The following is a 412,864-nucleotide window of genomic DNA, read 5'->3' on the forward strand; positions in this document are numbered from 1 at the left end:
CTCCTGATTCCCACCGCGCCCGCGTTGGCGCCTGATATTGGCTTGTTTAAGAGCAGTTCTTAATTAGGCTGCAGTTCATTCCACCACAGCCACCTTTCAGGGCTTACAGTGAAATCTCTATTTACAGGCTTATTACTTTATTAAAATGTGTAGTTTACAGAGACGCTTTTGACGTAAAACATGCATATTGATAATGAGGGTTTTCATTTTTAGACTGGAAGCTGTGGAAAACAGCTGAATCAAAAAGTTCACAGGTAACAGAGATACTGTTGCGGTGCCACAGGTTTCCTTGTCTGTAGTTAATCAGATTACTGGAACCTAAGTAATCTTATTACTGATTACACTACTCCTTATATTTTGCAGTATGTCGCTGTCAGAGCAGCGATAAAGATGCAGGCAGACACAGAGAAGCTTCTTTTATGAGGTCTGTCTATTCTCACACCTTAATAACAGCAACCGGGCCTTGATTGATACGAAATCAGCTTAATCAAGAAATAACTGGGTTCATCAGCGCATGTTAAAGCTGAGTATTATTGTTGTTGTAAGTATTTTAATCTTTCAATGTGTAAAAAAAATCACATTAGGTGGCAAACTATTTAAAAAAACTTGCATGTGTGTTCGAGAAATTCCTTATATTTCCATTTTTTACAATCTCACTCTGTCGGGTGATCCTTCGAACTGAATAACATCCCCCTGGATTGAACGATGCAGAATAACCTGTTTCATCAGAGGCCAGATAATACTGTGGCTCTAATATAAATCTGAGCCAAAATGTAATTTATGGAGCCCAGACGTTATTAGCATCCTTATTACTATTTCAAGATGGCATCGTCACCTTTCTATCACAGACACATCCCTACAAATCAGGTTGTATCCTCAGGCAAGAGTGTGAGTGCAGCTCCTGTCATTTGTGAATGAACTTGACTGAGAGACTCCTTTTTTGTCTCGCTGCTGTCGCTGTATTCTGACATTTTATTTCATGTGCAGGTGTTTACGTTCGGAAAGGATTCGGGTAATTTTACACATTTTCTATGAAACCTCATTAGCCATCGAGACGTTGCACAAACGCAGGACAGAGATTCAGCACAATATGAAAAAAACACGTCTCACGCCACTGAATAGAAAGAATCCAAAGTTGACATATTTGGAAACATGTAAACAGAGGACGAGCCGATCTGGGTGGTTTGTAAAGCAGCAGCGCTCTGCTTCACTGCCCTCCTGGTTGCCTGAGGCCGAGGCCATTTGTGCGGGAATTATTTTCCAGTCTGATGGCTGCTGGCACCAGCGGCACCCAGGCCCTCTCACATTGCACCTTAATGGGATGATGTATTGGCTGTGGCCACTTCTTAGGCCACTGCAGGAAGGACGAGGGGGGAGCGAGCTTGATTCTGCGTCCTCCGGGCAGCTCAGTGTTTCTGTGGGATGGACTTCTTTTAAATTGAAGCACTGAAGGATGCAGAGCGCTACCGGCGACCTGCTGCAACGCGCGCGCACGCCCGCCTGGAAAACATGGCTGAGCTCCGTTAACAGCAGCGATCGGGCCCCGCTCTCCTCGCGCCGGCTGTTTGTGCTGCCTGGCTCCAGCCACGCTTTCACTGCATCCGTGCCGGAGTCCAAAAAGGGAAAACAGGAACTTTTGCAAACAGAGGACGTCATGGTGTGTGAGCGGGTTTCAGACCTTTACGTCAGTCCCAGTGGAAAACAGTCCCTGCTGTCAGTCGCAGAATAGAGATTCACACTACGTGTGTATGTTCTTCATTTGGTTGTTAAAAACGCCTTGTGTAGATGCAAATTCAGATCATTTCCAGTGATGATCTCGCTGTGACGGACTCGTACCTGCAGGAACAACTGTAATATTCTCTGTCAAACCTGCTCATTTACATAATTCAAGCACAAAACATCTGCGTTGGACTTTGTGTCACTTTTACCTCCTGAATTTGGATTTGTTGTCTCCAGAAAGAGTCATTACACGCTCCTCTCAGCCATTAATATGTTTCCTGGGCTGTGTTGGCAAAAGTGTTTCTCATAGATCAGACTGTGTCTCGTTTCCCAGCGTTTGCCAGCATTTTTGTTCTATCGGGAGACAGCGATTGTGTGTTGAACAGTGCTTTGGCATCCGTCCATTGTCCATCATCGAGGCAGGAGATTTGCTCTAGCTTGATATGCAGCCAGACGCCGAAGCTAATGACTGTTTAGTGACTATGCATCGTGTCAGTCACACAGAGCTCGTGATGTACACGTACATGGGGTTTTACAGAGTCTAATGTCCGAGAATCAAATGCATTAGCAGACAACAGAAAATGAAGCTAGTATTGTATCTTTGAACAGAAGCAGTTAATTAATTTGATCGTTGATCTCTCCACTGCATTATTCACATACAGTGAGCATAGATTGAGAGGATATAGTGTGTGATTGAGTTCGTGTTTAAGATAAGCCGTTGTTGCCGTTCTCTGAAGTCCAATGATAGATCGGTTATCAGAATCAAATTGAGTTAAAGTCAGGGCATACATAATTTATTTTCATTTCTTTTGTTTATGGCTTTCTGCTTTTTTCCAAAGGCCTCAAGGTTTATGCTAATGGGAGCTGAGAGCAGCCTTGGAGTTCATCAACAGTCAACAGGCATCAATATTTTAGAAATCTGTGGCCGTCCTTTGTTTTTCACCTTCAGCTGACTCCATGGATTCCAGTGAATTACTTAAACTTTTAGGGCTGAGTTTTAAAAGCCATATTAATAATGCATCAGTGTGTTATCTATAAAAAGACACATTATATATGACTCAGTATATAAGCTCAGCATTTAAAGATTTACTGTACTGTAAAGCAAAGCAGGCTCAGCAGTATACTGTGATATTGTCTTTATGTATTATACTGTGATTCTTTGTTTGAACACAAACCATTTAAATTATTAATTAGGAAATAAAACTACTGTATATCAATGCTGTTATTCAACCCTCCTAATCAGAAAGCAAACATTTGTGAAGAATCACTTTAAGCAAATTAATCCTATGCAGGTTCTCACAATTAGTTAATACTGACAACAATATGGAAAACAGACCTGAAGGGAGTAAATATAAAATACCCTGCATTGCCTCCACAAACAACCTTTAGCTTTTCAAACTCTAGTAGCTGTAGTTATAGAGAAATACGAGAAATAGAAAAAGTTCTTAAAGCTGATGTTGTGGATTTGGCCTTTTTCTGGGTAAGTGACAGGACAAGTGATGTAAGACCTTGAAATGGGAACATGTGTATTGGAAAAATGTGCCCCAAACCTGATGGTCAGGTTTGTTATTGCAGCCCTGGGTCCTGGTCTTATCAGAAGGGAACAGTGGTGATTATGCCCCGCGTAGGAACGTACAGCATGAAGCCGCGCATGCTTTTCACCAACCACCTCCAACTAAGAAATCCCAGGTTTGTTTGGAGACCTGCATCTGAAAGTGCGTTTTTAGATTTTATTCCCATCAGCAGTTCAAGGTGTCCTTTCTTATTCTATATTCAGATACCAGGAAAAAACACCTTGGGTGCCTTATAAATAAATCAGCAGGGCTTCAGTCTTTGTGATGCTTGCCACCAGGGACCGTGTCTCAGCTCTAAGCCATGATGGTGCAGCGGTGTTTGGATGCTGATGGGCGCGGGGTTTGTTGTGCTGCTGTTTGCAGGGCTTGGCACACGCTTTGCTCCATCACTTGGTCATGTCACACATGCCAGACTGGGACTTTGATCTTCCCGCCCATCATGCCAAGCGCACCTTGTTATTTCTTGTTCAAACGGAGGCGGCGGCTTTGTTTCTGCTCACAAAGCCTGAGAGGACGCGTCTTCACGGTCGAGGAGCCGAAAGGGACTTTTTGGGTCTGAACAACTTAAGGCTGTGTGATGCTGTTGTGACGCTCAGCCACTCGGCTGCTTTTCAAATTTCATTTTCCGAATTTTACCGTTTGCAGACTAAATGTGCTTTTTTTCTGTCAGCGCTCGCACGCCGTGTGCGTGTCCATGTCCGTGTGTGTGTGTGTGTGTGTGTGTGTGTGTGTGTGTGTGTGTGTGTGTGTTCAGGCATGTGTGTGCATGGAAATACCTGCTTATGCCAAGTGCGTTTTCCTTCCAGTAACAGGGTCATTTATCTTTGTGAAGCAGAATACAGCGCACGGTCAATATGTGATTAACTTGTACTGGCCTTATTTATAGCGCGTCTATATTTGCAGGTCACTGTGGGAAAACATTTGCAATCCTGCAAAGGTTTCTAAGCAGCGCCGTCCCAAGCACCAAGTGGCTGCTCATCGTGGATGATGACACCCTTATCAGGTGTGTATTCATTTCAGGAATTGGCTGCTTCCTCCCTTTTTCCAAGCGGGATCCATGTGTGTCACTCTATGAATGCCACGGTTTCATTTCTCTCTGAGTCGAGCTGACATTTTTTCATAAATTTTCAAACGGATTCTTTCTCGCGACCGTGCAGTGTGACAAGCGAGAAACGTTTGGAATGAAGTGATTTTGCGTTCCAGAGATATTAGCGTCCTGTCAAACATCCAGGAGCTCAGTGCATGAATTCAGGTCCAGCTGCCTTGACGTTCCATCGCTCAGGTCGCCGCTGCATGTGAAAGCTGTAAAGAGCTGTGTGCGTGCGTGCGTGCGTGCGTGCGTGCGTGCGTGCGTGCGTGCGTGCGTGCGTGCGTGCGTGCGTGCTCATGAACGTGGCCTGTGCTTCCTCCCAGCATCCCCAGACTGGAAGTCCTGCTGAGCTGCTACGACCCCTCTGAGCCCGTGTGTCTCGGGGAGCGCTACGGCTACGGCTTGAACCAGGGCGGCTACAGCTACATCACCGGGGGTGGAGGGTGAGTTTCACCGCTCACACACTGGGGCAACAGTGATGTAAGACACAGCAGCGGGGCGATAACATTTTTAATAAACCTGTAATCTGTGATTTAGCAGCAAAGCGGCTCAGTGCAGAAACTTGTTGCTCCCTTAGGGGGAATGTAGGTGTTGCAGCTGCATCGCATTAAAGACACAAAAACAGAATGTCTCATACCCACTACATCATGCAAACAAACAGCACATGTATCATCACTACCTTGAAATCCCATTTTTAACCCCATCTCATCACACGACAGTGGAAGTGGACGAGGAGCTGAAGGTACGTGAACTGTCATTGCTGCAAGAAGTCTGTATTAGAGGTGATTCTGCAGCTCAGTGAACTGTATTTAGGGCCATTCAGCGGCTGCGAGACGCTGTGTGGCGCGACAATGAGTGGTAGCGATGAGTATTTATTTTGTGACGGACTAAGAGCTGGGCTTTTTTCATGTGTAATTGCTTCTGTCTTCAAAGAAGTGTCTCCTCATTGTGCTGCGCCTTTGTTTGCGGCGCCGCTCCCGTCACTCACCCACTGAACCGGTCGGCGCCGGTCACGGCGGAGCTGTCGGCCTCCGTCCGACCCGACCGCAGCGTGCTGTCGCGTGCTGAGCCCGCTCTCGTGCTTCCGCAGGATGGTGTTCAGCCGGGAGGCCGTCGTGCGGCTGCTCAACAGCGGCTGCAAGTGCTACAGCAACGACGCGCCCGACGACATGGTGCTGGGGATGTGTCTGAACGCTCTGGGGCTGCCGGTCACGCACAGTCCGCTGTTCCACCAGGTACCGCAGCGCTGGCGCCGTTCCATCATTGTGCACAGGTGTTAGTTGTCGTGGGAATACCGTGTGACTTTTCCTGTTATTGTAATTAATCTGCACTAATGTGCATTTTCTGCACACGGCCTCGACCCGGTCGGGTCCACGCGCTCCGGCGCCGGCGTGAGAAGAGGGATCGTTACGCGCCACGAGTGCACGACCTCGCCGGCGACGCCGGCGCTCTAATGAGCTGGCAAATCGATAGGTTGATTTAGCGGCATTATACAGTAGGTCGCAGGAGCTGCCAATAAAACCAACAGCAGTAGATCCCGTGCGGCGTTTTCCGTATCCTCTGCGAGTGTCAGACTGAAGCCCTTCGTCTTGCTGTGTGTTTCAGGCACGCCCAGAGGACTACGCCAAAGCCCTGCTCGCTCACCAGGTGCCCATTTCTTTCCATAAACACTGGAACATTGACCCCGTTGCTGTTTTCAATAAATGGCTTCGAGACGACCTGAGCGCGAGGCCTTCAGCTGGACTCAATGCGAGCACTAAGACAGAGCTATAATGGTTTCAAGCACAAGGCCTGTATGAATATGCGCATGTGTGGAGTGTGTGCGTCTGTGTGAGTGTGTCACGCGTCCTTTGAGTCCTTCATGGAGATGTAAATGTTTCTTTTTGTATTGATGTTGTTGTACTGTCGTGAAGAAGGGCCGCGCGAGCGTGTCTGTGTCTTAATACTGTATGAACGCTGTACAATGTGCTCTATTTTGGCATAAAATTAATATTTGAGAATGTTTCTTTGGATTCTTTAGAATCACCAGTAATATATAAAGTTGTTAATTGAGCCTCAGACTGTTCGGTGCAGCTAACGGCAGCATTAAAGCTCTCTGAAGCGTGCTGAAGGTTTGTAATTACTCCTAAAATGTGCCAAGAAGTACTTTTTGAAAAGGTCCAGCTGCTCGAGTGCACACTGTAGCTTAGCCTTATTTTAAAGCCAGCTCAGCAGCCTCATTATGCATTTTGCCAAAGCCATTTGTTTCCGACGGCTCAACGTGACCTCAAACTGAGTCTCCTGAACGAGAAAAGCTTGAGCATAGTTTTATGGACATAATTACTTGTAAAACATTAGCTGATATCCTGAGGTGTGATGTGGAAATGGGTTTTATCAATACCGCTTTTTCATTAAACTTTTTTCCCCCTCCAACTAATTTAACTGTTTCACATAATTAATTGGCCAATGCGGTGATTTGCTGACCATTAGGAAAGGTCTTGCAGAGACCTTGAGCCTCGGATGATGAATGAAACCTTTCCTCTGGCAGTCTGCCAACTTAAAAAGTGAATTTGCAATGGTAATTGTCGGAAAATCCTGCGAGCGACCGGCGTTTCATAACGAATACGAAAGGTAAAACTACGAGAATATAGATTATAAAAGCTCCATTTGAATCAAGCCAAACTTTGAAATGTTAATAGGAGGAACCTCATGACTATTGTTTTATGAAACGCACACCGTTCTATTAAAGTTTTCCCTCTATTCACAGGTTTTGTCAGTGTGATGGTGCTAAATTTACTCTGTCCTAGCAGCATAGTAGGTCGTCTCCAGTTCATGGGAAGTCTCTTATCCTGAGGCATTTGAAGCAGAGCCATAAATCAAACAGACACCTCCTAACACACCTATGACTGGAATCCTATTTGCATGAAAGTTGGGCTCCTGGTGGGACTCACCCACACATGCGGTAATGACTGGTGGTGGGTTGGCGCTTTGCACTGACGGGGATCCTCTGTGTAATTCACACAACTGGTTTGCTCTTCAATATTTTTAGTGCGTTCCCGCGGTCAAGCTGGATTTATTCGCGTGTTGACTTTTGTCCAGAACAGTGAAGGAAGACGATGAGTGCTCTACTGCATTTCCCCTTTAGCTCAGAGTTTCACAATGCTCCATTATGCACCCGGCCAATCAGAACAAGTCATTTTCATCGTCAGATTTGTCCATTTGTTCATCAGGTTCTGCCTTCTGTGCCGTAGCACCTGCACAGTGCCAAGATAAAAACTCTGTAGGGCAACTACCGAATTGTCTTTACTTTGTGTTTGCTGGCGTGACGAAGAGAAATGTTACTTTCAGAGACGAACACGTGTAGCTTTGAACCTGCAGCTGTGAACTACCCTGGAGAGATTTCCACAGAAGAAAGGACGTGACTTTTGTGTCCTTGGATATAACACTTCCACAAAACTGCCTAAAACATCGCCAGAAAAATAGACGATCACTAAAGCTGTTTTATTTACTCTGACTGGAGGTAGTAGGACACTACTGTACTACCACTACCTTCTAGTAAATACATTTAAACTCGTATTAATAGAATTAATAGTTATTTTGAATACAGCAGGGCACGGTTGTATTTTGAGTGGACTAGCCCTTTAAAATTACAAACAGGCAGCTGTGGGGTGCTTCACAGAGTACAAGTGCACCTCTACTTACTTTTTATTCTCACTCATCACCAGCTTACAACTGAAATGTTGCCTCATATTTCTGTGTCTTTGTTGGAATCAGGTTCAGGCCAGATTATTATTCATAAAGCTTGATTTGAATAAAATCACGTGTGAGCCGCGGAGGGTCCGGGCTCAAGAGCCATCGCAGGGATTTGAATTTTCATTTTGGTCTGTTGGAACATGAGTGCGTTATCCTCAGAGGGTTCAGTGTAAGCAGCAGGGCCTCTAAGAGGAGTGGATGAGAAGTGCTGAATGCAGTCAGTGCCATTTCAAATCTCTGTCACAGGCTGCTCTGCTCTGCTTTTATCTTCGCTCGGTCGTCTCACTTGTTGCCAGTCTGTTTTCCATCCCTTCAGGGGAAAATCTCAGACGGAAGAGTCTTAGGAGAACAATTACAGCATTTACGTTATGTGATAAAACCTGCAGAGCCACCTGTTGTATCATATCGTGTTCAGGATGTGTTATTATTCATAGTGCGGACATTATCGAACTTGCATCGAGGAACACAACGTTTCCTGGGTTTGTCATTTTCCTACTAGTTTGTTGTTTTAGTATAAAGTCATAGAAGCGAGACGAACAGAGAGCGGAGCACAAACAGATTCATTCATAAGTCATTGCATTTTAATGTTTTCTAATGAATGTGAGACTGCTGCCAATTACACTCCAACCCCTCAGTCGAACACACGCACGCCGGTTTTAGTCACAACAACAAGCTGTAGATGCAGAAAAGTGTCCAAAGTCTTGTTTATTCCCTGTGGAAATCTCCCCGCTGCCATTAAATATAATTAGTTTGCACTGATTTTGAGCATTATGCATTCAAAAGGTGTTCTTCAGCAGGAGGCATCTCGTGGCATGTCTATTTCAAATACGAAGCTCATCATAATGAATGTTGGCAAGCCTTGAAAATTAATTATTTTCATGTATATGTATAATTCAGCTCTGCCCTGTAAGGGTAATTTGATTGTGCCCGCACAATTTATCCCCATAGAAAACGCTCTGTGTGTCAATTACAATAGCAGGCATGAGAGAGGGCTCATTAGCGAGGCGGCGGGCGTCGTGCAGGGGGCTGAAGCTGCGGCCGTAAGCAGACAGGCTGCAGCTGAAGCCAGGCCAAGGACAAGGCCTGAAAGTCAAAGCGCCGCTGCCTCTTACACATAAGATATGCAAGAAAGATTTTATAGCTTGGAAAATAAATAATGTGCCGTCACAGCGTCAAGCTGCTGATAGCGATTAAAATAATTCTGAATACTTAAGGCCATAGCTGCTTATATCAGGGGAAGATGAGATTAGATGAAACTTTATTGTCCTCGCAGTGGAGTTTGTCTTGGACGTAGAAGTCACGGCAGCAATGACACCAAGTTGCATCAAACCTCAGCAAACAGCACAGCAGCACAAACAGCCCCACAACAAAATGTCAATGCAAAATGCAATTAATAACAAACAGGACGTCCGCGGCTGCAGACGCGGAGGAAGGAGCAGAAGCGAGAGGCGGCGGCGTTCAGCGGAGGCCGAGGCGCATTCGGAGCTAATCGCTTTTATTGACGGGGAAACAACACGCGACTTGTGTCTGAACAGGCTGCACCGCGACGCACTGACTCATCTGCCTGTGAGTGTCTGGAGACAGAGCACCAGCGAGTAGAAAGTGAAGGTAAGTACCACAATGACCGGAGATGGACATAATATAACACGAAGCTGTGTAAAATGAATGTGCTTTGGCCAAGCAGAAAGTCTAAATGAGTATTTTCTGGTTCCAAAGGAAAGCTGTGTGTTTGTGACAGTACATACTGACCTTTAGCATCTTCCTCTTTAATGACAGCAGTTTGTTGGTGACCTTTACTTTGAAGCACTTCTATAACTACCCCTATAATTTAGCAGTGCACAGGCAGAGACACAAGAGGGAGATTTTAAAAAGTCCGAAGTGAAGCAGCCTCAACTCACTCCAAGTGAATCTCCCGTTACACGTTTTCCTCATTTTAGCCTCACACACAAGGTGGTAAAAATAATGAAATGGGGTATTTATGTTGATAATGCTAAAAGTCACTGGAATTCCCCTTCAATGTTTAATTGAGAGTTTTTTTTTTAATGGGAATGATTTCGCTCCCGTAGCCCATGCTACAGTACCTGCTGCTTTAATGATGTTTACAGCAGCTCCACTGCAGGAAAACACCAACCTTAACAAGCTTACGGTGCGATTTGCTAAGTGAGAAAGGAGCAAACTGTGGGGTTTCAGCTCCACTTCCTGCAGCTGTGTGAGCTGCATGCACCGTACGGCACTGAGTCACCGTTCCAGGATTAGCGGGGAGTTTTGGGGTTTCGGTCACAGTGGAAGACGTGTGGTAATCCTAAGTAACACCTACGCTGGAGCTGTGTGTCGTCGCTCCCTGCGTTCTGAAGCCGTTGCACTCGGGTTGACGCGGTGCCGGACCGGTCCGACTCAGAGACTTCACCGCTGCCTTATTGATGCCTGCAGGTCATTCTGTCCTCTGAATGTGGAGCACGCTGCTGCCTGGGGACCGGCCCACATTCAGGCGCTGTCCTTGACCAGGTCCCACCGTGTGCAGCCTGTGTGGATCGGAACCGGTCCGCCCTCAAATGGAGCGAATCGGGACACCAGCATGGTGGCGTGAAATGCGGCAGTGGAAGTGCCTCCGTAGCTGGAAACGGAACACCCAGAATTCCTCCCACACACGTTAACACTCATTTATCTTTCAGACACAGAATGCAGGGAAAACGACCACCTGCTCACCTTCATCTCCACGTGAAATGGGATTATTTTGGGGAGAGTAGCACAGTCCGACGGGCACGAGCTCCGTAGGCTGCGGCGCTGCTCTTTGCGTGAAGGAATGTGTAAGAGTAGTGAGGCTGCAATTTGAACATCAGGTGCGTTAGTGTGAGACGGAGTAACGCAAACCTTCCTAATCTCAACTAAGCTGCAGAAACCGGCACAGGAATGTGGGAATTGAGCTTTTAGGCTGTTTTATATTAATGTGCTTTTTCTTTTATCGCTTTTAGTTTGTTGTTATTTGGCCAAATATGCAAAAGGTGCACAACTTAATCCTTCTGTACTTTATCATTGACGTATTAATGGATGAAGTAACAACCGGTAGCAAAACCAGCATCTGCTGATATTTCTAATCTGTAAGTGATGAGCAGCGAAGGTCAGTACCTTTTCACGCCTCCGTCCTTGATCACCTCTCAGGAAACGCTCCGTAATAAGGCTGCGTGTGCCGCGGTGCTGGTCCTTAGTCTGTCCGTCCACAGCTTCACCCGTTGTCGTCTGGGACGGATGCTCGGGTGCATGTGAATGTGTGGGGAGGATTTTAAAGATGAATGTGACGGTCCGGGTGAATAACAATACCTTGAACTTGTGACCCGCAGCCCTTTAGTCGGAATAATATGATGTGATGGAGGAGGGATGAGCAGTTTTGATACGCATTTTAATGAAGCTGAGCGCATGGAGAACCAGGACCAATTCATACAGTGTATATATACCTTTAATTAGACACACCCGTACAGTTTAATGCACCCACTCTCTGATATAATTCAACTTATGTGGCCCTTGAGTGTGAATTTACGCATCTGACTGTGGCGGTGGCAGCTCCGCGTGTCGACGGTTCATTTCATGCAAACCTGCCCTGCTTATCATAGAGAGGTGTGTCTGAGTCATTGCTATGAACGGGACACACTCACTCCGGAGCTCAAAGTCTCAGACCGCCTCCGCCAATGAGTGCGCCTGCATCCCGACAGCGATCACCAACGGGCAGCTCCAGGCAGCTGCTCCGACCTTCAGCAGGCAGTGGAGGCAGATGTAAAATGCCTGGCAGATATTATTTAAAAAGCCCTTTAGCTGTATCTTTTTAAAGCTCAGAGCTTTAACCGAGCCTCTGAAACCAGCGTGCTGGGATCGTCCTACTCTAAATTACTTATGTGTTTCAGGTTGAAAGAATGGAGTAAGACAGTGAAGGGAGGCGCAGGTACCTGTACGTGTGGACATGAGGTATGAGCTCCAGCACCGGGACGGTTGTTTTTCAAAGGAGTTCTCCCTCCAGCAGGTGCGATCTGAAAGGCGCTGGTCCGGTCTCGATCTGGTTCTTGACCTGGTTCTTTGAGGTCGGCCCGTGCGCGTCTGCACTAATCAGCCTCCTCACGCTAACGACCCGTCGGAGTCCGTGACAGATACAGGTGCGAGTCTTTAAAGTCAGTGCACATGAACGCATCGTGGCGGTATGTTTGAACTGAGGCATCAGCGGATGTGACTCCGGTGTGCTTCTTCTACAGGCACTGCCAGCGTAGCAGCAGAGAACCACAAATAAGCTGCAGCACGTCTCTGTAAATGCAGAAATAACTCACTCACCTAAAATCTACTTACAGTACATCAGCCCAATAATGTGCTCCAGTTCTTAAAAAAAGGTCCATTTGGACCCAAGGATGAATTTATCCAGTTTATGGGTTTAGACTGTAATTGTAATTGCAGTAGCACTTCAGTGGCATAGGAACGTACAGTAGTTGCTCTGCGTCGTACGCGTGACAGTAAACCTGACCCCCAACCTGAACCGCTTCATTATCATTACTCCGGTGTCGTGCGCGTCGGCCTCCATGCAAATTGATAAAGCAGCGATCGGGCCAGGCTGCAGAATCTCTGAACAGACCCGGACAAAAAGGGGGAGAGGGTAATCAAGGCTGACATATAAAGCATAATGACGCTCTTTAGCTTCATCCGTCCCCTCAGCGCAGACGCTTTAAAGGGAGTGCGATGCAGATCGTGTCTGCTTTTATGTGCGATCTATGGGCTTTAATCACTGTCACGTCGCCTGCTGTTAGCGGTGGAGGTTAAACGTCCTATAATGCGCTCAAAGCGACGGCGTGAACATGCGGAGGTTCAGCCGGGAACCATCAGAGCTCAGCACATCTGGCGGCTGCAAAGCGGCCACTGCAGAATTCTAACAAAGCTACGGACGTCCCCATTGGCCACGGCTGGAGGTTCTACCTGGTTCTACCAGCCTGTGGGCCGGCGTTCACCTCACACAGACCTGATGCACTGTTACTGCAGCGCACTCCCCCTCGGCCCCCAGACTGTCTGGCCTCAGGCCTGTTTGAAGTATTTATCCAGCAATAATGAGTAACGTGGCCAATGCTTTTAACAGGGGAGGGTATTGAATGCTCGAAGTATGAATTCTCTAATAGCGCATTAAGATGAGTAAAGATCCCAGTTATGGCAGAGTTGGCTGAATTACACATCATGTTCATGAGCAATAGCAGCATTATGCTCTGTAATGAATACATCGCCCGTTATATTGTTTCATTTGTCTGCATTTGCCTCCGTCTCTGTGTTTCTTCATAATACGACTGTACATTTATCTCGACATCTGTGGGAGATTTGCAGTCGCAGGCTGCGATTGAAGCCGCCCAATCCGCTGATGTGAGGCCAATGAGCGAAGCACACTCCTGCGGTTAATGGTTGCACGTCGCTGCCCCTCATCCTCCAAATCTGTGGCCGCTAATCAAATTAGGGAACGACTGAATCCCACGTCTTACACCAAAAATAATGTTTCTGTGGCACAAGGTTCAGATGGTGGATCTTTCAGCGGCGCCTCAATGAGCAACGTGACATTTAGGATCAGAGATCCGTTCCTCTGTTGTCACAGGTCTCTGCGGTGATGTGTGTGATGCCTATCCAGCTGTCAGTCATAAATCATTGGAAGATGTGCAGTTGTGGTGTTTGCAGCGGTGTGAATGAACCCGTCTCCTTCCACTGAGCCCGTCTGGCCGGTCTCCTTCCCTATCTGTCGTTTGGAGCAGCGTTTCTTCAAGCCTCCTATCTTGAAGCCGTGTCGTCGTGAGGCGTTCGCGTTCCAGAGGAGCGGAGCGTTGATAGAATCGAAGATAAGCGCGTTCCCGTCGTGCGTGATTTGATGCCAGACCCGGGCTCACTTTCCCTCCTGGGGGAGATTAGCAGGTGGAGGACAGACTGAACGCAGACAGAGAGCGGATGATGAACGGGAGCGTCGCTTTCAGGAATCTGATGATGGAGATTCCCACGGAGCCGGAACACGGACGCGCGGCTGCACAGACGCTCCCGTGGACTTCCGCTCATTACGATCCAGCGCGTGTTGCTGCCGCACACGTGGACCGGCCGCTATTCGCACACGGCGCGCGACACGACAGGTGTAGCCGCTAACGCTAAAGCGGAGAGACAACGCCATCAGCTGCTCCTGCGCCGCCGGCCGCAGCGGGCCGTGCACAGTGTGCCAAGTGACGGTGCGTGAAAGCAGAGCGCTGCTGCCAGGTCCCGCTCGGTTCGGTCGAAACTGGACTTTCCGAACGACGCCATACATTGCCTTAACAAATGTGCACTTCAGGGGAAATAAACATGGTCGAAGGGCTTTGACGTCACAGCGGGGGGCATTCGCAGCCGAACTAAGAACGGTGGCCCCACTGTTGTGAGGGGAGGTTCCTGTGATGGCTAATGAGAACCGGGCCACTTCACATCAAACACTCACATTCAAAACACTCAGCAAAATGCTAAACGCCGGATTTGAGCCTGCTCTGTTCAGACATCCCATAAGCTGCTGGGTTTTGGGTGTAAACAGTGGCTTCTCGCTGCCATTCAGAGGCGTCGCCTTGAAAAGTGAGATCCTGGACGTGATCCATAATGTTTAACCCTGGAGACGTTGGCGCTGGGCGGCTTTTACACATCCTCGGGTCCTGTATGCAAATTCCCAGTCTCACCAGTGACAGCAGAAATGCTGCCACTGGACTTTGAAGGCGGCTTTGAAGTTCTAGCTCAGTCTTTAAACACAATCCACTCACACCTACTTCCTCATTTCCTCCTCCGCAGCAACAACATCACCTGCTGCGTTCAAGCTTCAGTCCAAAAAGCACTAATTACACCCGTTTGTTTTTGGGTAGAACTCAGACAAATACCCCGTTTAGCTGTTTGGAAGATGTTTTTGTTATTCTGTTGGTATTGAAATGTTCAAGTTACACTAAGTTCAGTTGAGCTGAAAAATAAAGACAAACCTGACGCATCATCCATCTTTTTAAGCATCATACATCAAATCCAGGACTGCGGCACCGAAACGTCACAGTGAGTTGTTGCCCAAACGCTTAAATCTCACTCAGTATTGTTTGCGCCGCGCGGAGCGACCGAGGCGTCGCCGCGAGGCGCGCGCAGCTTTGATCCGCGCTCCTGACCCGCCGCCGTCCCGCGCGCCCCACGTGCGAGTCGAGCGCGGCTCGCTTTGAAGACGACGCGGCTAATGTGATTTTCCGCGTGCGTGTGGGCGACGGCGTTCGCAGCCGCTTTGGCGAGGCCTCCTTTTAATTGGTCCGCAGACTTTCAAGTGAGCTAAAAACTACCTGCGCGTGCGGCGAGGTGCCGCATCCACGTCCTCCTCCACGCTGCCTTTCCTCTCGTTTCTGGGAAAAGCACAGCCGTGGGGACGACATGTACAATTGTTTTGAATGCTGTTTCTCTTTTCTGCCTCTGCTGACGTATTTCCCTAATTGGGAGCACAGCACAATTATCCCCACCGCCACCAACACCTGGCCGCCTTCAGAAGAACACAGCATTAATTGAACGGATTTCCGTCGGTGCTTGTTTTAGTCCACGTTGAAGCCCCGGTGCTTTTATCCAAACACGCCTATTTTAAATTATTCACAAATCCCCTGTACGTTGCTGTGGGCGCACCTGGTGCTCTGTAACTCAGCTGCTCCGCGGAGCTCGGCTGTCACTGTGATGTGTGTGTACAGTTGACAAAGCAATTGTGTTGTTGTGCTGCGGACAGGCCTCTCGGGCGCGCTATCATCTTGAATCGGCTAAAGCGGCGCTCGTCGGAGGCCCAGCGACCACATAATACGCTCCATCCGTCCTCGTCCCCAAGCCTGCTCCCATCATCATCATCATCATCATCATCATCATCATCAGCTGCGGTGAGTCTCTGGCGTTTCGGCTTCACGCGTCGTCCCTTTTGAAAAGTGAAGCAGGCTCAAGACGTTATCTTCTGACACATCCATCAGAGCCGGAGGAGAAGAAGCACGGATGCTTCACGCTCCGGCGAAGAAAGGAAACATCCGGTCTTGTCAGACTTTAACATCTTCACTTTTATTTTTTTCTTCGTCTCCGGAAATCATTCTCTCGTCCATTTACACCTCACAAGCCTCTTATTCTACAAATGCATCAATGTCACCAGTGCTTTTCGCCGCCTCTTCTTCAAAAATCGTTTCAGCTCTGCAGTATGTTCTTTGACGCCATCTGCTGGATCCTCATTAGATTCACTTCTGAGGCGTCTGTTCGCAGGTCAACGATGCCTGAATGAGTGCCTACAGGTAACAAGCAACACAATCTGCAGGATGCAGCTTTTTATCACGTGGAGTGCGTGTGAAGTGAAACGTTGTTTCTATGAATTTGATGAAAAGTGGTCAAAGTGTATTACATTTCTTTTTCAAGTAAAGGGAACCAAAATAAACAAACACGACAATAAAATTGTCTGAAAGTGACGCGGAGAGGAAACGCAACAAAGTGCAGAGAAAAACCAAGCAAACGGACGAGGTCCAGCCTGGATGAACGTCGACGCTCCTGTTTCTATGAGCCACTCTGTGACTTCTACAGGCCTCGCATCTGCAGGTACATGTTATAACTTTGGTTCTAATTTCCCCTTTAAATTATTAATACACCCTCCACAATATGAGACATCTGAGCATTTGCATACGTGTATTTTCCTTGTGTTTCTGTGAAGCTGCCTCGTCCTGCTCATTCTTCATATTTGCAGGTGACCGCATTGTTGCTGTCGTGTCCTGTAGTACACGCCGTCCGGTACGTTGGCTGCCTCGTAGAAGGCAGCTCAGGACAGCTGCTGCCTTGGCCCTGAGCCAGCTTATCGTGCGGCCACGTCGCTCCATTATTCAGGAGGACGCGGCTCAGGGCGGAGTCCGTCGGTGAGAGAGAGAGAGAGAGAGAGAGAGAGAGAGAGAGAGAGAGAGAAGAGAGACGATCGAGACGATAGAGAGAGAGAGCGAGCAGAGGTAGAGCAGAGATAAGATTCTAGATATCGAGACCTGATAAGTCGACCGCGAGCAGAGAAATAGACGATCCCCTCTCGTCGATCTATCTCCTCTACCTCTCTCTCTCCCTCTCTTCTCTCACTCTCTCGCTCTCTCTCTCTCCTTCCCTTTCTTCTCTCTCCTCCCTTTCTCTCTCCCCTGGCCTCTTCGCTCTATCTCTCCTGCATCCTATCTAGCGAGCGCGAGCGACGCCGAGGCTCAAACTTGGGAGCGACCTCACAAACGGGGATGGAGTGAGCTAAACAAACGCACCTGCTGTAGTCGAAGGTATTTACGCTGTTTCCAACAGGTCTCTTGAATGCGGTGCCGCTGTGGGTTCCGTCCCGGTGCACTTGCTGTTGCGTTGCTTCCAAACTCGCGTGTGTGTGTTTTCTGTCTTTGTCGGTAACTCGAGGCCTTTTCTTAACCCTGAAATGAGGCACGCGCGCTTTCCAGCCGCTTTTAGATTTGTTAATTGGTGATGAATAGAACGAAAGTGGATGGGTTCATTTTGCAAAGGGAACTCCCACTAACGGGCTGGTTTCCAAACTCGATTGGGTCAAATAAAGCTATGGTGTAGTTAAGGATAAAGTGTGTTGATCTATAAAGTAAAACACTATGTCGTAATAAATGAAACTCCTCATCTTTTAGTTATGGTGGCTCATAAATGTAGTGACCTGTAGGGGGCGCTGTGTTGTGTTGAGAAATTTATTTTAAACGTGTCAGTAGCAACTAGTTGTCACCTTAAGGATGAATTAAAACGTCTTTCTTATCTTTTAAACTGTTCTTAGGATGGAGTTTTCTCACTGATGGGAGATCCCATCTGATCTCGTTTCTTTTATGTTTAAATGCTGACGTGAGTTATTTATGACTTTGTGTTAGTGCTTAAAGTCAACTTATCCAAAATAATTATTTCTGTTATTAATTCTCTCCAGTCTTTTTGTTTAAATGACTAAATTACTGCTGTAGAGGAAACACAGAATGAAAACAAGCTGTAGTTGTAACACAGCAGCTGCAATTTGACACGTTCTTAATCAGGAAAATCTGGATTTTTTTTGTTTTTAATGTTCTTGGTATTAAAAGTACAAAGCGGCTCACTATAATAATAACTCAAAACATGTGTGCTCTTCCTTGTATTGAATTAGTCCCACAGGTGAAAGAGTGTGTTTGTTGTGGTATCTGATCCACTCTGTTATAATCTTAGTTCTAATTCATTTATCATTGAGGATCTTTTTCCTTTGAGATTTAATTGACGTTTTTACAATTTTTGCAGATTAGAAAACATGCTTGTACAGACAAGACACTGACTTGACCTTTTTTTTACCTAATTAAAGCTCATAATCTCAGTTAATACTGAGATCTGAGACTGAGATTACATAATAATAGTAACACCATTGTGATGTTACTGTCCTGTCAACAATCCTCAGACAGATAGAACGTCTTTCTCTGTTTTACGCAAGACGTTTCCCTTTGAGCTGCCAACTAAGCACGATCAACAAAACAACAGCACTAGTTTATAAAAAATACATTTGAAAACTAATTGCAACAGGAATAAAGTTTGTTTCCTCCAAAACACGGGCATCTCCCAGAGAGGCTGCTACTACGGTCATAACAGCTTTTAGAGCATCTCCTCTGAGACAGGCTGCGTGACTGTAGGCAGTTGGCATATTGAAGACTCAGCATGTCCTTTTAATGCTTCCCCTAAACCTATATCTGTATCTATTACCTTAGTTTTAATGTAATGTGTTGGATGAAAGCTCAACGCAGTCTGTGAATGATTCTTCATCCCAAAAGTGAGCCAGAGCTACTGATGCACAGTGTAACAGAACACAGTCACCTGGCTGTAACGCGATAGCATGGTGTTCTCCTCACCTGATCGTTTTCTCAGGGGCCACAGTGGCTGCATGTGTTCACCACGAGGCCCCTCCCTGCTCAGGTTGGGTCCAGGTGCACCTTTGGGGCTTTGTTTGCAGCAGCTGAATGCTGCCTTTGTGAACCCGGTGAACCAGGAGCCCACTGGGTTCTGGTTGTGGAGAACAGGTGACCCTCTGGATAATGACTTGCTGTGGATGCCTGTATTTAAGATGCAATGAGTCAATCAGGAGACGGTATCGCGTACTGTATGACTTGTAGAGGTTGTCAAAGGTTGGAGGACGTGGCCCCATTGTGTAAATTGCTTCCTCTCAGTATTGGTGGGACCTGTAGAGCAGCAGGAAGCTGCTTCTTCTTCTTACCTGCACCAGGTTTACACGTGTTGTCATGTGTGTACTTGTTGAATGAGTGAAGCGTTTATTGAGCACAGCTAGAATTAACCTTCAGCTGCTTTGTGCCTGATATCAATCAATTATTAATCATTTGCCTGTGCAAATCTAAATGTGTCTCACCATGGAAACAGCCTCTCGCCCGTGCGCCGCAGGGCGCCCGTTTCGGTTTTCAAGGGCCATTTTCCCACCATTTTCTTTCCTTTTGTAGCACAGTCCTTCTTTTCTCTTACTACGCATCTATTTATAGGTTGTAATAAATTAACCAGATAATAACCATTAAACCAGTACATTTAGTGTAATGATGACAGTTTAGCACAAACTTTTTTGGAGAGCACGGAAGGTGCAGTTACAGTGGATGAGATGAAAACCTAATACTGATGAATTGAAGCGCACAACTTTTCCTTCTGTTTGTAAAAGCCAACGGCTGAGCAGCTACAGTAAATATACGCATTTTGCTGTACTTGTGTGTAAATGGTCAGCTCACATCGCTCGAGGTGACTCTTTGTAATCGTTTACTGTAACAGTCAAGGGATCTCCTGGCGTTAATCCTCACTGTGTCCTTGCTGCACACTAGAGGGAGCACTGTCACTAAAACGTGCTGTGAGTTCAGGATGTCTGCAGTAATACTCCATCGCAGCAGAGTTTAGCGAGTACAGCCTCCGACCCAGTCAGCAGAGATTATGTAAGTGGTTATTGTTGTGAAGGGATGAAAATCAGCTCCCACCGTCACCTCAGTCATAAACATTTAGTTGTGTTATCACCTTCGCGTCACCTTAAGAACTAGGAAACTATTATATTTAATGTCAGTTGCTGTGTTGCTTAAACTGTAGAGGTGTACTGTACCTAATAAAGTGTGTCATTAATGATTTAAAAGGTTGCAAAGCAGGTGATTCAGACGTCAGTGAAAACAAGGAGCTTTTTGTCCTTTTTTTCCAGGCGTCTGTTGTGTTTAGTGTTTTCTTAGTGTTTTTTTCCTGTTGGAGCCTGGTCTCATTAGAGAGAACAGTCTCAGTCGCTCATGAGTTTGGTCCTGTTTGTGCGTGAACCTTGACATTTTTATCAAACCCCTAAAATAGTGACTCAGAGCGTAGATTAGCCGCCGCGTTCTCTCGCTGGGGCTCCGGCCTGAAACAGAAAACGCCTTCACTACGTACGTACGCTGGGTGTTTTTCTATTGCTGATGTAGGTCACGCTAGGAAAAACTGGTTCATGTGGTGCAGTAGGTGTGTCTGAAAAAGGCTGAGTAGACCTCAAGCTCCAGGCTGCGTGAACGACTCTTCCTTCTTACTGGACGCTTTCACACCTCTCCCTCCTTTCCTACTGTCAACAGCAGGAAACATTGCACAGCCCTCAGGACGAGCGACTGAACAGAATAAATACATATAATCCACGTTATTCTCTCCAGTACCTGATTTATGGGGAAGTTAGTCTGCAGCCAGTTGTGTCTGTTTAGCCTTCGGTGTGCGAACTCCAAGGCAAATACAGGATATTTATTCAGGAATGGCGCGTGGGCACGAGGAGGCGGGATGTCGCCGCTGTCAGCGCAGCCCACTCCCTCCCTCCTCAGTTATGACTTTGCCCCTCTGCTCTCTGCCTCTTGGCTTTTTGCTGAAAATAGGAGGAGCCGTGTCCGTAATCCAATACCTGCCCAATTCATGAATGTTACTGTAACTCGCCGGACTGCCCCGACAAGTGCAGAGGTTGAAAAGAGCCCGTCCGCGGCTCCGGCTCCATCTCTGCACGGGAGGTTCTGCGCTGCCTGACCACGTCGAGGTGGAGAAGTTGAAGGCGAGGCCGGAAGCAGAGGGGGAAAAGCTGGCGCGGCTTCAATGACTTGCTGTGAGGAGTGATGGAAGGTGTGGGCTCCCTGCCGTCCGACATGTCTGCAGAGGAAGGCGCCGGGAGGGAGCGCGAGGCCGCGGAGGCCCGGGGGGAGGCCGCGCTGGGGCGCCTCGCCAACGCGCCCCTGGATCCGTTCCCGCCGCGCAACTTCCGAGGGAATTTCAAAAAGATGCGCCAAAGGAAGAGACCCACCATACTTGAAAGTAGGTAGCGCCGTGACTCCGTGGGGCAGGACTTTTCTTCTGTGAGCTGTGGGTGCCATCACTGGGTGAAATTCCTCACCTGCCCGCTGTATTGGCCGTGGGAATATGATGGGATGGAAAGTTGGAGGCTACAGGACACCTGACTTTATGATCACAAATAAAGGGCTGATTCACAGAACAGGAAAGCGGAGAAGGTGAATGAAGAGAGTGAAAGCAGGAGGAAGTCAGGAGGAGCCTGATAACATAGGACACACATGCCTCACATTCCTCGCCTTCATCAGAGCTTGATAATGCGTTTAATAAGCGCTTGATGCGCTGAGTCTCTGCCCACTTAGAGGAAAATGCTTTCCAACCTGCGTAAAGACGTCTCCTTCTCTGGCATTTAATTACATGTGTGTGTTTTCTCTGACCTGAAAAACCGGCGTCACGGCTTTCTACTGAATTCAAGTCAGTGCATATTAGACAAGAAACGCTGGTGATGTCCCAGGGACAATAAAAGCAGGTTGAGCTGCCACAGCAGGAGCCCTTGGAACCTCAGCACAGCACAGCTGTGGATGAGGAGCATGTTATACCAGTGTCACGGCGTATTTCTGTTTCTCTGCTGCGTCGTAAATAGAGATACCACTTTTACTTAATCATCAAAATTGAGTAAAGTCTGAAAAGCCTGTTTTTACACATACAGCGCAGTAGTTGAAGCTTTGCACCGGGCTGATGTGATTTCAGGCTCATAACGCTTATTCCTATAGTGAGACGCTGACCATGGAGCTCTCTGATGGTCAGTGGTCAACGCTTCCTCCACTTCTGCTTTCATTTCTTCTTGCTTTCTAGCTTTGATGAAAACTATTCTAAAACTGCTCAACTGGCGAATTATATAAGGCTTTGCCCTCCAGAGGGCCTCTCGCTGGACAAGTCAGCCTGTCCAGATTCAGAGTGATGAATAAGTCAGGGAAGCGAGCTGTGTTTGCTCAGCGCTGAAAGAATCCATTTGGGCCGATCTCTGGTTTCAGTAATGAAGCGTTGAGCTGTGCCCATATTAGGGCGGGAGGAAGCCTACAATTAGTCCGGTTTTCTCTGATTAGACCATCACATCCTTATCACTGCAAACAGGATGCAAACATACAGTGAACACAACAGCTTCAACATTTCTTCTGATTACATCATATACAAAAACACTTTTAAAAGCATGTGACGTCATCTATGGAGCCGTCGTCCTCCTTCATGACTAAAACTAACTGGGCTTCAGAACCAGGAGAACTGATGCTCCGTCGTGTTTCGACGCCGCCGATGCTTCTCTTCCAGTGGTTCTGTCACAGAGTTGTGTTATGTAACGGAGGTAAAGTGGCTGCCGCTTGATGGACAGACTGTGTTCTGATAGGATTACACTAAAAGCGCTGAGAGGCGGAACAGGAAGGGGGATTGAGGATGGGTTTTCTAGGCCAAATGGACGATGGCAGCGAAATGTTCTGAATGTTCGATTTTATCTTTTAGTTTGGAAGCAGCGAAGCTCATTTCGCTTTCACTTTAGCGCCGTGAACGTGTCTCCACCCAAACTGCAGTCATTCAGACCCTTGTGTTTCTGCTTTTTACTTTGTATAAAGTATATTTTAAATTCACATCACACAGTTTATGACCGAGTGCTCTTCTTAAGACCGAGAAACTTCTTTGGGAAATTTGGGAAAATACAGATGTTATAGTTACACAGCGCCGCTCACTTTTTACTAAAATGTATATAATAGATGAATAGATGGTGTTTTTTCTGGCACAGGCAGAGGGGTTAAAAGCCAGCAGTCGCCCCTTCGCGTGCAGCTAATCCGTCCGCTTTCTCTTTGGAGTCGTCTTCTTTAAAGCGCTCTCCCAGTCCCTTGCAGTGTGTCACACCTCCCACAGTGTGTGCTCAGTGTCCTGTGTTTGTTGTGGGGGGGTCTGTGAGAGATGCCCGCGCCACTGCCATCCTGCTGTGCATGCAGACAAACCGTTATTATTAACTGTGCTCCGCTAAGAGGATTGCTTCCTGCACTCTCATCCTCCACGTAGTTATTTAAAGGGAGCTTGCATTGCCGCCCACAGCCTGCCTCGGCTTTAAAGCGAGAGAGAGGGAGGGAGAGAGAGGGCTGATAGCCAAGGACGGGCCGCGGGAGGAGGGGGAGCGCTGTGCTTGTGTTGTCCTGGGATCCCGTCCGCGCAGCATTGTGTGCGTCACAGCGAGGTGACAGCAGGCTTCACCCGCTGGTCCCAGCTCAGCCGCCGCCGCCGCCACCGCCACCGCTACTGGAGGGAGAGCACGTTCAGCGGGGGGTGGGGGGCGGCATTCAACAGGAAGCTGCAGCCATGACCAGCCAGCAGGACTCGGGCTTCTTTGAAATCAGCATCAAATCCCTGCTGAAATCGTGGAGCGGCAGTGAGTAGCGCTCGTGTGTTGTTGTGTTCAGCTGGAGCTCGACTTTACAGCCTCTGTTACTGTCAAGTGATGGAAATGCGCTGCTGCATGCGAGAGACTGAGTTATGTATTGTTTAGTGTGACAGCTGTGCAAACCCGGTGGCACCGTACAGTTAGCACAGGAGACCAAGTTCCTCATTGTGTATAGAAATAGTCCTGCTGATAACGGCTCAGTTTCCAGTTCATTTCTTCCGCTCTTGAATCTGTACTTCAGTGTTCAATGGCCTTTATTAATTGCGAGGGCTGGTAATAGGATTAGTGGAGGTTCAGCCTGGTTGCATGTTCACAGGTGAGCGTCGCTCCGGGCCCATGAGGAAGCGATGCGATGCCTCCCTGCTGCTGCTGATGGCACGTTCAATGCCACCCGGCGTCCAGTATGAGTGGATGCTGCAGGACGGATGGACAAACATGCTGACCTCACGGCTGACGCTGTTTAAAGAGGCTCAGAATGAAAGCGATGCCACACAACACGCTGCTGTTGTCTCCACACTCACTACTGGGCCACCTCCTGATGATGTTGCATAATCCTCTCAGTGGGTCACTTTGGTAATAAAGGCACAGCCAGTCGATGCACAGCCGCGACCTCCGGCTGTGCACGTATGCAGCATTTGCTCTAAACCTCCTTTCTTTGGGCTGTTATGTAATGAATTGTAGAACAAATCGTGACACGGCTGCTAAAAGGCAAACTGAGATAACATTTGTTCATCCTTTTATTGTTAAACGTATATTGGATTGCTGTGTGGAAGCAGCCCGTCGGCGCTGCCTGCACTGTGACCACAGAGTAAACAGTGTCCAGGCAGTAAATCAGCCCCGGCCTGATGAAACTGTGACAACCAGCAGCGCTGAACTGGCACTGAGCAGCGTTCAAAGCGCCTGAAGGCTGGTCCGCCAGCAGCCAATCAGAGCGGAGGATGCAGAGCGCCACAGTGAGATCTGATCCCGGATCAGCTGTGTTCCACCGAGGAGAGGTCAAAGCTGGCCCTGGTTGCTCTGCACCCTGTATGTAGGGACTTCATGCAAAACGCGTGTTATTGTATGAATCCTCGTTTCCTCCACCTCTCCTCACGCTGTCTCACACTGTGTGTTTCAGAAAGAAACGAAATAGCGGAAGTTATTCATCTTCCTCATCTTAAAGAGACAGATGCAGTTTTACAAGTGTCCTGAACGGCTCTGCCTCCAGCTTCCCGCGTGATGTCAGCTCGCTAAAACAGGCTCGGCGGTCAGAGACCCAGGTTTTAATCTGCTTCTCAGAGGCCTGTAATCAGTCCCTCACTCCCTCCATGCTCACAGCGTTCAGACGCTCCCAGCTGTGGTAATGTTTTAGTGTTCGGATGCTGCTGCTCCATTGGCTCCAGCTGTTGCCTCGTCCTTTGATGAGAATCTTAACAAAAAACAATGCATTTCCTGGATCTGATTCCGGTTGAATAATAGTTGAAACTTATTTCATTTCATAGCTTTTTTTACTGCTCTGTTGATGATCTGTTTGCTCAGATTCATGACTCGACTGGTTTCGTGTTAACAACCGCTACTCTGGTTGTTTCCATCATCTGACACCGTTTCCCACTTATTATATTACGTGGCACATAGTTGTACAGTAGACTAATGCATAGCATATACTGGAGTGCAAAGCATGTTTAGACAATTACTCCCTCACAGAAATGCACAGTAAGTGTTTTTCTCAGCAGTTGAGTAAAATGCCCGCAGAGGTCTGTGCTGACGTCTGGTCCAGTTACGGAGGTCAGTGGCGTCTAATTATCCACCCACTCGCTTCACAAACGGCTGTTTGCTCATCGCGATCGTCTCCGGAGACTTTGTATAAGGAGCTGCATTTGTGTGTGTGTGTGTGTGTGTGTGTGTGTGTGTGTGTGTGTGTGTGTGTGTGTGTGTGTGTGTGTGTGTGTGAGTGCGTGTGAGTGTGCGTGCGAGTCAAACAGAGGCACTTGTTAGTCTGTGTGTATTGTCTTCCAGGGAGCACCACCATGCTCAGAGTGTTTCCAGCATGGCGATGATGTAATGGACACTTTGCCCAGGCGCCTTGTTTGCAGAGTCACATGTCAAGTCTGAGTCAACAGAAGGGGCCTGGTAGCAATAGTGAATTTATTTAAACGTGTTCATGCAGACTTACATAAAACTCTGAGGCGTAGCTAACGAGTACAGTGCAGTCATGGTGTTTATGTGGTTTGTGCTGTGGTGTCATATAAAGTGGGGGGGGGGGTCTGCTCTGTCAGAACAGAGTATAGCCTGGGATAAATATAGCCTCACAGCTATGCCACCATAGCGTATTGGACCACATCACAGTGCGGCTCCTCAGCTAAAAATTCCGGCCTGACCTTCAGTCCTGGAAGGCAGCGCTTGGTCACAAGGCGAGAGGAAGCCGAAGCCGAGGCAGCTCACACACGGACGCGCAGAGAGAGGGGGGGGGGGCGTCAGAGAGTCCGCTCTCTCGCACCAAACACTACTCCCACTCCCTCCAAACACACCCGCTGTTGGCTCTGCGCGCCATGGAAACTGCCCGGCCGGACGGAGCCAGCTGACGAGCGGGACGCGGAGAATGGTGGATTCCACTAGCGAGCGCTCGTCTTGACTGGAGGCGACCCTGGATGCCACACCCGCCCCCCCGCCCCGCCATGGACAGGACGGCTGTGTGCTGGAGTAAGGCCAGCGTCATCAGCTTCATTAAGGGCCTGGGTAGGTGCGCAGTCGTCGCGCTGGACGGAAGCCTGTTCTGAAAGGCGCCACACGTGCTGCACGTTCCTCCAAAGATGTCCAGATGCTTCATGTCCTGAAAAGACCCGGCGACGGAGCCTTGTTTACGGAGGCCAAGCTTCCTCACCTTCACGGCCTCATTTGTCAGAAGCTCCTTCCTTTCTTTCATCTGTAGAACGTGCTGATATGTAGCATCCTAATCGGTTTGCGGTTCACTTTGCCTGTAAATAAGTAATGGCTTCGATTTGGTCTGCTTTGGCATTTTGTTAGAGCTGTTTGTCCTTGTTTCACTATTTGATTGGCCTCATTTTATTGTTGGACTAATCCTACTAATCCACTCTGTGGGTTTGTGTCTTGTCAAAACATGACTACATGACTATAAGTGAGTCGAAAGTAAATGCTTCAAGGGAACACGTTTGTGTTGTGCTTAAACAGGACACACAGGCCTCGAGTGCGTTTGCTGGTTCAACACTGACAAAGATAAATGAAATTGAACCTTTAGTTCATATCAGTACATTTGTGTTTGTACAGTAGTCTCATTAATTAAGAATGTGCTGTTTATAACTCAGCTCCTGCTGGTTTTCACCTTCAGTATTTCACACATTCGGTTCAGAAGTATCTCAGTATTACAGCTGCACCTTGCTCCAGTATGCAACAAGCCCACGTGTTTCATTTGCCCCTTTATGATCCAGACTTACGTTGAGACAGAATCTGGAGTTTGATGAAAGGCTTTGACAGATGTTCAGTGTTTCTGACACAGTGCAGGCTGAACCCTGCTGACATTCCTGCGCACTCATAGGAATTATTTATTATATGCATCAGCGCAGCAGCTACTGGGTATGAGCCTCGCTGGGCAGAGGGAAATTATTTTCTGTCTGAATGTCTTATTGCAGCGACGAGAGGTGGACCTGCTGTTAGAATGCAGCATCTCAGGCTAAATAAGTCCTTCGCAGGTCTAATGAGACGTCTTTGCCCACTTCCTCACTATATTTAGCTGCTGCAGGCAGCAAAGTGAAGCCCAGAGGTACATTTTGACTTTTGTGTTAGTGTTTATGGTTTACGGCCTTAACCAGATCGTCTGTAATTAAACTTGGACGGCACCGTGACACCGGCGGACGGCTGGTCACATGCACTGGATTTTTGCTTCCTTCAAAGGGCAATGACATTTTGGGTACGAAATGAAAACACCAGCTGCCGGCCGGAGTGTTTTCATTTCCACATGCGCCCTGTTCACCGTAGCAGTAGGAAGGAAAGAACAGGCTCGGGGCAAGCCCTTGCACTGCAGATAGTCTCCCTCAGGAATGTTCAACATGTCGGGAACTTTATGTCCATGTTTGGAAACGTCTTAGTAATATCCCATTCAGTGATGTCTCTCTGTGAACACATCTTTTCCCACTCATTTCCTGATTCAATGCAATCCTTCCTTATCTCCCTTCAGCCTCCCCCGTGGGGAACGGATACAGTAAACCCCCCATCCCTCCGGTCTGCTGTCCTCAGGGAGAGAAGGGTCTCCCGGCCATGATGCCCATCAGCATTGACCCAGAGAGCAGGCCGGGCGAGTATGTGCTCAAGAGCCTGTTCGCCAACTTCACCACCACGTCCGAGCGCAAGATCCGAGTCATCATGGCCGAGCCGCTGGTGAGTGGCTGCAGAGACGGACCGGGAGGCGGCTGGCGTCATCGGGGGGAGGGAGGTCCCGGCACGGCTGTTTCTGCAGCAGCATCCAGCAAGCATGAGCCAGTCATTTGATCCCGTTCTGTAGACTTGCTCCTCCAGCGCTGTGTTGTTTAGCCAACACACAGCAGCTGCCCTTTCATTCTCAGGATGCCTGACCTGCACAACGGCCCGAACAACCGGTCCCCAGTTCCAGGCATCTGGATCAACAGAGAGCTGTTAGTCAGCGTCTACTGTCGGCAGGGACGTGTTAATCACCGCAGGGAATGCGCGCGGCCCCTCATGGCAACGAGGACGGGTCTCGCTCTGCTTTTCCTCCCAGCGGAGGACTGGCTGCCGTCTTGTGGGCATGAACGTGCTCCACGCATCATCAATGCTAATCATTTGCAATGAGAATTCAACAATGAAAGTCTTCGATTGAATGTAAACGGACGGGCTCCTCAGACAGAACCCAAAAGGTCCAATCGGAGCTCGAGGCTTTAACATCTGACCAGTCGACGTCAATGTCAGACAGGCGGCGGTTGCTGTAGGTTTTGATGAGACACCAGAGGGACAAAAAGCTTTAGCATTTACGGCATTTGTGAATAAATACACATTCATACGTTGTGTGTGTAAAGGTTCAGTTCTACCTGAATCTTTCCTATTGCATTCCTGGTGAGCAGCTTAAGCCCTCTTCCCCTCATCCACTGGTCTGTTCCTACAGAGGCCGATGATGTTGAGTTTGAATCCTCCACAAAGGCCTTAATCCGACATGATAGAAGAGTGTAATAAAGAGAGCTGTCACGAATCACCCGTCTCTAATATCAGACCCTGCCTGCTTTTCTCTGGCACCAGACTGATTGATGAGCCTCTTATGAGCTGGGCTCTAATGAGTCACGGTGTAAAAATACCCCCTCGCTGACACACAGCCACCGAGATTAGAGTTCGACAGAGTAACGAGCTTCAGATCAAACATCAAACGTCCGAGAACTCTGCCAATTAGTGTGAGATAGAAAACCTGCACAGGTTTTTAACCCATGCCTTTGTCTTTTTAGGAAAAGCCATTAGCGAAGTCACTGCAGAGAGGAGAGGATCCTCAGTTTGACCAAGTAAGTGGCCTAAGAGATAAATGCTGAAGGTGATTTATGGTTATGTCTGCATCAAACCCTATGTATGTGTCAAACCTTAGCCGTCTTGGCCCCAGTCAGGTCACTCTCCAGCCTTAAATGCTGCTCTAGTGCGATGCTGTGTGAACCTACACTGACGGGTCAGAGCCCTGCTCGCATCCATGGAGGCCTTTGAGACGCAGTCGGTGCTGGCGTGTTTACCTGGCAGGTCGGCGCCGGCCGGCCCCCGCTGGGTGTGTCCAGCGGGCCTGTGGCTCGGCGGAGGAGAGGGGTGTGTTTGTGCTGCTGTGTGAGGCCATTCAGCAGCGGCACAGAGCTGGGATTCTTCTCCAGCGCCGCTGAATGAAGGGCTCGCTGTGTTCCCCAGCCAGGCCAGACTCTCCTCCCTTCCTGTGTGCCCGGCCCGTTCCTTCCTTTGCCCCCCCCCTCCAAGGGCTGCCACACGGGCACCTTGTCCTGTTGAGGACCGGCACCTCTCAGCTTCATCCCCCTGCGCTCAGCGTTTCGACTGAACTAAAAGCTGTCTCACCTCCAAGTTGTCAGTTATGTGCCACTTGGAACGTGATCGATCGGGTGTTGTTGCGGTTTTTGTTGAAATTCGCCACGCGCGTAACGCAACGGAAGCGCTGATTGGCATCTCTGGCTCTTCTCGAGTGCTGCGCTCCATCATTTCCTCCCTGCGTGTCCCGTTCCTCCAGCTGATAAGCGCCATGAGCTCGTTGGCCGAGTACTGCCTCCCCTCCATCCTGCGCACGCTCTTCGACTGGTACAAAAGGCAGAACGGACTCGAGGAGGAGCTGCACGAATACCGGCCGCGCGCCAACGCCAAGTCCAAAAAGTGAGAGCAACGCACAAGTTGTGTTTGACGGAGAATGTCTGGAGACAAACGTGACGCCTGTGTTCTCCAACAGCGACGAGCAGCAGAGAGATTATCTGCTGGAGAGGAGGGATCTGGCCATTGACTTCATCTTCTCTCTTGTACTTATAGAGGTTTTGAAACAGGTAACATCACTTATGCAGTAAAACTGTCCTTCCAGGGGTGAAAATAAACACATCAGTGACTATTTGTACTTGTTATTTCTGACTTTTAACCAGATGCTGCTTCATCCAGTCCTAGACACGTTGGTCAATGAAGTAATAAACGTAGCCTTTAAGCACTTTAGATACAAAGAGGGGTAAGAGCTCATTCTAGCGCAGTCCCTCATTTATTATATCTCCTCTATCTTTTTCATTCATATCATTTCTCCTTTTTCATATTTCCCACAGGTATCATGGTCCAAACACTGGCAACATGCACACCGTGGCAGACCTCTATGCAGAAGTCATAGGAGTATTAGCTCAGTCGAAGTAAGTCCTGCTGGTGTTTCTGTCCCGATGTCTTTCTGCAAGGCATTGCCCAGTTCCACACACTGGAACACACTGCAGGGACGGCACACTTTTGGACAGGTCCCTCGCTCCAAACTAGGACTGGAAATTGATGTGTGTTTATTTGAAGTTTTCAGATCATCGCCGCAAGGAGCAAGCCCTTAAAATAGAGATATGGCTGATGAGCGCGCTGCATAGCTCTCGGCCCAAGTGTGCTCTGCTTCATTTGAGAGGCTTTTATAGAAATCTGTACTTTTCTGTGGAGCAGCGAAGGGTAAACCGGCTTAATCGCACGTCCGACGTGTTGCTGGACTGAATTAGGTTCCAAATTAAACCCAACCGAAGAATCCCTCCTCTGGTTGAGTTTGGGCAAGACGTCAGGTGCTAGACTTGGAGTTCATCACGGGGCACAGACTTGCAGTCTGCGCATCCAGGGTGAAACGAGGCGATGGTATTTTAGGAAGGTGAGCTCCGTGAAGGCTCTGTCGCTCTGTTCCTCCCCAGCGGAGGAACCTTTTTGAGGAAGTGCTGATTTGGGATTTGTCTGACTGAGTTATGCAGGCAGGTCCTCATATAGAATCTCATTTAGTGTTTTTCTTTCTCCTCTCAGGTTTCCTGCTGTGAAGAAGAAGTTTATGACGGAGTTGAAGGAGCTGCGGCACAAAGAGCAGAGTCCGTACGTGGTCCAGAGTACGATTAGCCTCATCATGGGGGTCAAGTTCTTCAGAATAAAGATGTACCCTGTAGAGGACTTTGAAGCCTCCTTTCAGTTCATGCAGGTACTGTACAGCATAAGTGACTGTAATAGCCCAGTACTTTCTCAATACACTCAGTAACACTCTACACAGATAGTATATTTTGAGTGAGGACTGGCTGTCTTCCTTGCAGGAATGTGCCCAGTATTTCCTAGAAGCCAAGGACAAGGACATTAAACATGCTCTGGCTGGTCTCTTTGTTGAGATCCTGGTTCCGGTGGCAGCAGTAAGTGTTCTACTCCAGCACATGTGGCCTTGGTTAAATAGTGTTAAAAAAACAGGCGACTACAAAGGAGAGGGCCGTGTTGTCATGTGAGCGTGTGTGACGTTTGTGTGGTTCTAGGCCGTGAAGAACGAGGTGAACGTGCCCTGCCTCAGGAACTTTGTGGACAGCCTGTACGACACGACCCTGGACTGGTCCACCAGGAAGAAGCACTCGCTGGTTAGCCGCTGCCTCCAGTACAGGCCCAGCACTGCTCCAGCCGGGAGCACGCAAACCTCCAGCAGTTCTAATGCTCTGTCCTGTTGTGCACGCAGGCGTTTTACCCTCTGGTGACGTGTCTGCTGTGCGTCAGCCAGAAGCTGGTCTTCCTCAACCGATGGCACGTCTTCCTCAACAACTGCCTCTCAAACCTGAAGGTAAAGCCTGGAATTCCTACTTCAGCTCACATACAAACAGCATTAACAATAACACGCACACCCACATGTTACAAAGTGCTTTTGTCACTAGCCTTTTTTATATTAATGTGATTCTATTACAGAGCAGAGACCCTAAAATGGCTCGTGTTGCACTGGAGTCCCTGTATCGACTGTTGTGGGTCTACATGATCAGAATCAAGTGTGAGAGCAACACTGCAACTCAGGGGTAAATACTGACTTTCTAGTGTGTATTTGTGCATCAATAACCACCTGAGAGAAGCCCCTGGAGGCAACACATCAGTGTGTGTGTGTCAGAGGAATGCAGTCATAAGGTCAGACCACGCTGGTGGCCCACGGGTCCGTCAGCTGTTTACATACGTTATGAGTCCACACCAGGAATCGAGCCAGACTTGGCCTGATGCGTCCATGTACCTTCAAACAAACAAGCGTTGTAAACATTTTAAACGTTTGTTCAAGGATTCCTATGTTTATTTCCACAGTCGCCTCAACACCGTTGTAACAACACTTTTCCCAAAGGGATCTCGCAGCGTCGTACCAAGAGACATGCCTTTAAATATCTTTGTCAAAATTATTCAGTTTATAGCACAGGTAAACACATTACTCACTCAAATTACTTATTATCACATGATTTAAAATCACCTCCTACCTGATATTAAATGTTTTTCTTTTACATTTTACAGGAAAGACTTGATTTTGCCATGAGGGAAATTATCTTTGACCTCCTTTGTGTTGGAAAACCCTTAAAGGCCTTCAGTCTCAATCCAGAGGTGCAAAGTCTAATAATTCACTTCATGCCGTGCTCATAATTGTGCATAAAGTGTTTGAAATCAGTTCCTCTTTCTTGCAGAGAATGAATATCGGTTTGCGAGCGTTCCTGGTCATCGCGGACAAGCTGCAGCAGAAGGATGGCGAGCCTCCCATGCCCAACACTGGCTGCACTTTGCCCTCTGGGAACACACTGCGAGTGAAGAAGACGTACCTGAGCAAAACGCTGACAGATGAGGAGGCCAAAGTCATTGGTGAGCAGCTCTTGCTGAAGACTCCTTTTTTTCCTCATAAGATCAGATTCAGAGCAGGTGGACATTTACAGTCACCTCTTTCCTCTTCTGCAGGGATGTCACAGTACTATTTCCATGTGCGTAAGGCTATTGACAACATCCTCAGACACTTGGATAAGGAAGTTGGACGCTGCATGATGATGACTAATGCTCAGATGTTGAACAAGGAGCCTGAGGACATGATCACGTACGTCTGCTCTGTCAAAACATTTACATTTGGAAAAACCGCCGGCTTCTTGTGACTCAGCAAAGAATGAAATCAATCTGCATGTTGACACTAACCCTTTAGGTTCACATCTGCTCTTATTACAGTGGTGTATTAGTTTACAGTTCGACACACTAATGTTAAACGCTGACCTTTTCAGAGGTGAAAGGAAGCACAAGATCGACTTGTTCAGGACGTGCGTCGCCGCCATTCCTCGCATCCTGCCGGATGGGATGTCCAGGACGGAGCTCGTCGACCTGCTGTCTCGGTAAATCAGCTTCTGCTCCTATGTAATCAGTTGATTCAGTTGATCAGTTCCCGAATCAGTTTTGCTTTGTTTACAGAGCTCTTACTACTCTAAAGTAACTAATTGGAATCTTTCTTCTCAGACTCACTCTCCACATGGACGACGAGCTTCGCCTCATAGCCCAGAATTCCCTGCAGAGTCTGCTGGTGGACTTCTCCGACTGGCGTGACGACGTCCTGTTCGGACTCACCAACTTCCTGCTGCGTGAGGTCCCGGACACTCACCAGGGATTGTTAGACACGTCCCTCAAACTGCTGCTGCAGCTGCTCACGCAGTGGAAGCTGACGCAGACGTCCCCGGCGAAGAGCTGCGACGCCGCTAAAGTCCACACCGGCGAGGTACACGTGCACACGACTATGACTGTGTCTGAGCCGCCGACGAGCAGGACTGACCGGTTACAGACTGACTCATTTGTTTTATGCACGTGAAAGTAGAAAGCTGTATGCTGAACTAAGCTCTATGCTTGTTGGTGACACAGCTGCTGCAGAACAGCTCCAGCCCCAGACCCCCTGCGGAGCGAGGGCCTCACTCCGCGGTGCTGCACGCCGTGGAGGGGCTGACGCTCGTGCTGCTCTGCTCCTGTCAGATGAGCACACGCAGGCTCGCTGTCGCTATACTCAAAGAGATACGAAGTCTCTTCTCCATCATCGGACAGTCGGAGGTAAAAGCGGGATTTATACACACACACACACACACACACAGCTCAGTGTTCGCAGAGCGAGTTACTGCATGTGAGGACTTCTATTTTAGGGTTCAGATTGTGATTTGTTCCTTATTGCTGCAGGATGATGACAAACCCATGATAGATGTCATGGACCAGCTCAGTCCCGTCATCCTGGAAAGCATCGCCAACGTCGCCGTCTCTGATACAGTGAGTTGTGTGTGGCTTAAACCCACAGTCTCAGTCCATTCTGCTTTATAGTCTGTCCAAAGTCCATTAAAAGCTTATTTCCTGTGTCCACTGTTAAACCTGTCTCGTCTCGTTTATTAAGTGTTTTACTGTTTGACTACAGAGTAAACAAGGATAATTACTGTTACATTGACTTAATGAGCTGCCGGCTGAAGCGCTGTGTAAACGGGTGCGCGCCGCCTGTGACTGGCTGCGTGATTCACTGCCTGTCTGCAGGCCGCGCTGCCGGCTGCCCACCACGTGGACCTCCAGTGGCTGGTGGAGTGGAACGGGCTGCTGGTCAACAGTCACTACGACATCCGGAGCCCCTCCCACGTGTGGCTCCTGGCCCAGTCCGTGAAGGACCCGTGGGTGCTGTGCGTGTACAGCCTGCTGCGCCAGGACCACCTGCCCAAGCACTGCCCCGCGGCGCTCGGCTACGCCTGGCCCTACGCCTTCACGCGGATGCAGACGCTCCTGCCCCTGGTAGACCCCGCGTGAGTGTCCTCGGCCCATGAGATGCTTCTCATACGTCTATTTTCCTCCCATCCCTTTTTAGTTCCTGGTTTTAGAACAGCCTCCTCGTCACCAGTGCCCCGCTGCATTTAGAACCTCCTCCTCCAGAAGCCGTGCTTAAAAAGAGGTCTCAGCTAAAAATAGGGATCTAATTCTGTTTCCTCCCTGTGTGAATCCCCAGTAATCCAGTATATGCAAAGAAGACCAGCGCCGCGGGCGCCGGGGACACCTACGTCACCCTGTGGAGGAACTACCTGATCCTTTGCTTCGGCGTGGCCAAGCCCAGCATCATGAGCGCCGGCCACCTGAGAGCGTCGACACCCGAGATCACGGGCGCCACGCCTGACGGCGGCGGCGGCGGCTGCGATAACAAGGTAGCTGCCGCCGCGCGCCGTGGCCTCCATCGCTCCCTGCTGCTGTGTCTCTGCAGGATCGGGTGTTGGTGTGCAGCCTGTTGACAGGGAAACGCCGAGCATCGAATGGCACGGCAGCAGCTACCTGTGACAGCAGAAAGCTGATCTATTCCTACCCGTTCAGCCTTGTGTAGTTAGGGCTGATCATCCAGCGTGAACATTGTGATTGTCTGGCTCAACCGCTGGTGTTTGGTGTTGCAGGTTATCGGGAGCCCATCTGTGGCTTGGCTTCTGAAGCAGCTGGTGCCGCTGATGAGGACAGAGAGCATCGAGTTGACAGAGTCATTAGTTCTGGGCTTTGGTCGCACCAATACGCTCGTGTTCAGGTACATTAAAGATTGATTTTAAGGTGTTAAACTGTGAAACGCACCCACACACACGCACTCTGACAAACTAAACCTTCATTGTCTTTTGGACAATCCATAATGAAAGTCTGCGCTGACCTGTATTTGTGAGGATCTGAGTGGAGCTGAACGGAGGATTACAGATAAATGGTGTCCTGGCCTGTTTACAGCTGCTAAAAACTGTTTCCTAGAAAGCAGCTCAAATCTCTTCCATGGAAGCGCTGCAATTTCATTCTGTCATATTATTTGGATTTTGACTCTGGACGTGCAATAGGGCATTTAACACTTAACCTAATGTCACTGTACACAGGGAACTTGTGGAGGAGCTCCACCCCCTAATGAAGGAGGCGCTGGAGCGGAGACCTGAGGTTTGTGGATCACGTCACACGAACTCGCCACGCTGTTTACTACGACATCTGCCTTTAACGATTCGTTTTCTCGATTTGTAGAACAAAAAGCGACGCGAGCGGCGAGACCTCCTGCGGCTGCAGCTGCTGCGGATTTTTGAGCTGCTGGCGGATGCCGGCGTCATCAGCGACAGGTTTGTGCAGTGTCTGCGGAGGAGCCCCCACAGCAGCCGCCGGTGGCCGTTCACCCGTCCATCAGCCCCTCTGTCTGTCCACAGCACGAGCGGAGCGCTGGAGCGCGACACCCTCGCCATGGGTGCCCTGTTCCTGGAGTACGTGGACCTCACCCGGATGCTGCTGGAAGCAGAGAATGACAAGGATGCTGAAGTCCTGAAGGACATCAGAGCTCACTTCAGCGCCATGGTGGCCAACCTCATCCAATGTGTACCAGGTAGCGTTCGGCTCAGACAGAGAGGAACGACTAAAGATTCTGTGCTTCCTCGTTATATAAGGCATTGCATTTGTCTGGGGTTATCTCAGCACATTGATCAAGATTTGGATGTAGCCCAAGAGTAATGGAGCCAAAGATAGACGGCTTAGAGACAGAGCAGGCCAGAACAGGTGATGAGTCATGGTTGCCAAGCATTCAAACGTCCCCATTGAACCCACTGTGGGTTGGAAGAATGAAGGATTAACAAATCTTGTGTTTTACCAGAAGTCCATTTTTACATATACGTGAACTTGTATTTACACCTATGGCATTGCTGTCTTAAAGGGTGAAGCTGTTCTGAGTCTGTGTTTCACCTCTATCCTCAGTGCACCACAGACGCTTCCTGTTTCCACAGCAAAGCCTGCGGCATCACCTCTTCATCCTCTTCAGTCAGTGGGCCGGGCCGTTCAGCATCATGTTCACCCCTCTGGACCGCTACAGTAACCGGAACCACCAGATTACCAGATATCAATACTGTGCACTGAAGGTAAACGCTGTTGTTTTTATTGACCTCAAAACAATCTCAACCGTATTATTACTGTGGAAGACAGATGTGTTTCCATGAATGGAAAGTGCAGAATAATTGTTCCTTTCACTGTAGAATGACACAGTAAAATATAATATTCATGTCTATTTAAATCCTCCATCCAGAAAGTTCACCAAAGTTAGACCTTTCTTTCTCTTCTTACGTCTATATTTAGGTCTCAGGAAATGACAGACACTGTGGTTTGAAAAGCATGAGCACTACAGTTAAACTATACTACATTCTGGGAACTGAGTTATGCAAAGTGTTACCTTATTTAGCAACAGTGCTGCAAAGTCAGATGTTTAGAAGGTGCTCAGTCTGATCCGTGACGGCTGTGGTTTGCTCTTTCAGGCCATGTCTGCTGTTCTGTGCTGTGGGCCCGTCTTTGATAACGTCGGCCTCTCTCCAGACGGCTACCTCTACAAGTGGCTGGATAACATACTGGCCTGTCAGGATCAGCGGGTACGTGGCCCATGCTTTGCCACCAGGTTGCATGGGCCCAGAAAGCCCACATTGATGCACACTATTATAATAGTAAAAGACATTTTTGTGCCCAATATCATCTTCTATCCCAGTTCAAAACCAAATTGCCTGCATGTGTATTTCTTCCATGACATATGTATAGACGTTGAGCCGTTTTGTCTCAGGTCCATCAGCTTGGCTGTGAAGTCGTCATCCTTCTCCTGGAGCTCAATGCCGACCAGGCCAATCTCTTCAACTGGGCTGTGGATCGCTGCTACACTGGAACCTGCCAACTCGCCTCAGGCTGCTTTAAAGCCATCGCTACAGTGTGTGGGAGCAGGTACGAGATCCAACATCAGCTGTGCACAAAGAAAGGGGCAATTCAGTCTCATTTGAACTCATTTAAAGGTTCTCTATCATCCTGGTTAAAGTTATCTGACCAGCCAGTTTGTGTGCAACATGCACAGTTTATTCCTGTGCACTTTTGAATACATCGTTCTGAGTATTTTTTCAGAGTTTTTCTTTCCTGATTAGCAGAAACTACCCAAGTGATTTAGTGACTCTGCTGAACCTGGTGCTGTTCAAGGCATCAGACACCAACAGAGAAATCTACGAGATTTCAATGCAGCTAATGCAGGTGGGAAACCAAACCCGAGCTCGATGAGACGCTGTGTGTGCTTGAGACCCGGTCTGATGTCTCCTTTCCCTTTGAGCAGATTCTTGAAGCCCGGTTGCTCGTTTACTCCAAGAAGATCGCAGAGCAGAAGCCGAACTGGATCCTGTACGGCACCCACGGTCCGCTGCCGCCTCTGTACAGCGTCTCCCTGCCCCAGCTCTCGGCCCAGCTGTCCAGGATGTACCCTGAGCTCACGCTTCCCCTGTTCTCAGGTGCTTGTGCTGGAGCTTGTAGCTGTAGCTTGTAGCTGTTAGCGCTGAGTGTGGCTACGGGGTTAGCCGCGGTAATTCAGCCTCCAGGCTTGTCATCTTCTCTTGGTTGCCCACTAAATGCTGCTCAGTCGTCCTCCAAAGGAGCCTTTCTCTCCCACTAGCCACACATTTACTGTATCTATAGACGCTCCCATGACCACAGAAACACCAAGAGCTTAACTTACAAGGGACTCCCCCAGATTGAGTTGAATTCATATGTGGATGGAGACTAAAGTGGCAATTATGGTAAAACTGCGTTTACGGTATACGTTTGATTTCCTTATGGAATAAAAACACCACAGTGGCCGCTGATCTTATTTTGATGCTAGTGTTGCTCTGGTTCTTCTTGTTGCAGAGGTTAGCCAGAGGTTCCCCACCACTCATCCCAATGGGAGGCAGATCATGCTAACCTACCTCCTGCCCTGGCTCGCTAACATCGAGCTGGTGGACAGTGGCCTGCTGCTCCCGGCCTTCGCGCCGTGCGCCTCAGACTTCCGCGCTTGTGGTCGTACGACCGGCACCGAGTCGTCGCACCAGCTGAAGGGTTCAGGCTGGGGCTCTTTACAAGCCACGTCTATGGTTCTCAACAACCTCATGTACATGACGGCAAAGGTAATAAAACAACATACAGTACTGCTCTAAGCTAAGGGCGGCTAACGCAGCTTTTGATCCTCTTGGACAGTATGGAGACAACCTACCTGGTCCAGAGATGGAAAATGCGTGGAACGCTTTAGTCGACAGCGACAAGTGGAGCAACAATCTGAGGACCGCGCTGCAGTTTCTCATCAGCTTGTGTGGTGTGAGCAGCGACACCGCCCTCCTGCCATATGTAAGCTATATCATTTAGAGCGGCTGGAGAGCGCCACGCGGCTGTTTCTCCCGCTCGGCTTCGCTTTCTCACGGCTTTTCTGCGACGCGTGTTCGCTCAGATCAAGAAGGTGGTGAACTTCCTGTGCCGCAACAACACCACGCAAACCATGGAGGAGCTGGTGTTCGAGTTGCAACAAACCGATCCGGTCAACCCTGTGGTGCAACACTGTGACAGCCCTCCCTTCTATCGCTTCACTGCCACCAGCAAGGCGTCCACAGCCGCTTCAGGTGACTCCCAGCTGTGCCTCAGTGAACAGAACAGACGCCGCTTAAGCAAATCAGCCGATTCCTTCATGATTTGTGGTTGATTCCTAGGCACCACGTCCAGCAGCAACACTGTGGTTGCAGGCCGGGAGGGTTTTCCAGACACAGACGACACCAAGGCTGTGAAGGAGAATGAGGAGAAGTATGACAGACGCAAAGGTCTTTAAGCTTTGACCAGTTACGGTAGTTGTCCAATGTAAGACCCACTGTGATGTCTTCATCGCTACAGGATTAGCCACATAATGCGTGCACACAACCGGCTGGAGTCGCGCTACAGTAACAGCTCAGGAGGATCCTACGATGACGATAAGAGTGAGTGTGTTTCTGTCGCACGCTTTGTGTAGAAATGCGAATGTCACGGTCTGGTGAGTGTGGAATACAAAGTGTGGCCTGGACGGTGAGACTGAAACGGCCGGGCTGCCATTGATAATGCATGGGCAGTGCTGCGGGGCTCTGACAAAGGCTTCTGGGAGAACTGGCACTGAAATAAAAGTGCAGCCCAGGGCTTCCACCGCGCTGCCAGTGACCCCAAAACAGGGGTTCCACCCCCGTGCACTGAATTAGACAATGAAAATAAGGCCCTATATATGTAAAGTAGTGTTGGAACAGGTTTTGTGTTGTCCGCGGGTAAACACAGGGGTGTTCTGTACCTACACAGGTGAACCTTTGCCTCCCTACGCTGACTGGCTGATCGTTGTCACGGAGACCAACCAGCCCCATCCTCTGCCAATGCCTCGAAATGGAGGGTGCTGGGCTCCGCTGGTGGACTTTTTGCCAGAGACCACCACTCCCAGAGGACCGCTGCACAGGTACAGTACGGGGGTAAATGAGCTTGTGGTTGATGTAGAAGTGTGACGTATTTGAGGTGTTTTTTTTTGTTTTTACAGGTGTAATATCGCTGTGGTCTTCGTGACTGAGATGGTGGTGGACCACAGTGTGAGGGACGACTGGGCCATGCACCTCCCTTTGCTGCTTCATGCCCTGTTTTTGGGTGAGAGGATAGTCATCACTATCACCATTCATCTGTGGCTTCTTAAATAGCTGGTTTCTGATGTTTCTTGTTTTAGTGTAAATTTGCAAAAGCCCCTAAAATGAGACAGACTGCTCCTCTCTCCAGGCATGGATCACTACCGTTCTGAGGTCTTCGAGCACAGCAAGCGCCTCCTTCTCCACCTCCTCATCAAGTTGTCCTGTAACAGCAACTTCCAGGCCATCGCCTCAGTTTTGCTGCAGACACATGAGATCAACGGCACCAAGACCCTCACCTGCAAACCAGCCCTTCAGTCAGAGTATTTACCCTCTGGTAAAAATGAAGTCCTACTTTTATCAGCTATTCTTATGTTAATGAAGGATCTCCGTCAGAGCTTCACGTTTTACTATCCCTCTTTTTTGTGGCTAAGATAAACATAAAGCATCAGGGGGGAATTGCTAGCGTTCCTTTCAGGGGAGAGATAAGTTTCTTATCTGGGTAGAAAATATGTGGACACTGTGCCAAAAGCAATATCGAGCACAGAGGACTTCAAAGGTCTTGATTAAAGCATTCCATTCTGCTATTTTTATTCTCCCAAATCGGGGCCATCTGCTTTGGTAGGCTGGTTTAGCTCCCATGTCGGGTTTATTTATCAAATGTCTAGACATTTTGAAATGTCCAAAGTGTTATTTGTCCATTTGTCTTGAAACATTTATTTACTCCTTTTTGTGTTGTTTAGGAGGTTTTGACTTCCTGCGGGAATGCCAGGCTTCTCCCGTTCCAGACTCTGGTCTCAGCTCTTCCTCCACATCGTCCAGTTTGAGCCTGGGGGGAAGCAGCAGCAACCTGCCTGACATCCCACAGGATGTGGAGGAGCTGGCTGCCTCCTCTAAACTGGATGAGAAGACATACAAACTCATTGAGTTTCTAGCCACGAGGTACGGATGATCATATGAAATCACCCTGTTAGTGCAGCAAATCAGAGGAGGCGTCTTTCATCAAGCTCTTGAACAGTGAACAGATGTCAGAAATAGACCTGGTTTAAATACTGTGCTCCTCGTTTCCCCCTGGTGGTGATCTGAGGATAGTACAGTTTTTACAGTGATATTATCTTCTGTAGGACATCTGGACCATTATGGTGCCACGAAGACATTTCACCTAAGAACCAAATTTCCAAAAGCACCGGGCAGCTCACAAACTTCTTGCGCCATGTGGTGTCTGTGTTCAAAGAGTCCAAGTCCGGTAGGTCCTCCCTGTTCCTTCTCAACCAGCACTGCTGCGTTTGCCGCGCATTGACCCCTCTGCTCTGGGCCTTTTGCTAGTTTTCCACCTGGAGCAGCAGCTCAGCGACGTGGCGCTGCAGACGGCGCTGTGCAGCTCGTCGCGTCACTACGCCGGCCGCTCCTTGCAGGTGTTTCGAGCCCTCCATCAGCCCATCTCCGCCCACGGCGTCTCCGACCTGCTGTCACGCCTGGTGGAAGTGGTTGGTGAACACGGAGAAGAGGTGCAGGTCAGTGTCTACATTTACACCTTCATCAAATAATAAAGGTCGAAGGGTCAAAGCGACTCTAATGGCGTCAGTGTCTGCTTCTCTATTGGAAGGGTTACGTGCTGGAGGTGTTACTCACACTGGAGTCTGTGGTGGATAACTTGGCCGAATGTCTCAAGAACAATGACCTCATGGCTATTTTGACCAGGTTTGTGTCTTCTTATCACGTAATAGCATTTTTTTTCTCAAAAGCCAGCTTGTGACTCACTGTCTATCGCCTCGTGCTTTCCAGAGCCTCGTCTCCGGATTTCGTGAGCAGCTTAAAGCTACTGTCCAACAGGAAGAGCACAGGTCAGCTCAACATGCGGCGCGAAGAGGGGAACAGGCACCAGAGAAGCTCCTCTGTCCCCAAGAAGTTCGGGCAGGCGGACCGGTGGTCCGACCCGCCTCGCAGCGCCACGCTGGACCGCATCCAGGCCTGTGAGCAGCACGCGTTATCAGCCAACGCCCGCAGCTCGCCCTCGTCCAAGGACAACGCCACGGACCCGGCGAACATCCACCACCCCAGCAACCTGCTGGCCACCATCTTCTGGGTGGCGGTGTCCCTGATGGAGTCGGACTTTGAGTTCGAGTATCAGATGGCGCTGAGGCTGCTGAACAAGCTGCTCGGCCACATGTCGCTGGACAAACAGGAGAACAGGGAGAAGCTGGAGAACCTGCAGAACCAGCTGCAGTGGCGCACGTTCAGCGGGCTGCAGCAGCTGCTGCTGAAGGGCTTCACCTCGGGGCCCACCACCGACCTCACGCTCCAGCTCTTCTGCCAGCTCACGCCCGTGTCCCGGGTGCCTGTGGTGGACACGTCACAAGCCATAGGTGAGGTAGAGGTCAATAGATAAACGTCAGTGTAGAATGCTGCAGCAAAGCAGTGGGTGGATAATTGAACTTGCGGGTTTCTGTCCGACAGGCTTTCCTCTGAATGTTCTCTGCCTGCTGCCGCACCTCGTGCAGAACTTCGATGGACCCACACAGTTCTGCCAAGAGGTCGCTGAGAGGATAGCGCAGGTCCGGCTCCATCCACGTTTCTGTATGATTGTGTTTCTCAGAGCTGGTCTTCATTCCTGATCTACGCCTTATTTCTATGTGCAGGTTTGCCTCGAGGAGCGGAACGCCAAGCTCTCCAACCTTGCTCACGTCATGACCCTGTATAAGACGCACACCTACACACGGGACTGCTTTTCTTGGGTCGATGTTGTGTGTCGATATCTCCACGAAGCGTTCTCAGACATCACCCTCAACCTCGTCACCTACATGGCAGAGGTCTGTGCAGCCACATCTGGGCTGTGGTTGTGGTACGCGTACGTTTTACTGCAGTATGCTGTTGTTTTCTCTTGTGGCAGCTGTTGGAGAAAGGTCTTCCCAGTATGCAGCAGACCATTTTACAAATCATCTACAGTCTCCTGAGTCACATGGACCTGAGTGCAATTCAAGCCAAACCCTTCAACATGGAGGTGCTCAAGACTATAGAGAAATTTGTCCAGGTGATTTCAAAAATATATATTTGTGCGTAAATATGTGTACAAACGTTTCCTAAAAATGAATGTGCTGCTTCATGATGAATAAGTTACATTTAAGGTGAATCTCAGTGAAAGTGTTCCTGTTTCGTTTCGTAAAAAAAGGAAAAGCTGTCTGTGAATTTGTCGACACACCCGGGCTATAAACAGTCTGCCTATTTCACACAGAGGCTCGTTCTCCTCCTGAATTCATTTCCCATTCTGTATGTTTCTGCTGTGAGACCTCTGCAGACGCCACCGCGTTAACACACATAAAGACAGAGTGTGTTTTGTGTGTTTGTGCGGCGCATAGACCGTCCACTGGAGGGAAGCGCTAAATATCCTAAAGCTGGTGGTTTCTCGATCGGCCAGTTTGGTGCAGCCTTCGTCCCTGCAGAGCGACCTCTCGTATGAAGACACGAGCCGCATCTGGGAGCGCTCCTCCAAGGCCCTGCCTGGGAAAACTCTGGACTTCCACTTTGACATATCTGAGGTTAGAGTTTCTTTTAATCGTGTGAGGGTCCTGGTTCGCAGGTCCCTGTAGCACGACGTGCCTGTATTTTCCAGGGTGTGGTGCTTGCGCTTGTTGAGGTTGTGTGGAATATTTGAGGCTTTTTTGGGAAGGAAACATCTCCCCCTGTTTTTCAATGTTGATACTTCTTTTTGACCAAACCCATTGAGATTAGCCTGAAAGCTCTGAAGGTAAACACAATTAGCCAAGCTGAGAGCCCAGAGCTAGAAAGTGATGTCAAAGATCCAGACTGAGGGGTGAATGTGTGGGAACTGAACAGGGAGCTATTTGTGTAGCTCATGAATGGCAGGAAATTATGTCAGCTCTGCGCTGCCGTCTTTTGTATTTGTCCAGTCGACAGCCAGCGGCGTGTGTATTTAAACGCATTGGACAAGCTGTTATTTCTAAAAGCACTTGGATATTTTTAGATATTTTAGGGCAGAGGTTTATATTTCCCATTTGCTCCATGTGTTTGGAATATGAAGTGGGAAAAAGCCCGTGGGCAGTTTTTTTGAAACATGGATCATCGAGGAATTGTCTGCGCGTGAGTCATGAATTAACGGAGCAGAGCAGGACTTTCGGGTCTTCACGCTCGTCCTGACTTCTGGTTTCACGTGTCCGGCTGTCAGACGCCGGTGATCGGCCGGCGGTTCGAGGACCTACGGCGCTCTCCGGGCCAAGATGTGAAGAGCAGGACCACGGGCGTCAGCCACAGCACTTCCTCTACCTCCTCTGGATCCACGTCCACCAACGTCCTGGTGCCCGTCAGCTGGAAGAGGCCCCAGTCTTCGCAGGTGAGCAGTCTTTTTTTATTCATCCGGGAAAGACGGACGTTGTTGTCCAGGTAATGAATGCAGATGCAGAACATGCGTTAAAAGCAGGTGTGACACTAAGTTGCTCTTGGTTCCTGCAGAAAAGGACACGGGAGAAGCTGGTGAATGTCCTGTCTTTGTGCGGACAAGAAGTGGGGCTCACAAAGAATCCTTCGGTAAGATCCACTTAGCCGCGCTAATATTACCACGTCTCCCTGCCCGCTGTTCGTTGACTCCTTTTGTTTCTTCGTGCAGGTGATTTTCTCAAGCTGCGGCGACTTGGACCTCATGGAGCATCAGCCCAGCCTGGTTTCCTCAGATGATGGGACTCGGGAAGCAGAAAACACGGACGACACCACCTCGGAGCAGCAGTTCAGAGTCTTTAGAGACTTTGACTTCCTGGATGTAGAACTGGAGGATGGAGAGGTAGGAAACCGGACGTCACTCCTTTTAAATCCGTGGCTAAAAAGGTTGATCGCGCCCCATCGTACGCGCAGATCAGCTGCTTATTCAAGCTTGCAACGCAAAGCGGAGCTCTTGCACTGTGTCAGGTCCGCTCTGCCTTCTCTATGTAATGGGGTTTCTTCTCTCTGTTTTCTCTGCCTGCGCTATCTAGGAGCTCCAGGTATGTCACTTAGTCATGTCACATTTCTGCTTTGTCCTTTGAGTGTTTGCTTGTGCAGATAATTCAGTGAGCAGCCACACAGGTGGCAAAGAGGAGCTAATGTGTGTGCATGCTGTGCAGTCTATGAAAAGGAATCTGCAGTGTTGAATGAGAGCAAGACATTCACTGAGCGTATATTTACATTCTATTAAAACACACGACTCAACATTAGTGGTTTTGTTAGGTGATGTATTTATTCTAATTTATTTAAAACTTTATACACAGTGTGTTGGTTTACTGTACTTAACCTGAGGAATGGCTTGATTTTTTGTGTTAATTCACTTACTTGAGTAAACAATAGATTTTTTTCTCATTACACAGAAATCATTATTTACAGTACGACATCCTAACACCATCCTTTTAAGTTACACAGACACTAATTCTGCTGTGTTTACTGTACTATGCAATATTTATGTTGCCATTGAGTAGAACATGAACTCTTTTTTTACTTTCATCAAGATTAAAATTACATTTTAACTCTCTTATAAATGTCACATTATTGTCTTACCTTTAATTGGTAAACAAGATAAACAGCATGAATCGAATCTATTCTACCTCAGAATCCACAGAATTTCCCACCTGGTCAAACTAAAGATCGTACTCCCATCATCTGACACAAACGAATGCTGTTGAAATAATCTAAATATAAACTAAAGTTGCACATGCTGTCAGTTCTCTCCCAGTGCCTGCTTAAAATTTAACACAGCCTGAAATAACTGTATAACTGGTCAACAATTAAGCAAACAGGAAGTGCTGAAGCAATTCTTACAGTATGTACAGTAGGTTGGGGTTTCTTTGATGGGGTGGTTTCCAGGTAGGTTTCCAAATCTGGGAGAATGAGACTCAGTGGATCCCTTCAGTTCTTAGCTCTCCTCCTGAAGGAAGCGGCCTCCCTCCACCTGCACGGCATGGTTTTGTGTATCCTATGTGTGTGCATGTGTTTGCGCTAGAGAAGTTACTGTGCGTTGCTAACCTGAGGCCATTCCGCTGCTGTCGCAGGGGGAGACGATGGACAGCTTCAACTGGGGCGTGCGCAGACGCTCCATGGACAGCCTGGACCGGAGCGACCTGCAGCCCCTGGAGGAGAGTCAGCTGTCCAGCAGCATGCCCAGCCTCAGCAAGATCGCTCACGAAGACTCCGATGAATCATCAGAGGAGGACTCCCTCACTGTCAGCCAGATCCTCTCCCACTCACAGCTTGTAAGTTCATCACTTTGCAACCTAATAACTTCATATTAAATTCATAATAAAGGAGAACCAACGCTTGGTATTATCGCGGTAGACATACAGTTATAATATATAAAACTTATAATTGCACATCTATTAAATCTAAATCATCCTCCTACAGTATTATTGTTATTTAAGTCTGGTGAAATGGAGGCAGCAGATGGAAAGTCCACGCAGCTGTCGTCCTGCTCCTCTCATGTTTCTGATTTTTCAGCTTTACTGCTGTCTTAAAGGCTGTTCAGGAATGTGATGGAGAAATATTCTGACCGCATCTTAAGCTGCATTTAGTGTTCGGTCACTCAAAAATGTCTCATGCACTTCTTAGTGAGAATTCCAACTGTGCTTTTCTTTTCAGCTCCTCAACCTGTCTCCAACTGCTGAGATCAGTCACACGGACTCCTCCTCCGCCTTTTTCGATTCAACTTCAGCCGATTCCACTCCTCTGAACACCAAAAATCCTAGTTTCGATGTCCAACTGCCAGAGGACTCGAAGCAGCGGGTGAATAAGGGTTTCAGAGTGTCTGAGATTCTGGGTTCCACTAACGTCTATCGCAACTCCATGCTAGAGTTCTTTACTAATTTTGCCAAATAGAAGCTGTTCTGTTGCGACTTGTCTTGTGAAACGTCTTAGATGTTGTGTTTGCTTTGGTTTTAGTCTGTTTTAGGTCTTATTCTCTGATGCTGTGACTTCTCTATATTGTTTTGCTTCAGTAGCGCATGAGCCTTTCTCATAGTTAATGACCTAAAACCTACTGTACAAGCTGCAGCGCTTTGGGCTTTGGGCTCGGGTTTGTCTCTAATTTCCAGTATGTTGCTAAAGGTTCTCTGAGGATGTTGGGGGTTGGAGCCAGCATCGGGTAAAAGCCTTTCTCGCTCTGCGTCTGTCTTTTTAAGGCAATGTGTATACCTAGTGCTTGTGTGTGGGTGGCTGTAAGCAACAACTAAAACCTTGGCATGTGGGATTTGAAAGGTTTACACATTGCCTGTCCCAAAAACACGAGTGTGCAAGTGTTTCATTTATAATTAATTGGCACCATTTATGCACACTTCACTTAACGTATCAAAGTAAAAGAAAACACCACAAGGAGTGTCCATAGATCCCAAGGCAAGGTTAGTTATGAGTGATATTTGAACTGTAATAACAGGAATAAATGCATCCTATAAGGCTAACGGCATGCTGACATTTTGCCCAACATTAATAAGGCATTTCTGTCTTTTAGCCTGAGGCGTCACAAGAGGAGGAAGACGCCGCTGTGCATGAGGACGACGTCTCTCTCTCCATCGTTGAACTTCCCTCTGAATTTCACTGCGATGATAGTTTGGCAGTAGGTGACAGTAAAGGAGACCTGGACCTCGACGGCTGCTCACCCAGGTTTGTGCAGCTTTATCCTTTATTAGACAACTTTTGATCGGACGCTGCACCGCCAGCATCGTGGCTTCACTGAATGTCCCCTCAGTCTGGTGGAGGAGGAGAGAGACGACATGTTGGAGCTACGCTCGTCCCCGCCACCGTCGCCCTTCTTCTCCGCCATCCTCGCAGCGTTCCAGCCGGCCGTGTGCGACGATGCCGAGGAGGCCTGGCGAAGCCACATCAACCAGCTGGTGTCCGACTCAGACGGGTCCTGTGCGGTCTACACCTTCCACGTGTTTTCATCACTGTTTCAGGTACTGTTCACCCAAAACTATGTAAAAAGGGATTTAAAAGGATAAATTACCTGGTTGGAAGCAAAATAAATCAGTGTCCTGGTGCATTATCTTAATAGAAGCTATGAGCCTGACCAAAGCTGACTGGTACAGTGAACCTCTGTGTGTTGTCTTTTGGCTTTGCAGAACATCCAGACCAAGTTTTGTTCCTTGACCTGCGATGCTGTGAGCTACCTCAGCGATGGGCTGAGCGGATTAGGGTCGAAGTTCCTCAGGTCTTCTCAGATGCTGGCCTCCTGCTCTGAGTGCCCAACGCTGTTCATTGATGCAGACACAGTGAGTAGCATGAAATGCTTGTTGGCATACAAGATACATACAACATGAATTGAACAAGTCCAATAAAAGAACTATCTTTTTCCAGATAATGTCTTACGGACTGCTGGAGAAAATGAAATTCAGTGTGTTGGAACTTCAAGAGTATCTTGATACCTACAACAACCGGAAGGAGGCAGCTCTGAATGTAAGGACAATTTAAAATGTAAAAAAGCTGACACCGACTTGTGTGTTTGCTAACTACACCTCTGTTTCCTTTAGTGGCTGAGCAACTGTAAGGCCACCTTCCCTAAACACGCTGGGGGTTCTGTGATATCGTGTCAACCAGCAGAGCATGATGAAAAGGTAAAAGAAAACACTCTTCTCTCAGGAATTTGATCAGAGCTGATGACATTAATATGCTGTAGGTAAAAATAGTTATTGATTCTTGTAGGAATGGTTGGAATATTGAATGTGCTTAGGATTTCATTACATCTGACCTTTCCTGCTGTACTTTCTGTGCTACGATTACTGTGATTCTCTAGCTCTGTGAGTCTTATCTCTCATTTTCTCAAACTACTTAAATATCAAGTTTCTGACAACCTTAAGCTGCCACACTTCACACTGATTACCTCATATGCAACATGCATCTCGATCCTTTTCAGCTCTGCTGGGCATGAGCGACATCCTAACAGTAAATGATACACTCACCTCATGTTTAGTCTGGTTTCTCAGTCACTAAAGCGAGTTGAACCAGTGAGTGTATTAAAAGGCAGCGGTTAATTTGCTTGGCTTGTTGCTTTTTAACCAATTAAAGTGGATTACCAGCCATTCCTTTATTTCTAATTAGGCATTTTTCCTCCTCTGTGCATGTGAACACGATCATCTGTGCTGTTGCTTTTCATGCACCAAAATCGCATGTCTTTCTTTTGACTCTCTCCATTTTCCTCACTTCTGTTCTGTCCTATAACATGCTTGCTTTGTAGCAAATGGAATCTCTGGCTGTAAGTTGGATACATGCTTCCTCTTTGTTGTTGTTTTCTATTCATTTTTTGTTCATGATATAAAATGTCAGCTCTGTCTTTTGTACTGTATGCATCATTTGTTATGTAGGTATTTGCTTATGACCAATTTTTTGTTACTTTCAGCAACTGGAGCTCTGTCAACGACTCTACAAACTCCACTTTCAGCTGTTACTGCTTTTTCAGTCATACTGTAAGCTGATCGAACAGGTCCATGCCATCAGTTCCATACCCGCGGTAGGAACACTACGTCACGTGTTTGCTTGTCATCTAATGTAGCTGGGCTCTAACCCATATGTCTGTGCAATAACGTGTGTCCTTCTACATGTTCAGCTGACAAATATGTCCAGAGAGCTGAACGATTTGAAAAGCAACCTGAGGGGAGCAGCAGCTTCGCTGATGCACGATGAGTTCTCTGTCGCTGAGCCCACCTTCAGCTCCTCTGAGGCTGCGGTGCAGGCCGTCCTGGAGGGGCTGAGGAACAATGACTTCCCAGGGGCCATCCGCTATATTCGTGAGTGCAGGTGAGAAGAAAGAACTGTTGTTTCTTTATAAATGAGGAGATTGGAGCCAGTGAATAATGTGCTCTTTCTTAATTGCAGAACACTGTGGCCTAACGACATCTTTGGCAGCCACCCCGAGGATGAGGTCCAGACTTTGCTGAATATCTACTTCAGACATCAAACTCTGGGTCAAACCGGAACCTTTGCTCTAGTGGGCTCAAAGCAGGACCTGACAGAAATCTCTGTCAAACTCATGGAACTTAACGGAGAGATTCGGGACATGATTCGACGAGCGCGGGGTTACAAAGCCATGACAGCTTTCCTTCCAGACTCCAGAGTTTCAGGCTCGACTCTCTGATGCTATGTCTAGTCCCGTCTGCAGTTGCTGCTAAAATCACAGTTGTTCACAAGAACTTGTCTCTGTAATAGGAATAACCAGAACCACCGTTTTGTGCTTCTCCTTCTTGAACTTATCAAAATGTCAGAGTCCAATATTCAAATGCGAAGCAATACTGTTTAGAGACACATGGGTCACATGTCCGTTCCATATAGCTTTTATTGCACTAATTATAAAAAAGGTCACAAGGCAACTACATGCTACTGAGGTCACCAACTTTCACTTTAAAGGATGATATACCAAAGCTAAGCGATTCTCTTTCAGTTGTCTTTTAAAATTTCAAGGGAAAGTGTGCAATCCTTCACAGAAGTGGAAGATCTTACTGTATCTTAAAAGAATGTATTTTAATATCACAGCATTGGAAAACCTGAACATTATTACTAAGGAAAGGGAGACTTCATTTTTATATATAGTGGGTCTTTTGTGTGTGGGCGTGTTTGTGTGGGTGTGTGTGTGGGGTGTGTTATGTGTGGGTGTGTGTGAGATTAAAGCTGACCATCATCGCCGATGGAAACATGGAAATGGATTAATGAAAGTTGTTCGCATTAAAACTATACATGACATGCTGCAAATCTACTGTCTCCTGAACCTACATGCTGCTGTGTGGGTTATCTGTTACTCAAAACATCTTACTGTACCTTTAACTGTGCAGCTTTTAGAAAATATTAGGAGATTTATTTATATTATTTGCAAAAGAAATATGTTTGTATCAGGCTAGATTTAAAGAAAATAACTATTTTGTTTTATCTTTTAAACATGCCAAGCTTGCAAATTCTGTGCACTATAAAGTGTAATAGTAGTGTTTATGAACAGATACAGAAACTATTTTAACTGAATAATTGTACATAGTGCAATGGAGACATTCAGATAAGATTGTATTTTTATTAACTAAACAGTCTGTAGAGTGAAAGCAATAGCAACATGTAAAACTGTTGGCGTAGCCTTTGGCTTTGTAAATACTACTGCCTTTGCAATGTACTGTACTTTGGGTTCTGTATCTGTACCAGTGCGAAATAAAACTTACATTTATTATGTTCGTTTTCATTTGGGGATTATTATTATTATGTTCAATACATTTGGTGTAGCTATTGTTCGTTTTGCAAGGCTGTAGATAAAGCAATCTTCATTTTACATTTTTTTTACATCTTTACCTTTAAACGAAACTTAACAGACCCGCTAGTTTACAGTATTATAATGTTTACACTTTCAGTCGTTTTATTTTGTAACCTAAATATAAAAATATGGCTCTTATTCTGAAGGCGGGGTGTGTTCCGGTGCGGAGCGCGCGAGGTTTGTTTTCGTGACAGTGGTGAGCTAGCTAACCTAGAGTAGCAGACTGACTCGTAAATAAGAATGTCCGCTTTTAGTTCCCAGTAGTTTGTCAAGAGATTCGTCGTGGCGTTGAAGTTGATTCCCTGCACGCCGTCATGGTGAGTCAGACTCATGTAGTGACTGTCCGCATTAACTGGCAGTGACTTTTCGTGACTTTCGGTCCTTGTACTTAGCTAGGCTTTGATTTTATTACTCTTTAAACTGTGACAACAAATTGCAACGTTCACAGCTACTGCTGTTATTAAAACCTAATGTAACATTGACAACTTTGCCCCGTGACGTTATTTTCGTGTTGCTAACCCATAGTAAGCTAATGCATGCTGTAGCAGCGGACCAACTCTGGCCTAAACGTTCTCCGGTTTACAAACTGAGCTCTGTCTCCTCAGGTGAGCTACGTCACAAACTGTAAGGGTTTTACGCGTCACCTGGAATGCATTTGACCTCAAAAAACATGTACAACACCTTTAAAGACGAAATCTGGGAAGGTAAGTCAACTTAACACCAGTGCAATTGAATGTTGTGTACTGCATCTATACAGTATGCAACAAATAACTTAAATAAATAACCGCTAAAGTGACATTTCATTACTTCTCTGGTATACAGTAACTGGAGTACATTATATACATTGTACAACATACTGTAACAGACAACATAACACAAAACTGTTCTTTTAAGAATCTAGAAAGTAAAGTCACCCAACACATTATGATCTGCTGTCTACTTTTATTCCTATTTCTTTAAACAGAGCTGGGACCACTAGACCCCGATTGGTTTGATGTGCTGACATCTCAAACGTTTCCTAATGAGAGCAATGACTCTGATGTAGATGAGCTGAGTGCTAACCAAGAGAGACATTTTGACACAGCAGCAGTGGCGAGTCAGCTGTTTTCAACCCCCAGAGATTTCAGACACAATAGAGTAGTGTCACCTAAAGCTGAGGATGACCATTCATTCACACACGAACAAGGTGATAACTCATAAATAAGATAAAGGTTAACTGCTTATGCATGCCATATAATATTAAAAAATGTTTTACACATAATACTAATACTGTTTTAAGGTTGTATTTATAATAATCTCATGGTCCTTCAGAAAACGAAGCATTGGCATGGACAACAATGCAAAGCCCATATTTGTTTGGGATGTCAAAAGTGTGGTGAGTTCTGTGCTGAAAAAGAAACATTATTTTTTTGCATATTCCTTATTTAAATCCCATCAGTAACTATGTATCCAGATAATTTTGACTGAATTATTTTTCCATTTGAATCATTGGCCCTATTTAGTGTTCCAGGTGCAAAATATGAAGTTATACAGCCTCAAAGTGATGAAAGCTTTGGTAAGGTTTTACTTTCTTTCCTGAATAATAGTAATAGTAATAAATTTGTAATACCTACTAATTACACATTATTTGCTTTTCAATTGTACAGATTTACTGCAAACCCCCATAAAATCCCCAGTAAGTATATTAAAAATGCCAAAGATTTCTATCTTCATCTTGCACTATTTGTTTTATTAATTTTATATACAATAATAATACAGGTCAGCTATGCCAAGCAAATATCTGAAAGTCTAGGTGCACAGATTCATCCCGACATATCATGGACCAGTTCTCTGAATACCCCAACAGCTGTGCCACCGACCTTGATTTTATGTAAGACATTGATTGATTAATTAATTATTTGCAAAAATCTCTAAATGTAATTAAATTGAAATAAGCAGTGCATCTTCCTAATCTTACAGCTAAAACTGATGGGAGTCCCTGCCCAGTGAGTGTTTCTGCAGAGAAAAATATTGTTGTGAGTAGTCTAGCCCTGACATACAAAATGTTTTTCTCTGATTTGAGACAATGTTCATTTTCTGTTACTAATATAATAATCTGAAACAAAGCTCAGTTCATAGCTTCACTTTTCTAAAGGGCTGAGATATTTTTTTTTCTTCTTTATCAGACTGTGCGGAAGCTTTTCCCCTCTCTTTCAAATGCATGCAAAATTGTGGCATCTCCATCGAAAAACGACGACGTACCTGCCCTTCAACAAGGTATTCAGAGATTCCTCCTTTTCACTTTGCTATGTTGTTTTCTGGCTTAATGTCTTTTTCTATGCATCAGTGAAGTAACTACAGCAAAGGGAAGTAATTAACAAATTATCTAAATTTTTCCTCTGTAATTAACAGGTCCTGTTTCCCTTGTGGCTGATCAGAATCCAGAGCCCCATGACTCCCTACAGAGCTCACTGAATCAAAGTGAAGGTGTTTGGAGACAAAAGTTGCCAGATGCTATTGAGGATGGAGAAATTCGCAAGACAGTAGCAAGTGTTCTTGATGGAGCTGAGAATGTCCTCTCCATGTTTTTTAGTAACAGTCATTCTGCACTAAGAAAAGTGAAAACTGAGAGAACTAAGAGGAAACACATTTTTCAAAAAAAAGAACAGGACTGCAGCATCACAGACACCTCAGCAACAAACAATGGTGCATCTACTGAACAGAAAGTGGATGATCAGGACCCTGGCAAATGTTCCTTATCCCCAGTGGAGAAAACTGTACTAAGTGGAAACAACCAGTGGTCTCCACTGAGTTTATCTGAAATTCCTCTTTGTACTATAGACACGTTGTGCCACAATTACATTCCTTCTACACATGCAGAAAACAAATCTTTAACAAAAAATGTGCTTTGTGATTCTGGTAATCTGGCTAGGCCACTTTTGACACTCACACATTCTGGATTACCTAAGAAAAATAGTAAGTTTATTTACTCAGTTCAGACTTTAAAAACAGAAGAAAAAGAAAAGGAATCTCAGAAAATAGATTTATCATCAAGGACTCTACATTCTGGTCTTTTGACTTCCCCACAACCGAAAGTCCATGATCTTGACATGTCACAGCTTTGCAAAGCCTTTGCAGAAGACTTCACTCAAAACCACTTCTCCCCATCATCCTGTTTGTCAGCTATGAAGCAAGCAAAGCAAAATACAAAGCAAGCCGGTCTTCACCAGGACTGTGATGGTTTCATTAACAGAGGAAATCCTCCTGCCATCAATCTGAATGCCTCCAGTAATGGGGCCACAGTAAGTGACAGTGGATTCCAATCTGCTATTGTAAACAATAGTCAGAGTCAGTCGGGCTTTAAAGTCAATACCCACAGGAATGCACCTTTTTCAAGTACAAATAAAGAACCTGGAAACACACATTTGGAGGACACTTTACAGGAAACTGATACCAATATGTGTGGTACAATCAAGGAAGAGCTAGACTCGGGCACAGAGAATGGGTGGCGCAAAGAGAGCATGTCAACTCAATGTCCCTGGAGTGGAGAACAAACAAGGCTACTGAATTGTCACATTAATGCCAGTCTTCAAGAAAAAATTGTTTCCCTTCCTTTCATCTGCCCTGCAGGATTAAAAACTGCTTCAAATAAGTGCATAGACACAGTCAACCTGGAGAGAGGTTTCTTTCAAGAGAATGAAGCTGAAAAAACAAACATTGGCCATGACACCAAAGATGTAGTTGGTCATGAATCAGTGACCAGTAGCACAAAGTCCATCCCACAGCTGTCTCCAAGTGAAAGATGTGGGAATGTCAGTTGCCAGTTAACTGCTTCACAAAAAGCAGATGTTACAGAACTTTGTACTCTCTTGGAAGAAGCAGATAGCCAGTTTGAATTTACACAGTTTGAAGCTGCAAAACTAAAACCACATTGTGAACATGATGCCATCTCTCTGAAAACAGTTGGAAAAGAACTTGACCCAGATTTCCTTACGGGTATAGATTTTGATGACAGCTTTACTTTAGATGGTGAAAGACAAACTGTAGCAACTGTGATGCCTGACAAATTGACAGATAGTAAATCAAATTACAAGGCATCAAAGACCACATGTAGCTCCCTCATGGTGTCAAATGCAGTGAGAGAGAACACCTCTACTGCAGATGTAGTTTCTTCTGAAAGCAGCAGAAATATGTTGACTGAACCCAAATATCAGGCCAAAGCAGAGAACAGCGACATAAACAAAGTGGACTTAAAAAATACTTTGACACTTGGTATGGGATTTAAAACCGCAGGAGGAAATGTTTTGAGAGTTTCGAAACAGTGTCTCAGGAAAGCAAAGGATTTGTTTGCCGACATTGAAGAGAATCTAAATGATCAGAAATCCCTAGATATGCAAAGGAGTGAAATTGATGCTCAATCCATGCAAGGACAGACCACAGGCATTACAGATAAAGATGCCAAAGGTTTCAACAACAGCAAAATGGACACAGGTCGGAGTGGATTCCAGATGGCCAGTGGAAAGGGGATCTCTGTTTCAGCAAAGGCTTTGCAAGAGGCAGACGTTTTCTTTAAAGACTGTGTTTTAGATTCCAACAAAGATATGTCAGTAAAACATAAAAAGAGCACGGAACCTTTGGCCGACCGTGTCAGTCAAAAGGACAACCATGTACAATTCAAACGTGTCCAGAAAATTAAACACAACTTTTCCGGAGAACCAGTCAGAAATTTGAAGGATATACATTATGGATGTAAAAATAATGTGGATATTGACAGTCCTGGAATTAATAATACCTCAGCTTTGACAAATGTAGATTCATCGCAAGAAAATAAGTCTTTGAATGCAAAGACATCGTATGCTTCCCCACGCACAACTTCCAAGGATGGATCTTCTGTCTGTGGATTCAGTACAGCCTCTGGAAAGAAAGTATCCATATCAGTAGAAGCCATGAAGAAGGCAGAGTCTCTCTTAAATGAAAGCCATGCACTTGGAGAAACAAGGGAACTTGAAGTGGAAGTAGATGCTTTCAAGACAGATCAGTTTGTGCCATCGAAAAATGGAGGATTTCAGACTGCCAGTGGCAAAGGAGTTGTCATTTCATCTGAAGCGCTCAAGAAAGCAAAATCACTGTTAAGCGAAAGTGAAGTTGAGGTTGATCGCATCAGTGTAAAACCATACTCCAAGATGCCAGTAACTGGTCCACCACACAGCAATTGTGGATTCATTACAGCCAGTGGTAAACCTGCAGCACCTTCAGCTGAAACCCTCCACAAGGCAAAAGCTCTTTTCAGTGACATCGATATAAAGATGCCAGTTGTTTCAGACATAAGAAACAATGGTAACACTGCCTTCGGTGAATTGAGCTGCAGTGGCAGCTTCTGTACAGCCAGTGGAAAAAAGGTTTCTGTGTCAGATGATGCAGTAAGAAAAGCAAAATCTCTTTTGGGTGAATGCATTGAATTTGAGGAGACAAACAAAAAACAATGTAAAGATGCCTCGCCAACACAGAATGGTGGATTTCAGACAGCTAGTGGCAAAAGAGTTGCTGTGTCATCCTCAGCCCTGAAGAAAGCAAATGCTCTGCTAAGTGAAGTTAAAGGAGTTGGTGATAAAACTGGTGTAAAACCAACACATTGCCAGAAGTCATTTTCTGGTCCAGCACCCACGACTAGTGGATTGAATGCTCCTAGCTATCAGACTGGGGAACTTTCATCCGAGGCCGTCCAGAAGGCAGAAGGTCTCTTCATGGACACCTCAGCTGTTTCAGAGTCAAAGAAGACTGACCGATATGATGGTGCTCCAAACATTACTCATTGTGGCTTTACAACTGCAGGGGGAGCAAAAGTCATTGTGTCACAAAAAGGTCTTATGAAAGCAAAGAGCTTCATGAAGGAATTTGATGATGGGGACTGCCACCATCTTAATTCATACTCAAGTCCACATGACACACACAAGCCAGATCCACCAAAACCCAGGGATGTGAGAAATTCCTCTTTTAAGCCCATCACTGACTTTGACAGTGACAGTGAGCGTGAAGTGGACCAGACAATTCTCAATCAGGGACCAAAGTCATCATTTCTTACCTTTCAGTCATGTAACCTCGGTGGTTGTACAGAAACGCAGGAAAAGCTTCTTGCCCAGGAAGCACTTGACTGCACAAAAGCTTTGTTAGAAGATGAAGGAATAGCTGACCAAAATCATTCAGAGGCTTTAGGAAATGTGCCACATCAGGAAAATGCCAAATCTGACAGAATTTCTGTAGAGGAACGAAAAGGAAAGTGGAAAAGATCAGTAGAGGATACAGATATGACTGGTAGGGAGCGGTCTTCAGAACTAATGTCAGAATTTTTAATTTAAATCAAACTACAAAATCAACCACAAACATACTGTTATTTTTGATTCTAAAATTCTAGGTCAGCCACCCCTAAAAAGACGATTACTGGAAGAATTTGACAGGACTGTTGAGGGTCCAAGACGCTTGGCCCTCCTTCCAGAAAGAAGTTGCCCAAGTGGTAAAATTTCTGTTTCTAATAAACTAAGTAATATTGTGCCTGAGGGATAAATAAGTGTACACCTGTGTTTCTTAATATTTAAGGTGTGATAAACGACAGGAGAGTTTTTAAATACAGCGACTCTCTTCATCCAAATGTCACAAAGCCACACAGGTGAGTTGCCTGTACATTGGTGTTTGTTAGCAGCTGATGCAGTTTATGAGCTCTGTTTTTCTTGATATACAGCAATGGAAAAAACTACGTCGAAACCAGGTTGCAAAAGGCCACTCCAACACAACACTCAACTTCAGGAGATTCCAGACCTGCAGGTTCCAAGATGCCAGCGTTTGTTCCTCCGTTCTGTAAGAATGCAAAGATGCCAACTCTTAAGAATACTGCTCTGTCTGACAACAAGAGAAGACCTGCTTTTGTTCCTCCCTTCAAAAAGCAAGAAAGTTCCTCCAAAGCACAGGAGCAGGTTCTCCACCGTCTACCCTTAGCAGCACCATCTAAGAGCGACATTTATGTACCACCTGTTAAAAAAGCCCAAAGCACCAACTCTGTCATTTATACTGAAAGCAAAGATGACATCCAGACCGTGGTCTTGGCTGGCAGCACAAATGAGAATCAAGTGCCTAACCCACACAATCCTGTTGGTTGTAAAGCAGAGGACTTACTGGGTGTTCAGGACACGATGTCCAGAGACCAAGGTGCAGCAGCTTGTCCGGTAGCTAGTTTATATAATCATATGTAAAAACTAACACAAAAAAGGATAATGATGATTTTTTTTCCTGTTTGTAGAATTTCAGAATCTGGAAAATCTGGAATTGGCACGAGACATGCAAGATATGAGAATCAGAAAGAAGAAGCGTCAAACCATTCGACCTGTGCCAGGCAGTTTGTTTCTAACCAAAACATCCGGTGTCTCAAGAATTCAGTTAAAAGCTGCAGCGAATGGAAAACGTCCTGCAAGACACACCCAAGTGCAGGCAAGGCCCGAAGTAACACAAGCCTTCAGAGCATGTGTTATTTTTGCTCTTTTTTAAATAGGACATGAAACTGATTTTCGAAATAATACCAGTGTTATATAATACTGATAATTTGTCACTTAGATGTTCTTTATTTTCAGCTGTATGAATATGGAGTGCAAGCAAATGTGTCTGAGATCACTAGTGAGACTGCAGAGAATTTTCGCTTCCACTTGCAACAGTTCTTCAAGCAAGAAGCATTTGTAGACGGTGGTGGTGTTCATCTTGCTGATGGAGGATGGCTGGTCAGCAGCAATGACGGGACTGCTGGAAAGGAAGAGTTTTATAGGTATTGTTTGTATTTTCTCTTTATGTCTGGAAAAACCACAGTGCAGGCAAATTGTCCTTCATTATCTCATTACACACTTTCCACAGAGCACTATGTGATACCCCAGGTGTGGATCCTAAACTGATTAGTGAGCAGTGGGTGTACAATCACTACCGGTGGATTGTGTGGAAACAGGCCTCCATGGAAAGATCTTTTCCAGAAACAATGGGCAGCCTCTGCCTCACCCCAGAGCAGGTTCTACTTCAACTTAAGTACAGGTACGCAGGATGGAAAATGTTAGAGCCCAAAGTTGGTTTTCGTGCCTCGATTTGTCCAGATAATATGTTCAATTTACACTCACTGTACAAAAACATACTTTGTTTTACGTGATTCAGGTATGATGTAGAGGTGGACCACAGCCGTAGGCCAGCTTTGAGAAAGATTATGGAAAGGGACGACACAGCCGCAAAGACCCTGGTTCTGTGTGTGTGTGGGGTCGTCTCCAGAGGCCAGTCTCCAAACAGAAGGAGTCAAAGCGACACCAGGACTCCACAGGGCACGGATGCCAAGAGAAGCCTCGTTGAAAACCCATCTGCAGTGATCTGGCTTACGGATGGATGGTACGCCATTAAAGCCCAGGTAGATGAACCTTTGACTGCCATGCTTCACAAAGGCCGGCTGGCCATCGGCGGGAAGTTGATCGTCCATGGGGCTCAGCTGGTTGGCTCACAGGATGCCTGCTCCCCACTGGAGGCACCTGAGTCTCTTATGCTAAAGGTACTTGAAAAGGAAGACCGCACAGTGTTTTAGAATGTTCAGGACAGAATACAGATAATGGGCTACTTTTTGTGTTCTTAGATTTGTGCTAATAGCAGCAGACCTGCACGATGGGATACGAGATTGGGGTTTTACAAAGATCCCCGCCCGTTTCTGCTTCCAGTTTCCTGTTTGTACAGCAACGGGGGCCCGGTAGGATGTGTGGACATTGTCATACTAAGAAGCTACCCAATACAGGTGCGTTTGGTTTCTGTTTGAATTTGTGTGTTACTGGTTTTCTTGATGTTGATCCGTTTTACTACATTGTACCTGTTTTCCAGTGGATGGAGAGGAAGTCAGATGGCGGCGTTGTGTTTCGCTCTGTTCGTGCAGAAGAGAAGGAGGCGAGACGGTATGACAACCACAAACAAAAAGCCATGGAAATAATTTTTTCCAAGATTCAAGCTGAATTTGAAAGGGAGGTGAAAGGTAGGAATTGAATTCGCATTTTTCAATAGAAGCTGAAAAGGAACAAGCTGTAACATTCTTTCATCTACAGATAATAACCCTCAACACAGAAGACGTTCAATAAGTAATCAAGATATTGCGAGTCTGCAAGATGGAGAGGAGCTGCATGAAGCAGTGGGCGATGACCCAGCCTGTCTCGAGGTGATAAACAGACTTTCCAGTTTGTTGACTCAATCTCAGAAAGGTTTGGGGGTCTTTACCTGCCTTATTTGTATGTTGTAGGCTCATTTAAGTGAACAGCAGTTGGAGACGCTCCGTGTCTACAGGCGCTCTCTGATTGAGAAAAAGCAGGCTGAAATGCAGGACCGATACCGCCGAGCTGTAGAAGCAGAGGACACTGAAGGGATCTGTCCAAAACGAGACGTTACACCTGTTTGGAGACTTTACGTTGCTGACTCCATGGACCATCCAGGCAGTGGTGCATGTTATTTTTTCTTTTTTTTGGACTCAACTGTTTTTCAGACCCTGAGCCTTTTAACAATTAAAACGTTTTTTTCTTCCTATTTTTAGTTTACCAGTTGAATCTATGGCGACCTTCCTCAGATCTTCAGTCTTTACTGAAGGAAGGCTGTAGGTACAAAGTCTTTAACCTCAGCACTTCAGATGGAAAGAAACGCAGCAGCATTGAAATGATTCAGCTCACTGGAACAAACAAAACACAGTTTCAGAACCTACAGGTGAAGTAGGAAACAAATGCCTTTAGCGCATACAGAGCATGTGTAGGAATTTATTTTACTTTATATATAAAAATTACCTAAGATTACTTCATGAATGTGTTATTATTCAGACTTCCCAGGAATGGTTATCTGCACGTTTTCAACCAAGGGTGTCAACAAGTTTTGTGGACCTTCAAAACACTGAATATCATCCACTGTGTGGAGAGGTTGATGTCACAGGCTGCATCATCAGTGTCATAGATGAACAGGGTGGGTACTTTTTTTTCTTTTAATTTTACTGTATATAAAATACTCACTGTACTAATTGTATGTTTTGAACACAGGTCCCTCGCCTGCATTTTACTTGGCTGATGGGACTTTTAACTTTGTTAAGGTACGCTGTTTCAACAGCTTCTCCCAGTCTGGCTTGGAAGATCTAGTTAAGCCTTGTGTGTTGTTGGCTCTAAGCAACCTGCAGCTCAGAGGTCAGTCTACTACCCCCACTTCTGTTGTATATGCTGGAGATCTGACCATCTTCTCTACAAATCCAAAAGAACTTCATCTTCAGGAATCTCTTTGTCAGCTCAGGAATCTGGTCCAGGTACTAGTAGTGCTGAAATGTGTGTACATCTGCTGACATGCCTCTAAAATAATTCTCATGTTACTAAGTGTTTACTCATATTAAGCGCGATAAGCTCTATTTTTATTTACTTTTCCTCCACGTCCTTGAATCTAGGTTTGATTTCTGTTCCACATTTCAGGGTCAATGGGACTTTTATCGGACAGCTGAGGAGAAACTTTCATGTTTAATCCAGTCTTGTGGCCTGAGCTCTGTCACCTCTGCAGGTCTGCCAACACACAGCCCAGCTTCTATAACTGAGAGAGGACCAGACACAAAGGCAAATGTCAGTTCATGTGTATGCAGGTCATGTACATACATTTGCCTTCATAATTGCTTCCTTTTGATTTAAAAAGTCAAAATAAAATTCTTTTCTTCTGCAGCCTGTCAAAAGCCTCGGATTCTTCACACCCGTGAACAGGAAGCCTCTTACGTCAACTTCTTCAAATGAGAAAGACCCCAAAAGCCTGAAGAGGAGGCGAGCTCTGGACTACTTGTCACGTCTACCATCTCCACCTGTTCTGTCTCATCTAAGCTCAGTGGCTTCACCGTGCCTAAAAAAGACTTTTAACCCCCCTCGACGGTCTGGGACACCTAGCTCTTTAAAAGCTGTACAGACTCCAGCTTGCAAACCTGTCTGTTCACAGGTGGAGAATGAATGGGTGAATGATGAGGAACTTGCAATGATAGATACTCAAGCACTGCGTGTTGGTAATATAGATACATAGATCTGTGTAGATGACAATACAGTAGCTTTTTTTAAAATGTATATTTAAATAACCAGTGGCTGCAAATTGCACACACTGTAGTTGTTTTATAGTCTCACAATCTCATTAAAGCTGTGAAATCAGTTCAAGTTTTTTTGTTTGTTTTTTTGCATTATTTTTATTTATTGCACTGATCCCGTGTTTCTGCTGAGGGCTGACCTACAGTAAATGAGCCCGGTGATTCATGTGTAGACTTTAATTTACTGAACAGAGTATTGCATTTTAGTGATAAATTAAGATTTTTAAACATTTTTTTAGATACGTTGCTTTTGTCAGGTTTGCTAAAGGTCCTGCTCCAGTCCCGTTGGTGGCGCTGACAACCGGAAGTCTGAGTCCTACCGTCAATTTTTTAAGACGAAGAAGAAAGGCGTCAGTTCCGTAAACACAATAGACCCGCGTTAGCTAAATTATCAGCAGTGTTACAGGTTAATGTCCGTTTTATTTATGCGACCTCGAAGTTCACGGTAAGCATTATTTTCTAATCTCTTATTATGTATCGTTATCAAATTGTTTTTTTCTAGTCTATAACTCCCGAAAATCTTATTAGCCAGGTAACTTAACTGCTAAGCTTCTTTTGGTTTTAAATTCATTTTACAAAGTAACACATGAATTAGTAGTAAAAACATTTAAAGCTAACTTTAACGGATTTAACGGTCACATGTCACACATATTTGAACATTTCTGCCACTGTAGCGCTATTTAAACTGTGTTTGATTATTTTCACGCAGATGTCTTATGGTGAATCTACTTCTACGACCTGTCCAGACGTTTGTGTGAGCGAAAGAGCAGAAGACCAAAGAAATGACTGCACTGTTAACAGTACTAAATGTGTGAACAGTGAGGGCAACAGTCCAGACAGCAGTGAGAGAGAGCGGGTGCTGAAGGAGGTCGGACTCACCTGCTCCACCTTCATCGGCCCTGCATTACCTCCAAAACCAGTCAAGGCTGACATTGATGACGCACTCAGTGAATTTTACAAAGAACTTGGGGAGGTGGATACACCTGATGGTGCTGATGGTAACCCAGGGCAACGAGATGAAGGCTCTGTTTATCCACCCACACTTCCTAAATTATCTAACACCAAAGACAATGAGGATGTAAGACAGGAAAAAATTGGTAACAGCTATATAACTGAAGAACCTGATGGTTATGAGAATATCGGTGGACAGAAACATTCGTCCTGGTCACACTGGTACCAGAATGAGCCATACAACCACAGGAGACCCAGACAAGGCTTTGACCGAAGCTTTGGTGGGGTGTCTTATGCAGAGATTCAGAAGCACCATCCACAACAATGGGACAGAGCACCAAACCCAAGATTTCACAGACCTCTAGTCCATTGCCCGTCGCCTCCACCCGAATCCCGAAATCCACCATATCCCCTACGAAACATGAATCCCAAGTGGAATGAATCAGATTTGTCAAACCATTATCTGGAGGATGCACATTTTCCAACGTTGGGTGGTTTCCCACCTCCAAATGTTGGCTTTGTTCCCCCGCAGGGCTTTTATGGAAATTCTGAACAATTCTTCTTTGACAGGGATGAACGGAGACATGGTTACTATCAGCAATCAGAAAATGAAAGTGTAAGATGGTCTAGAGACACAGAAGCAGAATGGCCTCAGACACAACAATACCGTTCTTCTTTTGTGCTGATCTTGATGAGGGGGTTACCAGGCTCTGGGAAGTCGACCCTAGCTAGGTACATGTTTGTGTAGTTTTGAGTCTTGTACATTAGCGTGCTGCATGCTGAAAAGATTTTTGATGGGATGCCAATTTGTCACAGAGAGTTGCTCTCCACGGGGCCCAGTGGAGTAATTCTAAGCACAGATGACTACTTTGCTCACAGAGATGGCTACTGCTATGAACCAGGCCTTCTTGGAGTTGCACATGAATGGAACCAGCGCAGAGGTAGTGTTTCCAAGACCCATACAGATCAAATAAAAAAGTAAAGAAAAATAATGAGAACAATTGAAGAATAAACTTTATTATGAATTTATGTATTGTATGTTTTAATATTATTATCAGTTGTTGTGTTAAACCTTTCAGCTGAAGATGCTATGCGAGATGGACGGTCTCCCGTTATTATTGACAATACAAACATCCAAGCCTGGGAAATGAAGCCATATGTCGAAATGGTAGGTAATGGTATCATGTTGTAATGTAATATCTATTTATTTATGTAGCTGCATGTAATCTAATGCAGATTTTTTTTAAATGATTCTAACAGGCTTTGGAGAGAGGCTACAAAGTGGACTTCTGTGAACCGGACACAAGCTGGAAACTTGACCCTTATGAACTGGAGAAGTATGAGTTCTTATCTAGTGCTGCATTTACATTCTGGGGCAGACTTGGAGGAGGTGTAGAGATACTATACTTCCTAACGTTACTATCCTGCCTTTCTTTCTCTAAAGGAGGAACAAGCATGGTGTTTCCAAGGAGAAAATTGCACGGATGCTGGATAGCTTTTCATTTCCCATATCCATAGACATTGTTATGAACTCACAGGAGCCACCTCACGTGAACCAGAGACGTCAGCCACACCAGTCACAGATGATGAGAACACAGGTTTTCTATTAGTTTATGCAGGAATTCAACCAGCCAACTTAAATGCCTTGGAAAATACTTTTATAATAGGAAATGTTGGTTGTCATAGGATGATTTTTCTCAAAATATTTTGTATACTGTGTATCTAAAATCACTTCTAAAGGTATTACAAAGATTTCATTGATACATTTTTTACTAGGGAAGGACAATGTTTTAATCATTTTTGAATGCTATTCTGATTTATGTTAGAATGGGACTGAACTCATTGCTCAATAGGCAGCTTAACAATCTACTCAAGGACAAGTTCCTGTCATTGAAATTACAAGACTGTTCAATTACAAGCTTGGGTTTAAAATGATGTTCAATATTTCCTGCCACATTTAGTCTGTTTACGTTTTGAAATAGTTATTTTTTGTGATTGCTATTTTAGTGCTGAATCTTATTCCATTAAGCACCATCTGAAGCAGGGAAATTTGATTACTAAATATTTTTACCAATTTTGTTGTTGCATTTATTTTCTGGATTTGTAATCTGAACAACTATAGAACATAGCATAAGTATATATGGCATACTTTTTAGGGTTCTCTTTCTGTATAGTGAATTTCTCACAAGACCAATTGGACAAAGCAGACCACCGTACTCCACCTGCAGCAAATGAGTGCAGAAGTACAATCTTTATTGGAAAAGCAGTGAGTATGGGGAAGGCCTGTGTCCAACTGCATTCATTATTGGATCTCGGAGGAAATCACATTTTGCCTTTGTATTCCCTCTGGTGTTCGTTAGAGCTGCTTTTCTGTTCACTTTACAGCATGTAGAGAGGCAGGAATGATCTTTTCCTAAGCCTCACTGTGTTGTTACTCAAACACATACATCTCAGATACATGTCATCATCATACACATCACAGCCCATGTAGCTGGCTAAAATATGTTACTTGGAGCTTTTGTGACAGATCTGCATTAACTTTCATATTTTCTGCATCACAATAATCAGGCTCAGTGTATCCTAGCACATACAGTACAAGCTGCTTGTATCTTGCGATACTAGTACAAGCAAATACCGTTTTGAATGTCTGTGATCAGATATTGATTCATAAATCTGTGACTTTTCATATAGATAGATATAGACTAGAGTGAAGCTGTTATTCCGACTCCCTGAGATAACAATGACCTTGTGAAGATAATGACATTCAATGCGGAGGCAGTTTCAAAGTAGCTGTTAAAAATAGCCAATCGTGAACTACAATGTGATATTAGAATCTGAACCACTAATGGCCAGTGAATTGTTCGGGAAAGGTGCCATATGGACGTCCTTCAAAAAAAACGGGTTAAGATTCTCAGTTTGTAACATTAATGTGGTGTAAAAATCTATGTCTATATATTAATGAAATCTCTTCTGACCATCATCATATAATCAGCAGTGAGCAGAATATCAGCTGCCTTCCGTGTTTCTAGTGCCGTAAAAGCTTTGACCTTTGTAATTCTCTAGCTGTTCAACACCCTGGATCTCCCAGAGCCGACATCTGTACATGAGCAGGAAACGATGAGCTCATTTCCAGGAAAAATAGGGTTAATCTATTTTATTACAGTCCAGCCTGTAGTAAATCCTTCACATAGACACAGATGTGATTTTAGATACAAGAAACTACTGGGCTTTGTGATTCATAATGCAGTGATATTTCTATTTTTAATTGGAGTTTTTCGAAAAACACTTCCCTAGTGTTTCTGAACCAACGCAATGATAATATGACTTTGCTCCGGTCAATGTTTTGTATTTTTCTCTGTGAGAGAAATCACCTTGATTTTTAGAATGTTTGAGACTGAACATAGCAGTGCTTGTGCTGGGGGCTGGTAAAGGTCCTTGAAACACAAACACTGACGGTGCCCGTCTAAAAAATATGCAGTAAATAACAAAATGCTGGATGGAGGAAAAACTGACAGTAATGACAGCAATGTGGAGGTGGAGGTGTGCGCCGTCACCTGAGGGGACAGCAGCGCGGAGCTGTTTGTGCCGAGGACCTCCCAGGTGAGAGAATGTGCGATAGTAATGCGAGGCAGCCTGCAGCGGCAGAGGCGCTTGTGTGCTTGGAATGATGATGATGTGAGGGAGCTGTGATGAGCAATTTGTGCTCGCTGAATGGCAGTGATGAGCTACAATTAAGTCGGTGCCATTAAGCGTCTTGGAGACAAAAAGGGCAGAGAAAATGTGAGCTGACACCCACATTGCAGGAATAGACAGAAATGGGATGAGACAGCTAATGTCTGCTAATTACTTTTTCATTCATTTCATTATTATAATCTAGATTTCTTTTATGACAATGCGAGTGAATAATAGGGGTGAAGAAACTGAGATGGATGCTGCAGCTCAAATCATAGAGTAGCTAAAGTGATTATTTTCCATTATAAAACTAGAAACACAACAACAGCCCCGAAGTGCAGATATGGAAAGATGAATAAATCCTGAACCTGTAATTAGTGAGATGTAATACTCTTGTCAGAGTCATTATAACTGGCCCCAGAACAAAAGTAAACTGGGTTTTAAAAGGGTGCACGAGCTGCCGGGTTTGCCCCAGTTCACGTTGTTTACTGTGCCTGTCACGTGCGACTGACAGCCAATCATGATCGCGTTCCACAACCGCACAGAGTGACGTCGTTTCACACGCCGTTGACCGTGGACCGCAGCCACGACAACGCCGGACACGACATTGCATTCTCTTCAAAATAAAAGCCCAAACTTTAGCCAGGACGCCAAAAGGAGAGAGAAGCGGCTATATAGACGTGAATATAAGTTACCTGACTTGAGCATTTTCTGTGAATTAATATATTATATATTAATGTAACAACATAATTGACTAATTCTTTAAAGGGCAGAACAAAATAAATATTTTTACTGCTATTCCTAAGCCATTTATGTATTTTACACTTCCGCCGTAGAGGCTTTAATTTTAGAAATACCTCACCGGAAGCGTCTCTCCCAACTCTCGCCGCCTTGACCAGATGTGCGGCTCTCCGTGCTATGGATGTGACACCGTCCGGCGATCCGTGCGTTCGCTGCTGGAGGTCACTCGCGGCAGGTGTTTCCTTCGGCACGCGTCGTCCGTCCGCACCGTGATGTTCGCCACGCGGCCCGCGGCGCCGCGTGGGGCGCGCGCCCGCGGTCCTCGCGGCGGATCCGTCCTGTAGATGAACGTGCAGAGGGGAAGTTTACCTGCAGCGACCTGATGACTGGGGCGGATGGTTGTCGGCTACGGCGCCGTCCACGTTGAATGGTAAGTGTTTAAAAAGGAAACATTAAACATTATACTGGCATAATTGTTGCTTATAATAATGTACAAAATACATTTTAGTTAAGTTCATTTTGCTTAATTGGTTTGCATAATTAGTCCCAATGATTTTTAAAACTTGGTGGGACATAGATGGAGCCGCGTCATTGACGGGATATTTGATTTCGTTTCAGATTGTGATCTGAATCGCAGGTGACGTGAGTGTGAGTGCGGACTGTTGTCTGAGTCTCTAACTGTCGCGTAAACCTGTTCGTGCGGTGGTTAGTGGCTCCGGCTGAGCAACACCCTGCGCGTCCCGTCTCATCAAAACACCGCTCATCTGCTGAGGTCTGACCTCAACGCCGCCTTATCAATCATTCCTAGCGTTTCGTCTATAATGAAGCACGGGCGGAAAACGAGCACTTGCAGACACACACTCAGAGCTTTGGCGCAGGAAATTACTTTTGATCCTTTGTATATTTAGAAAAAACCGTGTGTTGTACACCTTGATCCAATCAGCGCACCAGACATGTGTGTTGCTCTGATTTCATTCCCCTGAGCCTCCCCAGCTGCCTGTTACATAACACTATCCGAGGACGACCACAGTTTTATGAGCAGGGAGGAAAACTGAGCCCAGTTTGTGCTCAGACAGAACTGGAGGAGGCCAGATTACATAAGGGGTGTTTTTCTTCCACTTGGCTGGGATGATGCAGATGATGCTGCTCCAGAAATAGGTCTGGCTGAAGGAAGACGCTTCACAACCTATATTTACAGGAGCAGCCCGTTAATGCGAACAGCTGTGACAGCCAGTTCTGGAACAGCAGTATTTGCATATAATGTTGGACCGGCTGACCTTTGTTGCCAACATCCTGTCGTAAATGTAATGGGAACAATGGAGAGCAATGAAGGAACGTATCAGACTAATGTGTTTTTAAGAGAGGTGGAGGCGAAGCGTCTGCAGCTTTGCTCCTGGTCGACCTCATCAGCAGAGTGCATTACACGCTTCATTAGGCGGCATCGCCGGTCCAGATTTGTTGTTGTGAATGTTATTACAGACAGACGGGCTGCAATAAAACAACAGTGGATATGGATGTCGATTGGCTCCAACCACGTTCGGCACATCAGCATCTCAGTCAGAAAATAGCTGCGTGTGCAGTTGAGTTGGAGATCGACCGAAATGATGATGACTTTCAAAGGTATTTTCCGGTATTTTGCAAATGATGAGCAGAAGATTGATTCTTTGCTCAGAACATGTTGAAAATCTGAAGCGAGTTTCGGTCCCAGCTGGTTTCGTTTCTGGTAGTTGTTCAGATTTAAAGCTGTTTTAGTTCTACTTCGAGGTTTTAAAGGGTCCTCAGGACCAGTCTGAGGATAAGATCGGTCAAAAACTAATATAATATTATTTTTAGGAATCAAAATTTAGATCATAAGAAATATTTACCTGTCTAAAAGACTCACCACAGTTTGTCCTCAGACTGGTGATCGTTTGCAGCTTGCTCTGGTTTAATAATAATCTTGCGGACAACACATGACGAGAACCATGTGAGTTACGGGTTTGCGTTGCATGAAATCAATTCAACCATGTGACGGCGTCCCGTGAAAGACGACCGCAGCCGTCGAACGAGGTTCCTGCAGATCTTTTGGTTGAAAACAGCTGACGTTCTTTGTAGTTGCACAGAACAAACTCCCTGTACTTCTTTTGTTTGAGGGATCTGCAGCTGCACTGCAGGAGCTGTGGGCCGCATCCTAATCAACTGAGATGACTGCAGTGGGAGCTGTGAGACCCAGACACAACAAATACCGTGATTACATAAGCCCCAGATTTGCATTTCAGTATGAAAGTCTACGTGCACCTGTAACGTTTTTATTCTGCATGAGGGAAATGCATGTAAACACAAAGATCTGCTCTCATGGCCTTTCATGCCCAGTAAAAACAGGGGCCACATTATGTAGAAGTGATTTTGTAAACCAGTGCTGAAGCAGCTTCTATCGCTGCTGAAGCCGAATTAACTTTTTCAGCAAATAAAAGGGGGCAGCAGATGTCTGCCTACACATGGTGTGAAACACTTGATGAAAAAGACAAGAGAAACGCATTAATTCAGACGTGATTGATGATGTTTGTTATTGCATCTCGCTCCTTGCTGTGATTTATGGGTCGACCTTTCGCCCCTGCGTTGCGTGAAAGCACGCGGCTGCGGTGGAGAGCGGAGCTGCGGCCTCTCTCCGCCGTCGGTCCTGCTCAGTCGCGTTACGGCCCTGGTAACAGTCGGTGAGCACACAGTGAGCAGGACGCGGCGTTTGTCCCCGCAGGCATGAGGCTGTGAGGGCGCTGCGTGATGGAGGAGGCCGCCAGCCAGCTGGAGCGCGACCACGTGCACCGCGTCTACGACAAGATCGCGCCGTACTTCAACGACAGCCGCTACAAGGCCTGGCCCAAGGTGCGAGAGTTCCTGCTGGACCTGCAGCCGGGGAGCATCGTCGCGGACGTCGGTGGGTGTCTCCTCCTCCTCCTCCTCCTCCTCCTCCAGTGTCGCTCTGTTTGCTGCTAGCTGAGCGAGTGAAGGGATCCATTTTCAATCTTCTCTGCAGGTTGTGGCAATGGCAAGTATCTGCACATCAACGAGGAGGTGTTCAAGCTGGGATGCGACGTGTGTCGCCCCCTGGTGGACTCCGCCTGGAGCCAGGGACACGAGGTCCAGATGTGCGACGGCCTGCGCTTGCCTTACAGGGACGGCTGCTTTGACGCGGTGCTCTCCATCGCAGGTGAGACGCGGGCGGCGCCTCCTCTCAATCACCAGGCAAAATGCTTCTTTCGCGTGCATGAAGCTCGGCAGGTGCGGCTGCTGTTCGCCTCCGATTAAATGGAGCCGCAATAATGATAATCATAATTTTACCCCGAGCTTGCGTTGAAAAGCCGAGGCTGTGAAATAATGAATGTGTCCTTCATCAGAAAAACAGGACACGCACACCATTAATTTGTCCTGTGAGGCGGACGCAGCAAACACACTGTGCTTTGTTGACTGCGAGTGATTAAATAAATGCCCATTCATCCCACTTGAGTCTGACGAACGTATCATTTTGCCACAGTCATCCATCACTTGTCCACCAAAGAGCGTCGTATTCGAGCAATAAAGGAGATGGCGCGCACGCTGCGAGTGGGCGGGCGCATCATGATCTACGTGTGGGCCATGGAGCAGAAGCGCCGCAAGTTCGAGAAGCAGGACATCTTCGTCCCCTGGAACCCCGCCCCCCTCTCGGCCCCCGGCCTCAAGCCCCGCAGGAGGGCGGCGGCGCAGAGCGCCAGCGACGCCGGCGGCGGCGGCGACAAGCACAGGAAGGTTCGAAGCACATCCTCGGTGGCGGACGGGGAGGACCTGGGCCGCTCGGCGCCGCAGCAGAGGACCCGCAGGCTGTGGTTCTTCTCCCGGTCCCTGGACTCGGTCTTGGACTTCGGGAGCTTGGCCGTGTCCCGCTCGTCCTCCAGGGAGCTCTGCACTTTATCCTCGCCCGCGGGTGAGGGCGCGGGCGGCCCGGCGGGTCGGCGCGGCCGGCGCCGGGGCCTCATCAGGCAGGTGTCCAGCTTCTTCTCGCCCCCGTCCGCGACCGGGTCCGAGGAGGACGTCTTCGGCTCGGTCGCAGACCTGCACCGGGGCGTCGACGGCAGCGGCGCCGGCCCAGACGCCCGGGGGGTGTCGGCGTCTTTGGCCCAGGAGTGCGGCTCCCTGGCTCTGCCGGACCTGGTGCCTTGCCAGAAGGAGCCCCGGAAGCCGCGGGAGGGGGAGCAGGAGAGCACACGGAGCCCTCAGGGCGGCGCCGGCCCGGTGGACGGCCCGTGTCTGAGGTACTACCACGTCTTCAGGGAGGGGGAGCTGGCCGAGCTGATCCAGAACCACGTGGACGAGCTCCACGTCACGCACGCCTACTTTGACCACGCCAACTGGTGTGTGGTGGCGGAGAGAGTTCAGCTGTGGAGAATCTGAGTTCTGCTACTGAGTCAACACAGTGTGTCAAGGTCCAGATGTGAACAGATGTGAACGGTGGACGTCACGACTCCCCTGCTGCACTTCTTAACTGTCTGTGGAAATCCTCATTTGTTTTAGTCATATTTAAATGAGCTCCTTAACGTTTTAACAGTGACAAGACTGCATTTTAAAACATTTTAATGCATGAAATCAAGGAGCAGCGTCCACACTACTGTCATGAATCAGTTTTGTGTGTGGAGACTTTTTTCGACTCATTTTAACGATTTTGCTAAATGCACTGTTTTTGTCTTTAGGTATATTGCAGCATTACTTTGTGCTGAGACGTGCTAGCGTGTCGGCCTGTCGAGCGTCTGCCTCAGAGCAGGAGCTGCACCGTGACGCTGCCTCTGCTCGTGTGTAACTCATCAGCTGGAGTCGGGCCGATTCCCGCGGCCGCTTGTTTTCGTCTGCGGTTCCTTCGGGGCCACGCGTGCGTGGATGTCGGTATTCGTCATAGCTGTGTACTGTCTCGTTGGTAACAAGCTGAATGTACCAAAATGTGTTTCAGCAAATAACCTGCCTCGTATACTGTGAATAAACACTGCACTGCGCCGCCGCTCGATGCCGATGAGCATCGTGAATACAGGTGATCTGAACCCGTTGTGCCAAGAACGGTGCGAATACTTATTAGTACAGTATGTGTGTTTTAAGTGCTACAGGTTCCTAATGTCTTAAATGATGTAAATGCTTTTAATTCACATTAAATGTTGTTTGTGTGTATTTGTTGTGTGGCGGAGTGTCTTCTGTCAATGGAACTGAATTGACATTGATCACGAGTTAACAAAATAAAATAGGACTCAGATTCAATCCGCATACTGTGTTTGATAGATATCTATATAGATATTATATTAGACATACATTACAAACCGCATGTTGCTTATCACCATATCTTGTCCAACACGCCTGAGTAGACGTCACGTATTGACTAGAATAATTCCAATCCTAATCGTAATATATGGATATGAAATATGGAATAAAAGACCAGAGTTCAGATGTGTTTGGGCAGAAACCTGGACCTCTGCTCTGCAGGATGGAGCGTCTGAGGCTCCGTCCGTCCGTTTCAGTCAGTCAGACGGAGCCTCCTATGTTCATCTTCACAATGAGGGCTGACACCTGCGTCACACAGAACCAAGTCCGGGTGAAAAGTGTCCAGGAGCTAGGTCCGCTGGGCCTGCACTGAATGCAACAGTGCAAGAATGAAAACCCGCGCTCACACCTGTGCACCGGTGCTCCTCGTCCTCCAGCCCGTCGTCCACGCGCACGTCCAGGTCACTCTGCTGTTTGAGGAGGGGGATCGTTTTTCCCACAGTGCACGGAAAACATGAACACACGACTCCTGCAAAGGGAAGGCGCTCTTACAGCGGCCAAAAGGCTGAGATCCCTGAGGAGAGCAATGGCTTCACTGATGTTAACACCTGTAGAGAGTTAACAGTGAGTGTCGCTCGCCTGCTTTTCTGCGATTAATTGGTCTCGACATTGGGTCGAACGTGCGGTTCGGTGGGAGCCCACACACAAACCTGCTACTCTGGGACTCGTGCCTCGCTTTTGATAAGGAAACACGGACGGTGAGGTTAGTTAGTTAGTTAGTTAGTTAGTTAGTTAGTTAGTTAGTTAGTTAGTTAGTTAGACACACATAGTTTGTTTCAGTGACCAGTAAAACACACGAGTTGCGTTTAAGCATCCACCTCTTACTAGGTCTGCGTGGAAGAAGAATCTGCAGCATCTAAACGCTGCATCGACACACTCATTTTACACGAGACTTCCCGTGAAACGTTCCTGCGTGACCGTGACTGTGCGCCTCGTTCTCCCCGACGCCGCCATCGCCCGTCGCGGAGTGGAAGTAAACGCGTCTGAAGCAGAAAGTGAAGGAGTGAGAAACGACCAGAGGGAAAATGGCCCGACGCAAACTTCCTCATCTGCGGCGACAGGACGGGTGGCGTCACGTTATGATCAGTTACACGTGTTTCAGTTTGCGCAAGTGACGCAAACAAATCTCTCCTTTGCGCCTTTATTCAGTTTCACCCTTCTGGAAGTTGAACGTTGTGTTGCTGCAGCTCAGCAGTTGTGAGTCGCGTCTGGTTGTGCGTCTGCGCCTCCGTCTGTGTTCCGTCGCTGACAGGCGGCTCACGGCGCAGTGTGACACGCGTGTCCTCCCCGGGGACAGCGTGAAGGATCTGCTGGGTGGGGATGAGCTCGCGCCCAGTGGGAGGTGCCGGCGCGTGAACGCAGATGAGGAGGAAGACGAGAGAAGAGCGGTGGCCGCAGGTGCAGAGACGGAAACTCCAATAAAACAAGCAGAACTGCTCCGTGCAGCAGGGTCTAATGATTCATTGGTGTCAGTACTCAGGTGCATGTTTTATTTGCCTACAACAAAATAATTAATTTTCAAGAAATAAAATTTACAAAATAATAATTTTGTAAGGTGCAATAACTCAAACCCAAGTCTGGCTGGATGTTTACAGCGCCCTCACAAATCAGCGATAAACTCTTCCTGCTGCAACAGCTGTAAGAGCGCATCCAGAAATCCAAACAATGCGAAGAATGCCTTCGTTTATAAACTGTATATTATTTGTGGGTTATGTTGAAACGCGCTTCCTCCGGCCTCTTCTCATCTGGCAGCGGCCGTCTGCTGCTCGGCAGCTGTTTTCAGCGCAGCTCTCGGCCTCGTTTCCAGCTTTGATGTGCTTTTCTCTCCTCTCACCAGGCAAAGTAGAAGCAGACGGTTTAGGCCACGAGACAACAGTTTATCTTCCCATTAACTGTGACAGTATTTGCCACGAACTGAGTTGCGGGCGCCGCTGAGGTATTTGGGTTATTTCATCATTTCAGCGGTATTGTTTAAGTTAATGAAGCCAAAAAACACAACGTGTGTGTGTGTGTGTGTGTGTGTGTGTGTGTGTGTGTGTGTGTGTGTGTGTGTGTGTGTGTGTGTGTGTGTGTGTGCGTGCGTGCGTGTGCGTGTGTGTGTGTGCGCGCGCGCGCGCGCGTGCGTCCTCTGACCTCGGGAGCGGAGTTTGCGGCGTGGCTGCTTTTTTCCGTGTGTTCATTCACACATAGCTGCCAGTTGCACAACGCGTCAACCCCACAACTGCCCCGTCCTCGCCCTCCACCCGGCAAATCGCAGCAGAAGGAATTCGCTGGTTGATTGCGAGCGCTGGCAGAGCGTGTTGCAGCAGGTGAGGACAGGGGTTGTTGTTCAGGGGAATTAATTTGTAGCTTCGCTCTCTCTCTCTCTCTCTCTCTGTGAAGGTGACGGCCGCTGCCTCGTCCGTCTCAGACGCTCCTCCGGTCGCGTCCCCGTCTTCCAGTAATCACAGGCATGACTGTGAAACGGTGTAATTTAACGTCATTTTAATCCGTGTTTAAATCTCCCCTATGACTGTTATCACTGCAAACAGCGTCCTCCACTCATTGTTTGGGAATCCCGGACAGCTGTTGACAGCTGTTTTGGCATCTCGACGCGTACTGTAGCTGTTGTGAGGTAAACAGTGCGGTGATGTGGGAGGAAGCGGGTTCGATGTCGGGTTTAAGGGGTTCGTGTAAAAAGGCTTTCTCATTATTGAGGATAAAACATGCTCATTACAGGTTGTTGGTCCTGCTGTCATGAGGCCTCCTCTGTGTTTAATGGTCTGGAAAGGGGAAACCGGCTGTGACCTCTGCTCCTCACGTCAGCTCCTCAGGGTTCTGATCCGTTCCTCACAGAGAAGGCGCTGCAGCCGGGCTTCACTGAGGTGTGCTGGGAATCCGGAGCGTTGAGTCAGACTTCGGTATTGCTGGAATGTTTTGTAATGATGTTTTGTATTGCGCCGGTGTGTTACACACAGCTGGGTACACTTCATGTTACATAAGGCTGCAGCCGACTGGGTGCTCTGACACGTACCAGCGTTGGGTGCACACCCAGTGCAGCCTGATCCCGGTGTTCCTGCTGCTGCACGAGCAGATCCGCTCGGATCGTTCCTCGCGCCGCGGGTGTCGCGGAGTTTCACCCGGCGGACGTCTGATGTCTGAACGCCCTCGGTGTCGCTGCAGCAGCACATCTGGATCCTCCTCGTCCCCTCGGTTCAATCTGACTGCTTCGGGACGTCGGCTCCATCCTGACAGCTGTGCTGATCCTGCAGATAAGGAGCGGAGCGACCGGCGCCACGGACCGGGTGGAACCACAGCAGCTGGTAGGGAGAGAACTGCTTCCTCGCAGACCACCACTCACAATGGCCCATCCTTATTCACCCAACTTTCCTATTTACCCCAAAACATTTGTTTCTACTAACCATCACTGAGTATTTTGTACCCTCAGGTACTGCGATCCTTTAGAGGAACAGGTCTGAACTCCGTCATTCTTCTTCCCACAGTGCGATGATCGGGCCTGAACAAACAGTAATGTCCTCTCACAGCCTCGTTTGCCCTTTTCTCCAGGGACCCTTCCTGCTGCAGGTCTGTCAGGTCTGGGTCTGTCTGTCATCTCCGCTCCCTGGTCGTCGCGTAGCTGCCAGAGCCGACCTGCTGTGCCTTCATTTGAGTCAACCCAGCTGTTCTACGTATGTGATGTCAGGTATATTAGCATTGATGAGGAGCATCTACATGGAGCTGAAATGGTCATTAAAGAATAATGCAGTCACACGTACTGTAAATATCTGTACATGTTTTGGGCCATTTTTGGTCTTTGTGGTCATTTTGTCTCTTCTCATAAACTCAATACATTTTATCACTGATAAAGTAACAAGAAAAAGTAAATGCAGCTGATTTAGAATGCATTGAGAGATGATTGGACTCAACGACGTTTCCAAGGGCAACACTGATGCTAGAACGCCTTTTCTACTCTTCTAACTCCGCTTCACCCTCCCACGCTTTACAGGAAAGCCGTTCACACGGAGGAAACGCAAACACAAGCCAACGAGGACACAGGAAAGTCACTGGCTCACGCCCAGCAGCAGGCGACGTTACGCGTTTGCACGTAGACCTTATCTCACTGGTGATAGTGGTAGTGGTGTGTGTGCGTGTGTGTGTAGCGAAGGTGAGCCATCGCTGATGGGGGTCTGTGTGGTGACGGCAGCGTGCTTCCACAGACTGATAACAGGAGGAAGCTCTGAAAGCTCGCTCTGGGGCCTGACAGCGAGTCCTCAAAGCATTTATGAATGAGAAACGCCCGTCAGCGCCGCTTTTCTGCCCGTGGCCACAGGTCAAACCCAGTCCCGGTGCAGATCTGTGGCTTTAGTCGCTTCACAACGAGCAAAGGAATAAAGCGGATGAATCCCCCCCTTTTCCCCCCATCGGTATAAAGTCAAGGGCAGTTGGCGGAGTGTAAATTCCTTCGGCAGCGCTTTGCTCCTATCAGGGAGGATAAACAGGTCCTCAGCCAATGAAGAAGCGCTCACTCACACATGCCTCTCTCTCTCTGTTTACGCTCCGTGCTCGTCTCCCATTCGCGCTCACTTTCGCCCTCACTCCTTCCATGTGCTGAACTTCGCGCTTCCTACGAGCACTTTGACAGAGGACCATTGTTCAGCGAGCGGCGCCTTGGTTCCAAGCTTCAAAGTGGCGATGTGTCATCCATTCATGTGTTCACTAGAGGAGTAGGACTCCTCCACCACTAGTCATCGTCATCATTCACTGTAACCCTCCCCCACAGTGTGTGATACCTGCTGATCTTCATAGCAGCACTTAAAACCTGGGCAAACCCTCCGTTTTGCAGCTGTGACCCTCTGAAGCCCGTGTTCCACACGGAGTGGGAACTCAGATCACCTTGTTCCCTCGCTGTGCCAACTACTGCCCCCCCCCTCCCTCCTCCCCTCTTTCTCCTCCCCTTTCCAGCGCCCAACAAGTACACATTCTCCCGGCTCTAGGGCATTTTAGAGTGCTTCAGCTACGGCTGGATGAGCTCCTGCAGGAGCTGTGATGACGTCGGGTCTTTGGGGACGTAAGTGCCCTCTGTGCTCCGACAGGAACCGCTGGGACTCTTTTCCCCTCAGCAGCAGGTGAGTCCTCTGTTTGACTGACATCCGCCAGCTGCTGATCTTTGCCTCTATTATCTGATGGTCTGTAGCTCGTTTACACTGGACTGGACTGGACCCGTTCGGGACCTTTCTTTTGACAAACTCTCCATCACTGGGTGCTTTTCTTCCTGTTAAATAGGCTGTGGCCTTTTCACTCAATACCAACATGTTCACTCTGTGATTCCATCTCTCCATTTCAATCTGGTCCTCATTCAGCAGAAAATAATGAGATGGTGTGTTTTTAAAAAAGAGATGGAGCCTCAATATTCCAGTTCACTGAGGCCAGGCTTTAGTGGCAGCTCTATGGATCCGTGAATCCACGCATGGCATTTCCCTGCTTTGTCCCAGTTTCTAAAAGGTACCTTCAGAGTCAGGCTTTGTCCTTGTATGAGGTCGCTTTATCTCGTTGTGTCCTAAAGGAAAAAAAACAGAGTGTTTCTATATATACACGCTTGTGTGTGTGTTTCGAGTGTCTCAAGGCCACGGTGAAGTCGCTGCCAAGTGCAGCTTTCACACGGAAACAGCACAGACTCTTGTGCAACTTTGTGCCTTTAAATGACAAATTCTGAGGTGACCGATAGAAGCTTCCAGGCGATGGAGGCGAGAGACCTGTTTGTTTTGTGTGAAACATCTGGATGGAGACTCGTTGTGCCTTTGCTTGTTGTACCGTGTGCATTTTGACCTGTCAGCATGACCAGGTTGCGGTCTAAAACCTAATGAGAGGATGAGTAGGATGCAAATCAGAGTCGACCAAGGACATCGCGCGTCCTGATGAATGTTGTGTAGCGTAGTAAATCACCTACTGAGGAAGAGAAGTTGAATTCCTCTGTGCAGTGATGTCACCTCAATCGTGTGTGAAACAGATCCAGACTTGAACGGCCCAGCCTGAGCCAGATGTTGAATTTCACAGAAAACTCTCGGCTGCTTCGCTGGCTGGCACGTCCTCACAGCCGTTCGGAGCTGGATTTAGAAGATTTACGCCGATCGCTGTTAGCATACAGGACTCGGGGGCAAACAGCACCTCACCACCACGTTGTGTCTGTCCTCAGGTTTGTCTCATGTCCTCACGTCTCTGTGCTCGTCACTCACATCGTTTCCTTTCTCCTAATTCAGGTTATTTGACGAAGCGTCGTGGATGAAAAATGGAAATCCCACACGTCAAGAACAAGTACCTGTGGATTTATGTTTTGAATTATGAGAAACTGTAGACTGACACAAAATGGAGCTTCCACCTGTTGTGACTTTGGAGGGACGTCCGTTTCGGAGCCTTTTCGGATCTCCAGTGGAGCCGCCTCCACTGAGCTCTTCCCTCTCAGCTAACGGCCTCCCCGGCTACAAAGCGGATTGCATTGGAACCCAAAGCGTCTTATTGTTGGAGCCACATCTGGACAAAACCCAGCTGCAGAGCTGTGTCACTATTAGTGACCAGGCAAAATGTGCTGAAGCGGTGCTTTCACAGGAACCAGTGGGAGTCACTCCAGTGGATGCTCTGGACCTTAGCTCGCTGGTCTCCTCATCGCCCAACACAGCTGAGCACTGCTGCTGTAGAGGTCCACTTCCTGTTCCTGATGCACGACCTCAGTCAGACCACGTGAACTGTCTCGACCAGACAGACAATTTAAACTGTGAACGTGGGAAAACTGACTTTAACCTGTTAAAGTCCACCTCCAACGGGGACGTTATCAGGCCTCCCATGGGCCCACGCCATGAACTCAGTCCACGCTTCACTCCTCGTCTCACTGTACGTTCACCCGCGCCCGACGGCCCTCGCATCGTGAAGCACGACCTGAGCTCCATCACCTTCTCAGACTGCAGCTCCTCCTCCATCGCCTGTGCCAACGACAGCTCTGATGACGGAGACTCATCCCCGGGGGAGGACGACAATCCTGACGGTGACGACGACGATGAGGAGGATGATGATGATGATGATGATGATGATGATGATGACGTGTTCCTCGAGCTGCCTTTGACTAGAAACAGGTGTGATGGCAAAAACGATCAGAAGAGGAGAGGCGCCCGGACAAAACCCTGCCTCACAGCCAGCAGTGGTTGTGAAGCAGGGGGGGGGGGCAGCAGTCAGGAGGTGAGCAGCCGCGCCCCGCACTGCCGTAACAGTTACATAGGTTTCATTACTGTGTTTTCAGAGCTTGCTCCCACTAGCTGACGCCAATGCAGAGTGAGATGATGATGTGAACCTGCAGCTTCCTCTCCAGCATCACGCTCATATTAGCCTTCCATTAGTGGCTGAAGCTCTCTTTGTCTGCGCGTCTGCTTCTTCCTCTTCTTCTTCGCATCCCTGCTTCTTGCTGCCCTTTCACCCTCTCTCACGGACGTTCGTGAATGCGCTCCAACCCGTCTCACGCGCCCTCTGTTCCGGTGGATGTGCAAACAGGGCAGCGTAAACGTCTGGTGGAGATTAGCTCCGCGCTCCGTCGGCCCGGTCGCATGTTGAGATAATGTCAGCGCCATGCGCAGGATGACATTCTGCTGTGAAAGGGTTGTTTTGGAGAGGAGCGGAAGAATGCGGGGAATCCTGAGAGCCTGTTGTAAATATAATCAGCGGACAGCGGATCAGCGCTTCTCATGGCGTCTCACTGGAGCTCCGTTAGTGCACCAGAACGTGGGAAAGATCCCCTCAGTTACTGAAAGCACATGTGCACCATTGTCTTTTTAGTTCAAACTGCATGTTAACGCAAAAACCCACAACTACAGTCAGACAAAGCTAAACTGTTTCTGTTTCTCTGCTTTAATTAGTCCTTCACACTCCCAACTACACAGAATATATACAGAAAAACCTCACAGGGACTCAATGTGCAGGTCTGATGCAGGAATGATAAACCTACAGCATGCACTTGTTCCCCTCAGCCATGTGAGGGCACTATAAGCACGGTGTCTGAATCCCGTGTTTCTCCCGGCTCTGAAAACAACAGTCAGTGCGGATCTCCGTGCACGGCGCCGCTCCGTATGTGTTCCAGCACGTAGCCAGGTAGCCGCTGCCCTTTCGCATGACCGGCCGCTGCATCGGGACACCTCCATGGTGACGGCTGGCACTCTGTGGGTGGCACCGGCCAGGCACCGGGCCCAGCGCTCACACACTTGGCTCCTCATTTCCATGTCAAAGCCGCCGCGTCGGGGTTCACAATGCGGCCAATTTGCGCTGATAAAGTTATAGTGGGCTCACGCTCTGTTGTCCCCAGAAGATAACATTAATGCGTCCAAAGGACTGACTCACAGCGTCCGAGTTGCCATGGAGCCAGGACCTGACAGCAGACCCAGAGCAGCGCATAAAGGGATGGATCCGGGGACGTGTCCCTCTAAGCAGCAGCGCCTGCATTCCTGAACGGCACCTCAGAGGGATGTCCCTGAAAGGAGACAGTGTGAATGTGTCTCAGACTTGGCTTGAGCCGTCCGTTCCTGGCGTCCGTGTTGCTCTGACTCACTGCTAAGATTAATTAGGAGTCGAGCTCTCAAGGTCTTCTGCTAAGAAACAACCCTGCAGTGCCATCGCATGGTGGAAGCCATGCCAGATACTCCATAAAGGTTCATCCTCATTCATCAAAGCACACGTTAAAATACCAGAAAGCATATTCACATAATCGTGATGCTGTTTGAACAATGCTTTTTACAGGCCCCGATCAGAGCTGTTCTTGGAAAGGAGATGTAGCAGAGAGGGGCGAGCTTTATTTTTTCCTTTTAGTGACCCTGCGCGACCTTTCAGGCCTCAGAGGTCAGCAGGGGATTGGCCAGATTCAGGTCATTCCTCAGGGATTGAGGGGAACGAGGCACTTTTCGCTCATGGGTCAGTCAGCTGACCCTGGGTGGTCACAGGGCGTGTGGAGCGTGTGTGCTCCCTTAACTACGTACAGTTTAGTTATGAAAAGTGTGGAGACTCAAACCCCAGTGAATCAATTAAAAACACTGCAAAGTCGTGTTTGTTTCCTGAATAATTCTAAATATGTCACGGAACGGCAGATGAACGGACCCACATGCACAGCGAGGACTCGGTAGACAGTGGATATGATTAAAGAAGTATTTAATGACAGAATCCAGGTCACAAAACGGTCCAGGTCATTCACAGGAAGGCACAGATTAATAACACCACAGGGGTTAGGCGAATTCGGGTCCGAGGACAGGCGGGAGTCAAAACCAGAAAGGGCTCAGATCACAGGAACAGAATCGACGGGCGTAGACAGGTCCAGAAACGAGCAGAGTCCAGTAACAGAGTGACTTACGAGGGTGGTCAGGATCAGACGAGAAGCAAAGATCAAAAACGTAACAGGGTCGATAACGGGGTAAGCTGAACAAGACGAATGCTGGAGCGTGAGAACAAGGAATCAGTAAACAACGATCTGGCGGGGAACCGAGGACAAAGGTGGTGGTTAAATACAAAGTGAACTAATAGCCGATGAAGTGCAGGTGTGGATAATGCGGACCGGTACTAACAGGGAACAGCTGTGAGAAGAACAAAAACCGGAAGTAAAGCTCAAACCAAAAACAGAGATCGGGAGATTACCAAAATAAAACCGGAAACAACTAGACACCAAACCCAGATCGTGACAAAATATGTGTTAAAGCCCTCGTGACAGAGACCACATCCTGCCGGCACTGGATTTCCTGTTTGAATATTTTATTTTATTTACAAAACCCATCAGTAGAATTTAATAACGACGAGGGGAATTTAATTAGGTTTTTAATGACTGCATTTTAATTGGGATAGTTATGATAAATGAATGTGTATCACACAGTGAGAATGTAATCGGATCTTTAGATTCCTCACCTGACGCTTATTTGATTTAATTCCGGGATGCGAACGCTGAGAATAGAGAGATCACTGATGGCGCTGAAAAGCACCAAACGCAGACCTTCTCCTTTTGCTCACATTTCAGAACAGTGTTAATTTATGCTTTGGTGCCTGAGGTGTACGGAGCTGCTTTACGAGTGTGGACCCTCAGATGTCTGTGAGGACAGTCTATTTATATACGCTGTGTGTCTCGGGAGCAGTGAAAGCCAGTCTGAGGAATTCCATGCTTGTCCCACATGTCTGGAGCCCTCTTCCTTTGCTCCTTCACCCCGTGAAGTGGCCGAGGAGATCACATTTCCACGTGTGGCGGCAGCTCACTCATGCAGCGTCTGCAATTTAGCAAAAACTATTTCTGGTTTTGCTCGTAAGTCTTTTGGGTTTCAGCGCTGCATTGTAAATCATCAGGAATGACAGGTAATTACTGGAATAAAACATGAACCTGATTATTGGCTTCAGTAAAAATCCAGTTTAGCTGCAAATACAGTAATAAAGATTCTGAACAACAACGGCCCCTGCAGCTCAGCCTAATAAAGTCAAAATAGAGTAAATGCGACTGTGGGCTCTGCTTCTAATAAGCTGTTGTCTTGTTCTTGTTCCACAGGAGTCTCCAGGGGTCGGGCCCTGGTGCGACTCGATGAACCAGCTGATGAGGAAACTGGACCGACTCAATCTGGACATAGAGGAGGCTCTGAGCGCCAGCTCGTCCCCCTGCGACACCCCCCGCCAGCTCCAGGTGAGACCGCACGCGGCCGCTGCCGCGACACTGTTGGGCCCCGGCAGCAAATCACACAGACGCAGGACGTGTTCTCCTCCGCTTCGGTGCTGGAACCCACGGTTTGTACTGTACACATTCCTGCCGAGCGCAGGCCGCATACTCGGTCATGCTTTTTAAGCTTCCCCCAAATCAATTTACTTTGCTGTGAGGGGAGCAGGATTCCAGCAGATTTCTCACACCTGCAGGCAACAGGTGCTCCCCAGAACCCCATGTTGTCACCAGAACTCTATGTTGGCCTCGCATTATCAGGTTCTGAGCGCGCTCTGAGCGCGACACTGTCGGCTTCTCGGATGCGCTCCCCGGCCTCGAACAGGCGGCCATTGTGCCTCTGAGGCCGTGACTGTGACCGTGAGGGCTCTTCGCATCTTTCACGTCATTCCCGTACGGTGGAGGCAGCGCCGCAGAACAAAAGTGCCCTTTGGGGCTCCGCATGTGCGCGCAGCACAGAGGGGCTGTTTGTACGGTGTGGTCCCTACGTGCCTCCCAGGCATCTGCATGGCCGTCCCAGGCATTCACTGCTTCTTGCTTTGGCTAATGTCAGCGATTGGGCCAGAACAGGCGTCTTTACTGGGCTGTTTGACAAGGTCACAGTCTCTGTCCTCTCAAAGGAACGTCCACACATACAGTCTTTGTGCTCCTCTGTTAAGCTGAACTGACACTGGAGATCTCGCCTCCCGGCCGGTGACCTCGGCCTCCTGTTTTCTTTTCCCCCGGCCACCGTTGAGTCCGTCCCGTCCCGTCCCAGCGGGACCCGGGCCGCGCCGACCCGGACACGGACCCGGTCCTGATCGTTGTTGTGATGTTGTTGCAGTGGGGTGCCGCGTCCACGTCCGCGCCGGACCGAACCCTGAGCGGCCGCCGGGAGGAACGCCCGGGCCCGGACAGGGGTTCTGCTGCCATGGGAACCCGAGCCAGAACCAGGAGGACGGTGAGTGGGTCCACAGCTTCCTGCAGCTGCGCCGCGCTCCGTGCCCCCGTGGGACGCGCCTTCCTGTTCAGCGATGCTGGACCCCGTCAGCTGCTTTAAGTCTGGCTTTAGGATGTTTTTGGGTTCCTGCCATAATGTGTTTACTTCCTTCGCTGCTAATTTGAGGTTTTCGTCTGCGTGTGATTCATTTTCACTTCGTGTCAATCGTTAATTAGCACCTCATGTATGAAAAATGTTCACAGGGTTTGTTTTATCTTGAGCAAATTAAACGGGATCGCATTAGGCAGCGAACGTTTCACCACCACCATCCAACTGATCTAAAGGATCCAGCCTTTATCCTTATGTTTTTAAGGATTTTCTATAATAAGTTCAAGGCGGAAAGTGAACGTCTGCAACGATGAAAGAAGAACTGTTCTTTTCCTCCTACAGAATACTTTTCTAAGCTTTCTTATCAGCTCCCTTCGTGAAGAGAATCATTCTCTGTGAAACTACATTTCACAATCACATATTTGCCCTCGTGTTCCAATCGCGGTGTTGACAGTATCACAAATAACATCGCTGAAATGGATTGTTTTCTGAGATAAAGCCGCGGCTGCTCTGCCAGACGTCTGACATCCCTTTGCATACAGCTGCTCTTCCCTCTACATCTGTAAATATTTGAAGTCTGCTTTGGGAAGAGGGTCAGCTGAGACATTCTTAAACAAGCAGCACTCACTTTGCCGAACAAAGTATATAAATGTGACTATTCAAGCGGCCTAAGGGAAACAGACAACTGAGAAATTAGCAGAATGCAGCTTTCAGCCGGTGCTTTGTGCTCTCGCTGCGGTTCTGCAGCAGCGTGGTGACACGTGGTCCAAAAGTACAGGCACCAAACATCAGACTTACCAGAAGAGAACTTGTTCAGTGATATTTCTCACTGTGGCACCAGGTTCGGTTCTGAGAGCCGATGCCATGTGTCTCCTCTGTTGAACCTATTCTGAACCTGCTACTTTGTGAAAATGACAGCAGCGCAGCTTAAAACGTGAGGACAGCTGGGAATGTTCACATGTGGTGAAGACCAGAGTATTTTGGCTGCAGTGGAGCCTCCACTAAAATGAGACCGCGCGCTATTGTGTACAGTAAGTACTGATGTGTTTCTGAAGCTGAAGCTGAATAAGAAAAAGAAATGCATTTATTCATTCATTTTTCATTTCAGTTTAGTTTTGATCTAGAGCTGTTTAATAATAAATAAAACATGTAGAATTTATAATAAAAGCTACAAAAAATAATATTTTAAACATTTTCTGAGAAATTACGTGAAACTCTAAACAAGACGTGTTGTCGGTCAGCTGTTTCATACCAGTCTGTCCCTGTGATACTGGGCTGGATGGTTCAGTCTTTTAGGAGCAAAGGTTCATGGTCTGAAAACTGGAAACAGGGATGTCTCTGTCCACAGTCCTTCACTCAGCACGTCTGTCCCTGAGCAGCCAGCAAACACGCATATGTCCCAAACTGACCCTGCTTCAGAAAACAGATCAGACAACGCGTGTGCACAGCAGCGTTGCTCATGCAGAACCTTTCCACTCTGTCCCCTCCGAGTCTTACATAAGCGCCGTGGAGGAAACTGGTCACTGCAGGGATCAGGAATGCGAAGCGGATTGAACCGCAGTCTCCGAGTCTAAGAATAAACAGCCGCGATGCTTCATGAAAACACGGAGTCCACGTTTGTGGCACCTGAAGCTTCCTGCTTCATCACTGGTTCCTGGTGTTTCGATTGGTGTTGACGGAGGCGACGCGCGGCTGCTCTGACGTTCGGACTGAGCTCCCACTGCCCGTGGACCCACAGCCGGCGTGTCGTTTGCACTGGGACAGCCGCGATCATTCATCCGCCCTCGTACTGTAAACATCCTGGTCGGTGCCGGTTTCCCCTCCGACACCAGCCATAAGAGGGATTTAGTGCTGCCCCTGCACTAAATACTAGATGCCAGTGTTTTTCTGATCTGTGGGGTTTGACATGTGTCCACCACCTGACTGCTGGTGCACCGAACCAGGCCAGTGTGTGTTTAATGTGGGTCAGGACGCGAGATGTGCCAGAGTGAAATACTGTCTCTTGGCTGTGGAGAAAGAAAGAGAGAGTGTGATGTGCTCCCGTCTTTGAAGCCTTCAGCCCAGCACGTCTCCACGGAGGCCAACATCTGGTCTTTTTGGAGTGATCATTTTCCCAAATATATTTATGAAACTGGGTCTAAAGCTGGTCTTTAGAGATCAGGTGGACAGCGCAAGAGGCGAGATGCAGTGTCTTCAAATGAGCAGCCGTGCTTCTATACGTTAAAGCCAGTACAGTATGTACAGAATGTAGTGATGTACGGTGCCAGAAACCATAGCCAGTAGTAAAGATGCATCAACCAACATCAAAACTGTGATAACTTGTCTACACTGATGTCTTGGCAGTCCTTCCAATCAGTTCTTTACCCCCTAATGCAGCTACATTACTATTTGTCTTTCTGTCTTCTTTGATTGAGTCCAGTTTAGTGAGTCGTGAAGAACTTACACCGGTTTTTGTATTTGTATTACAGATGTTCCATAAGATGACGGATGCAGCACGTGCAGGTAGGACGTCATTTATAGAAACTTGTGTTTTAATGTTTCATTTCTGGGCCACAATTGAAAGGTTTTGCCTAAAACAACACCAATCCAGTTTTGCATTAGTCGTTTTATATGGTGTGTGTGTGTGTGGGTTGTTTTTTAAATCTGCAGCCTGCTCTGAGCCCAGACTGAAGCAGCGCCGCTCTGCTGCGAGCGGATCCTGTTTGCGCGGGGCCTTCGGTCCAGCATCAAACGATGTGCGTGAGACTGACGGCCACAGGTGTGGACGCGCTCCCCCCCACGTCCACAGAGCGTCAGAGCCAGAGTCCGGTTGTAAAGCTTCTATATGACGGTGCCCAGCAGTTAAAATTAGGAAGCGTGCCAGATCGTTGTTTCTGTTTTGCTGAGGGGAAATATTTGGCCTGGTGGGACGTGTCCCCTGGGAGGCAGCTGGGACACTGGGTAGATGCCGTTTTGGGCTCAGGTTGCACTCTCACATGACCTCTGCTGTGCACGATGGTACTTTTCGTGCAGCAGCAAACTGATGTGTGGTCTGCCGTGCGTGAGTTACGAGCTGTTACCGACCGCCGATCGGCCCTTGTTGTGATTCTCTGAGACCTGAGTGTGGGACCACCGTGAAAAACATGTTTGTCGCCGTGGCTGCGAGGTTCTCTTCAGATACGTGTCACTAATGCTTCCGCCACAGCCTGCGAATTCAGCCTCGGCTGAATGAACCGAACCAGGGCCAGTGTCGCTGTCAGCTTTAATTGTCATGTCTATTTTATCAAGCAGATTCATGCTCAGTAATTAGCTTTGCAGGATCTCATCCTTTAGAAATCAGTGAGCAGACATTTTCAAAAGAAGCTCTAGTTTGAAAACTTTTTAAACTTATTTATTTAAATTCGTGCAAGAGCTTTATGGAAACATAAGAACTCCTTTTAAGACCTTTAAGCCCTCTTCACTCATTGTTGTCTTCTCTTAAGGCAGAAAACAAAACCCTGGGGTTCATCCTAAAATTGCATATGGATGTGCTCAAAGAAGATTTGTCTGTAGAGGGGGGGGCACTTAATCCACCCTCTCAGATGTTTATTTTCTGAAGGCATTACTCAACATTTATGGAGCTTTTTTTAGGTCTTGAGTACACGATGGGCTAAAAGTGCCTTTTTCCCTGTTCAACGCTGTAATTCGTATGGAAATCTATTCCCTGCAGTGTCTTTAATTGCATTGTGAGAATGAATAGCGTCCTTTGGTGGAAGGAGGCAGCCTCATCCTCAAGACCCCCGCTGCCTTAACTGTCATTAATCACAAAATTAATAAATACAGGGTGACGCTGCGTTGCTAACGGCTGCGTATCCAGCCAGGTTCCTGTCAGAGATGCAGTGCAGATAAGGAGGATGAAGCCGTCTGCATTAAATTGCATTTGGCAATAGGGAGACGTCACATTTTTTCTGCTGGGTATTTTTATGAATTTTCTCACAGGTGATGTATTTGTGGTGAAAAGAAAAGAATAGGCGGTTTGATTGACAGGGTCCAGGAGAATCAGTAATGCAGCACTCGGTGACTTTTAACTTGGATAAATAGATGGTCGTGCGCTTTGTTATGATAAATATCACCACTTTTGAGAAAGTGAGATGGAAGTCAGGCTTAAACAGCTCTCTCCGGCCCAGAACTGTCACAGACTTCCCCCTCCGCCTCTGAAGTCTCAAACAGCCTGCGTGCGTTTCCACAGATCCTCTCTCTGAATAAATATGCAAATCTACGTTCAATGTGAAAATCTCCTGCCGCTGATTAGAAGAAAAACAAAGAGGAAACTCTGTGAATCCCTGGGAGACTTTTTCCTGTTTGTACAGAAAGTAATGCAAAGCCCTGTGTCCCTCACGCCTTGGTGTGAGCGAGTCCCAGGGAGGTCCTGCAGGGAAGAGGGCGTTTCAGTGCTTGATCAGGCCTTTTTATCCCTCCACAGTCAGTGGTAATGGCACCTAGAGACGCATTTCTGCATTTTATTCATTTTGATTTCAAGGTTATTAAATGGAGCCTGTTGAGAGCAGGGTCCTCGGGTGATGTAGTGGGAATGTAAATACCTTTCGGCAGCGGCAGTTATATATATGATATGTGATATATATACATATGACTTTTGGTGCTGAGAACAGCAGCGTTTTTCAGCAATGCTCTTTTGCACCAGTGGATTATTTGTAGGCAGATAATCCGTAGAGGTACAAACCTGAACCGGTCCAGCTGTAAATCAAGCCTTTCATATAATGTGTGTGCTAATGCTTTGCAGCAGCGTTGCCTTGGATGCTTGGGACTCCTGCGTGTCCCCCAGCTGTTTCTCAGACCCCGGGCCTCCCTGCAGCCTGCTGCTGGTGGAGGCGGACTGTGACCTCAGACAGCTGCAGCCTGTCTCTGTCTCCGTCTCTGTGGAGGATCCTAATATACACACAACAGAGCATCACAACAAGAGATGAGGAAATGTGAAATCACTGTTGCCTTCTTATCTTAACAGTGTGGCTGACAGCTTTCAGTAGGTTGTGATATCAGCTGTAGGTTGAGCTGAGGGTTATTCATTCTGTTCTTCTACTGGATTCACTTCTCACTGAGTGTCACACACTTGGTAAACGTTGCATTCGGCCACAGCGGTTGGTGATAACGCATGGTTCACATCAGCGCTCCAGTTCCTCCCAAAGCGGTTGGACGGGATGGAAGGTCTGGGCTCTGTTAACCCTTCACCAGCCAAGCAGTTCCAGGGCAGATCTGGACTCTTTGTGTTTTGACAAGCGAGGACTCAGCTCCCAGCCATGAAAAAAGTAATTTCAGATCAACAACCCCCCAAGTAGCTGGTACGCCGGGGCCGAATGTGGGATGATTGGGACCAGAAGGACCCGTTAAAATACTGTAACCGCGGTTTTATAGTTGTTGTGTTTGGATGGAGGCTTGTAACGCCAGGAGCAACACTTGTAACGGACGCGGCCGTCTGCCACCGCTGCTGTTGCCTGGACTCACGTCTACGTGGGGGTGGAGGGGGGGGGGTCCTGCGGCCCGTGGAAAACGAAGCACACGCCAGTCCAGTCCTTCCACAACAAACTGGGAAGCGTTTTCTTTCCAGATCTGCAGTGCTGTGACTAAAGTGGCGCTGTGACTGTGTACTGCAGAGTGAGGGGTTCAGGTTCCACTCGATCTAAACATCACAGGGAGCTGTCAGGGATGAGGGAGCGCTGGATTCGGGTCTGTTCTTTGACGATGTCAAGGCAGCGCTGAGGTCAGCAGCCCGATTCCACGTCCGCCTATGGCTGCTTTATTCCTCCCCGTCCAACAGGTGCCAGATCAGTGACATCATACGCTAAATTTAAAAGCAAGTCGTCATTTGTGAACCCGCTTCAAACTATAAAGGGCGCTGCTGGCATGACGGGCGCATGAAAAATTCCACACATGGAAAGATGGGGAAGGACTTGTGGTTTCCTGAGAGCAGGGGCCAAGTCGGCTGTTTGACGGAGAGAGCGAGGGGGAAAAGACGCCTGCTTGTGTTTCTAGACTTTGTAAATACAGTCATTTGTCAAGGTCATGAAAACATTAGAGAAACTACTGGGTTAAACCTGTGCTGAAAACATTTAATGTTTTCATTGCAATTTTCATTGCAATCATTGTAGCCATCATGTATAAAATAGCACATAATGTAATATAATGATGCCTTCGAGGGCCTTGTACTGTGAGATCATCGTGTTTGGGCATAATTTATTACTGTGTGTAAATCATCAGGTTTGATCCCGTCATTGTTCGTAGCGTGTGTTCTGCCAGGTCCTCAGTCAGAAGACGCTGTTTTATTGTTCTGATTCTCACATCAATTAGAAAAGCAGCCGTCAGTAAATCCTTTGGGGAACAACTTCCTCAAAACGATGAAGGTGTGTGTGTGTGTGCGTGCGTTTGCGCGTGTGTGTGTGTGTGTGTGTGTGTGTGTGTGTGTGTGTGTGTGTGTGTGTGTGTGTGTGTGCGTGTGCGTGTGCGTGTGTGTGTGTGTGTGTGTGCATGGGTACGTGTGTGTGTGCGTGCATGTGCGTGTGTGTCCAGGAATTCGGGCCTGGGCTTTGTAAGCGGAGTGGAAGGAGACGTGGGCAGCTGTGTCAGGATGCAGGCCAGTCACAGGAGGACGAGCCGTGTGTGGGTGTCAGAATGTGTGTGCGCGGAGGAACACAAAAGCGACCAGGTTGGTCCAGCGCTCAGCTGCCAGTGGAGAAGAAAAGAGAAAAGAGATTTAGCATGTAATGAGGCAGGAAGGGCCACGGGACTTCAGGGTGTGTGCTTTTCCTATGGACGCACACAACTCTGCTGGAAACGAATGCAACCAAATAACTAATTCCTCAAAACTTTATTAAATCTGGTGCATGACATTGTAGTTTCTTTCTGCTCATCTCATGCGTACACGCACACGCACACACACACACACACACACACACACACACACACACACACACACACACACACTGCTTCCAAGCCAAGAACGTTTCCGCAGGGTCGGTTTAGATACACTCACCACAGCCTCACAGATTTCCCACATAAACCACAGAGATTCCAGATGTTGCATGGAGGCAGAGAGTCTGCGCCTCCACTGGGCCGGCAGCCCTCACCTCCACATCCTCGGGCTGGACCAGCGCGTGGCCCGGCTCACACCAGGCGCTGTGTCTTTCTGCGCTCAAGCACGTCGCTGGGCAGCGATGCTGCTGCAGATTTACATAGCTGTGCACATCCACCTGTACCCAGATCACAAAACCACAGCACGCTGGAGAAGGAGGCTCTGTCCCGGGGCAGCGTAGCACTGCAGCTTTCTTGTGGCTTCAGACCTGATTAAACAATTTGGCTCAGTAATCAAAGCGAGAGGCAGCGCAGACTTCCTGCATCCTCCGCTCGCTGCCTCGTCTGCAGGAGTTAAGGGCCCAGCAGGACTTGTTGGTATTGTGTTTCAGCTTGGAAACAATACCTGCTCTGTACTGTACTTCCAGCTTATTGTGGCTGATGCGTTGAGCAGAATTGCTGGAACCGGACGTGATTGCGGTCCACATATGTATCATTATTACAGCTAATCATTAAATTGCTAATGTTTTATGCAGAGACGATGATTGTTTTTCATTCATAGAGAATTGTTCTTCTGCGTTTCATAAACACATGCTCTGAGAATGATGTGGATTAAACTGTAATGTTTAAGTATTTTCAGAACGGTGTTCAGCAGCTTGAGACCTTTAGAAGGATGTGTTATGATTTACAATCTATATGTAAGGAGTTTGTCATGCGAAGGGAGAACTACCAGCTTTTAATTTCGAGCAGCTGTCGGTTTGTGCTTCAGTCAGAGTCTTCGCTGCAGCTTCTCTCTCAGGCTGAGACTCATCTTGAAATATAAACACCAACTTCCTGTTTGAGCGTGTTTCATTGGAGGCTAATGTCATGCTACGTCTTAGAAAGCGATGCCGTTAATGGAGAGTTATCCAGTGTGTGAAGGTGCCTCGCTGCGAAAGCCCCAAATGTGCATTTTAAATCAATACAACGGTAATAAAAACGACTCCCTCGCGCAGGAAAAGGCTCGAAAAACAGCTTGAAAAATATTTTAAAACAATAAAACCGGAGCTTAATTTACATGTGAATGAAAATGAGAGCGACCGAGGGAGTGAGAGTAACGTACCTCTGTGATTAAATCCTCATTGCTCTGATAGAAACCAGGTGCTGGACAGTGTAAATGTTTTCCCATGCATTTCTGTGGGCAACGCAGCCTTAACAGATTGAAACCTGACAGAATTACATGCTTTGTCATTCAATGAAACAACAGCCACGTACGCTTGTCATGCCAATTCTATATTCCTCGAGCCTCTTTATTCAGCCGTCGACCCCTGCGAGCCCTCGTTTGTGTGGAACTTTCATCATATAGAACCTATCTTCTATAGATGCAGCTTTTTTATCATTTAAATTGCATAGTGGTGCAGAGCTGGTTATATAACAGCAATAACAGTATTTGCAGCCACAGGAAGATGAAGAACATGTGCTTTTGTTTGATCTGTATTTTAATCAGCGGTTAATTAGAGCTATTATCCTATAAAAAAGCACGTCTGTTAAAGGAAGAAATCATGACGTTACAAAGGACGTCCCCGTGAAAAAGCAGAATTAGTGGCCACTTTAAGGGATTGGACCCGACACAATCTCCTCCTTCCCCAACCACCTAATCTAAACCTAGATATGCACCACATGTGTGGCTCCTCTGGAAAAATGAACGCGACTTGGGAATATATGGTCAGGAAATTTATAGCACATGCCTGGGACGAGCCCTGAGGGGCCGGGGTGGAGTTGGAGGGGAGATCTCCCCGCTCCCCGAGCCTTGTTTCCATTAGGCTGGGAAGAGCAGTCTCCCAGACTATTCAAGGGGGCCTAGTGTAAGACCTCCCGGCCAACAACATGACCCAATCACAGTGGAGAAATCAGTTTCCTCACATCTGGGATTTTCCCACTGCAGCCATGGGGCAGCATTCCTCATCAGTCACCAGACGGGGACACAGACACAAGCTCTGGAATTTGGAGCACAAATAAATATGTGTTTGTCGGAATGTGTTTGTGAAAGACAGGAGAGCGACTGCGAAGGGGAATAATTTGAACCTAGCCTAGAAAGTGTGTCAGTTTGTAGCGGTACTGAGACAACGAGGGGTTTCTGAAAGCCGCACGGCCAAAACAAACAAGCGGGTGAGACGACGAGGGAAACGAGGTTCTCAGGCTGATTGATATTTCCTCTCCCTGCATCTGCTGCCACGGCCAAGTGCCGCTCCAGAGACCAAGGCATTGTCTAGACAGAACGATTCCCGCTCCAATAATGCTCATCTTTGCTTTGCGAGTGGTTTAGAGAGAGAGAGAGAGAGAGAGAGGGGCGGGCGAGGCAGCCGCGCTGTGTGTTTACCTCTCTGGTGGTTCATGTCGAGAGAGGTCAGATCCTTTTTGCTACGCTTCCTCCATCACTATTACTCTGAGGAGCTGACAGGAACAGTATTGTCTGTCTGCGCATTCCTGGGTTGTCAATCACTGAGGCTGGAGCTTGATGGATGCCTTGTTTGCCACATTTCAGCACCTTCACTCGTTCATTAGGCCCTTTCCACCTTGTATGAACTCGCACATTAGCAGAAGTCGTGTTAGAAGAAGATGGAGCGCTGATAAAAAGTAGTTGTGTGGGATCAGTGTGGACGTGAAGGATGCTTTTAAGGATCCAGTCTCCGACTCTGTCTCGTGACTGCTGGGTTTTTTTCATCCTTTGCGTTTATGAGTTTAAAATCAGCATTTGGGCTTTGGACTAGTCTTTTTATAAGGTTGGCTAGGTGTTGGAGGAGGCTCATTTTCCACTGCAGACAAAGAAAAAGCACAGCTCCATTAGAATAAAAACAAGAGGTCTGTGGATTCTCCAGATTTATGAAATATACCAGAACAGCTGAGTCTAAATGATGTCTTGACCCTTTTTTCCATAGTCTATTTGAAAATGTGTACAATGTTCATTACTGCAGCTTTAATTTTTTACTACTTTAATTAAAATATCGCATTTATGCGTTCACTTTCAGCCCTTTTTTCCTTAAGCCTCCTGGTTCACGTGGCCGGGACCAAACTAGGTGTTAGATTAACCCCCCCCCCCAAAAAAAAAAGTCACAGGACCAAATGAAACACGTTCGCCAGGCAAGTGTGTGTGTGTGTGTGTGTGTGTTTTGTGTGTTTTCTGTCCACCAAGCTGCATTTTTAGCCTCAGCTTTGAACAAGTGGGGCCAAGAATAGCAACGCGCTGACCACACTAAAACCCCCACACCTAAAAAAAAGCACCTATATTTTCCACACATTTTTTTCATTCCTGTAGTTGAAGTAGAGGTTTGGTGTTTGGTTTCACGCAAAGTCTCAGGTGTCGATTGTGTGACTAGATGCACTTCTTTGTTTCATACAGAGAGAATGGAGCTTCATTAATATTCCCCACTCAGCTGAACGCGTGTGACCTTGGAATAATGTGTAAATCAGCCGTCCTGCTCGGTGACAAATGGGGTCTATCTCCTTATTGGAACGAAGCACTGTTAGCTTAGCTTCACGCGGTGAGGCCAAAGTGGGCTCAGCAGATGTTTGTTCTTTTGACAAACTGTCAATCTCCTTTGTTCGGACTGTGTATTTATAATGGCATTATGGCTGTTTTAACAGTAACCCCAGCTGGTGCCCAAGAAATTAAAACAGCTGCCGTGATATCACTGCTCAAAGCTCACCGTGTGCCTGAATGGGCACCGAACAATGGGAGGAAATTCCTCCAACCGTTATGGTATGATGATGACCGAAGCTGCTGTCATGTGGGCACAAGGACCTCTCCGGCTCCTTCTGTTATTTCCTCATTTGTTTATGTTAGATGGCGTGAACTAAGATAGATGATGCAAACGCTGAGGCCACGTTTCTGGGTGGGGACTAACCTGAGAAGAGCAATATAAACTGAACAACAACAATGAAGTCAAATATTCCATTACAATAACATTATTACTTATTCAAAAAGGCTAATGCTGTTGTGGAGCATTGTGTTGGTGATAATAATGCAGCGGGAGGATGAACTGGATAATGTGATTGCTCAGTTTGACATTTGAGAGCCACAGTGTGTTTGTGGTGGTGTTAATGGTCTGTGAAGGGGATGGTAGCTTGTGGTGCTTTCAGGGTCCTCTGTGTATATGACGTTGAGAAATATGATATTGTAACAATGTTAAAAATGACTTCACCCTTTTGATAATCTTTCATGGTTAAAATGGTCTTTAAAGTCCCATTTTCGATACAAAATACACGCATTTGTCACGTGTTCTTTGAGTGTTAATTTCTTTATTAGGAAGTAAACATTACAAAATCTTGTCATATAATACAGCATAGTCTACGTCTTCTATAGCAGGTGGGACAGGTTTAATTTAAAGGTAACATCAATCCTTCAAATTCTTCTTTTCTTTTCTCTAATTTACCTTTTTTTCTGACCACTGTGTGCTCAGCTGGTAATTGGCATATTTCCCGCAGTTCCTGAAGGCATCGCGTCTCTGTAGCGGTCTCTGTGCGCGGATCTCCTCAAACACACACGACTCACGTACACACACATATGTGGTGTGAAGTGTGAAAGTCAGCGTTGGTGCTTTAGAGACTATTCCACTGGTTTTATTCCCAACCACGGGGGAAAAAACGTTTCCCCTAAAAATGTTCAGAACTTTTTTCTGAGCGCTCATGAAATTCAGGTTTGTGGACTCGAACCGGGAAAACGGAGAAGCGGCGTCTGACGTAAACATAACGGGGTTCGCGTGGGACGAGGAGCGTCGCCTTATTAGCTATGTCCACTTTGCGATGACGTCTAAGAGAAACTCGGCGAAACTGAAGCTCCGGCGGTCGCTCAGCGAGCAGCTGCGGAGCTCCACGTCCAAAGCCTGGGATTTACTGTGGAGGAATGTCAGGGAGCGACGGCTGGCAGGTCAGTAGCCCGCAGCAGGCGGCCGCTGCCCGCTGCGAGCGGAGCCCGGTCGCCGCGTCCGTTGGTGCGGCGGGTGCGCGTCTCTGACGCGTCTTCATCATTCATGGTGCGCGTCATCGACAGAGGAAGAATCAATCGATTTGTGTTTGTGTGACTTGTTTTTTTTTATTTTATAATAACATTAATAGATAATAAAATGGTATTTGGAAGCAGTGCCGCACGTTGGACTCATTCATAGTAAACATGTGGCCCAGTGCGTCTGCCGAGCAGTTATGTGTGATCAGAACTGAACTGGGACCTGTAAACTGACAATATGATCTGCTTCGTATCTGTTGCCCACGCGTTGAAACTTCTTGGCTGCATCTAAGTGTTGTTGTTATTTTTTTAATGCCACCTCTGTCCGGCAGGAGCTCTCTACAGCCGCAAGGTGGCGCTAATGTGTCACGTTCCCATGCGCGTGTTCGATAAGTGACGGTGGGCAGTTTGCGGTGGTTTCCTGCTCCAGTTGTGGCGTCAGTGTGTGATTTTACAGAGAGGGTGACACTCGCAGCAGCTTGTCAGTCATTAGATGTGCTGTCGATTGTTTTTTTTAATATTGAAAATATACATATTTTTAATTTCCTATAAATAAACACAAACCCAGACAGTGTTTAATCATATGCACATCTCTTAAAAGGTTGGAGTCAAGACAAGAACAAGAACAAAGAATATATGTGATTTGCTTTCGTATTCACTTTGAGGGAAGCTGTGTGAGCCTTGAACTTTCCCCAGTTCACGTCTGGTGCAGAGACTCTGTCAACGAGCTCGAGTGGCTGAAGAGGTGCCGTCAGTCATTGGTGCAGTAGCCGGAGTCTCCCACCAGGTGCAGGGACTTGACACTGTTTAAACGCAGAGTGAATTAAGCCTCCGAGACGTTCCAGCGCTGAAGTCATACAAACAGAGGCCAGATGTTGTAGGTGAGACCCGGTCTCATCTTCTGTTTGTTTAAGGCTTTCACACAAGGCTGCACAACTTGCAGTGGAGCTCTGATGCTAACTCGTAGCCCACTAGCGCTGGATCGGGTCTGTTAATGAGAATATGGTGTGACCCGTTTCCATCAAACAGCCTGATGGATGGCAGCTGTTCCAGAAAGCAGGTTTCCTGCATGAGATCTGCGTCGGAGCCGGAGCGCCGGCTCCCGGCGGAACGCGAGCGTGCAGCCTGTGATGCATAGTTCAAATTCTCCGGATTCATGTCGTATCTGTTTCCTGCCGAAGGCCGCGCCGCCGCTGGTAAATGCAGTTTTTGTAACGTATGAGTTACAAAAGAACATGTTAACTGAGAAAACGAGCCAATTACTGTACGTAAAGTTTTTGTTGTTACTACAGTCAGATACTTTTTACACTTAGCTTAATAATATTTATGTAAGAAGCTGACACTGATTTCTGTGGGGAGACTTAATATCTTCATGTCGCTGTTGTGCAGAGGCGTAATTGTGAAGAGCTCAGGATGAATGTGTTTGCAAGGGGAACTTCACCGGAACTTCCAAACTGAACCTTACTTCGGCTTCTGGTTACCTAGACACCAGCTCAGCGGGTCTGGCTATGAACACGATCCAGTCCCAGACCTGAGCTCAGAATTCAGACATTTGGAGGCTCATGAGGTGGAAATCTTCAGTCACACGGAGTCTATTCTTGAGCCGTAACCACAGGAAAGAGCCACAGCAGAGCCAGGACTGCCCAGGGCAGATTACATGTGTCTGCCACTGAATCAGCCCACATCAGAGCCGCGTCTAAACCCCACTCAGCTGGGCCCGAGCTTCCACTGCGCGGTTCAGAATAGAGGTTGTGTAATCGCACCTGGCTGAAGCCCAGTGCTGAAGTGTGTGACGGAGGAACAAATGGCACCGAATGAGAGCGGAGTTCAGGATGAATCGGTCACCGCACAATAACATTAACCACTCGTCACCGCGCTGAACAATGAAACGGTGTGTGTGTGTGTGTGTGTGTGTGTGTGTGTGTGCGCGCGTGCGTGTGTGTGTGTGTGTGTGTGTGCGTGCGTGCGCACGTGTGTGTGTATGTATGTGTGTGCGTGTGTGTGTGTGTGTGTGTGTGTGTCAGATTCTTCTTCTCTGCAGCTCAGGCGGAGGCGTGTTGCAGCAGGTTCGATAAGGGCTGCAGTCACTGCTCACCGCGGTCCCACAGCGGACGCAGGCTCATGAGCCGTGGCCGTTCTCCATCCCTGCAGAGGCCTGCGAGCGCTGACAGCCACTGTTCGCTCCGTAGCGGAGCTTCCGTAACGTGACACGCGCGGCGCGCGGCTGAATTCCTTCGTCTAGACGCTCACGCGCCGAAGGCGATCCGACCGCTGCCAACAGGCTGTCGGTCACTTCTGCGTCGGACGCCTCCAACACTGTCGCTCTGTGAATGAACACAGGTGCGCGCGTGTGCGTCGCCGCCCGGTGACATCATCCGAACGGTGACGCGGCATCGCCTCAGAAAGGCAACAGTCAGGCGCTAAAATAGCGGCGCTGGAGTGTGCGGGGCGCGTCGTTAAACCCAGGAATAGTTTATGAAAACGCGGCGGGCCGCTGAATTGCGGTCTTTGTGAGCCTGAGCTGAGGTGGAACAGACAGGGGCTGTGTTTGGCTTGGGCTCCTGCCCACTCGTGCTCTATTCACATGGTTTTACTGCACAGGCCAGACTGTACGTCCACGAGCGCAGCAGAGGCGCTGATGGAGGCTCTAATGGTCTAATGGCCGTCGTCACACATGGTCCAGTTGCTGTGTTGTATCACATCTGGTAAAATCCACTATTAATCGATCTATGAATCGCTTAATTCCTTTATTCGTAGTGAGTTTGATTGATGCGTGTCTTCTATTAAACCCCGTGGCTTCTTTTAATAATGACGCCGGTCCCCCACATGCACTCTCTCCCCAGCAGCTCCCGCTCCACACGCGCCTGCTGGGAGGCCCTCCTGCGGCTGGAAGCGGGGGTTACGTGGTGGGGGTGGGGAGGCAGAAATTAGCATTCTCCGACCAGCAAAACAGCTGGTCGCCGTGGCTCCCTCTTCTCAGAGTCGCTAGCGTGGCACAGTGTCACTGGTGCCCAGTAGCGTTGGCACCTGCGTCAGCGGCAACAGCGGGCGGGTTGTTCTGGTGCTGGGTGGGACCAGAAGCCACTATTTTTGCAATCCCGCCCACACCCCTCGTTCTCCCACTGCCGCTCCTCTTACTCACTTCATAGGCATTCCAGTGGTATTTATATTTCCCTCCAGAGCAGGGGGAAGCTGTGGAGCCCTCACACAGACGCTGGATTCAGCTCCGCTAGGTGGGCAGTGCTCCTCCCGCCCTCCTCCCATTGGCCGCCCGGTGGTCACATGACCTGGAGGAGCAGGCTGAAGTGTTGGCGCTCCTCCCCCCCCCCCGGGCTCTTCTCTTCAGGCTCTTTGCGCCTGTGTGTGAAGTTCTGCTGCCGGTGGGAGAGTGCGCGTCCGATCGCGTGGCTTGTGGGATGTTTCGGGGGCTCCCGGAGGCCACGGGCAGCGAGTGTCTGGGGAGCATGACTCCGGAGACGCGGGACATCTACCTGAGAATGGACCGCCTCCGCAGGCGCTCCGGCTACAGGCTGGGCAGGATCATCGCCAGGCAGCAGCTCCTCAAGAAGATCTCGGGAGGTAGGACGGCGACACTTCACCGCATTCTGTCTGGGAATCAGCTGTGGCCAGATGTGGAGCTCCCACGCGCTGCTCGTTGTAGTCGTCCTTTAGTGAATAAGTAACGGCCGCAGAGAACGCACGCAGGTTATGGGTTTGGTGTGTTTGTGTTGGATCCTTTGTCAGTTCATGACTTCTGTTCCTCATTTGTTCCCAGATAAATGTGGAATTCAATGGCAATACCCTTTGACAGACGAGGGTGTTGCAAACTTGACCTTCAGCCAATAACTAGTCCAGGGCGTTGCTGTGATTAGTATTGACGGACCACGGCGGACTCGGGCCATAAGAGCTGTCACGCAGGTCGGCCGCTGTGCAAACACAACATATCAGCACGTGTCTCGCCTCACAGCTTTAGGAGTGGCCTGTTGCTCCACACGACCTTTCACGTGGCCTCTTGGTGTCACATTTACCTGGAGTCTTAAGGTCAGTGTGTGTGTGTGTGGGGGGGGGCTCCATGCTGATCAAAGCGCGGCCGCATTGCACGAGCGTAGCTGCAATGATGGCGCGACGCACATAAAGCGGCCCCTTGTGTGGGAGCGGAGGCGGCGGAGGGGCCACGCTCTGCGCATGACGCGCGGCGCACACAGGGTGAGATTTCATCCCGGACGCTTGTTCCCTGCAGCGAATCTCCATAATCTGGTGTTTTCAGGCATGTGCGGTCTTGTAGAACACGGGTTTGTGTGATTGCAGATGTCTGGCTCAGCGGCGGCACCAACAATGCAGCTCATCTGCGACAAGGACAGGAAACACGTGGGGCCTTTGGATTCGCTGCTGTTAGTATAGCGTTACAATTCTTGAAGAATAATCCATAAAAGTCTGATTGTGTGTTAAACTGTTCCCGTCCCAGTGGTTTATGCCAGTACGAACTCCTCCGGTTGCTCATGGGACGTACGGCAGGTATCTGAGGAGGTACCAGTTAAAAACCCAAACTCTGAGGCTTTTTGTCCTGTTTGTTGGCTTCATGGCACCGACTGCCACAGGACAGTTGCATTCCAGCTGGACGGGCCTGGTGTTGACTTAGCAGGTTGGAAGTGATGGCCGGAGCTGCTCGCGTATTGTTTCACCCCAAATTCCACGGAGGCCTGTGGGGTCTTAGTTACGTTTCCGATTTGGTGGCGTTGAGGCGCCAGAGTGTGTGTGTGTGTGTGTGTGTGTGTGTGTGTGTGTGTGTGTGTGTGTGTGTGTGTGTGTGTGTGTGTGTGTCCAGAAATTTAGATCAGCGTGTGTCATCAGCAAAACTGACTATTAAAGTTCCGCTTCGTGACGTAAGCTGGAAACTGGCATGTGACTCAGAGCGCGGAGGAACTGCTGTGCAAGGGAAAGCTCATGGAATCTCCTTCCCCAGAAGATTATTTTCTGGATTGTAGAAATTTCCAAATATCACTTCGGAGGAACTATTGTGATCTGTAACTCTGCCTGTCTCAGTTTCTTCCTGCTGGACCGTCTGGACTTGATATTTGCTGCATCTGCTTTAGCTACGTATGCGTCAGAAGATGAAATATGATATTTAAAATGCAAACACCTGTCCCGTCATTCATGAGTCATGTTAAACAGTGACTCAGTGACCACTGACAATGTGGGCGACTGTTTAAGCTGTGATGACTAGTAGCTTTAACTGTCCAGGTCTGGTCTGTTTTCTGATTGGCTGTTGCACTTCGACTGTCCCGCCCCCTGAAGGCGCTTTTGGTTTGTTCTGTTTTGTTCACTCACTTCTCTCATTACCTCATTTTGTGTTTCCTGTTCTGATCTAATGACCTGCTCTCTGTATTTCGGGTTTACAGACTATTCTCTCCCTCCTTGGTTCATTCTTGTGTATTGTGTCACCTTGTTGTTAGTTGCTGTTGTTGTTAATCTGATGTCCCATCGAGTCTTTGGTAGGTTTGGTTTCCTGTCTCCTGGTCAGTTCATCGTTACGTCACCTTATGTTCATCTTTGTTAGTTTTCTGAACTATTTTTCCTTCTATGCAGTGATTTTTTGCTACTTTATGTTTTGTTTTAATTATTAGTTTTAATGCTGTACTTAGTTTGTCTGCTCATTTTTCAGGTTCTCAAATGTCACAGCTCTGGTACTGTGTGTCTCATTCACAAAATATGCCAGAATCTCTGTGAATCATAAGAAAATATGACTATAGATAAAACTCGTACTCAGGGACTGTTTTCAGCTGTTTCTTATGTGCACCGAGCTGAATTGAGGAACAGATCGCGTTAATGTTGGCGACGTTATTTCTGTTCAGCCATGGAAAAGTCCTGGAAAGTTCACTTTGGAAACCGTGAGTAGCTGAAAGCCACAGCGTGACTAAAAGCTCGCTCGCTGACTGTCTGTTTGCTTCCTTTCCTTAAGTTGCTCCTGACTCCTCAGTGGCCTTTCCTCGTGCCTTCTTGACCCTTGGTGCAGCCGGCGGCTCCGATCTTTGCCCTGAAAAGGCCATTAGTGCATTGTGCCGTGGTTGAGAGCGTAGCGTGACTCCTGCCCAATGACACAAGTCAGTGCTTGGCAGCTGAATCAGTGTCTTGGACTTGAAAAGTTGTTTTCTTTGTTTGGCTTTGTGATTGTACACTACCAGATGATGATGATGATGATTATGTGTAAGTTACTCAAATGAACCTAAACTTCTTTACTTTAAGTTTAAAAAGTCAAACAAACCAAAACCAAACTGGTTTTAACGTTACTCTGGAGAGGACTGATTTCCAGTTTACACTTTCCTGCTGGAAACAGTGGGAAGTCACCTTAAAATAATAGTTACCCATTTATACAATTTAAAACTTTATTAGCTTCCACTTAATTTTGCAGATATTTATTGTGATTTGTTCTCAGGTCTACTGATCTTGATTTCCTAAATAAATAAGGCTGAGCTAAATACCTCAGCAGTTAAAACCTTATTCTAGAGGCATAATTCCCAGTCAGGAGGCAGAAAAAACGTTTTGAGGAGGATAATGTGTGTAACACGCACAGAGAACAGGAACACTTGAGCTTGTGAAGAGGACAAGCTCTGCCCTCGGTTCTTCGTCCGACCTCCAGATGCTTAATTGTTCGAAACCTGCTGTGGAAAGTGGTTTAAAGCATGGTGAGCTTTAACGCTAAAAAGGCTTCTCGAGGTAAAGAATCTAGTTGGACTCTGAAGCATTCGCCAGCGCTGAGCTACAACATGTGGCGCGTTGAACCGTTCCTCCATTTAAACACAGGTTTCATGAGCGAAGCAGAAGCTTTAAGCTTTAAGCGGTCATTGTTTTATTCCGTATCCACTCTCTGCACTCGTTGGAGATTTATTACCTTCAACGAGCAGTAAGTTACGCTAATGGAGCCCAGAGCCGCTGTGACGCTGATTAGCTGCTCACCTTAAATCTTAAATTAAAGAATAATCATCAAAATACATTTCTGCCGCGTCCCGGCCCTGCTCTCACCTTCTCCTCTGCTGCCGTCACCCGTCCCCAGCTGATACGCAGCCAGCAGGCGATTGGAGGCCACAAACAGGGACCCGCTGCAGGATCGCCTCGCTTTCCTGTGGGCGCCGGCTGAACCCGTGTCCTTCCCGTAGCGCCGTTCCCAGTGACAGCTGCCACATGTGCACGGCTAATCATTTACCAAGTGTACATGTCCAGAATGCCTCAGCTGCACTGTAACAGGAAGAAAGTCACACATTAACAGAGGCCTGATTAAAAACGCCTCCTGTTCTCACGTCTTTTAGGAACAAAAGCTCAGTTGCACATACTCGGACCACGCGTTGACCCTAATGCGGAGTATTTATGTATCTGGCAGCTGCAGAGCTGCATATGATCCTCACGTTTCCCCTCATCTGTGTTCAGTGTGTGGCTGCCCCCCGGTGGTAGCCCTGTGCGTTGCATGTCATTAACGGGACACTGACAGACCTGCGAAGGCCCCGCGCGTCCACACCACAGGCTTCCAGCCGCTGCCTCCGAGCCGGGGGCGAGTGTCTGCCCACACGTGACAAATGGCCCACAGGTAGAGCCGCGCAGTGTGTGCGAGGGAACCGTCACTTAGCTCAGCTGATAAACCGCGCGGCGCCTCATGGCAGGCGACCGTGAGGGCGACTCGCAGGTCTGTGGTGAGCGCTGAGGCTCCTGGGGGCGGCTTTGATGTGCTTAATTAGGACCCGCGTCCCGAGGGATGGCTCCATGCTTTTATTGCTGAGGTCCTAAGAGGGTTTTCTCACGGTGAGGGCCCTTGTTGCGACGTGGGCCCCTCTGTAGCCGCAGAAGGAGGGAACCCCACGGTCGTCCCAGCGAAATGTGGGGGAGGCAGAATTCAGCTTCAGGAGCTTATGGTGGATGCACATTAGGTGAGAGGTTTGATTTGTGTTCATTAATACACAAGCTGATAAGTTTCCACTCATGTTTTTACTGTTTTTCCTCAGCCGACCCAGTGTTTGTCAGTAATTCACAGCCATTCTTCTTTAGTTGTGTCAGGCAGAGAACCAAATTACAGTGTTTATATAGGCTATCAAAGAGAAGGAAGAATTACAGTCACACAACCGTATATTATGAGTGATAAAACAGCGTGACATGGCAGGACACGCAGCCTACTGGGCTTTACAGAAGACAGGAGGAGCAGGCGCTTCCAGACACCTGCAATGGATGAGAGGAGTCGTGAGTCAGAACGAGGGGAGTGGACGGCTCCAAGGACGAAGTAACAGAGTCTGAGGCAGCACAGACGCCAGCAGGACAGCAGCTCCTTCACTGCTGCTTCCTGCAATGATGTCCTGCTGTGCTGAAGTATCTGATGACCAATAACTAAGATACCCAACACGTTACAAGTACAGTAGCTCAGAGCTGCTTCCAGTGAAGCTGAGGTCCAGCTCACGTGGGGGTTCGAGGTCGGGGCTCCGTCTTGCAGGGTCTGCTGGGGTGGGGTGGTGCTGGGGGGGGGGGGGCACCCGGTTCTGGTTTTGTTTACTGAGCGACCCGATGCGCAGGCGTGAGTCGCGGTAACGAGGCGGCAGCAAACGCCCCGCGGCCGACGGCTGCAGCTTTGAAGCCGGGGCTTGTTCAGCCGCCACGCAGTCACACGTGGTGCAGGACTGTTTGCCCTCTGCCCGGGGTCACGGCCGGACCCAGTTTGCTGAGTGCCTCTGGGGTCTTTTGCAAACGTCAACTATTTCAGGCAGAGTGTGATCTCAACCCTGAGATAATCGTTTATCCTCCAGTCTGTCGTTGTTTGGTTTCGATCACGAATCCTTTCTAATTTTAGAAGGACTGGTTTTTCCCTCGTTTAAACGCCGTCGTATGTTCAGGTGAACGCTAACCGGTATTTCCAGACTTTAGCGAGAGACAAAACCAGCGGAGGAGCGTTGACGGGCCGCTGTAGCTGCAGATGAAAGGCGCTCCTCTCTGGGTGTCCTGCAGAGGTGAAGGAGAGTGTTACCACAGCTGTGCTGCTCCCGCTTCCATCCAATGCAGGACCTCAGGAGGAAAACACAGCCCCCGTGACCTTTGACCCAGCAGGCCTTGCTCTGGTCAACAACAGCAGCTCCCCAGCTCGCGTAGTTATGTTATTTACTCCCGGAATCAATGAGCTCTTGCTGTGACTGTGTGTCTGCTGTGAAATGAAAGGTGGACCTCAGCCTTTCAACTGAGAATGTGAAGATTCTACGTCTAAAACAAAGGGAACCTGCCTCATGGAGCCCGGCTTTCAGTTGATTGTGGGACTCCATGAATGTTAATGCGTCCTTGGCACTGACTTTTCGTCCCTGGCACCGCGTTTGGCCTTAAGTCTCTGTTCTCCAGGAGGTCCCGGGGTTCGCTTTGTTTATCCACTTGTTACTGGAGACCTGTGGTCCCGTCAGAAAAGCCTCTCTCCACAGGTCACTGCGGTACCACAGGGCAAAAGCAGGGCTCGGGATTTGCCCGGTCATTTGTATCGCGGGACATTTTCCTCTGGTGTCTTAGCAACGCAGCCGATGGTTTTAGCGCTCCGTCCCGTGTCGACTGCAGGGAAACCACAGGTCTCCCGTGTGCCCCCGCCGGATCAAGTGATGGGGGTGGAGGCCTGTGGGTGATTCAGCACCGGCTCTGTAATTAAGTTGGCCTGCGGCTCATGTGCCAATCATTGCATCAAAAATAAAATCTCCTGCACAAACGCGCTGGGTTGTTATTCGCCGTTTTAGGCCGACGGCCTCCTGTGTCGACACCTGGCTGCTTTTAGCGAAGACGCGCTGTAATGAGCGCGAGCGCCTCCCGCGCTGCCGATCAATGCGCCGAGCGAGAGCCACGCAGGGCTTTAATTAAAACCTACTCGTGAAAACAGGAAGGCTTTCTTCCCACATTAGGTGAGTGACGCGGGGGCAGCGCCGCATTAATCCACACATTCCCAGCATTTCACCCGCCGAGGCCCCGCGTTCGACCTGCCGGCGGCGGCGGCGGCGGCGGCCGCGCGGCCGAGACCGGAGGAAGCGCCGCGTCGCTCGTTGCGGCGGCGGTGCTTCCCCTGGAGGTCTGTCTAGTCTTGCTTTTACAGTAAGGCCGCCTGCTCACTGTGAGTGGGTGTCTGCATGCAATTAGCATCACAAAGGGGAAGAGGCCTCCCAGCATGACGACATCTCCCAGCCGCCCGGCTTTTTCCATTCCACTGTCTCTCTCTCTGCCTCCTCCCAGGTGTTTTTGATGCCTGCCTGCTCTTTGACTGATGTATCTGTGCGCCGCGTCTGGCTGATTCATTCGGTCGTCTGCAGTAACGCAGCGCGGGGGAGGGACGCACAAACACAGTCGGTACGAGTCTGCAGACCTTCCAGTTAGTGCTTATAAATCTGAGCAGTTTGCTTTGGAGTCCATTTAAAAGCTCTTGTGCGCCCACTGCATTTACTGCTAAATGGTTTGTTAAGGCGGCCAAAGCGGCCCGGCTCCGTCATCCTGCGTCCCCGGCCCCACAGGTCAGAGCAGCAGCGTTTTACAAGAGGAAATGGCCGAAACATCACAACATGTGGCAACAGCTGGAGTTCCACTTGTGCTATGCAACGTTTTCAGAACTTTAAGAACTCACCCCTTTGTCCAGACGATTAAACTAATAATAACACCGTAACTAACTGTTCTTGTAAGTGATATGTTTTGGAGAAAGGCGAGAAACGCGTGACATCCAGTTCCTCCTGCTCGTTCCCTGCATTAGTGCCTGGCCAAATAAGGAAGCCAGACGTTTGTGCAGATGACTGTCTTGTCGGCTCATGTCTGCGTTGGATTTGATTTACGAGCGTCTATGCTTTTTATTTTATTTACAATATCAGAAATAGATAATAAACCAAATCATCAGTCTATAGGTCAGAGTAACTATTCTTGGACTGACTCTGGTCCTTTGTTTTGTGTCACATGACACAGCAACGCTGTCTCAGATGACGCTGATCACACAGACGCCCTCATTCAGGGATTTGACCTCAGGCAAAGAGGCTGAGATGGAGGCGAAGTAGACGGATATATCACTCTGACGATGTCAGTGTAGCGTCTTGTGATTCACTCTTGCTGGCTGCCGGTGCCTTATGTCATGGTTTTCCCCAAATTCTGCTTACTGCTTATTTCCATTCGGTCGAAACAACATCTGGACTCGGAGCCACACTCGTCCATTGTTTGTTTAAACAAGATATTTCCCATGTCAACACTAACATTTCTTGGAATAACATTTGGAAGTCTGTAATAGCCGCAGTAAACTGGCCAAAATGAAAACAAAGAAACGTGACTGTAAATGTGGAATCAGGACTGTGAGACAGGATGCATCCCAGAAACAAGAGGCAACGCTTGTTGGTTGGCGGCGGCGTCGATCTTTGCCAAAAATGTGCTGAGTGGGGTAAAGAGTTGTCGTGGGCAGAGCTGGGTGGGAGGGCCGGGCACAAGAAGCTGGAGGGGGGGGGGGGCTGGGGAGGCTGCAGCAGAAAGGGGTGGGGTGAAGGGGAGATTTAGTGCTGGGACAGGCACATGGCGGTGGGGGGGGTGGATGGAAAGAGAAAGGGGAAGAGGCAGATTCGTGGATCTGGAGTTCAAACTGCGAGCTGCGTTCGGAGAGAGCAGGAATGTGGCCCAGCGTGGGAATGAGTGAAGATGCTCTGACATGTTGAGGGAAACTCTTAAGTCTTGATGGATCTATGAAACCCTCCAGCTGATGATGAAAGTATCCCGTAAGTACACAGTCATTTGTGAATGGATATTTAAAAAAGCTGTAGTGGTAGTTCACTAAAGAACATTGAAGAGTAGTCACATATTGTTGATTATAGCTTTTCTGCATAATTATTGGAGTTGGAGTGGATCAGTTTTGGCTTTAGATTATGAAAGGAAGCAGATTAGACTCGCTCTCAGCCAGATGTTCCACAGGACAAAGCAAATCTTCACATCTGGGATTTACAGCCATATTTACAGAATATTTACAGCTGCGCAGTCGGCTGTGAAGTCGATGGTGAAGGAGCAGAACAAGCCTTTAGGAGCGTGACACTTTTAGTGGAGCCTCGGAACTATTAGTTACAGTAAGTGTCACATCTTTGTGCAATGAGTTGCATAACCGGCGCTGAACGGTGCACAAACGTGAGCCGCGGAGTCGCCCTCGCCGCCGTCACGCAGCCTTCGACGCCGTGCGCCATTGTGTCACCGCCACATCAGGTTTCACGTCTTTGAGAAGCCGTCATTTTATACTGTACACAGTTTTATGTGTGTGTGCTGAGAGCCAACACAGGCCCTCATTCTTTGGCACGGTGCCCGCCCAGCCTTTTATCCGCTGGAGGTTTCCTTAGAGAGAGGATGAGAGGACAGAATGTCTTGGGATCGTGTTACAGAATGCCAAACACAGAGGAATTCCCAGCTCGTGTTACTGGCTCCCACTGGTCCGGCCTGCGTTTGTGGGACACAAGAGGACCTATCAGTGTGTGCCGCAGCTGAATAACAGGCCTGATATGATCCACCTGGGAGGGACGGGCTGCAGACAGCCTTCAGCTTCTGGTGATACAGGTGGGAACGGAGCACACGCGTGTTGACTCAACTGCTGCTCCGGGGGCGTGAACACTGGACCTGCTTTGTGATCCAAGGACACATGGAAATGTTAATATTTATTCAGTTGTTGGTCAGCCTGAAGACCAAAGTCGCTTTCCATTGATTTGCCTGTGACACAGGAGCGAAGCAGCTCAGGTGAGACCTCAGCGGCGACGCTCGCCGTCGTGTAGTGAATGAGCGCGGTTCACGTTTCAGTGCTGGTGTGAACAGTGGAACAGAGAGCTGTCGGCCGTGGGTTCGGCTTATATGTAACTCTGAGTTCATACTCGTTCAATGATTTAGAGGTTTGACGTAGTGGAAAGCTGCTGACAGGACGGAGACAATAAGAGACTGTCAGCTGCGTGGAAACTGGTAAGAAGATAAAATCACATGTTTAATTTTGTATTTTACTTGGTTTAGCTGCAACTTAAACAAAAATAATAATTTATTCTTTTTTTTATTTATCTTCTTATCTATTTGGCTTTTGTTACATTTAATTAAACACACATCAGAGGTTTCCAAAATGTAAATAACAAGATACATGATGATTTACATTTGGAGCCAGTGAACATTCATGTTTTTCTCTTTTTCTCATACTAAACTTGTTTCATTGTTAACGTTCTGTATTTATCTCACTAACAAACCCATTGTTTCAGTTAAAGTAAAAATTAAAAATTATGACGATGTTACTTAGTAATATTGTTCTTATGTGGCTCTTTTATATTTTCTGATCCAGTTTTTAAACATAACACTACATATTTTCCAATATTGTTCACACTTTGTGCTGCACTGGTGCGTCAGGCACAATGTCCCACTGAGCCAGTAAATGGCAGCTGCCTCCATTAGCATTAATAGAAAGCAGCAGCAGCTCTGACACCTGCAGACAGCTCACTCTGCAGGTCTTGGTGTGGCCCTGACCCCTGGGGTCAGAAAGCGTTTTGTGTCGTCCTGGAGTCTCATTAAAGAGGCACAGGGCTCATCGTGTGATGAGCTGCGATACCTCCGGTCAGACCGGACAGCAGTGAGCATCACATGTGCTCTGTCTGGGAAAAATCAGACACGCTGCTTTCAGTGTCAGAATCACTCGGTGTGTGTGTGTGTGTGTGTGTGTGTGTGTGTGTGTGTGTGTGTGTGTGTGTGTGTGTGTGTGTGTGTGTGTGTGTGTGTGTGTGTGTGTGTGTGTGTGTGTAGGATGCCAGATGCAGGGTTGCCTCTCAGGAAAATGCAGTGGTGCAGTGGTTTTGTAATTTTACCGAAGCGTCTAAACGTCACTGATTTTGTACTTTGAAAGGCTGTAACATGCATTTTTCTTTCTTTCAGAAATTGAGGCAAAGGAGGCGTGTGACTGGCTGCGGGCAGCAGGATTTCCTCAGTATGCTCAGCTCTTTGAAGGTAATTCAAGCAGTCAAACACACGCATTACTCACAAAAGGATGTTGTTCAGTTAGAAACCTGGGATTAATGAAGCAGCGTGCTGCTAAAAGGCAGCGTAAATGTTTTGAATGCAGTATTTTAAAGGCGATGACGACGTTGTGATTCATCCTCTCATCTCCAGCACGGTGTGTAAAACCACAGATTCAGAGGATGCGCATCGAGCCCTTGAGCTACGGCTCCAGTTACTGTAGATGCCAGACACCTCCAATCATTTTCAAGCCCTGGTTATGACATAAACATATGATTTGTGCCTAAACACTGGAGCAAGAACAATAAATGGGTTTTATCAGGGCCTGAAGCAGCTCCGCTCTGTGGAACCTTTGGGTCCAGGCCCGTGTGTTGCTCTGTGGTGCAGTATATGCTTTGATGACAGTTTGTAAATACTTGTGTTGTCCCAGTGCTACAACTTTAATGCTAGAACATTCAAGAGGATGTAATTATGTTTCAAAGCTGACAGTGCCTGAATAGAGCGCCGTCACAATCTGAGCCTCGCTGATGTCCAAGCGCTCACTTGAAAAGCCAAGAGCTTTACATGAATACGGTGGAATGTTAAATTCTGCGGGTTTGGATCCAGTCCCTTCAGTTACGCAAGAGAAGGTTCATACTCGGAGCACGAGCCTGCGCATTCTTATTTGGGCATATGTAGTGTCATTATGAACACTGTCTACTAAAATATGAACATATTGCAAATGTTTGTTTTTCAGATTCCCAGTTTCCTATTGACATAACACCTGTAAAAAGAGACCATGACTTCCTGGATAAAGACCTTGTGGAACCTCTGTGCAGGTAACGGACGTCTGTAAAGGCTCATCTGAGATAATTACACAAACAATTACTTATGTTAAAGACGTGATAATAAGGGGGATTTCCTATATGAATTTAAAGATAAAACACATCATTCATGTTGTTGAAGGCATAATTATGTCATCCCTATTTTCTTTTCCTGTTAATGTCTTTGGCAAACAGTCAGTCAGTGACGCGTCAGACCTAAAATGTCAGCCTGACTTATGACATTTACGTTTATTAATGTTTTCACAGGAATCCCCTTCTCTTTACTTATTTCCCAGAGCGTACTAGCAACATAAAAGCACTCTAAGCCAGTGACTGGTGGCTCCCATCATTCCCTTGTAGGGCAAGACTCCTGTACTTTTTAATGCCGGGATGAAAACAGCTCTTCAGTTACCACAGTAACCATAGCAACCGTTCTGAGAGGAAGGCAGGAGGAGCACGAGGGGTGCCTCGCACGGCTCAATATACTGTGACTCTAAACAACCCTAAAGCAGCTCATCTAAATTCCAAACTAGCCACGGGATAAATAGGAGACAATTGGAAACAGTTCCACCTCCAAAGTGATTTTGTCCATGACTTCCCAGCATCGCTATGGCGACATAAAGATGGCTTTGTTGTTAGTTACATCACTGGAGTCCTGTGTTTAAAAATAAATGCCACCCAACGGACTGTGGGTGTCTCGAATAAAAGCGAAACTGAAAGACATGACGTGTGTGTGAGGGTTTCCTCTGACTCCCTTCTCCCTATTTTAGAAAGCACATTCAAAGCCCTTTAGGCCGATAGAATAAAAGGCCTCCGGCTTAGAAATCCTCTCATCAGTTGGGTCTCACTTTCTACAGTAACAAGCATGGGAACGTCTTGTTTGGCTAACCCCTCTCATCCACAGCACTGGAGGACAGATATAACCTCAGACTGAGGTGAATTACTGTCAGAGAACAATACAGTCACTCTGTAAGAAAGACCACGAACAATATGTGGAGCTGTCAAAGTGGTGATTATCTCTCCACAAATGAGTTTCTGTTATGTCTGGAGCCACAGCGCAGTGAGCTAAAGTCTATATTGTAATGGTGTGATTCTTCCTTTGTGCTTTTGTTGGCTCATGTACAGTTTTTAGTGTTGTTACCTTTTATATCCCACTTTACACACCCACTAAACCTCTAATCACAAAGCACAAGCTTCAAACTTCCGATGTCACATACGTTTGTCGCTGTTTTGTAAAGTTCAGGAAAAGTGTATGATTACTTTCACATTAAACCTGATGTTAGTTGATTAACACCAAGTCCAGAAATGTTTGAAGTAGCTGCCATGGTTCCTAATCGTGTGTTTACAGTCCTAGCATCAGAAGTGTGAAATGGATCTATAGCTTAAGATCAGCAGAAACGAAGCTGAATGGAGCAGGCTGTGATTAGAATCAGTATGTGGTAAATCCTTTGGCTGACCTTCAATTCACCTCCCCTCAAACTATTGCACACCATCCTCCAAACCGCCGCCACTCAGGGAAGGAGAGCAGGCCGAGCGGCCGTTACGACGCTCATTAGGTTTACGCAGGCAAATTGGATTTTCACTTGTGCCTGGTTGTCCGTCCAGGACACAATCCGATCAGGTTACACAGCAAACGCTCGTCTCTAAACTTTCACTTGGAGACTTCTTCTTCTTCGACCCGTGATTTAATCCTCTGGGGTTTTTTTTTTTCAGGCGGCTTCACACCCTGAACAAGTGCGCCTCTATGAAGCTTGATGTGAACCTTCCTAAGAAGAAGGTAAGTGTTCAGTCAAGGTTGCAAACTTCAGAATCACAATCAGTTTCACTTCTGGTGGATTATTATTGGTAAAAACAACATAACACTCAACCTGATACAAAAGATTAAAAAGTGTTGATTCACTAGGTGACAAACATCAGAGCTTAGGTTTCAGTGGGTGGTGTCATGTTTTCTCTCTGTGACATAACACATGTGATATAACACTTTGCTTTTAAGTTTTGTTGTTTTTCTACAACTCGAAACATTTCTAAAATATATTCACGCTTTCGGGTAATACTACTTTTAACTGTTCCTACACTGGAGCCGAGCCTTCTGGCTTATGCTAATACGTTTTCTTGCCTTGGTCTATTTATGGAAAAGTCAAAGGAATCATTTGTCTGCTGTTACATCACTGTTGGCTGACATTATAATGTTATTAATTCCAAGCAGACACATTTCCTGCATTGGCTATGTTACTGTTAGGGCTGAGATGATGCATGACACTTAATACATTTCTAGCGTTGCAAACATTTCTAGTAATGCACAAAATTCCGAGATGTATCAATAATGTGTTAGAGGCAAATGAATTCTCTCTTAAATGTAAATCTAAATACAGAACTACATTATTGAGTGAGGAGACAATTGCTTAACAAGCTGTCGTTCTCTAGAGTGAAGACTCTGATGAAGAAGACCTGTTTGCCATCAGTGACAAATGGACCTTTGAGTGGAGCAGCAGGCGCTGGTCGAGGTTACAGGACATTGACTCTCTGCTGGGGAACCACAGAGAGGCTCAGCCCTCCAGAAACGGGCCGCCTTTGAGAACCACCACCAGCAGCGAGAGTGTTCTGACGGACCTGAGCGAGCCGGAGGTCTCCTCTCTGCACAGCGAGAGCAGCGGCGGCAGCGCTCACAGGGGCCTCAGCACAGAGGACTCCGACTGCTCCAACCGCACCTGTTCGGACTCTGCGGCGATGCCCGATCCCACGTCTGTCGCTCTGCACCACCTCCCCAAAGAAATGGGCCCCTACGCCTCGCTACCCGATGAGCACGGCAAGAACAGTCGCACGCGCGCCAAAGACTTCCTGAGGCGCATGGAGACGCTGCGCTCCCGGGGAACTCTGGGAAGGGGCCGCAAGCATCTGGTCATCAGTGCGCCGGTGCTCCAACAGGAGGCGCAGGCCCTGAAGACCCTGCGGTGTGTTGAGATCATCAACGGCGACGGTGGGGCCCCGGAGCCCCCGTCCAGCAGAGACCTGCTGTCCCAGTCCAGCAGCGAGGCCAGCAGCCATTCCAGCGGCAGCGCCGTCAGCACGCCCAGCCTGAAGGAGCGCAAGCCTCACCGGGCCGACTACAAGCGCAGCGGCATGTACTTGGAGGACATGGATGTCTTCTCAGGCGCGCAAGTCAATGAAGTCACGCAGCAAAACTGCAGGAATGAGTTCTGCTCATATGAAGACCTGGTAGTGCACATTCCCAAAGACCACAAACCAGGAACCTTCCCCAAAGCCCTGTCCATCGAGAGCCTGTCCCCGACCAACGGGGCCTCTATCTACACCGGCAGCATGGACCTGGACTCTCCGCTCATCTCACGCAGAAGGGATTCCAGGCCCGTCACCCAGTGCTGCTCCAGAGGGAGCCGCGTCAGCGTGTACGACAACGTCCCTGGCTCCCACCTGTACGCCAGCACTGGGGACCTCATGGACCTGGAGAAGGAGGACCTGTTCCCCCACCTGGACGACATCCTGCTGCACGTGAGTGGTCTGCAGCAGATAGTGGACCACTGGTCCAAGAATGTAGAGGCACTGGCACGTGTGGACGGCCTCCAGTCCTCCAGTCAGATCACCTTGAACTTTGAGGGAAATTCTGTGACCGAAAGTCAGACCGCGCCCTGTGACGGCGACAGAGACGGAGCTTCACTGGCTGAAAAAGAATCCACTCGGCTCAGAGAAAGGCGGGACTCGGGAGTGGGCGCTTCGCTCACTAGACCTAATCGGTAAGACTCTGACTTCATGTGCGTGTGCATCAAAGCATTAGACGACTGCTTTTCACCGGCGTGTGTTCCTTTAGGTTACGATGGCCCAGCTTTCAAATAGCTAATCGCCTGAGCCACTCAGTTGCGTCCCTGCAAATTACCAACCAGTCAGCCGGCCAGCTGAGTTTGTTACAGAAGTTCTCCCTGCTGCGTCTCACTGCGATCATGGAGAAATACTCTTTGTCCAACAAGCACGGCTGGACTTGGTGAGGCTAACGTTCCATGACCCTCTTACTGTAATTGAATTCAATTTATTTCCTTTTAGCACATTTCCTTGGTTGACGTCTGTTGTGTAAGTACAGTTTTGTAGGCGGTGTATCTGGTTGTCAAAGACGTGTCGATGTCCCTCGTAGGTCTGTGCCAAAGTTCATGAAGCGGATGAAGGTGCCGGACTACAAGGATAAGAACGTGTTCGGGGTGCCCCTCCTGGTGCACGTGCAGCGCTACGGGCAGCCCCTGCCTCTGGGCCTGCAGCAGGCCCTGCGCTACCTCCGCAGCCAGTGTCTTGACCAGGTCAGCCTCGCTGCACGCGCTCTCACCCTGCAGATATCGCTGCGTGCTTGCGTGTGATGCAACAAAGGGTTGGCTTGGGTTTCAGCGCGTACGAGTGGAACACCCTCCGTAGCGCGGCGGGAGCAGCCGCTGCCGTGTCTCATGCTTTTTGCCGTGTGTCCAGGTGGGCCTGTTTCGCAAATCAGGAGTGAAGTCTCGAATCCAAACTCTAAGGCAGATGAATGAGAATTCCCCAGACAATGTGAACTACGAAGATCAATCTGCCTATGACGTGGCCGACATGGTCAAGCAGTTCTTCAGGGATCTACCTGAACCCCTGCTTACCAGCAAGCTGGGGGAGACCTTCCTCCATATCTACCAGTGTAAGGACGTCAATCTTGTGGCCTTGAGTGGACGTCTAGTAAAGGACAGAATGCATTTAAAATCCCCTCCCTTTGATGTGCAGATGTGCCAAAGGAGCAACGCTTGCAGGCCGTCCAGGCGGCCATCATGTTGATGTCGGATGAAAACCGAGAGGTGCTGCAGACGCTGCTGTGTTTCCTCAGCGATGTCACGTCCTCCGTAGAGGAGAATCAGATGACGCCCATGAACATTGCGGTGTGCCTGGCGCCCTCCCTCTTCCACCTCAACATACTCAAGAAAGACAATCTATCGCCGAGGTACGTTTCTCTCCAGTGCTCCGAGTTTGAGTGGTGTCTGTGGTTTTAGGCCGTGCGTGTTCTGTATTAACTGCATCATTATCGTTACCTATGACTCCATTAAAACAGACATAAAGTGGGTAACACAGTTTGCTCAGCCCTCAGGGGTGCCGTGGATTACTCTCTTTCTGGGACCACTTTTAAACGGACGTAGGATTTTTTAAAAGGCCAGTGCTTTATGAGATCACGCTGTGTACAAACAACGCTGAGCTCTGTAATTTACTATGTTGAAATTGTCGCTAAAAGGATCAAAGGGGATTCCTGCGGAGCGGAAGGAGGCTTTATATGGTGCATTTTGTGGGGATGTTGACCTGGTGGAAGCCTAATCAGGTCTCTGTCTCCATAATCCTCAGGGCCATGCAGAAGAAGTACGCCACTGGCAGACCAGACCAGAAGGACCTCAATGAAAACCTAGCTGCAACACAGGGCCTTGCTCGGATGATCACAGAGTGCAACCGGCTCTTCGAGGTAAAAGAACCCGCAGTCGAGATGATGGAAGAAGTTCCAGCCTCTATCATCATATTTGCTGTGAGCCTTACTTCCTGCTTTAATGCACCCATTAGATCCCTCATGAGATGGTTACTCAGTCACGTAATTCCTACGTGGAGGCTGACTTGCACGCGCCAACAATCGGTGAGCTGTGCAAGCAGCTGGAAGATGACGATGGAACTTACCAGACGCATGTGGAGGGGAGGCTTCAGAACCTGCTTAGAGAGGCTCGAGAGAAGTCCAAGTGTTGGGTGTCGTGCAGCAGCTCTGACAACACTGAGCTGTACTACAAGAAGGTTGGTGTGTCTTAATCCAGTCAGAGTGATACCAGTGTAAACGAAGGTAGAACACTGTTTTGGACCTCGCGGGTCTGTGCTCCATCCAGGTGGGGGATGGGAACCCTTTGAGGCGCTGGCGAGTGTCTGTGGAGGTGGAGGCGCCACCTTCTGTGGTGTTGAACCGGGTCCTGCGGGAACGTCACCTCTGGGACGTGGACCTGCTGCAGTGGAAAGTGTGTGAGACCCTGGACAAGCAGACGGAGGTGTTTCAGTATGTCCTCAATCGCATGCCCCCTCATCCCAGCAGAGACTTTGTTGTACTCAGGTGAGCGTCAAATAAAGTGAATGATCCTTTATTTAGAATAAACACATAATCTTCAAGGTTACACACTTCATCTCCATCTGTTTATTCAAGGTCATGGAGGACAGATTTGCCCAAAGGTGCATGCTCCCTGGTTTCTGTGTCCGTAGAGCATGAGGATTGTCCTCCTATCGGAGGGGTACGAGCTATAGTGCTGGAATCTAACTACCTGCTGGAGCCCTGTGGCTCTGGAAAGTCCAGACTGACTCACATCTGCAGGGTGGACCTAAAGTAAGTCATAAATAAATCTTCTTAGGAAATCTTTTGTTTTTCTGACACACATACGTCGTTATGCATATGTTTGGTTGCATGTTAGGATCTTCTTTTGAAGCGTGTTGTCGTACATGTAAGCTATAGCGTACTGAATATGTCCTTTTGATTTCAGAGGACGGACTCCAGAGTGGTACAACAAAACCTTTGGTCATCTTTGTGCAGCAGAAGCTGCTCGGATCCGCAACTCCTTTCAACCACTGCTCACCGATGGTCCAGAGACTAAAATCTGAAACTCTTTGCCAGTTGTGTCTGTTCAGCCTTGATCAAGATTGAGCCTTTGAGTCATTGCGAAAACACGGATACACAGAAAGACCCCAGAACTAAAGCACAACGTATTCATTGTATTTTCTTTACCCAGAGAACAAATGCTCTGAAAATAAAGATATTCCTCTGTACTTGCACAGTGACAAATAAGGACATCTTATAGGTGCTGGGCATAAATACTCACTGGGAAATTCATCATCCTGCCATTATACTTAGCATTAGGACTTTACATGTATACTGAAATAATTCTTATCTTATTATAATAAAATTAATATTATTATATTACTGTTGCTACAATCTAAATGTCTAAGACATTCAAGCTCTTCTGCTTCTGGGAAGCAAGTAAAAGCTATAATTATTATGTTTATATGTTTGTATATATGTGTGTGAACATGTAAATATTGTATATACATGAAAGGACAAATAGTACATATGTTAATTTGCTATATATTGATTCTTTCACTGTTCAATTGTCCTGTAATACGCATGGTACGAAATTGTAAACTGGTTTTACTTTGCTTCAGTATTGCCATTTAATTTTATTAAACCTTTGACCTACTACGGTTGGAAAAGAACGACTTAAGGTTTGACTTGATCATACCTGCCTTAGGGTACTAGATTGTGCAGTCAAGTACAACAGATAGCATTTTTTAAATAAAACTATTGAAAATATGCAGCAGTTGTGCACACTGATTGTTATTCTTGCAGACTCATCCAAACGTATGAGTCACCTGATATCAAAGTTCCTATCATACAATTTTAAAGTGTCAACAATGCATCTGAAACAACTTTAGATTCTGCAGCAATATGTATGTACGCACAGTTCACTGAGGTGAGAGCGACCTCCACTGGCTGTTCAGAGGAAACACATGACAACAGGCAGCCCACGTGGGTGGATGCCAGATCTCCCCTATCTCTCGTTTGACGTGAAAACATAATTTATTTTTTATTAGGATTTAAATTCGTTTTTGGCACAGCCATACGAATTGAATGAAAGGAACACAAAGCAGATTGTAACGGTAACTGTTTTTCACTAAATGTCTTTTTCTGATCGAAACTATGTTTATTTTACTGTAATGCAAGTAGTATTTATCAAATACTACTTAATACTTTCAACATTTTCAACAGGTAGTGAGAGTAAGAAAATGAATGTTCACTGCTGAGATGCCAAATGTAATACATCAGGTACAGTATTCATTTAAATTTAAGTAGATGCTCTACATCCTTTGTGTATGGTATTAAATTACATTGTGGATGCTAGCCAGAAAAGCTTCATCTGGGATTTACTCCAAATCTGAGTGTGGAAGAAATGAGGACCATTCACCAAATCTGTGACAACACAAAGTAAGATGCAGTGTGTCAGACCCAAACACAATGATCATTCAAGAAAAATCTATTAAGGGTTTCAACAATCCTTTCACTGCAGGTCAGTCTGGAGTCTGCATCTGCTTTTCTGATTCAATCTCATGTTTGTGCTCTCACTGGGTGCATTATAAAAGCAAACCCTTTCAAATAATTCTCTAAATGAAGATTCTGTTTTTATTCCTCACACCACAGACATTGTGTGACAGAGAATATATAGTGGTTTACAATAGCACAAAGGACTTCAGTGAGATAAAGCATCAAAACGAAACAAATGACAAAATAATACATCCTTAACATCCAGGTGAATAATATGTTATTTGCACGTGTTAAATGAGGCCCACTTTAAATGGAGTACACAGTAACAGACAGGATAGGTAAGGCTCACAAAGGCAGAAAGTATTTCTACATCTTTTGAAGCCATGCTGACACAGATCAGCTTAATGGGGTCATGAAATGCAGGCTCAGCTTCCAACTGTCAGTCAGGACGATGGACAGGATTGTTGCCAAGCTGTCAGTGTCAGTCTTTTATATAACCACTGGAACCTGGTGGCTGTAAAAAAGGATCAGCCTAAATAAACTCAACTTATGGTACATTTCTGCTTTTGCTATTGTTTTTTTTCATGAAATACTATACAGGCTAAGGAAAGACACAACATACAGGAAAAAGAAAGAAAAATACCTTCATTAAACATACATAGACATGATTGAGCACAATTACATTCATTTGCTACACAAGTTAAACCAAACTGACTGTTGCTCTTGTACTGCTGTAGGTTCATGCAGACTAGTATCACAATGACAAGAAAAGACATTGTGTGGGTGCATTTCTGTTTGTATCCAGATCAGGTAAGAAGGTGGTGTAATAAATAATCCATCGACTTCTTTTGGTAAAGCTTCCATTCAAACAAACACAAAGGTATTTGCAACGAGTAAGATCTATTTATTTCTCAGTGCAGTGTCGTCTGCATTACAGAAGAACCTTTATACAAGGAAAGAAGAAAATTAGGCTAGCAACACAACACTAGCACTGTAAATGATATAACCATAGTATTGTAATGATTTAACCATAATATTTAATATGTTTATCTCACCCATACATGTTTCATATGTATTCCTCATCATTGATCCTTCGGGCCAAGCTGCTCTGGTACTGTTTCTAGGGGTTTATTTTGCTGATTGCTTATACCTTGGAAATGATCTTGGGAAAAAGTTTGTTAAGCGTTATTGATAGGGCAGGTGATTTTCAGGTGTTTTTAAGAGACTAAGCTTGAATTAATTACGTCTACTCAACACTGACTCATAACTCATAACCTGATCTAGAGAATTTTTTTTGTGTTTGCCTCCTTTATGTGGAAAATAATTTTCGAAATAAAAATATGGGCGTGGCGAGCCCATTTCTGCCAATTAAGAAATGGTGGTACGCTTGAACAGGTAACTTCCGGTTTTTGTCTTTGTTTCCAAGTTTAGGCAATCTGCGTAGATACTGTTTATTGCCAACATTTAAATAAACTATTGCCGATTAAACTTAACTAGCTAAATGGTTTTGATTGAAGTGGTAGACTTTATAAAATCGGATGTGGCTGTGTCTTTTAAACCGTTTTTAGGTATAGAAGCTAAATGCTGCTCGCGCTTACCGCGCTAACGGTCACAGCGCACGCGCGGTGAGCGGGACCCGGCCTGTGGCGGACTCGCAGGCAGGGGGCGGCAACATGGCGGTGACAGGAGGACGGACGCGGACGCGCATCCAGCAGAGTGGCACACACTCGCCGCTCACAGGCAGCTTTGTGTGCGCCGCGCCGGTCAGTCCGCTCAGTTAACCGGCTGCCACCGACAACACGCCGAAGCACCAGAGAGTGGGTCCCACTGACAGAGAGTGCGTTTTGTTTTTGTTTGTCTGGACTCCGCGACTGTTGTTGTTTTTTTTGATTTCTTCTTTTTCTTCTTCATTTTCCGGGGCAGCGATTAAAACAATACAGGGAGAAACCGCACAACTACCGTCAGCCCCGGTCCGGCTGCAAAAGGCGAGCGAGACACTGTGGCGATGCTCTCGAACCGACAACCGCATGCGGGTCACGGGCAACACGCGGCTGCAATCTCCGCCGTCTCCGGTGAGACAGCGATGATGCCCGGCGCAGGTTCAGTGGTTCTCCCGGCGGGGATTATGGACCCGTCGGTTCCAATCCGGAATATCAAGATGAAATTTGCTGTTCTGGTCGGACTGATCCGGATCGGAGAGGTTAGCAACAGGGATATTGTTGAAACTGTCCTGAATTTGGTAAGTGAATGTTTTAATGGTTATTTCCTCATCCCAAATCTAATGCTGCTGAGTGGAAAACATAATGCTGACATGTAACACAACTATGCAAATGATGTATTGAGTTAATGAGGATTAAAGGTTGATGGTTATAGAAGGCTCCACGCATTAAAAGTCTCAAATGCACGTACACGAGTTGGGCTAAGGGGTGGGATGAGGGCTTCGGGAAATGGACCTAATAATAAATTGTCATTTTTGAAGTTCAACAAAGTCCTAACTTTGCGGATGTTTGTAAAATAAGTGGAGTGGTGAAGGGTCATAGCTGTGTGTCTGTCTGTGTGTGTCTGTGTGTGTGGGACCAGAGCTGAGGGGACACTGTGTGGTTTGGTGAACACCTGATCCGTGTTTAATGATAATTCGGCCGGTGCAGCTTTGCACTGATGGATGAGCCGAGTTTATTGCGTACTCCCTCAATCTATATTGACCCAGGGAGTATTTTCGTGTAGTTTTAAAAACAAAATTATGAACGAGCTGCAGCCAGAAGAGGAGGAGGGACAAGTGTCAACGCAAGGTTGCTGGGGATTTGAACTCGAGGTTTGACCAGGGTTAATACATGAGCTCGGTTTCCTCCTCTGTTAGTATTTAACACTGTAAAAATGCTGTAAAGCAGAGCCTGTTTGCTGTAGTTGGCCTCCTCTTGCTCGCACACTGGAGATTAATTACGACCTGTTCTGGCACAACAGAAATCCACTTTGTGGAGCAGGACAAATTGTAGCCTTTGGCATGTTCAGACACGAGAGTCGTACTGCAATAGCTGGAGTCTCCGACACTGTGCCCCCTCACACTTTGCTCCACCATTTTCACAGGAAATGTGCACAATAGCACACTGCAGTCAACACGGTTTATCTTTAACACGTTTATTTTTACAAAAGTAGAAAACAAAGATTTTCTCGTCATACGGGCCCGGAAGTTTTGAATGACTGATTTAATTAACTGGGAGTATTAGTGCTTTGCTGTAAATGGCTGTTTAGAATATTAGGCGAGTTGAATTGTACTTGACATGTTTGCCAACAGAAATGCAACTTCCGTCCAAATTATCTGCATACAAATGAACCACTTACAATGCAACAATCCCGGGACCAGACGACACAGTAATTGTTGCTATATCTGTCTCTTCATCAAAGTTACATCACAAAATGGGCATAAATAACACAAGCGAGAGAAGACAGTGGAGAAATCTGTCATTCAAACAAATCTTTAGCCGATTAGAGCACGATGCCACGACTACAAGGTTTCATATGCTTAGACATTCAGGTTGTTTTGAAGTATAGAGAGGGCGTGAAGATGCTAAAGGATCCTTAGTTGTACCTCATGGGGTCTAATTTGTGGTTTAATGAATGTCATCATTAATGTTCTGGTTAAGAATAATGGGGATCTGGAGCTTTTCTTCCTTGCAGAACCTACAGTGGACACTTTTTATCTCTGGGTAGAGATGGAGTATTACATTTTTTCAGGAAGTTTAAAAATCTGAATAATGGAAAATGTCGAGTGACAACAGCCCCTCTGTATATTTCAAGCCAAAAAAAGAGAAGCTATTGTAGCATAGGAATAGGATAGCAGCAAGTTGTATAGTACTAAATGCCTGTTGGAACACAACATTTTCCTAAAATCAAAAGATTGAACTTTGTTTTTAGAATCAAAACTGCTGCAGATCACCTAGCAAATACCATTTATGTAACATAATATATGGCTCTGCATTTTCCAACTCTGACACCTCATGCTTATACATGTAATTTACAGTAGTCTCCTGCTTTCAGACTTATCAGCTGAATCACCACTTTCTGCAAGATGAGAAAATAGAAGTTATTCCTACTTGGCTCATTTTCACTTTGTGTGAGTCATGCAGTGAACAGCTCTGAAAGCAGAGACAAAGGAAATTCATATTACTCAAGAGCCTGTGTTTTTATGTAGACAGGTAAGTTTGATTATACGGTTTAGAATATGTGCAGAAAAACCACATACATTAGCATCACATACACTGTACACAAACCAGGATAATGTGGCTAAATACAATTTTTACAGCAGCCTGTTTAAGATTTATGTATTTGCTTTTATCTCAGGAATACATTTGTGTCTGTCTCTAGGGCTGATCACGACAGCTGAAGGATGTCGTGTTATGTTGTAAAAGAATATTAGAGCAGATAATGCTGCTAGAGAAGATTCATGCTTTTATATTATATGTGTGCATTTATGTGCTGCCATATGAAAAATGCAAATTCAAGCTGATGGTTAACTCTTTATGACAAACCTGTCAACTGAGTAGATTTTTACATATACACATATACATAACACAGATACACTATTTCCCTGATGTCTGTGTCAATTATTTTACAGTTTAATTTCTGACTTAGGATTTATACTAGCTACAATATGATTTTGTGCACTATATGGATATTAGAATAGTTGCCCAGTCAATATTTCATATTATCCTGTTTAGCTTTACACATGCTAGTACTGTTCTGACAGGCACAGCTCTTTCTGTTAAACTATCAATAGCTGTTTCTGATTACAAGGTGCCTTCGAGAGCAATTTCACTCTGAAGCAAATACAAAGGAATAGATTTAAGGTGCAACAAAGTCTTTGAGACCTGTTGTTAAAGTGAAAGTCAGTTTAGCGATTAGTTGGGCTGGTGGTCCTTTGTGTTCTGGTGATGGGACTGGAGACTTGACGTACCTGATTCATGTGACCGCTCACCAGGGCAGGCGTCAGCACAACGCACTAGAGCATTCTGGGCAGGATTTCCAGCCTGTGATAATTAAGTGCAAACGGGTTGAATCAACAATGGGTCTTAGCAATTATGTCTATATATTAACTTAGTCATGTTAAGGTGGATGGTGGTAGGTTCAAAGTTTAAGGTTTAGGTCCTGAGTCTTGTCTCTGGTTAAATTTACCCCAGGCACTGAACATTTTATGTAAGACTTGGCTCCAATGTCAAAGAGTGGTTGTGCTTAGCAGCCACAGGAGCAAGGTGGAGCAAGGAGAAGGAAGGCCGGGTGCATATCAGAGATTTAACTTAGGATGTTTATACAATGAAACCAAACTGGCAGAGGTCACCAGTATTGTTTGGGAATTAATCAAATGGCCACAGAACCTGTTCCTTTGAGAACAAAAGGCTGGGAAGGAATTTTAATGCTGGTTGGTGATGAAGCATAGTCCGGGATGCAAAATATGTGTCGTCTTCCACACAGTATTTACTTGCTCGGTTTCGAGAATCCTCTCTTTGTACTCTTTGTGTTACCATATAAACTAATTAGTGGGATAATTGCACAGTGGCCGGCTGTCAGCTGGTGTCAATCCTCCAGTCTTCTAAAGGTTTTCAATCGTTTAATTTTGGACTGGCTTTGCTAAGTCTGCTTGAGGACATACATTTAGCTGGATCGAATGCCCAAAATTGCGAAGACTTGTGAGAGTGAGTGACTCTTTGTCTGTTTGAGTTATTCCCAGTGATAAACCCTCCACAGAGAGTTTTTCCTCTGCCAATGGAATTCTGGGATGAGCTCCAGCGCTGTAAGTAAAAATAAGTCCAGCGATAATTAAGCAATGTGCTGTATATACCATCTAAATGATTGATACCTCAGCTTTAGTCAGCATCAGTTTGGAACCAGAACAAACACCACTTCACCGTAAACATTAACTAGTTAATTAATTAGGAACTTAACGTCATTGCCTCACATGACCCTAAAAAGTCTGTTTTCACATGAACACATGAACAAGTAGAATGACACTCTTTATCTAGAGTAATTAGAGGATTTTCATAATTTTTTGTTCACAAAATGAACACTGTAATTAAGATAACAAGTAAATGAGACAGGTTGTAGAGCGCTGCCTTCAAGGTTGATATAATTGTATGGGAATTAAGAGAGACATGGAATACATTATCCAACACGTGTCTTTGTTTATGAATGTCTGCCTTTGAAGTTCCAAGTTCTAAAATGATGTTGATATTTCTATTGGCGTGAAATGTAAGTGTACATGTTACGCCTTATGCGCACAAAGTGTTAGTGACGTACAGAATATGAAGTTCTTAGTGTTCAATTTAAAATCTAAACGACATTTGAGCAGGTACTGTAAGATAGACAGAATGAGAGGATGCATGAAGTCGTGTTCGCAGAAGTCGTGTAAGGTTTGAGAGCTTCTGGAGATAATGTTGTCAGCGTGTTTCCCACCTAGTTCAAGGTGACGCCATGTATTCAGACAGTTGACTTTGGGATAATAATAGTCTGAGAAGTATCCAGATTATAGGCATTTTATCTTGACTGAACATTCCTCTTCAATGGGTTATTTCCGAAACTGCTTTTTTTTGCGCTCAGCCTATAGATAATAATATAGTAATATGTTCCGCTTCCCAGCAACTAAAGATCTTAAACGTTAAACAATAGCTTGAGCTTGCACGCAGATTTGCACCTGTTCTGTCTGAGACATTTAATTCACGGTACTCTGTGGTGCGATTACAATAGCCGTGATTAAAATTATGAATCTGCTATCACACCTGTCAGAAAAAGGAAACAAATGGAAAAACAGATGAACAAGTCAGCAATCACAAACAATGCGAGGGGAAATGACATCTGCAGTTATCACATATTGTATAATATAAGTTTCTAAACAGTGCTGAGCGGTCCCCTTGGATAATAGAAATGTTTATCTCACTGAAGTAGCGTAGCAGTAAATTATCCAACAGTCTAAGATTTGACACACAGTCTATTAGGCACATATTGGTTCTGTATCTCAAGCATATTTGTGTTTCCAAAGGCTCAGTCGTCCGAAACGTGATTAACCTGCCGGACACTTCTAAATTTACGTTCAGGACCATGATTTAATGGAAGAGCTTGTCCTTGTCTGCTCTTTGGTGCCTGCTGTTTCTAGTAGATCTAATGATTCTCTGTATTTCATGTCCCTTTATCTCTGTTAGAAGTTTTTGCTTTTAAAAACCAACTGCCGTAATGTGGTAGAAGTAGTTGAAGGAATGCATTTGAATCAATGACGATGATGATGTTTTTGTTTAGCTGGTGGCCTAAGGAAACACATTTCATGTGCTGCTTTGGGAATGTTGTCTTTGTTCTTCAGCAGCCATCTAAAATTCATGCTGTCCCACATTGGAAGTGTTGCCAAACTTGCAATTTCACAGATATGCTTTGCTATCGTAGCGTTTGAAAGCTGTGTTTATTGGATCTTGCAAACCTCTTCACTGCATGGGGAATTAATTGAAAATGGAATAAAGATGCTTTGAATTAATTAACTTTTTTCCCATATTGCTGAGAAAACTGTGTTAAACTACACCAGGGCAAAACCTTGATGTTCACCAAGTGGTTCGCCTCAAAGAAAAAAGGAAAAGAACCACTTCAGTCTGCAGTTCGCTTTGCTGTCAAAGGACAATCAATATAGCTGAAAATGCATAATAGATAAAAGACATGGATTAAGATTTGTGTGTGTGGCCTGAGCTGCTTTCAGTTATGGCTGCCCTTCACTGTAAGCATCCCTCTGCTGCTGTTGAGTCAGTTACACTCTTTGATCAATCTTGGATTGATATCACCTCTTAGAACTACTACTACAGTTGTACAAATGTCACGTTTCCATTTATTTTTACCTGTTTTTTTCTTTATATGGTGTTAATGATGAAACATAATTAGTCTCGTCATAATTAACCCCTTACTGAAGAAGCATTGCTTTCATTAGACTATTAGACCTTGTAGGTCATTTCTGAACACATAACGTTACTTTTTAAGATGTTTTGCTTATGGTCTGCTGACTGACTGACAACTGACTGACTACTTACCTGAAAGCAGAGCTGGTTGCTTTTTAAAGGTGTTTTCGGATCTGAAACATTGGGGTGTTTTACTCCAGTTCTTTTCTTTTCGTTACCTACTAAAATATAGTCTTTGTGCATTTGTGTCTTGAGGTCCAGAGATGTTGTTCCTATGGGCAGAGTAGCTGTAGAGGTAATAATATTTAGCTTCCATGGATCAATTAACAGTTCCATTAATGCTGTTAATGTATCTGTGATAGCATACCCAATATGCTTTATACGGTAAGAAAATTAACTTGTCAGCGTTTCCTAGGAACAGCAGCGTTCACCTTCATGAATTCTTTACTAAGCCTTTCATATCTTCCCTTATGAACCGCATGCATCACAGAAGGCTACAGTATGCGAAAATTGTGCTTCCTCAGTAAAGTTTATTTTCTACTAAGCCATCCAATTTCTGCCAACAGCCGTTCCTTCTGATCCACTCCATGATAATCTTCTTAGGATTTGATGGAAAATTGAAATTCTGGATTTTATGCAAATGTTTTTTATAATTTTGATGTCTAAGTAAGAAATTTACTTGAACTGCTGATTGATTCTAAGACCTTGCTGATAAATATATGTACATCCCGAGCCAAAGACAATGACAAGTGAAGAACAGAATTCTACCATTCTCTGTTTACAGCATATTAAAGCGTCTTTTTAGGTTGTGGAAAGATTAGATATATATTCATTTAATCACTTATACTTCAAACTTTCACAGCTTGATGAGTTATTAATGTACTTCTTGCAAATGAAAACTGTTTAACTGTCATTGTTTACTGTTTTTAATGTTGCCAGAAAGGAGATTTAGACTTTTCTGTAATAGAGTTTTTCCTGGATTTCTATAGGCCCTTTGTTGTTTCATTGTTAAGCAACCTTGATTGTGTTAATGGAAACGCTAAAGAGACGGTTCAAACAACTGCGAAGGTCACACATCTATTTCACTTTCTGTTCTTCCTTGGCTTTACTCCTCTTTTACGGTGCTTCTCCCCACGCTGGGCGCCAGGAGAGATGCTGCTGGTATAGTATTTGGCTGCTGCCTACATTTCTGTTGGGGTGTATTCTGGGAACCATCTTTCCGCTCTGTGGGGTAATTTCTAACCGGGGGCACAGCTCTCTCCTGGTCTATAATAGTGTGTGACCTTGTTTTTCAAGACCTTTTTTCATTGACAAAGTTGTGTTTTGCTGTTGTGATGTTGAAAGTTCTGCAAATGTTCTGAGGTGGAAGTGAAATGCACTCACATGCTTATTAGCTTCATATGTTCCAAACAACATAAACACATCTTTATAATCAAAGTGGATTTAAGTTACTGTCTCTTGAAATATCATTGTGTTTGTTAATTGATGTTCTCTTCATTAACCTTTTTTTCACTGACTGAGCTCCTTGAGGGGTTCACATCACTCTGGAAGGATGTCTGATACTATAATGTCTGTGCTACTGTATATGTTCCAGTCTTTCCTCGCGGATTAGTTACCAGCCTTTGTTGCTATTTTAAATGGAAACATGAATATATTTTTTTTCGACACATAACAAATTAACACATTTTGTATGGTATTGATGAACACTACACTTTACATGCCAAATGCTCTGACAATAGGATTTTAAACCTCTGGGCTATAGCAGACTATGTGCAACGCATTTAGCATTACTTAGCAGTGTTCAGGTTTAGATCCATTGTTAGCTAGACCTGTTTACTGCCAAGGACAAGTGTGTTGGATCATCAAAAGCAGGAGTGTGAATACTCAGGCTTACTGTAGTCCCGGGTGGAGCTGGTGCTGGCAGTAAACCCAATCCCAGCCTGGGCGTTAGCGTTGTCTCCCCCACAGGGACGGGGCCCTGAGCGCACATGCTCATTTCTATGGAGATGAGCTACATCTCTGATCAGGCAAACATGCAAAGTTGTATCATTGCTGCAGCAGCAGCCAGTTCCAGCAAAATATTAACACCACAGTGCAGATGCAGCACAAGCAAAGTCTGCTTGAAATGTGAAGGTGGCCCTAAATATATGCACACAGTGACTACAGGTGAAAGTCGTTTTATTTACTTAGTCATTGTTGTGGTGCTGCTTGTGTTTGACATTAATCCGAAGCTGATGACGAATACAAACTGATGGTAATGGTTGATTGATTAAATGAAAGGATACCAGCAGATCTTCAATGCACCAACACTAACTCACTATCACACGGCAGTAGCTTCCCATTGAGAAGGGATTTCTTTTCCTTTCTTTGCTCACAGCAGAGCAACCAGCCGTGAGTAACCTACTTTTATTGGTGTAGCATAAGGGCCACATTACAGCAAGTGACAGAATCGTAATTCTCGCCTGCACAGGAGCCACTAGGCAGTTAACAATGTGTGCTGTCAATACAAATGTCTAAATTATGCTTGACAACGTGGGTGTTGATGTGTCGGCTCTGTTTCAAATATGTCATGTTTTCATTTACACTTCATTCCGGTCCGTGTTGAAGTGCTGCAGCTCTGTGGACTGTAGCGCGCTGCCGTTAGATGACTGCGTCTGGGATGTCGTGTTCATCCTGCGTGATGCAATCCTGTGAGGCCTAGTTTTGGATAAAGGTTAGTGTAATCAATCTCCCAGATGTTTATATTTATTGCTTCAGTACAGTCGGGATGTTTCAGCTTCCTGCTGATATTGAAGCATGAAGGATTTTGTAATAGCTAGATCACATACTGATTTAATGTAGCTGAAGGAAGGGGGAAATAATGGCAGGCTTACGGAGAGTTAGAGGTTTGGATTACAATTAATACTAAGGGATCAGCGTAATGAACGGAGACACCATCCATTTTTATGGCTCATTATCCTCCCTACCACATTCTAGCTGGATCGTTTTATAATTAGACACTTGGACATACTTTGTTCGCTGTCTGCTTGATTTTAGTGTCTGGTTCAATGCACTTACTTTTAAAAAACATTTTGATGGACTCAGTTGGACCAGTTGAATATTTATGTCTTTAATGAAAATTCAGTGGTAAATAGCCTCTGGTTCGGATATTCAAATGCTGGTTGCTGTCAGATTTCCTCAGCTCAAAAGTGTTTCTCGTACAACAGTTCATTAGACAACTACATATGTCCTACTTTACTTTTGTTGTTTAATTAAATGAAGGGCAGATGGTAGCTTGGCTTTTCCATTAGATGGTTTGTTTAATTGCAGTTAACAGTGTTTTTTCTGCATTAACCATTTTCCTACAAACATCTTTATGTTCTCTTAGATAAATCAATTCCAATTTTTTTGGACAATTCTTGTGTGTGATTTCCTTTTAAATAATCTGATCTAATGTGTCAGATTTTAGCTAATTCTGATTTCCATTTCATCGCAGCATAATCAAATTTTTGTTGTTTTCATTTCATTACAATAGGGAGCCAGTGATCACAGTTTTACCATTCTTTTACTACCTGTCTACAGCAGAAAAAATAATTAAAAAAAGCCTTGATTTTAGACTAATTTACTAATGCGTGGAAAAATAAATTGCTCCCTACTGCACATAGAGCATCTGTTTTGCAGCTTTTTTTCTATTTTAGAGTCTGCATGCAGAGAAATACTGAAGTCCAATTTAAGGAAGGACTAGATGCTGAGTCTGTCTTGGACTGATGCTAATAGCTGTTAGAGCTGGGCTGCTGTGAAAGAAACATCTGGCTGCAGAGCCTCACTGTTGCTCCAGAGTCTCAAGCAGTCAAGGATTACTGCTGTGGCTTTTGGTCGAAGATGATTCAGCGTGGAATTAGATGGCCTATATGGGACACGGCTTGGGACAGTCTTACCCTTCGTGTTAGTATGAATACAGGGTGTTAGGAGTGGTGAAAGACTCTGGAGATTGCTAAATCCCAGCATCATGTTTGTGACTTATAATACGCACATTGATTAATATTCGAGAACTTTATCTCTCATTCCCTGGCTTTGGGCAGAAAATCCCCATGCTGGACTTGTCTTATGTCTGCTTGTTTCTATAAATTGTGTTGATCATATTTAGTTTCATAGCAGGACGGGGGTACAGCTCCTTCAAGCTTCAGGGTGATATTTTTTTATTGCATCTATGTGCAGTTTTCACATCTCCCCTTGAGATGTAAACGAATTATATGCATATGCTGTTTGCACTAAAGACATATGCAAAACTCAAAGTAATCTAATTAAACAACAAAACCTCTGTTGAATCATGTTCCAAAGGATTCATTACTTAATCAAGGCAGTTAGTCGCAGCTGTTACTTTCCCTAATTTGTATCGATTGCTTTACTAGTCTTGAGGTATTTGAACAGTGACACGGGATTTTGTAGTTTGGCATCTGTACACTAACTCAGTGGATTTAAAATGAGACAAACGCGTCTAATGACAGCTGAGATTGGCTCCAGCACCCACTGCAACCTTTAAAGGGAAAAGCAGTTAGGATAATGGATGGATGTATCAAGAAACGTGTGAGTCATGATATGTCAGCTCTGGTGAGCCCTTCAGCAAATCAGATGGTGGAATAATTTAAAAATTACTGATCTGTTGGCATCAACACCATGTCTGGTGTCTTTCAGTGTCTGGAAAGTGACACTGGAAATACAGAAAGCTAATCAGTGGAGGAAGCTAAGCTCCTGGTATAATTAAGATGAGTTACTCCATGTATAAATCCTTTCAAAATGTAAAAGCTGCTCTAAATGTAAAAATTCATTGATAAAGTAGCTTCCTGAATAAAGTGGCCCAGGTGTTAGGTTGTGTCCTCCCCTCTGCATTGACCCACTGCCAAGGTTGATGGAGGAGTCCGTTGACCTCGGAGAAATCACAGGTCATCATATGGGCGATAGGAATCAGAGCAAGGAGAAGTTACATAGCCTAGTAGCTACTCTAGCCCACAGGAGAACTTATAGTTCAATCTATATGGAAGTAGCTGCTGCGTTAAAACACTGTTCATGAACAAATCTTTAAATTCTTTAAATTAAATTTATTTTGGCAAACAAATGGATTTGCCACAGTTGACCCTCAATTGACATTGTCTGGACTATTTTTACAAATGACCTAACGACTTTAAAGACCATCAGAATGATTGTATACTGACCAGTGACCCAAAGTCAAAGTCAAATTATTAGCGTTCCAACTACACTAGATTTGAATTAGATTTAGATTTTTTTCTGCCTAACTTTATTAAGAAGGTTTTAACAAATTAGTGAGGCACTACTGGCCCAGAAATATCCTTGAGGCTTTAAAGTTAATTTGCACTGGCAAATCTAACAAAGTTGTAAATCAACTGTCTGACAGTCCAGAACTTCTCAAACCCCCGGTGACGCCATGCCATTACTGGCTAATCTTTCCTATTGGTTTAGAACAATCTGTCAGACCACTGCTTCTGACCATGGGACCACTTTTCAAGTCATGGAGACTTGAAATATGAGGAAGAATATTACAATTGTAAATGAGAAACTTACTTGGTTACAAGAGTTGCAATATGTCTTTGTCTTTCAGCAAAGACTTATGGGAGTTGAATCGAGGTTGATTTCGCAAAGTTTCTCTATTAAATGCATTTTGGCAGGAAAACGCTAATAATTTGCTTTCCCTTAGTTCGAATATTCGCAAATATGCTGAAACCTAGTCTCTTTCAACTTGTGCTCTGAGCAGCAACTTAGAGGTAGAGCTAAACGATCCCCAGAGCCCCCTTAGACCGTTTGGCCTGATGTCCGTGCTGAGCTCAGAGGAGCCGCCCGATGCCAGCGTTACGCTGCTGCTGTTACAGAAAAGGGCTTTTATTTAAAAAAGGGCTTTTTTATGTAAACTTTGTTGTGCTTGTCACAATTTATGCCAAATAAATATTGTCATTAAATTGTCTTGTCATGGAAACACGCATCATTAACTTTAAATGTAATTGTTTTAGTATGAGGACATTTTTACTGCAAGCTCACGTTGCACAGCGTCTCAAACTGCATATTTTCTAAAATACTGTACCTGCCATTAGGTTTTTAGCTCAGTTGCTGACGTCTGTTCATTCATTGCCTCTGACAGCTGTCATTTTAGTCAGTGAGTGGGAGTGATTTCACTGTGCTTCCAGCAGTCAAGCATGTTTCAAGCATGGACCAGTGTTCTGTCACTCGCTTCAAAGACTGATTGTGTGACCTGTTATGTGGTGCGGTCATTTGGAGCTTGACGGGAGAAAAAGGAGGAGGTCGCTGAGGAATGATGGGAAAATTGAGTAAGAAGAACCCAGGGAAAGCATGATCCATGCAGTTAATTAGTCACTAGTCATCACCCACAAGCCCTTAGTATGTCCGCTACACTCTACAAGCATTACGGTAATGCATATTAATGATATATATTCACAAGTGGTGATTTTTTTTCAAGAATACTATTCCATTAGAGTGAATGGACAAACACTATGATTCGCATAGCAAGGGAATTGAATCACACAATTGCCACCGTTCTGCAGAATGTTCAGCATTTAAATGAACCACACTGCTGAGCTACTGTTTTTTGGACTCTGCTGGCATTTTTAGGTTTCTTTAGTCGTCTTTAATATTATCACTGCAACTAATTATACAATTGATAGATAAATGAGCCCTGGAGCATATGCATCAGGGAGCCCTCTGTCAAGTTCTGAATTGACAATTCTATAAAACCACAAATGGCCGGTCCTGGTACTGGTAGTGATAGCAACCCACAATCAGAACAAACACACTGTAACAAAAACATATCTTGTTGTCTAAATAATAGGAGGTCAGAGAGCCCCAGTAGCATTTTTTAAATTTACTTGAGATCGCCCAGTTTCATAGAGGTTCACAAAGCGTGCTGAATGTTATGACGCAGGACTCTGTTTAAAGAATCCCACAGTTTCTGCTCAGCATGCCTGGGAGGGGGAGCTGCCATAATTACTGTAGGAATCAACATAAACACTGTGAGTCATTAGTGTATTTCACACAAATCTGCTTCTACTTAATTGGAATTGATGTCGATGTGTTCTTCCACTGCTGTTTAATATCAGTCTGTATAATGATGTTTGATCCAGTGTCTCTCAACCCAAATAACAGTTGTGTGTTTGTAGTCTGTCCTGGCTGCCTGTTTCAGGGAAACTCCTGTCAGGTCTTGTATGTACAGGTAGTGCAGTCTAATCATGTCATTAAACCACATAGAGACTGGGCCTCTTCGGTACTAGGTTAGGGATACATTTCATGTCTGTGAGTGTCAGCATGGATAGAATTAAGCGTTTGCACCTTACGATCTCACTGTCCAACCACTAATGACCCTCTTGTCTTTCTGACTGCAAACTCCCCAGAATGGCACCTTGGGGTAAGGCGGCCGGTGGCCGCCAGTACCTTCAGTCTCAGTCAAACGGCAGCTGGTGCTTCCAGGTCTGTCATTGAGTCAGTGGTGCTGTGGACGATGTGCCTGTGTTTCTGCACTGAGCCGTGTGATTGCCATGTGTCAGGGAGCATGGCCAAGTCTCACTCGGGGCATCTGCAGATTAGTGTGTCTGACCATGTTTCTAGTCTCTTTGCTATTCTGACAAGCACACACTCCTTTTTAATGTACAGTGTTTTAATAAAACTCATTATATTTTGAACCACATAAATCCCAGTGATGCCTGTTATTTGAGGGCAAACACTAAAGACATTTAATCACTACTTTGTAGAGATGAGATTATTTTTACCAAAATGACAAACATTGTTATCTTGCTCGTTCCTGACATGAATTACCAACAGAGCATTTCTTAACAAGCATTTAATGTTTTAATCTTTGTTTTATTCATACCAACTTGTATCATGTTTATAGACATAATCTGAAATATTTCCTATACAAAATAAGAAATGTCCTGGTAATTCATCAAAGATTAAAGAATTGTTAAATCCTTTAACTGTAATAAGAACTGGAACTTCGGTTTCTGTTTTGATCTGTGTGTTTCCGTCTGCTGCACATTTGCCCTGTAACATTTGTTCATTTTTCTCAGAACATTTAAGCAGAGCTTAAACCGCTTAACTGAGATCTGCTTGAACAACTGCATGAACGAAACCAACAGAACAGGTTGTACTCAGAAACAAACATGAGTGAATTCTATAATGACTCTGGTCAGGTAATATAACATTGACATTGAAGCTAGTTCATAAAATGTTATAAATGAAGATTAAAACTACTTTTACTCATTATGTTATTCTAAAAGTGTTAAAGGTTTGCTTTTCCTCGTCTCTGAGCTAATTGCTTTGCTTTTTGAGGACAGATGATGTGAAGGGTTTCACACTGTGGCCAAGTGCCACCATTGACACCATAGGGTGACTCTGCTGTTTCTCAGCCATCTGTCCACTCTTTCTTTGTGTCTAGACTTAAGTTGCTCCATTGCATCACCATCCGTCTACAGTGTAATTAATACATGTCCTCAAAGAAACCTACAGTGTTTCATGACAGCAATCATGAGACTTGCTGTTTTATTGAATGAATTTAGTGTCAAAGGTCTATACTGTAGATACTGTTTTAAACAATTGTGATATGGATGTAGAAAGAATTACGTTAATTGTGACAACCTGCAGCAGCCGTTCATTTTAGACATTCTTCCTACATTCACTGAGCAACATCCTGCTCAACAGCCTCATGATGTTAGGCAGATCGAGGCAGACAGGTTGTGTTCATGCAAGTAATTACACAGTACATCAAACAAGGCCGTAATAGAGCCATCAATCACTGTGGTGAGACCATACCACATTTATGCACACACATGCAGCACACATGGGGAAGACACACGAGGTAGATTTAGACGAAATCACTCCACTCTCTGTCCTAAACTTACGTTTAAGATAAAGCTCGATTATCTGTGGGATTTATTCTGTTTTACGCTGTGGCCGTTTCTTTTCGATTCCCAAGCATCTGTTTACTCCCAGTCTGAAACGCTGTTGCTTTGTGATTGATTTTCACAAGTGGTTCCTTCAACAATTCAGTGCCAAGAGACAGTCAATAACGGCTTTCCATGCAAATGATTGCAACTTGTTCTTGCTGCCTCTTATTTGTTCTCTGTGTTTGATAACCTGTTTGACATTCAACTGAAGGAAAAGTGAAAAGCACTTTAGCGTTTGCTGATATAAACTGAGCATGGCTGTGTTGTTTTATGTTCCTGTGGCTTGTTTCATCTGGGCTTTCAGAGCTTGTAAAATCTCTGCTGCAGGGGGCAAGGAACTAGCCTCCGTCTGTGACTTTGTCACAACAGTTCACCGACTGTAGATGTGGGTGAATAGATGACGACACACACCCTGATACAACCTTCTGGTTGCTGCAAGACCATTTTTGGTTTGTATTTTTGGGTTATAGATGTTTGCAGGTACATGCTTTAATGTATAGTATGCATAGCCTTACACTGCTTTACTTCATTGAGCACATGGGGAGACCTTGAATTATTCATTCTCCTTTTTTCTCCCAGCATGAACATGACAGTCAGGTTAAAGTTTGTGGGGGTTGACAATCAAGCAAGCAAAGGGAATGCTCACTATATTCTTTCCAGTTGTCTGTTTTTTTTTAATTATCTATATTGATTTTTTTTCCCCTCTAATTTAAGTGTAGAACTGTTAATATCTGTGTGACAAACCAGACCAGTAAAATCAGGCTGAAGCAGAAATAAATATGCAACAATGTGTGAGACATCCACCCAGTTAAATTTGAATAATAAAAAAAAATACACCAAATATAAAAAATTAGGTTTAAAGTTGAGAGTGAAAATAGTTGTTTCTTCTTTGAAATCCTTGGAACGTGCCTGATGCAAGCAGCTGAAACACACATAATATGCTGTCTGCGTCCAGTCGGATCTAGTCGCTGTTGGCCTTAGCATTTTAATGCAAACCTTTTATCAAGCCTTTTTTTTTTTACCAGAATTGTTCATGAGGAAACAAACCCCTCACCTACATGTTCAAATATCTCGTGGGCTGTACCTTGTGTGTGGCCCTTGCACATAGTCCACAAAAGCTAACAAAACTAAAAGAAACCTAAAGAAACCGCCGTTAGGAAATTTTATATAAACAACATAATGAGATTGTTTTTATTTTTCAGGCTTTTGTGTTTTTTATTACAAGTTAAAAAAGCTGATCTTTATGATTTTACACAAAAGTAAAATCCATTATGTGTCTTTGACTCTGGGTTGTGGGTTCACCTCAGTAAACTAAAGGCTGCGATGGATCCCATTATTCATCTGTTTCACACGTTGACAGCAGTCATTGTTAACATGCTGGATGCGTTTAGAAACGAGTTGTTGATTGTACTTTTCCTGGTCTTTCATCATTTTAATGAAGCAATGAAACAAAGCAGTCTCATGATATTCATGATACGTTTTCTATTCTTCCTTGTTACTTCTGCTTTCTGACTATATATTTATTTATTGTGAAGTTGCAAAATACCTTAAGAGGAGAATCACAAATGATTCCAGCATTCATAAGCAAATCCTCACAAAGGAGCAGGGATTTCTCCATTTTCCTTTTTAAATACTTGAATATGCTTGAATACAAAACAGTTCTGTATTGGAGTTTTACTGCAGGATAAGATTCTAGTCCTTGAATATTAAACGCTACATTGTAACGGTGGTGGTAATTGTAAAGCAAGCTTGTTGTTTCACCATAAACATTACGTGCTGCATATGGGGTCCAGCGTGAGATCGGCTTTGTCCTTTTTGTCTTCGGGTAATGGCCATGAATTCTCCAGAAATGACGGTTCAGGCAGGTGGGAAAGGCAGTAAGCAGTCAAGTAATTACACTGCAGGACCAGTGGGGAAAAGAGCAGAACTGCACAGGCTCAGGGGTGTGGGCCCGGCTGAAGTGGCCGGACCCGCCCTTCTGGATGTAATGGAGTGGCGAGAGAGGTCAGGTGGTGCTTGAGCGGCTGAGGAGAAAGACATGGCGTGAGTTGTGAGCAGTGAAGATTGTAACCAACACCTGCTTAGCGGAGCCCTGCAGAGCAGATCGGAGAGGCGATAGTTGACAGTATTCAGACTGATGAACAAGAGCAGGCTTAAATTACAAGATGCTGCACGGTGTCTTCGAGTGCTCCCTGTTTTGTAGACAGCCCTGCAATATCTGATAGCCCGTTTTGACACCTCTCATCCACAGCACTGTCACTCCTTCCTTGATTAAATCAGAGGACGCAGCATCCCAGTGGGATTGGCCAGATTATCATGGCTATTAGACAGTAATTAACATTAGATTAGGGAGATCTGTTGCATTAAGGGACAGCAGGGGTGTCGCTCTCACTACTCCAGCAGCGTGACTTGCCTGGGGAAATCTTTGAAGTTGGACCTGTAAAGCTGTTAATGTGTCTGCGCCAGACGGCAATGAGGTATCCTACTTGACCCATGATGTTGAATATGCAAAGCTTGCTCACTGCAGCTACAAAGGCGCTTATAATGAGCTTGAACATATGCTTAATTGCACTTATCCACTGGCTATTAGAACATCCTCTAACTAGTAGCTAGTACATAATGATGTGTGGACAACCAGTGGTCTGTGCGACTGTGCTGATTTATCCTCACCTAACACCCCAGCTGCTTTTTATGCCGCCCTCGCCTGATGCTACAAGACCTCATGTACACTTATGAGAAAGCACACACACTATTAAGCAAATTGCGTTTTTCCCTGTAATTACAACTTTAACACTCAATGGTTGCTAAGTGCTTAAGTTTTTTTTTTTTTAACCAGTAATAGCCGTTTTTAAAAAGTATGAAAGCCTATTTGGGGGAAAAAAAATCAGCTTTCACAGGTGCTTGAATAAAACCACAAACAGAGTTTAAAGTATTTAACTGGTTAACATATTAACACATGACATAGCTGAAATAGTATATAATAGCTGCCACTTTGAAGTTCAGTGGTGGCCGACATTCAGAAGACAGAAGTTTATTAGAGTAAGAGCAATAACACTGTGTATCTTGGTGGTTCTGGTTGGGTTTACTACTTTGTGACTTTGTGAAACAAAGTGTGAGTATGCTGATTTAAAGTTCACATGGCACACAGCAAATGACATAAATTATATATATATATATTACTATTATTACATCTCTTCAGCCATCTGACACCAAGCACATTTCTGTGCCTCACAGCTGCAGTGTTTTATTGGTTCTCTAATTATGTGTCATAGCAACCAGAAGGTCAGGATGTAATGGTAAATAGCTCTATATAAGACATGTATCTTAGCTACAAGTCTCCAACAGCGCTTGCCTATGTAATCCTGCACAGGGCTGTTTCAGATATTGTGTACTATCTAGGTGATTGTGCCTTCAATTGGCTCCAGAGCCTGATAGAGCTGAAGCCAACCTAGAAACATGTGCCAGAGTCAAACATCCATAACAAGACTGAACATGTTTCTAATTTATGACGGGCATCAGAAATCTTTTGATATTAAAAACAAAAGGCAGTTAAAAGAAAACACAAATTAAGAGGAATTCATAGCAATTGTTGTTGTTATACTGAGGACATTACTGATGCGTGGACGATCTGGGTCTGTTTTGTTTTGCAGGACATTTCATAAATCATAAGCATTTTAGGATACAGCCAGTGGATGTTTGGTTCGTGGTTCATGTAAATATGAATTATGTTAGATGGGACAAAATAGGGGGCTTTAAATGTGCAAGCCTCAGGCAAAGATCTGTGAGCGTGGGATTCACAGAAATAGAATCTGTGAAAAGATGTGTAATATGTGTCTGCTCATATAAGGGAGAAAAGAGTGTTGCAGGGTATGTTCTTTTGTTCTGGTGTTAAATATCAGCAATTTACATATTTCACTTTTTAATTTTATTTGTTTATAGTAGTTAACTTTACTGTTACAGTGCCATGTCTTTTTCCCCACTGGCTAAACAACAGTGTACAAGTTAATTTCAGCCTGGTTTGAATTGAAGTCTTGGAGCTAATGTTGTTAACGGCTGATGTTTAGATGTTTTAACTGACTACACTGAGGATCCACTTAGCACAGGAGGCTCCTGCAGAATCCTTTAATGTCAGTTTTCATAACTCACTTGCTCCTGTGTGTTACAGTGTAGTCGTTCTCCACATTCACGCTCTATGAACTGGGCGTGCAGGTTGCAGTTGAAGCTGGTGCAAATTGAAAGAGATTGCATTCATTTCTACATTGTAATAGAGAAGATGTAAATACGGGCCGTCAGAATATTTTGATGTGAAGGCTAATGTATAAGTTCATCAATGCTCGAACACAGAACGCTTTGCTGGCATGGGTGTTGACAGTGAGTATTTGTGTACCTCCTTCCACACTGACCCTAATTTGGTCCATATATCTGCAGTGCTTCTGCACTTCCACAGACAAAACAATAAAATAAACAATATATTAAAAAAATGATTAATGCCATAGTTTTGTCAAGCTGTTTTGATTTCATTTCATTTTAAATTCTTTGTCGTTGTGTTTCATTATTTATGGCCCATCTGTATCTGCCAATAATATTTGATATAGATTAGATAAAATGGATTGTGTGTGTCATCTGAGATTTACCAATATCATAATCGCCCTGTGAAGGGAACCAGCATGGTGGCTGTCAGTGCGTTGATGAATTGGCTGTAAGGAAACAGTGTCATTAGCGCTGTGGTCGCATGGAGGAAGTGGGGATTGCTGCAGTAAACACTGTGGACTGTCTCCACCACTTTCTTCCTTTCCCCTCCTCAATTCTGTGACCTGCATACTAACCCTGCTTTCAACCTGGAGGACATCTTGTCCCAGTCTAGCCTGGTAGGAGAAGTGACACTTTGATGTTCTGGAGAGGACTGGGTCAAGAACTCTCTTCTGTCAACCCCTTTTCATCTTTTTTTTGCCTTATAAAAGTTCATCCTAACCCTCTTTGTTTTCTGCATTCCCTTTCTATCTCTCCCTCTGGTGCCTGCATTGCAGTGTTCTTTGCTTTCCTCTACCAGGCAAGCAATGTTTATATCAGCAGTGGACCTTTTAAACTCCTCTCCTCCTTCTCTACTCGCCTCCTTTTCTCCTTTCCAGATGGAAAGTAGCAGCACATATTTCTAGATGCATGAGCCTCGTTTTTTCTCTTTACAGCATCAGGAGACCATATGTTTTCTGACAGCAGTATTCAGCAGGAGAAAACTCTGCACACTAATCACAAAATCCCTTGACTGTTGAGTCTATCTGCAGCTGCTTGCTTCTACCAGTGCAGATGCAACATGATGTCTCTGAAACCTGAGCTTGACTTCTGTCAGACTTTATCTGAAGGTCAGTATTGCTCCATATCTAATGTGCTTAATTAGCTGGGAATTGGAGTGACTTGGTTGATGCAGGATGAGGAGGGAGACTTGCTTAATCTGATTGACTGCAACAAGATGGAGAGAAGGTGGACAGACAGTGGTGCAGTGCAGAGCACAGGCAAGGTGTTTATGATGGGTTAAATGTATAACTGAGTTACGAAAACTGCCAGTTTATGCCATTATAGTCACTCATGTCTGTGCAACCTTTCTTTGGATTAACAGCGTCTTCCTAATCATGTCACATTGTTTTGTGTGGGGTAACTGTGTGTGGTCAGGATTGGGAATTGTCAATATTACTGAATATGAAATTTGGGGCAGAAAATAATTGTGTATGTAGATTTATACTGAATTCTTTGGGGCTTAATTTATTTAAATTGTTAGTTGCAAATAGACTTGGTACAGCGTAATAAAAATTATTCATTAAGCTATTTACTTAGGAGATGTCCTTGTTCTGTGTGAATGAATGGTTGCCCAGCGCTTAGGTGAATTTCTCACAGTACAGTGGTTCCTGCCTTCCACTCTGACCCTACCCAAGTGATTTCCACTCCCACCGGCTGCCTTTTTAAATTTTGATCTGAAAAACAGCGGGAGTTAAACTCGCATAACTGTAATCAAAGTCAAGTGCATAAACCACTGGGCTGTCTGAAAAAGTTGCTGCTCAGTGGGCTTAAGTGCTGGACAACCATTGATTCACAAAAATATCCACTCAGCCGAAGAATAGAATTTACAAGTATGTCTGTATGTAGCCAAATATCTGAATGAATGAAGCCCAAAAGAAATGATGTTGTCCTACATACGGTGTAAAGTCCTGTTTTAATAATCCTTTTTATTTGTATAAAAGCTCCACAAAGATGGATAAAGATGTCACCATATCACTCTTCACATCATTTTTTTTGCTTTGCCAACTTTCATGTAGTGAGAACACCAACTTGGAAGAAGCTGCTATTCCAAGCATTTCAAGGGATTAGAGGAACGACCGTATGATACAAGCCACTAGAACAGCAAACATGTCTACATCACAGTAAGCTGTGAGTAGGAGACCGGCGAAGCAGCGTGGCTTTCCCTTCGGACCCAGGGTACGTCTTCACTGAGCGAGTGAGGGCAGCTAAAAGGTGTTAATTAACAGAGTGGAACAAAGGCAAAGTGCTCTCGTACTCTTTTCTTAAGTGCCGTTCAAATGCAAACAGACCAGCAATATTGGTCTCTGATCCCCTTTTTAGAGAATTTGCATTAGTCAGGCTGTTTTAATGTTAAAGACTGGCCACAGATGAAAGGACTCGCGTATAAATGCGTTTGTTGCTCCACAAGACGATGTCTGGCGAGGAACTGAAGAGCACTGTATAAAAGCATCTGACACTTTCACGAGTACATAGAAAGTGAGAACTGCATGTTCTGAAGCTAAATCTGCCAGGTCCACTTCAGCTCATACCCCCCTGCTTGACACAACAGATGTGTAACGCTGATTCTCCACCGGGTCCTACAAGGCAGGAGCTGTCCACAGTGCTGAAATCTAGACCGACAGCTGCTGTCTTGGATAGGAGCAGAGGAAATCTGATCTCTGGTCAGTTGCAACACCATGTCCCCTCCGTCCTATTAAAGGTCTAATTTAGCTGTTTTTGTTTTGCGTTTATGAACTAGATAATACGTTTATCTGTCATTCACGAATAGGATGCAACAATCAAAGAAACAAAAAATAAATTGAAATTCTTGGGAACAAAAACAGAAAGGTTGTCTGACCTTTTATGATTAAACTGCTGCAGTTCTCTCAGACTTTAGTTTCTCTGCGAGTTTTTCAATAGATGTTCCTTTAAGGACACATCCTTTCAAGAGGGGGTGTTCTTCGTATACTTCCACTTTGATTCAGAAAGTGATGCAAGTTCAGAGATGTTTAAGGTACAGAAAAATCCTACAAGCCGAGAGCCTAGAGGGATTCTCCAGTATAAGAAGCTCCTCATTTTTATTTTACACAAATTCAACATTTTGCTTAAAGTACAAAAGTAAAAGTACTACATTGATAGACTTTGTGGTCACTATGTTTTACTGTTATCCAGCTTCACATCTAAATGTTTCATGTTATATATACGTAACATTTAGCGTCTTTTCTTTTAAAATATTTTGCACCTTATTTATGTATTTACTTAAAGGTTAAAGTTGTCTCTCTTTTTTGTATGTATCAAATAATGAGTAGCAGCATCACAAATCGAAACATCTGGTCCTTTGTGCTAAACACGCACAAATTAAATAACCTTCACCTCACGTCTGACGTATTTCCATTTCTTTCCATTTGTTCCACTTTACCACAGATGAAAATGTATGACTTCTGAAATAGGTATTGCTGTAAGCAAGCATTCTGACCATTTCAGTACTTGAACGTATATATTTATATATTTTGTGCTGCTTAAAATTTTCTACTTCACCTTCATTTATTTACTGAGGAAGAATGTACACATTTCCCATCTAAGGGATAAGACACTTGACACTGAGGCTTTTGTTATTCAGATCATATTTCATCTGCTCTTTGTGCGATCATCCTTTTCTCTTAAATAAATCACAAATAGCTTTTCAGTGTTTGCTGAGGGCTCTGATATAATTTTTTCTGTGATTGAAATAATTGTAGCAGCTGTGCGAGTTCACAAAAGCATTTCAAGAATGTGGGTGACGTTAAAACAGGAGTGAAATTATTTAATTTACACTAATGAGACATTCTTTTTTTGTTTTTTGTGCATCTGTGTTAGTGCGACGTCAAGATGTACAATATGTTTATTTGCTGGCCACTTTTAGTTTTGAGTTTCTTTCCTTGTTAAATTTTATCCTATAGGAGAATCACCCTATTTCATCACAGAAGTGAAGTGACACATATATTGCTGCTGTTGTGACAGGGAGCAGTGACCAGGACATTTAATACAGCTGTTCGCTGCCAGGATCGAGATGAGATTAGATATATGGGGCGGCCATGATGCAGGGTGGGACGCGGTCATTCTGCTGTGCACAGGAGGTGACTGGAGGATCAGATGAGGATATGGGCTGCCTGGCTGGACTTCCTAAACACAATATTCCTGTATTTTTTTTTACACGATAATGTTAGTTTGCTGTTACATTTGTTTAACATTTTTCCCTGGTGCTTTGTAATCTCATCTGCCCTGGATGGAGTGAGAATAAATTAGACTGTAGAGTGTATATATACCATGAAATTAGCTGAAGTACTTAGGGCAGTGTACCCACTTTTCCCCACTGCTGACTGCTTATCGGCTCCACACTTTGATGCACTCGCCAGTGTCTCTCCTTCTCCCTGCTGTAGCATTTTTACTGCTTTGATTTGCTACAATGTGTGTCCTCACCTTGCCTTTAAGTCTGAATGCTGCTTGAGGCTTAGCCTGGTGGGCTGAGGGGGTTTGGAGTCTTAGCGTCAGTGAGCTCTTTGCAGCTCTGGTTGATCTGCCGTATCTGCCCTCAGCTGTGCTTTTAATGATAACCTCCATCCACCCAGTAAACGCATTCTCACATTACTCTCTGCCACTTCACTCACAAACACACAAAATGTACTCGCAGTCCTCTAGCCTCCTGATCTAACTTCATACGTCGGGCCAGTCTTTAATAAATCCCTGTCTTGCGGCTGGATATTGGTACAGTAGTTGTTCTTGTCAAACAATGGAGCAGTGATTGGGTGTTGCAGCTAGAAAAAGCCTCCCCCCAATGTTCTATTTATTTATTCTTAGCTTCCAATAGTGGTGGTCCTGGACCAGAACACAGAACTCACCCCCAATCTGTGCTTAGTGGAATTAGAAGCCTTTACATCCAACGTGTTCATGTTAGTAGGGAAATCTGCACCAACTGCTCTCTTTAAGTGCTTTATTCAGTTGAAAATATTGCAGCCTTGACTTTGTCTGCTAAAGTGAGATGTTCATGAGCTAGTTGTTAGAAGTAGAGATTAGCACACATACCTTTTAATTTAACCTTCGCTTTCAGTTCCCAGTGATCTTCGGCTGTTGCTATGCTTTGGCACATCTCATATTCAGAAGGGCTGGGAAAACAAAGTTGTCACTAACCTTTATATAAATAGATACAGATTTACTGATGATAAATTGGTGCTCCCCTTATTGGAACTAGAAGCAGGTAGGAACAGCATGGCTCCATTAACTGGTATTCTCAGTGGTGGACTTCCCAGTAGGTTCAATCATTATGAAACACCCTTCATTCTACATTTCCTGGGGGCTTGTTAGCCACATCTGTATGCTGCAGGCGCCCTGTTCAGTGAAGCATAAACACTGTAATCTCTAAATCTTCCGCAGTGTTTCCACCAACAGTTCAGTAACTACCTTGACAGCTCAATCACAGTTTGTCACATGCTGAGAGTTAGTGTAGGTCACGCTCCCCTCTGGCCTGCCAGTGCGTTCTGGTAGCTTTACACTAGTCTCCAACACCTCCTTTTCATATCAATTACTGTTTGGGGAGACTTCTGGTATGAACTGTATTTAAATCTTTTTTATACATCTTTATAGCATGTTCCTGTCATATTTGAGCTCTAAAATAAGCATGCTATTGAAGTTATGAAATTGGTCAGACCGTCCCAGCCACAGTCACACACTGATGGCAAATACAGACTCACTGTGGACTCGCTCTCTGCCTGTACATGGCAGAAGATGTAATAACATATTCAGACATACCAGGTGGCTGCTGTCTGGTAGTTGTTAAGGAGAGGAGACTCTCCAGGTGTCACACAGGCAGCAGTGAGCATTATGCGGTAGCCTGTGTCGGCCCCCCTGTCTACGTCTATCTCAATCATGGACTATACCCAAAACTGTGATGCACAGATTCGCTCTACACTCTGTAGCAAGATGGGGAAGGTTTGTCTCTAATTTCTGCTAGGGGCAGTCGGCTGATCTACAACAGATTTTGCCCGTGTATGTGTTTTGTAGCGTGGAATCAAAGTCGATCGTCTCTGGAAGATGCCAGACTTGAAGTCAGTCAGCAAACCAGAAAGTAAAACAAATGCAGATTTTACATGGCAGCAATACAAATGTGAATTAGATGAAGCGTTTTCAAGCAGCAAGATGCAGGCCTGTGTTAATGTCACAGCTCTTCAGACACTGTCATGACATTCCAAGTCCCGCCTGCCCTCTCTTTCCGCGCCAGCTCTCTGTTTGTTTTGTTAATACAATTTTATATAAGAAAATGAGCTTTTGCGGCAACATCTAACATCAAATAGAAAAAAAAAACGAAATATTGTTTATCTTAGCTTATGACGATAGCTTATTATGAAGCATGAAGAATATCTCAAACTTTCATCACCATAGCGAAAAAGCTGCAGCAGCTGTGGCATCTCAATGCGTCTTAATGATGTTCAGGTCCACACTTGAATTATTTTGCATATCCCAGATGTTTCCCTGACCCTAACTGTGGAACATCAACCTATACAGTAACAAATTATGCATGAAGTGCATTAAAATGACTATAGAGATTAAATATTTTAAATGTGATTGCTCACGCTGACAGCAACTGTCTCCTTAGTGACGGGTCTGAGATTAGAGGTGTCTTCTTACTAAAACAATATAAACTGAAAAAGGAGGGAGGAAGCTGATTTATTATTCACACACAGACAACTTATGTGTTTTTAATCACAGACCTCTCGAGCTGCAGTCATTTTGTAATCAGGACACCTTGTCTGAAATCAGTTGTGCAAACGCTGCATCCCACATCAGCCTGCCAGTGGATACGGGATGTATCATGTCGAGTGACGCCGGAGTCCTGAAAGTTTAATTTGCTCTTGTAAAGTCTAACTGGAAGATTCTATTTTAGCGACTGAACTAGAAGCAGTCAAGCAAATAAACATGAAGCCAGTTCGTTCTGCTAATTTGACTCATTATTCCCCTTTGCTTCTTGTGTTTTTCTCTGTTCTCTAGAAAATTATTGTCATTTACCAAACACAAAGAACAATTAATTTGTCACCTAAAATCTGCCCACAGCCCTGTAGGGTGCTTAACTTATCACTGAAACAGAGTGGACAGATAGGGCAGTTGAAGTGTGGTCATTAGCATGGTGCGGCAATGATTCAAAGGCCATTCGTCAAACTGAATGGAAGCACAGAAGCAATATCCTGATTTGTTATATATTTGACACTCCTCCCTCCATGTCCCACACCCCTCTCCCTTAAATGGCTTGACCTTTTATTTTGGTGACATTTTGAAAGTGAAGAAAGAATGGCCTTGGGTAGACTTCCATCTCCACTCTTCACAATACTGTAGTTCCCTGGAGCGATGCTGCCATTTTGTCCCATTCCGTGGCCATTATTTCAATACATTTGTTTAGCATGTGTACATTACTGAAGACCTGAGCTAAATGCTAAAGAGGTTAGCAGTGGGCCAGCTTTCACATTAGATGAAGGTTGCATTCTTAGACAATGAGTGTATAATGCTTTTGGTTTAGATGTACAGTATAATACATGTGGTTCTTCCTGTTGTTGTTATTGTTGTTGCAGCAACATTAAGTAGATACTTATTTAAATGTGGGAAACAAAACAATCAACCAGACTTGGATGAGTCGAGACACAGGTGATTGTTCTCTCTGCTTGTTTCAATAAGAATATGAATGAACAAACGCTGTCAGTGTGTTTGAAGTTATCTATGCTTGTTCGTACGTATGTGTGTTATTGTCACATAGCTTGCGTTTTCTGTCTTTTAGTTATGAGTTCAAAAAGTTCCACACACATTCATCCGCCTCCCTCGTTGTTTAAGCGAGCGCTTTCAGACTGGCTGTGAAGTGAGAAGGGCTGTTGGAAAGTTCTGTCCCAGTATTGTTTTGCGTGAACTCCCTCTGGTGTCGCTAAGCACTTGGCTGCAGAATGGTCAGTCATTGTTTCCGTTCTGTCCTCCAGCACGCCGCCTTTTCTGTTTCTCCCTTTGATTGGGTTTGAAGGTCAGCTGGAGGCCACTGTAGCTTATCCAGGTTATTGTGCTTAGTTCATGGAAGGTTACAACTGTAAGTGAGCACTGACAGAACCTTTACTTGAGCGAAAGCAGCCTATAATCTGGTTTTGTGGGGTGTGGTAATTTGTTGTTGGTTTCCCTGGTTCGTTTGTTTGCACCACTAATCATTTAATGGTTGTGTGTCATGCCACATTGTACCAAAAAGGAAGTTCTGTCTGTGTCGCACTCTCTTCCAGGCTTTTGGTTGGAGCACTGTACACAGCAATCGTATTGGACACGCCTTAAGCCTCTCTGGGCATTAGTCTGTCAGTGCATCTCTGATTGGGAGGATTGTGGCTGAGCAGAAGAGCTCTCATTTTGTGTTGTTCTTTCATTTGAGCTCAAAAAGTTACACACAAGTGATTTTGCATAGAATTCAAAAATAGTGGGAATGAAATCCTGCCCACCAACATCTGATTCAGAATCATTTGACAGACTAGATGAATGTGTCTTTGAACCTTCAAGCCTTGTCATTTTATTCATTTTAACATAAGAGGCCATGGCTCGTCTCCACATCTGCTCCCTAGGGACCTCTTTACCACAGAGTTCAAACTCCACCAGCGGTCTCCCTAAATAGGACATCACTTCTATTTGCTTTCATCCAATTTTGGGGCCACTGTAGCTTCCCCTCAGAAACTCAAGTCCAATCTTTTCTGCCTGTCACCATGGTGATGTCGAGCCATCAGCCCCGACCTAATCAGAAGCCACTGAAAGTGGAGTGATTCTTAAGGGCTCGAATGCAACGTTGGTTCTCCACCTCATACAATAAGACGTGATGCGTAAATGATATCTAAATGAAGAAATGCTCTACTGGGGCTAATTCCTAGATCTGCTTAATGGGTTGAAATAGTGACGTTTCAGTGTAGGTGCAACAATGAGCCAGTTGCATACAAACAAGGACTATGATGTCAGAATTCACACGTGTACATTTTATTATTAAAATATTAAATCACAACATGTTTACGAAGGCTAACGTTGTGGTGGCGAATACATAATCACTATTCATAGCCTCAACGCTCTTGAAGTAAGGAACTGCAGGGGTGAAAAATCCAACTAATTGCTCACCTTAATTGCTTTTACATAAGCAGTTTTTCAGCTTTGCCACATAGTAAAATAAATGTCTGCCTTGTGGAAAGTTATTCCCAGCACATTAAAGAATCACTCTAATGTCTAAGGTTCTTTCATTTCCTCAGATACACGCTCTGCTGCTTTATCTCTAACATCACAAGATCTCATTCTTTCCAGACAAGCCAGGTGAAAATGACTCACTGTCTCAACACGCCTGTGAAAAGGTTCAAACCAAGGTGCAAACCCTCCGTTTACAAGATGAGTGAATTGCTAATCTCGGTCTACCTGTGCTTTGTGAATGCATCCCTCTCTAGCTGTCACTGACTAGTCTAATGCAACCGCCCCTTCACGCCTGTCGACTTGAGTTGTGCAGATATCAGTTAGAGCCTCATTAAAGCGGTATTACTCTCCAGCCTCTCATCGTCGTATTGTTCCTATAACCTCACTCTCCGGTTTGCACATCATCAACCTGCAGCGCCTCTGAGCCTCTGTGCATCTTAGTAGTACAGATATTCTTAATTGAACTTGTATGATTAGCCATGACTGCAGGAGGCAGGCTTTCCTCCTTCTCTCCACTCTCCTGGGAAGGAAAAACTGGGTTACGTTTACCTCCAACCGCGCAGAAATGTAAATTACCCCGCACATTGGTTCTTAACTCACCAAGCATCAGTAGCATCAGGCTGCTACAAAGCTGTCCTCTCTATTATGTTATTTCCACACGACTAAAGTTCTCATGAATTCTGTTTGTGTGCCTCCCCAACTCGGCGCAGCCAATATATAGGCCTTTCACAGCTCTTTGATGTTGAATTATGGCTCAGTCAAAGAAATGTCAAAAGATTTAATTCCCTTCAAGTGGAAAGAATATGAATTCAGATTGGTTAGGTGGGTGTGGAGGCGCTTTGATAAATTCTTAAGCTGACACTCGACATACTGACTGACAAGTTGTCTTTTACTGCAGCGCAGAGCTCAAACACTTGTAACACCTGAACGACTTGGGACCATTATTTTTCAGTATATGAAACAAAGAACAAAAAGCATGTTGTATGTGGAAGGACTCTTGATTATGAACTCCCATTTGCTAAGCTTGTAGCGGCATGCAAAGATAGAGCCACACGTTAGGCCCGCTTCCTCTGGCTGCAGAAGCTCATCACTCAGGATGTCATAATCATAACAGAAATTAACACTCCTGTCATGCAGAAAAAAAGATGTGGTAATGTGCATCGTGTAATGATACTATTTAACAAGCTTCTCAATATATATTCATGAATCGAGCTACAATAGCAACAGTCTGATTCACCGTGAACTGTGAACAACACAGATGGAGGGGCAAATTAATAGCAACGTGGTGACCACATGGAACAAGAGAGAGGCTGCCATGATGAACTCACAGAATCCATATGACGCAAACGGAGCTGACTTTCACTGTAGTTGGACTTTTGTGTCTCTGTTAGTTTGGACACGTTATTTTCATCACTTGTGATGTTGCGTCCTTCCCGGAGCTGGTCTTTTGTTGTGCAGATTGCCGATAGCGCTATCGTCTGAGTCTCAGTGAGAGGGTGTTTTAAAAGAGGATTCCGCTCTCACAAGCGCACTGAGCCGCTGCTGGGTTTAACTGTGGGAAACAGACCAAAGCCACAAGTCTTCTATCATCAGAAACCATCAGGGGTCGAAGCCGAGATAGGCGCCAAATAAATGAGTGTAAAGTCACATTGTGGGAGTGTTTTCAGTGGTTGTAGTGTTTCAGATAAGCCCTGTACAGCCAGCAGGGGCTCTAAAAAAAGCCAGGAGCTCATTCTGACGGTGTCGTTGTGGAGGCAGTGAAAATTAACCTTGCATGTTTGTCTGTGCCTCTTTGGGTCATTTAACTGCGGCCGCTGCTGCAGCTAGAGTAATTTATTGTGTTAAACAATTATTACACCCACGGACTTTGCTGCGCTTCTCATTAGATTGTGGTATAGGAGTTGTAGTGGAAGACCTTTTTAATTGGCTTTGGCTTCAAACTTTTAATAGTTTCATGCCGAAGAAATTTTAAATACATGTCTGTCTTAGCTGGTGCTTGTTGTTTTCTGACGCCACCATTTACCTCATTTGGATTGAACGGGTGCAGTCACGTCCCGGACCTCATCGTGTTCCTGGGTCACTGGGCATTGAAGGTCCTGTCATCAGGCGACCGAAGCGCTGCCTTTGGTGCAAGCCCTGCTGCTGCAGAGGTTATCGATCGGGTCTGTTTATGGTTTCCTCCGTCCTAATGTTTATGCCGCTGCTGCCGGCTCCTTCGTTGGAACGGTCTTATCCAGGTGATGAGCCATAGCTGTTTGCTGCCACTCGGTTTCACCACACTGCTTTCGGGCCAACGTTCCATTTTCCTCTGCTGCCAGATTTACTGTCATTAAGTGAACTCCAGGCAGGCTGCCACGTGCCTTTAATTTATGACCATCTATCTAGCCATCCAACCAAAATGGCCTAATGAGTGTAGTGTTACGGAGACTGTTTTCTATACCTGGCAGGTTGTCCATCTCTGGAGGAAAACCTGTGAAGCTTATTTGAATCCTCCATTTAGTCATGACGCAGATAGAGCTTGTTTATTTGTGTATAATATTGTTCACATTTTTGCCTTAATAAAGTTTTCATCTCTCTTTTATTAAGGGGTCCATGGAATATCTTGCTTTTGTTAGACCTACAGTATCCCACCTTGTTATAAGCTTGTACAGCTGAAAGGTTCCTTTTACTACTCTACTGTATGAGTTTTAGTCTGCTGAATACAATACAGTTGGTCCTTTAGTTTATTGCATTGATTACAGACTGAAATGAAGTGCTATTCAAACTCTGCATTGATTTATTTTTGCAAGGCCTAGAGAAGCTCTACTCTCAATGTGCTAATGATGTAATCAGTGATTTCATACTTTTATTTACCTCTTGTGTCATAATGGGTGAAAATGAATCAAGGGATCAGAATGTGCAATTACTCCACTTCTCAGGATTGTGCTGTATGTGTGTGATTAATGGCAATTGTGCTTAACAAGTATGAGGTTCGTTCTTGACCTCGGGCCTCCTCGCTGCGTTGTGTCATGATATCTGCAACTGGAGAGTCTTTTGTCAGGACTCATTGCCTTAGACTTGGCCTGATGCAACACGTTTCACCCAGCAGACGGTCGGAGCTGTAAATTGTTGCTTTGTTGCGTTTGGTGTCGTTGTTTGGCTTCATACATGGTGGCATTAGGCAGGTGGTGGGAGTCGTGGGCACTTGGTCTGCATACCAATAACAAGCTTTCCGCCAGTCAGCTGATTCTCCATCCGCGCTCACATCGTGACTAAGTTCAGACGGCAGACCTGTTGTAGTTTGCTGAGCTTTATAGGGGTTGTCTGCACATTTTTGGCCACTAAGCCGACTCAGACTGCATATTACACTCACCCCATGAGTTTTCATGCTGCGAATTCCTTTTATTGTTAGTGCCTCACTGAATAATGTCTCTGCTTTCTGTTCCCACTGAAGAAGACGTCTGCTGCTCAGCACTGGGGGTGGTTTTCAAAGTATGTCGCAATAGGGTTTTCATTTTTTCCCACAATAAGCTTCTACTTCAAGTAGCAGTTTTTTTCTTGATTTCCCTCATTATATACTGTTGGTATATACAGCAGAATAAAAACATCTTCATATACCATAATTACGTCAATGCAGCATTTCACTGCTTTACTCCATAATGACTTTCCGTCAAATTTTCAAATTTCAGGCAGACCAGTGACACGCATCATTGTAATGTAATTGCAGCACAATCTGATGATGATTAGGGTGAGGCGAGGCTTATGCCCCGGTGGACTAGGCTCCCTCCACTACTTCAGGCTGCTTTTGATCTCACCTGGCCATTACCTGTCAATCACAGTAATGTGCAGAGGCTATCTAGAACCATTTTCCATCTGCTTGCTTTGATGCCCACCAGCAAGTTGTTGTCAGTGCTCCCCACATAAACCGTGGACATCGTAAGAGGGCTAATTTCATGCTTGTTGGACTTGAAGAACTGGATTATTGATTGTTGTTTTGTACATTCTTAATAGTGGTTACCTTTTGTCTCATAAGGGGGCAGTACAGGTACAGCCACTGCTGTCCTCTTCTCTTTTTTCATTAAATGCCTGGCGTTTTTATTTTCATGGCTGCTTAAATTCTGATCAAAACCTTTTAGAGGGAAAGTGATTTCTACTTTCTTCTTCCAGCGTTGGACAGACCCATTGCACTAGAGTAGTGACCTGGAAAATATGTGATGGGGCCTTTTTGGTTAATTTCCCCTCAGAAAAAATACCTGAACTAGAACAGGGTTGAAAGTTGGGTCAAACAGAACAAAATGACTGAATTTGTGTTGCTTGGGCTCTACATCAACACAGCGCGGGAAATAATTTAAACAGCGTGAAGGGATAAAAATGCTGTTCCTCACCTGTCTGTCTTTCTCCCCGTCTCTTCCAACTTATTCTGCAGGTGGTTGGGGGCGAGTTCGACCTGGAGACAAACTTCATCATCCAGGAGGCCGAAAGTATCGGCTGCATGTCGGAGCTGTTGGAGCACTGCGACGTCACCTGCCAGGCGGAAATCTGGAGCATGTTCACTGCCGTCCTTCGAAAAAGCGTTCGAAACCTGCAAACCTGTACTGAGGTGGGCCTCATCGAGCAGGTGCTGCTCAAAATGGGCTCAGTGGAGGACATGATTGCAGGTACGCTACTGGCTTGGTTTTGAACCAGGAACCTTCTAACTCTGAATTGGCACCAGGCTTTAGTAGAAGTGTTTTCCGTAGGTTCATGTGTGTCTAAGTGTTAGTGTGGACCTTTGTCTTCAGCCACTTGGACATGCGTCTTATGTCAGTGTTTCTGCTTTCCAGCCATTATTGCAGCTGAAAGTGGTTGAAACAGAAGACCGGTTATGAACTTTGTGGGGAATAGTAGTTTTCTGTTTGTCTTTTTGATACAATCCTTATTCAGGTCACTGTGCTGCTGTTTTTGGTGGTTAGCATGTGCGCTGTGCAAATGATCCATACCTTGTTTAACATATAAATTGTATTTTAGACAATGAAATCTAAATGCAGTTTGCAACTTTCGCCGTGCGTTGATGCCTTTGATTTACTCGTCTTTTCCAGTGTATTGTAGCGAGGGGTGTCTTTGTGATAAATAAAATGGAATGAAGCAAAGCGGGTTTTATAATCTTCATAGCTGCTACACAAACATTTTCCATCATGAAGACCCTCCTGTGCATCGCAGATAAATTTAAAACTGCAGCTGGAATTCGCCGCTGCGTTTTAATGGTTGTCCTCCGTCTCCTTCTGTTTGTGTGCGTCTGCGTGTTTGCTGATATGCCTATGTTATCTCGCCTTCAAAGACTTGCTAGTGGACATGTTGGGAGTGCTGGCCAGCTACAGCATCACGGTCAGAGAACTGAAGATGCTTTTCAGCATGCTACGAGGGGAAGGAGGCCTCTGGGTAAGTGAGAGCAGGCCCCAGATTTGCTGTGTCTGTTTGACACTGTTACTTGACTTTCCCCTAGAGAGCTATCACACTGATGTGTTTGGGGCTTGTTCTGTAACTGACTAACTGCAGAGTGAGTGAACAAGGTAAATAACTGTGTATTGACAGCAGAGAAGGCGCGACAGTCTTGTTATTGCTCTCTTTTTTTTCTCCTCTGCCACCTGTGCAGCCGAAGCATGCAGTCAAAATGTTGTCGGTGCTGAATCAGATGCCCCAGCGGCACGGCCCAGATGCCTTCTTCAATTTTCCTGGTCGCAGTGCAGCAGTAAGCGTTCATTCTGATTTTTAAATTGCATACGGCGTCTCTTGAATAGTGAAGCGAAGCTTATCCAGTGTAAGAAGCACTCACATTAGTGTTTGTAAATGACCTGCTGGACACGTAGATGAAAGCTGCTTGTAGCATAGAAAGAAACTAGAAAAGTGGTAAAGGAAGTGGGTGGAGACACACGGGGAGCGACAGGACGTTGCTGATGGGACTGAGTGGAGGTTACCGTTCATTAGCTTTGTCAGTTTTTTTTTTTTACATTCTGTCAAAACAGGGTGATTAAGAAAATAAATGACCATACTATTAATTCAATTTAAAATCTCACTGATGGTTAGAAAGTCGTTTTCAGCTTTGCAAAATTTGATGTTTTCTATCAGAAAGAACATCATGAACGGGGAATATATTATGATGCATTAGCCAGTGACACAGTGGAGGAGAAGAAATTAATCACAAAACTTTATAAACTAAATAAATAGAAAATATTGCATTTAAGTATGGTAAATGCCAATTCCGGCAGCAGGTAGATGTTTTCAGCTTTTTTGTCCCTGTCTATTCGTCCCAGGCTTATGAACAGCATATGTCAGGAACACTTCAGAGGAAATTCATTACTTATGGCTCAAATAACTACTTGGACTCATGGATGAACTAATTAAAACATGAGCATGCACAGACATGCATATAACCTGACTTGACTGATTAGTGCAGCGGTGGTACTATGAGTCTGCACTAATTGTATTTTTATCCCATTGTTTGTTTTCCATCACAGGCCATTGCTTTACCTCCAATTGCTAAGTGGCCTTATCAGAACGGCTTTACACTCAACACCTGGTTTAGAATGGATCCTTTGAATAGCATCAATGTTGACAAGGACAAACCGTATCTCTACTGGTGAGTATATACCTGCATACATTTGAGCTCCGGTGTCCTGTGTGCACTGAGCTCTCACAGGTGCTATAAGTCTGACAGAGATGAAAAGTAAATTACACTTTCTTGTTTTTCATCAATCTAATTGCTTCATCTTTGTATTAGAAATCATTCTCACTCTGCAGAGACCTATAAAGCCACCAGCAGCTTTATTGACGAAGCAATATGCTGTCTGATACTCTGTGACCTACAGTGATTTTCCCATCTAAGAAGATTATGACTGGATCTTGTTTTTCAAGGTTAAACTAGTTTTACAGACACTATTTTTCACACACTGGCAACATTTATGTAATGTGGTTTGCGAAAGGGCTTCATTTTCTTCCAGATAATGTTCATGAATTATAATGGAGAGAGAGGGAATTAGGTGAGATTATTGAGATTAAAACCCATCGAAGCATGAACTACAGTGGCTGGTGCTGGCTGGTACAGAGGTAGGCTGCTGCAGTGGGAGGAAGGGTTGGAAGTATTAATTTGGATTTGATTATCTGCCGCACAAGGTCCAAATAGCGGCTCTTGCAGGGGCTTGTGGGTAATTACCGCCGAAATCAGTAACTCTCGAGTGAAGTGATGTTCAGACGCTCTTTTGTTTGTGACTTTTTCTTATAAACAAATAGGAGAGTGCATAATAAATATGAGATGGGAAGGACTGTTCACTAATTCAAAGGTAACGGTTGGTTCAGGTTATAACTTGCTTCCTGCCGTTGCTTCACTGGAATCACACGGTTTGAATGAAGGAGTCGTCTCACCTCCAAAGGACTTGTTCTGTGCCTCTGTGATGTGTAACATCAAAAAAGAGAAGTGTTGGCTAAGCTACGTTGTTTGTATTCATGTGGCAGCAATTCCTTTCTGACACAGTCACAAAAAGGGTGAGATATGCCAGGCTAATCCTGTTTGTGCACTGCTCCGAGGGCCTCTTAGCTCAGTGGCAGGGTATGTAGACAACAACAACAAAAAGAACTGTACCAGAATCAAAGCGCGGCGGCCGCTCTCCACCCGATGTGCGATGGAAAGCTGGCCTGTCCACTGGAGCATCTGTGCCGGCGCCGTGGCAGCTACGTGTGGGGCTTGATATGGGTCCGGCCCTGCCAGCGCCCCGCAGTGTAAACGCCAGTGCTCACCTTATTTGCCCTGGCACGCCGCTCCGCTTGTTTTAGACCATCTCTGTGGGTGGTGCTGGAGCAGGACACGCAGGAGTGGGGCGCTGCTATAATGATGGGACTCCTATAGACCTAAAGATGGAGACGGTACATGTTGCAGTGATGAGTTGAATGCGAGCAGGAAAGCAATGAGCTGTACAGGGTGTGAGCTGTACAGGGTAACACTGCAGTGGTGGGATTTAGACTCTGTGACATCACCAAAGCCTGCTTCTATGCAGCTGCTCTACTCACATCTGTAATATTGTTTTGTTCTTACCCGTTCAAAGTAGTGTCATAATTCTCATAAGAATCTTTTGAGTTATCTATTAATTGCTCCTAAAATTGCTTTGAGTCTGCATAGCACAAGACATTCACAAATTATGTGCAGCTCCATTGTTATTATGTGAAGTATTTGAAGGAGGAAATATTACCTAAAAATCTAAAATTCATGGTGCATAGCTAGTTAATCAAAAACCTTCACACCTCAGCTGGGATGAAATATATTTTACCATGCTTTTAAAATTTGCAGCTCATGATATATGACGCATACGAGAGCCTGTCTCTGTTCGCAGCTTTCGCACCAGCAAGGGCATTGGCTACTCTGCACATTTTGTTGGTAACTGCTTGATTGTGACATCGCTCAAGTCTAAAGGAAAAGGCTTTCAGCATTGTGTCAAGTATGATTTTCAGCCCAGAAAGGTAAGCACAGCTAACACGACACGTCTGTAAACATCATAAAAGAGCCTACAGATGTCACATTGTAGAGTTGGCATCATGTTAAACAATAGCAGCATTTTTCAAATTTTACCCAACTGTTGCATGTACAGCTGTTAGGTTGAATTCTATTGAAGTAGTTGTATGTTTGTCAGTGCTGAGCCTGTAAAAGACAATTCGTTATGGAGCATGTAAATGCAGATGTATCAATTAAAATGAATTTAACATGAACTGTGAATGGGGTGGACCTGTTCCTGCAGACAAGGGAATCTGACTCAGCCCTCACATATATATAACTGCAGTATTTATTCCATTCTGAACGCATCACACTTTTTTTTTTTTCCAGTGTGTAATTACACACATGACATGAGCTCAAACGTCGCCACTCTGGCTCTGTTTGACATATTCTAACATGGCTTTGTGTGGAGTCTTGTCTCCACTCAGCCTGTCTTCTGATCTATTATTTACGATTTTCCACTGCAGATTTCAGAATACTACAGTATGTAGTAAACCTTCGCACATACTAGAAACCCAGGCTCAGATGTAGTAACTGGCAGCCGTCTGAGTTTCCTGCTTGTAAAAGAAACACCTGGCTTTTAAAGCTTGCCCCATAAACTGAAGAGTTTTTTTATATTCGGGTATAAAAACGTGTTTACAGAAGGACATTTCCTATGACATGCTTCATGTGACTTGCTTGTCATTCTCAGTGGTACATGATCAGCATAGTTCACATCTACAGCCGCTGGAGGAACAGTGAAATCCGATGCTACGTCAACGGGCAGCTTGTGTCTTATGGAGACATGGCCTGGCACGTCAACACAAATGATGTGAGCATTTTTCTTTACCGTTGTCATTTTCTGTTAGTTTCAAAGCTCAATAGCCAGAACTAAAGCTGCCGTAATGACACTGCCATAGCTGTGGATTCCGAGAGGAGAAAAATACATTACAGTAGTGCTTATTGAGCAAAATTTGTTTTACCACATCAACAGAAATTGTCTCAGAAATATGACTGGCACTTCCTAATTTGAATATCTATTTGTCACAGAGTGGTGCTGCAGTCGAGGGCGGAAGAGGGAATATAAAATATTTAGAGAACAGATTTATGTATAGAGTGAAAATTGCTAAATCTCAATAGCTATGTTTACACAGCTTGTAGACTGAAGCAGCCTTCTTTAAAATGTATGACAACACTGTCACCGATGGTCCAACAGTATCTTATTTGCATGTTGAATGATTTTAAGCCAAAGTTAAAGCCGATGTCACACTTGGCTCTTTGAGACCGCATTAAAAAGCTATTTGAAGAGATACGTTATCAAAGATGCACTTCGTTCCATCGCTGGCTATTCAGGGGAAGATTCCACGAATGTCAGCTAGATATAAATGAGCTTCATGAAATATTCCACGGCGTTAACTGCCTTTTTTGGTGATGGTTGGCTTATATGGAGGTGTTTTCTCACATAGAGAGAAGGTTCAGTATGAAGTAGCTTCAGTTTGATGTTTTGTCTGATGGCTTCGTAAACAGCTGCGTCTACAGAGGAAATCACATTAAATTCAGCCTTTCTCTTGCATATCTCACAGTATACCCTCCCTACAGTATCCCTAATGCTGTACTAATGTTTCATCACTTCATGAATTTAATCCAATGTTACCCTCACTCCAACAGGAAACTGTCAAAGTAGTCACTAAAACAGTGTTTTACCCCAGCAATACAATTTCAAGGTCAAAAAAATATGTAAATAAATATTTTAACCTTTTCGCTGGGTGAATTCTTTTTATTCCCTAATATGCAATAATGTAGCCCCCCTCCTTTTCCCCCCTTTCCCCCCTTGCAGAGTTATGATAAGTGCTTCCTCGGGTCCTCAGAGACAGCAGACTCCAACCGAGTATTCTGTGGGCAGCTAGGAGCCGTGTACGTGTTCAGTGAAGCCCTTAATCCTGCACAGATATTTGCAATTCATCAGCTTGGACCAGGCTATAAGGTATGTACTCGAGGTTGACTAAATTAGATTACGTGTAAGCAGTCTGCGTCACCTAACAGCGTGTGAAATCAATGCCTAGCGCTGCCCTGCTGCAGTTCCTTTACCGCGTGTCTCTATCCAGAGAGCGATGGGTTTCCTCACAGATAAATGGCTGCATAAATTACCTACTTCTGGGGAAAAATGGCACAATAGATGGAGCGAAGCAGCAGGCACGCCGAGGGGATAGAGTCCTGAGCAGACTTATATCAGCTGCAGCAGGTGTAGCACTCCCAAGCTCCCTGACAAAGGCCAAAGGATTGTGAATACAGAAAGATGCTGACCTACCCAGAAGGGGATTCGGCGGCGAATACTCATCATGTGGTGTCAAAATATTTGGCTAGCACATTTTTTATTTAAATTAGTTTTATTTATATTTTATTGGGTCTGAACACCATAAATTAAACAGTCTGCACGCTCAGTTTTACCTGATCCTACAGTGCTGCTACTTGTTTCACTGTTCTGCTACAGAGATCAAATTTGGCTTTTTTTATTTTACGACCGGTATCTTTTATGACAGACAGTATTCTGGGAGGCCAAAGCTTGTCCGTGCTGGGATGTTCCCAGGTGAACTCACTGTTTGGTCTTTTCACCAACAGCTGGTGACTTAACGTTTCCCGCCTTAATCGCGGTTCCAGAACCTTCTGTTAGAGAGGTAGCGCACACATCGGAGCAATTCCTCAGATTTCCTGAAATAATGGAGAGTGTGTCCTAGAGAGACAATTACCGGCTATATGAGGCTGTGAATGGTGCTGGTAATAGTGAGTATGATGGAGCCAGCCGGGTGAGTTGAACAGGAAGGTCAGGGAGTCGTCAGACCCACTGATTGGTTGCGGTAATAGGACGAGAGGCCCGTGTGCTTTAATGGAGAACTGTGACGGCGCTGCAGATCGGTGCTGTTCACACCAGCTACAGTGAATGTAGAAGCAGCTTCATACTGTATGTGTTACTCCTTTGCAGCCTCCTAGCTGGAAAACGAACAGCTGATTTATTTTCTGATCCATGATCTTCTCATCCATCTTTGATGTCTCACACGCCTGTTTCTCTTGCTGGCACTGTGTTGAATGCAACTGTAATTCCTGTGCTTAGTTGAAACGCAGAGATTATTGCTGCCTTAGGTTAGTGTTGCTCCTACATGTTATGATTTATTCCTGTAAATCTGACAGACCAGTTAGCTGGCTTTTTTCCCCTGGCTTTTTTCATATTGCTATATGTGAAATTGCGCCTTGAACTGAGATGGACTTCTGCTTATTTCCTTTACTATTAGACAACACAGGCTGTGCTGTATATTGCCATTCCTGTGACTAACTTGAAACACCACCAGCCAGAGATAGCATCAAGGCGGATCAGTGGAGACAGACGGCCGGTGACTGTCATTCATCACTGCTGACTGAGAAGGGCTGAACTTGTGCTCTGCATCCTCCCACATCATATAATTATGTGTGGTTTTAATCTATAATGCTCATCTTGGGTGCCCATGATTATAAATCTGCTATATATTATATACACAACACTGAGTCTGGCTCCTGGAAGCAGGATTTTCACTCTGGTGCTGTTCCTTTATAAGGAATCTTCATAGGATTATACAGGGGAATTGTAGTATATAATTGACAACAGAGCTTCGCTGAATGTAAAATGTCGGTTGATTAGTCAGAATAATTAAGCTACGAGCTACATGATGTATTTAGATTTATCCCGTCTTTGTCCTCTATCATTACCACCATACAGTGTGTTTTCTTCATTAGCCTATTGAATTAGTGCCAATGCTGCTCTGCAGTATTGAACACACAGCGCTGTAGATGAGACTCGGCTGCACGGTCCTGTTTATCTCGTGGCTTCTGTGAAGCGACTATGCAATAATGTAGAGCGTTACGTACACGACCAGCTCACAGATGTCAGGAACCTCAGGAATGCTGTCAGTTTGCATAAATGGAAAGTGTGGGTTTAACGGCAGTAAACCTGTCGAGCTACATGTATATGTGTCGAAACTGGCACCGGGACAGAACATTAACCCTGTTCCCAGCTTGCATGCTGTAATTCTAAGGATAGATAGGATATTCTAAAGATACTAATTAGATACAGATACGTCCATAACGTATTGTCTTATTGTGAATAGTAGAAACATATTTTACCTGTTTATTAGAAACAAGGGCGTTAATGATCAGGCTTTAACAAGAACTTGCCCCTGGCTGCCTGCATGTCTGCCGGTTTCCAGTGGGGAGATGTGGGGAAGCCCCTGGTCACTGGCAGCCTTTGGCACAGGAGAGGAAGGAGCAGCTGTGCTCTAATTCTTCTATATGAGTCTCTGGCCCATGGAGCACTGCTGTCACACTACAGTGTTTGTTAGGCAAAAGCCGGGTGATCATTACTTTCACATCGTGGCAGGACTCACACTGAAGTGCAGGGCACTGGATCTTGTTACAGTAGTTCTTGTCACTCTGGTTCCATGAGTAGGATCCTTTTGAAGGATGTTAGAGACTGCATGATGAGAGGCGCGCTGGCTGCTGTGTTGATCATAGCCGATGAACAGAACACCTCTTATCTTGAGACTCGAAAGAGATGTGCCATTAAATGTGGCTCAGCCCTTTTTCGGTCTCCTCAGTTTTTGTAGCATTCCTGAAAAACTGCTGTATTAACGCTGCCAGGCTGGTATACTCATAAATAATACCAGTCCACTCGCTGTTCTAACTGTGAGGAAGGAATTGGAAAAACGTCTCTCGTCCATTAATATTTCAACCCTCCTGATTAGATGCACATATTAATTTAGCTTATCTGTCCAGAGTTCGCTGATTGATCAGCTCTGTATTATTTTAAAATAAATGCAGAGCCATTAACTAGTGGAGAACTTGCCTTGATTTAAACTAAGTTCTTTAATATACTAACAGTGGTTTGCACCAATGAAACACAAATACGCGTTTCACAGGATTTCGTCGCAGCGTTACAGGATGATGGAGATAAATTGTACCTATACTTCACTCAGTGCATCTTTAAGGCATATTGTCGTCAGCCCCAAGTAATAAACCCCAACCTCTAAAAATATGTTGTTTGGAAACACAAAAAAATCATTAATCATGTATGTTTTCATTCTTAAATGGATTTTTTTATTTAAAGTTGCAATTAAAAGATAACACATGAAAGCTGCTGATAAGACACATCGCAGGAAGGAACTATCACTGTCCCACGGCCCATCTCTGTCTTTATCTTCCTCTTTATTAAACCTTATTTGCACTTTGCGTTCCCTTTTCCCCAGAGCACGTTTAAGTTCAAGTCAGAGAGTGATATCCACCTAGCGGAGCACCATAAGCAGGTGTTGTACGATGGGAAGTTGGCCAGCTCCATCGCCTTCACTTACAACGCCAAGGCCACGGACGCCCAGCTCTGCCTGGAGTCCTCGCCTAAAGAAAACGCCTCCATCTTCGTGCATTCACCACATGCCCTTATGCTACAGGTCAGTCACTTATAGCCGGCTCGTGTAAATTGCCTCAGGCTCCGGCTTCATTCATTTGTGTGGCGCTGGGTTTAACACGTCCTTGTAAAGTTGTTTCATGGGTTTTGTGTTTTTCGCTCACAGGATGTGAAAGCCACAGTGACTCACTCCATTCACAGTGCCATTCATTCCATTGGTGGGATACAGGTCCTTTTTCCCCTCTTCGCTCAGCTGGACTATCATCAGCTGACTGAGAGCCAGGTCGAAACCAGCGTATGGTAAGAAAACAACGTCTTCTGAATTTATACTCACCAAATTCTCTCAAGTCCTAATTAAGGTGACACTGTTGCCTTGTTATTTCTCAACACTATTTCTGACACAATGAAGTGTTAACATCTAATTATTTTTGCACATTAGTTCTGGGCAAATTGGTTAACATGTGCTCTTCCTTACCTATTCATTCAACTTGAAATTTAGATACATTGTAAGGTTTAAGACCACACAGAACTAAATCCAACTGAGAACTACCAACAGAGGAATAACGGTTTAATGGAAGAAACCTCCAGCAGAACCAGACTCAGCATGTGCAAATGACAGGAGACCCAAACTGGTTGGTTGGACCAGCAACTCCAGTTTTCAATGTCCTTTCATGCCGTCAACCTGAACTTGCCAGTCCAAAGCTTCTGTGCTGTATGCTGGATAGACTCTGAGCTCTCCTCTAATCCCATGTTAGTTCAGCAGCCGCCGTACAAGCAGATAGAAGCTGGAGTGGCCACACAGCAACACAGACCCTTAATACCCAATGCTCTTTTTTCTGCATTTCTGCTTTCCGGCTTGTTAGCGTCCTGAGAGTGTCTCTCGCTATTCCGAGGTTTGCTTTGTCCTTCTTTTGGCGTTGACAGTCCTTCTAAAGCCTGCTGGGCTGAGGGGTTCAAAGCTTCTACAGGATTTAGCTCTCTACAATGACTGCGGCTCTACAGTGCTGCGGCTGTGGTGATTAAAAAAAACAGCATAATATTCTTTTCCTCGTGCTACTGCGTGTCACCTAGAACTCCTGACTGTGGTGATACAGTGCATCCCTCTCTAGAAGCTGCCCAACTGAAAGGCAACTGTACTTGCAGGAAAGGATCAGAGGCTAAACCAAAAGCACACAGAGTTGACTGTCACCCAGTTCTGTGTGCTCCCTCTGGCTCACAGGTCGACGCTCCAGAGGAAAATGAGCAACTACAGGCTGACAGTGCAGACAAAACAGCAGAGTGAAGTTAACATGTGATGGATTTGTTTTGTATGCATGAAGTGTATGTGAAGTATCTTTGGGCGAGCCTGCACAGAAGTGATTGGGTCCTTGTGATTGTTGCTCTGCAGCAGACGCCACTAGAGGATGTGAGGGAAAGCCGATTAAGAAGTGTCACCCAGCACCACAGTCAACTGAAAAACCCTGCAACAAAGGAAAAAAAGGCCTTCAGCACTCTGGCTTTGGCCCCTTAAACCCGTCCACCTCACAGACAAATACATTCACCCCGTTACAGTTTGTCCACTGACCACTGTCTGTCCCTGTAGAGCCCGAAAGTCGACCTGTTCCTCTGAATGAGAGATGAAAGTGTTGAGTTCCCAGCTGATGGCTGACTTCCTATGAAAATCGCCTTGTTTCTCTTCCCTCTGCCACACTGTCTCCTCACCACCACCCGATGAATGTGGGAATAGATTTTATTTCTTGTTTTGCAGTGCCACTCTACTGGCCTTTCTGGTTGAGCTGCTCAAGAGCTCTGTAGCCATGCAGGAGCAGATGCTGGGAGGGAAAGGCTTCCTGGTGATCGGGTACCTGCTAGAGAAGGTACGGGGATGCCTCATGTGACCTTAGTGACACATCAGTTGTCAGGAACTTTTAACTTTTCATACTAAATCCTTTCAGTTCACTCGTGGAAATGCAGTCATTTTTACACATTTGCTCTAAAAATGTTCCATTCAAAATTCAATACAAGGAGACATCAGAGCAGAGGAATTGAGGAATCAACAAAGGGAAGACTCTTCAAAGTGTCCTTTTCCTCTCTTTGAACAGTAATTTGAAAAATAACCGTGTCGTACTCTTCATTTCCTTCTTCAGTGAAATCAAATGGGAGCTGCTCCTGTCCAGGTTTCACTACGTAAACAGAAACTGCTGCACACACGCACGGTGTATAATCTACACACTGCAAGTCCCTGCAACAGTCTGATCCTCCACTTGTTGCAGCAGCCTGAATGTCTTTTACTGTAACCATACAAAGGTAGAAACCACCACAGGCTTCTTCTCCCACCCCCCTTGGTTTATGTTTTTCATTTCTCTTTTCTAGTCTTTTTTTACCCGGTTTGTGATGCAGATCTAACAGATTGTCAGGCTCCCCAGAGTGCCGGCTCTATCGGAGCACTGAGAAAAGACTCCACTTTGTCACTCAGTGACTTGCCTGCCTGCTGGCTTCAGCTGCTGTTAACTAACAGCCAGGCAGAGTCGTCACCTGAGAGCTGCCTTTTTTTTTTTCTTGCCTCCTTCCCACTGCCAGGTTTCACGCTTCCACATATCGCACCATCTGTTCGCGATCTGTTTATGCCACCCCTTCCCTTCGCCCGCTGCCTTCGTGTCTTTCCCTTTTTCCTGCCCTCACCAACTTCAGGTTAAGCAACTTTACCGGATTCTGTCAACATACCCACTGGCTGCAACAATTTATAGAAAGCCTTAGTAAACACAGTTCATGCCTGTAGAGGTTTGATTACGTTTTATATGCACACCTACTGTAGATTTACTTTAATTTCAGATGTTACACTTTAAGTTATGGTTGTATTTTCAAATTTTAGGCTAATGGTGAGTAAATGTACATGCTCAGGTTGTGTTGTTCTTTTGTTATTACCATGACTTTGTGTTTCCTCCTGCAGTCGTCTCGTGCACACATCACCAGGGCCGTGTTAGAGCAGTTCCTCTCCTTCGCAAAGTACCTGGACGGTCTGACACTCGGGGCTCCGCTGCTGAAGCAGCTCTGTGACCACATCCTGTTCAATTCTGCCATCTGGATCCACACCCCTGCCAAGGTGTGCTCCTGCAAACACAGCCCATGAAGAGGCCATTGGTGGATGCATGTCAGAAGCTTGAGACCATAGGGTGCTGTAGTTATGCTTCGAGCTACAGTATTGTTGTTTTCTTAAGAGGCAAATCCTCCCTCTGTCTATCAAAAGAAGTAGGAGTCAGTCAGTCAGTCACAAAATGTATAATTTCATCGTCACTGGTGTGTAATGTTTAAAAATTCTGGAGTTTTTTTCTGCTTCTTTTAAATAATGATCCATGACAAACTGGGATGAGACATATCTACATGTTCAGTAGGAACATGCGGTTGTGTAGCAAGTACTTATTTGCCTCATGAATGCTGGTAGTGGGGCCAAACCGTGAATAAATACCAAGAGGAAATAAATACAGACGTGTCTGGAGGTTCGCTTGTGACACTCCTCTAAACTAGAACGTGGAAAAAGACGGGGGCGAAAATGAGAGAAACACTGAGGAAAAGTGGGTTAGAGCGCGTTTAGCAGCACTAGGCCGGCCGGCTGCACGGAGTCTCCCCCTAGGACGTGCCACAAAGCCCACATTTCTTCTGACCCTACCACAAACTGCACCAGGTACGGTGAGCCAGCAGTGTGAGGGATAGGGCTTTATAATATGCATCAATTACATGGGTCCACTGACCTTGTCCCAGTAGACAAATAATGATTCGTGGGTGCATTTTACTTCTCTGTTCTCCTGGAAAATTACATTACTGATTACACGGTGCCCGGTTATCGCTGTGGTGTCATGTCAGTAGCCTTTAACCATACCGCATCATGTTCACATCATAACTGCGCCGCCTCCTTTCATTGTGACTCGTTAATATCGTAATTTACGACATATGGGGCACTCTGCGTTTAGTGCGGCAGTGACTGTGGAGGGATTAGGGATTCTTGTCAGGTCTGTTGCTAATTACAAAGGACATGCTTATCATCACCGAGCAGCGTGAGGCAGTGAAAACGATTCAATTGAGAAATAAGTGGAAAAGTGGTCAGCTCTCCCTTATGCCTAGACACTATGTGCAACAGCCTTGTACTGTAAATACTCACTGTACGTGTGATCCCGTTTCAGGTGCAACTGTCTCTTTACACTTATCTTTCTGCTGAGTTCATTGGCACGGCAACCATCTACAACACGATCCGTCGCGTGGGCACAGTGCTTCAGCTCATGCACTCGCTGAAGTACTACTACTGGGCTGTCAACCCTGCGGACGGCAGCGGCATCGTCCCAAAGGGCCTTGGTGAGCGTGTTTACTGTACATTTGGCCTTGTTTTATTTTTGAACTCGGCCTTATTTGTAGTATAATTTGGGTTAATTTGGATTTTTTTTCCTTTAAATCATTTCCCGTCTCTCTGAAGGCTAAACCAGTGAAGCCCTGCGTTTCAAAAAGGAAATGATTTGGACTTAACCAATCACAATCATTATGTGCCGTCACAAGCTTTCTATCAAAGGGTTCTGAAATGACAGCAGTTCCCCCACATTTAAAAAATGACTCATACTCACTTGGAAGCTTTTGCCTGTCAGCTGTTAGGACCGCGGCCATCAGTGGAGTTGGCAGCGAGGCAGACATGCCACATCAATACTGTCATCCCGCTGCGGGGCTTGGTGTGGGTGTTAGCCCTCTGAAACCTGGGCCAGTACCATGACTGGCATCCTCAGTCTATGAAACAACACTATGTCACCAAGCAGGCTGTGCTGGAAGTGAATGTGTCCTTGAACTGTCATTTCCTTTTCTCTCTCCATTATTCTCTGCCGAGGCGCTCCGTCGTGGTGCAGGGGTTGTTTTTATAACCGTTCCGAGAGCGCTGTTAATGCTGCACCAAGGGCTAATGAAATCTACTTCCTGAAGGTTAAAGCTTGTGTTTTGACAACATTGATGTAATACTTGTCAGACAGTCAGTGTTTATTTCTTCTGAAAATGACATGTTATGAAAAAAATCAGTCAGAAATGAATGAATATTGCAGCATTTCCACCTTCGTTCCGTGCTATGTAAAGGAAGTGAGCAAGACTTAATGAAAGGAAATTCAGCAATAGCAAATGGCCCATTTTTGGATTAAACAGACGATGAGAGGATGCACACTGGATAGTAGTTGCCTTTCATTCATCTTTTTCATTGTCAAGAACAGGGCAGATCAATCCTTCTCCAATTAGTGAGGCTTTCCCTGAATCTACCTTCTCCTATATAATTGCAACAAACCACTGAGCGTCTCAGACAGCCTTGCTGCTGTAGGTAATTTCCAGGGTGGGTCTGGTTCCGTTCGAGCTCAGTGCTCGATTTAGCGCGTCACTTTTTCTCTCTGTCCTTCTAAGCTGAGGAATGACCAAACAAAGGCGCATGAGAAGAGGGACAGAGCCAAGCAGATAATGAAGTGTTCAATTATAGGACACAGGGAGGACATTTCAAACGGAGCTCCTCCAGCATCTCCCTCTTTTTCTCCCCCTCCCTCAAGTCCTAATAGAGAGTGCCATCACATTAAAGCCATGTATCATTTGGTTACACACAGAATCACCGCAGGCTCTCAGACGAGATGCCCATTGCTCAACCTCTCGCAGCCTCTGTCTGACATGTGCCCACAAGACAACGCCTAATCTGTCTCAATCTCAGCCGTGCTCCGTTTGTCTCTGTCCCTGTGCTGCCCCTGTTTGACTAAGTAATGACTAATGAGACGGGCAATAAAGCAGTTTGGCCAGTCGCCGTGCTCACGTCGAGCTGATTGTTTTGTCGTTACGGGACGAATCGCAAACGGTGAACGCGTGGCGATGCTTCAGAGGAACAATCTGATCAGTGCTCGTGACTGAATTGATTTTCCGTTTGTGTGTTATTGTGATGAATTGATTTCATTTAACTAATATTACAAACGTCAGGATATGGTTTGTATGCGGGATCCTCTGTCATCACTGCGAGTCCTCCACTTATGTTTGAATTCTGTTAAGGAAATATTGCTATTTACTTAGAATTACTGTTGCATTAGAGGCTAAAATCTATCTTTTGCGTGTTAAATGCATTTAGGGAGTGAAAATGTAATTATTGTTTTTATTTTGAAGTTTGCATACAGGATACATCTTATTATGTGCGCTGTGACTTTATTATCATCACTTATAAGCCAGAGAAAGATTCCTGCATTAATCACATGGACACAAATCGTTTTTCAATAAACCCTTGCTCCTTGTGCCCTTGGGATGCAGGAAGTAAAGCAATCTGTGGATGAGAAACAAGAGCTGTGCAGAGCTGCGGTGCATAATTGCTTGTGAATAACTTGGTTGCAGTAGCTGTGGTAATAATGTTCTTATCATCCTTTCGGTGTCAGGGTCTCTTTCCTGCGTTGGGTTTTCCTCCCTCACTCTATTAATCAGTGTCAGGATGCCGCAGCACGTGCCGTCCTGCTGCAACCTCAGGGTGCCTCACCGTTGACTGGCTGCCGGAGCAGCAGGATGGTCGGGTGTCTGTTACCCGTGTAGCTGTCGACAATGGCACTGGCCCCATTTCAAATAAACATGTGTGCAGCCAAGGTGGACGCTGGGGTTTATCAGTGCTGAGGGGAGAAGAAATGCATTGGATGGAGTGAACAACTTTCTCTGATGCATTTGGCTTCTCGCTGTCATTTAATACCTCCGCAAATGCACAAGATGGGCAGTGTGTTTTACACAGCTGCTTGTACAGGAGTATTCCAAAACTAATGAATAGATGCCTGGATTTTCTGTCGAAGTGGAGCTTTTGTACTACAGCGAAAGTGCTGCAAATCTCACAAGGGATTCGTGGTAATATAGGATATGCCATATTCTGATTTGAGATGCGTCTCACTGAATATGATAGTGTTGTATTGTCTCTTGCTGCAAGCCATTACTGTGTTACTCAGTGTTTGTGCGACGCTTTGTATAAAGGATAAAAACAATGAGCTCAACACAGTGAAAAGGATCTGACTGTGTCAAAATTAATTCTTCTGCCAACCAAAGCAGCGCAGCGGCGGCGGCAGCACCTCCGTGATGTGACAGTTAATCAATGCTTTCTGTCATATTCTCTCATTCATCTTTATTTGCACAGCATACATACACCTGCTGACAGCATTCGTCCTGTCAGACGTTGAATCGGGTTCGTGACAGTGATGAATTGTAATGTGAGGCTAAGCTCCGAGCATGAAAGTGGTCTTTAGTTGTCAGGGGCATTGTGGGTAGTTTTGATGGGATGTGTTATGAGCACGGGTGGTGGTGGTGACCTTGGTGTGACCAGTTACAGCATCACAGTCTCCTGTCATGTATATAAGCTTTATCGTTAGCAAATATATGACATATAGAATATATAATATATATCATATGTAATAATATATAATATTCTCATAAACCCCTTTGAGGTGAAACCATTGTAATAACAAATATGACTATGAACGTGCCCCTGTCTGTCAAAGAACGTGGAGCACTGAACATCAGTAAAATAATATGTCATTATTAATGAGAAAACATCAAAAAGATTTTCAGACTGCAAACAAACGTGAATAAACTTGCCAATGCAAACACTGAAAAGATTCATGAGAGTGGGAAACAAAAACAGATTATTATTTGGTTCCTCTACTTGCTTTATCATGTTTATTACTTCTGTCACTCTCTCCAAGTACAGATGGGCCAAGACCGACCCAGAAAGAAATAATTTCTCTTCGGGCGTTCATGCTTCTCTTCCTCAAGCAGCTCATCCTGAAGGTGCGTCCCACCCGCCTCCTCGCCTCACAGCCGCTCACACAGCCTGATTTTAAGATTTGGGGAAAAAATGGAGACTGTCAGCTCTGCTTTGGATAACTGTCTGCCAGACTGCTCTTTAATGTGTTTATTTTTTTTATTTTAGGACGTGTGCATGGAATAAAGCCAGTGTTACTAAAACATTGTTAAGGAATTCATTATTTATCCAAGACAACGATATTAATCATAGTGTGAGAGTTTGTGGACATCTGTTGAGATACAGTACCACATCTTTGGATTCCATGTTATAAGTGAGACAATTTGCTGTTTTGTGAAGTTAGCCGGTTCAAAGTCTGACAGAGGAATGGTGATCTGTAAGATTAAATGTTCCATGCTGAAACAACGATCCCATCTTAGCAGGCAAACATGTTTTCTGTCTGTCCTCATATTTGCAGGAAGTTTAGGAATTCAAACAACCTGTACATCGGTCGCTGACTATTATTCACATAAATAACTGCTTGTTATTCTTGCAGTGATGTCTGGCGCCTTCTTTTGACTCTACCAAAAAGCGTTTTCTCACAGTATATTTATAATGCTGTGACTTTTCCCATTATTTTTGGAGTACGTGTATATCTTTTGCATGTTTCTGTTTTATCTTTGCATTCTTTCAGGACCGAGGTGTGAAGGAGGACGAGCTGCAGAGCATCTTGAACTACCTGTTAACAATGCATGAGGTACGTGCACCAAATGGCTCCGTGCGCTAATGTGCCACTTTGACGCTGATTGAGCCGAGTTAATGGCTTTTGTTGCCAATGTACTCGTCCATTGTTCGCTGTGCGACAAGTTGTTGTGTTGCTGGAGCCAGGGGCTCAGGTGCGTTCTACACATGCAGGTGCAACATTGCCCTATATATTCTGCCCTTACAGCAGTCACAGTCATTAGTCTGAGCAAAGAAACACTACAGTGATTTCACCTGCTCCATTTTCCATTTCTCTTTGTTTTTCTTCTAAGCTTGTGTGTGTACTTTTACAAAGCTGACATTGATTGGAGTAGCACATGTCAAAGCATGACATGGCCTGTGAATACTTCTAATAAAACATACTTGCTTAGGATAGACACACACACTGGGCTGCGTTTGTGTCTAGTGTCAGAGTAACCTCTTGACAGAGAAATACATACATTGAAGAAGAAGAACAACCAGTTTGTGAGACTGACATTTAAAGAAGGCGACCTCCACAGGAAAGTATTAGCCCATCAGGCCATGAGCACAACCAGGCCACAGCAAATACTCACAATTCTACGGTCCAAGACACAGAGCAGGCGGTGTCCCAAAGCAAAGGAAGTCACTGAAGTGATTTCAAATGTTGTCTGTTCCATCTGCAGGATGAGAATCTGCATGATGTGCTGCAGTTAGTGGTCGCCCTCATGTCAGAGCATCCCGCCTCCATGATCCCAGCTTTTGACCAGAGGAATGGGATACGGTAAGCCCCTCATGGGGAGCGGCCTCTGAAGATAACACAAAATGAATGTAATGCATGCAGTAAGTAACTAGTAGGGAGATTTATGTAGATTTTACATTGACCATGTGACGCAGGTCATCCAACCTACCCCAAGCTGTAAGGATAAGGATGCTACTATCGGGAGAACATTAGTTCTGTGGACTCTGAAGGACATTAGTTGTTGGCGAACCTGAAAAGGCCTTTTCGTCCACACAGCAGTTTTTGTCTCTTATGGTCTTTTGAGCTTTCGGTGCTTTTGTGTTTTCCAGGGTAATTTACAAGCTCATGGCCTCCAAGAGTGAGAGCATCAGAGTACAGTCGCTAAAAGTCCTTGGGTACTTCCTCAAACATTTAGGCCACAAGTAAGTTACTTGTTTCAATGGCTAATACAGTATGTTTTTATTTTACTTTACTGAAAAAGTGTGCAATTGGAAAAGACAAGTTCAGGTTTTGTGTACTTCTTTCTGAAACTCCTGAATTCCTGGCACTGTGGCCTTACGACCATCACTTTGCTTAATAGAGGTGGAGGTTCCACAGCTCCACAGGGGGCAATAGATAGACGGCCACTAGGATGTTGGCGTATCCTCTATATGCTGCACTTGGAGGGGAGAGGGAGGAAGCCTACGGGTAGAGACTGTGTTTCAACATACAGGGTACAGGAATGCGTGGGGGGGGGGCTGTGTTCACTGTAGGGAGGAAGGGATCAGGTGTTATTACCGGTGCCGGTGGAATGACAGAGAGTGCAGTCATGAGATGCTGGGCTGCTTCAGGCTCAAGCGAACATCCTGTATGCTCAAGGGACACGAGCGCTTCATGAAAGCCTGCTTTCACCCCTCACCTTAATAGCTTTCATACATTTTAAAACACAGAACTAGTTCACCGTGAGTTGTGGTGTAGCTCATGAATAATTAAACGTGTTTCAGTGCTTTGTTGAGGTTATGAGTTTTTGATAATTGAATTTGTCATTTTATATTTATTAGTTCAGCGATGCAGTAAAGGAAAACTGGGGAAAAAAGAAAAGAGCACAGACAGGACCTACGAGTTTGGCTCAGATGTCATATTGTAATTACATTTATTCAACCCATAATCATAAACTTAAAGATTATAAAAACTGAGTGTATGACATGTTGGCTTTACGGTTTTAGCTGGAGTTCTTTCTGCTGTAGATTACTTTATCTGCCAACCAAATATCATGTAATTAACCAATCTAACTTTTCTTTATCATGTCAGTGAAAACAGAGAGTGACTTATGACCTGCGCTGGTCCTTTCACTCTGTTGATGGTGGAGCAAACCTTTTTCCGCCTTTTTCTCAGATTCCTACAGAAAACACCACTCTTCTAAGTGTCCAATTTTCCAGCCTCTGCAAAATGCAAAAGGCTGTTAACTGATTAGGAAAAGTCCCAGCTCGTCTTGAGGCAGTTGGGCAGAAAGCCGCTGGAACTTGTGACCGGATTCCTTACTGTACGTTGTTTGCGGGAGTAGTTTGTCACCGTTGAACCCATTCACCTGTGGTGAGCCTCCGTTGGATCTGGGAGTCACACTTAGTGACAGGCTAACTTCATTATCCTACACACCCCCATGAAATTCCCCCAGTTTCTGACAGCCGAACTCTGACGTGGTCTCTGGGGCCCGGCTCCCAGTAGCTGCAAATAGGGAACGGAGCTGATGGCGCTCCCTGATCCTTTCAGTGGCTTTGGGAGCTCTAAACAAGCCTCTTTGCCATCATGTCTGCCCGCGTGTGTGCTTGTGTTCATCCACAGGAGGAAGGTGGAGATCATGCACACGCACAGCCTTTTCACGCTCCTGGGAGAGAGGCTCATGCTGCACACCAACACGGTGACTGTGACGATCTACAACACCCTGTACGAGGTAACAAACCATTTTCTTCTCAAGTGTGTCGATGCTGCAGCACATCTGGCCTCTGTGTGCACAGCGCGTGACTGATGTCTCCTCACTCCTTCGCACGCCAGATACTCACGGAGCAGGTGTGCACACAGGTAGTTCACAAGCCTCATTCTGAGCCCGACTCCACTGTCAAGATTCAGAACCCAAGTAAGTCTTGTTGGTTGAATTGAGTTTGGTTCTCTGCATAAATCAGCAGAATGACCTGTATGTGTTTGTGTCCATGTGATATCAGTGATTCTCAAGGTGGTGGCGACCTTGTTGAAGAACTCCTCCCCCAGCACCGAGCTGATGGAGGTGCGGCGACTCTTCCTCTCCGACATGATCAAGCTGTTCAGCAACAGCCGAGAGAACAGGCGGTGAGCAGAAATGACGCTGCCTTTTATTAAGATCTTCCTTCAATCACCTCGCTAATGATTTATCAAAGAAAGTGTGTGGTGCGTTCAGGGGAGGTGAGCTGAAAGTTGAGTCATGGCAACTAGACTTAATGACTAGATTTAAGGTAGCAAACAAGAGAAAATACCACATTGCTGCCTCCCGTCTGCAGCAGCTGACGCACACGTTGTCCAGGAGATGTTTCAGTCCGTCCACTCCCGTCTTCTCTTTTATTACACTGTCAGAGCGAACGTCTCCTTTGAACTCACACACACATGTTGCAATTAAATTATAGGACTTAGAAAGCCATTGACCTAAATCATCATCATAATTAGCCTAAAATGAATAGACAGAAAGTGCTTTGTCAAATCAAACTATTGAATTATGAAAGAACAGTTGATTGGTTTTTACTTGCTGCCCCCTCAGTATCTGTCACTCTGCTCCTCTAATAGTTCTGCCAAATGTATAACACAGTGAATGTAGGAATAAGAAATTAGCTAAATAATCTGTATAAATAATAAACTAAACAACGCCACAGAAATGCTGTTTTGACACAACAAATGATGTTAAATAGAAAAGAGTCATTGCTTTAAATTGTTTGCATGTTTTACTACTTAATTAATCTTGTTTATGACCAGTAGATCAGAGCGATGCAGATCTGTTGAGCTTGTGGCCTGTGTGTTCCAGCTGTCTGCTTCAGTGCTCCGTGTGGCAGGACTGGATGTTTTCCCTCGGCTACATCAACCCTAAAACCTCGGAGGAGCAGAAGATTACGGAGATGGTGTACAACATCTTCCGTATTTTGCTCTACCACGCCATCAAGTACGAGTGGGGAGGCTGGCGTGTGTGGGTGGACACGCTCTCTATAGCCCACTCTAAGGTGAGAGCTGTGCTGTGAAACAAAGGGGGAACACTGACCTCTACTGTTAAGGGAGACATGTTTTATTTTTTCTGCTTTCACTCTTAACAGGTGACATATGAGGCACATAAAGAGTACCTGGCTAAAATGTATGAGGAGTATCAGCGTCAGGAGGAGGAGAACATTAAGAAAGGGAAGAAGGGCTTAGTCAGCACTATCTCCGGCTTGTCTGCTCAGGCCTCTGGCATCAAGGGCACTATTGAGATCAGAGAAATGGAGGACAGCTCCCACACGCCGGAGAGCGAGACGGACTATGAGAGCGCCGATCCTCGTAACCTGCTGGCTGAAGCCAAGGAGCCTGGAGAAAGTCTGAGGGCTCTGGAGAGCACAGTGGATGACGTTAGGGTGGAAGTTCACGATCTGCTGGTTGACATCAAAGCGGAAAAGGTGGAGGCTACGGAGGTGAAGCTGGACGACATGGACTTGTCCACTGAAAGTCTGGGAGTGTCTGAGAATGGAGCGTTGGTGGAGGTGGACTCACTGTTGGACAGTGTTTACTGTGCAGCTGTGGAGAAGCTGAACAGTAACGTCAGCGCTGTGTTGCCGCCAAAGGGCAGCATTGACGAACTCAACTCAGCCCCTCTCATTACACTAGATGATGATAAGGACAGCATCCCTAACAGCAACGCCTTCCTGTTTGGAAAGATGACAGGCAGCTTGGAGGACACGCTACTGACAGGTCTCAGTCCAGCTCAGCCTGTGGTCCTGCCCAGCCCAGAGCCTCCAGTTCACACCGGTGCCAGTGATGAACTGGGCCTTTTAGCGCACATGACGGGCAGCTCTGAGCTCGGGTCTTTACCCAGTATCCTGGAGAAGGATGAGTTTGAACTGCAGGCAGCTCTGGAGAGCATCAGCTCTGTGGCTGCAACAGAGGCGGAGGCCTCCCCCAGAGACCGAGGGGTCAGTGGGAGCGAAGCCTCAGCAGCATCTGAATGTGACCCCTCAGCTGCTACCTGTAAGACGGGCAGTGCAGCCGATGCAGCGAGCACCACGTCTGACGCTGAGAAATCAGACGATGGCAAAGACAAGGAGACGACGAAGATCCAGACAACAGTTACCACACAGGTTTGTCATTATACTGAGATATAATGAAGACAAATACACAAGGAAATCTTTGAAAAAAAACAGTAGAGGTTCACTGTCATGACTGCGTCATCACACATGCAGCATAACATGCGTCATAGTAGTGAGATACTGCCTCTGTCAGGATGTGTGGCTTTAGTGAGCAGCTCTATATTAACAGACCCACAGGGATCATTCTCTTCCCCAACTTGGCTTGTAATGGGGACACAAAGGCCTGGTGCACATCAGGCAACATACCTCAGAGACCCAGGAAACTGGGCTGCTGGAATGGTTGGCTGAGCCAATCGGAGGGCAGGAATAGACAACGCATTAGTCTGCAGCGCTCGCCTGGGATTTGTGCACCGCTCCCCTTCGTCGTGTGAGCTGTGCTCTTTCTCAGAGGTCATGTTCTTTCGCCTAGACTGGGTCACTGATGGATTTATTTTTAAAACTTCCTCTGCTGTTATGTAATTGCTCATGTTCAATTCATTGCTACTGTTTTTTAAACCGCACCTAGCTGACTCATTCATCTTATGTTTAGCGCTAGCAATGAGCTTGGTGTGTTTTTCTTCCTAGCCGTAGGCAGGAAGAGGTTATCCAAGGACTCACTTCATCATTCATACTGAATAGAATGACAGCAGCATTATATCTCATTAACAGAGGACTCTCAATCTTGACAAAGAAATGGGATTTGCAGTGCGTCTGTGTGCAATAAGTCATGATGGTCAGTGATTTGTATGTGTGATGACAGCATCGTTCATTTTCTCATTGCCTGGTGACCCATCAGAGTCTGCATGGCCGTCCAGCCGCTCAGACGGACAGGGACATACGCGTGGACCTGGGCTTCAGGGGGATGCCCATGACCGAAGACCAGCGGCATCAGTTCAGTCCCGGCCCACGCACCACCATGTTCCGCATCCCAGAGTTCAAGTGGTCGGCCATGCACCAGAGGCTGCTCACCGACCTGCTGTTTGCGCTGGAGAGTGACGTCCATGTGTGGAGAAGGTGTGTGAGGCACAGCTGAGCGCGTAGTCACCACTCTGTATTCAATATATTGAAGCTGGCTTTTCATACTTTAACACGATCATGTAATTTAATTATTGTGCTTAACCGTAACCTTTCTTTTAATCTCGCCTCTCCCTGTAGCCACTCCACCAAATCAGTGATGGACTTTGTTAATAGTAATGAGAACATCATTTTTGTCCACAACACCATCCACCTCATCTCACAGATGGTGGATAACATCATTATCGCTTGTGGAGGGATTTTGCCTCTTCTCTCCGCAGCCACGTCTCCCACCGTAAGTACGGCCTTCACTGAAGGGAAATACTGCCATCTAGTGGTGTTTAGTTGTTAATGGGCAGGAAATGGGTTTTTCTTCTGTTGGATTATTGGAGAACCTTTAATGATCTATGCATGTTTATAATAATGTTTTGCTGCAATCATGTATTGAAATAGATTTTAATACTTCTGTTTTGTTTATTTTATCTATGCATATCAAGAGTGTTAAGGTTGGTACAACACTAGTTTATTTCTCTTAATTGCATGCGGTTTTACTGGTTAAACTGAAAATGTAACTAATTTGTTTTCTGGTTTGCCATCTTTCATATGTTACTGCATGTTTCTGTCTGTTTTAAGTCAACTAAAGGTGAGAATGAAGTTTGCTTTTGTTTAATGTTTCCTCTGTGTCGCTACTGTAAGACGGAGTTGGAAACCATCGAGGCAACGCAGGGCATGTCTTCAGAGGCCGCTATCACCTTCCTGACCCGTCTCATGGTTTTGGTGGACGTGCTGGTTTTCTCCAGCTCCCTCAACTTCAGTGAAATTGAGGCAGAGAAGAACATGTCCTCCGGGGGCCTCATGCGTCAGTGCCTGCGACTGGGTAAGACTGTGATTATACTGTAGGTTGACTGCTCTACACTAGTGCAGATGTGGAAGTCAGTCCGTGCAGTGGGGGAGTAAAACAATTACTGTGTCTTTAAGGAGCATTTTTAGAGGTAAATGCATTTTGCCAGTTGCACTGGGAAATTGATGAGCTAGAAAATGCCCTAATGGTAATTTCTAATCCCTGAAAATCCTCAGTTTGATCAGCAAAGCTAATTAACTTGAGGGTCCTTTTCTAAAGTAGCAACCTGCTGCAGTTTCCAGCAGTAAAAAATGACAGGACCCATTTTAGAATTCATTACGAGCGGGGAAAATAATTTGCAGTGCAGTCAGGTGCTCTTTACAAATAATTGCCTCTTGTGTCTGTCATTGATAAGTTTCACAAGGTTCTCGCTGCTATTGAATGCACAAATGTGTCTGTGTACAAAACACATGTTTCACTATTAAAGCAAAGTAGTGAGTTGGAACTGATAAAATGTATTCAGTTTTTTTGGTGAATTATTTTGTCTGACATGAAGCTGTCATAGGAACTCTTTTATTTTTGTCGTTGTCTGTTGTTGTTGGAGCATGTGAGCCTACTTATTTGGCCTGTGGCTTGCTGTGTAAGCCTGCGTTTCCTGCTTTGTTGACTCCAAGTTGTGCTCTGGGATGTGGCAAACAGCCTTCAGACTTCAGCGTGTCCTTGTTGCAAACATACAATTTGTCATGACTGGCTTCAGTGTGAAATCTGTCTGGCTGCTGAGTCTCGGTCCCGACAGCCTGGAACGAATAGTCATCGGAGATAAGTGATTGGTTTTAAAGAGGTCATGCATGTTATAAACGGTTAATTCTCATTCCCACTCCGTGCTGTGTGTGTTTGTGTGTTCCTGTCCTGTGTGTGGGCAGTGTGTTGTGTGGCTGTTAGGAACTGCCTGGAGTTCAGGGAGAGACACAGGGACGGGGGAAATAAGTCTTCCATTCTTAACAACCTCAAAACTCAGGAAATACTGCAGAATACGTTGACCAGCAAGGTAGGACCATGACATAGCTTCAGTTTCTGTGCTTTCACTTAAAATATACACCGCAATGTACTGTGAACATTTTAGCCTGTGCTTCCTATGTACAGAAATCTGACTGACAACACCTAATTTGTGATTGTGTTATTTGTGAGCAGGTTCATACCATCGTTGAGGTGCCGAGCGTCACACTGTGTTGTTTTTCTGCTGCAGACAGCTGTAGAGGCTGGGCCCAGTAACCTGTCTCCCATCAAGGACCCTGATCGCCTTCTGCAGGATGTGGACATCAATCGACTGCGTGCTGTGGTGTTCCGTGATGTGGTGAGTGTGGATCCGTGTGTGCGTGCGTGTCTGTGTGTCTGTTGCGACGTGGCCACAGGCAGAGGAGATGAAAATAGGGACGAACAGCTGTGCAGTGTAACACCTTGCAGTCAACAGGTGAAACGGCAAAGGTGCTCTTCTACTGTAGATGAAACAAGGTTTGATTTAAAGGAAGCTCTGCTTTGAAAATCGTTTCCTCATCTGTACATGATCCAGGATGTTTTGCTGTTTTAAATTAAAGCATGAGCTGGTTGTTTGAGCCTTTTTGATTTAGGTTTGATGCAACCATGTGACGGCTCTTCTCCACAGGACGACAGTAAACAAGCCCAGTTCCTGGCTCTGGCTGTGGTCTACTTCATATCTGTCCTGATGGTCTCCAAGTACCGGGACATCCTGGAGCCCCAGCGTGAGAGCGCCAGGATAAGCAGCCAGCCAGGTCGCAGCATGCGTCACGAGATCAACTCTCCCACCAGCACAGGTGCTGCCAGCTGTGCTCTGACCTTACAGCTATTCCTCCTGCTCACTGATTACAGCGGCTGCGTGAACAAAACAAAACCATTACTGAAGAGCACATCCAGACGTTTAGTGATTAGTAGGATTCAAGTCTTAAAATGTGTTTGAGTTTCACGGTGAAGACGACCTGAAGTGGTGGCTGAGCGTGACAGCGGTGCTGGGAGGAGTGGAGTGGATGCTGCATGTAGCACCAGCCTGAGTTGCAGATTGTAGCTTTAGTGTCCTTGTTATCAGCTTGAGCTGAGAGCTCATTCAGTAAAACAGCAGGGAAACCCTACTCGTCTGCCACTTGTTCACCTATGAGTTATTCATGAGCTCTGCTAATTGCACTGTGGAAACAAACACAGGCTGGGCCTGGAGATGGTAGTCATGACCTAGAATGTGCGTCGTTCCTTCGTAAATAAAAAAGGAGCGTGTGCCTTAAGTCATTCATCACACGTTAAGTCACATGAAAGCAAATCAGCGGCTGCCTACAAAGGTTTAACGCAACATCTGCTGTGGTGTGAACTTTCTATTACTGCATGCGCTGCTCGAGTGAGCAGACTTCCATTCAGACAAAAGGTGAAGTGAATAAGAGAAACACACACAAAAAACGCGAGGCCAAAGGAAATATGAGGGTTTCATTTGAAGAGGAAGCGAAGGAGTGAGGAGAGGAGCCGTGCAAAGTTAGGAGACGGGAAAGCGGCAGCGTGTTGGCCAACTACTGTGGGCTTTTTGGGGCAGTGGAGCCAGGCTTGCTATTTTCAGCCCCATCTGTCAGTGCCCATTAGGCAAGCAATCCACCAGAGGAGAATGGGATCATAGAGGTTGCTGGGAGGAGAGAGGCACACTGCCGCTTTCATAAATTTCACCAGAAAATGGGGGAATTTTCCAGACAGCATGTGGCAGACGATTGTCTGATAGACCACGGACGCCAGACAACTTGCTGGCTAAATCAGGCCCTGCTGACCTTGTTAGGGGGCATGTAATGAATATTAATATGTCCGGATGGTCATCTACGTACAGTAACTGCTGGCTCAAAGCAAAACTCCAAAAATCCAGCAGTAATAACATCTGTACAAACACTACAAACTATGCTGCACATACACTGTAAGTTTTTTTTTTTCACTGGCACCACTACATAAAATAGTACAGTATAGTACAGTATGTACTGAGTAACAGAGCAGCCGTCTGGCTGTTCACTGCTCACGTCACAGTTTCAGAGCAGTTAAACAGACACTCAAACAGAAGCATGGCTTCAGGCAGGAAAGAGCTGAAGAAAAGGATTAATGTTGTATTAGCATAGAAGGAGAATAACAGAGGTAATCTCACCAGAGGATCAGAGATGCTGGAAGCAGATCTAAGACGCTGCACTGGCTCATGGCTCTATCTACACATGCTAAATTTACTCTTTGGCTGGGAATGTGCAGTGAAGCAGCGCTGGAATGCAGCGCGATCCATGTTTTGCTATCAAATGATTTCCTTTTACGCCCTTCTCTGATTTTGTCGATTTAATGGCAATTTCAGATTTGATGGGGCTAATTGTTTTCTCTACCTGCTTTCTCTGTGTACGTGTACGTGCTGCAGAAACACCCCTGGAATTTGATAGTCGAGACCATCTCGCACCAGCTGAAGAGCCCCACATACGCAACGCTCTTCCCCACACAGACTCCGGGATCGGAGAGGAGCACATAGCCAGCATCCTCAACGGGTCTGACCTGGACCACGGCACCGGACCGGACGCCACGAGCGGCCTGATATCGACGCTGTCCTCCCGGGACAACCTGTCCGAATCGCCCGGCGCCGAGGGGCTGAAGGCGCCGTCGACCTGCGCCATCGGCGTTAGCCAGGCCAACAAGGGCATCAACGTGAAGGAGATTCTGAAGAGCCTGGTGGCAGCTCCGGTGGAGGGCATGGAGGCGGGGCTGGAGGCCGTGGCGCACGCAGACTCTGCTGCCAAGGCCCAAGCTATGCTGCCCATGCAGTTTCACTCCTTTGACAGGTGAGTAAGGCGTTTCACACAATAGAATATACTGTATGCTGATGGTAATCCCCCTGGTTTATTCTGTTTATTCAGGTACCACTAATGCTTTATTAGGAACATGGTACACATTATTCACTTCAAGCTGCTTGTCCTTTACTTGTGCTCTGTTTCAAGGAATTCCAGTGTTTGAAAAGGTTCCTGAAGCGCCGCGGCACGGCTCTGGTTTATTTACATTCCTGGATTAAGTGAAACCACACAGTAATCTGTCTGGATTTAGCAGTTTACAGATCTGGCCCTGCAGGGATTTCGAGCCTCAGCTCCCCCTGTTCACCCTCATCCCTGTCTTCTATGGGTCACAAAGTTTGGAAAATCCTAATGATAATTTCACTTTGTTGAGCGGAGACTAAACTCTCTCTCACTCTTGTAGTAATTTGGTTGGGTTTTACTGAGCGTCTGCGTGGTCACTGCCAGGCTCCAGAGAGACCGCGGTGAATCAGAGGAACAATGGTGCCCCTCTGCTTCTTAATGCATGCTGCTCCTGAGGTGAGCTTGATGAATAGGGAAGAAGATGGAGGAGTACGTGCATGGAGGACAGCTGAGAGGTTGGGGATCTCCAGGGTGTTGATGACAGATTAAACAGACGCGGCCTCACGCCACATCGCGGCCGGCCCTGTCGCCCTCAACACTCACAGCCGTAATAGGAGCTGGCAGCCTGAAATGAGTCACCGCGGCAAAGTGTATTATTTTTGAAATGCTTTCACAGAAACCCTCCTGACCACATATACAACTTTGTCTCACGCTTTTCATGTCGCTCCCCCCTCCAGCCTCTATTTGCTGTGTCTAATTGTTTGCCACCTGCCAGCGAAATGAGCTGCCAGCCACGGACAGGCCTTTCATTTGTCTGTCAGGGATTAGATAGATCAGGCCTGACAACATCAAAAAGGAAAAAGAAGGGTAAAAATGGCTAAAGGTGGAGGAGGGGTCTGAACGGCCACGTTTCCATTAGACCAGATGGGAATACAGTACAGAAATACTTTAATAATCCCTAACTTCCTCTTTCCCCCTCTGCCTTTCTAAAGGTATCCAGACATGCTGTGTGACAATTTCAGTCTTTACATATTGGATTCTTTACATGATGGACAGAAATGCTAATTGTTTTTAATTGAATTTACTAGTGTAAGTAAGCATGTTTCCTCTGCAGCGATCATTGTTTATCTGAAAAACGCAGCATTCGATTAAATTCTGTCTGCTGGGTTTCTAAAAGCAGCATTTCTCTGGTTGTGCTTCACACGGCAGTCGTCCTCATCAACTGCAGATCTCATTAATATTCATCCCAAGATTAAACCTTGCTTTATTCTCTGCAACTCAATTAAGACAATCCTATTAATAAAATATGCACTAGATAATCTATACATGATTTATGAGCGCTCAGATAATGAATAATTCATTAAAAGGGCTTCGTGCTTTATCAACATGGTGTAGCTGTAATGCCGGGCCTCTGGAAGATGTGAGCAAGGCGTGCATCTAGAAAGAGACTAAACTCGCACCCACTTCCTACAGTTAAAAGGCGCGAGTGATGTTCTGATATGTGTCAATGAGATTTCACAGAGGAGAGCAGTATAGAGAGCTGCTAAATAAATGATACTTGTCATCGCTGTTGTTCAGAGCACAGCTGTATCTCAGGAGGTATTAATATTTCATTTCAAGCTTTTCTTTGACTTACTCTTTATGCCTTGTGTGAATGAGTTGGTTTTGAACTGCTTAATTTGACTATTTTTATTTTATTATGTGCCCGTTAGTTGGTTACTGTATTATGGTACAGTACTGTAAAATGATCTCTGATAAATAACCTGGACTGATTATTTAGGCAACGCCAGGTCTGTTTGCATTTGAGTGGAACCATAAGACACTCAATGCCTGTGTTGTTTTGTTATTGAGGGAGGGTTTCTGGGGATTTGCTTCAGATGACAGCAGCCTCAGCTCGTGACAGAGCTAAAGCATGGCCTTTGTCACCCGGAGTAACTGCAGGAGATTGGACAAGACATTATCTGGCACCCTCAAAAACCCAAAGGCCAACTGTAGACCTGATAAGAACACGCTTTCCCTCTCCTTCCTGTCAGGGAGCGGTTGCAGGGCCAAGTTCACTGCATCATTTTTAATCCTGGGCCAATCAGATTCCGTGCGGGCGGGGGCTGTCGGGCTGCTTTGTCTTTGCTTTCTGGCACTGCTACGCAAGGTCACAAGTGTAAATTTCATTTGCAGCTTGCACAAGCTTTTCTCTACTTTTTGTGCATGAGCTCTGACCCTTTCTCTTTTGCCTCATTTGATTCTGTGTGCATTAGTTTATATAACAGGAACCACTGTATCGATTCCACTCCGGTGCCTTTTCTCTCTAAATAAACTATACAAGAAAGAAGGTAACATTTCTGTGAGAATAACCTTAAACCTGCAGTACTGTGGGTCATAAGCTGTAAATACCTGTATGGCTGCATCCCACTCCATCTGAACGGAGCGAGGGCAGCAGCAGACCTAAGGCAAAGTGTGGTAGCTTTTCAATCAATCTCGTCCTCAGCTTTATTTACTTAACCCTCTTGTATGCGTGTCTGTAAGTGTGTGTGTTTGCATTGCATGTGTTCTGCTGAATGATGGAGTTACAGGTCAGGATGTTTACCTTTCTGAATATCCTGACTAACATCTGGGCATACTCATGCTGACAGGGTCTGACAACAGTAAGACATAAGGGTCTTTGCTGCTGCCTCTGGTTTATTTTTCTAAAATATGTACAAAATATACTCTGTACATATTTATATATTCCCTTTCTAAATATCCGCGTGGACTTTTTTTCAAGTGTGTCACGGTGTGTCTTTCCTGTAGGAGCGTGGTGGTGCCTGTGAAGAAAGCGTCCCCTGGCTCTCTGGCAGTGAACACGGGGGGAGGCGGCGGCAGCACCTCTGGTGGGTTAACAGCTGGCAGCACCCCCAATATCTTTGCTGCCGCATCTCCATCCTCCAAAAGCATGATCAACACTATGGGTATGTCATGCTTAGCATCACTGTGCTGAAATGTACCGACACAACACACAATAGCACATTCAGCTCTGGGGCTGAGGTTAATTTTTACGAGCGCTTTGAGAGCACGTAAATAGAGTGATTACTGTCCATCTTGATGACCTCATTCCAGTCCTGCTCCCACTGATGCTCCTCCAAGAATACAAGAATAGGAGGCCTGTGCAGAAGCCTGATGTCACCACTAGATGGCGATGTTGACTTTCCTTTCAGTGTCAGCTGCAGGCAGAGCTTGAAGCATGAAAAACATGTGCCAGTATAGCATGCCTAACAACTCTGTTTTGAGGTCAAATCAATCAAAAATCTATTTTTAAGTAAAATCATAATTGTGCGTGCGTGCTCCGGCTTTATTGACAACACCCCCCACCCCCACCCCCCTTAAGGACTTAACGTACTTAACACCAGGAACAATTTGGAGATGCACCGGCTTTTTTTTTTTCCTCCGAAGCTGCAGGAATCCCAGAAATGTATCCAAGTCAAAGTACAGTCTGCTTGGAGCTAAAGCCACAGGCTCTTACCCAGGCCCCATGATCTCAATCTGGTTTTAACCTCTCACAAGGGCGGTCATAATGATTTTGTGCTTTGGTGTGTGAGAACATGTGACGCAGTGCTCACTTCTGTTATACGGTTTCCACAATTCTCTAATATTATCTTTGACACCAAACTGAAATTGTATATATAACTATTTGATGAAGTTGATTCTTCACCTTAGTCAGACAAATAATTATAAACCAAATTAAACAGACTTGAGGCATGATTTGTCCTTGATGCCACGTTTTGACCTGGTGGGAGTCAAATCACAGCTTTTTTCTTGCTATTTCTGCATGAGCTTTGTTGCATAACTCACATTTTTAGATAAAACTCAAATGTCAATCAACACGTTCAAAATTTATTATGAAATATAATCCTTGAACAAGGTGTATTTAGCATCACAAAGCCAGTAGGTTTCTGTTTCGTATGCATGTGGTTATTATTTAGCCAAACATTGATCCCTCTGGTGTCTCGTCTGCAGGGCCCACTGATGCTGCCCCCTGTGCGTCATCCTCCTCCAGCTTCGTCAACGGTGCCACCAGTAAGAACCTTCCTGCGGTTCAGACGGTGGCCCCCATGCCTGAGGACACAGTAGAGAACATGAGGTACAGTAAGCCAACGCTTGCTCACAATTCACGTGTCAGTACCGTCACTTTAGTCTGTTTGTGCGAAACGTGCAAGTTGTTTTGTTCCTTTAAAGTCACTGATTGATTTTACCTGATATGATCCAATTGAGGATGAGCAGAGCCCAATAATTATCAGTGAACAGTTGGTTTGATTAACACATTTTTGCTAGATAGTCAACACCACAAACACAGCAGAGATGTTTCATGTGAACGCTGTGTGAACTCATTCTGTATACATTTGTACATTGGTGTGTGCATCTTGTTGTGACCTTGACTCGTCGTCCTCACCTGCTCTAATAGTTTGTGACAGACATGTTTAGTCCTGCTCTCACACTGACTGCTGAGAGCCCAGGTCTTTCTCTGGGGTGTCTCTCTCCCTCTGTCTCTCTGCCTTGGTGTGTGCTGCAGGAGGAATGGAGATTCTGTTGCCATGGCAGCAGTAACCGACATCACTTAGCGTAACTGTGAAGTCAATGATGGTGCTATCTCGCTTCAGAGCCTGCCCATGTCTAACTTGTATTTAGATTATGAAGAAACGCCTCTGCTCCAGTCGACGCAAAGACTATAAACAGTTCCAGCTTGAAATCCATATATTTTGAATTATAGTTGCATGAATAGCTCATGAGAACAACTAAATAACATGAAGGAAACATTTGTTCTTTCGGTTTCATTGCGTTTTGTGAGCTGAAGTATTTTGTAGAGTGACACCCCCTGAGCTCAAATCTTTTCGCTCCTTGACACGATTCAAGGAACCTTCAGAGCTGCAGGCCAGTGTCTTAGGCACCTTTTTGTTGGACACATACATCCTCCACACACTGCCTGTACGCTAGCCTGTCATCCCTCTTCTGTGTTTTCCCAGGGCCTTGAAGGCAGATTACACCCGTACAAAACCAAACCTTTCCTATCATGTCTCCCTTTTGTCGCTCCCTGTTTTTTTTTACTATCCTGCTGCTTTCTGCTCATCGTAGCCAGGAAAAGAATCTCCAGTTCTCCTCAGTTGCCCAGTGTCTGTGTGTGTGAAGCACAGGAGCACAGAGATGTGTTCCAGCTTGCGTCGCATCTCTACTCGCGTACAGTCTCCGGCTCACGGCTTCTCAGATATACTTAGATAATGTCAGCCAACAGCATGTAGTGACTGTGGAAGATAAGGAACTTCCCTCTGCAGTGTGAACAACTCTGATCCCATGTGTAAGTCTGGTAACATGTCACAACAAAGAATGATCCTGCTGAAGAATCCTCTGAATTGAAAAACTGTGTTCACGTGGTGTTTGGCGATAAAAAAAAAAAATTCCTATTGACATCTTCAGCGATAGCAACCATACTGTCACGGGCGCCTGGCTCGCTTCGCATCCTGAAATGTGTTAGCTCCTCTTTGCAACCACCAGGACAGCCTGGCTCCAAGGTCGCTCGTGTTAGCTGTGAGGCTCTCACTGCGGTTCGCTGTTGCTCTCATTGAGATGCCTGCTATATTTCCGTGACTTTGTTTTGTCTGACAGCATCACTACAAAGCTGGAGAGGGCCTTGGAGAAGGTGGCACCCCTGCTGAGAGAGATCTTTGTAGACTTTGCACCTTTCCTGTCACGCACCCTGCTGGGCAGCCACGGTCAAGAGTTGCTGATAGAAGGTACAGAAGCTGTATAAGACAGTCAGATTCATGGTCTTGTTATTGTATTTATCCAATGATTGCGTCAGAGCGATCTTTCTCTACTGTTCATCTGTCTGTTTTGCATACAAGCTGAGTCCCGTGTGTGTGTGTGTGTGTTTATCTCACCCTAAGTTTTGAGAATTAATTGTAGATGTGTCATTTTTAAACATCAAAACAAATGTCATTCTCAAATGATTCTTGAACATCATTATCATTTTGTTAATGTTTCTCCCAACTAATACTGAATTTCCAACTGAACCCATTTTAATGTGGTTTTCGTTCCAATGGGATTCTTTTCACTTCATAATGCACGTGTGAGAACTGGGTTTTGAACTGCAATAAAGACGACAGCAACTGAAAGTAGCCCTTTTCTGCTGTCCACGCACTGTAAAACACATGCAAGCTTACGTTGCTTGTTACGTTGTCATGAGTTTCTTTCCGACCGGTTGAGGTGTACACAGTGTTTGCAGTGTGATCCCTGTGCTGCTCCTCTCTGGCTGTCCAGTCCCATTTCCTGATGGTTGTGTGAAGCCTCCCAGTGCCTTCCTCGGGCTTCAGGTTGGCAGCCTCTCACTTGGGCCTAACCTCAGGGACGCTGCCTGCGTGTGTGTGCACCACCGTTCTATTTCTGGATGGCGCTGGCCTGTGTTCATAAGCACACATGCATGTGTGACTGTGACCATGTGTCTGCAGGCATTCGTCTGTGCTGCACAATGCGGGGCCAGTCTCCTGACTTGCCGTTTGCAGAAACCTAAATGATATCTATGCCCCTCTTCACTGCCAGCGTCTGCTTCTGTCTGTAAGCTAAACCAATATAGTTTCATAGGATTATGCAGAGGATGACAGCACGTTGAAAGAATGGACTCCTGTGGCTTTATTAAAGCTCTTCCTGAAGGAAGCTTCCTGACATCTGTCCACTTTCCTGTACAAAGCGTACTTGCTAGAAGATGTTTGCCTATTTAAGTAACTGTTACCAGTCACCTTTAAAAAATCTTTTTTTCATTGTCTATATTATGTTTTTTCTTTAAATCTAATATTATAGTTAACATTGAAGTATTAGTCTGCTTTTGTTTAAAAGCTGCTTGGTGTAAACGAGCAAGATCACATTTGTAAGATTAAACAATTAGGTCAAAATACTGTCACTAAAATGCATCTCTGCAAATTAGAAAACAAAGTATAGAAGAACAACAAGACCCAAAGCTTTGTTGGAACGAGCGGTCGGCCTGGCTACTGTATCTGCAGGCTGCTGAGTCCTCACATGAGACTGAACTCATCGATTATAACTACGCTCGTAAAAACAGCTGTAAAGTGGTGGAGTTTACGTTAAAAGCTCATTTGACTTAATTTGTCTTCCTATTTTAGACAACCTTTCCTTTCTTTCCTCTCTACTTGACACAAACATTACATGTGTGTACTGTATGCAAATCGGGAAATGGTTGCACCATGTGGCCACTCACTGCAGCTCAGGGGGAAACACAGTGCAGAATCAGGTAGCATGTCCTTGACAAGTGTGAATATGTCTGTTAGCCTTTCACTCAAAGTCTGTCAGCAGACTGACCAAGCTGACAAACCGGTGCTGAGCTGAGAGTGTAACCCCACAAACAAGGCTGCAGAGAGACAGCTCGGGCCTCGGCATTCTACTCCAGACACGTCTGAAAGGTCCTCCCACATTTATTAGACACACACAAACACTCAGATTCAGCACTTAGACTTCCAATCCTTAACATCGCCGTCGCAGCTGCAGCTGTGTTTGGCTAAGCTGATTTTCCTGTTTCTCCCTCTAGCTCTCCTTTCCGTCCTCGTCCTTCCCAGGCTCCCACTTGAAATACTGTGTTGTAGTGCAAAGGCGCTCCATTTACCAGTAATTACCAGCCATCCATCACGCCTTCGATTGCTGGAGGTCAAGCCCCCTTGTGCCCCGTGTGCCCCTTTGCCTCACCCTATTCCTTCATCCCCCTGCAGACATTTGGTCACTACGGCCATTATGTGGAGTGCACCCTGAGCTTTACACTTGGAGTTGGCGGGTTAGGCCTGTGTGTGAACACTGCTGCTGTTGTGATGTCTGCCGCCTGCTTCTTGCTGTCCCTTGAGTGGCCCAGCCTGCCGGCACATCGCCCCACAATGCCACATTCACCCTTGCCTTAACCCTGGCCTGTTTACAGGAAAGGGACTGGCAGGCTGTGTTTAAATAGAATGCATTTAGTTTGTCTACCAGCACAAGGCCAGGGTCAGCCGGCCACCTGACTCCTGTGTCACACTGGACTGACTTATGGCTCGGCATGTCACTGCTATAACAAGAGGTCGGCCACGGCACTTTGTGAACAAGAGACGGGTCACATTCTCTCTCAGAATTTACAGTACGCTTCCTCGGACTGTCTCCGTTCATGAATAGAGCTGGTGGGTGAAGCGTCAGCCACAAGATCCGTCCAGTATTGGAAATGTTTCAGGTTCTGCTTTAATTTGCAGCCTTTTGTTTCCTTTAGAAATGTTTTAGGTATTGATTGATACTAAAAAATGAAATAAATACAATATTTACTGGAAGATGCAAGTACTTTAAGTTGTGCATGCTGCACTATACAGTTTTCTACCTGTAAGTATGTTACCAGAAATCTTAGATGAAGGACCTTTTGTTTTCGCCCTGGTTTGACAGCCCGTCACCCACCAGACAACAGTAACTGCGGCAGCAGAGTTCTGCTCTTAATGAGTGCTAGAGTTGCCGTCGTTCCCTCCTTCCTTAATGACTGCACCTTTTAATGGTTCTCGCCAAGTGCAGCAGAAGGAGCTGGAGGTGCAGCACACGGCACCGGTTGCAGCCATTGTTTCTGCAAATGAGCCTTTCACACCTGCCCTTGTTTCATTAGAGAGTTGTCTGCGTGTGCGACTCACAGCCCGCAGAACGGAGATGAGGGAAGAGGCTGTGAATGTCTGTGTTCGTTCCGCGACGCTGTGTTTTTGCCTTTGTGTACAGCTCTTCGGGTTTGGTGCAGGTGCTGTACGCTGTAGTATATAATTGCTGTATTTTACCCAGAATTTGTTATCTCCAAATGCTGCAGTATAACCATATAAATAATAAGATAACTGCTGTACCACAGATGTTTTGTGTTTAATGCACTTACACAATAATCCGTTTCGTCTCCACAGGTCTAGTGTGTATGAAGTCCAGCACCTCGGTGGTGGAGCTTGTCATGCTGCTCTGTTCTCAGGTGAGCTTTTTTCCCTCCCAGCCTCGTTGTCTCATTCTCTAGGTGTTGCCTCCTTCTGTTCCTCTTTATGCTTGCATGCGTTCTCAGCTATGCTTCCATCAGCACGCGGTGATCTGACCGATCTCTCCTCAATATAAATGAAGAAAAACCCATGAAATGACAACACGCGCCGTCATACAGGCCTCTGGGTGTCCGCTGACTTTCTCACTACACCCTGGAGCCTCCTCAGTCCCCCTTCAGAAAACGAGCCCCACCTCATTCAACGCTGCTAGTGACTGATCACCTCTGAGCTGACCCTCGGAATCTCTTGTTAAGCCCTTGTTTTAAAGAAGGTCAAAGCCCCGATGTAGCAGTAAGAACAGGAGATATTTAACATACCTTCTGTCAGCCCATCAGTCTTGCGGCGAGAAGCCATAAGGAAGCCATTACTTGGTGCCTCTCTGTGGATCCAGACTGCAGGGACAGCGCCTTGAGAAGGTGGATTGTCACTGTGCGCTCTGTGGTGTCTGCAGTCCAAAGCCCCGTTCAGCAGGGAGCTCAGCCTCTGCTATATGGAGGCTATCATTCAGGGGCTTTTCCGTACATAAATGACGCAGCCAGCATTGAGTTATTGTTGCTCTTTTGAAGGCTTTTGACAGCCTTCTTTTTGCCCTGCCTTTACTGCCGGTGGAGTATCTGTGGGAAGTTCCTCTTTCCAGCTCCAGGATTTATTGCAGATGAGCGTCAGCCTGCTGTTAGGGGTCTGGGTCCATCCCCCCTTTGCACAGATAGCATTACTGTGGCTCCAGAGGTTCCTGGCATTAGGGGCTCCAGGGATGAAACCCAGGCTGAGATATTGATCACATCCTACAAGCCTTGAAACTGGACTACACAATTCAGTGTCCTACAAATGAGATGAGTAGTAGTAAATGCAGTTATGTTCATAGGTAATGTGATTTAAAAGCCATACCATAAACATATGCTGTTTGATTTGGAAACAGCAAAATACTGTTTAGAATAGTTTGAACACATTCTTTGTGTGTGTGTGTGTTGTTAAGGAGCACAGTCTCCTCGTGCAACGTGAGCTCCGACTGACATCATTAAAAAATGCCAACTTCAAGGTATCGCTCACATATTTCAGCATTAATGTTTTAAGACAGCAGGGAGGGCACTTAGCTGACCTCTAGTCCGTCTCTGTTTTGTGACCTGTCAGTTTTATGAATAAATTAGTGCTAATGATCCACCTTCTCTTATTTATGCATACTAATCACGGCAATCATGGTGTGGATGGCCGCGGCTGCAGAGACTGTATGTCGCTCCTCAGGCTCGGGCAGCTGAATGAAAAGGTCAAGCAGCTCTGTTTCTTGTAACAGCTTAAACATACGGGGGGGTGTGGGGGGGTCTAGAGTGGAGCCACAGAGATTTAGTGATTGAAGGCCTCCAGATGTGGAGACTGTAACAGAGCAAAGAAGAGCAGATAAAAGCAAAGGCTCCCGCACACTGACAGGTTGGATTGAAACACCACAAATACTTAGTGCCCTGCTGAATTTCACAAAGATGAAAGTAGGAGGAGAGAAAGTCTTCTCAAGGCCAGAAAGCTGCTCCACAAAAAGGTGGTGAGTTTTTCTGCTTCGAGTGGATATTCTTCACATTTGTTGTTTCGCAGTAAGAAAGAGCGCACGCTAAATGACAGTTTTATAGCAGCTGAACACCAAATGCATCACAGCTGGCAACCGTAAATGTTGCTGTATGTTATCAGGTCGATCAAACACGAGTGACTGTTAGATTTGTCAGGCCACTGGAAACAGACACAGCAACAGCGTCTGTTTGCTGCCGGACAAGTTTGTCTCCGGTGGATGAGCTTCTAATGCTCCGGCTACTGAAGAGCGGCACCGCCGGAGGTGCTGCACTCTGGTTCTGGTCCGCAGTCACATCAAGGATCGCATCCCTTTTTGAGAAGGTGCATGTCAGGCATAATTCCCTTCAAAAAGGCAGCAGGGAACTTTTTAAATCTTTGCAATCAAAGGCAGCCTCCTTCGGGAGCTCTGTTCACCAGAAAGAAAAAAAAAATAGAAAAAACAGAAGGCCTCTGAAGTGCTATCTCAGCTGTCAACAAACGTACGTCAGGCGCGATGGCAAATTTGACTAGTACCTACACCCCCCCCCGACCCGCTGCCTTCGCTGGCATCGCCCAAGTGTCGCGTCTTCCGTATTTATTTTTGTCACGTGAGCGCGGAGCAAGTGGAACCTCAGAAGTCTGCAGTACACGATCCCTGTCCAAATCAAAAACAGCTTATTCCAGACAGATACTGCAGCAGCAGAAGGGGGTCACTGCGAACATTTGGAGGCCAGATGCTCAGCAGTTTGTCAGCACCGTCTCCCTGGCTCAACGCATCGTGGGGTCAGGCTGTGTGCTGTTGCGTGAACCGGTATGTGTCAGGCAAGACAACTTGTGTACAACAACACATGCACATACATAATAATGTCAGTGTCAGTTATTCTGGTGTTACACACAACAAATGCTGTGGGCATGGAAGGTGTGCGGAGCCCGGGTTCTGCTTGGACAGCTACAGATTCTATACTGTGAAGCCTTTGTATGGAAAATAAAAATAATATCAAGTGACTGCGAATTCTAAATGCAGCGGCACATTCGGAGGCTGCTAATGTATGTGAAAAGCCCTGAGCTGTACTGTATGTACGTCAGCGGCCTCAGTCTCTCGCTGTTTTTCCCTCTGCTCCTCAACTGAGGGCTCCTCTGTTTTCGCTTCCATTTGCACCTCGCCGAGGGTACAGGAGAGCTGGGTTTCCCACAGTGAAAGGCACGCTCTCAAACGGCTTTTTAATCATTTCCAGAGCATGTTGTGAGACAGCAAGTGCTGGCACTCTGACCCAGGGCTCGGATCCCTTCCAGGCGCACACTGCAGGCCTCACTGAGCCTACTCACTAATCTGTCACTGTACGGGACGGAGGAAATGGCTGTATTTAAGTGAGAGGATACAGTTTCATCCCACAATTACATCTCTCCTGTGTTTACAGATCTTTTCACAGAGGAGGAAAAGGATGGTCACACATGTGGTGCAGAATTTCAGCTTTTTATAGCCTTCGTCACTTTTTTTTCCTCAAAGGATATATGAACTTAATGCTTTCTCTACCTACTTAAATTACAAGCCATCAAACGTAATCTAAATTACAGTTGAAATATGCAATATGGATGGTGAAATGTGATTCCTGTCGTGCATCTTTGCATCAAAAGGGTCTTTTGATGCTGTGCCATTAGAACTTGTGGTTTGCTTTGCAAAGCTGTGAGAAAGTCTTTTTCTGATTAGAGTTAGCTTTACTCTGATGTTTTGGGGAAGACTAGTCATTCTAACAAACTATAGTTTTGATCTTTTTTAATACCAATAAAGGGATTAAGTTTTTTTTCTACTTTTTACAAACAAAAACCTGAGTACAGCTTCTTGACTAACAGACTGTGACCTTTTCTTTAGGAGTGGCAGAACTCCATTCAGAAGAACGCTGGCCTGGCCTTCATTGAGCTGATCAACGAAGGAAGGTAATGTATCTGGACACTGTAATAGAAAGTTAAAACGGGTTACAGACTAAACGTCAGGTTGTGGATAAGTTCTCAACCTCTTGACCCTGTGGGCTTTTCTGTTGAGGTTAAAGGTAAATAAGGTTGTGGTGACCAGATAAAGTAAGAACATCAACACTGTGCAGCCTTCTTTATGTGTGTGTCTCTTTTACTGTGTACACTCTCTCATCTCATTCGGCCTCCCTCCCTCTTCTCGGCTTTGGGTGTGGTCAGACTCAGGGTTTTCCATTGAGCAGATCAGGGACGGCTCAGCCTCCTTGCCCATCTGCTGACCCATCTGGCCGGGCATTCTTTGTGCCCAGGCTCCTGCCTCAGCCTAGCCAGGCCTCCGAGTCCCCCACTGGCCCCGGAACAAAGAGCTTCAGTCAGTAGGGCCACACGGCGCTGTCCAGGGTGCTGCTGACAGATAGATCATTTCCCAGTCTCTCTCGAGCCTCCGCACACCTGCTCTGCTTAGCGAGACCGAGCTGGAGGTAGCAGGAGTTTACAAGGCGTGGCTGACACGAACTGTCGCCTGTATCTGCTACAGAGCAAGCAGAGATCAGTGTTTGCCTTTAGCTAGTTTTAGAATAGCTGTGATAACCTCCAAGTCTTGTAGGGACCCAAACTATGTCTTTAAATTACCAGCACATGTTATTTTGATACTGTTAATGGCTTCTGTGTGCTAGCTCATGAAAGCACATTTATATCAAATCCATTCTAAGTGTAAATACTTGTATTGATTAGTGTTTCCTCTGTATGAACATCTACAACAAAGCGCAACAAGGAACCTGCATATTTTTATTTTCTATCTCCAAATACCATTTGTCATCTTGCCTTCTCATCTATTCTTGGTTTCAAACCAAAGCTCGGCGTTGTCAGCCTCTTTCTGTGAACAGTGAACGTCTGTCTATTAATGAGAGCTTGTCAACAGTTAAAGAGGCAGTAACAGCTGATGAATGCAGCCTCTGGATTACTGCCTCTCTTTGGGACAGGAGGGAAATTACAATCTGTATCGAGCACTGGAGAGGAACCGTGGCTGCTTCAATTAAAAGGAAGCTGGCCTAATGGTGTGTAAAATAGCATGTAATGTACACACAGTGGCATGGGTGTGTTCAATTATTAAAGATACTTGAGTTTAGCCGTGGACCTGAGTTGTTGTCCATGACCAGACTCAGCGGTGTAAGGGCTGGGTTGATGTTCTGGCCAGTGGGAAGCGGTGCTCAGTCAATTGGGAAGGTGCCAAGCAGGCTTCAGTGGTCTAATGATGCTCCATTTCCTCCTCAATGCTACAAAGGGTGACAAAACACTGACAGAGGATGACGTTTACCCGTCAGACACAAACCCGTCAGACTGTATTTACTTTAACCTCCACAGGAACCACAGCTGCTCCTCTCTGTCGATCAATACATGTATGGCTTGATTTTACTGTATATATGTGGGTTCTTGCGTTGGACTTCCTGTGCTTTGTTACAGGCTGCTCTGCCACGCCATGAAGGACCACATAGTGCGGGTCGCCAACGAAGCTGAATTCATCCTAAACAGACAGAGAGCGGAGGACGTGCACAAACACGCAGAGTTTGAGGTATAACCGATGTTTTCCCGACAAAAGCTACTGAAGAACTGTTCTACAAAATCAAATGAGAATCGTTATAGTGTCTGATTAGAATCTTCTAATAGCGCAATTTGTCAGTTTTCTAACAAACCCTAAACAAATCCCGTCAGTTTGAAACAGCCATTCATATGCTCTGTAATCATATCCCTCAGCGTGCTCGTGAGGATTAACTCTTCACACTTTTGATTAAGAAATTTAATTACTGGTAGCAAAGGGACACACCAACAGTATTAATTTGGGGTTTGGATGAGACTTTACCGACCAGTCGGGGGCATAACCTCCTGAGTCTGCGTTTACAGTAACCCAAGCAAATTCAACCACTCCAATATTAGGCCATTTGTGAATATTAATTAAAGGACGGTGATAAGCGGTAAGCCTAAACTGATGCTTGCATAGAATAGAATACAAAAAGTGTAAAAACATGAAGTCAATTACACAGATGGTGTTGGCATCGTACTGTAAGATGAATGGTTTTTAGCTGTTGAAAGTCATAAGATCAACATCTGCAGAACATTGATATAAATACATGCACTCTGTGTATAATAAGAAGAGCAGTAAAACATATGCAGACGCACACGTGCACGCACACATTTCCTCCACCTCTGTTAGTAGCTTGTACATGTGAGCAGTGATGAGTTTCTTATCTGGGAGAAGCAGCCACCCTCAAACAGCAGCCTGATATACAGTTCTTGAGGATCCTTGACCTGCTAGATAAACTGGAATAGACGTCTATATATGCAGTGTCAGGGGAAGGGGGAAGTGTACCTGCCCCCATCCGTTCAGTCTGCCAACTCTCGACAGCCTACACTTTTCATCTGGCTCTGACGTTACTTTATTACCCACTCTCCAAGATTGAAGATTCACGACGCAGATAAGACAGTTTTACAATTAAGTTGGTGTCAGGGCGAAGCGTCATATACTTTAAAGTGATAAATAACGTTTGATATTTGTCATAGCATCACGTGGTAATGCGAGGTGACAAGCTGAGATTGAGTTATCTGCCTTATGAAGAATATGTTGAAGTATAATATCTGACAGAATTCAAATTTGAAGCAGGAAATTCAATTAACTTCCAGCTTCTGTTAGCAAATTAGATTTTGAATATTAGCAAGAGTTCCCCCAGGACGGCGCAGTGAGACAATCTTGTTTCAGACGATGGAGTCAGATGTGATCTTCTAGATACTTTTAGCCACTTGGAGCCTTGGGAGACTTGCATTGACTTCTGGAAGATGATTAAAAACAAAATAATTGGCCTAATTTTTTTAAAATTAAGATTAGGGTTATTTTTAATCATTACTCATATTCTGGTGTTTATATATTCCTAAATATTCAAGTGCTATAATAGCAATATCTTTTAAGCTGGTTGCATATTTAAATTTTACAAAATTTACATTTTTTACACCAACCCATACTGTATGTAGCAAGATGTTCCTTGATATTCATTTTGTATATGTAGGTACCAACTCAGTCATTCAGCATCTTGCAAGTTTGCAAACCTAGTCCCTGATTTTTAGTTCTAAACAAATAATGCCAGTTCCTGCTGGATGTGATGCCAGTGTAGCTTTGTAAACCCGTAATGCTTTATTCTCTGTGGATCTATTAGAGCATTTTCTTTGTCTTTTAATAGCACCATCCACAGAGTCTTAGCAGGGAGCCTCATCTGTCCACAGTTAGGGAATGGACTGCCTTCACATGCTCACTATGATTAACTACAGTCCTCTAAGGGAGCTGAAATATATCTCTCAGCTGTCCACTAATATCTTTATGCACTCAAGTGTGTTGAATGAAGCCATAACATTCTTCAGTGTGACAAATGCTCCATTAGAGAGTATATATTATTCTGCTTTTATTCAAGTAAAACTATCTGAAATGCTATTAGTGCGTTGTCAAATTTAATTTCTGGCAAAACATATTGTAAAGCCGTTAATATTTAGTGGGGTTCACAATGTTGTGTTTTTTCCCCCTCAATGTCATTAGTCCAACTGTGCCCAATATGCCGCTGACAGAAAGGAAGAAGAGAAGATGTGTGACCACCTGATCAGTGCTGCTAAACACAGAGACCATGTGACGGCCAACCAGCTAAAGCAGAAAATCGTCAACATCCTCACCAACAAGCACGGAGCCTGGGGGACGCTGGCCCAGAGGTACTGTAAGCAGCGAGTCAACACCGGCGTCGGCCTTGTTAAGTCTATAATATGAACCGTAGCTGCTCAATGTCAGGGCCAAGCCAGCAGATGAACATTACCTGTTCACAAAGGTCTGCAGGGATGGGATAGGACCACCAGTTAATGCCATTTTCCCAGGATCCGATAGGGTCAGCAATCGGGTCAGCAAACGCAATTACAGTGTAGAGTGGCTTAATCCCCTGGGGACAGCTGATTGGCCAGTTGTCCGACATAGCGAGGTGGGAGAGGGGGCTGGGCTGTTCCTGCACTGTTGTCCAGGCATTCATTGACCCTCTCAGTAACACAGCCCAACACCTGGTGGTAGTTGCAGACTTCCCCATGGGCCCTGTTAAAATAACCGCCGGCTCTCCTGCTCGGCCTCCCATCTCTCGCCTTCATCCACATGGTTCCACAAATATGGAGCGGAGTGGAAGGATCAAGAGCTTGTTAGATTAGACAAACAGCTCTGTTTATGTTTTGTGATTGATTAACAGCTGAACCCTTCGTTGCTACTTGCAGGTGAAGCTGCAGTGCAGTTTGTTTGGAGAATAATTGTGGTCCGTTAAAGATTCTGGGGGAATTCCTGCAGGCCAATAAAGGACTCCGATCTAGAGGAGAAGACTAAAATGTTCACCCAGACATTAACCCGCATACTTTGGCTAATTGCACTGTGAGCTTTGAGTCGCCCACTTTTGTTCAAACCACTGCTGATTTGCCAAAACAAATTCAGCCTCTTTGCTGAAACAGTAGCTTTGGTTTTATTATTACATTCTGAAAATACAATGCAGATGTTCAGCCATGTTTGAAAGTAGATTTGTTGCATATATTTGTCAAGAAAAATATTCTAGCTTGTGTAATTTCACCAGATTTTATGTGCTTAACTTGGAGCAGTGTGAGAGTTTCCACTGAAGGGAGCAGATGTCGTAAACAGCTACATGCAGTTTGTATTTGTACAGATTCATAAAAGCTCTGTGTTGAGAATTTATATATTTGATAATAATCAAGGAATGCTTATTGGTAATATTCACAATCATTGTCTATGGAGGCTTTAAGGGACCAGAACCGTCATTTGTTATTCAGGTTTTCATAAAACGAACTGAACCTTTGCAGCCTATGACAAAATCTACTGGATTGAATTCTGGGCTCTTGTTCAAATATTTATGGAGCCTCTCTCTGAGGCAAAGCATTTGCATTGAAACAAAAGGTTATTGAGCGTGGGTGCATTGTAAATGATACCACAAAAACTTCCAACAAATTCAAATTTAATGGTAACCTGCTGGTGAAGAAAAATGATGCAATATGCTCCCAAGCTCTAGGCAGTGTTGCAGTTCAGCAGCTTAGTCTTATTCAATGCTACATTAACTTTCCCATTTATGCTGCTCTTGTAAAATATAAAGCCCTCAAGCATTTTGAGGTGGCTGTGTGTGTGTGTGTGTGTGTGTGTGTGTGTGTGTGTGTGTGTGTGTGTGTGTGTGTGTGTGTGTGTGTGTGTGTGTGTGTGTGTGTGTGTGTGTGTGTGTGTGTGTGTGTGTGTGTCTGTTATGTGTGTCTGTTATGTGTGTGTGTGTGTGTGTGTGTGTGTGTTTGCGCGTGTGTGTGTGTGTACGTGTGTTTGCGCGTGTGTGTGTTTGCGCGTGTGTGTGGAATGAGAGATACTTTAGTTGTTAATGTTTGTTTTCACCCCCATGCTCAGAAATTGCTTTGCCTTTTTACTCCTCAGTTTTTCACAGAAATGCCAACGCATATTTATCATTTGTGAAATATATTGTAAATGAAATAATTCTTAGTCAGGCAGGAGAGGAGAAACTAATTTAAAGTAGTGTTTTTACATTTTTTATTTTAGCAGGTTGACTTCTCTGCTGGTTGTTTTCTCCATCACTGACATCTGCAGGTTATGTGTCTCTGACACACTTTATCGCTCCATTCTGAGCTCTTGTTCTCTTTGTGGGCGACGGTGTGTTGCAGAACATTTACCAACAGCTCGCGACAGGGAAATAATGTGTGCGAGGCTGGAAAGCAGCTGCTCTGCAGTCGTGTGATCTGAGCAAAGAATAAGCAGATCAGAGCCTACGGTGGCCTGTTGGATCCCTCTGTATGCTTGCTTGATGATGAATGTCCCCCTGTATAGAGTCAGCATAGGAAAATCAATACTCCTCAAATTGAAACAGTATAGGGTTGTATTGATCCGCTGTGCTAAATCAAAATGAGGAGCCTTTGATACATCTCTCCAGGACAGCTCGCTGCCCAGTAATGACACGCTATCAATTTTAGCCTCACACTGATAAATCAAGTTGAAAATTGGATGTCAGAGTTTTTTCCAGGCAGAGAGTGATATTCTCTGCCCTCTCGTCCCCTCTGCTGTTGACCTCTGAACCCTGCCAGTGGATTATAAAGTTCAGACTCGTCTGAAGTGAAAGTAGATGTCAAGGCGAGGCTGATGAATTCATTGAAATGTAATGTCCGCCATTTTGGCAGCTCCGGGGCCGAGAGATGGTGACGCTCCCATTCTGCAGCCTCTCTACAAGCCGCCGCTCAAGAGTTTATTCCACTTCACCAAAATCGGTATCCTAAGACAATAGCAGTGGCAGGTTTATGACACCCAGTAGTGGGTTTATTATTAAACCGGTATTATTTTATCAGTGTGCAGGTGATAAACAGACCCAGCATCGTCTGCTATCACACCTCAGCTACTAATTGTTTTGACACAACCGGACTAACAAAAAGTGGGACAAACATCCCTTTGTTCCCACTCGCAGGCCTGCGTTCCCCTCCGCAGCATCAGCGGCGCCCTCGCCGGCCCCCACGGCCGACCTTAACCTCACCTGACTAGTTTATTGATTGTCAACATTTCTTCTGTATAATTACTTTTTTGTAGCAGAAGAGAGAAGGGAGAATGGCTGCACATATTGATCTGTGGCAAGGCGGTGAAACAGCCGTTTCCCTTGACTAACGCTGAGTTTCATCGCTCACACGTGATGAATGGAAACGCCCTGGCCGTGGATAATAACTTTGTGATGGAATGAGCCTTTTTGCTCGCGATGTGCCTGGAGTATTAGGCCTCGCCTAAAAGGGATATCAATTCTAATAGAAATCCACTGGCTCAAGGAGGGTCGGCTGCCTTCGGAGGGCCTTCGGTGTCCAAGGAGGCGCTGCAGTCTCTGCTCCAGGAGAGAGTAGATCATGGAATTGTCCAATAAGTGCATTTCCTTTGTTTTTATGTGAGCGTTAACACAGCAATAGCGTAATGTGTATGTTTGAATAATACTGGAATATTACAGTTTATGCTAGACATCCATGTAATATTAATGTACATCTAGGTATCATAGCACATTCTACTGAGAGAAATCAGTCCCGTGCAGGAAGTGACTGTTTTGTTGTTGTTTATTTAATGAGACCTTATTTAAACATCGTGCCTCTCCGTTCTTGCAAGCCGATATCCTCTCTCCATGAATCTGTTCTTGACCTACGCCAGCCTATATTCCCCCGGGGCACTATTAACCTTGCACACTGCGCTAATTATCTCTGGAAAAAGGCCCATTCACGCAATCATCAATTTCATCTGGTGCTGAAAGTGAGCCGGGCATCGCCTGCCCGTGCCTCATTTCCGATGAAAGATGTGGATCCGCGGCGCTGGCGATCGGGGGAGTTCACCCGCGGTACAGTGTGCCTCCTCATCCCTCGTCCCATCGCGTGCGTCTGTCTTCATTACGCCAGATGACCTGGAGTTAATGCTGCTGCCGCTGTGTTGATTCCCTTTCGTCTCCGTCCAATACCCACTGCTCTGCGTGTGTATTCTCTATCTCTCAATCTACAAAAGAAAAAGTCATATCCAATAACTTGGATCCTAGCTCGGAATCCTCATGTCTGCAACAGTGTTGAGTGCAGTGGTGATAGAAAATTGTGAAATTAAAGAGATGAAAGTCTCGTGTACCATTTGCAGCCCCTTGCAATAATATAATCATGATGTTAGCCATACAGTCATTTAACACTTGGCATCCAACAGATGCATGATCAAACTTGATGTGTTTTTATAGAGGAAATTACTGTGTATTTTTTTTTTGCTTAGTTTATAGGTTACTTTGAAAGCAGCGAGCAGAGAAATGCTCGTCACCATATGGTTGACAGTCAGTGCTTTTTGATGCACATAGAGCAGCGTGTAGAAGTATGCAGCGGTTTAATGCTCACCAGAAAAATGCTCGGGTTGAAAGACAATATTCTCGCATGGTTTTGTATTTAGTTTTTTCGTGTGTGCCGGTTTCCTGATGGCTTTTGTGACTACGGGCCCATCTTTTTAGAGCAGATCTTGCATTCTAGAAGTAAGCATTAGTTTAAATATAGTAACAGTTTAAATAGTCCGTTTTTATTGTTATCTGTTTTTTATTTTGTGGAGGCAACAGTTGCATTGCAAACAAGCTCCACATGGTCTATGTAACTTATAGTCAAGAGCGGGAAAATGAAAGAAAAGAGTGCTTGTCCTCAAAGTTTCACCCAAACTGTGTGTGTGTGTGTGTGTGTGTGTGTGTGTGTGTGTGTGTGTGTGTGTGTGTGTGTGTGTGTGTGTGTGTGTGTGTGTGTGTGTGTGTGTGTGTGTGTGTGTGTGTGTGTGAGATAGAAGCCAGCGACTTCGCCTTTGAATAGAATTGTCACTGATTACTGGTATTTATTATAATTACCCTCGACTCATGTCACCAATGGAAGCTTTTAAAGGAGGATAATGGTGTTTTATTGAATCAGCATGTCCCTGTTCTTCCTCTGGACCGTCTCACACAAATGGTACAAGAAAGGGGGAATCTTTAACCATGAGACACTCGTCTGTCTGAGGCCCAGCTCGCTATACGTTTCAGTGAGTAATCCCTCATGTATGCTGCTGTGAAAAAGCAGCAGAGCTACACGTTCGGCGGCGATGCATGAGACTCACTTTCACAGGATGTTTTTAAGCAGGTCACAGCATTTGCAGGTTTTACTCGCAGCGGCTGAAATGCAAAAATGATCAGATGGAATAGAAGTGAACCAAAATGGCCACCCTGGAGTCGTAATACAACAGTAGCACTAAGATATATCACCCTCTAATCCAATATGAGCTCTTGTCAGCTGTCAGACCTTTCCAGAATGGTGTTTCCCATACAACTGTTATCATTCCTCTTCCCTTTTTTCCTCAGCTTATTTTGAATTACGCCTGTCAGCCTTCCATTTCCTTGTACAAACAAAGCCCACTCCCGTCGGACTGGGGCGTTGCATCTGGCACCTTGAAAACTTCAGCACGGGCTCCTTGAGGAGCAGATCTTTAAACGCCCATTTCTACGCGCGCTAGTCCGCCTGCACAATTATCTCCCTGCACTTAGCATGTCTGGGAGCGTCCGTAAATAATGGTGCTCCTGTTTCCTGCAGGTTATCAGTGCTGGAAAATGAGCTTTTAAAATGCGGTTTGAAATCCATTTGTGTGATTGATGGGCGACGGGACTAATAAATTTGGCTGGTTTCTCGGAGGCCGGCTTGCAGCCATTTTTTACGATTGTCATGAAGGCAGCCACGTTAGATGTGGAAAATAAGGAGGCCTTGATTCAACATTGCTTAATAAAGTATGCCGCTGGATGAACAATTTGTTGTTGTGTGACACAGACAGTGAGCCTTCTATTAATGACTCTGTGACAGGATTGGCGTTTTATCACCTGTACTGAAGATTTATCGTCTGCAGCTGCACTGAAACGTGGGCTCAGTTGTTTCGCCATTGCAGTGTATTCAATTGGCAAAAATACGCGAATGTACTGGCCAAGTAGGATTTTACTGCTGGGTTTGTCAGGATGACAAAACCAAGCTGCTTTTGTGGAAGCTTCAGATCTCTGGCTGGTTCCCGCCGTCCCCGGCCCCTCTCCGTGCGGTGCCACCTCGCAGCTCTGTGTGGCTCCCAGCTGTAGCTCGTCACCAGGAGCGCGGTCCCCCTGCGCACGTCTGAGACCACCCTCAGAGCCCGCGGGTTCTCCAGAACGGCACTTTGGCACGGTCCACATCCGGTCTGCTACAGACCACATGGTCTAGAATATCACAGAGCGGGCCTATTTAAACAGCAGAATATCACGTTCAAACTGGAACCATCTGCCTTGGACCAAACCCGGGGAGGATAAACCCTAGCGAGCGGGTCCTGTAACCCAAGTCTTTGTTGTGCATTTATATGCTGTTAACAAGAAATGAAAGAAATTGGAGCTAAACTAAAGTTGTGCTAATATAAGAATCCTAAAGTAGACCAAATTAAATACTGCAAATCCACTTAATACAGTTATAGGGGAATCTTCAAAGTGCCGGCTTTATCCCCGCCAGGCATCTGCTGTCTGTTTGCACTAAGAATTAGGGACATAATCTTCAGTCATAATCGCCCAGTTGCCTACAGTGGATTTCCATTTTTCGCACTGTGTAATCTTGCGTTTACAATATCATTTACGTGGGATTCTTCTTTCCGCCTACTGACATCTCTCTTCTCCCCAGTTAAGCTTTGAAGGAGAGATTGACAGGGGACAAGCTCAAGGCGTTCAGCCCCGCTTTGCATAGACACTCCTGATACTCTGTGCTTACAACATGCTCTCAGTTATGCTCTCACACACACACACACACACACACACACACACACACACACACACACATTTTTGATTGATACTTAACTGAAGCTGAGCTCTTGTTGCTGTCAGAGCCCGGTTAAGTCTCCTGAGCCCCTTGATTTCTGACATTTGTAGATATTATATTCACGGAGCAAGGAGGCTGTGCGTTGTGATGTGATCCTGTGTAACACTTTAATCTGTTTAGACTGCTTCAATACTTTGGTGGGGACTGGGGCAGAAACCGTACAATGAATCAGACGCGTCTGCCAAGATCTTGCTGTATCCTGCATGCACTTAAATATTTCTACTTGGCTTTGGACACGGTACCTGATCTGGAGCATTAGACGGCTTCTTGTAGTGTTTTTCTCTTTTAAATGTGGAGGTAAAGACAACAGTACTGGTCTCCACGTCTGAATGATAAAAAGCATGTCTAAATGGGGAGATTTAATTTTTTGTGTATTTTTAAGAACTTTTACTTGCATTTGACACAGAATTAAAATAGAAATGAACCTCGTACCAGCTCATGTGCACCAGCTACTGTAAATGTGATATTGTAGCATTGACCTTTTAAAATCTCTCTTTTGTGCTTTCTCTGTTAAAAACGAACATTCGCTGCATTCTTTTCTGCAGGAAACAAAGGCTTCGAGCTCCAGCTAGTGCACGGTTGGAACAAGCAGCACTTAGTAACCTAATGCTAGTCCCGGTGCTTAATGGTTTGCATTAGCTGCGAGCAATAAAATTATCCCAGGTCCTCACTTATGTAGGAATAATGATTTACAAAGATGGTTACCACATGCTGGAACTGTTTTCTTCTTTTTCTCATTCTTTTTTTTTTTTTTTACGACCGTAATTCGGCGTTATTAATAATGAATAAAAATGCAATTTTCTGTCGGGTTGCTCCAGGGCTCTGGGAATCATTTCAATGAATATTTCAGCACATTATTTTAATCATGACTCCACATATGCAGGGGAGGGGGCATGTTTTATAGGCTCATGCTTCAACCGCCCCAAGACCCCGATCATTAAACCCCACGCTGTCTGCGTTGAGGTTTCTACCTTTGATTTACAAGACTTGTTAAAAAACATTGTAAAGAAGGAGGCAAGCTGCACCATTTATACTGGTAATTTGATGCTGTATTTGTTAATGGGAGTGCCGGTGATTTATGTGAGCAGTGGTTGCTGCTGCTCCCTGCTGTTCTGATGCTATGGGCTTTAGCATGACTAACAATAGTGCCACCCGTCAGCCTAATAAATCTGCTATCTGTGCCCCGATTTGGCTCCTCGTTATAGAAGTGGCTGCTGTAATCGGACCATCACAGGGCTGGTCGTGCTCTATGTGACCCGCCTGTCTCGTGTCCTTCACAGTCATCTGCACGACTTCTGGCGTCTCGACTACTGGGAAGATGACCTGCGACGGAGGCGGAGGTTCATCAGAAACGCGTTTGGCTCCACCCACCTCAGCGTCACATGCAAGTCACTACAAGAGTATGGTGAGTTTATGCTACAGTATATAATTATAATTGTTTAACCAACTGAGGGAGCTGGAACTTCAGGGACACGCTGACCACATATTAAGTGTAGAATATCACTGCTGCCATAAAAGCATTCATTGTTAAAGTGGCGCTAAGGTTTAGCTCGGTCTTGTCCGCAGTGTTTAGCATATTGCTTTGGTGAAGTCAAGTTTTATAGCCACCATATTTATGGGTTCTAGGAATTGAACATGACACATCCATTTTATTGCACTTTTTATTTCCATCACAACACATACTTAAGAACAAATTAGACGTCTCCCTCCTTCCCCTCTTTTCTACCCAAAACTTTCCTCATTGACCTGGGAAGTCTTGTAGTTCTGCCCAGCAGCTCGTGTCAGTTTTGCCTTATGTCATGCAATGCTGGCTTTTAAAGGAGAGCAGCTCGGCGTCGCACCTCTCGCCCCGGCCTTTTGTGTGAAATTGAATAAGTGAGCAAATGCACAGGGAGAGTGTATTGATTGAGAAATAAGTGGATTAAACTCCTTTTAACTTCATAGGAAATCCAAAACACTCAGCGCATTTACTGTAGAGTCTGGAAAACCTTTTAAAACAAATGTAGAGTTACAGCAAAACAGGCATAATAACCACAGTGTTCCCTGACCTCGTGTGTGATACTGAAGCTGATTGTTGACTGGGTTGAGGACGGCTCTGCCACGGCTGCTGTATGAAGATCATAGCAGCGCTGCAGATAAACACGTGCCAGCTGCTGCCTCAGCTGCAGGTGGTCCCTTTATGCGACACACATGCAATAACACCTTCTGCTTTAGATTTCTGAGACTTCTAGTATTTTTATCCTTGGGATAATTTTGTGGGCTTTTGGTGAATTGTTCATTTGGTTGTGGAAAGACCTGAGGTAAATTAATGTTACCATTTACATACTTTTTTTTATCAAGATATGAAATAAAAAAAATAAATAAATAAAAAGTATCACCAGCAAAGAATTTAAGCCACTTTGCTTTTGATTCATGTTTCAGCACAAACAAAAAGCAAACTTGTTTTTTTTTCTGTGCACATTTTTGAGGACTGTACGTGTTTACCACATTCATTTACTTTTACATTTATGTTTTTATTATATTAAAATACGTGTGTTTAAGTATTTTAAAACTTTTTTAAAATAAAGATTCATTTAAAAATATAGTATCATATTAAATCATGTTATTTTTCAGACTAGCTGAATCGTGTGAATGTGTTTCTGATTGTGAATAACACAAAACACTAGCGTCACACAGTCCTGAACCTGGAGAGACAGTAGCTAAAACGCATACTGTGCTGTTTAGTCCGTCAAATTGCTGAGATACATTTGTGAGCGATCTTTTTTTGTCTGGTGTTTGACAGACGAACCTCAGTCTACTTGACGGAGGATATGTTGAAGTCATGCTGGCATGCTGTGGTTTTAATGAGCAGAATAATGTATAAACTTGTCAAGTGAAAGGGATCGCCTGCGGTCAGATAGCCCTCTCGCTGTCCTAGAGAGGTGAGCTGCACTTGCAGGCTTTTTCCAGCGGGCTTTGATGTGGTTGCACAGCGGAGCCCAGGTTTAGTTTGGAGTTTAAATGAGACGGCGCTTTTGTTCTCTTCGGAGCTTCAGCGCATTTCGCTGGCAGTGACAGTTGGCAGTTTTTGTTTTAAATGTACCCTGACAGTCTGTGTTGTTTTATGAATATTCACTTTTAATTAGCATGTTATTAAAGCAAGGACCTGTCTCCAGAAGATAACCCTGCTGCAGAGGCCCAGAGGTTGGATATCCATTAGTACCAACATCCAGACGCTGTTTCTGGGATTTGACAGCAACTCCACAGAACTCTTTAGTGGGTTTCTGGCTGCATGAGGCACCAGAGTGGAAAAACAAAGAGGCGTGTTTGAGTTGGCCCTTGAGAGTCATTATTAAAGCTTTAAAATCTGGGACTATTGAATAACCAGTCGCTTGTCCAAATTGAATACACAGTTTCTGGTTTGACAGCAGGATATGACAATATACGCTCAGGCACCATCTTGAGTTTGAAGAGGGCAGACTTACACTGTTGTGTTCACAGTAAACGTCAGTCTTTCGAGCTCACTTGGGGAAAATCAAAGTGAGTATGATTTTTTTTTTTTTTTTCCGCTGAGTGAGTGGCCTGCGTTATTTTCGACAGCGTCTGAGAGCCTTGTAATCTGCAGTGTTTTCTCTTGTATAGCGCTTCAGAATTTGTATTTTATTTATATATTTGTTGTGTTGCTTTTCAACGGGGATCATTTGACCACTTATGACTTTTGAAAGCAGATATTAATATTTTTAGACCAGAGATGCCAGTGGCAATACTTTTCAACCCCCCGTGGTAAACTGTGACCTCTTAAAATTTCAGTGAAAAAACTCGACGCCGTCCTCAGAATCATCACGTGCCGAGTAGAACACACACCATAGCTCGTCCTCTGAGAACAATTTAAATTCTTCTTCTCCGGCTGCGTGCGGATGTCCAAACTTTTTGCAGCTGACGCGTGCGGTTCACCCGTGGCACATTTGTAAGGACTTTTGGGCAAGGTTAGCGTCTGTGTGTGCGTCGGAGTGTGTGCGCTCATGGACATATGTGATAGGAGGTTAAACTCTGCGTCGTTGTCTATTAGCACCGTTGACAGCTTAGCCAGCACATTCTGTCTCTGCCCTCGGCCTGTAATAACCTGGCCTGTTACAGCCAGCCACGGCTCAGTATCAGAGTATATTGTTAGGTGATTGGAATTGGGCAAGCATGAAATGGAAGTCACGTTAATATTGATCCAAGTGTTTAACGGGGTGTTTTACCTCCGGCTGTCCTTGCTGTCTCATTTCAGGTGGGCTAGCTTCTCACAGGCCTGATTGCCACGGGCGGAGATCTTTATGGCTCTTTACTGCGGCAGAGGCCTCGCCTTGTGATGTGATATCAGCCTTCTGCGGCTTGATAATCACAGATATTAAACTGTGACAAATGTCATTAGGGCATTTACTGACATGCAGATGTGGACGTCGAGTGGACGCGTCGCACGTGTGCAGTAAATAACGTTCTGGTCAGATGGGGATTATTAGACACTGCTCTTAATGTTTTGATGGAGAGAAGATGAGGTTGTTTTTAATCCCAGGATATTGAATAAAGATCGCACCAAGAGGAAGTGTCTGCACTGTATAAACGCTCCTACATCAAAGTTATAATGTTTACTTCTGCAGCCTCAAAACACATACTCTGCAAAACAGATGGCCTGCATCACAGGAAGTATGAAGCTGTCATTTTTCCCCTCATTTCATCTTTCAATGCAGCGTGTGTATAAACAGAGACAGAGGGCAGAATTGCATCGCCCCAGCGATAATGCAATCCCGTGCACTGGAATGTTGAGCTCATGGAGCGGGTGCGTAGGAGGGCAGGATCTGAAACAGAGGTCTGGGAGACGAAAGAGGAGGCATTTACAGCATTCTATAGAGCTCACATTATATAGAGCCTAAAACGCTGACGCACGTGATACCACAGCGTGGTCAATGGGCCATAGGTTTGTAATAATGCATGCTGACAGAATGAGACGTAAAACAAACCTATTATTGACAATGTTGCTTCGTTAGAGATGCTTAATGGATTTGTGTGTCTTTAACTTTGCCCAAAATGTTTCACAAACATCCAGCGATTGGCGTTTGTCCAGCGTATTATTGTGATTTTGCTTTGCTGACCAAACCACTTCATGAAAACCTCAAATGTAGCATCCTGAGATATTTGTTTCATTTTTAGTTGGATATATTGAATTACACAATGTATCTGTGAGTTCAGCTCTTTCCGTCCCCTGGGAAGACGTACCCATAGAAGTGAGCGGAACCTTAAGTAAAGCATGATGTGGATTTTCCTGAGGAGCGGTGGTGCAGTGGTTGAGGCGTAGAAAAGCACATGCTGTCCAGCTACAGAGGCTGTAAAAAGGAAAGGCCAGTGCCACACAGCTCTGCAGGGGAACTTGTGTGGCAAATGGGGTTCTAATGACTTATAATCATTATCTGGTCCTGGACGAATAGTAAAGTGCTGAGGCTCTGATGTTTCTGTAGTGGCTGCCTCCATGTTGTATTGTAACGTTACTCTAAGAACTGAACCTAAAGTTAATACATGTAGTGAAAAATACAAAATGTGGTCTGAACTATATATTATATATATATAGTTTTTCTGTGATACTGAAGCTGCATAACACACACACTACAGTGTCCTGTTTTATAAGAAAAAATCTAAATTGCAAACCCTTATAAATTATATAAATGTATACAGTAAGAGTGCATAAGAAGATAAGCCACGTTGTTTGTGGATGAGGCTCATTCTGTAGCTTCAATGTGAAAGGTCTCATTAACTCCAGGATCATTTCATTATAAAACAGTTTCCAGCATGAATGTGCACACGCTCAGTGTGTTTTCAGGAAAGATGACTAACGCTAAGCGTCTCAGGAGAGCGCCAGTGCCATGGATCCCAGTTGAACCCTGGTGAGGAGTTCTGGGAAGCGGCCTCCGCTGGTTACAGCTGGTGGGTCTTCATCAGCCCCATCGTGAAAGCGCTGCAGTGCACTTTAATGTGTGTAATTAGTGCCACTTTGGGCCGTATGAAATGAAACTGCTGTGACTTTGGAGGCGTTCGGGTCCAGTAGCACAGACACACACTGTACTAGGATCACTGGTAAGGAGCGGCCCAGAGAAGTACATTTGGTTTTCTTAAAATTTGATCAAATGTTCATTTTGTTGCAAATTGGTTATTTTACTTAATTTCCATCAGTAATTATACTTTTTAAGGGTTTAGTATTTTGTTGGTTACTCTAATATATTCTTCCATTCAGTTTTGTGTTCTTCGTGCAATTTCCAAAATATAACCAATTGAATTCTGAGTGTAACTGAAAACGGGCTGTAGAGAGTCAGTGTGCATCCACAGACAGTTGTTTGTTAATTGCTTCCAAATACAGTGATTTGCTGTACAGTGACCAGGCGTGAGCGCATGAACTGTAGCGAATGCCCCTCGGCATCGCTTCAGAGCAAGTCCTTTAACAGGGATGAATCACGACCCCTTTCACTGCGACACTTTGGGCTGTCACTCATGACAAGATCCCTTTTCATGTCACTGAGGTCAGAGCCTTTAATTTCTATTTATACCCACATTACTTATCTACCTAAACAGCGTCGTGGGTGAAGCTGATCCGCTCCCCTCATGCTAAATGGTTGACATTGGCCATTTGCATGCAGAAATCAGCAGGGTTTATTTGCCTAGTCAGCCATGCACCGATCAGAACAGAGCATTCACTCATTTACGTCCAACATAATGATGGTTTACAGAATTACCGTTTTAAGTTTCACTCATTGGGCTTTCATCTCTGACCGCTGGCTGGCTTTTCCCTTTAACATTACAGAGAATTCATTTCCGAAACACGCAGACTTCTTCCCTCCGTCTGATGAAAGCACCGCAGATATGAGACAGAGCAGGAAGCAGGCTTTTTTCTCAGTAGCAGTGTTGACAACAGTCAAATGTGACCTCTTCAAGACAAGGTACATGTTCCTCAGGGGAGGGAGAGGCGAATTAAGAACTGTGCTGAAAGGAAACATGTCAGACCGGTGTCAGCCACCTCCCATTTCTTGATATGTGTTCTTCCCTTCCTGCACGCAAGCTCCTCGTCTGCTTGTTTCCTACGTTGGACTTGAGAAGGACAAATTTGCTTAAACGCTTTGAGCAGCTATGTGGCAGGCGCCTGTTGGAGATGAACTGATTTAAGCTTATGAACGTTGTGAGGCTGCTTTGTTTTCCAGGATGTGTGAACACCTCTTTTTCACTAAGCATTTTCCATTATAGCCATACGATGAAGTCGCGGTGGAAGCAGCCCCCTAATTGTATTGTCTGTTCAGTCTCACTCTTGTCAAAACTCCAAACGTGGCAAATGATGTCTCTAATCGACTACGAGCACGAGATGCTTCCCCCGACTCAGCTGCTGGTCTTTCAAGACGCAGATAGTGTTTCATTGTTGACCTTGTCCAAAAATAAAAGCTGACAAACCTCTGATGTTCATCGAACGGTGAACGAGCGCGCCCTGATCGTCCACATGCTACAGTATAAACATTAGTGAGTATCTGGTATCAGCTTTAGGGCGGATGCAGGAGTCATCAGTGTTTTCTGTGGGTGTTCTTGCATTTTCACGTAGTGTGATTGTGACCAGCTCTGTTATTGAATTAAATGCAGAGCAATACTGTATGTATGTGCAAAACCTTAGTTTATTAATAGAAGAGGCTGTGGATTTATTGAAAACCGGTGACAACAAGAGCAGTACTGTAGAATACTTGTATCCAGTACTGTGAACTTTATTTGTCTGTCTTCGTTTTTTTTTTTCTTTTTTTACAGGCACAGATGAGGATGAAGTGGTCAAGTCTAAAACAGCCTTTCGCAGCCAAACTGTGCCCAACCAGAACCCGGAGACGGAGCTGATGCTCGAGGGGGACGACGACGCTGCCAGTCTGTTGCAGGAGAAGGAGATGGACAACGTTGGTGGTAAGAGAACGCAGCAAAGCCTCCATGAATCCCAGTCGAATAACCTCTGACTGAGCTATTTTACGTAACTCAGCATATTTGGTTTCACCGTCTGTGTGGTCTCATGTTTTTTGTCTTACGCTTATTTTCATTTGTGTGTGATACGTTGTCCCTGTTTTGTGTTGTGTCCTTTCAGCGCGGTTCCTTCCATGTGTGTTTATCTCCACAGGCAAGTGTTAAGTTAAACTAACACCCGAAAGACGATCAATCCTGACACTCAAAAAAACAATTCCTGATTATTGATTAAAGCTGAGACGAGTTATGAATGTACTTTATAGACACTATTTCAGACCTCACTACAAATAAATACATATTATCTGAGCTGATTAAAAAACTGAATGTGAAAATTTTATTTCATAATAAAAAAGTAAAAAGAATGTAACTCTTCTAATCAGCGGTTGAATAACACCCTAATAACAACTTGTACATAGCCTGTCAAGTTAAAATAACATTTCTGTGGTATTCTTTTCTCTGTGTGAAAATTGTCATAAAAACAATCAATTTAAATTGTAAATTTTTCTCAGTAACTTAATATATACATTGTAAAACAGCTCTGCACAACAGTGTACACGTGATGTTTTCCACAAGCATGTGAGCATCTGGATAAAACTTAATTGTTGCTCCATTAAACCAGTTCTTATCTCTCTGCAGGCGTTATCATAAAGAGATTATCTGGTTCCCAACAGCTGAACAAAAGCAAAAGCAACATGAGAGTTTCATTTATTTTTTAAGTATTATTCCCATGTGATTGCTATGCGTTTCTTTTTCCACCATCTCAACCATGATTCTCTAACAAGTCAATCGGTCAAACTACGCGACTAACAGCGGCGCACACCATCGCCGTGGTGGTAAATTGTATCAGTGCCAGGGTGACGATCGCCCAAACATCCTGTAATTTAATCAGCATCACGCTCTGCGTGTGAGTCCAACTGTTTTTTCAATTAACTGCCATGACTTTAAAAGGTAAGTTCAGTTGGTTTATGAGTGGAGATCATGAATTCTGAATGATGTACTCGTCAATAAAGCCAAAGCAAACAGTGTGATTTTAAATAAGTTCCTGGTTTCAGGCCTAAATGTCACGTTGGGCATTTTATTAGAATTCAAGCACACCTTAGCTGCAAACTTTATCTATTTTGAAAACCTCGCCCATACTGTATCTCTTAAGGTTCTCAGTTGTTAAACTCACAGTTTGCTTTTCATAGTTTTTTCTTCACTCAAATGCATTTTAACAAGTGTGAATTAATCAATCTTTAAAAAAAACCTCTGACCTGAGTTCAGATTTCCAGACACCTGAAGGAGTAAACTCTGTGCAGTACAGTGTGCCACATTAGGCCTATGTGACGGCTCAGGCTAAAGCAGGGCGCTGCTGAGGAGTGAAATCCCCTCTCGGATCCCACAGATGACTCTCAGTGAGGGAGGCTAACCCCTCCTCTATGTCCCAGGGCCAGCAGGCTGCCAAACACTCCATGTCTGTCAGATGAACCCACGCTGCTGATCACAAGAGAGAGGCGAGGGCTAAAACACGAGCAGGGCGTCCTCCGCTGCGGGAGCTGATTGCTATTGAAACCAAGTAGCCACATTTAAAATTCGCGGCACATTCAACCGATTTAAAATTCCCATACCTTTGAGCACGGTTTAAGAATATTTCTAAGGCTGAATTAAGGCTGTGTTCATGTTCCTGCTAATAGAGGCGCTAGCCCTGCAGTCTGTGTGTGTAACATACAATGCACTTTCTATGCTTGGCCAGGATCTAATCTCAAGCATGAACAGCCTTAATGAGAGATCTGGGACCGGGTCCCTGTCACGAACAGCGCTCCTCCTGCCAGCCGCTGGGTCGCTGCCTGCTCTGCTGCCGCCAAAGGGGTGGCGCCTGCACTTAAGGGCTCGGGCAGTTGTGGTTAGCGAACCTATGATTAGTTCTGCTCCCCCACAAACACTGGAAACGCTGTCTGTCCTCGCACCGCCATTAAATTAGCCTTTTTTCGTACGTACAGTACATATTTTGAGCAAAGCCGCGCAAATGAGAAATTTCAGATGAGCATGTGAGAGGACGGAAGCGAGGAGTCGGGGCCTCGTGAGACTGAGCTGAAGTCAAGGACGAGTTGCTGGAGTTGAATGTGCTGCTGGCACATGCAGCTATGTTACTAGACCCCAAAGTGTTGTTTAGCAGCCACAACCATTTTGTTCTGTCCTAATTCAGCCTCTCTGTATCCATTTTAGTCCCCATTCACAACACTGAGCCCTGGAGTGCTGACATGTTTATAAAAGGGCAGAATGAACACAACATTTCTGAATGTGGAATCTCAAGACAGGGAGTGGAGTTGGGCTTTATGATAAAACAACTTCCCTAAATTCCCTGGTTTTCTTTTTATGTACTTGTCCACAAATGCTCAGCACTAACAGAACATGTGTCATACAGAAAGTATGCAGACTTTTTATATTCTTGTAATATTTGTAATATTATGTTTAAAATGAATGGTTGTGCTCTTCCACACAAATGTTATACGGTGAAACGTAAGCGCATGCAGCTTCAAATGAACAGCACTGCCTGCATCTATATCTGTACCGCTGTAAATCACCACGTCCCTGGTTGCCGGTGAATTATCGCGCTCAGGTGTTCACGTAACCCACTTCCACCCGTATTCCTCTCGCAGTGTTAAATAAACAGGGCTCCGGTAATCAGCTGCTCCGGTCCAGCTGATGGCTTGTGGGTAATAATATACCCATCTTCCCAGCACTTCTCCCAAACTCCCACTACACCAAAATGAGACTTTTCATCACTTCATTAAATTGGCCTGTCATTTGACAAATATTTGCATTTTCATTAAAAGCCACGGCCAGCAGCAGGGCGTCCCCTGCTTTGGCGTGTATGTCCTGTGTAACTTACCCTTAATTTCATTATTGTCGTGTAAACATTTTTAAGCCATATAGCCTAATTATGGAAGGATCCCTGAGGGGATTACTGCCTAATCCTCTTCCTCCCCATGAGCAATGGATGCTGTGGCTTAAAGCTTCAGGCCAGTGTCTCTCGCTGCCCTTTAGGGCCACGAGACAATGCATTAAAGTGTTTTAACTAAAAGAAGTATTGGCCTGTTGTTAAGGGAGCAGGAAGACGATCTCCTCTTAATGTAGCTGAAACCGTATATGCCAACTGCAGGGTCAATGCAAAAAAAACACTGCATCTGAAACAAAAGTCTTCTCCTGCGTTCTCGCTTTGATTTGAGGGAAACAAAATCCACTCCACGTTGTCTTAGATACAAAGGAGGCTGCTGTTACTACTAGTATTTACTCTTCCTATGACGCCTGTGAGCATCGCGCAGCGGCTGCAGTGATCGGATCAGCAGATAGAATCACCATTAATGGACCCGAGATACTCTGAGGAGGAAAAAGAACTATCCAGGGCTGTTGGACTGTAAGAGGCTGCAAGAGCGATGAAGGGGCGCTCAGGGAGTTGAGACCGAAATCCACTTGTATTCCTGTAACACTATCGGCTATAATTGGCCGAGGAACGCAGATTAAGATTGATGAGACATTAAAGTGGCTCTTTGGACTTTAAGGGATCGATAAATATCCTGATTTCGCGCGGTTTCGTTTGAGAGCAGACAAATGAGTGTAGCCGTGCTCCACAGCGACACTGATCTGGGAACATGGAGGACGACGCGGGGGAGGGAGGGGGGAGACGGCGATAAAGATGTGATCACTATCAGCTGATCGTGGTCACAATACCACCTTTTAAAGTCAGACCATTATTTGGACTTGGAAATAAACGTGCAGCTTCATTGTTTTCTTTCACGCGTGTCCGTGGGGAATCCACAGACAGACCGCGCGTCTTCAGTCGGTCCTGGATTCTAGTGTAAATTTACTTTCCAGCGCTCGGTTGCACATACGATCGTGGGTCCATGTGAGAAAAATAATGTTTCGTTTTGTTAATGGTCGGGGACTTTTTTCTTAAGGATGGTTTGCAACATGAAGCGCTCCGATAATACAACAACTCTCAGGGGTTTTACATCAGGTGCACGCTACAAATAGGTTTGGTGACCGTTTAATCTCTAAAAGGGAGATTTCGTCGGCGGCTAAATTAAAATAATCAGATTCTGTGACGCAGGGTGCAGCCTGTTTGCACGTAACGCTACAGGCCGCAGACATGGCGGTGTCAGCACGAATCACACTGATGGTATCCGCAAGTTGAGCTCAGACTATTCCTCGTTTTGCTTAAAATAAATACAATATTTTATTAAACACGTCCTGCCCCCCCCCCCCCCCCCCCCCCCGTGCAGGCCCAGTGGTGCTGAGCAGCCCGGCTCAGCTCGTCGCCCCTGTTCTGGTGGCCCGGGGGACTCTGTCCATCACCACTACTGAAATCTACTTTGAGGTGGACGAGGATGACCCAGCCTTCAAAAAGGTCGACACAAAGGTAAGTAACCTGCGAGCAAGTGTGCGGAGTTGGAATAACGCCGGCGGTCAGTTTAAGGCGTGCACGCGAGTGTGTACGCGACTTACCGTGTTTTAGCTCACATTGAAAATTCTTTTATTTAATAAAATGTCTACGGTTGAATTTTAAGACTTTACTGCTTTAGTCTGAATTGTGACGTAACTGCAATTGGATATTGCGTTTAGATAATTTATTTTATCTTTAGTTATTATTGTTATTATTGTTATTATTATTATTATTACTATTATTATTATATTACTACTACTACTACTACTACTGAGGCCTACTCCGTCAGGTTCAATGCCAGTCAGCGTTGCCAAATTGTCCTGCCCTTTATTTCCACTTTTTGCAAAATAAATAAATATAGATTATGTTGACATGTAAAATATCCAACAGTTTTGGAGTGTTATAGACCTGTATACATCTTAAACATATTAAATAATAATCAATAATAAATAATTTTTTATTCTCCTATTTTTGTTTGATACGTTGCTTTTAAAGAATGTGCAGCTCTAACTTTTAAAAATCCCATTATAATAATATTGCGTGGCATTAGTCTACTCTGCTAGCTCAGGAACAAGGTGAATAAAACCATAATGGGACACAAGTATAAAACAATTTGTTTTATTAGCTCTTTAAATTAGATCAAAGACAGAAATAATAAAAAATCAGATCACAGATGTTATAATCCAGTGTATTTCAAGTGCATTTCTTTCAATTAAACTGTAATATATATATATACTATATATATGTTTTCATTTTCATTTTTTGTCACGTAGGCCTAGGCATGGTAGAGAAAAACAACCAAAAATGTTCGAATACTTTAAATAATATTTCAAGTAACTCGATGGAATGTTTTCATTGTAACAAATGGTGAATACGCCTACCATCAAAATGTAAACTTTCAAAAATTAGAAATAGTCCATTGAACAGGTGAATCCGACTACCACTGATGCAAGTATAAATTAAAAACGTTTCTACCAGATAAAGAAAAAACTTCAGAAGTAATTTAAACAGGTGGATCCTATTTACGTGTCACAGAACAACATTCACAATTTCAGACCACTTGAATCACAATCTATGAATGTATTTACAGTATAAAATGTACAGATGTGTGTTAGTTAGTTTGTTCGTTCTTTCCAAAGGTTTGTAACGGGGCTTTATTTTAAAGCATTTAAGTAAATAGGACATTTTAGGCAACTGTGTGTGACGGGGAACAAGGGAACCTCTGTTGGACTGGCCTCCTGCTTTAACGTCGGCCAATAACGGGAATTTGCTCCTAAATAAAAACACTGGCACCGCCAAAAGGTGCACGGGAATAGTCCACAAACTAAGCCGCCATAAAAAAATCAAGTTGAAACGGGCTGGACCCAAACACGTTCAACAACAGAGGACAGTCACGTTCCACAAGACTTTGCAAATCGGTCGGCAACGCCTCTCTGTCCGTTTATTTTCAAAATCTTAAGACGAGGTGAACTAACATGTTTTTACCTCAAAGTTTCTCCAAGCTTTTGGGGTTGGTCAGTATTTCTCTCGCCAGTCGCCAAGTCTGTTTGGCCGCGTTCTCGAGAGCGGAGTGCGGCTTCCCTTGAAACAGGTCTAAATTGGGCAGGAAATAATGCGGGCACCTTCTGCACTGCAAACACGAAATCAGCTGCAATAGAATCCCGTTGAGTCGGTCGCCGAGGCAGTTCTCGTCCCAGTCCGACTCCCTGGGGTGCTTCTCGCACTCGTAGGAAACCAGCGTCTTCATGTGGTAGTTGTTCAGGGGCTGTCCGGGCAGCTCGAGGTGACGGTCGCGCAGCGCCTTGAGGACCGACAGGCACTTCTTCCTGCATCCGCCCAGCAGCAGCCGGTTCTCGGCCTCGGCGAACTGCAGCACCCAGGCGTCGCTCTCCGCCGAGCTCTGCTTGCCGTTCAGGGAGTAGCACTCTTTGGATAAAAGGTTGAAGCCCTCCGCCTTGACTTCCGCCACCCGGTTCGGCCCCGGCCACGGGATGTGCGGCAGAGGCCAGTGCGCGGCGCTCCGCGGCCAGATGCCCGTGCACTTGAACGCCGGCGTGATTTGCACCACGTATCTGTCTCTTATGCGCAACTTCACCTCGCTCGTGTCCGCGACCATTTTGACCACATCTCTGTAGCTGCACTTATCCACTGCCTGCGCCACCAGCGTCTGGAACCTCGAGCGGATCTTGCGCGCCGAGAGGTACCCGGAGGCGGTGATGAATTCGACCCAGAGGGACATGCTCCTCTTGCGGCCGTCGCTGAGCTTGAGCACGGCGCAGCCGGGGAGGGAGCCGTCGTCCACGAAGTTGAACACCCCCATCTGATTCAGGTAGAGCACCACCTCGAACTCGGTCGGCGAAATGACCTCCAGTCCCTCGAACCGATTATCCATCTCGCTGAGCGAGCTGATGAAGCGCGGCTCCTGCACCTCGACCTCCTTCAGGACATCCGACACCACCTTGCACACCTCCCGGATGGTCTTGGAGATCGCCGCCTTCCGAGACTGGCATTTTTCGTTGTAGTATTTGTTGAGGTGATACACCAACTTTGCCTGGGCGGCTATCATATTAGGGCAGAGATCCGGGTTATACACCGGAGTCTCGCAATAAGCCGAGGGATCCAACGCGGCTGTTTGTACGGGAGCCAATTTTAGAGAAGAAAGAAAGCTATTTAAAAAGAAAAAAATCTATTTATAATAGGCTCCAGCTACTCAAAGATGTGCTCAGCGCACATGCGTGATGGTCATATCATAACATTCACAGCTGGTGAAGCATAAACTGCATTGAAGTGCTCGGAGCGAGTCTTCTGAATTATCAGGTCGGTCTGATTAAAAGTCCATTTCATCCGCGCGAGGTTCAGTAGCCCGATGAAACGCCTTTTGGTTCTTCTCTGATCACTGTGCCAGTTATGAGTCGGCGTAATTGCGCAGAGTGAAGGGTGTACTCCTGACGCAGACGCCCGGTGTTGCTGTTTTACAACAGGGACACACAGACACTCTTTATTATAAGGGAGGAGTTGAACCCTAGATGTCCAATCGCTACCCGATGCGTCACCGCTCCCCAGTTTATCGAAAACAAATTCATTCCCTGGTGCTATATACAAGTAAAAAGTACAGGTAGTCGTAGTATATCGAGGAGCGGAAGTACACACACGAAGAGAAGAAAAAACTGCTCTTTACGACGCTGCGTGGCTTTTTCTTGGATTTTATTTAGAGCGTTTTATTGAATCTTACTTAAAACAGTAGGTGGGTTTAGAATTGTTTAAGTAGATATTTATGTATATTTTTTACATTTAAATCATCGCAGCCTGTCAGGGACACATTTTTTATTTTATACGGAGCAGCGGATAAAATACAACAATTTTATTCAATTTAAATAATTGCCAAATTTAAGACTTTGTTTAAGGAAATGATGTTAGTATTTTTGCCACGTTGTATTTTTTAATCCTTGAAAATAAAATAATAATTAATGATCATTCTTTACGCTTCTCGTCTGAAAGTCGAAGAAGGTATCACGCTATTTATATGTGCTTTGTGATTCTATTTGACACGTTAATTACGGGGGTTTGTATTCGCAGGAGAACGTCGCTCGTTCGTACTCTTTTCCTGCGCGGCTTCAACGGCCGTGCGTCTTTAAAACGTGCGTGTCATACAGTGACTCGAGCACCGGTAGTTTTTCGCTTCTTTGCTTATGGCTCCGCGTGACCGAAGATGCATTTGTGTCTGTCTCTCTCGAAAAAAAGGCAATCAACCTTTTCGAAAAACTGTTTGATGCAATGTCTTGTGTTTATTTGCCATAAAAGAGGGTAAAAAAGCGCAAACTCGGATCTAACAATGATTCTGTATTTTTGTAAAACTCTCATTAGAATGAGCTCATTATTTTTAAAATCATAAAAATTGCACATTCAAATGATTACAATGAATAGAATAATAAGCTATGCAATGATGTTCTCCTACCTGTTAGAAGTGATACATGCATTTATTTTCCTTCAAGAGAATATTTACCGCAACAAAATAACAATAATTAAATAATTATAATAACAAAAATAAAACAATAATAACTGGTTATAACTAATAAATCAGATTGAGGCATTTGACTATATACTGTTTGTTTAGCTAGCACTGTATGTGCTGGTCTGATACAGACTGATCCACAATAAAGAGATCCTGCATCCACACTAGACTCCGGCTCTCATCACTCCATCTCCCAAGGTACAGTTCACGCTTTGAAGAGGACTTCAAAAAGATAACGCTGCACGGATCAGATAAGCAACACAAAGGCATTTAGACTCATCTCTGCTTTAGTCAGAAGTGCATACGACCAGACATTATGGGGGCACAGTGCCGCCCGCTCGTCAGCCCAGACTCTCCCTGCACGGATGCGAGTGAGTGGGAGGTGGCGTGTGTGGAGAGAGGACCCTGATGGATAGGTGACTCCCATTATCATCACAGCCTGTCATGGGCACCCTGGTTGTAGCTGCTTGGCAGCACCCAGTGTTCATTTCACACTGTTACCAGGCAGACACAAAAATAACGCCAAAAGCAAAGCAACCTTTTTGGAAGGTTAATTCTGAAATTCAGTTTCTCCTTTAAAACTACAGCTTAAGTTTTTTTTTTTTTTTTAAGCACATTTATTTCTGATTAAATTTCACATCCCCAAATACTTACTAATTACTGACATATTTGTGAAAGGCACAACATTACGTCTGGTTTCATGTGGCGAGAGGTAGCTGTCAGGCTTTGATAGTCCTCGTGGCCCAGCAGGTACTTGCGTGTTATTGAAACCAGACCGGCCTCATTCTGCAGACGATCCTGCTCCAAGTCAGTTACCTCACAATGCAGTTGCACCTCGCGGGTTTGTGCTCCAGCGCTTGGACATCCATATGCATGATGGAAGGGGGCGCGCTGGAGGGGGGATTTTCATTGAGATTATCGCCTCCTAATCTAAAGCATGTGAGTGAACAAATCCAAAAGAAAGTCAACCTGCGCTGCGAGACCAGGACTCCAGCAGTCGTCAGGTACGGTCCCTGTGCCCATAGCTGTAGCATTACAACATAGCGAGCTTTGTTGGGCCGCTCGCACCACGCCAGCCTGTTGGAGGCCCTGCACTGTGATACCATATATCACAGTGCAGGGGATTTCAGCACAGGCCTGTTTCTGACCCAGCAAAATCCATGCATGATTGTATAAATCAATACAATGACTCCTACTTCCCCTAATTTTGCACGGGCATGTGACCCTGTTTTGAAGGCCTCTTTGTTTCCACAGCATGGCTGCACACTCATCCATTTTTCCTCCTCCATTTTTCTCTTCGCTTTCTTCTACCAAGACTGATTATCCTGTTAACGTTGCTGGGCGTGAGGTCAGTGCTACTTGTTTGATGGTAAAAACTGTCCTTTGAGAATGTGATTCACTCTGAAGACACTTCACTGATAGTAACAGCATATTGTATTAATGTACTGTAGGCTCTGTCTTGTCATCAAGGCATATTTAAATAAATGTATTTATGTGGAATATGTTTTAATACTTTAATAATCCAATTAAACAAGAACAAATCATCAGACATCACTTATTTAATCATTTTTGATTAATTATGTGAAAATGAATCTTAAGCCATATTCCATACAAAGAGAGTTTACCAGTTAGCTCTCAAGCTAATGTGCAGATTAGTCCAAGTGGACTTAATAGGATGACATATTTCTATATAAATCAGATTAAAAGTGACAGTGACACTTCAGAGATGTGACATCAATACTGGATCTCAAACTGTGAGAGAAAATATACTTTAATCTCGTGGGATAGCCGCTCACTTTGACACGTTTCCTATAATTTTATTTGTCCATAAATGAAATTGTCATTGGGGTTTTTAATAACACAGCATTATTATTCTAGGCAATATGGCATCTCTGTAGGAGGCCAGTTAATTTCTGGGCTTGGAGCCTCACTTGAAGCCCCCCTTTGGATGGTGTCCATTCATTTGTTTTATTCTTTACTGTGATGGAGCCTCCTCAAGTCAGGAGCGCGTAGCCAGAGGCTCAGAGATCCTCTAGTGAACCACGCAACAGGCTCTGTTCACTAGGAGACATCTGAAACGCATGCGAACACGCTTAAAACACTCAACACATCAGCTAAGCACAATAGGTACTTTAAAAAAGCAAAGAGCAGGACAAAAATCATGAAACTTAATTGATTGTCTCAGCTTCATTTGGCCCTTCACCCCTCCTCTCTCCAATATGGTACGCTTGTCAGCCTTTGTGATAAATTACATGCATGTATTTGCATGAATTTAGCATGAGTACAATTCAGTTTTGTTTGGCAAAGTAGAAATCCAATAAACGTCTGGTCCGTTTCCTGAAAGGTAAAATACAGTCAAACAGTTTTTAGTGCACATTATTAGCAGTTTTATGAGCAATGCTAAACATTGTAGCTGCAGGTTACTTTGTTTTTCCAGGGCTTTCTAAACACCTACAATAGATTCCTTCCACAGTACCGAGTGTGTTTTTCATTTTGTAATGTATTAACAATGTAGATATGGGCGCCTCCGCTCTGTCTGATGCAAAAGGCAGCCGTTCACCAGCAGCGGCGTGATTAATCTTAATGTCTGTGAGATGTCCGCCATCTAAGAGGTGGGCGCTGTAATCATCTGCCCACTGACCCCATGATGCTCATCTATAATGCTCTTTGCAGTCCTTGAGTCTAAGAGGTAATTTTAAATATCACATTAACTAACCACAGCTCTGTTCACATGCTCCAATCTACGAATAAGCAGGCACCACAGAACGGAACAAAGTAAGTAGGAGAACTGGTGGAGTATTAGGGTTTGGGGGGTTGTTGGTAATCAAAAGATGCTGGTGAGGCCATTGATGAAATTAGGCAGTGTTTCCTAAATAAGGGATGAAGGGTTCATAATTGCCAGTCCTGGAGATCTGAGGTGCCGGGTGCCAACTGTCAGAGCAGGGCTAATGATGACAAATGCCTCTCTATGCAGATTGCTGCAGCAGCACTGGTGTGCAGCTGAGAAAGAACAAGAAAAGAAAAATGCAGAGGGCCTAATAAGAGAACGCTTGTGTGCACATATGTAATGACCTACATGGAAACAAAACCTCCCTAACTGATGAGCTGCCTTTGAAGTCCTGGGGCACGATGCGGTTTTACATCTACTATACAATGGAGGAGTCCCCTACGGTACCTGTGACTGATATTAATAGTCTTTGCGACGGTGAATCACATGCAGCTTTAACAAACAGGAACTACTATTAGCTCAAATTCGCCTGCAAGTGCGTCAGGACTAATAATAATAGTAAAAAAAATATGTTGCTATATTTAGGCAAAGAATCCTTCAAGTCTGGAAGTGAGGACGTCTGAGCATGGATCAGCATTTTCTTTGTCTCCTCGTTCTTTCTCACATTTATTGCGCAAAAGGCCAAGGCGTTTAACGTGAAATGGCTTCTTACGCTGTGACTCATGCAGGAAATAACAGGGTGTTTCTGCTTAACATAGCTAAACTGTTGTTGGTTAACATGGCTCAAAAAAAAAAGTTTGCATTTCAAGTGCGCCTGATTTTAACCACCTTTGTAGCTGGGAGCCATAAATCTGATTTCACTTACTGTGACGTCAGGCTCACGCTAATAAAAGAGCAAACACGGAGTGTTGCATGGCCAGATTTCCCCAATTTGTTGCATGAATGGCTTTTGAAAGGGGTCCCTCTTTGTACAAAAGCAGCCCCGTCTTTGTTTGGTTTCGCCCCATCTGTGTCATCTGGTGGTCTGTGCAAGAGGGTGGTGTCTCGGGGCGCTCCCCAGCGGCGTTGCCAGTTGTTTTATGGACTCGGCGGAGTGGTGCTGGGAGTTCATAAGTTGGCCGGCCCATTGTGTGCTGAGCCCAGCTGACACGTGTGAATTGACTCCAGCATATTGACAGATCATTTCCATTAATGAATCGGAGGAGTCTGCCTTGTTTCACTCTGTGATTTATGCCCCGGCTTGATCATCCTCTGAGCTCGGGGTTAACTAACAACCCCCTGAATGACTCGACCACACATTCCTAGATGGAGGGAGTTGCTGCGTTCAGCAGTTTTCTGCATGGATGCATGCTGTGTACTTTAAGTGATACATACTGTAAGTGTTCTGTATCAGAGAACTGAAAACCTTTGAGTGTATATAGGCCCCAAATCACAACCTGTCCCTCTGGTTTCAGCATTTAAACATGTTCATTAATACGTTTAGGTTCTTAATTAGTTAATTGGGAGTTCTATGTTTTTATTTACACCACAGAAGCGCCTTGGTTCGAGCTTGTCTGACTAATTCTGAACACTGTGTTTTTTTTTCTAAGAATCCACTATAAAACTACTGATTGTGACTGTTTCCAGTAGGAAGGGGCTGCTTCTTGCTTTGCATTGAGCTGCCTTTGCCTTCAACCGCCGCTGTCTCATCTGCTCGGCCCTGATCCTTCATGGCGACCCTCTGGCTGTTCCAAAGAGGCGAGCGAGCGCGCTGCTGATCGCTGGCCTCGGCCTCGGCCTGTCATCCTCACCAACGCTGCCACATGGAAGGCACATTTGCTTGCCACCATTTTATGCTGCTGTCACCCCCCCCCTTCAGGAGCGAGGGGAGCTGAAAAGGAGAGGAGGGAGAGAGGGGAGGCTCACCCTGAGCGGATGCGAGACAAAGATGGCAGCAGAGACATTTTGTCTACTTTCATTAGTTCTGGTGGTGGTGAGCGGTGCTGAATATTAGCCTGTTACCGGCAAAGCCACACATTGTGCAGCACAGACGGAGAGCATGTCACAATCAAATCTACCCCACCTCATTTCCATCTTCCTCACTGAAAAAGTGGGACATATGGGGCAGGATGCCAATTGCTTATTTTATACGGTAATTAACATCCCTTAAACCGTGTTATGAGGTAGGTGTGTCCTGACCGTGACAAAGTTCATCTCACAGATTTACATACATATTCCCAATAAGGGGAGATATTTTAAGATTCTCACTGACTACAAAGGCTTGTGCCGTTAGCTTAACTCTGCTGTCTTTCACTGGTGTCTACTGGTTTTGTGGCGACAGCTAAATCCAGTACAGGACACTTGGGTTTGTGATATGTGTGAATATTCTTTGATAAACTTGATTTTTGGACTGTTTACTGTTGTTCACTCTAAAACTAGTTTCTGGAGCTCTGCCAAAAGACAGATGCCTCATCTGGCTTTCTGTTCTCCAGCCCCCATCTGATTTCTTTGTTTACCTAAATAACAACATTCGCACAGAGAGCCTGTGATTGGTGCCCTGGTGTTTGTGTGCGCGTGTGTGTGCGTGAAGATATATCTGAATGTTGTTTTGTCCTGCTGGGCTTTCATCTGTTGGACTCATTATAGTAGTCATCTCACTGGGCTCTATTAGAGAAGCTCGGGAGACGGGCTCCCCATGAAAAAGTCATGATGGAGGAAGAAGTGCTGATGTGCAGGTTCCTGCCTCCGGGCTTTCACCTGCTCAGGATCAGCCCCAAGGCGAAAAAGAAACAGGCCGGCCAGTCAGTGAAGGATTGAACAGCCAGAGTCAAACTGGGCCTGGAAATCAGGGGGAAAAAATGTAACTAATTAGTGAGTTCTCTAATGGTAAAAACATGTCAACGATGCGGATGAAAGCACCAGAAAAAAATAAAGTGAAGTTCTACCCTGTTAAGTTTCAAACGATTTTATTAGAGTGTCAATTTTGTGGTCTTGGCAGAACTCGGGAGGTGTCTGAGCAGCGAGTGCGGCGGCAGGGCGAGAGCATGTCGGCTGTTGACACCATCTAACGAAAGGGGGATTAGGAGTTTACAGAGGCAGTAATATGATAGGTCAAAAAGAGGAGGCACTCCTCCACAGCACTTGGCTCTGTAATGAATGATTGACTGGAAAAGGAGAAGCTGCCACTCGCTGGCTGAGTGCTCATCCTGACGCCTGCCGCACCGCTCCATGGCTCCCCTTGATCACGTTTCGCTGCTCCCTTCTCATCTGAGGCACCAGTCTGCCGGGAAAAGCTGCTTTTCCCTCTTATTTTTCTCCCTAATTTACACATTTAAGACATTTTTGTTTGCTTATTTGCAATTCCTTTTTTTGTCAGTGAGCCTCTCTCTATCAGTCCTACTCCCAGCCCTGAAACCAGCCACCCCCTCCCACCCCTGCACACACACACACACACACACACACACACACACACACACACACACACACACACACAACCTTCCCTTTCTCTTCTGTTTGCCCTGAGGCAATGAACTAATTTCAGGTTCCATAATTGCGGTGTGTTGTACACCTGTCTGCTATTAATTCTCCCCTGTCTCTCATTCTCTTTCTTAATGAGATATTATTGTAATTATTGTCATTATGCTATTTTCCGTAATGAACTTGATTGATGTTTTTGTTATGGCGCTATTTATTCTCTATAATTAGTGTAAATCTGTTGAATTTTTACAGGCAGCGACTTGACTGACCTGTGAGTTTTCACTTAGGACTGTGTTAGTCTTGGATATAAAGAGGTGGAGCAAGCAGCCTGGTCACCGCTGCTTGTAGCCAGTTTAAGCACATTACAAAAGTGAAAGACTACACAATGGCCAGCGCTGGACTTTGTTTCTGCCTGTCACAGGCTAAGAGAAGGTGAAAAAGCTATTGTCTCTAGCCCCGTTTTTGGAAAATCTGGTTGTGCTTTGAAAAGGGAAAAAGTTTTCAGCGACTTGATTTTGAATGTTATTGTTAAAGTAGCAAACTCACGGAAGGAATGCAAGAAAATCTCAGCTGAATGAATAATGTTGATTTTTTTTCCCCGTAGCAGCTCTCAATCCAATTAGGAGTTTAATAAGGGTCATGCATAGGGACTTCACGCTGGAGGTTTTGGGGGGCAGGACGGGGCTGAAGTTGAAGGCCGGCCTCTTTAATGTGTGGTGAGCAGTCTTGTGTGCTGGCGAAGCCGTCTGGGCACCACAGATGATCTTTTTCGTTATTCTGAATACGAGGTCGGGCGATAGTGTGAAACTGTGGCTGCATTTGTTCCTCAGGTAATGTCGATTACCTAATCTCCTGCACGCCTGCACTCACATACTCCACTAGGTTTCATTTGCCTTAAATGTCAATAACTAATAGCAAATGATCCAGCCTTTGTCAAAATCAAGCAGCCTTTTGGCAGATGACATATTTCTATCTTTTGTTTTCAGGTTTAGCATTTGTCCTGGAAAACTGAGCATTCCTTAAATACTGGAATGTGAGCAAAACGCAGAAAGGCTATATGGGTCTTTAAAGGGGCCTTAGTTGATCTTTAATCTCTCCCTATGAGACGGAAGGTGGGGAGGAGAGCAGTAGAAGTGGACACGTCCCGCCTTTGTGAGTGCGTTCTCATGCTGGGGAGCTTTGAGTGTCTGACAGCCGTTTAACTCCACACGACCTGGTTCTCGAGTGCCATCGTTTGGGTGCGCTAGAATCCTGTTAGGAGCCATAATTACGATTCATGCACTCCTTGTGCTTCTCAGAAGGACCGTTAAGAGAGTAAAGAGGGGACCGGGGGCCTGAGAGAACCCCAGCGATCCCTCCCCTTCAGCAGAATGTTCTAATGCATACACAGACCCATAAAATGTGTGTGTATGTATATATATATATATATATATATATATATATATATATATATATATATCAAAGAGCATGAATGTTGTCACACATGTGCTGGATGCAATCTTAGCACCAAGGAAACTATACATTGTCTGTGTCACATTTTATAAAATTGCTATTCTTTCAAGTGGGCAAACAACGAGTGAAGTGAGGCACATTCAGCGACTTTCAAAGGGAAAGAGAAGAAAGGGTGAGCATAATGCCTAATAGGTGCTTTAGTAATTTCTGAGTTTTCATAGCTTAATCCGTTCTGAAAAGCTCAGGAGAAGAAAGGCTGCAAATGGCCCTCAGTATTAATTTGATGTGACTTCTGTACAATAAGGGCTGTGGATCCCAGAAGCCCATTTTCAAGCTTACCTTCTTTCATCATCCTCAGCCCTTGGAACTTTTGCCTAAATGTTTTATGAAACCAAGGCTGTAAGCCTCTTTGGTATTCTGTCTTTATAACGCCTGGTTTAAGACTATTATTACACCGTGTTCAAGGCAGAGCAGCACATGCAAACAATGACGCTGCCTCACCATTGTGTGAAACTCAAATTGATTCGGAACAATTGGGAGAGCACTTATATTAAAACACACATGTTGTATGGCTCATTTCCCCCTTTCATTTGGGGGTTTTGCAAATGTTAATAAGTGTTGGTTTCCCGCCTTATTTTATATAAGTTTGATTTCTTTTTCTTCTCATCTGCTCATTTTATTTATATTTATCTTGGGTTTCAACACACTGTCTCCTCAGAAAAAAAAGTGCATTTAAGCCACAAACAAAACACAGCCTCGTTACTGCAATTTCATCTGGATATTTTGCTAAGATAAAAGTAACATTAAAATGAAATTTTGCACTGTTTTTGTCAGCGAGCGGAGACCTTCTTCAGTCTCCCTACACCCTGTCAGGCTCTGTGAAAACTAGTTTCTGAACTCTGGTCTCTTTGTGAGATTCATAAAAGTCATTATTTTGTTTTTCTTTTCCTACAGAGAGAGAACGCGAGCAAGAGATTCAGTTTGTTATCAAAGAGTCCTGTGATGATGATGCCTCAGGAAGGTTCGGGCTGTATCTCTGTGTCTCAGCTTCCTCTGCTGCGGATGCTTTGTAACACATTCTCCTTCATTATAAAAATAATGTCAGGGATGCATGCTGCTACATGCTCATTGTTTTAATCATTTCACAAGGCAGAACGTATACGTTCTTTTATGTCTATCTTTTGTTTAGGGACACTAGGGACTTAGTGGGTGGGTCAGTGACCCTTGAGGAAACAGCTTGCATTAATATGCTCTAATCCAATGTAATTAGTCAAATTACAGCACGCCAAGCAGCTTGTCAGGGGCTGTCTGCTTTGGCTGGCACACAAGATGGCTCGGCGTCCCACTGGCCACCAGAGACTTAACACTTTGGAAAGCCTGCACCTACTGTGACACCGTTCAGTCCATTTCCTGCTCCGCTTCATCTTTCTTTGCCATTTTCACCTTTCCGAAGTCGTCTCTCATACCCCCAGGCTGCTCGCTCAAGTGCCTGCCTGCTAAGGTGGATCAACACGATATGAGGATTCATAACAGAGGCTACAGGAAGTCAGATAAATTATAGCGACGCCGCTCTCCTCCTACGTGGCTTCATGAAGGAGAGTCACATGCACGCTAACTAGTGCAGCTAAGAACCGCAGACACGGTTAAGACACTTCCTCATGTTGAAGGATTAGCATTTGTAAAAAGATTTAAACTATATAATTACACAAGGATAAAGTACAAATTATCTAGTGCACTCAACAGCCAGATTAGCATCCCCTGCAAGTCCCGTTCAGCCCCAAGGGGTGAGCCTGGATGACAAAAGGCCCTCATTAGCATAAATTTACAAGCCTCTCGTTCAGAGGAGCCGATAAGAACCTGTTCCACCTTTGCTGTGGCCCTGAATGGCTTGTTGTGCTTTTGGCAATGACAGATAAGTCAGGGTAATTCAACTTTATGCCTGAAAAAATGATGCTCCAGATTCTGGCTGCATCCCGAAGGTGTCACCCGCGATAATCCTCAAAGAGCGTCCGGCAGAAAGGGGGCTGTGTGTTTTCCAGATGATATACTGCGAATGACAGGAAGAATTATACGAAGGAGGACAAATCTGTAACATATTATTAAGCAGTTCCCAGTGAATAACGGGGATAAAAGGATAATGGATGAGGGTGTCGTTATTACCTTGGTGCTGAGGGGAGCAGCAAAGCAAAGGTAGAAAGACAAGATTAATTGAGGACGAGTGAGGCGCGCTTATTGCTCATCAGACCCTCTCGTCTAACCACTTGCTCTTTCTGTCTCGCTCCTCCTCGGTCTCGCTGCCTTTCCGTCCCTGTCTCATTCTTTTTCTTCTCCTCCGTCTCGCTCTGAGCTCCTATTCCTCCCACTCGCCACCAGAAAAAGCAAAAAAGGGAAGGAAAAAGTGGGATTTAAAGCGATCAGCTTGGCATTCGCGGTGGCAGCCAGAGGAAGCTGGTACCCAGGCCAGGAAGATTTCAGTCATCTTAACGCTGACAAGTCCCTGAAAAAGTCCCATTAGGAAAAGCTTGCTGAAAAGACCCCATACCAAATGACTGCATCCCTTCTCTCAAGCTCCTTAGCGGAGGCATCCTCAAGCCGTTTAGCTGGATGATGTTCTCACTTAATGTGTTCATGTGCCCCACGTCTGCGACTCTCGGTGTGTCAGCACACGAGGATGAACGATTGTTGTTGGTTCACAGGACGGATATAAAGTCACTCCATGCAGCTGTGAAGGTGTGTGTGTGGTCATCAAGGACCTGCCCTGTTCTTCAGGGGGAAGAGGGGGAAATCTGAGCACCAAGATAAAGAAATGTTTGAACCTGGACTCAAAGTAGTAATTTCAGAGGCGAAGTGGCTCCTCCCACCTGTCCCACCATAGCAGAGCTGAAGACGCGCTGCAGGGCCCACTAATGCGCATGAAATCCCATCCCTGACATAAATGTTATTGACAAACTTGGCTGGACATTTGGGGCAGTGAACTGCCAGCATATTTAATGCATATTCATCTCCTTTATCCCACTGGTCTTGCCAGAGCACTGGAGCTGTGTCATCTTGCCACACTCCAGCTACAACCCAAATGTATAGTGACACTGATTATGTAAATCTGTATCTTGTTTTCCCCGAATACCTGCATTAGGAGCCTGCTACTTTATTGAAGTTGAGATACGGGTATCTCTGAGAAGGAGCAAACGGAAGCCAGGTTTTTTTTAATAATCTGGCTCAATCTTTTAGATTTATACACTTCATAACAGTTGTCACATTAAGTGGAGTTCAGATGAGGAACATTCTTTAAAGCTCTGCTGTACAGTGGCTTAGAAATATACATGTACAGTATGTTGAGGCTGAGATGAAAACACAAAATGAGCAGTTTACAGAATATTAGAAGCAGAAAAAAGGAGCATTCAATGATGCATGTTTTAAGGTCAAATAAAAATGTTCTGAAAAGCAATTTTAAAAAGGATCATTTTATTTATTTTTTATTAATAATATTTCTGGATGAACATGTGGATGCTTCCAAATGACTACACATCCTGTCAGTACTATTGATATTGTTGTTTATTTAATGATCAGAGAAAAGGGTGAAGCAAGACTTCAAGCGTTGATCTTCCAAAATGTTGGTGAGCATGGAGAGAGTAGAGAGAATCACAAATGGATGTAGGCAGAGATATAATTGCGCCAAAATACTTAAGCTTCAGTTGAATTTGGTCTCTTCTCACCCACATTCAGTTGAACACACAGCGTTTTCCAATGCATTTCTCATGACTTGGTTAACCATGGTGCCTGTGACTGATGATGTTCTCCCACTTAGCCGAGCCGTGCTGCTGCCAGGCTTTCATGCCGTCTCCGTCTTCTCAACCTCTTCACAGAATTGGCCCATATTGCCTGGGGTCAGCCATTGAATACAGTATACACTGTGAGCGCTGATCCTCCAAATTGCCATGTGTGAAATTCATCCCACTCACTCCTGGGGGGGTAGTCATATCACTCAAAATGAAAGTGCCTCTCGTATCCTCCCCTTCTTCCACTTCACTGTTCACTTCGGCCGCTTGGGACCGTGCAGTTGTGGGGCTTTATAGTGGAAGCCTATTAGACAAATCTGAGAAGATTGCAGCAGAGGTGCTGTGATACCAGGTTGTCAGAGTGTCATATAAAGTCTCATTTAAATGTATCAGTCATGCTGGCTTGGAGAACTCACTGAATAATAATATTTGGCTGTTTGGAAATAAATGCATTGGAGGGGATTGCATTGTTCCATATGGGAGAAAATTGCATCAGGTTTTAGAGAAAATGCTCTGTTAGATTTATTAATAACATCTGTCAAAGTGTCTCAGTCAGTAGGAGGTTGAAGCTACTCAGGAGTCATGTGTGATTAGAATCTGTTCTCTTGAATCAAGTGGCCTCCTCTTGCTTTTAAGTCTGATGTGCTCAATTTGAGCATCTGCACATTATGATGTGTGATTTTCAGCCTAAACGCTGGTGTCACCTGCAGTTTCCCTCCTCACGTCGGCCGCAGCGCTTTCCTGTTTTCCGCCTGTGATGTTGCACAGGCAGGATGCAGCCTGCCCTCTGTCAAATCAGGGAGGGAGGAGAAGGCGAATAAAAGGAAGGGAGGACGCAGACGTTAAATTGCATTACGGCCATTATGCCGCTGAGCTGCATCTCCCTGCAGCTGGCAGAGCGGCGCATGCGCCTGTGGGCCCTAATGAGCCTGCGTGGAGGGACCTGTGTGGAAACAAAAGGCTGCGCTCGTCGCCCATGCCAGACCCCTGCACCCACCCCCTCACGGCTCCCCAGCCCTGAGCGTGACAGACCAAGAGCAGAGCGCCGGTCCCTTCCTGGTGGCGTGATTAGATTGGGGCCGAAGTCTCCAGCTGGCAGGCCTGTCTGTGACTGGAGGCGGCTGTCCCCAGCGCTTGTCACTGGCTGACACCTCTGACAGGCAGGGGACAGCTTCAGCAGACAGGTTCATTAAATGGCATTTTTTACAGCTGGGCCTCCAAAAAATGAGGGCTGGGCTTTGTCAAACGCTCAAGTCTACGGGGGCCCCAGCGTGTTGGTTTAGAGCAAAGCGTTGTTGTTATGACAAATTTTTTGATCTGGGCTGTTTGAAATCAGCTCTGTTTTCCCCTCTTTAGCCTCCCGTTTGTTGACAGGTCGCCTTTTGGCCTGTGCTTTGTCACGGCAGCAAAATGTTCACTTTAGGTGGGCAACAAGAAAAAGCCAGTGCTACAATATGATCATACTGATAATATATTACTCATTTAATTTGTATCAACATAAAGTTTAGTGTTTCAACCCTCTTTTTTTCATTACTTCCTAAATTCTTACTGTTTATTTTGTAGTAAATTGCTATTAAATAAACAACAAATAAATAAGACCTAAACTATGACAAACCAACCAGTAACTTAATTAACCAAAGTGGCTCATGTATTCAAATAAGAGTCTATTAGTGACTTCATGCTATCAGCTGTTGACGCTTTCCCATGATGCATATCTGTGCGATTTGCCTTTGAGCTCCGCACTCAAAAGACTACTTCCAGAACATCTGGCTGCAGAGCAGGGGGGGGGCTGCCTCCTAGTGAGCCGCTGTTGGCCCCTAACACCGCGCCTGCAGCCTCCCAGCCAGCCTCCCCTCCTCTGTGCCCCCCCCCGTCCGCGCGCTACCTCCTCTGGGCCGCGCTGTCTCTATGACAACTGTTTGAGTTGGGGGGTTGCAGAGGTGTCAAGCAGGGGCATTACTGGGAGGAAGAGCACCGGAGATGCTGCGCTGCACATCCAGCATCTCCACCTAATCCAATTTTAATTGAGCTCCAGAGATTTTGGATGTGGCAAGGAGGTCGGGCATGAGCTATTCCAGGGAGAAATTAAGGCAGCCCGGCTCGCGCTGCACTCTTGCAGCCTGTCACTGTTTTAAATGAGCATTAGCATCAGACCTAACCCGGCTGAACATCTCACTCTGCCTCCCTCTTTTTTTTTTTCCACGCCTGCTCCACCTCAATCTCCCCCCTCGACACAAACGCACACACAGACGCCCCCTCACACGCTGATGTATTGTGGAGCCTCATCCCCTTACTGCCCTGTTATATATCTTTATTCTCGCTCACACACTTTTTCTGAACGGAGCCTACGTGTGATTATATCCTGGGGTGTTGATGAGGTTGCACCCTGGCTCATACTGTTGGATAAAATTGTTCAGTCAGAGGGAAGTGAGATGGAAGACGAGGGAAAAAGTGTGTCAGGGGACCATTCTCACCTGTCAGAACAACTGTCTTGGTTTTCAGTGTGTGGACTGGTGGTGCTGCATACAGTAATGATCCTTTGTCTCCTCTCTCCTCTCATTGGTGCGATCGCTTTTATTGATTATATATGTGTCACGAACACAAGGTGTCCTTTTTTGCCCACTTTCACGTGTTATAATTATATACTGTAGAAGTGAAAAAGGGCTTCTCCCTTCAGATGCATGTTGGAAACTGGACCTATGGCTTAGAGAGAGAGCATTAAACCTGCCTAAATGGACAGATGTCTACACGCCTGTAACCAGGCTGGATTTGTGATACTGCATTTCAGCAGGACACTGTTCTCTTCCCTTCCTGCCTCTAGGTCTTGGCATACACCGAGGGTTTACATGGGAAGTGGATGTTCAGCGAGATCCGGGCCGTCTTCTCCAGGCGCTACCTCCTGCAGAACACAGCGATGGAGGTCTTCATGGCTAACAGAAGTATGTCTAAGTGCCAATTATAGCTTTGGAAATTCAAGGTTTTTCACCCTTTTCCTTTATGATTATGTGAGGGTTTTTTTTTTTTATCCCTTCACAGCATCAGTCATGTTCAACTTTCCTGACCAGGCCACAGTCAAAAAAGTGGTGTACAGTCTTCCTCGAGTGGGAGTGGGCACCAGCTATGGGCTTCCGCAAGCCAGGTAGATTCTGCACCAAAATACTGTTAAATATTACGAAGTAAGTGAATAAATATGTAATTACATTTTTATGCCCGATGGAGTCTCCGGTGTTGTGTGGGAGCATCTGTGCAGCCCAACCTGCAGCACAGTCGTGTGCAGCACCATTGAAGTGGATGTGCAGTGACCCTGACTGGACTGACCTAATTCTCTGACAGAAGTCTCTATAGCGCGTGGCCTGCAGCCAGGCCACTGACCACAGAGAAAACCTCACAGTCCCTTTGGACGTTCTTAGTGCTAACAGGCCTATTTATACACGGCTGCACAACAACCGCACTGCCTCTGCTCTCTGGTAACTTGTGGCCATCTTGAATCAACGCTGAATAAATTACCAGCGTAATTTAGAGCTCTAATTTGTAAAATCTAAATTGTGTACCAGTAACACTTTATTTGTTATCTTGTTTACAGCTCAGTGTTTTGTGCCTTCTGTTTGCTAAAAATGTGATTTATACAGTCGTAGAGCTGGTTCATGTATCAGATAACGTCATCTGCAGGTTTACTGCAGTCCAGCCAGTCCCTGCGAATATCAGCATAGTTCTGTGTACAGCACATTCTCTTTGCCTCAGTGTTTAGTTCAAAATAACCATAGCAACCATCTGTTTTCAGATTTGCTGTTAAAATGTTATGTTCCAGGCGCATTTCCTTGGCCACCCCTCGGCAGCTTTTCAAATCCTCCAACATGACCCAGCGCTGGCAGAGGAGGGAGATCTCCAACTTCGAGTACCTCATGTTTCTCAACACTATTGCAGGTGAGGACACGATGCTATGATTCCTAAGTGCAACTTTTTCTTTGAAAGTCGTTCCTTCTCATAGCCATCAGTTAAATAGATAGAGTCTGATTTGTTTTCTCCTCCATCTGGCAAACATGTACATCCAGCGAAAGTGTTAAGTTTTAATCTATTATCTAAGTGAATCTCTTCCTCGTTAGAGTCTCATGACTTTAAGTTCCGCTATCTTGATCAAAAAACTTCATGTCAGTGCTGCTGGAAACAAGCTATACGTGTCCTCAATCGTGTCACATTTGTTTAGGAATCGGCGGCGAGGTCCTGAATGCAGCACACTTCACCGTTCCTGGGAGTGTGCTTTTTGAAGCAAAGAGCAGGCGCAGCAGATTTTACCAGATAATTAGTGCCTGGCTGTGTGAGCGCCCGCGCACACGTGTGTCTGCAGAGTTGAGGGGTTCTGTTGTCGGCTCTCTGATCTGAACTGCAGCTAACGGGGAAGGCGAGAGCGACTGCACGCTACTCTGCTCTGAGAGGTGTCATCCATTCTCTCGCTGCATATTCATGCATATTTATATTTAGCTTGCATCTGAGTTCAATACATTATTGTCAGCTAATTAGGTGTAAGTTAGACAGAAAAACATGCCCAAAATTCATTAAAAAAGCTCTAGTAATGACCTCAGCTAACAGGGATGTCAGAATAGTGTGGGGCGGTAGACAGGTGGGGGTGATGAGCTGGGGAGAGGTGTGAACGGGAAGGGCTCTCCTAATTAAACACTATTCCACTGTTATTAACATCCTGCCACCATAACTCAGGCTGTACAGTTAGAAGCAACACCCCGACTCATCTTCCACACGTGCTGCTGCCTCCTCTTCGCTCTGTGGCATTAACCTGGGTAATTATGCTCTCCGGCTTCCCACAGACCCTGACCACTGAGCAGGAGCCTTCTCGCTGACTAGCCTGTCAGACTTTGTCACCCGCTCAGCTAGATTTAGTTTCTCCAGCATCAGCCGGTCCTCGGCGGTGAGCAGAGATACCAGTGTTAGTACGTTGTGTAACTCCTAATGCTGCTTTAATCTTAAATAGCAAGATGCATCATGCAAATGTAATTATTTATCTGGAGTAATCGATATTTGTGAGAATATTATAAATTATTACCTATAGTATTAAGTGAAAGAGCAGGGTATGTATAAACAGTATAGTTTATTTCTACATGCTAATATTGTGGCTTGCACTTTGTGAAGAATATTATAAATTTGAATACTTTCTACATTTCGAATCATTATTTTATACATTTGTAAGAAAATCTAGTACATACAGTAAATCCATTTTGTTAATTTATTGCCAGATGTGCCACCACTTTACCTGATGCAGTAGTACGGTCCACTGTCGTGGCTGAAACTGGAAAAGAAAAAAACTCAGAGCATTAAGGAAATTCACATCTGGCCAAACAGTTGGATCACTTTGCAGTGACTTTTTAAGCCTTTGGAGCCGTGGCCCCCAGACGAATGTATATCTTTGTAATTACATACACTCCCCACAACTTAGAGATACTCTATAATGTTCCAGACAGCTTCCTCAGGCCTCTTGTAATTCCCACAGCTTATTGATAAAGTGCGCTGAGCAGACAAAGGCACGAGGAGCCCTGAGAACGTTCTCATGCAGCAAAGGGAACTTACATTGGACTCCGTATGAGACAGGAAGTGTGTCTGATGGAGGGATCTACGAATGGGAGCTTGTTGGAATGTTGCATGCTGATCCCCCAAAGTAACGGAGGCCTCGAGTGTACTCTGCCCTGCTCTCAACCCCTCTGTTTCCTTCCACCCTTCATCACTCACAGATCTGTCTTCTGTGTGTGTGTCTAGGGAGGACGTACAATGACCTGAACCAGTACCCGGTTTTTCCCTGGGTTCTCACCAACTACGACTCCGAGGAGCTGGACCTGACCTTGCCAGGGAACTTCAGAGATCTCTCAAAGGTACTGAGGTCTCTTGGTCGTGCACCCCTGGTTTGATCAAGGGAAGGGGGGCAAGTAGAGGCAGCTGGCTCTGACAGCAGGGGGATTTCCTTATTAAGGGCCAGACTGTAAAACAATATCATATTTAAAGGCAAAAGAGTCACAATATCGCACACTGGAATGCAGAAAGTGGAAAATCATCACTTTGGTTTACTTATTTATTTGGGTGCTGTTTCAGCCAAAAGTTTATACTTTGACTGAACTTAAAGTTAAGTAAAGTTTCAGCATTAGAGAGATTTACACAGACAGTTTACGGTTGACAGCTCCGTCTGCAATCTTTAGATGCATCGCGTATCACCAGCATATTTTTAGGATGTGAAAAATATCTGCACCATTTCGCTGAAGATATCATCACAGTTTGAATAGCTGCCAGTTTGTATGTATGACATCACCAGAGTGAGCTGTTTAAGTCATCATGCAAATTAAACAAACTGGTGTTTCAAAACCGTTGTCCATTATTATAAGATTGAAAAACGCAAGTAAAACAAGAGCTTCAAGTATCATCAAAAAGGAGCTTTTAAATTTCAAAGTGCTACTTGTTTTCGGTGATGAACTCATTAGGGAAAATCACAGCGTTGCAGTGAGATGCATCAGGTCAAGCTTAAAGTCCAGCTGATGCTGACCAAACCAAACAAAACGCCACCACTGCCCCAAATCCCTGGGAGAAAAGTCTGTGTTTGCTCTGTCTTTGGCTGAAGGGGGAACTCCCCCCCCCCTCTCTCCCTCCCTCTCTCTCTCCCTCTCTCTCTCCCTCTCACTCGTGCACAGACTGCAGCTCGCTGACCTGAAAACAGTCGCATTCCTGTCTGGGCTCTGCCTCTCTCTCACTCACTTTATCGCTCCCCCACTCCCCCTTACGCTCCTCAAAGCGCCGACGTTCTGAGCGGCTCGCTTTGCTGTTTCAGTTCTCAACAGTTTGTATCAATTTCCAGCGATTCGGGGCATGTGGGCGCTACGTTTGGTAGTGGGAATAAAAAAAAAAAAAAAAAAGGAAACACTCAGAAGAATTGGGGCTTATAACATACATATGTGGTTGCACATTAAAATGCGAGCTCCCGCTGTGCCGGAGCACCTTTTTTCCACATTTCTCATTTAAACCCAGAACATTTTGGACAAACAGCTCAAGAGTGTGTCTTGCCACTGTCATCGGCTCTGGCCTGTGGATTATCCAGGTGTGTGTGTGTGTGTGTGTGTGTGTGTGTGTGTGTGTGTGTGTGTGTGTGTGTGTGTGTGTGTGTGTGTGTGTGTGTGGAGGGCCTGAGCCATGTGCAGCCCTCCTGCCCTGGGGAGACAGTTATGTATTGTAATGTATTCCTGTGACATCCTCCCATGCTGTTTACAGCGCTGAGCTGCCTTCATTAGCATGGGTTCACAGCCTGCGTCCCCTGACAGTTGTCCTTGGAACCCCAGGGCTCTTATCTCCAAAAGTTCACCGCGGCAGTAGCGTCGCAGGGAGGGACAGAGGCCCTCACATTTCTCTTCCGTGCTCGATCTGCCCTTTTGTTCAATTATGGATCAGAAGTAGTAGCATTGTCTCCTGAGATTTGTTCACTGTGTGTTGGGCCTGTGGCTGCGTTTCCAGTGGATGTGGCTGTGTAACACTCTGACTGAAGGTGACTGCATGTACTTTGTTTAAGTAAAACTATTTATAATTAGCAAAATTAACTATTTGAACAAGAACAAATACAAAAGAGCACAAACCTAATCTTCCTTAAACTATTTTTAGTACAGACAGATTTAAAATTTCATTTAGTCTCACATATTTAATCCGTACCCGACTCTAGTCATTACTTCGCTAAGCCTTCAAATCATTTCCTGCTTTAATTTGTATTTTTTTTCTCCGCGGGTAAAGAATGTCAGGTCAGCTCATATAATATGCATCTGTCATCCCAGAGCTAAGTGAGCTGCAGCTTTATGATGATAAACTGCCTTATTATCCCGCATCAGTAAATCTCCCGAGCTCCTGATATTCTCGTTATGCTTTTTGCTGGCGTTGCACAATTTTAGACAATTTCTTTCCCACAGTCATGAGTCATGTCTTGAGCGGCGTTTGTCAGCTACAGGTGACAACAACTAGACTGACAGCATTGTTTAAACGGTTAAAGCTCTGTACTGAGACGCCACATAGCATCCTGCCAAACCAAGTGCACAAAGTACAATTACCTGCCGCTTGGCCATTCACTCAGCTGTGAACGCTGCTGTGCACGCTGCCCTGCCTCGCCTGGGGCCAGCGTTCTGCATATTTGGATGTCAGATACATGCGTGCCACTGAAGGATTTCGTTAGTTTCGTTAATGATTATTTTTTGATTGATTGACAGGTGGATGATAGATTGTGGGAAAATAGGCTTCCTCAGTTAAATGATCTGATAGGAGGTTGTTATTGCCTAGAAAACCATAAGAGGCTCATGTCATTTCACATTTTATGACATAAGCAACACCAAGTATTTCCATTCTCACACAATAAAGTATATTATAATATATATATATATATACACACTCTATTCTCACCCTCCGCGGGTGGTCTCATCCCCTTTCCAAGCTCGGGTCCTCTACCAGAGGCCAGGGAGCTTGAGGGTTCTGCGCAGTATCCTTGCTGTTCCTAGGACTGCACTTTTCTGGACTGAGATTTCGGATGTTTTTCCAGGGATCTGTCGTAGCCACTCCTCCAGTTTGGGGGTCACAGCCCCTAGTGCTCCGATCACCACAGGCACCACTGTGGCCTTTACCTTCCAAGCCTTCTCCAGTTCTTCTCTGAGCCCTTGGTATTTCTCTAGTTTCTCATGTTCCTTTTTCCTGATGTTGCCATCGCTTGGTATTGCCACATCCACCACTACGGCTTTCCTCTGCTCTTTATCCACCACCACAATGTCTGGTTGGTTCGCCATTACCATTCTGTCAGTCTGGATCTGGAAGTCCCACAGGATCTTGGCTCGCTCGTTCTCTACCACCTTGGGAGGTGTTTCCCACTTTGACCTTGGGGTTTCCAGTCCATACTCCGCGCAGATGTTCCTGTATACTATGCCAGCCACTTGGTTATGGCGTTCCATGTATGCTTTGCCTGCCAGCATCTTACACCCTGCAGTTATGTGCTGAACCGTCTCTGGGGCCTCTTTGCACAGTCTACACCTTGGGTCTTGTCTGGTGTGGTAGATCTGGGCCTCTATGGCTCTGGTGCTCAGGGCCTGCTCCTGTGCAGCCAGGATGAGTGCCTCTGTGCTGTCCTTCAGCCCAGCCCTTTCAAGCCATTGGTAGGATTTGTTGAGATCAGCCACTTCAGTTATGTTCCGGTGGTACATCCCATGCAAGGGCTTGTCCTCCCATGATGGTCCGTCTTCCAGCATCTCATCCTCTGTTCTCCACTGCCTGAGACATTCACTCAGCACGTCATCTGTCGGGGCCTTATCCTTGATGTACTTATGGGTCTTGGATGTTTCATCCTGGATAGTGGCTCTCACGCTCACTAGTCCTCGGCCTCCTTCCTTGCGGCTAGCGTACAGTCTCAGGGTGCTGGATTTGGGGTGGAACCCTCCATGCATGGTGAGGAGCTTTCGTGTCTTAACATCTGTGGTCTGTATCTCTTCCTTTGGCCACCTTATTATTCCCGCAGGGTATCTGATCACTGGCAGAGCGTAGCTGTTTATTGCCCGGGATTTGTTCTTGCCATTGAGCTGGCTTCTTAGGACTTGCCTTACTCGTTGGAGGTATTTGGCTGTTGCAGCATTCCTTGTTGCCTGTTCAAGGTTGCCGTTTGCCTGTGGTATTCCAAGGTACTTGTAATTGTCCTCAATGTCGGCTATTGTTCCTTCTGGGAGTGAGACCCCTTCTGTGTGGATTACCTTGCCTCTCTTTGTCACCATCCTCCCACATTTCTCGAGCCCGAATGACATCCCGATGTCCGAGCTGTAGATCCTGGTGGTGTGGATCAGCGAGTCGATGTCTCGCTCACTCTTGGCGTACAGCTTGATGTCATCCATGTAGAGGAGGTGACTTATGGTGGCCCCGTTCCGGAGTCGGTATCCATAGCCAGTCTTGTTTATTATTTGGCTGAGGGGGTTCAGACCTATGCAGAACAGCAGTGGGGACAGTGCATCTCCTTGGTATATGCCACATTTGATGGATACTTGGGCAAGTGGCTTCCCATTGGCTTCAAGGGTGGTTCTCCACAATCTCATCGAGTTTGCAATGAAGGCCCTTAGAGTTCTGTTGATGTTGTACAGCTCCAAGCATTCAGTGATCCATGTGTGTGGCATTGAGTCATAGGCTTTCTTGTAGTCGATCCAGGCTGTGCACAGGTTGGTGTGTCGCATTCTGCAGTCTTGGGCAACTGTTCTGTCTACCAGGAGTTGGTGTTTGGCTCCTCTGGTATCCTTACCAATGCCCTTCTGTGCTTCGCTCATGTATTGACTCATGTGCCCACTTATCTTAGCTGCGATGATGCCCGACATGAGCTTCCATGTTGTGGAGAGACAGGTTATTGGCCGGTAGTTGGATGGGACTGTGCCCTTTGAGGGATCCTTCATTATCAGGATCGTTCGCCCTTCGGTTAGCCATTCAGGGTGAGTCCCATCCCTTAGCAGCTGGTTCATTTGTGCTGCCAGGCGCTCATGGATTGCAGTGAGCTTCTTTAGCCAGTAGGCGTGGATCATGTCAGGGCCAGGTGCTGTCCAGTTTTTCATACCTGAGACTCTATGTTGGATGTCTGCCACTGTGATAGTCACTGGATTCTGTTCAGGGAGGTTGCTGTGGTCTTCCCTCAGATCCACCAGCCACTGTGCATCACTGTTGTGTGATGCCTCCCTTTCCCATATACCCTTCCAGTACTGTTCAGTTTCCAGCCTTGGTGGGTCTGCTCTGCTGTTATTACCCTGCCATTGAGAGTACACTTTCGCAGGTTGTGTTGCGAACAGCCGGTTTATTCGTCTGGCTTCGTTATCTCTGGTGTATCTCTTTAGGCGGCTGGCCAAGGCTTGTAGCCTTTGCTTGGCAGTTTCGAGTGCTTCAGGTATGGTCATCTGGCTGTACCTCTTGGGCATTGGTCTTTTCATTGCACCTCTCTGGGCCTCTGTCATTTGGCTCACTTCCCTCCGAGCTGCCTTGATTTTTGCCTCCACCCTTCGTTTCCATGGTGGGTATTTTTTCTCATGGCTCCCATGGTTGCTCTTATAGCCAAGCACCTCTAGGATCACTGATGCTGAAGCGTATATCAGCTCATTGGTTTCTGTGATTGTTGTGGTAGGGATCGCTCTCAATGCTGCATTCACATCTTCCATGAGACTTTCTGATGGAACTTCACTTAGCCGTTGTAGTGGGGTTCGGGGTTGCCTGTTCAATCTCGCCATGATCTTATCTTTCAGGTCAGTCGCTGCCTCGCTCAGCGTATCTGTGCTTAATGGGGCTTCGTACCCAATTTCCGGTTGGGGAGATGGTGAAACCTCCCCTCTGACCTGGCGTCCTGGCTCCCCCTTGCCGTAGCATTTGTGTTGTATCTCGTCAATCTCAAGTTGTGATAGCAGTTGCCGTTTGTGGATGTTGGAACACTGAGCTACTAGTTGTTTCGCCGTCAGCCTTGAATGTGGGTTTCTCCGTTCCCATTCACCGCACATTCTTTGCATGTAACCCCTCTGACTAGGGTTACTTGAGTAGTAGCATTCCAACAGAGCCTTGTTCTCACATCTCAGCCATTTCTTTCTTGTTCCAGTAGCCCACTTCTCGCCAAGGTGCTCTGGTTCCCCAACACCTGACGCAGACCTTGTTAGACCGGGCGACGTCTGAGCCGGTATCTCATGTGGTTCATTGTCTCTCATGATATGAGGTAGGCGGTAGCTTGAAGGGTCTTGCCCAAGGACCCACACTGGATGCCTATTCGCCCTAACGGGGATTCGAACCGGGAACCCCCCGCATGCAAGTCCTGTGACTTTACCGCTTTATACTGACTTTATATATATATATATATATATATAGATATATATATATATATATATATATATATATATATATATATATATATATATATATATATATATATATATATATATATATAGATATATATATATATATATATATATATATATATATATATATATATATATATATATGAAGTTTATATGTTTAATCTTAGTTAAAATTGTTCAAATGATGAGTAATAATAATCTGTTTTGAGAAAAAAAATAATACATATTTGTTAATAAAACATAAAAATGTGTAGGAGACACATAACGACACAATGACACAAACGGAGCTAGCTGCTCTGCGTGTTTCCGTCTCTGCCCTCACGTTCACTCCAGTCAGGCTGTTTGGGAGCACATCTGCTTTATCTTGAGTCGGAGCAACTTGATTGCATTAGACTGGAGCGGCATGCAGCCCTGCCTCTGACAAGGCAAGCAAAAACGACGGCGACTTCGCCTGACAGAGTACCATAGCAACGCACCGTAATGTAATTTCTTCTGAAATATAAAATGCAATGTGCGTCTCTTTGGGAGCCGGCTCAGATATAACCAAACAAATGGAAGCCCTTTCTGTACACTCACTCACCGAAAGCCGCACCCACTTCCTGCTTCTTTGCAGTGCACCCGCAGAATGATGCTGATTGAATCTGAAGCCAAATCTAAGTTTGATCATACGTTGTTTAGTTGTGTTGATGCGTTCGACTGGGTCAGGTCTTATACGAGTAATGAACTCGGATAGCAGCAAGTGTGAAACTGTCTTCACAAGTTGTTTATATTGTCTTATATCTGTGATCATTATGTTTTGCAATGCAGGGGAAGGAGAAGAGGTGATTATTCTTTGTTGGAGCGGAGCCGGAGTTGGGCTCATCAGCAGATAGAGGATGTGGCAGGAGTGGAGCCACTAATGGCCCGTTGAGCTGTTTATGCTGCTCAGTGTGTTAATAGCATCTTCAATGTTTGGCTGGTATTGTGGAAAAAAAACACAGGTTAATCAGTGATGCTCATATTTGGACAGTGTTATTTGACCAAAACAATCTGAAGTTCTTCCAAACTGGGTCTTCCATAATGGTAGGATAGGTTTTGTGGAAACGGAGCAGCCTGAAAGTTGCCCTTCGATTCCCTTTATGCCTAAACTCTCCCTGGAACAGCAGTGTGGGAGCTACATGTGCCGGGCTTTTATGGTCTTGTAGCTGTCTTGGCAAACATGCTGTGGTGCTAGTGTCTCTTTCAGTACTACCCACAGTACGGTCACTTCATTAACGTTTCATGTGGTTTCTTTTTATTTGTGTGCTTAATCTGCTTTAATGCTGTCATTTTGTGACGCGCTTGAGGTAACGACACTGATGTTTACAAGATTCTAGCATCGCGGATGATTACAGAGGGACTGTGTATTTAATGTATGCAATATTTGCATTTGCAACACTTATTTATTAGGTGATGAAGTCATTACAATGAAATAAAAAGTAACTGGAAGGCAAACATGTTTAACACAATGAGGCCATAAAACACTGCCTGAGATTTCATAGAATCTGAATGGGCTCTGGTCTTTGCAGAGACACAATGAGCTCACTAACCACCACTCAACACGTCGGATTACAGCATCATTCTATATACAAAAAGAGTAGCCACATGCCACTGAAACCTTTAGGTTGCCTACTTCCCCTCTGTTTGATCATATTTATTTAGCCTATTTTGGATTGCATTACTGTCCATGCACCTTGCTGCTGTAATCCCATTATTATTATTTGTGCCAGAGCATCTGCACTAATCAACAAGAGGTGATATTTTTAGTTTGATTTCCTCGGCTTGTCTTCACATTGGTTTCATTGTTGTGCATGTTTTCCACATTTCTGCAGCCGTCCCAAACAAAGCCGTGTTCACCCGTCTCCCCGGTGCAGATTCCCTTTCAGATAGAAGGAACCTGTTACCATGAACAACTGAAGAGTAATGATGTGGGTGAAGTTTTTCCATGCCGTCAGAGTAATTACCTCCGCAAGCTCGCCAGCCAGAAGAAAGGCGGCTATGCCTACTTCTACACTACGCTACAAGCCACATTGTATATTTATGCATGCACAGCTGAGTGAAACGGGCAGGAAGGCTTTAGTTTCATTTGCTTTATGTTGAGCCTCTAACTGTAACCGTATACCACACCAAACCAGTGTAGTCATCCATCCCTGAGATTCATTAGCATTACCTGTAGCCGTCTTTTTCGACTCTTTTCTCTCTCTGTCTCACATGTGCTGCGGTACCTGGGTTTGTCATACAGCTCGAACCCACCAGTCACAGTATAGCAGCGGTTTTACAGAGTGTGAGACGTCTTGTGGCTTGCACCCCAATCCAGCTGGGCCAAGACGTCTCATGCGAGGCTATTATCACCCCATAAATCTATGCAGATCTCAATAAACTTCTCCTTCAGTCTTTTCAATTGTACGAATGCTGGTGAGGAGCGCCGTTAAACGTTGGCACGAACGGAAAAACAAACGAAAAAAAACCATGGCGCTCTGTTTAATTTAGTCTCAAAGCTTCAGGTGGGTGCACTAACCTGCAGGTAATATTGTAATCTGTGGAATTAGTTTGTCTGTCTGCTGTACTGCATAAAGAAAGAGATGTTGAATAAGAAGCTTGTTATTTCGTTTTTAATTAGGTTTTATTTAATGTCTACTGACCTTTAAACTGCAGCTTTCAGGTGGAAAAGCTGCCATTGATTACATTAGCAGCCGCCCTTCCCCCTCTGTAACCGATTCAATGGTACTGAGTATATTAATATTGACTGCCAATATGCCTGTGAGGCTCCTGCATTGGAAGGAGTGATTGAAAAGGCAGAGAAAGCTATTTAATCACCACTAAACGTATGTTTAATGGGAGTAATTTTGTTGCCTTAAGAACACATAAAAACCAAACAGCCGCCAAAGGGCAGAAAGCAGCCGTGGTGTCAGTGCAATATTGAAGTTATTACTGAGTCTGCGGTTAAATAATGATCCACCGTATCCAAGATTTGGCCTAACGACGCAATAATTGGATGGATGTCAAATAAATATACTAAAGCAGTGATGCTGTTTTTTTTTCTTTTTCACTACTCAACGTCAAGTATTTATTCATTAATTATCTATAAATTGTTTCTGGAAAACATGTTCTCATTGTAATAATAGGCCGATTTTAATCTTTTATCTTTTTATTCTTTTATTGTGTCACAAGCTTTTATGGAAACATCACTTTTCTACGTGTGACCTCCACCTTTGCTGTTCTATATCCTTTAGGGCCTGGTAGCACAGTTGAAGCAGCAGTGCTAAATAATGTGCTTGGCTTGGTTGGTGTGCTGGTCTTAAATCAGGTCAGTCAGGGTTAATCCACATGGATTAGCCTCAACATTTAGCAGGACATGCTAATATGTGCGCCTTCTATCCTCGGTGCACCGTCCGTTCACCCCTGCCACCACAGCCCTGTAAAGTTTAGACACAAGACAGGGCGACCGGAACTTTTTAGGCTTTAGAAGAATAATAGGGTCTGACGGATAAAACCCAGACTGAACTCCACGTTTGCCCTGGACTCACCCCAGCCCCCAAACAATCTGTTAATTGTGCTTAAATGCACCATCTATTGATTTCAACACAAAAATAACAATACGCATCCGTCAAAACTCTTAAATCAAGTCCTGTGATAGGACACGTGCTTCACCTTTGGTCCCAGCACTGGACCTTGTCATACAGTAATTATGGAACCCTAATGTTTGCTTACAGTAGGTTTAGGCACTAATTTGCCCAAACTTATAATTTTCTGTGCAGTAAAAGTCCTGAACTCGTGTATGTTCTACAATAATGTCATGTCTCATGCAGATGATCAGTCTGATTTCAATTTAGACTAAAGATGGCAGATGGCTGTTTTCAGTCTTTGAGCTTAACTTTTCAAATAAAGCACATAGTATAAATCACACCAGCATAACTTCATCCATCACTCTTATTAATAGAGACATTAAAAATTAGAACAAAACCGAATATAAATCACAAACATACATTTAATGTTGCACGTGACTTGGCTCCCAACCGCCCCCAGTGAAATGCTCAGCGCTAAGGCACTAGCTCTGTGCTATCAGTGATATACTGAGCCACAGAGCGTATGCGTAGTAAATGGCCATTTCTCCTGACATCTGACGACTAATCTAAGTTAAATCAGCCTGTGTGCTTGTGATGAAAGGTCTGTGAGGACTGTTGGAAAGTGTAGTACTCTCACTGGCTTACAGTTATGCGTAATATAACATTTAAAATCCTTGAGCTTGTCTATAAATCTTTTCATGAACTTGTCTTTCACTGTGCTGTTAATATACAGCCCCTATATATCTGCCCCTGAACCGGCTGCTCAGCTTCTGCAGATTTGTTTTGTTTAAAGATTTCAAAAATGTATTTTTATATAAGTATATTGTAATATTTTCTGGACTGAGTCTTTCATTTCCCTTCTCTGTCCTGTCCAGCCTGTCGGGGCCCTGAATCCGAAGCGCGCTGCTTTCTATGCTGAACGCTATGAGACGTGGGAGGACGACCACACACCACCTTGTCATTACAGCTCTCATTGCTCGACTGCTGCCGCCACCCTGCACTGGCTTGTCAGAATAGTGAGTACAGTCCCTCCTTCAACCACACATTGTTGTACAGTGCTCACAATCCCGGAATTAGTCAGGCATCTGAACAGGAATGAAGTCAAACCCACTTCCGTCGACAGCTGCTCATTTTTTTTTTTTTAGCTCTGCATTAGTTGATTGTCACTTGTCAGCCTTGATGATGCTGTTACTTTGAGGTCTGTCGGCTTTTGCACAGGAAACAGCTCAACATTTCAATTTGATTGGGCCTGAGCTAGACCAATGGCGCTCAGAAAACACATTTCACAGGCCAGTAAACCAGCATATGTGAACTAAATAAAGAGTGGCTGGGTAATGATTTACAGAGGCTGCTGTGACAGGTTTATGTGTTTCAGGCTACCCAGTGAGCGCTGGAGACATGTCCATCAAGGTTACTGAGCACTGTCCTCATTTACTCTGGAAGAGAGGGAGGAGGCACGTGCACTTCCAGTCTCTCTTCTGCCCCTTCTAACCTCCTTCATTATTTAGTCGGCGTACGTTTGAGTTTGAAGTCAGCTTATTAATTTGAAGGAGGTTTATAGGGAGTTACTGTATTTCTCCTCCTCCCCCATCATTAGTAGAAAAGGGCTGATGAACTGAGGGAGCTCCCCTGACAGCAGTTAGATTGGCCTCTGTGGGTTTGTTCCCACAATGCCTTTCTTCTTCTGGCGACTGATCCATTCGCTCCAATGGGGAAGGGTCACAATCTACAGCTGAGAAAACCAAATTTGAGCCAATTATCATTATATGTTACTGTACTCTAATAACGCTAATTAATTCTCCCTCAGGCTTGGATACAATTAATGACTGATCCTTGCAGTCCAAAGTCAGAAACATAAGCAAGGTTGTCCTTACAATGGAAATAGAGACAAAGAGGATGTAACAATTCTGTTTTATGGTTGTGGGTGTTTGCTAACTATGTGATTATCTGCCGTCTCTGTTGTTTTCTCCAGGAGCCTTTTACAACATTTTCCCTCAGTGCCAATAACAACAAATTTGATCACCCTGACCGCACCTTTTCCTCTATTACTCGCTCTTGGAGGAACTGTCAGAGGGACACCTCTGATGTGAAGGTGAGATCAAACACACACGTAGAAGCTAAATGTGTGAAGTAGCACTGCTTTACAATCGCTACATATATACCAATAATGGGGAAAATATCTAGCGGGCTTCTCACTCAGTATGCTCCTCAGCCACTGTGTCTCACCATAAAAATATATACCATCAATTATAAATGCCCGATCCAAACAGTGAACCTCAGAGACTGGTGGTGCGCAGCAAGATCTTAGCACTTAGAAATGCACATTTGATTTATTCCGTGCAAAAAAACAAACCATCTCAGAGGTGCACTCATCTTGTATCTGTACATGCAAGCACTCGTGGGTTTCAACAAAGGCTGCATCTGAAAGGCAGAGCCCTCCCTCTGCACATCCACAGAGCAGTCACCGAAAACGCTGAACCCTGCTGATTCGCCTCCATTTTGCCCACTGCATAACACACAACACGCAGCAGGAAAACGCACTGACCTCAAAGTGTCACACATTTCTAACACACTCCGCATTGGGGACTGTTGCCTCGGGCAATTAATAAAGCATTAATGACAAAAGCTATTTAAAATGTAGTCTTTTATGTAAGGACAGGGCTTTTACTTGCCAGGATCTGGAGGGGGGGGCACTGAACGGTCTGCGGTCGGTGAGACGGAGGCAGAAAGCTGCAAGCCAGCGAGCAGCCGAATAGTCAGATGCCACCCTGTTAACAAATACAGCCTGCGTTCCACTGCTTGTATGTCTGCATGCATTTGTTTTTACACCCACAGGACAGCTACTGATCTATTAGAGGGGACACTGTGCTGCGGAGGACAACGCTGGGTTACCAGCAGCATCTCATAATTTATTAGAATCAGAGCCATGTTATGCAAGCGTTTTTTTGTTTTACTTGCGATGCAACGAGGGAATATGCCTTTAATCACTTACTGGAATATCAACATTTTTTACTAATCTAAAAAGGTCTAATTCTGTGTTTTTTAAGTAATCCTCTATGCAGCCGTGCACATGCTGTGTGTGTGTGTGTGTGTGTGTGTGTGTGTGTGTGTGTGTGTGTGTGGCATTGCTCGGTCCGTCTGCACACAAGGTGAAAGGAGGGTCCGGGGTTAAGGTCGTCTCCAGCCCAGTACACAGACTGGGCCGTCAGACCCATGATTAAAAGGCAGCTTGTTTTTACCAGGGTCTCTCCTTCATTAACCCTGGCCTCCTCCAGCAGTAATGGCAACAAGACCAGGAGAGGCCGAACCCCTGATGGGGATGACCTCCTAAAAGAGCAAGTCAAATGGAAAGAACCCCGCGCCGAGCGACCCTCACCTCCTCATCCACCCTATCATTAATGTGCATCCACACCACTCATTTACCTCTGTGTGCACACGACTGTGTTCAGCTGTAGCACAGCCACCCGTGGGCTAAGACAAGAAGTAGGGGGCACACACACACACACACACACACACACACACACACACACACACACACACACACACACACACACACACACACACACACACACACACACCTAAGCTGCCACAGCGCTGTCTGAAGGAATACAGCAGCACTCCACCGGTGACAGGTTTTGACGAACGTGTCATTAAGGTGACACAGTGTAAAGCAACGGAGGCTTGTGTGATTGACTTGTTAGCCCATTACGATGCTGTTGCAGAATTAATGGCTGCCATGGGAGGGTGGCTTGAAAACGAAGCTGGCAGTTTTACCGGCTTGGCAGTGAGTTACAGCAGGAAGTTTACAAACGAAAAAAGTGTGTGTGTGTGTGTGTGTGTGTGTGTGTGTGTGTGTGTGTGTGTGTGTGTGTGTGTGTGTGTGTGTGTGTGTGTGTGTGTGTGTGTGTGTGTGTGTGTGTGTGTGTGTGTGTGTGTGTGTGTGTGTGTGAGCGAAGCGACAGCGGAGGATGCCTGCTTCACTCCTTCTCCCTGTCGTAGGCACAGGGTGAAATGTGACCAACAGCAGACCAGCAGTGTTATTGGCCTGTACCATGTCATGCTAACTAGCTCCCTCCAAAGCCGGTGATTTATGGGAGCCTAAAAGCTCTGATCTGTTATGCATCCCATAGGCAACATGAAACTCCAAAGTACCACTGAATCTAACAGATACTGCTTTCATAAAACATAACGATACACGGGGTTAAAGCGCTGCCTTGCGCGCTCCTTTATTATGTCGGACTCGCAGACAGGCCTCCAAACTGTGCGTGTGTTTTCTAATGAGGACACAGTCGAGCTTCTACATTCCTCATGTGCACATGCCTCATTGTGCAGAGGATTGGCTCGCCCATCCTTCCTCAGCTGTATGATCAGGAAGATATAATATTGGCAAAATCACATAAGGTCTACGTGGTCCTACACATGATTTTTTTTTTTGGACAAATAGTGGTCAATTGTCTGTCCAAATTATATAGAAATATAGCATTGCAAAACAAAAATAATTTAGGATATTGCTGTATTAGCTATTATAAGTCTCTGCAAATAGATATTTAGGGTATGCAGTTAAAGCATAGATGTCAAAAAATGCTTTTAAATGTTATTTTGTATTATTACACCACATGGTCCTTCAACACTGGAGAAAATGCTTTTTTCAGTGAAAATATTTGCTCTCGTCTTCAGCGCACGGACTCACGCCAGGCTGTAGGTACCGTAGCTTCCCCTCTGCTGTGAGGTTCTGACCTCCATCACCAGAGCCCAGAGACCAGGGAGAAAAACCCGACTCAGTTCTAGTTTCATTTAACATACCTAACACCTCTGTCTGGAATAACTGGACGAGCACCTCTCACCGCCTCCTCGCTGCCTGCTGTTTAGTTTGTTTGTGTTACCTTTCCCCTTGAATTCTCACTTAATCTCGGTGGGGAACAGGGGCCTTTTTTCACAGTTTTTGTGGCTCTGTTCTCACATATTTCCCACACTTTTTTTCTTTTCACCCGGCTCAAGTTGTTGGACGATTAAATGGTGGAAACTGGGCCTTTGAGCGCCGTGGTGACAATGGTGTCGGTCTGCTGTAAAGTAACGAGCATCTCTCTGTCTTATAACACAGGAACTTATTCCCGAGTTCTACTACCTGCCTGAGATGTTTGTGAACAGCAACAGCTACCACCTGGGAATGAGGGAGGACAGGACCATGGTGTGTGACGTGGACCTACCAGCCTGGGCCACGAAGCCAGAAGACTTCGTGAGGATCAACAGGATGGTGAGACTGGACGACGAACATTCAGAGTATATTCAATTATTTGGTCCTTGCCAAAAAAACCAGGCACTTATAGCAGTGTACGTTTTTTTATATACTATCATAGATTGTACGTAGGAGACAGTGAACTTTTTAAAACAAATAAATTCCCTTCTTTTAGCTTTTCTGTTTCCTCCTGACAGGAATCCATTTTTCACTGTTCCTCCTGACCTTCCAGTGCATCTGGGTCCCCTTGTCTTATTCATGAGGCATCTGATAAAGTGCAGCGCTCAATACTAACACTGTACCCCTGATCCCAGGGTTGTCGCTGAAGGCCGAGGCTGAGGGCGCGTCTGCCCTGTGCAGTGCTGGGCCTCGTCACTGTGGCAGTGCGTCTGTTACAGGCAGCCTATCACCGCGTGGCCCAGCGCTCCCAGCAGCTATTGGGAGGAAGGCAGAAACAGAGATGGAGAGACGATTCGTCTCCTGCCGCTTAGAAACTCGGCCCTTGTCTTGAATCACTCCCTGCAGAAACAGCAATCGACCTCATTCAGCCTAATAACAAAGAGTGAAACGAACTTGCAGTTCCATCTCACGATCATGAAGGGAAGCTGTGCTGTGCCTCCGCTTTCCAGTCCAGGTGAATTTTAATGCGTGTTCCGTATCCCGGGGTTAAGGGCCACAGTGTTTCTGGATCAGCGGGAGAAGGAGGCTGTGGGAACACGCTTGACCTTTTCAGCTGGAGTGACAGAGCTGCGCTGGTCTTATGGAGGTGACCTTTCCCGGTGCTCTACCTACGCCGGCTGGTCGAGCTCCACCAGGCTTGTGTACCGACGGGGGGTGGGGGGTGGTGGTGGAAGGAGAGAGCCGGCTCGGGAGAGAGGAAGCGAAAGCTGGGAGTTGTTACGGGCATGTCAGCATCTCCAAAACAAGCAGAGAGAATGACTGGGGGAAAAAGGGATTACAGTGGAGATTTTCTCGCTGTTGAAGGATACATATGTGATGTTGCTTTCCATTGTTGCATTCGCAGACCAGTGTATTCACACACCCACCATGTGCCACCATTTTTTGTCTTCCTTTTGTTCTGATTCCTAGCTAGCCCACACTTTTGCTTCCTCTATTATTTCATTTCTGTCAGTGAATCTCTCTGCAGGCCTCCCCCTCTCTCTCTTTCCCTCTCGCCCTCCTTTTTACTTCCCTCCTTCTCTTCCTCCCTCCCTCCCTCCCTCGTCCTCCCACTTCCCATCTTTGCATGTGCCACTTTCAATTGTAGTGATATGCCCTGTGGCAAACTCTGCCTCTGTGTGCTCGAGCAGGCTTTGTTGGTAATGGCTGTTATTCCTGATGTGAGGGGAGGAGTGTAAATTCCTCCAGAAAAGCCTTACAGCAGCAAGCATGGGAATTATATTTTACCATATTGTGGAACAATACATCCACTCCCTGCTTCATGGAGTCTATAGGTTTATTTATAAGAATCATCAGCCTTAAATCTTATCCCAAATCTCCCAGAAATCTAGTCTCCTTTTTAACTCTCTCAAGTCATTTGTCAATGTTGCCTGTGCAGATGGTTTTACAGTAAATTGGATCCCTGTCACCATCCGACCGATTTCTTTGTCTCGGCTGTTTACCCAAGTGGAGACTTGTGATATAAGGCTTGTCCTGAGTTAAATGGAGGGAAAGCAGCTTCTGTTTCTGTGCTGTCTCAACTTCATGTGTAGCAGAGAAAACGTGTACTTCATTTGAATGTACCTTGCGTTGCCAACGCTATTAGCTTAGAAGTACTGTATATGTGTCCAGTGAATGATATGCGTCTGACCTCTAATTGCCCTGTGCTCATTCTGACAGGCCCTGGAAAGCGAGTTTGTGTCGTGTCAGCTGCATCAGTGGATTGACCTTATTTTCGGCTACAAGCAGCGCGGGCCGGAGGCCGTGCGTGCCCTCAACGTCTTTCACTACCTGACTTATGAGAGCTCCGTTAACCTGGACAGCATCGCTGACCCTTCGCTCAGAGAGGTAAAGCACGCGCGCATGCACGCATTGCCATGACGCCCCCCCCCCCCTCGTTCACTCGATCGAACGCACAACTTCCTGTCTCTGTTTGCTCTGGCATGTGCTGTAGCTGCATGAATCAGGAATGTGTCAATCAGGTATTATGTCATGCAAATATAAGCCGTGAGAGAATTGCCCGGTGCTTGGCTTTGCCTTCACATGACACTTAAATATAATTATTGTTAGGAGCTTTCCTTTTTCAGATTTTTCAGGTAAACTATGATCCACGTGCTTCTTCTGCGTTCTTTTGATTTTATTGAATGCACTGTGTCTTCCATCCTTTAATCAGATCAATTAATCTGACTGAGCTCCTTGATCAGTCACTAGAGGTCAGTCAGTCAATAGATGAGGGAGTGAATCCGCTTGTTCTTAACCAATTAATTGAATATCTATTAGCTTTACCGCACTACTCGTGAATTGCTTAATTGCGTGGAGGGGAGAGGGGACCAGACACTGCAGCAGCTGGCATGCATTGTGGTACTATCCAGTGTGAGCTCGTCTCTCCCTGTGATATCCACCATCTGCTGTCTGCAAAACAAGTCATTTATATACTGTCACTTCCAGGGGCGCCTTTATTTATCAAGTGACCACTATGCAAATCACCTGCAGAAGATACGGCTGATCTAATTACCTCACAATTTTCTGAAAGACTTGGTTTTCATCATTTCCAGATATTTGGAGGATGCCTTTTTTATTCTGGTTTTCGGGTTGAGGGGGTTTGTGCTGTCTTCCAATCTGCTCACGTTCCTCTGAAAGATGACAGCACTGTTGCACGTTAGGAAGCCTGCTACTCAGACTCTCTAATTGCACCCAATTGATTCTCGCTATTGTGACATGTGGATGTATCTGTACTGGAAAAGACACTGGCTCAGCTAATTGCAACTGATGTAATCTCGATATGATGAGCCCTAATTAAGACAAGCTTTCATACCTTTAGTCACATTCCTCACTGCAGAGGCTTATTCTCTCTATCTAAATCTCACAAACTAAAAACTATCTCTGTCCTGAGCATGAGTTATGAAGAAGTCTCTCAAAGCTTTAATTCTTGATCTAACTGCAACAATTCTTTGTATAATCCGTATTATAGGATCTTTGGTAGGTGCTATCCTACTATAACTTTCCCCAATACCACATAGTGCAGACTGATGCCTCCTACCTGAGACACTGAGGTGGAGCATGGAAAAACAAGCGCCCAATGAATATCTTGCTACGACTCGTTGAAATGGGACTTTTGACTCTGGGCCACTGATTCATTCCCAGCTTGACAGGTGAAACCGCGGATCTGATATTAGTCACAACAATTAAGACATTTGAAATGTCAGGGAATTACAGGTTTGTGAGATGTGATTTCCGCGTGTCAGCTGCAAATGATGAGTCCCGCGCTGACACGCCACCGGGCCGCTGGTTGAGGGCACGGTGACAGCTCTACTGGGCACGCTGCCGGAACAGCAGTCCTTCACGGTGATACCGCTCCTGACAGCGTTCTCTTACGGAAAAACATGACAGCAGCCCCTTGATTCAGACCCCACCGTGTCACTCAGAAGTAAACAGACAAATTATTCATCAGTGGGGCTGAATTCCTGCTGCTGCCGCTCCCCCTCCCGCCGTCTGTGAGGCAACAAAGGCAGCGTTGGTGTGCTGTGGCCGAGCGTTTCACCTTGGTAATGTCAGCGCGATGGGGCCGAGACGCCTTAATATGCATCATGTAGTGAGTAAGATTCAATGTATTTGTAGTAATTTAGCCCGTCTGCAACCTGTGGCGCGCTCTGTACGGTTTGCTGTCAATCAACACCGACTCCCTCAGGGTAAACACTTAGTCAATACTTTTATGAATAATCCAGATAAGCTTTTAAACTAAACCATATTATTGGCATCATTAACGTTGCCCAAGTGCTTCGTGGGCAGTTTGGTTTGTAGTAACCCGTTTGCTGAGAGGCCCGTGCGTCTGCCGTGGGGACATGAACGGTGCGGCGGCTCCATGTTCGTAGCTGCTACTGCACCTCTCAGGTGCCGTGACTCAGCGTGACCCCACGCCGCCCATGGGCTCAGCACACGGCCGCGTCTGCGAGGATAGACCCGAGCGGCGCCGCAGCCGCTCGCCTCCGCAGCCTCCTGCTCGCGCCGGCATCGGACGCAGGCAGAGTCGGAGGCGCTCGCAGCTTGTTATGACGGATGTTTGGTGCGCGCCCAAGCAAGGCAGTCGTCGCTGGGAGGAGAGATCATCCAGATGGCTTTAGCAATAAGTGTCACTTATCAAGCAAAAAGCAGAGCCTGAAGTGACTTAAACTAATGAACTGCCTGTTAAGTGCTCTCCGTCGCAGGCTGAGGTGGAGATAAGATTCTGACACACCTCAAGGAGGATTAGTCGCGAAGCACCTGGGAGATATTGACATTTTGATCATCTAGTGGAAGAACGTGTTCTTGGGTTAACCTTCAACAGGTCAGACAACGTTCCGCTGACACAGACACACAAACACACAAACACCCCCGAGGATTCTGAAGTAACGGCTGGGCTCCGAGGTCGTCTGCGTCTCTGGACCTGCGGCAGCTGAGTCTCACTTGAAACAGTATCTTCACAAGAAACGAGATGTTTTCCACATGGCCCCTTCTGATCTCTGTATCAAATGTCGCCCTAAGCCCAAGCCCAACCCTTAATAGCCGCCCCGTCAGTTGCTCTTTGCTTGATGAACTGCATGGTGAGGAAACACTTAATAGTTGCCAAATGTGCCAAAGTCCCGAGACGCCCTCGTCTGTGCGACACACCTCGGCTGCGCGGGCGGCGCCTGCTTTGGGAGCTGTGGGTGATGCAAAGTGACCAGGGGGCGGCTGTTTGGCTTGCAGGTGGCCTGTCCTAATCCAGCAGCACCTCCAAAGGCGCCGCGCCGCATCTCCCGCCGTGGCATGTGCTCCCCAATGGGTCCTTTTGATCGTGAGCGGTGTGTACAGGCCGGGGAAAATGAGGGCCGGTCACCCGGGCGGGCGAAAGGCTGAGCGATGTGTGTTCCATTGTGCACAGTGGCATTGACGGACGTCTACAAGCTCCCCTCTGATGGTGGAAGTGGCTCCAGTCACATCAATCACTCCCAGCGCAGACTGCCCCACTTTCAGTCAGTTCAGCAGCTCCGGCTGCTTGTTTTCTCTCTTTCACTTGAGGCGAGGGAAATATTTCTTTGCATTTTAATGGAAGTTATTGTCTAATTATAGTATAGGCTTCGTCCGATAAGTGTTTTCTTCCCTTTTACTCTGATGCCATATTTAGATTTTTCCTTCTCAATCACCGTCGCCCGGATTGACGGCATCGCTCTATGAATCGTCCCCGCTCGTGTGATTTTATGCCTGTTTTTTTGTTTTTTTTGCCATTGTTTCCAGCACAATAACGTCTAAAAATGGGCCGTCCTGCTGCAGTCCTGGCTGGATGTCACTCCAGGTTAACGTTTGTGCAGCGGGGGCCCCTGCGCCTGGAAATGGGAATGGTTAACTGAAGCATGTTAATAGGAAAAGGCTTGTCTCTTCCATACTAACACTTGGATGACTCTGCACGCTGAGGGGGGAAGGGGGAGCACCCAAGCGGATTGGGATTGCACCCCTTTCTCTCTGCCTCCCCCCTTCCTCAGAGGCATGGCTGAGTTAGGATTTGCTTGCATTGTCAAGTAACGCATTGACCCATCACTTTGATGCATATTGATTGTGACAGCCTCTCTCTCTCTCTCGCTCGCTCGCTCGCTCTCCCTCATCCTTCTCTCTCTCCCGCAGGCCACAGAGGCACAGATCCAGAGCTTTGGACAGACGCCATCTCAGTTGCTTATTGAGCCACATCCTCCACGCAGTTCCGCTATGCACCTGGTGAGAGAAATGAGCAAGCTGGGAAAACTCCCCGCACCTTTAGTTTGGTGTGTGAGGCTGGATGATGTGTTTGTAGGTAGATACAACGCAGTGATAAATGTCCCTGATTTTTCAATATCCCACTCGTTTTTTAACACATAAGGTATTTCACATCCTTTATCTCATGTAGGCCACGGACCTACGATAAACCAATAGATTTCCGCTGCCGGTAGTCTGTGCTTCTAAATCCTGGCAGTGCTGTGTAAAGGGAAGAGTGCTCCCTACTGGCCCAGTAGCTCCCCTCTTTCTGCTGTTAGCGCCTCTTCCCTTTGTATTCCGTGTGCAGTAGCTACAGTAGCCTAACTTTCATTATCTCCACACTATTCCACACTATTCTTTGCCTTTCCCCCAAAATAGTTGCTTTTGTAATAGACGTAAATATTTTCATCCACACTATTTCCTTTAAAGCTGGTTTGGCCGCTGTTAAGCATTAGATGAGAGTAAGCTCAGGAGCCCACACATTTGTTGGTTTAACGATGGCTTTTACTCCTATTGCAAATCTGATTGAATCGAGTGTTGGACAGCTTTGCTTTGGTAAATGTGCATATTCAAACCAAATACTTGTGTGATGTATTTTGTTTGTGGACCCAACTGAATCATTCTGACACACGTGTATCATGTATGCACCATCTCATGTATACAGCCTACTTCATCCCAGTTTCCCATCTTACCCGTCTGACTGTCTAAAGGGCGCAGTGCATGAAGCTCTCCTTTGTGTCTGAACCTAGTTTTCCTCCAACCTCCACACTAATTGCCTCTTTCCATTCTTTTTCCCTGATCTTTTCATATCTTTTCATCTCCTGCTCCTTTCCCTTCCTGTTCCTTTTTCCTTGTCCTCGACTTCCTCCCTTCACGTCGCACCCCCGCATCCTTCTCCACACTTCGCCTTTCCTCTCTTCTACTCAATAGTGTTTCCTTCCACAGAGTCCTCTGATGTTCAAGGACCAGATGCAGCAGGATGTCATCATGGTGTTGAAGTTTCCCTCCAACTCCCCAGTGACCCATGTGGCAGCCAACACTCTTCCCCATCTCACCATACCTGCTGTGGTCACTGTCACCTGCAGCCGCCTATTTGCTGTCAACCGATGGCACAACACTGTTGGTGAGTGAAGCTCGACCCGCGTTAAATGCAACACGTCCAACATGCACAAGGACCTTTGTACAAAGCAGCGGGCTACACCATTGTGGCCCTGAAAAATCACCTCATCGTCCTCACACACAACTCTGCTCACTGCTCCTAATAGACGTGTAGCCAACCAGCTGCGTGAGAGGCTAGCACCTCCCAGGTAAGCTAACTGTGAGTGTTTCCACATGTTCAATTTCAGACATGTGTGAACAACATTACCCACAGAGCCCCCCCCTGAAAAATCAGCCTCACCTCTGGGTCAGAGGGCCAAAGCAATGGTGACTGGGAAATTAGGCTGCAACTGCAGCACATTCTCCTCACACGTCTCCATCTGTCACCGTAGGAACACACTGAGCCCAAGGACCAAACAGTCCACTCCGTGTGGCTGCTCACACACTAATGAACACAGCTGCAGCGGCCTTGCCATCCTGTCGGAGAGCTCAGAAATGTGGTTCGGCTTTTCAGAGTAATGATGATAATAAGGCATCCATATTTTCAGGCATGGAGCTGTTTTAAAACTGTCTCCAGATTCTCCATCCCATGGATAAAATGTCTCTATTCAGTTTGACACCTGGGGGAAAAAATGTCCTGCTGGACAGATGCAAATCTTTCGCATGGATCTGCAATAATTCCATCTCCTGGATGCGATTGTAAATTGACTTTGCTGTGAAAAGGAGCCGGCTTGTGTAGGAATGCACATGTGCACTGCTCACAAATGGCCTCAGTGATTCCTCTCCTTATGTTTCCCTGTCTGAATCCAGGTCTCCGAGGGGCACCAGGCTACTCTCTGGAGCAGGCCCATCACTTACCCATTGAGATGGATGCTTTGGTTGGTGAGTAAACTTCAGCGTTCTCTAAAATACAGCCTCAAAATAAAAAGGACATCCTTGACTCCAGGGTCTCCACTAATAAGCTAAAATCACTGATAGCCGGTATTGACGTGTTATGCTTTTTTCTTTTTCTTATACAGCCAATAACAACGGCAGCAACAAGCGTCAGATCACAGACCTAGTGGACCAGAGCATCCAAATCACCACACACTGTTTTGTGGTGACAGCTGACAACCGCTACATCCTGGTGTGTGGCTTCTGGGACAAGAGCTTTCGTGTGTACTCCTCCGAGACAGGTAGGTTACAGTGTAAACTCTGTTTCCTATATGTGTGTGCACTGATGTGTGGAGGACTGAGCGCTATGATGGTAATAATACTGTATTGTTGCTGCTCTCCTCCTGACAAGCCTTGTAGAGAATAAGGTGACTCAACTGTAACATGCTGGAAGTCACTGATAAGTACATTTCTATTGATTATGACGCAGAAGGAGATTGTAACAACACGGCTACGAATGAATGCGAGGGGCCACAAAAGAAGAGAAAAAACCTGTTGTGCAGTTTTCCTTCAAGCTTTCCTTCGTTTGACCTCTCCAGCCTTTATGCTCCACACTGTGGACTTCCCAGTGATGAGATCACGTGTGCACCTTCATCCCTCCTAGGCAAGCTGACCCAGATAGTTTTTGGCCACTGGGATGTGGTGACATGTCTGGCCAGGTCGGAGTCTTACATCGGGGGCGACTGCTACATCGTGTCTGGATCCAGGGATGCCACCCTGCTGCTGTGGTACTGGAGTGGACGGCATCACATCATCGGCGACAACCCCAATAACAGTGAGTATGAATATGCTTTGAGGAATCACCGTCAGGACAAAGGCCATAAAATACTTTGTTTACATTAGTTATTTTTTCTTTTAAAGTCTAGTCTCTGATCAACGCTAAAACAAAAGGCGATCTACTCTAGAAATCAAACAAAGTGGGGAGTCAGGGAGAGCATCATTTATCTGCACCATAGCTGTGATATATTAGTGTGATTCATTGTGTTGAGCTGTGCTCTTTCAAGTAGAGGACTCCAGATGTCTTAGCATTCACAGCGGTAGACCCCAGTGTGTGATTTCTGCTGCTCAGTTCATTTAGTGGCTCATTCTCACTGATAGTTTGTGTTGAAAACAATCCATCAGAGTGGGGGGGGGGCAGTTGTTACAGTATTGTGTGAGTGAGGAGCACCCGTATATGGTGTTGAATGGAACAACCCAAGATGAGAACGAGCGTGTGTTTTATTTTGTACATGTCTGGGAGACGACGCGATGTGAGTGCAGCTACAAGATCTCGTGCTTCCAATTGTCACCGATTTTAGGGCCTCTGGATTAGTTGTGAGCTACGTTCTCTAATTAACTTCACCGTGGCTCCGACAGTTAATTAAGAATTTCAGCTTGGTTGCCTCCAATTAGCAAGGGGCAATAGCACTTGTGTTACTGCAGCAGCAAAACAGTATTCCCCTGGTAAAAAGTACGTCTTGAGCAGACAATAGAGAAGGAAACGCTGAGGAAACAAAAGACCGGCTGCGTTTACCAATATATTATCAGCCTATCATGATGTCGGCAGCAGACAGCAATCCACAGTAGCTGGAGGTAGGTTGAGCAAGGACAAGGCAGCAGCTAAAACTTTTACATTCTGTATGCTTGGTATAACTTACGTAAAGCCACAGCCAATGTTGCTCATGTTCAAATATAGAACACAGACACTGAATCTTTTCAGGGAATCTCATTTTGCTTATTTTCGTCTGCTGCATTCGTAAATATGAAGCAGCAGATGTGATGTCGCCAAAAAGCTCATTTCACCCAGGCCCCAAAGAGGCTGCATGTGTCTAAAAGGTGTAATAATTAAAATAACTTCCAGTTCAATTGTGACCCTTCCTCTCAGACTCGACCCATCACACCAGCACGAGCAGATATTTGCACCAAGTAATTGTGGTGGCTGAATCCAGCTTGTCCCAAGGGCTCTGAAAAGGTGGGGGCATGTGGTACAGGGTGATTGAATCTTTTGTCGGGTAGGTGAGCTGCACTAGGTCCCTTTTTCCCCCCGGAGTGTCTTTCTGACACTTGTCCTATTCAGCCCCTTTCAGCAGCGGGTGCTGGGACTGACAGCTCGGCTCAGGTCCTAGTCTCTAAGGGACCGTGTTGCATCGATCACAGTCCAGCTCGCTGACTGGACCGCTACAGCTGCAGAAGCTGAGGAGGACGCGACGCTGGGGTTGAGGGGATGCGAGACGGGCATGGCTGTCATGTAGGTAGAAGGGGAAAGTTTCACAGAAGTGAAGCTACAGCTACATGTTGGTGCTGTTAGTTTGCTATGATACTTTTACTGAGGGCCCACACGTAGAAGCCAGCACAATCATAAGTGTGTTTTCCAAATTTTGTATTGAATTAAATGAAAAAGAGAATTGGCCTCTGTTGGGCTTTCTACTGCTATCACAGTTCAGCCACGGCTGTGCACAGGGTCGGCTCCAGGTGCCGTGAAACTCCCCTCACTAACCTCTCCCCCAGCCGTCATCAATCATGTGACACGCAGGATGAAATCAAGCCGCCTGGCCGCCATAGCTGGGCATCTCTGTATTTACATGACAATCCTAAAGAACCTCCCTGCGAGCAGATGTGTGTCGCAATCATTGTGTTTGAGTTTGCATGATTTTTATTGCCGAAAAAAGGGTGTGGTGCATTTAGAGACCCATATTGAGCTATTCTGATTTTTGCTATTCAGATTATGTACATCTTGTTCCTCTCTGTTTGTGGTCTTTTAGGTGACTACCCAGCACCACGGGCAGTTTTAACTGGCCATGACCAGGAAGTTGTGTGCGTGTCGGTCTGTGCAGAGCTGGGCCTGGTCATCAGTGGCGCCAAAGGTCAGCATGCTTCTGTTTTTGTCCTCAACAATAATAATGTAGTCATTGACAAGAGCTGTGTGATTGTTCACATTTGTTTGTGTCTGGCTTGGTAGAGGGTCCGTGTCTCGTTCACACCATCACTGGGGACCTACTGAGGGCTCTGGAGGGGCCTGACCACTGTCGGTGCCCACGGCTCATCTCGGTGTCCAGCGAGGGCCACTGCATTATTTACTATGAGCGAGGCCGCTTCTGCAACTTCAGCATTAATGGAAAACTGCTGGCACAAATGGAGGTCGACGATTCCACCAGGGTAAGCTGACCTTTGACATCAGCATGATCTGAATGTATGTCAGTCCGCTGACATGTCGGATTCCAATACTAGGTCACTTTGCTAAAATATTGTACAGGCCTAGTGTTTACAAAAGGGATACAAGAAATGTTAAAAGACACACAGTGTTGTCAAAGCCAAGTCAGGGAATCTGTGGCAGTCTGACAAATGACAAATCCTGCCATTTTATCTTGCAGCAGGACTCGTCCCAGGAAGAGAGTGCAAAAGATAAGTTGGAACTGACATTCAGTCTCCTCCTTCCCCATCTGCAGGCAATTCTCCTGAGCAGCGATGGCCACAACCTGGTGACAGGAGGAGACAACGGTGTGGTGGAGGTGTGGCAGGCCTGTGACTTCAAACAGCTCTACATCTACCCCGGCTGTGACGCTGGCATCCGAGCCATGGACTTATCACATGATCAAAGGTCAGTTTGAGCAGCAGTGATCTCACACTCAAATGTGACATTTCTAATTTCAAAAAGCTCTAGAGATGATGTTAATTTAGGTAATAGACTTTATCATTGGGGCTGTAGATAGAACATATATCATACAGGTAAATCTATCAAACACATAATAGCTTTCCAAAATGTCTGTGCTGTGTCTGCATGGGAGTCATTTTCTTTAAATTAACCTCCTGTATCCTCAGACTACTTTGATAAATGAGCTGTTGATAAGCCCATCAGCAGGTCAGGATGTATTTTCTAAATGTTTGCATTTTGCAAGACTCCGGAGTCCTAAAGCAAACCTACAGCGACCAACAGGGTCGGCTCAGGGTCTGTGGGCCTTGTGTCATGTGACCCTAGCGGTCCAGAGGTCAGGAATTATTCAAGTTGCACCTCACAGCCACAGGCAAATCACCCTCAGCATCTACAGTCTGACCCAAAGGAAGGTCTAGTTCTTAGACAAGGTGACTAAACAGTAAAATATACATTTATTCCACAAATTAAAACATTTAAAGGTTCAGTTTACCTAAACACCACTAGCTACTCTAAAATAACAAAAGCTAAGCTCTGCATCTCATTTGAATATTATGAAGCGCTTTACCCTCAGTAAGTCCATTAGTGAACTGTGCAGCTCCATGTACACAAAGGCGTCCTGCTGTACGTCTGTGCATTGTGCTTAAGCATTTAAGCCCTGGGGGTGTAGCAGTGCAAGACGACCCTGTGAAATCAGCTGCTTTTGCTACATACCAGTAGCGGCGGACACAGGGGCCAAGGGTTGCAGAAAGACTTTAGGATTGAATGGTGTGCTTCAGCTGTCAGTGCAACCCCCTAATTTACGGCCACAGCCTCTTATGACCTCCTCTGCTTGTTTCATTCACTGCCTTGGAAATTTTAACAAAACGTTCAAATGTACAGTATGGGAATGAGCTTTTAATAATTAGCACCTTTAAGATCAAGAAACCAACATGCAGTAAAGCAGACTGTAGTCATGTGATGCTTTTATGAAATGCTGGATTGTCATGTTACATTTCTGTGGGTTTGTTGCTCTTTAGGACTCTGATCACAGGAATGGCTTCTGGCAGTATTGTGGCATTTAACATCGATTTCAACCGGTGGCACTACGAGCATCAGAACAGGTATTGAGTTGCGGATCTACACAGAGGAGCGAGGTGAGGGTGAAGCCAACGCCGACCAACCATGAGCCACGCTGTACCACAGATGATCCACAGAGCACGGCGATCCGGTGGGAACGCCAGCATGTTGTAGCTAATAAAGAGCGAGGTGCACTTACTGTTCATGCGTCCATCTGTCCTCCTGTTCAGATGGATTCGGTGCCATTTGTCTGTTGATGAACAATCTTAACACTTAGTTGAACACCAGCTGAAGTATTTCCCCAACTGAGTCAGGCAGGTCTGCTGTTCTGAACCAGGAGAGGCCGAGATCAACTTACAGTAAGTTAACACAAAACATGCATAATGTAGGCTTTTAAGTTCCTGTTAACGACTGTGAAAGTGCAAAACAAAAAGTCCTTTGTTAGGAGCATTTATACAACATTTGTATGGAAAATACAGACTTGGAACACTTTTCTAGGAAAAAGGTGAACCTGTAAATACGGACAGTGTGAAAAGTCAAGATCTGAGTACTGTTAGTAACAGGGTGGCTGGTCTAACATTTCCACAATCAGAGCTATGTTTCAGTGTTCAGAATGTCTCCATCGCATTAGTTGGTTAGTAATACATGTGGCCATTCTTTGCTCCTCACTACTAACAGTGGTCAAATGTGGTGTCTGTGAAAAGAAAGTTAATTTGTTGTGTTTTATTGTCTTAATGGAAGAAAAGTCAAATTCTGCGTGAGCTTAGTCTCTGTAAACTCTTGTTTTTGGTCCTGATGTCAGCAAAGAGGAGAAAAAGATCCAGATTTCCATAAATTACCTTTTAAGAATGACGTCAAACTATGTTTCTGAACGCAGATTCAGAGGTTTTATTGCCAGATTGGTTGAACAGTACTGTAGGCCATGACTGTGTAAAGAAAGTGTCATTATAAAATATTGTGCAGTTGTTGCACTGCAAGCATTTGTTATGTGTCTTCAGTTTTCATTTTGCCTATTTTTGCACAAAATGTTTGCTCATCCATTTTAAATCTGTGAAGTCGTGAACGTCACTTCATGCTGTAACACAATGCAATGGTACAGTAAGCAATATTAAAACTTGGTTGCTGAAAGTTCTACAGGAGGTTTGCAGCTGTGTGGTAAAAATGGTCTATTTTTTTGGTCATATTAAAGCTGTCGTCTGAATGTAACTGCAGAAAGAGAAGTCAGCCTCTGTGTGTTGACCATTAAAAGAACTAAAATATGCAAGTACTGTAGATTTTGAGTTTGCGTTATGTTTTTCCAGTGGTGCTACAGGACGCCATCCTACCCAAAGGTTTTGCATGTTAGAACAGCACTGGGTTCAATCTGCTTTCATGTGAACTTGTTTTCTTAAATGTCATTCTTCAGAGCATTTAGTTTTTTGTAATTTTTACAATGTCATGGTTGATAGTGGTATTGCTAATAGTTTTTGCATATGTTTAAAGCTTATGATTATATAACTGTAAAATCATTCAACAATTTGTTTTTAATAAAACCAAATAAATATTCCAGGAGTATTTCCTTTGTATTTATGGATATACAACCACACTGTTTCTACTAAAACTACTGGAGATTCAGTGTGTTGTGTTATACTGCCACCTGCTGTCTAGAAGTATTACGACAGATCCACAAATTTACCATCAGTCAAGGAATTAAATCAATAAAGTCCTGTTTATTTCCCAAGTTTGATTTCTTAGAGTACACTGTAGGAAGATTTACTAGAACATTGTCCCTGTGATATGGAAAACAAAGTCGTTACATATTTGAATTGTTTTATAATGTCCATAAGTCAGTAACAGTACAAGGGTTTATTAAAATTGGTCCTCAAGCCCCACTGGTCTAGTTGTTTTCCATCCATCCCTTTGCTTACCTGCAGCAGATGTGTTTAGTCACCAAGAAGCTGGGATCTTCTCCAGCTTTTGATCTAGGTAATCAGCAGGGATGGATGGAAAACACTTAAAGCCTTTGACTTAAAAGGACCAGGATGGAAAATAAAATATTTACATTCTCTGTTTCCTGACATTCCCAGTGCCATTTACTTAAACTGTATTACATGTTTTTCAGGAGGATGAAAAACAAATACACAATTTCACTCCTTGTGCTTTCTCCTTTGGTTCGTTCCCCTCAGCTCCCAAACAAAAAAGCCCTTAAACAAAAAGGTGTGGACTTACATTTGATTAAATATGTACATACACAAGTATTTATTGGGGTGTGACTGTAGTCTGACCTAACATCTTTCATCAGTGGAGAACTCACAATGTCAATGTATACCGAGCATTGAAACAACGGATTCAGGATGCATTTTTGCAGACATGCAGGTTATAGTGTAAAAACAGGAAAGGACATTCTCATCCATGATTATCTGATCTCTGGGGAATTAACAGATAATGAAGAGCACAGAGGACAGATACATACGTTTGAACTGAAATGAAGGGTTTTACTGGAAGCACTGTTAAATTACTGTACACTAACATGTTCAATTGTTTGGGTAAAAAGGTAGCACGAGAGCCAACTGTGTCTATGGGTTACACAGACAACAGATCCCGTCTCACTCGGGACAAATCTGAAGCTGTGCTTATTGGGCAGTACATCTAATTGCACTTATCCATATGTGCCAAGGCAAGGTTTTTACACATGCACCTACTAATAACTACATAGCACCGACATTAATCTGTACCACTGCAGAATACAACCACACTCAGACAAGTAACAAATCTACAGTTTCAGTAATCATCCTCAAGCACACACAAACTGGGCCATCAACGCTCAGACACTAGCACCACCTCACCCACTGTCATTATAGCAGCATGTCCTTCCCATTTTCAAGTCACATTCAACAGTGTGTCTAAGGTTTGTTCACCAGAAGCTAAATAACCACAGCACAGAGTGATGTTATACAGTACATCAGAAAGGTGACTTAACATTGGATTAAGCCTGCCACAATTAAACAATTTATGTTTAGGTCCATATGGCTGATAATTTGTATTGAATACTGAATCACAAAATTAGTGTTCGTGCATTTACACTTTTCAATAAAGTGCTTTGTGGAAATTTGTCTTCTCTGCAGTTAACAAGATCCACCACTGGAGGGCGCTACATTACTATAATGAACAAGGGCTTGAGTAATAACAATAAGGCTTAAAACTGTTTGCAGTGCGTTTGTTAAAAAAAAGGAAAATTGTTGCATGCTCCATCTAGTAGACATGTTTTGTATTTAAAAAAAAAGATCGAGAGAGAAAAAGGACAGGTCAATAAGCAGTGTTTGAATGTCCAAGTTGGCAAACTACATCCAATTTCAGCATGGTCCTGTTTGCACTACACTGTCTTTTACCTTTTCACAAACAGGTGAATGGTGTTGTGTTCTCAGGAAGCTGTTAGAATGGAGACGTGGGTGAACGGACAGTGTCCGCTGAACTTGGAGAATAGTCCTCGGACTCTGAGGTAAATTCAGCCGGGGAAGGTCCAGGGTTGGCACTGTGGGGGGCGCAGGCACGAATACTCTGTGGGATCTGGGGCGTAGCCTTCACATGGTGGTGGCGTCTTCGTCGGAAAACTTGCATCTCCTTATCAAGTGGCGTGGTCTGAGGGTTACACGGCAGCAACCGTTAGGTTCACAACAAGACGAGGAGTGGAATCCACTCAAAGACGCCGACGAACAGCAAGATTCAGATGAGCCAAGACTGGCTCGTCTTGCAGTTCTAAAAAACTGCCAACGTCTTTGTGACAAAGAAAGTTTAACATCTTATGATGCTGCAAAATACTACAGCGCTAAAGACAATCAAAAGAAGCAATAAGAAACGTCTGAAGTCTGGCAATGTCCTGGTGTTCAAAAATCCAAAAAATGCAAATGCATTTGAATGACATAAATGCAGTTGCTCCATTCTGTATGTCAAATGCATCCTCAAAAGGTAGTTTGCCACATCAATGCATAACTTTGCTTTGCTGAACACAAAAGGAAATTGCACAACTGGGCAGATGGAAATGGCCACAGCACTAGTGCGAAGAAGAACCAAGATAAAATGATGAATATGCTGAGGGGAAATGGGCGAGGCAGAAGAAAGGCTCTGATAATGGACCAAACCCTATGGGGATGAAAAATGGAGACTGCCAGCACTCTGCCATGGAAGCACTGCTTTTACCACTATGCTTCGTCATACCTTATCCAGTATAATCCTGGATGATGGCAGTGGCCCAAAGACCCTGACCTCTGGATGGTCAAATCCTGGTCCGGCTGAGCAGAAAGAGACGAGTGCAACTCAGAGGATCACTTAAAAGCATAACTGACCTGATTAGCACTAAGACACAACTGTATAAAAAAATCTGACATTCTATTATATGTCAGACAGGAAAAAAATAGCTTCAACCATGTTGTACCATGTACAAACATGTAGAGTAGACAATAATATTTATGATACTGACTATATCATAACCATGTCTAATGGTTGAACAACGAGGATTTCCAGTGGCCAGAGCTGATCTTCATTTACTGTATACAGTAGTAACATCAACATGATGTTCATGAACTAAACGTTTTAAAGCATTAACCAAACTCAGTTGAAAGTACAAACTCAAAGTACTGTAATCATAATTTAAATTAACAATTGAAATTAACACACACACACACACACACACACACACACACACACACACACACACACACACACACACACACACACACACACACACACACACACACAAAAATCCAGGGGGTGTTAGGCCTTTTGTGAACTATGCCTAATAAATTTATCCAGAGTCACTAGCACCATTGAGCCCCAACGGTTTCACAGTCCTACACGAAACTTTGCTGCATAATAAGAATTTAAGAAAATTACTGTACTGGCCTGAATTAGTCAACTGACTGGTTAGTCGATGATTAATCACATTTACCAAAGCCTAGTCGTTGTTACAGTTTCTAAAAACAGTGCTGACAGTCCATGTAAATGAAGATGAATGAAATAATGTATAAAAAAAAAATAATGTAAAGTAAAAGTCATAATTTGCAACAAATATTACACCTAATGAAGAAACATTGTGGTTCAAACTTTTTGTCTTTTGAGATGACTGATGCATCATTCCTGAGGCAGATTCCTTAAACGGAGCCAAACTGAACCTAATGATGTCAGTGAATAGGTGCAGATCAGTGCTTACCGTAATGACTGACACTCCTGCCGTGGTGCTGCTGGGCTTGGGCCCAGTATTGAAGTGCTTCTTGATTTTCCCAGCCACAGGCAGCTGCTGCTCGTTCTCTGACACACCATCATCCTGAAAAATGCAAAGAACAAAGCTCAGCAGCTGTACCTGCTCTCACAGGCTGCGCATTCTTCTCTTAGCGCTACTTGGAACTTTGTACAGGTGATTTTTCTTTACGAACAGACTTCAAAATACTAAACTTACATTGACCCAGGGGTGATCGAGAACTTGCGCAGCTGTATATCTGCGATCCACCTCTACCTGCAGCATCCCAGTGATAAGAGCCTAAAGAAATGCATGTTAGCCGTGGATCATATAACAGGAAGTACACATGCCACCAATAATCGCTGATAGACCCGGGTGTTTCACATGAAGCATGAAGTGCACAGATAAGAAAAACACTTCCAGACACAAACCTTGGCAGTGTCAGACACATTATCCCAGTATGGTGCAGGGAACTCAAGCTGGCCTCTCAAAATCTGTTCAAAGAGAGCCTCCTGATCCTCACCACAGCTGTAGATATTTAAACAGTCTTTTAGAAAGCTCCCTCAGTTACACATAATCGTCTATTAATATCACATTGCAAACATTTCTGATCTGTGATTTAAGGTTCCACATCATCCCCCATGTAAATCACTTGACATGAGCACATACCCACGGAAAGGAGGAAAGCCACACAGCAGTATGTAAGTGATGACGCCAGCAGCCCAAATGTCAACCTTAAGACCATATCTGTGATTGATAAGAGACACAAGTAGCATTAACCTAGAGAATTTTTAAACAGGATTATAGATTGCAGGATGATCCATTTTTTCCCCACAGATGTCCTACTTCTCGTCTGATGATTCCTCCTCTGACTCACCCTGTCTCAGTGACGATCTCTGGTGCTACATAGGTGGGTGTGCCACACACAGTATAGAGTGGTCCGTTGACGACAGTGGCTAGGCCAAAGTCACCTAGCTTCAGAGATTTACTTCCATCTTGGTGTTCATAGACCTGTGTGTCACAAACAACAACAAACAAAAATGCTCATGAACTAAATTCAGAAGTTAAAACATCAAATCTATTATTTCAGGAGAGACGATGGAAGCATTTCAGAATGCAGCTCTAATTACTCTAACTCAAGGCTGTGAACTTACCAACAGGTTTTCTGGTTTTATGTCCCTGTGAACAATATGGAGACTGTGGAGGTACTTGATGGCACTTGCCAAATTGAACAGCATGGAGCTGCCATCTCGCTCTGTGTATCTGTTTGAAGAGGCGATGGCATCAAAGAGATCACCCCCCTGTAAAAGGAAAAACAGCAGCTAGTTATCGGAGGTCTAATGATGCTAAATGGTTTTACATACAAGACGTGTGTAGTACCTTAACCAACTCCATAACGAGATAGAGTTCACCAAGTGTGTCCATTTCTTCAATTAAAAGTACGATGTTGGGATGTTTTACACGGCGAAGGATTGCTACTTCACTCTGGATCATGTGTTCCTGGATAATAAAGATTGTTTATAACCAACGTACAGCGAACTAGGGTTTTGCATAAAATTAATAAAATAGTGCAAAGTGAGATTTGTGAACTTTCTTTATATTATATTCAGAGTAATATGAAGAAAAAACATTTTCAGAACGTTTTAATTTTGAAGAGCAGCAGACGCGGGCTAACCTTTCCCCTGCATTTATCTTTGCTGATGATCTTCAGAGCGTAAACTCTTCCAGTGGATCTCTCTACACATTCTCTGACCACAGCAAAGTTTCCGTCGCCTAAAACCCTCCCCACTTTGTACCTTTCTGCTATGGAGGGAGGGACTGAGGGGTAATCATCCACTGGTTCAACTGAAAAGGAAAATTAGAAAACAGTAAAGCTATAAGCATGTGCCACTTCCAAAAAGTTAAGATTTTATTCACTCCAGTATTCTGATGACCTATGCAGTGTTTTACCTTCACTTCCAGGCCCGTCTTCATCCATTGAACTGCAAACCTTGGTAGATGCTAAAGACAGGGAAGAACCACTGTGCAGAGATCCCTGGAAAAAGAGAAATGCAAATTTTATTGAGTTTATTGTAACAGCCTGCTCATACAACAGCTTTCATTCCACTCAGTCAGTCCACAAAGTGTAGATTACATAAAAAAACACAAGTGTAATCTAACATTATACAAACCTTTCCCAGCATTAGTGCCCCCCAACACACACACAGTATATCTTCCACAACCACACAGGCCAAACCAGCCATATGATCAATTAATGACGGTACTGCTGACAGCAGGACTGAAATATAATTCAAAAGGAGAACTCTAAACTCATAACTTTCATTATATTTTTTGATTCTTCATTAATTTTCCTTACCTGTCTTCTTCTGAGACTGGCTGGACTGGTTGGGGAAGGACTTGGAGATTTTCCAGATCGTGGGGTGGAAAGCTGACTCCCTGCAGTACCATTAGCTGGAAATACAGCAGAAATCAGAATAAAGATGAAATAATGTTGAGTGTATTTTTTAATACATATTGTGTACCTATGATGTCAGTGTAATACCAAATGAAAACAAAGAGTAATACAAAAGAAAAATCCTTAAGCGGTTATATATCAGCTGTTCTTTTTATTTACAGTACATAGAAATAAATTTACCTGAACCAGTGGATGAGGGAGACTTACTCCTGCGGGACATCCCACCCCCTCTTGGGGACGATCGGCCCTGCAGGGTGGGGAGCCGGCCGTATGACGAAGACTTTGATACCCTGCATTCTGTTGAGAAATAAAAGAAGAAACACTGGATTTTTCCTAGATGATTATAAGCAAACTACTAAAGGTTTTGAAAAACACTAGCTCGTTTACTCTATGTACTGTACTTCAAAGAATGAGCTGCAACAGTAATGGATTAGGTGTTACTGCACACTTCCAAGAACCACAACACACTTTGTTTACTCTTATCCAATATTTACTTCATCCACAGCGAAGGATGTTTACTGAACGCTATTGACTTTGCTGTGTGTGTGGCAGACATAGCCACTGTAGAATGCAATATAAACCCCTTGGAGTGTTACTGTATTACTATACCCATAAATGAGAGCACACCTACCACTTTCATCCAAGTTAAAGTCATCCTGATAGCGAAATTTCTCTGGGCCACATGCAAAGAAAATATCATCTTCTCCAAAAAAGTCCTGCAGACTGGTGACCTAGTAAAAATGGAGACAATTTACTTAGTTCAAGTGCATAATCGAGAAAGAGCGTTGATGTACAGTAAAATGTGAAGAATCCAATGAGCTACTGTAGTTGAGGTGGTAAGATGCTGAAATTTCTAATAAAATAAATGCATTCACTTTAAACACAGCATCACACTTGGGAAGACCCACACATCTGCCATAGTACAAAAGAAAAATTCTAAAATGTTTTCATTTTTTAAGAGAAACTGGTCGACTAAGCTACTGCAGCTGATCGCCTGCCTCTACCACATTAATGCAGGAGGAGGCAGCGTCATAAATAAATGACAAAGCTGATAGAGTCCTGACCTTCTCCTCAAAAGGCTTATTGATGGGCTTAATTACAGAGTGTGCCACAGAATGCACATCCAGTCTGTTCAACTACTAGAATCTTTAAAATGGCTTTATCTGAACCGATGTTAGATGTTGCTAATTTATAATTACAGAAGACGATGTACTAATAATAACTAATAATTTATTACCAATATTAAATTACTAATAATACGGTATGCTTAACACAAATAGTGAAATGTTAAAATCTGAAAAATGAATAAAATGTTTTTTTCAGTCAACTCCAGCAAAAGCACATTTTAAAAACAGTCAAAGGTCATTTAGCCATAAAATATTAAAAAAAAAAAACAGAACCGAGGGGGGCATAGTATGGACCGTTTTCTCTGCAGAAGCCCCACTCCGACAGCTCCTGCCCCTCACCCCTTCTCAAAAAAACCTGAGAGATCCCAAAGGGAGGAGAGCCGTTGCTAAGGAGACCAGACAGCTGAGGTGGGGACAAAAAGATGGACATGCTGCTTAAAGAGCCGCTGTCGGATCATATCAAGAGCACCGAACAGTACAAACGGCAGACAACAGCATAATGTCACATTCAGTCTAGGTAGAATGAAATAACAGAACACATTGTCATTGTGACGCAAGTTAAAATCTGATTTTGAATCTTTGCTGGGTGTCAGTTTAAATTTTCTTTTGAGTGAAAATATGCAAAGGTTAGATAAATTAAACAAATTTGGACAGAACCATTAAAACTAAATACTAAATGTACAGTGTTCACAGTAGGCGCAGTTTTTTTTTTCGTAGTTTAATAAAGAACATTATGAACAGAAAAACCTGAAACACACTGAACAACAGCACAGTGAGGGAAATCATGAATGTGTTACTGTGTATCGATTGTTTCCCTGTTGGCTCAGTGACACAGCAGCTCCATCAGTCTACCATCCCCCTAACACACACAGATACACACCCACCCTCACACTCTTCTTTGGCTCTGGTATGCAAGTGATGCCCCGGAAACACTGGGATGTATGTATGATATAAAAGCTAATCAATCAGATCAATGATCAAGACAGCAGAATGAAACAAATGTGCACCAGTGGACATATGGAACTCTGCAGGGTGCCAGGACTGCTCTTTGAAGTGAAAAGCAATCACAGATAAGTCATATTCAATGGTTTCCACTTTGTTTTTCGGTTAGCTCCCCTACACTGCAGTAATGCCTTTACAGAAAACGTACCGCTATGTTGTATGCTGGATTCACTACACTTGCATGCATGTAGTGTAAACATGTTTAGTCGTCCAGGAGACAGAAGAAATGACTCAAAAATGTGCAGCCGCAAAATTCAAGTTTGGTCTGAGTGATGGGAGCAAAGAGCTGCATCATGATGACATCCATAACAACACACCCAGGCACAAGACATACAGACACACTGCCAGAACTCCTAATCACAATGCCCCAGTCCTGGGATTCTATATATAGCGCTCAGTGCGTGTGCAAAATGTTTAACTCTCACACACCAGACAGACATTTTTCAGAGAAAATGGCTGCTAATGACAAATCTTGCTGTGTGAGACTTCCAAAAATGAACTGGCATGCTACAGTATAAGAACACAGTCCTCATGGTGTTAGCAGTACTGCATATGAATTTACCTATAACAGCACAAACTCTACTTATAATGATGGTACTTTTATGATCCAACTTGTCCTCCTGCAGTCGGACAAGAAGGCAGTGAAACACAGTGAATCGTGCAGCCGTGACGTCTGGGGCAGAGGCCAACAGAAATTCACTGGGGGAACATGCGGGTCAAAGCACCTAGTGACAGAGTCAAGGTCATCACAAAGAACTGCCTTGGCAGCATAAGCCGGTGTCTGCTCGCTGGCACATCTCACTAAAATTACACAACCGCTCTGCATCTAAAGTGCAAAGCATGAACAGGCTCTTTAGCTCTTTAGAAGTCACTTCATGCACTGAAGCCAAAACAGGCTCAGATGGAAGGAAGTGCTGTCTTATGGATGTAAAGTTCACCAATGACTGCAGAACTATATACTGCTCACACACACACCTCACCTCACAGTAGTGACTGGGAGGCCATGGCCTGCTTCCCCTTTCACATGCAAATGCTCTGCTCCATGTCACATAACAGCAGGATCATTTCAGTCTCTCACCTCAAAAGACTTGGCTGCCAGGATGCCCGTCTCTCTATTGCTATTCACTCCCTCGTACATTTGTACTTCCAGAATGAATAATGTTTTATTCATCATATCACCTGAGGTTTACAAAGTGCGCCTTAAGTCCATTTATTGCCGCATCCATTTGGCAAAGTTGGATCTGGCTCTCATGGCAGAGCACTATTCCAGAGTGGTGCATGAAGGGACCATAGTAATGAAGCACAAACACACTCAGCCTCCATCTGAATAAAACCTCTGGCTAATGAGATGGTTGCATTTGAAATTGGCAAATTGAACATTGTGGATAAAACAAGCAAACCAAACAATTAGCAGTCAACCTCTGTCACAGAGCCAGAAACAGGTCATTTGTTAAAGGTTAAACACCCTTGAAAACAGGCCCTTTGATTCCAACGGGTGCCTATTCGGCCATCTGGAGTCACAACATGAGAAGAGGTACAAAAAACCCCCGCAAACTAGAGCACAGGGCTGCGCTGCCAAGCACATAATATAATAGCCTATTATTAGGAAGGCACAGATGACATCAAAACCACTAGAATGAATAGGAAATGAAATCTAGCAGAGAAGAAATATCATGCTCTACTTTCAGTCTTGACAATCTGCTTTTAATAAACTGTAATTTCATCTCCATTCATGCTTCACTAAACCTAAAATTGAATTAGGTCTTTTTATTATTGTTTGAAATCCCAACTGCTCTCTTCATACGCCTCTACAACGAGGCCCATGCTGGGACGAGAGCTCAAGCACGTGCTCCAGCTAGCTGCCAGGTGTACAGCATCATGCATGTGCCTAGACGGCTGCCAGACTAAGCACTGCATCCATGAACCCTTTCACATCACACCTACAGGCCTGACATCACTACTGCACCGCTCTGCCGCAGAGGCTGTTCCTTAGCAACCATGTCACCATAGAAACCATCAGAGGAAAAAAACTAATTTTCTGATAAGGATACTAATATAGAGCGCAGGTGATGGCTCTGAAAGTAAACCTGTTCCTCAACTCTGTGGGATGTCCAGTAACTAGTTGGTTGGCTCAATTATATACAAAAAGGTACCACATACAGTATGAAAATCAGCCCATCAACCATAATGTAATTGACAAATATATTTTTGATAATTACTTTATATAAAAAGAATAAAATGAAGACCTAGAAACCTATTTCTAACAACACATTTAGAAACAATCCCCATCACATTTTAGAACCCCCTGGGAAAAGGAGCAATAGACATAAAGTAGAAGACTAGGACAGATCGCCTGCATTAACAGAAGTTAGTCTTCTGTAGTAATCATGTACTACTAGTACATGATTTTGAAAAAGGCTGAGCCTAAACTTTTACTGTGAGGGACAAAGCTACAAAAACGGATGTGAAGCATACATGAACCAAGATAGGCACAATACCTGTAAGTGAAACAGTGTCCCTTTCTCAACCTGAGGCACATAAAGTTTTCCTGATTGAATAATTGCAGTTTTAAAGTCATAGTTTAGAGCAGTTTGAATAATGCACGTATGGCACAGAACGTGCATGGACCCATCCTGGCAACAAACATGCAAGGAGCTTAAGCACCTGTAGTCTACCATGCTACACTGCTTATTTCTATGTGTAACCATCATATGTTAAAACCCACAGCAAAATTACACCAAGGCGTGAGCTTCCAAAGACACTGGACAAGTACTGTAACTTACAGTATGTCTCATTTCATTAATATTAGGAGTTTTGAAGTGAGTTAACAGATGTGAGGAGCATGAAGACGATTGACACCTACCATCTTGCCGTCAATAGTATAAAGCCTTTTCACAACTCCAGAGTCCAGCTTTACGGCGTCTGTGATGTCAGTCATGACCTGCTCAAAGGAGTGCGCCGTTTTCTTGTTGAGTAATATTCTCACAGCCTTGCGGGGCTTCACCCCACTGCGAACGATGGTCACTAACTTGGGCCTGATGAAGTCCCTGCTCTCTCGGCTTTCTGCACATCCAGCCTTGGAACTACCGAGAGAGGAAGGGTCGCGGGCAGCCACAGCCGTCCTGGCGCCCAACGCCCAGTTAGGGTTGACGTTCTTCGTGTAATCCACCTTCTTGTAGGGCTCTATGGATGCACACACATAGCTCTCCCCTGTAATGACAATAAAAACAACATCAAGACAAGCCACAGACTGTAGATAGTAGTATATTTACTCAACCTACACACACAATCAGTGCTCACCTTCCACCAGCTGGTCCATGCTGGTGATCTTTGTGGTCCCATCAATGGTATATATGGTCCGCACCCCTTGGGGCAAGTTGACATTATCTGACAGACTCCTTGTGAGGTCGGCCAGGAGTGCTTCCAGAGACCTGAATCTCTCCTGAGAAACGGCGTAGACGATCCCCTTGAAGTAGCGGTCCCCGTTGCGATAGAAGCGGATCTTCTTGGCCTTCTTCTCCGAGCTCAGCGCTTGCAGCGTCCGGGTTCTGTAGAGGCTGCAGTGGGCGCTGTGAGTGGGGCTGGGGAGGCCGTTCCCCCGTGAACCCCGCCGGGTGTACCTTTGAGCCTTGTCCCGCTCGTCAAAGTGCTCCAGCTCCATGACTGTGCAGCGCTATCACACCCTGAACAGAGCAGAAGGAGCACTTACACGCTTCCACTGAACACACCACACCTGACACGAGTACACGCGTTATGGAGGAGCATGTCACACCCAGTATATGTAGGATAAATGAAGGCAGTTCAAATGCAGCTATTGTGGACAGAGAAAGCATGACTATAACCATGCTCCATTAAAATCTTATCTTTAGAGGACACTGTTAATACATTGATAAAGAACGCATGGTCTCGTAAAGCTGTCTTACCTTTGAAGTGAGAATAGATGCAATCAAAATGGCTCGTCTAATAATGTGATGCCTTGGATGGACCATGCGTCCCTTTGTTGCCTGTGTGATGCTGCCGCTGCCTCTCGTGCGTCTACTCTGCTGCGCTCACATGCAGCAGGGAGGCAGGGCTGAGCCGGAGCCGGTGTCCTCCGCCCTCCCCTCTCCGCCATTGCGGTGATTTACACCGGTCCGCTCGAGTGCCGGCGTTGCTCGTGCACGTTGCTGTCAGAGCGCGTACTCGCGGACCCCTTTAGTGAATGGGATGCGCGTTCGCGCCGAGGTCGAGCTGATCAAATATATAAACCCACACTTTGGAAATGTAACGGTTTATAACTACATAAAACAGTTCAAATGAGCGCGGTAGCTACAAAACTAGAGACGTTTAGGCACTAATCTAGAAATATAATATTTTAGAATATGTCAAGTGCTGCTACTTCAGAACGAAAGGTGAACTAAATCTGCAATTCTGCGCTTTACTGTTATTATAAAAATGCCCTTAACCGCATTTGCTAAATAATGGAACGCAGACAAGTAGTTAACGCAAGTTACAGGTAGAGCGCACGCAGTCGGTAGCTAAGCTAACAGCTAGGTCCACACCTGTACGGAGGTGTGTGCGCTCTTTCTAAATTTTGCACTTTTGTAATAACAAGTTAAAAGTGAATGACATCACAAACACTTGCTACTATTCAGCCCGTCTTGTTGCATTTATTCCTGTAACTTCTTTACTAGTCGAGCGAGAGACAACCGGCGTTAGCTGGCTAAGCTACATTAGCACTAGCCGGCTAACGGTAGGCTTCGTGCATGGGTGGCCTCGGCTCGTGCTAATTATTTTAAGTGCAGCGATACTTCGATACAAGATTATCTCAGTGGATCGACCCGTGGATGCAATAGTAACCGCGGCCAAACTTTTTTGGAATCTCAGCATTTTCTAACTTGCTAAAACCACTATAAACAATTGGTTTATTGCAGGGCTCGTGTCCAGCTGCAGCCTCACCTGGCTCATCCTGAAGGTCGGACGGGTTGCGCCCACTTTGCTGATCGTGCTGTTCCACTAAAGTGTCTTAAAATGATGGTCAGCGTGTTCTCCGCCGATGGGATGACTTTTCTTTCTACTTTTAATTTCTACTTTCTATTTTTCACACCTTTAACCATAATTACACATTACACCGTATAGTATAAATCTATATGTAAATTAAACATGTTACTCACTACGTTTTAATTTCCTTAAGTTTCATTATTTTTAAACTGAAAAATTATATGGACTATCCAGGTTTTAGCCGATAAAGCAATTTCAATCTGAAATTTAAAGTTTAAAGTTTTTCAGGTAACGTGTTTCGAAACATAAAACCACTAGGTGGCGCTACCGCACACACTTAGCGCCCCCCTGCTCAAAGCTACGACTCTCTTACTTTACATAAGACAAATCACTTCACGTAAAAATTCAACCATTTTATTTTTTTTCAGTAAAGCGTGATCTCTGGTGATGAAGAAACCTCAGTGAGCACCTGGAGTCAGAGCTTAAGTTAGAAACGTAGCAAACCTGATTAGATCACTTCAAAATTTACATTGTGTTAAATTGTTCATTGAAATAAACACTTATATTAAATATTTAAATATTAACATACTAATACAAATTAATGGAAACACAAGGCAGTACAGCAGATTGTAGCAGTTTAGTATATAATTTAGTATTATCATTCACAGGGTAAACTTGCTACTGTAGGTCTGACAAATGCTTAAAAGCCCACAGACAAGGCTACATGTTTACAAAGCGTTTTTTCAAATTGAGGGATATTTGCAGGTGATACCTTCAAACAGTACAGCAGTAAGCAGTATAGTGCATCATCACACAGACATTTTTATCAGTCGTCTTGAAAACACAAATAATTCACACAATGTCAGGAAAACAACACACACAAAGACACTTCATTACAATAAGGAGCGATTTCAGTCTAAACTCTACAACAATTCAACACTTTTTTTACTACAAAGTGCAGTTGAGCTGTTGCATCCAAGTTAAATGATCACTGGATGTTACCCTGTGCCTCATGAATTATTTTAATTTAGGCTTCTGTACCTCTACCAGATTTTATATAATATTAAAGTGCTTAGAAGCTGTATTAGTATATGAAATGTATATATAACAGTATTCCTGTTGTAAATATAGAAGATATGTATATAAATAATTAATTTAAATATAGACTTATTTGACAGAAGAATACAAATAATGCTGTAAGGCATCAATGGGAGAATAAGGCAGTATAGTGCAATACAGGTTATTTGTCTGATTTCTCAAGTTGATTCCCGTTCTTTGGTTTTTCCTGAAGCTTGTAATCTTCCAGAAGGGCCTGTGCCGTCTGCTTCCCAGTCCGCTTCACCACTGCTTTGATCCCCAGGTTGTCAATATTGAGGGCAGTCATACCGACATTGATGGCTGAATTGACAGCGTGATCTGTGGCTTGTCCTGCTGCTGCCCCATACCTTTATCAGAAGTGAGTTTAAGTGAGAGGTCAGATGGAGAGGCGGGTAGAAATAATTAATATGCAGAGGAATAAGAGCAGAGATGACATGCCGCTTGCAGATTTCACCCAAGCAAATGCCAAATATCTGACTGCCAGAATCTGAAATGTAATTGCTTTTCCACAGGGATTCAGAAAAGTGTGGGTGGGTGACACCAACAGACCAATCTTACATGCTGGGTGTAGTTATTTTTCCACAGTATACAGTATTGGTGTCTACTGAAACAGAATTTATAGAACCTTTAATTAAAAAGCCAGATGGAAATGTTTGGGTATTTTGGGTAGTTAATTATATGCTTTATAAATGTCCTTATTCTAAAATGGACAAACTGTCTAAAGAAAACTGACAGTTCATATTATCTTATAATATATATCCGATATTGCAATACTGTGGAAATAATCAACTACAGTGTGTAAATATTTCCCTCAATGTTTAACATGTATTACCAAGTTATACAATAATACTGTAGGAGAAACCAGTGAGGACCAGAAATAGGGCCAATTATGACTGAGACGATTTTAGAAATGTAGTCAGAGCCAAACAATTCTGTGAACTACCACATGGGGAAAGGCAGTAAAGTGCCACACCAGAGATGACTTAGTGCTTAATGCAGGAGCCAAATCATTCCCCAGAAGAGGCTCATGCTCGTGATTAGTGGTGTTAGGAGTTTAAATGTTGTGTGTAATTAGTACAGTAAGTCATGACTTCTCATTGGGTGGGTCAAAGACGCTTTGTAGACCCCTAAATCTGCAAAGCAAATACGAGAGGACAATTAGTGAGTGCATGTTTGTTTGGGCTTAAATAACGCTGCATGTCATTTGCAGCAAACACAAGGGAAATGTGTTGAGCAAGCAGTGATGGGCAGTAACTGAACCTGTACATTTAGGAGTCAGCATCAAAACTACAGATGGAAGGTACGACTTACTTGTGTTTTACAGTGGAGACTGTTTCTGACGCTACATTGGTAGCGATGTTCTTCGCTGCTACTTCCAAACCAGTCCACATGGTGGCGAACCCTGGGGAGAATTTACACGCTAAGCAACTTAGCGCATGTGACAACACATATTAAGAGCGTGAAGTCCACCTTGCACTCCACTGGCAGCCACCACCATGGCTCCGTCTATGTTGGACCGCCCATCCTTGTCTTTCTTCATGGAGTCGGGAATCAGCTTGCCTCCGTGCTTTTTCACATGCGGCGCCAGCTCCCGGCCAACGCAGCTAGCAACGGTACACACCCCGTCCACTGCAGTGACACAGCATTACCCAATTAGAGGTCCACTGCCAAATGGCCAAGGTCAGAACAACACGCTGACTGGAGAAGAGTTGGTCACCTAGGAACTGGCTGACTTTGACAGCTCCTCCCGTCGCCTGCTTGGCAACATGGAGGCCTTTGGTGACCGTGGGGCTCACTTGGGTGGGTCTGTCCTCTGGAGTGATGTGTTCTCTGAGTTTGGATGCTCCTTTGTGAATAGCTTTCCCCGTGAACTCGGCTCCTTTCACCAGGCCCCAGCTGAGCCAGGACGCACCTGAAAGTTCAGCAGGATCACATACGCAGGCGCCGACCTCTATTCAGATCTTTACTTTTTGTGTGAGTATATTGAAGTGTAAAAGCAAAACAAGTCCTCACCTGTCAGGATCCCATTTGACACCTTCTCGCTCCACTCGGGCAGAGACTTTTCCTCCTCGGTTGGTTCTGGCTGAGCGTCTTCGGGTGTGGAGATGAGCACCTTTTTACCAAGATTAATGCTTTCTTCAGCTTCATCTTGGGCCTGGCCAAACACACACATTGATTAGATGCTGTAGAACAGTCAACAGTTTGATAATAACAACTGCTGTCAGTCAAAATGTCGGTGCATCTTGTCTGCTGCTTTGTGCAAGCTGCACACATCTCCATTCAGATGCTCGACTCGCAGAAACCCACCAACTGGCACAATAGCTCCTCTCATTAGGTTGCCTTTTCAAATTACAACGCTGTGATTGTTTGCAACAAAGACGGCGTTATTTTAAAACGTCTCTGCAGTAAGAAAACAAAAGTCTCCTTTTGTGCAAAACCACCTCAAGTTTTCTAGGAGGTTAAAAAAGCCTGAAACGGTGCTAAAGGTCGTAAGAAAAATGAAAAAGGTGCCTACTTGCTGATAGGGAACCAAGTCCATCAGAGAAGCTGACAAGTCTGCCCGTACTCATCAGACATGACTTTGCTTGGCATCGATCTGAGACTGCGTCTCTAGCTCCATCATGACTGAACTGGCACTTCTATTTTAGCCGAAGCTCTGAGGTTGTTCTTACTGCTGCAGATAAGAGTATTATAACTGATTAATTCTCCTCACCTGCTTGTTTCAAATCCCCACAATGCTGAGGCAGGGGTAATGTGGGGGCGCGTGCCAGCTCAGAAGTTATCAGGAGTTTTACAGCAGCCCGAAACAAGACTCATAATAGAGCATAAGCAGCAACTTCTTTATCCTTGAACGTCCTCACTGAGACAGTTTTAGATGCCTGCACAACTTGTTTGTGTTTTGTATTTGGGGTAAAGGGTGTTGAGGACTGCAACACAGCTCAGAAATCAGACGCTAACTACCAATTGCATCATGTTGAACTTTTAACTGCATTTCAACACAGAACTTATGACTTTAAATAAATAAAAATAGGATCTCCGCTTTTGAAAGATACAGAAAATGAAGATCACAGTTTCACATGACTGATGGTGACTGCAATTAGCCTATATCAGCTTCATGTGCCCATCACTGGCACAGGAGGATTTGCTAAAAAGCATTATGTCACAATTCTTGGAATTGTGAAATGCTTATTTATTTAAATGTGAATCACTATAAGCAAATTCCAGATGTATGTTGGGATAAAGCTGCACATCACTTGTATTTATGTGCATTCAAATAAATAGGCTCAATTTATTTTTTTACACAGTGAGCCAATGTGTTGTGTTGTGACATATCTCCCCACACTGCAACACTGACCTGAACCCTCAGATCTGTCATCTGGGACAGCAGGTCTCTGAACACCTCCCTGTCTGCAGCCGGCAGCTCGGAGGACAGCACCACCCCCACGTAGTAGCCTGGAGCTGGGGCCATCATGTCCGGAAACATGAACACCCCAGTGGTACACAGCAGCACCGGCGAGTCCAGGGCCATGAGAGGGTAGAGCCAGTCACACACCTGCAGGGGACGCATGAGGAAGTTCAGAAAATAGAAACGCAACAGCCAGAATCTGTTCAGAAATACACACATTTAGGATGCCAGCAAAATACAATGGTATTAGATGGAATGGGAGACAAGAACATCAAGTTAAATCAAGTTTTAAACCCTGTTATATGTGCTTTATTCTGATTAGTGCAACACTGGGAGGCGTCTGACAGTAGACAAACCAGAGGACACAGCCTTCCTCTGACTGCTCCATGTCTAACAGGATTACAGGGCATAATCGTGCTAGTAGGATTTAGATAATCACTTGCACTGGTGAGTCACTGATGTCTCCCACTCGCTGCAGCACCTGGGAAATTCCCCAATGAGTCACATTTCAATCTCCTGACGTTCTTACGTCAGTGCAATTAGTGGCTTAAACAGACAGCAGCGATAAATGCTGTGGGACCAACAGGAAAACAGGACGCTGCGCCAACAGAACAAAGGCAAAGCTTCAATGTGCAGAGTTAATATGAGGTTTTACACTGAAGCATTAGAGTGGTTTGTCAAAGAGGTGAAAGTGCACCAAATTAAAAGTCTTAGTAATTCTTATCTGTGGCTTCCCAGCAAAGTCATTAAGTTGAGGACAAGTAAACAGCACTCACATGATCAAGTCCAGAGTGCAACAAGAAGGGGTCATTAAGAGCCCCCCTCCCCCTAATGATGACTCAGACAAGTAGCAAAATTAGGTTAAAGGCTAAAAGAAAGCAGAAAGAGCTGGTGACACCGTTATGTTACATCAGCCCAGGCAGCGCTTTCCTCTGGGCTTCAGTCTCACCTGCAGGAAAGCCGGCGGTCGGTCCGGCCCCGCGCCCGACTGGTCCCCAGTGAACCTCACCAGCCGCAGGTACCCGGGGTACGACGGGGCGCTGACGTGGCCCTCGGGCGTGACGAAGAAGATCTGCACGCCGTGGGGGATGTAGAGCAGCTCCTCCCCGTCCTCGCCCACGCTCGGGGCAGACGCCGTGGAGGGCGACGAGCGCCCGTAGAAGCCGTCGCCCACCAGCGACATCTCCCCGGTGTCCGTTCCGTAGGAGATGGAGAGGTGGCCCTCGGCGGCCTGGGGCGAGTAGGCTGGAGGCTCCTCAGCTGGGAGCGACAGCTGCCGGGTGGGTGAGAGGGGGAGCACGCCGCCGCCGCCGCCGCCGGAGGACAGCAGGGTCGGGGGTCCTCGTTTCTGCGGCCTCTCGTCCGCGGGGAGCTCCGGGTAGAGACCCCCCGCGGAGCCGCCTGCAGGCGCAGCCCCGCGGTCCGGGCTGGTCTCCAGGATGGCCAGGCGGGTGGTGATGTTGTCCAGCGTCTCCCGCATCTTCTGCTGCATCTGTCGGGCCGAGTCCCAGGAGCTGCCCACGCACTCCTCCCCCTGCGACGGCACGCTGATGGCCCGGAGAAGGTGCTGCCGCCCGCGCCTGTACAGCTCCAGGGCCCGCGCCCTGTCCCCGGCTTCGTCCGCCGTCAGCCCTGTGTTGAGGCACTCGAAGGCCCTCTCGTAGCCATCTTTGATCACCTGGAGCCTGGCGTTGTCGAAGGCATCCTGTTTAGCTTTCTCCATTCCCTCTGAAACCAGACGCACAGTTAACTTCATTTATGAGCGACGCAGCATGGCTTGGTGACGTCATTCACAATACAGCTCAGGTTTAAATACGTTTATTTTTGCAATTGATGCCACACAGCTTAATAGTTATTACGCGCATTAAACACTATTCGTTCTTTATGAGGCTGTAATTTAGTAGATTTGGCTGCGATCACATAAAGCAAACTACGAACTCACGACTCCTGACGTGCGTTTACCTGATTTACCTTCACTTACAGCCCAAAGCAACATGAAACTGCGCTGATAATGAATAAACAGACTAACCGGCATCACGTATAGCGAGTTGCCTATGAGCTAACTTCTTAGCAGCTAGCTAACTTTATCCACGTTGAACTTACCCTGAGAGCGACACGTTGGAACGTCCGCTTCGCCCGACTTAGCCGTTAGCTTCCTCTTAGCCAATGTTAGCAACGCGCTTGTCGCCAGCTATCTGGGCAAACGGCGTAAACTTTGACCAGCAACAAGTTGTGACTTTGTGTTGTTGTGTACACAGCAAAGTTGCGTCACAACTCATGACAGCCGCCGGATTTTAACCCTTCAAAGCAAAAGTACTGTGGCCGGATGTGTCGATGAACACGCCTAGCATTAAGCTTGTAGTTTATTTTGAAAGTACTAGCTGGAAGACGGTTTGCTAACATAACAGCTTCGACCGTTCTTTACTACTTCTACTCACCTATGTCTTTAGGGCCGCCTAGTGGCCACAACACAAAACTGCAAAACAATAAACGATTAAACTAACGCCAGTGCATATCTGACTATCATTACCATTCAGTAACTACTTAAACATATTGTATGCTATTACTTTAAGTGTCTCCAAGCGAACCGCAAGGAAGCAAGAAACAACAACAACAATGAGAACCGGTACAAAACGTCCTAATACTTGTTATCTAGAGACCATTCTATTATATTAAAGCTGTTGATAATTATCAACAGAAAAGTAGAATGCCTACATGTCTTGTACATCCATCCATCCATCCATCCATTTTCTGAACCGCTTACTCCCTAGTGCGGGGTCACGGGGGTGCTGGAGCCTATCCCAGCTGGCTACGGGCGAGAGGCAGGGTACACCCTGGATGGGTCGCCAGTCCATCGCAGGGCAACACATAGACACACAACCACTCACTCACACACTCACACCTACGGGCAATGGAGAGAAGCCAATCAACCTATGTCTTGTACAATAAATACAAATACTCTGAATTAATTATTACTATATTAGTTTTGCTCCACTACTAAAGTATCGTTTTGGGTGCTTGAAATGCAGCATGAAGCATGTAAAAGCATTTAAAACAGGCGTATACACTGCCCTCTTGTGGCCACACTGGGTAATTACGCCATTTTCTTTGTCAAGGTAGCCAAAGAAAAACACGATATCAATAATTCACTTCCGGTAAGGCCTTTCAAAATATAACACGGTGTTCTTCAGGCTTTTCCTGCAGCCGCTGCTTTCTTGTGGGGGTTTCTGCCTTCATTTGGGTTTTCAGTATGTGAAAAACATTGACATTGCATCCCTGTGTCTTTAAAACTAACACTTTTGCACAGCCTCTGTGTGATTTTGCCATTAATCAGTTGATTTGCAGCACGTAGCTGGATAAAAGGCAGAATCCAAAGCTCATACACGTGACGTCAAGCCTTAGATCTTTTCCTTTAGTCTTTTTTTTCCAAAAGCTAACATGAGCCAGATTAATTAGTTCACTACACCGCCCGTTTATGTGGCCTTCCCATGAGTCCTGAGCGTCCTGAGGCTGATAAATCTAATTACCAGAGCCGAGTCACAAGATAAGATTGGAAAAAAACAAACATTCCTGAGAGTGATTGACGCAATGTGTTTGTTTGACAATGTTCCCACTGTTTAAACAGTTGTTGCACATAATTGAAAAAATATGTATGTTTGATGGCTCATTAGCAAGAGTTCCCAGGAACGTAGAATGGAGAGTGACAGGAACACAGCTGTGGTTTCATCCAAATCATGTAAATTGTTACAGATCTGAAAAACATGTTTTTTAGTTTCATTTCGAGGGCTGTTGTACTCTTTAAGCGTCATGTGATGGAGACTCATCGTCAGCTTTGTTCTTAACTCCGGTTCAAGCGGCTGAGGGTAAACTCTGCAGAGGGCGCCAGACCCTTCACTATCACAGATGGAAAAAAGAGCCGCGTTTCCACTGCTTCATGTTCATCAGACGCCTCGCAACCTCGCGGTTTGAGCATTTTCTCCGGGGATGGAAGTGATTAGGACACAGCTTGAAACGAACACAAACGCAGTGACTAATAAACGTCCTATTTTTAAGCACACGGGGTCCAAACAGAAACGCCAGCAGCATCAACTAAGGAGCCTCTCCTTTCAGCTCCTGCCTGAGTCCAGATAGTCGCTGAGTCTGGAGAAAGGCATGTGATAAACACCAGTCTCATCCTCAGTCTGACGGGGACCAGACCGGACACGCTCCACACACGCTGCTGCTGCACAACCGCTTTGACTTGGCAGCTCCATAGCACTTACTGCTGAACGGTACGCGTTCTGGACCGACGGCGTCGGCTGCGAGGCCTCGTCCCCGCGTATCTGGGCACGGGTGATTATTTTGCCAGATGAAGCTCCATAAGGGAGTTGTAAATTTGCCCGGTTTCACGGCGCGTTGCAGCCAGTTATGTCTGCGACGAGGAGGAGCTGCTGGTACATGTCTTCTGCTGTTCACGTTGGTGCACATGTGAGCAGCATATGTGACCTTTACACTGCTGGACGCCTGAAAATAATCTATAGAAGCCGTGAATAGAAGCCGGCGTGGGTTCCTCCCACTGGGGCGAAACGAAAGCACGAGGAGCCGTCAGCGCCGGTTCTGTGCTGCTGCAAAGAATAAACAGGATAAAGGAGGCGCTCGGGCCTTTTCAAGTTGTTGTTGCTCTCGTGCATCAGCAGCTGCGTCGCGCAAAGAGACCCCGTCAGAAGTTCAGCGAACCCGAAACGGCCCGTCAGCGTTCTGGTGCAGAACCAGCAGACTGGAGTTTTCCCAGTCGTCTGTGGGAAGTGTGGAACACTGACGCGACGCGGCCGGCGATTAAAGGACGCGCACGTGCTTTTGGTTCACGCGAAACGAGAGGCAACTAAAACTCAAAGCGCTGGTGCGGCTTTTACTGAACCTCTGTTATTCAAGTCAATTTAAATTCATGGAATTTGAGTCGACATTAATGCTTTGTTGCATAAGAACCTTATCGGACCGCTCCAAATGCCGCCATTTACTTATTTATAGAAGAATTCAGCAGCTGGAGGCGAACGCAGGCTGGACATGATTGCACAGCTCCGCTCTGCTCCACAGTCCTACAGTTAATCATGTTTTGTTCCAGCTTCCCTGGAGTTTTCCTTGACCTCCTATTTTCCTAGACTGTTGGTCTTCAGTTTAATGACATCGCATCAAATGCACATTACATTTAATGATTAGCCAGATTCATGCTCCTCACTTATTTGTTTAGTTTACGATCTCAGACCTGGGTTTAGCTACGACAGTAATGGATCTCAGGTTTTATTCAACTTCTATATAAAAGTCCATATTTTATAATCTATGCTGTTGTATGTAATTATATTCTAGTCCACATTTTTGAAAAATGATAAAACCACGGCCTCTCTTAGATTTTTTATCTTCTGATCGCGTGCTTCTTCCCATCTTATGGACAAAATGCCAGATGTGATTGATGACGGTGACGAGGCCTAATGATACATCTCATGGTTGGCAGGCACTGAAATTACAGGCTGTAATGTAGGTCACGAGGATCTGAAGCAGGTAGAAACAGCTTTCACCCGCTTTTAGCACAGCTGCGAAACCTGGCACAGACTCTCATTAGTGCAAACGGGGCGTTAAACACGCGACTTAAGCTCGATAAGTTGTTTATATCTGGTGTTTTCCTGCAGCAGAACCACAGTCTGACAGCTACAGCATGGACTGAGGCCTTGCGTCAGCATCGCTGCCAGCGTTCATTTGTTTCTAGCGTCGAGGGCATTAAACAGGCCGTCATCGTAACGAGAAGACGCAGATGTTGGAACGGGTTGTACAATGTACGCTGTCATTGAATGCATCCCATGTGGAGGAGAAGCGCCGGCTGATTCGAACTGAATTGAATTTCATGCTGTTGAGTCGGACCACGTGCGCGGTGGCGCGGACGCGGCCGAGCAGGAAGTCGGTCCCGCGTCGTCCCATCGCGTTGCTCCTCTTCTTCTCTCACAGAAGCTGCACAGACAGAGCTGCTTGTGCGTGCGCTCCACACGCGCCTGTTAAAACCCGAACCACGCGTTCACATCATGGAGCCCGAAGTCACGGCTTTCCCTGAACTCCTCATTCAAACACCGCGTTCAATAAACGTCTAGTTCAGCGAGAACGTGCGTCCACTTAAAGAGCATCCTCAAAGCAGAGGACTCGTCATTAAAAGCTCGTCCCTTGTCGAGTTATGCAGCAACTACACAATAATGGGAGAGTTTTAGGGCCTAGGATCAGAGTGATGGTTACTGCAGGGTTCAGCTTCCATACTGTACGTAGCCTCCAGTGAACTTCTCTGACGGCTGTAATTCATTTTCTTTTTTATAGGCATGAAAAACGCCAGAGAAAGACAAGTTGTTAATCATCGCGGTGAGAAATGACAGACGGGTGCTCAGCGAGGCCCTGGGAGCAGATTCATGAGTCTCTGCACTGAGGTTTTATTAAAGTCAGGAAGAAACTGTAAATTCATCTAAACGCCGTCGCGCTCAAGTCCTTTGCAGCAAATGCCCATTGTTCCGAGTTGATCCTGAGTTACAGAAGGATGAAGTTTTAAAAAAAAGCACGTTTCTAAGGGTGAATGAAGAAAAATGAGCCTGAACGTCTGCGCTATGATTTATGGGCTGATAGATCCTGGGACAAAGGTTCTGTGGAATCCTGAGCTCCGGCCCGTTCCCGACGCGGAGCGCGGCTCCAGTGTCGCTCGAGGACCCTGTCCTCGGTTTGACGCCCGCGTCGCCCGAACGGGAGCCGATTTCAGAGCAGAGAACAGCTAACTTAAAGCAGGCGTCCGCCAGGAGCCGGGAGGAACGACGAGGGGAGAACCTTCAAGCGTCCTCCGTAAAAATAAAAAAATATGTATTAATAAATCACTCAGCGGTAAAATGTTATTGGCTTCACCGGCGGCGAAGGAAAGTTGCTCCAGCGGCCTGACAGCGCTGCACGTATGAGCACTTTATCTTTACATGACGTCATTTGCACTAAAATAAGGCATGTTTCCCACAAACATGAGCTCACTGGGCTGGTTGGGGCCGGATTCAGCTCAGCCTTTAAGTCATTTCAGACTCCAAACAGCAAAACGCACATTCGGAGGCAGCTACATGATATTTAAATACGATATGGCTCTTTGTTGATACGTTCGGGCCTCAGAGCAAACCCTGCTCCTGTAAGTCAGGACCACATGCTCCCCGGTTGGCTGGAGCCACAGCTCTACAAGCACACGCGTGTTGACTTTGGCCCCCGCGGGTCGAGTGAAGTCATCCCTTCGCTCCGTCTAGAAGTTAAACGCGTCGCTCTGTGCTCGGACGCTAAATATCGATTTCCTGAACCCGGAGCCGGCGGCCGGAGATAAGCTGCAGCCACGAAAAAGACAGTGGTGGAAGATTCACAAACACATGCAAACATCATCGGTGCGGTTTCCCAGGACAGTAAAATATCCTTGGCAGGAAACTGTGGGGGGAAAAGCCAAACACATTGGGTCTGCAAAGTCAACATCACGACTGCCAGCGTCTGATGAGAGGCAGAAAAATGAGAAACATATCGCTCCGTGCCTGCGTTCAGCGCGCAGCAAACATGATTTCAGTTCATTATAATTATTATAAGTGGTAAAAGCATATAAGACTCAGTCTGACAACGGCTCATGGCCTGAAATGATGATGAATCCCTTCAGAGGTGCAGACGCCGTGATGTGGGTTTGTTTAAACAGACAAACAGACCAAATAACCTCATGACACGCTCCGTCTGTCAGCTTCCACCTCATCAGGTCCTGTTTTAGACGTTACCTTACGCTAACGCGCGAGACGCGCCCGGACACAGCGCGACTCGCTGCCGTGGACAGACGCCAGCGCAGATACAGGAATTCCTCAGCTGCTGCTGGGTGCGGCGCCGCTACGCTCCGTCGAGGCCGCGAGTCAAACAATCGCTTCTCACTCACAACTCCAATAAATCCTCCGTGACGTCTGAAGGAGCTGGCAGCGAGCGGCGCTAATGATTTGTAATTATGGCGCATTTGAAGGGAATCATAATGAAACGCCACGATCACATAGATGCCGGTTTTGCAGCAAAGATGATCAGAATCAATAAATAATCAGTATCAGCATCATCACTTAGGTGTTTTCCATGGAAAGTTTGACTTTCTGCCTGAAGTGAAAAGTACATTGTGCTTGTTGTTGCTTCACTTGAATGTTTGACCTGAGCGCTGCAGAGTGATGCATGGGCAGGGTTTGACAGCAGGAGGCTAATTGACCTGCCACAGGCTGAAAGCTTCCCCGCGCTCACCTCCAGCCTGAGTTCAGGCGTGTGCCCACACGCAGGGTTGGTCCAACGTCGCAACAGTGAGATGTGCAAAATCACGAAATCCGAATCTGGAAGCGTTTATCCATCCATCCATCCATTTTCTTAACCGCTTACTCCCTAGTGCGGGGTCACGGGGGTGCTGGAGCCTATCCCAGCTGGCTACGGGCGAGAGGCAGGATACACCCTGGACGGGTCGCCAGTCCATCGCAGGGCAACACATAGACAGACAACCATTCACTCACACACTCACACCTACGGGCAATGGAGAGAGGCCAATCAACCTAATGCACGTCTTTGGACTGTGGGAGGAAGCCGGAGAACCCGGAGAGAACCCACGCAAACACGGGGAGAACGTGCAAACTCCACACAGAAAGGCACGAGGTCCGCCTCCGGGAATCGAACCCAGAACCTTCTTGCTGTGAGGCGACAGTGCTACCCACCGCACCACCGTGCCGCCAGGAAGCGTTTATGGATTCAGAAATGTCTGTGATGAAATGAAAATCCACATTTTTGCACATGCTGCAAAACTTCATCCATTTACTTTGGAGCGCAGCTCTTTTCCTTTGAGTCATCCTGCAGCCCGTCCGGGGTCCTAATGACTTTTCCTGGTACATGTCGTGGGGAGCTGGAGCCGGTAGAGGCCGGGGACGCGCAGCCAGCAATTAGCTTATGTAACTGTTTCTGAAGGTTTGTTTCCTCGCACTCGCAGGGAAACAGAGCAAAGCACCAGGACGGGCGGACGCGCGGGAAACGGCGAGGCAGGAATTCTGGACCATAAACGCACAGGGAATCCCGTCTACGTGGCGTAGGACTCCCAGAAACAGCTGGAGGAGCGGAAAGGGAGCGCTGGCGGCCATGTTGGCGAGTGGAGGAGTGGAATACAGCAGAAACAGGAGAGTATATGCAGCCTGTGATGAACAATGATTACACTGTTTATCTGAGAACCAGTGGCCTGGACAGTTTTCACTATCAGGCCCTGATGTGAAGCCTCTAAATATAAGTAACCAACCTCTAAAGAGAAGTCAGTCACAACTGATTAAGCTCATGGAATAAACAGATGATTAGAGAGCAGAAAGTGCATGTAATAAATGGCTTTGGACGCAAAAGGAGTCAATTGTTTGAACAAGGACCATTCGACCCCAGTCTCCCTGTGCATTTCTCACCATCATGTGGCAGCTCAGTCAAATCAAGCACCGCACAGCTGTGCGTTCAGTCACAACAGCAACGGTGGCGGAAAATACAAGATTGATATTCTGACAGAGGCGCTTTTGCAGCGACGCAGGATTTTTCTTCCAAATCGAAAGTTGGAACGTTGGAACGTTGCCGTTCTTCTCTTCACAGAACTTGATGTATTTCTTCGAACATTACAAAATCTTTTCGATCCACCTGCCGTTGTTGGACGAAGCGTCAGAGAAGCTGTTGCTTGTGCGTTCAGCTGCGCGGGTCAAACTTTACTGGTCTCATTTAGGATATCAGAGGTTAGTTTGGCTCTGAAGGAGGCTGTGGAATGAGACCATGGAGGCCATGAGTAGAAATTCCTTCTAAAGATCTGAAACAATGCAGCCTTAAATCTGGAAAGAAGAGTTTGGAAAAACATACGGGTGGAGAAAATGAATTATTCATGGATGAAAGGCTCCATTTCAGGATAATGCTTCTCTCCCATCCTGAACTCATCCTCCATACTTCCATAGAGATGCATTTTACAGCTGGTCACGTACATAAATAATTAATAAATCTGAGGACTATTAGTGAAGGACTCCTCCAGCTTCTTGGGAGACTTGGAGAAAACAAATCGTTAGAATTGATGGGAAAACACAACCCAACGACTGCACACATCAAGCTGCAACGTTATCAGCTGCCAAATCAGCATTAAACATGTTAGCAGCATCAGGCGGGAGAAAAGGCCTATTACCTTTCCATGTATTAACATGCGTGGAGGTGAATAAACATGAATCCAGCATGATCTGGGTGCATTATCCACTGAGTTATTGCTTCCATGTGGCAGAGGTCCAGTGAATTCCTCATTTCTTGCAGATGCTTTGTCACCTGATCCTCACTGACCACTTGGGAGCTGGTGGCTTGAACACTGACTTGCTGATGGGCCACATTTATTGGCTCATGCTCTTGCAGGTGCACGTCCTTAAAAAGGAGTGTGAAGACATTTGCGGGTAAATAAAATCATGTTAAATCCCGACCGGGCGATATTTAATACACATGTGCTTTTTATTGCTTTCTTACGTAATTGTCCAGACTGGAGCCAAGTGATCGGCATTTTGAACGAGCATGGGCCATTATAAAACATAATAACTGTCCATTTCCCACAAGAGGAGAATATTGAATCCATATGAAACGATACTTGAGTTTAAATCAAAGACATATTAGTAGCCGATACTTAGTGTACTAATATGAGCCAAAAATAACAACAACAAACAACCGCTGTTATTTATCGACCTTAAAACATTTTACTTCTAACAGCTGAATAATAAATTGGTTTGGAATCATAGGCCAAATGTTGTCATTGGACAAAAAATATTTGAAAGTGTTTTTCAAACTCATATGGTCCATCAAAGCGTTGTCCCAACTCCTAACAGTGCCGAAACATTAATATGTTTTAGTTTGAACTACTTTAACCATTCAGATGTGGAAATATCCAAGGGTTGATGTACTTTGATCTAGATTGTGCTTGAGTGAACAAAGCTCCGGGCGAACAGCGCTTTCGCAGCCTGTCAGAGCATGGCAGATTATATAACTGTTGAATCTTCTACGCTGGATCACAACACGGAAAATAACGCTGCTGTGCTGCACAGACCATTATAAAACATCAGATTATCTAGTAAGTGATGGAAACCTTTCATTATTCACCTAAAGTAAGAGTTGATCTGCCTTGAAGAGGCTGATCGTGCAGCGGCCGTTGGATGAAAAGTTCATTTGAGAGACACAGTCCCGTAGCCGGAGGCCTCGTCAGCTCGTCATGTAGTTTTCATAGTCCTCTCCTTTTGTCTGTCGAGCTCCACCACACCTGCTGTGAGGCTCTGCAAATACACACCTTTCAAAATCAGCTATGCACATTATTTGCAGCAATGTGCCTCAAATAACCAGGCGTAAAGCTGCAGTTCTTGTCTATACGTGCTCCACAAAGGACACAAAGTTATTGGTGTCGACAAGCTAAAAGTCAAACTGAAAAAAATAAATGAACCAGTGAATAACCAGTATCTGTAGTATAAGATAAGAGAAGATGAGATAAACCTTTACTCGTCCCACAGTGGGAAGATTCCTCTGACATATAAAGATAAAAGTATTAAAATCTTCCCCGTCCAGGAAAGTGCTGCTTATATCGGACCTTAGTAGGAACATAATGATTCATACGACAACATTTAAAATCTGTCCGCTTGGACTAGTGGAGATTTTATTGTTGCGTGTATATACGGCAACGCAAACTCATCCAAGACGCGACGCGTCAGTAACACATCGGCTTTTTGGAGTCTGTATCACATGAAGTTGACGAGTCACTCTCTCACAGCTGCAGTCAAGGCGTTCGTTGACGTACTGCGCCAGAATTTTCTTCTGGGATGCGTTTATGAACGATACGGGCCAGTAAGAAGAGAGACCTCAACCTTAGGGGAACCGACTGGTGGTTCAGACGAGGTCTACTCTCATTCGACCCTCATGCAGGCTGCACACGACTCATTAGCATTAATGACTGAACACAGTCAGGTGCAATCGAAAAGACAAAAATCTGAAACTTGAATATTCAAGTCAAGTGAAATCGAAATCCGATTTGTAAATCAGAGTCAAGGACAGCAGGGAAATCCAACACTGAATGGAGAAACCATAAGACCTCTAGCAGATGTTTTCTCAATTCTCTGACCATGTATAAAATATTGCAAACAGGCTGCAGAGTAAATTCATCCTCTCTGGAGGAAGATGCTCGTGTTTCTGTAGCAGTCGGCTCGGTTGCGTAACGCCTGCAGGACGTGATGCTGTGCGTTAACAGAAAATAAAAGAGGAGGATGAATAGTTTATGATGTGATCCCCTGCTCACCTCCGGCACCAAGCGTTGTGCCATTCATCTTCACACCCCACCTGAAGCCGCAAATATGCAAAGCTACAGCGCACGAATTCCGAGCGCCCTGCTCTGCTGTCGCACGCCGCGCTAATCAATACCGCGTTCAACAGATCACAATAACACTCCTCCGCATTCCAAGAGCTTTGTAAGGAAAAACACTGAGGTCTCGCTAATACTTCTCGTGACATCTTCTGTTCTCATCAGTGGTTTCTGGGCTGAGAGACGGAGGACGCAGTGATGCACAGATGGTAAAACATGTCGAGCTTCGTGACTTTGACTTGACCTGACCTGACCCTTGACCCGGCAGCTGTAGAGTGTCCATGTGGCCCAGAATGTTACAGCGATACTATATTTAGGTTGGTGGCTCGCACCGTGACCCAGACAACAATAAGAAGCACAAATAACAGAAGTATCCAATCAGTACTTCGAGTACAAGTAGCCATGATGCATTAGTAAAACAGATCGTATTTCTTTGTATGGTCGTGCAGATTTCAGTGATCTGACAGCTGCTATAACATGTGGTGTGATGTCATGCATTCACTATTCAAGGATGTCTGTCAGATGTTTCCTATAAAGTGACCTCATGGTATGTTGTCAAGGATGTATGTTGTTCTTGATGAGAATATTCTCACAGCAACAGTTAGTAATAAAGCCAGCTGCTTTCTTTAAAATTGCATATGAGCAAAACTTATGTTTTTCATATTAGCCGTGTTTTTGTTTGCGTCTTGGCAGTGACTCAGAGTTTCACAGATCAAAGAGTCAAAGACCCATAAATTGCACTGAACTGTTTTGCGTATGAGCAGAGAAACTGGGTTTTAGCCAAATGTCTGCACAACAGGGGTCAATTAATGCCTCTGCAACCTCAGGGCAAATATTTCCGCTGGCTATATTGTTAATAGATTTACTACGAAGAACATACACAAGACCTGTAATTGCTTATTTTATAGTCCAGCTGTAAGCAAAAAATAACCATGTTAAAGTTTAATGAGTTATTGATCTACTTTCACTTTTTTACTGTTAAACGGTTTCATTCAAAGTTTCCACTTCTTTTAAGCACAGAGACAATAGGGTGGTGATTTACAAATATTTAAGACCTTATACAAAATATGCAGCATGTTTGTTTGTTTGTTTGTGTCGCCTTTTTCTGAACTGCTATCAACTTTAAAAACTAACACAGACCTTAGAAATGACTCCAAACCACAATTTCGTCAGATTTCTTTTTCAAACTGGCACATTTATATAAAAAAGCCCTTTATTGAAAGATATGTGGGAAATAGAAAAGAGGAAACCTGAAGCTAGATACAATGTCTGAAATATTGCAAGCAAAGACACATTTACACGAAGCCTTAAACAACCTCTATCCAAAGAAAGTAAAGCGTTAACAGTTAAAGTTTCCAGATCTTTTAAACCTTTATCATGTTGAACTCCCAAAGATGAACTTACTTCAGCATTCACTTCTAATGGCGTTGAGACATTTACAATTGAACTGCTTTCACTGCTGCTCTAATGGCTTAGAGTTGAAAGATTTTACTGCTACCCTGAAGTCGTCTGTCTCTTTAAAGTCATGCCAAAATGTTCATTTGTACACTGCATATATATATATTCTGAACCACAACATTCTCAAACACTGCACGCTCATATTAGCTATGCATTCAAAGCACCATTAAAATGTTTATGAGGATTGTTTTATTTCTGTCATTGATATCAGGTACATTATGTCTGTGTCCCCTGGATTAAAACACCAGTTTCCTCCACTGGGTTTAGTCTCTGCTTTACAATCAAACCATAGACGTTCTCATCCGTTGATGCTCAGTTTCTTCCTCTTCTCCGGTCGCCTGGTAAGAAAAAGACAGATGCCATAAATACTTTACAGTTTTCTACTGTAAATACTGTAGAGCATTTATAGTGTTACAGACTTTGCTTTATCACATCACGCTGTCCGTGTAGGAGGCCGATCCCTGTGTCGACCTCGCACCTTGTTAAATATGTCTCTCTTTGTTTTCAGCGCACGTTGAATAAACAAGTTTTATTGTCTTTACTTGGGACGTTTTATGGATGTTGGCAGGAAAACCTGTTGCCAGTTTACGAGCCAGATTAGGTGTTCTGTCCTTTTTCAAGTCTTCGTTTTGAAGCAAGCGCACGGCCAGCTGTTACTCACACGTACTAATATTCATCAGATAGGAGTGGTATCACCCGGGCATGAGTATTTCCAGGAGGAGCTGCGCTGCATGTGTGGAGGGGAGACTTCTTCCAGTGCCATATGACATTGCCTCAACTCTAAATGTCTTATGACAGGAGTGAACATTACATGGGTGCCAAACATTTTTGTCCAGCATTTCTGACCATTTACAGCAAACATGTGTTACCTTTATGCCATTTAGCTGCTTTTGTATAAGACAGTATCCTTCATGCTCATGTCTGATGTAAAATAGGGGTGATAGCAATTGTGCTTTTGGACTCTTTGGTCTCTGACATGCTAATTAAATAAAACATTTACCTGAGACAACCCTGGTTACTTTGGTGAGTACAGGTTCATGCTCAATGACCCTTGTCAACTGGGACAGGGCGGGTTCACCTTCAATGACTCTGGTGACCTTCTTGATGGTGGGTTGACCTTCAATGACTCTGGTGACCGTATTGATGGAAGGTTCACCTTCAATGACTCTGGTGACCTTCTTGATGGTGGGTTGACCTTCAATGACTCTGGTGACCTTCTTGATGGTGGGTGGAGTTTCAATAACATGTGTGACTCTCTCTATAAGGACAGAAGTCATACAGTAAGATAGTAGGAAGTTGTTAATAATATTTTATCAAAATAATTACAAATAAACATATGTTTGCTTACTTATAAATGATGTAAGGGGAATGTCCTCATATCTGAATCCAGTAATATACTGTGAAAACAACAAGGAATTCATTTTTAGAATGCATGCATAGAACAACGCATTGAAAAAAACAACAACTCAGTCAGAAGACCTGTCACCGTTCAAACCACAAGCTCGATGCACCACAAAGGTGGTTTTCAAGCAGTGTTTTGTCTTTACATTGGTGCATGAATTGTATTTTGGCACTAAGTGGAATTCCTCAGGCTTTTATAGGACGTTCCTTAAAAAAAAGCTTTGATACAACACCTTGATTTGCATGTAACTGATAATCCTCTTCAGGAGCGTGAGCAGTTCCTGGTTTCCAGTGGGTATATCTGCAGGAGAGCACAGGGTGTCAACCACAAATGGGCTTTAACAACAGTCATAAAACAGCTCAAAGTGCATCCTGACATCTTCACAGACAGAAGGGAATGTTGGCAAAGCTCACTGGGCCCAAAACGTACCTTCAGGATACAGGAGGTGGTTGACAAAATGAACGACTCCATTGGTGGCCATCTTATCAGCTTCAGGGACCAGGACAGAATTCACTTGCATTGTCTTGTTTGCCTGAGGGAGAAAGTTAAGTAAGAAAACCACAAACACAAAAATGAGGAATGATTACTGTTATTAATGTAATTAGCTTTCTGTGGCCACTGGGTTTATCAGATGTATGACATCCTATCAGATAAAACTGACTGATGCCAAAATAAAAAGGTAAAATTAAAGTAGATGCTGTGGCTGTTGTGCTGCACTAAACACTTACTGCAGTCACTTTGAGGTTGCTGCCTTGGATAGACCTGAAAAGTGTTGTCACCCTGGGCTCCAAACCATCGCCAATGAAAATACCATAAGTGAAGTGATAAAGGAGGATGGTTTTGAGAGCTTGTACATCCTCTGAAACCAAAGCAGCCAAAGTGTAAATAGTTATTCTCATTTGTGACTTTCAACTATTTCCATGAAGCTGTGTGTGAGCGACGTACTCTTAAATGTCTCCAAATCGCGGGTGCTCAAACCAGCAAAAGCCATATCGCTTGGGGCGAACAGAGTGTAGTCTCCCGCCTGTTTCAGCAGGTCGGTCAAGCCGGCAGCTTCCATCAAAGACAAAAAGATCCTGCAGCACAAAACAGAAACTCCACTGTTAAAACCCACGAGAGCTGACGTTTTGCAACAGCAGCGTTTTCTCGTTTATACATGAACCATGTGGGTTTAATGAAAATACAGAAAGAACATGCTGTATTTTAATACCACAGTCCATTCCCAATAAGACTCACTTGAAACCTCCATTTGCTTTCAGAATCTCAAACATATTTTTTTCCGCCGGCTTCAGGAAAGTCTTGGTGAGATGGAGGGCCCCGTTGCTTGCTTCTTTGCTGCCCCGTATCAGACAGGAATTCTCAATGCACACAGCCTGCAGAAGGAATTCACAAGTTGAAAGCGAGGGGATCAAGGTTGTATCTCAAGCAGATGAGGATTGACAGCTAAATGACAACCGTAATCCGTGTAGTATGTAGTTAGAGGCACCCAGCCAGACCTTTTGAGCACAGTGTGTAAAAGAAGAGGACGTACTGCGCGGTAGATGAAGACCCTCAGCACTTTTCCCCCGATGGTCGTCAGCAGCTGGCCGTTGTACAGCTGTCCCAGGGTGACCTTAGTCTTCAGGATGTGGTTCTCCATCATAATCCTCTGCATCTCCTGATCCATGGACATTACCTCATCTGGGAAGACAACAAGGGTTGGCAGCGGCGTACACTCAAGTCTTACTAATTCCTGTTACTGCTGCTGTTTCTGTCTGACGCATTCTTTACAACCATTTACAACGAACTGCACGTACGTGTTACAGAAACAAAATAGCTCTACTCCCGTTGAGCGAAATCCAGGAATGTTCCCCCGAGAAGCCGATAAGCTTCTGAAGTGTCCTATAAATTTATAATTTTCCTGCATGTGCACCTCTTTTGACTTTAGTCAGTCAGTATTAAAAGGAAAATAAAAGAAATTACCCTTTATTTAGTGTGACAGATACAGAGGAGCCAGGACTCAGATTCAACCATCTGCTAAAATCGAGGGATGTGCATGATAAATTGAGCAGTAAATGACTCACCAGTGAAGGCGCTGTTGAGGGGAGCCAGCAGAGTGTACTCAGCATCTGATCTCATGGATCCGGAGAGGCCCAGCTCAGACACCATGTCAGTGAAGGTTGACTGCTCACTTCCCATTAGTTCCATCACCAACTTGGCTTAAAAGGTAGAAGGAATTCTGGCACATTACTGGAAGAAGAAGAAGCAACAGGCAGGAACACCACCTGTGAGAGGTTAAACTAACCTGAGTCTGGCATGAGCACCCTGTCAATAAGATGGATGACGCCATTGGTGGTAACGATGTCCTTCTTGAGCACCATCTTGATGCCGTTGACAGTCAGACTGTCACCATCACAGCCGATCTCAATGTTGTTACCCTCCATGGTCACGTAAGAGCTGCCGGCTAGGATTGCCTCAGAGCACTGGACTGATTCCAGGAGGTGGAATTTCAAAAGATCTGGGAAAAAAAAGACAAAGATTGGATTAATGAAAGCCAGAGCGAACAAATGTTCAGTTTAGGTGGAGAGCCAGTTGATGGCATGGGTTGATTTCCCCATCAGGATAGGATTCCCTGACAACCTGAGGTCCCTTTGGATCCCTCGGGTCCATCAGTGATCGAGCTTGTGATCTAATCACAGTTCTGTTGAAAGTTGAGTAAAACCATGTTCTTTCACATTCCAGGGAAGCTGTGGCTGTGTAAAAAGTGCTGGCTAGCCAACGTGACCAGCTTTGCAACCAAAGTAGTGGTTTCCTTTGCACAAAAATCTTATTGTGGTGGTTTTCAATGGTGACTACACAGTAGCTACACTATATTAACTCCCTACAGGCACTGCAGACTATAACAAAAACATTACAGAAGTGCTAAATAATGTGTTGAACTGTTTTTTTCCACCCACAATTTCATGCATTACTTGAAACCAGACACCTGTTTTTCACAGTGTTTTTATGTACGAACTGCCAAGTGTGTGTAAGTTCCACGGTGGTTTTATCTGTTTTAAATTGGAAGATATTAAATAGGAAAAGAGAAATCACTGTTCACTGTAGATGACCAAGTCTAACAAGCATGTTTTTTAGGGAACCACCGCATTTATTTTTCCTGCACTATTATCAGGGAACATAAATATTGTTCTGTTGTTGGCTTCAGTTAACATAAACCCCAGTGCTGCACTTTTGTGCCTTAAATGATTTTGAATCATCTTTGGGCATGAAATCAGTGACAGACCTCTAGGAAAAATTGTAGTTTACCTTTGAGGACCTTCTTGTCGCTCTGAAGCCTCTCCAACACATCGCCGCCCAGGCTGTCAAAGGCCTCATTGGTGGGAGCAAAGAGAGTGTAATGTCCAGGCTCACCCAGCATATCCATCAGTCCAGTGCTTTCAGCCATGTCCTAGAAAATGATTGCAGTAGCAAGATTGTGTTGAGTTATGCAATATGGGATATTTGCAGAAATAGTACCAGTACTCACCATAAAAGTCGACAGGTCTTCATCAACCTCCAATACATTCTGGATGGTGTTTCCGACGGAGCTGATGACACGGTCGATGACATGCACAACTCCATTAGTTGCAATCTGGTTTCCATAGATAACTCTGGCACAATTGACAGTCACCACCTGCACACAACAGTTAGTTAGTTTTGGAGCACTATAGTTTAAGGTATAACTGCAGCTATCATACTCACCCCATTGGGGTAGTGATTAATGTGAAGCTCCAGCTCATTGTACATGGAGGTGAACTTCTTATTATTTTTTAAATCTCTGGTCATGAGGCGTTGGTTGACCATGTGATAATGCAGGGCGTTGTAGAGCTCTATGTTGACATTGCTGACCAATGCGTTCCTTGTTTCCTGTTAGGTGAAATAAATTATGTGTTATAACCCCATAGACAGTAAAGTAGCTTTTGGCTTTTTTTGTTATCCTGACGCACCTCATCCAGACTCTGCCAGGCCTCATTGCTGGGGGCAAAGAAGGTGTAAGACCCAGACCCCTCGATTTCGGGCCTCAGCTTAGAGATATCGGCGTATCTTTGTGTGGCGGTGGCTTTCACCATACCCAAGGTGTTGTACACATGGTCAATTGGAGCCACTGTAAAGTACATTTACAAATGCTTTATGAGCCTTACTTGAACCTGAAAATGTGTTGCCTGAAAACACACATGTCCTCAATATGCTGAGGCATCTTCTGCACAACTGTAGGTCTTAACACCAGGTACCTGCAGGGCAACCACGCATTTCTCCCAGCTTCGTGTACCCTGGGCAGCACTCATGAATCACTGTCCTACAGGCAAAACACATAGATCACAAACGTGAGTATCATCTAAAAGTAGTAGGACATTCTTTAAAGTGATTTTCTTTTAGTACCGATGCGTAAGCAGAATAAGTCAGAAGAAGTATTTTTATGGCTACCATGTTTTGAGCTGGATTGTCATTTGGGATTGGACTTTGGTTTTTAGTTCCATATGTTACTGATTATATGCCTAAACTGTACTTGTGATCCAACATCTTAGGCCAAACTTTAATGGAAATGGTGCTTAAATGGCTATACCCCTCTGCCAGTAGTAAAACTATATTACCATGAACTACTCTTTGAAGTTAATAGTTACTTTGGACTTGGTTTGGTCAATCAGCACAAACAGCATCATAATTAGTATAGTTAGCATAGTTTTAGATTATTTAGGTTAATGTGAGTACTGTAATATGGCTGCTCGGTCTGTATGGAAAAAGTTGAGCTATTTTGAAAAATAATATTATTCTATAGTAATATTTATTCAGTGAACAGAATTTTATAATCTAGAGAACAACCACTGCAATTCCTATTTAGATAAATTACATTCACATGAAAAATGCTTTTGTGTGTGTGCCATTTGTCAGCATTGCCTGGGAGGATAGTAAGAGTCAAGGTGCAGCTTGTAGATATAAACATTTTTATACCACTTGCATCAGCATGTTTGGGCATGTTGGAACTAAAGTATTGTTTCCAGCACCTAGAAAAAAGAAATCTGGAGATGTAAGTTTTGGCCTCAAATAACAAGCAAGTATACAACAATAAAAAAGACCCACAAGACATAAAGAACAACTCATGCATTCAGAGTTGGCAGGAGAGAGCACAATAGAAACAACAGGGAGTGACTTGTCTGCCAACACTTCAGCTCAACTTTACGAATAAAAATAACATTATCAAGTTCAGCAAATTAATCACAAATGCCACAATGTAGCAAATAGCATTGCTTTGGATTGTGTATAGAGCAGCGAATGGAAGCGCTGGTTCTGTATAACATACAATCGGCTAAAAGAAAGATGGACAGTGTTTATTTATTAAAGTAGTTTCCATGTGAAATGTGCTCACCAGAAATTCTCCATGTGGCTGCCATTTGCAGTTCAATGTGGACTTAAAAAAAGTGTTTTCATTATAGTCAGAGCTGCTGCTGATGAGCATGAAACAAATGTAGTACAAAAAGGAAGAGTCCCATGTGGATATCTGGCATCCATTATCAGTAAACACATCAAGAGAGAAAACTGTGAAAAGGCTTTGCTGTGGTTTAGCGTTCATATCCTTCACCCACTGCTCATGTCTCAGACAGATCAGGGCTTCTGGGTCATGACTAACGGCACCTCTTCAGCAGTTTGAATCAGGGTTGAGTGGATTAGGAGGGACTGGGATGAGATCACATGAGGCCCATTAGGGCAGAGTCAGCAAAACTCTTGCACCATTGCTCTCCCACATGGACGGACTGTCTGGCTCTGGAGATGGAAACTTTTTACTTGCCAACATCTTTTTAAAGAGAACTGTTCCATTAAGAATTATGATAACTTTGTCTAACATAATAATTGCTGCTTATGGCTTCATTTCAAGCCAACCCATGACTAATTTAAACTAAGCAGTTTGGAAGGTTTGTTGTACTGTTTTGTTTTGGCAGCAGATGTGTCCTGGAAGCACAAATATCACCATGTGTTCAAACATCAGTGAGTAACGGCAGTGTGCATTTAAATTGTATGATTCCCCACAATGATGTAAAACATGGATGAAGTCTGCCACAGGGAAACTTTAGTTAATTCAGCTTAATAGAAAGTAAATCCGAATGAAAATAATTATTATGGCATAAAGACGACACACATCTATTTTAAAACACTACATTAGAGATTTGATCAGTCGTATTGTATTATATCTAATCGAATTGAATCGTATCGCATTGCGCATTATATAAGCTAAGTGTGTAACTTCAACCTTTATGTCGGCACCTCAATTCATTTTTTACGCTGGTGATCTCCAACACCTTTAAGTCAGTTCATCATTATATTGTAACAGGTGTGAATTGACAGCATTGGCTCTGTTTTCTTGTGACTCATTCCATATTTATTTAGACTGCCACACATTGTTTGGTGGTTTTCCGTGTTACATTGAGCAATGCGCATGCACCGAATAACAGAAGCTGTTTATGTGAGCCTGTTGAGCTAGCGCGACATAGGCATAATGCAGACGCACAGGGCAGACTGTGTGTTTGTCCAAGAGACGGGGGACGGTTTATAAAACAGGCATGGCTTCAATCTAAGAACCCAAAAGTGCTGAGCGATATGGAACAATGGCATATAGAGGCTGTTCAGAATGATTTTGCTTCCTAATACATGTTTCAGCCACACCATATCCTGTAATCAGTGGTTTACCACTGTGGCAGCCAAATACAATCAGGCTTTCTTAGATTTTAAGGACTGAATGAGTCTTCAGTACCGAGGTTTAGTGCTGAGCCCATGAATGTGTTTTTCATTTCAAGCTGAAGTTTGATGTAAAGTAAGATAACAGATGTCTGTCCCTATGGAAACATTCAAGTTTCCATGAAGATCCCCAGGAGAGAACCAGCAGAAAAAGAGAGAAAGCAGAGATCAAAGAAAAATGGCAGAAATCCTGCACTTGTCTTGTTCATCTATAAATAGGAGAAACAACTTGTCCTGTTGGAACCACAGGACGACACTTACGCATCCTTTCCGCAGATCTTCTTTTGATACCAATTGCGACATGTGCTGAAGTACTTCTTCTTAGTTCCACTGACCTGCTGGAGCGCGCAGACATTGGGTCTGATGACAGATGGGGGTGAAACACAGATGAATTAATCAAAAGGCGATGCGTATGACTGCGAGTCAATGGAAAGTCTGAAATTATTCATATGTAAATTATTAAGTGACAAACAGCCGTGCTGAGAGCGACACCAGTCTGCCAAGCGTGAATAATGAGTTGGAAAATACCCCTGCTGTTTTTGAGAGCAGGCAGAAAAATATGAATTATGGCATCAATGCATGCTGGATGTGAAACTGCTTTATCAGATCTCTGTCATAATCTGACTACTTAAAAAAAGTTAAATATAAGTGTTAATAAACAGTAGTTATTCAACAATAACAAACAAACATGATGTGAAACAAGTGTCAACGCATAGCAGCCTATCGCGTGTCATATAAAACTAGACAGGTTTGCAGAAGGTGAATAGAACTGCTGAGGCTTGTTAAACTCAATGCATGCAGAATAAAATAACAACATGACATCACAAGGATTAAATCTGTCACACATAACAAGACGAATAAATAAGGACGTGCTTACCCTTCTTTTCTTGCTCTAATTCGACTGTGGGCAACTATTTTGTCATAAGCTGAACTCTCAGCCGAGCTAAATGCAGGGAACACAAGGAGCGCAACGGCAGCTACAAGGCAGAGCTTCATCCTTGACTTCCTAGCTAGCTCTCCCAGACAGAGTGATGGGAGCAGACTGAGAGTGGGAGTTTATATACCACGACTCTCACCCTTCACTCAAGGAGGAAGGCAATATGTCATGCATGCTCGGGCCACCCAGAACCTCCACATTTCTGTGCTCAAATGCCCCAAAGGCTCTATCTGTTTGGCAATTCTACCTCATTTTACATTTTTGTGCATGTTGGATTTTACGAAAAGTGGGAAAGACAAAACACTTTCCCCTCATTGCCATTGTACTTTTATGCAGGTTTAAAGGGTGCAGTCATGTTCCATAAACTTACTTCCTGTTTTAAAACTGTAGCTTTCAGGAATGCAGTTCAGGAACTATAGTATTTCATGGTCACCCCTAACATATACTACAACCCTGGTACCTTATTCCACAAAACTAACTTTACAGTCAATTAAAATGCTCTGTTGGTGCACTGGAATATAAAAGCTCTGCATGCTTTTCAAAGACCTGGGTTTGATCTGCACTCCAGAGACACATACTGAGCAGATGGAAAACCTGAGATGCCCGACACAACTGTATCATGTCTGTTAAAGCGTCAAATAGTTGGACCGCAAACAAAGAAACATTACATAATCTCTGCTCTGAACAAAAGCCAGAGCGCTGATATTCAAGCTTTCAGAAAGTAGTTTGCGCCACCTGGTGGTGGGAGGGAGTGAAGGCACTGAGGCGCACAAGTAAAGCCATTAAATGACTCGTCCTTACTAATTAAAGTAACAACTGGCTGCTAACATTAAAAGGTGTGTAGCTGCGTGGTTGTAAAAATGTAGCTGTTGTTGTGTACTTTTTCAGAGCAGACTCACACACCATCCCTCACACTATTCATCCCACCACATGTTGATCAGCCTTCTGGCCATCCAGATGTTCCAAGGGAAAATAATGTCTTCCCTCGCAGCTTCGTGAATGGATGGTGAGAATCAGGGGAAAAACACACAACCCACTGTAAAGGTTTGCTGTTCATGGGCTCAGAACTAATGGCAGTGTGTTGTGGAGGGAGAAAGATACTGTATATTGATTAAGACATTATGAATTTGATTAGTCAAAGGTGAGGTTTGTAGAAGTCAGACTGCAGACCTTGACATCAAGGGCTTTAGAAAATGGCTTACGCATAAAGTCTCTACTCAGGCTTTTCATGTGTTCTAAAATCCCAAAGACTGGAATACATTAACTTTACAATCCCTGCATTCCAGTCAGCAGCTGATTCTCATGCCGGAGACTAAAGAGTTGCTCGCTTGGAGAAATAATTGCACAGATGAACTTGCTATAGTGGTAATGAAATGCAGCCTGGCAGGCACTTTGAATCAGCACAGTCTCTGTCTGAATCACCGCCTTTCACACACCCTGACACAAAAAGTACTAGTACGGGGGGGGGGGGGGGGGGCGTGGGGGGGGAGCTGTTGTCAAGCTGTGAAGTTGTATCAGAGCAGATGCAATATTAGTAATCAAACTACAGGAGCACAAGCCAGGACAGAGGGTGTTGATGTAGACTGTGCATCAAGTGCCCTGTGTTAAGTGGACTAAGGTATAAACAGAGAAAAGATAACAACTACTTACTGAAATCTTTCTTCTCTCCAGTAATTCAGCAGGAAAGAGAATGAGGAGAAAGAGGAAACTAGTTTCCCTGCTTTGCTCCCTCTTCTCTGTGTTTCAAGTGTCAGTGAGGATTGTGAAACAAGAGAAACTGAAAAATATAAAATATAAAAGGGAATAACAAATAGAAGGTTCTTGAGTACTTGTAAATTATATAAAGATCTTCAAAACACATGGCATTCAATTTTTTTTATTTGCTGAATAATAACAATATATGTCACAAGTGCTTAAATTGCACCGTACAGCCGTAGTGCATTGCCAGAGGGCCTTCATTCCTTTAAGGTTTTGAGACAGCTGACAAAAGAAGATTTGAGGAATAGATTTTGCAGCATTTCTTTCATCTGAAAAAGATTGGGTGCCGCTTTTGCTACACAAGAGAAAATGGAGAATAGAATCAAGGGTAAAGAAAAGGCCACTGTGGCTGAAACGCAGATTGGAAGAGACGAGACTGCTGCAAAAGAGAAGCCGTTCCTAATCTTTCTATTAACTATTGTACTGTAAGTTACTCTATATCACTGTTTAATCGTCTTGATTATGAAGTCTGGTGTAATTACGTTTTCTACAGACAAAAATTCAAGACAGTATTTTTTGCATATATTAAGTACATTCAAGGTAGAAGAGTTCGTTATAGGCAACGGTGTCAGGCTCTTTGGAACCACCTGCTCTGGCTGATCATGAATGAATGACCTGGGTCACAGTTCCCTGAGCATACGTCTGTAGTGATGAATGCATGTACTGTTATAAAATGTCAAATGACCATCAGCAGCATTATTTTATCATTTTCTACTGTGCATTTGTAGTTCAAGTGAATACTAAATATAAAGTTAAATAAAAGTAAAGTGTAATATGATTAAATTTAAAAATGGCTTCATTAAGATTAACATCCCTCACTTGCAGATTAGTTCTTATATTCTATCCTGGGCCCATTTTTCACTTCCTGTGTGTGTTCTGTGCGGTCAGCCTCCTGAACGTCCCTCTCCACTTTCTTTAAGACGTCCACAATGACTTTGTCAGTATGACATTTGTCTTTGTTTTGTTCGCCAGATCCTAATTTATCTTCCTCTGGCAATGAATGTATTTCATCACATTTATGAGAGAGGCGTCTGGATTGTCGCTGGAGGGCTCCGACGACTGGGACGTCCTTTGATAGCTCACGCTGAGCCGTTTCACTACTGGGCGGAACAACCAGGCTATTGGCTCGTCTGCTGGTGCAGGCAGAGCTGGAGGAGTTGGCAGCTCCACGTTGCAGGGTAGCGGAGAATGCATCAAACACATACAGCTTCTGCTGAGGGTCTTCAATGGGCAACTTCGGGGAATATTTGAACGAGTTTCCAGGGTAAGCCAAGGTGGAGCTTGACCAGCCCGGAGATTTACCCCTCATCATCCCCAGCACCTCATAGCGGAAGCTGGAGATATCCTGCTTGAGCTCCTGTCAATTATTAAACCCCAAACCACAGCAGAAATTACTCACAGAAGAAAAAAAAGGGATTATCTGGTCTGATTTCAGTGCTGAATACGGTATTTTACTTTGAAATTCTCCTCGGTTAACCCCTCCGCGGTCTTGGCATCTCTGATCATCGCAGCAACGTAGCGCTTCATGAGGTTCTTCAAAACATTCTATAAAGTAAAGCAAAACATTTAGCTTAAAGTTAAACTATACAAATCAAATTTTAAAGTTTAATCAACACGGGCATTTTTCATTACAAAAAACAAATTATTACTTGATACTCGTGGCTTAATCTCACGTTTTCAGCTGCACGTCTCTAAGTAAAGAAACAAATAAAGATTAGACATGAAGTCTTACTTGCTCTCTCTCAATCGATTTTGGGATATACTGTGTTACAGCACGTTATCAATATATATGTCTTTTGGGACTTCCCACTAAGGGCCTATAAAGCAAACATTCACAATGTATGCAGAGAAACCATCAGAACAAAACATACCCCCAACATCTCAAAGCATTTGCAACGGTTTCTGCTTGGTCTCTTGAACAAATGTGTTTTTATCCATTTGAATAGATAAAAAACTGACTTTGGACTCGGTAGTATATTAAAAGGAGAGGGCAAAGTACCCCCCTCTTCAAAATAACTCATCCACAGTTTAGTTCTTGCAAATTTCCACTCAATATCTGCATGATCCTGCAAAGAAAAGCAAACCGTGATTAAATTCAGTAGAAATGAACAAATATAATTGCGGTAAGCTACAGCACTCACAGCAATGTGTTGGTAGGAGTTATTCATCATTGCAATGAGCATGTTTAGAAGCACCACCAGGGAGATGACGTTGTATGTGCCAAACATGGTGCTGCCCACAAATTCGGTGAATTCGTGTTTTGGGTCCACATTGGTCACATGGAGGGAAATCAGGCCAAATATTGACCAGAATAATGACTGTACTGTCTCAAACAGCCTAAAAAGCAAATGACCATACATCATATTATGCACTGGGGAAAAATAGATAATTATTAACTATGCAGATTTGATAGGGACAATTTATTTGAGAACTTGCGTTGTGAAGGCATTGTTTTGCTGAAGGCAGCGGATGCCCTTGCAATTCAAGGAACCTTGTGTCTCATAATAAAAGTAGAGCTGGTTGAGGCCGTTGGCAAACGCTAGAAGCACTAGACAGTAGATGAACAGAAACTTGAGGATGTCTAGGAGCATGCGGCCCAGTGAGATCTGCAAGGGGCCCAGATGGGAATTAGCAGTGAAGAGACAAATGAGGCGCAAGGAGCTGAAAATGTTGGCAATGGCAAACAGGGCCTCTGCCACCAAAGTCGGGTGCCACATTTCCCAGCTGCTTCTCTCTTTGGGCCCGTGATACTGTGAAACGAGAATGAGATTGATCAGCGCACAGACCATCATTTGATAGATGCTTCAAAGACTTTGGGATTTGTTTTGATTCATTCAGGCTGAAGCAATTCTAGCTATAAAGCAATAAAAAGGCGCTGCAATGTTTGCCTGACTGATCAGAATATTTATGATTTATGAATATGATGAACTGTGGAATTGTGTGGTACCTTCACATATGCAACAATCTTCAGAGAAATAGTTGCAAGATATAAGGAGTTCATTATAAAATCCATTAGATTCCACCAGTCCTCTATGTAGTCTTGGAAACCACTATCCCACATCTGTTTGATCTCTGTCCATATAAAGCCTTGAGGAAAAGAACAAATAACAGAGGTTCTCAAACCAGTAGCATGGAGAACAAAGGTAAGAGCATGCTCGCATTGGCTGCGCAGAAATGTCCTCGGTGTTGAAATAGCGTCACATTAATTAGAAATACAAAATACAGTATACTTTACTTGATTAAAGAATAACATGGGGATGTGCAAAGAGTGAGTGAGTGTGTCTGTGTTACCAAGCACCCAGGGCAGAATCACCCACTCCACAGCAGTTGGTGCCGGGCCCTGACAGTTCGGGGGTGCTGACGCGATGTGCTGCGAGGCCAAGAAGAGCAGGAACAGGAAGGTCAGGTAGGAAGCGGTGTGACAGATGAACTTGACGAAGGGCTTGCGGATGAATAAGCCGTAGCGGCTCTTTGGCGTGATCAGGTACAGGATGGACAAGAGGGGGAAGAGGAGGCCAATGAAGACACAGGTGATGAGCTTTCCTGCCCAGTGACGCCGCCTCCAGCCTGGAAACTCATCATACCAGCGAGAGGCCAGGAGCTGCTGACAGTTGGGCTGAGCAACAAACTGAGGGAGTGAGAATAACAAAGAGAGATGAAGGACGGTAACAGGAAATCAGCAGATTTATTTCTTCTCTTGTTTTAAGAGATTCAAGTAAATACTAATTGTAGAAACGTCTGCACTACTGTGCCTTGGATTACTTTCATAGGGCCAGTCAAAGTCAACTCTGTTTCCTGTGCACAATTTCTCTGCTTTGTGAGATTTGATATAACCATCAGCTGGACATCTGCGCATGATGATGGAAGATAACCAAATTACAGGCAAATGGATCCACATTGAGCTACCATATACTGTAGCATTACGCTGTAAGCGATGACCTCATCTAACAGTGCAGAGTCCTGCATATAAAAATCTGTCTGCCCTTGTGAAATGCTAATTTTCCCAAACCTGACTGGAGGCATAGTTGGCAGCTGGCATGAGCAAATTTGGCCTAGGATAGTTTTCAAACTGACATGTCACCACTCATTTTTGAAAGTGTTAATACTGTCCTGAGGGACAGAGATGACATGCTGTATAGAGTCGATTAAGTTAATCACTGTATTTCAACATAATGGTTCTGATTCAACAATAGAACATATTAAGTAAATAAAAACTGAATATCAGCAAAAAAAGTGCAGCATTTTTATCTTATCTGACTATATCCAGTGTTAAGATGTGACTTCAGAGTGAATGCAGAAGATACAGCAGCAGGAGGACAGAAGGAATTGTCCCCACTGAGTGTGTGAACGGACACTAAGTGCTGGTGGTCTGTGACGTCCATTAATCCATTTAGTCTCATCTCCCAAAACGGCTTAACTTAAGGATGTGTTGGCATGCATTAATGCATTAATGGACAAATGGACAATGCGCTCCACATTGTGTACATATGCAACATACAGTAACTCACTGGCAAGACACAACAAGCAATCACCTGCAGAGCTAATGAAAAGCAGCACCTACAGCCTGTACTTACTGTATATTACAGCTGTAGATTTGATTGGTAAAGAGGCTATGCAAAAAAAAGAAGTGTTCAATAAATGTTTAAGAAATATAATCTGGATGTGTTTTAGTGTGTGACAAAACAAAAGCAACTGATTGACTGAAGGGCTGTGAAGTTCAGCTCCAAAGCCTTTTGCCATGGAGACCATGACACGTGGGGCCGTTGACAGTCACACTGATTTTTCTCCTCGCTTTTCAAACCGTCACATCACAATCGCAGTGAGAAACCAAAACACTGCTGACTATAGACAGTAGACTGACTGGACCGATGGCAAAATATACAGACACAAACATTCACACCTATGGGTTGTTTAGAGTCAATAATTAGCACGGCTGCATATCTTTGGCCTGTGGCACGAATACAAACTCCACACTGAAAATTCTCATTGTCTTGTGTCTTTCAGTGTTTTGGAAATCATGGACACCGCATCCTTGTGGCTGAAGGAGGAGGTTGCTTCTCATTAGTGGACACAGCAAGATCTGTGCGCTGTTACTGTTAAGTGAATGCCTACTGGTTCTGGGGGAAGATCCGTCCAGTCAGATTTTATCTTTATCAGACAGTTCTTGCTTATTTTGAGGCAACGGATAAACTGCATAACTCAGCTGTTTTAGAAAGTCCACCCATTGTAAACATGTTATGAAGTAGAACTAAACTGCCTCTAAACACCTGAAATCCTCTGTCCAGCAGGAATAAGCTGCCTTCGTATCTAGGATACAAACAGTTAATCCCAAAGAAGAACGCAAAATACAGTAAAAGGTTTCCTCCCCAATTAAAATATTATGAGTTTGTATTTCAGGGAAATGGCCACCGCTTGTTCCATCATTATGTCTAATTACCGACTGTCGTGGGACTTCATGGGTTGGTGTAATGCATCGCTGAGAGCTGGCCTAACGGTGATTACATGTTGTCTCAGAGGACGTCTCCACCCGTACCAGCCCATTACAACCCACTGTGGCACTGGTGTCCGTCCATGCTGTTGCCCAAACTCGTCTCCAAATGTACAACGAAACATCTTTCACCTTGACTGCAGTGGGACCTCTAGACAAAGGGCTTACCTCCTTTTGGGAATATTTGATAGCGAGCTTCACTCGGGCCAGATCATTAGTATTCTCATCCAGCAGAGGATTGATGTCGTCCCGATAATTAAGGATTATCTCCAACTCTTTAGAGCTCCTGGTTTGGTCCAAGAGATCCTTTGCAAATTGTTTGCACATATGCGACAGCTCCTCGTATTCAGACTTGAACTCGTTCTCTACCGTGCTGAGCTCCCTCAGCTCCCAGCTGAGCTGAAAAGCCGTGAGGAACGGGTCCTCGCTGGACAGGGCGATGAGAGAGGGGCTGGCGAGCGCCTTGTAGATGTTGAGGCGCGAGCGCGAGTGTCGCAGGCCGTCCACGTCCACGCTGGACACGCACTCCACGCAGTTGCAGCGCACGGCGTGCGGCTGAGGTATGGAGACGCCTCTCTGCACCAGCAGCTTGATGATCTGGTAGTTGTTAGTGTGGGCCGCGAGGATGATGGGGGTGATGTCCGGAGTGAAGTCTGAAAACTGTTTGTCCAGCAGAATCGGTGGGACCTTTGCAGCACCACGAGAGAGACACAATGAAACAGACTTACAGTGAAGCAGAATGCGTCATCGCAGCACGAGAAGAACACAGCTTATTAAACTCCTACAGGAACTGAGACAACAATGTTGATGGGCCTGATTCATGTCCGACCATTTTGCCGAACGCCACACAACTAATGGCTTGTGGTTTAGCTGACCTCAAAATATCTTCCTGTTTGGAAGCCAGCGCGTCCCCTCTCCTCACAGCGCACACCAAGTCCATTACAGCGAGATCCAGCAGCGTCGAGACACAACTTTACAAAGAGCCACTGAGGCCTTTATCAAACTCCCTCATACACAAGCCGTTTGCGGAAGCTTTGGCAAAGAAAAGATCCATTGCAAAACATCAAAGAGTCTTTGGTGCAACTTTTATACAGAACGAATAATTGGATTTTTAAAATAACAGTGACACAGAAGGAACCATGTGATTGTTTTCTCTTTAAACACTAGTGCCATCGAATTACTTAGTTATAACTTGACCTAAACATTTAGGTTATGAGATTTTTATAAAGATTAATAAAAACTCAACTTTTGAACATGAAGTTCTTTTTAATATTCAAAAGAAATAGCAATGGAGGAAAGGGGAATGAATCACGATGAAGCCAGTGTTCGGTCACAACTACATGTAGTCCTGGAAACTACAAGTACACACACAGAAGCACGCGCCTCCAGGACAGCAATGACTGTGACACACAGCCTGTGTGTGGACAGAGTAGTTCCCCGTTTTACAGTCACAAAGACGATCAATGACACACACAGGTTGACAGGAACGCGGCGCCTACCTGTTTCTCCCCACGTGGCTTCTTGTGGTTGAGCAGCAGCTCCACGGCCCCCACCACCTCCTTGCGGATGGCGTGCAGCAGGGCATCGCCCACGTACACGTTGTAGCTGAGCAGCAGCTCGATGATCTCCAGGTTCTCGTTTTCTATGGCGATGAGCAGGGCCGTGCGTCCCAGCGGGTCCACGCAGTTAATGTTGATCCTGAAGTAGATCTCAGCCTCCTCCAGAGCCTGTTTGACGCTGGCGTAGTCCCCCTTCTCCACAGCCCCCAGGTAGGCCCTCTCCATGGGAGACAGCTCCGACTCGGCGCGCACGATGCGCAGAGGGATGCGGTCCCGGTAGGACGAGTTGTCGGCTTTCTTGTAATACAGCTGTGACATCGCTGCGGCGGTCTGAGGCAGGAGGAGAGACGCGGTCCGGCTTGTGGCACCAATAAAGTATTGGTAATACAATAAAGCTAATACAGAAATATAACATGGATCATTTTTTGCAGCTTAAATGTTCACGTTATAAAATAAAAAAAAAATATCACGGTAAATATGATAGAAATAAACTTTACCGTGCTCCCGTTGCTCCACTGAGGGTTTAGTCCTGGTCTGTGCGGAGAAGCACTGCGGATGTCAGAGAGGAAACTTGTTTGCTCGGATCCTCAACGAGCCTAATGACTCTAAGTGAACGGCGTGCCACGCACCCCCCCCCCCCCCCCTCGTTTGTAGGAGCATTTCAAGGACCTACTCTACTCATCTCCGCGCAGAAGACGCGCGTCCGAGCAGGTGGGAACGATGAACGGTACTTTGACGTCTCGCAGAAGGTGCGTTGGTTCTTCAGCAGAAAGCGCATCACTAAAGAGAACTTGTGCCGAGGCAACGGTTTAATAAAACAATGTTGGATGCACTTTATATTATTTTAAACTGACATGCGACGTTTGCATCGCGTGGCCGTTTCTACTTGTCTTTTCAAAATATAAAGAGTAGGATCAATTTATAAAAAATTCACTTTTAGTTCAATTAGATATCTATTGTATCCACCTACGTACTGATAACAGTAAGACTAACCCGTTAGATGTGTCTGACGCTGCTCTTTCATTTGTATACAGTCCATGAATAACATCCTGTATCTGACCTCATCTGCATTTACTTTGTCAACAGTTCTGTTCAGTTCAGAAAGAAAAACAAGTTGGCAAAGACATCGATGTAAAAGAATCTAAATGATTGTTAATGTTGGTAATGTTTGACTAAACAGGTCTTCTCTGCATGCTTTTACATAAATCACACTGAAACCATGCGGTCCTGCTTGTGCAGTAAGTTAACCTTGTTAGTACCGGCATAAACAGGTGGTAGAACTCATCCCAGGTTTTAGAGGTGGGATCAGAACCACAGATGGAGGAAAGACATCTGTAAAACCCAGTTACAGTGAGTGGGTGAGTTCAGTCATTGTGAATGTGAATCTGTAAACAAGAAAACAGTGAACAGCAGTGAGGAAGAATGTGACTACGGATGTCCACCGTTTTATCAGCAGAATGAAGGAGAATCTCTTCAAAATGCGTAGGAAGTAGTGGAAGAGTTTGTTCCACCATCATGGGACCACTGTCCTGGGATCTAGGCGGCATTTAGAGGCCAGACACATTGCACACCTGCACCAGCCAAGGGCTCTAACAAAGACACGGAGTTCAGACAGTGCAGACAGAGGGATCTGGTGATCTGGTTCAAAGGATTTGGTGTCAAGGTCTACAGACACACTGGTCCGACCAGGATTAGAGCAGAGGACTGGGCTGCACAGTTAAAAAGTTAGAATCTCGGCCCAAAAAGAAGCAGAAGCCACAGGTAAGTTTGGTACATTTATTTTATGGAACATTAATATTTGATGAAAGCGAGTGAAGTGTGTCCCAAGTTTCTCCACAGGACAGAACACAACAGCAGTTACTGCAGGTTTAGCTCCTACGAGAGCAACAGTGCAGTGTGTGGCACAGTAAGGCGTCAAATGGCTAAAGTCGCCAGGAAGAGGGTCGGTCCAGTCCGCTGAGGCAAAATGGATCAAAGGTGGTACAAGACAAATACTTAGAGGAAAGTGAACCTGAACCGAACAGGAATTGCTCTCGAAATGGAGAACGAAAAAAAACATACATTCCAAACATTCTAATTGTCCTGACAAATCTCAACACAAACAGAACTAAGTGCATCAAATCCAAAAATCAAACAAAAGGGACAGTAATCACTCACTCGTGGTGGCAGCCTGTTGTAGGAGGTAGAGCAACAGCATGAAGTCAGCATCATAGAAAACTTCACAACTGAGTGGACTTCCTCCAGTAAATAAAGGCCGCAGCTGAGGCACAGGTGCTGCTGATGAGGAAGTGGGAGGAGCTAAGCAGGTGCCAACAGTGGGTCAGACCAAAGCTGGAGGGGTGCACTAAAACAGTGAGGCCATGATCCTGGACGGGAAGAACCGGATCATGAGCTGGTTTGGGTTCAGTTTTTGGAGCATTTCTGTCTCAGAAAAGTTGACATTACCCAGAATATTATGCTTCAGTTGTGTTAATTGAATCAAGTGTGTTATCTAAAGTAATCACCTTTTTGGAGTAAACTAATTTTTATTTTTTTTAATTTTGATTGACTAATTACATCTCATTGTTTAATTTGAAAACAGGTTTCATTACTTACATACACTATTTAATAACATTGGGCTCACTTATGATATTTTGTGTTTAGTTCTAGATACACACTTTCATCAGTTAATGTCATATTTAGTGCAATAGCATTTGTAATGATTGATGATGATTCACAGCTCACATTCAGGATTTCCTTCATTTCTGTGGAGTCATTTTAATTAACAGGCATTGAAATATGTGTTTGTGTGAGTTTGGCAGATACTGTACACGTGTGAGAGGACACCGACACGTTCCCTCCCTGAGGATGAGCCGAATGTATCACTTACAGGACTTGTGATCATTATTAACACCACTGTAGCTATTATCACATGCACGCATTGCTAGACATCTGCAAGGCAATCTGGTGTGTGGCGTGTGGACCAGAACAATTATACCAGCGCTAGCTCTTATGTAAAGGGAATAAAAGCACTGTGGACGCATCCGCCCGTCCGTCCATTCATTGTGCATTATCAAAGTTCAACTCAACACCACTTTAAACCCAAATCACTTACTGTAAATTGTTCCACATCCACTTCCTTTATTGGTGTCTGGCTAAAATAAAGACAAAATAAGGCCAAACTAATGATCATCCCGCTCACGTCCATCTCACCTGTTTCTGAGCTTCCAACCCTCATCTCCTCTTGTTACGTGTTACCTGGTTTTGCTTGTCAGTTTCCTGCCTGTTAACTGGACTCTCTGCTCAGCGAAGGTCTTTGTTTTTGCTAACCCGATAAATCGGCCAGGCCCATTTTTTTTTACTGTTTTTCACTCGTTACCTTTCATCTGCTTCCCTCTGTACTCCTGCTCGGCTTTGGACTGCTCTCACATTGACCCTGATTGTCGATATCCGCGACTAGCTCTTAGCCACTGAACCCTCTAATCCTGTGTGCCTTCCTGCATTTGAGTCTCTTTTCTGCCTGAGAAACACTGTGACAGAATCTCCTTAACAACCTGACTCCACATTCCGGACTCTGAAAATAACTGAGGAGGAAAAAATCTGATAGTCAACAGTCCAGTACAAAAATATATCCATATTTAATGTATTTTTCATAAAGAAAACATACATTGCATTATTATTTATTTAATTTAATATATATTATACAGTCTATAAGTACAGAAGCTGCATTCACCAAATACAGGTAAACAGTATGCATGTCACAAGAGAATAAAGTGGTAACGCATGCAGGTTATGAGAACATACAACACATGACCCTCTATCGGTGAAGCATAATACACATATTAAAATAAACACCGTACTGTAATTATAAGTGTCATGAATAACATTGAAAACGTCCTTGTGTGGCGCTCTATCCACCATATCATCTGTTTCAGTATCAGGGAGCGCAGCTGAGGCAGCTGTTGTACCATTCTTTGCCCCGAGCACTTTTCAGAGTGTCTTTCCTATTTATTTCTCCTGAAAGGTGACAACCCTGACGCGGCTACCTTTCGAATATTATCCATTTACTTTTAGAGATAAGCATTTCCTCGTGGAATTGCCTGCAATAACACTGTCAATTTAAGTTAAGGTCACCCCGCGTGAACTGCTTCTGTGCTGTATTTTTATTTTTGATACGTTTCGCTCGGTTGCGGCGGCACAGTGTGACCTCTGTTGCAGCACATTGCGTCTTCTGTACCTGGAGAAACATGAGCGTTTCAAACATTTTTGGGAACTTTTCTTTAAAGCGCAACCAAAGTTTGGTACCGTAGTTGATTTGGCAGTTTACAGGCGCAACGCAGGCTGTTCCTGTTTAACGCTGTCAGTAAACACAGTCAAACATGTCAGAGTAAATAAAAACACCCTGATTCAGCACATTTTCAAGGTCCTTGCCACTAGAGGGCAGAGAGAGCATTCCCCCTGACCAGACTCATCTGCTGCACACATTTTTATGACCCTCAACCCGCTAATGGCGTTTTATCTTACTTCATATGAGTCCTGTAGAGCTTTAACGGCCAATCAACACTGAGTGTCTGGAAGAAATCAATGAGTCAATGAGCCCATTAGAGGAAAATGCACATTGCTAAGGTTTCCCACAAAGATTCATGTTCTGTAGGGTATGAAAGTCCGGACCAAATGTTTATTGATGATCTTTATTACTACTAAACAGTCATCTGCCCCAGTTACTGGCATGTTTTTTACTGCAATCTCTTTTCTTAAGCATGCACAGACTCACATCGTGCCAACACGTGGAGTTTAATAAATAAAGTACAGATAAAGTATGTGAATTATCACTGGTAAACGCTAGATTAAGTTTGTGGCGGACTAGTGGACACTAAAGAGAACTACATATACAGCTGATATAAGATGAGTTAACTTTAGGAAGAATGGTTTTAAGTGGACTCAAGACAACACAACTTTACAAACTCACTAAAATTGACTTTGTGCAACTGAAATTAAGCAGTCCGTCCATTATCTTTTACCGGCTTTCTTAATCTCCTGCTGCTGAATGCAGGCTTCAGCTGAACGCTGCCTGTGAATAAAGGCTCATTACAAATAGCTGGTGGCAGGTTTAAGCCCTAACTGGCTTTTAGTCTCTGCGGACGCAGGTTTGCAGCTCATGTCTCATCGCTGTCCAGCCGTCTGTCATTTAGACGTAGCGTGGACCGGCCAACACTGATGCAACAGCCACGCTGGCAGCAGAAAGTCAAAGTCGTTAGCCAGGGTCTTGAACTGATTAGGCGCCCAGGTCTGTGAGCACTGAGACAATGCGGCTGCTGTACGCAGCTCGACTGACAAGTTGGAGCAAACACGAACATTTCATGCATGTTATTATTGTTTAATATTGGCTCCTATTTCTGCTGCATCTTCTCTGACTGCAAGCAGGACATTCATACTGTATGTTATCACCACATGCACAGCACAGAGCTGAATATGAAACCTGCCAGAGTCTGAGGTTACAAAGTTAGCACTCGACAATATAGTTAAATTAAAACCTAATAGCAACATATGTTATATTTGGAAATGTCTCATAACGTTATTTGGTTCAATGTAAAATAATTGACATGATGCAAAACTGTGCTGTTTACAGCAGATGTACAGTATAATGAGGTTGCCATCTTCCGGCAGTGGCAGTGAAGTAATTACATGAAATGCACAGCTGTAACAATGGATGCAGCAGAGTCTCGTGTGCTAAATGTACACTTTTCTTTCCTCCTTTTTTGTAAACTTATAAAGGCAGTATAGGCACGCTCTCCAAGCACTGCAGGGGTTTCTTACCTGTGTTTGCTACCTGCGGAGAGGTAATGAAGCGTGGAGGTTATAGGTTCTGTTTATGTCTGTCTGCAGTGGTATTTACCAAACTCAATGAGATCAGCAACACCCCCATCACCTGACAAACGCGAGCAACAGCCTGACAGGTTGTGTGCTGGTGCTTATTAGAGCTGTCAGCAGGGGACATGTGCACGTGTGTGTGTGTGTGTGTGTGTGTGTGTGAGCCTATTTGGGGGTTCCAGGGTTAAAAATCACCCTTAAGTCTCATAGCTAAAGCTCACATCTATTAGGAAGCATAAAAGCACCTTGTTACGAGCGTTAACTCCAACAGATGACAGCTGACTTTGGTGACTTTGGGCTAATGGAAAGATTAAGTCAATTACAGCTTAGCAGGGGGACTTGGAAATATTTGAGACATTCCCCAGAATATTGGAACAATAGGCTTCAGCACAGATGCTGTCACTCTGCGGCAGTAAATGTCATTATGTCAGGGTAAATCCAACAGAATGCGCCTGCTTCATTTTCTGTAAAATAAATCTTGATAATAACATAACAATGATGCCAGTAAAACACGGTCCAAGAGAAAGCATTATTGTCCCCACATGTGCAGTGTGTGCAGCTTTTTCTTATGAAACACAGTCTATTTTATCTAGATCACATTGTTGCTGACTTAGTCCCCAACTTTAGATTAAACAGAATACAAAGAGAGCGCATTCGGCTCAGCAGAAACTCAGAAACGTTGATGCAGAGAGAAACGGGCCAAAGGTTTGAAGTTCCCGCATCTCTCATTGAGGCTTATGTACATTTGTATTATATTATTTTGTATTTGTGCTACATCTCTAATAATCAGTACGGTGAGGATGGATAATAGATTAAAGTTTTGTAGGATTTGTAAGAACATGCGTTGCTTTTCATCCCTCAGGTGAGCTCTCTCTCTCCCCCTCCTTGTGCCCACAGGGTGGGCACACATGTTAAGTACCTCTCGGTTTTAAAAGCCCTCAGGAGGAGGAAGACCTGCAGGGCATCTGGCAGCAATCCGATTAAACCGAGTAACCTTTGGCCCGTAGGCGACCACACCTCCGCGGGAAGCGCATTTGGAGTTTTTAATAAGATATAAAGTCACAGACACGTTTATCAGTTATGGATGAATGGATGCCCGCTGGAGTCCTTCATGCCACCGCAGCAGTGGGGTCAGAGAGAATGAAGTGACGGCGGTTGTGATAGCGCCCCGGTGCCCCCGCCTCTGCTTTGGCAGCGTTCAGGGCTTTTGAGCACAGCGCTGCACGTCGCCCTCCTCAAAAGCTTTCCGTATCATGGTGCGCTTACTGGAGTGCAGCTGCGCGGAGTAATTGCTCGCTCACACAGACAGAAACCTTGTCCCGGCGTTAGCGTACATGCACACATGTTTGTAAGGTTAATCAGATTTACATTAGGGAAGTCTGTCCCATTCTGTTGTTCATTAAACGGGTGCCTTTGAACGTTTAAACTGTTGAGTCTGTTTTTGGAGTCCACTAAGAAATGAAACTGGAAGATATTAATGTTATTTGGTTTAACATCATTCGTATTAGCTCCACTTCAGTGGTTTTACTCCTGTGTTCTGAAACTAAATCTCCTAAGTCTCAGGTTTCACTTGGCTTAAGTGGACGTCAATATAATGGACACAGAGCCTTAAACTACGGCTGCATTCTGTCCACGGAGACACACACAAACACATCTGCAAGTGTGCGCCCAGACACACACACACACACACACACGCACGCACGCACGCACGCACGCACGCACACACACACACACACACACACACACACACACACACACACACACACACACACACTCGTGTCCCCATTCCTAGAACTGGTTGTTTGATTATCCGTGTCTCCTTTGTTTCCTACAAAGCACTTAGCAATTAATCTATTTGTTAAAAGCATGCTGTAAATAAACCCTGTGTCACAATCACAACAGTGTGATTGTTCTTGCCATAAGTTATAGCGTTAATACGTGGATTCACATCCACCTGGGGAATTTGGGCACACAAAAAAAATATGATTAAGCCGGACTGGTTCCGCTGCCTTTTTAGCTCTGTAGTATCCCAGGAGTAACATAAGCTGGGGAAGATGGATTCGGCTGCCGGCTGCTTGTGCATTGTATTTCTGTAGGTTACACAGTTTACTTTTATAGGGGTAGAACATCAAAGTAGCCTCTGCCACCATTCCAGCTTCAACCATCAGACGATTCGTCCCTGACAGAGATGTGAGGAGCTAAAATAACCTTAATGAGATCACCGAGGCCGCGGTTGTAATGTCTCTGGGGAAAAACCAGCAGCAAAAATAGCCCTGTTAAGTCCAAGCCATTGTTAGAGCGAAGTCACTTTAGCAACCGAGACAAACAGTGAGGCGAATTCCAGAGCATCTCTAGCAGGAGGGGGGCTTGACAAATATTTAGGAATGGGAAATCAATTCAAATCACAAATATTATGTATAATTACCCTTGAATTACATGTGACTGTGAAATATCATAGTCACTTCATTAATTTATTGTAAAACAAAGATCCCAAATTAAGGTCATTCCCATGTAGTCATTCATAACAATGAAATGTAGTACAGAGGAACAGAAACTGCTGTTACTATTAAAGCAACAGTGTCAACACAACAACAGTTTTTGAGCTCAGACTGAACACGTCCTGCAGCGACTCATTATCCATCTATTAGATTGGCTCGACAATGTAGCTTCTTGGAGCTCCGGGCGCCTCCTGTGATGTCGATCTGCGTTAACGCTGACAGAATTATATGTAACCCCACCACTGTTTGGCCTGTCATTGTGCATGTAGTGGCAACATGGACAGAGTAAACCCAGCATTAGCGCTGCCGTGAACAACACACAAAGCAGGGTATTTTTAGGATGCATACAATGTAAATGTGTTGTCTTCCAGGCGCTCGGCATCTGCGCAGTGCTGCGAGAGGCTTATTTACTGTCACCAGTGTCACCACAAAGCGAACTAGAGTTTCAGAGCGCAAGAAAACAAGCGATCTGCTTCTGAGCAAATGTCTCGGAATACTTTGTTGTTGTTGTATTGATGTGAAGCAGCGGGAAAACTTTAATCAGCCTAAAATGAGTCTGATGAACATTCATAAGTAGTTGCACAAATGTGAGCTGAGCTGCAACACATCAGCCTAATTTCCACCTGCACTTTGTATCCTGCCCCATAATAAATCACCTGCACACCGGGATAGGGATATTCACTTCCTTTATAAACTGACAGGTCTATTTTCTAAGGAGGATTGGTCATTTACAATAAATTTGATATAAATATGATATGACAGAATATCATCAAACTTGCTCTCAACTCAAAAATAAGTCTGAAGCTGTGGGTATGATCCAATTCCCTCTCTGCCATTGCTGCTGTCAGGAAGTTCTATTCATCTTTTTTTTCATTTTCTCTTGTAACTAGGAGCTGTCAGGGCCTAAGGGCTTTGCCTTGCAGTTTGCTTGGCTTTATTTATAATTGGACGCTGTCAACAGTGTCCAGTGCAACTCAACGGCCCGGTTTGTTACGGCAGCTACTGGGTGCTGCTTTCAACACACGCCAGCTGCCTGACGGTTTGTAGATCATGCATATTGGAGATGCTGCTGTACGTAGGTGCAGACATGACCAGGGAATGAAAATAATCTGAACGGGATCAGGTGAGGACTAACACTGACAGTCAAGGGATCCTCGACACGGGTACATGAGAGCGTCTAACAATAAAACAACAGCTGTGTCTTTAGCTGTGTACAATAAAATCCACAGTCAAGTCAGAGAATCCAACTTCCCCCATTACTCTGACACCACATACAGCAGAGGGTCTGGTAATGGAACTCCCTATAGACAAATCTATTCTAAAACACATGTGCTTCTAATCCCGATGCGCACCAGTGTTGTTCATTACCACATCTGAGTCACTGACCCGGTGCTGCACGCTGTCTGTGTGGGTGTCCTCTTAATCAACACTGTTTATCCAGATGAATGGTGCGGCGAGCGGGGCCGCATCATGACTGGGCTTGTCGGGAGTCGAAGGAGACGCTCTGCTGCAAAGGCGTCTGACACCCGGAGACGACCTTTGTGATGGGGGTGTAGAAAAGCAGAGACGGGAGGACGTCAGGGCACAGCTCCAAACCTGGAAAAAGCTGGAGAGTGACACTGCGTTACTGTGTTTGGCTTCAGCTTTATGTGTAGAGCCTTAATTGACTTAATCCATCATGCGCACAGTGCGACACCGAATCCTGGCCGACAACGACCAGTGGACATGATGCGACTTATAACACAATGGGTGGATGCGAGCGGGAGCGCGGAGCCACAAGAGGGAGACAAAGCCTTTCTCCGTCGCCAGTTGCGTTTCACACAGCTGAGCGTCTGGTTGCTTTCCTTCATTGTCATGAAAATTCCCGAGTGACTCGGTTCAGACGGGACATTAAACATCTGCACAAATCGTGAGGCTCTTTTTGCCTGTGGCCATTTCTGCTACTATAACCTCACTGCGCGGTCTGTCGTGGCTGCTTCTATGACAGAGGCTCATATTCACGCATCATTTCATTCATTCATTCATTTTCCCACCTGATCCAACCTGACGAGGTCCAACCCACGCGGCGCAGCTTTGTCCGCCCAGAATGACACGGGACGCGTCCATTTAAAAGCCCACCGACTCGTTCCAGCGGAGACACGAGCCAATCGACTGAGAGGAGGGCGTGACTCCCGCTACTCCGGCAGAGCAGGAGTATGAAGTTTGAGCTATCAGTGCACAGCTGCTGCGAGAGAATGCTGCGCCTCGGCGCCCGTCGCTGCGCGATATCGTCTGACTCCGCTCTTACGTGCGCGCAACTTTAACCGCCGCGTTCGTCGTTCTCAGAGCGTATGCGCAAAGTTTGACGCGTCTCCTCTGCGGCTCCGCTCAACAAATGGCTCGGAATCTCCGCTCGCATCCGCACGGGACTGGCGCCGCTTTGATTGCGCTTGCGGTCATTCTGACAGGTGACGCTGTCGCGCAGGTTTTTGACAGCTATGGATTATCATACGCCTTGAGGTCTGAGCTGTCAGAGGACACGATATTGGTTGCCAATAATGGGATACGCGTGCCTTTCGGGAGATCAGTCTCCATTGATCCCATTAACGATCTGGTTATCCAAGTTCAGCCCGGCGATAGATGCAGCATAACAGTGTTGGATAACGACCCGTTGTCCCAAAGGCCTGGACACCTGTCTCCGAAAAAGTTTCCATGTGAATTTGGCCCCAACGACGTGAAGTATTCTCACTTTGGCTCGAGGAGTCCTCCGAGGGACAGAGTGAGGTTACAACTCAGGTATGACACCCAAACGGACACCGTTGTTATACCTTTCATGATGGAAGTGGAGGTCGTTTTCACGCAGCTGGAAGTTTTAACCAAAAACATGCCGCTGACTGTTGAGAAGCTGCTGGGCACGAGCAACCCCATCGATAGAAGGATTTTAGAATTCACCTACGACAGGAGCGCACGACAATGCAGCGTGGCGTCGCTGTCCAGCGGCAGCGTGCTCCCCAGGTACGGGAAACTCGTGGACGAGGACAGCCTCGGAAAAATGGTAGACTGCGATGATTTCATTAAAATGAACATCCGTTATCAGCACACCTTTGCTTTGAAGTCACCGAACAGAGATTACGTCCCGATGCTCGTGGAGTTACATGATAAGGAAGGCAATTTGCTCAAGCAGGAGTTTTTCCAAATTCTGGTCAGGATTAAAGAGGGGGAGGAGAACTCAGCGCCCAAACCGAGCTTTGTGGCCATGATGATGATGGAGGTAGATCAGTTTGTCATGACAGCCATCACTACGGAGATGCTGGCGGCAGAGGATGCTGAGTCTAATCAGGATGAGCTAATCTTCAACGTCACGTCCCCCTTGTCTTTTGAGGAGGGCTACATAGTGAGCACAGATGATAGGAATTTACCAATAACCTCATTTTACCAAGGAGACCTCAAAGACTTGAAAATCGCTTACAAACCCCCTGCGGTGGATTCAGACACGGAGCGGATTTTCCAGATTGAGTTTGAGGTTGTGGACAGGGAGGGGGCTGTGTCAGACCCCTTTGCTTTCATGATCGTTGTTAAGCCTATGAACACGTTGGCCCCTGTGGTGACTAGGAATACTGGCCAGCTGTTGTATGAGGGTCAGTCCAGGCCTCTGTCCAGTTCACAGAATCTGGAAATCAGTGATGAGGACAATTTAGACAGAGTCCAAATCACTGTTATTGATGGGCTGAGGCATGGAGAATTATCCGTCTTGGGCTTAAGGAGGAAATTTTTCACCCCCGCCGACCTCGATGCCGGAGCCGTCATTTATCAACACGATGGCAGCGATACATACAGCGATAATATCATCTTCAGAATGACGGACGGCACGAACGAGGTGGAGTTCCTGTTTCCCATCACTGTCGTCCCCACCGACGACGAGCCGCCCATAATCAATGCCAACACCGGTTTGGTTTTATTCAAAAACCAGATGATGCAAATCTCCACACTCATGCTCAGCGCAGCAGACATCGACTCAGAGGATTCCACCATTCAATTCATAACCCAGCCTCCCTTTTCCACAGTTGGGCAGGTGCTGCTGCGCCAGTCCGAGGCCCCCGAGGACCCATCAACCTGGAAATTTAACACAGCAGATGAAATGTATGAGAAAGTGGTAACTGAGTGGCTGCAACAGGATATTGTGGATGGTAAATTGTTTTACAAGCACATCGGTCCCCACAGCACCAGCGCAGTCATGGACCAGTTCGTGTTTAAAGTGCAGGACGACAACGACCCACCAAACCAATCGGGTGACAGCTCGTTCATCGTTAAAATCCTTCCTGTTGACGACCTCCCACCTAAGCTGTACCATGACACCACTCTGCAAATGACTGTGCACGAGTATCAGCTGACTTACCTGAGAAAGAAATTCCTCCGTTACACTGACCTGGACTCGGAGGACCGGGATCTCAAATACACCATTACCCAGCTGCCAATGGACACAGATGAGAATAACCCGGTTGTTTTAGGAGCCCTGGTGTTAACTGAGCAGCCAAACACCGAAGTCACGACTTTCACTCAGGCACAAATTAACCACCACAAAATAGCCTACAAACCCCCCGATCTGGAGCTTGGAATTACCCCTCATGTCTTACAGTTTAGGTACACAGTGGAGGATGTGTCTGGAAATAGTGCAGAAGGAGTCTTCACCATTCTGTTAAAGCCCGTGGACAACAAGCCGCCTCAGATAACCAACGCGGGATTTACTGTGCTTGAGGGTGGCACACATATCATCACGAGTGCGGAGCTGGACACCTCAGACACAGACACAGACAGCACAAAGATAACGTTCACCGTGACGCTGCCGCCGCTGCACGGCCACATCCTGTTCATGTTCACGCACATGAGTCAGGGGGCCACTTTCAGCCTGGAGGACATCGCAAACCGCAGAATCTCGTATGTCCACAATGGCGACGAATCAACAGTCGATGTGATACATTTAGATGTCAGTGACGGGGTCCATGTTGTGCCGATTATTATAAAGATTAGCGTGAAGCCTGTTGATGATGAGACTCCAACAATCAGTCTCCCTGCTGGTACGATTGGCTCCTACATAGACGTACTGGAAAATGGAGCCACAGAGATTACGAGCAATGTCATCCAGGGACAGGATGAGGACACAGATGACCTTCGTTTGACCTTTATTGTCGAGGACCCGCCGTCGCTGGGTGAAATCCTGGTGAGAGGCGTCCCAGCCGGCACTTTCACGCAAGCCGATGTCATTAACGGCTTTGTGGTCTACGCTCACACCAGCGGAGAGATAGGTTTCACAACAAAGGAGGACTTTTTCAATCTCACTTTGACAGACATGTCTGACGAGTGGACTGTTGGGGGAAATAAGATCACAGGCGTCAGAGTGCATGTGACTATCCTCCCCCTGGACAGCCAGGCTCCAGAGGTCTTTGTAGGACAGCAGTTCACAGTTGTTGAGGGGGAGAAAAACGTCATTCAGATTCTTCATATAAGTGCTGACGACGCTGACACCCCCAACGATGATCTCCTATGTACAATCATCGTGCAGCCAAATTCAGGCTACGTGGAAAATATCTCCCCAGCAACGGGATCAGAGAAATCCAGGTCCGGGACAGCTGTTAGTGCTTTCACCATTAAGGACATCAGACAGAATCACATTTACTATGTTCAAAGCATTCATAAGGATGTCGAACCAGTAGAGGACCGGTTTACATTCAGATGCTCTGATGGCATCAATTTCTCTGAAAGGCACTTTTTCCCTATCTCCATAATCCCCTCTAATGATGAAAAGCCTGAGATTTACATGAGAGAGTTTGTAGTGATGGAGGGCATGAACATAGTCATCGACACTCCCATTCTGAATGGTGCTGATGCAGATCTCCCCTCTGATCAGCTCACATTCATTATCACCAAGCCCCCCAAGCATGGATTTATTCTCAATCAGCTCTCCACTGGCACCGTCCCTGTATCTAACTTCACCTTGGATCAGATCAGGGAGGCCTCCAGCATTGTGTATGAACACGATGACTCAGAGACCACGGAGGACCGCTTTGATATTGTTCTCACCGATGGAAAGTTCAGTGTAGAGAAAACAGTAGTAGTTATGATTATCCCTGTGGATGATGAAACCCCGAGGATGGCGATCAATGACGGCCTTGAAATTGAGATAGGTGATGTGAAAGTCATAAATAGCAATGTTCTAAAAGCCACCGATCTGGACTCCGAGGACAGCACGCTGACTTACATTATTCGCTACGGGCCTGGTCAGGGCTACCTACAGAGAACAACGCCTTCTGGAACATGGCAGAACATCACCGTGGGAATGAACTTCACACAGGACGAGGTGGATCAGGGTGCGATCGTGTACATCCATAACGGACAGGAGGGCATTCGAGACCTCATCAAGTTCGACGTGACGGATGGCGTCAACCCCTTGATCGACAGGTACTTCTACGTCACGGTGGGCGGCATTGACATGGTCTTCCCGGACGTGATCAGTAAAGGCGTGTCGCTCAAAGAGGGCGGCAGAGTCAGCCTGACGACGGACCTGCTCAGCACCAGCGACCTCAACAGCCCCGACGAACACCTGGTCTTCACAATCACCCGAGCGCCCGTGAGGGGGCACCTGGAGTGCACGGACACACCCGGGATGCCCATCTCGTCCTTCACACAGCTCCAGCTGGCTGGCAACAAAGTCTACTACATCCACACTGCAGACGACGAAGTGAAAATGGACAGCTTCGAGTTTGAGGTCACGGACGGTTACAACCCTGTGTTCCGCACCTTCCGCATCTCCATCACTGACGTGGACAATAAAAAGCCGGTGGTCACAGTCCACGGCTTGGTGGTCACCGAGGGGGAGAACAAACTCATCACCCCGTTTGAGCTAACGGTGGAGGACAGAGACACCGTCGACCGCCTCCTGAAGTTCACAGTCACTCAGATCCCGGTTCACGGTCGCCTGCTCTTTAACAACACCAGGCCGGTCACCGCCTTCACGAAGCAGGACCTGAACGAGAACATGATCAGCTACAAGCACGACGGCACGGAGAGCGCGGAGGACAGCTTCTCCTTCACGGTCACCGACGGCACGCACGTGGACTTCTACGTCTTCCCCGACACGGGGTTCGAGACCCGAAAACCCCAGGTGATGAAGATCAGCGTGCTGTCGGTGGACAACGGCGTGCCGCAGATTGTGGTGAACAAAGGTGCGCCGACGTTGCGGGTTCTGGAGTCGGGCCACCTGGGCTTTGTGATCACCAGTAAGACCCTGAAAGCAGAGGACAGAGACAGCATTCAAGGGTCTGTGACATTTCGGATTACTGTGGCCCCGGAGCACGGCTACCTGATCCACCTCGGCAAAGGAAACGCCACTATTACCGCCTTTACACAAGGTAAGCGAGCCGGTGCGGCCCGTTGGGCTGCTCCGCCACATTTGCAATGTGCTGCAGAGACTCACATTCAGGGGTTTGTTACCCTCGGAGGTATTTAAGTCTGCTCCTGAAACCCATTTCACATTTACTCACTCTGCTAAATGCGTTGAAAACATGCTGAGTTCAAACACAGGGTTTGGTTTTCACTTGAGGGGCTGCCCATTTACAGAGATGACGTACGCCAGCGCCCCAGGCCGACCACCTCTCAGCAGAGGAGAGCATTTCTCCCACTGCCAGGCAGTGGATGCTCATTTGTACTGCACATTTGTAACAAGCCAGGTGAATTTAAGACATGACACTAAATAATTCTGACGTGCACACATGTCAAAGTGAGGCGGACGAGGCAGCCGGGCTCACCGCAAGCCTCTGACTTCACAGGAAGTTACCTTTCAAAGAGTTTAGATGAGCGCGTGCATAAAGGCTGAATAGCGAGCAGCCGACATCCATGTATTCTCTGCTTCTGTTTACAGAGTCACTGTGAGACGCTTCCCCCAAGAGACCTGTTCAATATTTCAAGAGTTCTCACAAGAGTAAACAGGCAGTAAATAAATACACTACCTCATGGGCATTTGAAAATGGTGGCTATGCATTTTTATGCATCAAACCTTTTGACGGCAAATGCTTTAACATCAAATATTGAAGATAGCAAAGCTGTAAACCTCATATCCAGACGCATGAAGAACATTGTCTAGCAGCACATTATCATGATGACGCCCCAGGAGTCAGACCGTCCTTTATGTTCAGTGTCATAGAGATACTGCTGGTTACGACACAGCTCCCTTTCCGAGGGCCTGAGGCACGTGTGCATATCATTCACTTATCATATTGTAATAATTTTGAAACATATTTTCCAGTTTGGCACTATGAACACTGGCACAGACCTTTATGAGTTGAAAAGTCATGCGCATTATTTACACAAATGTATGTTTGCCTTTCAGCTGAAATTGACGACATGAGCATTTGCTATGTTCTGCGGGATGGAGCCAACGCTACAAACGACCTCTTCTATTTCTCCATCGAGGACATTGGTGAGTTGCAGCGTCTTCTCCTAACGCCGTCCCCCTGGCAGCGCACAAGTCACTGAAACAGACTAATTACAGAAGGCTTTTCAGAACTCCTGCATTCACTGTCAGGGAATGTTTTGAAGCGGCCATGCTGGTGTTGCTGATTAGCAGAAGCTGCCTGACAGTGTGTCCTTTCTGCTACCCTTCAGCAGTGATGAGTGAGCACAAAGGACCTCTCTAATAGGGGCCCTCTTTTCCCACAAGCACCTCAGCACAACCCCCCCCCCCCCCCCCCCCCCCCCCCCCACACACACACACACACACACACACAGAAACCCACACACACATCCCCACACATTCTCTCATTCCCCAACCAATCTCGCTTCAGCTGAATAATAGACAGGTTAACGTCTCTGCCAACAGGTGAGTGGGGTGCTAATGACTGATCACTAACATGCAGAGGACACCTCCTTATCGGGGGGAGGTGATACTGGATGGCAGCCCCAGTGTCACGTGTCGAGTCCATGCAGAGCTGCTTTGTTCGTATTTCTCCTCCGTCTGCCATTTAGACTTACACCCTCCTGCCTCCTTTACATTGTCTTTACATTGGGTGATTCATGTGTTATTCTGTCGCCAGTCGTGCTCTGAGAAAGCAGAACATAAAATTGCAGTGACCAGACATATTACACGTCTCTAAATGTCAGCCGCCGACATGGGGATTGTGCTTCATAGTGGCACCTAAATGGCTTGACAAATTGATGGAGAGTGGTGCCGGATCAACCATCCATAAGGACCTGACACACACAGCGCAGCGGCGTGCGAGGCAGTCAGTGAACTTTTTTTTTATTAAGATTTAAGCGGCGCTGGTGGCTGCACGAACTCCCCAGACGGAGCCTCCAGCTCTTTGAGCCCTGGTGTTGGGGAGGAGCTGTGCACGTTGGCACACAGCTGCACTCTGTCATGTTCAGCCGTGGTAAACATTCTCCTGCTCGCTCCGGGTTCACTGGGAACGGTACCAGCTGCACTTAGTGCTTTTTCTACGCTAAAAAGTTACTTTGCATCCCACAGCTGTTCACTGGGTTTCCAGGAGTTTCCAGCACTAACAGCTGTGGTGAACTGTGAAAATGCACGGTTTTGGCTTTTTGAGTGCTGATCAACATTTAAACCTTAAGATTGTTTTTACAGTTAAAGAGCAGAACACATTCCTTTTGGTTTAATAAGTTTCAATTAATTAATAGCGAGTAGCAGTAAGTGTGGCTTACCAAGAATACACTGGGAAAGACTGGGAACCTGTTCAAGGCGAACTCTCTCTCCCAACGGTATCTAGAATAGGTTTATGAGGCCAAGCTGTCGGGAAATTGATGTGTTGTAAATTATTGTAGTACTGTAATTATTTTTTTCTCTTAATTGATCAGACACTGATTCACAGTAGCAGTTGAGGAGCTGGATCGGTTGCTGCTGCCTCCGTGTAGGTTGAGAGTAGAGGGATCATTAATTCCCAGAGCCGATTGTTACAGGATTTCTGCAGGCTCCAATGGTAATCCAAAAAGAAAGTGACTTAACAAGCTGCTCATTATAGGGACGGGTGCTAATTTACTCTTGGAATGTTTCTACACCAAGAGAAAATGTGTTTGAAATGTCAAGACATTCATTACACTGCATCCAATGTTTAATGGAGTTTTCTGTATCTGGCAAGTTTGTTTTGGTTGAACCTGAATTCTTTGCTTCATTGATAGATGAGTCATCTTGGTGCGGGCACAGGTTTAAAATGAATAGCTAGGGGCTGAATTCCTCTTGGCAGCACTGTCAAAAGTGTGTTCAGAGGCCAAGTCTAGGCCCATATAAGATCTGACCTACTTAAGTCTGTTGTTTGGCAGCTCTATGTGAATTCTGGCTACAATAATGACCTTTGCTGTTAGTGGACACGTTTTAAGATAAAACTTGTTATTTATATTGTCAGAATAATGGTGGTTATGACATTTGGGCTCCGTTTGGCAGCGTAAAGACGGCAGATGGCCTTTTTGCCACAAATAACAACATGGCAATTAGGCTTCGTCACATTACGCTTCTCAGTTTTAATCAGCATGTGGCACAATAAAAGGCAGATTCACAAAGTGCCACTGAAACAGCAATTTTCTACTTTGTTGGCAGACTTCTGAATAGCGCTAAAATTAAAATGACACTGAGGAGTCATTGTAAAAGTCTTTAATTTTATAATCATGGGTAATTCTTGGACTTTATGTGTCAGTCTCTTCTCTGTCTCCGGACTCTTATTGTGAAGAGCTGCCACCATGCGCTTTACAGCTGTGTATAAGGTGCTTTAGCCAAGCAGAGATGACAGGCTTATTTTCTCCAAGCTGTTTGAGTGTCTCGCTACTTGTGAAGCCTTCAAAAGCTTTGAATGAATAATAACAGAGGAATGAAATTACACATAATAATGCGTGAGTGTCTGTTTACCAGTTTGGATACGCATCACACCTGGACAGCAAAGTCAGCAGAGCCTCGGATAGAACAAGATGGTATCTAGATCTTTGTGGGTGAGTGTGCAGGGGCTGGAACACATCCTTCAAAGTCACCTAACTGCTGTGATTCAACTCCAGCTCCTCCCTTATCTCCAGAGGATCCGTGTGCATTCAGAGCAGCTTACCTGAGAACGGAAGTCCAGATGTTCCCATGCAGGCAGGCGCGGATGGAGCTGAAACAAAAACAAAACAAGTGTTAATATCCACAACGAAGGCAAAACCCAATTGTTAGTTCTTTTCTTTTAAAAAAAAAAATCACATGATGCGATTGTGTTATGACCGCTGTGTCACACTTAATGCTGTGACGTCCCTCCTGCCACAATAACAGAAAACATCTTTGTAAAATCACACTGGCAAATGTGTTCTGGGCCCCTGAATCCCAACAGCAGGGCCAGTGCGCCGCCGTTCAGCCCTGCTGCATGGTAAGTCAGGCTGCGTCTGCAGAGTCACTGCTCTCTGTGAGCCTGGGGTTCAGCACTGGAGCATACGGTGCTCTATACCTCCCTGCTTTCCACTTTTTGTGCAGAGGCATTTTCAGTGGAGCAGTGACACACAAGCTGCTCTGACAAAAGATAGAACATATAGTCATAAAAAGTTGAGCTTCTAGTGATAATTCATTTTTATGTTGCCCATGTACTGTCTTCATATCGCCAAAGCAGCTGTGTGACACAGAAGGCTCTCATCGGGTCTGAATGTTCTCACGGAGCACAGAAACATCTCTAATTAATGAGACAGCGTGTGGACACCCGGCTGCTGCTGCCGTCCCAGCTCCTAATTGGCCTGTTTTAGCTCCAGACCTCCCCTTGCCTCCCGAGGATTCGGGTGCATTCAGGTGAGCTTACCTGAGCACACACGAGCCCCGGCGTTCCCAGGCAGTTGTTTGTGAAGCTGGGTCCCTTTCTGCCTGCAGCCACTCAGTCAACATCAGGGATGTTTCTACTGACAGACACATCACCGTGGCCTTTGTGTTTCATTCCAGACGCTGATGATCACCAGTGCTTTTTTCTCCGCATCCATGTCCAGCATTTGCTTTAGTTATTCATATTTCTAGTATACTGTAGCAGCGATCAAATTCCTGAGCGGATTATTCTTTTTACAGAGGACTGCTTTTCCTCTCTGGTTCCCAGGGCGTGTATTTGGTGCCCACCGCCGCCGGCGTATTTTATTTGTTATTTCTGCTCCTCGTAACAAGATAAGTTGAGGTCACAGTGAGTACTTTGACCTAATATCTGCAGCCTTGAGTAGCATCTGCTTCTCGCCGGCTTGTTCCTGCTGCGTAATGGCTCGTGACAGTGAGTGCATACTTGAATTCATCTCTATGATCTCTGCGTCGGCCTAATCCCAGTTTAGGAGGGATTATCCTTCTGTTTGTGGTGGTGTAGAGGACAACAAAAGTAAAGGAGAACATGCACTCACATGCAGTGAGAGGAAAGTATAGCACAGGCGGTGATGCTGCAGTTTCTATCCTGTTATTAATAAAATGGTGTCCTCTGTACTCGGCCACAGCGGTAATTTTTTTTGTTGTTGTCTTTTAAACCGATTGCATGAATTATATATATATGATTCATAACTATGTCCAGCAAATGACAGTGTGTTGTTGAACAAAATTGCAGTGCTGGATTGTTCCCAGAGTCTGTCTGTTCTGTAGATAATAAACTTTTAGGTAGTGGTTTTATTGTTATGGAAAAATGTGCTGTGATAAAACCCCTGAGTGTCAATTACAGAGCCTTTCCTTGGTAACAGCTGCTTCACTTTGCCGATAAAATACTGAATTACAGGGAGGATTTAGACCAGTCATTTTACTGGGTGAGCGACTTACGAGGTCCACTGGTTCCTTTTGTCCTCAGTCACAAATATTTAGCTAGAACTCAAAAAACAAAAAAAAAAATCTGCATTTTCATTTTTTTATTTTGTACAAGTACTGCTTCTTTATTCACCATAGAGTAGAGTAGAGGTGCACCTTTAGTACGTGAGTGTTCAGTACATACTGTAGATTCTGCTGCAGTTAATCCCAGTAGTTAACTCCAATATTAATTGTTAATGCAGTAATTGTATATCAAATTAAAACTCACTTAATAATTCAACAAATATTTAGAAACCCTGTTTAATGTTTCCTTTTCTCTGTCTTAATTTGCTGCCAGAGTACGAGTGTGGAGCCAAGGTTAACAAAGCAAAGACGAGTCCCAAAGGTAGAAGCATGAGAAAGCCCAGGCCCAGGCTTGTTCCCTGATGATGATATATGTCGTCATACCTGCCTTAGGATGTCAGTCTAGCAGAACTGAGCTTTTTTCAAGCTCTCAGAGTTTTTAAGAAAATCCTTCTCTTGAGGCTAAAACGTGTTATCAGTTTTGAGAACAGTCAGAGATCCCAACAGCTCCAGAATACCTGATGGGAACGGGAATATAACAGGCGTAGCCTTCCAAAGCTGGCAGAGAGGGAGGATGGGAAACGTGCAAATGTAAAGTTGGATTAAATTTTCAGCAAAAAAAAAAAAAAACACCAACAACTGATTTTTCTGCACAGGATTTTGAGTCCTGCTGTTTTAAGCCCCGTGTTTTTGGCCAAAACCCATCACACTCTTTTGTGAGACTGTGTTTTGACAAATTCTGACTTTCCCAGAAAACAGCAAGAAGTCTGGGAGTCAGTGGTGCTGCTGTGACATCTCTGTGTTCACAGTAGCTGAGCTTTTGTTCAATTTTGCAAAATCACTCTGGATAATGCGTTTTTGGCCCCTGAATCCCAGCAGTGGGCCGGAGCGGTTCCTTTCAGCCCGGCTGCATGATAAGCCTCTGACAGCTGGCCTGAGCCCCATGCGTTACAACTCTCTCCAGCTGAGTTTGTGTTTCAGGACCCGGGCCCGATACGGAGTCCACCTCCTTTGTACGCATTTTTTTATGCGCAAACACACTCAAAGCATTCGCAGGCGATCCATTTCAGGGGCCAGCTGCCTGATCCCACAATCAGATATAAAGCTGGCACCGCTGAAATGCCATTAAGATGCTAAGCTTCAACTACGCCTTAATTGATAACCACTTTGTCTTTGATTTCAAGCTGTTGCCTCGTTTGATTAGACGTCTGTGACGTACTGTAGGACAGGAAACACACCGTCTCCTTTCATTTTGATATCATCAGCATTTCAGCTTGCCAAGAAAATATACGTACGGTAAAGGGAAATTGAAAATGCTACGCTGTTTGAAGCAAGCTCTCTTGAGAGGGTTTTGATTTTATACACTCCCTGTGAACAGGGTAGGAGTGCGTCTTGAGAGTAACAGGGCTCTTATCTCATAAAGGTAGTGATGAAAGCCTTTGGGGTTTCTGTGCGTGGATCAGCCTCCCTTTCACCATCACCTCCGCCAACAGCTTCCCTCCAAGTGGAGCCCGATAGAAAGGATATGAGACGTCATCTGGCTGAGAAATGGGAGGGAAGAGCAGTCAGAGGAGATGAAAGCTGCGAGTGCTGCGTTGGTCCCAGTATTGATGGGGGCACGGCATCAAGCTGCTTCCTGTCACCTCTAGCGGCGCTCGAAGGTGCTGATGTGCGGCGCACGCTCTAAACAGCACCTGCATTTCCAGCTGTGCAGACCCAACGTACTGTACGTCAACCTTGATGGAAGATTTCCTTAGGATTAAATTGACTAACTGGAAGAAACAGTTCTGGTACTTGCGGCAGGCGCGATAAAACGGATGCTGACTCATGTCTGAACTATCCCACTTCTCTGCATTTCTAAAAATACAAGACGGCTCCAAACTGTGTGGTTATTTAAGTCACAGAATATTTCTGTCTTTCACTTCTTGTACCCCTCAAGCATGTTCGGTACAGCTCTGAAAAGTCAACTTTTAAAAAGATGCTTTTTGGTTGGAGTCCCTAAAACATCAAGCGTGTAATGCATGTGAAAGCGAGTCACAAGGATCTTTTTTTAAATGTAGACGGCGCCATGTGATTCATTATCCTCTCTTCCCCCAGAACTGCAGCAGCTTGTGCGCTTTCGCTGATCCAATTTCACAGCAGATTTTTAATTGACCAAAGTATTTTTGCACCTAATACTTAATATGCTCCCCAAAATACAGCTTGACACGTGTAAGTTCTCAGGGTCATTTTAATTCTGTTTCAATTTATGCTCATCTTTGCTGAAAACAAAGTGAAAACTTTGGCACGATCAGGGGGACATCCACATCAACCAGTCACACCCTACAGTCTCAACAGTAACACTACGCCGCAGCTCTGCTACAAACTCATTTCAGCAAGTGCTGGATCTAATTAACAGAGTTACACATGAAACTATAGAAGCATATTTTTGCTTACATAACATTGACTTTGTCCGTACGGCAACATCACATAAACAAAAATGAAGCCATACTGTATGAATAAAAAGTTAATACTTACTGTAAGATAAAAAAAGGGCAAACGCCTGGTAGAAACGCACAAAATGCTTTCTGTATAGTACAGTTCAACGATGATCTATTAGGTACAGTAAAAGCTAACAACATCCAGTAGTCACTGGAGCATGAGACCGGAGGAAAAGGTAAAAGCTAACATGAAATTAATCATAAACAGTAGATGGCTAATAGTCAAGGTTTTTCTACCCACTACCCATGTTAACATCATGATTTATTGGTTAAACACTTAGAAACGAGGGAATTATAACGAGAAATGTTACCATCGTTCTGCCACAAAAAACTGCCGCATTAAATGAACTGCACGATGTCTTGGCTTATCTCAGTTTTCCAGGACATGAGGTTTTCAGTTACATATTAGCAAACAAATGGGAGTAAGGAAACAAAGGAAGGCCACGGGCTGCAGGTCTGGTCCACTGGGTAATCTGATACAATGTTTACATTTAGGCCCTTAATCCGCTAATTGGATGGAGCTCTTACAATTACCGCAAAAGTGTTCTGAAATATTTTAAAGGTCATGTGTGGACGACGAGTTCCGTACCAGAGCAGTGTTTCAGTACATTTAGTTTGATTACAGCGAACGCCGCTGCTGCTGGAGCCTGGTGAAACCTTTGGGACAGTCAGGTAACAGAGTTAATTTGCACCTTTCCTTCTAAAGACAGCTGATAATTTTAAAGGGCACTCAACGTGTGCGAGTTGAAATGTCACAGATAGAGCTGTAGGCAATAAAGCAGCTCCGCGGCGCTCGCACGCTCATCCCCTTTAACATTTAGATTTTTGCGCCTCTGATCTGGGAGTTTTCTGTGAAGTTGCGACGTTCACATCCCCTGACTTTAGTCCTTTCCTCGGGGGGCCAGGTGTTGATGCGCCAAGCTGTGCATCTTTGTGTGTTAGCTTTGAACACAATAGTCTCTGATGGCTGCACCGGCATAGAGAGCAGTGTGTGAAGCTCATTAGGCTCATGTAGTTGACAGTTTTTGAAACATTTGAGTGTGTTGGGGAAATATCCTCGCTGATATTTCTGCTCGGTGGTAACTGAGCCTCAGCGCTGCTGTGGTGTTGTCACCGTTTTCAGCATTGTTGTCCTATTAAATTGAGTTGTTGTTTTTTCAAATCCTTGCAATTGTCAAACAGTTATTACATTGTGCATAATATTTCTTTGTGACCTCTGCACCTTTTTTGCAGTGATTTAAATATTTAAATATTTTTGCAGGCATCCACAGTTGTGGTTGTTTAGTTTAATACCTGTGCATATTTTTGAACTGGGGGCTTTGTCTCAGCGCACAGACTAATCTTCCCTCAGTATAACAAGGAGAAGACAATAACACAGAAGCCTTGGCTGCTCTCTCGGCTCTGTTCATGAATGCACACCAGCATGCTTATCTTTTGTGTGCAGGTTTTCACAGTTGCACTTGAAGGCGCTTCTTCAGTCATAAACAAAGGACCAAGAGTCATTTAACACCGCTTTAGGAAATTACCGTTTCAGATTTCCAGGAGTGTTTCCTTCTCAGGAACAAGGCCTTTTCGCCGTACATGTGAGGATTAGCGAGCAACAACTGAAACAGCCGAGGCATGTAGTAATAAACGAGTCCAACGGAGGCAGGCTCCGAGAACAGCCTCGACAAACAGCGGGCTCTATTAGTATGGAGCTCATGAGTTTGCAGGACTGGGATTGGGTTTTATATTCTATGGCCTCACCGCTGCTTTCAGCAAACAGTCCACCATTATTTGGTCGGACAAGAGAGCAAACACGGTGCATTCAGGGGTCATGAAAAAGCACATCCCCCTCCCTTTGTCCCGTCCCTTCATGCAGCATCCTTACGTTGCTTTGTTTTCTCCTCTTCCACACTTCCCGTTAAACCCCCTTGTTATTTCACTACTTATGTTCCTTTTCTATCCGCCCACAGCACGGGAGCGTTGGGGTACATTTAACACAAGCACACTCATGGGATGGATACAGATTTTTAACTTTATACCTGCATACAATTACATTTTTGTTAAGAACACACGTCTGCCTGCTGAACCACACCACAGTTGTGTTCTAACCTTAACTGAGTGAAACAAAAACAAACCTTGAAACAAAATGAAGAACATATGCACGTACTGTGCATACTTTTCAGTTGCCCATGAGTGTAGGAGACATGTTTGCTTGATGAGCTCACCTCCTGTCAGCTCTGACATCATGCCTGTTTATTTTGCAGGATCAACCCAAAAGCATGTTTTTTTCCTGTCATATTTATCATTCAGTTATTTGTTATGTGATGATAATGAGGCTTTTTTTTACTGCCTACGTAAGAGCAGATGTATTTTCTGGCTTTTATTCATGCATCTTGCTTTATCTTCCTCAGTCAGTGACAGAAGCTGTGCAGAGGCCACTTCAGTAACTTTGGCCTCGTGGCGACTCGTACTGTACATAATTGATTTGGAATGAGCGAGAAACTCTTTATTTTAAATCCACAATGACCTTTACATGTGAATGCTAATGAAAGCCCTGCAGCTGCTAATTCAGCCTTTTGTTGTTATTTTTCCCACTATTGGGAGTTCAGCTGCTGCTCACTAAACCGTGTGGCTGACTAATTAAGACACTCGAAGCGGCATCCTCTCTGACTGACAGGAATGCCATTCACGGGCAGTAAAGGAATCATTTGTCTGACCTCATCCTCACAATCGAAACAAGCTGAAGCCCTTAGCAACCACTTTATACCTTTCTGGATGGGTTGTGAAACTCAAGGGTGCTAATTAATTAATTTCTTTCCTTGCAGCTTTCAGGGGCAAAGCTCATCGTGCCTCTGCAGAGGATCACAAAATAAGAGGTTTATTAGAGTCTGAATATCAGTGGCATAGATGCAACATATGTATTTTAAAATTAAAATATACTTTATATAAATATTGATATTAATAATTAATAGCCTAATGAGGAAAAGTAAGACTTGTAGTATAACTTGTGACCAGAAATGGCTGCGCTTTTAGCTTCAATGAAATTGCCGTGATCGGGAGTCTTGACCTTGAGAGCTGGGTGGAAATCAGCGCCCTGTGGCGGAGTTGTCCATCAATGAGGTCTAATGCATCAGTACAACTTCCAGGCCAACAAATGAGACTGTGCACATGTTATTCTTGGAAATATTGATCCTGGCAAATAGTTTACTTTATTGATTTATTTTTATGTATGTGTTCATTTATACTTTAGAACTAATTCATTTTGAGTGGTCCTCAATAGCTTTTAGAGCATTTAACCTCTGTGCTCTCATGTGGGCTTTTATTTTCAGGTAGCAAATGACAATTGTCACAATATTGGCAATGTGTGTAGACAGGGTGTTGGGACAGGAATGGCCATTGCTTCCAATCACACTGTAGACAACAGATTCTCCCATGCACCTTTCTCTCTTGGTTCATAGATGCAGCAAATGAGCACTCCCCAGTTTACAAGCCCCTCAGCCTCCTCCACAACAGTCTCATGTTGCAACGTGGAACAAAATGCAGAAATTGCAGGATGATGGAAGTTTCTCCTTTGCGTAAAAGATTTCTTAGTGTCTGCAAAACTTTTATAAGAACACTGAAGCCAGATTTTTTGACTCACTGATGCCACAATTAAATCATAAACTATAAAATTAAGTGTTCTGCCTTTAAGGCCTTTTAGGGAATACTGGTTGGTGCTGCGTCTTCAGAATTGTGTCCTTGCAGACACACACACACACACACACACACACACACACACACACACACACACACACACACACACACACACACACACACACACACACACACACATACAGACGGGCATTGTACTCCCAATCTGGAATGAGCAGCAAGCACTGAGAGTTAAATCACCTCCGTAGTTGTGGCTCAGATGTTAATCTCAAGGAACTTTCCCTGCTGAGAGCAAAGCCTTCCTTGCTTTAAGCCTCGCATGGGTCTCTGACCCAGGACTATTGTTCAGAAGTGCCTTTGGCCTTCTTTTCAGAGCCCTCAAATGTTACCTCAGAGACACAACTGTGGACCCAGCACAGTGGTCAGATTTATGGCAGACCAGTTCTCTGAGAGACTGTGGCGGTAGGAAAGACTTAGAGACCTGTAAAATCATAACAGCTCTAAATCTGTCTGTAGCTCTCCACTCGTTACTGCTGGTACAAGGCTTAGAGCGATTAGACCATATCTCTCTCTCCCTCTCTGTTCTCTCGCTTTCTCTCCTCAAATAGGATTATCCTATTCCTTTTCCCTTAATTGGAGGGGTGAAAAGTATGCTGCTATTGCCTCGTTATGGAACTAAAAGATATCCAATTTTTTAGAGTCAACACGATTTTGCATCACAAAAATCTAGCCTCCTCATTTCCGTCTAAAATGATTAAGTATAGATTTCTCTGAACTCAAATGTTAAGTCAAGCTGACCTTGTGTGAGTATTTCAAAGGCAGCCCTGGAACACTAACAGAGAATAAAATGAATAAGATTATGATTCTGAAGCCATGCTACTGCACCCATGGTTCACTGTCTACTCATATTATGAACTATTTTAAATAAAATATACTAATATTTTGGTGTGAAGCGTAAAGGCTGTTCTGATTCTGCAGTGTTAAGGAGCACTTCTGAGGCTCACACTGTCCACGAGGCAGAAACCTCTTCTGACCAGGCTGCTCAGGTCTAAGAACAGAAAAAATTACATGTTTTTTGTAGTAAATCACGACCTTGAGACAAATAATTACTGTTTGATAAAGATTTATAGGCGTTCTGTGTAATTAATATAAGTAATTGCTTTGTTTCATAGGACGCTGTATCACGCAGTGCAGCTGCAAAAACTCCAGATCCAGCATTTTGTTATCGACACTATTAACTATTTGCATGAATGTAAACAAATGAAGAATGAGGAAATGAACACAGGAGTAATTGAACGTGTCCACTGGAAAAGTGCTGCATGTATTTAAATGCAGCACAATTTACAAAGGCAGCATCTTTCAGCATTTTCGAGATGTGTTGTAATCTGAGATGAATTGATGAGCTTCAGCTGTCACTGTATACACACAGAGCACTTTGGGTGCTAAAAGAGAAGCCTGTTGTTTTAGTGGACTGTCATAGTCAGATGATGAGCTCCTCTGTCTCTGACTTCCAGGTTTGTTTCAATGAGACCACACGGCGACTTCCTTTGAATCACACACTAAACTAGAACCTCTGACACGAACCGGTCCAGTGCTGTTCATCCATCACAGCAGCGCAGTACGTCGCCGGGCATTTGCACTCATCCGTTCTGCACGTGACAGCTCGGAGACTCTCTAACATCTGCTGCGTGTGATCATCACGTATTCTTAGACGTTTTGTGCCAGTTGAACAGGATTCGCCGGCCCGTCCCCGTTCATCCTGCCCAGTCAGCGCCTCCTGTCTGTCAGCCTGGCTGAATGAACAGTCCGCGGGGCATCGCGGCCCCACGATGCTCGGCGGTGCCCAAATAAGGGCTGTCTGCAACGTGTAAGCAGGAGGAGACAGGGGCACTAAGTTGGCACAAGCCGGCCGCACATTCTTTGGCCTCTCTCTAAAGCTCTCTGTCCTTCATCACACATCCACAGTGTTAGTGGCCAGGACTTGTGTTTGTTTGAGCTTCACAGTACAAAGGTTTCAAGGAAGGCCTGTGCAGTGTAAAGCCGGTTATTATCGACATTACTACTTATGAGCACGTACAGTACAAGTAATAAAGTTTACTAAAACCCAATAAGGCAGGAAATTCTGGGATACGGCCAGTTAATTCAGCGAGTGAAGTAGGAAGACTGTAGCAGAGGATTTTGTGGGGATTGTAATATAATATGATTTTTAATGAACATGTGAACATTATGTACAGCCATGAGCCGCTTATGTGGCGGATCCGCCGCCGTCCTGCTCGTAGCTGAACAGCTACATAGATCAGGACATAAAAGAAACCGATATTCTCCCCTAAGTTCTGTCTCGGTGCTGTGATCGCTGGTTAAAGATTAACCCTTGGGTTTTCCTCAGGGCCTCTTTGAAGTGGACTTACTCAAACCCCTGCTTATCTTAATTAGAAAGAAATCTGGGGGAGTGAAGTGGTGCTTTGGAAATGAGCGCCTCCACTCCCCAGATCCCTGAAAGCCACACATCAGCTTCTCCAGGACTCCTGAACTCCTGAACTCACTATTTACACAGTCTTGGTCAAATTGTACACAGTCTATAAAGTATTTTTGGATGTGTGTAATCTCTGCAGCTCTGCGGCTTGTAGCCCCCTGAAACCTTGGTGCATATGAAACGTAAAAAAAATGAGTCCTTTATGTTTGTGAATACAGCTGAAGGCGAACAGGTGTTTCATGTGATTCATATTGAAAGGAAAAGTGGCCCCTTTGAGGCTTAGATTAATGTGTAGGTGTTTCTTTAATGCCATCTAAGTAATTATGCTAAATACATTTCTGTTAATGGTTATGAAACGAATGATGTATTTAGGACAAATTGTGCCCATGTAGTTAAATGGAGTGTCTCTGTCTGAGCGTTGGATTATAGAAAGTTGATGCACACGATCTGTTTTTTTTCATTTTCTCTCAGTCTACTAGAGATCAAGTATCTAAACCGTGTTATAGCTGCTACAAGGCCTGTGCCAGTCAAGTCGGATGAATGGCCCAGACGTCCCTGTTTCCATTACATCAGTGGGAGACAGGCTGGTTCATGATCCAGAGATCACACATGGAGTGTTTACCGGTGGCATGCGTGCCACGCTGCTGGCTTTAATCCGCACGGCGTGGGGCGGTCCTGTCATGCTCAGGTCTCCTGTCTGCAGAAGACTGATGTGGAACACACAGGAAGCCAAAAGCCGACACTGTGGTAAACCTCAAGAATGTGCCACTCATTAAACGTCTCACCGGAGTCGACGCCTCCTGCAAATGTGCAGCATTAGGGTCAATTTTCTATCACTAGATATCGTTCCGGTCGGTAAAGTTACTTCTACTGGAGTCGTGCTTCGGTTTCTGCACCTCTTGGTAATTTCCATGTCATGTAATACAAAACTAAAGCAAAGTCTTTATTGTTACAATGGACAGAGGATGATTAGTTGGACTGAGCTGCAGTGACATTGCACGTTGAACACATACAAGGAGATTCCTCACCAGTTTTTGGCCATTAGATTCATGATTCATTTTTTTTTTTTGTAGTAGCTGTGAAGGAATCCATTCTTTGAGGTGTAATTAGACTTTAATATGACTCAGCTGGAGCAAGGACATTCTCTGCTAATAAGAACTTGATGAAATGATTCAAACCTGATTTTTTTCCCATCTCCACATTACCTTTTATTTTTAGTAACGCTCGCGCGTAAGTCGGTGTGTAGTTCAAAGAGCATCAGCATCTGGCACTAAGACCCACTTTTAGTCTGTGCGCGAAGAAAAAATACAAAATTAGACCAAAAGGGGAAAAATCACAAGAACAGGTGTAGAGAACACAAACATGTGCGCACAGACACACTGACACACAAACTAAAGGCACACAAACTCCCAGGGGGAGCGTGGAGGTCGTGGAAGGTAATTGACACAGTAGTTTGAATAGCTGGACAGACAGATTTACTGGCAGTAACAACTGGGGTGGGGCAGAGTGGTGACCCTTGGTTGTGCCTAACACAACAATCCAAAGCCTTCCAACAATGTCCCCACACTCACACAGCAGTTTATCGGTCATTCCACTCCTTTGGGTGCTCTCACCGTCCTCAGCCCATAAGAGCAGGCAACATCTGGATTTGCCCCAACTTTTAGGAATGTTTTTAGAAATGGATAAACTTATTGAAGCGTGGTGTTTTTTTGTATGAGTCAGTGAGTGTATGTGGTGCAAACGTTTTGTCCAGGCTTGTGTGCCTGCGCGTGTTTGAAGTCTGCGCGTGTGGCTCTGCTTTGAGTCTTTATGGTCAAATGGAGGCATTGATACCCTCCAGGACCGCATCAGCCTTTGAATCCTACTTCAAAAGGCAAGGATAAAAAACCAGTACAGACAGGAAACATCTTAATTAGAAATTAAGCTATTAGATGTTTCTATTCCTCCTGCAGTAGTGCATCCCTCAAACCTCCCACTGAGTGTTGTTTAGGTGTCTTAAAGTCAAGTGGAAACGTTATCCCAGAAATGATCTGATAAGAGATACTCAAAATTCTTCTTCTTCCCAGAAACAGTTATTTGTCTAATGTGGACAGACTACTTGATATCGATACCTGGTTTTCTTTGTTTTTTTAATGCATTGTCTTTATCTTGTAGGAGGCAACAAACTGAAGAACCAGCAGTTCCGCCTGAACTGGGCTTGGATCTCTTTAGAGAGGGAACACTATGTGGTGAATGAAAAGGGGAAGTTCCTGGAGGTGGTGCTGAAACGTCGGGGGTACCTGGGGGAGACCTCGTTTGTCAGTAAGTACACAACTTATTTTATTATGTAATAATGACAATAACTCGAGTGACTGAGCGTTGCCAGATAATCCAGCGTATAACTGGGCGAAGCCCTCGAGCACACACACACTCACACACTTTAAAATGTCGTAAGACCGTTCTTAGGTCGGCTCTGACGCCCTCTGGGTCGCACGGGTCACGATCTTCACCTCTCTCCTCAGGGCAGTGTTTGCGTTCCTGTCACACAACAACACAATCCCGCAGAGGCCGCGTGCACACATGAGAAAGGTCACCTGGAGTCGCTGGGCCTGGAGAGGCGCCAGTCCAAATGTCAGAAGAGCCAATTTACTGTCCGGAACCAAACGAACAATAACTGTAAACGTTGTTTAAAAAGCTGGGTGTTTATGAGTGGGAGGAATTCTTACTGTTGACACAACTGGCCTGTTTTTTATTTTGTCCATAAAGACGACGTGTCGATGAAAATGAAAGGTCAAAGGTCAAGTCCCACAAGGCAATTTACTGCTGTGTCTTTGTAGACCCCAGGGCAGTAAAACAACCTCAAAGGTAGAGCCTAAAACTGCAAAGTTTCTGTTTTACTGACATGAAAGCAATATTAGACTGAACATATAAATATAGAAAATAGATTTGTGGTATGAACAACTAAAAAACAAAATACACTTGACGTGGATAAGATCAAAGAATAAAGCAGATGACCCACGGTGGCGTCTGTGCTAATGAACAAAACAACAAAGCAATGTGTCTTCAAGAGGTCAAACTATGAAATAAATACGGGATTCTTTGTTTGCCACTTTCATCGAAAGCTGCATTTTAAATTACACAAGTGCCTCCTTAAACTCTGAATGACTTCTGGGTTTAATGACCTCAAAAAACAGGGCTTGAGTTTTCTTAATTTCTGGGACTGTCATTGTTTGCCTTTAACTACAGACTGCGGTTTCAGCAGCAAGCAGTTTTCTTTTGATTGAGGCAGCATGAAGTAAAATAGTGAAGGATTAGGAAGGATGATGTATCTCTGTGTGCTGGTGGTGGAACACAAAGCAAAGGTACTGTATTTGAAATGTCTTTCTTCAAGTCACAACCATTTATTTTTCACAATGCCCTCAAAGTAATAAAGTTTCTCTTTGTTGGGAAACCTTTTATGTTGTCAGTTCAGTAAGTGAGTACATGTTTACATCCTCGGGCTGTAATTGTTTCATCATACACCATTTTGTGCTATTTTTTTTCCAGCCTTATCAAGAGCTCCGAGATATTTTTATTTCAAGCTAAGAAAAATATTTGTCAACCGGAGTAAAAGAGTAACCACAAGCACAAGCTGTTTTCTGTGTGCTGTTGCAAAGATATCTATTAATAATTTGCCTTTCATACCATTTTCCTTTTAGTTCCATTTCTCAGCGGTAGCAGCACTTTAATATTTACTATTGGTTTCAGGTGGAGACACATTACCCCAAAAATAATCACTTTCGGGTGCAGATTATAGATGCTTCATAACTAATAACCAGCACCTCTTGCTCAGGGCGGAATTCTTCTCTGTAAACACAAAATAGCTAAATATGCAAAGCGTTGCTTAATCAGCGGAGCAGCCTGACAATTCAGGCCCCCATCTGGCTGGTGTTGTAATGAGGCAGGAGCTGATGCCAGGCCAGCGTCTCCTCATGTAGACTGAGAATCCCTAATGTGCCTGAGCGAACAGTGATCACAGGCGTCTCCCGGTGGCCCAGCGCTCCGCTGGTTAATGTGCAGGTGGCATCGGTTTGAACCCCGATGCCTCAAACGGACTCTGAAGCCGCCGGGTTGAGGAGCATCGTGCTTCTCCTCTCGCAGCCATGTGCTCTTTGAAGGCTGTTTACATTTCAAGCCCCGTCGAGTGTGACCATTTTATCTCGACTTGTGTACTTGCATATCAAAGAACACTTTTCATTTTCATCAAAGCACTTTCTCAGTCTATTTATGTCCTCATATCATCATATGTGCAGAATCTTCTTTTAGAGTTTTAAACAATCATTTAAACAGTGCCAGCAATTTTTTTTACAGTTGCTGACAATTTTTAAATGTCTAATTGCTCTCGGGTGCTCAGACCTGTTATTTTTATAGGCCCCTGCTGTGGGCCCCCAGTTGTGTGGCCAGAAAGTCAACAATGGAAAGGCTATATGACATTTGAGCAGCTTCAGTGCTCCTGCTGAACAGGACCCCAGCCAGTTTCACAGCTACAGCGACTCTAACGCTATCAAAGCGCTCACACGCTGAAGGTCAGGGGATGCAGTCGGTGTCTAAACAGGTCTGCTAAGGCCAGGCAGACGAGATGGATAATTGGCTTTACTCTGTCCACCGGCATTTAAAGCCGCACAGAGAAGACGGGCAGATATTGTTGGATTAGACCAACTAGGGTTTGACATTTTCCTAGTTTAAATTGTGTCTTTTCTGTTTACAATATTTGCATGCTTTACAGACACACACACAAACAAGAAATATGGTAATTATGAGTCTGTGAAATGCCTGACATATGGTATTTCCGCAGGTTCTGCAGAGGCTACTTGATTTTGGGAAAATAAAGCCTTATTACTTGTCCTTCCTAGGTATTAACACAAAGGATGGCACTGCAGAAAAGGACAAAGATTTCCGGGGGAAATCTCAAAAGCAGGTGCAGTTCAACCCGGGCCAGACCACCGCCACCTGGAAAGTCCAGATCCTGTCAGACAGCAAGTATGAGGTGTCAGAGACCTTCCAGGTCGTTCTGTCAGAACCAGTCATGGCGGTCCTTGAAGTCCCAGAGGTCACGTCTGTAGAAATCCTGGACCCGGATGACGGTCAGTGGTTATTTTACCTTCAAAACTCTACGTTAACCATTAAAACATATAATTAGTATTTGACATTTAGAGATTCTGTGGGTTTCAACGGTGAAGTTTCACTGCGTGTTTTACACTACTTCGTAAATTTTTCATCTAAGCGCTAGATGTCATGTTTCTTCAGAAGCATCAAAGGGCAGCCGACTTTCTTCAGCAAACTTGTACAATCATACAAACAGAAAAGCTTTGTGAAGGAGACAAAGATGTCAGGCTTTGAATGTGGGGCGCGACCTCAATGACCGACGCACCCACGACAAACTACCTGTCTGCCTCTGCAGCAACAAATAACACTATACACTACAGCACATGCCCTTTTCTGTGGTTCAGAGCCTGGAAAATCAATGATGGAAGAAAGCATCGGATTATAGGGAATGCACTGTAGCTAAGTCCACATGAAAAGCAGAATAAGTGTATCTAAAGGTGCTTTTGTGACAGGATCTCAGTATAGATCCAGAAAAACTGTTTGCGTCTGCTGCGTTCATGCTTTGGGGATTCATTAGGGAAGTGCCTCCGTCCATCTGCGAGAAGGCGTCAGACTACATAATATTTAAATAAATGAAGCCCAATTGCTGAGAGCAACGAACGGCGCTGTGAAACCCGAATGCATTACGAGAAGTGCTAATTAATGGGCAAAGAGCATTTATAACGGCGCTTACCTCCTTTGCATGCAAAATGATCGTAATGCGAATATTTGAGCAACTACTAGAACAGACGAACGGTGTTTCTGACAACAGCTTGAGTGCGACTGAGAACTGCATGATATAAATATGGATAGAGCCTCTTATCATCCCATAGGGCTTCACTGGGCAAAAGGGGGAAATTTGCCATCAACAATTTATGCTAATTGACATCTTTAGTCGGGACCATCTAACAAATCATCCATCTCTGGGTGGCAGTCAATAAAATGGCAGCTTTCTCTGTGGAAGAAGTAAAAATCTATTTTTGTTAGTTTACGCCTTTAACACACGCTGCCTCCCTGCAGTCATGTGTCTATTAACATATCATTATGCTGTTTATTGTTTCAAAAGTTTGACTGGATTTTTGGCCTCTTGAGGTCAAACAAACTTGGGAGCTTATAAAAATGCATGTTCCTTTACACTGAGAGCAGACAGAATGGCCCGAGTGCTGTCACCGGGAAACTGCAAAAAAAATTCATTTCAGAACATATTGACTAAAGTGGCTCGGACTGAAAACAGCTGGGTGTTGGAAACACAAAGCAGCGAGTGGCCACCTCATCCTTTTACAAACGTTTGCACGGTGCTTTGGATCGGAAAGGACGGGTCAAGTTCTGTTGACTCTCCAATGCCTTGTGAATGCGGGCGACCGCGATGCTCTCCGAGAAGGAAACAAAGCGCGTGTTTGTGCTCTGTGGATTTCATGGCTGAAATGATTCAAGCTCATTACCTTTCTGAACGCTAAACAAAGAGATGGAGAGCTGCCAATGAACCTGCCCAGTGAAAAAAAGGGAGATATGGTTCAACACGTCTCTGCTTGTCTCACACTTTTATTTTAGCCGAGAAGCAACAACGCTCTTTCTAAATGAAGCTGAGTGCATAAGAGACAGATGTGTGCACATTATATGTTTATTTCTCTCAAGAATTCCTGACAACGTTATGTTCCAGAGAACCTTTTCCACGACCATCTGTATGAATTATTGGGTCAATAACCAGCTCGGTCTCTTTGCTGCGCTTACAGCTTTGAGTGTTTGCTGCAGACAGTAGATGTGGGCTTTTGATAAAACATAATGGGGGCACTATCAGCCGAGCAGTAATGAGAGCTGTCATTTGTCCCAGTGCGCAAACTGCAAGCTTTTGTACTGAAGGTTTTTGAAGCAGATCCTGACACATATGATTTGTCGTGCCGAGGCTTCAAAACATTGAGTTTTATTAACTTCACGTTCAATTTACGGGGGTTCCATTCGCCGAACGAGCGATCGCGAACAAACCGTTTCCTCTGTGCAGCAGCCAGACGAACGCATTCAGCAGAAGACGCGCTCGAAGAGGCGACACACTGATGCTGGGTGTTTCTCACACAGAGTCAACAGTGTTCATACCCTCAGCTGTGTACGAGGTAGAGGAGGACGTTGGTGAGCTGCTCATTCCTGTGCGCAGGAGTGGAGACGTCAGTCAGGAGCTCATGGTCGTCTGCTTCACGCAGCAAGGTAACGGCACATCAGTGTTGCCCCCATGCGTTTCCAATAAAACTGCAATGTGTCAGAACTTGGGCCGTCTCCCGCAGCGCTGCTTTCTGCCCACACAGTCTCAGCCACAGGCACCGTCCCCACCGCGGTGCTGTCGTTCTCCGATTACATCTCCAGGCCCGAAGAGCACCACAGCGTCCTGCGCTTCGACAAAGGGGAGGTGGACAAGCCGTGCCGCGTGGTGATCATCGACGACTCGCTGTACGAGGGCGAGGAGAGCTTCAACGTCTCCCTCAGCATGCCCATGGGCGGCCGCCTGGGCGCCCGCTTCCCCACGGCCAGAGTCTCCATCGTTCCCGACATGGACGACGGTGAGATGCGCTTTCACTAAACCTCCTGCAAATGAAAAACCGTCATGCAGCTTGTGCAGAGCTACACGGATTTAAGGGGATTTCATTATTAAATCATTGGGTATTAGTTATTTTAAAGCAACTTTCCAATTTTCTCCAAATCCTCTAAAAGCTGTGAATTGGATTTTTGGCTAATATGGCTTTTACCTGAGTTTAATGTATTTGTGCATTTATATGAGCATGAGTGAAAAAAACATTCTGACAGTAGTAGAAAGGTAGTTCTGGAAAAAGTTGAGCGCAGCACCTTCTGTGACAAAGTTTGAGCAAAGACAGACATTCAAACAGGTCGTGGGGTCGGCAGACAGACAGCAAACATGTCGGCGTGCGTGTGAGAGCTGTTTGAATCTGGTTTGTGTGTGTTTGTGCTGTCTGGGAGAAAAGGCATTTGCGAGTGTAAGCCTCCTTCCTGGAGGCAAAGCCTTTATCTTATATCTGCAGGCTCAGACTGGAGCGCTGATATTCTCCCATATCTTCCTGACGCCTCTTTGTTCCCCAACACCTGACGGCCATTATTCAGTTCCCTATCGCTCTGACTATCTCCGGAAGCGAACGCTGTGAAGTCAAGATTCTGTGATCGCAGAGAACTCAGCTTGACTGTGGAACCACCGTCTTATCGCCGTTGCCTAAAACACTGACTTTTGTTGTGCTGGATTTCTTCCTTGAATCAAAACCCGCTTCAATGGCGGTAACTGTGGTAATGATGCAGCCGTGTTCAGTTCAGCGCCGCAGTAAAACGTTTTCAGGAGTCACAACATCAAGCGCAAAGTGAAATTATCTGTCTTGTTCATGTAACTGAGGCAAGTTAGCGTCAGTGAGAATTTAATTAACCTTTACTAACTGCTCCCATTCTCATCTATTAGTCTTTTATTGTACACGCTGCTGAAAACCTCAAATAAATTCATTAGACTTGAAGCAGTGCTTCTTCAGAGCCAGTTGTGTTTTTGAGCTGCGGATGTGGCTGATTCGACCGTGAACGCCTGTTGGAGGGTCTTGTCCTTGAGCCCCTGCAGCAGCACTTTTCCTGTACGTCCGTGGAACAGGTCATTCTGCTTCTCCGCTCCTGTGGGGCTCGGGGAGTCACACTTGGAGTGGATTTGTTTGACCTGCTCCAGGAAGGAGGAGGCTGCGCCTGGATGTTTTCGCACCCGGCGTAACCTGAGCGTGAGCTCCGCGCCTTTTGACCGCCGCCGCCCCGGGGCATCAACTCCAGATTGTCAAAACGTCTGCCGAGACACACCTTTTTAATAGGATCTGTCCTCGCGGCATTTATTCTGCCTGTGCGTGGAGGTGTTTTATCACCACAGCGATTACACTTCCAGATAGTGTCACGCTCCTGAGGGACGACTGTGACTCAGAGCAGGAGACGCATGTTATTACTCTTTGATCTCCTCTGGTTCGGTTCGCGTTTGCTTTTCATTTACGTGGAGAATGAGGGTCGAGGATGTTTAGACTGGCAAATAAATAAACATGTAGGTATTACTATAGAGCATCAGACAAACTCAGTAAGTCTCACAAGCACAAAGGCAAAAGCTTAATGGTTTAAGAAGCAGAGAAATGCTGAAAAATACCCTGATTGTTTTTATGCATTATTGCTTTTTCATAGACTTGAGGGCGGCAGACTCTATTTCATGATCAGCCAGTTGTGCCATCTTATTTCAGCTGCTGCAAAACAATGACTTACAGAAGTAATCTGATTCCTGTTGCTTAAAAACTTGTAGCGCTATAAAATATATCTTTTTACGTTCTTGCTGTGGAGATTTGAGACTTTCTGGCAGACTCTTCTCAACACTGGAGGTCCTTAGTGTGTGAGTGCATCAAAAGATTAGCTTGACTCAGACTGACATCCAGCGTTAGCTGTCTGTGCTCAGGTTTATGCCTGTTTTATCTTTAATCATGTTTTCTTTGCCTCCGGCTTTGTCGTGGTGGCTGAGTGACAATCAGAATCCTGCAATGCATATCCGTTTTCAGAAAGCGGCGAACTAACAGGGGCGCCGCTACGCTGCACGACTGCAAAGGCCACAATGCACTCTCTGCTTTCGCGGAAACATACATTTACATTGTTTAATTGCTATTCTATAATTTGAATTTTTGCATTTGTGCTTTTCCAACAATGTGACATGTAGAGAAATTGTGTCTGGAGGTACACGCATTATCTGCCAAGTTGGCTCCTTATGGTAACAACAGTACCTGACATCTGATCGGCTGCCTGAACACACACACACACACACACACACACACACACACACACACACACACACACACACACACACACACACACACACACACACACACACACACACACACACGGCAGGTAATTTGTGTAAAGCTTGCACAGCAACACCTCCGAAGCATAATTTGGATTAGGTGCTAGAGGTGTTTAGGCTGCTAGCATCCACTGAAGAAATGGAACGTGAAGCGTGGGGAGAAATAGGGCGGTGTCAAGCCTCCATATCTCCCTGAAGGAGGTGATAATGAAAAGAGCACTGATGGTGAAGTAAGCGGTAAATAGCTCTGAGGCACACAGAACAAGACCATTCCCCTGTTTGGAACAGTGGAACAGTAGGCAGTAGGAGACTTCCTCCCACCTCCCAGTTATTAGATGTAAGTTCTTAATCCAAATCCCTCACTCCCCTCCACTATATATGGAACGGCATACGAGGAGGCATCCGTCTTTGTAGCTGTCCAGCGGGTGCAGGATGTGAGAAAGGAGTCGGCGTCTGGCTGAGCACCTGTCCCCACCTGTGAAAGGTCTGCTCCCTAGGAGGGCTCGCAGCGGCTGCACTGGGCTCGAATGAAGCACACGCCACTGGTATCGGCAAAAAATGCATTGCAGCAAGATGTCTCCTTTCCAAGCCAGCAAACCCAAGTAGCACACGATGATGAAATTAGGAGCCACAGGGCATCAATATATCCACTCACTGCTTCGTGCAAACTCACAGACTTGGCCACCTACAAACAGCCAGGAACCCACACGAGTGCAGCAGGAGTTGGAGCCTGTATTGTCTGATGTTAATCTGACAATTTATGGGATTCTAAAACGAGAACGGTTATAGCTGCTACACCCAAATGAGTTGAGGTTTATTGCACCAATAGCCAGTTTTAAAGCCTGAGCCACAGAGGAGACGTCGTGGTTTGTTTCCAAGAAAAACATTTATTTCACTAATTAGCACGACCTCACCCACAGATGGAGACTCAGCTTTGTTTGGAGTGGAAGTCACCGCGCACCTGCACAGGAATTAATATCACTGACAAAAAGGACTGCAGAACTAAACAAAGCTGCTGCTTCACAGGAAGGCAGAGCGCTCTAACGCTCCACTCACAGGTGAAGGAATAGTTAGCAGTACAGCATGTCGCCCAAAGGCTCGGGTGTCGGGGCAAAGTTGCAGCCTTGCCTCCAGGCGCCCACATCCAGGCCTCATCGCGTCCCTGCTTCTGGCCTAAGAGCCTCGACTGTGAAGGAGCTCCGGGAGCATTGTCCGCCTGCTGCACCTGTGATCCCTGCTGCTTGTTCGTGTGGGCTGAGGGATTTGCGAGGGATGCACTTAACCCTTCACGCGACTCTGCAAACCCAGGTGCAAATAATTGGATGGTGACACTTCCACGGGGCCCTGGCTGTGTGGCTTGTGCTGCAGTATGTAACTCTAGACCAGGCTATTAGATACAGTAGGATGTTGGTATATTTCATACACAATGCGTACGGAGTTTCCAAGGTGTTCAAGACCTGTAGCTGCAGCACCGTCTGTGCACAAACGGTCAAGTGTACGTCATTTCATTGCTTGTGAAGGTTCTGGAGGAACTTGTTCTTTCTTGCTGAGGTAATTGCTGTTTGATACCGACTGTGCATCCGGGAAGATGTTTTGGTGGTTGGGGGTGTAAGACATGAGAATGCTTGTACACCAGGACATGACACATGTATTTATAGTCTTGTGTCAGGTGCCTGTAAATTTAGGTGTGATTATGAGCTGTTAAAGTATGGGCGAGTCATATCCTGAATCAAGAGGGGACCTCCAAAGCCTGTCATTATGTCTCACCTGGATTCCCTTTCATTCTGATATAAACAGATGTGCAAGAACCAAAGCAGAGGAACGCCGGCTTTAATCAACAACGTTAAGACGCCTCGAACGTCGAAGCGCTCGTCGCAGTCGCCGAGGGTTGAAGTCGATCCTTCCTCTGCTTTGAATACGGAGATGCTTTTGTGCGCGTCTGCTGCTGAAGGGAGACGTGCCGAGTGCACAGTGGGCATAAGAGCATTTGCCTGGGCTCAATTGAGTCTCACCGTCAGCGAAGCCACTTAGCGCTGTGGGAATGTCACGCAAAGTTCAAGTGAAATCAAGCAGTCACTGGGAGTTTAACGCTTCCCTTAGGGATGGCTGTGTCTCTCCCGGTGCCCCTGCTTTTATTATATTCATAGAGGCAACAGTAAAGATATTTTCCTCCTGCTTTGGGATTTGGCAAATGCAAAGTAAATCACCCAGGACAATGACCATACTTAAGTTTTTTTTTCCTTTTCCTCATTCAAATAAGTGTTTAAGTATATATTCTTCATAAGAATAAACATTTATATTTTTAAGTTTGATTTCAGAATTCAGAGATAACAGGAATTAGGATTATAATTTTTGATAGACGAACTGTTCAGTATCTTGTATATAATTCACGTTCATCTTCATTTACATCCATGGTGAGGAAGGTGTAGGAGGCTGGAAAGCTAGGAGCTAGTGGTTTACCTTTCCCTTAATGGACCAGAGCTGTTTGAAGTTCATTGTCTGCTGCACACACCTTATCTGATTACTGGACTCGCACAACAAGGCGCAGGTTCCTGCTGCCAACCTAAGGCGAGTAGATCTGATTACTGCTGCTGGGATCTGGTGCACGTAGCCAAAACCATCTTTGTTTTGTTTTGTGGGGGGAACTCCTGGCAGCTGTGAGCCTCTTGTTCCAGCACTTACTCCCCTGTCTTTGCTTCCAGGATCCAGTAAAACATAAAAGTGATCTGCACTTCGCCTGCTCTTGGAAGTGAGATTATTTCAGCCGCAGCGTTGACTGTTCCTAGAACTACTGAGCGTAAAGCTTTGTCTTAAAGGTTAACGCGTTTTATCTTGCTACATAAAGAAACACCAAAGCACATTCATCATATGTCACAATCATCTAAGACCTAGTTGGAAAAGCATTATGTAGATCAAAATAGTAAACTATTAATAAGTATTAAACTATTAATAAAAACATTGTGCGGCAGCTCAGTTGACTGACAGCTTATCTCTTTTGTCCCTGCTCCAATTTTCTGGGTTCATTAGATAATATAATAATCGCACAGAGCAGTCACGGAGCTATAGATTTGCTCGTGTTCAGTGCCTTTATCTCTCAGTTCCACATCCTCGCTCCCTTTCTCATTCTCACGCTGCGATGATGAGAAACAGCTAGCTGCTGTTCCGTAGGTGCAGGCTGCCACAACACTGCGTGACTGCATAGTAAGTTGTTTTATTCTTTGGTCAGTCACTTTCTAAAGGGCACGGGCTTCATTAATCAGCATTGCTCAAAATGTTAATGAGACTACTGTGTATGTAAAAATAGCTTTGCTTTATCTTCCTGCCAGCTTCTTATTTGTGTATTGCATTGATGGACTGTGACTGGCTCCCTGTGGTTCCTGTATAAACAGTCTCTGTGATGGCTGGCGGCACCTAAGGAACCGTTTCACACACATCATGACATGTTGTACATAGCTGAGGGGAAACACGCTCGCAACGGGTTAAACAGTGGGTGAGTTTGGCTGCGGTGGAATCTCAGCTCGTACAGTAGAAACACTAATTGCAGTCAGGCAGGCCTGGGCTGGCACTTCAAACTCTACATCCCCCAGACCTCCTGTCAGGCCTCCTGTCTGGCTTTCAGACCCATCACTCTCAAAGCAGCGTACGCTTCGCTAACAGGCTCATGCAGACCAGAACCGGGAAACTCAGTTGCTTTCTGTCTTTTAATAATCACCGTAGATGTAGAAATCCCCCCAAAACACCATTCCAGGAAGTTAGAAAGGGCTGTTTAAAGGCCTCAATTACAGCGCTGACTACCTGCTGGTGTGTCGGTGGAAACATTCACTCAGTCACTCCTCAGTAATCAGAGGTATTACAGAGTCAAGTCGGCAATTTCATAAGGACTTTAAGTACCCTGTTGGAAAATGACTAAAAGACGACTGTGGATTCCTTCCCTGTGTACCTTTACTCATCTTCCTCCCCAGCTCCTGTCTTCTACTTCGGCAACAACGACTACCACGTGGATGAGAGCGATGGCTTTGTGGAGGTGCAGGTGTGGAGGACGGGGACTGATCTCTCCAAAGCAGGAACTGTCACAGTGCGCTCCAGGAAGACAGATCCTGTCTCCGCTGAGGGTATGTGTCCCTGCAAGGTGCAATTCTCTGACAGCTTCTACTATTTAGAGCTTAGAGGAATAGAAACCGCAGAAAACAATAGCCCTACGTCGTCACCCTGTCACTCACTGTTCTCCTGAGCTCAAATCTTTCCTTTGGATGTGTTGAGTGAGTGACCTGGAGAATGTAAACATGGAGGGAGCGCAGGGCTTCTCTGCTGGGCTCTTCCCCTGTAGGCATTAGATCTGCACAGTGTTGTGAAGCTGATGATGGTTTGAGCGAGGACAGCCTGAGGTTGCTGAGTGCTTTGGATTCTAAGACTGGCTTCTTTCTCCTCAAACCTGCCCTACAGCCTCTATTATCTCATGCCTCCGGGCAGTTGTCCTCCTCTTGCACAGATCCCTAACATCTCCGCTCTTGACTGCGTTATAACTATAAAAATAACTTGCATCTAATCATGTGACGGTGGTAGAAATGTAATCCCACTCATGCATCCATAACTGGGTCATAAGCGTGTGAAGGAAGCCTGAGGGCTAAAGGTGAGCGCTCGCTACTTGGACTCTTCAAAGAATGAGCAACCTGTTTGCAGTCAGGGACATACCCAGTTTTTTTGCAGTGCTCCTTTAATCACAGCATTTCCATCTACTCGCGGTTAACGGCCACAAGATGGAAAGCGTCGTTTTGTCAGCACAGACGATTCCCTTTCATCTCGCTCTCTGGCTGACGCTCACAAATGAATTATGAAGTAACAAGATAATGGTCGTGGAAATGAGATCTGTGCTACTGTGTGCTCAGAACCCTGCTCTTTGATACAGGCCTGACATATATTGTGTCTCTGAGCAGCTGGTGAGGATTACGTAGGGATCAGCCGGAATCTGGACTTCGCTCCGGGGGTCACCGTGCAGACGATCCGAGTGACCGTCCTGGATGACCTGGGTCGACCGGTGCTGGAGGGGCCCGAGAAGTTCGAGCTGGTGCTGAGGATGCCCATGAACGGGATCCTCGGGGACCTGAGCAAAGCTACGGTTCTCATCAACGACTCAGTTTCTGACCGTGAGTGAAGGTCTCGATTGTAGCCCCCGACGTATTCGGATAGGTGCACTGTGATTTATAACTCTTGGGCTGCGTTTGTGAAGTTGATTTATGGGTTTAATCATGCTGTTCTAGTGCCAAAGGTGCAGTTCCGTGACGCTGTGTATGTGGGCAATGAGGACGCTGGGCAGATCTCAGCTACTGTTTATCGCAGTGGTGACATCAACTACAGGTCCACAGTCCGCTGTTACAGCAGACAGGGGACCGCCCAGGTCATGATGGACTTCAACGAAAGGCCCAACACCGATGCGTCCATCATCACCTTCCTACCAGGTGCTGTAGTCAGGCCCGGCAGTTTCTTTGTGTTCTTGATTGATTGTTTTTTTATTGACCAAAATCTTTCACCTGTCTTTTGTTTAGGAGAGATTGAGAAGCCTTGTGTACTGATACTAGTTGATGACACAGAACATGAGGAGGAGGAAGAACTCCGTCTTGTTTTGGGAAGCCCCCGCAGTGACTCTCCATTCGGAGCATCCGTCGGACTCCAGAAAGAGACTCTCATCAAAATAAGAGACGACGCCGACAGTAAGGACGCGCTGATTGTAGCTGCCATGTGCACAATTCTTATGTGATTATGGAGTCTTCATAATATTACAGGTGCCATGGTTACGAGTTCAGAAACGCACAGTGGCGTTTATGTGTTGCTTTAGAGTTATTAGCTTTATGAAAACTGTATTCCATTCTTTCTCAGAGGCCATTATTAGGTTTGGAGAGACCAAATTCAGTGTGAGTGAACCGAAGATAAGCGGCCAAGTGTCTGCGGTGAGGATCCCAGTACTGCGTGCCGGTGACACCTCCAAGGTTTCTGTCGTCCGTGTTCACACGAAGGACGGCTCCGCTACCTCTGGGGAGGATTACCATCCTATATCTGAGGGTAAATAACACTGCCGGGGACCTTTATCTGCACGCGCCTGTCTGCAGTCTGCTAGAAAGATATTTGTCAATTCTCTCCTTCCCTTGGCAGAGATTGTGTTCAAAGCGGGTGACACAGAGCACTATGTGGAGGTGGAGGTTCTATATGACGGTGTCAGAGAGATGAGGGAGGCGTTCACGGTGCACCTGAAGCCCGACGAGAACATGGTGGCGGAAACAAAGGTGAGAATGAAGACAAATGAGGGCAGAATTGAAGTGACAGGAGTGCAGCTACGCCGCTGACCATCGCGTCGCAGGGTGGCAGAGATTTGTTCTCCGTTGACATTACCTTAATTGCCCTTGTTCGCCAATCAACAGATGAGCAAAGCCATAATCTATATTGAGGAGACCAACAGCATGGCAGACGTCACCTTCCCCTCAGTGCCCAGAGTGGTTTCCCTGCTGCATTATGACGACGTGCACAGGACCAGAGACTCTCTGCCAGTAGCTGGATACCCTGTCATCTGTGTGACTGTACGTCCCAGTCCATAAACAAAAAAATACACGCTGATCCTTTCCACTCACACACTTACACTTGTTACACAGTTATTATCTCCGTAGGCCATCTACGTATGCAGGATGGTCCACACCTTACTGCTTGTGGGTCCACTTCACTAAACACAGTCTTCTTTCCCATCCACAGGCCTGTAACCCCAAGTACCCAGACTATGACAAAACAGGATCCATCTGCGTAAGCGAGACCATCAACAACACCTTAACTCGCTACCGCTGGCTAGTTAGCGCCCCCACCGGCCAAGACGGGGTCACCAGCCCGATGAGGGAGGTGGATTTTGACACCTTCTTCACCTCCTCCAAGCTCATCACGTTGGACTCAGTCTACTTTCAGGCTGGTTCCAGGGTCCAGTGCGCTGCGAGGGCCGTGAACTCTAACGGGGATGAAGGTCTGGAGCTGAGCAGCCCCATAGTGTCCGTCAGCACAGACAGGGGTGAGCGCAGCCCGTCCTCTCACGCCTCGTGTGTGCAGTTCTGCTCCGAGAGAGAACCGGGAGATAAAATAATTCTCCGCGGGGCTTTTTAGGGAAACAAAGCGTTTGATGTTTGTTGATGGCGTGGTTGCAGGGTTGTGTCAGCCGCGTGTTGCAGGCACAGTCGGCGCCGAGCCCTTCTCCGCCAGGCTGCGTTACACTGGGGCCGAGGACGCGGAGCACCCCAACCTCATCAAGCTGACGGTCACCATGCCTCACATGGACGGTAGGAGCATCATGGTTGGAGGGAGGAAGTCTCATCAGCGATAGGATCTCAGGGTGTTGGTTGGAAACCACTCTTATCTACCTGATCAGCCAAAATCATTTAATAAGAAACGGCCCCCAGGTGCTTTGTTCTTAATTATTAATAGAACATTCCTGCATATGTTTTAATAGCAGTCTTTAAAAAAAGAGCTCAGCCAAAACAAAGAAAAGACAATAAGAAAATAAGAAATCAAATATCTTTTTTTCAGAATTAATTAGCACCTTGAAGGTAAAACATTAACTGAATATGAAAGTTTTGGCAAACTACTAAAAAGAAAATCCAGTAAATCCCACTTGAGTAGTAAGCATGTACTGGATCTGAATCCTACCAGTACCACTAAATACGTGCTACACACATGCACATGCTGCAGCGTGTACAGTAGAACAGTGGTGTATCGTGCACAGCCTGAAAGGCTTCCCCTGTACCTGTCCAGGTATGCTGCCTGTGGTGTCCACGCGGCCCCTGTCTAACTTTGAGTTGACTCTGAGCCCCGACGGGACCCGTGTCGGCCACCATCGCTGCTCCAACCTGCTGGACTACACCGAGGTCCAGACCCGCCACGGCTTCCTTACCGACGCCACCAAAAACCCTGAGGTGATCGGCGAGACCGCTCCCTACCAGTACAGCGCCTCCCTCAGGGGATCCAGCGCCCTGCGCTTCTACCGGAACCTCAACTTGGAGGCCTGTTTGTGGGAGTTCACCAGCTACTACGACATGTCGGAGCTGCTCAGTGACTGCGGAGGCACCATCGGCACCGATGGACAGGTGAGCGATCCCACCTCTGAGCTCCAGATCAACTCGGGTGCTTTTTGTAATCTTTGGACATGGAATCAACAAGTTTAACAAAGCAGGGGAACAACTCAAGGATAAGAATGTGGGCAATGTGCAAAATCCACCTGGATTTGCCGCCACAATTAATCATTTACAACCGTGGTAGTCGCTGATTTGCTCCTCTGGTTTCCTTTTAAGTACACACTAAACTCCAGTGAAATCATCATTATTGTTTGGAGGCCCCCGTTAACCTTTGTAGCAATGACAAACCCAACACTCCTTTTTCTCCCGTTCCTGATAGGACCGGTTATTTGTCTTGTCAGCGCTGCAAGTCAATAAGCAGCAGCCTCATAAAAATTCCTATTTGTCTGTTTTGCTCGGTGCACAGTGCGCTTGCAGCAGCAGCAGCAGCAGCGGCGGCAGCAGCAGCAGCTAATAAACGTGGAACTGGAGGGAGGAGGCTTTGTGTCCTTCTGCTACACATGCCTCGCAGCCTTCAACATTAGCATTCACCTTGGAAACCACCGTTAGTTGACTTGTAGTTAATTAAGGCAGCGTGTGATAAAGAAGGGCTGGTAGAGAGCATGAGGTACTTCATGGTGAACACCTCCACTGTGCTCCCTGCTGAGGATTATTCATTAAAGGCTACAGCATTGGAACTACTTGAACTGGCTGAGCGTATACAGTGCATATAGTACAGCGGTGCTTGAAAGCGTCTGAGCCAGACTTTTCTCTGCTCCTGTATAAATGATCTAAAACATGATTTGAGTTCTGTAACTAGTTCAGACGTTACCGCTCTGATTCCCTTTTGCAGCTGTGACTTCAACTACATAAAGTATTTGTTGTTACTGTTTATCTGCTAGAAGAGATGGCGCATCTCTCCTTGCAAAATAGCTTCAGTCCAGGGATTTTAGCTGACATTGTTTCAGGTCTTTCTACAATACGTCTGTAGGATTTACATCAGGACTGATTTGACAATGGTACTGCTTTAACCATTGCTTTTGCTACTGGGTTTTAGTTCAATAAAGTCTCTTTTTGCTTGTGGTAACTAACAGTTGAAACGAATGACATGTCACATGTTCTCTCACGGGGAAACTACTAATATGCATTAATCTTCAAGGACTTGCTATTAATGTATGTAATATAAACACTGCTGAACATAATGATACCGATTCAAGTCGGAAGGCTCGTTTTTGGTCGCAACCATCCTCAGCCTTTGGCATCATGGCCTTGAGCAATTTGTAGATGGGAAGCAATAATATTTTGGGGAGTATTTTTTCCTGAATCTCTGCCAAGAACGCTATTATTGTTTAATGCTTTTCTGATGGGGGTCTCATGAGCACTGACATTAGCTGCTTTATGGGAGGCCTTTGGTTTCCAATATATCTGTAGGTGACCTTACTGAATATTACACACATTGATCTTTGCGTGACCACTGAAGGGGAGGGGTAATGGTGGTGTACAGTACAAGCAACTTTGTGGTTTAAGTTATGACTCTTGTCTAAATGTCTGGCTTGTTATGAACACAGTTAAATAATGAAAAGGATTTTCATTTTCAAAACAACACCCAGACTCCTCCCGGTTAATACAGCACCTCGCTCTAATTTCCTTATCTTATATCATTTGTTGGCACATCAATACGTAATGGATCATTTTTCCAAACTAATACATAAATTTCAGGAATTGATGAAAATCTTTTTATGTGCTGCAGACGGTTCAGCGGGGTTCCCAAGCTTTCAAGTGTCACTGCAGTGAACTGCTTTATTAATGGGAGCGTCTCATTTTCCACGGCGTCAGGTTTCATTAATAACACGGAATCAGCAGGCTGATAGCAGCCTTCCTCAATAAGTGTACATTTCTGGCCTGTTGCCACACGATACAAACTTGAATGCAACAGGAAAATGTCTTGACAAGTAGGAAGCCCGCTGCCAGTAAAGCATCAGCTTTCCTCAGCCTGTAGAAAACCTTGAAGTCAGAAATCGATAATGTGCATATGCCTTGCAATTACCGGGGAGTGGGTTGACCGCCTCTTTCTAGTCTAGCCTTCATTCCTTAGTGAACACATGGACTACAGGTAATGCAGTTGTTTGGAATTTGAATATCTCAGTTATTATAGAGATGAACGCTTTTGGCCCAGGTCCACACGTCTGCGTTGAAGACTCCGCCATCGAGGGGGAGATGGGTATACGTTCAGTTCTTGTACAGCTCTGTATGTAGATTTTGTTGCTATGGTTACTGCCGAACAGAGCAAAAGACAGCATGTAGACGCATGGACTGAGGCGCCACAGGTCCATTTTCAGAATCTGTGAGACAAGATCAATGGAAATACACAGATTGTGACATTAGTCGGCCTCTGAAGGAGGGCTGGAGGCCGAGCAGACAGGCTCCGTGCAGGTCGAGGCCAGTGTCGTGTCACAGCGCAAGGCTCGCCGCCCGGCTTAGCGGGACCACGGGAATCTATTAAGACCCCGCCGTGTCTGTCAGAAGGCTATTCTGCAAATCATTTGCCTGAGCTCTCAGAGCCTGGAGGCACAGGCACGTCTCCACATGAACACAGAGCCAGTGCAGGCAGGTACCTCTCACAGGTCAGTGGAAAGTGCAGATACCAGAGCGACTCCCTCTGAGGACCTCCACCTGGAATGCTGGGACCATTTTAGTGCTGTTCTCTCACAGAGAGACAGTTAGGCAGCTAAAACAGTGAGGGGACCTGATCCGTACATTTGCATATGAGGTGATTTCATTAAAGCGGTAAATGTCTGCAGCACCCACCCAGTTAATCACCCAGTTACTCATCCAGTTACTCGCCCACAATATTCATGGTGTCCTTATGCTTTCTCCACAGCAAAGTTGATCTTTGTGGATGAGTCATTATTTTCTTTGACACAGCGTGTTCATTCTGGCTGCAGGTGCTGAACCTGGTCCAGTCCTACGTGACCCTACGAGTCCCGCTCCATGTGTCCTATGTCTTCCACTCCCCCGTGGGAGCTGGGGGCTGGCAGCATTTCGACTTGCAGTCTGAGCTGAGGCTCACGTTTGTGTACGACACTGCCATCTTATGGCGAGATGGCATCGGCAGCCCACCAGAGTCTGAACTACAAGGTACAGGAGGACGTGACACAGTCGTGTTCCTATGAGGTTCAGTGTTGATTGATGGAAGTTGTATGGTTATTTATTACAGGTGCCCTCTATCCGACCAGCATGCGTATAAATGGACAGGGGAGACTCGTAGTCAACTTCCGCTCCGAAGCTCGATTCAGAGGCCTCTTTGTGTTTGCACATCCAGGTACAAACAGGATGTAGCAGACTTTTATACAATACAATCCTGTTCACATTCATCCGAATTGAGGTGTTTTATTTTGTAACTACTCATTTAACACATGTGTTTTCATTTAGCCTCACCGCTCACGTCTATGGTGATGTGTCCGGACCACGCTGGACTGACCTTTAACCTCAGCCTGGTGAGAAATGAGCCAACTTACAACCAGCCCATCCAACAGTGGACGTTCGTCTCAGATTTTGCTGTAAGCAAAGACTTTTTGTATGGAGACCATCCATGTCGTTGTTTTCAGTTCGTGACATCTACGTCTTCCTGACCGTCCTCTCAGGTGCGTGACTACTCTGGCGCGTACACAGTGAAGTTGATCCCCTGTACGTCCCCTCCCAGCCTGGAGTACACCATCCCTCCTGTCTGCAACCCCAGAGAGCCTCTGACCTTTGACCTGGATATTCGCTTTCAGCAGGTATTTTATTTTGGTGAACTTCAGAGCACTACTGTTACTGTTCTGTTATAATATGAAGAAAACAAAACAAGTTCTCACATCATAAAAGCTTTGATGTTTCTGTTTACGGCAATGGAACTATTTGCACGTTCGAGCACGAGCGATAAATTATTGAACTGCTCACACATGTGTCGATAGAGAAGAATTCAGCTTGACGAGTGTGTGTCCGTGTGCTTTCTTTGTGCTTCCAGGTTAGTGACCCTGTGGCTGCTGAGTTCAGTCTGAACACGCAGATGATCTTACTGTCTAAACGGACGCTCTGGCTCTCAGACGGCTCCATGGGCTTTGAACGCGAAAGCGACACTGCCTACTCACAGGGTAGGACATTACCGTCGTGGCTTTTAATAATAAATATAGCATGCAAGCAAAACCTAATGAGGTCCAACTGGTTTTTGTAGTCGAGTGGATGCGTGTGAAAGTGTTGATTTAGCAGAAATGAATTCCTGACTAAACAGGATAAAAGATAAAACGTCTGTGAAGTGTCATTTCAACCACTTTCATGTCTTCTTCCAAAGCAAGCTGATTCAGACAGCATGCATCCTATTTCTCTTAACAAGACTGTAGAAACATTTGAGAAGTCCTTGAAGTTGGCGCCCAACTGAGTGGAGAAGCTCTTGGTGCCAAAAGAAATAGAAAAGTAGCTGCAGAAGTAGTAATCTTGGTCTTAAAAATGTTATTTGAGCAAATTAGAAATAAGAGAAAAAAACAGCATGAACTGGATGAAAATATTTTCTTTTTGTCCCCTCAGGTGACACAATTTACGGTCGGGTGATGGTGGATCCGGTCCAGAACTTGGGCGACTCCTTTATTTGCAACATTGAGAAAGTGTTCCTGTGTACGGGAACTGATGGATACGTCCCTAAATACAACCCCAGCAACTTCGAGTTTGGCTGTCTGGCTGACGCGCCGTCTCTCCTCTACAGATTCAAGATCATTGTGAGTCGCAGCGGCTTGTGGACTTTCAGTCCCTTCGAATCTGAACATTCACTCTCTTATTTTGGGGTCAAACTTCAGGACAAGGCGCAGCCGGAGACGCAGGCCCGGTCCTTCGGCAGCGTAGCGTTTAACGCCTTCCTGGCGGTGGACGACCCTGGAGCCCTGGCGCTAGTGAGACAACCTGGTTCGGACGGTTTCAGAATAGATTCCTCTGCCCTTTTCCAGGTCAGTAGAAGAGTCAACTTACGGCTTCGTGTGGCCGCTTATAACTGCACGGAAACTGCTGTATGTTGCACTTTGTGTGAAGACACACGAGTGCGAATCCCATAAAGTTTTTCCTTCTTAAAAAGCTGTGAGAATAAAAACTACCGAGCTGAGACTTTCTGCAGCCGCATGGAAAATGGAGTCCGAGTGAACAGTTCAGTCTCATGGGCTGGCCTTTATGTGGCCTCATGACAGGTCCAAACGTATGACTCACACGCTCCCCCATTATCGACTCCAGCTTCTTCAGCCAGTGAGTTTGTGTCTCTTGGCTTGTTAGGAGGAAAAGGTCAGCATCACTATCCCCACAGGGCTTGAGTTCACGTCAAGTGGCAAAAACCTTTCTGCTTTTCAGCCAAATTGTGCAGCGACTTACAGCATTAAATGTCTGAGGCGACATGTGATTATTATATTGTTTGGGTCTGACCTACAGCGGTGAGGTTCTAAATCAATACCTGTTGACCTGTGCAGGTGTCGGCAGGGAGGGAGTGGTACATCCACACCATCTACACCGTGCGCTCCCGGGACAACGCCCACCGCGGCATCGGGAAGAGGAGCCTGGAATACCACGCGCTGACCCGGCACGCGCTCGCGGACCCAAAGAGCCGGCGCCGCGTCAGACGGTCGAACGGCGCCGCGCCACACGTCCCGGAGGAGATCGGCGCCGACAACAACCGCGGCACCAACATCCTGCACATCGCACTGGACCGGAGCGGCCAGCAGAGGACCAGCCCGGAGAGGGAGGTCTTCACCAGAGGGGGGGTCCCCCGCGAGCTCAACCAGGCGGACGGCAGCGACCACGGGCCGGTGTTGATCATTGGCGTCTTCGTGGGGCTGCTCCTCGCCGTCCTCCTGGTCGTCGCGGCGGCGCTGCTGCTCCGCGCCAAGCGGGACGATAAAGGCAAAGCCAAGACCTCCAGCAGCGCAGAGCCCATGATGACGCAAGGCCCCGGCAACGGCGACAGCTCGGAGGTCTAGGAGAGTCCTGGCTGATGCTTTTGTTTGGCAAGTGCCTCCTCGCATTCAGACGAAAATTGAAGATTGTGGATGAAGCGTCACAAATTATGAGAGCTTTGATTCCATTCAGAAATCTACTTGAAATACTGCATTGCTTCCACGCGCGGGAAGCGGTCGGGACACAAACTCTGCTAGTAGCCGTGTCAAGGTACTTGTCAAGTTGTTGGCTCTCAATAACTGATTTGTGTTTGTTGCCACTTTATCCAAAAATGGTTTATTATGTTTCCAAAGGTGCTACAGAAGATGCCTCTTTTGGGGATTCACTGCGTAGGTGGACGTTTTACACACTGTATTCACTGTTAACAGGCTTTGTACGTTTGGTTCGCTGCCTCGAGACACTGTCCATAGTTTGTATACACTGGCTTAAACTAAAACTAGAGATTCAGTGCGTGCCTAAATGATCACAGGGTCTCCTGTCCTGTTCGTCCTGTCTGCGCAACCATTTGAGTGAATGTTGCTTTTTGTACTTGTCTTCTTTCGCATGCATTTGTTTTCGTATTTCATCATTGTTTGAATTTGTAAAGAAAAAAAAAGCCCAAACGCTGATTTAAATGGAATTGTAACAAATGCATCTGATCTGCTGTATTTTCACCAGTATGTATTTTATCTTATGTAAAACAGTATTTATCACTAGTATTAAACAGCCCACATATTTAGTTGTTGAACCACTGTATCATTTAAAGATCTTATATTAGTACATGACATCAAATACGACGCTTGCTAAGAGTCTTCAGCATCGAGCCGACTTCTAAAGACAGCTGGTCTGCAGTGTAAAGTACAGTGTAGTATAGTAAAGGTTCCAAACACGCAAAGCTTCGACTGGTGCAGCTTAACGCCGATGGCTGCGTCTCTGCGTCGCTCTGAGGCTCGGTGACCATTAGACTGTTTCAGATTCTGCCAAAAGGGAATGAAATGTTTGATCTCTAATCAACTTTAACGTTGAAAATTCTCTCCTGATTCATTCGTTATGAATGTATTTATTTATTTTAGCGTGCTATTATTAAAGTGCCGTCACGAATCTTTCACGAACTTAAAATCATTTCACTGCATGAATTTGTTGATGTGATTTGAATATGTAACCACCACGTGCACAGAATGGAACTATACGAGCTCTCTTTGGCTCTTGTTTTCGTGTCGTCACATCCAGACACTGTATTTCCATCAGTTCAGATTACCTCATATTTCTGTGACTACTTCCTATTATCAGTTTTATTTGCAATTTTACTTTGACACTGAAAACTATTCTATGCAACCTGTGATATACCTTCATGAAATGTTTACCCCAAATATGAATTTATTTCTGTGCACAATCTGCTTGCTAAATCAGCTTTTACACTGGTTCTTTGTTTCACTCAAAGGCATCTGAGCTTTTTATGCACATGTACTATATGTATGTATATACATATGTATTACCTATAATACCCTTTAGTTGCTTTGGGAATGGTTATTGTTAAAAATGCATACTGTATGTGCTGTAAGTATTTGTAACATAGACCTCAACCACAACAAGGTCTACAAATAAATAATTTTTTCAAGAAAGTCTGTTTTCAATTAAAGATCCAAACACTTGAGTAAACCATGTGCTTTTATTACCAGTGCATATTCATAGAGAAAACAAAGTTACAGCTTTGAGTAAAATCCTTGCGACGCATCTCAGAGAGATGGGTCTTTGACTCCTCATAGACGTCTGGGCTCGTTTTTGGCAACAGATCAGATGCAGCAGCTTCCTGGTATAAATACGTGCATATCTACACGGTGCAGGGCAAATGTTGGTGTCTGGATATTTAGCTCATTTTATTAGACCGGGAAGCTGCTTTCTGCACCTGGTCTCTCTCCTGCTTTGGCGCCAGACCTTCCTATGATAATACAAGGAATGAACACAAGGGGGAGCGAGATCAGCAAAAGCTCTACTGGTACAAGTCTTTCCTTGGATCTAACTGGGATAGCTTACAACAAGCAAGAGTATTCTAGAATATGGACGTGTTTGCTGGCGAATGTCATTTAATAAAGAGTACTTTGATAATTATGTGAAACCAAATACAGGAGAAACACGTCGTTATCTGTCCCAATTATTCTTATCACCTTCTTCCACAAAGCTGCCATAAGTCGTCTTATACCTCATTCGTCTGATACCTTAAAATGTATTTTTTGAAGTCGTTTGTCTTCCTTGTGGGTCTAGATTACCTGAGATATGTGTTATTGTAGTTTCTATGTGTTTGTCACTGCTTGCACCTGACAAATAAATCTTCACCACGGATTCTAAAAACCTAGAAAAAACAAATGTGACTTTTGTAGCTTTGGAAAACAGCTGATCATGTGCAAAAGCACCAATCTAAACTTTCCCCGCGTGGAAGGAACTGAATCCTGCTTTAGCTTAAAGGTTTCTCTGAAGGAGTGTGGAGCTCAAAAGAAAAGAACGGACATCAATTTACAAAAATAATTCGTAAATACTGAGCTATTGTAAAAAATAAAATAAATAAGCTTTAAGGGTTTTTTTTCCCTTTAAAATGACAGATATTAGGAAAAATGGAAATAAATATGAAACTCTTCATTTCAAAGCCTGTGCTGGGTATGTATGTATGAAAAGCACACTTTCTTACAGCTGCCATTCACACATGTTTAAAATCCTTGACCCCTTGACCTCTGGTCCTGGAAGAGCCAACAGGCCACGTGTTTGAAAGTCATATTACACACACACACACACACACACACACACACACACACACACACACACACACACACACACACACACACACACACACACACACACGCAGTGAGCTAATATACACAATGTACATTCATGTATGTACAGTACATACAGCAAATCAATGCACAGATGGTGGTGACGTTCGTGAGATGTCAATAAAGGAGAAGTTTTACATTTCATTGCCAGAGAAGCGTAGCACTGTTCATTTCATTGCAAGCAACTAGTTAACGGGAGAAGCTGCTGATGGGTATACGGTCGTCTAGGACTCAAGATAAACTAAACGGCATGCACTTGGACAAGTTATGGCTCGTTAAATAATTCCTACCCTATCCGGTCTCACAGAAAGTGTGCTGCACCAAAACCATCAGTCATGTACACAAAAATGCCTTTGCACATTCTCCACAGCCTTATGGCCATCGCTACACCGTCACTTTAAAAACAGCCTTCATTGAACATCATAAAAAGAGTAAACTTAGGTTCAGACACGTAATTACATGTGGGAAACCCAACGGCTGTATCGGGAATCATTGCACCCTGTGGAATCCATTTGTCGTGTCATTGTCGGTTCTTGTGGTGAAGATACTGTAGCCGTCTCAGGTCTCCTACTGCAGGTAGCGGTACACCTTGAAGCAGTGGTTTCCAGAGTCTGCAACCACCACATGACCATCAGACGTGAGGGCCAAGCCCTGGGGGCCGTAAAGGGGGTCCGCTGTCGTGTTGATGTAGGACAGGAAGGATCCCGAGCTATCGAACACCTGGAGGGTGGCGCACAGAGAAGGAAGTGAGTGATCTGCTGTGATAACAACCTGCTGTCGTGAGTCAGTGAATTCAGCAGCGTTCTCATAATAACCTGGATCCGACTGTTGCCCCAGTCAGCAACAATGATGTTTCCGTTGGTATCCACGGCGACGCCCGTGGGAGCGTTGAACTGACCGTTCCCTTCTCCATGGGAGCCAAATTTAAACAGGAACTCCCCGTCAGCGTTGTACACCTGCAAGAGAGAATAAACAGGGACATGAGGGAGGGACGCTTCGCAGTGATGAGAAGGAAAAACAGCAAATGTTGTTTAACAGACAGTAAGAAAATCACTTTAAATTAACTGTTTCTCATTCTTATTATTGGCTGAAAATAGTTTTTGACAATCTAAACATTACTGTTCCTTTTAACAGAGCTACGACTGTGAATATTGTAATAAACCTTACCTTGACTGAGTGGTTATGGAAATCTGTAACCACAATTTCATTTTTGTTATTTACAGCCACAAAGTGAGGACCTGGAAGCAGGAGAGGACACAGAGGAGTTAAATGGAGGAATGTGTCATCCACTGCTGTACAACACATACGAGGAAGTTCAACACTATTTCTGGATGGAAAATAAGACACGGCTGTCGCAAGATGACTCAGAGAGTCGACATGAGAACAAACATTAGACAGGACAGACGTGCTGCATCAACATGTAAGAAGGATTTATTTCCTGGTTCAAAGTCACAGTGCGTCAGTTACTTACTGAAAGCAGGGCCAGATTTACTAAGCTTTTGTTCCAGTGCAATGTTTGTATCACTTTTTTCTAAAAGAAAAGAAAACAAAAGGTCCAAGTGAGAAATTAAATTGGCAACACAAAAAGGTTTTATCTGTGCAATAACTGAAGCCACATCAGCGAATGACTGGTGTAATTGATGAAATATTAACATTAGATGAGTGAGCTGCAATAAAACATCTCACTTCAATCACATTACAGTGCTGCATTACAGCTCTGTCTGATGGATGGAATCATTTATAGCAGAGCCATAAGGAAGAATAACAAAAAAAATAGTGATGTTCGTGAGTGAACAAATATACAACATGCTGGCAGAATAAAAGAATGGTGAAACATGCTGGTTATGGATTACGAGTTGTTGAAATAAACAGTCCTGTAAAGTGAGTTCAATCTGTAAATCTGGCCCAAGCACAAGTCCTGACATTCATCACTAATGCAATGACGTGTGAAAGGAGCTCTGAGAAGCTCACGGTACCTGCAAAGTGTCTGTCCGACGTCCCTCTGGCTCCAAACTTGGTCACCAGCTTCCCGTTGGACTGGAAGATGAAGACGCAGCAGGCCTTGTTATCCACGGTGATGATGTGGCCGTTCTTGTCCACCGCCACGCCTTTGGGTCCCATCAGTCGGCCAGCGCCAATTTTATTCTGCGATTCAGAGGACGAGGGGCTTTTTGGAAGATGTTCCCGTCGTATGTACTGTATTGGCTCCTGGCTGAGACCACTCACCTTAAACTTGCCATCTGACGAGAAGATGCTGATCCACCTGTTGTCATAATCGGCCACGATGATGTCACCGTTCATGTCCACTGTGACCCCTGTGGGGCGCTGCAGCTGCCCCGGAGAGCGACCTCGCACCCCGAACCTCATCTTGAACTGGCCGTCGTTTGAGAACACCTACAAAAGGAGGAAGTGTAACTGCTTGAATACGTCATCACAGCAGTTTAGCCGCTGCGGAGCAGGACAGACACTCACCTGGATGCACTGGTTGTTGCTGTCTGCAACCACAATGCGCCCATTGCTGGAGGTGGAGATGCCTTGTAGGTTAGTGAACTCGGCTTTGTCTCGACCTCTTGTTCCTGTCGAGTCAGGATCATTAAGGTTTTAGCGGGAACAGTCAGAAACCTTTATACAAAACAGTATCTGGACGCATGACTGAGGTCCGACCCACCCACTCTGTAGATCAGCTCATCCTCTATGGGGTTTTCCTTCTTCTTGGTGGTGCTGTACATGCTGGAGGGCCGGCGCACGGCCTTCTGCCGCACGTGGCCCCCTCCTCCGCTCGGGGACTTCACCCTCCGCTTCACATCGTCCGGCGACTGCAGGACGTCGGACGGTTTGACGGCGCGCAGGCGGAAGGGGCTGCCCCTCACGGGCTGCTCGTACAGCAGCAGCGAGAAGGCGTACTCCCCCTCGGAGCGCACCACGTAGCCCACCTCGTAGGTGCCGTTCTTGTTGTCCACCACCTCGGCGTCGGTGCACGCTCCGTCGGCGGAGCTGATCTTGGCCCGTAGGGCGGCGTTCCCGCTCTTCACCAGCTCGCCCTCCTTGTCCTTGGTGGTGACTGTGACGGTGGTGTGCTGGCCCACCAGCGCGTGCCGCAGACCTTCCCCGGTGGCCACGCTGGTGTGGCCCACGGCGCCCGTGGTGATCAGGACCCCCAGGTTCTGGATGGAGCGCCTCAGCCCGTCGGTCTCCACCTGGCACTCCAGGTGTCCGTTCTCGTGCGGATGCTCCGGGAAGTTGTGTCTGGCCAAAGCGCTGACCCGTTCGCTCATTTGCTTCTGGACCAGCAGCACCTCGGTGGCGCTGCCGTGGCTCAGGGCCTGCTCTGTAAAGTTGCAGCTGCTCTGAATGTTTTCCTTGCCCTGGAGCAGAGTGGTCAGCTGGGCCTGAAGCACCTGAGGAAGCCCAGAGAGACAAAACAGTCAGGACTGAAAACACGGACCATCAGCAGGTTCTGACGTGCACCGGACGCCGACCTTCTGCTTGGTGCTGCAGATGTTTTCCACCTCTGTAATCAGAGCAGACTTGCGCTGGTGCAGGGCCTTCTCCAGCTCGTCAAAGGTGTTCCCGATTTCGGTCACCGCCTCGTTTTTCCGCTCCAGAAGCTGCTTGGAGATCTCGTTCACCAGCTCAATGGCCGCCGTCAGCTGAGGTAGTCTGCCAGAGGAAGGCGGAACACAGCATCAAAGTCAAGCAGCTCCCTGGGTGTCGGGTCCGGGACGACGCGGAGCGGCAGCGCTAGCGTTGGTACCTGTTGCGCACGGCGTCCAGCTGGTTTTTGAGCGCTGACTTGTGCTGCTCCAGTACATCCCTCAGAGGAACGGTCACGTGCTCCCTGTGTTCCCCCTCTGTGCACTCCAGACACATGGCCGTTTCACACGACTCGCAGTAGAACTCCATCACCTGCAGGTGGTGCAGTGGAGCGCAAGACGACTGAGCTGTCTTTGCTTTTATAAGTGCAAGCAAATATTATAACATACGGCTCCCGGCAAACCTTGAACAAACACACGGTGACATGAACTTGATGTGTGGACCTAAGCTGCTGCTGCCGTCTTGTTTCTTACCTTGCCCTCGTGGTTGGGGCAGGAGAGGGGCGGACAGGCGGTTGCTGCACTGGCCGACTCAAGGACGTTGCAGGCCTCAGGCCGGCTGCACTCCGGGTCCCTCTGCAAGACCTCCATGAGGTTCGTGATGAAGAAGTTGTTCTGCAGGGCTGCCACACCCTTCTCTGGCAGGATTGAGGTCTGTCTGCATACTGGGCACGACAGCGTCAGTGACTGAGGAGGGATGTAGTTCTGTAAACATCTACGAGATGAAAAAAAAATGAATGAGGCTGAAGCTCCAATTCCAAATCCACAGAAGGCATATAATAAGATTCTGGCTGAAGACTACTCAAATGGGACGTTCACTGCCTTTTGTAGCAGAGCTCGGTGTCTTACATCATCCAGAGGCCACAATAATGGGGGAATGGCTGGTGGAGGTGGTGTGATTTGGGGTTTGGTACAAGGAATCTTACTTATGGAACCAGCTGCAAGCATCAGTTATGCAAACAGCAGCTATTCAACAATGCATCAAACTATTATTATATTTTCTGCAATTTGGCAAGACGCACCAATCTAGCACCTCGTGCATGAAATATCTGGAGGCTGTGAAATGAAAGGTGGCGGGTTGACGCGGGGCTTACTTCTCACAGAAGGTGTGCAGGCAGGGCAGGACCTTGGGGTTGTGGTAATGGTCCAGACAGATGCTGCAGACCAGGAACTGCTTGTCTATCTGCCTGACCACAGGGCTGGTGCTGCCTGTCTCACGCTTAGCCATGGCCACGGACATTCAAAGGGTCAACGGGGGACGCTTAACCTGCAGGGAAGAGGAGAAGGGTTAAGAATGCAGGCAGGAAGGAGCCGAGGTGAGGAGGGTGCGTTCGCTTACCCTCAGCTTGAGCGCAGGGAGGATGTGAGTCATAGAGCTGTTAACATTATCAACCTCACCCGAGACTCGTATCTGCCGGCATTTTGTGCTTTAGCCCCGTATTTAACTGTGTCAGTGGGATTTTGTTTCACCAACAGCCGCCTCAAATCTCAAATTAAATGCCTGATCAGGCTGGAGCAGGGAAGAAAATGTGAATGTGTTATTAATCCCACGGGGCATCGCTCCCATCTGAGAGGAGCTGCTTCGTTGTGTGTGAAACCGTATCACTGGGTCGAACGCAGATTATCTCAACATACCGAAAACACGCAGCACTGTCATTATGTACATGAGCACAACAAGGATTAAAGTCACAGCAAAACCGCAGACGCGCAGCTTTAATGCCAGCAATAAACACAAACTAAGCATGTGAGACGAATGCATGAGGGAAACACTTACATTTAAGTAGCGTTGTAAGTTGGTATTGTCAGAGTTGTCACACAAATAAGTGATATTTACTTTAGATCACACAGATGTAACGTGACTCTGACAGCAGCAATGTAAAACCTGCCCCGTGTTTGTCAACCGCTAAGTCTGACTTCATTCACTTAGAGCAAACACGGACGTCCTCCCAGAACGAGGGCAGATCTCTGTAGCCGGACAGTCTGATAATTTAGAATGGATTTCATCATATGGATTATTACAGTTACAGACAAAGGGAAAAACAGCCAGCGTTCACATGAAGCAACAAACGAGTCAACTCAACTCACAACGACTCACTATGAACTTTAATGTTGCATAAGTGCGGTTGTTTTCCCAGATCAAGTGACTCCTTAGAACAAACACACGGGGCTTTTCTAAGTGATTCATGTCAACTTGGCCATCGCCACGTCATGCGTCACAGCACCGTGACTGCACAATTCTCCAGCCTCGTATGATTCACTGATCCTGAACAGGCTTCTGGACCCGTCGGACGTGGATCCGCACAAAACCAGTTCAGGAACCAGCCACCGTCTGCCTGAGCGTTGTCTCCAGTTCCTCAGCTTGACTTCCAGCAGATGGAGGTCAGGGACCACCTGTCTAAAAGTCAGTGGAAGCGTGTGCATTAGGCCTCACAGACAGCTGCCCTCTCAGCGAGCTCTGGTTCCAGCTCTGCTCCAGCCTCCACCCGCATCCCTTCCCCTCCCTTCATTCTTTCTCACTTTTCCTATTGTCCCGTCTCGCTCCCAGCCGCATGAATGTCTCGCAGGCGCGCAGACCCCATTGTTGCCACTTGCCAAGTGATTACAAGGACGAGTGACTAAGGAGCTGCGCTGAGCCCTTTCACTGTCCACACAAGCAGCCCTTCACCCACTCCCTCTGCCCCCCCCGCTTGTCTTCCCCTAGCAGCCCTCCCTCCCCTTCCCTTCACATGGGCTTGAAATGCAGCAGCTGAATGGTGACATCAGGAGGAAGCTTTAGAAGCCAAAGCCCTGAAGCTCCTCCTCTCATCTGCCTGCAACCGCCTCCCTTCCCTTCCCTTCCCTTCCCTTCCCTTCCCTTCCCTTCCCTTCCCTTCCCTTCCCTTCCCTTCCCTTCCCTCCCCTCCCCTCTCCTCTCCTCTCCTCTCCTCTCCTCTCCTCTCCTCTCCTCTCCTCTCCTCTCCTCTCCTCTCCTCTCCTCTCCTCTCCTCTCCTCTCCTCCCCTCCTCTCCCCTCTCTGCCTGTGTGTTTCTTCAGCTGCCCTCCTCAGCTCAGTTCCTTCCAGCTGCCTCCCCACAGAAAAAGGACCTTTCTTTAAAAACAGTCCCTCCCTGACTGCAGCTCTTAGTAACTGTAGGTGTGCACATAAAGAAAAGCTGGATCGCACGTTGGTCAAAGAAAGACGTCTCACACAAGTCACTGCAAATAGATTAATGGAACTTTACTTGGAACTTTAAGTATCAGTGACAGTGCACAAAGAGTTTCTAAATTTGGTGGGTCCAAAAATACCAGGAGCCTTCTCTGAGTTGAAATGTTTAAAAATGGCTCCTGCATAAAGCAGAGTACAAAGAGCACAGAGGAGAGCTCTGCATTTGAAGTGTGCTTTAAAGCAGCATGAGACCAGATATAGTCCTTGTCGCATGCGCAGCGTGATCAGCGCCTCTCAGTTGAAGTTATTCATCCTACTCTGCCGTCTGTCCCTGTAGCGTTGGCCTCCTCTCCGTTTCATCGGTTCGTGGCGCCTGCAAAACAGGCCACAGGACCTGTTTTGGTGATTGTGCACGGCCCTGTCACTCTCGCCCAGCCTTCCCTGTAAGTGGCTTAATGTCCTCCTGCAGGGTCAGGCCCCGTCTGCCATCTGGATTACTGCGCCGTGCAGACTCTGGTGACACCATCAAGCCCAGTCAACTTTAATTTGAATTAAGGGAAACACGTCGCATTCACACGCACAGATCTGGCCTGACGAATGCCAGTTCCTTCAGTGAAGCACTGGCAGGAGTTACTGGTGCTCGCACCTGACTACGAGCTCCTAATTTAATTTTAATTGGCTCTCAGTTGAATCTGCTTGCAGCTTGTCTGCTGCAGGAGGCTGCAATGCCCTGATCTTCACCTCTCCCATTAAACGCGGCCTGTTTTGGTGGTAGCATGTTGTTTTCATGGACTGGAAAGCAAAGCTACTTTATCAAACTCTCACACTCTGAACACTTCTCAGTCCTCAATAATGCAGAAATTAATGACTCATATGTGCTGCTGGAGTCCAGGACAATACATTTCACTGTGCTGTAGTTCAAAATAAATATATATTTTGCAGTGACTAATAGACCAAATGAGAAACACTGACCAGACGATCCACTTTCTATGCTCACAGTCCTGTTTAATTATTTATAAAACATATTATGTAATATTCCATGGAAAGACCCTGATACTGTGATAAGAAGTCAAGACACACTCTGTAAATACGCCATGTAAATACTTTTTACAAAAATTATGAGACTTGATGATAAAACAAATGATGTGTAGAAATAGCGCAGAGCAGGATGATTTATTACTGAAAGAAATAATATGATATAATAATATGTCTCATAGCTTCATCAAAGAAATGCTCCTGTATCTACTTGTCGATTACCTATACAGTAGTTTGTAGGCCATTTCACTGAAAGCCTATAAATGGTAATGGGAACGTTGTGACCTGGCCCTTTAAGACGGCTGTAGTTTGTTGGTTGTTAATATCATTCCCCAGCTGTGACTATTGAGGATTCCAGGATGTTTGCACTTCAAGGGCCGTAAAAAGAAGTTTCCCTTCATCTTCCTTCGCTGAGGAGACAGCTGTGAAGGCTGTTTTTCAACAGTACTGTTTCTGTATTGTACCTGTGCAGTGTATGCTAAATGACTCAATATTAATTAGAAGTTAGTTGTTAGTTGTTAACAGTAATATCTGTGTCACAGTAAACTGGGATGAAAGGAACAGGACGCACTCGTGAGCTGTTGAGATGATGGTTATCGTCACAGTAATTGTTCCAGCCTGAGCAGATCTAGCATTGATATGATTCTAAATGATTTAGGAAAGTAATTAAAATCTAATGAAGAAAGGGGGAGACGCAGTAATAAACTAGCAGGTAAACTGAGATTGTCATATACAGCCCCCTCTACGCTGATGTCATCATCAGGTTAATATTTAATTATCCATTATTTTCTTTGAAGGGCTTTGTGTTGTCTAAGTGAATCAATACAGGATTGTGAAATGTGCCACTGTGTCGATGTGCTGCAACATATTGATGGAATTGTGGAAAGACAGAGGAAAGAAAAGCAGGATGTGGACATGAATGCAGAGAATCTCTCCTCCCACAGAGTTCCTTTCTGTGTTTTGGGGAGTGAGTGGGCAGAAACGAGGCCTGACTCATCAGACAATATCCACATACAGTAAAGTAGCAATCTTAGCTTAAACAGGTTCTACCTGCTTTTGCCTGCATCTGTCTCCATGCAAACAGCAAGAAGACATTTTTAGGTTTGGTCTTATACATGCATGACTAAAATGACACTAATTGTAAAGTGCCATTGGTTCTGGTACTACACTTTGTCTTTTATTGTTTTTCTGCAGGCAGACTGATAAGATGTGGCAGCGACGGAGAGCAGATTAGATAAGTGATGGTAAAACGTGCAGCCTGGACGACTGGGCAGTTCTTAATCAAGGACAAAGAACGGGTCTGGAGGCATCTGCGTCGCCTCCTGTGAAGCCACCATCACAGGCTGACGGAGCATAATGCAGCATGCAGCCAGTGCGACTGCAGCCACAACGTGCACTGCAGATTTTATAAAAGCTCAGTGACTGTAACAGCTGTGGCTGCCTGCGATTGACCTCCACCTGCATAGGAGCTGCAGAGAGGCTCTGGACGCTTACATCATGTCATATGCTTTGTTATACCTGTTACAGTATACATGTATCTTGTCTTGCTTAATAACTCACTAGACTTTGTACCATTATCAGCTCAGCTGTCTTCTTTCTCTTGCTGCTGTTGTCCTGTCTATCTGGAGGGCACAGGCTCCAAGCTCATGTATACAAAGTGAAATCCTCAGATTGGCGTGTTCTGGGACCACCTGCAACCTCCCAGTGACCCAGAGTAGACGGACAACATTTCCACCAGCTGCACTCATCAAATGTGACTTTAGAGCTGGTTTGACATCAAGGTTTTGTCATCTTCAACAGCACAAGGACTAATCAAAGAAGCCACCGGAGCATCTGCTCACCGTCTGGGCCAAGCAGGTGGAAATGATGCATTGCACTGTTGCTGCAGTACAATGCAACACACCAGACTGACATAAGCAAACAACAAGCTGATTCACATGTGGCTCACATAGCTTCCCAGAGGTGCACGCCATACAAATTCAGATCAGAAAACCAATGAAAGATAACTAATCCTCTAACAAAAGAGCAGGAATCCATGATTAGAGAGCCCAGCCCTCAGACTGCAGCAGAGATGCCCACCTGCTACTGAGCCGACATCCAGGGCCTCGGAGGAGCTAAAATGGAGAAGTGTGTGGGTTGGCTGAGGAAGCAATAAAGTATGGAAGCAGTGCGCTGCTCTGTGTAGCAGAGGATCCTCAACAAGGATGGGTTGAAATACTTTGTTCTTCAAGCTAAAAATAGCTTGTCTCACACACCACAACCCCCTGTGATTTACCAGTACACAGATGCTGCTTGGGATGAGGAAATCAATTATTTATCTGCTCCGTTTCCACTCATTGTATCATAGACGACTCCACATAACGGCGCAAAACAGGATGGAAAAGAAAGGCAGAAACACGATACAGTAAAATCAAGTGAAAGGCCAAATTGTACTCACATGAATTCCCAAGGAGAGGGACTGGAGTGTCAGCATTGCAGGCCCTGGAGAAAGCTTCCCATTGTCAGCGTCCCGGGCTTCTCCTCTACAACAGAATCCACAGACCGGGCGACAAAAAGGAAAGGGCAGGGTCTGTCTGGGAGAAGAAGGGGACAGTAAGGAAGAGGAGAGGAGAAAGGAGGAGGCCGAGGGACTGGCTTACGTGCAGCATTGGTCAGGAGACCGATGGGAGGAGCTGAGGAACCCAATAGCATATGGAGGGGGCAGGGAATATGCAAAGGAGCTGAAATCTCAGGAACCCACTGAGGGAAACAGTGTGTCTGGTGCAAAGGGGTTTGGTTTCCAAGCATACCACCCAGTTCCCTTAAAAGGACAAAGGATGCACTTTATTACCTTTAAGCTTACCAAGAATTAGTGGAGCGCGCGGAATGTACGACTGAATTATAAACAGGCCGTCATTTAGGAAGTGACTGCAGTTTAGTGGCTTAAACGTTTTACTGTGTTTCAGGTTTCATGCCTTAGTTAACATTTAAAGCTGATGTGATCTGGAAAACTGCTAATTATGTGTATATTATACATGTTATACAGTATGTATAGCGGGCAAATCAGAGGGTAAGAGGTACGGCGGGGGGGGGGGGGGGGGGTGCATACACATACAATCAACAGGGAATTCCTGTGTTATCTGCTAAGACAGGTGGTGGCATGGGGGGTGGGGTCAGAGTGCTCTGTGGGGGAGAATATATGTTTGGTGGGTATTTAAGGTGCAATCAGATGTCTTCCTTCTTTGCAGACACCTGGTTTAAAGATGGATCAGTCAGTGTAGTGTGTTTGAGAGACCAGAGAGGACGACAAAGAAAGACATGGCTATAAAAGGCATTGGAATATGTGGATGCTGCTGTGCTGGTGCAGACGGGGTGGGGGGTGGGTGGGGGCATTGTTGGGGGTGGGGCTTGGGGTGAGGAGCAACCGCACGCATCTCTAGGTTTTATTCTGCAATGTGGGGGGTTGCCATGGAGACTGCATCCACGGTGGTTCTTGTCAAGATGGCTGCTGCAGTGAGGCAGCGGCACTGAGCAGGTCACCTCATAAATACAGTAGGTGAGTCACTGATGCGGTTTGTTGCATATAATAAAGTGAAGAATCCAAACAAAATTTATAATTTATTTGTTTTCTGAAACTGTATTGAAAGTATTTCCTTCCAATTCAGGAAACAGTTTATTACATAAGAGTTGTATAAATATGTGGCTGACATGTTTGTCTGAGGATATGAATGCAGGGCGTGAAACCTTGGAGAAGCTCCCAGTCTGTGGGTAAAAGCACTAGATGCATGAACACAGGAACGTCTCCCTAAGTTCACATGAGACCGGAGCCCCTCTCTGGCCCATTGTCAGCCTGTGGTTCAGCCGTGGTCACATACAGGCTGTCTTTGTAACACTGACCTATTTAAGACAAGAACAATGGGTGAATTGTGAACGAGCCCAAAGGAATTCATGGCCTTCTGCATTTTGATCTGCTGCTGTGAGGACGGAGGAGAACAGCAAAGGAAAAAAATCTATACTGTATTCAGGTGCACAGTGTAAATAGTCAAATAATTCAACTTATCATTCAACCCTGTGATAAAAACACGGGCAGACGATGACGCACTTTATCAAGAACGTTAAAGGGTTCAGACCAAATTATTTACAGTGAGTGAGTCCATCATGGTTTTGTTCACTCAACAAAACAGTGACTGAGTGAACAACACAACTACTCTATGAACACACGTACCACGTCATATTCTGCCCTCTAGTGGTCAACAGACAACATGGCCTTTCATGACTTGCACACAGAGCAGCACGATTACACAAAGTGCGTCCCTGCTTTTAAACGGTCTCTTTAAACACCTGAGCTCGTGCCCTTGTGACTTGTGTCTTTGTTGCTCTGCAGTTTGCTCATATCACCGAGGCGTTTAAAAAAGCTAAAGAACAGCCCAGAAGTCTCGCTTTTAATCCACGTGGCCTTGGGGGGGACGTTTTCGCTGTTCCTCCGTGACTGTCCGCCGGCGGGCTCCGCTGACCTGACTTCGGGCATTTCAACCGGGTTCATGTGGGTCGAGGGAGCACTTGGTGTGGTTTTTGTTTCTGCCGATGCTGAATTCAGCACTTGAGCAGCAGGACTTTTTAAACTGAGGGAAACGTCTGTGAAATCAAAGGTTTGATTGGAGGGATTGAGCCGTCCCTCCTCCGACGGCTGCCTTCCTTTGTCTTGTGTCACAGGATTGGGAGTTCTGGACACATTATCCTCCTCCTCTTTAGTTTTAGGGACTTTAGGGGCAGACACAGTATGGCGGCGACCATGGTTACGTTTTGAGAACTGAGGGCTGAACAACAGTCTCACCAAGTCCTCGTTGGATTGTTCTGCCCGGCGGTTCTCTGCGTCCTCGTCCACGGTGCGCTGACGGGGCAAGGCCGCACCCGCACCCGGGGATTTCTGATTTTCCAGAGTGAATTCCCCCGAGGAGACGCTGCTGCCTCGGCTGTTCTGAAAGCGGAAAACCTTTTTGGACGCTTCACGTAGCTTCTGAGCTTCCTCCTCATCGTTATCCAGTAGGTCTTCTTGGCCGTTAACAGTGGGGGAAGACGTTCGGACCAAGGGGGGCGGGTCGGAGGCCACGGTGGGTGGAGGTTTGGTTTTTGCAGAATCCTCTGTCCCGGACGTCCTCGTCACTTCTTCATGACGATTACCAGCTTGTTTCCCGTCGCCCCCGTTCGCTTGGGCTCTATTTGGCGATGAGTTCCCTCTGAGCTCGGCCGCTGAGTTCCACTCCTTCCTGCCCATAAACGAGCCCCCTCTCAGTCGGCTTCTGCTGGGGAGGTTGGCCTGTGACGTAATCTCCGACAGGCTCCCGTTGGTGGGGCTGCCGTGAGTGGACGTGGGCCTCCCGGACCTCCGGCGAGAGAGGTTACTCATGAGGACGCTCTGCAACGCCGACTCCAAAGTGATGCCTTCCATTTCTTTGTCTCTGCTGGAACAGGTGGCGATGGACCTGCGCTTGGCGGCGCTCTCCAGACGGTCTCTCTGCCTCCGCTTCAACTCGGCCATCTCTTGATCCTTGTTTTCCTGCGGGTAGTCACACGGTTACTGGATGAAGCAGCTGTTCGGTGCCTCCGGCCCAGCGTCAGTGGTTCTTACCTGGACGGCTCGTAGGAATTTCTCACAAAAGGAGCTGAAGATGGAGCAGCACTCCTCCAGTTTGAACTTCTGCGGGTCTTCACAGAAGTACTCTGCTACGGCGTCACTGACGGACTGCAGCTCCTGGAGGGTCGCTCCTACTTGGGTCAGGCAGCAGTCAGCCTCCTGCACAGAGCCTGAATTAGAGTCCGGATGAAAACAAACTGGGCTGATTCCACAGCAGCACGATCGCTCACCTTTAGAAAATCCTCCATCTGGGTCTTCAGGTCTTCTTGCTTCAAGGTGTTTGCCTTGGCGGCTTCTATTCTCTTCACCTGTCTCGCAAATTCTGCTTCAAGGTCGCCTTTATTTATTCTACAATGATGAAAAGATGAGTCTGAAAGCGAAGGGAAACTGAAATAGTAGTTGACAAAGTGAGACTCTACCTCGCTGCAGCTTTGATGTGACTGAGTTGTTCTGGAAAGTTGAGCAGGGACACGTCGACCTTTTGAGCTTGCTGTGATGGACACCAACAAACAGCTTTACAATTAACATTCAAGACCTCCATCACTCAGACGTAAGAAGAGTAACTCGCCATGACAACATAATGCATCAGATTGATTCCCGGCTTGTTTGCTTTGGTGTCCACCAGCTTCAGCAGAGAGGCCATTCGGAAGCCAACTGCGCTGCCTGCGTAGCCGCCCTGCGTTCACACAAAGCACAGTCAGACGCAGAAAAGCAGCTCCGATCCCACGGACATGTGCCGTACTCACAGCATTCATGTAATTCCCCGTCTTCAGTACCAGACGAATGATAGAATGGAGGTGGTCAGACTGCAGCAGTTCTAGAAGGAAACACACACGGTCAGCGCTGGGTCCAAAGACGCTTCACCTTTAAGAAAAAAGACCACTACCTTTTCCAGCTGCAGTCAGGGTGCGAATGAAACCCTTGATTTCATCCATGAGAGGGAGGAACTCCTCCTTCAGCATCAAGCTGCTCAGACGCTCTTCATAGCTGACAGACAGAGTTCCATTGGTTGATAAGTCTCCAGTAAATGTGCAACACTGGCTCTTCTATTGCTTAGTGCTGTACTGGGTCTCACCTGGGAATCTTGACCAGCATCAGCATAAACAGATCTGCTTCAGGGAGAGTGGAGGGGTCCCCCTTAAAACCAACCAGCTGCTTCAGCTGCAGCAAAACAAACAAACAGCCAAACAGAATTCACCTCAGCCTGAGTTATTATGAAATAAAATGCTTAAAATGAACCAATCAGCTGATTTCCACGCACCTCCCCTTCCTCTGGCAGCAGCTTGCACAGCTCCCTCAGTTTTTCTGAGCCAAAACCGCGGCTGCTCCCCGACTTGATTTGGCGGATCATGTCGTTAACGGGCCTGTGGAGGGAGACGGTGAGACACATACAGCAAAGTCAGAGTCTGTTCTTCAGGGCCGCGACACGTCACGAGCAGCGTGTCACGTTTGTGCCGCAAGCAACAAGCCTCCGCCTGCTGAAAAGCTGCCTGCGGTTTCTGCAAAACCATTCTGATGCTACTCAAAGTCAAAACAAGATGATTTAAAGTAGGTGACAAATGCAATATCGTATGTTCGAAACAGGTTTGGAACAGTTTTAGCTGGATGAGCAAACTAGTTTCCCCACATTTAGTTTTGCTTTCTGATTGTTTCAGCACAACTGAATCATGCAGCATTGTTACATTTCCTGTTGGATTTGTCACATGGCAGGATGTTCACAACAACTGATGGACAAGCTGCCGCAGGGAGGGAACCTGTCGAGGCCGTAGAACAGCGCAGACGTGCCGGGACATGCTGGGGTTGAAATGTGGGTGAGTGGAAGGGAGCCACGAAGGACTCGTCTTCCTGGCGTTCGCTGCGTTGATTTACCTTCAAACAGGAAAAGGACGTTGTGCAAAGCCAATCCCGCCCTGAAATCCTCCCACTGACTCACCGCTTGAATTGCTTTAGGAAAATTCCAATGTTCATGCTCCTCTTGGAGCTGAGGACGGTAACCTGGGAATGACAGAACACACGACCTGGATGGAATCATCTGTTCGGTTGTCAGATAATCTCATTGACTTGAGGAGTGTCCTTGTTTTAACACATATAAGTAAGCCTTGCAAGCAAACAGCCTTTATTCCAAAGGTTAAAAAGCCTTTGATCTGACTCTATAGAACAATCAGGGCAGAGATACCATTTTGAGTCAGTGACACAGCTCCTCAGTGTCTCAGAGGAGGACACAGATCAAAGCAAAGGTCACGTGTCGAAGGACGTTCAGTAAGTGAGAAACGTCCGCTTTGTTTCACACAGTTCAGTTTTGAGATTGATTTATGTGAATGGAAACAAGTGGAGGTTATTATACGTGGAAGCCTGAACACAAAGTGAGCTAGAACACAGAGGAGAGCTCTTCCTTTAGCAAACACATCTCCACCCTGTTGTTGAGTTATTTCAAATCATAACATCATGACATTGTTGTTTTCTCTGTATATTTAGAACTGCTGCCGTCCACCAGCACAGTTCTCTCTCAACAGGCACTGAGCTGATGGTAAATCACTGTTGGTTAGAGGGGGTCCACTTCATGTGCAGCAAACTGTCAACACAGCTCCATATCTCAAAATTGCACAACAAAAAATTCCAACTATTTCAACGTAGCGGGGTCGAAGGATCTGACTCGGTGAAGCCCGACATCTGTGTACACAGCCCGGCTGTACTCACTATTTCTGCTCCGGAGGCTCCAGGCGACTGGCCTCTGGGACTCTGGCTGCTCAGGGCCTTGACTTGATGCTGGTCCTTCTTCTGGCTGAACAGCTCCTCCATGTGCTCCGTGTCCAGCTCGTACTCCCCATCGGTCCTATCTTCTGTCCAGATGTTGTGCTTTCCTATAACGCTGTGCTTGGGAAGAGTTTCCCAGTTGAAATTGCGCATTCTGGAGAGCCGGTGGAGCCCTCTGGCAGAGAGACCGGGGCCATGTGAAGGGAGGCCAGGAGCTGGAGGTGGAGGTGGTGGAGGTGGAGGTGGAGGTGGAGGTGGTGGCGGGGGTGGACCTCCTGACTGCATCTTTGGTCAAAGAGGGCTCAGCAGGTTAAGGATGGGCTCGTAGCCTGAGTCACACATCCAGGCAGGATCAGAGCCTATAAGGAATAAAGCCAAATACAATCTGTCTTAAATGATTGTTTTAATAGGAGCCTTTAGAAGCTTCTACTGGAGTCACTTCATACAGGGTGGAGACACAGATACAAATACTCCAACATCTGTAACAACAGTGAAAAACGTATGAGTGGATAAAAATTCCACTTTCACCACAGGACTTAAAATGATTTACTGTAGTATTAGTGAATGAATGGCTGTTAAGACCCATGAACATAGATGTGATTCACTCCAGAGTCATGAATAAGCAGTTACTTTATGTTTTTGAGTAATAAAGACCTCTGCTGCTATGGAGAAAAGGCACTGGACAAAACAACAGCTGGTAAAAAGGTTCAAACCTGGATCATCACATTCTGTATTGGATGTAACACTAAATCTGTCCAAAGGTGAAACATGCGCGACCAAACTAAAATACTTCAGTGAAATACAAGTACATCCAAATCTTGCACAACTGCAGCTCTTCAAGAAAAGTACTTCTGCCCTTTGAGAATTATCATATAATTGTTGAATTCCGTTCATTTAGTCGAGTTAATGGTAAAAAAGTGAATTATTCCATTCTTCCAGATGCCATGAATCCACTTCTAGACAACTGAGCGTCTTCATAGGTGTGAATGAAGACAATGATTTTAAGTAGGAACGCTTCGTAGGTCGCGGCCTGAGCATTCTCACCCTGGATCCTCCGCGTCCTCATTAGAGAAGCGACTAAAACCAGCGGAACCAGACGCACCACCAGCACCAGACGCGGATTTAATGAAGACCCGACAGCTTACCTCTGTGTTCCACTCAGCAGCATGGCCACTTTGTTGTACTTTTCATCTTTTTCTCAGAGCTTCCAGTTAGAACGTCCACAGACGAGTGACAAATAGGAACGGAGTGTCGAAACCTGCGCGCGCCCGACACGCCCAGGTAAGCCGTCCACGGCAGCCCACGCCTCTCCAGCAGCGGGCGCAACCGTGGGATCCCCGCTTACTCCACGCGGCCTGTGGCTGCTGAGCTGGAGCTGAAGCTTGTGACGTGTGCTGTCCGTGGGATTTACCGACGCGTGATGCAACGCCTGGCTGCTACGGGAATAGGGATCGATGGCTTCCAATGCACCGTAGGCGTTTGCGCGTGTACCCAAACCGTGCGTAAAGGCGCAAATTAGGCTGAGTCATGCTGAAACTTCTTCTTAGGTCGCCTCTAGTTTTGTTGGGGGGAAGAAAGGAACACGCAATAAACGAGAACCACGTTGAGCTGAGCGCACAGGCGCCCCTGGTTAAACATTAGCCCAATCCTTCTGACCATCAGCTGTGAACTGGCTGGTGATCATTGTGGCCTTTAGCAGCTACTTAAAGTCTGGCCCCAGCACGATACGCGTCCTGGATGCGTCTGTATGCAAATCAGTCCTCTGTGGGAAATCTATAGCGACTCCAAATAGAACCTACTTCGAAGCGTATCGACACAAACGTGATGAAGCGTGAGTAACAGCATCTGCCCTGAACATAAGTGCTGTTTAGACAACCTGATACGGTCCAAACGCACCAAGCAGGTGTTTCCAGGAGTTCGGCACCGTTGGCAAATCTAGTCATCTCACATGTTGAGTTTCTCAGAAGATTCATAAAAAAGTACCAGAAGACATGGTAGAGATATATCAGACTGTATTGTCATGTACATACATATTACATATACTGTGACTTTTCTGTACAGAGTCTGCGAAGACTTTCCACGTCAGCTGACAGCAGCTGGGTGAAAGCAAGCATCCAGCAGAAGTGACCGAGACGAGGGAGGAACACGTAATGCTATGTTACAGATCAGTACAGAAATAACACTGAATAACGACACGGTCCTTATACATTCTGTCCTTTAAGAAACACTTACACCTGGAGTGTATCTCAAAGTACGATACTGTAAATGTGGCATTACATGTATTCAGAACCTTTAAAAGTCTCTCAAACTGTTCAGCTTTTTGGACCCTGCTGCCCTATTTACACGGTCACACACAGGCTGCGAGTCATGTTTGCATTAGGGCATTTTTATGATAGTTGCATTTCATAATTTAAGGATTTAATAATTATTAATTGATGTCTTTTTTGCATTGTGTTACAGTACATATGCGATTGTGGCCTTTTGGTGCGTGAATATTAGATTAAAAAGAGACATATTTATGGATTTATGATGGATTCATATAAACATTTCGCCAAGTACCAAAAATCGAAGAGGTCCGATTAAGTATTGATTGTATGTTAGATTAGAAAAATCTATATAGTCGCTGTGCATGTTTCCTGGACTGTAAACAGATTCAGGCAGGCATTCCACAAAACAATACTAGAAACTTTGCAGGATAAACTGTTTTTATCCTGATGACTTTGCATTGTACCTGTGAAACGACCTTGAAGTATTTAGTCATGCAAACTCATGACAACAAACACCAGTTCACATGTTTTATGTTTTAGAGAGCGTCTGACACTGTCCTGTCAACCTCCTGATGCAGCTTGTTAAATTCCTACCAGCTGAAACAAAAAATATGAACATTTTAGACATAAAAAACATCAAAATAATGCGTGTGCAAAACTGCCAAGAGGGGGGGCTACACCACGGTAGACTACACTGTACAGAAATAAAAAGTGATAAACGATTGTGCTACCTAAAGAATAAGAAAGTAACAAGAGGTCATCTGTGACAAAAACACTCTAAATATAGCTGAAATCATTGTTCTATCTATTTAAGATAAGTGACATTGAAAAACATTACAAAAGTAATCTTGTGTTTTTCTCCATCACTGGTCGCTACGTATCCTACCACTTATCCCTTAATAGGTTCGACTCCCGTCCATCTAACCACAACGCCGTGTTGCTCACTGACCAGAGTGTCGCTATGATGCACATCTCAAGCAGCACAACCCTGAGCGCTGCTCACTGCTCCTCCAGCCAGGACGGCTTGTCAGATCCCGGGGGCTTTAGTTTGACATTGAACTGTATTAGAGTTTGTTCCAGCTGCTGCTGGTTGCCAGCAAAATAAGCTGAGATTGCGTTATGGAAGAGAAGAAGCTGCTTGTGCATCACCTTCACCTAGGAAAAGAAAGAAAAGCTTCAGTGAAGTGACATTCGCCGGTTTGTTTTGACTTTTTGGTCGATGGTGGGGTTTTTTTTGTTTTTTACTGCCCTCTTTGGTTTAAAGTTAGAAGTTTCACCTCCACCATAACTTTTTTAGATTCAGAAAAAAATGTTCCCAACCTTGTTTTCCTCCAGGAATTTGAGCTTGATGGTGACGTCGCTACGCAGCCGTTCGTACTTGTCTCTGTGCACCTGGTACTCCTGCTGAGCCATCTCGATGCGGACCATCGCAGCAGCGTCCCTCGGGCCTAGACTCATCTCCTCCAGGTCAGAACGGTAGGCATCGAACTCGAGCCTGCAAACAAGAACAGAACTCAGTAACAGCCCAAAACCTTCAATGCAGTTCCATTAAAGCAGTTTAAAAGATCGTGGTCTCCTACCTTGCATTTTCATACTGTTTAATAGTCATCAGAGTGTCCTCCATGGTTTTGTTGACCAGTGTGTTGACACTGGACACAAAGAAGTTGATGGCACTGAGCAGAGCCTCGCCGTTCTTACACAGCAGCTTTTGAGTTTCTGCATTATACCCAAATTCATCCTACAGATGAAAAAATAAGCTTCAGCACGTGCACCTGCACAAACCACTACATGAGGAGCTGTGGCAATACTTTACTTGCAACTCTGGGGACTTCTGGCTGAGGTCGGTGAAAGTGTCTCCTAGAGCCTGTTGTGTCTGCACCATGTTTTGAAAATGACTGATGAGTGCAGTTGCCAGTCGGAGGATGTTCTCGTACTTGCTCTTGGTATCTCGTAACACATCAATCTGAGCCTCCAGTTCCAGGTCCACCGTTCTCGAGCCTCTCCCGAACCTCTCTGAGAACATCTGTTTGGTACACTGTGGAGCAGAAACACAGAGATTACAACTGACCCAGCCAAGTTTCTAAAATGTTTCATACTGTTCCACACACAACTTTGATACCTTTCAAAATAACACACAGTCCACAGTACCTTGTATGTGTTTATGCCCCATTTCTTCACACTGTCCAATTTTTCCACTGCTACTCCACGAGTAACTTCTTCGGTTGAACTACTAGCGTTATGGTTTGAGGACCCTGAAACAGAAAGAATAACACTCATGGATGGATCTCATTCCCTCAAAGCAGAGGTTGAAAGAATCTGTATGGGAGACAATGAGTGAGGACAACGTGGACATGGTGGCGAGTGTGGCGATACCTGGAGGCTGATGTGTGCACTGTGCAAGTCGACTGGCTGCAGACTGGCTGTTAGACAAGCTAACACCTCTGGATTTCATGCGAATGTCTGAAATGAGCATGAGGATGGTAAGAGTGAGGATGAGAAGTAAGCATGACAATGACAAGTGTGTCAGAGAAGCGTGGAGATGAGATGCAGCTGAAGAGACAACATTAGGGTCTGGGTCCAGGATACATGATGAGGAGGAGTTAAACAGGGTTTGGTATAATCTAGCATGCAGGTTGCTCATGCAGAATAACAGGATTTATGAAAAAAGATGAAAATGGACTCCGTGGGATGAAAGGGAAGTGCCAGAACAGTCATCCAAAGTGCTTTACAGTCCAAAAGAGGACAACCTTGATAAACGTCAGTGCAGCCTTTCAGGTTACGTCCTTGTAATATCAGGTTAGTGCATCTCTAATTTTAAAAAGCTGCCAGAACATTTGTTGCTGCTGAAGCTGCGAGTTGAAGAGGTACAGGCAAGGTTGCACACAATGCCCTCAGACAGGCAATATCAAACCCCTTTACAGAGCATCAATTCAGACCAACACATAAAGGTTAACTGTAGAAAAAACACAAATCAGGCTTTAGCAGACACAGCCACCTGGTACTGGTGCAGGGGCTCGTCTTCTGTCCAGATACTCAGGGTTGATGCAAATCGCAGGCCCTATGGAACATGGATGTTTGCAATATAAACCAGACGCCTGACACACTGGGGTACAATACGACTCAGGACTTAAGGAGGAGTATAAATCTCCATAATAGAAACTGGCCAAATCTGTGGCACTGCTCATGACAGCCCGCAACCCAGAGGGAGACGGCTCCAGGTCGGGGGCGGGTGTTCAAAACAAAAATAAACAGTGAGCTGTTTGAAATGTCAGCACCTGACAAAACCTTTACAAGGTCATTTGAACACAAATGTGTCTGACTAACTACAATCACAGTCCGGCGGAAGAACCCATAGAGGTGTGGATTGGATCTCTGGCGATACCTTTGATGGTGCTGGTTGGAATGATGCCCCCTGCAGGTCCTCCATACCCTCCTGAGACGATGCTGGTTTCATTCAGGTTGGGTCCAGACACCATCACTTGCTGCAAATCCTGGGGGATGTCAATAGGTACAGTTCAGAACGTGAAACGGTCAGATACCACCATGTACAGTGCAATAAAGAAGAAAACGAGTAGAGGAAGATAAAACTGAAGCAGATGGATCCACATCAGCCTACACACAGACACCACACTGAGACTTTGCCTATGTGCCGTTTATTTTTAGTACAGTGGTTCTCATGTTACTTTCCTCAACATGACATCATGAATGTAGAAGCACTGACGCTACAGCTTTCTCAACTACAATGACACAAATCTAAAAATATAGCTTCCTGTCCAAGGATGAAAGCATCCTCTACCCCTGAACTGTAGCTGGAGGCCTGTGAATGATTAGGTAACATTTGGCCCAAGTGGCCTCTCTCCTGTGCTGTGCTGTCATTTGAACGGAACACGCCGTGCACAAACACGCCGGTGCCGGTTTGCCGCGTGAGCCCCAGACCTGCTCCAGGCTGTCGTCCTCCGCCAGGGCGCCCGTGTCTCCGTTGCTGTTGATGGGGATCTCCATGGTGGCGGCTTTGCTCATGATGCTGTCTGCCATCGTGAAATCTCTGCAAGACAGCGCCAAACACAAACACACAAAGGTCGCATCACGCTCGCAGCTCAACGCGTTTCTGACAGCGCGGCTTCCTAGCCCACGGCGGCCGGGAAATGTCTGCTCGCTCACACCGACGCTACCGTGATGTGGCTAACGCCGCCGCCTGACAGCTAGCGTCCTCACCGCTGTAGCAGCCCGGTCCGGTCGTGCGCACGGAGAGACCGATCGGTTTGTTTTTTTGCCGAGATTTAACGTCGAATAATGTCAACGGGGGGGCACCGCTGCGTCTAATTGTGACCGAACGCTGTATCCATGGTTATTTTGTCCTGCAACGTCCCTGCTTCCATCCAATTGAGCCAGAAAATCCCCACATCCAGCCAGCTAAACCCTTACTAGTATCCCTTCAAAATAAAAGAAGGAAGTAATTTTATTTTCTAACAATTAGCACGGTAGAGCTGTAAAATTAAGGATTAAGAAGAAAATACATATTTAACTATACTTAAAGTGAAATATTTAGCAAATGATTGACTGTAGAAACATACGTTAGGTTGCAGCTCTTATTGTGAAGAAAAATACCTTTAACGTATCAGGACCGCCGAGCTTCCGCCGCTGCTCCATCTTCCACGTCGAGCAGCGCTGACGTTGCTCTATCCTCATCCTGCATTAATAACCCGCTCCTGAAGATGTCAGCAGCGCCTCAACAAGCAGGAGGAGGAAAACCCGAAACGAGCCACACGGGCAGTTACTCTCCGTGCAGCCAAATGCTCATGCTACACGTTAGATGGAGGCTGTTGCGCCCTGTCTGGCGCGTTGATTGCGATATCGCTTGAAGTCGATGTATAAATAGAGTAGTTTGTTTTGAAACGCGAAAGGCCTAAAGATAGACCTCAAACAAGTAAACCAAGCGCACTTCTAATTATGTGCTTCATTTGTTTCAATCAAGGGCGCATGGGAAGTGCACATGGCCTCCAAATGTACCAGCATTTCTGCATTTACTCCAACTCTTGCCAGGGACCCCGTGCTTCAATGCAGAATTACTAGGGAGTAACATTACATAACAACATAATTTCTCCTGATGTGCACATTTTCTCCAATTGACATGAAAATAAACAAATACTGGGGCAGCGGGCAAAATGACTGAACTGTTAACCTTAGACGTTCATGAATGGAACTGCAGTTGATACTCAGACTCAGTCTGTTTGTAACTACTATCTCATATTCTCTGTTGAAATGTCCTCAGGGCTTTTGTTAGAGACACCAGTGGTGTCACGTGGTGGATGATCATTTTAAATGAAAAGTGTCTGCTCCCTTATGGAGAACATAAACAAAGTTAGAGTTGGTATGGAAGCAGTCCGGTACTAGTCACAATACATTTACAAGTCTTGTCAATCAGCGACTATGATCCATTACTGTAATTCTGCAGAGCTACAGAAATGGAAAGGTAACAAATGTTTCTTTTACCGTCGTCTCAAAGCTAAATATTTCAGTGGCTGGCCAGCTCCTTTAGTTCCAGTCTGGTGAGTGAATAATTGAAAGGGTATGTTTTGACTTACTGTTTGAGAAGAGTGACTGACTCAACATCCTTTAACTCTGGTACCTTTGACCTCCACATTATTCATGGACCGCAAACCAACTGCCGCTAAGGCCACGATTTTAAAACCATTAGCTTTGTTTTTTAGTGTGGAGGGAAGAGGAAATTGGGCGCAGCAGTAAGTTACCAGCATTGCTCAAGATCGCAAGCTATAATAAGGCAATTAAGAGATGTCGAAGCAGAGTTTAATTACAAAATCCCTCACGTTTCTGCGGGCTGGTGTGATGAGCGTTACAGGTTTAGCCTTCTAACGGGTAACAGATTAGTGTTTTAACAAGGGCAGGGGGCAACATGTTGTTAGGTTCACCTTATTCTCACCCTTGAACAGAAATATGAAGTCTGCGATTTCTCACACTAGCAATGCAAATTTAGTGTTACCTATAAATTTAGAACATGGTCAAATTAAATTTTAAAGGTCCCAGGCGGGGTCTCCCCCGAGACTGCACCGCATGTCGCAAAACCAGCGTTTGCATGTGAGGGGAGCGTGAGACCCAAACCACAGTGGGCCCCTCCCCCCTTGTCATTGTAGAGAATAGTTCATCTTGTTTTTTAATGATCATTAAGCACACTTCCAGATGTTGGGAGGGGATTTCGTCCTCACAAAGTCTCCTGTGCTCCGCAGCAGCAAACAAGAGCGGTGGAGTGAAACAGGAATCCAGAAAAACGTGGTAAAGCAGCACTGCCTGCATCCTTGCTCCATGGGAATTACAAACAGAGCTCAACTTTTACATTACAAAGCATATGGAAGTGATTTTTATGCGGTCTTTAATGTGCGATTTCAAACAGTCTGTCAGTCTTTTTCCCAGTTGGCGTTTCAATCAATGCTTCAGAGAAGCAGCGATTCATCATCGTGATGGTTCCACGGATGCTGTGACTGTGATCTGTGGAATCTGAAAAGACAACATAACAATATATGTCTGAACAGTAGGTCTACGTTTGAGTGAAGAATACCTATAATTTTTACAGGATTTAAACTGTATACTGTACATTGGTGCGATTGTGTAAAAGAACGTGAAAGACTACATCAAAGTTTTAAAGACATTTTTATTGAGTGACATAACGACTCTTTGCGTCTCCTTTCCAGCTTTTCTTAATTTTAAAGGCTTAAGATAAGAAAATATAAATAAAGCTGTTGAAAGTTTAGTTTAGAATTTGTTTTTTTCCAAATTCAATTCTTAATAGCTGTGAAAACACTTTACAAGAAAAACAACCTTGTGGGTATTATCTCGTGAGCGTGACATCATCTCTTTTCCAGTTAGAAGTTTATTAACTTCTACGCACGTCTCTGCGGCAGCGTGTGAAGCGACTTTGGGCGCATGGCGTGAGAGCAATAGCACCAACAAAATAAAGACTTTACTGGTGCTGTGATGTTTTCCATTAAATTCACCTGCGTAATCAGAGACGACCAGTCAGAGGCCGCAAATAAACAGAAGGGGCAATTAAGGAATCGTAAATCCCATGAGGGCTTGTTGGTTTCTCCTCCAAAGTGTAAAAGCGTTGCTAATTCTGTTACCTTTGGTTGACGAACACAGGCTGTGGTCAGAATCTGCACGAAAAGCCACGCGTAACTCCTTCATACTGTTTACTCACTTTGTCACGCACTTCAGTTTTACAGGTCTTCTTTCTGCAAATTCTGCAAATTCATTCATTTCAGCTTCCGTTTAGCGTTTCGCTAACCAATACTGTGTATGAAGTGATTTCAATGCTAAATAAATCTCTCTCTGTAGCATATTGGCACATTTGCTTTGCTATTTTAGTTGTTGAAATATTAAAAGAACATGTTAAAGAATCCAGAGAGAGTTCATCTTTTGCTTTGATAACATCTTTCATCTCTGATGGTCACCTGGAAGAAATCCCCAAGTTCTTGTCTATTACATTGCAGGTCCAGCGGGTACCAAACCATTTCAGTTGGTGATTAAGTGAGTGCGTCCACCGGATTCAGAACAAATAGCTCCTTTAAATAGCAGAGGTACCTTCTGGGCCAAGCATTGTCTTCCGCTTGCTGTGGAATAGGGAATTCTGAGCAGCAGTTCAAGCGTGTAGACCCGTCTCAAGTTGCAGGATGTTTGCCACTTGAACACGGGAGGATTACTCAAGGCCGCTCCGAGACGTGGCTCTTGGCCTTTATGTGATGACCCTCAAAAGAGCCAGCTTCACCTTAGAGTCGAATGCTTTTGGCAACGGCACGTTTTAAGATTTTAATTGAGGGTGAAGATCCTCAGTCATCCAGGTGACGGTGTTTGAAAGGAGAGTACTGTAAACTGTAAACAATAGGCTCATTATTAAACTGGGGTTAGTGAATATGTGTGAGCTCTCAGCTACTGTGACTCCTCCACCGTTAAATGGTCTTAAAGTAACGGTGGACAGTATTTTCTCCTAAAATCAGTGGTGAAGACCAAATTTCTGTATGTGTGAATTTCCTGAGACCCAACTAACGTCTGGCACAGACAGTCGAGGCTCTGTCAAACTCCATCTTTACCATTTCCATTTGTTTGGGCTGCTGCGTTCAGCGCGCTCGGGCTCCAGTAATCACAGAGCTCAGGAGTCGCTGCTGTGTGGACAGCTGTGGCTACTGAGAGAAAACAATATGCTTTACCAGCAAAGTGTGTGTCTTCAAGTCATTCAGCTACACAGTAGGAAAGCAAGTGTGTGGATGGAACCACATCTTCACTCTCTGAATTACAAGTACATGTTATCGGGGTGGATTATATGAACATTACCAGGAGCAAAACAGCTAAAGCTGACCTGCATATGCAGCTCCAGGTTCTACTGGATAAAAAACACTATTATTTTTTAAAAGCCCTATTTTCCCCTCAGGTGCTACTCAGCTGAGGAGGGATTCTCTCTAGAATATCAGTTCCAAGCATGGTGTTCAGCACCGAGGTGTAAGGTCTAAATCTAACAGCTTTTTCATTTTAGTTTGTGGTGTCTGTTGTCTAACACGGTTATCGTTCCTCATAATTTGTGAAGCCAAAAAGCAAAAGCATCCGAAGGAGAAACTCTTTAAATGCAGATTCTTGTAATGCAATAGCATCCTTGACTAACTGGGAACCATAAGTCACAGTGAGAACAGAGTCTGAGCCAAAGTCAAAACAATCACCAGTTTAGGTTTGAGTTTATTTCGGATTTCCACCTTCTACAGTATTTTACATTGTGGTTTACATCCTACACCACAATGTAATAATGTCAGTAAGAGGCTGTTATCTGATGAATACCACTCTGATGATACAATTTCCTGTTGTTTATAGACTTCGTTCGAGTGTTGATTTCCAGTTCATGAAGCAGAAAAGTGGACACAGAGTCGGTCTGAAGGCCTAATGTTCAGACGGAGGGAGCTTGTAAAACGCAGCGTACAGGAACCAAACTTCATACTTTCACAGCTCTTTACTCAACATTCTTTGGGGAATTTGGTTGTAAACTTTTGCCAAATTCACATAACACATGTAGACAGGATTAGACTGACCTGGTGATGCAGTGGGATGAGGGGATAATAATCGTCTGAATTAGTTTGACCACTAGTTGGAGTTTGACTTGCAGCACATTTCCAACAGCTTAATAAAAAGCTTAACTACATCCATTGATGTGCTCCTACTGAAAATAATGTCATCAAGGATCCACAAAGCTGTGTCACTCTGACTTCTAACACCCAGCAGCCAGTGTTTCAGGTCAGTCTGTCTTTATCTGCCTGTGCAGCGTTCTGGACTCATCCGTGCTGTTCATGTTCAGACGCGGTTCAAATGTTGCAGCTCTGCCTGTTGTGTGATGAGACGATGAAAGATGTGTTCTAACATCATCAGCTGGATGTACAGTAAAATTCAACATGTTAAATTCAACATTACAAATACAGCGCATACATATTTCAATTTACTGAGTTATGTTCCACTGGAGTAAAAGGTTAAAAGTAGAGTATAACACAAAGAAGCTGAAGCCGCGCAGACTAAATATTTGACCTCTGCTCGTATTTTCACTTTGGGATGCGCTTCCTCTGGCACATGCAGTAAGTAGAACAGCACCTGCATCTTGCCCCCTGAATCACACTAACAGATGACATGGGATGAAGCAGATGTGGAACTGAGCTGCATGTGTTGATTAAAAGCTTCTTAGCATCAGCCCAAAGCCTTGAGTCGCCCCAACATGCTATTTTTTGCAAAGCTCCATCAAACCATACAGTACCACTGTGTTTTAATAAGATGAAGTCCTAATGTGTCTGGACCAGTTAAAGTCAGACCTGTGTCACTGTGCTGTGTCTGAGCTATAGAACATCAGGAAATATTATTACACAGTGTAATATGTATATGTAAATTACTTGTGATTACGCTGACAGGAAGATGCTCCAGTCTGACTCGCGTCAGGAGATCGGTAACTCTTGGAAACAGAACCTTGGTCCATAGATAGAGAGTCGTGTTAGGTTTTATCCACTGAATTTAACTGCTCTCCACTCGGAATACCGAAGGACGCGCTTTGAAGTTTTAAACCAGACTTGCAAATCAGTTCACCACTTTCATATCGACGCTGCTTGAAAGCGGATCATCGACACCTTTAATAACTTCAGGAAGTACAGAATTCTGCAAACCCCCAAAACCGTGATCAGACTAAATTAGTTCTGCTCACACTGAGCCAGGCTTAATCTGCCTTCACACATTTCTTTAATTTTTCCCTTCTTTCAAAACAACAGGGTTCATGTTTTGGCTTTACACAATATAAAATACAACAGTTACAGTGTTCAGAGTTGTCAGACTGACTTATAATTCAAAATAATTAAAATTCTAGTAAACCTGTTGGCAAACTCTGGATGTTTGATGCTTTCGGTTTGATCGCCCTCTTATACACGAGCAGAGTTATTATGAGCTAAATAATAGAAGGGGGGAGAAGAACAGAGGCAGGAACAAAAATGCTTGTCAGTTTGCAATAGAGTGAAAGCTCAGTGTGCACTGCCGATGCAAGCGCATGCAAAGGGAACAGAAAGAAGGAAAGGATGTGCTGCAAAGAAACAACCAAATCCTTCCTCTTAATTATTTACATTATTTGGATTACGTATTCCTTTGATCTGCACCTTGCACCATCTGGGTCTTGGGTTAAACTGTATTAATGCAGTGGACCCTTTTCCAATAGGATTCATCCTGACCCACTCTTAGGCTGCAGCCATCCTGCATGCACTATAGATGTACAGTACATGTACTGGAGCTGCTTGGTTTCAAAAACAGAGGAAGCCAAAAAAATGGACACTTGATGTAATTAAACTACCTGCAACATGTGCAACTGCTTCTAGAGTAGGTAGCATACTAACATTGTGGTATTCATCAGGTGGACTTCATTTTAGGATTAGGGAATAAAATGAGATCAGCATTAATACAGTTACCAGATCAGGTGGTGCAGAACTGCTCCAGAGACTATAATAAACTGCCTGGACGCTCCTGAAAGGGAACAGTTATTTTGCTTTCATGCCAACGTTGGCGTTTGGAAGCTTAGTGACTTATATTTCACATTTTTAGTTTTGTTTATGACAAAAAGGAAAGATTCAAATTCTGAAATGAATGTAATTGAATTAAGGTAATATAAATTTAAATGTAATGTCCTACAACCGAGATATTGTGCTCCAGTCCAGCGTTGCCAAGAGTTGTGTTTTTACATGTTACGCTCTAAATGCATCTTGGAATCTTGGTCTAAAATACTAAATATAGTTAGTTGGTGCATGAGATCTGTGGACCGACCACTGAACAACACACACATAAGGTTCACATGCATATATAAAGCCAGTAGTTGTCAGATGTATCGCTATAGAAGGCTATTTTAATGTAGGCAAGATAATTGACATCATATTAGCAATCATGAGCCATAACTTCTATGAGATGAGTGTCCTATACTGTAGCCTCTATGAACAGCGTACCATGATCAGTAATCACAGTAATTACATTGTGAAACACATAACTGCTGTAGACAATATCATTAGATGTGGGATCAAAGTGAAACCACACGAGGCTGCAGGCTAAAGTGCTTTCCACTTGAAGGAGACTGAGTTAACGCTTGTTCTGAGCAGTCTTCATGCAAATCCATTGTTGATGACAGGAGGACTTGCGACTTTCCACTGTGAGTAAAGCCTGAAAACGGCTTTCTGTACCTACCGTACCCTCAAGTGGGATTTGAATATAAACTCATTTGTCCATTGGACAATTGTTTTTGTCAGTAGGGGACCTTCATTCCTGAAACTGTTCTTGTGGCGTGAGGTTTTGTTCCCGACGGAGCCCAGACTCTCGCCAAAGGGGAGTCAATGTGGAAAATGTTTTCCCCTCTTTGTTCAGCTCAAATATTTGAGCAGCATTTCTTTGTGCGCTGAATGAAAATGCTAATGTCAAAAAGGGAAATGTAAGCGCTTTGGCCCCGTAAGTCCTCCTTATCCGTAACTGCTCTGGCTGCACACCTCTGTGTTAACCCCCCCATTAAACGTCAGATATCTCGTCAGTGCTCGTTGAGCTGTGAGGACAGCGGGGCTTTGCAGCTCGGCCCTGCCATATGTTTTTGATTCATCATCTGCACCATAAGAAATCCTTAGAGCAGTTGAGTGCGTGTGTGTTTGATATAAACATCATCGAGGATCATCATAAATTATAGTTGCCCCCTTGGCTTCAACTTTATTGTTGTAGCCCACTTTTTCCCACCACGTACAGTAACAGAATGACGGGAGGTGCACGCCGACTGATGAGCTTAAGTACGAGTCCCCTGTTAAAACCACAATACTTGTGCTCGTGTGATAGACATGAGGCTGGATCCACCAGAACGCCAGCAGCAGCAGAAACACAGCCATGTATTAGAGTGGAGGGTGGAATCACAGTTATTAAAAGACTGGTCCTGAAAGGGTAAAATGTCAAACCAAAGACTCGCAAATCTTTTCATCAGTTTGCTGGTTGGGCTTATAATCCAAATTGCCCACATCCCCCTGCAGGCTTTAGAGTATGTTTATGTCAGAAGGTTAATTAGTATCAGGGATTCGATTTTTTTTTATAATCATGTGGCCAAGTGGGGCCGACTGGAAAATGTTCAGCCTTAAATGATTGTGTTTGTCAGTGGAGCCAGGCATGTAAGGTTCTTTGGATAAAGGTTCTGTTATCTGGCATCAGTTGTTTCTTTTTTTTTTAAATAATTTGTATTTCCCATTTTGTTTATGGGACGATCAGTCACAAATGAGTTAATCTGTCAACAATAAATTGGGGAAGATTTAAAGAGCGATTATGACCCTGGGAGATTTTCAGCACCGTGCAACGCTTGCACTGGTCTGTGAAAAGGCAGTTAGACCTGTCACAATCGCATCACACTTTGATATTTTCCAACAAGCAGCCAGGGAAATCTGAACACGATGCGGCTGCAGCAGGTAAACACAGGGCGTCTGAGTGCAGCCTGGATGCGGAACAACAGTCTGAGCAAGTAAAACCTCTGCATGAAGATGCATGATTTGTACAATATCAACACATGTGGAGCTGAATGCATGGAGAATTGTACAGTAAATATAATACTGTTCAAAGCAAAATATGCACAAGCTAAGCAACGTGATGGTTTAAAAGACGACAGACACAAATAACTCATGCCTTCTTCTGGTCTCTTTACTTATGCTTGTCAGCCCATGTTTTCATAGACTCAGATTTATGTTCTTTAGACGGACAGAACTGGAAGGTAGAAATATTTGTTAAAGCAGGTGTGAAGTTCTTCAGTTACGACTGTTGGACTCTAGAGTGGGTTTATCAGACCAAATCTGTCTGTAAAGTATGTTTATGTGCCACCGTGAGGGCCACGTTCCCCCTGATGCTTCATATTCCTTCTCCCTTAGCGCCTGTACGCGCTCCGTGCTGGATGATAATCATGTGGGCAAACTTGTGAAACTTTAATATGCTGCCTGTTATTCTGAACCTGCCTGTGGCTGTTCTTATAGCAGCACTGCTTCCCTGGAACATGAAGGTAGTCGTGTTACTCAAAGGTTTGGGTTTTGGCATTAACCACCGAAAAACTCTATTTAAACAGTCATACAAATGATTTGTCATAGGGCGACTAACTCTTTTTTGAAACACGATCCAATTATGACAGAGTTAAGGTTTCCTTCATTTTTTAATCAAATGTGGTTTGATGAGTTTTATTCTATTAACTCTGTTTCAGGAATTCATACATTTCTTGACAAATGTCTCTCACGGGATATTAAATGTAAAAGAGGCTGCAAAAATGTATATGCAATGCTGTACATGTATCTTTCTAACAGCTTCAACTTAACAGCTGACACATTCTGAATGAATGGCAGAGCTGTTGTATCTTACAGGTGGACTGTACCTAATAAACCGGCCAGTGACTGTAAATGAACAACACACACTGTAGATCTTATGCACATGTGACTGCTAAGACTCTCAGTCACGCAGGTTTTCTGGAAGTTGAGTCATGATAACTGGACTTTTTTTCTTTTTTGGTCAAAACATCTCATTTCTGACACACATAGTGTCATCAGTGTGTTCTTTAAGTGGCTTTAGCTGAAACCTTGCACCTGAGAAAATGCTTCGGAATAACTTTCATTAAGTAACGACACGGTTCTTCACGAGTCCAGGGTCAGGAGCCGCCGTGTGCTGAACACTGCTGATGGTACAGTATAATAGCAGGCTTTCCTTAATCACAAGGTTCGACACCGGCAATTTTCCTTTGAGACTTCTTAAGTGCCCATTAAGGAGTCTGGTCTGGTGGAAGCGTGAATTGTCTAACCTGATAACGTACACGCTGCCACTGCTGTTATACTGAAATAGACCATTGGTTAAGGGCACAATGGTTTTCTTAAGCCTCTACAAAAAAATTTCCCATCAGAGAATCAGTGATGGGAAACACTTCATCATCAGCGAGGCAGCACACTGCTGTGACTCATTATCCGCTACAACCACAAAGCTCTCCACTTTCATTCATGCCATAATGTTTTGGCTCGTCAGACTCAGAGGCTACAGCGTCTTTTCCCCAAACTGGCATAATTACAATTATTGTCATTATAAATTCAAAATCATTGTCAACCATAATAGTGCTACATAAAAGTCTGGAAAACTATTACTTCATCGTCATTTTAATTTAGTCCAGTGCTGTTTCTGACGAGATCCCGCGTCACGTTCTAGCCTCACAACAAAACAAAAGACAAATGAACTTGGCATAAACAAACACCAGTCACCAGTCACAAAGGAGGACTTGTAGCAGTTGTACAATTAAGCTAAAGCGATGTTAATTGTGTCGCAATCAACGCAAAGAGGCAGTTTGAATTAGAATTTATTTGTTTTATTTGAACTTTTGTATTGTTTTGAAGTTGTTTGAGCAAAATCAGTAAAAAATGTTGATGTTGCTTAGTAATTGCTGTTGTGAATTCCCTCTACAGACCAGCAGGAACAAAATGTTCCGATTTGTCAAGCAATAAACACCTCGTACAAACGCTGACTCTATTCTCATCTCATTGTCTGTCGCCTCCCCAAACTTCACACAACTGCAGCAAATCACAGAACGACATCAGGCTGCGGCATGCGCTGCAATGCACGATGAGAATGAATCAACAGCGAAGGATGCATTTAAATACGTTCATTTAATCATGGCAAATTCAAGACAAAAGTCAAAAAAGGAGTGAAAGAAATCAAAACAGAGTAAAGGCTGAAACACAAGCAGATGGTTCTGTAATAGGAACCAGCTTGGGCTGGTTACTTAGTGACACGGGCTAAGATGAGGGTCCATAGTTCTGGCCGTGGTTTTGCAGGAAAAACACTTCTCCTCCCTAGTCTGAGCCACCTTCTCTCCCCATAGTGCTGTGGTTGTGACGCTGGCGGGGCAGGACAGGAGGCCGGCCCGGCCAAATGAGAAACAGACCCCCTTCACCCCGCTATTGCCTATTTCTCCCTGTGGCTTTTTTGTTTTCAAAGAAAAAAAGGCACTCTCCAAAAATAGATTTGGGGCTCGCGTGCCAACGGGTTTGAAACCTTTTTTCCACTCCCTCTAGTCACGCAAGTAGCCTGGCAAGACACCGAAGAGAGAGCCGGGGAGGAAAAAAGCAGAACTTGTAAGAGACACGGAGGATCGGAGGTGGAAAGAGCCTCTGTGAGTGTTTGGAGAAAGGATTGAGGTAAGCTGAGGATGGAGCATCCCTGGAGTCCGGCCTTTTGTTGAGGGAATAGGGAGCAGAGATTTCCGTGCAAGCTCCAGGTATGCAAGGTTTATGGGTAATCCAAGCATGAGCGCAGTGACCTTTCTCTGGTCTGAATGCAGTTTCACCGGACGGGAGCTCTGTATGGCCTTCAGACATCCCTGAACGACTCCTCATTTCTGGTATCCTTCACTGTGATTTACTTCACGGTTGACTGAGCTCCGAAACCGGCATTCGTGCCTCCATCTTCCATCAAGGAGCCCAGATTATTAAAAACAATGGGCGCATTTTCATAGCATCGTTATACGTGAGACAGCGAGAGGCAGCCGTGGCACAAGTTCTGCAGAGGCCATGTTAAAACCATTATTTCCTCCAGTCGTTAGAGTCATTACACCGTCAAGGCTACATAAGCCTCTTACTGCTGAAGGGCTTGAAAATTGTCTGGAACATCTGAGTAAGGGTTAATGTTTTTGTCCACCTTTAATGAAAAGTGCTGTAAGCAAGCCCTCGGTGACGCCGCTGCCCCACACGGTGCCTCTGCTTTCTAGACCAACAGCCTCACACAAGATGCACTCACGCAGGTTAGTGCATGAAGTCCGGTTCAGAATCTTTGGTAAGTGAATGCGTCGTTCTCCAACAGAGGCAAAGCTTTAGTCTCTCCACATTATAAACTATGTAAGAGCAGGTGATAATGCTTTAAGCTGCTCACTTGCTCTCCAACAAAAGGCCTATAAATGCCTAAAGCACCACAGCCAAGCTGACATTACATCATGGATCAGCTGGCTTTCACAAACCAGCCAAGTCCTGCTTTACTGCACACTGAGAGTTTCTGGACGGAGACGTTTAAAGTTGAAGTGTTGACCAAAGATTGCCATCTCTCAGGTCCATTTACATTTAGGAACTGCTGCACTGTTGGTATCCAGTTACCGCTGTTTGCAGCAGCCACAGTCTGACAACATAAATAATTCACTTGACAAGTATAATTTGTAATGCCTATATAGCAGTAGAACTTCATTAGTGTTCCTATTATAAAAGGGCTCACTTGCTCATACAAATCAGCATGATTGCACTCAGCTTGTTTACTACTGGACAATGTCAAACGAAAAAGTAATTTATCCAGTTTGTTGCAAGTATAAGACAAGACCCTATCTACTGTATTCAGGAGGATGCTATAATGTATTATAAGGAAGGAAAATAATTCAGCAATGCATTAAATGGGAGTGTGTGAGAAGTAGCTTTTAATAATTTATAGCAAACAATTGAATATATATATTTTCCTGCCCTTCTTTCATGACAATTAATCACAGTTATGTTTTTTAGTAGCCTAGATACAATAAATCATTTAGTTTTTTAGGATTATTTATTCAATTTAAAACAGATGAAAATGTGAGAAAGAGACTGTAATTTGAGATGAGATTTTAGGTTTTAGATTTTTAAGATCACTTTTTTAAAACCTATTCTCAGTGAGAGGGTCAGAGAAGTATTAGTGAATGGATAAAGGTTTGGAGTTTCTAAAATGAAAACCAAAATGACCGTTTAGACGCCGCAGGGTTTTCATGGACTCGCTGAGACACAGAGGTTGACACAGTACATCAGGTAAAAGGCAGCCTGCCACCAAAGATTGCATGTTAACAGAGCAGCCTCCAGCGTATCCACTGTGCGTTGAAGAGAAAATGATAGATTTCACTTGGTTTAGACGCAGCCTTTAATTTAAGCTTTGAGTAATGACTTGGCTTTTGCCCTCTTACTCATATCGTTCGACTTGTGTTGTGTATATACTGGCCCCTGAGCCAAGGTGCTCGGTTTGGGTCACAGCATATAACCTGCATCTGGTATGTCACTCAGGCTGAGTGTGCCATCACCAGTCTGCCCAGTTCAGCCAGCTCCAGCCACGTTTCCAGTCCAGGGATGACAACATGCAGCCGTGAGTTCACCTCTGTGAGCAGGACTACGTGGAATCGGCTTCACTTCCAGGCGCTCTCTAGTTTCAGCTCTGTTTCATCAGGCTGCAGGAGCGTTGAGAGCGTGATGCAATGAGTTTGACTGACAAAGCAGAGTTGGAACTGAAAATAACATGCATTGATTTTAATACATGCAAACACTTAAAGGAGCTCTGACAAATATATTTATACAGAAAAAGGTCACAGGGAAGATTACACCACTTTATCTGTCAGGTTGTCAACGACTCTTAATGTCATGATAAACTTGAAAATTCATTTTCCCCTGCACCACGGTACCATGTCCAGATCCACTAAAACACTGAGCTCCTAATGTTCTAGGAACAGGCCTGAGCTGAAGTAGTTCAGTAAGAACTTTGACTTTGTGCAGTTGTAATCCACATCTAAAGGTTAACTCGGTCAATAAAACACGGCTGATATCACGTTTTCACCATCTAAGCAGTGTGTTAAATAGAGGCCTGACAGATCATCTCTGCGTCTCATAACCAGCTTAGAAATACTGTCTGTTTATTTTGATATTATAATCAGAAACACTGGGGACTGGGACAGATGTGAGCTCACAGTGATCTTCACCTTTGACCCCTTAAATTTAATCAGTTCATCCTGTTCTGCCAAATTTGATGACATTCTTTGGAGGCTTTCATGAGATGCTCATAGGAGCGGAGTGGGGACCGGACAAGCCGCCCGCTGCTGCAAGGTTTGTCATGTTTTTGTGACATAAATGTGTGATTCAGGATCCAAAAATGTTGTTTTACACACACAATGTAATAAAGCACTGTGTTAATAAGAAAAACGTCCTCCTGATTGTGCAGTTTTGCTTTACTTACTCTTTGAGAAGTTGAAATGGAATGAACATTCCGATGTGACAGAAGGTTGGAAATACGTCTGGCTCCACATTAACGCGGCGCTGATTTAAACAAACAAATACAGAATCGAAACAAGGCTCAGCTGAGATTTGATGTAAAGCAATGTCCTAAAGTATGTTTTTTATCTCAAGATGTGATGAAACTATGCAAAACTAAAAACTACATTAACTTTCTCATGGCTTCGTGTTTTGCTATTGTGAAAGTGTTACATCAAATGTTGCCAACTGCAACTTTCTAAATAACACTTAATAACTATCATTAAATGAAATATTGTTCATTCGAGATATGTTTGGTTAAACGTG

The 412,864-nt window shown here is 45.3% G+C and overlaps 16 protein-coding genes and 3 long non-coding RNA genes across 62 annotated transcripts in view; 9 read left to right on the forward strand and 10 right to left on the reverse strand.

Annotated features, from left to right (window-relative positions):
- Positions 1-6,385, forward strand: part of b3glcta (beta 3-glucosyltransferase a) — a 38,055-nt gene extending 31,670 nt beyond the window's left edge. The window contains exons 12-15 of the mRNA XM_029171872.3: positions 4,197-4,296; positions 4,707-4,826; positions 5,474-5,618; positions 5,989-6,385. Of these exons, the coding sequence (XP_029027705.1) occupies positions 4,197-4,296; positions 4,707-4,826; positions 5,474-5,618; positions 5,989-6,156 (533 nt within the window). The 3' untranslated portion in view covers positions 6,157-6,385. The remainder of the gene's footprint in view (positions 1-4,196; positions 4,297-4,706; positions 4,827-5,473; positions 5,619-5,988) is intronic.
- Positions 6,386-21,053: 14,668 nt separating this feature from the next.
- Positions 21,054-51,880, forward strand: frya (furry homolog a (Drosophila)). 9 transcript variants are annotated; one of them, XM_029170282.3, is made up of 62 exons: positions 21,065-21,426; positions 28,008-28,207; positions 29,278-29,331; positions 30,048-30,187; positions 30,261-30,351; positions 30,445-30,524; positions 30,616-30,696; positions 31,325-31,493; positions 31,603-31,695; positions 31,813-31,911; positions 32,007-32,108; positions 32,231-32,334; positions 32,609-32,717; positions 32,810-32,896; positions 32,977-33,148; positions 33,242-33,374; positions 33,553-33,660; positions 33,782-34,037; positions 34,178-34,360; positions 34,484-34,570; positions 34,826-35,085; positions 35,286-35,478; positions 35,719-35,843; positions 36,172-36,229; positions 36,311-36,402; positions 36,487-36,659; positions 37,025-37,185; positions 37,576-37,686; positions 37,872-38,026; positions 38,221-38,323; positions 38,403-38,574; positions 38,969-39,225; positions 39,296-39,442; positions 39,543-39,711; positions 39,799-39,889; positions 39,977-40,059; positions 40,406-40,556; positions 40,635-40,738; positions 40,865-41,050; positions 41,457-41,655; positions 41,838-41,959; positions 42,040-42,227; positions 42,320-42,414; positions 42,499-43,079; positions 43,171-43,268; positions 43,353-43,523; positions 43,604-43,744; positions 44,070-44,249; positions 44,897-45,061; positions 45,181-45,255; positions 45,335-45,505; positions 46,743-46,943; positions 47,326-47,469; positions 48,191-48,342; positions 48,428-48,635; positions 48,801-48,950; positions 49,036-49,134; positions 49,209-49,292; positions 49,913-49,930; positions 50,075-50,185; positions 50,282-50,472; positions 50,551-51,880. In XM_029170282.3, the coding sequence occupies exons 1-62, from the start codon at positions 21,231-21,233 to the stop codon at positions 50,807-50,809; spliced, it is 9,138 nt and encodes a 3,045-aa protein (XP_029026115.1). In that variant the 5' UTR covers positions 21,065-21,230; the 3' UTR covers positions 50,810-51,880. The 9 variants fall into 9 exon arrangements, with proteins under 9 accessions (XP_055369799.1, XP_029026115.1, XP_055369795.1 ...); XM_055513820.1 differs by having other exon boundaries at positions 38,224-38,323; XM_055513823.1 differs by lacking the exon at positions 21,065-21,426 and adding an exon at positions 23,540-23,824.
- Positions 51,881-52,010: 130 nt separating this feature from the next.
- Positions 52,011-63,136, forward strand: brca2 (BRCA2 DNA repair associated). 4 transcript variants are annotated; one of them, XM_029170292.3, is made up of 26 exons: positions 52,011-52,278; positions 52,567-52,665; positions 52,926-53,147; positions 53,273-53,336; positions 53,464-53,516; positions 53,608-53,636; positions 53,720-53,831; positions 53,921-53,976; positions 54,127-54,217; positions 54,353-58,252; positions 58,353-58,451; positions 58,535-58,604; positions 58,677-59,140; positions 59,232-59,419; positions 59,560-59,747; positions 59,834-60,004; positions 60,122-60,503; positions 60,585-60,740; positions 60,824-60,971; positions 61,042-61,151; positions 61,233-61,428; positions 61,521-61,687; positions 61,798-61,936; positions 62,011-62,267; positions 62,428-62,571; positions 62,669-63,136. In XM_029170292.3, the coding sequence occupies exons 2-26, from the start codon at positions 52,611-52,613 to the stop codon at positions 63,011-63,013; spliced, it is 7,806 nt and encodes a 2,601-aa protein (XP_029026125.1). In that variant the 5' UTR covers positions 52,011-52,278; positions 52,567-52,610; the 3' UTR covers positions 63,014-63,136. The 4 variants fall into 4 exon arrangements, with proteins under 4 accessions (XP_029026125.1, XP_029026126.1, XP_029026128.1 ...); XM_029170293.3 differs by having other exon boundaries at positions 62,428-62,565; XM_029170295.3 differs by having other exon boundaries at positions 62,428-62,512; positions 62,669-62,872.
- Positions 62,338-64,085, reverse strand: LOC129604978 (uncharacterized). Its single transcript, XR_008696399.1, has 2 exons — positions 63,951-64,085; positions 62,338-62,542 (listed from the first exon to the last, which is right to left on the reverse strand). It is a non-coding gene; the product is annotated as an uncharacterized LOC129604978 (long non-coding RNA).
- On the forward strand, positions 63,283-66,096 carry n4bp2l2 (NEDD4 binding protein 2-like 2). The gene is made up of 6 exons (XM_029170297.2): positions 63,283-63,516; positions 63,781-64,754; positions 64,839-64,963; positions 65,102-65,190; positions 65,283-65,359; positions 65,467-66,096. The coding sequence occupies exons 2-6, from the start codon at positions 63,781-63,783 to the stop codon at positions 65,630-65,632; spliced, it is 1,431 nt and encodes a 476-aa protein (XP_029026130.1). The 5' UTR covers positions 63,283-63,516; the 3' UTR covers positions 65,633-66,096.
- Positions 66,097-68,569: 2,473 nt separating this feature from the next.
- trmt9b (tRNA methyltransferase 9B) lies at positions 68,570-73,601 on the forward strand. 3 transcript variants are annotated; one of them, XM_055513826.1, is made up of 5 exons: positions 68,570-68,865; positions 69,054-69,207; positions 71,170-71,349; positions 71,449-71,622; positions 71,947-73,601. In XM_055513826.1, the coding sequence occupies exons 3-5, from the start codon at positions 71,196-71,198 to the stop codon at positions 72,837-72,839; spliced, it is 1,221 nt and encodes a 406-aa protein (XP_055369801.1). In that variant the 5' UTR covers positions 68,570-68,865; positions 69,054-69,207; positions 71,170-71,195; the 3' UTR covers positions 72,840-73,601. The 3 variants fall into 3 exon arrangements, with proteins under 3 accessions (XP_055369801.1, XP_029027994.1, XP_029027993.1); XM_029172161.3 differs by having other exon boundaries at positions 68,571-68,865; positions 69,054-69,083; XM_029172160.2 differs by lacking the exon at positions 69,054-69,207 and having other exon boundaries at positions 68,571-68,865.
- Positions 73,602-75,887: 2,286 nt separating this feature from the next.
- On the forward strand, positions 75,888-77,684 carry LOC129605055 (uncharacterized). Its single transcript, XR_008696538.1, has 3 exons — positions 75,888-76,612; positions 76,706-77,050; positions 77,295-77,684. It is a non-coding gene; the product is annotated as an uncharacterized LOC129605055 (long non-coding RNA).
- Positions 77,685-78,726: 1,042 nt separating this feature from the next.
- Positions 78,727-119,597, forward strand: stard13b (StAR-related lipid transfer (START) domain containing 13b). Of its 6 annotated transcripts, XM_029171821.3 has the most exons (19): positions 78,727-78,853; positions 79,985-80,008; positions 80,040-80,954; positions 84,274-84,405; positions 85,259-85,375; positions 87,931-87,964; positions 111,378-111,449; positions 112,195-112,276; positions 113,975-114,038; positions 114,686-116,010; positions 116,085-116,255; positions 116,403-116,562; positions 116,726-116,924; positions 117,008-117,221; positions 117,614-117,728; positions 117,824-118,045; positions 118,135-118,352; positions 118,443-118,619; positions 118,774-119,597. In XM_029171821.3, exons 3-19 carry the CDS (start codon positions 80,091-80,093, stop codon positions 118,889-118,891), a joined length of 4,284 nt encoding a protein of 1,427 aa, XP_029027654.3. In that variant the 5' UTR covers positions 78,727-78,853; positions 79,985-80,008; positions 80,040-80,090; the 3' UTR covers positions 118,892-119,597. The 6 variants fall into 6 exon arrangements, with proteins under 6 accessions (XP_029027654.3, XP_029027652.1, XP_029027653.1 ...); XM_029171819.3 differs by lacking the exons at positions 78,727-78,853; positions 79,985-80,008; positions 80,040-80,954; ... (1 more) ...; positions 85,259-85,375; positions 87,931-87,964 and adding an exon at positions 96,782-97,409; XM_029171820.3 differs by lacking the exons at positions 78,727-78,853; positions 79,985-80,008; positions 80,040-80,954; ... (1 more) ...; positions 85,259-85,375; positions 87,931-87,964 and adding an exon at positions 100,823-101,063.
- An 853-nt stretch (positions 119,598-120,450) lies between these two features.
- Positions 120,451-122,065, reverse strand: LOC129605054 (uncharacterized). Of its 2 annotated transcripts, XR_008696537.1 has the most exons (3): positions 121,925-122,065; positions 121,382-121,488; positions 120,451-121,269 (listed from the first exon to the last, which is right to left on the reverse strand). It is a non-coding gene; the product is annotated as an uncharacterized LOC129605054 (long non-coding RNA). The 2 variants fall into 2 exon arrangements; XR_008696536.1 differs by lacking the exon at positions 121,925-122,065 and having other exon boundaries at positions 121,382-121,887.
- Positions 122,002-269,528, forward strand: LOC114868482 (neurobeachin-like). 9 transcript variants are annotated; one of them, XM_055514236.1, is made up of 59 exons: positions 122,440-122,565; positions 142,374-142,547; positions 143,496-143,655; positions 155,075-155,306; positions 155,966-156,066; positions 156,281-156,376; positions 157,143-157,264; positions 159,009-159,135; positions 159,858-159,977; positions 160,983-161,129; positions 164,416-164,613; positions 164,737-164,870; positions 166,318-166,426; positions 167,500-167,652; positions 168,728-168,896; positions 172,270-172,349; positions 172,997-173,059; positions 173,709-173,806; positions 174,094-174,186; positions 175,586-175,694; positions 175,796-175,877; positions 175,963-176,086; positions 176,790-176,982; positions 177,073-178,086; positions 178,871-179,088; positions 179,230-179,383; positions 179,785-179,965; positions 180,853-180,977; positions 181,176-181,283; positions 181,593-181,761; positions 183,363-183,777; positions 186,634-186,791; positions 187,837-187,960; positions 189,478-189,605; positions 192,768-192,829; positions 196,297-196,361; positions 197,856-197,964; positions 199,972-200,138; positions 208,115-208,239; positions 214,626-214,772; positions 214,948-214,980; positions 219,089-219,225; positions 237,495-237,612; positions 237,710-237,812; positions 238,482-238,597; positions 240,437-240,549; positions 251,000-251,140; positions 252,097-252,216; positions 255,226-255,378; positions 257,200-257,367; positions 261,157-261,246; positions 262,195-262,387; positions 263,173-263,244; positions 263,382-263,537; positions 263,900-264,070; positions 266,037-266,138; positions 266,234-266,430; positions 266,721-266,872; positions 267,943-269,528. In XM_055514236.1, exons 4-59 carry the CDS (start codon positions 155,141-155,143, stop codon positions 268,031-268,033), a joined length of 8,379 nt encoding a protein of 2,792 aa, XP_055370211.1. In that variant the 5' UTR covers positions 122,440-122,565; positions 142,374-142,547; positions 143,496-143,655; positions 155,075-155,140; the 3' UTR covers positions 268,034-269,528. The 9 variants fall into 9 exon arrangements, with proteins under 9 accessions (XP_055370207.1, XP_055370208.1, XP_029027942.1 ...); XM_055514232.1 differs by lacking the exons at positions 142,374-142,547; positions 143,496-143,655 and adding an exon at positions 122,002-122,143 and having other exon boundaries at positions 122,250-122,565; XM_055514233.1 differs by lacking the exons at positions 142,374-142,547; positions 143,496-143,655 and adding an exon at positions 122,022-122,163 and having other exon boundaries at positions 122,250-122,565.
- Positions 219,852-223,010, reverse strand: mab21l1 (mab-21-like 1). The gene has a single exon (XM_029172125.3). The coding sequence runs from the start codon at positions 221,813-221,815 to the stop codon at positions 220,736-220,738; it is 1,080 nt and encodes a 359-aa protein (XP_029027958.1). The 5' UTR covers positions 221,816-223,010; the 3' UTR covers positions 219,852-220,735.
- A 143-nt stretch (positions 269,529-269,671) lies between the features above and the next one.
- On the reverse strand, positions 269,672-282,847 carry LOC114868484 (serine/threonine-protein kinase DCLK1-like). Of its 4 annotated transcripts, none has more exons than XM_029172120.3 (17): positions 282,717-282,847; positions 281,702-281,970; positions 281,079-281,461; positions 280,642-280,988; positions 276,281-276,380; positions 275,830-275,946; positions 275,551-275,645; positions 275,145-275,229; positions 274,870-275,039; positions 274,575-274,694; positions 274,349-274,495; positions 274,072-274,205; positions 273,864-273,941; positions 273,626-273,722; positions 273,414-273,494; positions 273,168-273,281; positions 269,672-271,600 (listed from the first exon to the last, which is right to left on the reverse strand). In XM_029172120.3, exons 3-17 carry the CDS (start codon positions 281,437-281,439, stop codon positions 271,394-271,396), a joined length of 2,253 nt encoding a protein of 750 aa, XP_029027953.1. In that variant the 5' UTR covers positions 281,440-281,461; positions 281,702-281,970; positions 282,717-282,847; the 3' UTR covers positions 269,672-271,393. The 4 variants fall into 4 exon arrangements, with proteins under 4 accessions (XP_029027953.1, XP_029027952.1, XP_029027955.1 ...); XM_029172119.3 differs by having other exon boundaries at positions 281,702-282,008; XM_029172122.3 differs by lacking the exon at positions 282,717-282,847 and adding an exon at positions 272,177-272,250 and having other exon boundaries at positions 271,543-271,600; positions 281,702-281,921.
- Positions 282,848-283,158: 311 nt separating this feature from the next.
- On the reverse strand, positions 283,159-289,833 carry spartb (spartin b). 3 transcript variants are annotated; one of them, XM_029172053.3, is made up of 8 exons: positions 289,701-289,833; positions 288,212-288,990; positions 287,212-287,409; positions 285,870-286,011; positions 285,574-285,768; positions 285,327-285,485; positions 285,168-285,258; positions 283,159-284,203 (listed from the first exon to the last, which is right to left on the reverse strand). In XM_029172053.3, the coding sequence occupies exons 2-8, from the start codon at positions 288,983-288,985 to the stop codon at positions 283,999-284,001; spliced, it is 1,764 nt and encodes a 587-aa protein (XP_029027886.1). In that variant the 5' UTR covers positions 288,986-288,990; positions 289,701-289,833; the 3' UTR covers positions 283,159-283,998. The 3 variants fall into 3 exon arrangements, with proteins under 3 accessions (XP_029027886.1, XP_029027885.1, XP_029027888.1); XM_029172052.3 differs by lacking the exon at positions 289,701-289,833 and adding an exon at positions 289,366-289,599; XM_029172055.3 differs by lacking the exons at positions 283,159-284,203; positions 289,701-289,833 and adding exons at positions 284,523-284,989; positions 289,366-289,605.
- An 11,006-nt stretch (positions 289,834-300,839) lies between these two features.
- postnb (periostin, osteoblast specific factor b) lies at positions 300,840-310,312 on the reverse strand. 3 transcript variants are annotated; one of them, XM_029172024.3, is made up of 18 exons: positions 310,150-310,312; positions 309,534-309,632; positions 306,776-306,840; positions 306,491-306,648; positions 306,246-306,410; positions 306,031-306,177; positions 305,811-305,952; positions 304,810-305,022; positions 304,589-304,723; positions 304,057-304,205; positions 303,762-303,898; positions 303,471-303,601; positions 303,254-303,384; positions 302,955-303,057; positions 302,758-302,825; positions 302,472-302,520; positions 302,280-302,381; positions 300,840-301,461 (listed from the first exon to the last, which is right to left on the reverse strand). In XM_029172024.3, the coding sequence occupies exons 1-18, from the start codon at positions 310,266-310,268 to the stop codon at positions 301,436-301,438; spliced, it is 2,139 nt and encodes a 712-aa protein (XP_029027857.1). In that variant the 5' UTR covers positions 310,269-310,312; the 3' UTR covers positions 300,840-301,435. The 3 variants fall into 3 exon arrangements, with proteins under 3 accessions (XP_029027857.1, XP_029027854.1, XP_029027852.1); XM_029172021.3 differs by having other exon boundaries at positions 302,202-302,381; XM_029172019.3 differs by having other exon boundaries at positions 302,124-302,381.
- A 1,762-nt stretch (positions 310,313-312,074) lies between these two features.
- On the reverse strand, positions 312,075-321,272 carry trpc4b (transient receptor potential cation channel, subfamily C, member 4b). 3 transcript variants are annotated; one of them, XM_029172228.3, is made up of 12 exons: positions 321,172-321,272; positions 319,512-319,563; positions 318,955-319,409; positions 317,624-318,142; positions 315,259-315,595; positions 314,915-315,054; positions 314,404-314,717; positions 314,109-314,304; positions 313,839-314,033; positions 313,617-313,658; positions 313,423-313,512; positions 312,075-313,324 (listed from the first exon to the last, which is right to left on the reverse strand). In XM_029172228.3, the coding sequence occupies exons 1-12, from the start codon at positions 321,223-321,225 to the stop codon at positions 312,794-312,796; spliced, it is 2,925 nt and encodes a 974-aa protein (XP_029028061.1). In that variant the 5' UTR covers positions 321,226-321,272; the 3' UTR covers positions 312,075-312,793. The 3 variants fall into 3 exon arrangements, with proteins under 3 accessions (XP_029028061.1, XP_029028063.1, XP_040929500.1); XM_029172230.3 differs by having other exon boundaries at positions 318,955-319,344; positions 321,172-321,265; XM_041073566.2 differs by lacking the exon at positions 317,624-318,142.
- Positions 321,273-329,506: 8,234 nt separating this feature from the next.
- Positions 329,507-375,610, forward strand: frem2b (FRAS1 related extracellular matrix 2b). Of its 2 annotated transcripts, none has more exons than XM_055513933.1 (24): positions 329,507-334,747; positions 335,725-335,814; positions 350,923-351,069; positions 353,640-353,870; positions 355,945-356,070; positions 356,148-356,420; positions 362,686-362,835; positions 363,658-363,867; positions 363,982-364,179; positions 364,267-364,431; positions 364,598-364,780; positions 364,871-365,001; positions 365,137-365,292; positions 365,462-365,765; positions 365,899-366,030; positions 366,503-366,834; positions 369,747-369,939; positions 370,019-370,123; positions 370,234-370,361; positions 370,446-370,580; positions 370,811-370,937; positions 371,368-371,555; positions 371,634-371,780; positions 372,288-375,610. In XM_055513933.1, exons 1-24 carry the CDS (start codon positions 329,737-329,739, stop codon positions 372,792-372,794), a joined length of 9,369 nt encoding a protein of 3,122 aa, XP_055369908.1. In that variant the 5' UTR covers positions 329,507-329,736; the 3' UTR covers positions 372,795-375,610. The 2 variants fall into 2 exon arrangements, with proteins under 2 accessions (XP_055369908.1, XP_029026542.1); XM_029170709.3 differs by having other exon boundaries at positions 356,169-356,420.
- Positions 374,401-385,950, reverse strand: LOC114867758 (tripartite motif-containing protein 3-like). Of its 2 annotated transcripts, XM_029170710.3 has the most exons (13): positions 385,786-385,949; positions 380,263-380,435; positions 379,643-379,883; positions 379,330-379,481; positions 379,055-379,235; positions 378,244-378,973; positions 378,048-378,151; positions 377,802-377,969; positions 377,552-377,720; positions 377,047-377,106; positions 376,743-376,813; positions 376,391-376,531; positions 374,401-376,295 (listed from the first exon to the last, which is right to left on the reverse strand). In XM_029170710.3, exons 2-13 carry the CDS (start codon positions 380,406-380,408, stop codon positions 376,143-376,145), a joined length of 2,316 nt encoding a protein of 771 aa, XP_029026543.1. In that variant the 5' UTR covers positions 380,409-380,435; positions 385,786-385,949; the 3' UTR covers positions 374,401-376,142. The 2 variants fall into 2 exon arrangements, with proteins under 2 accessions (XP_029026543.1, XP_029026545.1); XM_029170712.3 differs by lacking the exon at positions 377,047-377,106 and having other exon boundaries at positions 385,786-385,950.
- A 982-nt stretch (positions 385,951-386,932) lies between these two features.
- Positions 386,933-393,090, reverse strand: fhdc4 (FH2 domain containing 4). Its single transcript, XM_029171944.3, has 12 exons — positions 392,862-393,090; positions 391,660-392,075; positions 390,896-390,957; positions 390,224-390,326; positions 390,038-390,123; positions 389,849-389,949; positions 389,709-389,779; positions 389,531-389,638; positions 389,382-389,452; positions 389,193-389,310; positions 388,957-389,121; positions 386,933-388,884 (listed from the first exon to the last, which is right to left on the reverse strand). Exons 2-12 carry the CDS (start codon positions 391,999-392,001, stop codon positions 387,661-387,663), a joined length of 2,451 nt encoding a protein of 816 aa, XP_029027777.1. The 5' UTR covers positions 392,002-392,075; positions 392,862-393,090; the 3' UTR covers positions 386,933-387,660.
- Positions 393,091-393,711: 621 nt separating this feature from the next.
- Positions 393,712-398,408, reverse strand: LOC114868402 (arfaptin-2-like). Of its 6 annotated transcripts, none has more exons than XM_029171945.3 (10): positions 398,199-398,408; positions 397,920-398,028; positions 397,366-397,474; positions 396,979-397,041; positions 396,357-396,443; positions 396,132-396,235; positions 395,797-396,018; positions 395,564-395,721; positions 395,304-395,478; positions 393,712-395,138 (listed from the first exon to the last, which is right to left on the reverse strand). In XM_029171945.3, exons 2-10 carry the CDS (start codon positions 398,016-398,018, stop codon positions 394,983-394,985), a joined length of 1,173 nt encoding a protein of 390 aa, XP_029027778.1. In that variant the 5' UTR covers positions 398,019-398,028; positions 398,199-398,408; the 3' UTR covers positions 393,712-394,982. The 6 variants fall into 6 exon arrangements, with proteins under 6 accessions (XP_029027778.1, XP_055370043.1, XP_040929453.1 ...); XM_055514068.1 differs by having other exon boundaries at positions 398,156-398,408; XM_041073519.2 differs by having other exon boundaries at positions 397,920-398,408.
- Positions 398,409-412,864: the final 14,456 nt, after the last annotated feature.

The sequence above is a fragment of the Betta splendens genome, chromosome 13 (genome assembly GCF_900634795.4).
Source record: "Betta splendens chromosome 13, fBetSpl5.4, whole genome shotgun sequence".
Classification (NCBI taxonomy): domain Eukaryota; kingdom Metazoa; phylum Chordata; class Actinopteri; order Anabantiformes; family Osphronemidae; genus Betta; species Betta splendens.

Bases quoted from the DNA above. Each gene is read 5' to 3' on its own strand.
- frya (XM_029170282.3), top strand. From the start codon at position 21,231: ATGGAAGGTGTGGGCTCCCTGCCGTCCGACATGTCTGCAGAGGAAGGC. The intron at 38,324-38,402 runs GTGGGAAACCAA...CCCTTTGAGCAG, and splicing joins TTTCAATGCAGCTAATGCAG to ATTCTTGAAGCCCGGTTGCT. The intron at 39,443-39,542 runs GTAAGCTATATC...GTGTTCGCTCAG, and splicing joins ACACCGCCCTCCTGCCATAT to ATCAAGAAGGTGGTGAACTT.
- brca2 (XM_029170292.3), top strand. From the start codon at position 52,611: ATGCATTTGACCTCAAAAAACATGTACAACACCTTTAAAGACGAAATC. The intron at 59,141-59,231 runs GTGCAGCAGCTT...TCCTGTTTGTAG, and splicing joins CACGATGTCCAGAGACCAAG to AATTTCAGAATCTGGAAAAT. The intron at 60,504-60,584 runs GTACTTGAAAAG...TTGTGTTCTTAG, and splicing joins CTGAGTCTCTTATGCTAAAG to ATTTGTGCTAATAGCAGCAG.
- n4bp2l2 (XM_029170297.2), top strand. From the start codon at position 63,781: ATGTCTTATGGTGAATCTACTTCTACGACCTGTCCAGACGTTTGTGTG. The intron at 65,191-65,282 runs GTAGGTAATGGT...TGATTCTAACAG, and splicing joins TGAAGCCATATGTCGAAATG to GCTTTGGAGAGAGGCTACAA. The intron at 65,360-65,466 runs GTATGAGTTCTT...CTTTCTCTAAAG, and splicing joins GACCCTTATGAACTGGAGAA to GAGGAACAAGCATGGTGTTT.
- trmt9b (XM_055513826.1), top strand. From the start codon at position 71,196: ATGGAGGAGGCCGCCAGCCAGCTGGAGCGCGACCACGTGCACCGCGTC. The intron at 71,350-71,448 runs GTGGGTGTCTCC...TCTTCTCTGCAG, and splicing joins GAGCATCGTCGCGGACGTCG to GTTGTGGCAATGGCAAGTAT. The intron at 71,623-71,946 runs GTGAGACGCGGG...ATTTTGCCACAG, and splicing joins CGCGGTGCTCTCCATCGCAG to TCATCCATCACTTGTCCACC.
- stard13b (XM_029171821.3), top strand. From the start codon at position 80,091: ATGGAGCTTCCACCTGTTGTGACTTTGGAGGGACGTCCGTTTCGGAGC. The intron at 84,406-85,258 runs GTGAGACCGCAC...ATGTTGTTGCAG, and splicing joins ACACCCCCCGCCAGCTCCAG to TGGGGTGCCGCGTCCACGTC. The intron at 111,450-112,194 runs GTAATTCAAGCA...TTTGTTTTTCAG, and splicing joins GTATGCTCAGCTCTTTGAAG to ATTCCCAGTTTCCTATTGAC.
- LOC114868482 (XM_055514232.1), top strand. From the start codon at position 122,332: ATGCTCTCGAACCGACAACCGCATGCGGGTCACGGGCAACACGCGGCT. The intron at 122,566-155,074 runs GTAAGTGAATGT...CTTATTCTGCAG, and splicing joins TTGAAACTGTCCTGAATTTG to GTGGTTGGGGGCGAGTTCGA. The intron at 252,217-255,225 runs GTGAGATCAAAC...CTTATAACACAG, and splicing joins GGGACACCTCTGATGTGAAG to GAACTTATTCCCGAGTTCTA.
- mab21l1 (XM_029172125.3), bottom strand. From the start codon at position 221,815: ATGATAGCCGCCCAGGCAAAGTTGGTGTATCACCTCAACAAATACTAC.
- LOC114868484 (XM_029172120.3), bottom strand. From the start codon at position 281,439: ATGGAGCTGGAGCACTTTGACGAGCGGGACAAGGCTCAAAGGTACACC. The intron at 275,947-276,280 runs GTAGGTGTGCTC...ATTTCTCAACAG, and splicing joins CTTTAACTTGGATGAAAGTG to AATGCAGGGTATCAAAGTCT. The intron at 273,282-273,413 runs GTAAGTTTAGTA...TGCATTTTTCAG, and splicing joins TCGATCACCCCTGGGTCAAT to GATGATGGTGTGTCAGAGAA.
- spartb (XM_029172053.3), bottom strand. From the start codon at position 288,985: ATGGAGAAAGCTAAACAGGATGCCTTCGACAACGCCAGGCTCCAGGTG. The intron at 285,486-285,573 runs GTGACCAACTCT...GTGTCACTGCAG, and splicing joins CAAAGTCAGCCAGTTCCTAG to TGGACGGGGTGTGTACCGTT. The intron at 285,259-285,326 runs GTGGACTTCACG...AATTCTCCCCAG, and splicing joins GGCTGCCAGTGGAGTGCAAG to GGTTCGCCACCATGTGGACT.
- postnb (XM_029172019.3), bottom strand. From the start codon at position 310,268: ATGAAGCTCTGCCTTGTAGCTGCCGTTGCGCTCCTTGTGTTCCCTGCA. The intron at 305,023-305,810 runs GTAAACTACAAT...TTTTTTTCCCAG, and splicing joins CGACAAGAAGGTCCTCAAAG to ATCTTTTGAAATTCCACCTC. The intron at 302,382-302,471 runs GTAAGCAAACAT...CTGTCCTTATAG, and splicing joins TCCCCTTACATCATTTATAA to AGAGAGTCACACATGTTATT.
- trpc4b (XM_029172228.3), bottom strand. From the start codon at position 321,225: ATGATGCTGACTTCATGCTGTTGCTCTACCTCCTACAACAGGCTGCCA. The intron at 314,034-314,108 runs GTGAGTGCTGTA...TTTTCTTTGCAG, and splicing joins ACTCCTACCAACACATTGCT to GATCATGCAGATATTGAGTG. The intron at 313,659-313,838 runs GTATGTTTTGTT...TTCTTTACTTAG, and splicing joins AATGCTTTGAGATGTTGGGG to AGACGTGCAGCTGAAAACGT.
- frem2b (XM_055513933.1), top strand. From the start codon at position 329,737: ATGGCTCGGAATCTCCGCTCGCATCCGCACGGGACTGGCGCCGCTTTG. The intron at 356,421-362,685 runs GTGAGATGCGCT...CTTCCTCCCCAG, and splicing joins CGTTCCCGACATGGACGACG to CTCCTGTCTTCTACTTCGGC. The intron at 363,868-363,981 runs GTGAGTGAAGGT...ATGCTGTTCTAG, and splicing joins CAACGACTCAGTTTCTGACC to TGCCAAAGGTGCAGTTCCGT.
- LOC114867758 (XM_029170710.3), bottom strand. From the start codon at position 380,408: ATGTCCGTGGCCATGGCTAAGCGTGAGACAGGCAGCACCAGCCCTGTG. The intron at 379,236-379,329 runs GTACCAACGCTA...TTCCTCTGGCAG, and splicing joins CTGGACGCCGTGCGCAACAG to ACTACCTCAGCTGACGGCGG. The intron at 377,970-378,047 runs GTGAGTGTCTGT...CTCCTTTTGTAG, and splicing joins GCAACAACCAGTGCATCCAG to GTGTTCTCAAACGACGGCCA.
- fhdc4 (XM_029171944.3), bottom strand. From the start codon at position 392,001: ATGCAGTCAGGAGGTCCACCCCCGCCACCACCTCCACCTCCACCTCCA. The intron at 390,958-391,659 runs GTGAGTACAGCC...TGTCATTCCCAG, and splicing joins GAGCCTCCGGAGCAGAAATA to GTTACCGTCCTCAGCTCCAA. The intron at 390,327-390,895 runs GTGAGTCAGTGG...CTCCCTCCACAG, and splicing joins TTCCTAAAGCAATTCAAGCG to GCCCGTTAACGACATGATCC.
- LOC114868402 (XM_029171945.3), bottom strand. From the start codon at position 398,018: ATGGCAGACAGCATCATGAGCAAAGCCGCCACCATGGAGATCCCCATC. The intron at 397,475-397,919 runs GTCTGGGGCTCA...GACATCCCCCAG, and splicing joins AGGACGACAGCCTGGAGCAG to GATTTGCAGCAAGTGATGGT. The intron at 395,722-395,796 runs GTAAAGTATTGC...TTTCATCTGTAG, and splicing joins AGAAGTCCCCAGAGTTGCAA to GATGAATTTGGGTATAATGC.